The 576,716-nt window shown below is 40.7% G+C and overlaps 7 protein-coding genes, 1 long non-coding RNA gene and 1 other non-coding gene across 25 annotated transcripts; 5 read left to right on the forward strand and 4 right to left on the reverse strand.

Annotated features, from left to right (window-relative positions):
- The first annotated feature begins 4,404 nt into the window (after nt 1–4,404).
- MAP2 (microtubule associated protein 2) lies at nt 4,405–140,420 on the forward strand. The gene is made up of 14 exons (XM_070758313.1): nt 4,405–4,432; nt 22,385–22,672; nt 62,967–63,080; nt 68,026–68,103; nt 95,110–98,321; nt 98,487–98,964; nt 99,167–99,373; nt 100,224–100,358; nt 107,877–107,938; nt 113,077–113,227; nt 114,718–115,061; nt 136,275–136,356; nt 137,938–138,050; nt 139,466–140,420. Exons 2-14 carry the CDS (start codon nt 22,411–22,413, stop codon nt 139,679–139,681), a joined length of 5,454 nt encoding a protein of 1,817 aa, XP_070614414.1. The 5' UTR covers nt 4,405–4,432; nt 22,385–22,410; the 3' UTR covers nt 139,682–140,420.
- Nucleotides 140,421–160,465: 20,045 nt separating this feature from the next.
- UNC80 (unc-80 homolog, NALCN channel complex subunit) lies at nt 160,466–359,556 on the forward strand. The gene is made up of 63 exons (XM_070737780.1): nt 160,466–160,557; nt 163,709–163,757; nt 169,057–169,213; nt 170,077–170,381; nt 172,293–172,416; nt 174,144–174,217; nt 175,865–176,004; nt 199,521–199,782; nt 200,284–200,418; nt 208,690–208,906; nt 210,200–210,343; nt 211,743–212,011; nt 213,551–213,949; nt 220,718–220,849; nt 221,921–222,068; nt 222,377–222,525; nt 223,100–223,269; nt 224,639–224,740; nt 225,474–225,682; nt 226,058–226,164; nt 230,370–230,466; nt 237,389–237,561; nt 241,978–242,190; nt 248,667–248,802; nt 256,272–256,405; nt 267,004–267,169; nt 275,061–275,161; nt 279,275–279,472; nt 281,774–281,881; nt 285,678–285,816; nt 286,183–286,364; nt 287,514–287,645; nt 289,190–289,376; nt 289,974–290,105; nt 291,393–291,536; nt 293,427–293,527; nt 295,184–295,270; nt 296,958–297,141; nt 299,254–299,348; nt 300,334–300,423; nt 303,123–303,224; nt 304,599–304,779; nt 305,225–305,493; nt 305,710–305,844; nt 306,673–306,811; nt 307,987–308,083; nt 308,752–308,922; nt 310,286–310,378; nt 313,898–313,933; nt 314,263–314,481; nt 317,795–317,995; nt 320,631–320,754; nt 324,066–324,191; nt 325,450–325,573; nt 326,774–326,980; nt 327,129–327,313; nt 327,611–327,776; nt 328,239–328,418; nt 333,684–333,822; nt 341,655–341,736; nt 341,962–342,073; nt 344,978–345,189; nt 359,042–359,556. The coding sequence occupies exons 1-63, from the start codon at nt 160,466–160,468 to the stop codon at nt 359,312–359,314; spliced, it is 9,756 nt and encodes a 3,251-aa protein (XP_070593881.1). The 3' UTR covers nt 359,315–359,556.
- Nucleotides 219,640–219,789, reverse strand: LOC139158252 (U12 minor spliceosomal RNA). The gene has a single exon (XR_011557644.1). It is a non-coding gene; the product is annotated as a U12 minor spliceosomal RNA (small nuclear RNA).
- A 5,040-nt stretch (nt 359,557–364,596) lies between the features above and the next one.
- On the forward strand, nt 364,597–375,141 carry RPE (ribulose-5-phosphate-3-epimerase). Of its 2 annotated transcripts, none has more exons than XM_070732174.1 (6): nt 364,597–364,763; nt 367,775–367,854; nt 369,524–369,663; nt 371,592–371,726; nt 371,894–371,980; nt 373,100–375,141. In XM_070732174.1, exons 1-6 carry the CDS (start codon nt 364,642–364,644, stop codon nt 373,220–373,222), a joined length of 687 nt encoding a protein of 228 aa, XP_070588275.1. In that variant the 5' UTR covers nt 364,597–364,641; the 3' UTR covers nt 373,223–375,141. The 2 variants fall into 2 exon arrangements, with proteins under 2 accessions (XP_070588275.1, XP_070588276.1); XM_070732175.1 differs by having other exon boundaries at nt 364,641–364,752.
- On the reverse strand, nt 373,932–455,056 carry KANSL1L (KAT8 regulatory NSL complex subunit 1 like). 16 transcript variants are annotated; one of them, XM_070732157.1, is made up of 18 exons: nt 454,803–454,888; nt 448,241–448,301; nt 439,345–440,456; nt 427,940–428,081; nt 422,841–423,035; nt 420,152–420,273; nt 416,791–416,959; nt 415,446–415,596; nt 414,323–414,433; nt 413,666–413,803; nt 410,468–410,589; nt 408,604–408,728; nt 404,918–404,972; nt 391,647–391,756; nt 387,374–387,539; nt 377,545–377,601; nt 376,552–376,843; nt 375,461–376,467 (listed from the first exon to the last, which is right to left on the reverse strand). In XM_070732157.1, exons 2-17 carry the CDS (start codon nt 448,289–448,291, stop codon nt 376,607–376,609), a joined length of 3,063 nt encoding a protein of 1,020 aa, XP_070588258.1. In that variant the 5' UTR covers nt 448,292–448,301; nt 454,803–454,888; the 3' UTR covers nt 375,461–376,467; nt 376,552–376,606. The 16 variants fall into 16 exon arrangements, with proteins under 16 accessions (XP_070588268.1, XP_070588260.1, XP_070588266.1 ...); XM_070732155.1 differs by having other exon boundaries at nt 416,791–416,995; XM_070732158.1 differs by having other exon boundaries at nt 416,791–416,995; nt 448,219–448,301; nt 454,803–454,843.
- LOC139160178 (tigger transposable element-derived protein 1-like) lies at nt 394,035–396,756 on the forward strand. The gene is made up of 2 exons (XM_070737794.1): nt 394,035–394,830; nt 395,275–396,756. Exons 1-2 carry the CDS (start codon nt 394,122–394,124, stop codon nt 396,690–396,692), a joined length of 2,127 nt encoding a protein of 708 aa, XP_070593895.1. The 5' UTR covers nt 394,035–394,121; the 3' UTR covers nt 396,693–396,756.
- Nucleotides 455,057–468,123: 13,067 nt separating the features above from the next.
- On the reverse strand, nt 468,124–511,314 carry ACADL (acyl-CoA dehydrogenase long chain). Its single transcript, XM_070732153.1, has 12 exons — nt 510,894–511,314; nt 507,035–507,196; nt 503,542–503,679; nt 500,884–501,048; nt 499,751–499,817; nt 495,094–495,258; nt 494,337–494,438; nt 485,188–485,301; nt 473,101–473,228; nt 469,582–469,668; nt 468,809–468,887; nt 468,124–468,495 (listed from the first exon to the last, which is right to left on the reverse strand). Exons 1-12 carry the CDS (start codon nt 510,974–510,976, stop codon nt 468,463–468,465), a joined length of 1,323 nt encoding a protein of 440 aa, XP_070588254.1. The 5' UTR covers nt 510,977–511,314; the 3' UTR covers nt 468,124–468,462.
- LOC139156498 (uncharacterized) lies at nt 511,242–527,387 on the forward strand. The gene is made up of 3 exons (XR_011557325.1): nt 511,242–511,478; nt 524,471–524,686; nt 525,231–527,387. It is a non-coding gene; the product is annotated as an uncharacterized lncRNA (long non-coding RNA).
- On the reverse strand, nt 524,740–554,863 carry MYL1 (myosin light chain 1). Its single transcript, XM_070732154.1, has 7 exons — nt 554,599–554,863; nt 538,463–538,490; nt 533,901–534,044; nt 532,838–533,011; nt 530,239–530,316; nt 525,825–525,879; nt 524,740–525,104 (listed from the first exon to the last, which is right to left on the reverse strand). Exons 1-6 carry the CDS (start codon nt 554,713–554,715, stop codon nt 525,851–525,853), a joined length of 570 nt encoding a protein of 189 aa, XP_070588255.1. The 5' UTR covers nt 554,716–554,863; the 3' UTR covers nt 524,740–525,104; nt 525,825–525,850.
- Nucleotides 554,864–576,716: the final 21,853 nt, after the last annotated feature.

The raw sequence follows: 576,716 nt of genomic DNA on the forward strand, positions 1-576,716 counted from the left end.
ATCATGTGTTCATCCAAGTTCTGACTGGTAGCCCTAATTCATAGTTTCCTCTTCCACCTCTTCACCTACCCTTGATATTGTAAATGTTGCCATTCTTCATTATAACTGGAATTTGTCTCACATGGAAAAGTTTTATTAATGTAATTCTGAACCGGCTTCTGTTACCTCTAGAGACATGTCCAGTTCTTTCCCTTTTACCCCTTTAAGTACCTATTAGTAATTTAAATTCTCTTTTTCTCATACACATACATTTCTATGAAGTAAACTCTAAGTTTTATGTTTATCCCAATTAGTTCAGAAAAATGACTGTATGTGACTAATATGCACCAACTTTTTTACCATAAGACAAGTGATATATTTAATAAAGCAGACAGTTGGTTGAAGAGATAGCAAGGTCAGAAAAAGCATTCACCAAGAAGACACAAAACTGAAATCCAGAATCAAAATGACCTATGGAGATTGTTTTTTGTCAGCCTCCCCAACCTTCTGTCCTTCGGATATGTTAGATTTTATCTCCTGTAATCCACATGCTGTATGTTCAGAAAATTTTTGAACAATTCTCTGGAAGTTAGAAATCTGAATTGAATTATTGATGTTTTAAAATGAACATAGGAATCTTTACTCATGTTTTTAGAAAAAGGTACACACAGACTGACACCACAACACACACATAGATGATACTATACATGCTAAATAAACCTGCTTTCAAAAGAATACATTTTGCAGACAAATTGCAAAACAATGTGTATAAGAAGAGCATATATTTCTCCTAACATGACAAAGTAATGGAGAAAGAGAGCAAGTTGGAAAGAAACTGAAACCAACAGGTTTATCCATCCTTATATTAATTCAGAATTTCTCTTGAAATGTTGCTAGTTAGTTGCAAATATTCTGTTGAAGTGTGTTAGTTAACTAAACATGTGTGACACTCGGATCTAGATGAGTCAGGAAGAGAAATGAGGAAATTAGACTGAGGAACAAAGAGATCAGCTCTGGTTGCTCTGATAACCAAATTGGAGGGCCATTCAGATCATTTTACATTTATTATTTTTAGATATCTTCACCAAGTTATACAACTGTGCAAAACCTTTAATTATATATGTTGTTTCTATTGTAGTCTGTGTTCAGTTTTGTTTACATAACAATGAGAATTTAACTTCTCAGCACATTAAGGTGTTGTTGATAAATCAATGATGATTATAATAGTGCAAAGACAATCTCATGTATCTGATAGATATGGGATATAGATTGTTTATTTTTATTGTTATAAAATCGGGAGATTTTATACAATGAAACTAAGAGATAGAAGTTATTTTTGTGGCGTACTAATGATAGATTCTTGTGTATTTGGATACAAGAGGAAAAAAATATAACAGAATTTGGACAGTCCCATTTAATGTATCAGGCATAGACATTGTCTTATTCTCTGCTTTTTAAGCTAATTTTACATTCAAAGAGACTCAGAAGAGAGGATGAATGAAGCCTCCCACACTTTGTGCTTTATTTATTTATCACATCAATTTGTATGCTCACTACTCACTGTACTCTAGGTGGCTTGCAGCTAGTCTGGGGAGAAAAATGCTTGACTTGATAAGAGTTCAGTAAGTTCAGCTTCTGCTTTTGATGCTTTTTTTTTTTGGCTTGCTTTTTTGTTTGTTTTTTGTATGCTTATAAAATATTTCTCTGAACCCTTGCTGTAGCTCTTACTGATATAAAGAATAATATTAATATAAAGAGTATTGAATATAAAGAACATTGAATAAAGAAGCATGACTTCCTTTTCACATCTAGTTTATTTATCAAAGAATTTAGCAGCAGTTTTTGTTACAATTTAGAATTAAATGTTTATGTGCAAAGTGAATATGTATTACTATACATATAGGTCTTAAGCATAAAACTTATCAGGAAAGACTTAATGAACTCAATCTGTATAGTCTGGAGGACAGAAGGAAAAGGGGGGACATGATCAAAACATTTAAATATGTTAAAGGGTTAAATAGGGTTCAGGAGGGAAGTGTTTTTAATAGGAAAGTGAACACAAGAACAAGGGGACACAATCTGAAGTTAGTTGGGGGAAAGATCAGAAGCAACATGAGTATTATTTTACTGAAAGAGTAGTAGATTCTTGGAACAAACTTCCAGCAGACATGGTTGGTAAATCCACAGCAACTGAATTTAAACATGTCTGGGATAAACATATATCCATCCTAAGATAAAATACAGGAAATAGTATAAGGGCAGACTAGATGGACCATGAGGTCTTTTTCTGCCGTTAATCTTCTGTTTCTGTGTTTCTACTACAGATAACTGTCATATTTACATTTGTAGATAACTTGTACATGTTAAATGGAAGTCTGTGTTTTATTTGTTTGTTTGTTTGTTCTGCTTTATAGTTTTTGTAGCCAACCACATTGCTAGATTCTGAATGACAGAGTAAAGTGCAAAATATCATATAAAAATTAATAACCCCCTCCCCAAAATAGCTGTCATTAAGCAATCAACTTTCATTAAACCAATGGTGAAATAGTGTGATTTTAACAGCTTTGTGAAATGCCAGGAAGGAGGATGGGACATATTTTTCCAGACAAGCAGTTCCAGAGTGCAAGGGTCACAACAGAAAAGGGGCTTGCTGCTTGCACATCCCTCTGACTTCATATAGCATAGGATTCCTATCAGGCCTTCTCGTATTGTTCTAAGGCAGATTGGCAAGGTGATGTCTGGTGTAACCAGTGGTGTGTCATACAGGGTTTTGTAGGTGGTGACAAGCATCCCAGAATTTGGTAGTAATCAGTGCAACAATGAGCAGCCATATTATCTTCATGGTGAGGTTTATCTATCATCAATCAAGCCATTGCCTTCTGGATTAATTGTAGCTTCAGGGACCATATTAAGGCAATTCAAATGAGTGGTGATAAAAACATGATTTACCATTGTCAGAGCATCATGGGGTTAGAACTGGGTTACCAGATGGAGCTTGGCAAAGTCCTTGGTTGCCTTGGCTTCCACTTGCTATTTGAATAGCAGCTGTATGTCCAGGCAGATCATAGGACATGACTTGTCTCCCTCAGGGCAGTACAATCCAATCCAGTTTCCCATATCAGGTCCAATGTTTCTGGATGTCTATTGACAAAGAACAACTTGATCTCAGAGGGATTTATTTTATCCATTCAGATCCTGATTGCCTCTGGAAACCTCCATGGCATTTGCAATTCAGCCAGGGGTGGTCAAGTTCAGCTGATATTATCAACATGACTCTCTTTTTTCCATCTTCCTGCTTGAGATCTAAATAAATGATCAGGCAATTTGTGTGAAATTAGAAAGCTAGAAAAGTTATGCCTGACAACCCCTTTTTTGGGTGTGATCTGTGCCAGTTGCATTCTGGAAGGTTCTGATTATTCTTTGCTATACTAAAGACTCTTTGAGAATGAAAATATTTCTAAATTTCAGTTATATAAATTACTCTGAATTAATAAGTAGCTCTGTGGTGGTTGAGAAATATTATCAAGAGATAGTTTAATTACAAACTTATTATTATGTATTTTTCCATTTTTTGTCCATTATTTTTATATGCTACTTTTCTATTATTTTTCTCAGACAAGAACTATTTTACTCTTGTGAATAGGGACCGTTTTTCTATATGGCTCCCTCCCTAGTGTTGCCACTAGAAATGTTTGGGCATTACCAATTACACTTACTTTGTGGCTAGTCCTTAATTATTCAAAGATTACTCATGGTTCCCTCCTTTTTTCCTTTAGCAAATCATCAGACAAATGTATTATTACAATCCCATGTTACATTACTCATTAGCACAGAATGTATAAAATTAGGTAACGGAAGAAATTTCAAATTTATTAGGCTTCTGAGAGTATTTTGCAGACATTAACACCTGGAACTTTATTACCTCCCAGAGCTAAAAAACCCCCAAAGAACCCCCACCAAAACCATTTGTAATTTTCAGTCTAGATCTCTGTGCTAATAATATCTCTACCAATACAAAAGATTACTGTATATGTATGAATATTATTGTATGGCAGTACATACTGGCTAGGAAGTGTTCTGACTGCTAAATATTATCCAGCAGAAAGTGTTCAGCAAAATAAAAGCTGTCAAGACATTTCAGCTGCCTTGTGCTACAGAACGTTTATGGTGACTGGGAAAATACTGCAATGCAGCACATATGTAGTAGGACTAGCATTTCCCAAAAGGTTAGAAGATGTTTCCCCCTCCTCCCCTCCCTCCCCAGGCTGTAGGTGGTATTTTAATCAAGTTCTCATGGCAACATAGCAATTTAAAAGGATCATAGCCAACAGAAAATGGGTCTTTTATGCATGTGCTTGAGGTGGGGAGTATTAAATCAAAAGATTTGCAACGGTTATTCATGATTGCAGATCTTCCGAGGTTGGAGGAATGCCAAAAAGGGATGTTCCATTCTGTGAGTAAATTTAGAAAAGATTTATTACATTTTTTGAAGAAAGCCAAATGGTTTTATTTGCATTTTTAAATATCCTCCCTCCAGATTTAACAGTTCCAGGATAGGTTGCTTTAGAGGCAGAGCAGCCATGAAGTAGTCTTTCAGCTTGCGGCTCTGGAATTGCCAAACAATATTGCAGTAGCGAATAGCAGCAGCAGCATGCATGCCTGGATTGCTTTTATTCTCTTACTATGTCTTCATAATCTTAGAAATGTTGCATTAGGAATGTATACACATCTTCCACTAGGGGCAGTTTTCCAAAACTTGCTCTCTTTGAATTTAACATTTTCTGTTTGTTTTAATTAATATAGTCTAATGCAGTGTTTCCCAACCTGGGCTACTTGAAGATATCTGGACTTCAACTCCCAGAATTCCCCAGCCAGCATTTTCTGGCTGGGGAATTCTGGGAGTTGAAGTCCAAATATCTTCAAGTTGCCCAGGTTGGGAAACACTGGTCTAATGGATAATGGGTGCTGACTATCTAGTAGCATTTTCTATGTACCATATATCACACCCACTGAGTCTTTTGCCTTGCTCAAAGAAATACATTCACATGTGTAATACTTGTGTAATCCCTAACATATATTTGAAATGTGGGTATAAATGCACATTTCTGTATAGTTGTCATCCATCCACATCTCAGTTTACACTTTGATATTCATCCCATCCCATTCTTGTGTGGGATGTGTTGTGTTGTTTTTCAGAAAGTAGAATCAGATGACAAGGAAAAGGAGACGTGGCAAATAGTAAGACCAGTCAGATATATACTAGTTATCTACTCTTTGAGCCATCCTTAAAGGAGGAGTGGCTACTCCTGTAGCACTACTGAAAGGCCAGCTTGTGTCTCTCCAGACCTAATTCTAACAATTCAGACCCTGAATAAGGATCTTTTCCCCCACAGATAGGAATATAAAAGGTAGGAATATGAAGGAGAGCATGGTTATATGATAAACAGTGGTGGGCTGCTAGCCAGTACGCCTAATTGGGCTCATCTCCACGGCTCTGGAGGTACCATGAGTTTGAGCAGAATTATGCTTGAGCAGATAGCACACTCATGGACAGAAACGCAGGTGTGCCTGTGTTCCAATGAGTTTTTTTGCTTCTGTGCATGCCACCAAAGCATCTCTCTCTGTGTGAGTTTGCTACCTGCATGGGCGCAGAAGTATAATTCTGCTTGAACTCATGGTACTTACAGAGCTACGGAAATGAGCCCAATTAAGCATACCTGTGAGCAGCAAACCACTGATGGTAAAGGCAGAGTAACTTTGGGTAACTTTGAGTCAATCATTCTCTCTTAGCTCAATCTATTTCCCATGGTTCTTGTTGTGGAGAAAATAGGAGAAGGAAAGAGTATTAAGTATGTTTGCCACTGAGTTATTTATAAAAATAATAAAGGCAGGATAAAAATCAACCAACCAACCAACCAACCAACCAACCAACAAACCAATAGGATTAGGCTACCTTCCTGCTATTTTTCTCTCTTATATGTCAGCTGTCCTAGATTTGGGCAGCTGTTTCCCACATACCAATATTTGGTAGGAAGGTAAAGGAAAGTCTCCATTACCTTCGTCCATCTCTTGACAGTTTCACCACAATGTTATTTAAATAATAAAGTAATACATTAACGTATTGTCATTTGGAAATTCACTTGATTGCTCATTTGATAACACGGTCATGAGGAATTTGAGATAATAGTTAAATTCACAAGCAACATCAGTTGATCAAGTTAGCCTATAATGGCACACAAATATGTATTTTGGACAGGCCTTTATACTTTTCAACTCTATCTCCCTCAGCAAATTTGTTCCTAGTTTGTTCAGCAATTGTTCATACTATATGGAATGCAAAATTTTGTATTGGGGGGGGGACAAATGTGTTATGTTTGCATATGATTGATTGTCCGACATTGGATATTGGATATTTGTACCTTGTTGAGATTTGTTCCTGACTGGGAGAGTCAATCTTAACATGGTTAGTCAATGAATCTTGTCTGGTGACTCAGTCAGCCAATCAAAGTGAAGTGTTGACATAGCATGTATCATTAGCATTTATAGCATTTAGATTTATATAGCGCTTCACTCTCTAGATGGTTTACAAAGAGTAAGTATATTTCCCCCAACAATTTGGGTCCTCATTTTACCAACCTTGGAAGGATGGAAGGCTAAATCAATTTTGAGCCTACTGAGATTCAATCTGCCAAACTGCTGGCAACTGGTGATTAGCAGAAGTAGTTCGGAGTGCTGCACTTTAACCACTGCATCACCGAGGCTCTAGAAACTGAGGAAGAAACTGTCCAGAAATTTAGAAAGAAGAAGGGCGTGATTTAGCCAATTTCCATTGTACTTTTCTCTTGCCACGCGGTCTGTGAAAGAACATGTGGTATTGTAGAAATCTTTTGTTATGCTTTTAAAAGGTTATTTGTATCTGCACAATGCAGTCACTTGTGAAGCTTCTGATTTATTTTGCTACACACAATGCAACATACTTTAAGTGAGAAATCTTGATTAGGTTTTTTAAATGATTTGTTTGTTTTCTTGATTGTTCATACCGGTAGTATTCTCAGGCATCCTTACTTTTAGCCACTTTATAGTCTTAAAATAAATGTAATATTTACACATGACTCTTCACTTTAATTCTTAGGTTACCATGGTCCACTAAATTTTGGAATTTTATTATAAAACCTATACCCATACAAGATTTTGAGAATGTTTTTAGCTACAGCCATGGCTACTGCAAAATCATCCTTCCTTTTCAATATAACAAGGCATCTGTAATATTCATGAAATAAAATGGATCCTATTTATGTATTTTGCTAATAAAATATTTTTATCAAATAGTGATATTAATTAATTAATTTACTTATTTATCTAGCTATTTATTTATTTATTTATTTATTTATTTATTTAAAATTGTGCTCCTTCCCCCAAACTTATGTAATATAACCCTGGCTCATAATCAGCAGTAAAAACAAAGACAGTAAAATAGATAATAAAATAACCAGAAACTCCCAGCACACCTAACCACAGCATGTATCATTCATGCAGAAAGACTTTTTCTGGGCTCCAGCCTCAGATTACCCACATGTCTTGTTGGAAAAGTCAAGACTTTGCAGCTCTTTGGAAGATGAGCAGAGTAGGTGTCCATCCGATTCCTGGTAAGTATTCCAAAGAGCAGGGACCATTAACCAGAAGAATAATTACAATAAAAGCTCTGTTACCTAGGCAGCAATGTATAAATATTTGTTTCTAGTCTACCTTATAGCGCTAAATACTAGGATCACTGTCAGCACTGAAAGGAAGAGAAGTAGAATGCACTCACCCTAGTAGAATGGACAGATGTGGAATGGACAGATGTGATTCTACAAATAACCAGACTCTGTACCATTTAGGAATGTAAATGTGATAATCAGCATCTTTGAGTGGTTAAAGATGACCCCTCACCAGAATCAGAAAAAAGAAAAACTAAGAGATACTTTATCTTGCTAGGGTTTAACTTGCTAGGGAGTCATTGCTCACAGTCACTCATGCCCTCATCACCTCGAGGCTCGATTACTGCAATGCTCTCTACATGGGACTACCTTTGAAAAGTGTTCGGAAACTTCAGATCGTGCAGAACACAGCCGCGAGAGCCGTCGTGGGGATTCCAAGATTCGCCCACGTTTCTTCAACACTCCGTGGCTTGCATTGGCTGCCGATCAGTTTCTGGTCACAATTCAAAGTGTTGGTCATGACCTTTAAAGCCCTACATGGCATTGGACCAGATTACCTCCGAAACCGCCTGCTACCGCATGAATCCCAGCGACTGATAAGGTCCCACAGAGTTGGCTTTCTCCGGGTCCTGTCGACTGAACAGTGTCGTTTGGCAGGCCCCAGGGGAAGAGCCTTCTCTGTGGCAGCCGCAGCCCTCTGGAACCAACTCCCCCCAGAGATTAGAACTGCCCCCACCCTCCCTGTCTTTCGTAAACTACTCAAGACTCACTTATTCCGCCAGGCATTGGGGAGTTGAGATATTCCTTCCCCCTAGGCCATTACAAGTTAGGCATGGTATGTTTGTGTGTATGTTTGGTTTTATAATAAGGATTTTAGTTGTTTTATTAATTGGATTGTTACATGCTGTTTTTTTATCATTGTTGTTAGCTGCCCCGAGTCTACGGAGAGGGGCAGCATACAAATCCAATAAATAAAATAAAATAAAATAAATAAATAAATAAATAAATAAATAACAGAGTTGGAAGGGACCTTGTAGATCATCTAGTTCAGCGTTTCCCAACCGGTGTGCTGCGGTCAGGTGTGCCGCGAAGCTCCTAGGGAAGCTCCAGCTGGGTGGGGCGCTGCCGGTGCCAGTGCCTCTGACCTGGAGCTCCCACTCAAAGCTGTCCCCCGGCTCCTGCCCGATGCCGCTGTTTCCGGTGCTCTCCTGCTGGGCCCCAAAGAAGGAAGGCAGGAAAAAGGAGAGCTCCATTCTTCGCGCCTCCTTTTCCCCGCCTTCCTTCTTTGACATCGGGCAGGAGCCGGGGTACAGCTGTGAGTGGGAGCTCCAGGTCAGAGGCACCGGCAGCGCCCCGCCCAGCTGTAGCTTCCCGAGCGTCGGCAGCAAGTGTCCTTTGGGGCCCGGTGGGAGGGCACTGGCGGTGGGAATGGGAGGGTGCTGGCTGCAGCGGCCCCAGGCAGTCACGGGGAGATGGCGGCGGCGGGAGGGAGCTCCAAGATGGAGGCATCGACGGTGGCGGTTGGACGTGCTGCTGCAGACGTACATGCTGGCGCTGCGGGGCTGGCACTGGCTCGCTGGCTGGGCCGGAGGTGCCAGCCCCACGCCCATGCCCAACGCAGCGCCAGCATATACGGCGTCCAGCAGCACATCCAGCTGCCGCTGTCAGGGCTCCTGCTCACAGTCTGCCGAGAGAGCGAGAAAGAAAGAGAGACATAGCAAGAGAGGCAGAGAAAGAGAGAGAGAGAGAAAGAGAGACATAGCAAGAGCAGCAGAGAGAGAAAGAGAGACAGAGAAAGAGAGAGAGAGACACAGAGAGAGAGAGAGAGAGAGACATAGCAAGAGAGACAAAGAGAGAAAGAGAAAGAGAGACATAGCAAGAGGCAGAGAGAGAGAAAGACAGAGAAAGAGAGGCAGAGAGAGAGAGAGAGAGAGAAAGACAGAGAAAGAGACATAGCAAGAGAGGCAGAGAGAGAGAAAGAGAGACATAGCAAGAGAGAGAGAAAGAGAGAGAGAAAGAAAGAGAGATAGCAAGAGAGGCAGAGAGAGAGGCAGAGAGAGAGAAAGAAAGAGACATATAGCAAGAGACAGTGAAAGAGAGAGAGAGCAAGAAAGAGAGAAAAAAGCAAGAAAGAGATAGCAAGAGAGACAGAGAGAGAGAGAGAGAACAAGGGAGAGAGAAAGACATAGAGGAAGGGAAGGAGGGAGAGAGAAAGAGCAAAAAAGAGAGGAAGAAAGAAAGAGGGATGGAGAGAGAGAAAGAAGGGAAGGAAGGAAGAGAGAGAAAGAGGGAGAAATAGAGCAAAAGGGAGGAAGAGAGAGATTCAATGTTCCCCAGGATTTTTAAAATATGAATAATGTGCCGCTGCTCAAAAAAGGTTGGGAAACACTGATCTAGTTCAACCCCCGGTTCAAGCAGGGGACCCTATACCACTTCTGACAAACAGCAGTCCAAACTACCCCTGAAAGTATCAAGTGATTTACCTCCCACAACTTACAAAGGCAAGCTGTTCCATTGGTTGATTGTTCTCACTGTCAGAAAGTTCCTTGACTCTAAGCTCTCACTAGATATTGCTAGAGTTATTTATCACATAGATAATATCATTATTTGATGTGATAATTTTTTCACACTTTGGCTTGCCATGAAATATATTGTAGTTTTCCTCTTTTTATAAAAGCATTACTGTATTTTTCTAGCATGATTAGAGGAGGAATTCTGGGAGTTGAAGTCCACTAGTCTTAAAGCTGTCAAATGTGAAGACCCCTGGGTTAGGGATTAGGGGTGAAGGGATATTCAAACTTAGCAGGTTTAAGACTTTTGGACTTCAATTCCCATTCCTGAGCTAGCATGACAGGAGAAGGAATTCTCAGTGTTGAAGTCCACAAGTCTTAAAGCTGTCAAGTTTGAGGTTTGTAAAAAGTGTACATGGTTGTAAAAAGTAGAATAGGATAGAATTCTTTATTGGCCAAGTGTGATTGGAAGGAAACACAAGGAATTTGTCTTGGTGCATATGATCTCAGTGTACATAAAAGAAAATATAGATTTGTCAAAAAACATGTAGTACAACACTTAATGATTGTCAGAGGGATCAAATAAGCAATGAAGAAACAATATTAATAAAAATCTTAGGATACAAGCAATAAGTTAGTCATACAGTCATAAGTGGGAGGAAATGGGTGATAGGAATGATGGGAAAAAACTAGTAGTAATAGTGCAGACTTAGTAAATAATTTTACAGTGTTGAGGGAATTATTTGTTTAGTAGAGTGATGGTGTTCAGGGGAAAAACTGTTCTTGTGTCTGGTTGTCTTGGTGTGCAGTGCTCTGTAGCGACGTTTTGAGGGTAGAAGTTGAAACAGTTTGTGTCTGGGATGTGAGGGGTCAGTAAATATTTTCACTACCCTCTTTTTGACTTGTGCAGTATACAGGTCCTCAATGGAAGGCAGATTGGCAGCAATTGTTTTTTCTGCAGTTCTGATTATCCTCTGAAGTCTGTGTTGGTGCTGTTGGGTTGCAGAACCAAACCAGACAGTTATAGAGGTGCAGATGACAGACTCAATGATTCCTCTGTAGAACTATATCAGCAGTTTGAGCCTCCTGAGTTGGCGCAGAAAGAACATTCTCTGTTGTGCTTTTTTGATGATGTTTTTGATGTTAGGTGACCATTTTAGGTCTTGAGATATGATAGAACCTAGAAATTTGAAGGTCTCTACTGTTGATACTGTGTTGTCTAATATTGTGAGAGGTTGAAGGATGGAAGGGTTTCTCCTAAAGTCTGCCACCATTTCTATGGTTTTGAGTGTGTTCAGTTCTAGATTGTTCTGGTCACACCACAAGATTAGTTGTTCAACCTCCCGTCTGTATGTGGATTCATCATTGTCTCAAATGAGTCCAATCACTGTTGTATCATCTATAAACTTCAATAGTTTAACAGATGGATCGTTTGAGATGCAGTCATTGGTTTATGGAGAGAAGAGAAGTGGTGAGAGTACACAGCTTTGGGGGGCCCATATGCTAATTGTAAATGTATTTAATGTGATTTTTTCTAGCTTCACCTGCTGCTTCCTGTCTGTTAGGAAGCTTGTGATCCATTTACAAGTGTGTTCAGGTACTGCTAGCTGATTTAGTTTGGTTAAGAGAATGTCCGGTATGATGGTGTTGAATGCTGAACTGAAATCTGCAAAGAGGACCATAGCATAGGTTATTGGAGATTCAAGATGTTGTAGGATGTAGTGTAGAGCCATATTAACAGCATCATCTGTTGATCTATTTGCTCGGTATGCAAATTGCAGGAGGATCTAACAGTATACATGTTTGTAAAAAGTATTCTGCTACACTGGTATTTTATTAAATAATATATTACTACACTATTTGGTTCGGAATACTTTTTCCCCTATTTTTCACCTCTAATATCTAGGTGTGTCTTATACTCTGGTGCGTCTTATACAGTACTCTGAAAAATATGGTATATATGCTTCATTGAAAAAAAACCCCAATTATCAATAGTATGTATATTAACTTCCATCTGACTGTTTAAGCTGTGGGCTATTGCTTTTATTTATTAGATTTGTGTCCCATTTTTTAAGAGGTCCTGAAAACAGCCTGAGAAAACACCCCACGGTGTTTTCTGTGGATGAGGGTGAGGATGAATATTGAGTCTTCCCACTACTAGTCCCAACTCTTTAACAGTTACAATACACTGGCCTTTGTGCAAGATATAAACAACTTTAGATATTCCCAAGATCTGAATCGGCTGCTGCTATGGCCAGCTAGAGTGAGTGCCATCAAGCCCTTAAAAAATGAACTATTTAAGAACTGACTGACGAGGTAAAAGGTTCATGCAGTCTAAGGAGACAGGGAACCAAGTGCGTGATTCTGACCTAGTCATGTCAGACTGAAAATGTGACAGGATTTCAACTGACAAATGCTTTGACATTTGAATACAGTCTTTTCATTCAATTAAGTGTGCAGAGGCCAAGAATAATCTTTTATCCAGACACAGTCCCTTTGGGTATGAGTTGAGGTTATCAATGGGGCAAACATCTCATTTTCAATGAGTAAGAAAGTACACTAGATTTCATTCAAAGCCCTGCAGCATCTATTTTCAGACAGACGTCATTACTATTCAGCATCCCATTAGGGGGTTACTGTTGTAAGTTGGAGCTGTGTAAGAATGGAACAGGATTTACTATATTATTTATATATATTTATTCATTGCATTTCTGTCGTCAAAAAGAGAATTCCCCAGTGCTACTGCTTTCATCAGAATACTCGCCTATTTACTAGTTACTTGTATACTGGCATGCTGTTCATTAGCCCAACAAGGGCAATATTTCACACAGTATATTTTTATGTTTAGCTCTGAATGTTAGTACAGTGCTATAGTCTGTTAAATGCTGTCATTCTGCGTACTCTTCCCCTACTCCTGCAAGAAATGTGCTAATGCTTTGTGTATAGTATATGGGCTTCAACTTAAAAGCTGCTTTCAGAATGAATAGGAGTACAGTTTGTCTCTGATCTCTGATAGAGATTTTCTTAAAAGTTTAGAAATTGGACCAGAGAAAAAAAATAAAGATATTGTATAGGTCAGCAAATGCCTGCTTTATTCCATAAAGCTAAAAAAAGCTTGGAGAAATCTTATAATGAGGAGCAGATTCAGATTATGTTTGCTGGGCATTAGTGAAATAGTAAAAGATAGATGTTCTAGTCAAGCTTAGCTGTGCCTGAATCTCTTAAATGGCTTTGGTGAAAAGCTTATTAGCAAACAGATGCTCAAAATGTCATGCCCAGAATTTAGCATTTATTATTGTTAGTGTTGCAGAGAATTGTCAGAAGTGAACTGAGGCAGAATTCTTCAAACTAAACTTCACAGAGTTGGAGTGTCCCATTTGTTTGGACTGGATGAATGCTGCCCATCTTTGGATTAGAGACTGTTCCTGAGTGAAGAGGTATCTTCGGATCTTAAAAGCTGTGAGAACATGGAAAGTCTTCCTTTCTGGGCCTCAATCTCAAAAAGTAAAGATTTCCACATATACAGAGGAGAAATGTGATGCATAAACATAACCTGAACCTCTTTATAGAATTGTACCTTTTCTGTGAAGGCAGTGTGGGGCTTAAAATATAGGGCATCCTTCCTCTTTCTTTATTCATGTCAAAAGCACCTACAAATTATAGACCCATGACATTACTCATAGGAATGTATTGTCTTTAACAAATCTTAAGCAGCAGCTTTCAATTCTTCTATTTTATTGAATACTGTACAAGGAAGCAGTGCTCCTGGTTAGCTGCTTATTTGCTTAGATTGTCCAAGAACTTCCTCAAGATCCGAATTAAGATCCTGATCAGGGGTGGGCTGCTGCCCGGACCGGGGAGGGGACAGGACTAAGTGGGGTAGCAAAAATGGAGCTCCACCCCAGAGCACCCAATTTGCACTGAAAGATGTTGAAAGAAAATGCAGGGTATTTGCCCACAGTGTGGTAGTAAAAAATTTGGTAGCCCATCACTGATCCTGATGCAGGACAAACAATAATATGCTGTACATTCTTACTACCATAATTGTTTTCTGCCTGCTCTGCTCTAAGCCTGTGAATAAGTGAGAAGAGAGCCTACTCTCAGTCTTCTCTCTATATAATCTAACACTAAGGCCAAGGTATTGTAATTTCTTTCATCCTGGAATCAGATTTTTCAACCAGCCTTCAGTCTTTTCTGACAAAATATGAAAAGACACCTCCTTCCAAAAACATATCCCCTCTGAATCCTCTGTGTTTTTTTTAACACTTCATAGAAAGAACATTTGACATTTGACCATGCCAGCCAGGTTTGAAAGAGTTAATTTAGTAGAAAGCCATCTCACTGTTCAAGTATAATAGCTGACAACACTGTGTTTGTCTGAAATGGGCAAGAAATGTGACATTAATTTATGTTTTATTTCTCCAGGCTAAACAAAGGTGTTACAATATTTACCGCACTCTACTCCCAGAGATCTTTTTCTCCTTTTCCATTTTGTTTGTTTGTTTATTTTTCAAATATTTTTATGTGGGTTCAGTAAAAAGAAACTAACCTAAGTGGATTAGTGCAGAGGTACGTACATAATAAATTATAGAATGCAGCACATTAAAATAATTAACATCACTATGAAAACGTATTTTAACAAGATAATTAGCAATACTGTATAGCCCTTCCCATCCTATAACCATCCTTCTGTCTGTCTTTCATCTAATTTCTATAGTCTTCCATCTCAGTATCTGCGGGGCAGCACACAAGCATTTGGACCAATATAAAGAGCTTTGTTTTTCTATAGTACACCCATTTAAAAACAGCAAAAACAATATAAAACTATATAAAACTGTATAACAAAATACTGAGCCAAGGTAAATTCATACATCCTTAATATCAGTACAATCACTGCACCAGCTCTACTCTATTCCTGGCTCCTCACAACTGTGGGCAAAGCCATGTTTGAGGGCCTTGTGAAAGGCCAGCAAGGTCAGGGTCAGTCTGGGAGATGATGTTCCAACAATGGTCACACAGAAAAGACTCTTTTTATCCAACATGCCTGCAACTCCAGTTTTATCAACCTTCTAACTAAGATGCATATTGCTAATTCCACAGAAGGGAGGTCTGACAGAGATTGCTCTTTCTTGTGAAACAGCCAAGGGCTGAACAACGTCAAAATAGCAGGCAGATATAGATGATTGTAGACCCACATTTTCAATACATTTTGCATGAATTACATGTATGTATAAAGGGACAGGACTTTATCACCCCTACTGTTCTTGCTATTTTAACAAGTTGATCCCCATAAGACCTCTGTCTGATTTGTTACATTTCACAAAAATGCAGTTGTTAGCATAATTTCAGTATTCACACTTTTTCCAATGAGTAAATTCTCATTTAAGTCAACAGCCCCACAGATATCCAGGTTCCAAGCTTTAATGTAGGACTTTGTACATTATCATGAGCATCTTGAATTGTACCCATAAATAAATTGGTAGCCAACGCAGTTTTCAGAGTACCGGTATTAATATGTCCATGTACAGAAATCCTCATAGTACACAGACAGCTGCATTCTGCACCAGGTGAGGTTTCTAGGTGATTTTGAAGGGCAAAATACATGATGGAAATCCATTCTGATAGTGACAAGAATAGAAATGATAGTTGCTGGTGCCTCCCAGTCTAAGAACAGTAGCTGGGCAAAGAGTATTCAGATAACAGTTTCTCCACCTGCTGTTAAAACTTATGGACCTCCATCAACATTGCTGTGGAATTCATTTTCTGAATTACCAGTAATAGCCGCTCTGTCTTGTTTAAACTGATCCTCAATCTACCCTTTCCCATCCAAAGCAATGGATTGTTGATACGATGTTGATCAATACAGAATTTGGAATTAGTGTTTTTTTCAACAAAGGGGTAAAGAAGAAGAATTTTAAATAATCTGGTAAATTTGTGGTTCTGTTCTTTTATGTTTCTGGTGCAAATTTCCAGACACATTTTTTCTCATCTTAATATTAAGTAATTTTGTATTGGCAACTCCATTATATATGTATATCTGTGCATAATATTTCTTGTGTGTGTGTGTGTGTGTGTGTGTGTGTTACATACATGCATATATACATACAAACACACATGCATACTGCCTTACAGGCAGACTCCCCAGGTTCAAATCCCAGTAAGGGTGGGGCTAGCTGATGAGAGCAAAATAGCTTGAAATAGATCTATACTAGTCTCTCTTTCCTTTCAATATCAGCAAAAATATGTTACATACACACATACACACATACACACATACATACATATGAGATAAGCCTGGCAATTAGATAGGGAAGGACAGTGACAAAGCATAAACAAATGAAAATTCTCAGTACCACTCACATTTTGGAATTTTATTGGGATGAATTGGGATGTAAGAGATTAATGACCAATGTGTTTCCTATTGATACAATCATTTTGCTAACAGTTAGTTAGTTTAGGGCTGTTTTAACCTAGGCTGGAAGTCTTGGGGTGATCTGAAGTACAACTCAGAATAGCCTTTTGACCATTCTGGTCAGTTTTTGTGGGATATATGCATTAAGAGTCTTACATATTCTACTCATTTCAGGAAATAAAAATATAATTATTATTGTAGGTTTTATTATCTAAAAATCAATTATAGGGCATTGTATTTTATAATATTTTATAATATAATATATGAATGTTATATATATATTTATCATTTAAGTGCACCCAAATTTTGATACCTATTCTGACATTTTATAATCTGAAGTTATAATATCTTGTTTGCTCTTTGGAAGGAGGTTCTGTTTCTGTCAATTAGGAGTTTGCATCTGGTCTGTGTAGTAATTCAATAACAGTTTATTTTTCTCCCTGAACTGAAGCTTTTCTCACCAGTGGCCTGGTTAAGAAACTTCCAATTAATTATAAATCAAGTGATTCAGGAGGTAGTCCTTTTCATTTATTTATGGTTGTGGTTGTATTATTCAATTTCCAGGTTAAAATAACTTTTAAAATTTTAAAATCAATAGTTTTAATTTTAAAAAGCAGTTCCTGCTCTGCAGCTGCCCCCAGATCTCCCACATTGCCTGGGTGTGGATGACATTCAGCATTGTTTCCTTGGAAAGACACCCAGAATGGGTTGAAACTGGCTAGACAGACATTCTTGCAAGTGTGGTAATAATAATTAAATCATCATTACATGGACTTGTGGGAATAATAATTCAAACTTTCCCCACATATTTCTTTCAAGAAATAGAAATAAATGTCAATTGAACAAGGTAAGTTGTCTAAATTGCATTGGCATCCTTCGGTCTCAAAAGACCATGGTATCATGCTCTGGACTCCCCAGAGATGAAGCCTGGTAGGTTGGTATGGACTATAGACTGTTATCCAAGCAGCAGATACCCACTCTCAATGTCTCTAAAATATTCCAATGGCCAATACAATTGGTTCTAGCTATGTCACAGGAGTTATCCGAACATGGCTGTCACAGTCACAGACCACTTCCGGAACTCTGGCTCTGGATTTTGCCTCAAGGTTTACTCCTGAAGCCTTTTCCAATGATGGATATAGCCACAAGGCAGTGTAGGTCTGCAGTCAGAGTTTCCCTTCTCCTAGTGGTTGACCAGGGCGTCTTTCATTCTTGCCGTGCTCTTAGCATACCACATCACTTGCAGAGACCGCCTTCATGACCATTGACCTATTCTAGCAGGTTTCATCTGCTCATTCTGCTGGAATCTGTCTTTAAATGCTTGGGATAGACAAGTCCCTATCTTGCCAAAGGTCAATGACCCATTGGCTTCTCTCAGCCTGGTTTGGCTAGCCTGTCAAAGCTGTTGCCTGGGGTATGGCCGCTGCACATGCTACAGCTACTAGGAGCCACAGGTGAGAGCTGAGTGACATGTAGGGGCCAAAGGTAAATGAGCTGCCCCAAAAGCTGCAATAAATGAGCTGCCGTAAAAGGACACGACATGTCCCTACACCAGAAGTACTGCCCCTCCCTGAGCACCCCATACACCTCAAGAGCTCTAAATAAGTTTGAATAAATTAATACAGACTAAAAGAAGGAATTGCTAATCAAAGAGAGAGTGGTTGGAAAAACTTGCCCATACAGTATGTGTACAGGCATTTCTGACTTTTAATGAAGAATGTACTCAGGGCTGCACACAATTCCCATAATGCTAGACAACAGCACAAATTTGTGATACACATCTAGAATACTGCATCCAGTTTTGGTCACCACACTATAAAAAGATGTTGACACTCTAGAAAAAGTGCAGAAAAGAGTAACAAAGGTGATTAGAAGGCTGAAACATATGAAGAACTGGGCATGGCTAGTATAGTCCAGGGGAGGCATGATAGCAGTTCTCCAATATTTGAGGGGCTGCCACAGAAAGGTAGGGGCTGAGCTATTTTCCAAGGCAACTGAAGGCCAGACAAGGAATAATGGATGGAAACTGTTCAAAGAGAGATTCAACCTGGAAATACGGAGAAATTTTCTGACAATGAAAACCATCAACCCATGGAATAGCTTGCCATTGGAAATTGTGTGAGTTTCATCACTTGACACTTTCAAGAAGAGATTGGACTGCCATTTTTCAGAAATGGTATATAGTCTCCTGCTTGGGTAGGGGGTTGGACTAGATGACCTACAAGATCTCTTCCAACTCTGTTAATCTGAGTCAAAGACTGGTTATTCTAATTTACACTAACATGTTAAATGAGAACATAATTTGACCTATTACACTGCAAGTCTAATTTTTAACCTCAGCAAAGCTGCAAATTTGAATCAGAATAATAAAATTAACCTGAATATCAGTCTTCTACATATACAGTACATGAACTTTAAATTTAAGATTAATGTTCACTTGATAGTGACAAGCATTTTGAATTGTTGAAATTTACTTAAAAATTCTTAATTTTTTACATTTACACACACAATATGCAGGCCGTGCATAATTCTTGTGTTTGGGAGTACTTACTATGCTCCTTGTCCTCCACTTTATTTGGTCTTTGAAGCCATGGAGTTCCTGAGACATTCTGAGATTGGCTGCTACTTCAGGGACTCTGAGCCAAGGTCTGATACTTCTGCTTAAAATATTTTGGCATTTCAAGTACAATTAGTCCTTGTGACAATCCTATGATCTCACTAGTGAGTTGTTCCTTAAACAAATTGTTGCAGTTATTAAGTGAGAAATCCCCTGACTGTGACTTCAGTATCATTTCCACATTCTGCATTCATTCTTAACTATTTCTTAATTAGCAATTGTGGGGAGCTGGTTATGAAGCACATAAATGGCAATCATGTGACTTTAAGATGCTGCAATTATCCTTTCTTTTGGGTTAATGGGTTTAGGTCTCTTTCATAAGGACACTATAGAAGTAGCTCAGCTGAGAGGACAGTTCCTTCCTACTTCATCCCAAGTTCTCCTCTTAGTTTCTGCCACCTGTCAGGTAACTTGACAGATGGGTAAACCTACCATTGTAAGAATTCTTCTAACTCACCCTGCTCAATCGTGTTAGAGAGAATTATTTGCAATCTTTGTTTTGCCAGGAGGTGATTCTGGGTAGGAGAAGAACCAAGCCAGGGAAATCCCTCAGTTCCTTAACTTGACGTGCTATAATTAAGAAGTGACAGAACCATTCACTGGCCTCATTACTGTGGCATGAGTGGCAGTGGAAAATGAGGGCAAATCTTAAGCTGACACAAGAATTGGGCAGAAAGCTTTAAAATGGAGCTGTAAAGGGAAAGTCTGTTGCTTTCCAAATGTGAATTTATAATTTTCAGCATCCCTAGTGTTTGGCTATGCTAGTTGGAGTTGCTACATGTGGAAAATCACAAAGGCCTCACCTTGATCTATCTAAACATTAAATTCTTTATTCACTGACTCAGATTTCCATTCTAAAATGTATTGAAATTTATTTATTTATTCATTCATTCATTCATTCATTCATTCATTTATTTATTTATTTATTCATTCATTCATTTATTTATTGGATTTGTATGCCACCTCTCTCCATGGGGCACAGAAGATTAATAGGAAAACCATAATATATACAAACCACAAACCACCAATCTCTTTCAATTACTGCCTTCTAATAGAAAGAATATTAGTATATACCAGAGCCGAAAACATTTTTGAGAGATGTTAAGGCATTGGGGAGAAAGGTTGTTTCTAGGTTGAGAATACTGTTCAGATGCAAATATTCTATTGCTTCTGAGAGTAGGATGAGCGACATCCTATCGGAATAAACCCACCCTGGAACCTTCTCAATTAAAGGTTCAGCACCTGGTTAGACATAACAAGGATCAATGGCAGTCAAGGGGGGAGGGCTGTACAGTTGATTTGTGGCTATGTATTGATTCTAGGTTGATCTCTCTTTTTTCTCCCCCTCCGGCTCTGCTAGTCTTTCTCCTTATAAAAAGCAGCACACAGACAAATTGTAATGATGATAACAGATCACCATCTATAACACTATGAGCAGGGATTTTGTATTTTATTTCTTGAATGATAAGTATTGCAATAAGTTTCATCTGGCAAAGTTCACTCTTTTGCATTAGTTGTACAAAAGCTCCACTTGCTACTACTCCTGGTCATCTTAGTCCATAATTGTATTTTTTTAAAGGTAGAACTCTTAACACTGTATCACATTGTATCACAATCATAGAGAGACTACAACTGCATGGCAGTGCACATGCTTTGCATACTAGAGGACCTGCATTATTATCTTCAGCTTTAAAAAAAAGGTTCTTGGAACTGAATTAGAAAAGATTTAATTTCTGCAGTTTTGGATAGCTGCCAGAGAAAAGAAACAATACTGGTCAAATCAGACCCTTGGTGATTCAGCGTAAGGCATTCTAGTTTATATTCTAGTAATTGCATTTTGTAAGCACAAAAATCTAAACCATTTGAGATCCATTGGCCTAAATAAAGCAAAATATTCCTGAATTCCTACTACAGTAAGTTTCTATTGCCCAAAAGATGGTAATCATCCTATATAATAATAATAATAATAATAATAATAATAATAATAATAATAATAATAATAATAATTATTATTATTATTATTAATAATAATAATAATAATTATTATTATTATTTATTAGATTTGTATGCCGCCTCTCTCCAAAGACTGTAAATGCTAAACAGTTGACTCAGTACAACTACCTCCCCTTAGTCTTCCTAAGATTAACACCAAGTAGTAGTGGGCATTCAGGCATTTCAAAAAAACGCTTAGGTGTAAAATATAGTAAACTGTATTATTTCACATGTACTGTATGTCAAGATAACACATGGAGGAACTTTCAACTTATAATCTCTTCTAGCTGCTTCCTTGCAGCAAATGAAGGCAACTTCAAAAATTCAAAGAACTGGGCTACTGGAATGCTTGCTTCAAATTCAATTAGGGCATGTTGGGTTGGACCTAAAATTAGTATTAGTATTCCTTTTTTGTGATTTATTTGTAGGTTGTATACCAGTCCGATGACCATAGATTCCCTCTTTCCTTTCCCCATTCAGCACTTCAACATCTTCTGAGTTGCTTCCAATGAGTAATTCAGAGTTTAGAAATCAGAGTGTCTTACCTGGTGAGAGGTGTCAATCCATCATGCATGGGTTTTTTTTACCATGCTTTGTTTTAGGTTCACAGAAATTGATGTTCCAGAGACTGGAATTCCCTCCTACATTATCTATATAATGTTGAATCCATACTGCAATTTGGAAAGAAAAGAAAAGAAATAATAACGACGCCCAGGAGCTCAGTCTCATTCAATCATCTACAGGCATTTAGTAATGTGACAGTAATATGGCCTTAATGACATGCCATAGATTTGAGTGCTGATGGCTGAAGGTTTAGACTGGGAAGACTTGCATTCCTTTACACATTGGTCATATCAATGAGTGATGTTGGAACAGTTGTTCTTCTCCTGTGGCCCACTATATAATGAGATTAAAATGGACTTAGCCTTGCATAAATTCAGCTGATTTATTATTTATTAATTCTTACTATTGAAAAACTAATTGTTGTGCATGTTTACTATATTGAAGTCAAGTATAAAACTTTCAATATGTTTTTATTTTTCTTCATATCTCTAAGATGGTGCCTTCTTACTCATTTCCATATCCAACCATATTTCAGTTTTTTCATTGGGTGGGGAAAAATATTTGCAGCATGTTTCAGTTTACTAGTGGTTTTTCTTTCCCTTCTTATTAGAAGAAAACTTATAAAGGACAAGAAGTATGGCAGACGATAGGAAAGATGAAGCTAAGGCATCGCACTGGACCTCAGGTCAGATAGCAGAAGCTTCTTCACATCCACATGCCACAGAGATGAAGGAGCAAAGTGGTACAGGGGAAGGACTGGTCAGAAGTTCTAATGGGTTTCCATACAAAGAGGATGAAGCTGGAGAATATGGTGCACATGGACCACAGAGCTCATATTCCAGAACCAAAGAGAATGGAATCAACGGAGAACTAACTACAGGAGAGAAAGACACTGCAGGTAAATTATCAAAAGACTACTCTTCTTTTGTTCTTGAAATCCTTGCTTTTAGAGAGAGCATTGCAGAGAATATTTTTCTATGCAATAGCAACCTAATAACTCGAAGAAGTTTAGGCTTCCACAGGTAACATAGTTACATTATTAAAAACCCCTATGAAGGGAATTTGAATGGGGATTTAATTCCGATAGTGGGAAGGATGCACTGCACAGATAGAAAAATGTTTACATGTAGTTGCTCTCAGTTTTCAGGTTAGAAAGCCACTGAGAGCTAGCAATAAGGACTTGCTAGCAAGAACAGAAACATAGTTCTGAAGTCTATTTGCTGAACTGAGTTAAAGTCTAACTTAAACAAAGTCATGCATCTTCCTTAAAATCTAGTTTTCAGAGTGAAAGCAATGGCAGACTTAAAAAAATTAATTCTATGCTATTTGAAAAATTGTTTTACAGCAAAGAAGAAAGGGATGTTTGTGTGTCATTATAGCACTAAATGCAGCTAGTCATGTCTCAGATATTTTTGCTATGGAATTAACTGAAGTGTAATTGTGAATTGTGGGCATAGGGGAATGACATTGGAGGTTAAGTGGAAGAGCCTCTACCAAAAGAAATAGAACAGTTTGCCTGAGGAGGTGGTGAGCACTCCAACACTTGTGACTTTCAATGGGAGATTGGACTGACATTTGTCCGAACTGGTATAGGGACTTCTGCTTGAGAGGGGGGTTGGACTAGATAACCTGCAAGGTCCCTTCCAACTCAAAAAGTAAAATAATAAAATAAAATAAAATAAAATAAAATAAAATAAAATAAAATAAAATAAAATAAAATAAAATAAAATAAAATAAAATAAAATAAAATAAAATAAAATAAAATATAAAATAAAATAAAATAAAATAAAATATAAAATAAAATAAAATAAAATAAAATAGTTGGATAAGAGTAAGAGTAAATGATAACAGATCTTGGTCTATTCATGCAACGTACTATTAGTTTGGCATAGATGCCCTCCTTCTGCAGAGGCAGATACCATTCCAGTGCCTTCCAGCCTTCCATAACACAGCTGTATGAATAAAAAATAAACAGATCTGGAGAACATATTGTCATAACAGCTCCTTGCCTGCTGGATGCTGTTTTTAGTTTTAGCAAAAGCGAACATTTTTAATGGAGGGGTACTTCTCATATTCTTTGGGATGTGTAGATTAGGCTCAGGACATAATAATTGTTTGGTTTGGTTCAATCACTCTTGAAGTTTACCATTCTGAGGGCAAAAATGGTTTATTGTACTCAGATGTCCATGTTGCTGTTGTCGTTGTCATTTTTCTTCTTCTCACACCTCTCCCTATGAACACCCCTAAATGCACTCGTAAAGGCAATCAGACTCCACTGAATAGGTTTCTCTTTGAAGTACTGTATTATCATCATAGAAAGTCAATGAAATTATTCATTCCATGAATAATGTTGTTAGTAATTACAGCAGAAGGATTTCTTGCTTTTAGGTGTCTTGGCAGATTCAAGCAGTTTGATTGCTTTCCATTTGCTTCCTTATTGTTAATAATACACAAGGCAACTAATCAACTAAATTGCCATTACAAATCCAAATCCAAAAACCAAATCCTGACATAAGTATGGTCAATTTTTTTTAAAAAAAATTAAACTATATTTGATGCAGTATTTCATGTAGTAAGATATAAAATCTATCGTTCTTCAACAGAAGAAGCAGTGCTTGACACAGTACATCCCATCAGGATGGAACGCTTTAACCATCAAGAAGAAGAACATTTTCTGAAGGGGGAAATATATATTGGGGAATATATGTGTGCATATATACTGATCTTCAGAAATTATGAGGAAATACTGATGAATGAATTACCCAAGCCACCAAAATTTGGGATTACAGTGTTAAAAATTATAAATATTTTTGCCAACAGTTTTTATAATGAGAAATTAGGTCCTTTCCAACAATGATAGATATTTTTCTTGGTCATAAAACAGCATCATGGTGTATCAGAAGATTATATTACAGCAGCAGTAATACAAGAGAATTGGCATGTTAAAGCATGTGCATGAAAGAGCAACAGTACATGCAGATTTTATTTATTTGTTTTTGTTTGTACAGGTAAATCAGATAGTAGGACAGGGACAATAGGCACAATTGTGCACTTATGAAATGCCCCTGATCTTAAGGCTGATCTTAGACAGTATTTTTCCAGTAGGTGGGAAATAATGTTTCTATGAATAGAAGAACCTTTTTGCTAGTTGAAAGGTATCATTGGTATCATTAAAAGTATTAGTGACTTATGGAAGCCAATGTTGTTAGTTGGGAAGTCATGCCCAACCTATCATGACCCCATGGACAATGTTCCTCCAGGCCTTCCTATCCTCTACCATCCCCCAAAGTCCATTTAAGTTCATACCAACTGCTTCAGTGACACCATCCAGCCACCTCATTCTCTGTCATCACCTCCTTCTTTTGTTCTCAGTCATTCCCAGCATCAGGCTCTTCTCCAGTGAGTCCTTCCTTCTCAGTTAGATGGCCAAAGTATTTGAGTTTTATCTTCAGGATCTGGCTTTCTAAAGAGCAATCAAGATTGATTTCCTCTAGGACTGACAGGTTTGATCACCTTGCAGTCCAATTGGAAGCCAATACTGAACTGGAAAATTGCATAGTATATTCTTGCAGCCCCTCTCTAAGTAATTTACAGAGTCAGAATATTGCCCCCAATTATCTGGGTCCTCATTTTACCTACCTTAGAAGGATGGAAGGCTGACACAAGTTTGAGCCTGGTGAGATTCGATCTGCCAAACTCCTGGCAGCTGTGATCAGCAAAAGTGCTCAATTTTTTCAAAAAACAAATTCACACAGAACAGAACAGAATAGAATAGAATAATTTATTGGTCAAGTGTGATTGGACACACAAAGAATTTATTTTGTTGCATATGCTCTCAGTGTACATAAAAGAAAACATAGATTTGTCAAGAATCGTGTGATACAACACTTAATGATTGTCATAGGGGGTCAAATAAGCAATGAAGAAACAATATTAATAAAAATCTTAGGATACAAGCAATAAGTTACAGTAATACAGTCATAAGTGGGAGGAAATGGGTGATAGGAATGATGAGAAAAAACTAGTAGTAATAGTAGTGCAGACTTAGTAAATACTTTTACAGTGTTGAGGGAATTATTTGTTTAGTAGAGTGAAGGTGTTTGGGAAAAAACTGTTTTTGTGTCTAGTTGTCATGGTGTGCAGTGCTCTGTAGCGATGTTTTGAGGGTAGGAGTTGAAACCATTTATGTCCAGGATGCGAGGGGTCAGTAAATATTTTCACAGCCCTCTTTTTGACTCGTGCAGTATACAGGTCCTCAGTGGAAGGCAGATTGGCAGCAGTTGGTTTTTCTGCAGTTCTGATTATCCTCTGAAGTCTATGTCAGTCTTGTTGCATTGCAGAACTAAACCAGACAGTTATAGAGGTGCAGATGACAGACTCAATGATTCCTCTGTAGAACTGTATCAGCAGCTCCTTGGGCAGTTTGAGCTTCCTGAGTTGGCATAGAAAGAACATTCTTTGTTGTGCTTTTTTGATGATGTTTGTGATGTTAGGTGACCATTTTAGGTCTTTAGATATGATAGAACCTAGAAATATAAATGTCTCTACTGTTGAAAAAAGTTTATTTCAGAATAAAATATATAATTATAGAGCAGAATACATCTTTTAAACTGCATGTACTAGAATTATAAATTCTTCTTTCAAATATAGAAAGTATGAGTAAGTTTTAAAATGCCACACCCTTACATTAATATTTTGTAAATGTATTGTGACCAGTGTAGAAATATAATTGTTTAATACAATGTGAAATATATCTGTGAGAAACTCCTTATACAGAATTAGTTAAGTATATATTTGAAAAGTAACAAAATGCCCTCTGCTGGGAACAATTGTTGTACATTATTTCATTATATTTTCTTTGTAATTGGAAATAAAATTTAATCTTAATATGTGGCAAGCTCTCAATGAATCATAGTGTAACTTGTTGGGAAATTTCATCTGAAACCAGGATAGGAGAACAACTGCAGATGATAGTTTGATGGGTATTGTAATCTTAGTCTCCTTTACTCTGCCTCAAGTAGTTATATAGCAATAGCAATAGCACTTAGACTTATATACCGCTTCACGATGCTTTACAGCCCTCTCCAAGCAATTTACAGAGTCAGTATATCGCCCCCAACAAACTGGGCCCTCATTTTACCCACTTCGGAAGGATGGAAGGCTGAATCATCCTTGAGCCTGGTGAAATTAGAACTGGTGAACTACAGCCAGCAGTCAGCAGAAGCAGCTTGCAGTACTGCACTCTAACCACTACGCCACCAAATCTTATCACTATTAAAGTAGCTGCAATTTTGTATCAATAGGTATTTTCTGCCTGCACTATTCTTATAATGATGGGTGCATGTTTGACTTGATCTGTGTAGAAAGACATTGTGAAATTTATTTATTTATTTATTCATTCATTCATTCATTCATTCATTCATTCATTCATTCGATTTTTATGCCACCCTTCTCCTTAGACTCAGGGTGGCTTACAACATGTTAGCAATAGCACTTTTTAATAGAGCCAGCATATTGCCCCCACAATCCGGCCAATAAATTATTCTATTCTATTCTATTCTATTCTATTCTATGTGCAGCTCTATTTGCATGAACGCGCACATACACAACTTCATTTGTACAAATCTGGGCAAACCTCCATTTTCACGAGCAGTAGGCACAGGCATCCACTGCTTGCACAAATGGAGTGCACTTGCATGTGCTTACCCACTGCTTGCATGAATGGGGATTGGTATATGCTTGCTCGCCCTTTCAGTGGTGGGTTGCTGCCAGTTCGGACTGGTTCCAGTGGCATAAAGTTCCACCCACTTGCCGAACCGGCAGCAATGGCCACCTGTCCAAGCCCCCTCACTGGTTCTCTGATTGCCGTGGTCACCAAAGAACCCTCTGCACATGTGCCGAAGCACATGTGCAGAGGGTAATTTGTGTGACGTGATGGGCGCATGCACGCACACACAAAGCAAGCTCATGCATGCAAAATGCACGCTTCCATTGTGATGCAAACTAGTAGGGAAAGTAAGTGGAGCCCACCCCTGCACTACGTCTGTGGCATTGTTCCGAACGGCTCAAGGCCCAGTAATGGGCTGTGGCCCAGGGGTTGGGGACTCCTGGCTTACACAACAGACTGATCTGATCAATGAATTCTGAGACTGAAAGAGGAGAAAACACCTCAGAAGGGACTTCCTTTTTTACTGTATGCCCTTTTTGGAGAGTGAGCGTTAGGGGAAAGGTATTTTCAGGCACGCAAAATTCTTTTAATGCAACCCTTATAATCAATTTAAAGCTAGTATTGGTAGTCCTCTACTTAATGACAACAATTGAGCCCAACACTTCTGTTGCTAAGTCAAGCAGTTATTAAATGAGTTCTGCCCCATTTTACAACCTTTCTGCCACAGCTGTTAAATGGATTACTGTAGTTGTCAAGTGAACCATGTGGTCATTAAGAAAATCTCCCTTTCTCCATTGACTTGTCTCAGAAAACATCTGGGACGATTACAAGTGATCATGGGACAGTGCAGCTGTCAAAAATATGTACCAGTTGCCAAATACCCAAATTTTAATTTTAATTTAATTTGCATGCTGCGAAGGCTGTAATGTGAAAACTGGTCATATGTCACTTTTCTCCACTGTAATTTAAATGGCCACAGAACAAATGGTTGTAAATTAAACACTACCTGTAAATCATAGTCTGCTTCTTGTCTGCACTTCCTTCAAGGCTAACATCAATTTTGCAAGTCTCAAGGTACCCTTTTCTTCCTTCACTTTTATTCTCCAAACTAGGGAGGATCTGAGGCATGTTCCCCACATTCTCATCTTTCAATATTTTTTTACAAACTAACCAACAGTCTTGTGTTTAAATGCTTTATGACTGACATGACAGATTTATTTTTCCATGGCAGAGTGGTTAGGGGAGAGGTCATTTACTTATACTGCACTAGACACTTCTTTATGAATATGTTGGAATTCTTTCCAGTGAAATAGAATGACTTTAAATTACCCATTGGATGATATTTAATTTAATTTCCATTCAAGCATATTGGCACATTGCATATAAAAGTTTAGTAATTACGTTCTTTTACATATGGTGCCATCAACTTCTCCGTGCTAAAGGAGCGGGTCCAGCAGTCACGTGGGTTGCTCATGTCCAATCCGGTGGAACTGAGCCTTGTATTAAAAAAGCCTGCTGGATCCGCCCCTTCCCAGAATTCGCTCAGTTCTCTTATCCACGGTACGGTGAAACGCTCGTTCAACATAACACCTTCCCTTGACTCTTTCTGCTTAGAACAGTAAGCATATTTCTCTATTTTTTACTTAGTATATAGCCAGCCGTAACCGGCTTGGCTCCTTTAAGAGAGAAGCCTGCAGCCCGGCCCCCCGCGGCTTTCCCTTCGCCGCTAGCCGGCTGCTGCTGCCGGCTTGGATTGTTTCCCTCAATCCTTTCGGCCTGGAGGTTTTATTTTTCTTTATAAACAAGAGGCTTTTATTTAGAGGGCTTTACCTCCTGCGGTGTGAGACGTTATCAAGTTTCTCTTGTCAGTCTCCTGGACTTAGTCATCGCTTCTTTAAACTTCGGAGCGTTATTTTTTTTGGCGCGAAGGCCTTCGTGTCCCCTTAATTGCGCACTTTCGTTTTTGGCTTTCTGCCATCCGTTTAGTGCTTACAGTCCACCGCTGGGTTCCTGGAGTGGGCTTTCAGTCTCTGAGGCTAAATTCTCCACCGGCTAAGCCTTTAACCAGTGTGCCTTGGTTAATTAATTATCTTTAGGGAGGCTAGCCGCGCTGCATTTGAGGACACGAACTCTGGTCTCGCCCAGATTGCTCTCAAGTCGCAGCAGCTCCTAGGCCTAGGAGCAGGATCCCATTCCTCTTGGGAATAAACCCTTTTAAAGTGCTTCTCCCTCCTAGGTTCTTTGGCTCAAGCCTGGTTTCTGCTAATTTCAGACTATGGCTTCTTTTCCCAAGAGAGGCACAGCTAAAGGTCCCAGAGAGGCCAGGCCTACAGGTGATGAGATTACTATTTTACCCCAGGCCTCTGTTTCCTCTCCTGCTGGAGCTCACCATGTGGCTAAATCCACCAGAGCTGAAAAGAGAAGGGACCTAGCCCTCCAAAAAATTCATGACAAATCAGCTAAATGCTTAAAGGTGCAGGCCCAAGTGCACCCTAATCCTGACCCCTCAGAAGCATCTATCCTGCCTCCCCCTGGGTCATCTTTTTTATCTCTGGATGAGCCAAACCTAAACTTACCCCAACCTAACCTGTGGGGTCTAGGGCCAGAGGAACCAGATTTAGTGGAAGACTCCTCCCAGCCAGAAACTTCTCAGGCTCCCAAGGACTCTTCTAACATCCCTGCTGATATTTCTTCTCTACCACCAGAATTTCGATCTATTTTCTCTGTCTTATCCAAGGCCATTGATGCTAAGCTCTCAGCCATCAATGTGCCATCTGTGTCACACCCACCTGTGCGTCCTTCCCGCCCCCATGGTTCTCCCTCAACCTTTAGGGCTCCAATGGAGGAGGTCTCAGACTCCTCCCAGGACGAAGATGAGGATGAATACCCGGCAGAGGAGGAGGACCCTTTTCAGGGTCTCTCAGAGGACGAAGAATCTCAAGTCAAAACACCTACTCCAGCTACTATTTTTCCTTCTCAACTTTTCAAATCTCTCCTTCTCAAGGCAAGAGTATCCACAGGTTTAGCTGGACAGGAGAAGCAGACTGCTTCCTCCACTGACCCCCCAGAGGAAAATTTGCCATACTTCTCAGAAGAGCAGGAAGATAATGAGGCAATTCCTATGCCAAAATTATTTAAGGATGCCTTACTCAAACAGTGGGATCATCCAGCCTCTGGCCTCAACCCCACTACCAAAGACAAGAAATTGTACAAGCTCTCTCCTTCATACGAAGAGCTTCTATCATGCCCTAAACCTGATGAACCTGTCAAAACTCTCCATTCTGCTGCAGCCATGCCTGGTGAGGCAGAGGAGGTGCTTCGCCCAGAAGATAAGCGACTTGAGCAAATGCTCAAGAGGGGATTCACCGCTGACTCCTGGGCAATTAAGAGTGCTGCAGCTGCATCCTTCTTCTCCAGGGCTATGCTTCTTTGGCTTCGTCAACTTCAACAGCATATTCCTCCCGATGATCTGAGGGGTCAACAGGACTTCAACAAGGTTTTTGCTGCTGCCCAGTACGTGGCGGATGCCACTCTTCAATCCTCCAGATTTGCAGCCAGATCTATAGCGGCCTCCACAACGGCCAGAAGACTCCTATGGCTCCGTCCTTGGCAGGCAGGAGTACGCCAAAAGTGGCAACTTTCCATGGGGCCATTGAAACGTGACCTCCTCTTCGGAGATCTCCTGGACCCCCTGCTCACGGAGACCACAGACAAGAAGAAGATTTTGGGCCCCACCATCAAGAAGGCGTCCAAAACACAGCCTTTTCGTCGCCCAGGGCGCCAACAGGAGCAGGGGTCTACCTTTCAAAGACAGCCAGGTCAGTATTCCCCCCGCTTTCGTTCCCAAGCTAGAGGCGCCAGGGGCAGAGGCTTCCGGTTCCAAAGAGGAGCCTCTTCCAATAGGGCTTCAAAGAAACCCAGATGGTAATCTCCCCTCACATCCGATAGGCGGCCGCCTGGCCCTTTTCTCCTCCGCTTGGCGCCACTCCTCCAAGGACCCCTGGGTCATTGACACTGTAGAAAGGGGTCTCTGTTTAGAGTTTATTTCCTTGCCCCCTAAACGTTACATTTCATGTCCCCCCCCTAGATCCTCCTCATCCAGTTCCCGAATGGAGGAAGCTATTTCTCATTTACTTTCTATTAAAGCCATTCAACCAGTCCCCCCCCGACCAAAGGGGCCGGGGTTTTTATTCCATCCTCTTTATGGTCCCTAAGACGTCTGGAGGCTGGAGAGCCATTCTAGATCTCAAAAAGTTGAATCTATTCATCAAGTATAGAAAATTCAAGATGCACTCCTTGGCATCCATTTTAGCTTCCATTCATCCGGGGGATTTCATGGTCTCGCTGGACCTCACAGAGGCGTACCTCCATATTCCCATTGCCAAACACCACAGGAAATATTTACGTTTTGCCTTCCAGGGCAGACACTTTCAATATAGAGCTATGCCCTTTGGGCTCTCCTCAGCCCCAAGAGTCTTTACCAAGCTTTTGGGAGCTCTAGCGGCTCACATCCGGTCCACGCCCATTCACATATTATGTTATTTAGATGACATTTTAGTTCACGGGAACTCTAGAGATGGAGTGGCCGCAGATCTTTCTATCACCATGTCAGTTCTACAGAACCATGGTTTCTCCATAAACTTCGATAAAAGTCACCTTCGACCATCTACTGCCATTCTGCATCTGGGATCCATTATTAATACTGAGATATCTCAGGTATTTCTCTCTCCTGAGAGGAAGCAGAGCATAGATGACCTGATTTTCTGTGTGTTGTCCCATCAATCAGTCCCCTTAGTTTCCCTATCTTCCTTGCTGGGGAAAATGGTATCATGCATTGGGATTGTTCCCTGGGCTCGCCTTCACGCCAGGGAACTACAGTGGCTTCTGTTACCTTTCCAGAGATCGGGACGCAGCAACTCGACTCGGCGTATCGCCATTCCACCGGCAGTTCGCAGATCTCTCAAATGGTGGATTTCTCCAGCCATGGACAGGGGCTCCCCCTTCAGGTGCCCAGACCAGTTTGTGGTCACCACAGATGCCAGTCTCCTGGGCTGGGGAGCCCATGCTCAAGGATTGATGGCCCAGGGCACTTGGTCTCTGGAGGAGGCCTCCAGGCCCATCAACTGGCTGGAGTTAAGGGCCGTCTCTCTAGCATTAAAGCAATTCTATCCTCACATCTCCAACCAACATGTTCTGGTCCTGACCGACAACATAGCCACCAAAAGCCATATTTGCAGACAGGGAGGCACGAGATCCAAGGCTCTCATGAGGGAGGCCCTAAAGTTAGGCCTTTGGGCGGAGAAACATCTCCAGTCGCTCTTAGCCGATCACATCTCGGGAAGCCTCAATGTCCAGGCGGACTGGCTCTCACGAGCGACCATAGATCCAGGAGAGTGGAACCTCCATCAGACACTGTTCCACCAAATTTGCCTCAGGTTCGGGTTTCCAGTACTGGATCTATTTGCGACCGAAACCAATACCCAGCTCCCTCGCTTCATCTCCAGATTTCCAGCCCCGGGAGCGGAGGCAACCAATGCCCTCAGGAGCCCTTGGCCTCCAGGCCTCCTTTATGCTTTTCCTCCAATTCCGATCTTACCGGAGGTGATTCACAAAATCATCCTAGAAAGAGCTTGAGTGATCTTGATCGCCCCCCACTGGCCTCGCCGTCCCTGGTTCGCAGACCTCCAACAACTATCCGTCCAGGACCCTTGGCGACTCCCCGTTTTGGAGGATATGTTACGGCAGGGGGCCTCATTCCATCCAGACCCAGAGTGGTTCCACCTCACCGCCTGGCTGTTATCCGGAGAGACTTAGACCTGCGAGGGTACGATCCGGATACAGTGGAAATCATCCTGAAGGCCAGAAGGGGATCGACCAATAGGATATACGACCATACCTGGTCAAAATTTCATCAGTGGTGCTCGCAGGAGGGTTTATCCCCCCTGTGTCTTCCCATCCACAAGATACTTACCTTTCTCATGAAAGGTTTCCATCAAGGTCTCTCCACCAGCACTATCCGTCGGCACTTAGCAGCCATCTCTACGGTTTTGGCAGGACCTCGGAGACAGCCGCTCCGTTCCTTTCCGGAAATCCAAGAATTCCTCAAGGGTATGGCCAACCTCAGACCGTCTAAGGTCCACAGATACCCTTCCTGGGACTTGCCTCGGGTTCTTCACTCCCTTACTCAGGCACCATATGAACCCCTGAAATCAGCGTCTCTCAGGTACCTATCTTTCAAGGTAGCATTCCTGGTGGCGATTACATCCGCCCGACGCATTTCTGAATTGGCTGCTCTCTCAATCAGACAGGACCTCTGCCAGTTCCATCAGGACAAGGTGGTTCTACGCTTGGACCCCACCTTCCTACCCAAGGTCAGTTCCATGTTCCACAGATCCCAGGATATTGTTTTACCTTCCTTCTGCTCCCAACGGGATCATCTCCTAGCTATTAGATGGCACACTCTGGACTTGACTAGAGCGCTGAAGATTTACATCCAGCGCACAGGCCACATTCGGAGATCTGAAGCACTCTTCGTGGCCTATCACCCCAGATCCATGGGCTCCAGAGTGTCTTCAACAGTGATAGGCCGTTGGATCAGGGGAACCATATCTAAAGCCTATGAGTCAGCCTCTCTCCCCATTCCAAAGAATATTACGGCACACTCTACCAGAAGTGCTGCCACTTCGGCCGCTTGGGCGACTCAAGCCCCGTTGGAAGAAGTGTGTAAAGCAGCCACTTGGGCCTCACCTAATTCCTTCATCAGACACTATAAAATCGATACATATGCCTCAGCAGATGCGGCCTTCGGTAGAAGGGTTCTCCAATCCGTTATTTCTCACAATGACAACTTGAACCCTCCCTAGGGACCTATCTATTGGGTATGTCCCACGTGACTGCTGGACCCGCTCCTTTAGCACGGAGAATAGGCGTTGATCGCTTACCTGAACGCTTCTTCTCGTGCGGTGAGCGGGTACAGCAGTCACTTCCCTCCCTTATGTGTTTTCCTTTTCTTATCTTCTATAACCTAACCTTATTCTTTTTCACGAGAGTTGAACATACTTGAGCTTTCACAACTGAGCCTAAGTCTACGGATTCGCGAATTCTGGGAAGGGGCGGATCCAGCAGGCTTTTTTAATACAAGGCTCAGTTCCACCGGATTGGACATGAGCAACCCACGTGACTGCTGTACCCGCTCACCGCACGAGAAGAGGCGTTCAGGTAAGCGATCAACGCCTATTCAGCGTATATGATTATTTTAAATAAATCAGACATAAAACGTAGTTCAAGAAGCATTTTATGAGCCATAGATGAATGCTTCTTCTTACTGGTCTCAGTATGTTTTTGAACTTAACCTCTCAACACTGATTCATTATTTTTTTCCAGTTCATCTCTCTTGACAATGTCTGCAAAATATTGAAGATTGTGAAGTCCACTGTTTACAACTTTGACCTCTAACCACCAGACCCAACTAACCCTATTGCACATAATGCCCATGTAAGAGAGAACAGGATATCATGTTTTAAAATAAATTTGGATCTATCAAGTAATGTGTAGATGAGCTCAGGAGTGGGTTTGGCCAGTGAAAGGCTACCAAACTTTTTGCTACCACACTGTGGCAGGACACCCTGCATTTTTTTTCAACATTTTTCAGTGCAAATTGGGTGCTCTGGGGTGAAATTCCATTTTCGCTACCCCACTGTGTTCCCCCCCATCCAGGCAGTAGCCCACCCCTGGTTCTGGCTAACCTCCCTGCCAGTTCACTTCCTGGTGCAATGTGTGAGCGCGGGTGCATGTGCAGTGCTAAAAAACCAGCTTCTGTGCATGTACAAAGCAAGAATCAGCTTATGTGCATACACAGAAGTAAAAAACCAAAATGGCGGCACCTACAGCACTGCCAAGAAAGCCAGCTCAGGGACGTGGCAGGCTTGGGTAGCTGGCGATTCTAGTGACTCAGGCTGCCAAGTTACTACCGGTTCTATAGGACTGGTCTGAACCGGCAGGAACCCACCTCTGAACGAGCTAATCAAATATAATATTGCAAAGTACCAATACTTTCCTTAAAATGAGCATTAAGAATTTAGAATATATTTAGTTCCAAGACTGAATTGAGTAGCATAATGTTTTGGGGATCAATTAGAAATAAAAGGTTTTACATCTTGCACCCAATCAGTCCATACTCCATTTAGGTTCAGCATTTTTTTTCTTTCTAAAATTACAGCACCTACTCAAAGTTGCTCGGTTTGAGACATTAGTATTGTCATCTAACATCTAGTAAATTTGGCTTGATTTTTTAAAGACACTGTCCTTTAATATGTTTTAAGACAGTTATTCCTTAAATACCATCCTGATTTGAGGCAAAGTGGTTTATTTGTCATTTAGATATATAAATATTCTACGAATGAAATTTTTTCAAGTTTTTGCAATTCAGGATTGTGATTCCCTAAAAATCTTCAGTAAATAAAAGGCTTCTCAACAGGAACTGGGAGTTGCCAGACCTGGATTGTAACAATGCTGATGACAGGTGACGATGATCAGTGGCAGCAAAAGGTTAAGAGTTTTCTGCATCTCTTTGAAGTCATCTAATGGCTGCCTGTATTTTTTTAACTTACGTCTGATGGTATTAATCCTGGTGTCATTCTTCTACTTCATGGAAGAGTGGAGCACAAGCGCACAGTGAGGAATAGTTAGGTTGCACCATCTTCTGGACAGGGTCTTTAATGCTCTTGATATTTTTTGCCTTATCAGGTTTTTAGACATTAGTATTATTGTCTAACATCTAGTAAATTTGGCTTGATTTTTGTTCTGGTCTTGAGAATTAAACCAAATACATTTTTATGTCCTTCTCAGATTCCTCATGTTGTGTCTGTCTGTTTAGTAACAGCCGGCCGCTAGGAGTCTTGCGAGCCGGGGCTCTCCAGGGTGCTGATTGGCGCGCGTCCCCTGGATACATAGTAAGCGGGAAGTTTCTCCAAGGTTAATTGGTTGCTGCCTCAGGCAGTTTTGTGTATAAAAGCCTCTGTAATGTTTTTGCTCTTTAAGCCTGTACCTGCCAGCCTGGCATGTGTTCTGATTAAAGCATTCTGACTTAACCGAGGCCTCGCTTGTTATACTGGCGACGAGAGGTGAACATTCCATGCGAAGTCTTACTAAGTACTATAACAGTAAGTGAGGATGTTGGTACAGCTGACCTTTCCCCCTTTCGACCCTCAAGGGGAGACGTGGGACTCATACATGGCCCGCTTCGATTGTTTTTTAATTTCTAATGGCTATACCGAAATTTCAGGGGATAGGAAGCGATCTTATTTCCTCGGATTTTGTGGCCCAGAGATGTTTGAGACGGCGAGGGCTTTGTTCGCCCCAGTCTCAATACATGAGATTCCATGGCAGCAATTTCTGTCTACGCTGCAGGACCATTATGCCCCTGCCCCGTCCCGCTGTGCCCGCAGATACAAATTTTACCAGAGGAACCAGGCGGAAGGGGAATCAATCAATGATTTTGTCGCCGCTCTCCGCAGGGCGGCTTTATACTGTGAATTCACAGACCTAAACGACTATTTACTGGACAGATTGGTTTTTGGGGTGAGGGATGGACGCCTTAAGCGGCGTCTCTTGGCCACCCGAGACTTAACTTTTCAAACGGCTCTGGCGGAAGCCTGCGCGTTTGAGCTGTCAACCTTGTCTCTCGCGGCCATGGACAGCTCCGTAAATGTCACCAGTAAAGGGCCGCCGCTGCCAGACAAGCACCCGCCTCTGGCAGAGAAGGAGGATTCCAATGCCGGGGAGGAGGAAGAGGTTTGCCGGCTGGCAGCTAACCGCAGCCGGAATCCGCTTGCTGCCCGTCCCCGTCCTCCGTTGTCTCCGTGTTGGGGCTGAGGGGGAAGCCATTTTAGATCGAATTGCCCATTCAGGGATGCGGCTTGCAGGCGATGTGGTGCCCGGGGGCACATTGCGAGGGTCTGCCATTCCCGCAGATCCCCACCAACCCCGAGGAGGGAGCAGAGGGAGTCCCAGAACTACAACTCTCGTTGGCAAAAGCAATTTTCATCGAACCGCCGGGATGAATGTAACACCGTCTACAGTTTTCCGCGCCTAGCTACCTCGTATGTCCGGAAGACGTCAAGCGGCACTGACAAAATTTCTGTTGAAGTTCGCCTGGGGGACGCTTGGTGCTCGATGCAAGTTGACACTGGATCGGCGCACTCTTTGGCTTCATGGTCTACCTTGAAGCGTTGTTTTCCTAGGTTAAGCAAGAATCACCTTCGACCCTGCAGCTCAGTTCTCAAAGACTACCAAGGCTCCTTAATTCCAATTCTGGGGGAGGGTCATTTTGCAGTCAAATTCAAGTTGTTTGTGGGCAAGCTGCCTTTAATAGTGGTGGATGGACCCTTCTCAAATCTTTTAGGTTTAAATTGGTTTGAATCGTTGGGGTTATCTGTCTCGGGGGTTAATTTGGTTAATGGGGCTTCAGCCTTTGATAAACTGGCTAAGGAGTTTCCCTCAGTTTTCAACGAAGGGTTGGGTTGTTACACGGGAAGCCCTATTTCATTCAGTCTTGACCCCCAGGTACCGGCAGTGTGGCTGAAAGCCCGCAGGGTTCCAATTCCTCTCAGGCCGAAGGTGGACGCTGAACTGGACCGTCTAATCTCTCAAGGTGTACTGGAACCGGTGGACCAAGCGGCGTGGGAGACCCCGTTGGTCATTGCCTTCAAAGGGGATGGGGGTATTAGATTATGCAGGGACTATAAATGTTCGGTTAACCGGGCTTTAGCCCACCACTCTTATCCTTTGCCCGTGGTGCAGCAGCTGCTCCACACGCTGGGAAATGGCAAGGTCTTTGCGAGACTTGACCTTTCCCAAGCATATCAGCAGCTCCCCGTGGACCCCCAGACTGCAGAAGCCCAGGCTATCATTACCCACAGGGGGGGTTTTAGATGTAATCGTCTACAGTTTGGGGTCTCCATTGCTCCGGGAATTTTCCAAGGGTTAATGGAACGGTTATTGTATGGGCTAGAGGGGACTGTACCATATTTTGACGACGTCCTGGTGTCGGGGAGTTCCATGGATGAACTATTATTGAGAGTAAGGAAGGTATTAACTAAATTCCAAGGGGTGGGGTTAAAACTAAAACCTAAGAAGTGTGTATTTGGTGTTCCAGAGGTCGAGTTTTTAGGATTTAGAGTGGATGGAAAGGGAATACATCCAACCCCGGAGAAAACTCGGGCAATCCAGGATGCCCCCAGGCCCCGGTCAAAGGCCGAGCTCCAGGCATTCTTGGGGCTTTTAAACTTCTATGCGGTTTTTATTCCGCATAAGGCATCAGTGGCTGAACCCCTTCACCGGCTGCTGGACACCCATTCAAGTTGGCACTGGGGTCCGAGGGAGGAAGCCGCGTTTGGGGCGGTCAAGAGAATTCTTTTGTCAAATGATGTGCTGGCTCAATACTCCCCTGGGTTACCCTTGGTCTTGACTTGCGACGCCTCACAGTACGGCGTCGGGGCCGTCCTAAGTCATCGATTGCCAAATGGCTCGGAAGCGCCCATAGCATTCTTTTCTCGGACCCTTGCCCAGGCAGAGAGGAACTATGGGCACATTGACAAGGAGGCGTTGGCGCTCATCGCAGGAGTCCGACGATTCCATGAATACTTATATGGCCGGAGTTTTGAGTTAGTTACAGACCACCAGCCACTCTTAGGTTTATTAGCAGGTAACCGTCAGAGTCCCATCGTTTTATCACCACGCATGTCTCGATGGATCATTTTTCTGGCCAATTACAATTATACTTTAGTTTATAAACCAGGTCGCCACATAGCCCATGCGGATGCCCTCAGCCGATGCCCCCTGGCCGAATTACTGTCCGATCCCGCCCCGTCCTGCTCAGTATTAGCTTTATCCGAAGGGTCTTCAATTTTGTCTGCGAGGGAGGTGACCAGGGAAACTGGAAGGGACCATGTTTTATCCCAGGTGAGACAGTGGGTAATGCGGGGATGGCCGAATTCGACCCCCGCCGAACATCTTGTTCCCTTTTGGCGTTGCAGATCGGAATTCTCTGTTGAGAAGGGCACTATACTAAGAGGTGAGAGGGTCGTGGTGCCAGTTAGGTTACGGAATCAAGTGCTGACCATGTTGCACAAGGGTCACCCGGGCATTGTGAGAATGAAGGGACTGGCCCGGGACTATGTCTGGTGGCCAGGTATGGACAGGGAAATAGAGCAGAGGGTGGCCGATTGTATGAGTTGTCAGGAGAGCAGACCGTTTCCCCCTCGGGTGAAGCCATTGGCATGGGAGCCGCCGTCTGGACCCTGGACTAGAGTACACATAGACCTGGCCGGTCCGTTTATGGGCCAGACATTCTTAATTGCCATTGATGCTTATTCCAAATGGGTAGAAGTGGCCCAGTTAGGGTCCACTCAGGCTCAGACAGTGATTGATGCCTTAAGGGCCCTTTTCGCCACACATGGCCTTCCGGATCTTTTAGTCTCTGACAATGGGCCACAGTTTACTTCAGTTCTGTTTGAGTCCTTCCTTGCATCTGCAGGTATTAGGCATGCACTTTCCTCGCCGTGGCATCCGGCCAGTAATGGCCAAGCAGAACGGGCAGTTAGGGTTGTTAAGGAGGCTTTGAAGATAATGCCACAGGGCTCGTGGAAAGAGAAATTGGCGGATGTATTGTTGGCCCAGCATTCTACTCCATGTGTGTCCACAGGTAGGACCCCGGCCGAGCTTCTGATGGGTCGGAAATTGAGGATTATGCTGGATAGGTTGCACCCAGGTTACACCATTGGGGTGCAATGGCCGGAACCGTCAATCAGGGAAATACATATGGGAGACAGGGTGTATGCGCGTTCTTATTCCGGGAACAAGACGTGGGAAAAAGGAATTGTTAGCAGGGAATTGGGGCCCCGTTCTTTCGAGGTAACGCTGAAGGATGGCAGGGTCTGGAGGAGGCACCTGGATCAGGTGCGCCTAGATAGGAGTGCTGATGTGGATGAACGAATAACCGAGGACCAATGCGGAGAAGGGTTCCAGGAACCTCCAAGCGCCGCCTGCAGAGCCGGGGAAGCAACCGCTGAAGCCGGGTGGGAGGCGGAGCTATCCCAAAGCGCTGAGTTAAGCCAAGAAGCAGAGGGGTTAAATCTAAGTTCGGCTCGTGTCACGGAGCCACGTCGTTCAGAGAGAGTTTGCCGCAGACCATCTTATTTAAAGGATTATGTGTGTGCGAGCCAAGGGAAAAGGAGTGTTGTGTCTGTCTGTTTAGTAACAGCCGGCCGCTAGGAGTCTTGCGAGCCAGGGCTCTCCAGGGTGCTGATTGGCGCGCGTCCCCTGGATACATAGTAAGCGGGAAGTTTCTCCAAGGTTAATTGGTTGCTGCCTCAGGCAGTTTTGTGTATAAAAGCCTCTGTAATGTTTTTGCTCTTTAAGCCTGTACCTGCCAGCCTGGCATGTGTTCTGATTAAAGCATTCTGACTTAACCGAGGCCTCGCTTGTTATACCTCACCCTATTTTCTCTATACATTCTTAAATAGATAGTTCATACTTTACACAGACAATTTATTATTCATTTATTTAATTAGATTTCTATGCCACCCTTCTCAACCGACTCAGGGCGGCATACAGCATAATGAATACAATACGAAGTGTATAAGAAATCTAATATTAAAAACTAAAAAATTCTAAAACCCCATTTATCCTTAACATAATCATCCATATTCATCCAGCTGGGTCTAGCTACTCAGAACATCGGCCGGATGTAGCTTGCAACACTCACGGCCTTCCATGCCCACCAGCAGAGATGGATCTTCAAGGCTTTGCAAAAGGCCAGGAGGGAAGGGGCAGTACATATCTCTGGAGGGAGTTGCTTCCAGAGGGCTGGAGCTGCCACAGAGAAGTCTCTTCCCCTAGGCCCCGCCAGATGACATTGCCTGGCCGATGAGACCTGAAGAAGGCTGACTCTGTGGGACCCGAACAGCCAATGCAATACATGAGGCAGAAGATGGTTCCGTAGGAAATCTGGTCCTAAGCCATGTAGGGCTTTATAGCTCAACACTTTGAATTGTGTCCTGAGACCAATTGGCAACCAATGCAACTTGCAGAGTGATGTTGAAATGTGGGCAGATCAATGTTCAACGAAAGTAAGAAAATGTTCTTTGGTCAAATGAACTGACTATATGTAGCTAAAAATGGGTTCTACAGCATGGGCTGGATTCTGATATCTTTATATCAAATGCAGTGGCTCCTAAAAATGCAAGTTTTTATTTGACAGTTAAACAGTATGTGAAATTTTTCCACAGTGAAGTTGAAAGGTTTGGTCCATTTTAGGAACATTTGTCTCATAAACTTCTACTGTGATATTTGAGAATGTGAAGCTGTTTGCACCGAATGTTAATGATATTACAAAAAAAATACTGGATGCTGGGTGAATTCAGAAGTGTGGCTCTAATTTACTTATTTCTAGGAATCAATCTCTACACATGTATTTATTTATTCATATTTGGCACATGATATGATGTATGCTAAACAAACAACATCATCATCGTCATTGACATCCTTCAGTCTCAAAAGACTATGGTATCATGCTCTGGAAAGAGTTCCTAAAATGCTGTATGCAAAGCTGGAGTAACCTCTCAGAGCATGAAGCCTGGGTAGGTTAGTATGGAGGATAGACTGTTACTCAAGCAGCAGATCCTTCCTCCCCATGTCTCTGAAATAATCCAATGGAATGGCAAAGCCAATACGATTGGTTCCAGCTATGTTGCAGGAGGCATCAGAATATGGTTGTGCATAGTCACGAACTGCTTCTGGGACTCCAGGTCCAGATTTTGCTTCAAAGTTTACTCCTAAAGCCTATTCCAATTATGGATATAGCCACAAGGCAATGGAGGTTTGCAGTCAGAGTTTCCCTTCTCCTAGAAGTTGGTTTTGCTGCTTTATCTACCATTGGGACGTAGAGCCCTCTTCCACCATTCAAAACCATTGACCATGTTCCTCTGTAATCCTAGCCCTTACAAAGTACTATCAGCCAGGGCAGCTGGACCAAGATTCTTTTAATGAGATATTGCGATGGTATAACAGACACTGTTCTTCCAATTATTCCTGTAAATTTAGACAACTTCTCCTCCCACAATCAGGATCAGAAATGGTGTGGTGTGGGAAGGAAAGCAACCCACCTGCCTGTTGATGCCAAAAAGCAGGATCAGGAATGGGGGGGAAGGAAGGGAACCCAGATACCCAATGGTGGAAAAAGGCAGGATCAGGAATATGAACATCCTTGCAAACCGGTAGCAAACTCATTTAGAACCCACCACTGATCAGTATTTATATATATATTATATATATTTGAACACAGATCTTTTAAACATTTATATTTTATTAGTTTTAATAATGTAGGTGTTATGTTGATATATATTGCTAGTCCATATATGATATGCCATAGATAGGCAGGCAAACAGGTAGATAAATAAATGTGTTCCTAAGCCCGTGATGGTGAACCTATGGCACGCATGCCACAGGTTGCACACAGATCCATATCAGAGAGTATGTGAGAATTCACCGTGTTTCAGCTCCATTGTGCATGTGTGCAATGGCCAGTTAATTTTTGGCCTTGGTAAAGGCCGTTGCATCCTCTGGACTCCTTGGGGAAGCTTCCCTGTGCCCTGAAGGCAAAAAAATCCCCCAGTGGACAAACCACAAGTTCAGAAAAATGCACTTCCGGTTTGCCATTGTGCTATTTTTTGCACCCCGGAGGGTTCAGGGAAGCTTCCTGAAGCCCCGGAGTGCAAAAAGCCAGCACAATGGGCAAACCGGAAGTGCATTATCCAAACTTCCGGTTTGCCCACTTGGGCATTTTTTCCCACCTACCAGGCTTTAGAAAGGCCTGTACACATATGCGGGGGCCAATGCAGGTGGGGTGTGCATGCATGGGGGGAGGGAAGGGGTGTGGGAACATGCAGGCATGCTGGCACATCTGCACACACCCCTTTTGGCACATGAACCATCAATTCTAAAGTGTTATACAGCCTATATAGCCATCCTGGCCCATGCTCTGGCCCACACTCTTCTACCTGTCAGTTTTATATTCATAGACAAATGCAACATTAAATATGAATTAAATGTTTAGTTAAGTTCATGTAGAATCTCTCTTCAGACCTGCCATGTTAGAGATGGCATCCTCTGGGAAGTTTGAGATTGGCTGCTGCACATTCCCCTTCCTGCTTTCACACCATTACATTTGAGTATCTAGCTATTGATTTATCTGACACAGTTTTTATTTACTGTGTCATGAACCATGGCATTTGATTATCTAAACAGTCAAAGAGGTCTCAGGGTTTATTCTCAATTTGAGGGTCCCTATATAACTTGTAATCCATTTAGGATATTAACATCAATGGATTAAACAGTGTTTAAAATTATTTAAAATTTGAGTGACATATTAGTACTGTACTAGATAATTATAAATGTGGACTATGAGTACAGTCAGAGGAATGCTAGTTAGAAGTCTAAAAAAATCAACAATTCAAATTTTAATATTTTCTTTATTTGTGAAGACTTCCCTATGATAATGAATATTTTTTATGTTTTTGTTACTTTTAATAAGTGGTACATGTAGTCCTCGTTTATCAGCCATTTGTTCATTGACTATTCAAAATTACTACAACATTGCTGAATAAATGGTACTTATAATCAGTCCTTGTAATTGTAGCTGTTTTATTTTTTCCTTATTCATCTATATAAGTTGGAACTAGACTAAGGGAGAGGCCAATTAAATGATGCTTATAGCTTCATGTTAAAATTAAACTCCTATGTTTACTTAAGAAATCCAACTTAAAAGAAATCACATTGATTTCTGAATTTATATGTGTTTGCAGAATAATTCATAAACAGATATACAAATTTCAGCATTAAATTATTATAGGAAATAATTAGAAATAATTTTATAATTTTGTTCAGAGGAAATTCACTTTCCATTTATCATTTGATAAATAAAGGATTCTTTTTAGTTTATAACAAAACCAAGTTTAAATAGCTAGCTAGAAGAAATTGCTACAGTTTGTATTCATATTTTTGTTTATAGTTTATAGTTTATTAGATTTGTATGCTACCCCTCTCCGAAGACTCGGGGCGGCTCGTTTACAGACAATACATTCATTCCTTGAGTAGTTCTATTTTGAATGAAACTGACTCAAGAGATTTTATTAATGTTTTTTCCTGTTTCACTCAGTGTTCCTTATTCTTTATTGGCAGCCATAGACTTTTAAGAGATTCATATTTCCAGAAAAAGTTGGTAAGATATTAAAGTACTCTGCCATTTTGTAATTGCCTTTATAAACTCATTTCTTAATAAAGGCATCTACATTTGTCAAATTTTATTTCTTGAAAACTTTCAGGAATTAAAAAGATTGTTGGGTTACTGCCTACAGTTACTGCCTACAGTTACTGCCTAATTTCAGTATGGTTTTTAATTTGTGAGATTCAAATGGTTTTTAGATTGTTTTTTAGAGCTTTTAATATTATTTATATGTTTTAATCTTTGCTGTGAGCCGCCTAGAGTCCCTAGGGAGACGGGTGGCATACAAATAGGATGAAACAAATGAATTAAATAAATTTCTTTGATTAGTTATAAGCACCCATGGTGCAGGATTAATATGTATTAATATGTAGGATTCTAAAATCCTAGAAATATAATACGTTCTGAGTTAGAATCGAAACACTGAAAACAATGATCTACATAAGCAAGCTGCTGCCATTCCTCATCTGAATGCAGCCTTCCTTTTTGGTGTTGCCATGCCAACATTTTAGTGTGCTGTCTGAAATTTCAGTTTAAGCTCCTCTGAGATAAAGTAGGCAGAAAAGGAGCTTATTTAGAATTCAAGAGCAAACCCGTGGCCAACTGCCCTGTCTCTTTGACTAGTCATAGGTGGCTCAATCTGCTAGACAAAAGATGCAAGGCATCATTTTCAGTAGTAATGGCATAAGGTTGAAACACAGATGATAGATGGATGGATTAAGCTAAGAAGCAAAGTGGGTTGCTTGTCGGTATCCTGATTTCCATGTCTCAAATAAATGAGTTACTGTGCATACGATTCAATCCGAGTTGGTCACTGGGACCACAGATTTATTCTTCCAGGCTTCAGACTCATGCTGGAGCTTGTGCTATTGCTGTGCGTAACTAAAATAAAACATTCTGGATTGTTTACCTTCTCACTTCTTTTCTACCTTCAATTCTTTTAGCTTTTTTAATATTAAAAAAGGGAGCATTTACTGTGAATATATTGAATATTTCAAACTTATGAGAAATGGAAGACCTGGGGAAAAAAACAAACCCCAAGCCTATGATTTTTAAAAAGTGTTCTCAGATCTATCAAGAGACTTAATTATGTAGCAGGAACTTCTACATTCCCTGAATCAGCCCTTCACTTTGGAAGGAATCTTTTCATCAACTGCAAGAGTAGCTGCACTGAGATTGAAACTTCACAATTCAAAGATGAGGCAACTGGGGATTTAATGTCCCAATAGATCTGGAAGATGCTAGGCTGAGCAAAGCCTTACCATAGGAGAAAATGACAGCAAGTATGTGTTATGAGATCACACTATGGCTTGTGATTTGCATCAGATACAGTAGAAGAAAGTAAAGTGTGATTATACTTGGTGGCATAATCAAACACGTCAACATTTTGACAGCATCAATGGTGGTTAGTGATGCTGCTGGCACTCAGTGTTTTCTCAGAAGTATTAAATATCAGGAAACATTCCATTCAGTAACAAAGGTGATGTAAATGAAAGAGACATTGGGGAGTAACATTAAGAATTATGGGGGAAAATATAGGAGATGGCCAAGGCAGGTGATATTCCCAATTAGATTATTTTTCTCCATTCCCTTGATTCCTTGATGTCTTCCTGCAGGCCTTTTCAGAAATAATGGAAGCAGCAGCATGTATCTCTATCATCCCTGTGAATTAATAGTGTGTGTGTCTCTTCTGCCCATGTCAGTTATCATCTAAGCATCTCAGAAGCCATGGTGGCACAGTGGTTAAAATGCAGTATTGCAGGATGATTCTGCCCACTGCCAGGAATTCCTTCTAAACCTGCTCAAGTCTCAGTCTTCCATCCTTCCAAAGTTGATAAAATGGGAACCTAGATTGTTGGGGGCAATATGCTGACTCTGTACATTGTTTAGAGAAGGCTGTAAAGCACAATGGAGTAGTCTATAAGGCTATTGCTATGGTCATCATAGGAGAATGGCAGCACCAGTGGTGGGTTGCTCCCGGTTTGGACCTGTTCACCCAAACTGGTAACGGAGCGCTGGTGATGTCACAATGATGTCACAAAACTGGATCGGTCAGTGCTGGTCTGTGGGCACCTCCATCCCACCCCCACCCACCATTTTTTTGAAAAAAATCTTCTGCGCATGCACAGAAACCAAGTTTCTGAGTTTTGTTTTAGCATTTTTTCTTTTTTGGGTTTTTTTAAACTGTGCATGAGTGTGCACATGGCCCATGCATGTGGCATGGGAGGAGGTGAACTGGCAGCACCCATTAATTGGCTTCCTTTCAGCCCAGAACTGTCTTGATTAATGAAATAGGGTCTATACACAAATCTATATGTCTCATTCACACACATAGATCACTAAAAACTATGAGCAATTTGAGCTTGATTCATGCCGACTCTGCATTTATGAAAAAAATACTAGTCTGACTGTAAATCAGTAGAAAATATCATTTTTTAAATTTCTAATGCACTTTCTGTTTGATCAGAAAGTTGTTTTGTTTTCTGTAGTTGTGAAGAATTGAGAAAAAGACTTTTATGTATCTTAGAAATTATAGAAAAATAATAAAATTCTATTTCTATCCTGCTTTTCCCCTTAGAGCTCAAGCCCCTTAGAGCTCAAGATGTAAATCTTCTATCATGTTATTCACAATGCATCAGCCATGTGAGATTGATTGATTGATTGATTGAGAGACAGAGAGGTGGGGAGAATTTCCTCCTTTTTACATTTGTATAGTGTCTCTTATATTGTGTGCAGAATCAACATTGTTTCATTCTTATTACAGTGCTCAGGAAATATCATCATCAACAATGTTGCAGAATTTCAGTAAGATAAAAAAAATCATCATTAATAGTAAGCAAGTGAAAATTGATTAAAATTAATGGAATTGAAAGTCTAGTTGGAAATAAATTATGAGAGGTTAGTTAGAAATTTCCAGTGAATTAAATTCAAAGCCAGTGTATTCAAAAACTATTTTATGGACACAAGCTGAAATAAAAACACCAAATCAAAGTCTTGCAAAATAGTGATGATCAATTGTGCACTACACCCATATTGATATATTGTTTTCATAACAAGAAAGCAGTGCAGCAAACAATGGAAAAAGAAAAAAAGGACCAGAGCTAAGTATACTAATTTTACTAGTAAAATAAACTATATGGCCTAATAAAGGAAGGTGTATTGAAAACTAGTGCAACCAAGATGTACTCAGAATGAGCAAGTGGTGCTGTGAAGGCAAAAGAGGCCATTCTGTGACCCGCATTTTAACAAATATAGATCAAGTGAATCAGGGGTGGATTGACATTATTGCTGCTACTGGTGCACTGCACACTCAGTTTCAGTTCTCTTGCATGAGTGCGTGCATGTCCCAGCGTGTTTTTGCTTCTGAGCATGTGCAGGAAGCAAAATTGTGCTGAAATCCTGTGAGGGGATGCTTCTATGTGCAGGCACAGAAGCAAAAAACCACCAAAATCTCTCTCCCACTTATGTTCCCTCACGAGAATTTGCTTTACACATGCCCACAAAGCAAAAATATGCTGGGACGCATAAGAGATTTAAAGCTTTGCGCACAGTGCACCATTCATTACCGATGCACCATCCTCTACTGTACCAGTAGCAACCCACTACTGAAGTGAATGTAGAAAAAGATTGTTGTATCAATAATGTTGGTACATTTGTTGCAATACCCAAAAATCTGGAAAATCCCTGGTTCATGATAGAAAAGGATAAAATCTCAGCTCAGGTACAAAAAGTTACATTTCTTAGATCTCCCTCTCCCTCCCCTGTGTGTGTGTGTGTGTGTGTGTGTGTGTGTGTGTGTGTGTGTGTGAATGATTATCTGTAATGCAACAGCAATAGCAGTTGTCATGATTCTTATCATCATCATCTTCATCTCTGAGGCTACTCTCAACAATTGTACTGTTCAGATACTGCATATCAATCTTTTTAAAAGATTTACATAAACATGCATACATACTGTAAATACACACACACACACACACACACACACACACACACACACACACAAATGTGCTTAAATGAGCAAGATTAGTCCTATGTTGAGTTGGTTATTTTTTTTAAAAATCAAATGAGTATCAGCCAATGTTCTGGCAGGAAGATACAAGAAAACATTTGTGAAGTTTGGCTTTCTCCTGGAGGGCTCAGTCCTATGGCAATCATAACTCTGTTGGTCCTGCACTCTTATAAGGATATCTGAGTACACTGCATCAAGTAATGATTATGTTTCTGAAGCCTTCAGATTCATTCTGTCTCCAGTATCTACTCTCAAAGAAGGATGATTTTTTTCTCATTAAATGTCTCTTAATATTGTAATAATGTAGCTTGTAGAATCCACAGTGAAATTGTTGCTTTCTTTGACAATGCTCATAGTTTTAGGAATTTTACCAATTCTCTATTTGGCAATTCCTTCATCTCTCTCACTGTTCTCACTTTCCTCAATTCTGATTGTGTAGAAATGTCAGTTTTATCTCCCATCTTTTTTTTTTTTACTGTCATCCAATAGTTTGGATTTTGCAGCTTCTGAAAACACTTTGCTTCCATCTAGTGATTGTCCAGGTATTGCCATTCCATATCTGATATGCATCTAAGAGAATGACTTTCAGGTAGTCCACTCTAAAATTGGGAGCCTTGTGCAAAATTCTTCAGGCCATCAAAATAAAGACTTCAGTTTCCTGTTATTTTTCTCACCAGCTATCATGATGACAAAACTAAGCTAATGGTTTTGAGAACGAAATCATTTTGTGCAATTTCCATAAATATCTAGAGGGTCAATTTATATACACATTTGAGTGTCAAATCTGATTTTTTTTTTTTGTGCAGTGGGAGTCTTATTCCTTTCTCTTCTATATTTTGGTGAGTTATTACATAATGCAATTTTTAGCAGTAAGAAAGAAAAAGATTCAGTTATGCTAGTGGAGCCTAAATACAGGAGTTATGCAGCTGGTGTAATACCTAGTGTAGGGGTGGGTTATAACTTCTGTAATTATTTATTTATTTATTATTTATTGTATTTATATGCCGCTCCTCCTGAAATGAACTCAGAGCGGCTAACAAATGACATAAATACAGCAATAGTGAAATGCAATCAGAATACACAATAAAATCAGTAATATAATAAAACAATAATATTATAAAAGAACCATGCATACACTATAGTCAATCTAATTCCAGGATTAGGGTTAGATGTATTCATTCTCTCATTAAACTATATAAAGTTAAATCATATGCATCAAATTCTTCCAAGCACTTCCAAGTTCTAAAGTACGCACAGATCCAATGTAGCCTTTTGTAATTGAAAAATAGAAATTCTGTCAATGCCAGATTGTCTGAGTTCCCAGATTTTAGATTTTGTGGTAATGGGCTGATAATCACTGGAACCATCATGGCCGATTTATGCCATAACCTTTCCTCTTTTCAACCACACTTAAATCTTGTGTGTTATTATCAGTTTATATTTGGAAATCCCAGAAATCCCAGAATATTTTAACTTGCACATATTTACAAATACCTTTTATATTCTACGCTGAAAATTTTCATTACTGACAAATGATGATGTTTACAGATCTTCCAATGAATCATTTTGTGTTACGTTATTGTATATAATCAGTTTGTGATCTTCGTGCCCAAGATGAGTATATGTACCATTTGCTTTGGATTATTACTCTCAGTGGTGGGTTGCTGCTGGTTCAGACCAGTTCTAGAGATCGGTAGTGGGGATTTTCCCCCACTTGCTGAATTGGGACAATCGCCAATTGGCCACATCCCTGAAGCAGCTCTAGTGGCAACACTATAGGTGTTGCCATTTTGCTTCTGTGCATGCACGCAAGCCGATATGGAGCAGGAAGAAGCAAAATGGCAGTGAGGTAAGTTAGCAGCCCACCCTAATTATTCTGGTGGGGGATGCTTTAATTAGGACAGCAATGACAAGAAAAGGAATACTGATAGTTTAATTTACAATACCACAAGGTGTACATTTATTTATGAATCATTCCATGATGATGGAAACAGTATCAAACTTAGAGTTCTCCATTACCTGGCACATATTGATAACCTATATTTGAACTGGAATCCAAACTCTGCAGTTACAGCCATGCAGCCTTCCATTATCTACTCATCTCACCTTCACTTAACAATCAACCTTTAAAAACAGGATGTGCAAATTAACAGCCACTACAATGGTGAGTTCATGGGGAACAAGAAATCAAGGATTTGAGATTTTCCAATAAAAAGATGAGGAGCTTGAATCATTGACTCCTGGTTGGTGGCTATGGTGTGGGGTCAGCGCTATTTTGCAGATCTAGTTCAATAAATGTATGTATGTGTCCATCTGTCTGTCTGTAGGTAGTCCTTGATTTATGACTACAATTGAGCACAATTTTTCTACTGTTAGATAAAACAGTTAAATGAATTTTGCTCCCTTTCGTAAACCTTTTTGCCAAAATTGTTAAGTGAACCACTGCAGTTGCTAAGTTAGTAACACAGTTGTTAATTGAATTTGGCTTCCCCATTGAATTTGCTTGTTGGATGGTGGTCACATGATCCTGGGACCCTGTATTTCAGAGATACATGCCAGTTGCTAAGTGTCTGTTTCAATGAATGCCTCAGTAGATATCTGGCCCAATCTTAAAATGTATATTTGTAGTCTAGCCTACAGTTCTGGCAACCCCAGGAGTCTCTGTCCATGTATTGCTTAGTATAGGGCTGTCAAACTTGTGGCCCGCAGGCTGGATGTGACATGCATGGCCACGCTTATGCTGGGTTTATTGCAGTGTGGGGGGGGGGGAGTCCTGGTTTATCACAACACTGCTATGACAACATGAGCCTGATACCCCTGGCTTAGAAGATCAAGTGCATCCATCTATTGTAGCATTCACTGAAATAGATTTCACTAGACAGGCATTGATGTGTCCTAAGAAATACTTTATTGCTTTCTGGGTAATCACTTTCTACAAGATTAGTTTCAAGGGGGTATAGTAAAAAGAATAACTATGTGTAGTTTTTACCTCGGAATACCTAAGATTGCACAATTATATCTACATATACCGGACATACTGTTGTCTCTATATAAATATGGAATTCATGAATAGAACTACAGTAGTTGGAAGTCATGAAAGGCTGCTCTGTGGTTTTATGGTGAGAATTCTAAGAAGCTCAACAGCAAAAGCAACTCCATAAATACAACATATGCAATGTAAACTTTAGGGCAGGGGTTTCATACTCACATTGTCACAGAAGCGTCACACAACATATTGGGACTTCCCCCCCTTCACTAAACCAGGTGTGAATGTGGCCAGTGCATGACATTTCTGGCCTGTGGACCACAATTTAACAACCCTGCTTTAGAGGAAATTTAGTTGATTTTCAGACACTGACTTGGTTCACATACATATAGAGCAAGAAATCCAACAGACATGAATGAATTTAGATCTAGACAAGTTGCGATAAAGTGTTTTGAATCTCATAATTTCCTGGTTCTTTTCTGTTTACATTATTGTTATTTAATAGTAAACTACATCATTCTCTAAGTAAGATATGCAAACCCTAAATTTGATATAAAAATACAATGCAAATAAATTACATCTGAATTTTTAAAATTTTAATTCCAAACTGCCTAACATTTAGCATATTTAAAATGCTGGACATTTTGGTGGTATTACAACAGAATCCAATTCTGTTGGTTGTCTATGTCAAGATGCTTAGATATAATATATTATTAGGAAAAAATAAAAGTTTTATCATAGATTTGTCAAGTTGTTTACATGAAGCAAGTAATGAGTGTGTTCTTCATTTTCATAGTTTAGAAATATATTTAGCACATGCACTTAACTAACAACTGAATTACTCATTCTTTATATTGTCTAATTTCTACCTTAACAGCTATTAGAGTTGTTGCTAAGGAAACTGGTCCCTGCTGTGAAATTCTCCAAGAAGCATTTGAAATTTCCTCATATCACAGCTGCAGTATAGCTAATTGCTTCATTGTCCTCCACTCCTGTTCCTCGTCTAAAATATGGCTAAATTGGCAGAAGAGGAGAAAAAACCAGTATTTCCCTCTCTGGGCCAGATGAATCTTTCCAGTATTTGACCACTTTCAGAATATAAAATGTGATGGGACTGTCATTTTGAATCTACCTTTGCTGGTGTCAGCTCAAAATGAAATGGATGGATGGATAAATGGCTGAGTCATCCAAGCATCACTCATACTTTGGAGGAACCAAATGTTCACCATTCTGTGCTGTTAAGCAGTTCTTCTCCAAACTGGCTGTAGTAGGAGAGTTACGCTGGGCGGAGAAAAATAATGTTGTTTCTCCCCATGCTTCTTGCCAAGTATAAAGAGGCAATTCCCCTCCATCTTATACATAGTTGTTCCACACAGCTAGTTTGACCCACATTTTCTCTCCAGCTGTTTCTGGCTCTTTACTATTTCTTTAACATAATAAAGATTCATTGATACTTTTGTAAATTACAAATGATGGTACTTTTCAGGATGGCAGCACTTACTGTAATCCTGATTTAGTTTCCTTTGTGATTTCTCTTAAATTATAAATAAATAAGATAAAAATGCTTAGTATTTATAACCTAAAGCACATCACCAGAAAGCCCATGTCCCTTCATAGATCTTCAGAGAAATCACCAAATCTGATATCTGCTTGCAGAGAGCTAACAATTAAACAATATTTGCCTTTTCCTCCCAATTAGTCTTTCAATAAGTGCTATGATAGAGCAGAATATGGAATAAACTTGTAATAGCATCAAATAAGTCTCTTTCCCCTCTTACTCAGAGCTTATAGCTATCCAGACTTGAAATACTGGGATTAGACAATTTACAACTACATCTCCAAATCCGACCTAATCTAAATCTAGTTCATAAAATCATATACCAAAATGTCTTTCCTGTTAATGACTATTTCACCTTCAACCACAGCAATATACGAGCATGTAATAGATTCAGACTAAATGTAACCCCCTCCAAACTCAACTGCAGAAAATATTACTTCAGCAACAGAGTGATCAATGCCTGGAATGCACTACCCGAGTCTGTGGTTTCTTCTCCAAATCCCAAAAACCTTAACCTTAGACTGTCTCCATTTCTAAGAGGTCTGCAAGGGGGCGTGTATAAGTATACCACTATGCCTACCGGCCCTTTCCTACTGTCCTATTGTCCTCTTTTATCATTACTTTTTACTTATGTTTATACAAACTACTAATATCCTATACATGTTTGACAGACAGACAGACAGACAGACAGACAGACAGACAGACAGACAGACAGACAGACAGACAGACAGATAATAGATAGATACTGAGATCTGGATTGGGGCTGGGGAGTGTACTGGCCTTGTACCACTCTACTCAGGCTAAAGGGGCATGTATAAGTGCACCAGAGTGCCTTCCGTCCCCTGTCGTAATGTTTCTCTTTTACTAGTATCATGTATATAAATATTATCATATCTTTATATACCAGCAATACGTGCTTGACCAAAAAAACAAAAACAAATAAATAAATATTTATCATTTCTACTACCTCAGCTGTTGTTACAAATTGGCTTCTTTCCTTCTTAGTAACTAATTTATTTATTTATTTATTTATTGGATTTGTATGCCGCCCCTCTCCGGAGACTCGGGGCGGCTAACAGCAACAATAAAGCAGTATACAATAGTAGTCTGATGTTAGAAACAATTAAAAACCCATTAATATAAAAAACCAAACATACATACATACATACCATGCATAGAATTGTAAAGGCCTAGGGGGAAGAGGGTCTCAATTCCCCCATGCCTGACGGCAGAGGTGGGTTTTAAGCAGCTTACGAAAGGCAAGGAGGGTGGGGGCAATTCTAATCTTTGGGGGGAGTTGGTTCCAGAGGGACGGGGCTGCCACAGAGAAGGCTCTTCCCCTGGGTCCCGCCAAGCGACATTCTTTAGTTGACGGGACCTGGAGAAGATCCACTCTGTGGGACCTAACTGGTCGCTGGGATTCGTGCAGCAGAAGGCGGTCCCTGAGATAATCTGGTCCGGTGCCATGAAGGGCTTTATAGGTCATAACCAACACTTTGAATTGTGATCGGAAACTGATCGGCAACCAATGCAGACTGTGGAGTGTTGGTGTAACATGGGCATATTTGGGAAAGCCCATGATTGCTCTCGCAGCTGCATTCTGCACGATCTGAAGTTTCCGAACATTAATGCACTAAAAGACTTCAGACCATTGCAGCAATTACGTAAATATTAGACTGTTCCCCACCATAGCCCCTATTTCTTTGGAAAGATGCTTCTGCCAGTAAACAGACTTCTGAGGAGTTGCAGTTTGTTGAGACTAATACAGCATTATGTCTGCTGTGGGTTTGTCCAAGGCAGAATTTACTGCCAGTGGCAAGGACTGGCAAATTTCTTTGGTGTAGAATAAAGCTAAGGCTATTCTGCTACGGTAGATCATCCAAGGGGCAAAATGTTGATAGATAATAAATCCTCCCTGACATTTCTTTGTTCACTTCCAAAATTGCTCACATCTTTTCCAATATTAAGCTTAACTTAAGAGAGTTTGAAAGTCCCTAAGGCTGAAAGTTCAGCAACAAATACATACTGTACAGAAGATTGGATCTATCAATTGGCTCCAGATTTGACCTCACCTACAGTTGTCATATCCATGTTACAAACTTTATTAAAAGAAAAGATTCACCATTTATTTCCAGGCATGCCTAGAATCTCAGCAGAGTGTGAGATGATGGTTGTCAGTTTTTGATCGAGTATCTATCACTCAGATTGATTGCAATGAGTGCCTTCCTGTCTGGGTTTCAACTGCAGCAACATACAGTGCCAACTAATAAAAAAAGGAAGAGGTTAGATACTTTCAGGCATACATTTGGGCATTTTATTTTGTTATGTATGACCCATTACCAAGCTTGTTTGCAAAGTATCATCACTTTCACTAGGAGGACAAATGTCAAGTCATGTAGGTTTTCCAGGCACAGACAGCATGCTTTGTTAAACAAGAAAGATTGGTTGTCATACTGTTAAATCGGCCTTGAAGGTGATAGTTATTTCTACTGAGTTGAAGCTAAATCCAGCATTGAGGGCTTCTTTTTAAACAATAGTTGGGTTTTTTAAAAACACAATTGATATCCCTTGAAAGGATAAGGAATTATGTGATACATATTGTGAATCTGCTGAATAAGGGCAGTGATTCTGTTGCTAACAGTTGTTTTCCTAAACTAAATTGTTATTGTAAGATATAATACCTTAGAAATGGCTATATGTAAGAAGTGCTATGCATAAACCAAACTGGTAAAATCACATCAATGACTGGGAAAGATGGTGGCATATTACAGAACGTTGCAGTGACTTGGTATGGTAGGGGATGTAGATTTCAAGCTGGTGAGGTAAGAGTTCCTACCAGTTGGAAATTACCCATCCCACAGATCCAGAAAATCTTTTTTTTTTTTGCACCATTTGCCTCTCAAACAGACAAGGGAAGAGTTAAATGGCTCATCTTCCCAAGCCTGTGCAAATATAATAGCATTGTGGGGACACAAGGCGATGGCACTAATCATAGACTGGACCAGGATTTTGATGTGAAAAGGGTCTCAGGGAATTAGTAGACATAATTATCTCAGATAATTAAAAGCTGTTGCAAAATTCATGAATGAGTAAGGAATTGATGTTATTTGGAAGCTCATAAAAGAGTTTCTTCACCCATCCAAATTTTATTTGAAAAGTTGCATAAGCTATTTTTTGCACTCTGAAGCAGAAATTTATATATTTAAGAGCCATTAAATCAAGGAACAAAAACTTTAAAAAAAAATTTCATCACTTACATTTTAAGTCTATAAAAGCTGTGGAGAGATTTCAAATGTGTCAGTTTAAGATTCAGTATCATCAATGCTGTGTCTGCATAGTAACAGCCGGCTGTCAGAATCTAGCTCGCGTATCCCTCTCCAGGGTGCTGATTGGGCGCGTAAGCCCAGTTACTTGTAAGCGGGAACTTTCCTCTGTATGTGATTGGTAGCTGCCTCAGAAGGCGTCCTGTATATAAGTCTGTGTACTCATGTCTGTGCTCTTAAGCCTGTACCTGCCCGGTTGGCACGTTCTGATTAAACTTACTTGTTCTGGTAAAGGCCTCAGCTATTATACTGGTGACGAGATTTCAACCCTGCATTTCCATTTCGCATCTGTATCTGCAGTAAGTGACAATGTCTGTACAGCTTACTTTTCCCCCTTTCAACCCACAAGGGGAGACCTGGGATTCCTACGTTGCCCGCTTCGACTGTTTCCTAATCTCAAACGGGTATACCGAGATTTCTGGGGACCGCAAAAGGTCTTATTTTCTCGGTTTCTGCGGCCCCGAAATGTTCGAGATGGCCAGGGCTTTATTCGCTCCAATCTCCATCCACGATGTGCCTTGGGAGACTTTCCTGTCAACTCTCCAAGATCATTATGCCCCAGCCCCGTCCCGTTGTGCCCGGCGCTACGTTTTTTATCAGAGAAACCAGGCAGAGGGTGAATCCATTAATGAGTTTGTGGCCGCTCTCCGCCGGGCTGCCTTATATTGCGAGTTTACGGATTTGAATGATTATTTGCTGGACAGGCTAGTGTTCGGAGTCCGGGATGGCCGCCTTAAACGCCGCTTGCTGGCCACCCGGGATTTGACTTTTCAGACAGCATTAGCTGAAGCTCGTGCTTTTGAGCTTTCCACACAATCTCTGGCAGCCATGGATAGCTCGGTGAACGCAACGGCCAAAGTGCCAGCGGTGCCAGAGACCCCTAAAGCCGCAGCAGAAAAGGAGGTCGGCAGCGAAGCTGAGGAGGAGGAAGTCTGCCGGCTGGGGGCTTCTAGGGGTCGTGAGCCTCCTGCTAGTCGCCCCCGCCCCCCTCTGTCCCCGTGCAGGGGTTGCGGGGGAAACCATTATCGGTCAAATTGCTCGTTTAAAGAAGCGGCTTGCCGGCGTTGTGGGGCCAGAGGCCACATTGTGAGAGTCTGCCGTTCCCGGAGGTCCCCTCCAGCCGCCCCTAGAGAGCAGAGGGAGTTCCAAGGCTTCAATCCCCGATGGCAGAGGAGATTTTCTTCCACCAAGAGGGATGACTGCAATGCCATCTATAGCTGCCCGCGCCCAGCTTCTACATTTGTGAGGAAAACATCAGTTTCTGCAGACAAGATCTCCGTGACAGTTCGCCTGGGAGGCGTGAATTGCTCCATGCAAGTGGACACGGGCTCCGCGCATTCCTTGGTTTCCTGGGCCACCATAAAGAAATGCATGCCCGGCTTGAGCAAGAATCGGTTACAGCCATGTACTGTGACTCTACGGGACTACCAAGGGGCGCCCATTCCGGTGTTGGGGGAAGGGAGATTCCCTGTCATATTCAAATCGTTCATGGGCAGGTTGCCTCTGATGGTGGTGGACGGGCCATTCTCCAGCCTCCTGGGTTTAGACTGGTTTAAGTCCTTGGGGCTTTCTGTTGCGGGGGTGAACGTTGTGAGAGGGGAATCTGTATTTCAGGAGCTTACTAAGGAATTCCCCTCTGTCTTCGATGACAAGCTGGGTTGCTACACCGGAACCCCGATTTCTTTTAGCCTTGACCCCAAGGTACCAGCAGTGAGGCTGAAGCCCCGCAGGGTGCCCATTCCCCTCAGGCCAAAAGTTGATGCTGAATTGGACCGTCTGATTGCCCAAGGGGTGTTAGAGCCAGTTGACCAGGCTGTCTGGGAGACCCCACTGGTCATCGCTTTTAAAGGGGATGGGAGATTGAGACTGTGCGGGGACTATAAATGCACTGTAAATAAGGCCCTGGCTCACCACTCGTACCCGCTCCCAGTGGTGCAGCAGTTACTTCACACTCTGGGTAATGGCAAGATCTTTGCCAAGCTCGACCTATCCCAGGCTTACCAGCAGCTCCCCGTAGACCCCATGACTGCAGAAGCCCAGGCAATTATAACACATAGGGGGGTGTTCAGGTGCCACAGGCTACAATTTGGGGTCTCTATTGCACCGGGTATGTTTCAGGGATTGATGGAGCGGTTGCTGTATGGGCTGGAAGGCACGGTGCCCTACTTTGACGATGTCCTGGTCTTGGGGAGTTCCGAGGACGAACTTCTTCGCAGGGTTAAGAAGGTATTGCTTAAGTTTCAAGAAGCGGGACTGAAGCTCAAATAAAAAAAGTGTGTCTTTGGGGTTCCAGAGGTTGATTTCCTGGGTTTCAGGGTGGATGAAAAGGGAATCCATCCCACCCCTGAAAAGACTAGAGCCATTTGGGATGCCCCCAGACCCCAGTCGAAGGAGGAGCTGCAGGCTTTCCTGGGTCTCTTGAACTTCTATGCAGTGTTTATCCCGCATAAGGCTTCGGTGGCAGAACCGTTGCATAGGCTTTTGGACAAGCGGTCTGCTTGGCACTGGGGGGAGTGGGAAGAAGCTTCTTTTAGAGGGGTCAAAGGGATACTCACCTCAAACAGTGTCCTGGCTCAGTATTCCCCAAGTCTGCCATTAGTTCTCACCTGTGACGCTTCCAGGTACGGAGTGGGGGCAGTCCTCAGCCACAGATTGCCAAATGGCTCGGAAGCCCCTTTGGCGTTTTTTTCTCGGACTTTGGCCACGGCAGAAAGAAACTATGGGCAAATAGATAAGGAGGCATTGGCCCTAGTGGCGGGAGTTCGCCGTTTCCACGAGTATTTGTATGGCAGAAGGTTCGAGTTAGTAACGGACCACCAGCCCTTGTTAGGGTTACTCTCAGGTAACCGCCAGAGCCCAGCTGTGTTGTCTCCGCGTATGACACGCTGGATTGTTTTTTTGGCCAATTACACCTACACATTGGCCTATAAACCGGGTCGTCACATAGCGCATGCCGATGCACTCAGCAGGTGCCCAGTACATGAGGAATTAACAGACCCTGCACCCGCCAGCTCCGTTTTTGCTCTGACAGAAGGGCCATTAGTATTGGCTGCCCCCGAGGTGTCTAGAGAGACAGGGAAAGACCACATTTTAGCCCAGGTAAGGCAATGGGTTTTGAGGGGGTGGCCACTCGCTACCCCAGCTGACCAGTTCATTCCGTTTTTCCGCTGTCGCACGGAGTTTTCAGTAGAGAGAGGAGTTCTTTTAAGGGGTGGCAGAGTGGTTATACCAGGCAAGCTGAGGAACCAGGTGTTGTCCCTGCTGCACAAGGGGCACCCTGGAATAGTTAGAATGAAGGGTCTGGCCAGGGATTACGTGTGGTGGCCAGCATTAGATAAGGAAGTAGAGCAGTGTGTGGCTAACTGTGCTGTTTGCCAGGAGAGCAGGTCCTTGCCCCCACGGGCTGAACCTTTAACATGGGAACCACCATCTAGCCCCTGGACACGCTTGCACATAGATTTGGCCGGTCCCTTCATGGGGCAAACATTTTTAATCACCGTGGATGCATACTCCAAGTGGGTGGAGGTGGCCCAGTTGCAGTCCACTCAGTCACAGGCCATCATAGAATCTTTAATGACCCTATTTGCCACGCATGGATTCCCGGACCTGCTGGTCTCGGATAACGGCCCGCAGTTCACATCTGTCCTATTTGAATCATTTTTAGCGACTGCTGGTATTAGACATGCCTTAACCTCGCCTTGGCATCCGGCTAGTAATGGCCAGGCGGAACGGGCAGTTAGGACAATTAAAGAGTCCCTCAAAAGGTTGCCCCAGAACTCTTGGAAGGCCAGATTGGCTGATGTGCTCATGGCCCAACATACCACCCCATGTGTAACCACGGGAAGGACGCCAGCGGAACTTTTAATGGGTCGCAAATTGCGGATTATACTCGACAGGTTGCACCCAGGGTATGCGGGAACAGTGCAATGGCCAGAAGCAGCCAGGCGTGAGGTGTCCGTAGGAGACGCGGTATTTGCCCGTGCCTATTCGGGCCAAAAGAATTGGGAGAAAGGTATAGTATGCAGGGAACTGGGGCCTCGTTCGTTCGAGGTAGAGCTAAGGGACGGGCGAATTTGGAAAAGACACCTGGATCAGATTAGACTTAATAGAGAGGATAGGTATGGAGACCGGGAAGCCAATGAGTTCCAGGGGGAGTGTTTTCAGGAACCGCCCACGGCAGCAGAAACTTCAAGGAATCCTTCCTCGACGTATAGCAGGGAAGAGGAGGTGGTTCAGGCTCCCAAAACGATCCATCCGGCCGAGATCGTTGGTTCGGAACATTCCACAGAGCCCCGGCGCTCCGAGAGAATCTGTCGCAGACCGGCGTATTTAAAAGATTATGTCTGTGTCAGCCGAAGGGGCAGGAGTGCTGTGTCTGCATAGTAACAGCCGGCTGTCAGAATCTAGCTCGCGTATCCCTCTCCAGGGTGCTGATTGGGCGCGTAAGCCCAGTTACTTGTAAGCGGGAACTTTCCTCTGTATGTGATTGGTAGCTGCCTCAGAAGGCGTCCTGTATATAAGTCTGTGTACTCATGTCTGTGCTCTTAAGCCTGTACCTGCCCGGTTGGCACGTTCTGATTAAACTTACTTGTTCTGGTAAAGGCCTCAGCTATTATAATCAATATCTTGGACTGAACAGGAAATGTACCATAGTAGAAATCTTGACCGTCTGAAGGGGATATGGGATTGAATGGGAAAAAACAGAATGAATCAGTTGATCCACCTATTGCTATGAATGGGATTGTATGAATGATCTGCCTGGACTTCTGGCTTCCACTGGAACAGCAAGTGTCAGGGTGGCCATGGACACTGAGAAGAGTAACTCATCCAATTGGCATCTCTGGGTGTATTCAGAGTGCTGTAATTTGCTGTAAGTGGAACACTGTGGAACATGACTCAGAAGCCTCAACTTGCACAGAATGCTGCAGCTCAGCAGAATGGTCCAGTTTAATAGAATAACACCTTATCTTGAAAAAGTTTCATTGGCTGCCAATAGGCTTTGAGGCCCGAATGGAGTTTTTGAGGATTACTATAAACCTCTGTATAATTTGGGTCTGGATTCTGTTTATATGTTCTAACAGAGAAAATATGCTTTGGGTATTCATCCTTATAAAAGAACAGAGGGGACCCAGAACATAACACTCTCAGCTGTAGTTTCTTCTGTCTGGACTTCAAAGGTTAATTAATTCCATGTGCTTTTAGTTTTCTGGAAACAAGACAGTTCTTGCAATGATGCTATGGCTATTAAGTACTATAGGGATGCAATTCCTCCCCCCTTGTTTGTATAAAAACAGAACGAAGTTTTTCCATTCTCTCACTCTAATCTTAAAGGACAATAACAAATTTTAAACAATTTTGCCAAATTATCTACAAATGTGTCAGTTCCTTATGATACTGAAACAAGAGTCTAAGGGAAGGGAGATTTTCCTGATCATTAGTATTAAAGTGAAACTACCAAAAGCATTTTGTCACCTTAAGCAAAGCATGCTGGGATGTTCTTCCTAAATAAAACCAAACTTAGTAGAAGTACTTTGACAACTAAATCTGATATTAATCTCTCTTCAATAGAAAAAGAGCATAATTGAGCAAGATGGTGGGTGATAGTAATGATGTAACTAACCGATTTGCTGAGATGGTTGACATATTACTTCATTCTGTCTAATACTAAACACCCATGCTTTTATTTAACCTTGAACCTGCCCACATTCACTAACCAAATCTCAGAACCCCTAAAGACAGTATGCACAGACAGTCCTCTTTTTTAAAATTAGCAATTAAGTCTATACAGTACTAATCACTTGGTAGGATAATGCTTTCCTGCCACAGATTAAGTATTCTAAATAAAGAGTTTTCAAATAATTTCACTATAGTGCTTGGGAAGGGGATCTGCAGTTCTCCAAATGTTGCTAAACAGCAGTTCCCAACAACCAATGAATAGGAAGGGAGTAATATCTGAAGGATTTAGATTGTTCATTCCAGCTGAAGTACAAGTACTGCTCTTCAACATTTTTGATGTAAATGCAGTCATGGAGACTAGAATTAATAATAACTATATGTGGAAAGGTAGGCAGGTAGGTAGGTAGGTAAATGGATGGATGAATGGATGGATGGGTGATATCATACATAGGCAGGCAGACTTTCTTTCTTTCTTTCTTTCTTTCTTTCTTTCTTTCTTTCTTTCTTTCTTCCAGCAGTACTAAATTAGCAAAATAGAGTAAGTTGAGCATAAGGTATTATGGAAAAGTGCTTTCAGAATTGCAACCTAGATCCAAAATAATTGTATGTGCATGTGTCTTTCTTACTGTCTTCCTATATCATTAACATGCTTTTGTTTGCCTTGTTGCTAATCTTCCATCTGTCCCAGAAGAAGTATCTGCAAGAATAGTCCAAGTAGTAACTGCTGAAGCTGTGGCAGTTCTGAAAAGTGAACAGGAAAAAGAAGCCCAGTTCAAAGGTCAGCCAGCGCAATTTCCTTTAGGTAAAGCAAATTATCTTAGATGTATGTTTGTGGTGTGTTGAATTATAGCTTTCCCATTTTTAAAAATTGTGTAATTTATTTTATTTTTAATACCTGAGAGCTGACTCATTTAGAACTATTTTGCAGCTTTTTAGGAAAGATAGAAAGGTTACAGTCCATTTTTTGATGATTTTTATATAAATAATACAAACTTCAAAATAGGATGTTTATTCTTTAAATATTTTTTAACTTTCCCAGCAATCAAAATAAGGGGCAATGGATAAAAAACCCCAATGGAATATATTGGAGGTGAGAAATCTAGGTTTAGGGCCCTGTTTGGTCATATTGCTCATGCAGTTACTTTGGGTCAATATACTGTATCTCACAAGCATGTGAGGATAAGGTTTGGAGCAGTAGTGGGTTCTAAAACCCTTTACTACTGGTTCATGCTCGTGATGCCTCTGTGCATGCATAGAAGCATACTGGGCAGAGCCTGCCACCAGCGGTACTACTGGTTCTTAGAACCAGGCCAACCCAAGAGCAACCAAATGGGACATAAATATTTCTATATATAAATAAGCATGTTTAGTTACACATATCTATGCACATGCATAAATTGATAGACTGTCAAATTTTAATCAGTTGTCCAAACCTCTGCAGGTTTAAAAGAAAAATTGTTCCTGAGAGTTGGGGGCTTGCTGTAAATATTAATAGAAATAAAAAATAGAACATAAATCAATTAAAAGGGGTGTCTGCTTTTAGGAACAAATATATTTTCTGTGAGCAGAAAGCTGTAGTTACATTCAATTCATTTCATCCTGAAATTTAAGCACACATTTAATCCCTCCCTCCCTCCCTCTCTCATTCACTCACTCTCTCACAAGAATAATAATTTCTGAACATAGTATGGATACTAAACCTTTATATCAGTAATGGGTTTCATTTACCTTTGTTGCTGGTTCGGAGATGTGAGCTCATGCACACGCCACTTCTGATGTGCAGATCTTCTGTTATGACGTCTGGGTGGGTGTGCCACTATCAATTGCCCTACAGAAGGGTGAACCAGTAGCAATCCACCACTGCTTTATATATAATAGATTCATTTTCCTATTGATTCAGCTTTAATCTGCGTATCTTACAGAAACCATAAATAAGACTAAAAAGTGGTTTATTCTGTAATAATGTAAATTGGTCAAAGGAATGTTTAAGTTTGCCTGGTTGTTGCCTAGTATTTCAAGAGAAAGTCTAGGAAATATTACTTAGGTATATTTAACACTGATTTCTGCTCAAGCCATTCTTATGCTCCTGTGCCACTTACATTATGTCATCTACCACCAAAAAGACAATTAATAGGAAGCTAGCATCATAATTTTTATTCTGGTCTTAAAAACTTAGCTGGCACTTATTTAAACAATGAAGATGATGCCAGAAAAAAATTGTTTAAATTGTAATCAATGATATATGAAAATAATAAATTACAGTACTGGTCTCTCAAATTCACATGTGAATTTTAGATGTGATTTGTAAAACCCTTCCAAACTTTATAATCAAGCATTAGAAACATAGAAACATAGAAGGTTGACAGCAGAAAAAGACCTCATGGTCCATCTAGCCTGCCCTTATATTATTTCCTATATTTTATTTTAGGATGGATATACAGTATCTTTATCCCAGGCATGTTTAAATTCAGTTATTATGGATTTACCAACCATGTCTGCTGGAATTTTGTTCTAAGCATCTACTACTCTTTCAGTAAAATAATATTTTCTCACGTTGCTTCTGATCTTTCCCCAACTAACCTCAGATTGTGCCCCCTTGTTCTTGTGTTCACTTTTCTATTAAATACAGTTCCTCCCTGAACCTTATCTAACCCTTTAACATATTTAAATGTTTTGATCTTGCCCCCTCCTTTCCCTTCTGTCCTCTAGATTGAGTTCATTAAGTCTTTCCTGATAAGTTTTATACTTCAGATCTTCCACCATTTTTTAGCCCATCCTTGGACCCATTCAATTTTATCAATATCTTTTTGTAGGTGAGGTCCCCAGAACTGAACACAGTAATCCAAATGTGGTCTCACCAGCACTCTATACAGCGGGATCACACTCTCCCTGTTCCTGCTTTTTATACATCTAGCTATGCAGCCAAGCATTCTACTTGCTTTCCCTACCGCCTGACCGCACTGTTCACCCATTTTGAGACTGTCACAAATCACTACCCCTAAATCCTTCTCTTCTGAAGTTTTTGCTAACACAGAACTCCCAATACAATACTCAGATTGAGGATTCCTTTTTCACAAGTGCATTATTTTACACTTCTCTGTCAGCTATACTTCCAAACTCTTTAAACCTCCTATAAGCAGACTTTTTTTCATTGACTATAATCCTTATATCATTACTAAACCATAGTGGTTTCTTCCTCCTTTTACCTTTAGTTATTTGCCTTACATACAGTCCAGTGGCCTTTAAAATGGCCTTTTTTAAATACAGTCCACTGGGCACTCACTCCTGCCGTTTTATCCCTCCCCTTTAATACATTATTTAAATATGTCCCCATTTCATTGAAATTTGTTTTTCTGAAATCCAATACTTTGGTTGTAGTATAGGATTGTTCACAATCAGTTTTTATATCAAACCACAAACATAGGTAGTCACTGTAACCTAAATTTTATCCCACTTTAATCTCTGAAACCCAATTCCCATTTGTAAAAACTAAATCTAGAATATTCTCCCCTCTAGTCGGTGTCTTAACCAGCTGTGCCAGAGCTGCTCCTATAAGGGCCTCTACTATATTCTTACTTTTGCATAAGGGCACTAGGGATATTCCAGTCAATGTTAGGCATGTTGAAATCACCCATAACCACAATATCTCCTTTTACTGCCATTTGGGTAATTTCATCTATCATCATGTTGTCATAATCCTCAGATTGCCCTGGAGGCCCATAGATCACCCCAATTCTAATGACAGAACCCTCTTTAGTTTGCATGCAAACCCAGAGAGTCTCCAGCTCTTTGCATGTGTTTTGAATGTGTGTTGCTTTTAGACTTTCCTTAACATAAATTGCTATTCCACCTCCCCTTCTCTCTACTCTATCCTTCCTATACAATGTATATCCTGGTATGGATATTTCCCATTCTTTGGAGTTCTTAAATTATGTCTCAGTTATGGCAACCAGATCCAAATTATCTCTAGATATTATGGCCATTAACTTACAGAGTTTGTTGCTCAAGCTTTGAGCATTCATGCACATTACAGGAAGAACATTATTATCATTATTAGTTTGGCCCTTATCATCAACAATTACATCTATTTTATTTACAGCTCCCTTTTCATAAACTTCAACAAACTGATTTATCCTTATTGGTTGGGGACAGAAATTATCCACATCAGTTACATCTCTGTCCCCTTTACCTAGTTGAAATGCCTGTCCCAAAAAGTTCTGAATCCCTCACCAAGCACCTGGGTACCCCTGTATGATGGATGCAAACCATCTCTATTAAACAACTCCCTATTAGACCACCTACTGACATCATGACTAACATAGCCAAAACCTTCAGCTTTACACCACTACCTTAACCACATATTAAACTCTGCAATACAAGTTGTTTTATCCTCCTGACCACAAACTGGTAACACCTCTAAGAAAGTCACTGAATCAGTTATTCTGCCCAGCTCCATGCTAAGACATTGAAAATCTCTTTTTCTAGATTAACGTTTCTCTGGGACAAATCATTTGTGCCAAGATGCACCACCACATCAACGTTATTAACTTTACTCACAGCCTTGACAATATTGACGGGTCTGCGGAGAGGGGCGGCATACAAATCTAATAAATTATTATTATTATTATTATTATTAGTAGTAGTAGTAGTAGTAGTAATCCGCCTCCTGTCCCTGCTGGCAGTGGCCCTTGGGAGACACCTCATCATCTTCACCACATCCTTACTCTGTCCCAAATCAACATCTCTAACTGTGGAGTCACCCACAAGAAAATGCGTCCCCTTTTTATTTCTACTAACTGCACTTGATGGTTTGGTAACACTATGCAACAACTTCCCCTTGGAACATCCCCCCATACTCTGCCTGAGGGACCTCGCTAATATCCACAACAACCTTACCAATTAAATCCGCAAGAACATTATAGGAGTTAGATACAGAGAGACCAAAATTGCTACATCTGTGCTCCACTGCATGTAATCTTCCTGAACCAGCAGTTGTCCACACAGCCCTTCTCCTCAAGGGGCGCTGAGGAAGTGGAGGCTGCACACATGGCTGCATTACAGCACGTGGCTGGGATAATCTTTCCACTTCTGACTGCAGGGTACAAACTAAGGACTGCAACCTAGAGATCTCGCCATATAAACTAGATGTCCTTGTGCAAAGAGGGCAGCACCCCAAGTTCCACAAGGTACTATGGAACACAACTGCCAAACAAATGTTACACTGCACCAAGCCAGACATCTTAACAATTTATTGAAAAACAATACTTACCAAGAAAATCAACAATGCCTATCGGTATTGGTTTGTAGTTATATGGTTTGTGCGCTGTTAGGCATGTGGGACAATACCTTTCTCTCCTCCTTCTCTCACTAGGTCTCAGGTCCTAGCCAGCAGGTGTTGCTCTGGCCTCTGTAAACTGAAAATGCAATTGTTTGATTTTTCTTTCTTTCTAGGTTTTATTGTCATCTAAGATTTACAATGTTAATTATCCAAAGAGCTGCCATGTCAGCCAAGCACCCCCACATAGAAACATTTATGCATATTTGTATTTGTTTATAAATGCACAAGTTTTAATTTTAATTGAGTGGGTAGTTCAGTTGTACAATATTAAAAACTCTTGAGATTAACTTGAACTCATGAAATTCAATTTATTGGATACAGACTGAAACAATGGAGTTTGACTCCAATAGTATATTTTGGTTTTAGATTAATTAATAGGTGTGTTTTCTTTCTATTGTTTAATCATTAGCAGTTGAAGAAACAGCTAACCTGCCTCCTTCTCCACCCCCATCACCTGCGTCAGAGCAGACTGGAACCCTGGAAGAAGGTAAGAGTTTCCTCGGGTTGCATTCACAATGTTGGTGCATTTTTGAGAAGAGAAATCCAGAGACCCTGCTGAAAGAGAGAGAAAGGTAGGAAGAAGATTCTTTAAGTGTTAACTTATAGATTGACTGGGTGGGGTTTCAAAAAATAACCAAAAGCATATAACAATGCAGGCTTAACTTAAATTTGTATGTTGATGAAAGAATGTGTGTGCGTGTGCGCACATGCGTGTGTACACACACACATGCATCTCTATATTTAAGAAACATAAATGAATATGAATTTTCTTTTTATCCCATGAATATTGTAAAAGGCCATGCTAGATTTCACATTTCAAACAGAAAGAAAAGTTCATTAGATGTATCATATTGATCCTGTGGTGAATAATGTTCTTTAAAATGGGCTGTTCTATGCTATTACTAATGAAATCATTTTTTCAACATCTGAGCCAGGCAAGCTTCATTAAGACACAGGCCATCTAGCTGAAGAGGATGCTAAGGTTCTATTTTAGTATAAGAATCTTATATTTCTAGAACTTTTCACAGATAAATTTGAGACTTAATAAGTAAAGTGTTTTTCTAGCCCTTTATTAACATGTTATTGCTAAAAATATTCTACACTGAAATTCTTCCTTTCCCAGATTTATTTTTCTAATACAAAACTTGTCTGGTGTACTGAAACTGAAAAAATCATTAGATTTTGAAATATTCTATTTATTTTGAGTTTATATATATATAAAAGAAACAAACAGAATTCTATTTGCTTTACTGTATTTGCACTTATTCTGTGAAGATACATTTATTAGGAACCTATAGATGCAGGAGTGTGATGAGAAAGAAATTAGCAAATTAAATTATCTTCTATTTTTATATTTTATTTGAGATCAACAATTCTTCAAATAATATTGCAACTTCTTTTTCCTTTGGTACATCCATAAGCTAATTTATTTCTGTCCATGTGGACGCCATAAGGAACGGCTGTGAAGTATAAGAGGAAGAGCTATTAAGAAGGCAACAATTGGATAAGCAGGTCTTGAAGCCAGGTCAAGAAATTAGTTTGAATAAATGTCTCAGACAGACCCTTGGCTAATTTTCAGTAAGATAAAGTGAGAAGCACAGTCATACTTGCAATATTCAGTTACTATAACTGTTACAATAAAAATAATCCTGATCTATATGGCTTTTATTTCTTAGGCTGATCTATCTTGTAGGGCACTCCATTGAAGCTAAGCTTACTTCTCTAGGTTTAAAATGTGAGATTATGATGAAACTTTTATTTCCATTCCAGCCTCAAATTCTCAAATTGTGGGCTTGCAAACAACATAGGTGGGGATAAAAGGGCTTTAAAGAACTGTTTGTGTTTGTGCAAGCACAAGCACAAGGGGAGCACTGTTGCAACTTGTTCCACAGGTCCAGTTGTCTTATCAAAATCATTCTTAGTTACAGAAGCACTGTGATTTCTAGCTGGTTTACTGCTAATGACTTCTGATGTGGGACTAAACCTGAAGACTTTTGAATATCCATGGAAGTGTATACATTAGGAAGGGTCAATTTTTTATCCATTAATTAATATTTCTGGCTTTTAAATGGAAAATGAAGAAAACTGATGATGATTACCATATTTTTCGGAGCATAAGACGCACTGGAGCATAAGACGCACCTAGATTTTAGAGGAGGAAAACAAAGAAAAAAGTATTCTTAACCAAATGGTGTAGTAATATATTATTTAATAAAATGCCAGTGTAGCAGAATACTTTTTACAACTAGGTACACTTTTTACAAACTTCAAACTTGACATCTTTAAGACTAGTGGACTTCAACTCTCAGAATTCCTCCTCCAGTGATGCTAGCTCAGGAATGGGAGTTGAAGTCAAACAAGTCTTAAACTTGCCAAGTTTGATGACCTTTGCATCCCTAACCCCTAACTCAGGGTTCTTCAAACCTGACAGTGTTAAGAGTAGTGGAGTCCAACTTCCAGAGTTCCTTCTCCAGTCATGCTAGATAGGGTAATTAGAAGAGAAAAACAGTCCTGTTTTTGCCTGGTTTTTTTGCAAAGATTGGGTAGGCAAAGGATCTGGGAAGCCTGCAGACAGCTCCTAGATGCTAGGGAATGGCAAAAATGCTGCCGTTTTTGTAAAAAACAGGCCATTTTTGGCCATTTTTTCATAAAAATGGAGACATTTTTGCTTTCCCCCAGTTCCCAGGAGCACTCTGCAGGCTTCCCAGACCCTTTGTCCACCCCACTTTGTGAACAAAACAGGTAGAAAATGGCTGATTTTTGGCAAAAACAGGGCATTTTTGCCATCTGCTAGCACCCGGGAGCTCTCTGCAGATGGGAGCAGGGCTTCAGGACAGCAAAAATGGCTGTATTAGGTGTATAAGATGCACCAACGTTTCCACCCTTTTTTAGGGAAAGGAAAGATGCATTTTATACTCTGAAAAATACGATACTTTGCCTGTAATGCTGATGAAACTAGCCTCAGAAAATGCATTGAAGTTTATTTTAATAAATCTAGATAAGTGATACATGTTTACTTGTTAGTAAGATTGTAATAGCTTTTAGTAAGTAGTACACTTCTTAATTATCTAATCCTAAACCCAATGAAATCATTAGTTTTACTCATGAATCAGACACATAACTACAATTATCATTTTTACAATATCATAAAGTTTGATAACTTTTGCTTCAAGGTATTAAAGAGTTTGTAGTCTTAAAATTCTTCAATTTAAATATTCAGGAAACATACATAATATTGCATGCAGGAAAAGAAACTGCCCTAAAGATGTTTGAAAATATTATTTTTTAAACATAGAACATCCAGGCCAAACTTATAAACATTTCCTACATTTTCATTTCCATAAATGCTATTTTTCTCAGGGGATTGCAAGATAAATCTAGGATGAAACTACTGGTACTGTATAAATGTTTTTCATCCATTTGCAAGCAATTTTCTAACCAATTTTTGGGCACTTTGGGATTGAAATATGGATACTTGAAATTAAATAATTCAAAGGAAATTATACACTACAGTCACAAACATAAAGAGTTTTGTTAAGATCATTTTTCCTTAAGACAAAACATCCTTAAGATTATTTTGAACTATAACAATAGAAAAGAAGAAATGGATGCTTGGCAATTGCTTGTGTTAAAGCAGCTTCACATGAAGGGCCAGTTGCCTAATGACGTCTTCCATTTAACTGTTTCCATAATAATCTTTTTTACTCCATACAAGCAATACTCATTTTTAAAATTCAAGTTGAAATAATGATTACATTTGTTTTAGACTATGGGCAAATCTGCATTTCAGAAGGTGAGCTTGATAATAGGATACAATAGGATATAAAATCAGTTATATTAACATAATTATATTAACAACCTACTCTACAATTTGTAGATTTTTTATTCATGTTTTTAATCATGTTTATTATTATAATTTTATTTATGTTTATTTTTGTGATTCCATCAATTATACATTTTAAATCATTAACTTGAATGAATTATATTAAATTAATATGACTAATTTTGTTTCATTCATATTTCTTTTAACAGAAACTTGTAATTGGATACTTTCATACTATAGGGATCAATCTACGGTATATCTTCATTGTCTTTTTTTTAAAAAAAGAAACATTTAAAAAAAATCTTCTAAGCAATATCATTATTAGTTTTTTGTATAAGGTAGGATGCAAAATTTGAGTTTTGTCATGCAAACAATGTTTGATGAGGTAAAGAATTGTTGCATTAGGTAATACTTTAATAATATGCAAATATATCTTTAAATATATTGATTCATATTGATATTGCTAAAATAGAATTGTTAATTGATAGTCATTTCTAGTTCTATTATTATTTTATATTTAAAATGAGGGTGGATGCTGTTGAATGTTGTTTCAGTTATCACTCAGTTATATTTCTTGCAGCTCCCAGAAATGGTCCAAAAGATAGCCAAGTGTGTATTGAATATACTGTATTAAATATAACCAGGTTGGAAAAGCACATGTTACTTAATTAGCTAACATAGAAATGAATGACCTTTTCCCTACTATTATTCCCATGTGCATTTCAATTATTACATAATTTCCATTGGCTCAGTTTCTTACGATAAAATACTATCTAAATTACTCCCTTGGCTTATAGGAAAACACCTTCTTTTTCTTGACATTTTATACAGCATGCCGAGTTACTGGTCTGTATTCAGAGAAAGTTTCAACTGTGACCAGAAAATTGGCTTTGAAAAGTGCTGTTGCTTTTCCACTCATTTAAATTTGTATAACTCTAGAGCTGATTAATCTCCAGGAGTTTTAAGGCTTTCAAATGCCAAATGTATTTAACTGTAGTTTACTTAGTTTTTTTAAAAAATGAAATATTCCTGGGTCACTGTGACTCAGTAGATCAAGTTGTTCCTAAAGTTCCAACTGATAACTTGAATTCATTATTTCTGTTTTTAAAAATACCTATATCTGTAATAGTGAAAATTAAGCTTCTAGAAATTAAGTACAAAGTAAGAATATTTGTTAGGAACCATGCAGCCACCGGTACAATTCAAATATATTTATTCAGACTGCGTTTTAAGATCATACACATTCTCTATGACAAGTTGCAAAAAAAGCAGTTTATACATTTGTAATTTCTTTCAATTTTGAAAATTCAAAATAAAAATAAAAATTCAGCATGAGCACTTTTATTAGTTCTACTAATACAGGCAGAAGGAAGTCCTGCTGTATATAGCAGCAATTACTTGTGGGTAGACGTGCCCAAATTTCAGCCAAGTAGATTAAATTGTAGATTTTGAGTTATGTAAGTGATTGTTAATGTCCATATAGCCTAGTTCTCACAGTAGTAGTGCTGAAAGATACATCTATTTCCAACAAACAGAGGAAGGAAGGAAGATTTGGAAACCTCAGAACTCTTGTAAAAGTGCCAGAGACAATCTATCTCCCTTAAAAGAAGTCTGCTGAAGGGCTAGAAGCTCTACTGGCTTGAATATGGTACCTGTGCTGTGTGGAGTTGGGAGCCTTGCCCATCAATGGTGGCACAGTGGTTAGAATGCAGTATTGGAGGCTAATTCTACTGATTGCCAGCAGTTCGATTCTCACCGGCTCAAAGTTGATTCAGCCTTCCATCCTTCTGAGGTGGGTAAAATGAGGACTCAGATTATGGGGGGCAATATGCTGACTATGTAAAGCACTTAGAGAGTGCTGCAAAGCACTGTGAAGTAGTATATGAGTCTAAGTACTATTGCCTGTTTAAAACAACATAAAAGGTCATTGAGATTTTGTTGGAATTTTATATAGATTTTTATTAATTTATATTGTGACATACAAAGAGAATACAAAAGTAAATATAGGGAAATTAGGAAAAGAGAAAAGGAAGGGGATAGTGGGGGAAAGCAAGAGGAAAAGAAAAAAAAGTAATTGGCTTCCAACTCCTTTGGCACAATAAAATAAGGCATTAACATCTACCGTCAACTTTTTACTTTTTCATAATAATATAAAATAGCCATTTCTTCTTTTTTAGGGTCTAAATTTTTATTGTTTTTCCACACCTTACAGAGATTCAAATTCACATACCTCAAATTAGAATACAATACAATATAATATCAAATGTCAAATTCTTAATCCAAATTTCTTAATTATTTATCCAATTTATTTATCCAATTTATCATTCATCCTGTGCTACCTCCTTTTCAAATCCTATCATCCGTATTTCAGATATTCTCCTTTGCCCTGATTTGAATTCAAAGTGCCTTTAGCTATCTCAATTTCTCGTGGCTAAAATAGCCATTTCTATAATAACTAATCTATCTAATCAGTAAAACCCAAAATCAGAGGTTCATTTTTTTTCCACCTTAAGGTTAAAGTCCAGAAATGGTTTCCAAGTAGAAATGAAAGTATTTGTATTTTTTTTTTGATCAGCAGTCAGTTTAGCCATCTCTACTAACTCTATCAGTTTTTGTAGCCATTCATCTATTCTGGGGATCAAGGTGACCTTCAATTTCTGTGTGTAGAGTAGTCTTGCTGCTGTCAACATATATAACATCAGTTCTGAACTTTTTTCCCAAGTCTTTTTCCCAAGTCTTATTCCATTAAATTCAAACTAAAACTCTCTTATCTTCTTTCTATATTCACTTTAAGAATTATCTGTATCAAGATATGAATTATACTCCAATATTTCTTTGGTTTATCACACGTCCACCATAGATGATTAAAAGTCCCTTCTTTACATTGACGTTTCCAACATTCAGCTGAAGTTAAATACCAACAATATATCATATTTTCTTTTAAATTATAATTTAATGTAAACTTTAAACTTTTATTCTACATATTCTCCCACTGTCCAAGCATTACATTATATCCCAAATTCTTGCCCACTGAATCATATAATATTTTATTTGTTCATTTTCCAGATTTAAATTAAATAAGACTTTATAGACTTTAGCAATTCTTTGTTCATCACTACCATATAGTAGAATTTCCAGTTAATTTTTTAACAAAGTTAAACCCATGATTCTTTTTATCTGATTTAAATCTTTCTTTCCATTGTAAATATGTAAACCAATGACAAACATGATCTTTTGATTCTAGTTCCCCCTTAGGCTTGAAGGTAGGGTTCCCTAAGTTGAAAGATATTATTTTACCATAAGTCCATCAGTTCGGCCTTGTCTCCATTTCTTTTCTTTTAAAAAAAGCTTCCTGTTATGAAACCAACACCTTAGTGGAAAACCATGTTTTATATTTATTCCAAACTCTTAGGTCTGACAAAATGGTTGTTGAAGTCAACATTTACTTTAACTTTGTCATACCATAAATAACTGAGAGAAATATACTCAAAAATTCAACAGGAGACCAATGAATAATATATTGATCATTTATTGGAAGGAAAAAAACATTAAGAGTAATAGCTTTTGTAAAAGGTCTTAGCAGGAATCTGGGAGTCCCCTTAGCCAAGGAACATTCTGGTCTGAATTCATCATATAAATATTTTTTGTTGTTACAGACAAACAATGATCTTACTCCTATTTAATTGTCTAACCATGTTATATAACATTTTGGCATCTTTTCAGGTGATTTCCCAGCATAGAAAACCCAAAAAAAACATTTGCCCATTGCATCAGCTTATCCTTGTCCGACACATCCTTTCCTGCCCATGTCAGCTTTAAGTACCTTGTTATTTCCCTTTTCTGGGAATAGAGCTGACATGCAACTTTGTCTTGGTTATATATAATATAATATGTCATACAATATGGCGATGCTCTTGCTCTTTTATTGCAAGAATAATATTCCACTTCTCTCAGTAACTGTGACAACCAGATCTTAATTCATGACCTACTAAGTTCACTAGCCTCTTATTCTGAAGGTTTACTCATTCTTTTAACCAGACCAAATATCAGGCATCAAAATATAATTTCAAATCCAGACCCCCTCTTTCCTTAGCATCTTGCAGTAGTCTGTGTCTAGTTCTTGAGGTTTTTTTTTAACTTGCCATATAAATTTTGAGATAGCCTTCTGTCATTGTTTAAATGGAATATCATTTACAAGTATTGGTAGTGTCTGAAACAAAAAGAGCATCTTTGGTAAGCTATTCGTCTTAATTACAGAGACTGCAATTTATCCCATCTTTTTTTTTTTTTTAATTTTATTTATTGATTTTTAACAATTTAAAATCACACAACATAAAACAGTGCATAGTGAAATGTGAATTGTGCCCATCACCCCGACATACACACATTCCCCACCACCAAATTGGGGGTATTTCTTTTTTAATCCACTTAACCCAAGAGCAATATATCTGTCTACATATTATAGAGTGATTCTAGTTTATTTCTTGTAGCTTGGTCTCGGATTCTGCTCGTCATATATCGTCTTACCTTGTCCCACCGTCCAATCAGCTGTCCCAAATCAGTTTCATTATCCAAATTTATCCTTTTTTCCATAATTTCAAATTGAATATGATCCACCATGTACCTATACCAATTTTGCATTGTCCATTTTGTCGCATCCTTCCAACCCAAAACTATTACTGCCTGAGCACTTTCTATTGCTGCTTTTTTTATTTCTCTAAATTCTCCCATCGCATTGCTTTTTACTAATACTGCCATTTCCTTAGTGATTGTCCATTGTATATTTAACATTCCATTGATATCCTCTTTCACTTTTTGCCAAAATTCCTGCACTATCGGGCATTCCCAAAACATATGCATAAACACTCCTTTATCTTGACAACCATGCCAACAATTCCCCCTAACATTCTGCTGAAAATGTGCAAATTGAACGGGAGTAAAATACCACTTATGTAATATTTTCCTTCTCATTTCCCTAATTCTTGTATTTTTAATTTTCCTTATATCTTCTACTATATTTTCCATTTCTTGTACCTCTACTAATATCTCATTTTGCCACCATTTAGTCAATCCATCAATCGTGTCCCCATCTGACTGTACTAGCAGTTTGTATATATTAGTTGCCTGCGCCTTTATCCCCTCACTTTTTTCTCTTATTATTTTCTCTAACACTGTCTCCTCCCGCCATAATACTTCTTTATTCTCCCTTTCATTTAGATATTTACATATTGCATTTATTTGTAGCCACCTTCCCTTACCTAACCACCATTCTATGCGATTTCTACTTGGCCTGCCATCCTTCTCGTATAACTGTTCTATCTTAGTTATCCCTCTTCCCTTCAACTCTCCTATAACCCTGTTTAAGTTAATTTCGTTTTCTCTATTTATTACATAAAGCGATGACAGTTTAGATTTATATAATCCTATTTTCCCTTGCCATTTTTTCCAAATTTCCATAGTCCCTTTCATTGGGCCTATTAATTTTCCTATATCTCTCCTATTCCACTTCCTAAAAATTAATTCTCTATTATTCATCCCGTTTATCTGTTTTTCCAATTTCGCCCATTTATTTTCACTTAATTGCAACTCCATTAACCTTTCCATTTGAAAAGCTTCCCTATACAGCTCCAAACATGGAACACCCCATCCCCCCTCTTTTTCATTCGCAATTAACCACTTTTTTCTTATTCTTGGTCTCTTATCTTCTTCAATCCAATAATTTAATTTTTTGTCCCACTCTTTAACCTTACATACCGATAACCCCCCCGACAGCACCTGAAATAGGTACATCATCTTGGGAGCTATCATCATTTTTAAAGCTCTTATTTTAGAGAGTCTCCTTAGCTTTTTATCTTTCCAGCTCCTCATCTGTTTCAACATTTTCCTCCATGTTATTCTATAATTAATCTCTTCCATTTTCACTGGGTTTTTTAATAACCAAATTCCCAAATATTTTATTTTTTTAAGTCCTAATTTCAACCCTGATTCTTTCCTAATTTCTATCTGTTCTCTCGGATCTGTATTTAAACACATAATCTCTGATTTTTCCATATTAACCGACAGTCCCGATTCCTGCTTAAACTCTTGTAAAATATTTATTATACCTTTAATCATCTCCATCGGGGTCTGGGTCAATATAATTGCATCATCTGCAAATAAATTTATTTTCATTTCTAATTTCCCTATTCTATATCCTGCCCAAGTGTTATCTTGTCTTATCTTATTAGCTAAGATCTCTATTGCTATTACGAATAATTTTGGAGACAGAGGGCATCCCTGCTTGGTGCCGTTTAATATTTTAATACTCTGCGTTCTTTGTCCATTCACTCTTATATATGCTTCATTTCCTTTATAAATCTCTTTTATAGTTTCACAAAATTTTTCCCCCATATTTAATTTGTTACATAATTTATATAAATAACTATGGTTAACTTTATCGAACGCTTTATAAACATCTAATTTCAAAATTCCCAATTTCCTTTTAGTAGCGGTAGCATGGTGCATCACATTCATTACATTTCTAATTGGTTCACTTATTTTCCTTCCCTTCACGAATCCATATTGATCCTCTTCAATTATTTTTGGTAAAATATTTTCTAATCTATTTGCCAGTATTTTCATAAATATTTTATAATCCTGATTTGCCAAACTGATCGGACGGTAAGACCCAGGCTCTCTTAAATCTCGACCCATCTTCGGAATGGTAACAATTTCTGAAAGCTTCCATGTCTGCGGGATATCACGATTTGACAATATATTATTAAACAATTTCCCCAAATGCGGCAGCAAAACATTCACATAAGTTTTATAAAATTCCCCTGTAAACCCATCTGGGCCCGGTGCTTTGGCTTGTTTTAACCCTTTAATTACTCTAGCAATTTCATCTTGTGTAATTTCTGCATTCAAAATTTGTTTGTCTTCTTCACTTACTATTTTACCAACCTTGAGGACTTCTATCTTCACTTGCTCCTCTTTATACAAATCTTCATAATATTTCCTCATTATCTCCTCTAACTGGTCATTACCATATCTAACCACTCCACTGGTGTCCCTCAATGCTAAAATACATGATTTTTCTTTCCTCTTCTTCAGATATCTCGCCATTTGCTGCATTGATCTTGTCCCCCAACTCTGTATTTTTTGTCGCATCGCCATTCTCATCTTATTCCATTTAATCTCATCATACACCATCAACTGTTTCTTTTTCAATTTCAGTAAACTATTCCAATCTCTACTTTTCGTCATTCTTAACTGCTCTTGTATCAAATCTATTTCCCTTATCTTCCTTTCCCTCTCTCTACCCCACCTCTTCCTAATATCTGCTTCCATACATATGCATTGTCCCCTCATGAAGGCCTTACATGCATCCCATACAATTGATTGTTTAATACCACCCACATCATTAATTCTAAAATATTCTGATAACTCTGTTTGCAATTTCTCTTTATCTTGTTCCCTAGCAGTTACAACTGCATTATATCTCCAAATTTTTTGATTTCGTTCCTGACCTATTTCCAATTCTGCCAATAGTGGGGCATGATCTGATATCCATATACTTTTAATGTCCACTTTTTTAACTTGTATATTACCTCCCCTGTTCATTAATATGTAGTCTATGCAGCTAAATGTGTGATATCTTGCTGAATAATATGTAGCTCTGTTTAAAATATCTGCATGTAGATCCACCATATTAAGTCTATTTAAATGTAACATCCTGCTATTTGCATTCCCATTTGTTAATTGCATATTAAAATCTCCTGCCAAAAAAGTTGAGCCCTCCTTAAAATTGTCTAACTTCTTCTTAGTATTTATTATAAATTGTTTTGTTTTCCCATTTGGGGCATAAATTGCTGCTAATGTCAACTTCTTTTGATTTATTTTCCCTTTAACAAATATCCACCTTCCTTCTCTGTCTTTCTGAATTCCCACCTCTTCAAAATTAACCCTCTGATGAATCAGAATCGCTGTGCCTCGACTATTTTGCGTTCCTCTTGACTCAAACACCCATTTCCAATTTCTATCATTAATCAAGTTATCCCTTCCTCCCCTTCTTTTATGTGTTTCTGTCAAAATCATAATATCCACCTTATATTGCTTAGCCATCCTTAATATCCTAAAACGTTTCAAATCCGATCCCAAACCATTCACATTTAAAACCATTATCTTACACTCCGTCATAATATACCAAAAACACCCTTTTCCCCTCTTGTTTTGCCCTTGGTTTATATTTTTCCCTTTTCTTTACCCCTATTACCCCCCCCCAACGTGCCTCCCCCTGTGCTCCCCCCACTGAGAGGGGAGAAGACAAGAAAAAACCTTGCCCATACCTGAGGCACATTTTCTGGATTGCGTTCCCACTCAAACTAGCTCCTCTTTCAACCCTTTTTAATTTTATAAAAGAGAAGATTTCTCCCCCCCTCCTTTCTCCTTTAATTAATTCCTTCTTTAATTTCTTCTTTAATTTTAAATTCTTAAACCCCCTTTTTCTTCCCCTTAGACTTCCCCCACTGAATGACAGATATACAGGAATCCCAAGGCATCTCCAAGAAAAATAATAATAATAATAACAACAATAATAGTAATAGTAATAGTAATAATTCTTTTCCTTTTCCTTTCCCCCCCCCCCCACAACAAGACAAGGGACCAAACACCATCACTTTCTGGCTCTCTTCTCACGCTGAGCCCGTGTTCTTCTCTGCTCCTTTCTGATGGCCTCCACCTGCCCGCTTAACTCCTTCAGCTGCTCTTCCCTTCGTCTTTCCTCCTCATCAGGGGTACTCCGACCGTCAAAAGCCTCTTCTTCTTCATATGCTAGTGCTCCAGTTTCATCAAACTTAATCCCCAGTTGATCCAGCAAAGCCTTTCCCTCCTCCAATGAGCGTGCTCTGTACATTTTATTGTCCTGGAACACCAAGATGGCCACTGGATAGCCCCAGCTAAATCTGGTTCCACTTTGATATAGCCGGCTTGCAATTGGTTTCAACACAGCTCTCGCTCTCAGGGTTTCCCAGGAAAGATCCCTCAGAACCCTTATCTCATTTCCGTCTTGTTTAAGGCTCGTAGAAGTCTTCAAAGTTTTATAAATCATCTCTGCTTTTTTTTCACTAAGGAAAGCGATGATCACATCTCTCTGTCTGCCGTCTCTCCTGGGGGCTGCCCAATGAACCCGTAACAGCTCCTCCACGCTGACCTCCACGCCTGTCTGTTTATTTAACCAAGCACAGACAGCTTCTGTTAACTTAAATTCAGAGGGCAAATCCATTCTGAACCCTCGTAAACGCAAATTCCTCCTTCTCTGTCTGTCCTCCAAATTTGCGATTCTGTCATTTATTTGTCTTATTTTTCCATCGTAATCCATCACTTGTTTCTCAACTTTCAGTATCTTTCCAGCAGAAGAATCCCCTTCCTTTTTAATTTGTTTAACTTCTAAATCCATCTGTTCCATTTTATTCTCAACTTTGTTGAATCTCTCTTCAAACCCGCTACAAATCTCCAGAAGTTTATCTAACTTCTGCTCAATGTTAGCCAGACTAGAGGGGTCTTTCCCTCCCTCCGCCATTTTAAGATTTATTGTACTCACTTATCACTTCCTTGTTACAGCGAAAGCGCCTCCGTCTTTGCTTGAAATCATAAATCTTCAAACTCACTTTGATGCCGACAGATTCTTGTTTCTTCCTATATTTTTCTAAGGAAGATTTATAGTCTTTTTAAGAGGGAGAAAACTCTTTACATTTTATCTTTGTTCGGAGCCAGAGGTGAAATGCCTAGAAAGCAATTCGGCACATGCGCAATCCCCAAATTTATCCCATCTTAATATGTCTTTTTAAATCTCATCCTAGAGAGGTATACAATTGTTTCGGAACAGTTTTGTATTTGTGCTTGTTAGCATAATCCTCAAATATTTCACTTTTTTCTCAACCCTAAAATCAGAGAGATTTTGTTGGAATTTTGACTATAGATTTTTTTTCCCCATTCCAATTTAAGTCAATAGATACAATAGATTACTCATCATCACCAGAACTGCTGCTGTTTGATATGGGATGGATTCCCTTAGCTATTGTCAATTTCTGACAAAAATGTTCCTCCCCGTGTAAGTCAACTAAGATATTTGAACAGCTTACATTGGGGGGAAAGGATTTCTATTGCTGAAGTTGAAAGCAAAGTCTGTCCTATCTGGGCTATGAAAATCCCAGCAGAAATATCTGTACTGCTGTCTAGGGTTCTGCTTTAAGTTAACCTTGATAATCTTGCCTGATCAATACAGTAAATTACCCCACAAATCCCCAAATTTTATTGTTTAGTCATGTGACCACATCAGTGGGCAATAAAGCATATTAAAATAGGAATGGGAGATATAAAAACACAGTACAGAAAAATCTGCATTAATACATTCATAGAATTTCATTACACTTATCAATTCTAAATGTTCTATCTTTTGGATAATCTTTGATATGAAAGAGCAACAGGTTCATTCTTTGGAAAAAATATGATAGCAATTTTGATTGTTTCAATATTTCTTAAATATTAAAATAGGTGCTTACACCAGGCCTTGCTTCAGCGTTTAGGTAACAGTCAGGGGTGGGTCATTGCCCGGATGGGGTGGAACGCAGTGGGGTAGTGAAAACGGAGCTCCACCCCAGAGCATCTCATTTGCACTGAAAGATGTTGAAAGAAAATGCAGGGCGTCCTGCATAAGCCACGCCCACAGTGTGGTAGTAAAAATTTTGGTAGCCCTTCACTGGTAACAGTCAAATAAGTTATTGTATATCTTCAGTAGCTGAAGTGCCATCTACAGTATATGCAATCTTTTGATGAAACCTCCCATATCTTGCCATAGAATCAAGCTAATAATAATAATAATAATAATAATAATAATAATAATAATAATAATAATAATTTATTAGATTTGTATGCCACCCCTCTCCGAAGACTCAGGGTGGCTCACAACAATAGTAAAAACAATGTTACAGTGGAACAAATCTAATATTAAAAGGGAAAAACATATAAAACCCCATCATTTAAAACCAAACAACACATACATACCAAACATGAAATATAAAAGCCTGGAGGAGGTGTCTCAGTTCCCCCATGCCTGGCGATACAGGTGGGTCTTGAGTAATTTACGAAAGACAAGGAGGGTGGGGGCAGTTCTAATCTCCGGGGGGAGTTGATTCCAGAGGGCCGGGGCCGCCACAGAGAAGGCTATTCTCCTGGGGCCCGCTACATGACATTGTTTAGTCGACGGGACCCAGAGAAGGCCAACTGTGTGGGATTCGTGCGGTAGCAGGCGGTTCTGGAGGTACTCTGGTCCAATGCCATGTAGGGCTTTAAAGGTCATAACCAACACTTTGAATTGTGACCGGAAACTGATTGGCAGCCAGTGCAGGCCACGGAGTGTTGTAGAAATGTAGGCGAATCTGGGAACGATGGTTCTCGCAGCCGCATTCTTCACGATCTGAAGTTTCTGAACACTTTTCAAAGGTAGCCCCATGTAGAGAGCGTTGCAGTAATTGAACCTCGAGGTGATGAGGGCATGAGCGACTGTGAGCAATGACTCCCTGTCCAAATAGGGTCGCAACTGGTGCACCAGGTGAACCTGGGCAAACGCCCTCCTCGCCACAGCCGAAAGATGGTGTTCCAATATTAGCTGTGGATCAAGGAGGACACCCAAGTTGCGAACTCTCTCTGAGGGGGTCAATAATTCACCCCCCAGGGTAATGGATGGTCAGATGGAATTGTCCTTGGGAGGCAAAACCCACAGCCACTCCGTCTTATCAAGGTTGAGTTTGACCTTGTTGACAGCCATCCAGACCCCAGCAGCCTCCAGACACCGGCACATCACTTCCACTGCTTCGTTGACTGGACATGGGGTGGATAACTAGATATCATCGGCATACTGATGATACCTCAACCCATGCCCTTGGATGATCTCACCCAGTAGTTTCATGTAGATATTAAATAGCAGGGGGGAGAGGACCAACCCCTGAGGCACCCCACAAGGGAGAGACCTAGAGGTCGACCTCTGACCCCTCCCACTAACACCGACTGCGACCGACCGGAGAGGTAGGAGGAGAACCAATGGAGAACAGTGCCTCTCACTCCCAAGCCCTCAAACTGGCACAGAAGGATACCATGGTCGATGGTATCGAAAGTCGCTGAGAGGTCAAGAAGCACCAGGACAGAGGACAAGCCCCTGTCCCGGGCCCGCCAGCGATCATCCATCAACGTGACCAAAGCTGTAGCCCGGCCTGAATCCAGACTAATGAGGGCCTAGATAATCGGCTTCTTCCAAGGACCACTGGAGTTGGAGCGCCACCACCTTCTCAACAAACTTCCCCATAAAAGGAAGGTTGGAGACTGGATAGTTGTTAAGCACGGCTGGGTCCAGGGAAGGCTTCTTGGGGAGGGGGTGCACAAGTGCCTCCTTATAAGGAGCTCCCTCGCCAAGGAGGCGTTGACAATCTCTTGGACCCAGCTCCGTCTCACCTCTCGGCTGGCTGAAACCAACCAAGAGGGACACGGATCCAGTAAACAGGTGGTGCAACTCACAGCTCCAATGGCCTTGTTCACTTCATCAGGTGTCAAACTCCTCCCAGACAGATGGACAAAGACGTTTAGCCCCAGTTACCTCGACTGACTCGTTGTCAGCCGATACTGCTACACAATTGGAGTCGAGGTCTGCCTGGATCCGAGTGACTTTATCAGCGAAAAATGAGTTAAATTACTCGGCACTGCCCTGAAAGGGCTCCCCAACTCCCCCCTGATTTAGAAGGGAGCGGGTCACCCTAAACAGAGCGGCCGGGCGGGATTCTGCTGATGCAATCAAGGTGACATGGTACGCACATCTTGCCCCCTTGAGCGCCACTTTGTAGGTCTTAATAAAAGCTCTTACAAGTGTTTGATCGGATTTGGACTTACTCTTTCTCCATCGCTTCTCTAGACGTCTCTTCTGGCGTTTCAACTCCCGGAGCTTGTTGGAGCTCTACGGGGTCTAGTGCCACAGAGAGGTTGCAATGGCGCAATTCGGTTAAGAGCCTCGGCTGCAGCCTTGTTCCAGGCCTCAGGAAGAGACTCCGCTGAGCTGTGGACGAGTGAATCTGGTAAAACCCCAAGTGCCCTCTTAAAGCCCTCTGGGTCCATCAGTCGTCTGGGGCGGAACCTCCTAATCGGTTCCGCCTCCCTGCGGGGGAGGATTGGAGCCAGGAAATCAAGCCACAGAAGGAAATGGTCTGACCATGACAAAGGCAATGTTTCTAAGCCCCTTAATCTCAGACCATTACCCAATTGCTCCAAGATGAATACCATGTCGGGTGTGTGCCCCCTCTCATGAGTCGGACCCTGAACTACTTGAGTCAGGTCCATTGTTGTCATGGTGGCCATGAACTCCTGTGCTAGTCCAGAGGAACCACCAAGTGAGGGCAGATTGAAGTCCCCCAGGACAATAAGTCCGGTGAACTCCACCACCAACCCGGCCACCTCCTTGAGAAGCACAGGCAGGGCTGTTGACACGCAGCTGGGAGGCAGGTACATGAGTAACAAGCCCACCTGAACCCCTAAATCCAACTTCACAAGGAGGGACTCACAGCCCGCAATCTCAGGGGCAAGAAGCCTACGCAGGCAAAGGTTCTCACTGGCTACAATAGCCACTCCTCCCCCCTTCCCTGGGGTCAAGGCTGATGCCATACCTGAAACCTGGCTGGGCATATTTCTGAGAGAGGAACTCCTTCCTCTGGGCCCAGCCAGGTTTCAGTCACACATGCCAGATTTGCCTCCTCATCCATGTTAGAAATATGTTCTGGAAAAAAATTCTTCTATGATGTTGTGGCATATGAATTGTTCATTACTTTTATTATTATGAAATGGATTTTGCAGGTCATCAAGTGCAAACCCTTGCTTAAGCAGGAAATCCTACCGCACCTCAGCCAAATGACAGTCCAATCTCCTCTTGAAAATGTCCAGAGTTGGGGAGTTCACAACCTCTGCTGGCAGGACGTCCCACTGGTTGATCTCTCTGACTGTCAGGAAATTCTTCCTTATTTCTAGGTTGAATCTCTCCTTGGTCAGCTTCCAACCATTGTTCCTAGTCTGGCTCTCTGGTGCCCTGGAAAACAGTGTGACCCTCTCCTCTCTGTGGCAACCCCTCAAGTACCTGTAGACTGCTATCATGTGCCCCCTGGCCCTTCTTTTCTCTAGGCCACCCATGCCCAGTTCCAGCAATCTCTCTTCATAAGTCTTGGTTTCTAGTCCCCTAATCATTTTGGTTGCTCTTTTCTGCACCTTCTCTTTTGAAATGTGGTAACCAGAACTGAATGCAGAACTCCAGATGTAGTCTGACCAGGCCGTTATAGAGTGGTATTAATACCTCCCTGGTCTTGGAGTGTATCCCCCTGTTGATGCAGCTTAGGATTGTGTTTGTCTTTTTAGCTGCTGTTTTAATTTATTGCAATAGTCCACAGCAATATCATGTACCTACTTGGCATACCTTCCTCTTTTAAATCTCTGAACTGGAGAAAAAAGATTAAAAGGCATGTATGAGTAGTGAGCTTACTGGGAGGCTAGTTCAACTGCTGGCCTTGCAGTAAGTACTCAAGCAACCCAGATATTGATACAGGTTTACTTACATGGCCTGGGTTAGTCCAAAATATGCTACCAACTCTTGAGTTACTCCCAATTTATTTCAGTGGGATGCAAATAGTAATGCCTGCCTTTTCACTTGTTTGCACAGAGTAGAATTAAAAAGCCAGATATTCTGTTATTATGGCTTTGTGTGTATTAGCTGCAGGTATATGCAACTAAAATTATTTGGAGTCAAGAATTAACAGCTATAAGACACTCTTTTCTCCAGGCCAGAAATAAAATTGGAATCCTGAGCTTTCCCAAGTCTGTGGAACCAGGGCAAAAAAACCCATCAGTAAATGCTGCTGTGTTAGACTGCATCGAAATAGACCCAGTTTCAAGCACTGATCAGTTTCCAAACTTGCTGGATGACTTTGCTTCAGGCATTTTCTCTCAGTTCAACTTAGCTCAGAAAATGGTTTAAACATTAGATGAGCCTGTCATTGGTATTGCTTTGAGAGTAGTCTAGAAATACATGTAATTTATATACTCTATTGACACTAGGCAATATATATGCAAAAAATAAATATGTTCAATAATACTGTAATAAGGAAATGAAAGTACAGTATGGCCAAAATGAAGGAAAATTATATATAATTTAATGATATTTAAGTTTAAATATAATAAAAAATATATCCATTTAGCATTGATAATAAGATGACTGTCCATGTATTTAATCGTTTTCCAATTTGGTCTCATTAAAAGTTACACTGCAGTGATCATTGTTGGAAGGGCTCTGAGGGATACATCTAAGATCTGAAAATCATGTAGACTTGGACCCAGCTTCTTTTTTCTTCCTCTGCAATTCAAGTGTAATTCATTCTATGGCTACCCTACCAAAAGTTGATGGGCAAATTCAAAAGAAAGAGAGGGAATGAGTCAGATCTCTTTTAGGTCTGTTTCAGCAGGGTCTGCAGCTGTAGCTTCATTTTTCTACTTTCATAGCTTAGTTCACTTATATATAAAAATGAGTGGATATGTTTGTACTGCTGGGGAGGAGTAAAGTAACTAATACAATTTTAATAGAACTAAGTTGAATATAGACATTATTGTCTTTAGATTTCAATTGGCAAGGTTTCCTGAATGGTGTCTGATCCATTTAGTCAAACAGAGTTAGGCATAGAGTTCCATAGGCAATTTATCTTTCTGTCTTTAATGCACTCCATGAGGCTAACTGAGAAAGAAATGTTGAATAAAAAAGAGCTTTTATTTTAAGCATATATGTCTTTGAATAAAAATTTGAAATAAAAGGGTGAATTGCAAGTTAAGAGCTACATTTTCTAAAGTATTAACTGTAACTAGAAGACATTTTAATTGTTTTCTCTCCACCAGAAATTAGCTTTATTATTATTTTTTAATTCAATAGTCTCCAACAGCAGTTAAATTAAATATTCCTTTGTGTAAAATTATTTGCTGTTCAGCTACTATCGTAATAACGATGGTGCCAGAACAAACTTAATTCATGCCAAAGCACCATTTTGCCTCTGTGAAATTTTTTCATGGAACAGGTATGATGAAAGTTTCCATTCACTTTGTGATCATTTCAACAAAAGATAATGGACAACAGTGGATAAATGAGGTATAAAACTTGAATTCTCTTCTCTCCCTATATAGCTGGTATTAGGAGGTTACAGTATATGTTTGTATCGCAGACATATTACAGTGTCTGCGATACAATAATACAGAGGCCTAAAAATAAGCAGTAATACAGAGGCTTAAAAATAAGCATTCAATTATTACTTATAATAGTTTTCTTCAGGTAAGGATCTTGAAATTTTAGAAATTTCATTAGCAAATGATGACCTGTTTTAAAATTTCAATAAAAATCAGAGTCACAGTTTAATATCCCATACATTGATTTCAGGCTATTATTATTCTCAAACATTTTAAACAATACTTATTCCATTAGACTACAAATAATCCTGCTTGTGCCATGACAAACTTATCTAGGGACTGAAGGGTTGTGACATATATCTTTCCTCCTCCAACTTATCAGTCAAACATACGTTGCCTCTTGAGAAACAGATATTTTTCCCATGGAAAATCATATTACATATGACTGATCTCAAAAAAAAATGCTGCCTAATACATTTATTTGATTAATTGGCTATACAGATCAGCTGACCCAAAGCTGGAGGATTACTCATAGATGCCTGCTGAATCTGTCTTTTGTCAAAAAGGCAAAATGTGCATCATGATGTAATGTGAACTCTGTCTCTTACGTATAAATATGATATCACAAAGCAAGTACAATATGGACAGGCTTTGTGTCCTGATCTTGCAACAAACATTTCACTATTTGGTCCTCAAGAATATGAAAGAGAGAGAAAAAGAGGGACTCTTCAAAGGCCATGTCTTTATAGTTGCATTATATTAAATATTCTTCAAAAAAAGTCCTGCAGTTTTTTTGTAACAGTTGTTTGAAATTAATTTTCTAAGCCTCTTGAACTAAAGCTAACATTCCTTAAAGTTGAAATATTACCCCAAATAGTTCCCAAGGAACATTAGCCCGATTCTGCTCAGCTGTTCATTTAGTCTTCCTTCTATGTCAGGGCTGTCAAACTACGGCCTATGGACCAGATGCGTCATGTGCTGGCCACGCCCACGCCCAGTTTAGTGAAGGGGGGGAATCCTGATATGTCATGTGATGCTGCTGTGACAATGTAAATTTGACAGTTCCTCCTGTATCTCATGTGACAAGAATGGACTTTTACAGAAAACTACCAGGAAAATAAAGCAATTTCTCTATGCAATACTATTTTTAAAGAAAATTCCACAGAAAAATGTATGCTCCTCGTTGTTTTTTAAAATACATTTTGTAATTTTCTTAAAAGCTACAAATGAGTAGCTGCTTAAAGATGCACAGGCCATAATTACAGCACAGGTGGCCAGATTCTGCGCAGCAGCAGTGGGGATTCGTCGCAAATGTGTGCCTTCATCATAGCGAGATATGTACATCTTTTACAATGGGTCAATTTTGGTTGGTCAGCCAAAAGTCATGAATTTTATAAGTCATTTGTCTCCAGATGTCCAAGAACCTCAGCATGTCTTTGTTGACTTGGGTGACGACCAACTTTGAATGGTCAACGAACTGCTGTAAGTGAAGGACTACATTTATCACCCAAGAATCTGCTACTAGGATCAAAGAGATACTAAAATGTCTAGATTCTAAGAATCTGAAATGGTTCTTGGATTTTTTTAAAAATTATTATTATATTGATGGTCTTTGATTGTAATACAGGTCTATTTATTTAGGTAACACCAAACATAGAAAATATCAATACATTTCAAATGAGGCTATAGATAAAAAGCCTAACTAATCCAAAACAATATTTTATATATCAATATGAAAATAAAATAAAAATGGGGGAAAATAATGGACACTGTCTATAATACATATATGGTTATATTTTAATGTAAATAACTGCATGTAAATTGTAGAACCCACACTTAAAATAATAGGGTTGAAATATCCAATAATATTAAAATGGTCTTATTTATCTAAAATCTTGCCTGAAAAACCTACTTCTGTTATTTTATTGTCAATGACTGTAGACTTGCTAAGGCCTGTCCACTGTATTTTGTACAACATTTGAATCTCAGAGGGCAGAAACAGAGGTATTTGACTTCCCTACCTTCATTTCACATCATAATAAGTTTTTGAAGTATTCCTCATCATTTTCTCCATGGAAAATGTCAAGAACAGGTACAGCTGATGATGTCCTGTTTTGAATACTGACTTATTTCATTTTTTTTTTAAAGAAAACAGTGCGTACCAATTTTATAATACTTGTAAAAGGTAAACGTAAACGTAAAGCTTCTGTACATGAATGATTATAGACCATATAATATCTGTTAATCTTGAAGCTGTTGCCTCATTTTTCCATACTTTCCTTCTCCTTTCTGCTCCCCCAAAGAAGAAGAAGAGGAAGAAGAAACAGTCAAAGGTCCCATGGCTGATGACCCCAAACCTGAGGCTCCCTTTGATGAGAAGTATGAGAAAAGGAGTGAGCCTGCTGAGCCTTTGGAACAAACAGAGGGTTTCTCAGAGGCCCAGCAGGATTCCCTTCCTGAAGATCAAGTGGATCACAATGAGGAAAATATAATCCTCATTGGAAAGGAAACCTCAAAAGCAAAACTGCCTTCCTCCGGTGAGGAAGGTATGCCTGCATTAGGGACCTGCATGTCTTGACTGCATAGGAGCTGCTATTCAATTTTCTCCCCATTCTGTCATTGGCTTTTCTTCCCATTGTCCTCATGGTTAATGCTCTTGTTATTATGCTTGAAGAGTGTGCACATGGCAAGCCAAAGGCTGTATGATGACATGGTTTCCCACCACAGCAGTAGATTCCTGATTTTTTAAGGGAGTGTTTTCTATTCATGATACCATTTGCAGTGCAGCCAACCCGATATGCCATCCCTTGTCCCTCCTCGTTGCAGATGTGTTTGCCAGTCACATTGCTGCTATTTGTGCCTTTATATATATTTCATTTCATTTTGGTACAGAGGTTCATCTGTTTTTCATTTCAAGAAGCAAACTGATTAACCCTGACTATGGCTTAAAATGCTTACTTTGTAAAGTTCGTTTGTGCTCTGCAATCTACTTTTGCTTATGCTTCAAAACATTCTGCCTCAATTTCCCTAAGGCTATTGCTGCTTATATCATATCTTTACCATTCATTGCAGCCCACCATAATACTTGTTTGCCATTGCCAGGATTTTGAGTTTGCATCCGTTTTATCTTTCTTTCCAGCTGTTTATCTGAGTGGAAGTCCCAGTGTGAGAAGAAAAATCACATGAATCATATTGGATATTATAGTGAAGGACTAAATACAAAACTCATAAATTTCCACTGACTTATATTGCTTATTCTTAATAAACCAGATTAAATTTAATCTAGATATATACTCACAGTTCTCTGCACACAAACCCTTGAACAAATAATTGTGGACTGGTTAAAATTAATTTTTATTCCAGGAATATTTTTGGGAAGTTAAGGCTCTCCTAGCTGAACATACAGTATATCACAACAGCTGCAAATATTACAAACTAACTTTGCTTCTTACTTCACTAAGTATTCATCACCCCTTGACTATATCAACAAACATGTAACCCAAGCTATTTGTGATAGGGAACATATATGAACATAATCTCAAGTAATGAGAATTTTGTGATCAGGATAGTTTCGCTTGGGATTCCAGCACTGGAAATGATTTATGTTCTCTTCTTCCATGTTTACATTTCCCCTCCATAGGTATTTGACCTCTTAGTTTACTGTTAACATTTTTTTTAAATGAAAGATTCTACTCATTGATGAATCTTCACATCATTTGTGTCAAAAGTGACTTATCTAATGAAACATACAATAAAATAATTGAAAATAAGTTATTTTACTGAGTCACTGAACAAGACAGGTAGAAAGTGTAGGAATGACATTCATTTTCATGCGCATTAAATGAATTTAATTAATTCATTTATTCCCTCAAATCAAGCAATAATTTGGAATTAATTGTTGAAGATGATAGATTCCCATGCAGACTTTGTAAACCTGAAAACTGACTAGTTTATCCTTGTAAATCAATTCAACAGGATATTTTTGAGACAAAACTAATTTGCCACATTCTCTGATATGATCTAAATTGTTTGTAATTTTCCTAGGAAAGAATTAATGGTTGAAATGAGGTGTAATAAAATGTTCACTGAAAAATCAGTATTTAATGAATGGTATAATCATAAATAATAGGAAATAGGATAACAGAAAATTGAACTTACAACATTGTGTAAGACTATGGTGTGTGTTTACACAAAGTGAAAGAGAGAGGAGGGAGGGAGAGACAGAGAGAGAGAGAGAGAGAGAGAGAGGGAGAGATGAACTTAACAAAACACTTCAAGTAAATCAAACATAGGCCCAGCTTTTGGGGTCATTAGAAATTAAGCAGAACCTTGAAAATTAAGATAGGAGGCTGACACTTTGCTACATGTTATCTTATCTCTCACTCTCAGTCTAATGCATGTATTTTAATTTGGAAAAAGGAATTGACAAACAATAAGAATGCCCAGCTGGCATAGGTTTCACTTGGTTTTTAGTTCTGAATCTATCTGCAGGAGACGGGGATTGATCCTGGGATATTTTGGATGCTGAATTTTTCATTTTGGAAGCAATGAAGTCTATGGGAAATGTAAATAATAAAGATCTAATGCTTTTTTTCTCACCATGTGTTTCGGGGGTCACATAAAGGCCCTATGCAGAGCATTTGAAAGAGCATATTTGAAAAGACATTAATATAAGGAAAGCACGGCCCTTTGAAACAGCTGTGTCCCCTAGAAAGTTCTCACGGCTGTTTTGAAGGCTGTCCCTGGATGTTTCTATTTTCATACGCCGACACAGCTCTTTTTCCCTAGCAGCCATAACACATGTACATGTAGGTGCAGAAAACTAGAGGCACCTGTTGAAGCAATCATGACAGCTTCCCAAATGTTCAAAGTACTATATTTTAATGCTTTGCTTCAAGGAAGGGTACTTTACTTGTACCAGCATACTTGATGAATTAGTTCTTTATGAATGCTTTGCTCAGGCATTCCATTTATTATTATTTAATCATAGATTTCTAAATTGTTTTTTTTCTAAGGCAGAAATTATTTCCTATTATGGAAGATTCAAAATAAAGCAAGCAAAAATATTTGTCTGTTTCCAGGCAATATATGTATATCTTTTCTTAGTCTTTTGTAGAACTGTCTATCTACTGGCTAAAAAGTTGGCACAAGCTTCCTTTCCAACTAGAAGCAATATATTTTTGTTTTGAAGCTCAGCTTCCAGAGGGATAAGAAGCTGTGCATTTTTTAAAATAACTTGGGAATCTGGGCATTATGCTTTATCAGGGAGCTGATCTCTTTCCTCCACCACCTTATAAAATCCACAGAAATTAATGGGTTTTACTATACAAATGAAGCAAGTATAATTCTTCACATAGCACAACATTTCATTTTCACATCATTGATTCTAACTGCATTTAAAAAAATTAAATCTCTTTATTGAGGATAGATTGTTCAAGGACTATTAGTCTACAGTACTACAATTGACTACAATACAGTAGTCAAAACTGCCAGACTTAAAGATGGTTCATGGTTCATCATCACACTTCCTGAGGTATCAATCTAGTCAATCATTGTTGCAGCCTGAATTCTGGACTGGACATTGCTTTCCATCAAGCCATTTATCTCAGATGTTCATCAGCTAGAAGAAGCATTTTTTCCTAGTTCTGACCCAGGAGGCTACTCTGCATATGGAAACCAATTTCCTAGTGTGGAATTGATTCTAATAATTATATTGTGTGGCTTTAAACTGCTTTATTTCACTGTTATCAGAAAGCTGTTTATTATTGGAGTTCTTTATCCTGAATCTGGGGTGTGTGTGTGTGTGTTACAAAATCATTGAAGAATTCCAGTCTTGCAAAATGCAATTTCTCTGGGAAATAAATCAAGGGCAGAAGATTACATTAGAAATACAAGAAATCCTTCCAATTGTGGTAGTTTTTTTCCTCCATTTTTCTCCTTTTAGAAAAGTTATTTCCAATATCTAGCTGCTCAGATGTACGATAATTCCTATATGTTTCACAACCCATACTTCCTAACCAACTTTGCAAATGGAGAAGTTTGTTGAAAAGGATGCTACTAACAATTGTATGTTTTGCAGCCCAATTCAGATGCCTCACTGATTCCTGGGCTTGCCAGTAATTCTGGAGAAATGTGCATAATTTTAATTATTTCAAAATAAATATGCCTTTTTCTGCTTACTGAGCTGAAATAGTTCCTACTGAAATAATTAAGAATTCAATGCCAAGGTCAGATCTGGTCTTTAAATATGTATAAATGGGTAGCCATTGTTACACCCTGATGCGTGTGTCTTTGTCTCTCTTTCGGTGTGTCTGTGTGTATTGTACATATAGAGACAAATACATACACAACCTCAATAATTGATTTAGGAGAACTTCATAAAATGTTTTGAAAAAGTGCTGTTATATAAATTAGGGTTATGTTTGCTTAAAAATGATTTGGAATTACTGTTTTATACCTCACTCAAGTTCAAATACAATGCCTATTCATTAAAACACAGTTGCCTTTTTTCAGTATACCATTTGAGCCACAAAATAGATGTAGTTACTACTATAAATTATTTTAAAGATGCACTTCTTTAAGAACTTGATTTATTAAAATTAATTTATATTTTCTTCAGGTGTCATGAAAGTCCAAGAAAAGATATGCATGCTTGAATGAATAGCAGTGAGGTATTGTCCTTGGGGTTGAGAGAAGTATGGAACACTACTTCTGAGTCACTGTCAAAGCCTGCAACAACCTTACAATAAATGTGAATGTGTAATATACACAAAGATTAATAATTGAATTCCATTATTTTTAAATGTTAAATATTCAACCTCAGTTTTTCAACAATGTTTCAGAGTTGCAGTACAGTGATTTTATATGAAACAGTTGTAGGTATAAACATTCTATCATAAACTTGTGTTTGTTAAGAATAGTTTTATGATACTAGAATTTTTTTAAAAAATTATTTAAAAAGCAGTCCCCTCATTCCCCAATTTGTGCGAAAAGTTGATTGGTATATCCATTTCATTTTTACCATGATTTGGTCAGAATCAGATAAAAGGAATAATATCATTAAATGGATACAGGGCTTTAGATTTTAACTATAGCACATAAATGAATTCACACATACACATGTAATTATATTCATATTTGTTACATTCCAGAATCTTATCTCAACTTCATTGCATAGTAAAGTTTTCTAAGGTGAAGTTGGATTTGTTTTTAATCTAATAATTGTTACAAGTATAACAAAATACATCTAGGTTAATCAATATAAGATTATTAATAGTGCACCAAGAGAGTAAAACAATAATAAAGTAAACAGATCTCTAATAAGTTTTTCTAGTTGCATGTAGCCATATTTTTATGACTTTGCCATGCCACATTATGCTATAAACTACTTTTATAAATGATTTCTGTAAACTGTTCTAAAATCCAATGCAACAACTACAGATTTACTTTCAGCCTCGAAGATGGAAATCCATGGACTGGAAGGTACGAGCCTTTTCGCAGCTACACCCTTGAGCACCAAGGAAGAAGAGAAAGGAAGTAAACCCAGTGAGCACCCCATCCAAGATGCCTTAGTTCCACAGCCAGCAAAAACAGAGACTATAGAAATGAGAGAACCACAGCTCACAGAAGAAGAGATGACATCAACATCTCGGTTGGGAGAAACTTTGGAGGCCACTCTGCAAAAGAAAGAAGAGAAGGCTTCCACATCTCAAGAGCAAAGAGATTTGTCAACAGAGTTGCATAAGAAAAGTACACTAGATGAAAAGGCCACAGAGTACCAGAAATCTGCAACAGAAGCATCACCCTTGGAATCTAAAGATGATCAGATGACTATTACAAAAAATGACTTTACCTCTCCTGCAAGCATTGGTTCTTCTTTATGCTCAGAATCTATAGTGGACATAGGCACAGTAACAAGTGCCTTTTTTCCTGAAACCTTACCAGGTGTTCGACGTATGTCTGAACCAGAAGAGAGTAGCAAAACAACACAAAAGTCTGCTATTACAGAGATTACCAAAGACCTTTCAAAAGATCAAACAATGAACAAAGAGCACATAAAAATACAGGAAGAAGATTTTGCAGTGGTGGCTACAAGTGCCTCACAAGCCATTGTAGAACAAACTCCAAGTAAGGTTCCCCTTTGGGAAGAAGAGAAAGATATGACTGAGGATGAAAGTGACGAAGAGAGGTACTCCATATCCAGTAGACAGAGGCTCAGAGAACCGGATGATCAACCTTTTGCCGCATGTGACCAAAAACCAACCACTCTGAGTAAAGAAGTCATGGGAAAAGACATTGATCCTAAAGCAGCATATGATGCACACAAAGCAGAAGATTTGGGGATAGGGGAATCAACAACATGGAATAGTAAAAAAGAAGAGAAAACACATGGTGCTGAGGTCATGGCAGACCGATTCAGTAAAGATTTTTTTCCTGAAAAATATGAAGAGCATTTGGATACTGCTACATTACATGAAACCATAGAGAAAACCCCATCTGAAGCACATAAAGAGCCTCAGGAAGAAAAAGAAGGGAAAGGTAAAACGTTTCCTGTTACAGATTCAGATCCTCATCAAATGAGGATAGAAGAAGATAAATCAGGTATGTCTACATATTTTGAAACTTCCACTCTTAAAGATGAAGTTATCAAGAGTGATAAAGTACCGCAAGGCAACGATTACTATGAACTGAGTGATTCAAAAGACCAGACTTATGATATTTACCATAAAAATTCCCATGCATCTAAAAAGGAGACTGATGACTATCAGCCAGAAACACCTCAGCAACCCAGCCCACCTGCTCATCAAATTGGATACAGTACGCTTGCCCAGAGTTTCCCAGAAGATGATGCCAAGGAACCTAGCTCTCCTCCAGAAAGAATGTATACTATTGACCCAAATGTGTATGGAGATAAGAGAGAACTTCACAGTAAAAATAAAGATGATTTAACTCTCAGCAGGAGCTTAGGGCTTGGTGGAAGATCTGCTATAGAACAGAGGAGTATGTCAATTAATCTCCCAATGTCCTGCTTAGATTCTATAGCACTGGGATTTAACTTTGGACGTGGTCATGATCTTTCACCTTTAGGTTCAGATATTTTAGATACAGGTAGTGGAGATGAAGGTGATGATTACTTGCCCGCCACCACCCCAGGAATAGAAAAAGCTCCTTCCTTCCCAACAGAAAATAGGGAAGAAGAAGAAGGAGAAGAGGAAGAAGGAGAAGAAGAAGAACCAGCAGAAGGAGAAGAGAGGACAGAAGAGTCCAAATTTAAAGAATCAGGAGAGATTCAGGTGGAGCCCTTATATGAATCGCCTTTCCTAGCTAAAGATTATTACAAAAATGGAACTGTAATGGCTCCTGACTTACCTGAAATGTTAGATTTAGCTGGTACAAGGTCAAGAGTAGCATCTGTGAGTGCAGATACAGAGGTTGCACAACAGAAACCTGTTCTTTCAGAGGTGGTTGTTGAGGACAGTTCAGCAGTTCAGCAGCTTATGACTGATGAAAATCACATGACTCTAAAAGCTGACAATCAAATAGAAGATTTAGGCTACTGTGTTTTCAACAAATACACAGTACCATTACCATCTCCAGTTCAGGACAGTGAGAATTTGTCAGGAGAAAGCTGCTCTTATGAGGAGAAAATGAGGAGAGGTGTAGTTACAGATCTCTCATTGATAGAAGTGAAGTTGGCAGCAGCTGAGAGGTCCTGTGAAGAAAAAGAGGTCTCTGAAGACTCCCCGGTTTGGGGCCAGGACTTTGAACTGGAGAGAAAAGCTATTGATAAATTAGATACTGTGTTAGAAAAAAGTGAGGAACAAGCTGATGCTAAAGAAGTATCTTTTTCTGAAGATACTGAACATGAAATAAAGCTTGGTTCAGAGCTAGTAGATGTTAATGATAAAACTCTAGTTGAGCCAGAAACAATTCCATCATCAATTAAGAAAGAAAAAAATGCTATTCACGTTGCTGCAAATATAGATAAGGCAGAATTGTCCTGCAAACCAGACTATGATGCTATAAAACATGATATGGATTCTGCTGCTCGGCAAGTAGAACAGGAGTATCAAAGTAAATTAGAAAGTCATATCACTGAATTAGTTTCAGAGCAGAATAAGGAAGATCCCGAGAAGGTCCTTGTTACAATACATCAAGAACCTGATCTATGTGCAAAATTGGAATCTAATCATATGAAAGATACAACTAAACTGTCTGAAATTGAAATTAAGGAAAAAGGCCCCAAGCCTGATTTGGTGCACCAAGAAGCAGTAGATAAAGAAGAATCATATGAATCAAGTGGAGATAATGGTCAAGTGCAAGAAGGATTATCTGGAGAAATTTCAAAGCCACAAGAGGACAAAATACAACGAGAAAGCCCATCTTTACCAGAGGAAGAAAAAACAGCACATTTTCCATCAGGACAATCTGCTACAGAAAAAAGTATATCAAAAATTATTGAAGAAGAAACCACAGAAACTCAAATGGAGAGCATAATAGAGCATAAAGAAGATCAAGTAGATAAGGTGGCAATAACTGGCACTGAGAATGTTGAAAAGTTACCCTATGATTTAAAATATGAGAAAGAAAAAGAAAAAGAGGAAGTCGAACAAAAGGAAGAGCTTAAGCAAATAGAAGAACAAGAGGAAGAAGTAAAACAAACAAAAGAGGAAATCAAGCAAAGGGAAGAACACGAAAAAGAGATTAAAAATATAGAACAACATGAAGACATTAAGCATGTGAAAGAACATGAAGTAGAGATTAAGAAAGATGAATATGAAGAAAAGACTAAAGAAAAAGAGGAGGAAGAGATCAAGCAAGCAGAAGGACAAGAGGAGGAAAAATATCAAGAAGAGGAAACCAGTAAGCAAATGAGTAAAGAAGAGGACTTGGAGAGACCCAGTGAAGAAGAATGTAAAGCTGTCCCTGTGGAGATACCTGAACTCAAAGGAGTAATAGAATCTGTTGTTACAGTTGAGGATGATTTCATTACAATTATACAGACAACCATTGATGAAGGAGAAGCCAATTCCCACAGTGTTCGCTTTGCTGAAACTGCACAGGCTGAAACAGGCGGAGAAGGTTTCTCTACTGAAGAGCTGGATATGGAGGCAAAGGTTATTGCTCACGTTGAAGCAGACTCAAAAGAAAAGGCTTTGGAACCTCCTGACTCAGCTGAACAGGAAGAAATCCCAGCAACTGATTACAAGACAGAAGTATATGACGATTATAAAGATGAAACTACAATTGATGACTCCGTCCTGGATACCGACAGCATATGGGTGGATACACAAGGTGTGCCTTATGCTTTTTCATTCATTCATTCATTTTGCTTTCAATATACTATATTAATAATGAAAAATAATTAATGGTAGTGCAGTCATGAATGTTATTAAAATAATGCAAGCATGAATCAACCAAATTGTTGAAAAGATTATAACCCAGCAAAGTACAAATAACTAATCTTTTTTTGTTATAATTTACTCTGATCCTGCAGATGATGATAGGAGCATCATGACAGAACAGTTAGACACTGTTCCTAAAGAGGAGAAATCAGAGAGAGAATTGCGGAGACCATCTCTTGATAAACATAAAAAAGAAAAACCCTTAAAAACTGGGAGAGGCAGGATGTCTACTCCTGAAAGAAAAATAGCTAAAAAGGAACCTAGCACAGTCTCCAGAGATGAAGTGAGAAGGAAAAAAGGTTTATATAATACTTGCTCTTTTTCCTTTTATGCTGTACTGTGGGTTGCTCATCTGTATACTTTTTCATTAAGGACATACATTTGTGCTAACAGTATGACATATGATCCATACTCCTTCCATCACTTCACTTTTATGCTGGTGGTAACAGCAAATAAACATACAAAAAGAAATTCATCTCCTAAGATTCATTAATACTGTCAGCATCATATTTCTCTACTCTAATAATATTGGTGCCGAGTATCCACGTAGCACCATTTCCACCTCATGAATTATCACGGCTTCCATGTGAGTACTTTCAATTCTAATCTTTACTGAGAGAGAGAGAGAGGGAGAGAGGGAGAGAGAGAGAGAGAGATAAGTATCCAGAAGACTTCATTTAATTTGAATGAAGGTAAATGTCCAATTCTCTGAATCAAAGCACAGCTAGCTTGGGAGACTTCAAAACTAAATGTCTCACAAGGATCGCTTTGTACTTAATGTACATAGGTGCTCTTTTCTTTCCATAGCTTCATACGTTGCCCAGCATTGAGGTTGTCTGGGATGTTCAGACAAGGGAATGGATTAGAAAAGATACAGATTGGAATAGAAAGAGTTTGCTTTCCCATCATATTAAAATAATATATGCATTTTCAGTAAGTGTGTAATTTTGGAAGGAATGTGTATTGATAGGATGACAGAAATGGTGAAAGCCATAATATCTTAAATATAGATCATGGGGCATTGGTACACTCAAGTCAGAGTTAAATGGCTAAATTGGCACCAGTAGCCAATATGTTGATTTGTTGAAATATATTCTACTTACAATTTTTTTTATTTCTGATTGTATGCTCTTGTTTTCTTGTCTATAGCTGTGTATAAGAAAGCTGAACTTTCTAAAAAAGCTGAAGTTCAGGCTCACTCTCCCTCCAGGAAAATCATTTTAAAACCTGCTATCAAACATACTAGACCAACTCATCACTCCTGTGTTAAGCGGAAGCAGACAGGTGACTGTGCTGTCTTGAATTTATGCAATGTGGCTGGCAAACATAGACATTCCTATTCTCATTATTATTATTTGTAGTCTCATTGCTCTATTGGCTGCTCTAATTTTGATTTCAATTTTTTTCCTCTCTAAGAGTTTTTCAGCTCTCATGAATGATACTGCTTTTTTTTGTATCATGCTCTTTTCATTTATTATTATTCGGAGGCCATGATCATGAATGCTTACCATGCTTGGACTTCCCAAGTTCTGTAGTTGTTTATTGTTGATAATAGTGCTGTATAAATCTTTCTATTTTGCTTTTCGTTTTTCATTTTTGCTCTGTTCTGGTGGGAAAGTGCAAATGGCTTTGAACCATGTTTTACATTTTTCCTTTATTCTTTTACTGTTTTTCTTCTCATGCATAATAATAATTGCGACATTATTTCACTTTGTATTTATATTGTGTACCATAACTCTATCAAAGTGATGGCTGATTTGTTTGCTAAAATTGTTACGTATTAAAGCACGGAATCTGAAACAAATAGCTATTTTTGAACAGGAAATGTTCCTGAATATGAATATTTGCTTGCAGTGAAAAAACATGGAAAATACAGGGGGGGGGGGGAGAGGTACTACTTGCAGTTATTTAGGAGACGGGAGCTTTTGGAGTTGAAGAGATTAATGTAAATACTGTAATTCACAAGGAGCAACATTTGTGCAAATCCTTTTCAGGACAGATTTGCACACTTGTCAATAATTGTACTTGATTAAAAACCTACCCCTCTCCATGCCGGCCCATGAAACCAGAAAGGTTGGGGAATGCTGCTCTATGAGAAGCATCTTGGCTCCCTTGGGAGTCTTGGTTGTTGAGCAGCGAGGTCATTAGCAACAAGCCCATGTGACTGCTTCATTAAAAGACTCCCAGGTGCAGTTATTAAGCAATTTCCCAGGTCTGTGTGAAATAGAGGTCCTCTTGACAGGCAGCCCTTTTGCTCCCAAAAGTTTTTGCAGCTCACCAAAGGATTTTAGCTCCATGCCATGTACAGATAATCCCTTTGTGAGGCTGTAGGAACAAAGATATGTGCGGGATGATGTCATGATGTTCAGAATTTCAGCACCATTCCTGCAGCCCAGAAGAGAGTTTCAGCTTTTCTTTGTCCCCTCTACTTGCAACCTTCCCTGCCTGCTTCCCAAATTAATTTTTGGTAGAAACTGGCATGGAATTTTGCAAAATATAACACATGATTGCGCCGGATGCGGAGTAAGAACATGGACACATGTAGCTGGAATTAAATGGGTCACTTTATTGAAGTTGAACAAAACTGTAATAACTATAAACAATTAACTAGGACCTGCAAAGGCCACTAAAAACTTTTTTGGGCAGAAATAATTTGCAATAAGCTTCCTTGGCAACTATGGGCATAGCTCCTTGCTGAACCAGGTGACAGTACCATGCCTTCACCCAGTTCTTGGCCATGCCAACCATGTGAGGGGGGGGGCTCACCGTCCAATCCGGTTATTGGGTTAGGTGAGTCCCAAGGGCATCCCCTCTCCAATCATCCAGGCCATGCAGAACCATAAGCTCCTGGCAAGAGGCTGCCCATCATCTTTAAAGATGCCCAAAGCAGAATACACAGTTGCTACCACAGCCCATTTCCACCCCTAACCTGTCTACCGCAGTAACCAAAGGGGAAGCCAATCAACCAAATTGGAACTAAATGTGCAACACCCCCTAACCATTTCATCCTTGCTCCGCAGTGTGGAACAGGTGAAAAAACGGCTACGGCTAAAATGCTGCGACTGCAAAAAATTCCTATTCAGCTCCCTTAGGCAACCCCTACCAGGCACGTTGAAAGATAGGGAGGGTGGGTGGGTGTTCGCTGATCAGTAGCTGTGAGGCGCAGCCCTATTTATAGGGATCGCCTGGCCCTCCCCAGTTGCATGGGCAGCTGTGCATGATGCGCAAAGCTGGCGCCGGGATTTCGTGACTCTTCACAAGATCCTGGCTCCCCAGGCCGGCAAAAAATGCTGGGGGCTGCATTCTCCTGGCCCCGGTGCAACCAACAGCTGGCCATTAACTCGGCTGACCGGGCAATTGTGGGGAACCTTTATTTCCTATGGCTTTACGAGCTATAAAGTACCCTTTTCCTGACTGTTGTAACTTTGAATGGTCTTTAAATAAACTCTAAACCATTGTAAGTCTCTATAATTTTCTTTTTTCCCCTTGTTTTATTTTTCTCCTCTACATCACATACAAATTAATTTATTTATTATTATTTGGATTTGTATGCCACCCCTCTCCGAAGATAATAAAATAAATCTCTTTCCTCATTGTTTATATTTCTTGTCCCCTCTTTTATCATAGCTAAATCCTCTAAAATATATTTTGATTTATAATTTATCACAATATCTCATACGCATATTAATTATATATATACATTTCAACTCTTCTTATTAATCATCAAGATTCATATATTATTTCAGATCAATTAGTTGTTCAGACTTCCACATAATGAATTTCAAATTTTCCATCTAAACAGATCTCATATATAAGGGAAATTTTTACCTCAGTAGGTATTGAATCAAAAATTAATCAAGCATTATTGTCTATTCCTTCCTCTAATATACAGTATTGTATTATAAAAAGGAACAAAATTCTTAACAAAGTAATTATATTAATTATATATCTCAAATAATTGTCATCAAAATTTGTTATATTATTTCAAATCAATTAATTATTTAGACTTTCACATAATAAAATTTTCACATAATAAATTTTCAATTGTTTCTTTCAACAAATCTCTTGTATAAAGATAACTTTAAATCAAAAAAGAAAAAATACTCTAATATTATTATCTATTCATCCTTCTATTATACAATGTTGTGTTATATAAAAGAAACACAGAAGTCTTGACCCAGTAATTATATTAATTGTGTATATCAAATTCTAAATGATTCATATTATTACCATTAAATCTAATTTAATAATTATAATAAAAAGAAAAAGGAACAATTCTATAATATCCCAACACCCATCATCCATTTCCTTTTAATTTATCAACACTTTCCTTTTTATATATGTATTTTCTCCATCCCCATTTCCTTAGTTTCTTTTCTTTTTTCTTTTACTTTCATATCAATATCTACTCTTTCCCCCAACTCTTTTTCTCTTTCTTAAATAAGTTATTTGGTCATTATTAATCTCCATATAGTCATCAACTCATTCATTTTTTATATCTTTTTCTATTTTATTATTATAGTTATCAGTATAGTCATAATTATCACAGTAACAATCATAATTGTGGTAATTTTCAATATATTCATCAACCTAATCATTAATCTTTATTTCATTTCTGGGATTCTTTTCCTCTCCATCATTGTGTATTTATTTCAGTGTTTTCATTAATCATCTTTTCCTCTACTGTTTCTTTCTCTACTTTTTGTCCCTCTTGTAATTCATTCTTAACCTCTTCCTTTACTTTGATTCCCCCGCTTCTTCTCCAGTCATCAAGCAGATCTTTAAAAAAGCCAACCAGTTGCATATAATTAATTTCCTCCATGTCTACGAGATCACAATTCCCCCAGTAAAAAAAGTTCAACAAACTTCAGTTATAATAAAAAGTCTGTCTCCACCAAGTTCAAAACCCTTCTATGTATGCCTATCAGTCCTTAAAAGTCATCTACCTCCATTTCTCAAGCTCACAAATCATCTATTTTAAAAACTGTCCAGCTGCTAAACACAAGCATATTTTACAATCTTCCTGATTGTCCGCCCAACAGATGGCATTCTGCATTCAATCTTCCAATTCTGTCTTTTCTGTTTTTTGATTCAATTCTACTTTCCAAAATATTCTCTTCAAATCACTCACCAGCTTCTGTTTTCTTCATACTCTCCTGCATTTAACTTTAGAATCCTTTTCCCAGTTGACTCCAATCTTTCTAATTTAATTCTGCTGTTTGTGGCTGCTGCACCCAAGACAACACTTAATGTCATCTTCCATTTGCTGCAGGCAAAGAGGGCAAAGCTGGATCCCTGGGGGGTTTACCACCAACCCCCAGCTTACCAGCAGGTACTTCTCTTTCCCCCCACCCCTACAGGGTGGTTCTGACAAACCGGGTCTCTTGTGGACAAACTGGGTCTCCTGGGGATATTGGGGTTCCCCAGTGGAGTGAAGGGAACTCCATAGTGCTGTAACATTGGCCATGCCCCTTCACCACATTATCTATAATTTTCATGATACTAATTGTCTACTGAGAAGCACTATCAGCTGCAGAACATTCCTTTCTTTATTTTTTATGCCTGTCATAGAGAATTATTTGTGGTTCTCATTAGCTACTTACAGTATCTTTGAGGCAGTTTTTGACAAAAGCCAAACCATATCCTCTATGCTAATATTCCAAATTAAACTCAGGATGTACATTGAAACAAAATTGAGGCATCTAATTATCTTTCTGCATACATTTTCCCTCAGTGTAAAAATTAAGGGGTTTTTTGTTTCTTTGTTTTACTTCCTGGGAGATGCAGGCAATTTTTTTGGAATTACAGTTTCAAGAATATTGCCCAGATAGCAAATCCATTTAAAGTTACATCATTGTTGATCATCTTAATGTCTGTGCACTTTTTCAAAATGCTAGAGAGATAGAACAAATTTACTTTTAAATAAGAAAGTAGAGGAAAATCATAACTTTATTTTCTTGTATATCTTTCTTTAAAAAATTTTGTTTCTTGTAATAATATAACTGATCTCAGGAAAATGGTTCAGATCCTGGCATGTTCTGACTAAAGTTGAGTTAGCCCAGTGATGGCGAACCTTTTAGACACCAAGTGCCCAAACTGCGTGTGCACGCATGCCCAAACTGAAAGGTGCATGCACGCATGTGAATGCACATAAGCATAAGTGTGTGCAAATATGCCTGTGTATATGTGCAGCAGAGACTGAAAAACCAGTTGGCCGGTGGGAGGTGGGGCATCCCAACACTGGAAGTATGGCAAGAGGTAAGATCTTTCTTTCATGAGCTTCTGTTTCACCATTTGCAGCAAAACAGAAGGTCACGAAAATATGCCATGGAGATCTGGCCTGGGAGGATGGTGTGCATAACAGCAGAGAGGGCTCTGTGTGCCACTTCTGATACTCGTGCCATAGGTTCGCCATCACAGAGTTAGCCATAGTTCCAACACAATAGAAAGATCTCTTCTTCTAGTTTTTGCTCACAAAGGAAAGCATAAAGCACAAAGTGTAAAAACTGTAAGGAGACCCGGAGTGGAGATTCAGGGAAACTAGAAGAATCTGCTACTGATCAATAGCTTTTTTTTTCTTTCATGGAAGATTGACGTTTGTGAATTAGGTCAAACTCAAGTATACTATTAAAGCGAGGCTTGATATGGTATTTATTTTCAAACAGCCAAGTTTCAAATTATGTATCTTCAAATTTACTTTGAAGATTGAACTGATTTGCAAATCCGAAGCCTTTCAAAATATTTTCAGTTTTATATTAAATGTGTCCCATATTTGCCAGTTCTATTAATTACATATTCAAAAGCTCCCTAAGGAGGTTTTATTTATGTAGCTGCAATTTCAGGCATTATAAGTTGGAGATCTTTCCCATTGAATCAATGGATTGTCTTTCTAGCAGAGTAAATTCGATATATGAAACTATATATAGCGTCATATATGAAGCATAATGGTAAAATTCAGATTTTTGAATAAGGCTACTTCATGCAAATAGACATAGAGTATTTGTTTCTTTTTATCTTTTTTATATACACAAAAAGGGCATACTTTGAAGAAACCACATTGACATTAATAAACCATTGTAATTCAGTAATATAAATGCTATCATCTGAACCTAATCTAAATTTGTACTGCAGTTTTTGGTTGGTTGAAAAAGTAAGGCTGTGTTTCCTTTGTGACATCACAACATCCATATCATAGGACAAACAGAAGTAGCAGCTTAGGCTTTCAACTGGGACAAACATGTATTAGGTTTGTCTTCCTCATCTTAAATTTCATGGTGTTTGTCCCAGAATTAAACATGTTTCTTGCATGATTAAACTGTTAATCGAACTCCAAGGGACAGGGTGAAGTCATGATCCAGGTTTATTGTTCAGATGGAAGAATTATTATGCTTTCAGGTAAGTCATCAGCAAAGACATTTTCCCATTGTTTAATAGCTGTGGGTCACTGATACATAATTCAATCAGATGTATCTATTACGTGGAAGGGTACGTAGGTGGATAAATGAGTAAATGAGTAGTAGATGAGTAGTAAAATTGAGAAAATATTATGCAAACACCTTGTAATAAATATATCCTGCAAATCCTGACAACTACAATACTTTATTTTATTTTTATATATTTACCAATGTTTTTAAAATTTTACTTAAGGGTTTAATTTGATAATAATGTAGCCAAATTGATAATGGATACTTCCTTGCAAACCATGGAATGTTTGGCCATCCTGGACCTTGGAAATAATTCCATGTGTAAAGAGCTCCATCAGATCTGTAAGAAACGTATGTTGCAAACCATGCTATCTGCTGCAGTTTTGTTCTTTGAATTAGACTGCAAGCAATGGACTGGTGATCATTAATACAATAGGATATGTTAAGATAGGCATGGGTATTCAGACGGCACATAAGATTATTAAAGGGGCGAGGAGAGGATGCATGCACGCAGCTCCTCTGTATCTTCTTTAATCTCTTCCCAACCTTCCTTTGATGATGATGAAGATCTCAGGACTATTATGTTTGACTCACCTGCACACCATGAAAAACATACCTGGAGCCAGAAAACATACCTGGAGCCAGAAATTATAGAAGCGCTTTCCATGCTCCTCCAGCTCAGATTAGGAAGTTTGGAAACTGTTCAATGAGGGACTCACATCTTGCATGTTGACTCATGCCCACATTGTCCTTTTCAACTACGGAGAAGTAGACTGAACATATATGCAGGGGTTTTCCTATATGTACAAATTCCACATCCCAAAAGAATGGAATATTGGGCTGTGTATTTATTCACTGTTTCTTTAACTACGGTTTTCTTATGTTTGTAAATTGGTTTCTGTGTAAGCCATTTAAATAACAGATAATGTAGAAGAAATAAAAGCCATCATTTCAGTGTCCTATTCTTTTATTTTAATATTCAGTCTTGCCCTCCTTTATATTATTATTCCTGGAAGATGCAGTACATACATATAGGAAGTGGTTTTAAGTCACAACAATTACCATTACTGCAATGTTTTAAAAAGTGATGGCCAATGTTTTCAGATTATTCAAATAATTATTTGAAAATCATGCTGTTAATACCACATCATTCAAACATCAAAGTTTTCTTTGCAATGCTCTATTGGTAACATTTAGAGAATAATGAGAAGTGTTATTCTTTAATTTTCTAGTTATAATTTATTTTTTAATTAGCAAAAGTTGAGCTAGTAATTAGTTCATTATAAATACTGCATGGCAATTTAAACTGAAAATGTTAAAGGTTAATGTGAAGTTATGATTTAAAAATGTTAACCCATTCCCCCTTATTTTCTAATAGCTGCTGGTGGTGAAATAAACCAGACGCCTGGGGTGTTTAAGCAAGCAAAGGAAAAACTTTCGGTGGGTGAATTTGCCTTTATATGTTTTACATGTGCATATTTTGAATATTTGGTCGGGGTTTTTTTCATAAATAACTTTAAAAACCATTTGGAAGTTTTAAACAAATAGTTTCTTTTTTACTCAGATTGAAATTAAGCATAAGTTCTTAAAATATTCTAATTGCTGTACTGTGTAAAGTTACATACTGACAGTTAGAAAGATATTAAACTTTCTATTGTATGTTCTGGTCGATCAGATGCAGTTCTGAGAACATCATGGCACTACTTTCAATCTATCAGTCTGATTCATTCTTGTAAGAGGAAATATTAGCATCTACATCTGATCTGCTTTCTGTATCTTTAAAAGCTAATAGCTGCTGCTCTGCCTGATAAAAAGGAGAGGGGCAAATCCAAAATTCACCCAATCACTGAAGCTGAGACTGAATGCTAATCAGCTAGATAAGCAAATTGATACCAGCACACTCTGGGCAGAACTCCGGAGTTACAAGGCAACTGATATATGGCTGCACAGACTCTCAGGGCATTAAGCAAAATCTAGATGGAAATATAAGAACATAAGAGCCATGCTGAATCAGGCCAAAGCCCATCGAGTCCAGCATTCTGTGTCACACAGTGGCCCATCAATTGTCCATGGGGATCTTGAGCAGAAAGAGAAGGCAAGACCCTCCCTTTCCCCTGACCCCCAACAAATGGTACTCAAGGGAAAATATATAATAAAACTATTTCTGTCATAGGCTCAAGATGCAAAGAAAACCTGTTTTCATTAGCATAAAATGGGAAATCAGCACAATGAACCATCAGCAGCAGAACAGAACAGTATCTTATCACTTATTGTTAACCATAACAAATGAAGGAATCATTTATGGTATTTATTTATTTTGTCAAGTAGTATTGGTAGTATATCCAGATATAACAATGTTTATATACATGAGATGGGTACTAATAAGAGGGAAACATTAGGACAGGGACGGTGGGCACACAGTGCACTTATGCACGCCCCTTACTGACCTCTTAAGAATCGGGAGATTCTTAAGAATTTTTGTTCTTTTTTCTTCTTTTTTCTTTATAGTATGATAAAGTTAGAAGTGTTATCTTTTCTTGCATTTTTTATTTTTTATCTTTTTGAATATGTATATGATATTTTATAGATAAAGAAATTTAATTAACGTAATTAACATAAAGAATATTTAAATTTAATAAGAATGTAATGTGCACGTGTGACATTTCTGTATTGATCTGACAATAGTTAGGGTTTTATATTTTTGTATTAGACATCTACGACAAGCGGAGCAATGGTAGCTCCTTAAATGTTTAATGTTGTTTGTCTTTGTCTTTTTTGAAAAAATAATAATAAAATATTTTTTAAAAAAAGAATCGGGAGAGGTCAACACTGGATAGTGTAAGGGTAAAGTTTTGGAGGTTAGGTGATGATACTACAGAGTCAGGTAGTGAGTTGGACTGCACTTTATCAGATGTGGTAGGTATCATTCATAGTACAGAACTTTGCTTTCCAAGAGCACAAATTCAGTTGGACTGGTGACTTATAACCGGGAGGTTCTATGAAGTGCCATATTTTCTTTTTGCTTCCTTTTCTGCAAAGAGAAAGGTGAGAGGAGCAGAATGTCTGTCTTAAAAGCAACCATACTTGTTCTAACAGGAAATGCATGATGAAAAAGGATGTTGGCCAGAGTTGAAATGCTTTCCAATTCTTTATATTTATTTCTCCAGACATATATATTGTTTTAGTCTATAGGAAAGAAATATCCCCTCTGGTTTAAATGTACCTGGTTATAGTTTTGCAGCTGGAATCATACAACTAGATGAAGCATCTAAGTCCCATCTTAGTGCAGAAATTCAAAGAAAATCATAAGATATGGCAAAACATAACCCCAAGTAGGGGGAGCCTATGAAATCCAAATCACCAGATCTTCTGTCTGAAACTACTTAGGCTATTCTCCAAACAAAGCGCAGCCTTGTCCAAATTGTGTGTGGCCCTCAGAGCCTCATGAGAAGGCTGTACATGATTTGGACAAAACTGATACAAGGCTGGGCACACTTCCTCAGCAGTGGGAGAAAGAAGATGGCAAAAAGCATCTGGGAGTGATAGGGCCAGTGGACCTCAGGGCAGCCAAAGGAACACAATGATAAGACTCCTCAAGCAGCCTGTGTCTATCATAGATAGATGATGGGGAGGGGAGGTGAAGGGAATTGAAGTTCTCCTGCACTTAAGTAAGTTGGCTGCCCAAATTTTGATCCCATGGCTGCAAGGACATCTGGGGACTGGGCATAATTAGCATTTGTCTATTGCTGTTTCAGAATAAGACAGATTGAGAAAAAAACTATAAAGGCTCCAGATGTTATAAAAATTATGTACCTCTCACACTAATTTGCATGGGATGTGCAGATATATGAATAAACATATAGCTGTCCTGGTCCCTTTTATCTAACATGCACGTGTACATTTGCCTATTTTATTTAATACCTTTTGCTCACTCACTGAAAGTATTTTTTCCTTTTTATTCAGAGGCATCAGTTTTCCAGGATTCGATAGTGAAAGACTAGTAATTCGCATATGTAAATAAATAAAAAAAATCTTACACTTCTGTTCACTTCCTATCACTACTTAAAGTGATAATTTCAAGTAGCAAGCTTGCCCCTGACTACCTTGTCTGCTCTGAGCACATGTATCTTAAAGGTCAAAGGTTTCTGAGAGGGAATTGATAATATTTTTATTTTAAAAAAGACAAATAGTGCCTTCTGTATTTGGTTTTGCAATAGGAAAAGTACCAGCATAAATGTTAGTGATCTCATAAGGTTTCCATAATTGGCTTTATTAAAATTAGTTAGGTGTGAAGGCTTCGTAAGGCAAGGATTATATTCTCTCCAACTTTAACAAGACATAGCAGTTTGTCTGTGACTGCTGCAGTTAATAATATCTAATGCATAATATTTTAATAGCAGCTTCAAAGCAATAGTGTCCACTAAGATCCTAAATATGAATGTAAAATGCTTATTGATTTATTTTTATGAAATCTTTAAAAACCCTGTATCTTACAATAACATTATAAAAATTTTGAATATAGGCTGTATTTACCTGGAATTAAGTCAGTGCAAGTGACTTGGATATCAATACACTTTGGTGAATACTATAACTGAAATTCCAGTCTTAAAACCTGGAAAGATGATAACACTAAAAGTAGAAAAATAGAATGTCAGCATGGGCCAGTGGCAGTGGCTCCAGAAAAAAAAGACCATTATATCATTATTATTCTTATGATTTGAACAATGAAATCACTTTATTAATGTATACTTACTTTAATGTTAGAACAATAATAAAATACAATAATTATTTTCAAGGTTCTGATTCGAAATCTGTTTTCCATATTCCATACATTTTCTGTTTGTCTCATTGTTCATCTTCCCATTACATTCTTCTTTTTGTTTTCCTATAATTAGACTTCTTCTTTGTCAAAGATTCCTGCCTCAAAGGTTAGAGCAAAGTCATTGCTTCCTCCAAGACCCAACTCTGCTTGTTCACTAATCACCACTAAAAAAGTTGTTTTGCGCAGTAAAGACAATTATATTGCATGGCCCTCTTCAACGGGCCCAAGGGACTATTCAAAAACAGCTCAGGTAAGGTAGTTGAGGTAGAACAAGAATAAATTCCCACATCTTTAATTTTTCCCTTCACTACCCGAATATGGATATCTCACCCTGATATCCTTTTTCCCAAGTGAAAATGAAATTCAGTATATATAAGCTAGAACTATAATCATATTAATTCATGATATCAACAGCTCCAATGGGTCACTTCTCTTGGTTAGCCTATAAAGACTATAAAAGAATCTAATCAGTCCTCATCACAGATCACAAATGATGAGAAAATTCAGTGGTGATGATAGTATTCCCATAACTTTTTTTGAAAAGCAATACGAGAAAAAGGGTAAACAGGAAGAAATGCAAAGGCTGATTTACAGATTCTGGCAGGCAAAGCAAATTTCAGAATCCAGTGCCAGGGGGAGAGCCTTGTGAGGAAGGCACATAACTGAGATAGAGCTGAGTTGTGATTTCACAGGATGCCGGAATCCGGGATTTGTCTCCTTGATAATGGCGATTATTAAAACTTAATAAAAATAAATTTGTTCAAAAAGCTTAATCCTGTTTAATATCTACAAATTTCATAAGATGCAGATACAGGTAGTTGTCATTTAATGAACATTCATTCAGCAAACCATTCAAAATCATGATAGTGCTGAGTAAAGGGATATACAATCCTTGTCTGAACTTCTAACCATTGTAGTACCCTGTGGTCATGTGATCAAAATTCAGGTGCTTGGCAGCTTTCCCACCCTTGGGATCACTGCAACTGCCTTCTCCCCCAACATGACCTCATGGGAGACCTCAGCTGCCTAGGCCCATTGGGATGCTCACTGGAAGGAGTGGGAGGAAAGGCAGAGGCCTGCACACTCCTGAGCCTAGCTAGTTAAAGCTTCTGGAGGAGGTAGAGGGTCTGCATGATGCTTAGCCTTGCCAGCCCAATCCTTCTGACCTGCATTAGATTTCCAATGCTGGCAGGTCATTTAATGGCCTGGGCGGTTGCTTAATGGCCACAATGGAAGAGCAAGGCAGCCACATGGGTGTCACAATCATGACAAATTACGACCAACATTCTGGGCTCAATTGTGATCATAAGTCAAGGATCACTTGCAGTAGGCTTAGGCCATTTGCTGCAATAGAAGAGCCCTTGTCTAAGAACTCTGGCTTTTCCAAGTAATTTTTGTATGTCGAGAAGTCACTCTGCCAGTTTCCAAATACTGACTGAGTGGTGGTTCTATTTAGCTTCATAATGTCTGTCTATGGATCTATGAATATATGTTCACAGCAGAGACACAAACTTTCTTTTTTGACTTTAAATGCAAATAAAATAAGGCTATATTGATGCAGTCATCGCCAAATTAAGTCAACTTTCTGACCTCAGCCTTGAAGATTACCCTTTTTCCTCAACAGCTTCTGTACTATTGTACTTACTACTGTAGTGTCGCTTTCCCTTTAAGGGCTTGAATGCAAACGAAGTTAGGCTAGAATTGAATATACCAATACATGTTTAAAACCAAAATCCTTCCTATTTTTTTGCATTAGGATGGAATTACCAAGAGTCCTGAAAAGCGCTCCTCTTTACCAAGACCTTCTTCCATTTTACCCGCCCGAAGAGGTATTTCAGCAGACAGAGAACGAGATGAAAATTCTTTCTCCTTGAACAGCACCACCTCATCCGTACGACGAACTACAAGTATGTCTCTTGCCCTATAATTCAGAGTTAAAGTTGGAGGCGCAAGCTCAGGGTTCTCTAATCTATTTTGACTTAGTGGACATTTTTGAAATTTTGAAAGCATCTTATTCATAATCTTACAACAATTATGCTACAACGAGCCCAGACAGTCTCAAAAATCCCCATTTACTATATCTGAAGGCAAGCTAGTATAGTTCTTGAATACTATTCCCTGAAACCTAATAAGATGCAATATTTTCTTTTGGTTTAGACACCTAGAGTCTATGTAGGACCCAGAAATGTTTCTGGAAATTTTAAAAAATTGCATTAAAATGACACTATTTTTTGCAATATGCTAAACTCCCATTTAATTTTTTAAACCATGTTTCTCCAAAACTAAGACCTTCCTTATATTTTTTTGAACCCAGAAATAAGCCCTTGGCCTTACTGCCATATATCAAACGCCTGATTTGGCTTATTATTAAGGGATGTCTTATTTGGGGGGAAACAGGGAAGAATCCAATGAGATGAGATGAGTCAAGATGAAACACAGAGTCTGTCTGGTTTCAAAAGAAATTTTTCTGGGTGCGTTGGTGGCTACACTGCCATGTTGAAGAAATAGATTTTAGACCAGAGATAATATCTAAATTAGAGAGCAACCAATTTCTGTTCAGCTGTGTTTCTATTGCAAGAGGAATGTATATTACCAGATAAGATCAGATAAAAAAATCTAGGTATATTGCAAAATATGGGTTCTGTGTAATTGGATGCTTTTTAAACAGCTGGGAAAATTCTGTGGTTAGGAAAAGAGAAAAGTTTAGCAGAAAAAATATAATCCCTGGATACCTCCTAAATTTCTATTCGTATAATTTATATCAGTTCCTTGAAATATTTGATAGCAGAATTTTAAAATATATGGAAAAGAATGCTTTGAATTTTGTAATATATAGTGTTTTTTATTTAGGGGGAAAAATCCCTACTTATAAAGAGATTCTAAAGTTTAAACATAATCTTAATTTAGAGTTATGGGCAAGGCTTTTGAATCTGGGTTGCATAAATCCAGATATCTACTAATCATGAACGCATTTTTTTCCTATCAACAAATGACAGCTAGGTATTTGCAACTCAGAACTGGTAATCATAGGGAGAGATGAAGCTAGAAGTAGGGAGCACATGGATATATTATCAGAGATAGAAATTTGCATTAAGCTTAACTTTTCCTTTTCATTTATTTCTCGTTGGGGATAATTAAGATATAAAAGATATAGTTGCAAATATCCAATATTATTGATTTTTAACTTGCTTTAAATCCCAGCAGGTTTCTACTTTATGATAATATTGTCAATCAGTGAAATATTGTTCAATTTTAATTCTCACTCTTATCTTCAGAAAGTTTTAGCAAAGACTGAATATTTTTGTGATCAGGTTCTTTTATGAACAATTAGATGCCAGTTCTCTCTATAAAATGACATTAATATCATAGAACAAACATAATTTTGTTATCAATACAGGATCAGAGCCTATTCGAAGCCGAACAGGAAAAAGTGGTACATCAACTCCAACTACTCCAGGATCAACTGCCATCACTCCTGGAACTCCACCTAGTTATTCGTCTCGTACCCCAGGAACACCTGGGACCCCTAGTTATTCCAGAACCCCACATACACCGGGTACTCCCACATCTGCGATTCTGATACCCACTGAGAAAAAAGTTGCTATCATACGCACACCTCCGAAATCTCCAGCAACCCCTAAGCAACTTCGTCTGATCAATCAACCTCTACCAGATCTTAAGAATGTCAGGTCTAAAGTTGGGTCAACAGACAACATCAAGTATCAGCCTAAAGGGGGTCAGGTAAGGCTTTCATTTAAGTACATTTCAAAACAGGATTAGGGTAGAGAGAACTGAGGAGAATAGGCAGTATTAACTTATAGCAACCAAAGGCATTATTCATTAATTGCTGTACGCTTCTAATTCTATTCTGGTAATAATTGGCACCTAATTACTCACACTTCTTGTTCCATTCATTTAGCATTTTCCCTAATAGTATATTTGAATATATAGGGTATTAATATCCATTATTAGGGACAAAAAAGCCAATTACTTCTGATAAAGTAGAAAAAAAAATCTGCAGAATGGAAACTTCAGCCTCTAGAAGTTTATCAGTGAGGTTTAACACTGATAAACTTCTAGAGGCTGAAGTTAACCACTTAAATGTTTTTGTTTTGTAATCTGACTTTATGATGATAGCTTTGTGAAATACATTGGTATAATTTGCTTAAGATGCAAATTGCATTTTATTTCTTGTGGAATTTTAATTTGTTTTATTTTGTGGAATTGCTTTTAAATGAGGGCTACCAGATTGGAGCTGCAAATATCTGGACATTCCCTAAATGGTAAAAATGGCAGAATGTGTATGCACTACGATCTCACCATTATTTATATTGAATGATCAAGTTCATCAAAAATAATTCCATATTATAATGCCTGTTCTATTTAGCCACTCAGAAAAATGTCATGCAGCTTCGTATTGCTAGGTTAATATCTTCTACCTGCCTGTTTGGGATACTTTGATGCAAAAATCCCTTGATTTACAAATACAAACATCATTTGCTCTCGTCTCAAATCTGTTCTTGAACATTGAGATGAGAAATGAATGTTCTCCACTAATAGTGGGGAGTGGGTGACATTGATATATATTTTAACATGTAGTAAATTTCTCTATGAACAACACCACAAACTGTAACCAAGCTTCATGCAATTTGATTTTTCTATATGGCAAAACTAAGCTTGTCATTGTTACTCTTTTTTCTCTGTCCAGTTATGTATTGGACCCTTAACATGTCTCTCTTTTTTTTTACCCTTTCCCTTTTAGTGTTTACTGTATATTTCACAATACAATGTAATATATATTTAAATCAAGTTCGTTCAAGGTGTCATTTTTTTCAAACTGATTTTGATATTCAAAAATTAAAATCAGTATATTTGTATGTTTGCAAGTTTAATAGAACAGAAAGTCAACTAATCTCTCCCTTCATGCCTTCAAGCTGACATATAGCTAAGTATAATAGTTTCTTACCTAACTTTCTACTGATTGGCAAATATCTTTCCCTCCTATCCACAAAAGTAGAATAAAATAGCATGCTATAGCAGATGATCCACAATGTTTTGGTAAAAAATGCAGGCTGCAAATCCTTGCTTAGATGATAAAGCACAAATCTGGATAGAAAAGTCCTCATTGGGTACCATAAGGCAGTTACAGTGGCATCTGGTCTTAAACATTTCTCTGAATGACTGTGGCCATAGCAACATGTTACTAAGGTGAGTGGGAGAGGGAGAAAGAAAATCAATTTTGAGCAATATTTAGACAAACATGAGGATATTGGAGCCTCTTTGAAGCTGCTCTTTTTTCTTGCGCACTATGGAATAATAAAACTGAACACAGAAATAAAGGACAGGATTGTATGATAATTGTAGCTTATACAAATAAAGTACCCCCTTGAGTTGTTAAACTAGCATTGTGGCAAATGTTAACAGTTAAAAAAAATACTATAACCACATTAGAAGAGCTATAGAAGAAGGCATATACAGTATATCCCATTACAGACGAGAAAGCTACAGACTGCGTGTAAGGTAATATACTCCAGTTGACTCCAAGACCTAATACTCACAAAAAGAGAAGAAATGATGGAAGGAGTCAAAACTGATGGGGCACTGGGTGAGAGCGACCACACCATTATTAAATTCAACATAATGCTAACACAAACAACAGGACCCAACAACACTAAAGTCACAGAGTTTCTTCCAACACATAAACAGTTAAAAAACCCCAAAGAAACAGTTGGTCCACTAAAAGGAGAAGATGGCAAAGAAATAACAGACAATACGGACAAAGCAGAACTACTCAGCACATTTTTTGCATCTGTCTTCACTCAAAAATAAGTAGTAAACCAACAAACCAATAACACAGCTGCAGGATATAGAATTGGAACTCAACTCCACATCAGCAAAAAGACAGTAAGAGATCACATGTCAGAACTCAACATGTACCAATCTCCAGGACCAGGTGACTACATCCCGGAGTCCTAAAGGAACTAGCAGAGGTCATCACCAAATTACTTTATCACATCTTCCATGTACTTGGGGCGGCTCACAACAAACAAAAGGATATAACATAAAACATTTCTAAGCTAATTAATAGAATAATTACTTAAAAAATTATCTTAAAACTAGCCATATTAAAAAATGAGCAATCACATCCATACTATCACATTCAATACATTTATTAGGTAGAGACTGGGGTCTACTGACCCCAAGCCTGCTGACATAGGTGAGTTTTCAAGTTCTTACAAAAGACAAGGAGGGTGGGTGCAGTGCGAATCTTTGGGGTAGTTGATTCCAGAGGGCTGGGGCCCCCACAGAGAAGGCTCTAATCCTAGGACCTGTCAAACGACATTGTTTAGTTGGCGGGACCTGGAGAAGGCCAACTCTGTAGGACCTGACCGGGCGCTGGGATTCGTGCGGCAGAAGGCGATCTCACAGGCAATCTGATCCTATGCCATGTAGGGCTTTATAGGTCACAACCAACACTTTGAATTGGGTCCAGAAAATAATTGGCATCCAATGCAGTCCACGGAGTGCTGAAGAGACATGGACATATCTTGGTAGGCCCATGATAGCTTGTGCGGCTGCATTTTGCACAATTTGAAGTTTCCGAACACTTTTCAAAGGTAGTCCCATGTGGAGAGTATTGCAGTAGTCGAACCTCAAGGTGATAACGGTGTGAGCGACCGTGAGCAAATACTCCCTGTGCAAATAGGGCCGCAACTGGTGCACCAGGCGAACCTGGGCAAACGCCCCCCTTGCCACAGCCAAAATATGGTGTTCTAAAGTCAGCTGTGGATCAAGGAAGACACCCAAGTTGCGGAACCTCTCTGAGGGTCCTCCCCCCAAGGGGACGGACGGACAGATGGATGTGTCCTTGGAAGGGAGTGCCCACAGTCACTCTGTCTTTTCTTTATTGAGCCTGAGCTTGTTGGCACCCATCCAGACACTGACAGCCTCCAGACACCGGCACATCACTTCCACTACTCATTGAGAGGACACAGGGTGGAAATGTACAGCTGAGTATCATCAGCATACTGGTGGTAACTCACCCCATGCCCAAGGATGATCTCACCCAGCGGTTTCATGTAGATATTAAACAGCAGGGGGGGAGAGGACCGACCCCTGAGGAACTCCACAAGGGAGAGACCTAGGAGCTGACCTTTGACACCCCCCCCCCCCACTAACACCAACTGTGACTGACTGGAAAGGTAGGAGGAGAACCATCATAAAATGGTGCCTCCCACTCCCAATCCCTCTAGTCGGCGCAGAAGGATACCATGATCGATGGTATCGAAAGCAGTTGAGAGGTCAAGGAGCACCAGGACAGAGGATAAACCCATATCCCGGGCCCGCCAGAGTTCATCCATCAGCATGACCAAAGCAGTTTCCATGCTGTAGCCAGGTCTGAATCCTGACTGTCAAGGGCCTAGATAATCGGCTTCTTCCAAGGACTGTTGGAGCTGGAGTGACACCATCTTCTCAACAACCTTCTCCATTAACTTTATTTGCTCTTGGACTAGTGTGATGTAGGGTCTCCTGCACCAGCAAGGTTGGACTAGATGAACAGCAAGGTCCCTTCAAATAAATACATACGTACATACATACATACATACATACATACATACATACATACATACATACAAAGGCAAAAAGACCGACCCAGGTAACTACAGACCAATCAGTCTGACCTCTATACCTGGAAAAATACTGGAGAAAATAATCAAAAAACAACTTACCCACTTCCTAGAAACAAACAAGATCATATCCAATAGCCAGCACGGATTCATCAGAAACAAATCATGCCAAACCAATCTCATATCATTTTTCAACACCATAACCAAGTCAGTTGACCAACGCAACTCAGTGGACCTCATATACTTGGACTTCAGTAAGGCTTTCGATAAAGTCGACCACAATCTCCTAATCCACAAACTAGAAAAAAATGGAGTAGATTACTACACATGTAGATGGATAAACAGTTGGCTGACCAACCGCACCCAACGAGTTGTCCTCAACGGCACCAAATCCACATGGAAAAAAGTAGACAGTGGAGTACCACAGGGCTCTGTCCTGGGTCCTGTACTCTTTAACATCTTCATCAACGACCTGGACGAGGGAATAAAAGGGGAACTAATAAAATTTGCAGATGACACCAAGCTGGCGGGGGTAGCCAACACCCTTGAGGACAGGCTCAGAGTACAAGAAGACCTAGACAGACTATCACAGTGGGCCCATACCAACAAAATGAGGTACAACACCGACAAATGCAGAGTCCTCCACCTCGGCAAAAAGAACCCTAGACATACATACAGCCTGGGAGAAACCCCACTCAGCAGTAGTGACTGCGAAAGAGATCTTGGAGTCTTGGTGGACAATCAACTAAACATGAGTCAGCAATGTGCAGCAGCAGCCAAAAAAGCCAACTCAATCCTAAGCTGCATCAACAGAGGAATACGCTCCAAGACCAGGGAAGTACTAATACCACTCTACTATGCCCTGGTCAGACCCCACCTGGAGTACTGCATCCAATTCTGGTCACCTCACTACAAAAAAGACATCGAAACTCTGGAGAAGGTGCAAAAAAGAGCAACCAAAATGATTAGGGGACTCGAAACCAAGACTTACAAAGAGAGATTGAGAGAACTGGGCATGGACAGCCTAGAAAAAAGAAGGTCTAGAGGGGACATGATAGCAGTTTACAGATACTTGAGGGGTTGCCACGGTGAGGAGGGGGTCTCTTTATTCCCCAGGGCACCAGAGGGCCAGACGAGGAACAATGGTTGGAAGCTGACCAAGGAGAGATTCAACCTGGAAATAAGGAAGAACTTCCTGACGGTCAGAGCGATCAACCAATGGAACTGCCTGCCAGGGGAGGTGGTGAACTCCCCAACTCTGGACACCTTCAAGAGGAGATTGGACTTCCATTTGGCTGGGGTGCTGTAGGGTTTCCTGCTCAGGCAGAGGGTTGGACTCGATGACCTAACGGTCCCTTTCAACTCTATAAATAAATAGATAGATAGATAGATAGATAGATAGATAGATAGATAGATAGATAGATAGATAGATAGATAGATAGACAGACAGACAGACAGACAGACAGACAGACAGACAGACAGACAGACAGACAGACAGACAGACAGACATACATACATACATACATACATACATACATACATACGATCTTTGTGTGCAGAAGAGATTGGACACCCATGTATTAGTTTGGAGATAGATAATAACATACCAAGACAACCAACCTGCAACCTGTCGTGAACTTTGTGGGATAGTGATTATTTTGGCCATCTCCTTCACTCTGCACTTGTGTCCAGTCTGGCAGCCATGTAAGTGTATAAGAAGGGATTTTATTTCTTTTTTCAAATTCTCACCAGGTACCTGGGTTGAGCCATGAGATGGTGTCATGTATGAATGGATGGAAGGGAGTAGATAGACTGGCTGACAAGGTTTTGGTTGCAAAGTGCTTTGCAGAAGCATCCCAGATCAGTCAGGTAGTTTAAAGGAGCATGCAATTGAGTGTACGATGGCTGTTTTGACCTGGGGAAGAAGGGAGACAGATAGAGTGATGGATGATATGAAGGAAGTAAAGTCAAGCAGTGACATGATAGTGTGATGGGCGTGGGAAGATGTCCGGCAGGAGATAAGGGTGGGCCATTCTTGTGGAAGGAGTCTTCATGCTTGGTACTGATGCTTTATTCCAGTCATTTGAAGCCCTACCCAGAGTCCTGGTCTTTGGAGCTTGGGAAAAAGTACTTCCAGGCAATAAGGATTATGTTTCAAGAAATTAAGAACTATCTAAGATGCTGTGGTGATCAGTGTTAGATATCTTGCCTGTGACTTTCCTGGCTATTGAAATGAACTGTTTTCCTATGAACTGATTCCACGATCAATTTGTGGAAATCAAGAGCATGCAGCTGGAGTTTCATAATATGAGCAGAAATAACTATGACAAAAATAAGAAGCACAGAAGGGAGGGAAATCCAATATAAACTGAAATGACAACTGTCTAAAGAGAGTAGAGATGCTATTTTAGAGTGTCATTGGGAGATAAACTTGTTCCTTTTGCCAGGGGCATACACTAACCTAGGAATGCACTAATCCAGGCACCCTGTCTCTCCTTAGTTTGGAAATAGAGTAATATTGTCACAGCCCCAACAACTGGATGTGCTTACATAAAACAGTAAGACGTTGTTTGTTAATCAATCAAAATATAATATAGTTCTCATCAGTAGATAGTTAATAAGTCTGTTTAACCAATTTCTTGCTCTCAGCCTATGCACACATATTGGTCTGCTTCTGTTAGTATTTTTATACAACATAAGTATCTGACGACAAAAAATGGAATTTTTGAAAAAGCTTGAATGACTCACATGTCAACAGGAGACCTTATAATCGTGATCACCTACAATAAAAACAATGAAGTAAGATGAGGCTTCCCCAATTGTTAACTGAAACAAAAACACTTTTTTTTTCTGAAAGAAACCATTCTGACACACACACACACACAAATAAAAATGGTTAGAAGATGCAAAATGGCATAGGAGAGAGGATCGATAAGCCACCAGTTTCTCAAAAGAGAAAGATATATTTTGCTCACACCCAATTCTACTGTGAATCAGTTTATAAAGTCTCACTCTTACTGAATGGAATCACCAAAAGTTGCAGATAAAGAACTTCATTCTTAAACAGTTTAAGCACAAAAACTCCAGTCCTGTTCAGGGGAACAGTTCTAGCTTTTCTGCTTTGCTAATATTGCAATTTTTTATAATGTATGATTTAAGACAAAGAAAAACAAAATGAAGTATAATACAGTAATACCTCGTCTTACGAACCTAATTGGTTCCCGGGGGAGGTTCATAAGGCGAAAAGTTCGTAAGACGAAACATTGTTTCCCATAGGAAACAATGTAAAATGAATTAATGCGTCCAATGAAAAAAATAATGCAAAAAACCACCGCCGCCCGGCTGTTTCAATTGAAACAGCCGGGCGCTTCTCAGCATTCTCCCAATGCCGAACCCAGAAGTTCGGCAAAAGTTCGGGTTCGGGAGGCCGCCGAGAAGCCCCGCCGCCCGGCTGTCGCTTTTTGAAACAGCCGGGGGGCTTCCCAGCGTCCTCCTGAACCCGAACGCCAAACCCGAACTTCCGGGTTCGGCATTCAGGAGGCCGCCGAGAAGCCCCCCGGCTGTTTCAAAAGGTGACAGCTGAGCGACAGGGCTTCTCGGCGGCCACTCAAACCCGAACTTTTGCCAAACTTCCAGGTTCAGCATTCGGGAGGCTGCCTAGAAGCCCCGCTGCCCGGCTGTCACCTTTTGAAACAGCCGGGGGGCTTCTCGGCGGCCTCCTGAACGCCGAACCCAGAAGTTCGGGTTTGACGTTTGGGTTCAGGAGGACACTGGGAAGCCCCCCAGTTGTTTCAAAAAGCAACAGCCGGATGGTGGGGGCGGGTTCATAAGACGGAAAACGTTCGTAAGAAGAGGCAAAAAATTTCTGAACCCCGGGTTCGTATCTCGGGTTGTTCGTATGGTGAGGAGTTCGTATCATGAGGTACCACTATACTTAGTTAATGCTAATACCAACTTAGTTAACGCTATTCTAATAAATGTCCAACCATCTTATTTTCATAATGGCATATTTCTGTACAGAAGAATGGTACAGGAGAGGTCTGAGAGAAAACGTGCACTTCTGTTAATCTTCCTAGGCAAATGCATCCTAATATTACTTTAATATTACTCACCATTAAAAATTTTAATATTTCTCAGCATTACAAAAATTAAGTAGTTTTATATAGCAGAATTGGACCTGGTTGAATGGGAGATTACCAGAAGATATGTACTGCTGTGGTCTAGACTAGGAAGTTGAAAACACATCCCAGAAGGTATTGCAAAATAGGGACATGTCTGTATAAATCACTGAGGGCCAAACTCAACATTAAGGCAACTTTAAAAAACAACAACCAAACACGTGTTATTCTTCTTCAGGGTGTGTTGGGCAAAAAGCAGCCTCTCCTTGTCAAATGTACAGTGTGATCCTCTTTGCTGTGAATGATACGTTTCAGAAGAATCTAGTAGGCTGTCCACCAGGAATGGGAAACATGGATAGAAAGAGCCTTTGGGAACTTAACGATTGGCAAGGAAGCCCAAAGAAAGTCAGGAAAGAAGTTTGCTGTACATACACAATCCTTTTCTTCCTAGACCCCTCCCCCATTCCCTCATTGGTTGCTATTTTTTTCTTAATTTTGATTGAAGAAATTGTGTAAAATATGTTTCTGGTTTTAAATTACAAAGCTTTTAAATTATAAAACATATCCTACTACAGGAATATGTTTATGCTCTGTGGGCAGATAGGTAACTGCTAGAGAACCCTTTGAAAACCACACACTTCAGCTGAGGTATATTTCTCCTTATATATCTTCTTTAAAATATGGTTTGATTTTCAGCAAAATAACATACTTTCCATCAGGGTTTAGAAAATTGAGACGCATAGAATGACCATTGCTACCCATAACATATATCAAATTTTTAATGTGAAGGACATTGCATCACATCCATAGCAATTGAGATGATCAAATGTGGCACTGCACTTCATGTTTGTAGAAAGGACAAAATACAGTATCATGCACACAGTTCATTTCCAATGAGGCTTAAAACAAGTCCTTCATCATAGCAACACAACCGGAATCTTTAAAAATCAATATTTGGGGCCCGGGAATGGAGATTTTGTTTTGAGTTTTCTGTATTATTTATTTTAATAGAATACAAAAGACTAGTGGTTATGCAGAGAAATGAGAAAACTAGATATATATACGAATTAAAATAAATTAAATGTGCTATTTAATATCTACATGAAACCACTGGGTGAGATCATCCAAGGGCATGGGGTGAGGTATCATCAATATGTTGATGATACCCAGTTATACATCTCTACCCCATGTCCAGTCAACGAAGCAGTGGCAGTGATTGGCCGGTGCCTGGAGGCTGTTGGGGCCTGGATGGGTGTCAACAAACTCAACCTCAACCCAGACAAGATGGAGTGGCTGTGGGTTCTGCCTCCCAGGGACAATTCCATCTGTACGTCCATAACCCTGGGGGGGGAATACTGACCCCCTCAGAGAGGGTACGCAACTTGGGCGTCCTCCTCGATCCACAGCTGACATTGGAATATCATATTTTGGCTGTGGTGAGGAGGGCATTTGCCCAGGTTCGCCTTCTGCACCAGTTGTGGCCCTATTTGAACAGGGAGTCATTGCTCACAGTCACTCATGCCCTCATCACCTCAAGGTTCGATTACTGCAACGCTCCCTACATGGGGCTACCTTTGAAAAGTGTTCGGAAACTTCAGATCATGCAAAACGCGGCCGCGAGAGCCTTTGTAGGGCTTCCCAGATTCGCCCACGTTTCTACAACACTCCAACAAGAAGTGTTGGTTATGACCTTTAAAGCCCTACATGGCATTGGACCAGAGTACCTCCAGAACCGCCTGCTACCGCATGAATCCCAGCGACCGATAAGATCCCACAGAGTTGGCCTTCTCCCGATCCTGTCAACTAAACAATGTTGTCTGGCGGGCCCCAGGAGAAGAGCCTTCTCTGTGGTGGCCCCGGCCCTCTGGAATCAACTCCCTCTGGAGATTAGAACTGCCCCCACCCTCCTTGTCTTTTGTAAACTACTCAAGACCCACCTATACCACCAGGCATGGGGATTTGAGACACCTTTCCCCCAGGCTCTTTATATTTTATGTTTGGTATGTATGTGTTGTCTGCTTTTAATATGATAGGGTTTTATATATTTCTTTTTAATATTAGATTTGTTTCACTATAATATTGTTTTTATCATTGTTGTGAGCCGCCCCGAATCTTCGGAGAGGGGCATCATACAAATCTAATAAATTATTATTATTATTATTATTATTATTATTATTATTATTATTATTATTATTTCACATCTTGGTTTAGCTTTAAATCTAAACCCTATCCAGTAGAAATAGAGAGACTTTTCAAAAACATATGACTCTTAATTTCCTTAAAATGCATAGCGTAAAAGTATCTGCTTTGTTATGCTTCATTCTCAAAAGAACTAAAGTTCCTTAAATGACAGATTGTATGTTTTAGGAATGTCATCCAATGTTACAAAATAATTGCTACTCTAGGATCACACACACACCCAAAAAAATGTTTAGTCTTTTGTAATACAGTACTGTATTGAATATCAAATAATATTTTCTGATGAATTGATCTATTTTAAATGATAAAATGAAATTATTTTATATTTTTTAATGTCTAGATCCTCTCATTCTTCAAAATAGGCAATTCTACTTCGTAATTCCACATTTCAGTTAAATTGTTGATACTGACTTTCATTTTATATTATCATTTCCTTAGAATGTGGAATGGAAATGAACACAGTATCTGGAAGTCTTTAAAATGACTATTAAAATCAACTGATTTTACAATATTTGGATTGGACTGGATTATTCCATAATGCCAAATTCTCATTTGTCTATCTTTCAATGCTGGAAAAGGAGATACCTGTTTTAATGTGTCTGGACTGTAAAACTTGCCAAGATTCCAGAGGCAGTACATACCCATTCACCAATTAGGCTAAAAAAAGATAATATTCATAAAACACATCATTCTAAAATAATAAAACATATTGATATTAATATAAAACTCCAATGTGTCAAGGTTCCAGGTAGCACCCAAACTTAAATCAGAGACCAAGTAAAAGTATTCCTCAAAGCCTCCCCCAACCCCAAAATCTTCAACCTTACATTATCTACAATTGACCTCTCCCCTTTTCTAAGAGGTCTGTAAGGGGCATGCATAAGTGCACTTGTGTGCCTAATGTCCCTGTCCTATTGTCTTATTATCCTTTCTATTACTACGTTCTACTTATGTTATGTTATGTTATGTTAATATGTACTATAATACTATACTTGTTTGACAAATAAATAAATAAATAATAAAGGTCCAATTTATTGCCAGAGCCATACTGGCTCATATACTGGGAAACACGAATCTGAGTTTATCATCCAGTTGAACATTCACATCCCTTGTCCCCCACCCACAAGCTTGTCATGTTTCCCACTCAGGTTGTGCCTCCTTCCACTTCCACCCAGGTTGGATAATAGTTCATCTGGAATCTGTTATAAATTTTTGTCAATTTTTTTGTTTTAAACAATAATGCATTTTGTGTATCTTTCAGATTCTCAGTATTACCAATCAATATTTTAAGAGAGATTTGAAACTGTTTTCTTCCTTCAATTTAAGCTTTCCTGGTGCAAATACTTGATGTGATTTGTCTGTGAGATTTCTAACATATAACAAAAATTAACCTTTAATATCTTTTTTTATTTAGAGGAAATAGTAGTCTTAAATGTACCCCAAATAATTTATTTATTAGTAGAGCCCTGTTTTTTTAAGAAAAAACTCTTAATATCTTCTAGCAAGAGAGAATGTCTTAAAAGAAAAATATTCAAATATAATCTAGAATTGACCAATCTATATGTTAAATTTCAGTTACCTTTAAAAATAAAGATGAATACCACTGTGCTCTCAGCTTTGCTTTCTCCCCCATAATGGCTAGTTAAATATACCAGTGTCCTAACATTCTGCATTCCCTAGCTATCCTCCCTATCTTAATATTTTTGCAGTAGTTTGGGAAGGTTTCCTTCTTGCTACATTATTTTACCATACACTGAAATTGTAATTTATTTAGTTTGCACTTTGTCAATCTATACCTGAACAGAAATGAAGCTATGCTTCAAGAGCTTTATTTTTCCAAACTTTGCAGTTTATTATTATTATTATTATTATTATTATTATTATTATTATTATTAATTAGATTTGTATGCCGCCCCTCTCCGCATTCCTCTAATTTAAAAATGATCTCCAACTTAATATTTTGAGAAAGACTCAGAAAGACAACCATAGAGCCTTAGAATCATAGAGTTGGAAGGGCTATGTCATCAATAAAAGTCAGCTGCACATCTTTACTACCCCAATGCGTCTATGTAACACTTAGGGATTCTACTAGAACTTCTCTCTTGCATTGGTCTGCATTCTAAAATAGCAGATACGAAAAGCCAGCAAGTCAGTGGATATTGCACTGTATGTTGAGCTTCATTTTGTTGGCAATGTCGTGTTCTATAACTTTCAAAGAAAATATGAAATCAGCAAAGACAGCAGAAGGGACCCTGAAGGTAGTGAATTAACATTGAGAGTTGTGTGCCCTTGTTTCAAAGAATGAACCTTGAGGTATGTATGAATTTTTATAAACTTTATGTAAAACTACACACATATACACAACTCAGAATAATTTAGCAAGAAGGAAACAGGAGAAAAATATGAGCCTTCTTTATATTTTTAAACCTTTCTTTTTGTTTAAAACCAAGATCCAGTAATTGTGTAGGGTTAATTTAATTTTAATTATATTTTCTATATGATAATAATTACAATATGCACAAGGGCATTTATATTCTTATATCTGGCCATTTCAACTTTATCACACATCCTGATGGGTATGCTTTTTGCCACTTATAAAACTGATAAAATCATGCCATTCCTAGTAGAGTATTGATTTCCCACCTGCATTTTTATAAGAATTTTTAATAAATACCAATTTTATATTTCTTGTGTGAAGGCCCAATGCTTGTTTAGAAGATAACCACTAACAGTTTGCCAAATTGTACTTTCGATGTATAGTGGCATCTTTTATATCAAAATAAAATGCATGTAGTATAGTGTAGATTTGTTTGTTATTGTTGCTTTTTAATGGAGGAGGGGGAGGGGGAGGAGAATGTGGAGGAAGAAGAAGAAGAGGAGGAAGAAGAAGAAGGCGGAGGAGGCTTGCAATTTTTTAACTAACTGCAAGCTTACATTGCAAGCCCCGAGTCTTCGGAGAGGGGCGGCATACAAATCTAAGTAATAAATAAATAAATAAGCATTTGGGTAAATAAAGACTGATAAATACTCACAGACAGACCTTTTGATAAAGAAATGTAGTAAATGTGGTGCAAAGCCCATAGGAAATTTCATTTCATGGCACAGGGAAGGGCTGAAATTTTTTTACTACTACACTGTGGCCATGGTTTATTTTGTGGGTGTGGCTTGCTGGCCATGTGACCAGGTGGGAGTGGCTTGACAATCATGCAATCGGGCATTGGCTTAAAGGCCCTGTTAAAGGACTGGTTTAAAGGTGGCCAACTTGACGTCACTCACGTCAAGGGTATGGATTAGGGTTAGGGTGCCTGGCCTCTCCTCGCCTCAGAGATACAATTTCCCCTACTATTACTGAAAATCCCAAATACAGTGTATACTATTTAATTCTATGTATATATACCATACTACATATACATATTACACACAGGGACACAAAAATATACATCTACTATATAAAGCATATGTACGCACATGCACAGATAGCTCTTCTAAAATTATATACATTCAACCTCATTTACTACAAAAGGAAAAACATACTCGGAGTCTAGAAGGGAAAAAAAGATCAAAATTCAATTTTTTTTCTATCGGTTCTGCATACCTGACCAAATTTTTCTACCGGTTCTGCATATCTGACCATGCCCGTAGGAGCCCCTCACTTCATGGCATGGTACTCACTAGCCACTTTTCTGGAAATGTATTTAGTAATTCAGCATGCTTTTTCTCCTGGGATTATAAAGTAGAAATCTTATTCAGCAGCCGTAAAACTAAAAAAAATCACCTCAACTAATAGCATACTGGAGTGAAGACAAGCGAAAACCCTTAGAATTTTGTTGAAAATCTGCCCCAGATTGTGAAGAATGATGCAAATATTAGACAATTGTAAAATGTGTTTTACAACATGTATACTTAAATTTAAATATTTAAACATTTTGGAACTTTTCAATAAATCTTTCTTGGCATTTAATTATTTTCAAATAAGATTTTTATGTTGGCAGCTTCAGAATTCTGGTTGTGTCGGAGAAGAGGAATTCAGAAAAGCTTTAGAATCCCAGGAAAGATATAGCGGTGATTTCAAGGCATGGAAAATCAAATGGGATAATAAATCCAAAGTTCATAATTAGAAATAGTAACAGAATTGGAGAACAGAAGAGGGGTGTTTTCTGAATGTTAGGCAATTGTTGTATGTGGTTCCAAAAGCTCAGCTGTGCAACATTTTTTTCCAAAATAATGATTAAATAGGCAATCATTCTGCATTTTGCTTGCCAATCAAGATAAGGATATGGTCCTTCAAAAACATGGGAAGAAATACTCCATGTCTTCTCTTCTAAAATGAAACTATTGATTAGGTAAAATATATGACAGTTGAGATCCTTAATTTCATTCAAATGTATTTTAGGGTCCCCCCCCCAAAGTTAAAACCAGTTAATTTCATCTGTAGATTTTATTCAGCCCTCAGACTAGCCCAACTATTGTCCATCTTCATGATGGACGATAGCTTTCTTCTCTATGCATCTTTCCTATGTATCTTTCTCCTCCTTCTTGCTTCCCAAATGATGAAAAGCTCCTTTGAGATGTCCAGTGTTATTGGCAGTTACTCTATAGGTTAACTGTTCTGTAATTCATAAGGAAAGTCTATTTTCCATATGAGAGATTTCTTCTCTCCCCATCTTCCCTTAACAAATGCCACTTTCTCTTTTCCAAGACTGTGTGTCTCCTACTTCACAGGAGTTCCCATGACCTGTTTTGACATGCATTTTTGACATGCATTTTTGAACGCACTTGAATACAGATTTAGCACTATGTCACTACAGTCACAATTAATTAAAACCTTTTGAATACCAGTTTGTTATTATATCACAAAGGAGATGTCATATTTCTTCAGTATTTTCTTCCCATTATTCCTTAGAAGGGATTTTAAATACAGTGGAACCCCGACATAAGAGCTGCTCGACTTAAGAGCTACTCGAGATAAGAGCTGGGAGAGGAGAGACATTTTTTATTTTATTTTATTTATTACTTGGATTTGTATGCCGCCCCTCTCCGCGATACGAGCCGAGAAGAGCCGGGCTGGCTTACTTTCCTTCCTTCCCGCGCTGATGCAGAGCCACTCGAACAAAGCGTCGCGCCCCTCTGATGCTTTCGGTGGCTTCCGAAGCGACGCTGGGCTCTTTTGCCGCCAAAAGCGTCAGGGGGGCGTGACGCTTTGTTCGAGTGGCTCTGCATCAGCGCGGGAAGGAAGGAAAGTAAGCCAGCCCAGCTCTTCTCGGCTCGTATCCCGGCACTTGGTGAGTGGAGAGGCGGTCGCCTCCCCTGCCGCCCCACTCTGGGGGTCCTTGGCTTCTGCTGGGGGTGGGGGGATCCGAACGCTGTTTTGAATTTCACATTCCGAGTGGCCCAAACGCCAAAGGCGAACTTCCGCACCTCAGGAGTTAGCTCGCAAACGGCGCAGCTGTTTTAAAACATCGCTGCCGGCCTGGGGGGGGGAGAAGGAAAGGGGGGAGAGGGGGGAGAGAAAGAGAGAGGGAGAGAGAGAAAGAGAGAGGGAAAGGGGGGAGAGGGGGGAGAGAAAGAGAGAGGGATAGAAAGAGAGAGAGAGAGAGAGAGAGATGCTCAGTGAGCCTTTCTTTGAAGTTGCCTTTCTTTCTTTCTTTCTTTCTTTCTTTCTCTCTCTCTCTCTTTCTTTTTCTCTCTTGCTCTCTTGCTCTTTCATTCTTTTTTCTTTCTCTTTCTTTCTTTCTCTTTCTTTCTTTCTTTCTTTCTTTCTCTTGCTTTCTTTCTTTCTCTTGCTTTCTCTCCTTCCTTCCCTCCTTCCATTTCTTTCATTCTCCCTCTCTATTTTTATTTCTCTTTCATTTTCTTTCTTTCTCTCTTGCTTGCTTTCTTTCTTGCTCTTTTTCTTTCTCTCTTTTACCTTCCCTTCCTCTATTTCTTGCTTTCCTTTTCCTTCCTCCCTTCTTTCCTCCCTCTACAGGATTGGGTGGCAGTGAAGTTACTCTCCCATTTCATAAGTTTCCTTGCTTCCTTCCTCTGTTCCTGTCCCTTCACCCTTTCACCCTTTCTTTCTTTCTTCCTTTCTTTCTTCCTTCCTTTCTTTCTTTCCTTCCTTCCTTTCCTCCCTCCATTTCTTGCTTTCCTTTTCCTTCCCCCCTTCTTTCCTCCCTCTACAGGATTGGGTGGCAGTGAAGTTGAATAAATAACTACAGTTTAATGAATAAAAATAAAAGTTTGCCATGTTGATTGTTTTGGGTAAAAAGAGGAAGGGAAGGGAAGCTCTCAGCTTATCATCTTATTAATAAGTAAAGTTACATTTATTCTTGCAATGTCTTTTTGCATAATTTAGACTAACTTTGTGAGTTTTTTGAGGGCTGGAACCAATAAAAATTATTTACATTAATTCCTATGGGGAAAAGTCGTTCGAGATAAGAGCTGCTCGACTTAAGAGCGCAGGTCCGGAACGAATTAAACTCGTATCTCGAGGTACCACTGTATATGTATATACTGTATATATGGCCAGATAAATTGATGGATTTTCTTTTTTCTTTTTAGTTTTTTATTTCTATTCCGATACAGATACCTTTTACATATTTATCATCTCATTTCTCATTTCATTCTTTTACGAAATCTTTTTACATATACAGTGGTACCTCTAGTTAAGAACTGAATTCATTCCGTGACCAGGTTCTTAAATAGAAAAGTTTGTAAGTAGAAGCAATTTTTCCCATAGGAATCAATGTAAAAGCAAATAATGCATGAAAACCCATTAAGAAAGAAAGAAAAGCTCAGAATTTGGGTGGGAGGAGGAGGAGGACAGTCACTGCCGAAGGAAGAAGGTGAGGTGAGGGGAATCAAAAAAATCCAAAACTTTAAGGCTTTAAAAAAAAGAGGGACTCTGAGATGGTGAGGAGGAGCACGTGCCTTCCATACACCCAGCGCAAGGCTGCCTCCCATACACTGCGCCAGAGAGAGAAACCCAGGGGCAATGGCAGGAAACTGGGAATTTTTTCCGGGCTCGGGTTCTTAGGTAGAAAAGACTCTTCGTAAGAAGAGATAAAAAAATCTTGAATAGCGTTCTTAGATAGAGGTACCACTGTATTCTGTATTTATTTTCTTGTTTTGTTTGTTCAAGGTTGGTTTTTTTAACCATCCTCCCTTCCCATCCAATATAGCCCTTTCTTCTTACCTACCCTTCACCTTTCTCTTTCTAAACCTACTTCCCCTCCTTTTCTCCTTCTCCTGTTCCCTACTTCCCCTCCTGCTCTCTCTACTCACTCTCTTCTCCTCTGGATGGATGGATTTTCAAAGCACCAGACACATGTAGGGAAAAGTAAACACTAGCAATGTGTTATTGTTTTGTTTGCATAGTAGGGATTATGGATTTTTTGTATATTCACAGTTCAAACCTTTTGGATTAGTGATATCTATGGGTTTAAGAGTATTAAACACTTTTCTCAGTTTGGAGATTGGTTTACAGTCTCTACAGGATCTAGATACTCAAAAAATGTGGATAATGGGCATTATTATAGGTATCAACATGTCTAAAGTAGTAAGGACAAATCAGAATGTTCTTCTACTTGGAAAATGGATGGACAAAGGATCTGAAGAGTTCAAAATCACCCTGAGGAGAATAAGCTTGGAAAGCTATTTCCAAATAAATACTTTTTCTCAATCACTATTCTCAGATGTGCTGGTTTGTCACTTCAAGGTTAGGCACAGCCAGTTGTTTTATATACAGTGGTACCTCTACCTAAGAACGCCTCTACTTACAAACTTTTCTAGATAAGAACCGGGTGTTCAAGATTTTTTTTTGCCACTTACAAACTGGAGCCTCCGAAACTGTAACCAGAAAAGGCAGGGAGAAGCCTCTGGGGGGGGGGGAATCATGTAGGTTCCAAAAGGGTATAAGGGGTGTGCAAGAGACACTGTGTGGTTTGGGAAGGTTGTGCAGGATTATGCAAGAAGCTTCTCATAGATTGGGAAGGGTGTGCAGGAGGAAGCACTGTGTAGGTCAGGAGGAGGTGCAAGAGGTGCCATGCAGATGAAGGAGGGTGCATCAGAATGCGTGGGAGATGTGCACATCAGGGAGGATGTGCAGGGAGATGTGAGAGGCAGGAGTCATTGAGAATGCCTAAGCAACTCTGTGCAGATTGTTTTGTTTGTTTGTTTGTTTGTTTGTCTGTCTGTCTGTCTGTCTGTCTGTCTGTCTGTCTTTATTTATTTATTTATTTATTTATTTATTTATTTATTTATTTATTTATTTATTTATTTATTTATTTATTTGGATTTAGATTGGGGGGGAGGGCATGAGAGTTGCCACTTGGGTGAGAAAAGGATGCACAGGGGGTATAGGTAGATGTGAGGGAATATGGAAGTGATCAGCACAGTGCACGTACAGAGGGGCTGAGGTGGGTGCATGGCGGGGCGGGGGGTTTCCAACTTGCTGGTGATTTGCTCCCTCCTGCACTGTGTGGCATGCACGCACATGCACAGTAATAAAAAATCTGGGGGGGGGGACGGAGTCCAAAAAAATGATGATGAACATATGCACGGTGCCAGAACTCTGCTCTTGCGCATGCTCAGAAAGAAAAATAAAATTAAAATAATTAAAAAATTAATTTTTTTTTAAAAAAGGTACCCGTAGACCAGCACAGAACAATCTGGCTTGGTGACATCTAAATGACATCACCAGCAGTCACTACCGGTTTGGGTGAAGCAGTCTAAACCGGGAGGAACCCACCTCTGGTGCATAGGTGGAGCAGATTTACTCCAGTGATTTGCAATCTTCTCTGCTGGCTTTCCCTTTGACTTTCATCAGAAACCAGCATGGAAGGTTGAAAATGGCAATCATGTAACTGTGGGGCATTTTGCATTTGATGATCAGTGCATGCGAGTTGCTAAGCACCCAGATTGTGATCACGGTGCTGCTGGGATGGCTAATACTCTGAGGACTACTTGCAACTACTATTAATTCAGGGCTATTGTAACTCCAAACAACTGCTGAATGAATGGTCACAAATATGACCCCAGGCAGTTAACATATACAAACAATATAAAATGGTATTAACAAAGAGTAAAATATATAGAGATTATCAAATATAAATCCAAACAGAATTAATAAAAGCCTCAGTCATCTAAACTCCAACCTCTGTGCTGCGGAACACATCCAACTCTTCAATGTTTTCCAAAACATAGATAGATGCCCACATAAAACCAAGGATAACAATCCCCCAAATCTTTACATTTTCCCACAAGATTGGGCAGGCAATCTTTGGGAATTTTTGTGGAACATTCTAATGTTTTTTCACCAATAGTCCTTTTTCTAACAGATAATTTTCCAATGATCTTTTCCAACAGATCGTTCGCATGGGAACGATCTATTATTCAGGGAATCATCCTTTGTGGTATCTTATTCTGACTCTTTATTTTGATGCTCTTGCACACTTTTGTAACCCAAAATAGTCATGAACAAATCTTTCTGCCTTCTGGGCCTGTTTTGAGTATGCCTCGTGTTCCATCTTCTATACATATTTATTCATATAAAAACCTGGCACAAAGCTACCTATTATCATTGTACCATGACGCTTTATGTTGAATGGTAATAATATATTGATATGTTGTTCATTAATTAATGTGATTATTCTTTGTTAACATATTCCGGCAACTGATTTTGAGATGCATACAGAATACATAGATGGACCATGTTTGAGGAAGATAGTATATTTGTACAAGATGCTGGTTGGTTAGTCTGCAGTCTGGCACAGCCAGACCTTAAAGTGTAGTTTTGCACCCTGATTTTCAGGATCACAAATACCAAAGAATATGCTTAATAGTAAGTTAATTCCAATTCCTTTTAGGTTAGGATTTTAAGCAAGAAGATTGATTTTAGCGATGTACACTCCAGATGTGGTTCAAGAGATAACATCAATCATTCAGCAGGGGGAGGAAACGTAAGTAGAGGTAGTAGCTAACTACCTCCAGGTGACTGGGGAACCTATGCTATATGAACTAGGCTAGCCCTTTAATCCTCTACAAAGATTGCTTCTCTTCTTGCTAATGCTTCACACATTAACTTGGTCTAGTAAAGTATCATCTTTGTGTGCTGAGTGGTATATCCATTCTTCATCAAAAAACCAAAAGTTTCACTCAGAAGGACAAGAGCACTGATGTAATGACTAATTGCTTTGATTCTTCTGAGCTCCATCATTAATCAAAGCTTGAAAGAAAAATGAAAAAGAGTCTTACAAGTCCTGAGTTCTGAAGAAATAATGATGCTTGGTTAAAGTGTCAGGTACATTGTCACTGATTCAGAGGGAAAAGAAATGGATTGATCACTCATTGGTCCTAATCTTACCAGATGGCATTCATAGCCACTGAGCGATGCATGTTAACTAGTTGTAAGATGCTTTCACTTCACAGTGGGAGATATGTGAATCTAGGGCTATCTTAGGAGTCATTTGCCCAATTGTATGTTTTGATCCTTTGAGCAAACTTGTTCCAAGCCATCTAGTGAACACAGATATCTGAAACAGATATTTTGCCATATTTGACATGTCAAAATTATAAGATGACATTTCCACTAATATTTCTCAGTAGACAACGAAGCTTATGAAATAATCTAGGAAGAGAAACTTGTCCTGAGCAGAAAGTCGGGCAATGAAAATAAAACATCCTTGATTACCTAAGGAAAATGGAAGCGTTAAAAGACACACTTTAACACACAGCACTGAGGCAAATCTTATCTTCATCTTTAAAAATAATCACACTTTCATGATTAATAACCTTACCTATCAATGAAAGATATTAAATGATTCCACTAATTTACTCTTCCAATGGGACGTTTGCTGTATTAACCTGGATATTCTTTTCTTTGTACCATTATTTCTTTCTAATATTCTGCCTTTTTCAAACTAACCTTTTCTATTTTTGTTCCTTTTGCCTACAGATATAAAATGCATCTTTTTCTGTGTCTATAGCTCTCTATAAACATACAGATATATTTTGTATATTTTAAACAGGTGCAAATTGTAACCAAGAAGATAGACTTGAGTCATGTGACTTCTAAATGTGGTTCCCTGAAGAATATCCGTCATAGGCCAGGTAATGGTAAGATTTTCCAGAGGCAAAATAGAATTTCTATAAACTTCTACAGTTACATTTCTAGGCATATTCTTCATTTCAAAACCATGTCTAGATTATTGGGGAAAATTGCATCCTCTATTTCCCTAATATCTGATCTGTTGCCATTACTACATGGCAGGGTAGGAGGAAGGCAGGGAAGGAGGTCTCTAGCCAAGCGTATCCATCGACCCAACTCACGAAAGTGAGATGGGAAGAAGATGAGCAGTGCAGGAGCACTCATAACAAAAAGCCCCGAGGGAGTAGATTGGTCATAACTACTTCTCAGTGCATTCTTTGAGGAATTTATGATTGTGAAAATTTAACATTGGTTTTAGTTTCATGTACTTAATTAGAGGAAGGTTGACTACACCAGTCTGGTAATTAGTCAAATGTGTGCTGAGAAAATCATATAAACAATATACAGTGGTGGTGGGGATATTTAGTCAGACACCAATTGTGCAATTTCTCTCACTTAAAAAGATGGAAGAGGCCTGTAATTGACATCATACGTAGACCTCAATTATGAGAGACAACATGAGGAAATACATCCAGAAAATCACACTGTCTGATTTGGAACGGATTTATTTACAAATTATAGTGAAAAATAAGTACAGTATTTGAACAGTTCATCTCAATACTTTGTTATATACTGCATGTATATCACACTTCAAAGGGATGACAGAAATTTGCAAAATTGTGACAAAATGCCTATTGATTATTAGTTAAAATAGGGTAAGGTATGACTTGGCAGTTTAAGATATTAACTAAAAATATTTTAAATAAAAACCTCTATTATTACTGTTGCAAGTATCTCCATGTAACTTTTCAATGTCCTTTTAAAATCTGTACAGGCCTCATCATCATTCACACCAGGATGTTATCCCAAATAATTCTGAACAAAGATTTTTTCATTGGTGTCCTGGCCATCTGGGAACTAATTGGCCAAGTCACTGTTTTTGTTAACAGAGAACATCCTAGCCCAATCAGGATCACATCAACCTAGTGTGGTTGCAAGGAGATGTAGTCCAAAAATGCCCAGAAGATGTAGAAGCAGTACCACAGAAGCACCTCAGTTTTATGATGGCTGAATTTAAATAATATGCTGGAGTATGGCGAAGGTCATTTATTCTTAACCAAGCCATTGCTATAATATGTAGTTATGGTTTTCCTTATTAACCAGTGAAACCACTGACCTGGGTTTAGAGGGCACTAAACCAAACCACAAACTGTTCTAGTGTTTTATACAAATCTGTGAAAATCCACCAATTCCTGTATATCTCAGATTCCATTTGTATGGCAGATACATCTCATTTTAGCTAATAATAGTCATATTTTCTAGTCATGAGTCCGACTGCTATAAAAGTTTTGTCTACAATTATGTGGATTGTGTATCAATGTTTATTTCTCTTTTGTTGTGTTCTCATCATATGCTAAATATTTTTTTTTCAGTTTGAAGTGCATAATAATCAGTTACACAGGAGGTTTAAATGCTATTTAAATCCTAGATCCAGAGGAACAGTGCTCTTCTAATGCATTTTTCCCTTCCCCCATAACTTATAGGAGGGGGTCGAGTGAAAATCGAAAGTGTGAAACTGGATTTTAAAGAAAAGGCCCATGCCAAGGTTGGCTCACTTGACAATGCTCACCATGTGCCTGGAGGAGGTAATATCAAGGTAAGACGTCAAGGGTTATAAACCTGACAGCCTGTCAATATATTAATTTAATGGATTATCTATCCTTTTGTTTAGTATTTTGGAATTGGAATTCTGGAGTTTTTCACAGTCCTATAGGTAAAATGACAGTGATAGAGGTTCCTACTACCCATTAGACTTGAGTTAACTGTTTGGCTCTTCCTTCAGAGGAGACTTGCAAGAACAGGGAGATTCCCAAGGGTGAAAAGTCCCATCTTATACCATATCCAAGTTCCAGAGATTTCCTGCCTCCTCTATGAAGTCAAAGCTTTCAGACTCTATCTTCAATGCACAGTTGATTTTATTTCTGTCCACTGTCCCATTTGGCACATTCAAGAAAAGAAACTCCCAGCTTTTTAGGCTAGCTTTATTGAAAAATCCATCTAGGCACAGCAGAAGCAAAGTCATTTCTGCAATTTTCCCGTAAAAACCCACATAGCTAACTCCCATTTTCCCTTCCGGGCCGTCCACAGTTCATAGTTCACCAATTGAATTCAGTTCTTTTGCTTTGGGAAAGCTGTCTGCTTCGGTCAAAACATTCTTCATTATTTGGCCTTGTTAGATAATGTCTCTCCAGCAACAGACGGTTCACTTGCATTCCACAGCCTCTCTCTACCCTTAGGAATTCACCCCTACCCACCCCATCACTGTTTGGCAAAGCTGCGAGCAAAAGCAGGTGCAGGCAACTATGGAGTCAAGTCAGGTTTGACACTTTCCTTTTTGTTATGGAATTCATTACAATTCTTTTTTAATATTCCTATTTTTTTTCTTAAAAATCTCATGTTAAATACAGAAATTTAACAAAAGTTTATTTACTTCTCCCCCTTTTAAATCTCCTCAGGGGGAACCATTTTTACATATTTATTTTTTATGTTCATATGAACCTCATTTTGATTTTTCTCATTAACTACACTGTATAAATTGGAGCATTTGTTTTACGATCTAAACAAAAAAATAAAATATTATTTAAATCAATGTTTCAATCTTTTTAAAAGGAGTATGCAGAATGTCGAAAGAGTACAAATTATCTTTAAAAAAATATTTTAGCCCAGGGAATCTGTCATGAATTAAACTATAATTAAATTAATTTGAAAAGTCCCGATCAACAAAACTTAGCTTATACTCCAACATTTCTCACATGATTGTTGCACATATCTTCATTTTCATTTAAGTTCTGCAGTAAGAGATTTCTGGTGATGAAATCAGGACATCTTCACAAAGAGGTTGGGCAAAAGACATAACTGTAATCTGCTTTTGAAGTTTGACCAGGGAAGATTGCCACCCTAGAAAATATTGAGATAATTTTTCCAAGGAAATTAAAGAGAAATTGGTCTCAGAGGAGCTTCATACCTCTGTAGTTCCTGCATTTTATTTTTGCACCTTCCCTCCTTGCACAGATTGACAGCCAGAAACTCAATTTCCGAGAGCACGCAAAGGCCCGTGTGGACCATGGCGCTGAAATCATCACTCAATCTCCTGGCCGATCAAGTGTGGCTTCCCCTCGGAGGCTCAGCAACGTCTCCTCCTCCGGCAGCATCAACCTGCTTGAATCTCCTCAACTTGCCACCCTGGCTGAAGATGTCACTGCAGCCCTCGCTAAACAGGGCTTATGAATTTGCTTTGTTAGCAGTGTTTGAAGTTACAATATTTAGGCATGATTTCTTGCCAGGAATGGGCTCTGAGCAGGTGTTAACATTCATTATTTACTATGTCTAAAATTAAGTCACATCCCAAGACTGTAGTAATCATAAAATAAAAACTGGGGGAAAGATCCATATAGATGCAAAAACTGGCCTGATTTCCAATTACAGCAGGAAGATCTTGGCTTTTCTATGGGTACAATTGCAGTATATTACATTGGACAATTATTGTTGCTCTGCTCTGTCTTGCATGGAGTATGTACTATGATAACAATGCATTTTGACCTTCCATGTGCCTGAAGGCCATCCACTACTTTTTGAAGAGCCTTGTTCAATCCCTTGAGTTGCTCATTTGACCGTTTTGTTGATGGATGGAATGAAGAAGCATCTCCACTTGTAATTTATCAACAGGTTAATTTAAACAGGAGAGTCTGAGGATCATGCAGAAGGGCAAATATAGTGATGTCAACACTTCAGAAAGGGTGGGGTTATTTTATATATATGGGTAGAAGAAAGAGGCAATTAAGTTATTAACGTTGTGGAAGTTGGATGATTATGTCAGTGTATAGCTGATTACAATAAATTATTTAACTAATAATTAAGTAAGTAGTGGGGGAAAATCATATGAGCTGTACCGGGGAAGCAACTTTTTTTTTCTTTTTTAAAACAGTTACTGAAATTAAGCTATGGAGTTATGTCAGATTAGAATATTAGTTAAGCATCTAGGTTTGTGTCTTCACTACTGGTTTCATGTCCTCTCCCATTTGTTCGATACAGTATATTATATATATATATATATATATATATATATATATATATATATATATATATATATATATATATATATAAAAATGTGTGGCCATTTGTGATACCCCCCCCCCTCATACTTGAATATTCTAATTCTTTATTCACAGTATCTGTGTCTTTTGCACCCTTTGGTGTTGCAATTTTAGGTCTGTAAAAGTAGATGTTAGCAGGGATTTTATTTCCCTTTTCAACCTTTTACAAATACAAAAAAAAAGTTTAGCATGAAATTGCTTTCTGTAACATCTCAAAATGTGACCCTGTTTAGTGCCAGATGCAAGTCTCTTCTGTGATACTGAAAAAAGTCTTCTTTCTTTCTACCTATCTTTCTTTTCTTTGCCATTACTGACTTTATGTATTACTTATCTTTCCTCCTTTCTTCCTGCTTTCCTGCCTTCCTTCCTGCCCTCCCTCTCTCTCCAAAATTATAGTTTTGAATTCAATATTTTAAATATATAATTTAAAACAACGATTTTGTTCTACCTTAAAAAGACACTGAGGTACAAGTGATATTTTAAAATTATTTATTTTTTCTTTTGCTAAAGTTGAAATTCAAGAAACAAGGAGTCTTCTCAGAAGTTATTCCATTTCTACAAATTACATCTTTGCATTGATGTACTTTGGCACCTCAGTAGAACAAGGCTCTAGAGAGTTTCATTCATAACATATATTGATTCCTGATATGTAAGCTCCCTAGGTAGGATAACCAAGGTGATGGACTGATAATCTTCAGAAACAATATAAAAAGTATATGAAAGTGTTTCTAATAAAAGAAAGGGCACTTAACTTGGAGTGTATGGATTGGATTTATACCATTACTACATGGAAATTAAAAGAATACACAGGATGGTCTGGTAATGTGATGCATAAGTAGACCACTGTCTACTCATGTAATATATGCTAGTTTTGACTACATGATAATAATTGTTCCCTATTTTACTCTGCAGTTTTATGGCATTTTCCTTAAAATCACATATATTACATTTGCATGTTCTCAAACTGACCTGTATGTAAATGGTTCATTAGGATGGCTTTGTGTGTTGGAAACTGTTGGACAAGGGCTACCTCTTAAACATTTTAATTTACCTAGTGTGTCTCAAGAATGATGCTTCAATTATTTTCAAAGAAAAACATCAGCAATGCAAACAAGAGGCTCATATCACCATCAAAGCTAACAAATGTATCACTGCATAAGATGCATGGAGCTGGCTCTCATTAGATGAATTTATTAGATGCACAAATGTGATTCTTCGCACTTCTCTGGAATGGTTTTGTAATAGGAATAGGGTTAAATTGGATCTTATTTTTTTTAAAAGAGCCTTTAATGTCAAGCTCTTATTTGTAAATGAACAGGAACAAGTAAATCTATATACTTGTTCAGATAATATGAGGATAGACTAATGCATAAATAGTCTGATAGGTTACATCTTAGAAGCTGCCTCATGTTAAGATCCTACTGCTTATAATGCGGTTGTGTAGGCTTTTTCTTTTAAAGTTAGCCTGCAGTCAAGAGGACTGTTTTGCTCTGTGATTGTTTTATAACTCTATGAAGTTCAAACACAACATTGATTACAGATCTAAGAATACCCCTGCTGGGTCAGAACAAGAGAACAAATATTGCTGTGGGCTCATGCCGCTGCTTTAAAAAAAAATTAAGAAGTCAAAAAGAGCAGTATTTTTAATGAAATGTTGTCACTCTGACTCTGTGCTGTGGATTCCTGCAGAAGCCTCTCTTGAGTTTTTATGTCTTTCTCCAATCTTAGAGCAAAAGAGAATCCAAGGCTCTACTGAACCTGAAGTGGGCAATGCTAAGTGTCAGCCAGTCAGAACAGTGTTTAATCGGTGACTATTTTGTAATCTGCTTTTTTGAGATATAAACACATTCTAGATGATAAAGTTGCTTACCAAGCATACGTGTCCAAAGTCATTAATTTCATGTTGCAGTTTTATCTTATCTTGAAGCTAAGTCCTTGTAATCATAATTGTCTTTCCATAGAAAGAATAGCAGACATTGAGGAACTTATACAAGTCAAAGAGCCAGAAGGGAACCATGCTGTAATATAAGAAATGCATGTACTATGTTACAGGACTCTAGATTTTTACTAGGGCAAGGACAGGCATTGCCTGACTAGTAATCCCACTGAAATTTTAACTGCCAACTGTAGGCTTGATTTAAAAACTAACAGCACAATGTAAGCCCCGTAAGGGATGTGGTCACACAAAACATTGGATCATTTCTGCAGAAATTCTTCTTTGTTTGTTCCCTATTAAAGATAATTAAAGCTGTTAAGGCATGACACCATAACTTTGACTAGTAAGATCTGTGGTCAAGAATAATAATCTAATATGCATTTAGCAATTCACAGCAAAGGTGAGCAAAAAGTATGTAACAAAAGCTATGTACTAAAGCTGACCCATAACAAGACAGGATCCCCTCCTCTGCCTTCAATACTATAGTGTTGGGCGAACCTAGGCATGAAAGCAGTAGTATGCTGCAGCTGGCTTGTACCAGTTTGCAAGAACTGAATATTAAATTTTCTGGAATTTTGCAAGCCAGACAAGAGGAGAGTAGTGCTGCAATGCATAATACACTGATCAGCTGTTTGATAGCAGCTAGCAGAGTCAGTTGTCACACATTGCTGAGCATTTCACTGCATGAACAGCATGGAAGAGGCTACAGAGGTTGTTCCTATCAACTCTGGACCAAACCAGCCTTGCTTACTAGATGGTACATAACTGTGAATGTGTGCGTGCATATCTGTACCCATACACACACACCTACATGATGTGCATTTATAATTACAACTCTCCCTTCCTTCCGGCTGTTTGTAAATGAGTCTCTTTGCTAAGAGAATATCCAAAAGGGATCAATATGTATTATCACAACAGACATGCTAGGGGTTTTCCTATTTTACTAGGGTACTAAAATTCCTTCCAAATGTATTAAGAGTGAAATAGTAAACCAAATTATCAGATAAATCCAGGCTCGTGATTTATGATGGGCAACTGCAATGCAACACAACACATCCTGAGTACACTATTGCTGTTCCCTAGAATGAGGAAAATGAGAGTTGCTGAGCCTTAAGAAGATCACTATGCAAAGTTGGTTGGTCATCAACAGCTTTTTTTTAAAGATGTAAACAATTCCAGAAATGTTTATTGGGGAAAAAAATAGCAAATTGCTTCCATATTGTTGTCCCCCCCCAAACAAATACCCCAACTCCCAGGAAATCACCAACAGCACAATTTAGAGGAGACTGCATTGATCACTACTAATAAAATAATCAAGCAAAGTTCCTTATATTAAAACATTATTACTTTGCAAATTTGGTAAGGTCAAATCTAGTAATCACTTCAACTTTAGCAAAGAGAAATACAAAATCATTTTCAGAGTGCTGGGATTTTCTCTCTCTCTCTCTCTCTCTCTCTCTCTCTCTCTCTCTCTCTCTCTCTCTCTCTCTCTCTCTCTCTCAAGATATACTGTAGGCTGTGAGAAAGCCTGTGGAATTCTTTCCTTTCCTGGTAATTCTAGAGCCTGTTATCATAAAAGCGGCATTTCTTGAATGACTGGTGGTAGGTAGTTCATGTTTTTCAATCCAACTTGCAGTTGTATTTGTTGCTGTATAGTGATTGTTTTGCAAAATAAAATCGCTTGTCATCAACTTGCTTGCATCCCAAGTTTCTTTTTCTCCATTATATCCTTTGCTGTTCCACACTGCAATATTAGGATATTGGCCTAAAGAAAGGAGTCTCCCATGTCTCCTCTGGGAAAGAATGATGGGAAATTTCTTTCTCCTAGAAAGTCATGGCAATAGCAATAGAACTTATACTTATAAATTGGTTTACAGTGCTTTACAGCCTCCTCTAAGCAGTTTACAGAGTCAGCATATTGCTCTCATTAATCTGGGTCCTCATTTTACCTTCCTTTGAATGGATGTCCAAGTGCTGCCTCTATGTTGGTTGAGGCAGGCAGGATTCCCTTGAGTACCACTTGTTGGGGGTCAAGGGAAAGGGAGGGTCTTGTCTTCTCTTTCTGCTCAAGATCCCCATGGACAATTGGTGGACCACTGTGTGACACAGAATGCTGGACTCGATGGGCTTTGGCCTGATTCAGCATGGCTCTTCTTATGTTCTTATGAAGGATGGAAGTCAGCTGAGTCAACCTTGAGTCTGGTGAGATTCAAACTGTCAATTTGCAGGCAGCCAGCAGGCAGCAGAAGTAGCCTGCAGTACAGTGCCATCATGGCTCATAATATAACTTGATGTGTCTATTTGCTTCTTGAACCTCGCAGGTTCTAACCAATCAAGCTAAATGTTTGTGTTTAATACATGACAGATATTTTAGAGGCATGTATGCACTTCCTAGTGACATTCCAATAATGGTACATGATAGGAAGTGATGATATTCATCCATCGTGTTTGAGGAGGATCTTGACATCTATGGGCTGTACACGATGTGTCTGAAGGTGGCTGTCAAGACTTGCGCATGAATTGGATTAAAGTGAGGGAGAGGTGCATATAGTCAGCCTCACTCTCTCTTCCCAAACTCCATCTTGCTTCACTAGCAGGACAACAGTCGAGGCAGTTGGAGATGTGCTTGGTGCAGTGGTTGACTGGGGCATATTTCATGTCTTGCCATGCTCTTAACATGCCACATCGCTTGCAGAGACTGCTTTCATGACCATTGTTTTATTCTAGTAGGTTTCATCCACTCAGACTTCCAGAATCTGTCTTCACAAGCTTGGGATAGACAAGTCCCTATTTCACTGAAGGTCAATGACCGGATGGCTACTCTCATCCTAGTTTGGCTGGCCTTACAAAGCTGTTACCCAGGGTGTGGCCACTGCGCATGCTACAGCTACGAGGAGCTACAGGTGAGAGCTGAGTGACAGGTGAGGACCAAAGGTGAACAAACTGCCCTAAAAGCTGCTCTAAAATGAGCTGCCATAACCTACTAGGACATGACATGCTCTACACCAGAGGTGCTACCCCTCCCTGAACCATACACCCCAATGTAGGAAATAAATATATATAGTATTCATATGCACCAAATATTAGAATGCATCTTACAGTTCTCCTTCGAGATTGTCTTTTGTACATGTTCTGCCTATATGTCCATCATTCTCAGGTCTGAGTGGGAGAGAGAGGTAAATGGCTTTCATATAGGGTCCATGAGAATTTGGCAGGTTTAATACATTCAATGGGTGGGAAGGAGATTTGGGATGTCCATAAAATAGATATGAAAAAATGGTGCCCAGTTCTGTATGGCTAACACAATTATTTCATAGTTAAATCAAATTCTTTTTGAATTAAATAGGTCCAAACAGCCCTTTCAAGAATTGAAAAGAATTCCAAAACAGTTCTTTAGTATAGGATCTTTCACATCAGTACATTGTGTTTGTGTTAAGAGAAAAAGGAGATGAACAAAAGAGGATATTTTGTAGAAAAAAACTACAGGTGCTGCAAAAATGCAAATGCCCACTAGATCAGCGTTTCCCAACCGGTGTGCCGCGGCACACTAGTGTGCCGCGAGACACAGCCAGGTGTGCCTCGGAGCTCCTAGGGAAGCTCCAGCTGGGCGGGGCGCTGCCGGTGCCGGGGCGGGCTTTCCCAAAACGGACGGAGAATGCCCTCTCTCGCAGCCCCCTAGCTGGAGCGCTTTCGCTGCGAGAGAGGGCTTTCTCTGTCCATTTCGGGAATGCCCGCCCCCCTCTCTCGCGCGCGCCGCTCCCCTTTTCTCTCAGCCCTCCCTGGCTTCGCTTCTCAATCCCTCCCTCCTTCCGTCTTTCCTTCCCCTCAGCCGTTCTGTCTGGGGGTCTCCCGCTCTTCCCCTCCCCGCCCTCCCAGGCTTTGCCTTCACCACCCCCACCCCCTTTTTGGTTGGCAAGGAGTCCTTTGCCGCATCCTGCAGTTCGCACTCAGCTCGAGGCCGCTTTCCCTGGCTGCGCTCTTTCTTTCTCTCTCTCTCTCTCCCGTGAGCAGGGGGAAGGAAAAAACAAACAAACAAAAACTTCTTGCAACGGGCCCGCATGCCCGCTCGTGCCCGCACTTGTCCCTTCAGCAGCGAAGGAGGGAAGTCAGAGGGCGAGCGAGCGAGCGAGCGCTCTTGTCCTCGGTGCCCTCTGCAGCCTGCCTTCCTTCTTCTTTGCCGCTGCTGAGGGATGGAGAGAAGGATAGAAAGGAAAGAGGGAGGGAGAGATAGAAAGGAAAGAGGGAGGGAGGGAGAGATAGAAAGAAAAGAGGGAGGGAGGGAAGAGGGAGGGAGAGATACAATGGAAAGAGGGAGGGAGAGATAGAAAGAAAATAGATAGAAAGGAAAGAGGGAGGGAGGAAAGAGGGAGGGAGAGATAGAAAGGAAAGAGGGAGGGAGAGATAGAAAGGAAAGAGGGAGGGAGGAAAGAGGGAGGGAGAGATACAATGGAAAGAGGGAGAGAGAGATAGAAACATAGAAACATAGAAGTCTGACGGCAGAAAAAGACCTCATGGTCCATCTAGTCTGCCCTTATACTATTTTCTGTATTTTATCTTAGGATGAATATATGTTTATCCCAGGCATGTTTAAATTCAGTTACTGTGGATTTATCTACCACATCTGCTGGAAGTTTGTTCCAAGGATCTACTACTCTTTCAGTAAAATAATATTTTCTCATGTTGCTTTTGATCTTTCCCCCAACTAACTTCAGATTGTGTCCCCTTGTTCTTGTGTTCACTTTCCTATTAAAAACACTTCCCTCCTGGACCTTATTTAACCCTTTAATATATTTAAATGTTTCGATCATGTCCCCCCTTTTCCTTCTGTCCTCCAGACTATACAGCTTGAGTTCATTAAGTCTTTCCTGATACGTTTTATGCTTAAGACCTTAAGAAAGGAAAGAGGGAGGGAGAAATAGAAAGAAAAGAGATAGAAAGGAAAGAGGGAGGGAGGAAAGAGGGAGGGAGAGATAGAAAGGAAAGAGGGAGGGAGGAAAGAGGGAGGGAGAGATAATGGAAAGAGGGAGGGAGAGATAGAAAGAAAATAGATAGAAAGGAAAGAGGGAGGGAGGAAAGAGGGAGGGAGAGATAGAAAGGAAAGAGGGAGGGAGAGATAGAATGGAAAGAGGGAGGGAGGAAAGAGGGAGAGAAATAAAGTGAAATGGAGGAAGAGATATTTTTTGTCCAAACTTTTCTTTAGCCCCCACCCCCCGCCCGAGAGAGAGAGAAAGAGAGACATAGCAAGAGAGAGAGAGAGAGAAAGAGATAGAAAGAGAGAGAGAGAAAGAGATAGCAAGAGAGACAGAGAGAGAGACAGAGAAAGAGAGAAAGATAGAGAGCGAGAAAGAGAGATAGCAAGAGACACAAAAAGAGAGAGAAAGAGAGATAGCAAGAGAGAGAAAGAGAGACAGAGAGAGAGAGAAAGAGAGAGAAAGAGAGAGAGAGAAAGAGATAGCAAGAGAGACAGAGAGAGACAGAGAAAGAGAGAGAGAGAAAGAGAGAGAGAGAGAAAGAAAGAAAGAGACATAGCATGAGAGACAGAGAAAGAGAGAGAAAGAGAGAGAATGAAAGAGAGATAGCAAGAGAGGCAGAGAGAGAGCAAGGGAGAGAGAAAGACATAGAGGGAGGGAAGGAGGGAGAGAGAAAGAGAGCAAAAAAGAGAGGAAGAAAGAAAGAGGGATGGAGAGAGAGAAAGAAGGGAAGGAAGGAAGAGAGAGAAAGAGGGAGGGAGAAATAGAGTGAAATGGAGGAAGAGATATTTTTTTTGTCCAAACTTTTTTTAGCCCCCCCCCCGTGCCCCCCCCGTCCCCCCATTCAGTGTTCCCCAGGATTTTGAAAATATGAATAATGTGCCGCGGCTCAAAAAAGGTTGGGAAACACTGCACTAGATGATATCAAGAGAGCTTTCTGTATCCTTTTGATGCCCTCTTGTGGTTGGCTGAATGATACACCCAGGTTTTTTGAAACCTTTATGTTTTTTTAAGACATATAACCTATTCAACTTCTGAAAGTGCTGAAATTATCTATTCTTCTGTTACAACACATTTTAACAAGTTTTTGGAAAATTGGGTAGTGTACAATCCAAGCAAGGACAGCATCTCCATCCTCTCACTTCTTTGGCATTAAATGTAATAGGGGTGGGGCTGCAGTATTGAAGTAAAGATTTGCAGTGAAAAAGACAAATTGCTAAAGTTTACAAGAGTTTTATTAGCAATCCAAGGCTAATAAAATGAAGGAATCTTCAAGTCGCCTGCTAACAGCCACTGGGTGATTGTTTTTGTGTAAGTCCATGTTTCAGAGACAGTGAAAAGCACCCAAAGATACTCAGCTAATCAATATCAGTTCTTCAGTCTCATTATCATCTCTGTACAAACCTGTAGTCCAAATTCATGCAAACACCCAAATGTCTTCCCTCCAAAATGTAGAACCACAAGACCCTTAATCAGGGCCGCCGATAGACGGGTACTACTGGTAGTGCTGTACCGGGCCCGGGCAAACTGGGGCCCGCAGTCAGCGGCTCCTTGCACATGCCCAGTCTGTACCCTCCCTCTTTTGCCGGCTGCCTGCCTTTACCCCACTCACCGGCTTCCATCGCTCCTACTGAAATCCCTGCCGCCGCCAGTGGCAACTTCGCCTAGCAGAACCGCTCTCCGAAGTTGACACATTTGGGGCAGGGCCCCCTAATTGGCTGGCGCTTCCGTCGCTCCGACTTGCCAAGCTCCGCCTTCCTCCGCCTTGATAGACAACCCCACCCCCTCTTCTCGGCTTTCTCCCAACCCCTCCACCGCCGCCGCTTGGAGTACACGTGGGCGCTATTGCTGCTGGGCGCCTTTTTTGGGGCCATGTGCGCTACACCCGGACGTTCGACCCACGGCCGGCCAGGAAGGGAGAACTTCTGGCAACAGGTGGGTTGAGGTAATGCCGTCAATCAGAGCTTCCCTTCGGTAAAAGAAAAGGAGACTCCCTGGGAAGGAGCAGAAATTGCGCGGGAAAGCCGTCCGGGACTCAGCCGCCTTTCAAAACAAAACAAAACAAACGCCGACGAGGACTTCGCCGAAAAGGACCGCGGCGCTTCGTGAGGCTCCTGAATGCTCCCACTGACTCCCCTACCACGGCGGCTCTTTCGCTTGAGAGCTCCGCGCTGCGTTCCAGCCTTTTTTATATCCCTCGCTGGCCCACTCAGGAGCATGCTCAGATGACACGCAATTGCCATTTAAAGGCGGTGAGACGGCTTTCCTTCCGCCTGAGGTCTCCACGACTCTTTCTCGCTTTAAAAAAAAAGGCAATAACAACAACAAAGTAACGGGAACAACCCCCGCGACCGCCCAGCGGGGAGCGCGTGCGCGCACACACATACACCCACCCACAGAGAGACAGAGAGAAAGAGAGGGACAGAGAGAAAGAAAGAGAGGGACAGAGAGAAAGAAAGAGGGACAGAGAGAAAGAAAGAGAGGGACAGAGAGAAAGAAAGAGGGACACAGAGAAAGAGAGGGACACAGAGAAAGAAAGAGAGGGACAGAGAGAAAGAAAGAGAGGGACAGAGAGAAAGAAAGGGACAGAGAGAAAGAAAGAGAGGGACAGATAGAAAGAAAGAGGGACAGAGAGAAAGAAAGAGGGACAGAGAGAAAGAAAGAGGGACAGAGAAAGAAAGAGAGGGACAGAGAGAAAGAGGGACAGAGAGAAAGAAAGAGAAGAACAGAGAGAAAGAGAGGGACAGAGAAAGGGAGAGAGAGAAAGAGAAAGAAAGGTAGAGAGAAAGAGGGAGAGATAGAAAGAGAGTGAGTGAGAGAAAGAGAAGAGAGAGAAAGAAAGAGAGGGGGGAGAGAAAGGGAAAGAGAGAGAGGGAGAGAGAAAGAAAGGAAGAAGAGAGATAGAAAGGGAGAGAGAGAGAGAAAGGAGGAGACAGAGAGAGGGAGAGAGAAAGAGGGAGAGATACAAAGAGGGTGAGTGAGAGAAAGAGAGAAGAGAGAGAAAGAAAGAGAGAAAGAAAGAAAGAGGACAGAGAAAGAGAGAGAGAGAGAATTAGAAAGACAGAGGACAGAGAGAAAGGGAGAGAGAGAGAAAGAGGAAGAATAAATATTAAATATTGTATTTCTTCCCATTTTGTTTTTTACTTTAAATAAGGTATGTGCAGTGTGCATAGGGATTTGTTCACACGTTTTTTTAATAGTCCGGCCCTCCAACAGTCTGAGGGACAGTGAACTGGCCCCCTGTGTAAAAAGTTTGGGGACCCCTGATCTAAACTGTTCAAAAAAATAAAGGAAACACTTAAACAACACAATATAACTCCAAGTAAATCAAACTTCTGTGAAATTAAACTGTCCACTTAGGAAGCAACGCTGATTGACAACTTGGAGTTTATATTGTGTTGTTTAAGTGTTCCCTTCACTTTTTTTTGAGCAGTGTACTTTGAAATTAACTTGGATACCACGGGCTCGTTCAGACCTGCGTTCACCGATGGGCGTAAAAACTAGATCGAAAAGGATATTGAGATGTGAAGCAATATGAAATTGTATTTGGTTTTTTTTTAACAGCTCCTATTTTAATACCACTGATAACTACACAACCCCCTGGATAATTAGAATAGAATAACAGTGGGAAGGCACATTGGAGGTCTTCTAGTCCAACCCCCTGCTTAGACAGGAATCCTACACTACTTCAGACAGATGATTTTTTTTTTTTAAAAGTAGTTATTATGTAAACATTAAAAAAATAAGATAGTACATAATCTATCATTTTACAATATACTTATTTGTTTGTTTAAATTTTGTATTTGCATTTTATAAGACAAGCAACAAAACAACACAACATAACAAACACCACCCCCGTCCCTTTTGAACTGTTATCCTCACAGTTCCTTCTTTATATAGTTATACGGCCTGTAACATCAGCGGTTATTATATGATTATTCTATAGTTCCAGTAAAACTAAGGTCAAGTTGTTGCTATCATAATCTTATGAATAAAGTAGAGAGAAAGAGGGAGAGATAGAAAGAGAGTGAGTGAGTTTTATTTACAGCTATTTTCAGATGATTATCTAACATCTTCTTAAAAACTTAAAAAAAGTAGTTTTAAAATGGCGCGGGGGGGGTGGGGGCAGACACTTAGGCTGTATGGGGCCCCAAAATTCCTGATGCCCTGCCCTTAATGCACTTTCAGAGTTAAAATGCATCTTGTTCTTGTCATATTTACTGTAAAGTAGATGTAATGTGGAGTTTCAGCCACTAGATGATGCTGTATACTGAATGGAGATCTCAGCCATATAGCTGATCTTAAAGACTTCAAGCAATAAGGTGGTTCTGTTCGGCATCCGTTTTAACTTGGCTTAGTTTCTAAAACAGATTAACAGAGTTGGACAAGGAAAGAGGATATTTTGATTTTTAGAAAGCATGTTTTAGTGAAATAATATAAACTGATTTTTTCCTGCATGTTTCTTGCACATAGATAGAATCTATCAGTAAAGTTGAGACTGGCCTCTGGCTGAGCATTATTGGGCCAAAGTTATTCTTTTTTAAAATGATTTAGTCTTCTCATATTAACTGATACTTTTAACTTTAGCTGGGAGGAAAACTACTTGCCAAGAAATAGGACTCTGAAGGCTTTCCCACTGAGCTAATCTTGATTCTAGGCTACGACCAAACCCCATTTGTACTGTGGCAATGGTTCTGGACATGGCAGGCCCAAATAAGCAGGCCTTCTTGCTAAGAGCATAGCATGGCATTTTAGACTTATATACCACTTCATAGTGCTTTTACAGCCCTCTCTAAGTGGTTTACAGAATCATCATATTGCCCCCAGCAATCTGGGTCCTCATTTTACCCACCTCGGAAGGATGGAAGGCTGAGTCAACCTTGAGCCAGTGGTGAGATTTGAACTGCTGAACTACAGCTAGCAATTGGCTGAAGTAGCCTGCAGTGCTGCACTCTAACCACTGCCCCACCCCGGATCTTTTGACATATTTGAAAGTAGCCTGTTGTAAAATTAAAACCAGCTCAATATCTCAATCATACCACAATTCCTCATTTGGAGGGCCATTAACTTGAACCAATGGGAATTACTCTTCCTACCTGAGTCAGAGAAAGAAAAGTCAAGAAAAATGTAAGTAATTATTCAATGCCCTGCTAGTGCCATCAAATCAATAACTCTCACCCTCCTATATCGTTAGCCTAATTTCATCCCTATTTGCTTACCAAGGGTGTGCGGATTTGTTTTATTTATAATTCCTATGCTCATATAAGAATCCATTTCTATGTTTGTAGCAAAGCTTTGTTCTACAGTTTGCAAATTCTGGCAGGGTCTAGCAACCAATTTAGTTATTGTTTCACAGTATATGCAATGACTTCTCATATTTTACTATTACTTTGGTCATGCTAAATAGCATTTTGGTTTTCATTAGGGTCTAGGACTATAATAAAGTTCACCTGATAGAGATTTATGTCTCAACTCATGACACTTTTGAAATTGCTACTATTTTGGAGCTGGAATCTTGTTTGTTTATTAATTGTACAGTTCCTTTCCCACTTCAAGTTCTGCACAGTGGGATATTCAGTGAAGGGCTACCAAAACTTTTACTACCACACTATAGCAGTGGCTTATGCAGGCCGTCCTGCATTTTCTTTCAATTTCTTTCAGTGCAAATTGGGTGCTCTGTGTGGAGCTCCATTTTCTCTACCCCACTGCGTCTCTCCCCCCCCCTCTGGGCAGCAGTCGACCCCTGGGGTATTCCATTTATGTCCTTAAAACATTACTTATTTGACCACTATTAAAAATCATGTTATTAATCAATAAAACATGGCAGTTACTTTGCACTAAGGATGTTCTTGTCAGGCACTGGCAATGAGTGACAGATCCTCAGACATTTCACTCTGAATTAGCTCTTGTCCTGATTCAGCAGATGACTTCCAGCTGAGACTTACCTTTAACTTGAGCAAGAAGGAAGCCTGGAACTGAAAGGAGGCTTTATATGTGTATGCTCCGTGATTTTCTTCTTCTTCCGGCCTTCCAGTTTAAAGTGTGTTTGTCTGCTGACATATAAGTACATGGTGCTTTTTTCCAGCCTGGAAAGCACTGATTCCTGCCTCATCACTCTTAGGCCTTCCATTTTCCATGAATATCAACTCCTGAACTGTTTATTGCCTCATTAATACTTTGCACTCAGATTAGTGGACAGCTCCTTTGGAATCAGTGTTGTATGACTCCTTTATGTTGCCTCAGATAAGAGTCTAGCTACCTCACCTTTTGCACTAGCTACAACTTTTGCTTTACCCTGGGGGAAAAAAGTCCATATGGACTGATCTGAATATTGTATTCTTGACAATCCCTTTTTTTTTTTAGGAATAGCTGTAATTGGTAGCCAACCCTGTGTCAGCAAAGCAACCTCAGCTTGCTAACAGAATGCTACATTAAAGAGCCTCCCTTCTCAAAAAAATGTACTCAATTGCTGATTCCATTAAACCTCAAAGGAACCCCATTTTCTTGAGATTCAGGGTTACTTCACTGATTCTTATTTGGAGTGGGGGGGGGGCAGCGTTGAATCATGGAAGCAGCAGGCTAGTCCCAGCACTGCAGCATCTGATTCTGACAACAAAGAAATAGAATTGGCAAAAAATACCCCACTTCAGAGTCAGCCGTTTCATGTCTGTGTTAAACAGCACAAGGGACATAAAAACTCTGCAGCATTTTCTAATGGAAGGATCCAAAGGACAAAATAAGTTTCTTCAATGCTTTCTATATGATCACCTACACATAAAAGTGGAATACCCACTGAGCTGGTGCCCTTAGACATCATGTTCAGTACTGTCAAAAGGCAAGCATAGATCCATAAGGATCAAGAGAGTTGTTCTCCCCTTGTTTTTCCAACAAAGCTTTTTATTTTTCAGCTTAACCCTACACTAAACTATCAAACTAAAGTTGTGCTTCCAAATCTCTGTGTGAATCTGGATGATTTTCTCCAAGAGCATCTGGAGTTTTATGGTGACTCTATATATTTTACATGAAAAGGGAGCATTTGGAAATGAATATTATGTTTTGGGGTCCAGGAAAATCTCCTTGGAAAGGACTGCCATCATTTACTCTTGACATAATAAGACATTCTTCACTCCTGCTTCAGTCTGGCTTTCTGCACTCTGGAATGCACTTGATGGATAGATTCCTCTGCCCTGAAAATATTCCTTCCATAATCAGTAGTGGGCTGCAGCTGATACGGCCCAATACGGCATCCCAGTAAGGAAAATGGAGCTGTGCACACAGCTCAGCATCCCTGACGCATATGGGCCCACACCTGCATGACATTTGACTTCTTCGCATGTGCAGGAACCCAAATCTCATGCAAGGACACTCATGTATGCAAGATTTTGCTGATTTTTCATGTTGTTTTGCTTTTGTGAGCATCCTCACGCAAGATTCCTGCACATGCACCAAATCTCACATCAACACACACGCACTCACCGGGCACACATGTACACGTGCCAGTCACCAGGAGTGTACCAGTAGTGCTGGCGACAGTGAATCCTTGCCTGTTCCATATCCTTTAATTTAATGAGATTCTCAATAGTCTACTTTTGGTCTGATTTGACAGATGTAATGATCAATGATTCATGACCTCAAGCATGTTTTTTGGGATGGTTTATTTATTTAGCTTTGTTTAAATCCCATCTTTATTATTTTACCAAATAACTCAAGTTGGCGAACATACCACTACTCCTTCCTCCTCCTATTGTCCCTACAACAAGAACTTTATGAGATGAATTGTGCTGAAAAAGAGCAATTGGCCCAAAGTCACCCACCAGCTGGGTGGCCTAAGGCAGTACTAGAACTCAGTCTCCTGTTTTCTAGTCTAGCACTTTTGACACTACACCAAAGTGGTCTTTCTATATTAGTTCACACTTAAACACAAAAAATGTTCTCTATTTTTATTGTTGTCAGTAAAAAATATTAAATATCTTTGTTCTTATTGACTTATGAATAAGGTTGATTATTGTTAATGTTAGCATGTCTTGAAGCCTGTGTCCTTCAGCTGGTTCATTTTTAATTACTTTATATCTCAGCTGTTACCTACTAGTTGTTCTGCCGGCGTGTTTCAACCACCCGTAATTACAGGGTAATTAGTCCAGGAAGACACACACCTCACGATAAAAGGAAAACCCAAAAGTTTTTATAAACAGAAAAAGCTCCCTTTTTAAATGTCAAGGGGATTTTCTGGTACACCCAAGGCACAGGTTAAATGCAATCCAATTGCTCACCCAATAACTGGGAAATTGAGTCCAATTCTAAAGTCCAGAGAGTCCACACACACAATCCTGAACAGCAAAAAGCCACGATCTTGACGAAACAATGAATCAGATAAAGTGCCATGAGGCTAACACACCAGGCTGCACTTTTATCTGTAGCACTAATTACAGCAGCCCCACCCAACCACAGGTGGCCTCATTTTCTTTTGTAATAATCCTTCAGTTGTTGTCTCCTATGCATGCGTGGATGTGTCATTAATTCTTGTTCAGAATCCAGGGATGATACAGATGATTGATCTCCTCCTGGGCTGTCTGCCAAATTCCCCTCTTCCCTGTCACTCACGCTTCCTTGGTCAGAGGAGACAGATTCTACTGGAAGCAAGACAGGCCTGTGGCATGTGGATGTCTCCCCCATCTCCACCTCCACATTGCTTGGGGCAGGAGCTGGGCCAGAGCTAACCACAACACTAGTTATGCAAGGTTTACAAAAAAACCTCCTTTCTTACTATAGTACAGCGCTTTTTCAAACTTGGAAATTTTTAAAAGTGTGGACATCAGCTCCTTGAATTGCTTAGCCAGCATCTGTACAGTGACATCTTAATTAGACGTGAAATTGAGTAATTGTCAAAAGATATTTAGCAAATGAATTTGGATACCTAGGCCAGAAAGAGAATTTATGTTTGTGGGAATGCATTCTCACACATTAACTTGTTTGCTTTGTGTGAGAGAGAAGTACAGAGCAATATATATTTTAATATCCTCTGCATTAGAGATATCTATTTATTTTGTGTTGTGTCATTTGATTATTTGCTGCATAGAATCAGTCATAAAACACAGCATGAGTGTCATAGCAACTATTGAACCATCTCTAGTATGCAAAATTGCTTGCTAAAAATCACCTTTCTTTTGAAAATAGAGACATATTTTTTTCCTTGATGGTAAATTGTCAGATGTGCTTCCATTCAAAATCCAGGGAAGAAAGACCCCAACTCCATGTTAATAGAGAAATGTACTTTTACTAGATAAGAACTGATGGCAACAAGTTGAAAGCAAGATCTGAGGCGAAAAGCGCGTGAACTGCATATAGAAAGTAATCCCAAATCCTTCCATTCATAATCCCAGGACTGGCCATCCAATCTCAGTAACCCCCAGATGTCATGTGGGCACATTTTTAGGTGTGGAATATTCGCATCTGGTCTGCAGAAACCATTGACCTTGAGCTAGCTGTAAACATTTCCACCCACCCTGGCCATACATGATGATAACTTTCCTCCCTAACCCCCTAATCAGAGCCAAATACCTAACTTCCCCTCCTCATCTGTTTCTATGGCAGCTAAGGCAAGCAGGCCAGGTGGAGACTGACAGTTAACTAAATACCAAGGTGAATTTTTTCTCTTTTGATGATAATAAGCTTACAGTTACAAATGCAATCAGGCAGAAGTATTATAGCCAGCATCATATCTTCCTTATCATCTTAGGTAATAATATTTGTGGCTGTTGTTTTTCTGAGGAACCCTGCCTCTCTGCACTTCCTGAGTTCATATGAAGACATCTTCTAAATTTAAGAAGTTGCTGAAAGATTTGTATATCCATGGTACTCTTTGCACTTTCTCATAATGAAATAACTAGCACAAGGACTAAAAGATGCCAATGCTGTAATATCAAATATAAGAAACAGCTCAATGTAAGAAATAATCCAACTTGTGTACAAAATGATTGCAGTTATAAATGAATGCTTGGGATGCAAAATAAACAAGAAAAAAAAAGCCAAACCACAATGAAAAATCAGGCTGGGAAATAAGATCACAATGCTAAGATCAGATGAAAGTAAGCCAGAACACAATGAAAGCAAAGAAACTAAGAAGCAAGAAATCCAAACAATTCCTGATCCAGAAATATCACATAGAAGGAAGGCTGATTGTTCCATTGGAAATAATAAAGCACAAAACATAGGTACAGCCAAGATCAGCAGGTTCTATAGGCAGAATCTCTAATTTCATTTGACTCAGAAATATCTTTATCAATCCATTAACAATCCATTGATTATAATAAGGCATTTGACTCTCTGTCAAGTAAATGGATAATAAAGTGCTTAGAAATAACAAGAGTCAGTAGAAACATCAGAAGCTTTGTGCAAAGATCAAAGGCACAGTGGAAGACACAGTTGTTGATCAATGGTGATAGATTGGAAGATGTTCATATGAAGATAGGAATCTTTCAAGTAGATTCACTATCACTACTATTTTTCATTGCATTGGTTGCTCTGTCAACACTGCTGAACAAGTCAGGTTATAGCTATTAAACATCAAAAATCTGACAAACTATTAAGCTCATTTTCATGAATGATCTGAAGCTGTATGGAAAAACACAATCAGAAATTGGATTATTGCTCAACATTATCCTTTTAAATAGCCAAGATTGAAATGGAGTTTAGACTGGACAAATGTATCACTCTTATAATAGGGGGGAAATAATGAGAACTGAAAGAATCAAGATTTCCTAGCATCAAGAGTCTTGATGGAGAAGATCACTACAAATATGGGAGAAGAAGTGACAGAGTTAAAAGACAGATCAATCTAGAAACTCTATTAAGTCCATTTTAGGGATTCTAGGCTGAATTCTCTTTTAACTCCACCCCTTCTCCTTCAACAAATTAACTTCAAGCTGTTAACTTCATTGTTAGCAACAATGGTGCATTGGAAGATTTGCAAGAAATATCATTTGCCTACAAGCAAGAACTGGTGAGATCATAAAATAGAGAAAGTCATAGAAAATGAAGAAACTAAATTGTTCGGGGACTTTAGAATTCAAAAAGACAGGTGCCTGCCACATAACATCCCAGACTTAAGAATTGTCTATAAGAAAGACAAGGCAGTACCTGGAAATAGCAGAATAGATGAGAAAGAACTGGAGAAGATAACAAAATACAAAAACCTACTATGGCAAAAGCAAGCAAAAGTAGTACGAATAGTAAGAGATGCCTTGGGTATGATATGAAATAACTGCAACATGGCTTGAACACCATCAGCACTGACAAATTCACCATGAGTTAATTGCAAAGGATGGCTTAACTTGGAACAGCTTAAACCTGCAACTATACCTGCAACTATACCTTCAAAGAGTAGCTGCCTATCCCAGGTCCTTGGAAAGAACTTGATGGGTGGATAAAAATGCCAAACACAATCTAACTGTGTGGCTGACTATGCAGCCCACCAGAATAAGAATACATTTGTTTAAAAATAATATATTGATATGTTGTGGAAGAAAGTTGATAGATGCCAAGAGATTGTGCTGCGACTTATGCTGATATTTCCGGATTCCATATTTTAGGATCCTATAACCTAGACCTGGAGGTATTGAACTTTTTCAGCCAAAACTGGTTTTGCAGAACCTATTTGTGGAGTCTTTGGTGAACTCTGAGCTTAGTGCTCTTGTTGCAGACATTTCCTTACCAAACTAAGTAACATCCTCAGTGCACTGCTGATGTTACCTAGTTTAGTAATGAAATGTGTGCAACAAGAGCACTATGCTCAGAGATCACCCAAGAACCCCACAGTTGAACCCTGAGCCACAAATATTCTCTTCTATTGGCACCTGTTTGTTTGTGTGTTTGAAAAAAAAAAACCTTCTAAATCCCTAATCAAGAGATAACACTCAAATGATAGAAATTTAAATTATGTTTGAGTGAAAACACATTTGTTTATTTCTTTATTGGTTGGTTGTCTCTCATAGAATCCCAAAGTGGATATCTGGAGTCCACAGAAAATAATTTGAAAAAATGATGTCATATTATGGGGGCAGGACAAAGGGAGAGAGAGACTGGAAAAACATTCTTATCTGAGTCCTGGAGAGCTGCTGCCAGTCACTGCAAACAATACTAATGCTCTCTAAATGAGCAGCTATCCGATTTCACAAGATTGCTGTGGAATAAAATAGAAAAAGGGGTTTGTTTGTTTTAAAAAAAGTTTTTTATTTTTATTTTTGTTAACTCCATATTCACACATACATTATCGCATATACCATACAACCATTTGTATAACATATATTTTTGTATGTTTCTAGACAATCTCTATTCAATTCATGGTAGGAAGAGGAATGTTGCTTCCTAGATCTGTTCCTGTGATTGTGGTCCTGCTTTGCTTCAATTTCGACAGATCCTTTTGATTAAGGAGGAGTTTTTTCAGCATTTACTTTCTTTGTCTTTCCCCTTCCAGAAATATAGATTTATATGACTCTACCAGCAAGTTAGTTGTTACTGTAAATTAAGCCCCCCTCGAGTGGAAATATTACTGCATAAACCATTCTAAGGAATGAATGAACGAACGAACGAACGAGCGTTTATGGTTGTGAAGGATGGGAATTCGAGAAGCCCTTGCTGCTCCCCAAACTTTCCACTTCCGATCGGGGAGTTTGCTATCCGTTGGTGGCGCCGCTCCTCTCCGTTGTCGCTCCCCCCCACCCCCGCGTTGGTATCCCCTTGACACATCACGCGCAGGTCCCTTCGCGCTGGTTGCTGTCCACAGAAGGAGGTTCTGAAAGAAGGGAATCATGCGGGGCGGGAGGCGAGTATCCTGTCGTCCTTGGCTGCCGCCACCGCCGCCGCCTCCCCGCAAGCTGCGCTGATTTCTCCCCGCTTGGCTGCGGCCGCTGTTTTTGCAGCCATTTTGCACCAGCGGAGCCGGAGGCAGAGAGGGCTGCTGTGGCGGAGCGGCGACATGGGCTAAAACAGCTGTTGCGGCACAGGAACCAGCACCATGGTGAAGAGAAAAAGCTCCGAAGGCCAGGACCAGGAGAGCGGCCGAGGGGTTCCGCTGCCTATCCAGACCTTCCTGTGGAGGCAAACCAGGTAAGGGAGAATAGGGGGCGCTGCCGGCTAAACCTCGCTGGGATTCAAGGGCTGGGATTTCAAAGGAGAATTGCGTGCTCTTCACCCGCCTGTAGGTTCTGGATTCCAAGAGACCGAAGTCAGGGCAACGAGAAGCTACCTTTTCTTTAAATAATCCGCTCTGCTTAAGGGGGGCAGTCACTAGATAGCAGCAGAGATAAGGAAACCTCGGGTTCTCTGCCGCCCTCTACCGGTAGTCTCTATTAGGGGGCTGAGTTAAGATTAATTTAATTTAATTTAATTTAATTTAATTTAATTAGATTTATAAACTGCCCAACTCCTTCCGGACTCTGGATGGCGTACAACAAGTAAAAACAAAAGAAAACAATTAAAATCCCTAAAAATAAATCAGTCGTATCTTCTTGGTCAGAGCTGGATAGTGTTGCTCAACAGCCCTGGGCCTGTCAACAGAGTCAGGTTTTAACAGTTAAGATACACCCATGTTCTCTCCTTTTCTTCAGCCTGCAGCCTGATGTCTCTGCTGGCCAAGTGCCAGCACTGCATGCCATAAAAACCACTTCCTCAAAGGACAAAATAACTCTCAATACTATGAAATATATGGACTAAATGGTATGATTGGATTAGGAAAAAAAGGAAAGACTGTGAGATAATATGAGATGAAGATGAAGATAGAAGACTTTATAAATATAGGAAATATTGCAAATTAACAAAAATAATAGTGTATGAAAATGGGTGTGGATCTGTGTTACAATATCATGATGTTTAAAATGGAGAAACAATAAAAAAATTAAAAAATTGAAAACCACTTCCTTAGTGACCTCTAATAAGTCAGGGCTGCAGCAGGTGTCAGGGGATGTTGTGCTATCCATCCAAAGAAACATCAGAAAATCCATTTTGTAACTGGAGTCAACTGCCAGCATCGTGCAAGATGATGCAATTGGGGAAACTGTATCTGACCTTTGGAAAATCATCTCAAGTCCCAGGAATAACTTCCCCCCTCCCCCCTTACTCCTCAATTGAGTGTGCTTGGAATTGCAGCTTCACGAGGATTGAGAAAAGTCATACAGTAGCCATTACTAAAATGGTTCAGCAAAAGAATAAATCATCTTTTTGTACTAGTTTTAACTGTCTGTATATATGCATTGGCTATCTAAGAACACCCCTTCTTTTCAGGTACAATTGAATATTAACATCCTATAGAAACTCATCTCCAACTCATTAAAAAACTATATTTACCTATAATAAAACATTAAAAATGGCAAGAATGAATCACAACAGGTAATTCTAACATTTCTTAGAGATGCAATTTCCTAGTGTCTTCCAGCTGACATAAATACAGCTCAATAAAATGTTTATTTAATTCACCTAATTTATGATGATGATGATGATGATGATGATGATGTATGCACAATTTAAAGGATTTCATTGGTAAAACTCATTATATAACAAGCACTTGATACTTGATACTTCACAACAGAATGTTCAGCTCATTCTGGCTGACAATTACTTCAGTAAGATAAGATTAGTTATGGTATATATCATAGAAGATAATAAGGTTGAATTAAAAATAGCATGGCTCACTTCATTCATAATTACAGACTACACCTTTTCGAACTGGTCTGTGGACCCTTTTCCTGATTAGTAGGGATGGAGGATGGACAAATTCATACTTTTGGTACCATCTAGGTTTATCATTCCCTTCCCTCCATCAGACTTGATTTAGATGTTCATCATCATTTTCCAATGTTGGTGGGATGCTACATTATTTGATGAAAAGTAAGTATTACACAAATTAACTCAATTCAGGTAATTCTTTTTTTTAAAGGCATATGATAAACATCTTAGATAGACAGCTAGATGGTTATTCACTTCCTGCTGCTGACATTTTTGAGGCCTCTTGCAGTCCTTTCCTAATTATTAAAAATGTTAAGTGGCTGCAGAAAAAAAAAAAAATTAAAAATGCAAACTTAGAACTAGCACTGAGCATCTTGGGATCCTGACAATGAACAACCTTATCAATTTGCCGTGACATATATGTGGCTGGCCACATTTGTCATTACAACCATTTTGGGAATGGGCAAGCACCATCTTATGCCAATCAGCTTACTTGAACATGCAGAACACATGCTCAATATCTCCACTGTGTCTACAGACTCTACTGTCCAATCACATCACTTGTTGCAGATCTGTTAATGCTACTAGTTCCTGCTCATCTAGAACTTGGAGAATTCAGTGATTCCAATAATACCTGTTCCTGAATAGGATTTTTGTTTTCTTTAGCTGCAATCCCATCCCATATCTATACCATGTATAAAAAACAGGATAGGGCAGGGGTATGTAACTTCCTTTTGGTAGGTACAGAAGAAGAAAAAATGCTTTTCACTTTCAATGGCACAGGGAGATATAACTAATGATGTCATTATAATTTGGACTGATTATAATATAACTATTTAGCCTTTGGGGGAAGTGGTTAACAAGCCTAAATAGGTATAAATATTTTAAACTGTTCAATCCCTCTATCTAAAATATTGGCTTTGTTTTGGCTGGGTGCCGGAGGATTTTAAAATGATAAAATGAAACCCTCTGCTATAGTTAAGCCATCTATTTAGCATCTAACTTTCCCCTTTCCAAGATCCTAAACTTTATTCAAAATGGGTTCTGGAGCTCACATATCAGGTTCTGCACTTATAGTGTATATTTGCTTGTTATAAGAATTGTATCTTGGAAAATGTTGTCCATAGCAGCCACATAGAGATACTTACTAGCTTTATAGCATGGGATTTCAAGAGCCCTGGTTGGAGAGTGATTAGAAAGCAGTATTGCTGGCTAATTCTGCCCACAGCCTGGAGTTCAATCCTGACAGGCTCAAGGTTGACTCAGGCTTCTATCCTTCTGAGGTGAGTAAAATGAGGACCTAGATTATTGGGAGCATCATGCTGACTCTGTAAACTACTTAGAGAGTGCTGTAAAAAGTGGGTGGTATATAACCCTGAATGTTATTGTTATTGCTATTTTGAAAGGACATTATATATTTCTAACTGGTCATCTATTGATTAAAACACTCATATACATTTATATAAACTAACCATTGTGCCAATGAATCAAAATATTTAATTGTATACTATACATAAAATCCTGTCTTTTTTTCCAGTGCATTTTTGAGACCCAAACTGGGAAAGCAATATGAAGCTTCTTGTGTGGTATGTGATTTTTAATGTTTTTGATTTACTGATGTGCATGAATTGCTTGCTTCTAACATAAAACTCAGGAAGCTACGTTCAAACATACTACTCATTTCACTATTAATAGCTAAATGTTTTCTTCTTTAAATGTACTTTTTACTAAATGTAAATATTACGTTTTTCACAGTGATACTTGCAGGAAGAATCCATATATAATAAAGCTGGTCAGATTGGATTTGTCCCAAAGAAGTTTAGGAGAGACAACATTAGACATACAGTGGTACCTCTACTTAAGAACGCCTCTACTTAAGAACTTTTATAGATAAGAACCAGGTGTTCAAGATTTTTTTCCCTCTACTTAAGAACCATTTTCTACTTAAGAACCTGAGCCCAGAAAAAATTGAGAGCGGCACGTAGACCTGGCCAGTTTCCTGCCATTTCCCTTTTAATCCCAGCCATCTCGGGCTTTTCTGGGCTGCCAGAGGAGCCTTTCGGTGGCACTTAAGGAGGCTTTGGCAGTCTAGAGAGAACAAAGCATTTTCCTTTCTCTAGGCACTTGGAGAGGGAATAAACCAGAGAAAAGAAAGGCTCCCTTCGCTCTGGGCTGCCCAGAGTGAGCGTTTTCCTTTCTCTGGGTGCTGCCTCAGAGTCCCTCTTTTTCTTTTTAAACCTTGGATTTTTGATTTTTTTGTTTTTTGTTTTTATTCCCTCACCTCACCTTCTTCCTTCAGCAGCAACTGTCCTCCTCCTCTTCTTCCTCCGCCTCCCACCCAAATTCCGAGCTTTTATTTCTTTCCTAATAGGTTTGCACACATTATTTGCTTTTACATTGATTCCTATGGGGAAAATTGCTTCTACTTAAGAACGTTTCTACTTAAGAACCTAGTCACGGAACGAATTAAGTTCTTAAGTAGAGGTACCACTGTATATTGAATATTATTGACAACATAAATCCAAACAATCAAACAAAGGTATGGTGTTTTTTGTTTTTTTTTTGGAGAAAGAAAAAGGGTTTTACAATCTAGAAATGTCTTTTATGTTTGAAGTTTTGAAAAAGATGAGTTGTGGCTCTAACTTTTTCAATAACTACAAAGCATTTTAATTAAAAGGCTAAGACATTATAAATATTTTTATTAAATATTTGTTTTTAAAAAAATATGATTTTATTAGGACAAGCCAAAGGGGACAAACTAAAGATACCTCATCTCCTTCATTGTTTCTTTCTAATAATAGCATCATTGGCAATGAAAATATATTGAGAAAATAAAATTTCAGAAGTTAAACTAGCAATTCAAAAACATAGTAAAATTAAATTTGCTATCAAAATGAATATTTTATCAAGAGTTAACTTTCTTTTACAAAGGATTGGAAATAATATATAATGAACTACATATACTCTCCAACAAGGCAAGATTATGTTTAAGATTTTACAAGATTGAAAATAGAATTGAACAGGATTCAATAGGATTGAAATAGAATAATATGGGCTACAGAGTGGATTGTAATGGAGAAGAAATTAGCTGTATTCTTCATATTTTTATAATTAATTTATTTACTATTTATGTATTAAATTTGTATGCTGCCCATTCCTGAAGGACTCTAGGTATTTTACAATAATAAAAAACAGTATTAAAAACATTTTAAACCATTTGCTTAGTGTGAGTTCTACAATGAAATCTTGCTATTGAATGCACTCATTCTTGAAGCCAATTTAATGTATTAACTGGCTTATACTGTATGCAAATGCTTCCTTTAAAATATGATCCATCTCTTTCAAACATTCATTTGATTTTTTTCATTTAATCAGTAGCCTCTAAAAGAATAAATAGATTATTTTGATTATCTTGATTTTGAATTATTATCATTATTTTGCTCCTCATATTGTCTCTTTTTCCAAGTTCTCAAAACTATTTATCATACACTAGTAAAAGCTGTAGATAATTTCATAAAAATAAACATATATTTGGGCTAAATTGGGTTTGAATATATAGGAGTAGAAAAATATATATATATATGATATATTGTGAAAAATTTGCAAAGTTCAGAATAGAATAGAATAGAATAGAATTCTTTATTCGCCAGGTTTGATTGGACACACAAGGAATTTATCATTGGTATACATACTCTCAGAATAATATGTAAATTGTAAGTCAAGCCAGGCAAAATTGATACTGGGTTTTTGTTGATTATTTTAAAAAGCAAAAAATCATATAAACATCTTCCTCTTAAGATTTTGGTGGTTTCTTATATTATTGTTCTTTGAACAATCTAGTAACACACTTTCTTTGTGTTTATTTAGCTTTTGGATATTTCTGTATACTGTATATGCTATATCAAGGCCCCCCTGCGACTTACTAAATTACAATTCATCTAACATAATTTAGCCAAGAACAAAAGGTCTGGGAGTAATTTGAAGGCTTCTTGGGTCTCTTTATCCCAGTAAAATGGGAGAGAGTTTCAGGTAATAATTGAAAAGAGTTATGGAGGAGGAGATGTGAAGGCAATGCCTAGCCAATTGACAAGAGAATTAGGGCTGGGTACTAAGGGAAGGAGGACAGAGCAAATCTTCCAATTAAAAAGAAAAATTTCTGTGTAAGAAGCCAGGATTCCACATCTGGTAAAATTTTAACAAGCCAGTGTCCATAGAGTTTTAAGTAAAGATCTCACTAGAGGAAACTTCAGCAAGAATTCAACAAAACTCCTCTGCAATTATAGAAACCTAAGGAGTAGGAGGCAGAGAAAATTGGTTTTTATTCCTACTTGTTAAGATTGAGTGGTCTGAGGTATCTGATCAGATCTGTTTCAGAACAGATATTTAACAGGTCTTTGTAGCCTGAAAAACAAGTTAATTTATTAAAATAAGATGAATTTTAAACCAGCATATTCTTTAAAGGGAGGGGCTACTTTGATGAATAGCAGAGACATGCTATGTTTGGGTGAGACATAAAACATTTCTAGTTGTTCTCAAATTGTGTTCCCTTTGAGATAGGCCAAGTCAACTTCATGAGAAGTACTAAAACTCTACTTTATTGGTAAAGGCTATAATAATAAAATCTTGAAAAACCCAATTGTGTATTCCTTTTCCTCCTTCTTATACTAGAGAGAATTGCGACAAAACCAAATTATGTTTCTTTCTAATATTCTCACATTTTCTCAGCCTTAAGTCATGTTTTTCTAACCACTTTGTTCATTCATTCTCTGTGATTCTCTACAGAAAATTTGCCCAATGCTAGAATGTAGACTTGATTAGAGACTTACCCCTCAAAAAAGCATCACTATGTCAAAGACTTTGAATATACTTCTTGCTAAAAGTTCTATCTGAGGGAGTACAAAGAGATTTGTTTGATTGTTTCTTTGTTTAAAAACATTATATCTTTTAATGAAATGACTTGCTTTCAGATTTTGTGATTGCTCCATCACTGAGGCTTTTTTAAAAAGTCTAAAATGGTATTGGGCAGTGATGACGAACCTATGGCCCGGGTGCCACAGGTGGCATATGGAGCCATATCTGTTGGCATGCAAGCTGTTGCCCTAGCTCAGCACAAATGTGCATGTGTGTGCCAGTCAGCTGGTTTTTGGCTTGCACAGAGGCACTGGGAGGGCATTTTTGGCTTTCAGAGAGCCTCCAGAGGGATGGAGTAGGTCGTTTTTACCCTCCTCTGACTCCAGGGAAGCCTTTGGAGCCTAGGGAGGGTGAAACATGAGCCTACTGGGTCCACCAGAAGTTAGGAAGCAGATCATTTCTAGCCTCCAAAGCCCTCCGGGGGCGGGAAAAGCTGTTTTAGCCTTCCCCAAGGTTTGAATTATGGGTGTGGGCACTCGCCTGTGCGTGATAGCGTGTGTACATGCTCTTTTGGCACCCGAGGGGACAAAAGGTTCATCATCACTGGTATGAGGTCTCCAGCTTGAGCAAGGGGTTGGACTAGAAGATCTCCAAGCTCCCTTCCAATAACTCTTCTGTTATTCTGATTTATTGGGGGAAATGACCCAAGCTACATATTTGTGTATGGAACAACATGTGAATCTTTAGGATTATCAGTTCATTTGAAGGGGAAAGAGCACCAGATTAATTTGTGTCTATCAGGGTAGCAATGCCAGCATTAATTTTTTTTTCCTGTTTAGTATCCTTTAGAAATCCTTTTCTTATCCTTTAGAAATATCTTTGACTGAACAATAAATTCTTGAGTGCTAGCATAAGACAAAAATTGAACAATTGTAATTGCTGTGATTATAAGATAAGCACTCAACCATGGATAATAAACATATGTACCATTTAACATATAGACCCCTGCTCCAAAAGCCCTGAACCAACCAGTTCTCTGATACATCTACATGAAATTTAAAATGAGCCGGGATGGCGCAGCAGGTAGAGTACTGTATTGCAGGCCCCTGAAGCTGACTTTAGATCTGTAGGTCAGCGGTTCAGATCTTATCACCGGCTCAAGTTTGACTCAGCCTTCCATCCTTCCGAGGTGGGTAAAATGAGGACCCGGATTGTGGGGGCAATATACTGGCTCTCTTAAAAAATGCTATTGCTAACATGTTGTAAGCCGCCATGAGCATAGTTCCCTCTAAGCTGAGCAGTGAGCAATCGCTCACTTAAAAATCATCATCAACTCAGAGTTTTCCAAACCTGCCCAGAAGCCGAGAGGGAAAGAGTGAGAGGGAAGGAGAGAGAGAGGAAGAGAGGAAGAGAGAGAAACAGATAGAAAAAAGAGAGGAAGGAAAAGAGAAAGAAAAAGAATGGGAGTAAGGAAGAGCGAAAGAAAATCAAAATCTAGTTTGAAACTAGCTCAACTATTTAAGTGGCATTTTGATATTGATAGAGTTGCCCTATTATGAGCTCACTGTTATAGACACACAGTGCAGTATTTTATTTTGAAATTCTCTGAGGCAAAATAGGGTGGGTTTTTTATTTATTTGTTTGTTTGTTTGTTTGTTTGATCGATTATTTATTTATTTATTTATTTATTATTTCTGTGCCGCCCAGTCCCAAAGGGACTGCCGCTCAGACACTATACTTTTCCGCCCACCCCCCCAAAAAAATTAGAGGGAACACTGGCCATGAGTCTAAGGAGAAGGGCAGCATAAAAATAAAATTAAATAAATAAATAAATAAATAAATAAATAATAAAAGATAAATGCATTCAGTGTATTCTTTGCTGATATTTGCTACAAGAAACAGTAGGGCAAAAAGTCACATGCAACATCTGCCTTAGTAGATTCTTTTGGTAAGTTTATGTTTGACTGAAAGCAGCAAAGTGCATAAAAAAAGAGAATATAGTAAACAATTTTTGTCCTTTCATTTCATTGTTAGTCCTTTGAAAGAGTTTTGGTTGAAAACAAGCTGCATGGTCTTTCACCAGCTCTTTCTGAAGCCATCCAGAGCATTTCACGCTGGGAATTGGTTCAAGCTGCCTTACCACATGTCCTTCACTGCACAGCGACTCTGCTTTCCAACCGGAACAAGTTAGGTCAGTGCACATCTGAGATTTTAAAAACAACCGTGGTTAGACATTACTGTATCTTATCAATTATTATTAAAATGGAATAAATAATGTTTTAAAGTTCTATGACTTGCATTTCAGTTCCATTAGAAAAAGGGAGGGAGGGTGTGATTTCATGCACATTTGCTTTTGTGCAAATTATGTCACAGTAAACTGTGAGGGCAAGATTAACTGATTGTTGTATAGAAAAGGAACTGCAGTGATGAAAGAAGAAGAAGAATGGTGTCTTAAAGGGTTTGATAATGGAGAGCCTTGTCACGGGGAGCTGCTTGGGGATCATTGAATGATGCAGTCAATCACAAAAATGTGATAGAAAGACAGCTGGATTTTAAAACAGTAAACACTAGTGATAACAGTAAAAATATTATCAGCAGTAAAAGTCCTCAGGAAGCCTGCTTATATTTTCACAGCAAAGATTAAAATATAATTAAAAATGTGTTTTCAATAGGAAAACACATGTCTTATCCATCCAGCAATACAGTACTGTACAATGTAAATACAAGATAAAATCCAAGAAATGTTGTTTAGATGATACCTTCAGAAATATTAACTGGGTTTATTAGAGCATAGAAAAATTGAGGTGTCTATGTTTTAGAGATAGCTTTAGGAACGATTTAAAGTAGAATGGTTCATGTATTGCCCTGTTGGCATAAAATGTAGTAGCCAAGTACAGTGTCTTTTTATATGATCAACATGGTCAACAAATAAGGAGATTCATTTAGTTGACTGCTGGTTACAGTATATACAGTAGCATGTGCTTGGTAAACAAGTTGAGCAGAGCTTCTTTTCAAACTGCATGATTTAATCACTCACAATCTTTTTTCATCTAGGACATCAGGATAAACTTGGTGTTGCTGAGACAAAACTCCTTCACACTCTACATTGGATGTTGCTAGAAGCACCTCAAGACTGCAGCCATGACCACTTTGGAGGATCAGGAGACAGAGGGTCAAGCTGGAGAGGAAGCAGCAGTGCCTTTATCCACCAGATTGAAAACCAAGGATCTCCAGGGCAATCAAGATGTGACAGTACCAATGAAGAAGAAGAGAACAGCAGAAGGAAGTTCTTTCAGAATTCAATGGCCACTGTTGAGCTTTTTGTGTTCTTGTTTGCTCCTCTGGTTCATAGGATTAAAGTAAGTGCCTAAAGTGGCTGTAAGGACTGTAAAGGGGATGGAATATTTGGTTATCATAAGTAATTATTACTTAGTACATCTGGTGTTTGATGGATGTAGTAGGTGGAATGCAAGACACTCTTAGTTTGATTTTTTTCTACTATCATCTCTCCTTTTATGTTGCATTTATTAGGGAATTAATTAATTTATTTGATGTATACATGGGTAGTGTGAAGTAATTGCAAGATTCCCCCCCCTTTAGTTTTCCCCAGAGTTTCTGTCTGCTATAAATAGAATATCTTTAGAAAAAGGTGGTATATTTTAGAGAGTCATTGAAGCCATGTAGAAGTTTGCTTGTGCCACCTGAGTAGTGCAAATGGGTGTGGCAGCTTCTTGAAACTATGGAAAAGAACTGTGTTTTTTTTCAGGATGTTTTCTGTCCTGTGTCCCTTCACTGTGACTTCAGCTTGAGAAGGAGACAACACAAACGCATCCCCAACAGCCTGTGAACACATGTGTCACTGTGAACACAGGCACAGGTTGTTGGGGATGAGTCTGTGTTGTCTCCTTCTCAAGCTGAAATCATAGTGAACGGACACAGGGCAGGAAACATCCTGCAGAAAACACAGTTCCACAACACAGTCCTTTCAGCAGTTCCAAGAAGGTGCCACACCCATTTGTGACCCTGAGGACACTGACAAACCTCCAAGTGACCTCAACATCTCTCTAAAAGGATGCAAATGACCAGCTGTCTGCAGGGAATATAAATCCTTCCATTCCCCACCATCCAGTCAGAACTGGAGAAGCTTCTTGAATAAAAAGTAAAACATCTTCAAAAAGAAGAAGAAGAAAGTGTCTTGCAAAAGCACCTTTAGGACAAAAATATGGTAATATTACTGGACATATGAGCCGGTTTTTCACAAATAGCATCTTGATATTCTTGCATTATCTCTATAACTGAGCCATGACTTCTGTTGCTCCTTCCTTACTTTCCAAACTAGTCATCATCTTTGTACAAAACCCTGTTTACTTCTCCTTGGGCTCATTTGTGCTATTCATCTGGAGATTGGAAAGCTTAAACACTAGCCTTCAAAGCACACTGAGGATTATGAAAAAAGCCATGAATTATTGTCTGTATTTCTTAGTGAGACTTAGTCATAGCTGAGGTATCTAAAGTGACAAAATACCCTTAGCACTTTTGATCATATTTTCTGTTTCTGGTTTGAAGAGTGAAGGCTATGCAACATGACCATGTTCACATGACACAATTAGCAGTGCCAGGATTTCCATAAACTCCCACATGCAATTAATTTATCCAGCAATTACCGTACCCCTTATGTAATTTGTTTTAGTTCCAAACACACTGAGGCTAATATAAAGACTTCTAAACTTCTCTGTCTTTTTTGAGTCCTAAAGAAGTTCACCAAAGTGGGTCTTTTATCACTATTTATCTCTGCTATTGTTTTGGTTTCTTCCCCTTCATTGTAGCTGTATAGGAGATTAGAAAGAGCAAAAAAGACTAAGATGAATACCAATTAACTCCAGTGATAATTTTGGTTGTACACCTCCTTTTGTTTTTAATAAAAAAAGTACAGTATTGCCTTCCAGGGGATATATTGCCTGTACTGAAAAGACAATGTAACTAAAGTAGAGGAGGGAGAGATGGTGGAGTAATCTTGCTTCATCTTAATGTTTAATTTTTGCTTATATTTTAAATAATTACAGTAATTTTTAATTAGATTATCTAATTAAAAGACTAGCTAACCTGGATTTTGGTAAAGTCAGATTAGTGCCCTATCTGATTGGGTTAATTTGGAACCCTGAATAGCATTTTTGTTTTAAAAAAATAATCAGCTATAAAAATGGAACGTTCTACACATATATCATTTTTCCTTAGAATAATTCAACAATTCGCTGTATTCTTATTTTTAGGAATCTGATCTGACCTTCCGTCTTGCCAGTGGTCTTGTCATTTGGCAGCCAATGTGGGAACATAGACAGCCAGAAGTCACTGCCTTTACTGCACTTGTTAAACCCATCAGGAATATAATCACAGGTTTGTGTGTTTGTATGTGTTTGTGTGCATGTGCATGTGAATATGCGTGTACAGGTATACATGATCGCACGCTAAAACAAATCCTTTTCCATCTATATGCATACTAAAGTTATTAAGACTGTTGGATCAGTATAGGTTTACAATATTATCTGCATGCTTTTTTAAAAAAAGGATGACAGTGACGAGAGACTTTCTATTGCCTGCATTGTTTTTACAAACAGAATTCCTAGCACTAAGAGTCAAGCTTTTCTGCTTCTCCATTTTTAATATATGTTTTCCTGGTAAAAAGAAAGAAGGAACGTTTTTTGAGAAAACTGTCTGCTTGTGTTTTTTTTAATTAGTCTGATGATAGAGATAGATTGCAACTAGAGGATACATTTGTGGGATTTTAAAATCAAGGTGCCCTTTAAAATCTAACGAGTCACATTCTGAGGATTATATAAGACAAGTACTAAATTATTTGACACGTTCCCATTCATAGAATTTGACAGGGGGCATGTTTCACATTCTTTATGTACTCGTACTGATGGCATGAGTATAGCTTTGTTGAGAATCTTGGCAGACTGAAATACTGTATATGAATTCATTTGACTTAATGGTAGTGGAGTAACTGTATTTTATAATTCATTGATTATAGCAGTAACATGGAGCTTTCTGGCCTGGTTACTCCATGAACTTCCAGAAATATAGGAGACCATAAATACTGTCTTGGTTAGCTAATTAATGTTGAAAATGAATCAGATCAGGGGGCTGCATTTCACATAAGTAATGGGTTTTTCTTCAAATCCACTGCATGAATAAGTAGATAGCAGGTGAACTTAAAGGATACGGGGCAAGTTGAGGACCACAAGTTACATACTGTAGAATCTTCCATCCAAAGTAGCCATTTTATGTAGCCCAATGGTAGACAAATATATGAAGGACATGTGTAGGTTCTGGCTTACCTCACTGCCAGTTCATTTCCTGATGTGCTGTGTGGATGCACATGCATGTGTAGTGCTAAAAACAGCTGCTGCATATGCGCAGTGCTAAAAAACAGCTTCTGCATGTGTGCTGAAGCAAAAAAAATGGTGGCACCTATGGTGCTGCTGAGAGAGAGGATTCAGGGAAGTGGCCAGCCTGAGTTGCTGTCATTTCTAGCAACCCAGGCCGCCAAGTTACTACTGGTTCTATAAAACCGTTTTGAACCAGCAGGAATCTACCTATAATGAAGGATCAAAAAATGGGAAATATCAGGAAGCTATCAGCCACTGTCAAAGATTATGTCCCAGCATCTTAAGTACAGTATTAATAGTACAATGTAACTTATTATCAAAATAAAGTTGTTTCCAAGCTTCACACAAAAAACAAAAGCAAATGTCATATGCAGTGAGCCAATTTTTTTATGGTAGTACTAAAGAAGCCCAGTACGTATATTTAACAACTCTCTCCTAAAAATCCTAGGTACCATTAATCACTTCTTATAGATCTTTAAGGAGCTGAGTCTACAATTTTAACTCTGATCTCACCCGCAATAATGTCTGCCCAATCTTTACAATAAGATGCAATTAGATTCAGTATCCATAATTCTCAATTCCCCATTATATAGTTCTGTATTGATTAAAGAGGATAACTAGTTACTCATATATGATTAAGAAGAGTGGGTCAGTTAAAGTATAGTCGGCTATCAGAATTGCTAAAGCTTGATTCATGAAGCTTCTGTACTAACAAACTGTTGAATTTGCCAGCAAAGAGGAGTTCTCCAATCAAAAACCAGAGTCATACATGTGAATCACCCAATTTGGATGCTGAACATACAGAGGTAATCACTGAGGTTATATTGGGGGGGCTTTTGGGGGGGAGTATTAGGAATCAATGGTGAGAGCAGGGTAAGCAAACAGAACCAGAAGTTGCCACTTGAGCTCGTGATTAAGTACTGTATATATTTAAAATGGTAGTTCTATTGTAACCATTGACAGAAAATGCAATAAAACATCCCAGTATAAATATTTATTGAAATTGAAACAGCAACCTACCAAAAAAGGGGGTCACTTGTGTATACAGACCATCCTTGGCTTTCTCCATGAGTCATCTTTTGCTCCTGGCTGGTCCTTAAAGGACCTCCGGACACCAGGAAATGTGAAATAAATTAAGCAAGTCAATTCTCCCTGCTACCAAGAATTGAAGATTTGGGGAAAATTGCACACAATTCATGTCTTTTAAGTTGAGGTGTTGAAGAGCCCATAAACCATTTTAATCAGTGCCTGAAGGCTTTCAGGGCAATTATTTGTTTTATTTTTGTTTTACCATTTGTGTTTTGTTGCACCTAGGATGGCAATTTTTCATCTAGGTTATATTATTTTAGAGTGCAGATGAAGGGCTTATAGCACAGAATACCTTGCTGTCATACTGGTAGGAAACTTGGCACTCTTATGCACCAGTGTCCCTGCAGCAATTCCTTTGAGGCTTCCAGGCTCTGCATCTGACATTAAAATAAACAGAAAAATAAGTGGGAAGGTGGAACGCTGCAAAACACAGTAGCCATCAAAAGCATCAGTTCAAGCATTCTTAGAAAATAAGCATATTTAGCGATGAAAGAATGATTGACTGCACCCCATTGTGTGATCTGCAAGCATGCTCACCCAGCCAGAAAAAAGGAGCAAGCTAACCTGGACTATTAGGAAACATCTTATGAGGGTGGAGGGGATGACGGGGGGAGGGGGGCAAGCTTCATACCTGACCTTCCTCTAAGTATTTGTGGCGCAAAAAATGAATAAGTGTTTGCATGTTTTATTTAAAAATGACATTCTCTTGATGGTTTTGTTCTTTAAGTGACATATAATAATTATAACCATTCAAAATACAGCAAATGGTATGAACCTTTGCCTGCTGTTGGAAGTGATATAAGTGTGATGTAATCATCCCAGGGAGAACTGGGACTTGATGTATGGTACATACACATTATTTTCTTTCCATGTCTTATCATGTCCATTTGTTTGCATTCTACAAGTTCTAAAAATAATTTCAATTTATTTCTAAGACTAGGAAATGTAATTCTTCTTCCATCCTAACTTTCAAGACAATATCTGGTAATTTTCTTGCTTGATTTAGTAGACACAAGAGCAGAGATGGGTTCCTCCCGATTCCACCCAGTTCTATAGAATTGCTAGTAAACCAGGGTGATGTCACGGAAATTGTTCTGTTAATTCCAGTCCATGGTCGCTGGCATCTTTTTTTTGGCTGGGTTTTTCCCCCTATTTTTTGCTGGGGTTTGCTTCTGTGCATGCACAGAAGCTGAGTTTTCGCCACTGCGCATGTGCATGCCCCTGTACAATGCACAATCCATGCACAGCCATGTGGCACGGGAGGAAGCGAACCTGCGGCAAGGTAAGTTAGAACCCACCTCTGCTCAATACTATTGATTCCCTGGTGCATCTGCACAAACTGCATTTTGACCCTGTTTCTTCCTGGCCTGCAGATAGTGTGTGAATCAACAGAATCAGACTCCATTCCACTAAGACGAGCCTTTCTGGGCTGCCACCGTGGAAACTCCATTGATGGAAACAACTCACCCCAAGGCTCTCAAGAGAAAGGAACCTCCTATCCTCGGTAGGCATTCTTCTGCAAGGTTGAAATTTGTCAGTTTCAATTCGATTAGTTCAGCAGAGGGCAATTTATGAAATCTTCCATTAAAGAGAATCAGTTTGGTGCAATGGTTAAGGCACCAAGATAATTTTGTACTGCTTTCCTTTCCTTTATTCTATATCATCTTTCTCTCCAAAAGTCCCTCTGGAAACCCTAATATTGTAACATATTTAAAGTACACGTTTTTCACAGCAATTTTTTTTTATTTTGAGCAGCGATTGCTGTAGTCCAGTAATACAGCTGTATCCAACCAAGTGTCCTGACAGGGGTATTGGACTATAATAATACTTATGCTCCTCAATCCCCTAGCCATTGTGGAATTGTAGTATTGGACACCTAAAACACTTTGTCACACTTCAGAGGCTGAACTTAAAACATTTCATTTATATATATATTTTATTTTAAAAAAGGAAAGATACAGTGGTACCTCATGATACGAACCCCTCGCCATACGAACAACCTGAGATACGAACCCGGGGTTCAGAAATTTTTTGCCTCTTCTTACGAACATTTTCCATCTTACAAACCTGCCGCCGCCGCCAAGAAGCCCCACCGCCTGGCTGTCACATTTGAAACAGCCGGGGGGCTTCTCAGCGTCCTCCTGAACCCGAACGCCAAACCCGAACTTCCGGGTTCGGCATTCGGGAGGCCACCGTGAAGCCCCCCGGCTGTTTCAAAAGGTGACAGCCGGGCGGTGGGGCTTCTCGGCAGCCTCCCGAATGCCGAACCTGGAAGTTCGGCAAAAGTTTGGGTTCGGGTGGCCGCCGAGAAGCACCGCCGCCTGGCTGTCACTTTTTGAAACAGCCAGGGGACTTCTCGGTGGCCTCCCGAATGCCGAACCCAGAAGTTCGGGTTTGGCGTTCGGGTTGAGGAGGACGCTGAGAAGCCCCCCGGCTGTTTCAAAAGGTGACAGATGGGCGGCAGGGCTTCTCCCGAACTTTTGCCGAACTTCCGGGTTCGGCATTGGGAGAACGCTGAGAAGCACCCGGCTGTTTCAAAAGGTGACAGCCGAGCAACGGCGGTTTTTTGCTTTTTTTTCATTGCACGCATTAATTCATTTTACATTGTTTCCTATGGGAAACAATGTTTCGGCTTACGAACTTTTCGCCTTACGAACTTCCCCTGGGAACCAATTAGGTTCGTAAGACGAGGTATTACTGTAATTGTTTTGTATGAACTGGAGGATTTCTTTACATGTAGAGCCTGAAATGAAACACATCTAAGTACTTAATTTCCTGTCCTGATCTAACCAGTGAATGCCTTATTTGCTAGGACAAATGTGTGACCAACCCTGTTTATCAACCAGGATCCATAGTTCACACAATGTTATTGATCAAATTGTTGAAATGTGGCACCTGTAGCTTACTAGGGGGAAGTCAAAAGGCTGGTTGTGCCTTACAGAATGATTTAAAAAAAACACAGGAAATCAAATTGGTATTTCCTATGTACAGGGTCCTTCCCCCCCCCACACACACATACATATGCAGGTTCAAATAGAGCAAGGCATTCAGTCTCTGAAACTGAGCTAGGTGGTCACTATGGCAATGAAGCTGCAGGCAGGGTCTCTAACCTGCGTCATTAATGTCTCTTCATTTGCTGAACTCATTGATCACTCCAAACGGAACTGGAGAGGGTGTTGCCTAGCAACCAGCAGGAACAGAATAAATGTTGTTTGCTCTACTTACCGATTCAGCTTTTACACAATTATTTCTGTCCTTGAAGATAAAATTCAAACAATCATTACATCCTGGCCTTTAGGGAAAGTGTGCAATCACTGACTCAGTGAGCTTAGTGTGCAATTAAAATTAAGTAGAAAAAAATTCTACATTTTAAAAATTGCTTTAAGAGAGGAGGGGAGAGAGAAACAGAAGTGGAAAAGTGGGGAGGAGAAGAACCAAAAGTAATTTAGGAAAAAACCAACAGCACTGACTCCAACCAAATGATTTCCAGACCTACTTTGTTATATTTAATGCAGAAGACAGAATAGAGCTATTGCTAAAATGAAGTCAAGATCTTTTCCAAAATTCCTGAGGAATTACATATCTCACTACTTGTACTAACAGAGGTGTGTTACCTGATTTCTTGTGTCCCATAAAGAGAAGGAAGTCAAAATATATGCCAATGATTTAGCTGCAAGTCAGGAAGATGAAAACTGTCATCATCATGTAACTGCTTACCAGTAATACAGATAAATAAATTGTAGTAATTTTTCCTTGTCATATACAATTTCTTAATATCTTACCTATCTCTTTGAAATAACATAAGGATATTTACCTAGAAATGCTGCTAAGTAAATATAACACATCCGATAAGGTCCCAGAGGGTTGGCCTTCTCCATGTCCCATTGGCTAGATAGTGTTGGCTGGCGGGGGCCAGGGGAGGGCCTTCTCTGTGGCAGCTCTGGCTCTCTGGAACCACCTCCCCCTGAGGTCCATGTTGCTCCACCTTACTGATCTTCCAGAAGGCCCTGAAGACCTGGGGTGGCTGTTGATATACCATCTTGATCTGACCACTAAGGATATTAATTTTCTTTTAAAAAATGGTTTTTAGACTGTGTTATATTGTTTTTATATTGTTTTTTATATGTTGTACACCGCCCAGAACCCAGAAGGAGTGGCCTATAAGTAAAACTAATACATAATAATGTTGAAGTAATATAAATGTTTACAACATTTATTTCTTCTAGTAATCCAGTTGCATTTTTATCCATTTATGTATGCTAATTTTTCTTTGAGCTAATATATTTATAAGAACACATAAAAAATCTAATATGTTTACAAGAACACATGAAAAAAGTTTCACTGAAATAATAATTACCATATTTTTCAAAGTATAAGACACTTTGGACTATAAGACACACCAATCTTTTTTGGGGAGGAAAACAAGAAAAAAAATCTGCCTCTGCCTCCTAACAATTTGCCTCCTTGCAGCAAACAGAAAACAGCCCATTTCAGCTTCAGCACAGCCTGTTGGTTGGATTGGCATCCCAATGATCAGTTGTTCACAGGCTGCCAGGAATGCCATAGCCAATTGCTGCCTCTGCATGCCCCAATTTTGGTGGTGGGCTACATTTGGTGTATAAGATACACCCCAATTTTCACCCTCTTTTAGTGGGGAGAATTGTCTCTTATACTAAAAAAAAAAATAGGGTATTTGTAGAATTAAAAGAATTCAAGCAATAAGTAGAATGCCAATTTTTATAAATTTCAATAGAAATGTAATAGTTTGTAGGAAACATTGTATATTGATAGTCTATTCGTTGACTGTTCAAAGTTGCAACAGTATTGAATAAGGAGCATATTTCAGCATACTTTCAGTCATATGATTGTGATTCAGCCACTGGCTCACATTTACAAAAGTTATAGCATCCTCCAGGTTCATGAGTACCATTTGAAATTTTTCTGCTGGCTTCGTGCAAGCAAATTCCACAAGGACTAGATGGACCATGAGGTCTTTTTCTGCCGTCAGACTTCTATGTTTCTATGTTTCTAAGGAAGCCAGCACTAGGTTCCCGTCCTGCTGCTGTTTTCATATTCCATTGCACTGCCTGTACTGTAATGCACACCTGCCTGCAGACTCACCCCCATAGTGCCTGAATACACATACCACACTCCTTGTATGGACTCCTGCCTCTTTGGCTTAACAAATCCACACAGTTCTGGGATTACGATGGTAATGAGGACTGCTGTGATTGCCCATAACTAAGTAATGTAGTCATGTGACATTGTACCGTATGACCACATTGCTTAGCAACAGGAATTCTGGTCCCAATTGCCATTGTAACCTAAGGACTAAATGAATTTGTCATGCTATTCAATTAACTGAATACTCTGTTAAATTGCCAAATAGTACAATGATAACAATAGTTCTTATTTTCATAGATTTAATGTTACCTATGTTTTCTTTATGAAATGCTTACTTTCTTTATCTATAAAAAAGGAGGTACGTACGTAGGTATGTATGTATGTATGTTTGTTTGTTTGTTTGCTTGCTTGTATGTTGAAGTATAACTCTGTAACTGTCGGGATTAGAAGACCCCCTTACCTTAGACAAGGCGCTCAGCCCGTGAGGAGTGAGCCGGGAGCTTCCAGAGGTGATGGATAGTGAAGTACAGACAAGCATGTTCGAATGAACAAGTTACTTTTTATTAGAAAAGTATAAAAACAATAAATGTCTGAAGAGACATGAAAAGCACATCCTCTAGGTAGGATGTATGGAGAAAAAAGATGTCCTCTAAATAAGGACCGCCCTTCTTCTTGGAGAAGAGACAGGATGTGAGCAAAAGGTTACATCACACAGGAGGAGCTACCTTACTAGACAGAATTAACTCTCTAACTACTGGATGTTTCTCAATGTCATTGGGGGCTGGCAATTTCCAGCGTGACACCCCTTCTTTGTCAGTCATCAGAGACAAGAGGGACATCAGGACATCAAGACATCAATTCACTTAAGGCACAATTTGTTGGTGAGGTATTCATGTTGATCAGCTGGCAATGGCTTATTCAGCAAGTCAGCGATCTGCTCAGTAGTAGCCACATACTGAAATTTCACGAAACCATCTTTCACCTTCTCTCGGATATTTTGATACCGGATGTGAATGTGCCGTGAACGAGCTCCAACAAATTCAGCTTCAGCAATGAATGCAACTGAAATATTATCCTCCATAATAACAATTGGTGTCATAGGACCTTTCCAAATACTATCAATGAGAGGAAAAAGAGACATTAATGCATTACAGCAATCAGAAACACATGCATATTCAGATTCAGTTGAAGAGCAAGAAATAAACTTCTGCTGCCTAACTTTCCAAAAGAAAGGACAACCATTTAAAAACATGATATAACCAGAAGTACTTTTTCGTGTTTCTGTGTCACTTGCCCAGTCAGCATCAGCATAACAAATCACTTCAGGGTACTCAACATGATCTGGCTCAAGGTACAGCTTCTTGCCTTTCGTGAGCTTCATGTATTTGAGCAGCTTCTTTATGCAAGACCAATGAAACGTGGTAGCCTTTCCAACGTATCTGGACAGTAGATTCACACTCAGTGAAATGTCAGGTCTCGTCCAGCTGCTGATGTACAATAGCGATCCAATCACTGACCGGTACAATGTTTTGTTCTCAAAATCAGGATACTCTTCTCGGGTTAACCTGTAAAAGTCAGTTTGCATAGGAGAACGACAAGTATGCGCATCAGACATGTTACAATTTTGCAAAAGCTGGTCAACCTTACTTTCTTGTGAAAGAGAGAACCCCTTCTCAGTTTTCTCAAACTGAACACCTAGATAATCATTGATATGCCCTAGGCTTTTCAAGGTGAAATGTTTCTCAAGGCCCTTAGCAAAAGTTTGACTAGTGCTTTCATTGAGACCTACATAACCAATATCATCAACATAAACAAGAACAATTTCATAAGTCTTACCTTGCCCTTTTGTGAACACGCATCCATCAGATTCGGACTTAATAAAGCCCATTGAATTTAGCTTTTGGGATAATAATTTGTACCAGCAGAGGGCGCTCTGTTTGAGGCCGTATAAAGACTTGCTCAGAAACCAAACCTCTCCTTCTCGGTTCTGGAATCCAGGAGCACCCTTGACGTAGATCTCTTCATTCAGATCAGCGTTCAAATAGGCAGTCTCTACATCAAACTGGAAAACTTCTAAACCCAAAGCAATAGCAGTGATTAGGGCAATCTTGACACTTTCATTTCTGACTGTGGGTGAGTATGTGTCTGTGTAGTCTTCCGGATAAACTTGAGAAAATCCTTGAGCTACAAGCCTAGCTTTGTACAGCTTTTCCTCATTAGGCTTTTGTTTGACTTTATACACCCAGCGTGTGCCAATAACTTTCTTCTTGTTAGGAGGCTCCACCTTCTGGAACACATTAAGTTTCTTTAAACAGTCCAGTTCGTGTTCCATAGCCTCATGCCATTTTTCTTGTTCAGAGTCAGGCAAAAGTTTGATCTGGTGAAAATGATCAGGTGGAAGTGTAAGATTGTTACACATGAAAAGATAAGGAGAGTCAGATACTTGCTGTGCAAATCTCTTTGGAGGAGTTCCTTTGGTAGTTCTCTTGGAACGTCTGGGAACGCTGGTCCATCCTTCATCATCATCTCCGCCTTCAAGTTCATCACCAGGGGTTTCCTCGGCAACTGTCGAAGGCTGTTCATCATCTGGAACATTTGGAATATCTGGCACAGCTTCCTGGGCTTCAGGACTCTGCACACTTTCCTTAGGAAAATAAACTGAAGTATCATTACTATGTATACTGGACCAATTTGTGTCTTCCTCAAATTTGGCTGAATTAGAAATATAAACTCTATGATGAGAGTCAGCAAATTTGTGGTACTTGGAGACTTCATCAAAGCCGATGAATCTCATTCTTTCTGACACAGGACCTCCTTTTCTTCTCTGTTCAACTGGAATGTTAACAGTGGCATAACAACCAAAAATGTAAATGTTTTGAATGTCAGGTTTCTTGCCATGGAGCAAGTAATAAGGAGTGTCTTGAATGACGCTACTCCATGTTCTGTTAACAATGTAATTAGCATACCTTAATGCTTCGCCCCAGTATGAAAAGTCCACGTTTGCATCCTCAATGAGACAACGAAACATTGTCTGCAGAATCGCGCTTCTGTGTTCGCATACATCGTTGTGCTGCTGCGCTCCTGATGATGAGGTCTGCCTGAGGATCCCATTCCTGGCCATCCATCCTTGGAACTCTTGTGACATAAGTTCGCCTCCACGATCACTTTGAATCCGCTTGATCCAGACGTCGTGTTGGGTAAGTATATCTGCAGCAAAGTCTTTAAAAGCCTCAAACGCCTCTGATTCTTGTTTTAAAGAAAAAACAAAGCCAAATCGTGAGTAACTGTCAACTACAGTTAAGAAGTACTTACGTTTACCAACAGTAGGCCGAAATGGACCGACAACGTCGGTATGGACCAATTCAAAGATGCGTGTACACTGGCGGACAGGAAATCTGGGGATTTTGAGATCCTGAAGTATGGCAGTGTTACAAATTCTACAATCAAGGTAAACTTTGCAAGCCCATCAATTGTGAAACCATCAACATATTCAGACGTCTTTGCTAAAACGGGGTAAGAAGCATGCCCCAAGCGACGATGCCATCTGTGAATGCACCTGGAATGAAAAGATTTGTTTGTTAACATATGTTTAACATTTTTAACAGCATTAGGAACCTCAGGGGTTTCATTGGTTTTAGGAACCTTTGAACTAGCAGTGGCACCAGGGTTTCTCTCTGGACCTGTGCAATCGCCCTTTGGAACGCTTATACTTACACTACCTTTGCTGGCAGGTTTGGGTTGCAAATAAAAAACACCTTCGATGGGGATGGCAGTAGCAAGAAGTTTGCCATCCTTGAAAAGGTTAGTGTCATTGAGTCCAAAGTTCATTACAACCTTCAATTCTTCTTTCAGGCAATATCCACTAAGGATGTTGTTCTTGGCAGTTGGAACGTAGAAAACATTTGAGATAAGGGAGTCCAGTTCTTTGACGAAGACTTTTCCTTTTCCTTCCACCTTGGAACGTAGACCACCAACTCCATACACTTCTTTGACATCTGTCGGGTGTAGCTCACTGAAGGATTCCTTCCGGTACGCGATGTGTGCCGCTGCTCCACTGTCTAGGGTCCATAACTCACGAATGTCGTAGAGTGGACTCTTGTCAGGAACAATGCTGAGGTGGATGGTACCAACATAAGTAGGTTTCTCATCTTTGGAGTCTTTGGGAGTTGACTTTGCAGCTCCAGAACTCTTTCCTCTGGATCCTTTCTTGTGTGCGCCTTTAGGCTGGGTTGGATAAGGTGGATGATCAGTCTCGCCAGACTTCACACTTTGCACATCAGGAGAAATGCGGGTGTCATCCTTCTTAAAAGGTTTCTGGCGTGAGTACTTTGGAGTACTTGTTTTCTGCTGACCGCCCTTGGCCAAGTTAGATTTAAATGCTGCTGACATAGGTCTAAGGCCAGTGTTCAGCAACTCTGCTTCTTCAGTTAGCATGTTACAGAGTCTCTGAGTAGATTTAAAAGGCAGTGGATAGCTGCTGAATCTGTCAACAACTTTCTTCCATTCAGGAGTACTTGGGTTGAACAAAACATCAGAGTCTATAGACATGAGTATAAAGATCAGTCCTATACTGCAAAGCCATACTTTAAAATCCAGTTGATTTGGTAACAGCACAAACTCACCTTTCAGAGTAGGAGAGGTGATGGCATGCCTTGCTGGAGCAGTCATCTGAACCGCTTGGAGCGGTTGGGGTTGAGCCCCAACCCCTCCTGGCAAACCTTGTGGCTGTCCCATCTGGGGAAGTTTTACAGGCATCTGTGGAATAAAAACTGGAGGCCTCTGCGATGAAACAGAAGAATCTGGAACATGAGGAACCGATTGCCTTTGCATCTTAGCTGTGAGGGAAACTCTAATTGCATTAGGCTTCACTTCAGATGCTTTTGTTTCAGGAATTAACTGTGCCTGTGGCGCATTCCATCCACTAGTGGCCGCTGCTGCGTAACTTTGCTGCAATGGGGGAATTTGCCCCCCCGCACTGCTTCTAGTTTCAAACTGCAGTAAATTCGGCTTTTTTACGGTGGGGTGACTAGCCCCTCCTTTTCCCTCTTTTGAGGCCTCTTTGTTTGTTATTTGAGCAGGGAAGATTTGCTTAGCCACTGGAGAGTGAGTGATTTGCGCATGCGTATCTTCGGGGGGATAGGAGGAGTGCATTCCTACGCTATCTCCCTGTGGAGAATGAACATACGTGGCACCTTTCAGGGTCATAGCCTCCATCTTTTCTATAAGAATTCTAAGCTGGAGTTTCTTCAGAGATCGTAATTCAGTCCTGGCTTCATTAGCCATTTTTAAGTAACTGAAATAGATTTCTTGCTGCTCTATAGTTTTCATTGTAGGAAGGTTATCAAAACGGAGACAGACTGATTCTAAGGAAAGTATCTCCTTCTCATCCTTCTCAATGAGCTCTTCAATTTTCTGCAGGTTTAAGGAAGTTCCTTTTATTTTAGCAGAAGTGAGAGAGCTAAAATCATCTAGGTGCTTTGTCTTGGTTTGAGCCTTAACGTGGGTACCAGATGATTGCGAGGGGAACAGAGTTAACGTCTCCTCCTCCTCATCTTCGCTAGGATTAATGGAAAGACTGCCGGAGGGCTCACCCTGGGTAGATTTACAATCCTTTTCCCTGGTTTCTACATCAATCAAGTAAGATTCACTTACGGTTTGATGAATGCAGGCGTCAGCTTGAAGAACTTCCTTCTCACCTTGCAGAGACATTGTTGGATTCCTTTTACAATCGGTTACACGAATTGTCTCCTTGAGTTGGGCCAACTGGTCACTCGTGAGAGAATCAACGTATGACTGCGTGAGAGGATTACGTTTCTTTTTCGCTGGCATTAGGGAAAAATTCCTAGGAAGCTTACGGGGTGTAAGCGGGGTCTATTACTTCAATAACAACCGTGCTCGGCTGCCATGTCGGGATTAGAAGACCCCCTTACCTTAGACAAGGCGCTCAGCCCGTGAGGAGTGAGCCGGGAGCTTCCAGAGGTGATGGATAGTGAAGTACAGACAAGCATGTTCGAATGAACAAGTTACTTTTTATTAGAAAAGTATAAAAACAATAAATGTCTGAAGAGACATGAAAAGCACATCCTCTAGGTAGGATGTATGGAGAAAAAGATGTCCTCTAAATAAGGACCGCCCTTCTTCTTGGAGAAGAGACAGGATGTGAGCAAAAGGTTACATCACACAGGAGGAGCTACCTTACTAGACAGAATTAACTCTCTAACTACTGGATGTTTCTCAATGTCATTGGGGGCTGGCAATTTCCAGCGTGACAGTAACACCTCGAGCAATTTTGACCAAACTTGTACACATATGACTTACCCTCCAGACACAAACACTGTCAGGGTAAGACACCCCTGGTGTGTGTGTGTGTGTGTGTGTTCGTTCCACCATAACTCTGGAAAGCCTGGGCCTTTAAGGAGAGAGTGAGTGCGACATCCTAGAGTGACATTTGTTCGTGATGTCAGGGAGAAGTAAACCACATCGGCAGCATTCCCCTGGTCCATTAAATTTGTTACTTTAAAGAAGAAAAGCATAGTTCAGACTATTGCTATGATTTTTTTGCTCCTATATTCTGTTGTTTGGGTATAAATTTTGTTAATGTAAAAATTTTACTTACAGCCTATTAAAGGAGCTTGCTGTCTGCCTGCAATCATGTGTATCTTTTAGTAGTAAATCCCGCTGAAAGAGAGTAGTCTTACTGTCAAGTAAACTTTTTTAAGGTTAGTCCCTTTCTTCCCTTCTCTTAGCCTTTAACGTAGTTGAGATAGGGTATTGAATTGATTAGTATTTAATTGATTAGTATCAGGTTTATTATAGAGAGAAACACCAAGTTTTTTTTTCCTCTCTCTCTCTGTGCGTATGAGAGAGAGGGGGAGGGAGGGAGAGAAATAAATAAAGAAAGAAAGAAAGAAAGAAAGAGGAAGGGAGGGAGGGAGAGGAGAGAGAGGGGAGAGAGAGAGAGAGAGAAAGAAGAAGAAGAAGGAAGCACTGCAAACCTTACCACTGGATGTGGCTTCAGAAGACACTTTGGAACAGCACAGCAATTTAAAGCTAGAAGACATCTCAGAGGTCACCTAGTCCAACCCCCTGCTGCAGCAGGAAACCTTACATTGTCTGGATTATTTTTATGCCTCTATCAGAGATGAAAATTGCCAGAAAGGAGAAGGAGTTTACTAGGACAAGGCTGCCATGCAGAAGAAGGCAGAGATAGGCCTTGACTTATGACCATAGTTGAGCCTAAAATTTTGGTTGCAAAGCAATAGCATTGTTACGTGAGTTTCACCACATTTTACTCAATCCAAGACCTCTGGTTCTAACAGACATGTGCAAACTAGGGAAGTACATCTGAAGGCATATATAGTCTTCTAACCTACAGAGGTTATGGTTAAATGAGTGGCAGAAAGTGGAATCTGAATATGTTTTTCCAAATGCTGTAAATGAGGTTGAATGTGTATAGTTTTGGAAGAGGGATGTGTGCATGTGTGCGTGTGTTACATACACATACAGTATACAGAGCGTGTTTTGAGGTGAGCAGCATATAAATAAATAAATAAATATAGTAGATAATGTATACTGTATTTTTGTGTGCCTGTGTAATACGTATGTTTACATATCACATATGTACATAGGATTAAATAGTTTATTTTGGATGTTCAGTAGTAGTAAATAGAAAGGAAAATTGTATCTTGTTGAGGCCATGCACACTAATCCTAACCCTAATCCTAACCCTTGACGTGAGTGAAGTCAAGTTAACCACGTCTACCCAGTCACATACCACCCAGTCATATGATCACCAAGCCACCCCCACCCAATCACATGATCCCAAAACCACTCCCACGCAGTCACAGAACTGCCAAACTACTCCCACCCAGTCACCTGATCATCAAGCCACTCCTACATGGTCGCATGATTATTAAGCCACTCCCACAAAATTAAGACACATCCACAGAGTGGTAGTAAGAAAAATTTGGAAGCCACTCCTGCTAAGGGGTATAGGAAACAGATAACCTTTTAATAACATTAATGCTCTACTTGCGTGACATTATTTATAGAATCACTTGAAAAGAACAGAACTTGTTTGCTTGTATAGGTATGATCTGCTACTTTCCCTAAAGAAATATCAAATAACGTGAACTGTACTTTGAAGGTAGAAATCAAAATACACTTACTATTACAAGTTTGGTTTAATCTACTGTAAGTGCCTTGGATGAAAAAGTTAATTTCCTTTTCTCCTAGAAAGTTTAGGAAGTAGCTACCATAATCATGAAAGTTCAGGTTTGTTACAGCATCTTTACTGAGTTACATAATATTACATGCAATATGAAAATGAAAAATACATAGAGATACTTTATTAGGGCCTGTACCTTGTAAATCAAAGTTATATTACAGGTAGAAATTATAGGTGACCAAACCATTTGAGATTTTACTTTGGGATGCAGAATGAGTGGCAGATATAATTGGCTTCTGAATAATCTGCACCTGTTTCTTAAAGCATATTGCCATTTGTTTATTTGTACTGTGGGCCACAAATTTACAGTTGACTTTAGAAACATTTTTTTTCTGCACAAGGCATGTCAAAAATTAGAACATTGAATGTAATTGTTTCAATCAACAGTAATTTATCTGATCTTTCAACTTGCTCAAAAAGCCTTTGCTGAACACTCGCTTTCAGTCTTTATCCACTCTCCAGTTCTAATTCTAGTCCAGCAACTTGCTCATATATTTCTTGAGCTCTTTCAGGTGTTTCTACTTTCACTCTTCTTCCTTCAAGGTTTATCATCATTCCCTCTGGGACCATCCAAATAATCTCACTGTTACATTTTTCTTTCCTTTTTGTTTCTCTGTGAAAATAATATTACTGTGTATTTAGCTTACATTCTATTTGTAAAGAAAAATATTTCAAACTTTCATTTGAATATCAGTTTGCATCTTTTTTATAAACTGAATATCAGTTTGCATCTTTTTTATAAAAACAGATCCTTTAATAAATCATATAGTAGCTAAAAGAAAATGAGATGACTGTTTCGTACATAGTCACAATGAATACTTATATTTATTTATTCATCCATTCACTGTGTGAGATATAAATAAATACATTAGTTGAAAACAAGGGTAGATATTCAAGAGTATCTAGAGTAGATATTCAAGCATGCATATGGAGCCTAAGCACCTGTAGCTTGGGCTCTAGGTGCTTGTGACATATTGGCTGAAATGTACCACATTGACTAGTATTGTCCATACTGTTATCAGAGAATTTTACATAGAACAGGGATACAATGAAGTTTGGTAACCTGCTTTGTAGTTTTTCTATCGTGGTAAAAAGCATTGTATAAAAGCTCTGCTTGATCAAAACCACAAGGAGGCTAGAGATCAAATCTATGGACTTAAGTGGTGACAACTAAGCCTTACAGATCATTAAAACTTGGAATAAAAGAATACATTGTAAACAACAGTAATTAATTAAAAGAAAAGAAATGAAAATAGATGTTTCACATCCTTGAAACTAATAAAAAAGGAAAGATGTAATTCAGAAAGATGTAATTCTTAGAATTCAGAAATATATGCTAGGAAATGAAAGTGTTTTTGTAATTAAAATCTGTGTTAGGAAATATGAATTACTGTCATCTAAATTGTTATGGGAGCTTATGAAAACAGGAATCCATATGTCGGTGATATTTGCATGATATACTGCAAGGAAATGTGATAATAGAGGAACCAGACCTAGGCAACATTGTGAGCGATTGTGTTCCAGAGCAAAATATATTGTTAGTGATATGAATGGGTGGGCAGGATCAAGATGGTAGCATTCAGAAAATATGAATAGTCCATTTGAAGACCCTCCAATAAATGGTGACTATTTGAGTTTCTCTTCAGTTTCAAATACATAGTCTAAACATAACTCTTTTTAAGTACTTATAGGAAGAGGAGATATAAAACTAAAGACATTATTGATTAAATTACTGGTTACTGTTTTGTTATTGATATGTTGTGAGCCGCCCCAAGTACATGGAGAGGGGTGGCGTATAAGTCAAACAAACAAACAAAAATAAATAAATAAATAAATAAAAATAAAAATAAAATAAATAAATAAATAAATTGTTTGTGACGAATGACCAAGATAATTAATGAAGAATTCAAGAGTGCTCAGAGGTTGGAATGTATGGAAGACAATTTTTTTGCTGTGTCGAGAATGTATTTTGGAGGGAAATGAAAAATAAAGGAAAGAAAAAAAACTGGAAGAAACAAAAGTGAAAGGAAAATACTTACAGCGATGGAGCTCTGTATGTTATATCTATGGTTACAACAATATAATTTTATATATTTGTATAAAAGTATTAGAAGATAAGTTTGTCTCCTGTCAGAATGACTGGAAGGCAGGCAATAAAAAAAGAAGAAATCAAAGCCACCTGGAATGGATGGGAAAAAAATGAAGCAGGGTGCCCCAGAATTATGTGGAGCTAATGAGAAGGATGAACGTGTTCGTTGGCATGGTAAAATGAAAGAAACTGAACGAGATATATATATCTGCAAATAGAAGAATGAAAGAAAGAAATTGTATCTTGTGTAAAGAGAAAGGGTAAATGTAGTCAGAGAAAAGGATGGTTAAGACTAAAAGAGTCAGAAAAAAACCAAATTTGTTTTGTAAAGAATGAAGCATTGTTTTGTAAATGGATGAATGGCCTAAACAAAAAGCCACCAGCGGAGTGAACATAATTCAAAAGAAAGTAAAGTGATGAAATTATTGAAATGAAGGAATGCCTGAGGGAGTATTCTGTGGAAATACATTACAGTAAAACTACAAATGTCAGCAATACACCTGATGAAAAGTAATACATGCTGTGAACATTTTGAAAAAGGATTATGATAAAAGTACAGATACCATTATTGGAAAAATGTTAAAATATGGATGTGGCTTGTTTATAAGACTGTATCTGTCCTTGACATTTGGACTACAGTAATTTTCCTGTGGTATTATCAGGGTTCATATAGGTGTGCAATTTCAGTTAAAATTGACAAGACCGAACTAGATTATAGTAGCACTTAGAGGAACCTTGTTAGAATACAAATGCTCTGGAAAGTGTGTATTTATCTCAGCAAGGTTTTTGCAGAAAATTCATTAGATGTATTTTACAATATACATAAATTCACATTTAACATATTTTTCATTAGACATATAAACAGCGTTGAAAGCAGTAATCCATTAACTGGTAGGAGAAACATTGATGCACCAATGAAACATCAATTAAATTGATGAAACACTTTACAGAGATATGGGTGATTAATCAGTTTTCAAACACACATGCTTAAAAGAAGGAATGCCTGCCACCAGTTGCACTTACAAATGCACATATCTATTCTATTGCTACAGGCAAGATAATTGTAGCATAGAATCCTACAGTTAGAAGGTTGTAAACCTTAGCATCCTATTTACTGCAAGAAAAGCATCCCTGATACTTAGTTGTCCAAACTCTGTTCTTGAATATAATCTGGAAAGATAGTACAAAAAAGTAAAAAATTTCTGACTGCAACTAAACCAATTTTATTTTCACTGACTCCCAGAGTTGTTCTGTTCCTGAGATCAAGGAACAGGTTTTAATCTATAAAGCTCTTCTGAACTTGGGACCATGTTATCTAAAGGAATGCCTTTTCCCCAATTATATCCTCATTGGATCCCAGGAAAAGCTTCTGAGTAGCCAGTATACAAGAATGGCACTTTTCAGTGTTGTCTCCCACCTCTCAAATGATTCTCCTGCTGTAATTGTATTCTCTTTTTGGCACTAGCCAAAGACATTTTTGTTTGTCCATATTTTACTCAATTATTGATTTAATTTTAAATCTATGTGCTGTTTAGGATCATTTAAAATACTCTGGTGGCTGCTGCTTGTATTATTTTATTGTTTCAGTGTAACATGTTTTAATTCTTGTGTTTTGTGCATTGTACATTTTCAAAAATTATGAGTTTATGTTGTTATAAGTGTGGGCAGTATGATCGTGTTTATATTCAATCTTATTAATCCTTTGCAATGAAATTTTACCCCCAAACAGTGGCCCCTGGACATGGATTCCAACAATTCTTTGGCAATCTAAGAAGAGTATATTCATGTGTAAATTTAAGACCAGTCCTTTGGTTATGATTGGTTTTTAAGCAAAATTTATAAGCTTTTGCTTTTCAGAGTATCATGAAGACCTTCAGTTTGAAATTTAACTAATACAATTAGCACATATGTCCATTACCCTGGGGGGTAATCATTGACCCCCCTCATAGAGGGTTCGCAACTTGAGTGTCCTCCTCGATCCACAGCTAATGTTACAACACCATCTTTTGGCTATGGCGAGGGGGGCATTTGCCCAGGTTCGCCTGGTGCCCTATTTGGACAGGGAGTCTCTGCTCATAGTCACTCATGCCCTTATCACTTCGAGGTTTGACTACTGCAATGCTCTCTACATGGGGCTACCTCTGAAGAGTGTTTGGAAACTTCAAATTGCGCAGAATTATTATTATTATTATTATTATTATTATTATTATTATTATTATTATTATTATTAATTTAGATTTGTATGCCGCCCCTCTCCGTAGACTCTGTAGAATGCAGCCGCGTGAGCACTCATGGGTCTTCCCAGATACACCCATGTTTCTCCAACACTCCGTGGACTGCATTGGTTACAAATTGGTTTCCAGACACAATTCAAAGTGTTGGTGATGACCTATAAAATCCTACATGGCATTGGACCAGATTACTTACGTGACCGCCTTCTGCCGCATGAATCCCAGCAACCAGTTAGGTCCCACCGAGTTGGTCTTCTCCAGGTCCCGTCGGCCAGACAATGTTGTCTGGTGGGGCCCAGGGGAAGAGCTTTCTCTGTGGCGGCCCCGGCCTTCTGGAATCAGCTCCCTCTAGAGATTCGTACTGCCCCCACCCTCCTCGCCTTTCGCAAGAGTCTCAAGACTCATTTATGTTACCAGGCATGGGGCAATTGATCAAGCCCCCGTCCCCTGTCTATGAGATGTAATGGGTGGTTGTGAATGAGTTGATTGATTGATTTTAATATATATGGGATTTTAGTAGAAATTTTTAATTAATTAGATTTGTTGTGATGCTGTTTTTTGTATTCTCTGAGCCGGCCCGAGTTTTCAGAGAAGGGCAGCATACAAATCTAATGAATGAATGAATGAATGAATGAATGAATGAATGAATGAATGAATGAATGAATGAATGAATGAATGAATGAATAAGTCAAGGAGGATCTAAAACGTGTGCCCAGTGGAGATGGCAGAAGAATTGGGCAGGCTTTCATGGAATCCAGAGAGGGGCTGTTTCTTCCTTCTGAAACTTTCCCAACCATGCCGAGTTTTTCAATTCATGCTCAAGATCAACTGGGCTTCTTTCATTCTTCTTCACTCTCCTAAATCAGTTTGTGTTCCCTTTTGCAGGAGAGGCGGAGTAACGACACGGACACAAGAGCTGGATTTAAACTGGGTCATTTTTATTACAATAAATTTGCATAATTTTTAATTAAATTAGCATAATTAATAAACATTAACTATGACCCAAACAAGGATCCGCAGGGTCAAACAATTGCTTCCGGGTCGGAAAATGACGTAACAAACTTCCGGGGCAACTTATGGGCGTAGCTCCATGCTAGTCCAGGTGAGGGACCCCTCCCTCACCTGAGACCATGCCATGCACTTGCATGTGGGAGGTCCCTCCGGCTAACCCCTACAAGGGGAATTAAATGGGCGGGACCCAAAGACAGGTTCCCCCAATTGCTCAGGTCGCTTCCACCACAAGCCTTTGGAGAGAACCTGCCAATCATCCCCAAAGATGCCCAACGGAGAACACACAGTTGCTAAACCACCACCCAGTTTTCCGCCCCTAACCTGCCTACCCAAATGACCAAAGGTAAGCCAATTAACCTACACGGTGCAAGCACCCCCTAACCGCTGCATCCGTCTCCACAGTGTGGAATAGGCGAAAAAACGGTCAAGGCTAATGGCCAGACCGCAAAAAATCCCTATTCGGCCCCCTAGGGTGACCCAGAATAGCACACTGAAAGATAGGGAGGGCGGGTGGGTGTCTGCTCGGGATGAAGAGTCCAGGCGAAAAGGACCACCCTCGGGCCTGCACGCCCTTTTATAGGGCCGGCAGGCCCCGCCCAGACTCATCATCGATCAGGCCACCCTGGCCTGATCATCGGCTGAGATCTCTCGAACTCTCGCGAGATCTCGGTTGAAGGAGACAAGATGGCGGCTACACCATGTGGCCGGTCTCACCTGACCCTCCTGCAAAAGGCGCCAGTGGGTGAGTACCACCGGCGCTATTGCAGGAGAGGCGGAGTAACGACACGGACACAAGAGCTGGATTTAAACTGGGTCATTTTTATTAAAATAAATTTGCATAATTTTAAATTAAATTAGCATAATTAATAAACATTAACTATGACCCTAACAAGGACCCGCAGGGTCAAACAATTGCTTCCGGGGCAGAAAATGACGTAACATAAACTTCCGGGGCAACTTATGGGCATAGCTCCATGCTAGTCCAGTTGAGGGACCCCTCCCTCACCTGAGACCATGCCATGCACTTGCATGTGGGAGGTCCCGCCGGCTAACCCCTACAAGGGGAATTAAATGGGCAGGACCCAAAGACAGGTTCCCCCAATTGCTCAGGTCGCTTCCACCACAAGCCTTTGGAGAGAACCTGTCAATCATCCCCAAAGATGCCCAACGGAGAACACGCAGTTGCTAAACCACCACCCAGGTTTCTGCCCCTAACCTGCCACGGAGTGGGGGTCAGATCTCTATCTTGGCCCCCCGACTCTCCCCTCTAACTGCACCAGCTCGCGCAGTGACCACTGCAGGTCCTGTAAGAAAATGGTGTTCCCCTGTTCTGACAGGTGAACACCGTCAGCCCGGTAAAGCCATGGCTGATCTATGGTGATGAGGGGATGGGCCACTACAACCCCACCTAACTCTCTAACTATCCTTCCCAGGGCCTTATTAACTCTCCGTCTAACCCGGTGAATGGCCCTAAGGGAAATGGCGTCCCTCCAAGTGATCCTCGGGAGGATCTCCGACCACACCACTTGCATGCTGGGCCACACAGTGCGAAGCCTCCGCAGGTCCTCGCTAGCCTGGCAGATCAAGGGCAGACCTCCAAGCAGGCACAGGTCATTGCCACCGAGGTGCAAGACCAGCCATCTGGGCGCAGCAATGGGATGCCGCCCTGCCAGTAACAGCAGCAGAATACCTTCCCACCGCATGCCTCTTCTTCCCATCCAGACCATGTTGACCCATCGGCCCAAAGACAGCTGGGTCTCCACGGCGCTTCTGGTTGCTGAGCGGCCAGCCCAAAATATCATACTGTGGCCGCAAAGCAACGCCGTCGGTCTCGTACTGGCATGGCTACCTGAAAGAGGACACAGAGAGGTTACCTAGCCTAAGACCCTGACCTAGATCCTCAGCAGGCCCAACATAACCCAAATATGCTGCTGACCGCCAACGGCCAATCTCCCGAATCCTCTGGGCCGGGAAACCTGAAAGTGCCGTGCTAGTGGCAGCGCCGATACGGAACGAATGCGTTCCATAGCAGGCAGGATCAATGCCTACCTTAGCTATAGCCCTAGACACTAGAACCCAGAACTGATAACAGGTCAGAGGGGTGCCGTCCTGATGCCTAAAAAGGTACGCTTTCCCCGGTCCTCTCAGGCTACAAAATTGAGAAAGAGCGGCCACCGGGCACACAGACTGGTCGGTGGCCGCACTAAGTTCTATCCTAACCCCTCTATGCAACTGATCCGTCTTGGAATGTCTCACCAAAAAGGAGACACCCCCTACCTTAAATTCCAGATCACCTAACTGGAAGGCACGGAGCGACGTGTCAGCCTGCGAGGAGGCCATAGACTCACTGATCCGCAGGGCCCCAAAAAACATGACACAAGTCGCTGCCCTAAAAAGACGGGCCTCGTACAGAGAGGCACACAGACTGTCCAAAGCATGATTAATCAGCGACAGCTGTTGCACCGTCAGAGCCTGACGAGTATCAGAAGGGGTCCCCTGTCGCTCCCTCACCCAGCCTTCCAGCATCTTCCGAATGCAGAAGTCACCAGAGAAGTCCATAAACCCACCCGCCTTGGACAGAAAGGCGAGACCGGCTAACTTGGACCTAATTGTCCTAACTGAAAGGTCACGCTGCCTAAGCTGGACACAAAATTCCACCAGGTGTTCCACTGGGGCAGGCCAACTATGGGGGTAACCCCTATCCTGCCTGAAATCCCCAAACTACTTACCTGCATGCTGGTAAGCCCTCGGGGTGCCTGGTGCCACTGAGAGGGCCATAGCCCTACAGGCCTCTTCTCTCCACTGCTCAGGAGCCCGCCCAGGCTCCAAAGGTGGTCGGGAAAAGCCTCTGGTGATGCACGGGCCCACGGGGCCAGGGTCCGAAACCTGGACAACTGACCACGGGAAAAGGCGTCAGCAATCCCGTTGTCTAACTCGGGGACATGTCTAGCCAAAAACAAGGTATTTAGGGACAAAGACCTGTGCACAAAATGGCGGACAAGCCGCATGACCCTGTCGCTCTTGGAGGACAAGGCATTCACAACATGGACAACCGCCAGGTTGTCACACCAAAAGTGCCCCGTTTTGTCCTTAAATTGCTCCCCCCAAAGCTCTGGTGGAGGGGAAGAGCTCTAAAAAGGTCAAGTCCTTAACCAGGGGAGAGGCCCTCCATTCCGGAGGCCAAGCAGACCAGCACCACTGGTCACCTAATACAACCCCAAAGCCACAAGTCCCCGCAGCATCTGAACACAACTGCAACTCAGCTTCCAAAAGAAGCTCGTGCCTCCAAAATGACAACCCATTAAACCATTCTAAGAACTCCCGCCATACGCACAGGTCAGCCCTGACCCCAGCGCATAAGCGGGTATGATGATGGGGCAAACGGAGCCCCTTCATCGCACTGTACAACCTCCGTGAAAAGGCCCGGCCAGGAACAATGACCCGGCAGGCAAAATTCAAAATCCCCACTAATTATTGCAGCTGCCGAAGGGTGACCTTCCTTCAGCCCAACACTAGATCGAGTTTACCCCGAATCTTGACTAACTTGTCTAGGGGCAATCTAGAAGATTGCTCCTCTGAGTCCAATTCAATACCAAGAAAGGTAATCTTGGTAGCAGGGCCCTCGGTCTTCTCGGGGGCTAAAGGCACCCCCAACTGAGCACAAAGGGCTTCGAAGTCCCGCATTAGAGCAAAGCATTGCTCTGAACGCGCAGGCCCTGCCATCAAGAAATCGTCAAGGTAGTGAACGACCGAACCCAGACCACTGCGCCTCCTGAGCGGCCACTCCAAAAAGGTGCTAAAGCTCTCAAAAAGAGAGCACGAGACAGAGCAACCCATAGGCAATGCCCTGTCTACATAGAAACCACCTTCGAAGTGGAGCTCGAAGTCGTCTGGGTGTATGGGGAGGAGCCAGAATGCTGACTTAATGTCGCATTTACCCATAAGGGCTCCCACCCCACACTTCCTAACCATGGCCACGGCCACATCAAAGGATGCGTACCGGACTGAACAGAGTTCGTCAGGAATGAAATCATTCACTGACTCCCCCTTTGGAAAAGACAAATGGTGAATCAACCTAAATTCACCACTCGCCTTTTTGGGGACCACCCCTAAAGGAGACACCCTTAGAGTTGGGGAGGGCAGCTCTGGGAAAGGCCCCAGAACCCTGCCCTCAGCCACTTCCTTTCGTATCTTTGCCCTAACGATGTCTTCATGTCCCACAACCGATCTAAGATTGTCGGTCATGAAGGCTTTCCTAACCCCCATATAAGGGATCCTAAATCCCTCGGAGAATCCTAGCAGGAGAGCATCCGCTCTCGAGTGAGGGTGGTAGTTTTTTAACCAACCCTTAAGTACAGGAAGATTAATTGGGCTGGGCCCCTTTTCCCCCAGCAGGTGGGGGCTGCTTCGCTGGACCCCCTCCCTTCTTGTCCTTCCCCTTTTTAGGCCGGGGACACATGGAAACTGCATGGGTACCTCCGCAATTCCCGCACGCATGCCTGTATTTACAAAAGGGGCGAAAACAAGCCCCTTTTGCAGCAAACTGATGACATGGGGGGGAGGCACCCTTCCCCCCCCCATGGCAGCCTTAGCTGGGGTGGAAGCTGGGGACTCCTCCTCCATATAGTGCCCACTGTCAGTTCTATCACATCCTTCTTTCCCAGACATGTAGGTTGCTTGGAACCACAAGTCGGGAACTTCCATGTCCCAGGGGAGAGTGGGATCAAATGCCACCCGCATACTGAATGCTTTATCGTAGTGCCTCCAGATTGACCCTTTATATTCGAAATGGGCCCTGGCTATCAGGTCTATGTACTTAAGCATTGAGGCAGCCCTAGCCGGCTGCCTTTGGAGCACAATAGTGGCATAGGTCAGGTAAGCGTACAGCCAAGAGCTGAAACACTTACTGACCTTAGTTTTCTTGGGCTTCTCCCCCGGTACCTCCCCCTCCTTATCCTTTTTCGGGACCTCCCTATTTAGGATAGAAAAGAGGTCCACGTAATCCCCTTTCCAAATGGCCTCCTTCACCGATGGATGAAGGTGGAAACCCAGGGGTGTAGCTGGCAGCCCGCACGGGATGGACCCTGCCCTAATGCTAGCAAACGGATCCCAAACCGTGTTAGCCCCCATTCCCAGCACCCCCAGTCCCGACGGGTAAGCCATCATAGGGGCCGGAACTATCGCCGCTGGAGCTGGCGGGGTCCAACCCCCCCGTCCCTGACACCCCAGGCCCCAATGTAAAAGCCGTCCCCGGGGTCTGGGCCACCACAGCCGGAGCTGGCGGGGACCAAACCTGGCTACAGGTGCCCACCGGAGACCCTAAAAAATTGACCCCACTCCCAAAACCCAGCGGGACAAAGGCCTGACTGGGTAGAGGGAGGAGCAGAGGGGACGCCAAGTGTGGTGCAACCTTACCTGCCCCGAAAGGGGTAGAAGTCATCCAGGGCAGCCCCGGTCCCCCGGGGCACGGCAATGCCACCATATGCCCGGGCTGGGCCCTCTGCCCAGACTGGGCCACTACCTCCTCCGGATCCCTTCCAAGGGCCGCAGACGCAGCGATGTGGCAGTGAAGCTGCTACCCCCCAAAAAAGGGGGCCTGAAATGGCCCACTCTACCCTCCTCGGTCCCGAGGAGGTGTATAGCCGGGCACCCCCCACAAAAGACCCCACACCACGAGGGCTAATAGAGCCCCGCACCCACGCCCCCCTCACGGCCCACGGAGCGGTCCCCCTTGGTCCCGAGGGGAACGTGCTCCACCTAAAAGCCTCTGCTAGGCTATAACCCAGCCAGGGGGGAAGGGGAGGGGGGGTCTTTTCGCCGCGTCGAATGCTCAAACCACTGCAGGTCTCCGATGAGGCTCCTAAAATGGCGGCCGCCACATGAGGTAACCCAAAATGGCGGCCGCAAGCAAACAAGCCGAGCGTCTGCTCGGGATGAAGAGTCCGGGCGAAAAGGACCACCCTCGGGCCTGCACGCCCTTTTATAGGGCCGGCAGGCCCGCCCGAACTCGTAATCGATCAGGCCACCCTGGCCTGATCATCGGCCGAGATCTCGCGAACTCTCGCGAGATCTTGGCCGAAGGAGACAAGATGGCGGCTACGCCATGTGGCCGGTCTCCCCTGACCCTCCCGCAAAAGGCGCCGGTGGGTGAGTACCACCGGCGCTATTTTCTAAATAATGGGTTACCACATTTGGGGATTGTCTGTTAAGATCATGCTGATATTAACAACTCTATCCAGGATGAAGAAATTAATTTTTATCTGGAGGGCCGCACTTTGATTGCTGCTTGATTCCTCAATTGATTGGATTAATGTGCTTCTTTTTGCTCTTTGTAACAGAGTATCTTTGGTGATCCCACCATGCCAAAGGTCCCGCTATGCCACTTACTTCGATGTTGCTGTATTACGATGCCTGCTTCAACCACACTGGTCTGAAGAAGGCACACAATGGTCCTTGATGTATTATCTCCAGAGGCTGCGCCACATGTTAGAAGAAAAGCCAGATAAATCATTTGACCCAGAAGTCCCACCATTGCCAAGACCACGCAGTAGTTCCATGGTGGCTGCTACTCCTTCATTAGTCAATACTCACAAAACACAGGTAAAATCAGGCAATCAAATGGCTAGTATTTCCAGTTTTAAACATTAACACCTGGTCAAACGTTCAGTTGCAAGTTAGTGTTGAAGTTCATGTTTAATTATGTAGTACTGAACAAAGAATTCATTATTATTACTGAAGTTCTAAATATACATAATGAATTTGCTTATTGTATATTTTTATATCTCTTTACTTTGGGGGTGCTTATGCTAAAATAACCTGAATAAAGTGAGAAATAGAATACCATGGACACCATTATAATCCTAAAACAGCAAAGGAAGTATTGAATATGGACAGAAAGATGTCTGCAGTGATAGGAAACAGCTAGCACTGGGAATGTTTAAATATGACTAGACTAAATAAAAACTTTTATTCATATTCAAAACATTACAGTTCAAGCACTACTACAAGGTTCCAGTTCTCCATTATCCAAAAAGAACAAATGCTGACAAAAAAAATCATTTTATATGCTTGTGTTTTTCTTGTCTTTCTTGGGGAGTGTAGGATCTAACAATGAAATGTAATGAGGAAGAAAAATCATTAAGCACGGAAGCTTTTGCTAAAGTATCCCTAACTAACCTGAGGAGACCAGCAGTTCCAGATCTCTCCTCTGATTTGGGAATGAATATATTTAAAAAGGTAAAACCATGACATTTTAAATTCCATATGTGATCCCTAAATTCCATATATAATCCCTAAATGACATATTAACTGTACTTTACTAGATGGAGGTCTAATATAGAAGTTGGATTTAGCTTTATCTATGGCCTAATATAGTCTGTGTCCAAGAAAAGATGTCAAGCTTCTATCTAAGGCTCAGGAAAACATTTTCATTTTGAAAAAAAAAAACTATTGGGAAACCATGGAACAAACTTCCATCTAATGAAGCAAACCAACCAAAAGCATCTGCTAGAAAATTGTTATCTTTCTAATCAAAGTAACCTTTACAATGCCATCTCCTGCAGTTGATAGGAAGGATGAACAACTTGTGTGAGGGGTGGGGTGGGGGTTTAAATAACAAAACGATCTGGAGGAGGGAGCACCCTCATTTTGCTGGAGAGACGGAGTAACGACACGGACACAAGAGCTGGATTTAAACTGGGTCATTTTTATTAACATAAATTTGCATAATTTATTCATTAAATTTGCATAAATTAGCATAATCAACTATGACCCGGAAATGGACCTGCAGGGTCAAACAAATACTTCCGGGGCGGAAATGACGTTATGACAAAAAACTTCCTGGGCAACTCATGGGCGTATCTCGATGCAAGTCCAGGTGAGGGACCAGTCCATCACCTGCGACCCTGCCATGCTTTGCATGAGGGGGGTTCCACCGGCTACCCCGAATCCGGGAATTAAAGGTGCAGGACCCAAAGACAGGTTCCCCCCAGCTGCTCAGGCAGGCACTCCCTCCATGAGCTTGCGGAGAACCTGTCAATCATCCCCAAAGATGCCCAAGGGAGAACGCGCGGTTGCTAAACCACCCCAGTTTTCCGCCCCTAACCTGCCTACCCAAATGACCAAAGGTAAGCCAATTAACCTAATAAATGCAAGCACCCCCTAACCACACATCCATCTCCTCAGTGTGGAATGGGCGAAAAAACAGCCCGGCTAAGAGGCAGAACTGCAAAAAATTCCCATTTGGCCCCCTAATGGCGACCCCTAAGCACACTGCAAAATAGGGAGGGCGGGCGGGTGTCTGCTCGTGGCTTGCTGTCCGGGCGAAAAGGAAGAGCCCTGGGCCTGCTCGCCCTTATATAGGGCAAGCAGGCCCCGCCCGGACCAATCAGCAGCCGGGCCAGACAGGCCCGAACTCCCGAGCGAAGTCTCATCTCACGAGACTTCGCTCGGGATTCAAGATGGCGGCCGCCATGAGGGTCCTGTGTCTCCCGGTCCCTCCAGCAAAGCCTGCTGCCGGGTAAGTCCGGTGCTGCAATTGCTGGAGAGACGGAGTAACGACACGGACACAAGAGCTGGATTTAAACTGGGTCATTTTTATTAACATAAATTTGCATAATTTATTCATTAAATTTGCATAAATTAGCATAATCAACTATGACCCGGAAATGGACCTGCAGGGTCAAACAAATACTTCCGGGGCGGAAATGACGTTATGACAAAAAACTTCCTGGGCAACTCATGGGCGTATCTCGATGCAAGTCCAGGTGAGGGACCAGTCCATCACCTGCGACCCTGCCATGCTTTGCATGAGGGGGGTCCCACCGGCTACCCCGAATCCGGGAATTAAAGGTGCAGGACCCAAAGACAGGTTCCCCCCAGCTGCTCAGGCAGGCACTCCCTCCATGAGCTTGCGGAGAACCTGTCAATCATCCCCAAAGATGCCCAAGGGAGAACGCGCGGTTGCTAAACCACCCCAGTTTTCCGCCCCTAACCTGCCACGGAGCGGGGGTCAGATCTCTATCTTGGCCCCCCGACTCCCCCCTCTAGCTGCGCCAGCTCACGCAGAGACCGCTGCAGATCCTGTAAGAAAATGGCGTTCCCCTGTTCTGACAGGTGAACGCCGTCGGCCCGGTAAAGCCATGGCCGGTCTATTGTGATAAGGGGATGGGCCACTACAACCCCACCTAGTTCCCTAACTGTTTTACCCAGAGCCCTATTCACCCTACGTCTCGCCCGGTGAATGGCCCTAAGGGAAGAGGCGTCCCTCCACACGATCCTAGGTAGGATCTCTGACCACACCACTTGCGTGGTGGGCCACACCTCACGAAGCCTTTGCAGGTCTTCGCGTGCCTGGATGATCAGCGCCAGGCCTCCCAGCATGCACAGGTCATTGCCTCCTAAGTGCAATACCAGCCACCTGAGTGTGGCCACAGGACGCTGCCCACCCAAACCCACCTGGGCACGACCCCGAGGAGCCGCCCCAGCCATACTGCTGGGCACAGCCACAGAATGCTGACCGCCCAGCAACGCCGGTAGGAGACCCTCCCACCGCATACCTCTCCGGCCCATCCAGGCAACCTTGACCCACTGCCCCAGGGACAGCTGGGTCCCGATGGCGCTCCTGGCTGCTGAGCGGCTGGCCCAAAATATCATGCTGTAGCCACACAGCAGCGCCGTCGGTTTCATGTTAGCCTGGGGACCTGCAAGAGAACACACACAGAGAGGTTACCCAGCCTAAGCCCTGCCTAGGATCCTCAGTGGGCCTAACATAACCCAAATATGCTGCTGACCGCCAGCGGCCGATCTCCCGAATCCGATGGGCCGGGAAACCAGAAAGTGCCGCGCTAGTGGCGGCGCCGATGCGGAACGAATGCGTTCCATAACCGGCGGGATCCATGCCTACCCGGGCCATTGCCCTGGACACTAGCACCCAAAATTGGTAACGGGTCAGAGGGGTACCGTCCCAATGCCTAAACAGGTACCCTTGCCCTGACCCCTGCAGACCACAATAAAGCTGTAGGGCGGCCACCGGACACACCGACTGGTCGGCGGCCGCACTAAGCTGGATAACCCCTCTGTGTAGCTGATCCGTCTTAGACTGCCTTACTACAAGGGATACCCCCCCTTGTCTAAAGGCCAGATCAGCGTACTGGAAGGCCCGGAGCAGAATGTCAGCCTGAGACGACGCATGGCCTCGCTGACCCTGAGGGCCCCAAAAAACATGACACAAGTCGCTGCCCTAAAAAGACGGGCCTCGCACAATGAGGCACACAGACTGTCAAAAACCCCGTTAATTAAAGACAGCTGCTCCACCGTCAGAGCCCGACGAGTGTCACCAGGGGCCCCCGCTTGCTCCCTCAGCCAGCCTTCCAGCATCTTCCGGATGCAAAAGTCACCCGAAAAATCTGCAAACCCCCCCGCCTTGGACAGAAAGGCGAGGCCGGCTAACCCGGACCGGATCGTCCTAACTGACAGGCCACGCTGCCTAAGCTGGACGCAAAACTCGGCCAGGTGCTCTACAGGGACAGGCCAACTAAGTTGGTAACCCCTGCCCTGCCTGAAATCCCCAAACTCCTACCTGCATGCTGGTATGCCCTGAGGGTGCCGGGCGCTACAGACAAGGAGATTGCCCTGGATGCCTCGTCTCTCCACCACTCTGGATCCCCCCCAGACTCCAGAGGTGGCCGGGGAACGCTTCTGGCAACTCTCGGGCCCACGGGGCCAGGGTCCGAAACCTGGACAACTGACCACGGGACAAGGCATCAGCGACCCCGTTATCCAACCCGGGGACATGCCTAGCCAAAAACAATGCGTTTAGGGACAAGGACCTGTGCACAAAATGGCGGACAAGCCGCATGACCCTGTCGCTCTTAGAGGACAGGGCATTCACCACATGGACAACCGCTAGGTTGTCACACCAAAAGTGCACGGTCTTGTCCCTAAACTGCTCCCCCCAAAGCTCTAAGGCCACTATTAAGGGGAAGAGCTCCAAGAACGTCAGGTCCTTAACCAACGAAGAGGCACTCCATTCCGGAGGCCATGCCGACCAGCACCACTGGTCACCTAACACTACCCCGAAACCACAAGTCCCCGCGGCATCAGAGCAGAGCTGCAACTCAGCTTCCAAAAGAAGCTCGTGCCTCCAGAAAGACAAACCATTAAACCTGACCAAGAAATCCCGCCACACGCCGAGGTCAGCCCTGACCCCAGCGCAGAGGCGGGTACGATGATGGGGCAAACGGAGCCCCTTCATCGCGTCGTATAACCTCCTGGAAAAAGCCCTACCAGGAACAACTACCCGACAGGCAAAATTAAGAATGCCCGCCAATTCCTGAAGCTGCCGTAGGGTAACCTTCCGGCAGTCCAGCACCTCATTAAGCTTCCTTCGGATTTTGAGCAACTTCTCCAGGGGCAATCTGGAAGATTGCTCCTCTGAGTCCAATTCAATACCCAGAAAAGTAATCCTGGTGGCGGGGCCTTCGGTCTTCTCAGAGGCTAAAGGCACCCCTAAGTGAGCACAAAGGGCTTCGAAGTCCCGCATTAGAGCAAAGCATTGCTCCGAATGCGCAGGCCCCGCCAACAAGAAATCATCAAGGTAGTGAACGACAGTACCCAGACCACTTTGCCTCCTGAGCGCCCATTCCAAAAAGGTGCTAAAACTCTCGAACAGAGAGCACGAGACAGAGCAACCCATAGGTAAAGCCCTGTCCACGTAATAACCACCCTCGAAATGGAAGCCCAACAGCTCAAAGTCGTCGGGGTGTATGGGGAGGAGCCGAAATGCCGACTTAATGTCTCATTTACCCATAAGGGCCACACTTCCTAACCATAGTCACGGCCGCATCAAAGGATGCATACCGGACCGAACAAAGCTCGTCAGGAATGAAGTCATTCACTGACTCCCCTTTTGGAAAAGACAAATGGTGAATCAACCTAAATTCACCACTCGCCTTTTTGGGGACCACACCTAAGGGAGACACACGAAGATTCGGGAAGGGCGGTTCCGGGAAGGGCCCGAGGACCCTGCCCTCGGCCACCTCCTTCCGAATCTTCTCCCTAACAATGTCTTCATGACCAACAACCGACCTAAGGTTGTCAGACATGAAGGCCCTCCTAACACCCATGTAAGGGATCCTAAATCCCTCCGAAAATCCTAGCAAGAGAGCGGCCGCTCTCGAGCGAGGGTGGTAGTCGCCCAACCAACCCTCAAGCACTTGCAAATTGATTGGACTGGGCCCCTTTACCCCCAACAGTTGGGGGAGGCTTTGGGGGACCCCCACCCTTCTTTTCCTCCCCCTTCTTGGGGCGGGGACACACGGCTGCGGAATGGTTCCCCCCACAAGTCCCGCATGCGTGACGAAACCTGCAAAAGGGACGAAAACAAGCCCCTTTTGCGGCGAACTCGTGGCACACCAGAGAGGCCCCTTTTCCCACTCCACCCGCCACGGCCTTGGCCGGTGCGGGCGTCACGGGCTCCTCTTCCATAAAGTGACCGCTGTCGGTCCTATCACATCCTTCCTTCCCGGACATATGCGTGGCCTGGAACCAAAGATCCGGGACCACCATATCCCAGGGCAAGTAGGGGTCATGGGCGATACGCATCCTAAACCCCTTATCGTAGTGCCTCCAGATCGTACCTGCGTACTCAAAGTGGGCTCTCGCTATTAGGTCTATGTATTTCAGCAGTGCAGCGGCCCTACCCGGCTGCCTCTGAATTACTACCGAAGCGAAGGTCAAAAAAGCGTACAGCCAAGAGCTGAAACACTTTGTGACCTTCGTTTTTTTAACCTTCTCCCCAGGCACCACCTCCTTGTCCTGCTTGGGGACCTCCCTATTTAAAAGGGAGAAAAGGTCGACATATTCCCCCCGCCAGATTGCTTCCTTCACAGACGGGTGGAGATGATAGCCCAATGGTGTCGCGGGCAACCCACAAGGGATGGCCCCAGGCTTGATGCTGGCGAACGGGTCCCACACCGTGGTGGCCCCCGTCCCCAGCACACCAAGCCCCGGTGGATACACCAAAGGGGGCGGTGGCATAATGGCCGACGGAGGAGGGATCCAACCCCCCACCCCTGCCCCAGGTGGGAAAGATACCCCTGGCGCCCCTACCAGCGGAGCCGGCGGGGACCAAACCTGCCCACATGTGCCCGCAGTGGCCCCCAGGAAGCTATTGCCACTCCCCAATGCAGGCGGGATAAACCCGGGACCCTGCACGGGAAGGAGCGGTGTAGTGCCTACGTGTGGTGCAACCTCACCTGCCCCGTAAGGGGTGGAAGCCATCCACGGGGGGCCCATCCTCACTGGGCCCTGGAACGATGACCACTGCCCCGACTGGGCCATCTGCCCGGTCTGGGCCGTCTGCCCGGTCTGGGCCGTCTGCCCGGTATGGGCCAGCTGCGCGGTGTGGGCCATCTGTCCCTCCTGGGCTGGTTCCTCTTCGGGGTCGTTACCCCATGCTGCGGAGGCAGTCATGGGAAGCCCCTCCGGGCCTGCCCCAGACCGCCACCGCTCCAGCTCATCGAGCCTCTCCAGGACCCTGGCCCAAGAGAGAGGAGAAACCTCGGTTTGAGGGACCGTGGGCATGAATCCCACCCCCCCTGCCGCCGGGACCACCCCCAGGGGCCCTTCCGCACTGGCACGAGCCCGAGCAGAAGGCCTCGCCGCCCTCCTAGGCCGAACCACAGGTTGGGCCAGAAGGGCCTGGGCTTGCCTCTTTTTAGGGGCCATGGGCCTGCCTCAAACTATTTTTATGTTAAACAGAATAAAGAAGGGGGTGGGAGAGAACTACCCCCAAGGAGGCTGCACCCACGAGGCAAGGCCTGCTTATGCTGCAGGCCTCCCAATGCACCCCCTGGAGGTGAAAACCTCCCCCCTCCCCAGCGGTTGCAGCAAGGCCTCGCTGCACCGCTTTATAGGGGCCTTTATTCCCAAGGCCTCACCCCCCCCCCAGGGACCCTGTACACCCCAGGAGGCCCCGGAGGAGAGCACCCCCACACCCCGAACCCAGGAAACTGGGGGGCAAACCAGGGCGGAGCACAGCTGCTGCTGGCTCCACAATAAATCCTCTTTGCCTGAAGGCAAAAGGAGGCCTTCTCGCCCACCACAGGCTGCACAAAATGGCGGCCACCGCACGAGGCTCCTCCAAAATGGCTGCCACGAGCAGAACTGACAAGTGTCTGCTCGTGGCTTGCTGTCCGGGCGAAAAGGAAGAGCCCCGGGCCTGCTCGCCCTTATATAGGGCAAGCAGGCCCCGCCCGGACCAATCAGCAGCCGGGCCAGACAGGCCCGAACTCCCGAGCGAAGTCTCATCTCACGAGACTTCGCTCGGGATTCAAGATGGCGGCCGCCATGAGGGTCCGGTGTCTCCCGGTCCCTCCAGCAAAGCCTGCTGCCGGGTAAGTCCGGTGCTGCAATTCTTGAGGCTGCTTTTCACTAAGAAAAGGCCAGAAGATTGTTTAGTGTAACTGCCTTGCCACACAGTCTTTTGAATGTTCTTAACTAATTGTTAATTATTTGTGACAGTACAAAGATGCCAAAATGAAACTGGATATGTAAGAGAGCTCTAGAGGAGGATATAACTTTGAGACATTGTGGAATTATTTTTATGCTACCATGCATTAATATAGAGGAAATCACAATACTGTATATTCCACTGCAATGCTATGGTCACTTCTGTATTTTATGACACTATTTGCATCTCAAACCCACTCTCCATCAGTCTAAAACCCAACTATTTCTAATGAACTAAAATTCACTTGTAACACTTGTGCATCTTTTCAACTTTGGTTACTTTAAATCAGGATTGGGAAATTGTAGCTCAGAAGTACCTGCAGCCACAGGTACTTGCAGCCTTGATTACTTCTGTATCCAGTTCTTTTGAAGTAGAAAAAACATGAACATAAAATAGGCTTTTGTAATGACAAGTATCCACTCTCCAGAGAAACTCAGTATTGCTAATGGCTATGAGGTAACCCAATGGGATCTTCAGCCTTCTAGAAAAAAAACCCCAAGCCTGTTTCCTGGTCATCTAAATGTTACCTACTCTGGTTAGATGATTAGTATGATTGGAAAAGAAGAAATGAAGGGAGTACTAAGGGGAGAAACTGTGAGGACAGAAATTAAATGCCCAGGCAAATGTGCTCCCACAAAGAGTGCCTTGCTTAAGGTCCTTTTGAAAGGCATCCATTGGGATTCTGCTTCAACAGTATGTTGAAATCCTGCCCCTTTCCTATAGCTATTTGCAGGTGACACACTTTAAATAAAGGATAAAGTTCCAGACAGGTGGTTGTAGACACCAACCTGATTTTTTAAAAAATACTCCTCCAGAACATCCCATAGGCCCAAAGATAAAGTAAATTAATTCCCGGATATTTTCAAGAATCTGAACCTCAGAGATTTGTTGTTTATATATCACACTGTTGAAGGCACTCTGCATTTTTGTTTCTTGCTTTCTGCAATTCCTTTATGAGTTGTCCTGCATAGATTTCTTCTACATTTTTCCTGCAGTTCAAGAGCCGTAAGGAGGATCGTGAACGCAAGGGCTCGATTCCTTTCCATCACACAGGGAAGAAAAGGCAACGGCGAATGGGAGTGCCATTCATGCTCCATGAAGATCATTTGGATGTTTCACCTACTCGAAGCACATTCTCCTTTGGCAGCTTCTCTGGGATTGGTGAAGACAGGCGTGGCATTGAGAGAGGAGGGTGGCAAACCACTATTCTAGGTGAATAAAAGGCTCTTACTGGAGACAAGTAACCATTCTAATAAACCAGAGTTTTCTACTGGCTTCAGTTGCTTATAATCATGGAATGTACACAATAATGTCCAGTTATTGATAACAACAGGAACAACAATAATGAATTCTTCTTTCCTATTTGTACTGCTTGTGTTAATTGTAGTGTTCACACATCTCCAAATGCCTCTGGAAAATTAAGGGATCATCAGACCAGACTGGAGGAGAAATGTGGAATGAAGTAGTGAAGGAGGTAGAAGATTGAGAGAAAATTTCATTTGGCAGTTAAAAGTCTATTTACAACATTTAATGCCACCCATCATAACTTATTAATTTAATCTTATAGGAATCCTATTTGTTATGTTATTAGTTATGCAAATTTTTCTCTTAGTCTTATATATCTGTTGTTTCCTTATCTGGATAATTATTCAAGAATTAATTATTTTCTGCCCACTGGAAGCAAATTGTTTCCAGCTCATTGATCCATTCTAATCAAACTCCTAAAGCTCTTAAGTCTCTTAATGATCACGCTGCATTACAACTAAGATACTCATTTTCTTAGTCTCTTCGTCTTACATGAAAGGAAAGTGCATTTTAATTTTTTATAGCACTTTCTCACTGATTCATACTCTTTGTAACAAATGCAGTGGCTTGCTCCTCACTGCAGTTTTGGTGCCACTTCGAGGACTTCTCTTTTGAAACTGCTCGCCCCAGTACTTTTAAGTACCATGATCCATGAAAAGAAAATAAGGTATATAACTTTCTGCCAAAATAAAAACAAACACAAACACTATGTGTCATAAAACTGATGCCTTAGAATTTTTAAAAAATCAGCTGATGTTTGAGCAAGAATTCAAGGCCAAATAACCTTTCCTACCTTCACCCCTACCCACTGACTGGCAACAGGCTGAACAAGGGAAAAATGCCATATTATTTATAATTGGGTCCTGTTGAGCCCAATTCAGAATAAAAAGTATACCAACTTTGTTTAACCTATCACTTCAACCAATAGACTGCTGACCTGTGTCTCTTTCAAAGTTTCTTTAATCAGTGGACATTATAATGATCTGAAATTTGTATTGTGACAGTCCACAAGGGTACAGTCCCTTTGAATCCTAATCCTATTTTTTATTTTAATTTTAAATATTATGCAGTTTGCAAATGATCCGTAAGTGATAGAATAGCAAGAAATAACAAAATAAAATAATAATAAAATAAAATAAAATAAAATAAAATGATGCTACAGAACTAACAGTACAATGCATATCTTTTTTCCTACTCCAGGGAGATTTACAAGGCGGGGGAGCTCTGATACAGCTACCGAGATGGAAAGTCTGAGTGCTCGGCATTCTCATTCCCATCATACTTTGGTTACAGACCTGCCAGACCACTCCAACAGCCATGGTGAGATGATATTCAAAAGCATGAGCTACTAATTTTCCAGCACAGGGTTCAGATGACAACTACTTAGAATTAGAATATGGGTACATTAATTCATTTTTTTCCTATGAGAAATCACAAAACTTTGAGTTACCCACAATTTTTTTCAGGACTTGTGCTTATATCAGGTCCCTGCTATAAATGAGTCTTCTCAAAACCAGAAGAGGGCAGTATTGCCGGAATACTGTATAGATAAAAATGATATATTGTTTGAACTCTTTAAGTTGTATGAACAGCTAATATTTCCCCAAACTTTGCCGATCTGACAATGGTTCCAAAATAGACCAAGAGATTTTTCTTTCCTCTATTTAGTTCCTCTTATACACTTAATTAGTTGTGAATAATAGCTGTAATGTTTCAGAGCTGGATATTGCACTTAAATGAATCAGCTTACACCTTCATATCAAGTGAATATTAAATTAATATTAAGGGATGTGCATAAGTGCACCAGCGTGCCTACCATCCCAGTCCTCATGTTCCCATTTCATGTATTCATAATTATGTTTATACAGTGGTACCTCTACTTAAGAACTTAATTTGTTCTGTGACCAGGTTCTTAAGTAGAAGCAATTTTTCCCATAGGAATCAATGTAAAAGCAAATAATGCATGCAAACCCATTAGGAAAGAAATAAAAGCTTGGAATTTGAGTGGGAGGAGGAGGAAGAAGAGGAGGAGGAGAGTCACTGCCAAAGGAAGAAGGTGAGGTGAGGGGAATAAAAAAAAATCCAAAACTTTAAGGCTTTAAAAAAAAAAGGGACTCTAATACACCCAGCGTGAGGCTGCCTCCCATACACTGCCTCCCATATACTGGTTGCTGTTGCTGCAACCTGCTGCCTCTTCCTTCCCATATGAAGGGCTTCCCTCTCCTCTCGCTCACTCACTTTGTAGCCGGCCCCTCTCCTTCACTGTGGCGACTCCTTGGCTATCCTGAGCGAAGGGAGCGTTTCTTTTCTCTGGGCGCTGGCAGAGGTTTATTCCCTATCCAACCGCCCAGAGAAAGGAAAATGCTTCATTCACTCTGGACTGCCAAAGCCTCCTTAAGCGCCACTGAAAGGCTCCTCTGGCAGCCCAGAAAAGCTCGAGATGGTCGGGATTAAAGGGGGAATGGCAGGAAACTGGCTGGGTCTTTGTGCCGCTCTCAAATTTCCTGGGAAATTTTTCCAGGCTCGGGTTCTTAAGTAGAAAATGGTTCTTAAGAAGAGGCAAAAAAATCTTGAACACCCAGTTCTTATCTAGAAAAGTTCTTAAGTAGAGGCATTCTTAAGTAGAGGTACCATTGTACTTATATTTGTTATCTAATACATGCCCGCTGAATAAATAAATTAAAATTTAAAATTTAAAAAGTGCTCTGTCCAATGAACTAATATCTGTGATGCTCTCTTGCAGTACGTTCCCAAATTTCCACCATCACGGTGGCCACCTTCAATACCACGCTGGCCTCTTTCAATGTGGGCTATGCTGACTTCTTCAGTGAGCACATGCGCAAGCTCTGCAACCAGGTGCCCATACCAGAAATGCCCCATGAGCCCTTGGCATGTGCCAATCTCCCTCGAAGTCTGACAGATTCTTGCATCAACTATAGTTGCTTGGAGGATACAGATCACATAGATGGGACCAGCAACTTTGTCCACAAGAATGGCATGCTGGATCTTTCGGTAATGATCAAGAAAAAGCAATATTAATTTCTGAATATTATTTATTATAGTTATTGTATGATGGAAATCAAAATCCTTTATGTATGCAGTCTTGTTCTATTTCAGCCCCGCATAAAGGTCATTCCAACAATTAATAGTAAAGTAAAATATACAACCAATTCTCAGTGAAAAGAATTTAATACAGCATTATATTGAAACCAGGATCCTATAGAATGTTCTTGTTAAAAATGGAAATATTATCTGGAAAACATCTTCTTTAGTAAGAGTAACATCTTTTATTTTGTCCTGTGTTATGCCTTAAATTTTTTGTTGCTCACATTGCACTTGAAGTATAGAATAGATTAAAAATGAAATTCAAGAAGTTAATGTTTCCATTTCTAAGTGAGTTTAGAAGTACATAATTTACTGCCACTGAGTGACTAGCAGTCTTAAATCTTGTTGAATTGTTTTCAAACTCCAGAAAATGCTCAAATAAAATTGCCATCTTAGTGGAAGGGTCTAATTTCTAAACTTCCATGCATGCAGAACCTTTAATTATGGTAGATGAATGCATTTCAGTGAGAGAGACTTTACATTAATTTATTGGTATCCTTTAGGAATCAGCTACACAGTGCTAAGCATTGATCTTTTTCAGAATATTAATAGAGAAGGAGAGGCAAGATATTTAAGGATAGAGATGAATATCTTCTCCAACCTTGAGGATGTGAAGTATGCCAACATATTGTGTGTATAGAGATACACCTTTTGTCTTGAAAATATTTTACTTCAGAAAGCAGAAAAAAACAATCTTCATCTTCAATTAAGATTTGACTTAATTGTAGCCTATTAGGTACACTAAATGGAGTAGAAATACAATAGTAGGAATCATTTGGATGATTATGGAATGCTAGTGTTCTTGATTTTAAGAGCACTAATTTGTCAGTTTTCAAAACAACGATAATTAGGTTCCTGCAACAAGAGAAAATAATGGGAGAAAATAAGCCAAAGATGAGTAGAACTTCCCCAAAAAGTACAGTAGCAAACAGATCCAGATGAGGAAAAAATGGAAGGCAGGAGAAGAAACCAAACTAGTTGCACAATCAAGAGGAGAGATCTATAAGGTGACAATCATTGTGCAAAAGTACATAAAAGTAGCCCAGATTTGAAAAGATGATGCAACAAAACAAAAAATATCACAATAAATCAAGGGTAATGAATTATGCTGAGAAAAATCATTTCCATATAAGTTTACAATAAAAGAACATTATACCAGCTATTCATTGGGATGACAAAAAGGTAAAAACTAACAAAGATAAAGAACAATTGAACTCTATTTGGTTTAACACTGCCCCCAGAAAATTTATCTTGATCATGCTTAGGGTGGCTTACATAAATGTGTACACATATTTTCATTCACTTGTTATTATGCTGCAATTGAACATGTCCTGTTGTTATAGGATATCACATGTGGACCATTTCTTCAGAGACCTGCCACCAGTTTTTTGCAAACAATATGTGAATATAGTGTTGCCTGCAATATCTAACATTTCTTCTTTCAAGGTGGTTCTTAAAGCAGTTTACTTGGTCTTAAATCATGACATCAGCTCCCGAATCTGTGATGTAGCCCTCAATATTGTGGAATGTCTGCTTCAGCTTGGTGTGGTACCCTGTGTGGAGAAGGTCAGAAGGAAAAGTGAGAATAAGGAAAATGAGACCAATGAAAAAAGACAAAGTGAAACTTCTTTTCAACTCAAGGGGGCCTTGACTACTTCAGCATCTGGATTTGGGACTGCTCCAATAACTGGAACAGGAGATGGCAGTGGAGAAGGTGGCGGAGGAGGAGGAGTTGGAAGTGCTGCCGGAGGAGGAGGAAGTGGTGGAGGAGATGGAGGAGGAGGAGGAGGAGGGGGAGAAGGTATAGGAAGATCTTTTGAAAAGAATGATAAAAAGGAAGACAAGGTATGTTTAAGTTCTGGCAGGGTCATTGTTTACCAATCAATACTATTATGTTAAAGCTGAAAAGCATTTTTATACAAACTTCAATATTGATGTGATAGTCCATTGCCTGATTTAACTTCTGATATTGTGTTTTACAAACTGTTAAAATCCCAGGCTATGAATTAAGGTTTGTTTTTATTTCTCAGTTTGCCTTCAGAGGTGTTCTCATATGATATCCCTGTTCAGATATTCATATGAATGTGTCAAGATTGAAACTGAGTATAGGATAGATGAACACATAGAAGAATTATCCAAATCATTTCAATGTATGTGGCATGCAGTGTAAGATCTTGAACTTATAGTTTAATTTCCTGAATCAAAGGATGCTTTTACACTCCCATCTTAACTTGAAAAAATTCTTCTAGTTATATTTGTACTCCTTTTGTAATAACAGTATTTTTTTTTTGAATTGGCATGAATAAAGTTGTAGAACTTTACTGTGAGTTACAAATAATGCCCACCTAGAGTCCTTTGGGAGTTGGGTGGCATATCAATCCAAATAACAAGCAAACAAACCAACAATACAATAATACTTGCTTTTGAAAAATTGCACATCATTCTCAGTTCTACTAGATCAGCAATCTTGCAAAGTAAAAGTTTCAGGAAGCTGATACATGAATTGCAACTGGCTGATCAATTGCCCTCAATGTGAAGTCCCTGTGAATCTACATTTAATTGGAGTGAAGCATGCAGGTTTCACTTATTGGCACATCACTGGAAAAGATCTTATGATGTGATGAATAATTAGTACAAATGCCAGCTGAATCAGTAATTGCTACAAAGAAGACAAATGTTGGAATTCATTAGGAGGGGATCTGAAAACATAACTCTTTATATATATCCTTACATGACTACAAGATGATGTAGTCATATGTGGAATACTGTATGAGAAAGATTAGAACCACATGAAATATGTGTGTATGTAGCACACTATTACTCAATTTTCCAAGATGTCATGATGGCCAACAACATAAACAGCTTTAAGTGGGGGCAGATGGTAAGAAAACATGGATGAGACCACCAGTAACATTCAGTAGTAGTAGTACATTCAGTAGTACATTCAGAATCAAAGTCAGTATACCTTTTGCAGGAGACGCGGAGTAACGACATGGACACAAGAGCTGGATTTAAAACTGGGTCATTTTATTTAACATAAATTTGCATAATTTATTAATTAAATTAGCATAACTAGCATAATTAACTATGACCCTAACAAGGACCCGCAGGGTCAAACAATTGCTTCCAGGGCGGAAAATGACGTAGAATAAACTTCCGGGGCAACTTATGGGCGTAGCTCCATGCTAATCCAGGTGAGGGACCCCTCCCTCACCTGAGACGTTGCCATGCACTTGCATGTGGGAGGTCCCGCCGGCTAACCCCTAGAAGGGGACTTAAATGGACGGGACCCAAATACAGGTTCCCCGCAACTGCTCAGGTCGCCAATACCACAAGCTTGGAGAGAACCTGTCAATCATCCCCAAAGATGCCCAATGGAGAACACGCAGTTGCTAAACCACCACCCAGTTTTCCGCCCCTAACCTGCCATGGAGCGGGGGTCAGATCTCTATCTTGGCCCCCCAACTCCCCCCTCTAACTGCACCAGCTCGCGCAGTGACCGCTGCAGGTCCTGTAAGAAGATGGTGTTCCCCGTTCTGACAGGTGAACACCGTCAGCCCGGTAAAGCCACGGCTGATCTATGGTGGTGTGGGGATGGGCCACTACAACCCCACCTAATTCCCCGACTACCTTACCCAGGGCCTTATTAACTCTCCGTCTAACCCGGTGAATGGCCCTAAGGGAAATGGCGTCCCTCCAAGTGACCCTCGGAAGGATCTCGGACCACACCACTTGCGTGGCGGGCCACACAGTGCGAAGCCTCCGTAGGTCCTCGCGAGCCTGGCAGATCAAGGGCAGACCTCCAAGCAGGCATAGGTCATTGCCACCTAATTGCAAGACCAGCCATCTAGGTGCAGCAATGGGATGCCGCCCTCCCAGTACAACCTGGGCGCAGCAATGCAATGCCACCCTCCCAGTGCCAACTGGGCGCAGCAATGCGATGCCGCCCTCCCAGTACCAACTGGGCGCAGCAATGGCATGCCACCCTCCCAGTACAACCTGGGTGCAGCAATGAGATGCCGCCCTCCCAGTACCAACTGGGCGCAGCAATGGGATGCTGCCCTCCCAGTACCACCTGGGTGCAGCAATGGGATGCCGCCCTCCCAGTACCATCTTGGTGCAGCAATGGGATGCCACCCTCCCAGTACCAACTGGGCGCAGCAATGGGATGCCGCCCTCCCAGTACCACCCGGGCGCAGCAATGAAATGCCGCCCTCCCAGTACCAACTGGGCGCAGCAATAGGATGCCGTCTTCCCAGCAATTGCGGCAGAAAAAAACTTCCCCACCACATGCCTCTTCTCCCCAGCCAGACGACATTGACCCATTAGCCCAATGACAGTCGGGTCCCCCCGGCGGCCCATTGTTGCTGAGCTGTCGGCCCCAATATCACACTGTGACCTCAAAGCAATGCCGTCGATCTCGTACTGGTGGGGCTAACTAGAAGAGGGCCAAAACAGGTAACCTAGCCTAAACCTTACCCCGGACCCATCAGCCGGCCGTTCGTACCCAAAAAACAGGCTGCTGACCGCCAGCGGCCGACTTCCCGAATCCTCCATATCGAGAAACCCTTAATTGCCGCACTAGTGGCAGTGCCGATACGGAACAATGTGTTCCATAGCCGGCGGGGTGCATGCCTAGCCTTGCCAGAATCCTGGACACTTAACACCCAGCTAAACTAAATCAGCGAACTGGAAGGCATGGAGCGACCTGTCAGCCTGCGAGGAGGCCATAGCCTTGCTGACCCGCAGAGCCTCAAAAAACAATGCAGAAGCCGCTGCCCTAAAGAGACGGGCCTCACACAGAGAGGCACACAGACTGTCCAAAGCTTGATTAATAAGCGACAGCTGCTGCACCGTCAGAGCCTGGCGACTATCTAGAGGGGTCCCCTGTCGCTCCCTCACCCAGCCTTCCAGCATCTTCCAAATGCGGAAGTCACCAGAAAGGTCCATAAACCCCCCCCCCCGCCTTATACATAAAGGCGAGACCAGCTAACATGGACGTAATTGTCCTAACTAAAAGGCCACGCTGCCTAAGCTGGACACAGAATTCCATCAGGTGATCCACTGGGGAGGCCAACTATGGGGGCAACCCTTATCCTGCCTGAAATCCCCAAACTCCTTACCTGCATGTCGGTAAGCACTCAGGGTGCCTGGAGCCACTAAGAGGGCCATAGCCCTGCAGGCCTCTTCTTTCACTGCTCGGGAGCCCGCCCAGGCTCCAAAGGTGGTTGGGAAAAGCCTCTGGTGATGCTCGGGCCAACGGGGCCAGGGTCCGAAACCTGGACAACTGACCACGAGAAAAGGCGTCAGCAATCCCGTTATCTAACCTGGGGACATGTCTAGCCAGAAAAAACATGGCGTTTAGGGACAAAGACCTGTGCACAAACTGGTGGACAAGCCGCATGACCCTGTCGCTGTTGGAGGACAGGGCATTCACAACTTGGACAACCGCCAAGTTGTCGCACCAAAAGTGCACAGTCTTGTCCCCAAACTGCTCCCCTCAAAGCTCTAAAACCACTACCAAGGGAAAGAGCTCTAAAAAGGTCAAGTCCTTAACCAGGGGAGAGGCCCTCCATTCCGGAGGCCAAGCAGACCAGCACCACTGGTCACCTAACACAACCCCGCAGCCACAAGTCCCCGCAGCATCTGAACACAACTGCAACTCAGCTTCCAAAGAAGCTCGTGCCTCCAAAATGACAAACCACTAAAGCGTTCTAAGAACTCCCGCCATACGCACAGGTCAGCCCTGACCCCGGCGCATAAGCGAGTACAATGATGGGGCAAATGGAGCCCCTTCAATGCACCATACAACCTTCTAGAAAAACCCCGGCCAGGAACAATAACCCGGCAGGCAAAATTAAGAATCCCCGCTAATTCTTGCAGCTGCCGAAGGGTGACCTTCCTGCAGCCCAAAACTAGATCGAGCTTACCCCGAATCTTGACTAATTTGTCCAGGGGCAATCTAGAAGATTGCTCCTCTGAGTCCAATTCAATACCAAGAAAGGTAATCTTGGTAGCAGGGCCCTCGGTCTTCTCGGGGGCTAAAGGCACCCCCAACTGAGCACAAAGGGCTTCGAAGTCCCGCATTAGAGCAAAGCATTGCTCTGAACGCGCAGGCCCTGCCATCAAGAAATCATCAAGGTAGTGAATGACCGAACCCAGACCACTGCACCTCCTGAGCGGCCACTCGAAAAAGGTGCTAAAGCTCTCAAAAAGAGAGCACGAGACAGAGCAACCCATAGGCAATGCTCTGTCCACATAAAAAAAACCCCACCCTCGAAGTGGAAGCCCAAGATCTCGAAGCCGCCTGGGTGTATGGGGAGGAGCTGGAATGCTGACTTAATGTCGCACTTACCCATAAGGGCTCCAACCCCACACTTCCTAACTATGGCCACAGCCGCATCAAAAGACGCGTACCGGACTGAACAGAGTTTGTCAGGAATGAAATCATCCACTGACTCCCCTTTTGAAAAAGACAAATGGTGAATCAACCCAAATTCACCACTCGCCTTTTTGGGGACCACCCCAAATGGGGACACCCTAATATTTGGGGAGGGCGGTTCCAGGAAGGGCCCCAGACCCCTGCCCTCAGCCACCTCCTTCTTTATCATAGCTCTAACTATGTCCTCATGTCCCACAACCTATCCCAGGTTGTCGGACCCGAAGGCTTTCCTAACCCCCATATAAGGGGTCATAAATCCCTCAGAGAATCCCTGCAGGAGAGCATCCGCTCTCGAGCGAGGGTGGTAGTTTTTTAACCAACCCTCAAGGACAGAAAGATTAATTGGGCTGGGCCCCTTTATCCTCAGCAGGCGGGAGCTGCTTAACCCCCCCACCCCAGACACCCCAGGCCCCAATGGAAAAGCTGTCCCAGGGGCCTGAGCAACCGTAGCCAGAGTCGGCGGGGACCGCACCTGGTTACAGGTGCCCGCCGGAATTCCTAACCAATCGGGGCTCCCCCCCGAGCCCCATCCTGACTCGCTCGAGCCAGAGCCGAAGGCCTAAACGCCCTCCCTGGCCTTACCACCGGCCGGTGGAACCAGACTCTTCCTTCTCTTAGGGGCCATCCAAACTTAGCAGTACCTTTGACTGTATGAATTTATCTACCAGTAGTAGAACTTCAATGTATTAATGTTATTGGTGGTTAATTTATTGTTGTATGTACTATTACATGTGTTTCTTGTTTAAACAAGGAGCCAGAGCCACAATGGCCTCGGCCCAACAATAAACTGGGGAACCCTGCCTAGGAAAGCAGGGAAGTAGCAGAGGGGCTGCTACCTACCAAAGGGGGAGCCTAAACTGACCCACGCCGCCCTCCTCGAACCTGAGGAGGAGCAGAGCCAGACGCTTCATGCCCCCCCCCTTTCGAAGGCCCCACCGGACAGACCTCAAGCGCCACCCCTCTCCTCCGGGCCCAAGGAGCGTTCTCCCCCTCGGTCCCGAGAAGGACTGGCCCCCCTATGCTGGCAGAGATTGTCCCGGGGCGGCCTTTCCTATGTAGCCAAGTCTCTAAGGGGGGAAGCGCATGAGTTTTCCAGGCAGATCAGAGCACCCAGGCATCCCGCTAAGTAGGTGGGTCACCTCTGGGACGACCTGTACCCACGCAAAAATTCTTCTCACATTATTAGTGAAGACTCGGGCGTCACCCTGAATCGTTATTTTCCTTACTCATCCGATTACCCCACACATACACACAAAGAGCCCTCCGCAGCATCCAGTGATCCCCCCGGTCCCAAGGGGATGAGATGCTAAGGGGGGCCTCCCACCGGACACCAGCCTGGCCCCACTGGCAGCAAACCGCAGGCCTCGGATGGGCTGGAGAGGGTCTTTCCACCGGACCCCAGCTGTTCGCAACAAGCCGCAGCCACCGCAAGCCTCCAACGAGGCTTCCAAAATGGCGGCCGTCACCATGCGGCCACCCAAAAAAAAAGGCTTCCAAGAGCAGACACCCAGCCGAGTGTCTGCTCGCAATGATGGTCCGGGCGAAAAGGCTGAGCCCGGGCCTGCCCGCCCTTTTATAGGGCTGGCAGGCACCGCCCGGACACGTCATTGATCAGGCCACCCTGACCTGATCATCGGCCGAAATCTCACGATCTCGCGAGATTTCGGCCAAGAAAACATGGTGACTACGCCATGTGTCCTGTGTCTGCCCGAGCCCTCCAGCAAAAGGCGCCGGTGAGTGGGGTCCACTGGCGCTATTAGAGCTGGCTCTTATAGAAAACAGGTATACTTTGCAAGGTTACTATATTTATGTCCTCTAGTTGGTCTTTCCAGAGACATCCGATTGACATTTATGAGGAGATGCTGGATCTGGAATACATTTGTACCATGTGTTCTTACTTCTTCCAAGATTGTAAACAATAAAGGGAATTGCTTCTCTCTGTATTTCAAAGTCTTTTGATCAGACCAAGGCAATCTATTGTTTACCAGTATTAAAGCAGTCTCCTTTAATTAAGCCTTAATGGCCTCATATTATCATTTATAGAAAAAAAATTCTGTGTAAGTTTGATTCTGAACTGGCATATATCTGTTTGATATTATTTTTCTGATTCTTAACCTAAACTGAATAGCTTTTTCTCTGGTCTTTCTGGTTTCTTCAAATGTGCTGCTAAGGATGAAAATACTCCTGTAAGCACACATAGGCTGGCTCTGACAATGTTAATAAAAATTGTGAAGTCTCTGGGCTGTGCATATGGCTGTGGAGAAGGTCACCGAGGACTCTCTGGAGATCGTCTGAGACATCAGGTATAAAACTGGAAAGTTGTTTCCAAATCTCTTCCCTTTTAAATCCATAATATTTTAATTCCATGGATTTTAATAGCTCTCCAGTAGTTAACTGTGGGACCTGTGCTTAGGGTACAGTGTTTGGTCATATACTAGCATACTGATTGTAATGGTTTTGGTAATAGAAAGATAGGTATGGGAAAATATTATAGCATTTAAAGCTTCAAATTAACCATGAATGTTTAGTGCCCAAGTGGTAATAGTTTTAGGTTGAAAGGATGCAACAAAATGGATGGATATAAAGATGAATATGATTAATGAGAATAAAGTGCAAGACCTGATGGGACGATGGGACAGGGTTAGAAGTTATATGGTTAGTAGAATTTGAGACCAAGGTATGAATAATCTGGAATCAATCTACAATTTGTAAATATTGACATGTTCTTGGTTTAAAATGCTATAAATAAGGCACACCCTCATTTTGGTGGAGGGGTCTGAATGATGTGCACTTTGTGTAGTGTAGTATATCTGTTATTATTATAAAAATTAATAAAATTTATTATAAAAAATAATGTGAATAGTATGTGAATAGGGCAAAAAAGAGGCCCTTTAGATCTAGGAGAAAAGGCCAGGTTATCAAGGGGAACCGACACCTCAAAGATAAGTGAGAATCCAGTACATTCTTATCAGAACAGGTCCTACCATAACATCTAAGTGAAACAAAAAACTTGCTTGTGTAGCTTCTAGTCATTAAAAATCTAGCAGTTTCACCTAAATTGCTTATCTTAACCTTGTTGCTAAGTAGCTGCTTACTATGCATTTGTTTTCTAAATTATAGTGCACATATATTAAATTTTAAATACTTGTATCTTACATATTATCCTGAAACCTTTATTCCTCTGGAAGCTTTGGGTCCAGTAAGTAACTATATCAATAAACATAGGAAGATAATTGTTTAAATCCTCTCTATTTTGTGCAGTTCATTGGATACTGTTTTTAATTACTCAGGAACTAAGGTTGAATTCACTGTGGTCCTCTGTAATTATTACCACCAGAAACTAAGTTTGGCGTTCTTAAAACCTTTCTTAACAGGCTCAGAACTGCCTTACAAAGTTATATAAACTGGATAAGATGCAGTTTCGTCAGACAATGAGAGATTATGTGAATAAAGATTCATTGAACAACGTGGTGGATTTTTTACATGCTTTGCTAGGATTTTGCATGGAGCCAGTTACTGACAGTAAGTATAGACTGTCAACCTTAGCAATCAGCTTTTCTGCAAATGTGTGCCTGAATATATTAATTTATATATGTGTAATGTGTGTTTAACTTTTTGTTTATTTTAATTGAATGAGACACGGGCACTTTGTCTTCACTCCTTTTTATACTGTCAGGCTCATTTTGGAGTACTCCCCTTTCCCAAGTTTCCAAAGTAACAAATCCCCCCTCTGGATGGAGAATACTATTGCAGATCAGGAATTGCTGAGTTCAGGTGTTACAAATGTACTGGTATATCTTACCATGTAGTTTATCTGTTTTATTTTGCAGACAGGGCTGGTTTTGGAAATAATTTTACCACCATGGACAACAAATCTACAGCCCAAAGCATTGAGGGCATTATTGTCAGTGCTATGTTCAAATCTCTAATCACTCGTTGTGCCTCTACTACGCATGAGCTCCATAGTCCTGAGAATCTGGTAAGATCAATTTTTCTTTTCACTCAGTTATGACAGGTTTTTAAGTACTAGCTTTTCTATTCTCAATATAAATTGTTGAATTATATCACCTTCTTTCAAAAAGGGGAAAGACAAAATATAAACTATATACATTTATTTTTTTAAATTAATAAATGAGAATTTTTGGAAAATGTCATATAGTTTAGTAGAACACGAGAGAACGCAAATTCCCTTTGAATTTGTATTTAATCATTAATTTGACTTGAAAAAGTCTTCACTGTGTTGTTCAAGGTGGCAATTCTTTGACCTTTCAAATTTTTCAGGCAGTGTCTATTAAATTTGTTGCTAAATTTTTCAGGCAGTTTCTATTAAATTTGTTGCTAAATTTTTCAGGCAGTTTCTATTAAATTTGTTGCTAAATTTTTCAGGCAGTTTCTATTAAATTTGTTGCTAAATTTATTTAATGGCAACAGAAGGTCTGAAAATTAGACTAATTTTCTTTAAGAAAACAGAAAAAGAGTGTTTGTAATGTTGGAAGCCTAACAAACTGTCTTCCCCCACCCCTGTCCCCCAAATGACATCCTGCTGGCTTCAGGGTCTATACTGTGACATCCGACAACTGGTACAGTTTATCAAGGAGGCTCATGGAAATGTTTTCAGAAGAGTAGCTCTTAGTGCTCTTTTGGACAGTGCAGAAAAGTTGATTCCCGGAAGAAAAACGGAAGAAAATACTGAACAAGAACACAAACCACCAGGGAGTAAAAAGTATGTATCTGGACTGGAAAACCTATTAAGATGCTTGAATACTGAAGTAAGGTCAGCCTTACCCAGTCTTGTCAGCTTTGGTTTTGGGGAGAAGAGGAATCATGCTAATACTATTTGCTCTAAAAATCCTTCCTTCCCCAAAGATTGTCTTAAATGTGCTTTAATTTTAATCAAAAGTATAGGATTAAAGCACAGTTAAGAACTGCATTCAGGTTACTCAGATGAAAAGCTGTTCTACAAAAATATTATTTTTATACAACATAGTAGAATAGGATACTGGATTAAGTAGATATTGCAGTCATTTATCTATGAAGAAGGATAATCTATTTCATATCACTATGGCACATACATACTCAGGTTATGGATCCATGTTCTCGGTCATGGCTGCAATTCTGCTTGTAGCTTCGCGTCAGATCTTGCGAGTTTTATATTTTGATAATGGAGGTGGGTGGAGAGGTGAGTGCTTCGAATGTGAGGGAAGGATGGGTTGGGGTTTAGGCAGGCAATGAAGCTGTGCCAGCTCTGATACTGAGTCGCACCAATATATCAGCACAAGGTCAGCCAAAAGGAATGTGGAGATGGTGATGGGGTTGTTTCCAAAACAACCTGAGAACTTCTAATAGGACATTGACTGATAACAGGGATTGGCCATGGGAAAAAAGGCAACTTAATTGCATTGTTATCAGACCAAACCAATAGATTCTGCCTTGCAAAAATCTGTAACCACTTTGTTCTTAGTAAAGTATACCCTTGGGGGTGGGATGTGCCAGGAGTCTTTCTTTGCTAACTAATCCAAGTGAAATGGATGACATTCTCATTGGTTTTTCTAATCAAACATGGAAGAAGTATTTTTATTTTCTAACAACTGTTTCATACACAACTTTTTCTGATTTAACCATTATCATGTGGAATTAGCCCTAATATACACAAGCTAATTCTATTTATTATCTGTCTCTGTCTATAGAGTCAGTATATCCACAAATACACACACATATAAGCATATATTCAATATATATATTCTTATATATACTAAGCTAGAGTCGAGATGCATTTACCTCTTTTTACCATATACAGTATCTGTCTATGTGGAGAGAAATTCCAATTTGATAGAACATACATTTTTTTAAAAAAGAATCTGTCTGAAAATTGTGGTTCCATATTTAGCCCCATATAATTACAATATAATTTAATGAGAAACGTGACTGCTGTTACCATTCACGATTGCTATATGAAGTACTGATGGGAGGAGGAGACCAAAATTTACCTCATCTTTCTGTTTTAGAAATACTTTTAACGTATTGTAGGGAAGCTAAACAGGAATAAATATAATAAGTTATTGTTCCTTTGACTAGTAGCTTTGTCCTTGTAGATCTGAAGTTGGAAGTGTTGTTATTGATAAAGGACAGCTGTCTTCTGCTCCTGATGAATGTCGTGGCTATATCTCTGGCCGACCAATACAAACTCCTGAGCAGTAAGTAAATTGATCAATAAATTGCATTTTAATCAATTTTAATCAACAAACAGATTACATACAGATTATATATGTAAAAAGCAAAAACAACACTGTTCAGTCTTGAATCAGCTGGTTTCCTCATTTTCAATATAAGCAATATAAAAGTTAGCTATTATAGCTGAGAAAATAAGGTTCACATAATAATTATATGGAAGTTGTTTCTCAACAACTCCTGCTGTCTGCACTACTGCCAGTACAGATTATTTTGTTTTCTACCTAGCCTTGGGCAAATATTCACCATCTCAACACCTTCCTTATTTACTACATAAAGATTATTACTTTATTAGAAATATTATATGCTACCCTCCTAGTGCTTTACTATCCTACTTTACAAGGGTCACAAACTCCAATTATTGATATTTTTTAGTATATCACTTTTATGATGATAAGTTTATGGCTTATTCTCTCTTCTAAAATGAGCCAAAGAACTTCCAGTGTCCAGGGCACAAGGTAAGATTAGAAGAGAGAAAGATGTTGCCCTATTCTTTTATTTTTTATTTATTTATTTTATTTCATCATAGTTATAGAATTTATTGGCCAAGTATGATTGGACACACAAGAAATTTGTTTTGGTGCATATGCTCTCAGCGTACATAGAAGAAAAAGATACATTTGTCAAGAATCGTTTTATTCGCTTGTCAAGAATTTTATCATTCTGATAAGTTTTACCATCCATGTAATTCCTTCACAGTGATGAACAAATGCAAGGAGCAGCCTTGGGCCGCAAGGATTTCTGGCGAAAAATGTTTAAATCTCAGAGTGCAGCTAGCGATACCAGCAGCCAGTCAGAGCCAGACACTTCCGAATGCACAACTGCACACTCAGGAATGACCACAGAGAGGCGCTCTCGTTCCCGCTCCAGACGGATCTCCCTGAGAAAGAAACTCAAACTCCCACTAGGTCATTCAATTATTTGTTAGCTGTTATGCCTTTTCTCCAGGGACACAAAGGGATTTATTTTCTTTTTTAATCCCATAACTTCAGCAATGAAAGTGACAGAGTTTGCCGCAAAGTAATCCAACCAGATTCCATAGTTGAGAGCAGACTTGAACATGGGTCTCCATTAATTCTCTCCACACAGGGATCCTTTTACATAACGATACTTTGTCATGCTGTTCTGTGTCTTTCAATTTTCCCCCATCTTCCTTTATATGACTCCAAATATTTTGTTTAGATGTTAGGAATTGAATCCTTAATACCAGTAAGGAAAGATGTAGATTATTCTGTACTGGTACAGTCAGAAAAATATTCACACCTATGCTTTCTGTACTACAGGGAACTGGCTGAAACGTTCATCAATTTCTGGTCTGGCAGATGGCGTAGAAGATCTTCTGGATATTAGCTCTGTGGATCGTCTCTCTTTCATCAGGCAGAGCTCCAGGGTAAATATCTACCCTTTCTACTATCACACTTTTTTTTAAATAAAAAGCTATACAATAAAGGAATGTACATGTTTATTTGTTTGTGTATCCATATCTATAACTTCAATATCTACCGTATTTTTCAGAGTATAAATCACACTTTAGTTTTAAGGGAGGAAAACAAGGAAAAGTCCTTTGCCTCCCAGTAGTTTGTTAAACAGCAAATAGCATAGATAATATACACTGTTTGCTATGTAATTCTGTGCTTGTGTGCCTGACCCATAGAAATAGCAAATAATTGGAGAAATGTACATTAAGGCAGTAAATTAATCCCAGAAAGTTTTCCTAAATATAATCACACTCCTCCCAATTATTTAAATAGATCTACTCAAACATGACTAAGTGAGGGTTTAACTCAGCTACCTTATCTTAATACTAAACAGGACACTGTTACATTTCAGATTATACTTTTATAGATCTTTAAAATTGATGTGGCTTTTTGGAAGTATTCTCTGCTATTTAAAAGAAGATAGACTACCGCTGGGCCTCTTCAGATCGAACATTTATTTTAAAAAGCTTCTTCATTTTGTTAAGTGAATAATAAATCAGTCTTTAAAAATAAGTCTAATAATTTGAACATTCTATAGGCATTTATAGTTATTGACTTACCTCCTTGCAGCAAAAAATCCAGCAATTTGCCTCCATGCAGCTTAAGTTTCACTTTCTTTTTTTTATTTTAAATTTTTATAAATTGTATTATTTTTAAAAAGATACGCAATGTATTTACAAAAATAAATTACAATATATATAATCACGATAACGATAGTAAAAACAAGCAAGCAAGTCAACAAAAGGAGACCAAAAACAAGACAAAACAAAAACAAAAAACATCATTTAAAAAGAGAAATACCGGTATCTTATTATTTCTCTCTTGACTAGCTTGATCTTGATTATTTCTTATCAAATTGTATGCAGTTATTTATATTGTTTAGCACACTTACATTTCATATTTGGTCTCATATAATTCTTTTATATTTCCTCTTCAATTTATTATTATTAAATACTTTAGACTATAATTAATTCATTACACCCTTGTTTGTTGGAATGTTCTTCTATACTAAATTACTCTTCTCTCACTCATTGTTATCTATACAGACTCTACCATCTCTACGAGTTCTTAAAGTTTATCATCTCTATACTATTTATTAAGTTTTCTTCCTTTTTATCTATACCATTTGTCCCAAATTTGATAATAGTCCATATCTTCTTTTTCTTTTATTCTCATTGTTAGCCTACTCATTTCTGCCACTTCAAATATTTTGTTTATCACTTGTAGGTTGGTGGGAACAGTTTCTTTCTTCCATGATTGTGCATAGCAAATCCTCGCCACAGTTGAGATATCGATTATCAAGTATTGCATGCCTGTGTATTTTTAGATCTATTATGCTCAATAGAAATATTTCAGCATTTAGTTCTACATTAAATTATATAATTTCTCTTAACCAACATTGATTTTTTTCCTGATATGTCCTGACCCTGTGACAAGTCCACCAACAAGTTTCACTTTCATTTTAGTACATGGGCTTGGGCAACTTCAATAAATCAGCTGAGAGTCGGGTGGCAGATAACCAGTGACTTGTACTAAGCAGCTCTGCTGCTGTTTGCTGCAAGGAGGTAAATTGCTAGCAGGTAGAGACCAAAGAATGAAGGTGCATGGGTTGGGCTACATTCAGTGTATAAGACACATCCATGTTTGCACCCTCTTTTGGGAGTAGAAAGGTGTGTCCTATCAGGGGTAGGCAGCAGGCAGGACGGGGTGGAACACAGTTCCACCAGTGGAAATTTATTTATTTATTGGATTTGTATGCTGCCCCTCTCCAAGGACTCAGGGCGGTTCACAACATAAATTAAGCTGTGTGCCCAACTCCAGCTGACCATCCCAACCTCCTTGGAAATTGGCAGGGAGACCAGCATCGGCAGGAGTTGCAGGGGGGGCATTTGTTCCCCCCTCTTTTCTCAACAGCTGATTGGCACCCATTCACCTAGCTACCCAGCCTGAGGCAGGAAGTGACCCAATAAGAAGAGCACGGGAAATGCGAAGCAAATTGTCACCTCAGAGAGCGACACCAATGAGGTTGTAAGTCGAGGACATAACAGTTCACTTGAACGATGATGATTGTTCAAGCCACTCCCATCTGGGCACATGGCTGGCAAGCCACTCCTACCCAGTCACATGACCACCAAGCCTCACCCACAAAATAAGCCACACCCACAGTGTGGCAGTAAACATTTTGGCTGCCCATTACTGGGTCCTATATGGTATATTTCTTTCTTCCTGGATTGAAATTGTCACTGCATATTGTTTCTAAATCTATGCATTCTTCCAAGTACAGTATTATCAATCTTAAAGAAATGACCTACAAGTGATAAACAAAATGACAAGCTTTTACTTTCATTTCTTGCTGCAGAGTCTCCTTTTGCATATACCTGTACATACGCACTCAACAATACAAGGAGAGCATAAGAATCGTTTCCAACTTTTATCATACTCTCGGTAGATCTGTACAATACATTTCAACAAAGGGAAGGGGGGTGGGAATAACTGAACCAACCAGCCAACTACAGACTTTCGTTTTTAACATACATACTGTATGTACAAACCTATTATTAAGTGGCTAACTGCAACAAAACAAAACAAATCATTGAGCCCCTGCCACCCCAATGCTATTTTAATTATCCTATAAAAGAGACTTGAAAAGGCCACAGACTAGGAAAGTCTAGAAAATAGAAAAGAATAATAGGTTGCTATATATCTGTGATGTTTGCATGCAAAAAAAAATTGGAGCTAAAAAAGATTGGAAAGGGAAAAATATATAGCCCAAATGATTATATCCTCCAGAATAATAGGGGCACAAATAACATATCTTCCCAATTTGTCAAGTCTAATTGGAGAATACTGTGGGCACAAATCAATTTTCTGCTTTTAAATACCAATTTAAAATATGCAAAAGCTTCAGGTTATTGAGCATCAGAGAGCATATCACCAGGGGAAAAACAAAGTTAACTGAAGTTAACTGGACTTCAGAGTTTTTGTGAAGGTTCTAGAGTTCTTAGAGTCTTAGAGTCTTCAGAGTCTTAGTGTAGGTTCTAGAGTTAAAAGAATTTGATACAAGAACAAATAATTTTAAAACAAAATTTCTCATCAAAACCAAACTAAGCTAAAGAAAATAACAAATGCGGAGAAAGAGGAGGGCTGAAAAAAGGAGAGTGGAACTACCATATCTAAAGTTTGTGCAGAAGGCTTTAACCATGGTAAAATGATTGAAATTGAGTTACATCTTCAGTTGCATTTCTCAAGCATTTTAATTTCCCACCATTATTCTCCACATTGCCAGCTTATTGTAAACTGCAAGGAACCTAAATATGAAAATATGGATTTGCAGGTTTTATTATTTATTAGTGCTAAGCTTTGCTTTACTAGAAGCTAAAACATTCTTCCTGAATGAGGATTTCTCTGAACAAGCAAAGTATTAAAGTAATTCAAAAAATAATGGAGCTCATAAAGTATTTCTACAAGCAGAGGAAATGAAGCCACTGACTTGCTTTCTTAGCCCACTGCTTATCTCTCTCTTCAGTGACTAGTTTTCTTTACAGGTCATGAGGCAGAAGAACAGATATATTAAGCACTAAGGAGAGAGGAGGGGGGGAGGATAAGGAAGGAAAGTTGTTTTGCTCCTGTTTCCTACTTATTTAATTGTGATTCCCTCTCTTTATAGAGATATGGGCTTTAAAATATTACAAATAGAATAGAATAGAATAGAATAGAATTTTATTGGCCAAGTTTGATTGGACACACAAGGAATTAGTCTTGGTGCATAAGCTTTCAGTGTACATAAAAGAAAAGATAAGTTCATCCAGAATCATAAGGTACAAGACTTAATGATAGTCCAGGTACAAATAAGCAATCAACTCATATTAGGAATCAGTCAATATAAATTGTAAGGATATAAGCACCAAAGTTACAGTCATGCAGTCGTTTGTGGGAGGAGATGAGAAGATTAATAGTAGTGCAGACTTAGTAAATAGTTTGACAGTATTGAGGGAATTATTTGTTTAGCAGAGTGATGGTGTTCAGGATTAAAGGAGAATATTAAGAAGAATATTTTAAAATGTTGTGTTTACCTCAGCAATGAAAACAATGAAATAATGCTTCTTTTAACATTTAGGTAAAATTTACTAGTGCGGTGAAGCTATCAGAAGGTGGGCCTGGAAGTGGCATGGAAAATGGGCGTGAAGAAGAGGAGAATTTCTTCAAGCGTCTTGGTAAATGGCGCACCTGCCGAAGACATCCACCCAGGCTTCATCACACAGAAGAAAAAGATGGTTAGAAATCAGGGTTCTGTTTCTTCAGTCCTTTTTAAAAACTTTTAACTTTTTCTTTTTTCCTTCTTTATTAAAAATTATTTTCTTTCTTTAATTCACCCTTTACCTTTAAAAACATATTTTCTGGACCCAATTTTGTTTTCTATGGCTTTATATATTTTGTAGCCACTACCTCTTTCATTTTTTCTTATGTCATTTTTTAATTTTCATTCCGTTCTAGCCAAGAAGGAAAAGCATATATGGGCTAATGCATTTAGATAAGGCAAAATTGACCAAATCCACCATTTTGGAAAATATGAAATTTGAACCAAACATAGTATGCTAATATTTCACTTAGCTCCTTGATGTGAAATGTTGGATGTGCCCACCAGCTTTTATTTCCATTATTGATCATCTACATTTTCAGTAAAATTCAGCACTGATGAAATGGAAAACCCTGTAAAAATGTGTTTTAATTATCTCTTTTCTTCTGTGTTTGCTTGTCTTGTGTCTTCATGCCATTTCTTGTAGAGATGCAGTCCTTCATTCTTAGCAAAATTATGAATGACATTGAGAACAATTATATGACAAATATGATTGATTACTTCGTTATTTTTAAGGAAACAAGTATTTGCCTCAAAACAAGGTTAGGTCTTAACTGCTTTCAAATATTTCAGATGTGCGTATGCAAGCTTCTTGTTACCAAAGAAACAACCTTGCACCTTGTTATTTTCCTGTTTGTGTATTGAAAATGGGACAAAGCATCCCAATGGATTTAGTTGTCTCTTTCACAGAACTTTACATGACCCAACATTACATATTGCTTATGCTTCATTAAACATGGAAGTGATGTCACTATCTCATTTAGTCATTGCTCCATCATAAAATGCCTTTCTATATAAAGAAAATGATGTTTCAGGTGAAGACATATGACTTATGATTATTGGTATATCTTAATATGTTAATTGAAATATTTGGGCTGTTTCTGATTGCAGCTTTTTCTAGGTATCATAAGTACCCAGTATAATAATTTACTTTCCCTACATAATTTAATAGCAAAGCCTAATGCTATTATAAGCAATGAGATTTGAATATCTTTGCAGTTTCAATGAAAAAAAATTAGGTGGTTTATAGGCAGGGAATGAATGCATATTATAATTCTTATCATAATTACTTTGTTAAAGTCAAATATGACTGCAGGATATGGTGTAACAGACCTCATATTTCAATTTGAGATATTATTTCAAATAGAAATATTTTTATTTTAACATTGAATATTTTACATTGTGCAAAATCTGTCAGCTTTTAACATGGACCAGCTTATCCAATAGTGATGAAAATACCACATTGTTGGGTTTTGATTATGTGACAGTATGTGACAATAGGAGCAAATGGATAGTTTTAGTTCACAACTCAATAGCATGCAATATAAAGATCTTACTGATGTGCCAAGGAATAACTTGTTTTAAAATAAAATGCATATATTATATAAATGTCCTTAGGTTAGGTTCAGCTCAGCATGGCAGAATATGAATATCCCCAGGACTTCAACATTGATTATAAAAATGCAATAATTGTATTTTTAGACTATAAGACATACTCCCACCCAAAAAAGTAGATGGAAATGTCTATGTATCTTATAGAGCAAATATTGTGGCTGGGGTTGGTGCAGTACCGATCAGGTGTTCTAAGCAGCGGGGATCTCTGCTACCTAACACCACCACCTGTTCACCGCTGCCCATTTACTGCTGATTGCAGCAAATGATCATCTGTGAACGGGCAGCAGCGAATGGGCCGCAGTGGCAACTGGGCTATGGTGAGTAGGTGGCAGCCAATGGGCCATAGCAAGCAGGCCATGGTGAACAGGCTGTGGCCATAGCGAATAGGTTGTGGCAAATAGACCATTGTAAACGTGTCGTGGAGTTGGCGAATGGGTCAAGGCAGTGAGGTCACTAGCCAGATAAGTACCGGATGGATGCTGAGAAACAGAGGCAAATTTTTTCTCTTGTTTTCCTCCTCTAAAGCTTATAGTTAGGAGCATCTTATATTCCAAAAATATGGTACTCTTACTCAATCTTACTCAAATGTTAGCTCATAAGTGCAATATTTATAATACAAAAAACTGGAAAAAACCAAGCAACCCCAGAAATGAATTGCCACATCATTCATTGAGTGAGTAACGGGTAGCACTGATAGAAATGGAACTGAAATCAAATTGGAAAAAAAAAAGAATGAAACTATCTGCTCTGATTCATTTTTTTGCTGAACTATGAGGGATGAAAAAGTCATTCCTAAATTACTGCCATTGTGGGTAATTGGTTGTCTTCTTCCTTTTAAGTAAAAAGACTGTAGGGGGAATATAAAGCTGACTGATTTCAGAGAGTCAGTCGAGAAAGTTAAGCTAGGAAACAGAGCTATAGCCAAAATTCAAGCTGTTTACCACAAAAGCTCAATTGATGTTCTGCTTTTTAAAATATGTGTTGCATGTAACTGTTGGTGCTTCCATTGCAATGCTATGGCTGCCATCTTGACTTTTGGGAACCTACCTTGGAGATAACCCTTGTTAAAGAAGTTTATTTGGAGAAAATTGAGGTGGAGTACCTAACAAATTTTCTGACAAATTTGAACTTGGATAACACAAGAGGGAGGGGAGGGGGGAAGCAGAGGTTAGGCTCCTCCCAGTTCGGACCAGTTCACCCAAACCAGTAGCGACTGGCTGGTGAAGTTACAATGACAGATCTGGTTCAGTTGGCGCCAGTCGGTGGGCGCCATCATGTTATATATATATATAGATATATATTACATGTTTTTTTTGCTGAATTTGAAAATTAAGGGAGACTAGGATAGATCTATTTCGGCCTTATTTTGGCCTCATCAGCTAGCCATACCCACTGGGACTTGAACCTGCAACCTTTGCCTTGTAAGGCAGATAATTATCCTCTAGGCTACAGTATCCAATCCCTTCAGCTCTGCACCAGGGAAGGGTTACATATTTTTGTGTTGAATCACCCTGGTGTATTGAAGGAACATCACAGCTCCTTATTTGCCTCTCGGCCCAACCCAGGGCCATTTCCAAGGCAGTTAATTTTATTGATAGCCGGCAATTCTATCTGTATGTGTCACATGTTTTTTTGCTGAATTTGAAAATTAAGGGAGACTAGGATAGATCTATTTCGGCCTTATTTTGGCCTCATCAGCTAGCCATACCTACTGGGACTTGAACCTGCAACCTTTGCCTTGTAAGGCAGAGAATTATCTTCTAGGCTACAGTATCCAATCCCTTCAGCTCTGCACCAGGGAAGGGTTACATATTTTTGTGTCGAATATGTATATGTATCACATGTTTTTGCTGAATTTTTAAAATTAAAATTAAGGGAGACTAGGATAGTGCTATTTCGGCCTTGTTCTGGCCTCATCAGCTAGCCATATCCTTACTGGGATTTGATCCTGGGGCTTCTGCCTTGTAAGGCAGAGAATTAATCTCTAGGCCACCAGATCTAATCCCTTCAGCTTGTTACCAGGGAGGGGCTATATGTTTTTTCTGTTGGATCACCCTGGTATATTGATGGAACGCCATAGCTCCTTTTTGCCTCTAGGCCCAATCCAAGGCCACTTGAAGCAGTTAATTTATTCATAGCCAACAAACTATGTTCTGTATGTATCACATCTTTTTGCTGAATTTTTAAAATTAAGGGAGACTAGGATAGCGCTATTTCGGCCTTGTTCTGGCCTCATCAGCTAGCCATACCCTTACTGGGATGGAATTAAGCCTACAGGTTACTTACTGGGATGGACTAGAGATTAATTCTCTGCCTTACAAGGCAGAAGCCCCAGGCATGATGGTATTGAATGCTGAACTAAAGTCTACAAAGAGGACTCTTGCATAGGTCTTTGGAGATTCAATATGTTGTAGGGTGTAGTGCAGAGCCATATTAACATCATAATCTCTTGATCCATTTGCTCTGTATGCAAATTGCAGGGGGTCTAACAGTGGATCCATGATGGTTTTCAAGTGAGACATCACTAGCCTTTCAAAGGTTTTCGTAATTACAAATGTTAGAGCAACTGGTCTGTAGTCATTCAGCTCCTTGGTGGTGGGCTTCTTTGGCACTGGGATGATAGTGGAGCCTTTGAAGCAAGAAGGAAAATAGCACATCTCTAGAGATTTGTTGAAGTTTTAGGTAAGGATGGGGGCCAATTGGTTAGCACAGACTTTTAAGCAAGGAGTTATTTTGTCTGGACCTGGTACTTTTCCCAGCTTCTGTTTGTGAAATAGATCTTGCACTTCCTTTGCACATTTGATAAAGTACTGAGGATGTAACCACCTGAAGATGTATCACAAGCATGACCTGAATAAAATGATAATGACATCGATACATAGTTCTCTTGAAAACTGCACTCAGGTTGTTGGATTAAAAAATGATGAGCTGCTGCAAAGATCAGTCCTCTACTGTTTATACTTATAAAGAAGCTTTTATTAGATGTGCAAATAATATAAAGTTGGAAGTAATTTACAATAAATCAGAGAATCTAGATAAGTAAGAGAAGGGGTAACAAATATGACCAGAAACTAGAAACTAAGCCACATGAAGAAAGATTGAAGATGTTGAGTATGTTTAACCTTGAAAAAAGATAATTGAGGAAGATATGATAGTATTCAGTGTTTTTAAATAGGGAACAGCTATCTGATTGGAATGCTTACATTTTGAATTGAATAGGAAGATTGCTTCTTCCACTTTTATGGCTGTATGAATCAGTTATAACATAGAAAACAAGACTTACCCAAGTTGAGTTCTTTTTATAGATTATAAATTTTGACTCATCACTGCACATGGGTATTAGCTTTTGTTAATATTTTTCTTTTTTGTTTTAGAAACATAGAAACATAGAAACATAGAAGACTGACGGCAGAAAAAGACCTCATGGTCCATCTAGTCTGCCCTTATACTATTTTCTGTATTTTATCTTAGGATGGATATATGTTTATCCCAGGCATGTTTAAATTCAGTTACTGTGGATTTATCTACCACATCTGCTGGAAGTTTGTTCCAAGGATCTACTACTCTTTCAGTAAAATAATATTTTCTCATGTTGCTTTTGATCTTTCCCCCAACTAACTTCAGATTGTGTCCCCTTGTTCTTGTGTTCACTTTCCTATTAAAAACACTTCCCTCCTGGACCTTATTTAACCCTTTAATATATTTAAATGTTTCGATCATGTCCCCCCTTTTCCTTCTGTCCTCCAGACTATACAGATTGAGTTCATGAAGTCTTTCCTGATACGTTTTATGCTTAAGACCTTCCACCATTCTTGTAACCCGTCTTTGGACCCGTTCAATTTTGTCAATATCTTTTTGTAGGTGAGGTCTCCAGAACTGAACACAGTATTCCAAATGTGGTCTCACCAGCATTCTATATAGTGGTATCATAATCTCCCTCTTCCTGCTTGTTATACCTCTAGCTATGCAGCCAAGCATCTTACTTGCTTTCCCTACCGCCTGACTGCACTGTTCACCCATTTTGAGACTGTCAGAAATCACTACCCCTAAATCCTTTTCTTTTGAAGTATTTGCCAACACTGAACTGCCAATACAATACTCAGATTGAGGATTCCTTTTCCCCAAGTGCATTATTTTACATTTGGAAACATTAAACTGCAGTTTCCATTGCTTAGACCATTTATCTAGTAAAGCTAAATCATTTACCATATTACAGACGCCTCCAGGAATATCAACCCTATTGCACACTTTAGAGTCATCGGCAAATAGGCAAACCTTCCCTACCAAACCTTCCCCTATGTCACTCACAAATATATTAAAAAGAATAGGACCCAGAACAGACCCTTGTGGCACACCGCTTGTGCCACAAGGGTCTGTTCTGGGTCCTATTCTTTTATATTCTATATTCTTTTATATGTGTGATTATTTGTTGTGACTTTGTCTTATTCTCTCATGCTTCCTGAGATGGATCTTTCTGTTTTAAAATGTTCTGACTAGTCAAAACACTGAATAAGTGTAAAGTTTTAGACAAAGTGAAGCTATTTTCTTAAGCATAAAATCATTTCTCTGTTATAATCAGAGGTGGGTTCTTACCGGGTCTAACTGGTTCTTTAGATCTGTTAATAATTTGGTGATGATGTCATGGAGCCAGTTCTGTCGGTGTCTCTGTGGGTGCTGCCATCTTGGATTTTGCTTCTACACATGCTCTGAAAGTAATTTTAAGGACCCAGAACCCACTCCTGATTATAATGATCAGTTACAATTGTGCCATACAGATATATTTATTAAATATGCAGGTCTTCTGTTTTTCCATAAAGGATCTTAAGTTTGGTACATGTCATTCCTCACTTTAACACCAGCCATGCAATCTACATTATCTTCAAATAATCATGACCATTCATACATCCATAGAATATGGGTTCAGGTTTCAAACTGACTCCTGACCTTAACATGCAACATCTTTGAGCATCCTCATAATACTTCTTGATAACCTGTGAACTTCCTGCACATTTAACAACACTTATCTCATTCAGTGCCCCAATGGTAGACTAATGTCCCAAGAGTAGATTAAGCATAATTCATTTGTGTAAAGTTTTAAAATCAGTATTTTCACTCACTGTGATGAACTTTGGTCCAATGCACCATTTCCTCTGCTACTAGGTGAGAGGAAAATCTGTCCTAAAGACTTAATGTTGTTTTTTGTAGTCATAGATACTCTGAATATATGCCTCTCTCATTCTGTCACACTTCATGCTTAATGACAATGCAGATCAATAGGAGACATTTGCTTCAGAATTGTCAGTAGACCTAATGAATGTTTAAACATCCATGGGGGCTTTTTCTTTTCCCTCTCTCCCACCCTCCCTTTTGGATTTTCATTTAAGGTTGCCAGACTTATGAAGATCAACTGGCTTCCAACCAAGAGGGAAACAAATGCAAGAACGTGGTGAATTTGGGAGCCATTCGGCAAGGCATGAAGCGGTTTCAATTTCTCTTAAACTGCTGTGACCCAGGAACAATCCCTGATGCTTCTATTCTTGCAGCTGCTCTTGATCTTGTAAGTGTCTATACACTTGTTTATGGGTTCTGCTTGTACTACTGAAGACTGGTTTGTGCTGGAGTATGGTAACTGCTGGGAGAAAGAAAACAACTAGAAAAGGATGGGAATACTAATGCTAAGCACAATGACTAATAAATTATTTTTATCCATCTGTAATTATGTCTTTCATTTTATTTGGATTTATGCTATGCTTAATGAAAACAATTATTTTTCTTATTCAAGCTCTCCTTGTCACAACTCCACTTACCAAACCTCTTCTTCAGTTATGTCATTTATAACTCTGACTACAGTAATTCCACAGAGTTCAGTTGAGGTTATCAATAATTAACACAAACCATAGCTATAAGTCTCAAGTTATTCTCTAGAAGGTAAAGGGATAGCAATTTGAGGAAGTCTTCACTATATTCTGCTTTATGAGATATTTAAAGTCTGGGATTTGTGGATCCAAGGGCTAAATAATCCCTATCCTGTATATATTGGAATCCAAAGAATCATTGTGCAAGCTACTTTTTGCTATTCTCTCATCTCATCCACCATTAATACTCCTCACCAATTGCTCATTTTATAGTGTTTGCCATTTAACTCAGTATTTTGATGTTTAAAACCTTTGATGTTGCATGATATATTTTTGTAAGTACATGTAATTCTACCTATGCAGACATGTTCCCAATCACTAGTCTCCTCAAATCAGTAGTTCATCAGGAATACTTTTTGACTTGTTTCTCAAATTCTGTTAGGATGTAGTTAGATTTAGTCTATTTGGAAAGACATTGGGAAAAATGAAGTATGAATTTTCTCTTTTGTACCCTCATTCCTCCTGACTCCTTTTATTGCCTTCTGTATAAAAACTCATATCTCAAGACATTACAGTAAATAGTATGGAGGAGGCTGTACTAGTAATATAGAGTAGAAATATAGACATGCTGGCATGTCACAGCCCTTCCCCATAAACAAAAAGGAAATCATTCTCTATCTCTCCTCAGCTACCCCAGCTCCATCTAGGCCATCTTGAATAGCAGCACTGGAAGCTGACCCTGAAGTTGAGGCCTAACATTAGTACTACCACTCAGAAAGCTCTCCTCAGAGTATTCTGGCAGACATTTTAATTAAGGCACCAGTCTAGAAAATAGGAGAAGGCAAATTCTAGCCCCACTTTAGGCATGAAAGCTAGCTGGCTGATCTTGGGCCAGTCACTATGTCTCAGCCCAACCCACCTCACAGGATGGGGTATTTGGGGAAAATAGGAGAAGTAAGGAATATTAGGTATGATATTCCATGCCTTATTTAGAAAGATAGGATAATGGATGGATGGATGGATGGATGGATGGATGGATGGATGGATGGATGGATGGATGAATATCTCCCTGAGGCACATAAACCTTGGGGAATGGCACAATGTTCCTGTGGCTCATCGCTCCCCAGGATCTGCTGCAGACCACTTATCTCCAGGCAGTCTGCTCTACCTATTGACAGGCCTCTGTTGCCTGGATCAAATGAGGCATTTGTTCTTGAAGGGAAATTGTGCAATTTCTGAAAATTACACAAAAGAATGCCCTGTTCTCATGCAATTTTCAGAGGCTCCAGAGATTATGCAAGAGCACATCCCACTCTCCTGCAGCCTTCACAACCTTAAAAATTCATGTGAGAATGAGGCATGCTTTCTAGAGTAATTGCCGGGTGGCGTGTCATCTTTGACACTTGTCATAGATACACCATATTTTCTGGATATTTGTGAATTCTCTAGACATTCAGTCCCCTGTTTTGAGGAAAGCACCTAGACCTTCCTACTTCTCTCTTTCTATGCCTTAAATTTCTTGTTGCCATTACATGTGGACAGCTATAAAAAAAGGCATGCCAGTATCCATAGAACAGTTTCCAGAAGATTCACAAGGAAACCATCTCCAAGTCTCCTGGTATGGAAACCTCCTACACACACACACACACACACGCACACACACACACACACACTTTTTATTACTTTATATTTTTCTTAGAGAATACTTTTTCCTTAATTAGAACCTTGTTTTTTAGTGGAAAAATGTTCATCACCCACTCTATGAAGAAGCAACAGCAATTATTTGTGAGGAGCATGGGGAGATCAGGTACCCTCATGCCTAATCCCTCTCCTTGCATATACAGGTGACATCTTACAAGTGCCTGAAGAGGGCTGTTGCTTAAGTGAAATCCTTATGAATAGCACCACTTCTGGGATATTGATATCCCTGATCACATTATATAGGTCCTTTCTTTTTGCAATGCAGAATAAGAGGTTCCATATTCTTCTGGCTTTTTATGCATATACCTAGGAAATGTCAACAGGAGGAATTCAGATCTTCTGCTTTCAAGGGAACATGTTACATAGGGAGGCAAAGATCTGTTTTCCAGAGTCCAAGTCCTTGTGTTTTCTCTGTAAGCACTTTCTGTGGGATCCTTGCATCCACCCAGAAGGCTGCTTGTTTCATTCCAAGCTGATTCTCATTAACTCCAATGAATGTTGCAGTTCTCTCAGGAATTATATAAATCCACATATTCCGAAGCATAAACTGCAAATTAACTTTAATGATAATCAATTCTCTCCCCCCCCCCCATTCTGATTTTTCTCTATCTTTGGATCTACATATTCAAATCATTATTCAGAAACTTTTTGTCTTATATGAAGCTGTCAAAGAAAACTGTGGTTTTATGTTGCTATTGTTATTTTCACCATCTTTAAACTACAGTACATACATTGTACAAATACTGTTATAGCGGTATATAGCAGCAAGAGACAGCTATATAAGCAAATTATGAGGAAAATGTGCATCTTATTTTGAATTTTGCCGCTGTGCAAATTTGCTTTGTTTCTGTAGACAATGAAAGTGGTAACTTATGGTTCTTTTCAGCTATGCAGCTTGTGGCTAATTCATTTCTCTTCATTTGTGATGTGTTTCTCTGTGGTGTGAATCCATCCTTATCCATTCTGTCAAACATCTTCATCTTTCTCTTGCTGCTTCTTCAGATTGCTCTGAGCATAAGGTAAGCTACTGCAATGCCTTTGCATAATATTCTGAGATTCAGCATGTTGACTCTAAGTGTAATGTGGATAACATTATTTCATATAAATTTGAGCCAACAGAAAGCTATATCATGGATCCTCAGTTGAAATAAGGCTCTTCCAATAAATGTATGAGGGCTGATGTTGCCTTTAGAGCTAAAGAGAGCAGCCAAGCATTCCATTCAAAAGTATGTTTAATTGAACAGAGGTGGCTACCTCTCATTTTTTAGAAAAAGCAGACAATCAGGGAATCTTGGGGGGAGAATTTAATGATTATGTATGAAACTGGATTATGTGATTGTTTGGTGTGATGTGTGGATAAACCCTAAATTCTTTTCTTGCCATGTGTGCTGTGTAATTATGGATTGCCTTGTCTGTGTCATAGTTTGCATTGAGCTCCACTCATTTGCCAATATAGATTTACTTGCAAATTCAATTTGTGTAAATTTTGAAATAAATAATCTCTATGGATCATACAAATTGGAGAAAAATCTTTCAGTTTACAATTTACAATTTACAGTTTACAATGCTCAGGCAGGGGGTTGAACTCGATGACCTAACGGTCCCTTTCAACTCAATTAATAAATAAATAAAAATCTGAAGTTACCTAATTTGTATTTCCCAGAACTATAAACAAAATAGAATATGTAATATTTTAATAACAACATTTTTTCCAGGTTGTTCTTTTTTTGTTTTTGCCTTATGAAAAGGAACAAAATGTATATAGCGGCGTATGTTGTTCTGAAACAGATTATAACTGAAGTATTATTTGAAAATAAATATGGTTTGGAAAGTTAGTACAAATATGTGTGTGTATGTAATATATATATATATACACACACACACACAGAGAGAGAGAGAGTAAAGGGCAGCCATTCATGCCCCTACTGGAACGCTTCGGTGGCGGGGGAGCGCACACGCACCCCCTTAACCTTCTTGCGCATGCGCAGGACGAATCAGCTGCTGCTCAGAGGATGAGGGGAGCAGACAGAGTGCCCCTCTGCCAAGCAAGATCCTCCCTCCTCCTTGCCCACTTCTGCACAGGTAAGACGTCGCGGTCCGGAACGGAATGAGGGAGGGACTGTAAAAGACAATAACACATTGTCTTTTACGGTTTAGATTAAGCCATTATTGTGTACCTCATCTCAATAAATTGTGAAGCATTCCTCAAGTGCCAAAACAGCCTGCCCTTATTAACTGATAAAATGCCTGATAGGTCCAAGTCATCTATGATATTTGCTTCATTTACATTTGCTTGAAACAGCATTATACATTTTTTATTAAAATAAAAATAAAACGTAACCCTTTGAGATTTTACATTGTTTTTTTTCCCAACCTGCTAGCTTTCATCTTAAGAATATTCTGGTAATGCATTTTAGGAGGCACCAGTGGTGGCGAGGGCAGCCCTATTCTTGGAATGTGCTCGCTTTGTGCATCGCTGCAACAGGGGCAACTGGCCAGAATGGATGAAGGGGCATCATGTGAATATTACTAAGAAAGGCCTTTCTCGTGGGCGCTCTCCAATCGTGGGGAACAAACGAAACCAGAAGTTACAGTGGAATGCAGCCAAGCTCTTCTACCAGTGGGGGGAAGTAAGTTTAAGTTCTTTCTGTTATCTTCCCTCCTTTTCTTGCCAGTCAGCAATATCAAAATTTTGTTCTAAATTTATTTATTTATTTATTTATTTATTTATTTATTTATTCATTCATTTATTAATAGAGTTGAAAGGGACCGTTAGGTCATCGAGTCCAACCCCCTGCCTGAGCAGGAAACCCTACAGCACCCGAGCCAAATGGAAGTCCAATCTCCTCTTGAAGGTGTCCAGAGTTGGGGAGTTCACCACCTCCCCTGGCAGGCAGTTCCATTGGTTGATCGCTCTGACCGTCAGGAAGTTCTTCCTTATTTCCAGGTTGAATCTCTCCTTGGTCAGCTTCCAACCATTGTTCCTCGTCCGGCCCTCTGGTGCCCTGGGGAATAAAGAGACCCCCTCCTCACCGTGGCAACCCCTCAAGTATCTGTAAACTGCTATCATGTCCCCTCTAGACCTTCTTTTTTCTAGGCTGTCCATGCCCAGTTCTCTCAATCTCTCTTCGTAAGTCTTGGTTTCGAGTCCCCTAATCATTTTGGTTGCTCTTTTTTGCACCTTCTCCAGAGTTTCGATGTCTTTTTTGTAGTGAGGTGACCAAAATTGGATGCAGTACTCCAGGTGGGGTCTGACCAGGGCATAGTAGAGTGGTATTAGTACTTCCCTGGTCTTGGAGCGTATTCCTCTGTTGATGCAGCTTAGGATTGAGTTGGCTTTTTTGGCTGCTGCTGCACATTGCTGACTCATGTTTAGTTGATTGTCCACCAAGACTCCAAGATCTCTTTCGCAGTCACTACTGCTGAGTGGGGTATCTCCCAGGCTGTATGTATGTCTAGGGTTCTTTTTGCCGAGGTGGAGGACTCTGCATTTGTCGGTGTTGAACCTCATTTTGTTGGTATGGGCCCACTGTGATAGTCTGTCTAGGTCTTCTTGTACTCTGAGCCTGTCCTCAAGGGTGTTGGCTACCCCTGCCAGCTTGGTGTCATCTGCAAATTTTATTAGTTCCCCTTTTATTCCCTCGTCCAGGTCTTTGATGAAGATGTTAAAGAGTACAGGACCCAGGACAGAGCCCTGTGGTACTCCACTGTCTACTTTTTTCCATGTGGATTTGGTGCCATTGAGGACAACTCGTTGGGTGCAGTTGGTCAGCCAACTGTTTATCCATCTACATGTGTAGTAATCTACTCCATTTTTTTCTAGTTTGTGGATTAGGAGATTGTGGTCGACTTTATCGAAAGCCTTACTGAAGTCCAAGTATATGAGGTCCACTGAGTTGCGTTGGTCAACTGACTTGGTTATGGTGTTGAAAAATGATATGAGATTGGTTTGGCATGATTTGTTTCTGATGAATCCGTGCTGGCTATTGGATATGATCTTGTTTGTTTCTAGGAAGTGGGTAAGTTGTTTTTTGATTATTTTCTCCAGTATTTTTCCAGGTATAGAGGTCAGACTGATTGGTCTGTAGTTACCTGGGTCGGTCTTTTTGCCTTTTTTGTGGATGGGGACTACGTCAGCTCGCTTCCAGTCTTCCGGTAGGTCTCCAGTGATCCAGGATATTTGGTAGATGAGGAGGAGTGGTTCCGCTATGGTGTCTGCCAATTCTTTTAGGACTTTGGGGTGAAGTCCGTCTGGCCCTGGTGATTTGTATTCGTTGAGTTCCCTCAGGTAGTCCCTCACTGTGCTTTTGTCTATGTTGAGTTCGGTTCTGGGGCAGTTTGTTGCAGTTAAATTGCAGATTGGTTGGAGGGAGGTTCCCTTTTTTGTGAAGACTGATGCAAAGTAGGCGTTGAGTAGCTGTGCTTGGTCATTGCTGTCTGTGATTTCTCTACCCTCTTCGTTTTTTAGTGTGACGATTGTTTCTTTGATTTTCTTCTTATTGTTGATGTGTTGGAAGAATCTTTTTTTGTTGTCTTTGACTTCCGCTGCAAAGTGTTGTTCATATTGTGCCTTTGCTGTTTTTATTTTTTGTTTGCAGGAACTGGCTGTTTGCTGATATTCCGCTTTGGTTATGAGTCCTTCTTTCCATTGTTTTTTTTCCTTTTATGTCATCTGCGAGGGCTTTGTTTAGCCATGCAGGTTTAGTTTTGGTTTTCCTGTTTTTCCTTTTCATGGGGATTGCGTTGTTTTGGGCGTCTATGATGCTGTTTTTTAGGATCGCCCAGGCTTCCTGAGTGGTTTTTCCTTCTAAGAGTTCGTTCCAGGGGCATTGTTCAAGGTTCGCTCTGAGCTTGTTAAAGTCCGCTTTTCTGAAGTCTGGGACTGTAGTGGTGTTGGGTATAGTAGCTAGTGATTGCACTATGTTGAATTTGAGGATGACATGGTCGCTCTTTCCCAGTTTCCCTTCTTCTTCTGTTCCCTCTATTGTTTCTTCCCTGTTTGTTAGTATTAGGTCTAATATAGCATTCCCTCTGGTTCCTGTTTCAACTTTTTGGGTTAGAAAGTTGTCAGCTAGACTGGAAAGAAATTTGGCAGACTTTTCGCTTGGTGCTGAGTTAGTTTTCCATGGGCTTTCTGATTTATACTAATCTATCTTCTTACAGTTTTGTTAGATACACATTTTAGGTAGCCTAACAAGGTTACTTAAATGATTCCACTTTTCTGCATGAAAAGTGATCAGCTAAAATCAGTGGCTCAGGTTTTTCTACTATCAGAAAGAAACAATATTTGTCCACAGCAGGCTTTGTCGTTCTAAATGTTTTGTTTTTATGCCCTCTCCATAGCAATGAAACAAACTCAATTTTCTGTTTTATTTAGAAAGTTATTCATAGAATTACAAATTACTGTACTGTCCAAAAAAACCCACCGATCAGAGTTAATTAAAAATGCAATACAAAAGTTTGGTCATTGCTTTTGCCTTAGGCAAGCCATTTTTCATTGAGGAAAATAACATTTATCCAATATACAGGACTGTGGAAAGGGTTACAGAAAAATGCGTACTTTCAGGGAATTAATGGCAGCCTTAAAATAGTTTTGTTGAGTAGAAGCAAATGACTGAGGTGGAACAAGAAGCCAGCAAATGGATCAGCTCTTCAGAAACTTTATTATTTTTATTTATTTATTTATTTATTTCGTCCAATACAAATTGAAAGTTAAAGAGAATAAAAACGTGTAGTAGTAAATATCAGGGAAGGGATAGAAGAAGAGATATGAGAATGCATCAATGAAGAGTAGAGGAAGGATATATGGATGGGAGAAAAGATTTATAAAATATAGGAGAGACAATTGGACAGGGGACGGAAGGCACACTAGTGCACTTATGCTCGCCCCTTACTGACCTCTAAGGAATCTGGAGAAGTCAACTGTGGAAAGTCTAAGGGAAAAATGTTGAGAGTTGGGGGTTGACACCACGGAGTCTAGTAATGAGTTCCATGCTTCAACAACTTCCTCTAGATCAGTGGTTCTTAACCTTGTTTGAGGTACTGAACCCACCAGTTTCATATGCACATTCACCAAACCCTTCTTTAGTGATAAATCAAATATGATTTTTTTCCAAATTCAAGACATAGGTATATGTTTTTTTACTGGTACACAAAATGAACCATGCATGAACATCACCTTGATCAAAGAACAAAATCAGCACAGTGCATGAACTCACAACAAATTACATACCTGCAAATCAGTGTGACTTCTGCTGTTGTTTTTGAGACACCAGTTCAGATATGCGTGTCATCATGAATTTACATAATAATTAATAATAATAATAATAATTTATTAGATTTGTATGCTGCCCCTCTACTCAGACTCAGGGCGGCTCACAACAATAATAACAGCATACAATAGACAAATCTAATATTTAAAAGAAGAAAAATATCTAAAAACCCGTTATATAAAACCATACAACACAAGCATACCATACATAAACTATATAAGCCTGGGGGGAAATGTCTCAGTTCCCCCATGCCTGGCGGTATAGGTGGGTCTTAAGCAATTTACAAAAGACAAGGAGAATGGGGGCAGTTCTGATCTCTGGGGGGGATTTGATTCCAGAGGGCCGGGGCTGCCCTGGGGCCCACCAGATGACATTGTTTAGTTGACGGGACCCGGAGCAGGCCAACTCTTTAGGACCTTATCGGCCGCTGGGATTCGTGCAGCAGAAGACGGTCTCGGAGGTATTCTGGTCTGATGCCATGAAGGGCTTTATAGGTCATTACCAACACTTTGAATTGTGACTAGAAACTAATCGGCAGCCAGTGCAGGCCACGGAGTGTTGGAGAAACGTGGGCAAACCTAGGTAAGCCCACAATAGCTCTTGCGGCCGCATTCTGAATGTTACCTTTCCTGATAATCTTGTGCTTTAGATACTGAGTTTAATAGAAAGCATTGAATTTTAAAGGTAAAGATGACTCCTTCCAAGTTATCTCAACTAAACTGAATGTTATTCTGCTTTAGAAGATCTGTCAGGAAGGAGTATTCCTTATATTTCCTTAATATTGTAGTTGGAATTTCTCTAAGTATTTGCACCTGTTTCCCTAGAATCTCTATTGGTAATGTTTCTGCATCACTTGTTCTTAAGTAGATTTTCTTACAAATTGAATCATGACAGTTCTTGATAACTGTCTTCAAACTGCACATACGTACTTAATTTTATAAATGGACTAAGGGGCCAGGTCAATTTGAAGTAAGATTTGGACATTAAATACAAGAAACCTTCCTATTGGAAAATGCTGCTGACTAGAAAAGAACATCATGACTTTGAATATTGGACACTAGGGGAAACTAAAAAAGAACTAATTATTATAATTAAAAGAGAAGAAATCCAACAATAAAGAATGGAGCAAGATATTTTAACATTGGAAGAATTTAAGGATATTGGGGAACAATGTATTTAGAAATTATTCTTAAGATTATCTTCTATTCTAAACATGGATTTAAAAGATTATATAGAAGAGGAACAACTTTCATCGGATAAAACAGTGAGCCTAACTCTAATTTGGATTTTAAAATGGCAGGTACAAAACCTGGAGGGAGATGTTGCACTGGATTTATAAATGAAACAGCTTATGTCTTAATAATTAAAAGGAACGTACAAAGAAAGACCAGACTTGGATTCTTATTGTAGATTTACAAAAAAGATGTGTTACACTTACACAGAAGTTCCTGAAAAGAGACCAAAACAATGAAAAGAAAGAAACTTTGGGGACACTATTTAAAGAAATAAAACATCAAGATTCTTAAAAGGAAAGGAATACAAAGTTTGATTATTTGATCAGGGGAAAATGTATATATTGTTTCTGGTAGTTTTAATGGATTTTTCTTTAATGAGGGGGCTTTAAACATTTGTTTATAGTTAAGATATGGAAAAAAGAGAACTTACTGTGGTATTTTCAGAAAAAGTGAAAAGTTACTATGTTAAAAATAAAGGAATATAAAGTTGGTTTATCTCAATGGACTTTTGCTTACAACTGAATAACAAAGCTTTAAAAATGTTTATAAGTAAGAGATGAGATATGGGAAGCGGTTTCATATTGCTGTATCAGATTTGATAAGTTTCTGAAATTGTTTAAATTTGTCTTGATTGAAGCAGGAAGCCATTTCTTCATATACAGTGGTACCTCTACTTAAGAACTTTTCTAGATAAGAACTGGGTGTTCAAGATTTTTTTGACTCTTCTTAAGAACCATTTTCTACTTAAGAACCCAAGCCTGGAAAAATTTCCCAGGAAATTTGAGAGTGGCACAAAGGCCTGGCCAGTTCCCCTTTTTAATCCCGGCATCCTTTACTCCCGGCCGTCTCAGGCTTTTCTGGGCTACCAGAGGATCCTTTCAGTGGCACTTAAGGAGGCTTTGGCAGTCCAGGGCGAACGAAGAATTTCCCTTTCTCTCACGTCGGGTGTATTGAAGACGTGTGTTCCCCTCGCCGCCTCAGAGTCCCTCTTTTTTTTTTTAAGCCTTAAAGTTTTGGATTTTTAAAAATTCCCTTCACCTCACCTTCTTCCTTCAGCAGCGACTCTCCTCCTCCTCTTCTTCCTCCTCCTCCTCCCACCCAAATTCCGAGCTTTTATTTCTTTCCTAATGGGTTTGCATGCATTATTTGCTTTTACATTGATTCCTATGGGAAAAATTGTTTCTACTTAAGAACATTTCTACTTAAGAACTTGGTCATGGAACGAATTACGTTCTTAAGTGGAGGTACAACTATATTTCTTTTTTTCCCTTTTTTCCCCACTTGCACTTTTTACTTTTTATATTCTTGTTAGTTTGTATTAGTTTTTTATCTTTGGATCTGTAAATTTTAATAAAAAGTTATTATACCCAGTCTATACAAAAAGAAGAATTACAGCAGGATGCTAGATGTTGAAGTGCTTTGAATATTGTAAAGCATTATATGGTATATTATATGGTATTTTTCCCAGATGACATTATAATCAACATGATATAATCAACAAGACCTCCAACAAAAGAGATCTTTATTTGCAAACTTCAACATGAGATTTTCTCCTTTAAGAAACCTTTATGACCCTTTCTTAATTCTGTACTTTAACAGGCAATTGGAGTCCGTCTCAATGAACTGTGCCATTCTGAAAGTGAGAGTCCAGCCAATCTGCTGGGCCTCATTTATGATGAGGAGACCAAGAGGAGGATGAGGAAGGAGGATGAGGAAGAAGACTTTTTAGATGACAGTAAGGAGACTCCCTTTACTACAAGAACCCCCACTTGTAAGAACCTCTCCTTTAGGAACACTTATTCTTTTTTTTTCTTTCAAAAAAATCTTTTTTTTTGTTCCCTTTCCACCTACAGTGTTTCACCACATTTCCTCTTTTCTTCTTCTTCGACTCTCTGAATCTAATACATGATATAGTAGTTTGGTGCATTAAAAAAATGAGAGGGGGGAAAATAATCAAATATGTTGCCTTTTATATACCATATTGTATAAGATGCACATTAGTTTTCAGCAAGAAAAACAAGAAAAAACAAATTCTGCCTCCGCCTACCAGCATCCATCAGTATTCACCTGGCTGGCATCCTTGCAGTAAACATTAAACAGCCTATTATTGCAGCCTGATTCACCATGAACAGCTGATTGACAGTTGGATTAACCTCCCAGAATACTGCCAATCAGCTGTTCCACACTATAGGGATCACCACAGCCCATTGCTGCTCCACGTGTTGCTTTTTTGGCCTCCACACATTACATTTTTGGCCTCTGCAAGCCCCATTTTAGACCTGTTTCAGGTTGCAGGGATCACCACAACACATTGCTGCCAATTGCTTCCTCCACATATTGCAGTTTTGGCTCTGCATATCGTGTTTAAGACCTCCACATGCCCCATTTTTGGCCTCCATGTGTCACATTTTTGGCTGAAAATGCAATGCACAGAGGTTAAAAAATGGGGCATGTGGAGACCAAAAATGCAACATGCAGTGGCCAAAAACATGATGCACAGAGTTAAGTTTTAGGTTTAAGTTTAATTGGATTTGTATTCCGCCACTCTCTGAGGACTCAGGGCGGCTCACAGCATATACAGGCTGCAATTGGCAGCAATGTGCTATGGCGATCTCCGCAGCCTGGAACAGGTCTAAAATGGAGCACGTGGAGGCTGAAAATGTGACACTCGGAGGCCAAAATGGCTGGCAGGTGGGTGGAACTTTGGCATCATTCACTGTATAAGATGCACAAACATTTCCATCCATTTTTAGGTCATAAATAAAAATGTAGCCACCTGCAGAATCTAGTGGACCTAATTGGGTGCATCTTCATATCTCCATGCAATAATTATTTCCAGTAGCTCAGTAGAACTCAGCAGAACTCAGATAGAGTAAACATCTACATAAATCTGCACTGATTGTTTACTGAGGACTGTGAATGCAGACCTGAAATTTCAATTTCCAATATGATCCATTTTTGTTTTTTAAATTTATTTTTAAAAATTCTGTGCTCAGAGCAGTATACACAGTAAAACCTAAAGATGTATAACAATAGTAATAAAATATAAATTAAAATAGCATTGATCAATATGGATATATACTAAATTCTAACATCTTCCAATTGGTTTCTCCTGGTACCAAATTTTTACTTCTTTACAAAAACTAATTAGGGAAGAGGTATTTTGTATATTTGAGAGCAACACATTCCAGAAGAGAAGCGCCACTATGAAGAAGGCACTGCTATGGGTTTCCCTGGGGGGTGTAGACTTACATTAGGGCCACTCTTATAAAGCTAACAGATTTACTTCTGTGTACATGGTCTTAGAAATAACCAGATCTTGAGTGAAATTTTTAAAGGTGATTGGCTCCCAGAGCAATTTTTGGAATAGAAGTGTGATGTGCAGATCTTAAAGTGCCCATTACTCCATAAGCCATAGCATACTAAACCAGTTTAAATTTCTGAATGATCCTTAAAGGCAGCTCAGTGTAGAACTAAACGGGTTCAATTATACTGCATTAATCCAAATTGTGTAGAGATAAGATTTTACAAAGCCTTAAACTACCCATTTTCTTCCTTAAATGTTTGCCCATCATGAGAAAATATGCCCCATGTTTGTGAGGATTTCAAGGTTTTTAAAAAATGCTATGCCTGACTTATGCTTCTGTTAACCACCCTTTTGCCCTCTAAATCCACCAGAACGTATTAAAAAAAAGTGGGGGGTGTCTTTTAATGGTATCTACCTATTAAAAGGAAAATTATAAAGCAGGCTAAATTAAAAGATTTAAATTAGAAGTCAGATATTCATCTGTGGAAGGGTTGTTTTTTTTTTATGGTAAACAGATTCTAGAAAAAACTTCCCCAGGCATCTACACTTCAAAATGGGAGACTACCACATTCAGAACTCCCAATAAGAAGTTACTAATACTGTACTTCCATCTCAGAAGTACCAAAAGTGTCTTTGTGATGAAAGGATTTCCTGGTGACATCCCCATTACCGGGCCACACCCAGTAGGGACTTCTTTTGCATCCCATGAAGTTGCCACTAAAGTGATACCTAATTATCTAGTTGGAGTATGAGTATGTGTTTACCCACCTCGTGAGCCACCACAATCCTTATTAAGGAATTAATTGGCTATCTTGATTGGTAACCATGCTAGTTGTAGACAAACACATCTGCAGGTCATGTGGTTAAGGAACTCTATGATTTAATATTATGCAATATAGCAATTAGTATCACACAATTATTTAAAATGGCAAGAGGACTGTACGTTAACGCTTTAATAAATCAGCACAGACAAGTAGAACATGTCACTACAATTGTGTCAACAAACTGTATGTCAGTCTAACAGAACAGAAATGTTTCAAAATATCATCTATTCTACATGTTTGTCTACTGTAACACATTAATTTATATGTGTGCGTATTTGTAATGTTTTTATCTAAGCATGCTATCCGTTAGCGTTTCATGTAATTTTGTTGGATTTACTCTGTTTAGAATTATTCTGCTGGTTGTGTGGCTAAACAAACAAGCAAGCAAGCAAGCAAATAATGCATCTATGACTGTGTTTTGATTCTGTCATTCAGAAATTTTGTAACATTTCATAATTTTATTTTGATAGTTAAAGGGTATAGAGAATTTACTTGCTATAGCCTCATCATGTCATGTTGCACTTCTTATAAAGCAATGTGGCACACACCATTAGACTAATCAATTATACTTATTAACAGTTTTTAGTAAATATTTTATCTAGAATGAATTTTAGCTTGTCCTAGTTTGCAATTCTAGGATGACTCTGAGAGAATGTTGAAGAAATTTAACTCTGTATTATGTAGAACAGTGATGGCAAACCTTTTTTTCCTTGGGTGCCGAAAGAGTGTGCATGCATGCTATCGGGCATGCACAAGTTCCCACACTCATAATTCAATGCCTGGAGAGGTTGAAAACAGCTTTCCCCCTACCCCAGAGGCCCTCTGGAGGCTGGAAATGGCCTGTTTTCCAACTTCTGATGGGCCCACTAGGCTCGTGTTTCACCCTCCCCAGGCTCCAAAGATTTCTCTGGAGCCAGGGAAGGGTAAAAACGCTCCTCCCCCACATTCTTCTGGAGACTCCCAGGAAGCCAAAAACGCCTTCCCGGAGCCTCTGTGTAAGCCAAAAATCAGCTAGCCAACACATACATGCACGTTGGAGCTGAGCTAGGGCAACAGCTCGCATGCCAGCAGATATGGCTTTGCGTGCCACCTTTGGCACCCGTGCCATAGTTCGCCATCACTGATCTAGAATCTATGAAGAATTTGCAATTCGCTCCCTCTCAATTCATGGCTTCAAACTTGAAAGTAGCAAATTTGGTGAAACCTACCATGGTTTTTTCCATTTCGTATTTCTCTAAGTAGAAAATACCGTATTTTTGGGAGTATAAGATGCACTGGAGTATAAGACGCACCTTAGTTTTGGGAGAGAAAAACAAGGGGGGAAATTCTGCCTCTATCTCCTGAAAACTTTACCCTTCGACTATCCACTATTGACCTCACCCAATTACTAAGAGGTCAATAACAGGTGTGTATAAGTGCACCATTTGTCCCCTGTCCTAATGTCTCTCTCTCACACTAGTATCATGTATATAAACATTGTTATATCTATGTATGCAACCAATATGAACTTGAAATAAATGAATGAATGAATGAATAAATAAATAAATAAATAGATTTGCCTCCCAGTAAACAATGAACAGTACATATTATATACACTGTTTGCTGTGTACTTCTGTTCATGTGTGTCTGACCCATAGAAATAGCCAAGAATTGGAGAAATGTACATTATGGCAGTATATTAATGCCAGAAAATTTTCTTAATTGTAGTCACACTAACTCTTCTCAATTATTTAAATAGATCTACTCCAAATATGAGTAGTCAGGGTTTAACCCAGCGGCCTTATCTTAGTACTAAAACAGGACACTGTTACATTTCAGATTATACTTTTACAGTTCTTTAAAACTAAGGTGATTTTCTGGAAGTATACATTATTCTCTGTTATTTAAAAGAAGGTGCAATAGCACTGGGCCTCTTCAGATCAAATATTTATTTTAAAATCTTCTTCATTTTGTTAAGTTGTCTAGAACAATAATAAAGCAGTCTTTTTAAAATGTCCAATAATTTGAATATTGTATAGACATTCTATAGTTATTGACTTACCTCTTTGCATCCAGATTTAGCAGTCTGATTAGCACAAGAAAATAAAATTCTGCCTCTGCCTCTATCTGTACCTCCAGCAATTTGTCTCCTTGCAGCTAGTTTCACTTTCAGTTTTAGCACTGAATCAGCTGAGGGTCAGAAGGCTGATAATCGCTTGTGCTAATCAGGCTCTGTGCTGTTTGCTGCAAGAAGACCAGACATCCCGCTTTTGGCAGGACAGTTCTGCTTTTTAGCAATTTGCCCCACATCTCGCGGCATTTTTTAAAAATACCAATTTTTTGCAAGAAGCCACCACATCAGTGGATTTTGGGCAATGCAGAAGCTGAGCTTCCTTTTTCGCAGCTTCCAAGTTTTCCCCCGGCAGATTTTACTCGCTGGTGCCAGGAAAAAACGTAGAAGCTGGGAAAAAAGTTGGAAGCCGCGAACATGGGCAAACCAAGCTGCAGCACACAGAGCACTGCAGTGGCCGAAGCATAGCCGAAGCATTGGACTTGTACAACGTCACTGCCAGACTGGCCCGCTTGGGTCCTGAGAAGTTGCCGAGCTGACCGAGAGTTTCATCCTTCTCGTATGAGAGAAGAAGCTGCGGCTGCCTCCCTGGCAGGATCTGCTGGGGGATCCCGCTTGCTATCACCCTCTGGAGCCACTCGGCTTCCTTTTGTGCATGTGTCTCCTCCATGAGTGCATTGCCCGTAGTAGTGGCAGTGGCCAGTCCCTGCTGGCCAGCACTTCCTGAAGCATCTCCTGAGCACTACAGGGCAGAGCTAGGAGTTTGTTAACCTTGCCCTCTGTGAGCATCAACCCCTCTTTGCTACCAGCTGCCCTGTTTTTCACACAGTATCATCCAGGAGGGAGGAGGGAGAAGCTGGTAGCAGAGACAAGAGAGTGCAAGGTTGATGCTTCTGTGAGGAGGGGATCCAGAAAGGGTCTGGGTTTCAACCAGCCTCTATTTTGCAGCCACATGTGCCATTGCTGCTGTTCCAGAGGGCTTTCCTTGAGAGTGAGGGGGAATAAAGAGGCCAGGCCGAAGGTTCACTTGCTTGTTTTGCTCTTCTATCTCCACTCTGCTGCCTTTTCTCTTTCTCTTTTCGGCGGCTAGAGAAGGAAGACAGTGCACTGGAGACAGTGGCATCAGAACCCTCCCCGGCTCTTCCCTGATGTGCCTTGCAACAGCCTAATCCCCTGGCCTGAATGTCATTGCTCTCCATCTTGCTTTGGACAGGACAGCAATGGTGGTGGTGGGAAAGTAGTGAGGTTTCCCAGAACACCACCTGATCTCTCTGGTGGTGGGTGGCAGGCAGATTGACAATCATGGGGATTGAGGAGAACGCGCTGAGGACGGCAATATCAGAAGCTTCCCTGGGCCTTCCCTCTGCTGTGGATGGACTTGCACTGTGATAGTAAGGGCAGGAACCATGCATTAAAGGTGGTTTTCCTTCTCCCTGCTCATGAAAAAGGTTTTGCCGCAGCATTCTGAATAAAGCAGCATTGTAAATTTGAAGTTTTCTTAATTGGAAAATGCGAGCACATTCCCCGTGCTCCCCCTATCCCTCTTCCTAGGTTTCAGATTGAGGCTATTGGCTCCCCAATCAAAAGCGGGGCTGAGGGGAAGCCAGCCTTAATTTCAATAGCCAAATTGAGGGCTGGGATGGGGAGGGGGAGAGAGAGGCAGCGCTTTCTGGGAGGGCAGGCCAGTCTAGTAATTCCTCATTTTCCCTTCTCCCATCAATTAAAGGGGCAGGCAAGCTACTATACTTGATAGTCTAGCTCAGTTCAGGCAGAGAGAGGAGGCCATTTTGACAGAAGGGGCTTGCTTGGGTCTCATAGCTGCTGCTTCAGCCATAATCCTGGCAAGGGGGTTATTTGGGAGAGGGCACGGGAACCAAACCCAGAAGAGAAGCACCCCTTTTCCTTCTTGTCTACTCTGGCACTGAGTATCACTGGAGGGAGAGCAAAAGCAATGCTGGTTGGAGAACATAGCCGGGGAACAGTCCCAATTATGCAGGGGATTGCTGCTGAGGAGTGCCTTTTTCCAGGTTCTGGAGTAGACATAAACCTGCTCCTTTGCCTCTCTAAGGGCTGAGTCCCTTACCTCCCACTCACCCAAAATAAGGAGAGGCAGTGCCTTCCCTGATTTGTTCAATTTGTTGATTGTTAGTTATGTAGGACTGAGAAAAATTGCTCCAAAACTGAGTTTCTTGAAGTGGACCACTAAACTCCTAAACAACTTTTAAATGATCTAGTAAAAAGAAAAGTCAATCAAAAGAGCAAGCACATAAAACACTTCCAGGAGCAAAACAAATTTAAGTTTAATTTGTGTGTATTGTTTAATGGACTGCTAAATTGGTAAAATGGACTGCTAAATTGGCCATGCTCAGCCAGCACATGTTCACCTAGCCACACCCACCCAGTCACATGACTGACAAGCCACTCCCACCCAATCATATGACCATCAAGCCACACCCACAAAATTAAGCCACACCCACAGAGAGGTAGTAAAAAAGTTTAGAACCTACCCCTGCTTTTCTCCCTATATTTTTTCAAACAAACAACAGTTGCTGTTTTTCTTTCATGTAGAAGAATTAACAATATAGAGAGCTGTAGGGGAAAGTTAGGATTAATCTGCCACCAAATAAAGCACACTATTATCCCTCTCAAACTGAATCTTTAAAGTGTGCATTAGTTAAAGAGGGAAATAATGGAAAAATAGTATAAGAGTGTGTCATTTTTGAAACAGATCTGAATTATGAGGTGAATAATTTTTAGGGAGATTTCATTTACAAGAATCATGTCTTTGAGATCATTGCAGTGGTGCTGTTGTAGAGGTATCATAAATCACAGTGAATATAAAATAATGCTGTAGCTAAATGTGACTGTCACATTTCCCTCCCCCACCCAAAAAATAGAATAATCATACAACATATTGTTCCATACATTATGTACTATGTCTGGTGGTGTCTGTTTTTTTTAATGGTCTTTTTTCTTTGCTGCTCTTTTTTTGCAACAGAACATATGTATATTTTCTGTTTTAGGTACAGTAAATCCTACCAAATGTTCTTGTCCTTTTGCTTTGAAGATGGCAGCATGTCAGCTTCTTCTAGAGATCACCACTTTTCTTCGAGAAACCTTTCCCTATATGCCCAGGCCACGTACTGAACCTCTTGTGGTAAGTGAGAAGAAGGGATGGATTTGGGATATAAAAGAATAAAGTTACAGAAGTGGGAAAGGTCTGGAAAGAACAGGAAACTAAAAACCAATTGTGTAGCTAAAGAATGTATTGATTAAACATTAAAAATATGCTATCCAAAATAGCCATGATTTGGTCATGCTGCTTGTCCCATTTCTCAAGATGGCTGGATGGCAATTTAATCCAACCATTCTTGACATTCTTTAGTTTAGATACACAGAGGTCTCTTTAGGGGCAGCAAATGGTGATCAGCAAAATATAAAAGCAGTTTCTTACTGTTGCTCTGAAAACTCTGCCTTTCTCCACTGCTTCTGGAAGGAGAGTCCAGTATGGGTTAATCCCAATCCTATTGGTAGAGACTGAGTTAAAAATTAACATGTTAATTAGGCACCGCCCCTTGCCTGCCCCCATGGGCTCAGTTTTTAAAACTCAGTCCTAGAAGAGAGACTCACGAGTTTAGTTTAAGAAAATAAATGAAATAATATTTGTACTAACATGTTTTTTTCTGTTGTTTTTTCTTGTCTTTCAGATGCTGAACACCTGGAAGGGGTCTCTGCCCTCCGTGGGCACCACCCCCATCGCTTCTCCCCGGGGAACCTCTTCCCTCAGAGGGTACCGTTTCATGAAGGGGAGTCAGCCTCAGGTCACTGGCCTCAGCGGCCACACCAGGCTGCAGCCGAAGGTGGGGGGGTCCGCCCCCACCACTGGGAGGCTGGAGAGGCGAGAGGACAGCCTCCAACAGAGCGCGATCCAGGCGCTGTTCAAGAAAGGCTAATTAGCCTCCTGCTGCCGCAGCAACAACAAAGGAAAATATGTTTGGCGGCTGGAAGAAAGCCGCCGCCAAGGAAAGCCGCGGAGGCATTTGCATTGAGAGAGAGAGCGTCTCTCATATGTTCGGCGGTCCCTGGCAGGGGAGAAGAAACCGCTGTGGCTGCCGCTATCAGAGCCATCGGCATCTGGCGCGCATCTGGCTAGCCATATGATCGGCACCCCCCCCCCCCAGTGACAAGGGAGAAGAACCGCCACGATTACTGCCGCCGGCATCAGGCTCAGGGGTTTCAAACTTCCTGACAGCCAGTTATGTATTAAAGGGGCGATGCTTATTACCGCCCCTGTCATCTTGCGGCCGCTATTTTGAGGCCGTTGCCGCCTGCCATTTTTGGGAATGGAGACAGTTTCAGTTGGCGGGAAAACACCCCCCCTCGCCTTGGCACACGTCATATCGCCTGAGGGGGCGGGGTGCCGTTGTTGACGTCTCAAGACGTGGACTGGGAGCCATTTTGGGCTTATTACAGCAACGACTTGGGTGTCACGGTGCTAACTCTCTGTCAGAGATACAGTTTTGAGAGTTCATTCACTTCGTGAGTAACATGGATCAGTTGAATGTTAGTGCGGAGCAAACTGCCCCTTCAGGACCAGCTCCCAAACCCAAGGACAAGGGAAAGTCCAAACCCAAGTCCTCTCAGGGCCCATCCTCCTCAGCTTTTAGAGAGGCGGAAAGACGGATACAGGCCCTGGAGCAGAGACTGGAGACAGCTCTCCATGTTCCTTCATTGGCTTCGGGACCCCCTCCAAGCCTCCCACCACTACCGGGATCAATTACCCCTCGTTCAATGGGCCCCGGGGGTTTATTATCAGAAAGGGACTGGTCCCCAGAGCGACAGACTGGTGCACAGGCTCAGCCTTGCCTGAGCAGGCCAAGTTCTGCAAGCAATGCAAGGCCTTTGTGGGTTTTTTCTCCCCAACCCAATGTAGGCCCATCTGCTACATTCACCCCTACTGCTGCTGGACTCAGGGCTCAGCCTAATACCTGGCAAGGTCTTTCCCCAGCTGTACAAGATATGATCACCAATGTCTACTCTCAAGGCATAGCAACGGGGGTGCAACAATGCAACCAACAGTCACATCAACCACAAAGCCGGAATCTCTGGTCTGCACCGCCCCTTTCAGGTATGGGGTTCTCGGACGAACCATCTTGGCAGGAGGGTAGTGAGAAGGACTACGACTTGTCAGATGACGAGACTTTACCAGAGCAGCCATCTGTTCCGGGACTATTTAAACCTGCCTTGTTTAGGACACTGTTACACAAGGCCAAACAAGCGGTGGACCTGCCGGGTCTCACAAAGCCTGCAGAGACACCCAGGTCAACTACATTGCTAAAAGAACCTCAGCCTGAAACAGACCATATTCCGGCATCGGATATTTTTGTGCAGAATGTTAAGAGGCCATGGCAGCACCCAGCGGCGGCACAAGGCCCATCAATGCTGGAGCGCAAACTGTATACCTTCGACGAGGAGGTCGAGAGTCTTCTTCAATTCCCCCCAATTGATCAACCGGTGGTAACCCTGGTGTCGAATGCCATGGTCCCCGCCGAATCAGGGGACAATTTAAAGCCAGAGTACAGGAAGGCGGAGATCCTTCTACGTAAGTCACATTCAATGTCCGGTTGGGGGTTTCCGGCAGCGGCCGCTGCTTCCTTCTTCAATAGGGCCTCTGTAGTATGGATCGAGGAGATGATGTCTTGCCTAGGGCCAGAGGATGGTAGACTGTGGCAGGACTTAAGTAAACTATTAGCCGCAGCGGAGTTCTCGGCGGATGCCACCCTCCACGCTGCCAAGTTCTCAGCAAGGGGGATGTCCACCACCCTCTCATCAAGGCATTTGTTGTGGCTAAGAAGTTGGCAAGCCGACACCAAATCAAAGTGGCGTTTGGCCTCCTCTCCTTTCCGCGGTGCCGACCTCTTTGGGGAAGTTCTAGATAAGGTCCTTATCGAAGATAAGGATAAGCGGAAGGTTCTCCCCAAGTCGAACAGGCTGCAGGAGAGAAGGACTACACCCTACAACAGAAGGCAGTCCTTTCGCTGGGACGCTTCTTCTGGAACAGGCCAGGCCCAGAGCCCGTATGCACAGGGCCGCTTCAACCAGAATTCATCTTCCCAGAATGACCGGACCAATTTCCAGGACAGAACGAGAGGCTATCAGCAGACTAGACGCCCTTTTAGAGGCACAGGCCAGAAGGGTTTCAAATGCCCCAAATGATTCCGACAGCGGACAACCGATAGGGGGAAAGCTCCACCTCTACATTTCCTCGTGGTGTGCCACATCTTCGGACAAATGGGTAATAGCCACGGTGTCTCAAGGCCTAAGGTTGGAGTTCCTTCAGCCCCCACCCAACCGTTTCCTCCAGTGCCTGACACCACGGAACCCGGCCAAGAAACAAGAACTATTTCAGGAAATAACTCACCTGTTGCATATCCAGGCCATAGAACCAGTTCCACAGCATGCCAGGGGGACCGGTTTCTACTCCATGATTTTCACTGTTCCAAAGTCATCGGGAGGTTGCTGTTTGATCCTGAATTTGAAGCAACTAAACCTGTATATCCTGTACAGGAAGTTCAAGATGCATTCATTGCAAACCATCCTAACGGCAATTCGCCCCCAGGACCTTTTAACATCACTGGACCTGAAGGAGGCATACCTGCATGTGCCAATTTATCCACCTCATCGAAGGTTCCTGCGATTTTGTGTAGAGGGCATCCACTATCAATACAAGGCCATGCCATTCGGCCTTTCTTCGGCCCAACGAACATTCACCAAGCTTCTGGACGTCCTCACAGCGAGCCTGCGCACACAATCGGTGTGCCTAATGGCCTATTTCGACGATATTGTAATCTTGTCCTAATCACAGGCACGGGCTCAACAGGACCTTGCCTTGACAATGAGGACCTTGACGGAGCATGGATTCACCATCAATGTGCCCAAAAGCCAGCTGATTCCATCTACAACACTTCTACACCTGGGCTCTATCATCGACACAACTTCATGCATGGTGTACCTTTCCCCGGACAGACGGAAGAATATAGTATCCCTCATTTCGTCCCTTCAAAGAGACAAGAGGATGTCCCTAGCCTTTTTGTCCAAGGTATTAGGGACCTTAGTCTCTTGCATAGGGATTATCCCGTGGGCCAGACACCACATCCGAAGCCTTCAATGGTTTCTGCTTCCAGCCCAGAAGGTCCGGACGAGCCATTCCAACACACGTGTTCATTTGCTGCGGGAGATAAAGGACTCTCTTGCATGGTGGGTCTCCCCAGCCTTACAACGAGGGCTGTCATTTTGGACTCACGATCTAGTCACACTGACTACAGATGCCAGTCTGTCGGGGTGGGGAGTGCATATTGGTCAGCAGTGCGCACAGGGACTATGGTCCGAGGAGGACCTCAACCCGGTGAACATAAATTTCCTGGAGCTCAAGGCAGTGTTTCTGGCTCTCCAGCACTTCACCTTACTTATTCAAGGCAAACATGTCCTAGTCCTGACGGACAATGTCGCGACCAAAGCCTACCTAAACCATCAGGGGGACACGAGGTCGCGACGCCTCATGCAAGAAGCTTCGGCCCTCTTCAATTGGGCCGAGAGGAACCTAGCATCGTTATCAGCAGAACATATCGCAGGGGTCGACAACACTCAGACCGATTGGCTGATCAGGACCATTCTCGACCCAACGGAATGGAGGCTAGACCCGCAGCTATTCCAGGTAATCACGAAGCGTTTCGGCACGCCTCTGGTGGATATGTTCGCGACGCACACCAATGCGCAACTCCCCAGATTTTACACTCGTTACCCTTCACACAGGGCGGAGGGAGTCGATGCCCTAACCTCGAGTTGGCCGCAGGGTCTCCTATACGCCTATCTGCCGACAAAGATCTTACAAAGGGTAATAGACAAGATCTTACAGGAAAAGGCAGAAGTAATTTTAGTAGCTCCATACTGGCCAAGCAGACAGTGGTTTTCGGACCTAGTGTCTCTTTCAATCTCCCCTCCATGGAGGATTCCGGACAGAGAGATATCCCTCAGCCAGGGATCAGTCCACCATCCGGATCCCCAGTGCTTTCAACTAGCCGTTTGGCGATTGAGCGGAGCAGATTGAAGGGACACAATCTTTCTGATAGCATTATATCAACAATACAGGCGGCTGGGAGGCCATCCACCTCGAGAATCTATCAGGCCACCTGGTCAGCCTTCTGTAGGTTCTGCAAGAAAAACAACACGGATATGGAGACAGCTTCGGTGTTGCAGGTGTTGGAGTTTCTTCAAGCGGGTCTGGAGCGGGGGTTAGCTCCAAATTTATTTATTTATTTATTTATTTATTTATTATTTAGATTTGTATGCCGCCCCTCTCCGAAGACTCGGGGCGGCTCACAACAAGATAGAACAAATCATAATTAATCCAGATAACTTTAAAATTTATACAAGATTTAAAAGAACCCCATATACTAACAGATGCACACACAAACATACCATACATAAATTGAACATGCCCGGGGGAGGTGTTTCAATTCCCCCATGCCTGACGGCAGAGGTGGGTTTTAAGGAGTTTACGGAAGGCAGGGAGAGTAGGGGCAGTTCTAATCTGTGGGGGGAGTTGGTTCCAGAGAGTCAGTGCCGCCACAGAGAAGGCTCTTCCCCTGGGGCCCGCCAACCGACATTGTTTAGTTGACGGGACCCGGAGAAGGCCCACTCTGTGGGACCTAATCGGTCGCTGGGATTCGTGCGGCAGGAGGCGGTCTCGGAGATATTCTGGTCCAGTGCCATGAAGGGCTTTAAAGGTCATAACGAACACTTTGAATTGTGACAGGAAATTGATCAGCAGCCAATGCAGACTGCGGAGTGTTGGTGAAACATGGGCATACCTAGGTAAGCCTATGACTGCTCTCGCAGCTGCATTCTGCACGATCTGAAGTTTCCGAACACTTTTCAAAGGTAGCCCCATGTAGAGAGCATTACAGTAGTCGAACCTCGAGGTGATGAGGGCATGAGTGACTGTGAGCAATGAGTCCCGGTCCAGATAGGGCCGCAACTGGTGCACCAGGCGAACCTAGGCAAACGCCCCCCTCGCCACAGCTGAAAGATGGTTCTCTAATGTGAGCTGTGGATCAAGGAGGATGCCCAAGTTGCGGACCCTCTCCGAGGGGGTCAATAATTCCCCCCCAGGGTAATGGATGGACAGATGGAATTGTCCTTGGGAGGCAAAACCCACAGCCACTCCGTCTTATCCGGGTTGAGTTTGAGTCTGTTGACACCCATCCAGGCCCCAACAGCCTCCAGGCACCAGCACATCACTTCCACTGCTTCGTTGACTGGGCATGGGGTGGAGATGTAAAGCTGGGTATCATCAGCGTACTGATGATACCTCACCCCATGTCCTTGGATGATCTCACCCAGCGGTTTCATTTAGATATTAAATAGCAGGGGGGAGAGGACCGACCCCTGAGGCACCCCACAAGGGAGAGACCTCGGAGCCGACCTCTGACCCCCCACTAACACCGACTGCGACCGGCCAGAGAGGTAGGAGGAGAACCACTGAAGAACAGTGCCTCCCACCCCCAACCCCTCCAGCCAGTGCAAAAGGATACCATGGTCGATGGTATCGAAAGCCGCTGAGAGATCAAGGAGCACCAGGACAGAGGATAAACCCCTGTCCTGGGCCCGCCAGAGATCATCCATCAACGCGACCAAAGCAGTTTCCGTGCTGTAACCGGGCCTGAAACCCGACTGCTGGGGACCTAGATAATCAGCTTCTTCCAAGGACCGTTGGAGCTGGAGTGCCACCACCTACTGGACGATAGTTATTAAGTACGGCTGGGTCCAGGGAAGGCTTCTTGAGGAGGGGGCGCACGAGCGCTTCTTTATAGAGTGTTGGAAAAACTCCCCTCCCCAAGGAAGCATTGGTAATCTCCTGGGCCCAGCTCCGTGTCACCTCCCTGCTGGCCGAAACCAACCAGGAGGGACACGGATCCAGTAAACAGGTGGCGGAACTCACAGCTCCAATGGCCTTGTCCACTTCATCAGGTGTCACCAGATCAAACCCTTCCCAGACAGGTGGACAAGTACGTGCCCCAGTCACCTCGACTGACTCGTTGTCAGTCGACTCTGTTTTCCAATTGGAGTCGAGATCAGCCCGGATCTGAGCGACTTTATCAGCAAAAAACGTGTTGAAATCCTCGGCACTGCTCTGTAAGGGCTCCCCAACTCCCCCCTGGTTAAGAAGGGAGCGGGTCACCCTAAACAGAGTGGCCGGGCCGGATTCCGCTGATGCAATCAAGGCGGCATGGTACGCGCATCTTGCCGCCTTGAGCGCCACTTTGTAAGTCTTAATAAAAGCTCTTACAAGTGTTCGATCAGATGCAGACCTACTCTGCCTCCATCGCTTCTCTAGACGTCTCTTTTGGAGTTTCAACTCCCAGAGCTCCTCGTTGAACCATGGAGCTCTACGGGGTCTAGCGCCATGGAGAGGTCGCAAAGGCGCAATCCGGTCAAGAGACTCCGCTGCAGCCTTGTTCCAGGCCTCCGCAAGAGACTCCGCCGAACTGTGGACGAGTGCCTCTGGAATAACCCCAAGTGCCGTCTGAAAGCCCTCTGGGTCCATCAGGCGTCTGGGGTAGAACATCTTAATTGGTTCCGCCTCCCTGCGGGGAAGGATTGGAGCCAGGAAGTCAAGCCATAGTAGGAAATGGTCTGACCATGACAAAGGCAATGCTTCTAAGCCCCTTAGTCTCAGACCATTACTCAATTGCTCGGAAAGGAATACCATGTCAGGTGCGTGCCCTCCCTCGTGAGTCGGACCCTGTACTACTTGAGTCAGGTCCATGGCTGTCATGGTGGCTATGAACTCCTGTGCCAACCCAGAGGTTTCGCTGAGTGACGGCAGGTTGAAGTCCCCCAGGACAATAAGTCCGGGGAACCCCACCGCCAACCCAGCTACCTCCTCGAGTAGCACAGGCAGGGCTTTTGACACACAGCTGGGAGGCAGGTACATGAGAAATAAGCCCACCTGAACCCCTAAGTCCAACTTCATCAAGAGAGACTCGCAACCCGCAATTTCCGGAGCAATGAGTCTACGTAGGCAAAGGCTCTCCCTGACTATAATAGCCACTCCTCCCCCCCTTCCCTGGGGTCGAGGTTGATGCCGTATTTGAAACCCGGCTGGGCAAATTTCAGAGAGAGGAACACCTCCCCCTGGGCCCAGCCAGGTTTCAGTAATGCATGCCAGGTCAGCCTCCTCATCCAGGATCAAATCCCGGATGAGGAGAGCTTTATTTACCACCGACCTGGCATTAAGCAGCAGCAACCTGAGCCCAGGGCCAGAGTTACACTCATCACCAGTACCCAAGATTGGGCTCACAGAGCCAGAACAAGGGATCGTTATTAAGCAACGATCCCTCATTCCCCTGGAACAGCTAACTCTGTGGCCCCCGCCATATCTGCCTCTCCCCAGCAACACTGGAATATTCCGACCCTCTGCCACCCCAGAGAGCAGTGCCCCTTCCTCTCCTGCCTCCCGAGCGTCAGGTGGGCCAGATCTGTCATTCATGCTATTTTCATTCATCTCATGCATACCATAACCCCACCCACTCCAACCATCACACTCACACCAATCATTCATCCTATGCACAATATTACATACACCCCAGTCATCCATTCATTAAGAAACCCCCCAATAATATTAAGATTAAATTAGTAATAATTAAAATAGATTAACTTGATTGTTAAAATACAATAAGAAAAAATATCTAAATTTATCAAATTTAAAAAAAACTATAAATATATTATATATATATATAAAATATAAAAAATATAAAAAATATCGGAAATTAGTCAGCAATAAGATAGTGTTAAATTCTTAATTAGTTCTTATTTGGAAGTTCTGGATTGTAACAATGTTCAGGGTCCCAGGAGAGTATCTCAACCTGGTTAAAAGGAAGGATCTCTTCTTGATATTAGTCACCCCTTTTTCTGGCGCTATGATGTCTCCCAGGTCTCTTCTCAGTCCCTCAGTTCCATCACCAATCTCTTGGCTCTCATAGGACCCTCGCCCCTCGCTGGTCACTCCTCGGTGGCCTCCGATGACGTCGCTGATTTCCGAGCGACATTTCCAGTTCTCTGTCTCAAGAGGCAAGTTGCAGCACTGGCCACAGTTATTAGAACACGGGAATATAGATCCTTATCCTTCCACCCTTGGATAAAGGACTTCCTCAAGGGTGCTGCAAACACTCATCCTCTAACAGTTCACAGATTTCCATCCTGGGATCTGTCGTTGGTCCACCGTTTGAACCCTTGAGGTCGATACCACTTAGATTCCTTTCGATCAAAACGGTCTTCCTGGTCGCGATTACATCGGCTCGACGAGTTTCGGACACATCGGCCCTATCCATACGTCCAGATCTTTGCATATTTTATCCTGACAGACTTGTGTTACGCTTGGATCCAGCCTTCCTGCCTAAGATCAACTCCCTGTTTCACAGGAAACAGGAGCTAGTGTTACCTGACTTTTGTTCTCACGGGAACCATCCACTGGAACTCAGGTGGCACAAGGTGGATGTCAGGAGTGCTGTCAAGATTTATATTAGACGGACAGAGCCCTTCAGAAAATCCGTTTATCTCCTTTTCGCAGACAAAATTAGGGCTTGGAATTTCCTCCAAATCTATCAGCCGTTGGATCCAGGAGTGTATTGCGGAGGCGTATAAGACTACTACTCAGACTCTCCCTCAGGGGATTACTGCTCACTCCACTCGCAGTGCAGCCACATCAGCAGCCTGGATGACACAGGCTTTGGCTGAGGACATTTGCCGGGCAGAGACTTGGACTGCACCATCTACATTTATCCGGCATTATAAACTGGACTCTTATGCTTCGGCTGAAGCTTCCTTTGGGAGAAGAGTTTTGCAGAAAGTTTGTTCCTCTACGGTTAATCCCTGACTCTGCACTCTCCCACCCTTGGACTAGAACTTGGGCATATCCCATACTGGACTCTCCTTCCAGAAGCAGTGGAGAAGAACAGTTGTACCTACCTGAACGGTCTTCTCGATGCTCTGGAAGGAGAGTCCAGACCCGCCCAGTAATCGTTTGATTCAGGGATTTTGGGTTGGAATTTCTAGTTGGTTATGTTTAATGACATATTTAATAAAATTGTGTTGGATTATAATGACTTCGTTTTTAAAACTGAGCCCATGGGGGCAGGCAAGGGGCGGTGCCTAATTAACATGTTAATTTTTAACTCAGTCTCTACCAATAGGATTGGGATTAACCCATACTGGACTGTCCTTCCAGAGCATCGAGAAGACCATTCAGGTAGGTACAACGGTTCATTTCTTTGTGAATATCTCATGCTCATAAAAAAGAGACAAAGCTTGTGTCACAATGATGTAATATTGTTTTTATAATATTGGGGAAAAAATTGGACTCTACTTGGTAATATTTATTGCAGCATGAAAATTACTCAGAAGAAATTGGATTTTTGTTGGCTATTTCTGTTTAATCTTTAGAGCAGCTTCCCCTGAAAATATTTTATAATGGAATTATAAGAGCAGCATATTAAAAAACAGTTATAAAATCAATTATTTTCAGTCTAGCTACTTCCTTCTTGGGTTCATTGCAAAACAGGATAAAATATAATGCAACATTTACATTTCCTTTTCAATTTGAACTCTTTGTTGCTTCAGAAAAAAACTTGAAGGCCTGTTTTATTTATTATATTTATGTTCGTCATACGCTTTTGTGTTTATATACTATTATAGGATCTGGAAAGTTGCAGGTTGCGTTTGGACCCTGAGATGGATCGACACAGGTATGAGAGGAAGATCAGCTTTGCTGGGGTTTTGGATGAAAATGAAGATTCAAAAGATTCCTTACACAGCAGCAGTCATACCTTGAAGTCTGATACAGGTTGTGAAGAGAAGAAAGGTTTGTTACCTATTGAAGCTTTTGTTTTATTGCAAACTCTAATGTCACTCTACACAGCATGTCTTTATTTCCTCCAAAATAATATTAGAATACACTAAGCTAAATCAAATATGTTTATATTTAGAAACTAAGAAACTTTAGTTTCAATATTATCAGATCGATTTTTGAATAGTGGTAAGACTCTTACATTTGGGTGGAATTGGGCTAGATATAGTTGTTGTAGTTGTCTCCTTCCCCCCTCCTTCTCCTCCTCTTTCAGACTTGTTATTTTTAATCCTTCAATGCAAATTTCTGAAAAAAGGGTTATTAACATGAGATAGATCATTTACATAAATTAAATACCTCTGTCAGTTTTTGGAGTACAGTACTTAAAATCATGTTTGTCTGTGCTGGATTATAGAGAAAATAAGTAGTAAGTAGACATTGCTTCAATATGTTAATGTTTAAACTTCTTAAATTAAGTACTTTAAGGTTTTGTTTTATATATGAAAGAGCCAGAGGCTCATGTATATGCATTTAGAAATAATTCAATATCTTGCTCCCTTTAACTTAAACCAAAATTACAATATGCTTAAAACTCATATGCCATGTGGCTCTTATTTGCTAATTTCAAAATGTGATGTGTAATTTCAAAGCTTATGTTTCTGTGTTTGCATTCTACTGATAGTAGAAGATTTATCATTGTAATGCCACCTCATGCATAAAAACAACCACTACAAAACTATTTTAATATTTAAAAGTTTTAATACAAAGTAGAGTAGTAGTTAATTTATTATTGCATATTGTAAATAACAGCCCAACCTGTCAATATGACAGACTATAACTCATAAAGCACACTGTTTTCTTTTTGTACTTACAAAATTAAATATATATATATATATAACAGTAATTTTAAAGGATAAGGTACTGTGATTTATAAAATCATGATAAACTATAAGTTAAACTATGAAGAAACAAATTACCGTATATTATTTTGATGAGTCTTGAGTCCTGGCTGATTCCATTATATGAGAAATTGACACAGATTTGGTATTGTGTTTGTTCTCTTTCTGAATATTGAAATCTAGTTGCTTGATGTATAGGATTGTTCTGACTGTTGTATTTCCTATGAGGAGATTGGATTCCATGTTGGAATATACAAATAATCCTAAATCCACTTCCTTAGCAGGGATATATTCAGTTATATTTGAACATTTAAATTGCATAAGCCTGCTATAGCACCACAATTCTCAATACAGTTATGTGAAAATGGGAATCAGTGGTATATTTATTTTTTATTTTTTTATTGATTTTATTTATTTGTCAAACAATAACATAAATAAAAAGTCGTGATATGAAAGTGGTTAGGGAAGACTAGAGATATTTTTAGGAAGGTACTAATTTCATCAACAGAACTGGTAAGAATAATCTAAAACTCTACATATTGAATATTTATTTATTTTATTTATTTATTAAATTTATACTTCATGCATCTTCCCATCAAGAGTGACTCTAGACAGTGTACAGTGCATATCCTCCCTGGATGTTGCTGTACAGGGAGTCCTAAACTTTCAACATCAATTGGGACTGGAATTTCCACTGCTAAGCGATGCTGTTAAATTAAGGGCGTGCAAGAAACGCCAGTCAGGAAGGGGATTCTAATTATAAACACTATTCAGTGCTATTATAACTTCAAACAGTTGCTTAATGAATGACTGCCTGTAATATGTGACTTGATACTTCTGTACCAGGGAAGTATCTCTGGTGAGGTGTATGTACATGGCAGCCCTTTTTTATTGGGTGTACCTGTGCATTAGCAATACCTGACAAATATGATAAAGCTGCACCAAATATTAATTCTTCCCTTTAACTGTGTTCATATGAGTGTATCTCTTGTTGTCCATTCTCAAGCATGAATTTAAATAAGAAATGGTCTGCCAAGAAAACTTATTCAAAGTGACAAAATACAGGGTGCGTTCCAAAAGTAATGCCATTATTATTTTTTAAATAATTTATTGAACATATTTGCACAAACACTTAAAATTCTTCAAAGTACTGTCCTTGGGCCTCTACACATTTTTCCAGCGATTCTGCCATGACCGGTACGCACCCTGGAAGGCATCTTCAGGGACCTCTCTCAAAGTCTTCGTCACGGCTGATTGGATCTCTTCTATGGACGAAAAACGGATTCCTTTCAGGGCTGGGAACAAAAAGAAGTCTGCTGGGGCAATGTCAGGACTATAGGGGGGAGGGGTGGGGCAGTGTTGGCACCTGGTATTTGGTCAGGAACTCACGGACTCGTAGCACATTGTAGCAAGGCAAGTTTTTTGTCCATAGAAGAGATCCAATCAGCCGTGATGAAGACCTTGTGAGATGTCCCCGAAAACGCCTTCCAAGGTGCATACTGGTCATGGCAGAATCACTGGAAAAAAATGTGTAGAGGCCCAAGAACAGTACTTTGAAGAATTTTGTTTGTGCAAATCTGTTCAATAAATTACTTTTTTAAAAAAATAATTGCATTACTTTTGGAATGCACTCTGTAACCTTTTTTTAAAGTAGTATATAAATTAATCTCATTTTTAATTTATTGTTTTACTGTGTGTTTTTCTGTTCATTTGTTAGTGGTTTAAAAGTCTGTTGTGTAAAATTGGCTCATAATTTAGAGAGAAAAAATGTTTCCTGATCTCTGTGAAGTGTTAACAGAATTGTATATATGTTTTATCTGTGTTCCATTTTCATAGATATTGCTGATATCCTTAGTTGAAGCACTGCTAGAAATCAAAGCAAACCTGGGTTTATATATAAAACTCACTACATTTAATTATAGATTATGGCTTATTACACTAATTAACTACAAGTATCCTAGAAGATGTGCAACATTAAAAACAGAAATAACAATTAAACTTTAAATAAAGCAATAGAATAAAAGAAATCAGCCAGTGAAAACATAATATATATCTATTAAAATCACAGTAAAAGCCGTAATGATTTTGAAAAAAGGGTTAATGCATTTTCCCTTATAAAATTTTACTCAAAAGTTAATTCTATATTATATATGGCATAGGCAATTTTTTGATTCCAGAATAGATTGTAAATTTTTGGTTGTTACTATGTCTGAAAGATAATGGATTGTGACCAAGTAGAGTTTTTAAATGAAATATATTTCTATTTGACCCAGGTCATTTTGAGAGCAAAGGTTTTATTTGTAGTTTCCACAAAAACTGGTGTCCATTTTCTAACAAGTTAAAAAATCAATCTACAAACAATAAATATTTTCCCTTTTTATCATTATATTTAATAATGGTTTTTGAAAATTAACTTAACATTAAGCTGAAACAATTGATCAGAATTAAAGTCTGTTTTTGATTGCATACATTGACTGTTGCAGCTAAATACAGCTTGAATTTCTCTGCTGAGTTTTAATAGATCATAGAATTAAAATCCTGTATTCAGAAGACAGATTTAAATAATTTAAACAATGAATTTCTGTTTATTGGAAACTATAATTGATATGGCACCCGCATCTGAAATAGAATAATAAATGTTCCTTAACAATGCCCAAATACCTATTAATGACAAGAAAAAATCTTCTTTGTGGTCAAAGACCAATACATAATTAAACTCAACAGTATAAAGTAGGTTACAAATATATATAAAAAGAACCACTACATAAAGAACAAAATTCAATAATGATATGTCACTGAAAATTTGCCAATGGAATTACTGTTGTGTTTGGCATTGTTTAAAATAAGGTTTTCATTCTCTCTCTTTTCAGGAGGGGGGTGAGGAACTACAACAACAATATATTTTAAAGAATTTTTAGAATGGATGAAAAAGAAATCTAAAACTCTTTTGTTCCTATTCAAAATATTTGTGCACTTCAGTGAAACCTCTATGGAATACAGCCTAAATCAGGGGTCGGCAACTTTAAATACTCAAAAAGCCACAAAGGTCCTAACCAGAAGTCCCCGGTTCAATTCAGGAGCCGACCGGAAATCCAGTTCCCCACGATAGAGTCTCCTCCTAGTGTGGCATCCTTTTTTCTCTACCTGTCCTAACTGAAAGCCCTATCAATTGTGGAGCTGACCGGCAACAGGGAGCCACAGCAAAGGGATGAAAGAGCCACATGCAGCTCCAGAGCCGCGGGTTGCCGACCCCTGGCCTAAATGATACTGTTGCTGCTTTATATAATAAATTATTCTCCTTTCTTCTTTTCATTCTTCCTCTATTCCTTTTCCCCCTTCCTCTTCTTCTGGCTTCTTTAACTGATTCTAATACTGTAATATGTATTTTAGAAGTAGTTTTCTATTACAGAAATCCTTTGCCAAAATTTTGGTTATCATTTAATCACAGAAATAACAACAACAACATGCTTGTAAGACATTAAAAATACAATATGCATTGAGGAGTAAGTTTTAAATACCAAGCAGATTTTTTAAAAAGTTATTCTTAATTCATGCATCCAATATTCTAGTCTCCAGAAGCTTATTCCACAATTTATTTCTTATCCTTTAAGACACTGTGCAAAATCATTCACTGATCTTGCCAGAGGAATAATATTATATTTCTCTGATAGTTTGTTACATAATGTACCACTTACAGGCTAGTCAATAAAACTACAAACCCAAGCAAATACAAATAAAATTTATGGTCATTCATATGCTAAAATAATCACTTGCAAAGAAAATTGTGCATTCATCGTGGCAGAGTGCAAATGTGTAAGAATTAAGATTTCCTCCCTTCTCAGATGTTTAAAAAGCTAGATCTTAGCAAATTTGGATATTTCCTATTTCATCATTGCCCTTTCTTCTGGCCCCAAGAGACAACTATCATTTATTTGTATTGTGACTTGTGCTGTGTGTTCACTTTTAAATAGATGTACAGCTGATTGTTGCAACATTTGGACATGCATATTACCCATATACTGCCTTAGAGCTGAGTGGAGAACAACATGCCAGTGACTGGTGCTTCAAACCATTTCATATATTCGTGCTCATTACACACACACGCACATGCACACACACACATACATGCACACACAAACACACATGCACACACTCAACACATACACAGATGTCTTTAATGCCTGAAAACTTCTGAACTATCTGAAGAGTGGGACCACATGTTGTTGCTTTCTCTGTAAAATTCTGGTGAAGTTTAATGTGCAAAGACGACGATTTACACAAAGGTAACATTCAGAGTGGATAAGCAAATGACGTGCTTAAGCAAGCAGGTCACCTACTGTGCTTGCTACATGATTGAAAGTTATGATTCTATGACAAAACATGGTCAGCCTTGGGCTAGCTGGAGAACAGCTCTTTTGCAAGGCCTGACGGAACTTGCAGTTCAGTCATCGATAGCCAGTGACAAGCGTTAATGGAACGGCAAAATTCTTTCTAGCAAACAAGGAAAGATAACTCTTCTATGTAAACGAGAGCAAATTGTTTGGCACTAAATAGAGATTTGTCGTTTAGCTGTGGTGTTTCCAATAATACTGATTGTAAAGTATTTGAATTACACTAATGGCTGGATTGAGGTTTAATACAAACTGAGTAATAGATCTGTCTTACCTTCCACTAAAGCATCCCGTATGGGATGATTTCTAGAGCCACCTTGGTGTTGCTTTGGAGGGAGCCTCTTGCTGGTCTTCCTTGGAAAAAAAAAGAAAAAAGACATTGAAATGCAGACGGAGGAGGGTGAAAAATATAACCTTATTCAAAATATACTTCATTATACTTTAAAAATGGGGGGAAATAAGGGGGAAAAAGTCCTCTTTTATTCTTTTAATACAGTTCCCAGCAGGAAGATCAGGATAGGAGGCTCCCGCTTGCTCCAGATTAAAGGAACCCGCAGTTTCCGGGTGAAGAGAGGGGGTTCCCTGTCCAGCATTCGCCGGGCCGGCAGCCTAAAGAGCACCAAGTTATCCCGTCAGGACTCAGAGTCTGAGAATGAGGAGCTGCAGCTGTCCCACAGCAGGGACACTGTCACTGACATAGGTAACACAGATGAGCTTGGTTTTTCAAAAAAGGGGGAGAGGGATCTTTAGGTAACAGCATCCTTAGCTTAGGACAGTGATGGCGAACCTTTTTTTCCTCGGGTGCCGAAAGAGAGTATGTGCATGCTATTGCGCATGCGCGAGTGCCCATACCCATAATCCAATGCCCGGGGAGGGCAAAAACAACTCCCCCCATTCCCCAGAGGTCCTCTAGAGGTTGGATAATGGCCTGTTTCCCAACTTCTGGTGGGCCCAGTAGGCTTGTGTTTCACCCTCCCCAGGCTCCAAAGGCTCCCTTGGAACTGGGGGAGGGTAAAAATGCCCTCCCCCATCCCCCCGGAGGTTCTCTGGAAGCCAAAAATGCCCTTCCAGAGCTTCTGTTTGAGCCAAAAATCAGCTGGCTGGCACACACATGCACGTTGGAGCTGAGCTAGGGCAACGGCTCACGTGCCAGCAGATATGGCACCGCGTGCCACCTGTGGCACCCGTGCCATAGGTTCGCCATCACTGGCTTAGGAGATCTAGGAAAGGGGCTTGGAGGCTAGGCAGACCTCCCATGGCCCAGGCTTGAATCAGGAGTTCCCTTTCTTGCATGGACTTCACATTTGGCAAGGACAGAGCTTGAACCCTGCCGACATCTCTTGAAATAGTCAATGCTGCTCCACTCAAAGAATGCCAAATTTTTAAAATAGAAATGTTTGATGTGTGGACTCTGTACAGGCATTTTCCTGACTGCCAAACAAATGCATGCTGTGAATAGGAAGGTATATATAAAAACAACATATATTATATATCAGTGGCATATATAATATATATGGTATTGTATATATATATATACTCACTCTTTCTTTCTCTCACACACATACACATCTCATTGCAATAGTATATACTATGCATATACTTATATATACAATATGCATATATTTTGCTTTCTATGAGATAAATATATGTGTCCTCTTCAATCTCCAAAAAATTTTTTCCAGAGATTTATTTTAGAGAAGAACTCAGGAACAGATGCATCCTAGACCTGAATCTCTTTTCTCCTTGTGGGTCTCAGTGGTATTGCCTGTGCTCTTTCTCTTCTGGGTAGACACCCAAGTCAATGTATATTTGCTTTAAGGGTAGGGGAAGGATATAATTGGAAATACTGCCTTTTTAATAGTACAATCCTATGCATATATTCTGAGAGGTCTCTCCATTGAATTCAGTGGTGCTAACTTCCAAGCAAGTGGATATAGGTTTGCAGCCATAATACTGTATTACAACACAGTAAACAAATTGTGTACTAAAGTTCTGTCTGATTGGATGATGTCCAATGGCAATAAGTACATGAAGAAAATTCATTCTTCTGCCTTTGTTCTCAAATGTCCATTAGGATTTTTCTCTTTCTTCTCCTGTAACCCCTTGATGGGATCTAACAAGGCAGTAATTGTAACAAATTGCTGGCAATGCAGGAATATGTGTATTATCTTTCTTTAACATTGAGCCCAGTCAATGCAGATCACTGAAACCAACAATTGGCAGCAGCATGATTATGCAGGAATTTTGTTTCTACTTATTCTCCTTCCCTTCTTCCAGAAAGGTAAACAGTGTTTATCCCTGCTTAATGGTCATTTTCATGGTGACTATAAATTATGCTTGTAATGATCAATCTAACTAATAATTGGGACACGAAGAAAGGTTGGAGTTGATATTTTTAACTCCCATTCCTTCCTGAAGGGCTTGGCCTATTAGGAATTGTATGCTTCTGGCATATTATTCTGTTCTCCCTAAAAAATATAAGGGAATAAAACAATTTGTTTCAAAACCCTGGTCTGGTTTACAAGCATATATATACATATATATTAGATTTAATTAAGAGGAATTAGCATCAGAAGACAACTACTTTTGGATGTGTGTGTGTGTTTTATTTTTAAGAAGGAAGCCCTTGGAGTGCAAGTGAACCTAGTATAGAACCTGAAGTGCTCAGCAGCACTGGAACCGAAGATAACTATCACCGGAATATGACGTGGCTACATGTAAGTAGAGATTATTTTTGTTTCCCTAGAATTATATAACATTCACCGTTTGCCATCTTTTTTATGAATAACAAAGTTTAAACTACTCAAGAATTTAATTTAATCAAGAAAATGTCAGCTGTCCAATTAGTGAACCAAAACAAGGAAACACTCTCAGGAGAATTGAATTCCCAAAAGTAAAATTTTATTAGATATACCATATTGGTACTGAAGAAACAAAACCACCTCTGGTTTTTCCACACAATTACTTGCTTAGTTAAACAATAGCTTCCACTTCTCCCCACATCTGGGTGACCATATTGCTCAATTGTGAGGCATCTTCTTGTTATGGGAACAATCCATCTCTTTCTCAAGAACCTGCAGTGGCGACCTTGATGGTTTCCAGTGTGGACAATCACAATTCCTGCATACATTCTCTGCATGAATGTATGTTGGATGTGTGATGTGTGAATTTGTTTGCTTAACTGTGGGTTTCTTAGTATACTATTTTTATGTAATTTTCTAACATGTTGTAAGCTACCCCAAGTCTCAGGAGAAGGGTGGCATAGAAATCAAATCAAATCAAATCAAATCAAAATAAATAAATAAATAAATATCTTCCATTTCCTCCTTCCCTTTCCTCACTTCATTGGCAAGTTGAAAAGCATTAGCATTTGAAAGAAGCAAAGCAATTCAACCTTGACAAAAACATACAGTAGCACTATTAAATAAAAATAAGAATAGAAGCTGAAGTAGTCAATATTCTATTTATTTATTTATTTATTTATTTATTTATTTATTTATTTATTTATTTATTTATTTATTTATTTATTCCAATACAAATTGAAAGTTAAAGAGAATAAAAACATGTAGTAGAAATATCAGGGAAAGGATAGAAGAAAAGATATGAGAATAGAATTCATCAATGAAGAGTAGAGGAAAGGATATATGAATGGGATAAAAGATATATAAAATATAGGAGAGACAATTGGACAGGGAACGGAAGGCACACTAGTGCACTTATGCTCGCCCCTTACTGACCTCTAAGGAATCTGGAGAGGTCAACCGTGGAAAGTCTAAGGGAAAAATGTTGGGGGTTGGGGGTTGACACCACGGAGTCCCGTAATGAGTTACACATTTCAACAACTCGATTGCTAAAGTCATATTTTTTATAGTCAAGTTTGGAGCGGTTGATATTAAGTTTGAACCTGTTGCGTGCTCTTGTGTTATTGCGGTTGAAGCTGAGTAATCGTTGACAGGCAGGATGTTGCAGCATATTATCTTGTGGGCAATACTTAGATCATGTTTAAGGCGTCATATTTCTAGGCTTTCTAGACCCAGGATTGTAAGTCTAGTTTCGTAGGGTATTCTGTTTCAAGTGGTGAAGTGCTCCTAGGAAAACTAAAACCTCACTTTTACTCTCTTAAATATTCAGGTTTGAGGTTTATTAACATTCTGGATTGACCAAGCGCACTGCAGTTGTTCAATAATAAAATCAGCTCTCCAAAATACAAACCCTCCAAGGTAGCATTGTGGGGATGGCACTTCAAAGTAAAGTGACAGAGCGGGCTGACCAATGGAGTCCAAAAGTGATCCTACGGACAGAGCTTCCATGACCCTCTGAATCAATTGGGTAAAGAGTCTCTCAGCACTAGAGGCAGAGTTTGTGTTAGGTAGAGAAGAGCCAGAGGAGACTCCTCTCCACAAAGCCTTGAGCTCCTGCAGCTTCTCAGTCGGCTATTGACTCTGCGGCAGTTGAAAATGCTTCACAACAGTTCATTGTGGTGTGCACGGCCGTGCAGCTAAGAGGGAACAGTGATTCAAATGTCCAAAGTTAAAAGTAGTTTTCCTCTGATGTAATCTAAAATCTTTCAAGCTCTTGTACTTCTTTCCTAGATTAGTAATAACAACATACCTCACAGTTTTTCAAAGATAAATTCAAAAGTCAAGAGAGTAATATAGACAATTTATTAAACTCCTGAGGCAAAGCACAAGCAGTCCTATCTAGCTATATTTACAAATCTCCATAGAGCTCTGGTTCTGATCTGTATTGGCTGTTTTTATTAAAGCTATTTCTTGGATCATCTGATGGCAGAGAGAGGGAAGGAGGATTCAGAATTGGCAAGCATTCCTTCAATTCAAGGTGTGCTTTGTGATCAAGCAAATAGAACTAATCAAATATCAAGTTAACATCTTGCCCTTTAAATAGTGAGTCGAAATATTAATAAAGGATACAATAAAATTTAGTACAAAATAAAATGTGGAAAACTAGTTATTTATAGTTTTTCTACAATTGTCATTTGATGCCCACTGCAATTTAGAAACTAGGGTAAAACAGAATATCATTTTTCAAAATATGACACAAATGATTAAACAATAGATTACTATAGGACAATCCAAAGATTTCCCTTGGAAGGCAATGGCTTATCAATATATTTATCTTATTATATTAGTACTTTAGTTACTCAGCTCTGATATCACTGTGAACTAGATGATATAAATAGGCAAAATTGAGTAAGAAAATGGAGAGAAGAGGAAAAGGAAATGGAGATGTTTTCCTTCTCCACCAGTGTCACGCCATGCTTCCTGAATCTTCAAGGGGTCTTCCATGTCTAGGATTCATAAAATCAACCAAGAGGAAGCAATCACAGCACCTCGGCCAAGAAAAATTGGGTGTAAGAGAAGGATCCTGAAGTGATTATTATTTCCAGAAATGAAATTTGGTATAACAAGCCGACAGGGAGAAATTCCTGTGCTTAAACTAGGCAACTCTGAGCAAAGTGGCAGCAATAATAAATACTCAAACTCTGTCATGGCCTTTTGAATAAAGGAAAAATCTCACTTTACCTTGGAATGTTTCATTGGTCAACTGAACAAATATGTTTCATTAATGAGTATGAGATATTTGCTACCGTGTTTCCCCTAAAGTAAGATCCTGTCTTATATTTTTTGGAACCCTGAAATAAGCACTTGGCCTCGTGGTGTGACCAGAACAATCTAGAACTGAACACTCTCAAAACCGTAGAAATGGTGATAGACTTTAGGAGAAACCATACCATCCTACCACCTCTCACAATAGTAGACAATATAGTATCAATAATAGGGACATTCAAATTTCTAGGTTCTATCATATCTCAAGACCTCAAATGGTCACCTAACATCAAAAACATCATCAAAAAAGCACAACAAAGAATGTTCTTTCTGCGCCAGCTCAGGAAGCTCAAACTGCCCAAGGAGCTGCTGATACAGTTCCCACAAAGGAATCATTGAGTCTGTAATCTGCACCTCTATAACTGTCTGTTTTGGTTCTGCAAAGCACAAGACCAACACAGACTTCAGAGGATAATCAGAACTGCAGTAAAAACAATTGATGCCAACCTGCCTTCCATTGAGAACCTGTATACTGCATGAGTCAAAAAGAGGGCTGTGAAAACATTTACTGATCCCTCGCATCCAGGTCATAAACTATTTCAACTCCTACCTTCAAAACGTCACTACAGAGCACTGCACACCAAGACAACTAGACACAAGAACAGTTTTTTCCATAATGCCATCACTCTGCTAAACAAATAATTCCCTCAACACTGTCAAACTATTTACTAAGTCTGCAGTACTATTACTGCTAGTTTTTTTTCCTCATCATTCCTATCACCCATTTCCTCCCACTCATGACTGTACTCGTTGTTTGTATCCTTAGGATTTTTATTAATATTGATTGTTTCCTCATTACTTATTTGGCCCCTATGTGTTGTACCCTATGATTCTTGACAAATGTATGTTTTTCTTTTATGTACACTGAGAGCATATGCACCAAAGACAAATTCCTTGTGTGTCCAGTCACACTTGACCAATAAAGAATTCTATTCTATTCTATTATTGCCATGCACTCGAAAGCCCAATTGGGTTTATTATCAGGGGATGCCTAATTTTGGGGGAAATAGGGTAGAGTTTTCATTCATGAATTAGTGAAATATTAAATTGAAGAGGATGGAAATGGAGACAAATAGTTTGAAAACATTTAAAAGATTTTTCTGTCTATGGTTTCTGATATCTAAAAAAGGATGTTCACATAATCATTTGTTGACACAAAGACAGGACTGCAATTCTATAAACATTTATATTTTGTGTTTCCAGGTGATGATATTGTTGTGCAACCAGCAGAGTTTCATTTGTACCCATATTGATTACTGCCACCCTCACTGCTACCTCCACCACAGTCGTTCATGTGCTCGTCTTGTCCGGGCGATCAAACTTTTATATGGAGACACTGTGGATTCACTTAAAGAAAATAACATATTAAATGGTGTGTCCAGGGGCAAAAAACAAAAAGAGGTAAGAGGTAATGAATAAATAAATAAATTATTCATTTTTCAACTGCCTAGACCAGTTATGGTGAACCTTTTCCCCCTCGGGTGCCGAAAGTGCAAACATGTTCGCTATCAACGCCCTGCACACGCATTTCCTGATTTCTAGTAGGCCCATATTTTGCCCTCTCCAGGGTCTAGAGACTTTCTTGGAGCCTGGGGAGAGTAAAAACATCCTCCCCCACTTCCCCTGAGGCTCTCAGGAGGCCAAAAATTCCCTCCCAGAGCCTCCGCACAAGCTGAAAACCAACTGGCCGATGTGCATATGTGCGCTGAAGCTGAGCTAGGGCAACAGCTCAAGTGCTGGCAGATATGGCTCCATGTGCCACCTGTGGCACACATGCCATAATTTCACCATCATGGGCCTAGTGGTGGTGAACCTATGGTGTTGAACCTGTGGTACGTGTGCCACAAGGGGCACGCAGAGCCATCTCTCTGGGCATGCACAGCCATCACCTGTTACTCTTCCTGTTTTTCTGTACATGCTGTAAGCCGCCCCAAGTCCTCGGAGAGGGGCGGCATACAAATCCAATTAAATCTTAAATCTCTTCCAGGTTCTGATGTGCTGCTCAGCTGGTCCTCATGCATGTGGGAGTGCCAGAAACTGAAAGAGCCGCCACACAGTGTGTGTGTTGCCCTGTTACATGCACAAGGTGCATGTGCATGCACAAAGACTAGGTGCGCACCAGGGGGTTGCTCTTTCAGTTTCTGGTACTCCTGTGCATGTGGCTGGCATGCTGGAACCAGAAGAGCAAGGGGAGCAGAGCTGCCAGCCAGCCAGGATTCTCTTCCTTCTTGCCGGAGCAGGCTTCTTGCATGGCCGCAGCCTCCCAACCCACGTCACTGACGCACATCCGCTGCCTGGAGCATCAGGCCAGCTTGGTCGTATGGGGCAGCGAGGCAGTGTTTGCCGTCCTCCCTACCTTCTGCTCTTGCTGCTACGAGGGGGGACAATGGTTCTTGTGTTGCCAGCTGGGATGCTGGAACAGCCAGAAGGAAAAGAAGAAGGAGCCGCCATCAGGGGCCAGAGGAAAGCACAGTATGGAGACACCACTGAGGGATAAGAGGCGCATTGACTGGGAAGGAAAGTGACCGGGAAGGGAAATGGCCAGGAAGGGAGGGATGCCGCCCCGAGTCTTCGGAGAGGGGCAGCATACAAATCTAATAAATAATAATAATAATAATAATAATAATTATTATTATTATTATTATTATTATTATTATTATTATTATTATTATTATTATTATAAAAGGGAGGGCTGCACTGGCTTGTTCTCAGTGGTAAGCTGGGGGGGGGCTTCATCCTGGTCAGAATTGGGGCGAAACACTCCTGCCTGCTGGTTCCCTTAACCATAGTCCTGGGAACACTGATGCCCCTTAGATCTGAGGCTGGGAAGGGGCTCCAGCTTTCCAGTGGAAAGAGGCAGCATTCTGCTCCCTGTCCAGGGCTTTGGAACTGGGTTGGCAGTGGAGATGTCCCACCATCCTGACAGGGACCAATGAGTGAACAGGGAGGTATGAAGACCCCAGAAAGTCCAGGCGGAGCCAGCACATACAAACTGGACAGCTGGTCTTTGCATGTGCATGCACGCCAGAACCCAGACGAGCAAGTGGCCACTCATCTGCTTTTCCGATTTTCTGGCACAGCTTAATCCTATTTCAGCATTCAGTACCGAAAAGGTTCATGTGTGCTCCCGTTTCAACACTTGGTGCCGAAAAACGTAGCCACCATTGGCGTAGACATTTATTTTAGACTGTCAAACTTGGTTCTACACACAGGTGAATAGATGTGTAAGGATCATTCCTTAGTGAAACAATGTATTTTTATTTGTTTGTTTGTTTGTTTGTTTGTTTGTTTGTTTATTATTCATTCATTCATTCATTTATTTAATTTGTTTGCTGGCCATGTTGCCACAATTGTTTTGATACAGAGGCAAATAAATGATGAAGCAGGTTTCATGACACAGGCTTCATTTTTGGGGGGCATGTGTCACAATGTTATATGAATGTTGTGAGGGGTGAAACTGTTTTCATCATAAATGTTTCAACATTCTGATGAAACTGTTGACATCTTGCAAATCCTGCATCATTTTGGAAGCAGGCAAGTAAGGAAATGTCAGCTGCTCTTATTATCAGTGGTTTCTGGTAAACAAGGGAAAGCTGCATTAGTTAAATGTATTATTGTCAGAAACATGATGGCACCCCAGCTTCTACTTAATAGATAGCTTTTGAAAGCCATTCAGATTTGTTTCGGTCAATTGTCTTTCAGTGTTCAGATAAGTCATGCCTCAGAACACCCTCCCTGAAGAAAAGAGTGATGGATACTAATCTTGAAGGAAAAAAAGATTCTGGAATGTTGAAATACATAAGGCATCAGGTAATGTGAATTTCCATTACTTGCAGGAATAATGCAGTAGCGCAGCCGTGTCAAACTCGATTTCATTGAGGACCGTATCAGGGCTGTGTTTGACCTTGGGCGTGGGGGTGGGGTGGACAGGGTGGGGGTGGCTGGAGGTGGGCGTGGTCAGCTTAATGTCACTCATGTTGGAGATGCCTATGGTGCTCTGGGCGAGGCTGGGGAATAAATTGTCTCCAGTGGAGGAAGGCAAGACCAGGGAGAGTGCTAAATCCTTGTCCTCAAAAGGAGCCTCACGATCCCTCTCAGGCCCTGTGGACAGTGGTGCAGGCTGTCCATAGTCCTAAGCAATGGAGGGCAAGTACCCAGTCTGGTCCTTGAGCTTCCAGGGCACCAGGACTCCACAGCCCAGCTCAGCCCCACTTCTGTAAGGGAGTCCCTGGCTGCACTTACCCCCTCCTCGAGGCTGCTGCTGCTATTTTCTCTCTCCTTGGCCAGATTGCTCATGGTGTGTGCGGGAGGGCATTTTTGCTAGAAATGGAAGTAAGCACCAGAAATCAGCAAAAATCACCAAAAAAACCTCAGTCATGTGACCGTGGGATACTGCAAATGGCTATAAATGCAAGCCAGTTGTCAGGCACCCAAAATGTGATCAAATGCCCTAAGGACAGAAGTGGTATTCAGCAGGTTCTGACCAGTTCTTGAGAACCAATAGTGGAAATTTTGAATAGTCCAGAGAACTGGTAAATACCAGCTCTGACTGGCCCTGCCCCCATCTATTCTCTGCCTCCTGAGTCCCAGCTGATTGGGAGAAATGGGGATTTTTTAGTATCTTTTCCCTGGAGTGGGGAGGGAATGGAGATTTACAGTATCCCTCCCCCGCTACACCCACTAAGCCACACCATGCCCACCAAACCATGCTCACAGAACCAGCATTACAAAATTTTGAATCCCACCTATAATAGACCAAGACTTCAAATGGAATAGGCTTTTATTGAGGAACACTTGCCAGAACAGGCAGGCACAGGCTTAAAAAATATACAGAACAACATAGCTCTTTATACCCAGGGCTGGCTGAGGAACTAGCCAATACACATTAAGTATCTTTTCCCGCTTACACTGTTACTGTGTATACGCGTCCAATCAGCACCTTGGATAGGGTGCCAATAGCTGCAGCGTCTAACCGGCCGGTTGTCAAGCAGACATAACACACCTTCCCCCTTCGTTGGAGCACACATAGTCTTTTAAATAAGCGGGTTTTTTAATAATCCGGCTAGAGCGTCTGGGCTCCACGGCCGCCTCTTGCAAGGACTCCGTCTGCCTGGGGTTAGTGCTGGCCAATGCTTCTTGAGGGCCTTCTTCTCGGGTAAAACTTCCAGTGACACCAGCATTCCCCGGTGCCCTTACCCACTCCTTTTCCAACACCCCCCTTCTAACTCAGTCGTTTCTCGAGCCCCTGCCCTGTCCAAACGGATTTGATCCAAATGCCTTTTCCAAATCCTGCCGTCTCTTATAACCACTTCAAAAGAACGAGGTCCTAATGCCCGGCTCACGGTAGCCCGTTCCCAACGCCGCTCCCCTGAGTACGCACGGACATACACGTTGTCACCTACCTCTATCCTCCTTCCCGGCGGTTCTGGCCACGGTGCCGCTTGTGCATACAATGGGTGTAGCCTGTCTAGGGTAATCCTAAGCTTTCTCCCCATTAATAACTCTGCCGGGGTCTTCCCGGTCACCACATACGGTGTTGAGTGCTGAGCCATTAACATCTCTGTCACCTTCTGATGCCAGGACCCTTGTGGCATCCTCTTGAGGGCATCTTTGGCCGAGCGAACCATGCGTTCCACCTGGCCATTACTAGCCAGATGCCAAGGAAATGCCAAGGCATGCCTGATGCCCCCAGCCGCTAAAAATGATTCAAACGCCACCGAAGTAAACTGCGGCCCATTGTCCGAGACAATTAAATCAGGGAATCCGTGAGAGGTGAATAACGATTCCAGAACCTCAATGATGGCCGGAGACTGGGTAGATCTCATGCGGACCACCTCTAACCATTTAGAGTGGGCATCAACCACAATTAGGAAGCTTTCCCCCATAAAGGGGCCCGCTAAATCCAAATGCACTCACCCCCACGGCCCTGCAGGCGGCTCCCAGCTTAAAGGCTCTGAGCGGGGGGGCAAAGACCGACTTTCCTGGCACACCCGACAAGCTGCCACTTCCTGCTCGATTTCCCTATCCATGCCCGGCCACCAGACATAATCACGGGCAAGACCCTTCATGTGGACTATGCCCGGGTGTCCTTTATGTAACAGTGACAAAACTCTGACGCGCTGCCTGGGAGGAATAACCACTCTGCTACCCCTGAGTAAACATCCCTTTTCTATTGAAAACTCGCTCCGACAACGAAAATACGAGGTAAACGCCTCTCCAGGGGAGGAGGCAGGCCACCCCCGAAGAACCCATTGTTTAACTTTAGCTAAGCTATGGCCCTTCTCCGTTTCCCTAGCCACCTCAGGAGCCGCCAATAATAAAGGTTCCTCCCCAATGGCCATGACCGTGCAGGCTGGAGCCGGGTCAGCGAGAAGATCCGCGAGTGGACATCTGCTCAAGGCATCTGCATGGGTGATGTGGCGCCCTGGTCTATAGACCAAAGAATAATGGTAATTGGCCAAAAAATTATCCACCTGGACATTCGCGGCGACAAAACAATAGGACTTTGCTTATTACCTGCAAGGGCTGGTGGTCAGTAACCAACTCAAAATGCCGCCCATAGAGGTAATCATGGAACCTGCGAACTCCCGCTATCAAGGCTAACGCCTCCTTGTCAATGTGGCCATAATTCCTCTCCGCCTTGGCCAAGGTGCGGGAAAAAAATGCCAAAGGAGCCTCTTTCCCGTCTGGTAATTTGTGGCTTAATACTGCCCCCACGCCGTACTGGGAGGCATCGCATGTCAAAATCAAAGGCAACGTTGGCGAATACTGTGCTAACACACAATTTGAGGTAAGTATTTCTTTAACTGCTCTGAAAGCTGACTCCTCACGCCTGCCCCAATGCCACACGGCCTCCTTATCTAATAATCTGTGCAGCGGTTCCGCAACCGATGCCTTATGAGGCAGAAAAACCGCATAGAAGTTTAACAACCCCAAAAATGCCTGAAGCTCTGGCTTGGACTGTGGTCTCGGTGCCTCTTTAATAGCCCTCGTTTTCTCCGCTGTGGGGTGAATTCCCTCAGCATCAATAGTAAAACCTAGGAACTCCACCCTCGGAACTCCATAAACACATTTCTTCGCCTTTAACTTTAAACCAGCATCCCTAAACTTTGACAACACCTGCCTGGTCCTTAACTCTAACTCTTCCACCGTCCCCCCAGAGACCAACACGTCATCGAAATAAGGCACCGTTCCCCCAATTCCATAAAGCAACCTTTCCATGAGCCCTTGGAAAATTTCAGGGGCAATAGATACCCCAAATTGCAGCCGGTTGCATTTAAACACCCCCCTGTGAGTGATAATTGATTGGGCTTCAGCTGTCTTTTCCCGCTTACACTGTTACTGTGTATACGCGTCCAATCAGCACCTTGGATAGGGTGCCAATAGCTGCAGCGTCTAACCGGCCAGTTGTCAAGCAGACATAACACCACCATTGCCTCCGTGTGTGTGTTCTCTTTAAACAATAGCTTGTCTGGCATCACAAGGTCTCTGTGAAGAAGCGGCAATCTTCAGCATTCTTATTGTATGTGCTACATTCCCCTCAACTGCGGAATATGTTGGTGAGGGCTCTATTTTACATTATTGAGTGCATGGTTTTCTTTTGCAGGTAATGAGCCTGTCTCCAGCACCACTTTCATTGTTAATCAAGGCAGCTCCCATCCTCACAGAAGAGATGTATGGGGATATCCAGCCTGCAGCATGGGAGTTGTTGCTCAGTATGGATGAACATATGGCTGGTGCAGCAGGTAAGAGGCTCCTTTCATATTCTAAGAATGCCCTCAAGAGTGCAAAAAATCCAGTCTTAAGGAATTGGGGCTACCATAGTTCACCCAACATTGGCTTCTGGGGAGTTTCGATCCCTCATCTACAGAATGCTACATAAATCTTGCTCTGATTTTGAGAACCTTGCCTATGCAGTCTACATTTATAGTATGCATTGCCACCTTGTCTTCTCTTCATGATATTTCCCTGCTTGAAATTCTCCTTTTGTTGTCAAGTCATAAGCTTAATGTGTGCTTCCACCTCTCAGCTCTCAAGTACATCTGTAAAATAATAATGCTTCCAGGTTGGAGGGAAGAAAAGATGTTTTATGGAATATTTGCTTCCTACAGCTGCCATGTTCCTTCTATGTGCTGTAAAAGTACCAGAGGCAGTTTCAGACATGCTGATGTCTGAATTTCATCACTCGGAGGCAGTGCAGAGACTGAATGCCATTCTCAAGTTCCACACTCTCTGGAGATTTAGATATCAAGTATGGCCTCGCATGGAGGAAGGAGCTCAACAAATCTTTAAGGTGAACTATGTACCACCTGATATATTTTCATATAGTAAGTATTATCACAGTAAGATTTCCAATTCATTTTTAACAAAGTCAAAACCATAACTCTTTTTATGTAATTAAAATCTTTCTTTCAATGGTAAGTATGTAAACCAATAGAAGACACTAGCTTCTGATTCTAACCTTTCCTTAGATTTGAGGGTGGGATCACCAAAATTAAAAGATATTATTTTACCATAAGTCCATCAGTCAGTCTTCGCCACCATTTGTTTTCTGAAAAAGACTTCCTGCGGGGATAACCAAAGAGGCATCTTTGTAGAAAACATTGTTTTATATTTATTCCAAACTCTTAAATTGGCACGTCTAACAAAATGGTTGTTAAAATCAATACTTACTTTTTAACTTTGTCATTCCATAAATAACTGTGGCATCCAAACTTTAATTCATTTGGAGGTTCATTCACTTTTTTAGCCACATCAAACAACAGGCATCGAAATATTGCATTCTAACCATTGTGTCACCAATTTTGCCATCAAAAGTCCAGGTCTACATTCCTTCACATTTGCAGATCTATTGTTCTCCCATATGAATGGCTATTTTAACCCTATAATTTATAGCTGAAAGGAAATAATGTATCAGCACTATGTTTGTTAAGGCATAGAGTAAAGTGATATAAAATGACTACATTCTTTGGCCTTCAACACTCCGTTTCCTAATACTGGTACTTTTTCTGGGTGCTCTATAATGAGAGAGAAAAAAGAACACCAGTACACAATTTTCTGCCTATATACCTGTAAACATTGTCTTCCCTCCTTGATCAAAGCTAATTTTTCTATTATTTCCAGCAGTTTTGACAGTGCTTGGACAATGCTTTTATTGCCTAGATAAGAAATAGTTTCCTTTGCATTTTATTTATATATTACAATTAAGGTTTTAAAAGTAAAGGAATGTTAACTCAACTACTAAAACATCTAAAAAAGGAATTACTTGCATTTCCATTGTATAATGTGAAGAAAATGTATTTTCTAATTTTTCTTTATCTCAGGATAGAATTAAATAAATTGACATATTTTGACTTTTCCTTGTTCCTGAAAAAATGCATTTTCATGAGAGATGTACAGAGTGATTACTATCATATTGAATCTTCTGGATTTATTTTTACAGATTCCTCCACCAAGTATTAATTTCACCCTGCCCTCTCCGGTGCTTGGAATGCCGTCTGTCCCCATGTTTGACCCTCCATGGGTTCCCCAGTGCAGTGGGAGTGTGCAGGACCCCATCAATGAAGATCAGTCTGTAAGTAGGACATTCCTTTTAGAAATTAAAATCTAACTGTGGTAGAGGGTGAAGTTACAGAGAAAAAAATATAAAACAGCCTAATAGATCCTTGAGGCATCTTTTTTCAAGGGATCTTTACAGAAATAATATCGGCTGGTACATGCTTAGTCTTTTGTTTCTTAATATTCAGTTTAATAAGTTCTAATAAATGCTTCTGGAACTGTTCTACAGCTCTTCTTGATTAAACAGATCCTTTGTCTAATCGACAAAGGGCTCTGCTAACTATCTAGAGCAGGGTGTCCAACTCAATTTCATTGAGAGCCGCATCAGGATTGTGTTTGACCATGAGGAGGCCAGGAGGCATGGCCAGCTCAACTTCAGTCATGTTGGGGGCACCTATGGTGGCCTGAGTGCACTGCCAGAGAAAACCCCCCGGTCCTCATTGCAATGGCTTGCTGCAACCCTCTGCCAATGAAACCAGAGTTCGGGATGGCCACCCACAGCTCTCATGAGCTCCACGTTTGCTAGCAGAGGCACCGCGGGCAGGTCCTTTCTGTTTCCAGTGCAGCCCCATGGGCCAGATCTAAGCACCCCACAGGCTAGATCCAGCCTCCAGGCCTTGAGTTTGACACCCCTGGTCTAGAACATCATTTCAAGAATTTATTCTTTTCTTCATGCAGAGAAAATGTTGCAAAATAAAGCAAAACTGGCTAATCGAAATTTTACATGTATGTATGATAAGTGGGACCGGAAAACAAAAGTACCCTAAATATTATTATCTGCTCAGGAAGACTGAAAGTCTAATAGTTTGTGAAGGTGAATTTCATAGGATGTTATAAAGAAGATAGCAATTGATTGCATATTGTTTAGATATTTCAGTGCATTGCACTTCTAAATACTTCATCTGAGAAAATATTTGCCATCTGCGCTTGTGACTTTGTCTAAATTATTACTCAATATATTCAAGTAATTATTCCTTTCCCCACTGATTTCTTTCCATCCTGGAACTGAACTAACAGAGACACATTTTAGTTACAGAAGAATCATTTTTTCCTTTTCTGTGGGTCGCTATCAGTCCAATTCTTCAGACAATTAAAAATATATTGTCTAAGTGAACCAGGAAGATGCTTATCTTAATAATATAAGGAGTCTAGCTAAATTTGCTATCTGCTTCACTCACATAACACATATTCCATTTAATTTCCCAAATAACTGTTCTTATCCCATTCCTCTCATCCCCAGTACAACATTTGGTGCCATTCAATTCTTATGATTTTTGGCAGTTCTTCACTTATTTTTCCCCAAATGAGATCAGATAACCTGAAAATCTCAAGGTTACACAACATCACACACACACACACACACACACACACTCACACACACACACACACACTGTATGTTTTCTTTCCTTTGGTGTATTGGATGATAAATTCTGATAGTTGATAAATTATTTACAGAAATAAACCTGAGTTATGTTTGATAAAGTAGCATTTAAGTATGCAAGTGTCCTTATAAAAACAAAGGAACTTTTTTTCAATGTCTTTTTAATGGTTTGATTGCAGAAGTCATTTTCAGCCCGGGCAGTATCACGTTCTCATCAACGAGCAGAACACATTCTGAAGAACCTGCAACAGGAAGAGGAGAAGAAACGCCTGGGCCGAGAAGCTAGTCTCATCACTGCCATACCTATCACCCAGGAAGCTTGCTATGAACCCAGCTGCTCCCCAAACTCAGAGCAGGAGGAAGAAGGTGCCCTTACTTTGTACTCTGGAATGTGTTCTTGGGCCTGGAGACTCCTCATATAGCAAAAGATAAAGTCATCACATGAACACGTACACCACATAGGAAATGCTGAAAAAAGAATAAATAACACCACTGGAATTTAACAGTGCTTTTGGGGGGCAATGAAGTTAGGGCACCAAAATAAGGTACCTGCAGACTGCAGTTCAGGAAATGCCCCTTCCTATCTTAAATAATTGGTGGTATGATTTCTTTGGACTTCCTTAATTAGTTTCTGCTACTGAAGTGCCATAGGATATATGAAATTGTTTTGTTAGAAGAGTTTCAAGGGCCTCTGCAAATTTGTTTGTCCTTGCATATTTTTGTTTTTTAGGGAAGGACAAGTGCTCATTGCATTTTGTCAATGACCATGATTCTGATGTTGGCACACCTCCTGAAAATAGATCTAGAAAGAACTGATGCAAAATCTGTTCATATACTTTTATAGATACAATACAATAAAATATATTATTCATTGTCATATAATAAAAAGGTGTTCATTATTGCAGAAAATCAGCAGACTACATAAATAAAAATGTAAACATAAACTTCTATTGATTTTATCAGTAGAAGAAGTCACCAACCTGGCATCACGCCGTCTGTCTGTGAGTCCATCCTGTACTTCTAGTACATCACATAGAAACTATTCTTTTCGACGTGGATCAGTTTGGTCAGTCCGTTCAGCAGTCAGTGCTGAAGGTAAGGGAACTTTAGATTGGGAATTAATTGTCTTGTGATTGTTATTGATTCTGCCTTAATTTTATTCCTGTGTTAAAATATGTTGGAAAAGATGCTACTAGGCCCCTTTTTTTGCCACTGTAGATGAATACAGCTGTCTTCATATAGTTTTTAAAATATATTTATGTAATCTTCAATGCGAGGTGTCGTAATTCTCATCATGGTGAGAACTTTATTATCCAGAAAATCATATCAAGTTAAATCAACAATTTTTAATGTGGATATTATCTTAAGCTCCAGTGTGGATCCATCCTTCTGAGCTTTCAAACTCACACTGGAGCCCATCCTCAGGGAGCCTCTCTCTAATGGAATGTGTTAGACATTCTGTTCTGTCTAGCATTCTGTTAGAGAGAAGATCCAGCACGAGTTTGAAAGCTCCGAAGACTAAACTTCTGGTCCCAGTGACTAACCCAGATTGGATCTTAAAATAACATCCACATTAAAAATTACTGACCCAAATTGGATTTTTCATCATTATCATAGACATGTATATTTGCCTTCATTTGTGATATTATTTTAGAACCTATTATTTTGTGTGCCATTTAATGTGGCAGATTATTTTTACATTAAAACAAGGCCTATGATGCTTGTGCCAGATCTGTTCCCATGATTAATGTTGCTCATTTTAGTTGGTTCCTTTCACAGAGATAAACTAGATAAAATTCATATATGTATCTTATTTTTTTTAAAAGTTTTTATTGATTATTGATTATGAAAAAGAAAACAAACAAACATAACACATAAGACATAACAAAACATTAAATGAGCATTTCCAAAATGTGAACTGTAGGTGGCACACATCACAAAAGTAAAAACTTAATGCTGTGATTATAAAAAGTGATTTTCATGAATATATCAAGTTAATATATAGTAATTTATCACTAAGTAGGAATAACATATATAAATTGTAAAAATTGTTATTTATAACATATATAAATTGTATCTTATATAAGCAGCTAATCACATAGAATAGTTTCTGGTTCCAGTAACATACACATCTTTAGGATGATATGTGAATCAAGCATTACAAAGAGTGACTTATGTTTTGAAACTTCTATCCCTTTATGAGTGCTTAAATAGATTTGTTAGTGGATGCAAAATTGGTATTCATTTGATGAGTGGACTTGATGTAATCTGCCTCTTATTTAGAATGGGGTTTCTTACAACCAAGCAGTAGTTATAAATAGGAATAAGTATAGATTAAATATAAGGATTAATTTGGACTTTACTTCCACATCTTTTTTTTAGATGAAGAGCATACAACAGAGCACACACCAAATCATCATGTGCCACAGCCCCCACAGGCAGTGTTCCCTGCATGCATTTGTGCGGCTGTACTTCCAATTGTTCACTTGATGGAAGATGGAGAAGTTCGAGAAGATGGAGTAGCAGGTACTCTTTTATTTTAAAGTTTTGGAAAGTAATTAAAAATCTCTGTACTTCTTTTAAAAGCAAGCAGTGTCATCTGATAGATAAATCTTTGTCTTATGCACATAGACACATACCCTACTTACTGTAACTTTTGGAGTATAAGATGCACCGGAATATAGGACACACCTTAATTTGGGGGGAGGAAAATAGGGAAAAGGATCTGCTAGCATCCTTAGTCTGATCAGCTTCACCACATTTTTTATCCCCTGGTTAAGGAGAGAGTAACAATGAAAGAGTTTGTAAGACAGTAAGAGCTGGGAACATCATTAGTTCCTGGTTAGGGCTGGAAAGAAACATTTAGAGCAAGTTAGACCAATGGGGGGAAAACACCTGCAAAGACTTGGGGCTTGGAAAATATTCTTCACAGAGAGTAACAATGAAAGAGCTTGGGTACATTAATAGCACCCGGGTAGGGTTAGGCCAGAAAGAAACATTTGGAGCAAGTAAAGCAATGAAAAAAAACCCCTACAAAGACAGGGTTTGGAATACATTCTTGGCAGAGAGCAAGAATGAAAGAGCTTGCAAGCTGGTAAGAGCTGGGGAAATTGTTAGCACCTGGTTAGGGCTGGAAAGAAACTTACTCAGAGCAAGTTAGAGCAATGAAAAAAACTCTGGAAAGACTTAGGGCTTGGAAAACATTCTTCACAGAGAGAAACAATGAAAGAGCCTGCGAGGTAAGAGCTGGGAAGATCGTTAGCAGCTAGTTACAACTGGGGGAGAGGGGAGAAAGAGCTACATTCAGAGTATAAAATGCACCCAAATTATCAGCCTCTTTTAGGGAGGAAAAAGGTGCATCTTAAATACCAAAAAATATGGTATGTTTCAGATTCCATTAAGAAATGGTGCTTCAGAGCAGTTTCCAGCAATTCCTTGAAGAAATTGTGTCTTTTCTTGGGATCACACAGCAGCTGCAGAGGGGAGAGTCACATGGCTGCACTGAATGAAATATACTTTTTCACCGTACTGCTTGTCAGAGTATTAACATGCCTTCTTAGAGAGCCAGGAATGGGTCTGGCTTCTTTGTGTGGAGCTACTCTGATCCACCATATGGATTCTGATTGAGTTTGACACTGAAGTATGGAATTCCCTGATTGGAGTAAGTGTTATAGATGATGGTAACTTGAATTCTATCAAAAATTGCAGGTACTGGTTTATTCTGGGTAATTTCCTTTTCTTCTGAAGACGTTTTTCCATGAATGTGGAATTTCATGCTGATTTTGATCAAGGATTCCAGCTGACTTTTCATAGTCACTTGGAAAAAAATGCAGGGTTAGAGGTGGCTGCAATGGAAGAGCTGGCAGTAGCAAAAGATCTGAAATCAGTATCTCATTAGCATCTTTTGGTGAAGGGGAATCCACACATTATCTTAATGGACAGAAGGACTCTGCTGTCTTGTTTCATGTTCCAGTGATATATTTCTTGAAAATATTTGTGCCCTTTTCCTCTTTTAGACAAAAATGCAGAAAAAATATCTTCCACAATTAGCAAATGTGAATTTATAGACAGTTATGCTTCCTATCATAACTGAGTTCCCATTTCTATTGAGAGCAATATACTAAGATCATACTCTTTCCTATGCCATAATTTAGTGAGGTACCCACTGTCATCTGCAAACAGTTTCTTTCCATATCAAATGGAAATAGCTTTAATAGGAGTATAGGACCAAATTGGATACAGCTCACATTACCAAAGATGTTGTGTCAAATTTAGACCAACAATATATGTGGTATAGGGTTTGGCAAGAACAAATTTCTGTGTTGTGAAGATTGAAAGTTTCACTAATGATTACATTTGAAGGCACTGATTTACCAAGTCAGGTCTAGACATGTTATCTCCTTTTGTCTCATATAGTGAGTGCAGTGGCTCAACAAGTCTTGTGGAACTGTCTCATTGAAGATCCATCCACAGTTCTTCGACATTTCCTGGAGAAACTCACTATCAGTAATCGGCAGGTAAAGATTCTGCTTTCCATAAACACATGTAACTTGCAATCCCAGAATTTTGTTTGTTTGTTTGTTTGTTTGTTTGACATATATTTTAATCACAATCTAATGACTATCAGTTGTTTCTATAGTATATAATTCTAACAATCAAAACATTCTTGATATTTCTCAAAGATAATATAAAACAAAAAATAAATGCAACAGCAAGAAATAAAAATAAAAACAAGTAAAAGATGCATTGAAAAATGTTTACTTTTTTTCAACCTCTCCTTAAAGGTCAACAACAATGGCTCAAATAAATATCTACAGGGAGGCTATTTCAAAGCAGTTTCTTCTAGTTCACCCACCCTCAGCTTTCAGAAGTGTGGGACCAAAAATAGTTTCTTCCTAAATCAACTAATGGGTTAGATTTTTTATAGCAGGAGCAGGTGCTCTTGATGATACCCAAATGCCATGGCATGAAGGGTTAAATAGCCAAAACCAGCTATTTAAATTGTACCCAGAGACCAAATGGCAACCAATGCAGAATGAATATACTACAGAATAAGTATACTGTATTCTTGCAGAACAAAGAGCCAGTGAGTACATTTGCCACTGCATTTTGGTCAATTGGCAATTTCTGAGTAATTCAGAAATTGAGGGTAATTCATAGTATTGCATATTGCAGTAGTCCATCTGGCTGGTAATGAAGATTACTCATTCTGTACCAAAGCTGGGCAAAATTTCCACTTTTGTTCAAACAGAAGTCCAGAAGGATTCCTAAATTATTAATCAGATCCTTCACCTGCTTCTGAGTGAATGCCCATAATTCTGGTGTTGACAGAACACTCTGATGTGCTTACAGCAATGTCATCTCATTTGGATGGAAGGAAACAGCTTCAGTCTGTTCTTTTCCATCCAGACTCTCGTAGCCTCTAGACTCCAAGACATGACATTGATAACATCTCTCTTGCAACTCAGTGGCAATACAAAGTTGTCATAGCAATTAGTATAGTTGTTAAAGTGGTAGTGGGGAGCGGATAGAACTGTGTGACACCCGCAATGCAAAAACCATCAGTGTTTGTATGTGTTTCTTTACATTATCACCAAGTTCAATCTAACAATGGGGAAATTATTAAAAAGGCAGCCTAGAACTGTTTTGGCGTTTTTGGAAGCTGCTACACACTGCTGGCTTATATTTAAATGGTTGTCCACTGGGACTCCAAGATCCCTCTCATACTGTCGAGCAAGGTATCACATATACTGTATCTGTGCATTTTGTTTTTCTTACTTAAATGTAGAACCTTACTTTTAGAATTCAGTGCATTCAATTTAAAATGAAGGCAACATCTCCAGGCTCCTGCCAATGCCAGAGAAGAATACTCGAGGTTCATTCAAGTTATATGATAAACTAGTTAACATCTAATACAATAAAAGAACATGAGTTCAAACATTTGAAGATAAGACTAGACTTTTATCAGACTGGGGTTGTGTTCTGATTACATTTTACATGTCTCCTGTAATAAAAAGCTCTCCTGTGTTATTTATGGGAAAACATCCATAATACTGCAACTTTGAAGGATTTTAATTGTATATTACCTTAGAGTATAATAATTGATCCCTGTGCAAGTAGTGAAATTGTCTGCTATGCTATAACAAAATTGAAAAATTCTGCTCTAACTGCAGGATGAATTGATGTATATGCTGAGGAAACTTTTATTGAACATTGGAGACTTTCCTGCTCAGACATCTCATATCCTCTTCAATTACTTGGTATGTTCTTCTGAATCCTGAGCAGAACCGAAACTGTAAACATTAATGATACCCTTATCCAAAGCACAGACGATTTTGAATTTTGAATAAAAAATAATTAGTGTCACATTCAAGAAAGAAGTACACTGCCTACACAGTTTTTCTTTTTGGCTTTGCTTTTCTGAAGATCAAAAATGTAACTGAATTTCTCTAGTGTATACATTGAACTTCAGGCAGTTACATTTTGAACCATTAATGCTCAGCTCCATCCAGTCGCCCTGACTCTACCTCGAATAGGGATTACAGAGCTGTAAAAAAGAAGGTTTTTTTAAAAAAAAACCACTCTTTTTTTGCTGAAGAAGTTAATCCTTGTGGTAATCACATCTATGATGCATTAGTAAGACCTTCTATGTACCTTTTCAAAAGATTTAATTTTTGTTTGCTGACACTCTTATTTTTCTTAAAGTTAAGATCAAATTTGAAATGCTCAGAAGTGTATAATTTTTTTTATCCTAACATCTTCAAAAATTTGGAGCCCAAATTAGATGTACAGAAAGCTTTGAAATCTATATAAAGCATACTGTCTTTTTCTGCTTTACTGTCTCTATTTATCTCATAGATTCATAGTACTGGGAAGTTGGAAAGTAACAGGGATCCAGCTTTCTGCAATGCACAGGAAAACCAATGAATCTAACTTTCAGCATCATCTGTCCATCTCTTCTTTGAAACAATGAGATGGGCAACATATAAATTTAATACATAAATTGAATAAATAAAAAATAGCTATAATTTTTGATATGGCACAGTTATATACTGCTTTTTTAGGAAAATGCAATAGTTTCACAATTGTCATATGATCAGATTGGCTATCTTGCTTTCTTCACTCTTTGGAAAATTAGCAATAGACACTATGAAACTGGGGAAGGTTTCTATACTTCATGGAATTCTATTTGATTGATAAAAATATTAATTTTGTCATTCTGCTGGGAAACAAAATAAAATGACTTTTCACAAATATACGGTACATGTAGAGACTATTGAGGCTTTGAAGCAGCTTCATTAAGCTAGAAAAAGATGTGGTTGTGTCAGTGATTTGAAGACAGGTGCTTTGTTGCCATGTATAGCAGAACATCTCTTTCAAAGGATTTGCACAAGCCTTAATGTTAATCTTGCCATAATATTTTCTAGCATTTATTCATTCATTCATTCATTCATTCATTCATTCATTCATTCATTCATTCATTCATTCATTCATTCATTGGATTTGTATGCCGCCCCTCTCCGAGGACTCGGGGCGGCTCACAACATATCAAAAGAACATAGCAAATACATCTAGAACAATCCAATTAATATGATTAAAAAGACTTTTAAAAACTCCAATATAGTTTAAAAGCATTTATCACCATTCATTCAACAAAGCATACTAAATACTGTGGGTTTTCTTCATTTGAACTTTAGGGGGAAGATAAAAGTGAGATTGGCATTATAAATGTCTTCTAATTTTTTTTATTCCATCATGGTATTTTAATTGTAAATTATTACATATTTACCTTTGGTAGAAATAGTCACCCAGATTTTCAATGCACAAACTATAATTACTGACAGAGAAAGACTGGATCAATCTTACACATGTTCACATTTATCACTAGCCATCTACTTAGCCTTTGCTATAGATTGGAATAAAGATTGTGTACTTTATGATTCATAGGTGGGACTGATCATGTATTTTGTGCGCACACCATGTGAATGGGGCATGGATGCCATTTCAGCCACTCTGACCTTTCTTTGGGAAGTGGTGGGCTATGTAGAAGGACTGTTCTTCAAGGATCTCAAACAAACTATGAAGAAGGAACAATGTGAGGTGAAGCTTCTGGTTACTGCCTCAATGCCAGGTATGGAAGGCATTATTTTTATTTCCCTAGGGGCTTTTTGCTGGCATATGAACTTTGTTTCGTAACTATAATTACAATAATATGTTTCTGCCCGATCATTTTCTAAATTCATCAACATAGCCTGAGTAAAAGGTGAGAGGGAATGTAAATCTTAGACTCAGTAGAGTGGTACCTTTACTTAAGAACTTAATTTGTTCTGTGACAAGTTTCTTAAATAGAAAAGTTTGTAAGTAGAAGCAATTTTTCCTATAGGAATCAATGTAAAAGCAAATAATGTGTGCAAACCCATTAGGAAAGAAATAAAAGCTCATAATTTGGGTAGGAGGAGGAGGAGGAAGAAGATGAGGAGGACAGTCGCTGCTGAAGGAAGAAGGTAAGGTGAGGGGAATCAAACAAATCCAAAACTTTAAGGTTTAAAAAAAAGAGGGGGACTCTGAGGTGGCGAGGAGGAGCATGCGCCTGCCATACACCCGGCGTGAGGCTGCCTCCTGCTCCTTTGACCGAAAGGGGGCTGCCGCTGCTGCTACTACCTGCTTCCTCTTCCTTCCCATGCTGAAGGGCTCTCCTCTTGCTCACTTGCTTTGTAGCCAGTGTCTTTCCTTCACTGTGGTGTCTCCTCGGTTTGGCTGAAGCTGAGTTGATCCGGCCAGAGTGAAGCACTCCCTTTTGCCTTTCCATGCTCAGACACTCCAGGAGGCAACCTCGCATCAGGTGTATGGGAGGCAGCATGAGGAAGTCACCACAGCAAAGTGGTTTATTCCTTCTCCAAGAAGCCAGACAAAGGAAAATGCTCCGTTCGCTCTGGGCTGCCCAGGGCAAAGGGAGCATTTCTTTTTTCTGGGTGCTGGCAGAGGTTTATTCCCTCTCCAAGCGCCCAGAGAAAGGAAAATGCTTTGTTCACTCTGGAATGCCAAAGCCTTCTTAAGCGCCACCGAAAGGCTCCTCAGGCAGCCCAGAAAAGCCTGAGATGGCCGAGATTAAAGGGGGAATGGCAGGAAACTGGACGGGCCTTCGTGCCGCTCTCAAATTTCCTGGGAAATTTTTCTGGGCTCGGGTTCTTAAATAGAAAATGGTTTTTAAGAAGAGGCAAAAAAAAATCTTGAAAACCTGGTTCTTATCTAGAAAAGTTCTTAAGTAGAGGTGTTCTTAGGTAGAGGTACCACTGTATATGGATTTCTGCCTGTCATTGATGTTCCTGTATGAAAAGGAAAGTCTGAAAGAGATTGTTAAATGTGTGTAAAATTTTTGTTTTATTTTTGCCTTTTTTTCTTCACATTAGCGTTACCTTTAAGAAATCTACCTAGTAACCAAAATATTCATTAAATATTTGGTGAAAATGTGATGATCAACTTCATTGGCTGTCCTTTACTCCTTTCCCAGGTCTATTGGGCAAATGGACTGTATCAGGTGTAATACTCTGTGATCTATGCTTATATTGACATTTTAGTTCACCATCCTGTGTAAAAGTCTTTGAGCCTTAAAGAGACACAAATAGTCTAGGAAAATGGTTTGTGTTAATGGATATAATTTTGCAATTGGCCAGACTATAAATGCTGGATTATCAACAAGAAAAGTTGCACATAAAAAGCTCCAAAGCTGCAATATATATCTTGCATAGGTTCCTTAGCCTGAACAAAAGAAAATTGATAGAAAGTCTTCTGTTTGATCTGAAGGAGCAAGCCAAACAAACAACACATATTCTTGAAAATTATATTCTGCATTACACCTGCATGGTTATTAATAACAATAAATGTTATACATTTAGTAATTACAGTCTGGATTACCTTCTCTTCCTAGCTATATCCACATGCTTGAAGAAAGAGGTCTGCACATGTATGAAAGCAAGCATTGCATAATATTATAATACTGGACATGGTAAGACAGAGGGAAAAATTATCAGTGAAGCATGAGACTTCTCTGAATATCCCTGTACAATACAGTGAGCTATACTGTACAGAAGCAAAAATGATAATAGAATAAGAACCAACTATCTAAAATGTTCTGATCAACTCAGAAGAAGACTAAGACACATAATAATTTATTTTTGTTTATCCAGGATTCCAAAAGTATATTTTTGTAAACAAACATTTTATTATATCAATGCTTTTAAAGGTACCAAGACCCTAGTAGTTCATGGGCAGAATGAATGTGATATCCCAACCCAGCTACCAGTTCATGAAGATACACAGTTTGAAGCTCTTTTAAAGGTTGGCAAATTATTTAAATGATTTTGACAAAAAAAGTTTTGTTCACTGTATTTTCCAGTCTTTCAGTATTAAAGCGCCTTCATTTTGAATAATATGCAAGCCTGAGCTCCAGTATCATGTTTCCCTGAAAATAAGACCCAGTTTTATATTTTTTGAACCCCCAAATAAATGATTGGCCTTATTTTCAGGGAGGTCTTATTATTTGCGGACATGTGGAGCAAGATGGGGCTTCTCTTGCCATTTGTCCTGATTTCTAGCTCTGTCTCCCTAACCTTAATCAGATAAAATAGAATTGTGGGCGGGGGAGGCTTATTTATTTATTTATTTATTTATTTATTTATATTTGTATGCCTGTTTATTTATTTATTTAGATTTGTAGGCTTGTTTTGGGGGGAGGGCTTATTTTGAGGAAAATACGGTAGGGATTAGGTCTTTACAAAATTATATATTGAAAGACTGATTTAGCAATTTCTTTACATCTTAATATGTGAAAAGGTCGTCATCTATGTATTTCTCCTATAATATAATATTCCTCTTACAAATTACCTCAGATACACAGTAAAGAAGGCAGTTATATGGGTAACCTGTTATCAGTGACTGCTGGACATTTAACAGTAAGTTAGTTAGCTCATTAGTTAGTTATTGCACTTTCAATTACCCAAAAGGCTCATTTCCATAGGTCTTCTATATGAATTAGCATAGTATATTATATCCCTTTCAGTTGTGGTTTTGGAAATAAATTCAAGATGACAGCGGGTTTAAAAAACCCTGTTACTAACATAAGTGGCATCATTATGAACTATGAACTGCCTTATTAGCAGTACAAGGCTTGACAGCTTATTTTTATTAGGATTCCATCTTTATGGGCAGGGAACAGAGATATAGCCACAAGTACCTGGGGAAAATACTTTAAAATAAATATATTTCTAAATAGAAAAAGATGTGATCAACAATATTACCTTATGTTTATGTCTTTATATGCTAGGAGTGTCTGGAATTTTTTAATATACCTGAATCCCAGTCTTCCAACTATTTTTTAATGGATAAGCGGTGGAATCTTATTCATTACAATAAGGTGAGATTGCTACATTTTTTCTTAGTAGGAAAGTTGTTTCAGACACCTAATTATTTTGATTGCATTTTATATATTTATAATATCTTTAAGATATTTGCAGTTCTATTTTCAAATGTTTTCCTAAAGGTTCCAAGCATGAAATTGTCTTTTTAAAAGACCCCTTTCTTTATCTTTTTTAAAGACCCTTGGGGAGGGTGAAAAACGGGACTACCAGGCCCACCAGAAGTGCTGTTTCTGGCCTCCAAAGGGCCTCTGGGGGGGAGGGGAGGCAATTTTCGTCCTCCCCAGGCATTGAATTATGGGTGTGGGCACTCACGCAGGGGCAAAAGTGTATGTCCACGTGCTTTTGGACCCAAAGGTAAAAAGGTTTGCCATCACTGCTCTATACCATTTCAGATAAATGGCTGTCCAGGCTCTTCTTAAAAATCTCCAGTAATGGAGCACCCACAACTTCTGAAGGCAAGCTGTTCCACTGGTTGATTGTTCTCACTGTTTCTCCTTAATTCTAAGTAGTTTCTCTTCTTGTTTCACTTCCACCCATTATTTCATCACTTGCCTTTTAGTGCTTTGAAAAATAGGCTGACTCCCCCTTCTTTGTGGCAGCCCCTCAAATATTGAAACACTTCTATCACATCTCCCTTAGTCCTTCTTTGCACTAGACTAGATATCAATGTTCCCTCTAATTTTTTTTCAGTGTGGATGGAAAAGTATAGTGTCTGAGCGGCATAGAAGTATAAATAAGGAAGGAAGGAAGGAAGGAAATAAATAAATAAATAAAAATAAATAAATAAATAGTGGCCGTGCGCTCTGACATCCATAATTCTATATTTTCAATAGTATATTTTCAAATAGTAATCATTCAACATCCCAAACTTCCTAAGATTAGCCTCTTACAACAGCCATTGCAAATTATAAATCTTTCCCTCTAGAAATACCAAGATGTATTTGAGAACTTTAAGTTTAGTCTGTCAGTCTCAGATCAAAAACATTAATTATCAACATCCAATTATTCATAAATGTATTTAATTATAAGTCAAAAAAGTCTGGCCTTAGAGTTTCTCACTTCTGTCTCTCACATTGATGATGACCATTCCATCATTGTCTTTGTCCACTCCATTGTTCTTTGTTCTCTCTTCTCTCTCTTTCTCTCCCTCCCTCTTTCTCCCTCTTTCCTTTCTTTCTCTCCTGGGGCTGCCTGAACCCCCCCTTGGACCGCGTTCGCCCCCCTGGATGCTTATCGGGCCAGCAGCAGGCCGTGCCGCCAGGCCCAGGATCATCATTTTCCCCCCCAGATGCTTAGTGGGCCGGCAGCAGGCCGCACCACCAGGCCCAGGATCCCCATTTGGCGCTCCCCCTGGATGCTTATAGGGCCAGCGGCAGGCCGCGCCGCCAGCCCCAGGATCCTCGTTTCCCCCCCCCCCCCCAGATGCTTAGTGGGCTGGCAGCAGACTGCACCACCAGGCCTAGGATCCCTGTTTGGTGACCCTCCATGGACACTTATTGGGCTGGTGGCAGGGCGTGTCACCAGGCCCAGGATCCTCGTTGCCCCCCCTCCTCCACAGACACTTATCGGGCCGGCGGCAGGCCACACCATCAGGCCCAGGATCCTTGTTCGCCCCCCCGCCCCGAATGCATAGCAGGCCTGCGGCAGGCCACGCCACTAGGCCCAGGGCCCCTGGTCACCGCTACCCCCCCCATTGACGGTTATTTTACTTTACCCGGCCACGTTCGGCTGCCGGGGGAAGAAGAAAACCCAGGGTTTAAGGGGCCTGCAATTGGCTCCTTTCTTTCCTGCCTTTATTTGAAAGCAACAGTTCTTCCAATTTTCAATTCCAGTGCAGAGGTCGGACCTCTGCGCTGGAATTAGAAATTCCGACGCTGAGCTTTGAAATCTCGTGCACTACAGCACACAACTCAGCTTAGGGGGAACAGTGCTAGACATACCCAATTTTTGAAACTGTTCTTCATATGTTTTAGACTTCAGATCCCTAGTCATTTTCTCTGCACACTTTCCAGAATCTCAAAATATCTTTTATATTTTGGTGATCAAAACTGGAAGCAGTATTCCAAGTGCGGTTTTACTAAAATTGTATAAAACAGTATTCATACTTCACATGATCTCGATTCTATCCTTCTATTAATGCAGCCTAGGGTTTTATTGACTTTTTTGGTGGCTGCCACACATGCTGCCTCATATGTAAATGAATGTCCACTAGGACTCCAAGGTCCCTCTTGCAATTACTGCCAATGAGCCAAATTTCACCTAATATGTATTTATACAGTTGGTTAATCCCCCCTCTTTTTTATCTTGCTTAAATATAAAACCTTGCTTTTCTCCACATTTAATTTACTTTTGTTAGATAGAGCCCAGTGTTCAAGTCTGTCAAGATCCATCTGGATTTTGAGCCTTTCTTCTAGGGTGTTGGCTATTGCTGCCAGCTTAATCCCATCTATCCCAATATTCATCCTAGGAGTTCACACTTTGCATATATCACCAGTATGGAAATTGACCATTTTTTTTTCTCTGTTTCTTAACCAGATATCAACCTATGTAAAAAAGAAACCCAAAACAGAGAAAATTTTCTCCTTCACTATACTATTATGTATGAAAAGAATGATTGTTTCTGAAAATACAATTGCTAATGTGCTAGATGTTTAATTCATTTATAAAATACAGGCTTTTAAAAATTATCTTACAGACCTATGTCCGTGACATTTACCCATTTCGTAGATCAGTATCTCCACAATTGAATTTGGTACACATGCATCCAGAAAGGGGGCAAGAACTCATTCAAAAGCAGGTATGTTTATAATAAACATCACAACAATGCATTCTCACCAGATTATGATATTGGTATATGATTTGGAATGATCTAAAACATATTTTGTGGTACAGAAGCCACAAGCTTATTCATTTCTATATTTTCAGTGCAAAGTACTATTTACTGTGTCTTAATAGCTATGAAAATGTTTGAGTTGAATAAGGTATAGTCTTATCTAGGAAATTAGGATTCCTAGACGTAGATTTCTGGAACAGTCTCTTGGCTATGTGGGAGCATAATTTATGGTAAGGCAAAGCACTGATCCATTTACCTAATTATTTCTGCTTATTCCATTCAAAAATATGATTAGAGTTAGGATGGATAAGCTTGTGCCTAATAAGTCACTCTATCACTATATGGAAATATTGCTTGGGTTTATGTTTTTGTGCTTAGTCCGAAGCTGTTTGTGAGATGTAGTTTAGAACTTGTTGCTGCAATATACGTTTGATACATATATTCATATAGCGTTTTCAAAATATGAATAAATTAAAATAATTAAAATAGGTGACACTGTAAATTAGATTAATTAAATTACATAAACATATTCCATCTAATTATTTATCCATTTATTTCTACTCCAGGTTATTTGCTTCAGATCCATGTTCTAGATGTAGAGTTGTTATTACTAATTATTTATTCATTCTGATAGTTCTTAGTTACGGCTCGTAGAGCATGGAACTAAAATTAATTACTTATTTCCAGTTCTCAATTCCTTTATTACAGATACTGTGGCTCAGTGGTTTAATGATGCTAGGGATGGTTCTGTTCCAGCGGTTCACATCCTAGCCCTGCACGACAATTTGAGGTCCAATCATTTATCCCAGCTTCTGTCAACCTAACAGTTTGAAAGCATGTTGTATGCAAATAGATAGATAGATACCACTTCAGTAGGGAGACAAGTTGATGCTCTGTGCTGTCAATCAGATACTTAATGGTGCTGAACCTTCCCATTGTGATGCCCATTTAAGAAGCAGTTCTTGGAAGGGCGGGGGCCCTGGGTGATGCTGTAGGAAGGGCCACTCATCTTTCTCTCTGATGTGAATCCAGCTCACTTTCCTATGGTGTACCTTGGCGAAGTGTGTAAGTGTGTCCTACAACAGGGCTTGTATTTTGACAGGCCAAACTACTACTATGCAATTGCCTTGTGGTCTCCTGGCTATGTTAATAATGCTGTACGCTGATAAGAATAATTTCTTATACCTCCAGTTTGTACCTCTCAGATAACTTTGTACTATGAACACTCTCCTCTTCATAAACAACTGTGGAGCACAATGCACAATCACTTGATAACAATTATATTTTTGGTTTTGGATCAACAATTATTTTAATCATTTTCTGGCTGGTTGTTTTTAGGTATTTACCCGTAAATTAGAAGAAGTGGGTCGAGTATTGTTTCTCATTTCTCTGACTCAGAAGATTCCTGTGGCTCACAAGCAGTCTCATGTGTCTTTGTTGCAAGAAGACCTTCTTCGCTTGCCTTCATTTCCTCGTAGTGCCATTGATGCAGAATTCTCACTCTTCAATGATCCACAAGGTACCACTAAGTCTCCCTCAAGCTGAGCTTGACTCCAGGTGGCTAAAAATACATTTTTTGACAGTAGTAAATAATTGGTTTGCCATTATTCTCTTCTAAGATGTTTTTATCTTACTTTCCAATATAGGCTACTAGGATTTCCTGTCTTCATCCCATACAAGTATTAACCAGGTCTAACTATATGGAAAACATTTTACTGATGCTCTACTGAACCACCAAATTGAGACTGTAATTTGGTTGCTTAGAAAAAAAATTGGATATCCATAGATAGCATCACCATAATTGTTTAATAGTACTGAATGGGTTTAATATGAGATCAGCAAAATAGAACAAGCCCTATTGTGTATGGATATCTCTGGAGATTCTTTTTAAAGGAAGTTGTAACATTTCTCTTTAAAATAAACTGCTGCATTTTGCCATGACATTGTCCTCCCTGTTCTCTTAGCTGGCAAGGAACTCTTTGGTCTGGATACTCTTCAGAAAAGCTTATGGATTAAACTGCTAGAAGAGATGTTTCTTGGAATGCCCAGTGAATTCCCCTGGGGGGATGAAATTATGCTGTTCCTGAATGTATTTAATGGAGCCCTGATCCTACACCCGGAGGATAGTGCATTGTTGAGGCAGTATGCTGCTACTGTGATCAACACAGCTGTACATTTCAACCACCTCTTCTCTCTCAGTGGTTACCAATGGATCCTTCCCACTATGCTGCAGGTAAGCTTCTTAAAATAAGAAAAACAAAAGGCCTAAAGAAGTCATTAGGCTATCCTGCTAGGTCAAACTTTCCAAGGATCCTTTGATGATCTCATTGTTCATTGCATCCTTTTAATTCTTTATCATGACTGCTTTGAATCATAGTGCAGCTTTTGAAGATGACCCTTCAGTCTCTTGAATCAAATCAAAACTCCTAAGGATTATCTTGTTTCTCAGGTATATGCTGACTATGAGAGTAATCCACAGCTACGTCAAGCAATAGAATTTGCCTGTCATCAGTTTTACATTCTGCATCGTAAGCCTTTTGTGCTGCAATTGTTTGCTAGTGTTGCTCCACTTCTGGAATTTCCTGTGAGTATCAGCAACTGCTGTATGAAAATTGTTTTCATTGTTTTCTGACCATGCTGAAATTGCAATTGAGGTATGAGAATAGGATAGGATAGGATAGGATAGAATTCTTTATTGGCCAAGTGTGATTGGACCCACAAGGAATTTGTGATGATTGTCATAGGGTACAAATAAGCAATTAGGAAAAAATCAATCTCAATATAAATTTATAAGGATAAGGATACAAGCAACAAAGTTACAGTCATGCAGTCATAAGTAAGAGGAGACGGATGATAGGAACAATGAGATGATGAATAGTAAAACTAATTCAGTCTTAACGAATAATTTGACAGTATTTAGGGAATTATTTGTTTATTAGAGTGATGGCGTTCAATAATATATTGTGTGTGTGTGTGTGTAACATTTTTGCTGATAATAAAAATGAAGGGAGACTAGTATAGATCTATTTCAAGTTATTTAGCTGTCACTAACACACACACACACACACACACACACACATATATTACATCTATAGATTATTTATATGCCGCCCCGAATTTTCGGAGAGGGGCGGCATATAAATCCAATAAATAAATAAATAAATAAAATAAATTATAGTTGCTGGTTATTAAAAAAATTATCTGCCTTGGAATATGGCCCCTGGTGGGGCTGAGAGGCAAAAAAACGGGGCTGTGATGTTCCTTCAATATGCCAGGGTGATTTGGCATAAAAACACACATAGCCCTTCCCTGATACAATCTGATACAGGAGTCTTTTTTGGAGTAGGGCAGTCTTGGAATCCAGTAGATAAACAAACAAGTAAACAGAACAACATTGCTTTCTTCACTGCAGGATACTGCATACAGTGGATCCAGCAAGGGAGTGTCTGCTCAGTGCCTGTTTGATCTCCTACAGTCCTTAGAAGGAGATACTTCTGACAACCTAGATATTCTAGAATTGGTAAAAGCAGAGAAGCCCCTGAAATCATTAGGTATTTTCAATTTGGTTTTGTTTTAATTGCCATTTTTCTTGTGAAATAAATATATTTCTGCTTTCTTTTTTCTGATAAACACTAAAGTGTTAAAAAAAATTTTTTAAATGATCAGGGTCATATTACGTTACTTACACTCTGCAGGATCTTCTGGTCTGCCCCTATTCACTAAATGAGAAGACAATTGTTGCTTTAAACTTTATGATTTTCCTCCACAAAGAAACACCTTTTACAGGTAGTCCTCAATTTACAACAGTTCATTTAGTGACCATTCAAAGTTACAGCAGCATTGAAAAAAGTGACTTATGACCATTGCAACATCCCCATGTTCACGTGTTCAAAATTCAGATGATTGACAACTGACTCATATTTATGACCATTTGCAGTTTTCCAAGGTCATGTGATTACTTTTGGCAACCTTCTGATAAGCAAAGTCAATGGGAAAGCCATATTCACAATATCACTAACTTAACAATTGCAGTAATTTACTTAACAATTGTGGCAAGAAAGATTGTAAAATGGGGCAAAATGCCTCACTTAGTAACAGAAATTCTGGGCTCAATTGTGGTTGTATGTTTTAATTTTTAAAGAAACAAAATTCTTGCAAACTGTGAAAACTGGGTTATCATTGTTTCTACCTATATTATTAGATTGTTTCTACCTATATTATTGGGCTTTATATTCTTTATTTTATATTCTTGTATTGTATCTTGTTATTTATATTTTCTAATATTAATTTTTTTCTTGGAAGTAATTCTTGCTATGTTGTAATGGATTTTCCTAGTTAATTTTACTGTGCAGTCACATAATAACATGTTTTCTTAGACTACAGTCTTCACTGGAGTTTCCAGGTAAATGGTAATAGGGCTAGCCTGATCAGGTAATCCCATCCATACTAATTTAGAAGTGCTGCTATTTTTAAAATAAATGTCAATGCAAAATGCAGCCTTAAATTCTAAAGTGAAAAGAATTTTAATAGAATTCATGATATGTCATTAATGATCAATTATACTTTAATACAATGTACAGGCATTGTATAAATGTACAGATAGAGATGGAACAGGAATTAGTTTCCTAAAGCAAAAAAACATAGATGTTTATTTATTTTATCTCTCATGACACAATATTTCCATATTATTGATACTCTGTTTTATTCTATTTGGTATCTATTTCAGACTTCTGTTATGGCAATGAGGACCTGACATTTTCAATCAGTGAAGCCATAAAGTTATGTGTAACAGTTGTGGCATATGCACCTGAGTCTTTCAGAAGGTAACAACTATTTCTTGGTTAATTCCCAATTGCATTTTCAAACAAGTATCATAACAATCTATCATTCAAATATATATATAACCTTGCATTTATTAAAATGTTTAAAACATTCATCTTGATTCAACGATTATTAAAGGATTTTTTTCTTTTTCTTTTATTTATTCTTTCCTTGAAATTTGTCTCTGTGTCTAATGATTGGAAGGCCATTACTATTTCCAGATATTTCCAGATTATTCTAGGTGGCCTTTAAACTTCTATCTATGTTCATTGTCTCCTCAGTGCTTATCCTTTCTCAGGCTTAGCCATAGAACCTAGTTAGATGATGCTCAGCTTTCTCTAAGTAACAGAGAAAAACCACTTATTTCTGGTTGCTTCAACCACACCACGCTGGAAGCAAACATATCCCTCTTTTTGCCTTCTCAAACTGTCTTGCTCTTTAACATTTTTTTTCAGTTACTTCCTGTTTTATTTTATTACATTTTTTTTGAAGTTGTTATTGTTAAAAAAATATACCAAATACCTAATATTCACAAGAACTAGTTATAAAGTATGTGCATAGTACCCTTTCCTGCAGATAAAAACGGGTTTCTCCTGAATGGAAGGGTATTGCACTTCTGGATGTAACCTCACATTGATAGCATTGTTATCATTGATCTACATTGTTTCAGTCTTCAGATGCTGATGGTCCTTGAAGCTCTAGTGCCCTGTTACTTGCAGAAACTTAAGAGGCAAACTTCCCAAGTGGAAACCGTGACAGCTGCTCGAGAAGAGATTGCTGCTACAGCTGCTCTTGCAACATCCTTGCAAGCGCTTTTGTACAGTGTGGAAGTTCTTACTCGGTGAGCTATACCACCTACTTGCCATGACCTTGTAAGGGTCCAAGGAGAAAAAAGATGGGAATTTTATGTTCCTGCCCATGGTGAAAACAATTGTGTGCCATTATTTGATCGTATAATGTATGTATGGTACAAGAACAGGAATTTAATTGAGCAATATTCACATCTGTATTATAAAATACATTTATTTATTTCAAAATTAAGTCCTCATCAAATCTATTTCACTGAAAATTAGGCCAGAGGTGAGGAGGAGTGTCAAAGTAGGATCTATCTGATGGATTTTCATCACAGATTAATTAATGCAGATTCAGCATTTGCCATCCAGAATTTATTTTCCTCCTTTTCTGGAAAGTAATGCAATGAGCTTTAATAAAGATAAATGCACATAAAGATAAAGTGTTTCCTAGGTTGAGCTTGACTCTTGAGACGTATATGAGTATTGTCATTTTCTAATTGCCTATTTATAGCATGATTTATTTATTCATTTGTTTACTTATTTAGTTCAAACAATATCCTGTATCTCCAGTTTCTTGGAGTTCTTCTTTCCAAGTCTGCCCCTCTTAGATGTTTCAAGATCAGCAAAAAAGACTAGTATGACACAAAAAGATTAATGAGGGCGCATCAATAAGAACAAAGTTTCCACATCAAAAAAAATAATAGTTCTACCAGTATTATTCTACTATAGTTTCATTATTTTATTTATATAGTCAGACAGTATTGTGAGTTTTATGTTGATTGTGGAGTCCTTACATAGAAGGAATGAGATAATTAATAATTAAGGCCTATGAAGAGAGATTGAAACTTTGTTTGAGAAAATTGAGAGTAAGAACTTGATGGCCCTCTTCAAATACCTGAAAAAAGATTACATTTAAAAAGTCAAAGATCTATCTTCTATTGCTTCTAAAGGCTGGACATTGAATAACAGATTTAAGATATTGGCTATTTCCAGTTGAATCTTAGAGTAGTAGTAGTAGTAGTAGTAGTAGTAGTAGTAGTAGTAGTAGTAATAATAATAATAATAATAATAATAATAATAACAACAACAACAACAACAACAACAACAATAATAATAATAATAATAATTTATTAGATTTGTATGCCGCCCCTCTCCAAAGACTCAGAGCGGCTCACAACAATAATAAACAATGTAACATTTCTCAGCTCTAAGAATAATCTGACAGTGAGATCAGTTGATGCGTAAGGTGGTGAACTCCTCTTTGCTGGATGTGTTAAGTCAAGGCTTAACAAGTTGAAGCTTTCATTTAATTTAAGCAGAGAAGACTAAAATAGATTTTCCAATTCTAAAATTCTTCTATTACTGTTACTCTACTAATTACTGTACTGCTGCTACTACTGCCATTAACAGGCCAATGACTGCACCTCAGATGAGTCGCTGTGATCAAGGCCATAAAGGAACAACTACTGCTAACCATACTATGTCAGCTGGAACAAATACCAGGTATTTAAAAGAGGCTGCCCTGCAAAGTATTGTTGAAATTTATTAATACTAATGCTTTTGCATAATCTATATATTGTACAATATTATTATTATTATTATTATTATTATTATTATTATTATTATTTTATTATTTATTGGATTTGTATGCCGCCCCTCTCCGTAGACTCGGGGCAGCTAACAACAGTGGCAAAAACAGCATGTGACAATCCAATACTAAAACAGCTAAAACCCTTATTATAAAACCAATCATACATACAAACGTACCATACATAAATTGTAGAAACCTAGGGGAAAAGAATATCTCAGTTCCCCCATGCCTGATGGCAGAGGTGGGTTTTAAGAAGCTTACAAAAGGCAAGGAGGATGGGGGCTATTCTAATCTCTGGGGGGAGTTGGTTCCAGAGGGCTGGGGGCACCACAGAGAAGGCTCTTCCCCTGGGTCCTGCCAAATGACATTGCATAAGAAAATGAATGTTGTGACAGATAGGGACAGGATATAAGACTTACCTTATTAGATCAAACCAGGAAATGATAATGGATTTTGTTTCGTTTTTAGCAGAAGCCAGCTCAAAACTCACAAGAATTTGAGACATAATACATTAGGAAATTTAGTCATATGTCAAAATTTATTTCTATCATTTAGAAACCTGAGGTGCACTTTCTATAAATATATCACCCATGAAAATATGCTTATACCCAGTGTTTAGTAATCTCACTGCCTTGGGGTGAGAAGAATCAGACTAATATGCAATACGACAAATGAAGTTAGTCTGAAACTGGAACTGGGGTTGGAACTAGCAGCTGCCTGAGGAATGGTCTGAGTCCTTCTCAATGTACTTCATGACATATTAAGCTGGGGCAGAAGACAGAAGTAGGGGAACTTTTGAATGTTGTTATTTTTAGATGTGATGGCAGAATATGCATACATTCTCTATATCTTTCTGTCCACTTCCAGTGTCGAGGATGTAGATGGAACCATTCTATCTTGCTTTCACCCCTCTAATTCTGAGTAGCTAGTTTAGGATGAAACAGATGGTGGAATTACACAGGAGGAAACATAAGAAAATTCCCCCCTTTTCTATCTGCCTATTTGAAATTATATGTAAATTTATACCAGTTTAAACAATATATCATAATTGGATAACATTCATGAACTAAAATACTGTTGTTAATTACAGTGGTTGAAAAGCCACTGCTAGACTTTATTCTTTATGATTTTGTCTAGACTTTTAAATATCTTATGCCTATCCTGATAGCTAATGAATATTTATGCATATAAGGCAATCAGTTTAATGATTTCTACATAGTAACCTTAAAGGCAGTACCTGAAGGAAAGCCCTCACACCTTTTCTTCTACTTAAATTTTATTTGAACTTTCTTCCAAGTATATGTGGTTCATTGACATGCTACTGTTTGTATAGAAATGTTTCCCCACTTGAAAGCAAAGCTCTTTTCTTCTGGTGAACAGACCAAGATATAGTGGTACCTCTACTTAAGAACTTAATTCATTAGGTGACCAGATTCATAAGTAGAAAAGTTTGTAAGTAGAAGCAAGTAAGTATAACAAGCAGGAAGAGGGAGATTATGATCCCGCTATATAGAATGCTGGTGAGACCACATTTGGAATACTGTGTTCAGTTCTGGAGACCTCACCTACAAAAAGATATTAACAAAATTGAACGGGTCCAAAGACGGGCTACAAGAATGGTGGAAGGTCTTAAGCATAAAACGTATCAGGAAAGACTTAATGAACTCAATCTGTATAGTCTGGAGGACAGAAGGAAAAGGGGGGGACATGATCGAAACATTTAAATATATTAAAGGGTTAAATAAGGTCCAGGAGGGAAGTGTTTTTAATAGGAAAGTGAACACAAGAACAAGGGGACACAATCTGAAGTTAGTTGGGGGAAAGATCAAAAGCAACATGAGAAAATATTATTTTACTGAAAGAGTAGTAGATCCTTGGAACAAACTTCCAGCAGACGTGGTAGATAAATCCACAGTAACTGAATTTAAACATGCCTGGGATAAACATATATCCATCCTAAGATAAAATACAGAAAATAGTCTAAGGGCAGACTAGATGGACCATGAGGTCTTTTTCTGCCGTCAGACTTCTATGTTTTTATGTTTCTAAGCAATTTTTCCCATAGGAATCAATGTAAAAGAAAATAATGTGTGCAAACCCATTAGGAAAGAAATAAAAGCTTGGAATTTGGGTGGGAGGAGGAGGAGGAAGAAGAGGAGGAGGACAGTTGCTGCCCAGAGCGCAGAGAGTGTTTCTTTTCTCTGGGCGCTGGCAGAGATTTATTCCCTGTCCTAGCGCCCAGAGAAAGGAAAATGCTTTGTTCACTCTGGGCTGCCAAAGCCTCCATAAGCACCATCGAAAGGCTTCTCTGGCAGCCCAGAAAAGCCAGAGATGATCGGGATTAAAGGGGGAATGGCAGGACACTGGCCAGGCCTTCGTGCCATTCTCAAATTTCCTGGGTAATTTTTCCGGGCTTGGGTTCTTAAGTAGAAAATGGTTCTTAAGAAGAGGCAAAAAATCTTGAACACCCAGTTCTTATCTAGAAAAGTTCTTAAGTAGAGGTGTTCTCAAGTAGAGTTACCACTGTACTCTGTGTTCGCTAGATATGACTATACTATAGCCATTGGCAAACATAATATTAAATAGAGCTATGTGTGTATTACATCCAAAATATGTAGGTCTAAACAGAGCTATTGCTATCTCAAAGAAATGTGCAGAATAGCAATCTAGCATGGTATTGGTGCATTGGATTTGATGCATATACAGCACCATATTCAAATATGACTCTTGTGCAAGAAGAAGTTGTTCCATATACAGAACAGGTGTTATCAGGAGGCTGGATATTAATTAATTAATTAATTAATTAATTAATTAATTAATTAATTAATTAATTAATTAATTAATTAATTAATTAATTAATTAATTAATTAATTAATTAATTAATTAATTAATTAATTAATTAATTAATTAATTAATTAATTAATTAATTAATTAATTAATTAATTGGATTTGTATGCCGCCCCTCTCTGAGGACTCGGGGCGGCTCACAACATGTTGAAAAACAATATACGGTATACATAACTAAAAAATCCAATTAATATAACTAAAACTTAAAAAAACACTAATGGAATTAAAATCATCCATTACCATTCACAACATCAAAACATACTACATTCGTCGGCCAGGGGCCTAGGGTATAATGGTCCCAAGCCTGGCAGCATAAATAGGTCTTTAAACTTTTACGGAAGGCGAGGAGGGTGGGGGCAGTGCGAATCTCCGGGGGAAGCTGATTCCAGAGGGCCAGGGCCCCTACAGAGAAGGCTCTTCCCCTAGGTCCCACCAGACGACATTGTCTAGTTGACAGGACCTGGAGAAGGCTGACTCTGTGGGACCTAACCATATGTATTGTGAGTATTTGTTCTAGACCAAAATGTACCTTGCCTTATGATTTTTGAATTCCTCTGTCCTTGTTTTTGTCTTCTAAATTCCAGGTACCCAGAGCAAGGAGCCAAACTGCATTTTATCAGGTACTGGAATATTGCGACCAGCCTCTTTCTTTAGAATTTGCAATATGTTCCTTTAATACAATCTTCCCACACTGGGATTTATTTTGAATGGCTTTATGCCAGAGATTCCATACCAGGAGAAAACAGCCAAAAGCCCATTAAGTAACAGTTTCTGCCTTCTTTGGCTGCTTCTCTTATGAGAAATATCAAGCAATGATTTCCTTGCAAAGGTACATTTCCTGTACAGGTGTGTTCCATCAGCAGGCAGGATTCATGACAATGATATCACATATCAGCCCATTCTTGACTCTCGATTTCCATATTCTGCATTTCCCGTTTGTTATATTCAGAGAAAACCTTCATTTGCTAGAGGAAGGCCAAGGCATCCAGCGAGAGGAGCTGGATGAACGTATTGCTAGAGAAGAGTTTCGGCGACCTCGTGAGTCCCTATTGAATATATGCACTGAATTTTACAAACACTGTGGCCCCCGACTGAAGATTTTACAGAACCTAGCTGGAGAGCCCAGGGTGACTTCTTTAGAGCTGCTGGATGTTAAGTCTCATATGAGGTATTATTTTTGAATGTCCGTAAATATTTGACTATCCAATAGCAATAAGTGTGTATGATAAGTGTGCACTATAATATACAAAAAAGATTTTTATGCTTCTTTCAGTTGTAAGTAGAATAAGATTTTTTTTCTCTTCCAAATGATTTCAGGTGCTATTATAAAAAGGGAAAGGGAAATCTGATCTAAACATTTCAAACATTGTAGATATCAGAAATAAGGTAAAATCACAACAATGGAAAATCTGTTCTGCAGTGTCTTCCATTAGCTGAAATTTATAACTATTAATTTTGTCATTTTTGTGTGCAAAATTCAGCTAAGTTTGTTTTCAGGAAATCATTCAGTGTGTATTTTTTGTCATTGCATTGTCAACATGGTTGGCATTTATATTTATGACTTTTCTTATCCCTGGAATCAGATTGTTGAAAGGTTGTCAGGAACATATCATATAACATGCCCCTCTAAGATATAGATACATTTTTTGCAGAAATATATTTAGATACAGAAATTTTTGTTGAAGAAAATAAAGTTTTCATTTTAGCAGCTATGATCCTTTCCCTTTTCTTCATAGTTGTAGAAAATAAGGTTCATCAGTCTTGATTCTGATTTCTGGGGCAACCGAGGTTTCCTGTCAGTTTCAGAAATCTTGTGCTGATTAAAAAAGGGGTTATTACTTGATTTCATCTATCTTCAGATTATGCATTTTCAATCAGTTCTATCTCTGAGTGGAGCTTTCAGTGTCAGTGAACTCTGTGTCAGGTGAATCTTATTTACAGCATCCTTGGCCACCAAGAGCTTGGGTAACTACTCTCTTGTTTATAGGAAACCTTCAGGCATACAATCCTATCCTCTACCAGGTAGACCTTAACTTTAGATAGCTGAGAAATCAAAGAACAAGAATTTATCTGATGGTAGTGCATCCAGTGATCATCTAGCTTTTCCCATCCACCATTCTGCACCATGGGTCTGCCATTCCTTCTGTAAAAGAATATGAACTGACTTTGAGGAAGGAAGAAATGAGCTTTTATTTGATATAAAATGGGAGAGGGGAGAATATCTAATGGGGTTTCAAGATTTTCTTATTATAGCCTACAGGAGGGGTGTCAAACTCCTCAAGGGCTGATCCAGCCTACAGGGTTGTCAAACTCACGGGCCAGATCCAGCATGCAGGGTTCTTAGATATGGCCCGAAACAGTGAGGGACTGGCCTACATGCGGCCCTCCCAAGCTCCATTGTCATTGGCAAAGGGTTTCAGGAGGCCGTCACAGCCAGAAATGGAGCTTGGGAGCCCGTTTTCACTGGCAGAGCATTAGACTACCGAAGGCACCATTAGGCCAGTCCCTCACTGTTTCGGGCCATATCTAAGAACCCTGCATGCTGGATCTGGCCCGTGAGTTTGACAACCCTGTAGGCTGGCCACACCCATCCTGGCCACACACACACACATGGTCAACACAACTCTGATGCAGCCCTCAATGAAGTTGAGTTTGACACCCCTGGCCTACAATGATCAAGTAACATCCTAAAATCTCTGTGGTGTTTGTTTCCTGACCTGGCTTAAGTTTTCCATTTACTCCTATCATCTTGTAGAAATGAGAACCTCTTTTCTCTCTCTTCTAGACCAGAGGAGGCAGCCCCAATTTTTTTTCAACCTTCTAAGAAAATTAATGACCAACAATACAGACAATAAAGGGACCAAACAGATTTCAAAAATAAAAAAGTAACTATTGCTAAAAGAAGTAACTAGGCCTAAAATTTAGGTTCTTCCCCATTGCTATACTTACGCCTTCTCTTTATCCTCCTCTTCCTTCTATTCTTGATTCCAGCCAGAGAGATAAGTTTTGCAAATTGTGCCATGACTAGAAGAACAAAAAATATATGAGGATAAAGAGAAAGCCAAAACATATTCCTTATGGTGATAATGTCCATAGGGAATCTATCTCTACATTTGCCACTGTCTCTTTGTATTACAAGAGAAATATTGCCTGTCTTCCCAGAAAGGGGAAATGAAGATCCTGGGAACAAGCTGTCATTGAAACTTGCGAAGATTGTACTATAGGGCAGTTTTAATGTATATGCATTTCTATTATTAAACTAAGCTTTCTTGAATTGGATAAAGTAGAATGTATGCTCTGATTAAAATTAACTTCATGATTCCTTCAGTTTTCCTAAGGGGAAAACATTCTTTTGTTTCATTAACAGATTAACAAATAACATTGATTTTGTCTTCTAATACTCAAAATACCAGAAATGTCTGAAAACTATATAAATAGATTTAATTATGCTTAAGATAATACTAAAGTATATGTATATCATTAAACAATACAATATGATAAAACTGGATACGTAGGGATCAGTACTATTGCAACATATTAACATTCTATTTTAAAACGTGGTTCTATTACACTGCTCTAGTATTTTTCCCCAGCCTTTAGATAATAATTTTATATAGTATTGCATATAATACATAAAACTAAGAAATGAATACAGGTAATCTTCAATTTCCAACTATTCACTTAGTAACCATTTTAACATTACAACAATACTGGAAAAAAGTGATTTATGACCATTTTTTCATGCTACTGCAGCATCCCCATAATTACGTGATCAAAATTGGATGCTTGGCAACCACATCTATTTATGACAGTTGCACTGTCCCAGAGTCATCACTTTCTGACAAGCAAAATAAACGGAGAAGCCAATTCACTTAATAACTATGTTGCTAACTTAACAACTGCAGTAATTCACTTAATAACTGTGGCAAAAAGGTCATAATAATAATTAATAATTATCTTGTTTAGCATTTCTGGGCTCATTTGTGGTTGTAAGTGGAGGACTACCTATATAATATGGTTTCTCTATCTAGTAAACCTACTATGTAACAGAATTATTAAGAATGCAGTATGGATATAAGAAATACCATTATTTATTTCAGCCATTATATTATTTAGGTACATATATATATGGTTCATTTAAATAAATATTTTTGCATTTCAGAAAAAAAATATAGAAAAATATTTAATAATTTTGAAGATTTAAGGTCAGATTTCTTTATCCCATTGTGTCCTCCTGATATCAAATTCCTACATTATTTTACTATCATAGTCTTTAGGTTGCCACATTTCTAGAGCGCATCAGAATGAAATGGTTGCATCAGACAATGAGAATCACCAGTATGATGATCAGTTATCTTTTTGGACTATATAGCATTTAGTTATTGAGAGTGAGTTTTTCCATTAAACAATATTTCATTGTTTTCTCAAAAGAGCTCCAGTAACAAAATCCAGATTTTCCACTTAATGAGCAATGGTTTTAGATTGGCAGAGATTGCACATTCCCTTTTGAAGCTGGCACCTTATGATACCCAAACAATGGAGAGCCGGGGGCTCCGGCGATACATCATGGAAATGTTGCCCATCACTGACTGGACAGCTGAGGCAGTGAGGCCTGCCCTTATCCTCATCTTGAAAAGACTGGATCGTATGTTCAATAAAATTCACAAGATGCCTACTTTGAGGTAAGTGTGTTTGTCAGAAAACTATGGGATCTGTTTCTGAATTTGCAAGTCATGAAGGACAGGTCGTATTATCATTGTTGTTATTGTTGTTGTTGTTATTGGTGGTGGTGGTGTTGTGTGATGCACTGAATTCTTATAGTAAATATTTAAAAATATATTTATTTTATTGGCATATGGCCCTGTGATTGTATTGGGAAACCATGGTAGCAGAAATGCACCTTTCGTGGAGAGTCACAAGAATCTGATATAGGTATTTTTTTTCTGGTTTGGTAAATTCTAAAGTTATATCAAATGACACAATGTGATTTTAATTATATCTGTCTGTCTGTCTGTCTGTCTGTCTGTCTGTCTGTCTGTCTGTCTGTCTGTCTGTCTATCTCTATATCTCTATATCTATATCTATCTATCTATCTCTATCTATCTCTATCTCTATCTCTATCTCTATCTATCTATCTATCTATCTATCTATCTATCTATCTGTGTGTGTGTGTGTGTGTGTGTGTGTGTGTGTTTTATGTCGGATCCCTTAATTTTAAACTTTCAGCTAAAAACATTTGATATATTGATATATATAAAATGTTTTTAGCTGCAAGTTTAAAATTAAGGGATCCAACATAAAAAGCATATAGATAGATAGATAGATAGATAGATAGATAGATAGATAGATAGATAGATAGATAGATAGATATAGATATAGATATAGATATAGATATAGATATAGATATATAGATATACACAGTAAGTTCTATCTCTCACATCATGGAACATGTTTTTATGCTGTGCTGCTTAATTGAGGTCAGTATCCATAAGTAGCACAATCAATAGCCTTCATTTTTGTAAATTATGTGATCCAAATTCTTAGCATGTTTGAGCTATATTAGTTTATTTTCACCTCAGATTAATCACATGATTCTGCAATAGCAAGTTATTTAGATAGTTCCTACAAAAGTATATATCTAGTATATATACATATATATATCTGTTATTAGAATGACCAACAACTTGGAACAGCTATATAAAATTTAAGGTAACCTTTGAAATTTGTTTCATGAGATTGAACTAGACCCATGGAAATGTACATCACTACATATTTTTTTAGATTTTAAAGGTTTAGAATCTGTTTGATGCTGTCTAGGTTTTTTAATTAAGAGAATGCATCCTTGGAGAATGTTAGATTTGTCTATATTTCCAAATCTATTAGCAAACATTTGACTTTTCCCTATGATCAGCTTGATCTCAGAATGGTAGCTACCTTAATGAATTCTGGAACAAAGAAACAGATTTTTGATACTTCAAATTTCCTGACTTCTTTTTAAGCATTGATATGAGAAATAATTCAAATAATTCAACATAAGTGTAATTATGTTTTCTCTTTATACCACTGGATAGGAAACACTAATATTGTCTTAACATTCTTGAAATGATGGGGTATTAATTTATTTGTAGAATATCACAAATGCCACATTGATCTTTAAAATTTAAGAACATTCCCAGAAATGTCCTATCATCCCTGAAGAAAAATATTTTGCATCACAATTATACAGTATTCTCAGTCTACTTTCTGATTTTAAAACCACCCTGTAAGATGAATGCATTTTATGATTCTTCATCCAGTGATAATTCCATTCTCTAGTCTAAACTAGCATGTTGAATATATGTACCCAGCATGGGTACAAATTTGTTGAATTTTAAGATAAATATTTCAAAATTCCATAGGATATGTTATCTTTCTCTTGGTAGGCAAAATTCATCATTAGTTTTTTTCCAAAGAGGAAAGAATTTGGACCTATGTTTCAGAAACACTCTATTTGTTTTCTGAAACATAGGTCTAAATTCTTTCCTCTTTGGAAAAAAACTAATGATGAATTAATAACCCATAATTATTCTAAATTCATTTTCATATACTGCTTCTATGCAAATTCTTTGCTAATATTTTAAAAAGTTGAATTCAATGAAGCAGAAGTAAATCATGGATCATTCAGCCAAGGTGTCCATCAATATTCAATGAAGAACCATAGGGCATTCTTTTGGGTGACCTAAAGAGATGGAAATGATAGATCAGCTACACAACCATTTACAACCACTAAACCCATGGGTCTATGATAGCATGCAAGTAATTCAACAAAAAATAAAAAATATCCTGCTATGGACAAATGAGAAAGTATGTTTTGAATCTCAAAGAGCTTTATTCATCAAACACCGGAGTTCAGTTATGTATTATAAACAGTGATGTTATTGAGAGAATAAAATTTTTACACCCTGAATTGAATTTCTCAGAATATTCAGAGCTTTTCTCAGTACAGATAGGCTGATTGTAAACACATATCTCCTAAACATTAGAAATTTGCTTCATTTGCAAGGTTTTATCTTTATAAAAGTAACAAGTGTGATTTGCCCATGTTCATTGTTTCCTCCCTCATTTATGTTTTGCTGGTTATTTAAGCATTTTGCAGGGCCACTTTTTTCTACAATGTTTTTTTATTCCACTATCCCTGTGAATAACAGGTAAAATGATCACCCTGAGATACAGGTTATTGCCATCTGAGATCTTTATCTTGCACTTTCCTTGGTGTTCCTATTTCTCAGTTGCCTTTTTCTAGGCTAACATTTAATGCCACCTACCATTGTGTTCTAGGAGACAGGTTGAATGGGAGCCAGCCAGCAATTTGATTGAAGGGGTTTGTTTGACACTTCAGAGGCAGCCAATCATATCCTTCCTGCCTCACCTTAGGTCATTGATCAATGTCTGTGTCAATCTGGTGAGTAAATAAAATGGCAATCTCCTACACATTTACGAAGCTACCTTCTACAATACAAATTCCCTGTTCAGCACTCCGAGAAAGAACTTCCTTGATTAACCCCAGGCCTAATGAAGTAAATTTTCAAAGTGGTGCAGGGGGAGAGAATGAAAAAGAAACCCATAATCCAATGACTGGTTTTGGCTACTTTCCACGTACCACTCTGAAAATCCACTTCTGCGTGTTGCGCTGAGAGTTGAGGGCTGCAAGTTGGAGAGTGGGGTGGTGGATACTGCACACACCTGCATACACCTGACAGAGGAGTTGGAAAGAAGTGTGGGACCCTGGAGACATTATTCAGCCTCCCCTTGTAAAAATAATGCAAAAGGACATTAACTCTTAACTCAGCAAATTATTAGAAAGAAATTGTACTGCGATTTATAATATTCATAGTTTAAAGAAAGTTTGTGGTGTCTTTGTATGATGTTCAGATCTTCTGACTCTTTAACATAGATGTTTCTTGATTGCATTAAAGAACATCAGTTTGACCTGGTATTTATTTATTTATTTGTTTGTTTGTTTGTTTGTTTTTTGATTTGATTTGATTTGATTTGATTTGTATGCCACCCCTCTCCGTAGACTTGGGGCGGCTAACAACAGTAATAAAAAACAGCATGTAAATCCAATACTAAAACAACTAAAAAACCCTTATTGTAAAACCAACATACCCTTGGCATGCATAAAATTGATTAATTAATTACAGCTGACTTGAAAGACAATTCAACAATAGATAAATCTTTCACAGGTGTGATACCTCTCCAGTTAAAAAAATGAAAGAAGCTAGAATACCTAATGTAACAATAACACTCATTTAAGTAGAAAATCAATGGATAAAAATATTGAGGTTTTATAAGGTTAAAATGAAAGCTAATAAATTGGAATAAGTTCCCTATATACAATGCTGGTTTAAATGAGTTGTCATTTTCATTGATCTTTTGAAATGATTTTGATTATAGTAGGAGATATAGGAGAGCAATAGGACAGGGGACGGAAGGCACTCTAGTTCACTTGTACTCGCCCCTTACTGACTTCTTAGGAATCTGGATAGGTCAACCGTAGATAATCTAAGGGTAAAGTGTTGGGGGTTTGGAGATGACACCATGGAGTTCCATGCTTCGACAACTCGGTTACTGAAGTCATATTTTTTGCAGTCAAGTTTGGAGCGGTTAATATTAAGTTTGAATCTGTTGTGTGCTCTTGTGTTGCTGTGGTTGAAGCTGAAGTAGTCGCCGACAGGCAGGACATTGCAGCATATGATCTTGTGGGCAATACTTAGATCTTGTTTAAGGCATCTTAGTGCTAAACTTTCTAGGCCCAGGATTGAAAGTCTAGTCTCGTAGGATATTCTGTTTCGAGTGGAGGGGTGAAGGGCTCTTCTGGTGAAGTATCTTTGGACATTTTCAAGGGTGTTAATGTCTGAGATGTGATATGGGTTCCAAACAGATGAGCTGTATTCGAGGATGGGTCTGGCAAATGTTTTGTAAGCTCTGGTAAGTAATGTGAGATTGCCAGAGCAGAAGCTATGTAGCATTAGGTTTACAACTCTTGAAGCCTTCTTGGCTATATTGTTGCAGTGGGCTTTAGCACTTAAATCTTTTATTATTAGTATACCAAGGTCTTTAACCGAGTGGAGTTTATCTGTGATAATTTGATTATTCAGTTCGTATTTGGAGTTCAGATTCTTCTTCCCAATGTGTAGGACAGAGCATTTGCTAGTTGAGATTTGGAGTTGCCATGTGTTAGTCTGGAGGATCGTAGAATGCAGGAAATTCAGGAAATTCAGCTGAAATCAGACACAGTAGTAACAAGATGTTGAGCTATACTGACTTTTGGTCTAATACAGTATACCGGGAACTTTATTAGATTATCAAGATTATACAACTTTCACTAGGTGGAGGATCATACTGAGATTGGTGGCACAGATCAATAATTAAATTCGAGAACCTAATGTCCCAAGATCCAAGTTCAGGAATCTTTGGTATGAAATGATGTGTTAAAGGGTACAAGTGTCTTATATTCCTACTTATTATTATTTTCCCAGAATTGTTAGGGGGTTGAATGGTATACAAACCTAATAAATAATAATTAGAAAAGAAAATTAGTGGATATCCAATCCTTCAAAATTGAAGTTTTGTTTTCTTCCTTTGAAAGATCTAATTATTGAAAAACAAACAGAACTGATGGAAAGCAGACTGGAAGAAATGAGTGCTTCAATACAAATGAGAACCTCCAATCAATATTAATAATTAATCCAGCATTTAAAATTGGCCAGAACAAGATGCTTGTGTTAGCTGAGGTCTTGGGTGGGAGAGATGTCAAAAAATGGCCAGGATCTTGTAGTTGTGCCAAAATGATGCTCATGATTATGTAACTGAAGTCCTGCCCATTTTTATCATATATCATATGCATGTGATTCATGTAAAAAAGAATCAAAACCCTTTATGCTGCCTTTTTAAATTTCCTTTCTGTGCACACACATATTCAAGCCAAAAATTTAAGAAATCTATGACAAATTATATAATTTGTCACAGACTATATAATTTGTCACTATCAAATTCCTGAAAAAAACCCTACACTTACACCAAGCAATTAGATCAAAATATAAGTTTCAATTGTTTTGAGTAGCCATTAAACCATCTGATAGTAGAGTGTGTATTTTTGTTTTTGTTTTGAGAGGCCCTTTATCATGGCCTGAAATTATTCTTGACATAAATTCTATGTTAAAATCTTATGTACAGTACATACATTGAAATTCTCCCTCTATCCCCATGCAAGTTTAATCCTTATACAAGAGAAGAATCTGAACATTATATGAACAATCATACAAGGGAGTCTGAATATTGTGTTAATCTCAATCTGGATCAGACTCAGGACTTTATCCTGACATAAGGAGATAATAACTCAGGCCAACTGGTACAATATTGATGATTTCAAATACATGTTTCCATTGAGTACAGTAACTACATGGCATACCCTCCAGCCTCGCCTATTCTACCAGTACAGTGCTGGTTATTCAGGGCTAGTACTGGGTACATTCTTGATTTTCCTTGTGCCTTCCATCCTGCTAACCCTGTAGTAGTGCCTTTTCCTTCCCATCCATCTCCTGCTAGAACCACTCCATTCCCTTCTTGACCCCAGCTACCGCAAGGCATTTGGAGGGCCCTGAGCATTCCAGTCTTGCGCTATCTGAAGTACCTCATTAACATTAGAGGGTATGGCATGGATGGAATTGAAATAGTTGGTCAAGGTGATGTGCTGTGTTTGTATTGCAGGTGATGGGAGTAGTAGGACCTTCCAGTGTGGCCGATGGATTACCCCTTCTTCATCTCAGCCCTTATCTCTCGCCACCTCTACCCTTCAGCACAGCTGTTGTCCGGCTTGTAGCATTGCAGATTCAGGTGTGACTGCCTTGCCTGTTAGACAGGCTTTGCTTCTTATGAGGTTGAGATACCAGTTCACTGGTGATCTTTTGTTTTCTGCAGAAAGCTGGGCAAAAACTGTGAGGCAAAGATCTTACTTCCCTTTACTTAATGCTGAAGTTTCATAACATAGCATTTAGCAACTCTCTAAGTCTTTGGTGGGTGTCAATTTAGCGTAATTCCATTGAGTCACATTGGAATTGTGCAGATTGAAGCCAACCAAAGACCTGACATGAGCAACAACTATATTTCCTGACAATGTAGATTAGCATTATTTATTTTTACTTCTTAGATGAATAATAAGAGCTACAAAAATCCAGAAGTAATAAGTTTTTTGTAGGTTGTGGACTTGAAAGGCTAAAGCTAATTTCATGGAAGTGCTTTATATGAATCTGAAGATCAGATATTTTTACATTCTGTCCTCTGAATTATTCCACATAATTTCCAGATTGCAAACCCATATTGCTTATCATTACTATCCCAGATTTCCAGAACTTAATTGCTAGCTTCTCTCCCTCCCACTCTCTCCTTCCCTCCTCTTTTACCCTTTCAATTACTTAAATATTTAATATTTCTGACAGACAGATGAAGATAATCTGGGATTTATATCAAATTAATGGTTTTTAAAATAGTTCATTATACATTCTTAATAGCCTAAACTCTGTTGAATAACTTGGGATGCTACACTGCATTGCTCCTACTTGGAAAATGCAAATTTTGTGCTGTTTTATGGAGAGGGGTTAATTCTTCATTGATGCTAAAATAAGGTGAGAAGGAAGAATATAAGACATCTTTTCCCCAGATGTAGGCTTTCTGTTTCAGTTCCCTCTCTGTTCAATCTTTGGCATTTGGCAGAATCAGGATCAAAACCAAACAATAGGTATGGTCTTCCAAATGTACATTTTCAGAGAGATGTAGAGAATTCTTTAAAATGACTGAAATACTTTTCCTTCCATTTTTTTCTAGCCTTTTTTAAATTTCAGAGCTTTTGGTTTGAGTCGGTATAGGTAATTATCAGTATAGAGTCTGCATCATTTAAACCAAACAAATAGGTCAATGAGCCCCAAAAATTGCATGTTTAATCAATTGATTATGTTGAAGCTAAAAATCTAAGGTGATGAATCTATCCTGTAATATATTGGGTGAACCAAGTATCTTTGGATCCAATTTTTTAAAATTGCTACTTTAATCTATCAGTTTGAATTGATCTTTAATCTTTTTTATTATCACTGCATAGGCTTTAAAAGAAGATTTTCCCTTAAGCCATGTGATCTCCCCATTCACCAATCAGGAGAGAAGGGAAGGAATGCTTTTAAATCTACTGATTCCATTTGTGCTCACAGTAGGATCAGGAAGCAAAGGTCTGATTAACAGAAAGAATATTTTGTTTCCCCCTCCTGCCTGCCTCTCTGAAACAGTAATTTTGTGCATTGTTATACCTTCATGTTTCTTTTGGCACAAGCATTCTTTCTGGTTATTGTCTGTATGGTTCGTTGAGGACTTGGATGAGAACATTGGTGTGTTGTAGTGTCCTTCTCTCATTTCAGCTGTGTTTTCAGAATTAAATCTTTGACAGAGGAACTCCTCTTTTAGAAATCACCACAATGACAGAGCAGGCCGGACAAGCAAAAATGCACCTATATCTAAGAAAAAATGGGGGCAAACAAGAAAAACACACAGCTTCTGTATGAGCTACTCTTCCTTGTGGTTTAAACTCTCTTGTTTAACATGATCGTGTCTGCAGTGCATCTGATTTTGTTTCAAAGGGTTCATTCACACTTTCGGCTGTGATGGGCTCTGATCTGCCACCTGAGAGTTTGCATGGGAGGATACAGCTTAGTTCATAGGGCTAAGGCCCATATACGTCTATCTGGTTAGTAAGCCCTGGTGAAGTCCAGTATGAGCCTCAATTGTTAAAGAATCAAAACCAAATATAATATAATGTAGGAATGCCAAGAAAGAGCATGATTCCTTTGTCTTGTCTTGCTGTGGTTTTTCTTGAATAAATTTGTCTTTTGCTTACAGAAGGAAAAGGTAGGAAAACTGATTGTGGTTTACATAATATTTATGTGTCATCATGTGTGTTTATTAAAGCAGTGATGGTGAACCTTTTCGGCACCAAGTGTCCCAACTGGAACGAATGTGTATGCATGTGCATGAGAGCACGCCAGAGAACCGGCAGCAGTTTTGGGGCTGAAAAACAGACTGTTTTTTCACCATGTTTTCTGGCTTGTTTTTGGGCCATTTTCTGGCCATTTTCAGCTCTGAAAATGGTCCTGAAAATAACCCAAAAATGGACTGGGAAATGCCCCCAAAATTGGCCTGTTTTTTTGGCTGCTTTGGGGCTGCTTTCAGGCCGTTTTCTGGTGCTCTGGTGCCCGTAAAGACTAGCCGGCCGGCACACACGTGAGCGCTGGAAACTAGCAGTGGCAATGGTGCACGTGCCCATAGAGAGGGTTCTGCATGCCACCTCTGGCACGTGTGCCATACGTTTACCGTCACAGTTTTATAGGAATCAACATCTGATTTGCTCTTTGTCTTTTCCTTTTGATATCATGCAGACAGCCCTTGGCTGGAGCAGCCAGAAGTTCTCCTGCTGCTCCAGACAGTCATTAACATTTTACTGCCACCTCGCATTATTAGCACTTCACGTAGTAAGAACTTCATGCTGGAGAGCTCCCCTGCCCACTGCTCCACTCCAGGAGATGCAGGAAAGGACCTGCGTAAAGAAGGGCTAGCTGAATCCACTAGTCAAGCTGCCTACCTGGGTGAGTGGGAATTTCTGTCTGGCAATGAAAATTGAGATCAAGCTGATAGGATGACAATGTTTTCCTCCCAAAAATAGTCTATGGGTCTATGGGTTATTATCACTATACTGTTGTTTAATTTTTTGGATTTATTTGTCTCATTTTTTAGCTTTGAAGGTGATCCTTGTTTGTTTTGAGCGGCAGCTTGGTAGCCAATGGTATTGGCTGAGTCTGCAAGTTAAAGAAATGGCTTTGCGAAAAGTTGGAGGGCTGGCCCTATGGGATTTCCTGGATTTCATTGTACGCACTCGAATTCCTATTTTTGTACTTCTTCGACCCTTTATTCAATGCAAGGTAATTCACTATGATATAAGTCAGGATTTTTTAAAAAATTATATTGCAAACAGGATTTATTATTGTTCTGATAAGGATAAGACATTTCTTTGCGATTAGGTACTTTTGCAAGCAAAACCCCTCAAATCCACAAACTCTGTTTCAAAAGGATTGGTTTACAAATTAATGTGCCTGATTCACTTTGGATTTGTAAAAGACAGGCCTCATGATAATGGCTGAGACTAGTTGCTTTATATGTGCATTAATAGCAAATAAAATGTCCCAAACTTCAATGTCCCCTGCCATTGTCATCCTCAGTTGCTAGCCCAGCCAGCTGAAAATCACGAGGAACTAACTGCCCGACAACATATTGCTGACCAGCTGGAGCGGCGCTTCATCCCCCGCCCTCTCTGTAAGAGTTCTCTCATTGCAGAATTCAATAATGAACTGAAGATCCTCAAGGAGGCTGTGCATAGTGGATCAGGTGAGGACAAAGGGAGGCTGAAGATGAGGAAACAGGAAAGAACATGAATACCAGCATCAGACCGAAACTAAATGTTTTTCCTTCTCATCAAACACATATTATAGAATTATTGATATATAATGTAGGAATCCTCATTCAAAATTATAATTAGTTGTGAACTTGAATTGAAAGATTATTTACCAAAAAGTAGAGTTTGATTTATGACACTGGGAGAAAAACATGTGAGGGTTACTAGTAGTTATAATTTCCGATGGGGCATTATTAAGGATGGTGAGATGTTTCTTGCTATTTCATAGGAACATGAAATTAAACTACGGTAAGTACATTTCAAAAGAAAGCTGCTCCTTTCTTCATCCACACTGTTAATCCTCCAGACCCTTCCACTGATGGCTCAGAATCATATGCCTTTCCTTTTGCTTTGATAACATTATTCCACTAGTATAATTGTCATTTGTGTTTTAGCTTACCAAGGGAAGACCTCCATCAGCACTGTGGGAACCTCCACCTCTGCTTATCGGCTGAGCCTTGCCACTATGTCCCGCTCCAATACTGGCACTGGAACCGTTTGGGAACAGGATAGTGAGCCTTCTCAGCAAGCCTCCCAGGATACTTTAAGCAGGACAGATGAAGAAGATGAAGAGAGTAAGTATTCACTAACTTAGATATGATTTTATTTATAGTTGCCCATCTCAGTCCATTTGACTCTGATACAGGTAGTCCTCAACTTACAATCATTTGTTTAACAGTAATTAAGTTATAATAGTAATTTATGTAGGTTATAAAAGTAACTTATGATCTGTACTCACTGTTACAATCATCCCACCACTCCCACATCATGTGACTGCAATTTGGGTGCTTGGCAACTGGCTCACATTTATGACTGGCAGTCACATAATTGCAACTTGTGCCCCCCTTTTTGGGCCAATTTCCACCAAAAAACACCCATTAGGGAAACTGAATCCCCTTAATGGCCATGTAATTGGTTTAAGAACCATGGTTGAACAACCATTATGAAAATTGCTGTAGAAACTGAAGAAATAAATAAATGAGTGAATTCCTGTTTCAATTCTGGTCTTATTGAAGATTACCTGAAGTGAACATTTTGGCCTTGCAATTCAGCCTCCTGCTCAGTCAGGTGCTCATCTGGAGTGTTCCTCTCATCCTATATTTCCCTAAGCAGACTTCCTGCTTATTTTTCTTTGGATAGAACTTTTCCCACCATTGAGCCCCTGGTGAATCTAACTAAAAGAAAAGAGCTGGGGACAGGGATGCTAGGGCATTAAGATACAAGATGGTGGGAATTAAAGGAGAACTCAGTCCTCTCACATATATCAACTCTTTTCCTTAATTTCTGTTCGGGTCGTATGTGACCCGAAGCCAAGTTTGAGTCCCTGTAAAAAATTTTCCCTGCATATCTGAAACTTGAAATTTCATGACTTTTCATCATTTCAGGGGTTCTCTCTATGATAATTTTTTTGGGGGAGTGGGGGGTTTCTTTCTTGCTGAAAAAAAAAGTCACACTTCTTCTGTTCCCGGGTCACCCTGACCCGGACCGAAAATTCTTCATTTGAAGTGCTTATGTTTGGTCAATTTGAATACTTTTTTCACTTGGAAAGTAGTCTGAACATTTCTGCATACAATGATATGAAAATTGAAATGAAAAAAGTAATTCTTATTGGTTTATTTTGCTGATAGAATGCATGCCCCCCCCATTTTTGTGAAATATTTTTCAATTTATGGATAGTTTTGCTTGCAAAATGTGTTCAATTTTACTAAAGTTGGTGTGGGATTGGTAGTTTGAACATTTCTGAATATAAGAAAAATATAAATGAACTGAAAGAAATGATTATTGTTTTTTTTAAATCAGAAATAAGCCCTCCCCCACCCTTGGCTGCTTGCAACCATTTCACTTTTTATTTTTTTATGCTCCAAATCTGAAATATTCTTTAAAATCTTAGGCATTCATTTACTCAATTTAACAATGCTGATCATCATAAAAATATTTGTGGGGGTGGGGGCTAATTTTTTTCTGGGGAAAACAAAAAAAGACACGTTTACTCTGTTCGGGTCATATAGACCCGGACAGAATGATTTTTTTTAGGTACTTGAATTTGGTCTTTTTGAAAACTTTTTCCACTTGGAAACTAGTTTGAACATTTATGAACATAATGATATGAAAATTGAACTGGAAAAATTGAGACTTATATTTCTATTTTGATCAAAAAGCCCCTCCCCCCATTCTTTCTGAATTTCGTGTCAATTTATATTTTTTAAGGCTACAAATCTCTAAGGAATTTTCCCCCAAAAGGTTTGATATACTAAATTGAACAATCCTGAACATAATAAAAATATAAATGAACTGAAAAAATATGATTCTTATTTGTTTATTTTTGCCTCAATAGGGCCACCCCCCCCCCCTCGGCCTTGCTTTGTGCCATTATGTTCACTTTTTATATATATTTGGCTAGAAATATTTGGAATATCCTTTTGAAAATCAAGCACATTGTAGCCAGAGAACTAATCTTATGAAAGAAATCCATTTTACTAAAAACAAGTATGTAACTTTGAAATTAACAGCATAATTTTTATATCAATTGAAATAGGCTGGGAGAGACTTTTATTTGCAAAATAAATGAATATGCATCAATTTTTCCAGTTCACGTTTCATATCATTATGTTCAGAAATGTTCAGGCTACCTGTCCCACACCAATTTAGTAAAATATAATGCATTTTTCAGGCAAAAGTATCAATAAACCTAAAAAAAATTCACAAAAACAGGGGGAGGCACATTTATGTGCAAAATAAACCAATAAGGATTAATTTTTTTCAGTTCAATTTTCATTCCATTGTGTGCAGAAATGTTCAAACTTGTTTCCAGGTGAAAAAAGCTTTCAAAAAGACCAAATATAAGTACCTAAAATGATCAATTTGCAGTCCGGGTCAAATAGACCCTGGAACATAAGATTAGGGAGTTTTTTCAAACAGAATAGCAGGGTTAAATCAGATCCTGACTCTTCATTCTTTAGATCAGCGTTTCCCAACTGGCGTGCCGCGACACACTAGTGTGCCGCGAGACACAGGCAGGTGTGCCATGAAGCTCCCCGCCCAATCTGCCCCCTCTCCTCCGCCGCCACCCCCTGCCTTGGGGCGCGACTTCTCTCGCGGCGGCGGCTGCTGCAGCTTCAGCTCCTCGGAACGAAAGTGCTCCCAGCCCTCTCTCGCAGGCCCCTGGCTGGGAGCACTTTCGCTGCGAGAGAGGGCTTTCTCCATCTGTTTCGGGAATGCCCGCCCCGCCCCTCTTGCGCGCACGCCGCTCCCCTTTTCTCTCAGCCCTCCCTGGCTTCGCTTCTCAATCTCTCCCTCCTTCCGTCTTTCCTTCCCCTCAGCCGTTCTGTCTGGGGGTCTCCCGCTCTTCCCTTCCCCGCCTCCCAGGCTTTGCCTTTGCCACCCCCACCCTTTTTTGGTTGACAAGGAGTCCTTTGCCGCATCCCGCAGTTCGCACTCGGCTCGAGGCCGCTTTCTCTGGCTGCGCTCGGAACCGACAGGGCGCTGCTCTTTCTCTCTCTCACTCTCTCCCGTGAGGCGGGGGAAGGAAAAAAAAGCAAAAAAACCCTTCTTGCAGCGTGCCCGCGCTCGTCCCTTCAGCAGCGAGGGAGGGAACTCAGAGGGCGAGCGAGCGAGCGAGCGCTCTTGTCCTCGGTGCCCTCTGCAGCCTGCCTTCCTTCTTCTTTGCCCCCGCTGAGGGACAGAGAGAAAGATAGAAAGGAAAGAGGGAGGGAGAGATAGAAAGGAAAGAGGGAGGGAGAGATAGAAAGAAAAGAGATAGAAAGGAAAGAGGGAGGGAGAGATAGAAAGGAAAGAGGGAGGGAGAGATAGAAAGGAAAGAGGGAGGGAGACAGAGAGAGAGAGAAAGAGATAGCAAGAGAGAGAGAAAGAGATAGCAAGAGAGAAAGAGAGACAAAGAGATAGCAAGAGAGACAGAGAGAGAGAGAGAAAGAGACATAGCAAGAGAGACAGAAAGAGAGCGAAAGAGAGAGAATGAAAGAGAGATAGCAAGAGAGGCAGAGAGAGAGCAAGGGAGAGAGAAAGACATAGAGGGAAGGAAGGAGGGAGAGAGAAAGAGAGCAAAAAAGAGAGGAAGAAAGAAAGGGATGGAGAGAGAGAAAGAAGGGAAGGAAGGAAGAGAGAGAAAGAGGGAGGGAGAAATAGAGTGAAATTGAGGAAGAGATTTTTTTTTGTCCAAACTTTTCTTTAGCCCCCCCCCCCCCCGGCCCCCCTCCGTCCCCCCGTTCAGTGTTCCCCAGGATTTTGAAAATATGAATAATGTGCCGCGGCTCAAAAAAGGTTGGGAAACACTGCTTTAGATGACTGGCCCAAGTAAGTGTTTAGCCATATACAAGTACTCCTTGACTTATTATCACAATCGAGCCCAATGTTTCTGTAACTAAGAGAGACATTTAAGTGAATTTTGCCCCATTTTATGACCTTTCTTGCCACAGTTGTTAAGTGAATCACTGCAGGTATTAAATTAGTAACAGGGTTGTTAAGTGAATCTGGCTTCCCCGTTGATTTTGCTTGTCAGAAGGTCACAAAAGGGCATCACACGACCCCAGGACAACTGAAACAGTCATAAATATGAGTCAATTGCCAAACATCTGAATTATGATCACATGACCCTGGGAATGCAGCAACAGTCATAAGTGTGAGAAACAGTCATAAGTCACTTTTTTCAGTGCCATTGGAACTTGAAATGGTTATTAAATGGACTGTTATAAGTCAAGGACTACCTGTACCATCTGATCTTGTTTAATATATATCCATGATGGCAAACCTATGGCACATGTGCCAGAGGTGTCACACAGAGCACACACACCATCGCCAGCTGTTCTTCTGGTTTCTAGTGCACATGCGCACCAGCCATCTAGTCTTTGCAGATGCTGGAACAGCAGAAAAAGGCCTGAAAACAGCCCCAAAACATCTGGAAAAAAAGGCCAGTGTTTTGACTGATTTCTGGGCCACTTCTGGGGCTTTTTCAGGCCACCTGACACAGACCTGGAAACAGCCTGGAAAATAGCCACAAAAGGTTGGAAAAATGGTTTTTAAAAGTCTGTTTTCCGGGCCATCTTCAGACTGTTTTTTGGGCCAAAAATGGCTTCCGGTACTCTGGAATGCTTATATGCATGTGCATACATGCACATTCTGGTTTGGGCCTTTGGTGCTGCCATCACTGGTATATATTCTTAAATTTCCTTAAATTGCCCAGGTTGAAAAAGCATTAAACAATCAGGTTTTTCAGATGTATTTTTAGCATTTCTTTTCTTTCTGAAGTCTTTCTGTATTACTAATTAGGAAGGCTTTTGGAGCTATTGTAGAATAAGGATTAAGGAGCTGACATCAGCCAAGGAGACTGAAGTTTATGTCTCCATTCAACAAACATGAAAACCTGGGGCTAGTCTTAACCATGGCTAACCCATAATTTTGTTGTCTGGGGATCATTAGGGGAGACTCTATGTACATTGCCTTAAGCTCAATGAGAAAAGGGGAAAAAGTTTTTATCACTCACACACATACATGCTAATTAGGAAACACACACACACACACACACATGTGCCAAAGCTGAAAGGACAAGTCATTAGAAACAGGGTGCAGATATTACACTCATTTAAATTGATGGTGTTTCCTAGCTGGGTAATAAAATGTCTGCAAACAACAAACCAAGCTCAGACCACATGCTAAATAAATGGCAAGATACAAGAAAGATGGAGAGTCCCTCTTGAGTCTTGGCAGCCATGATAGACCTGGCATTGTTAGCCAAAGAATACCTGTAGAAGACAATTTCATCCCAGCAGGCTGACCCTTGAAGCCCCAAATGAAGACTTTCATTCTTCCTTCTGTATTCCTTTCAGATGATTCAGTGAGCATGCCCAGTGTGGTAAGTGAACAGGAAGCATACCTTATGGGTACCATTGGGAGGCGGCGATTCTCCAGCCATCTCTCCAGCATATCTGCACCTCAGCCTGAAGTGGGGATGTTACCCAGTCAAAGGTAACAACATGGCCTACTTTTCATTTTCTGATATTTTTCCCAAGAACAGAAATTAAGAGGGTATAATATAGCTTGTAAGTCAGAGATGTTGGGATGAAGACCAGACAAAATAAAGAAGATCCAGTCCTGGCTTTTAACAAGTGTTTGCAAAAGATATATATTTAGTTATCATTCTCATTTTTAAAAATTCAGGCTTTCTTAGGTACTTCTCACCAACTGCAAAAAGAGCTGTATTAGTTAATGTTGCTTTTCCATGACTTACTAGGTTCAGAAGCCTAGTGCTGAAATATATCTCTGTGCATGAAATGTTTGCAAATGCATTATTAAAAATCAAAGGCAAACATATTGGTTTGGAGGAGAGATCCACAAATGGTTGAACTATTTCTATAATTCCACATTGAACAAACTGTCTTCCAAGCAAATTTATTCTTGGAATAAATCTTTGAAAATGTCCTTATGAAAGGCAGAGACGAACAGAAATGACAAACCGAATACAGGAATAGTTATACACAAACTAGTAAAGCAAAAACTTTGGATTGCAGTGCTTTATATTCACAATCATTTTGCAAGTATTAGAAATCCCTATAACCACCCCCACCCCCCAATTTAATTAAGGTAATTAACTGACATGGATTTAATACCTAACAGTGCTTGGGTAGATTTTTCTTAGATAGTTCTAAACAGTGAAAATACAACAAAGGAGATGGAACTTTATAAACCTAGGCTACCAACTGGAAAACAAATTGGTCTAAATTCACTCTGTAGGCTCTTGTGATTGCTTTTCTCATTGCTTAAAACCTTTATTGAGGTTTTTAAAATATCACAGAAGAGTCAAGATCTTCTGTTCCTCATCTATGGCTGCTTTAATTAGTAACCGAAAGCTTCCCCTTACATTCTGGAGGCCTTCTTTCACGTCAAATCTACTAACACTGCTAGCAGTTGTCAGTTTTTTTCAAATAAATAATGGCTTTAATACAAAAGAAATCATATTTATCTTTCCTTTAATATTTAAAAAACTCAGTAAAATTCTGCTATATATTCTACTTATAAAATGAAAAAAAAACCCATTTTCCTGGTCATATTTGGAGGGAGGGGTCAATAGAATTACAAGCATTTATCAGTTTAATTAAAGAGTTTTTGATTCCCAACAACTGAAAAGTGAAATAGATAAGATTTGAACATTTTTAAACTATTTTAGCTGCAATGTGCTATTGTATTACAAACCGGGGGGGGGGGGGGGGGGGATAGTATTGCACTTTGGGGCATAACATTCCCAAATGTTATATGAATAGTGTTATGAAAGCTGGATGGCTTGAAGATCCCATCATCCCAAGAGAGCTTGTCTGCTACTGAGGATATTTTAATTATCTTTCCAAATATATACAGTTGGGAGATCAGAGGACTGGAAGATCTTCTAAGCCTTAGGCTTGGATAAGTATCATACTCCATATATCGTCTCCAAATAATTTTTTTTTGGCATCTCCCACCTCAGTATGGCTGGAAAGTAGAGGAAATTGGGAAGCTCAAATGTCTGTTTATGCCTATGAAAAGAAAGATGGTTTACAACTGTAAATTTGTATTTTTCACTTAGACTAGGTGGAAGCTAGCCTCCAAATGTATTATATAAATGTGGAGATTCATTGCATCACATCTTTTCTATGCAGGCAGTCTTTAGACTGGAGGAAAATTTGTCTTTCAGGCTTTTTTTATTTGCTTCTCTTCAGTGAATTAGTGTTGAGGCCAATTAGCTCTCCTTTATTTTCTCTACTATCCTTCTGATACTTAATTTCTTTGAACACAGAGACAATTGCATGCTTTAAAAACATATTTTCTTCCTTAAATGCTTCACCTCCTTGCCCATCCTGCAGTGAACCCAATGTCCTCGATGACTCCCAGGGCCTGGCCGCTGAGGGCAGCCTCTCTAGGTACCGTGTTTACCCTACTCACTGTATGTCAGTGTCTGTGCTGGGAACAATCTGCTCCCTATCTTCACTGTCTTTCTTCCATCCTGATTCTCTTTTCCTCCATTTCAGTTTCTTGTTCTTCACTGATGGTTAGGCCTGCAAGCAAAGGTGTAGCAAGCTGAGCAGGCTGTGAGCTCTGACTCCATCAACCTTTATTGGCAAAACAGAATTCAAAAAGCAGTATGGAGCAAAGCTGCCAAACCATCTAAATTATCTGTTGGAGCAGTTCTCTTCTCTCATTCCCATTGTATTTTTGACCATAGGAATATATGAAACATTTATCACCCATTACTAACAAATATATTTCAAGTACATGCTGGAGGCTTTTAAAAATAAAGATGTTCCTTCAATTTGTTCTTACTATTAATTACTATGTTAATCTTATATATTTATTAGGTTAGTGCCCATATAGATTAATTATAATAATATAGTTGTGCGGAGCCATCATTTTGTGTTTGTCAGAATTACATCAGCTCTTTTTGTAAATGGCTTTATTTTGCAGTTAGTCCTCATTCCACTATCAGTTCTGCCAGTTGTATCTTGAGATTACTTACAACCCAGATTCAAAGTTCTAATAGTTGGCCACCCATAGACAGGGATTTGGCAACATGGCCCATTTAAATCCATTTTCAGGGTCCCGTGGTCCCATGACCATAATAGGATAATTAAGCTGAAAACTGCCATTTACTTCCAGTTTTCAACAAAATCACACCGTAGCAAACATTGTTTCATTAACAAGCACAGTGTTTGCTTAACTTTGGTGTTCATCTAATGACTGTCATGACTTACAACCATGATGGGCAGGCTCCATCATGGTTGTAAATTGAGGACAACCTCTGTCTACCTTACTTAATAAGGACTACCTTACTTTTATTACCTTCTAAAGAAGGCAATTATTTATTCTCAAGAAAGGGAAGGAGGGGAATCCAAGAGGAATCTTATTTTCAGCTCTTGTTTCTTTTTCTTTTTTTACCTGTAACTACAATGTAATGCTTCTGGCTACTAGAGAAAGATTGCAGAAATAAGCAGATGTAATTGGTTAGTGTAATATCCTAATTGTTATTCAAGCAATTAATCAAACCTTAACACTTTTCCCCAAGGAAAAAAGAACGTTTTCTTGAAATTTCTTGCAAGAAATAAGACAGACACAATTCCTTTAAAATTTGTTACTTTTAACATATAATGGGATGACAGCACCTTTAATATTCAGTTCAGTCATTTGAATCATAATTACGTTCTACTGTGCTGATGCCTCTCAATTGATCCATTATAGCTAAGAAGATTCCTATTTTTCCCCATAGAAAACTATTATAGAAAATGTTATCAGTTGTGCAAAGACTGCTACCTTCTTTAATACTCAGGCAATATTAAGTGGGATTATTGGGAATTACATCTTTGCTTTAATTTGACATTGGTTTTAGATACAGTATTAAAAACAAAAGATTACATATCACTGGGTTTGCCACATTCATTATTTTCACAATTCACAAAGATCTAGGTATTTATATTAATTTGCCCTAGCCACATGAATCAATTTTATGGTCATGGTGTGAAAACATGTGTGTGAGAAAAATACACTTTTGTATACAGTATATAGAAAGTAGAAATTTAAAACATGAACCAAACACCTGATGTGTTTGAACAAGTATTAAATGAAAAAAATGCAATAAAATAAATTTATCTAAGACCCCCATTGACTTTGGTAGCATAACTTTCTGAATAGATATTCAGTAGCATAACTTTCTGGATAGATATGTATTCCAAAAATAATAAGGTTGTAAAAATTTGAGAATAAATCTGGAAATAAAACATTTTTTAATTAGTACCTTTGTGCAGGGGATTATGATAATGAATTTATTTGCTTAGTAACTGCTATATTATTTTTGTAAAATCAAATAGATAGGATTGCATTTAAATATTTTTTTTTCTAAAGGCAAATTAACTCAAAATAAATATGAACCACATTTTCTACATAGTGGACAACATGAATAGGATTAATTAGAATGGAATTTTTTTTACCCTCAGGGAAAGGTAGACAATGTATAGAGGATCAAATAATAAAAAGTACTTAGTAATTATAAAATAGTAATATTTTATTGTATTATTAAGTCAGTATGCTTAGGAAGATTGATTATGTTTACATTCCATCTTTCAATTTTTTAAATGAAATAAACAACCTGATGAGAATTTTAAAACTTTAAAATTGAAATATTAAATTAAAAATTTTCATCTGAATTTGGGTAGAATTAACTGTGGGAATTTTTTTTCTAGACAAAAATCTGTTCCCTCCAAACTTGTTTGAAAGTTGATAATGCTGGGAAAATTAAATATATATATATAGGGCTATCTCTGTTTCCATTGGAATAGCTTATGTATAGAGCAGCACCTACGGATCAGGGGTGGATTCTAACTTACCTTGCTGCAAGTTCACTTTCTCCTGCATCGCATGGGTGAACGCACATTGTGTGCTGCACAGCTGTGCGTGTGCTTGGCATGCATGCACAGTTCTGAAAACTCGGCTTCTGGCATTTGCAGACGCAAAAAACAGTTTCTGTACATGCGCAGAAGCTAAAAACAAGATGGTGGCACCTATGGCGGCATCGTGAAAGCCGGTACGGGGACGTGGCCAGACAGCCATCGTTCTTGGTTTGGCGAGTGGGGGGAAATTCTCGCTACCGGTTCTGAAGAATCAGTCCAAACTGGGAGGAATCCTCCCCTGCTACGGATATATTCAACTGGGCATCCTTATATTACTGTTATTCTTACCATCATTTACCCTGTTTCCCCGATAGTAAGACACCCCCGATTGTAAGACGTATCGGGGGTTTCAGGGGGGTTGGCTAATATAAGCCGTACCCCGAAAGTAAGACATATGTCTTACTTTCGGGGAAACACGGGGGTATTGCCGGGGGGGGAGCCCGATGACGTCGCTTCCCCGGCTTGGCAAAGCGAAGGATGGCGCTGGTCCAAAGCGAGCCGAGCGGGCGGCGGCTTGCAGCGAAGGCGCTCGTCCCAGCAACCGAGTCCTGCCGAGGCTCGGCTGCAAGCGGCCAGCGAGGCCGACCGGCTCTGAGGCGAGCAGCCGGAGCTGCACCCTCCTTCGCCCACCTCCTTTCCGGCAGGCAGGTGGGGCTGCCCAACTGCGCAGAGCGGCTCCTCCCCTCCAGACACACGCTTCCCTGACACGCGTCTGCGGCTCCACGCGTGCATGCCGCTTGGAGCCCTGAGGTTGAACTTGGAAAAGGGCTCACGAGGCTCCTGTCCCGCGGCTGCCCTTCTGGACTCTGGGGAGATGCCTTCGGGAACGCGACCCTTTCAATTTTTTTCCAATGTAAGACATACCCCAAAAATAAGACATAGTGGGGCTTTTGGGGGTAAAAAGAAAGTAAGACACTGTCTTACTTTCGGGGAAAGACGGTATTATACCATTATCTGCTTAAATTCAATTTACAAACAAAACAAAGCAATGGCTTACAAAGACCACTCAGTGACTGAATCAGAATAGGTATCTGAAGGTATGATTCCATTATATAACAATAGCTTGATAATCTCCTATAAGTATAGTTGTGGGAGATTTTTCACACTTGGGTGCCTGGCTATAAAAATGCTCTCTTATAAAGAACTTGTTTTCCTCAGAAACCTATGTTGGGGGAAATACCAAATGACAGTAATCTGCACTATGTAATCATAAATATCATAAGGAGGAGCTGTTAGTCTGGTTAAGATGTTAATAGAGTGGGAACATGAGTAGTTTTCTGCTATTCATAGCTGGTTTTGGGGTTCAGCTCTGGTGTAGAAAAAGGAACATACCACTTAGCCAATTTATGTATTAAATTCTTTGCATTTCAAGTTCATTAAAATTCAAATAATGACAATTAATCATCAGATAGAACAGTATCAATATGTGCCCCATCTTTTTCCCATTTCCACCATCTGTGGATTTGCAGAATGTATTTGTATTAGTCAGGAGAGAGTGTGTATATAGATGGATGGATGGGTGGGTGGATGGGTTTAGGTAGGTAGGTAGGTAGGTAGATAGATAGATAGATAGATAGATAGATAGATAGATAGATAGATAGATAGATAGATAGATAGTCAGCCAGCCAGCCAGCCAGCCAGCCAGCCAGCCAGCCAGCCAGCCAGCCAGCCAGCCAGCCAGCCAGCCAGCCAGCCAGCCAGCCAGCCAGCCAGCCAGATAGGCGTTTGTATCAGTTTTTATGTTCTGATACACATTTGTCTTTCATAATAGTGTGTTTTAAAGTTTTCATATTCCTCTTTTACAAATTGAAGAAATATGGCCTGGCTGACTAATTTTGTTCTAAGACTACTTGCCACATTCATCTTAGATCTCTCTTAGGCTTGATTAACACTTATTATTAATTAGTGTCTACCTGGAGGAGTGACCTATCTTAAAACAAGGAAAAATAGATTTAGAATTCCTCCTGTGCCTTATTCATTGACTAACCACACATCTTTATGGAAAAGATACTGCCAAAGTATTGCAAAATGATGGCATTTTATATTTTTCTCATTTTCTTAAAAGCAATAAATATAATAAAACTTCTGACAGTAAACAGCCAGATTGCTCTAGCTATTAAGCCATCAGGCTAGAAACCAGGAGACTGTGAATGCTAATCCCGTTTTAGGCATGAAAGATAACTGGATGACTTTATGCCAGTCATTCTCTCTCAGTCCAGCTCACATGGCATTGGCTGAGAGATAAGGTACCATTCTCTGCATTGATACTTCTATTGCTTATCAGATTTTTACGTAATTTACAAATAGGGACAGATGGTTTATGTCTAACTAAAGAAGCCTAAAGCATAAAAATAATGCATGCCATCGTAGGAATTTGTTGTGAAGAATGCTAAATTGTATATAGGCTTATTAATGGCATATGTAAAGATTGAAGGATATGCATTTAGCCACTAAAAAGCAATATTCCGGTTTACAATTAGGATAGGAATTGTTTGTCTTCCTAATATCAGTGTCTTCCACTAAAATGCTAGCAAGAAAGCAAATAGATCAAAGGATCTAGTTTTTAGATTAAAAATAATAGTAGTAAGATATTCCTGCCTAGTTCATTATGAAAATATACAGACACCTTTTATAATTCGTTAAATTCATTTTTTAAAGAATCCAAATATGCCGATTGCTTTTTGTTCCTAATTTGTATTGCTATTGTTCTTGAAAGCTCTGTATAGTTTAATACCTTACAATTTAGGGGATGTTTTTGGAAACTCTGTTAGCTCTTTAATTCATTCACAAAGTTTAAACATGGGATATAAATAAGATGACAAATAAATAAATAAATCCCAATTACTTTTTCTGAGGTGTGCTTATTTAATGAGACTTGAAATTGCAAGCATATGTTCTGTGTGGTAACTTTTTCCTAAGTCCTGTGCCAATGTTAAACCTTTGTCAACTGTGTTCATCATTCATTTTGTTGTGCATTGAACTCCAATTATTCAAAACTGTGGCATACCTATCAAAACTATGGCAATACTTTTCTAATTACAAAGAAAATATGTTTCAATTTAATATTTAATATTTGCAATATAATGTTTAAAGCTAAGCCTTTAAAATGGCATCCTCATTATTGTCCTCTCTTTGTCTGATTTGTCAAAGAAGGGAGAAAATTGTGGAATGGAAGGTATCATTCCTTGGCTAAAAATAGACTTCAGACAATGATAGGATCTTCAGTGCCATTATTGTTCCTATATAACTTAAGAAGTCTCTCATAACCTTCAAAGATGGTACTATATCTTTGAAGTGACTGTGTCATTATTGTTTAACAACTTTGCAAAGAAAATGCAAAGTAGTCTGTGCGATTCTGTGGTCATGCTCATATTCTTCATCCTTACACAGGGTAGCAAGTGTGCAGAGTGAACCTGGACACCACAATCTTCTTCTTCAGCAACCATTAGGGAGAAAAAGAGGTCTAAGACAGGTGAGTTCAGAACAAGGTTCTACTCAATTAGATGAAAAAAAGTAAATTTAACTTGTTAAGGGATTTTGTTAAGAAATTTTATATTAAGAAATTTCATGGACTTTCTGAAACAAGAATGATTTCTGAATCAGGGCATTATATGACTAGATGGGAGGAACATACTGATGTAAGTATTTGCAAACTTTAGAATTCCTTATTTAATTCAATTGCATCCATGTTTTCTAGCTAAGGAGGCCTCTTTTATCACGCCAGAAAACCCAAACTGAACCTCACAGCCGTCACGGAGCACGACTTTCAACAACACGTAGAAGCATACAGCCCAAAACAAAACCAAGTGGTGAGGAAACATTCATAGTGTATTCTACATTTTTAAAAGTTACTGGTTTCCACATATATGAATGCCAGGTCCCCTGATAGGATGCTGCCATTCTGATGGAGGAGAAGGGAGGATGTCATAAGGATTGCATTTTCTACATGCTTTCACTTTTGCTCTGACAGTGTGGGGTTTAGGGAGTGGAGCGGCTATCTTAAAGACAGATTGGCTTCTTCCCAGCCAGTTCTAGCCTGATACCAAGGTTGCTGCATCCTCGGAATGAATTGCTATCAAGCTAATATTGAAACACCTGGTATTGTATTGGCTACACATGTACTGGTGAATGGGGTGTGTAATAACTCTCAAAGCAAGGTTGAATCAAGCAAGGTTTATTTCGCTAACAGGACAAGTAAGTCAATTCAGTCAAGAAGCAATGGAGTATTGAGAGCTCTATACAATGACAGTTCTCCTATTTATACAATCTAGGCCAGCAACAGGGCAGTTTTACAAAGATACATTTTAAGCACCAAAAGAAGGCAACCAATCAACATGCAATAAACAAATCTGAACTTTTGACTTTTACCCTGTCTGGGTAGGTCACCCAGGCAAATATCAAACAGGGTGGGGTTGAATTGGGAAGAATAGCTTAATGCTTTGTGTGGGAACTTCAAATTCTGCCTGATTTAATAATAACAATAATAATAACAACAGAGTTGGAAGGGAACTTCGAGATCTTCGAGTCCAACCCCTTGCTTAGACAGGATACTAAACCCTACTTCAGACAGATGGTTATCCAACATCTGCTTAAAAACTTCCACTGTTGGGGCATTCACAACTTCTGGAGGCAAACTGTTCCACTGATTAACTGTTCTGACTGTCAGGAAATTTCTCCTTAGTTCTAAGTTACTTCTCTCCTTGTTTAGTTTCCACCCATTGCTTCTTGTGCTACCCTCAGGTGCTTTAGAGAATAGGTTGACTCCTTTTTGTGGCAACCCCTGAGATATTGGAAAACTGCTATCCTGTCTCCCCTGGTCCTTCTTTTAATTAAACTAGCCATGGCCAGTTCCTGCAAGTGTTCTTCATATGTTTTAGCCTCCAATCCCCTAATAATCTTTGTTGCTCTTCTCTGAACTTTTTCTAGAGTCTCAATATCTTTTTTGCATCATGGCGACCAAAACTGAATGCAGTATTCCAAGTGTGGCCTTATCAAGGCCTTATAAAATGGTATTAACATTTCACGTGATCTTGATTCTATCCCTCTGTTAATGCAGCCTAGAACTGTGTTGGCTTTTTTGGCAGCTGCTGCACACTGCTGGCTCATATTTAAATGGTTGTCCACTAGGACTCCTAGATCCCTCTCACATTTACTACTGTCAAGCAATATACCACATATATCGTACCTGTATGTTTTGTTTATCTTGCCTGAATGTAGAACCTTACTTTTTTCACCACTAAATTGCATTTTGTTAGATAGCGCCCATTGTTCAAGTTTGTCAAGATCCTTCAGTATTTTGTGCCTATGTTCTGGAGTGTTGGCTATTTATTTATTTATTTATTTGTTTGTTTATTTATTTATTTATACAATTTTTATGCAGCCCTTCTTTAAACAAACAAACAAACAAACAAACAAACAGGCCGGTCATTCACATTCAGATCAGTCAATAATTCTCAATACAATAATATTATTACAAGCCTGACTTTGTCTTACATATCAGACATACATTACAGTTTACTAATACATCAAACGATCAACAAATACACAGAGCTGTTTGTTTGTTTGTTTGTTTGTTGTTTGTTTGTTTGTTTGATTGATTGATTGATTTCTAGGCCACCCTTCTCCAGAGACTCAGGGCGGCTTACTACATCAGTCACAGTGAATCAGCAGAAAGAATAGAGAGAGCAGAGAGAGAGAATCATACTTTCTGGCTCCCTCTTATGGCAACCTACAACACTACCTCTTAAAGCTATAGTACTTCAATACAAATAAACATTCATTGTTAGCTTGTTTATATATTGCCAACCCAACTGCCTTGTACAGAGTACTAACATTCTTAATCTTTATTTTGAACATTTGCCTTTTCCTAATGGCCTAATGGTACTATTTTCCCTCACTCTTCCCTTAAATCCGATTTGGCTGTACCCCATCTAATTCTTTGGGGCCTGTGAGCTCTCTCAATTTAAAAAAAAAGCCATATGGTGAAATGAAAATGTCTATGTCATAAAATGAGAGAGATACGATGACAATCAAAAAATGTAATGAAGTAACAAAACATCAGTTTCATTTTTTTCAAGCATTTCTTTGCTCCCTCCTCAATTTCTGATAATTTTCTCCTTGTTATTCTTCATTGCTGTTACTAGCTTTCCATATTTACATCTTATCGGAAGCATGTTTATTTTATTTGTTTTCAATTTTATTTCACTGGAAATTCACAGAATTATCTTCTCTGTTGGCTACAGCAGAATTATAAGATACAATATTTAGTGGTAGTCATAGGTTACTAATAAGCAATCAAATTGTACTAGGAAACAATTGAAACAATATAAATTATAAAGATACAAGCAACATGGTTATAGTCATAAATGGGAGAAGATAGGTAATAGGAAGGATGAGAAGAAGAATAGTAATATAGTCTTAGTAAATAGTTTGACAGTGTTGTGGGAATTATTTGTTTAGCAGAGTGATGGCATTTGGGGAAAAATGTTCTTATGTCTACAGTTCTTATGCATACAGTGCTCTATAGCATCATTTTGAGGGTAGACATTAAACAATTTATGTCCAGGAAGTGAGGGGGTCTATAGATATTTTCACAGCCCTCTTTTTGACTCGTGCAGTACATAGGTCTTAGCAACTACTTTTGTTAATATAATGATGACACATTTTCAGATTCTTTTTTGATCCTTGTATCTATTGCTGCTTATTGCTTGCAGTGGATCAAAAACGATCTGTAACCTTCACTGAAGCTCAGTCAGAGGCATCATCTTCAAAATCTGATCCTACACCTATTACAGCCCAGCAGCTACAGTGCAGCAAAAGGAACAGCCCTGCAGAAGGTAGCAAGCAAGGAAGCAATAAATCTGTTGTGAAGTCATCACCTACTGTTATTGTGGCAGATCTCCATAGTCAAATCTCTTCTCACCAGGTAATTTAATAAAACAGAATTTTTTCAATAGAATATGCCCGCTAGTGGTTGCAACTACAATATGTACTATATTATTGCCTTGGACGGGAAATGAACACTCGGACACCAAGCTGGGTAAAATGGGTCACTTTATTAAATATTAACAGAAAGACCTGCAGGGGGCACTAAATGGGGCGGAGTTTCCTGAACACAACATACTTGGGCAACTTAAATGGGCGTTACTCCATGCCTGGTCAGGGTGAGGCGTGTCCCGCCTACTCCCGACCCGAAAGCCACGCCCAGCATGTGGGAGGGCTCGCCTTGCATGACCCGGAACCGGAAATGACGTAGGTGAGCCCCGAGGGCACCCCCTTCACACCTCTCTGTCCGTGGAGGAAGCTTGAGTTGTGCAATGGGGTTGCCAATCATCTTACAAAAGATGCCCAAAGGAGAACACACAGTTGCTACTGATACCCTTTCCGCCCCGTTTCTGCCATATAGTGACCAAGATATAAACATCCAATTGCTGAATCAGAACCTATTTACATACAGGTGCACCCCGTAACCACAAATCCTTACCCTCGTCCAGGATGGAGTAGGCGAAAAACAATCTGTAGCAAATGCCCTAAGACTGCAAAAATTCCTACTCGGCCCCAAACCAGGCGACCTATAAAAACATCCTGGATTGAGCGGAGGGTGGGAGGGTGTCCATTTTGCGGGGAGTTCGTGGCAAGGGAAGCCGGGGGGGGGCAAGCAAGCCCTGATAAAGGGCACAAGCCCCACCCTTCGGCTTTCCCAGAATTCCCGAGCGGCCGCTGATTGCTCAGGGGCGTTCCCGCGCTATCACGGGGAACGCCCCCCAGCTGATGGGGGAGCCGAGTTGGTTCCCGCCATCGGCAATTTTCGGCCAGGCGATATTTCGCCTAGCCTCTCATTTGCCTTGGACGGGAAATGAACACTCGGACACCAAGCTGGGTAAAATGGGTCACTTTATTAAATATTAACAGAAAGACCTGCAGGGGTCACTAAATGGGGCGGAGTTTCCTGAACACAACATACTTGGGCAACTTAAATGGGCGTTACTCCATGCCTGGTCAGGGTGAGGCATGTCCCGCCTACTCCCGACCCGAAAGCCATGCCCAGCATGTGGGAGGGCTCGCCTTGCATGACCCGGAACCGGAAATGACGTAGGTGAGCCCCAAGGGCACCCCCTTCACACCTCTCTGTCCGTGGAGGAAGCTTGAGTTGTGCAATGGGGGTGCCAATCATCTTATAAAAGATGCCCAAAGGAGAACACACAGTTGCTACTGATACCCTTTCCGCCCCGTTTCTGCCACAGCAGGGGGTCAGATCTCTATCTTGGCCCCCTGCTCCCTGCCTAAGCCTGTCCCAGCTCACGCAGGCACCACTGCAGGTCTGTGTAAAAATTGCCACTCCTGACATCTTCCTAAATTGACCCAGTGAAAGCTAGGGGGGGGGTTTAAAAACACATGCCTATGTGTCTGATCACTTTGCCTCCCCCTGCCATGTTAACCCATATCCTGGTCCCGTCAACAGCTGTTGGTGTGACGGCGACTCCGCATCCCCTCCATGTGGGGGTATCAGAACCACACACCACGGCCGTAGGCCCCGTACGACCGGTGGTTCACCATGACATGACATCACTGTGCCAAGTCCTTCACCGACACCAGGTCGTTGCCACCAGTGTGCAACACCAACAATCTGTTCCATATGCTCTGCAAGCCCCGGGGGACTGCCATGACTTGACACCACTGAGTCAAGTCCTTCACCATCACCAGGTTGTTGCCACCCGTGTGCAACACCAACAATCTGTTCCATATGCTCTACAAGCCCCGGGGGACTGCCATGACTTGACACCACTGAGCCAAGTCCTTCACCACCACCAGGTCGTTGCCACCCGTGTGCAACACCAACAATCTGTTCCATATGCTCTGCAAGCCCCGGGGGACTGCCATGACTTGACCCCACTGAGCCAAGTCCTTCACCACCACCAGGTCTTTGCCACCCGTGGGCAACACCAACAATCTGGGTCCGGCCCGTCACTGCTCCCGACTTTTCACAACAGAAGAGACCCGTCTCCAACGAAGACCTCCGAGCTCGAGCCTTTCCACTGAAGCCCCAGCGACTCAGCAACCTCCACATTCCTGAAAATAATGTTGCAGCTCAACGTTCAGCCACCAAGCCACGCTGTGGCCGCAGTTCGCTACTGTGGGTAACAGAAGGGCAGCTCCTTCGCACTTCGCACGTAATAAAGTGGAGCAGGGCCAGGACCTAGAGAAACAATAAGGATACAAAGACAGTGTTAGCCACCCAATCCCAAAAGTGCTTGTACTCAGGTGCTTTGAATCTACTTCATGAAAGCCACTGACTTCCATCTGCCACCGGATTCGTTACTTTGCAGTATTGTTGAGGAAATACCACCTGATATCATGCCGATCCTCCTGTAACGGCCCTTAACTGTTATTTATTCAGTGGAGGCCTGTCTTATGGTAAAAAAGGCACCATTCCCTGGCTTCAGCGCTTTACTTGCACTGAGTCCATCATACCCCGGCATATATCCTTGTTTGATATACCTGGCCAGTGCTCAATCCACCATCTGCGTTACTGGTCAGCCACCATGCGTAACCAACGCGGCTGCCGCAGCTTCCATTTAACATCGGTTTGCTGGCCCAGGGAACCTTGCATGGTCCCCTACTATGCGATCATGACAGCACCTTGCAGACCTACCATGTCCCAAAGGCCATTTTTTTTGGCTGTCGTGTGAAACAGCCTCGCCTCGTTGGGTGAGGATCTGGGTCTCATCCAATGCCTGCTGCCCCTGAAACTGGGTAATGTATAGTGGCTTACTAATTTCTCCCCGATCTGAGTCCTTTCCTTGGACCATCTCTTGATCATTCCCCCTATCCTCAAATAGTTTGACACCGAGGTCTTTTGTTAGGAGAGCTAAGCCCACCTGTTGCCCCTACATGATGGCATGTAACCATGTGGTCCAACCTGCACTCCTTTGCTTGAGCAATGGCGCTGTCCACCAATTCTGGGTACCCTGCGCCCCAGCCTATGCCATGTGGCTGCCAACCACCTGCCCATGCACACATACTCCGTTAACGGACTGGACCTCCTGTTGCTGGCTCGTTTCACTCCACCGATGGGCCAGCTGTACACCATAGTCGCAGTCCCATGTTCCTGTATTCCTCTCAGGAAATCATAATACTCTTCCTCCAGCATTAAAATGCCAGGGAGATTAGCCAATATACTCCGTGGCCTTGCCTGCTCACCCAGGGAGTAAAATAATTGCAAGAAATTTATGAAGATAAGCAAAGGCCAATGCCAATGCTTTCTTTACTGGTAGCGCATGGATTAGTTTTACCAACATGACTTAATCAATATCACCATAATGTTAATGGTACCGTCCTGACACCAGGACTTCAATATTGCTTATGATAATAACATTTTCTGAATTATTCATTAAAACAATTAATATAATGCTTAATAACTCATATTAAGCTTAAAATCAACTCAAGCGTGAATTTGATTCAGATGACCCCAATGCTTAGCGTTCTTGCAAGCCCCCCATTCCGGTGACTATACCATTTCTTATGAACAAACTAAAGGGGCTGAGATAAGCTGACTAATTTATTTATTTATTTATTTATTCGATTTTTATTCCGCCCTTCTCCTTAGACTCATGGCGGCTTACAACATGTTAGCAATAGCACTTCTCAAACAGAACTAGGCTATTGCCCCCACAATCCGGTTCCTCATTGTCTTACGCATGAGAGGATTAGCCAGAACTTAGGAGATTTTCAACCTTCGGCATGGTAATGACATGGGGATCTGCAGGCTGTAGTTATGGTATTAATAGTATCTTTCAGTTTTGCTTGTACAGAAAAGGGGGGTTGCTACCAACAGCACCCGTACTATTATAACCTTCAGTACAATAACTTTACATTTGGAAATGTGGCAAAATTCAGAATATTAGTAGCACCATTCAGGGAGACATAATGACCTCCAAGCGCAACTGCTCCAGGATCCGGCACATCATGAAAATAATTCCCCCATTCCGGTGACTATACCATTTCTTATGAACAAACTAAAGGGGCTGAGATCAGCTGACTAATTTATTTATTTATTTATTTATTTATTCGATTTTTATGCCGCCCTTCTCCTTAGACTCATGGCGGCTTACAACATGTTAGCAGTAGCACTTCTCAAACAGAACTAGGCTATTGCCCCCACAATCCGGTTCCTCATTGTCTTACGCATGAGAGGATTAGCCAGAACTTAGGAGATTTTCAACCTTCGGCATGGTAATGACATGGGGATCTGCAGGCTGTAGTTATGGTATTAATAGTATCTTTCAGTTTTGCTTGTACAGAAAAGGGGGGTTGCTACCAACAGCACCCGTACTATTATAACCTTCAGTACAATAACTTTACATTTGGAAATGTGGCAAAATTCAGAATATTAGTAGCACCATTCAGGGAGACATAATGACCTCCAAGCGCAACTGCTCCAGGATCCGGCACATCATGAAAATAATAATAATAATAATAATAATAATAATAATAATAATAATAATAATAATAATAATTTTAAAAAAAATACCCAGGAGCAAGCACATAAAAACCTTGTTACCAAGTAATCCTTTTGTGCAGTACATCACTAGTTAAGTATGGCCATAAAATTAACAAAGATAATTCCTCAGGGCATCTTTGACCAGGAGGATTGCCATTAAGCCAACTTGAAAGTGAAGAGGAAAACATACAAAAGTAAACCTCCAGCCTGATAACAAAAGCTTTAATAAGCAATTTTTTCTGTGTAGGGTATAGAACATAGCTCGTTATGTTCCACGTGCCATAATACTTTATATTAACACTGTCAACCCTTATTAAAGCGTGAGAGCAATTATTTATTTATTTATTTAAAATTGAGGGTAAGGGAGCCGTATGAGGCTATATTTACCTACCGCCCAATAACCTAATTGCTATTTTCAATGTGGTAAAGAAACATACGCCAGACCTGTCTGCCAAACAGCTTCTTAGGTCCCCATTCCACAGTGCTTCAAATAAAGGCCAAGATATATTTCTGCACAGCGTTCTCGGTAAGAGATCCTTACGTAGGAAGAAACAAATCCTTTATATTCAGCAGCACTGTTCCAAATGAATTGCAGAGATTTATAATGTTTGATAAAAGTGTAATAAAGATTAAGAGCCTCCCCAGTAGCAGAAAGCCCTCATCATTTGTTGTAATGATTCTTCTAAACCCGCTTATGAGCAGAAGCCAAGGTTTTAACTGCAAAGTTGCTGTCAGAAGCCAGCTAAGTCGCCTGAAGCTATGATGAACCAAAGGGGCCAAGGTCTATATTAAGGCTACAGTCTTTTGATCACTAAAAGCCATTCTCACTGACGAAGTAGTCTTTCCATAGATCCCGTTGCTCAAACACCACCTAGCCTGGCTTCATGGCTACTATCCCTGATTGTTATTGTCCCTCTTGTGCAAAAATGCCATAGGAGGGCGCCATTATCTACTGGGTATGAAAGAACTGATATCAAATGGTAGTGAGGGCGGGATTCTGAAAAGCATTTCCAATATGACATTTTTGATCCCCATACCATTTCTATGTCCACCACATTATGGCTCAATTATATATCTCGTTCAAACCAGTGCTCATAACCTAGCGGCTTGTTTGGCCTACCCCGATATTTAACTTGCGTACAGGAGCCTTATTTCTCCAAATTTGTGTATGCTAAAAATTGTCTTAAAGGGATGCTTGCAGTGCCTTGTAATTCAATGTAATAAATAATCCCTTAAGTTATGTCCAACAAGGCATATCACATTGATCCAGCAGGGAATTCTATAGCCAATCCCTGCCCCGTAAAATTAAGTTACGAACAAAAACGGGTAGTTAAAGTTTCGATTTAACTATATACATGTATGCATGTGTTACCCATACACGTGCACCAATGCATGCACAAATATGCCTATACAAAATGAAACATCCCTCCGAAGTATAATAATAATTATACTTATAATGAATTGTACAGCTGTATATATATTAAATTGCACAACATTGAATCATATATTCCTATGTATATACAGTATACACATCTATAAACACCAATATATAAATACAGACCTACATACAAAACCATAAATATCTACATATATACCCCCCTATAGGATGAATTAATAGTAGGTTAAATAAAAACTGAACCCAGTGGTTCCATTATTCCAACCACTTAATCGGTTGAAGCTTCCTAGAACTGAGGTAAATAGTTCATCCAGCACCCATTGTATTTATTCTGTTAGGTAATAAGGGCTAAATCATAGAAATCCCTACCTCGAGTGGATTCAACTTGATTAAGAATATTATCATTTTTAAATTCATTGTCCAATAAATCAGTCAAAATTAAAATGTGTAATATATAAATGGAGTCTTCATATTGTCAATATGCCTGAATAGATCAGGGAATAGTTCCAATATTGGTAATCAATCAATTATTAATTTGCCACAAAACTAGGAGAAGCCACATTCCAATTATAATTTAAAAAGACAAATTAATTAATCCCACGCACTCAATCCAGGCTGCCATGATTCTACCAAATTAATCATGTGGGCTTCAGTAGACCAAATAGATAAGATCTGCCAGCAGCTGGAACTATTCTCCTACAGATCACTATCATTATGAACTGATTTATGTACTAAATCTATTAACCAGAAGCAACATACCTGTAAACCTCCGCTCCATCAGGGGAACGGGGCCCAAGTCGGCAAGGGTGGGGGGGAGATGTGTGTCTGCCTGGTCCCCACAAGGGGGGGGCTGCCAAAGGCAAGCAAACTTACCTCCCCCTTAAGGGGGAGAATTGCCGGCATGCTCAAGGCATTATTCTACCTACCTACCTAGCTCGCGCTGTGCCGGAAACAAAAAGGGGGGGAGTGAAAGGCTCAGCACGTGGATCAAGCCAGGCGCTGCCCCACGCGCGGCCCCACTCGAGGCCCCAGGACTCCGCGGCTAAACACCAACCACGTGGGGGAACTATATTCCTGGACGCAGGGTGCCTCCGCCGATGTTCCCCCACCGCCCCGTCGCAACCCGAGCTGCCCTGGGCGATCGCCGTCAATCCCAGGGGCACCAAAACGGTGGCTGCTCACAGGAAGGACCTCGCACGCAGCCAGCCGCCCCCGGCCGCGAGTCGAGACTTCTGAAGACAGCGGCAGAACAAACCATGTGGGGACCCCAGCGCTAGCCCTGGCTGCCAGCCGGGCCGCCAGAGCCCTTGATTACCTGCCCGGGCGGGCCCACAGGCCCCGAAGCCCGGGACTGCTGCTCCCGAGGCTGCCTTACCAGCAGCCAGCCGAAGAAAGGAAGAGCCGTCCGCAAGGGCGACGTCCTCCTCCCGATGGACGCCCGGCGAACAGCAAGTTCTCAGGCGCTGGATGCCATTGCCCCCTGCCCACCCGCAAACCTGAGCTGCCCCTGGCGATCGTTATCGATCCCAGGGGCTTCGAAAAGGCACCATCCTCAGTTTCTTCCTTCCTTCAGAAAAGGCTCGCTGGTCCCTTTTCGCTGGTCCATTTTGCGGTGAGCTCGTGGCAAGGGAAGCCGGGGGGGGGGGGCAAAGCAAGCCCTGATAAAGGGCACAAGCCCCGCCCCTCAGCTTTCCCATAATGCCCGAGCGGCCGCTGATTGCTCAGGGGCGTTCCCGCGCTATCGCGGGGAACGCCCCCCAGCTGATGGGGGAGCTGAGTTGGTTCCCGCCATCGGCAATTTTCGGCCAGGCGATATTTCGCCTAGCCTCTCATTTCTTTGCATGTCAGCCTTTGGTTTCTCATAAAGTATTAAGCACAGTGTATCTTAGTCCAGCTGCAGATAACCTGATGCTATCTTACAGTTCCAACAATTACTTTACTTTATGGAGACATGGGAAATGAATTGTCATCTGGGAAGGTCTGTTGGCAGTTTAGAGTTTCTATTGCATAAATAACTGTATGTGTAGCAGCCTTATTTGTTAGTTGGATGCTAGAGACAAATTGGGAGTGCTGCTGCTGTACTGATCTCCCTGCTGTTCGGTGGTAGCAGTTACTCAACCTCATTTCTGCATCGGCAGTGGATTTTAAACATGTTTCTAATGGGGATGGAATCAGAGGTGGCCTGGAAGTTCATAACTCCCACAACAATCATGGATCAATATCTGAGCTTCCAGGGCCAACTTATGCAAAAGGGAAAATAATAATAATAATAATAATAATAATAATAATAATAATAATAATAATAATAATAATATTTTTTTAGATTTGTATGCCGCTCCTCTCCGCAGACTCGGGGCAGCATACAAATACTAGATCTAGTTTCTGGTTCAGGATAAATGTGATATGAGCTGAGGGTTGGAGCGGTTGCAATCTGTCTCCTTCATGACCAGATCACTCTGTGCTGTGCTGTGTCCACAGTTACAAAACTCTGTAGGGAGGATGGGTCCAGTCAATCAGTCCATCGAATGGGATAGCTATTCTTGACTTCCAGAGGCCCTTGTGATGTTGCTTGGGCTGTAATGGGAGTTCAACAGAGACACAATTTGCCTGCTAGATTAGGAGGAAACAACAGTTTTGGACTGAGCTGACCAATCTTTCTTAGTTCACATTGCAAGGGAGCTCTGGGAGATGCTTCCCAAACCTGGCTAATTTATCCCAAAGTACCTGTAGGTTAAGATTTTTTTTTCCCTTTCAGTAATAGTGTAAATGATGCTGGAAAGTATAGAAAGTAAATATAATTTTACTAATTTGTGAGCACTTTACCTAATCTGAATGTTGTTTTGGTGCAAATATAATAAACTTATTGTACTTATTGAATGTAATTTGATGTTTATGCATACCAAAGCAGATGTATGAAAACAATTTTTTTTCTCCTACTCATATTTATATGACACATTACCATACTGCAGGTTTCATTTCTTTTCAAATATAAGGAGTCATTTTCTTATATGGAATAAAGAAGGGAAAACTCAAATAGAATTATTTTGTATTAAATGTTGAATGTGCCTTGATTGACTGAACGATTGATTATATTTATAGCCCACCTTTTCTCCAGGAGCTCAAGGAAGTATACATGGCTCCATCCTATCAGCACAACAGTCCTGTGAGGTAGGTTATTGACTAGGGAGTTGAATCTCTGTCTCCCAGGATAGTTAGTTTTTTAAAAAATGCATAAGCATGAGAAACATGTACTAAGTGTATAAAGCCAATTTTCTTCTATGAGCCAAAATGAAAAAATAGAGATATCATTTTTAAAAAATTCAGAACAGGTTGGAATTTAGAGTGTTTTAGAACATTATACATGAAATGATAAAATACTTTCTGAATTACATGTCTTTAAAATCTGTTTTGTAAAGTCATTATAACTTTTGCCATAAAAGGTTTTTTGGGAGGCTAAATGACTATTAAGTGATAAGTATGTCAAATTAAATCAAAATTGGAGAGGGTTCACCTTTATTTCTTATGCACCTTTAAATTCAAGATATTATTAAAATATATTACTTTTGTAAGAAAATATTTTGTAAAATATAACTTTCTGCTTTTGACATATTTGTGGCAAAAGTTGTTCATAAGAGATCTGTAAGGGGCATGCATAAGGCCACCATTGTGCCTACTGTCCCTGTCCTAAGTCCCCATGCATTCATAACCATGTCATATATACATAACCATGGTCACGTTTTATGTATTCACAATTGTTTACACTTTTTCTGTAATTTTCTATATACAGTACTTGACAAAATAAATAAATAAAATAATAAAATACATAAATATAATAAAAAGTGAGAAATACCTGTAACAAATTTGGGGCAGATAGGGCTTCATGCAAGATTGTGGTAACAAGTAATGGAGTGGTGAAAGGCAAGAGAAAATGTATTTTTAAATCAGAGAAACAATAGAAGATAATTTTAATAATAGGGAATAGGAAGTAGTAATGTGAGCTAATGTTTAAAGAAAGGAATCTTCCTTGTATTCTTTTAAAAATAATATCTTTATTAAATATTTTTAAAAGAAAAAATATTAACTACCATATTTTTGGAGTATATGACTTACCTTTTAACCCTTAAAAAGAGGGTGAAAACCTGGATGTGTCTTATACACCGAATGTAGCCCCACCCATCCAGCCATCCCCACCTTTTGGACTCTGTCTCCCAGCTATTTACCCCCTTGCAGCAAACAGGGAAGAGCCTGTTAAGCCAAGCAACTCATTATCAGCGACTTTCAGCTGATGTGAGGCTACAGACAGGCTGGCCATGTGCTAAACTGAAACTGAAACTAGCTGCAAGTAGGCAAATTGAGAGGAAGTGGCAGAGGCAGAATTTTATTTTCCTGGGCTAATCATTTGCTGAATCTGGATGCAAGGAGGTAAGTCAATAACTATAAATGTCTGTAGAACATTCAAATTATTAGATTTATTTTTTAAAGACTGCTTTATTATTGTTTTAGACAACTTGACAAAATGAAGAAGCTTTTTAAAATAAATACTTGATCTGAAGAGGCCCAGTACTATTGTATGTTCTTTTTAATAATAGAGAATAATGTATACTTCCAAAAAGTCACATCAAGACTGTACAAGTACAGTCTGAAATGTAACAGTGTCCTGTTTAGTATTAAGATAAAGCAGCTGAGCTGCTTCCCTGACTAGTTATGTTTGGAGTGGATCTATTTAAATAATTGGGAGGAGTTACCGTGACTACATTTAAGAAAACTTTCTGGCATTAATATACAGTGGTCCCCCGATTATTGCGAGGGTTCCGTTCCAGGACCCCTCGCAATGATCGGTTTTTCGCGAAGTAGCGCTGCGGAAGTAAAAACACCATCTGCGCATGCGCAGATGGTGTTTTTACTTCCGCCGCAGCAGCGAGGAGCCGAAGATTGGGGTTTCCCCGCCGCCCACGCAAACTCCTCGCTGCTGCCGTGCCCGCCGCTTGTCTTGTCCGCCCGCCGCCTGCCTGCCCGCGCGCCTGCCGCTCGCCCCGCCCTTCGCCCGCCCACGCCGTTCGCTCGCGCCGCTTCCCAGCTGAGTCCTGAAGCCAATTCGCTTCAGGACTCAGCTGGGAAGCGGCACGAGTGAACGGCGTGGGCGGGCGAAGGGCGGGCGAGCGGCGCGCGCGCGGGCAGGCAGGTGGCGGACAAGCCGTTCGCTCGCACCGCTCGCGCCGCTTCCCAGCTGAGTCCTGAAGCCAATTCACTTCAGGACTCAGCTGGGAAGCGGCGCGAGCGAACGGCGTGGGCGGGCGAAGGGCGGGCGAGCGGCAGCGAGGAGTTTGCGTGGGCGGTGGGAAACTCCTCGCTGATGCCCGCCGCTCGCCCTCCTGCCAGCAAGAGGGGGAAGACCCAGGGAAGCCGCCCAGCAGCTGATCTGCCCGGCGCCATCTACGCATTCGTGGCCATAGAAAAAAAGGGCGCGCATGCGCAGATGGTGTTTTGACTTCCGGGTTGAAAAATCGCCATATAGCCGTTCGCAATGATCAGGATCGCGATACCCGGGGGATCACTGTACTGCCATAATGTACATTTCTCCAATCTTTTACTATTTCTATGGGTCAGGCAGAACAGTGTATATCATCTGTGCTGTTTGCTGGAAGGCAGAGGCAGATTTTTCCCCTTGTTTTCCTCCCCCAAAACAAAGGTGCATCTTATACTCCGAAAAAAATACAGTATATTTCATCAACATTACTCAACTCTTTTTAACAGAGATGACATCTTGTGTTACATGATGCAAGGTGTAATAAATGCTTAGGATTCATTTATACTACTATTTGTTTTCGCAACAGCTAATGTTTAGTTCTCTCACATTTTCCTTATTTAATTTATTGGTCATCCAAATCCAATGGACTCTGAATTTCATAGCCTTTCCACTAGAGTAATAGTCTATGGTATGATTGCTTATCAATCCCATCTTAAATGAAACCTGGATCCATTTTTGTACTGGATCATTGAAATCAGAAAAGTTAATTGATATGACTGAATGTCAGAAGAAAACCTGGGCACAGGTCAGAGTAGTGATGGGCAGGACGCAGAACAGTCAGAAACGCTGTTCCAGCAGCAGAAACGGAATGTATAGGCCCACTCCATTGCTGCCAGGTGTGCACAGACCGTGCACATGCAACCGGTGTGATTCCAGTAAAAATTACTGGGTTTTTGCTTCTGTGCATGCGCGGGAGCAAAGAAACTGGCAATTTTTGTTCAAATCTCGCTGCCGTAATGACATCCGCGCTAGAATCTCGCTGAGGCGCCTAGAGCGGCGGCTGGGGCCAACAACCAACAGCAGCCTGCCCGAGCTCCAGACGGGTGGCCTGCTCTCTGCTCTCCCACGCTGCAGGCATCTCTTGGTGTACGTGGGAGAGCACAGAGCTCGGGACCACCCTGCCTGCTCCCTGCACCATGGCCCATCAACGAGATCGCGGAAGAGAAGGTAAGAGCCACAACGTGCTGGAGGGGCAAGCGTACGGAGCTACTGCTCACCGCAGAACAGGCAGGCCACTCATAGTGGTTCCGGGGAGGGAGGCTGACAGTGTGGTGGGCAGATAGGAGCCAGCAGCCCCTGCTGCTCATGGCGGTGCCGGGAAGCGATGCGTCGAGGGCTGGTGGCCTGGTGGGCATATAGGATCCGGCAGTCCCCACCGCTCATGGCACTACCAGGGAGCGGCAGGGCGGGGGCAGACAGCGTAGTAGGGGCTGGCGGTGTGGTGGACAGATAGGAGCCAGCAGCCCGTCAGCAGCTCTTATCTTGTTAATGTACCGTACTACTTTAATCCTAATGCTATTGATATTTGTTTCTCTCACACACTCTCTCTCTCCCTCCTCCTCCTCATCTTGTGTTAATTTTCATTCCGATTTGTCTGGTTTAATTTTTTTCCCATTGCTGGCAGTTATTAATACATTTATAATAAATATAATTGTACTGTATTCTCAATAAAGAAAAGGACAATAGGAGGAGAAAGAGAAAATGAAATGTGCTTAGATTTGCAGTTGTATTTTGAGAGTGTACCTAAGTGAATAAAAATTAGTGGCTCTGATCAGCTAATATTTTCTAAAGAGGAAAGGTAGTCATGATGCAGCTGCGTTTCATGATGGACTCATCTCTGGTAGTTAGACCTTTCCGACTTGAGTAAGGATTTTATTTATTTTATTTATTTATTCAATTTTTATGCTGCCCTTCTCCTTAGACTCAGGGCGGCTTACAACATGTTAGCAATAGCACTTTTTAACAGAGCCAGCATATTGCTCCCACAATCCGGGTCCTCATTTTACCCACCTCGGAAGGATGGAACGCTGAGAGGACAAATATCAGCTAAGTAGGGTTCCAATAGTATTTGATCATCCAACCCAACAGATTTAAGTATTGGTGTTGCACAACTTACTAGTCTCCTCCCATTTCAAATAGGTGCCTGTGATGGCCAGTGCTATTATTGTTTCCTTTCATCATTCTTCCTGCCAAGTTCAATAATGCTTATCTTTTACTTCAGGAAAGATGAACTATATAATTCCCTAACACTAATAAAGTTATTATGGTAAAATTCTATAACAATTTCCAGAAAAGAGTTTGTTATGTGTGGAAAAAGATAGCCTCTAATTACAACCGTGTCTCCATCTATCTGCCACTCTTTTATGACTTACTACTGCCGCTACTTCAAGGGAACTCTTGGACAATTCCAGATATAATTGTAAGCTACCCATAGTTGTTTTATAGAGGTGTGTTTGTTTGTCGTATGTGTGTGCATTCATAGATTTATTGGATGCCCAGAATTCCCCAGTGGTAAGATGATAGGCCCATAAATTAAATAAATAAATAAATATATCCACTTTTATTCATTGCAGATTGAGACACTTGCTACTGGAAAGGATACAAAAAAGGAGGAGGATTCAGAGCAAAACCCAGCACTTGCTCATAGTACTTCTCCAACTGCACAACTTTCTGATGCTGAGGACTTCACAGGCTTAGAAACAACCAGTTTATTGCAGCACGAAGATACTGTGCTTCATATAAGTGAAGACAATGGGATGGAGAATCCCCTTCTTTCCAGCCAGTTCAACTTCACACAAGTTGAGATGGGGCAAACTGATGTTGGTCTGGATGAATCACATGTTTGACTGGAAAGAAACATAAGTACAGTAGAGGAAGCAAAGACTTTCCTCTAATCTTCATAGCTCTCTATAAGTAATGCAAGTAAAGAACGAGCACTTTATAAACAATGAGAGATATCTCATATCCTGTTGGTCGATTAATATGTATTTCATAATTCTTAAGTTATGCCTTTGGAAGATCTAGTTAGACTCAGGACATACTGTAAGATTGAAGCATAACTTGGAATGTTCTTAGACACAGAACTTAATCATGACATAAAAATCTTCTGCTTTTTAGACTCTCCAATAAAATATTACATTAAACACGACAAGACATAAGTATGCATAAAATGAGTATGATATTTTAGAAGGCAGGCCACCTTAATATCTTAAAGTTTATTTTTGTAATCTAAGATGGGAAACAGATACAGAGTATATTTATCGCAAACATTAATAGCAATCATGCTACAGGAAAATTTCATGACTATATATTTCAATCAATATAGGACACAAATTATTTTAACACCTATATAGGTTTGCAGGTGTTTGTGAATCTGTGAAAAAACATAACTTATATGCATTATGTCTGTTTGAACTGTATATCCAATAGATTATTTGCAATCTAAATGAATATGAATGTAATCATTAATGTTCAAGTAAATAACCTTTATATTCTGATGTCATGTTGCTAAAAATTAATTTTATTTAGTTAATATTTAAAGGGTTCTAAATTGGATGTAGTATCAGCCATGCATAAAGCCTATCATAAGAAGCAAAACTTTAATTATATATATATTTCATATTAGCTGAGGGTGGTCTTTTGAAGCTATGCAGCAAAAAGATTTGGCAAAATGGAAGTTTTTACTGTTCTCATTAACTCCCATTGCTTTAAACCAATCTAACCTCTACATGCTGGGGTGTGCTCCTTTCACTGTTGTTATTGTTAAAGTTAATATAACTGTACACAACTTTTAAGATGTTGCTAAATTTATGATTTCATTTTCTTCTATGTTGGGATTCTCATTGGCTTTGGAAGACTGAAGAATTATCTATTCAGAAAACATACTTTTGTAAATTTATATCCCTTATATTTACTGAATGATTGTGTATAGAATGAATAAGAGTATGATGATAGACAAAAAGTATTTTATGTTTAATTGCATTACATAAATGGATACACCCACAAACACTTAAACAGTTGAATGCAGCCTTCCCTAACGTGGGGCCATGTAAAGATTTTGGGATAATTGCCATAATTCCCAGTCCATGAAACACCACTTGGTTGGGGAAGGCTGGTTTAAATATGTCTACATGATGATAGAATTAAATAGGTTTTACTACTTTTTTTAAATCTTAAACTCGCAGTAGTTCTTTCTGTTTATAATAGAAGTGCTATTAAGTCTATATGTGTACTAACAGTATACATTATATATTATACATTTGTCACATGGATGTGGCATTTGGCTATCCTTTTGTTGCTTTTTAAAAAAGAAGTTATTTTTCTTTTTCTTTATTTTGTGTGTATATCGGCTTCTGGTTTTCTGCCCGTAGTGAAAGTTTCAGATTAGCTGGTGGACACTGAATATCTATAATAAGGATTTGACATTGCAGCTACCAAGTCTATATGTGCACTAACATTATACATTATATATTATACATTTGTCACCAGGATGTGACATTGCAAACAAGTCTATACGTGTACTAACGTTATACATTTCAGTAACAACTATCTATTTGAATGAAATAAGCATTCATTACTATATGTGCATTTATACATATGTTGATATGGCTGAATACAGTTCATGTTGAAAACTTCGAGAGTTGAGGGAGAAGGGTTTTTTTTAGATAGGACATTTTCTAGCATGCGTGCTCCAATTTTGGTTGTCTTCTCTAAAATGACCTTGAAAACAGATAATAAAACTAGATTGGGAAGGGACCTTGGAGTTCCTCTAGTCCAGATAAAGTGACATGAGCAACTTCTTCCATCAAAGGTCCATCAATCCAGCTATGTGTATTTTTTTCATGGGAATAAAAAAAACACACCACCCCATGCTGGGTGTGAACGTCCTTCCAATTGTGGGAGAGAGAAAGATTGGTGTTGTGGCTACTATATCTTTTTTGTCAATTTTTAATAAAATTTACTAAATTTTAACATACTTAAGATGTATACTGCCTCAGATTTAATTTTGAACACAGAAGCATGGATGCATTGCTCTTTAATAGAGCACTGTCTGTGCTTCATTAAAGCAGCTGCAATTTTTTGCAAAAATACCAGTAGTTACATGGCTGCTTTAATAGACAGGGCCCATATTTACATTCTCACATATTCTAAAATGCCTCTTTTACACTGAATTTGAAACTCCACACAGCCTTTGTGTTTCTTAAATAGTTCTCTGGATAGCATACGTCCTGCTATATGAAAGAATGAAACATGTCATGATCCAATAGAATGGGCTTTTTCCCTGCCTTTTCAAATAATTTATTTTCACTAGGAAGATTTGGAATATACTGTATTAAATAAAAACTAAGAAGATGAATGTTGATTCTACTATTAAAACAGTCAAAAGGAAATGGGCAGAGAATATACAATAATAAATACAGTAAAGATATTTCACCTAAACATCCTTCAAAGCTCTAGAAATCTCTCTTTTGGCTACTGTAGAAGGTATATCTCATATGTGTATGAATGCACAGAACACAAATAAGAAACATCAAAATTCACATTTTAGGAATAATGACTGTGAATCTCTGTATCAAAGTCAGTTATTACATTTCATTTTAGTGTGACTCAGAGTATAGTACTGAATCCATTTTAGCAAGCCATAATAAAACCTCAAAAATATGCCTACTGTAATTTTAAGTTGCAATTTAAAATTGTTATTTAAAAATTTTTTTTTTCTAGAGTAGCCTAAAATAGTTATGACTGCTCAAGCAATTTACTGTGATGCAAGCATGTGTTTCATTGTACTAACTAAAGGCACATAGAATTGTACTCTAGTAAGAATTTATTGCTTTCTTCCATTGCTCTACTGATAAGTGATAAGTATGTACCTGCTGTGAAGCTTAGTTTTGCTTAATGTTTAGAGGCCTTATGTGTGAAGTGTTTTTTTTTTAAAAAGTCTGTGTTGTTTTAGATTTTTATATTGACATTATTGGCATTATTAAAAAGATGTCCCTTTCTAAAAAATCTGCGATACCAAGTTATAAAATTACAGCCATAGTTCCAAATTTCCTGTAAATTCCTCCTTCAACGTGTGCCTCCCAATATTTTTTCAAGCAGTGCCCAATCCTTGTTCAGTTTTATAGAAAGGGAACATTATTGTCTTGCTAATTTATACAATCTCAGCATTTATATGTGTTTTTCTTCATGTGACCATAGTTGTGCTGAATGTTGCAGTATTCATGTTTATATGTACATGCATAAAAATGCCATCAGATATGTTTGAAGAATGCTGCTGTAGGATTCCCTAGAAACATTAAAACTTGGTTAGATTATAACTTCTGTAGAATTTTACAGTTTTAAAAGGAAGAATTGGCATCAAAAATATACATTAGTACAGTCTGCAGAAAAAGTAATTTTAAATTTCCAAAACAGATTTCTCTGCAGAGATTTCAATTTAGTGAATATTTCAATTGCCAAAGAAATTCTGTATTTCAAAATATTTATCAAGAGATAAGGTATAAAATGTTTCAATTGTTTATAGCAGCAATCAATATGGTTAAGAAATGATCTCAGGATAATCAGAAGAATGTTATCTTTGCATTGATATATGCTATACAGTATTTAAGAAGTGAAAGAAGGGCTATTTTGCCAGATTAACTATTGAAAAAATATATTGAAATTGAGAAAATATTTATTTATATGAACCTTAAAACCAATCTGTACACATTAAAGCTAATTTTTAATTAAAAATGGAAATGAAACCCCATCTGAAAGTTAAAATAAAATTATGTTTAAAACTGTGAGATCAAAAGATATAGAATTAAAATGTTAATAGATCTGTGAAGTGCACTAGATGACCAAAGATGAAGGGTAAAAGAAACTATAGAAATGTCTGAATTAAGTTTATGAAAGAGATTATAATTTTGTTTGGAAATGCATAAATAAATTGTCTACAAATACATCATTATGCCTGAAAGTATTTTTGTATTTAAGACAATGGTGATAAATAATTTTAAGACTTTCATGTGACTTCCATGTATGGGGCTTTAAACGATCCTGATTCTGCTTAAGGAAAGATAATTTATGTGCACAATTCAGGCAGTTCCTATTTTATTGGATTAATCCATAAATAATTAAATGTTAATATATTATAAGTTTAGGAGAACAAAACAGAAGGAACAAAAGGCAGAAGGAAAAATAGAACATAATTTATTTTTTTTAATAACTTAGTAAAATATTTTTCACTTTCCTTCTTTTTCTCCAGCCTCTAAGCATAAATTAGACGTTGATGCTATGATTTTAGTATGTAATATAAAACACTGGAGACCTTTGTTCTGTTTTAAGTCATTTAATTTGTTTTTAATTAGTTTGATTCTTCCTAGAAACCGATTCTAAATATTTAAATGTGCCTTGTAATATATTCTTCATAAGGGAGCAGTTTCTGAAACAGTTTTGCCACTGCTGAATATTAAACTACTGTATTTTGTTCTCCCAATCTTGTTTTGTCAGCAGTTTCACTTTTCCAGCATTGGCCTCCATCACCATCTACTTTAATCAGTTGCTTAGCCAAAAGATTGTAATACTTTTCATTTATCATTTTTGGAATTATTCCCTATTTAAAAATTGTTTCTGAATATTATCATTTATTTCTCTATAATCACGTGGGCTGATCTGGACTACCGATGATAACTGAGATAGTGAATTTTGATGTTGATATAGTGCTTCATGTTTTTCCTATTTAGATGCTGGAAAAAGTTTGCAATCAAAGAAATGACCATCTTGGAAGTCTTTTGGTTGCTAATGTTTGAATCTATGCAAAACACCAAAACCTCAATTACTAGTGATTTTGTAACTGCACATAAACCAGCAAGATACCCATTATATTCCACCGCAGACCAATATTTCTTGAGACTTGCCATCTTTCTGTTTTCAGACTAATCCCGACGTACCATTTCTATATATGAGACAGACATATATATATATATATATATATAAATTTTCGGGATTCCCCAGCCGGAGCTAATTCACGGTTAACGTTCTGCAAGTCAGTTCTCCGGGTTCCTAAGCGGCCATTTTCACAAAGCCACGCCTTCAACGAAGAGGAAAATTACATTTCCCACAAAACTGCCTTCCGCGGACCTGGCTTCCGGTTCGGAGTGAGTTCCGCTTTCTGGGCCTCCGAGAAACCGTGATGGCGTCGGGGTGCCGAATAGGTCCTTCCATTCTGAACAGCGACCTGGCGGCTCTGGGAGCCGAATGCAGACGCATGATTGACTGCGGCGCAGACTACCTGCACCTGGATGTAATGGACGGGTAACTCGGCCGAGCGCCTGGGACAGGGTCCCTCCCTCCCTTCCTCGCGGGGTTGTCCGATCATTAGGCTGGTAGTAGATGACGGTCGTGGTGGGCGGGGGGTGAGGGCAGTACGAATCGCCCTTCTGATTGGCTCGGAGCGCCTTTCTTATGTCTGAATGAACCTTTCCTGGAACAGAACGGGAGGAGGAAAGTGCTGTGTTCTTGTGTTATATTGAATAGCATCAACACTTACGCTTGTATACCGCAGCTCCATAGTGCTTCACAGCACTCTCCTCAGTAGAACGTCATTTTTGCTGCGTAAAGCAGTGTTTCCCAACCTTGGCAACTGAAGCATATGCTGGCTGGGGAATTCAGGGAGTTGAAGTCCAAATATCTTCAAGTTGCCAAGGTTGTGAAACACTGGCGTAAAGGATGGGGATCTTGCCGATTGCCCGTTAGCCATGGCAATCGATACTATCGTCACTCTGTTTGGCTACTTTTGTTTCAAGGAAAATAGTATTTTGTTAGTAGTGCTTTGTTATCATGCCTGGAACTTAAGGGGAGGTAATGCTGACTGCTTCCGGAAGCATTTTTGCCTTAGCGATACTGTACGGTAAAGTACCCCTCGGTTTACAAGCCCTCCTTCAGCAATTCTTCAAACCCTGAGCAAGGAGGACTCAAGGCGACAAAGTTGCAACCATTGCAGCATCCTCCGGTCATGAGGTCATCGTTTGCAACCTTCCTTGCTGGCTTGCCAGAAACAATCAATAGAGAAGCTGTCATGATGTCGCAAGTTGCTTCCACTGTTTTTTTCATCCACCCACCTGTGACACCCGGACATGTTCCCTAGTGCCTGCCCATGGCACTCATCCATAGCTCTCATTTGCTGGATTACTTTTCTGGGACTTCCCCCTTCTTCCCATGTCATGATCGTGCAAAGTCCTTGATTAACAATCTGCATGTTCTGGGTTATGATGGGGAGGACTGCTGGATTGTTGTGGCTAAAGTGAAACAGCCATGTGATATTTAACTTAATGGCCACTGCAGCTGGCATACAGAAATTTTACCATTTCTAAGTTAACCAATTGTAAGAAAGAATGTAAATGGGCTACAGCAGAGGTCCCCAACCGCCGGTCCGCGACCGGGCCGTTGGGGTTTTCCAGGCGGTCCGCGGCACCGCTGCCCTCCCGGCAGAGGACATTATGCAGGACAGGGTGGGGCGTCGGGCAGGGCGGGGAGAATCAGGAGGCTCCTTTGGCGGCTGGGGGCTGCCTGGCTTTGTGATTTTGGCTGGGGGGAAGTTAGGAAGGTCCTACTTCTCCCCCCCCAGCCAAAAACTCAAAGCCTATCTGCTGGATACGGGCGATGAGCGGGACGAGCGGCGCCGAAGCCGGTGGCTGTGGCAGCTGCTGCAAGAGGCTTCCGCGCCGCTCTGTCCCACTCATCGCCCGTATCCAGCAGATAGGCTTTGAGTTTTTGGCTGGGGGGGGGGGGGGAGAAGTAGGACCTTCCTAACTCCCCCCCCCCAGCCAAAAACTCAAAGCCTATCTGCTGGATACGGGCGATGAGCAGGACGAGCGGTGCCGAAGCCGGTGGCTGTGGCAGCTGCTGCAAGAGGCTTCCGCGCCGCTCTGTCCCACTCATCGCCCGTATCCAGCAGATAGGCTTTGAATTTTTGGCTGGGGGGGGGAGAAGTAGGACCTTCCTAACTCCCCCCCCCCAGCCAAAATCACAAAGCCAGGCAGCCCCCAGCCGCCAAAGGAGCCTCCTGATTCTCCCCGCCCTGTGGAGAAGTGTGGAGGGCTGCGTCACTAAGCTCCACCCCTCCATAACCCCACCATTTGACCAAAGCCCCCCCCCCCCCCACCGGGCCGTGGAAAACTGGTCTAGCTTAAAGCCGGTCCCTGGTGCAAAAAAGGTTGGGGACCTCTGGGCTACAGTATATCTTTTCAATCAAAAGAACTAGAATAAAATAGAACTTTTATTTTTGAAATACATAGAAAACAAGTCAATTTCTTTCATATTTGGTCCCATATTTTTTTATTGTATCATAAAGTCTATAGCACAGAGGAAACATATACAGTGTTCCCTCGATTTTCGCGGGGGTTACGTTCCAAGACCTCCCACGAAAGTCGATTTTCCGCGAAGTAGCGATGCGGAAGTAAAACACAATCTGCGCATGCTCTTGGTGATGACGTATGACGTCATCGGGTGGGAAAAACCGTGGTATAGAAAAAAAAACCGCGGAGTATTTTTTAATTAATATTTTTTGAAAAACCATGGTATAGCGTTTCACAAATTTTGAACCCGCGAAAATCGAGGGATCACTGTATTTATTGTTTCAGTTTTGTTGTTCATTTGTATTTGTTAGTTTCAAAACAAATAAATGAACAAATATTTTATTAGTGAAATATTTTGCTATGTCCCATGCTTAGTAATTGCGTACAGAAATATCTGAAAACAGAGTTTTCAAAGGTTTTATGGACTGATGAGAATGGACCAGTTGGATGGACCTGCGGCTAGATCAGTAACAGGCACAGAGCTCCACTTCGACTCATATGCCACCAAGCTGTGGGCTGGTATTATTAAAAATGAGCTGGTTGGACTTTTGGGTTGAAGATGGATTCAAAATCAACTTCCAAACCTAGTGCTAGTTTTTAGAAGAGACTTTCAAGCAGTGGTACAGGAAAAAGTTGGCATCTTTCAAGACCACCATTTTTATGCAGGACAATGCTTCATCATATGCATAGATGTACTCTTAAGACTCTTAAGCTTGCCCCTCCCAACTCCTCCCTCCAGTCTAACTGGGATTCCACAAACTGTGAACTGCTGCCATTGGATGAAGGTCCTTTCAGTGCTAAGGATCTTTGCACTTCTGTCATTAAAGGAATTTACTAATTTAATCAGTAAATTAATTGCTAGATGTTCTAGTAATTAACACTAGTTAATTATTTAAAATTGTGCATATGCTGAAATAGTCCAGCAAAACATATTTCACAATGGATTTGTTATTTCTCCCATTTGGATAGGCATTTTGTTCCAAACATAACTTTTGGCCATCCTGTTGTAGAGAGCCTTCGGAAGCAGCTGGGTCAGCAGTCCTTTTTTGGTAAGCTGTTATTCTTTATTAATTTTAGACTTGGAATAAGATACATTTGAATTATCTTATTTCAGCAATGTTTTGAGCTGTGACAACTTACACACACAAAGGCACATAAGTACTTTTTTTATTTAAAAAAAGGATTTTAGAAAAGCAGCTTGCTGTAGCTTCCGCATCCCAGTGTTCTTACCTTTCTCTTTCCTAATTGTTTCTGGGGTCCATTTTAGAACAGAGTTAAAGAAGGGGCAAGGAAGTAGAATTTTACTGCTTTGAGGGAGGGGCTGAATCTGGGCTACTTTCAGCTCTATTTTTATTTTCCATGGATGTGCAGAAATTAAATGAGGATACTAATATGGTGGTTAAAGCTCAGCCTTTACTTATTTAGTGAATATAAATTATGATTGATCATACAAATATTTGTTTAAAGTACAGACGTTAAAGCTCTTCTTGCAGAACCAGCCTTGCTGCTCTAGTGGGTTCTGGGGTTCTTCATTGGTCAGTATTCCTTCAACAAGAGGAAGAGATAAGAGGTTGTAAGGGATTCCCCTCTCTAGAGAGCATGCCTGTGACACAAGGAGGGGTTGTGAGCAGCTCCAATAGCAACAAAACAGGGTATCTAGGTGAATAGCTGCTTTGAGGGTCAATGAGATATAGCCAAGGCCATCTGAAGGATAAGTGAAAATATTAACAAGGTTTTTCTTGAATTTAAGATACAGTGATACTTTGTCTTACAAACTTAATTGGTTCTGGGACAAGGTTCTTAAGGTGAAAAGTTTGTAAGACGAAACAATGTTTCCCATAGGAATCAATGGAAACATGATTAATGCGTGCAAGCCCAAAATTCACCCCTTTTGCCAGCTGAAGCGCCCATTTTTGTGCTGCTGGGATTCTCCTGAGGCTCCCCTCCATGGGAAACCCTACCTCCGGACTTCCGTATTTTTGTGATGCTGCAGGGGAATCTCAGCAGCGCAAAAACGGGTGCTTTGCTGACAACGTAAGTCCGGAGGTGGGGTTTCCAGCGAGAGGAGCCTCAGCGAAATTGCAGCATCGCAAAACACGGAAGTCCTTGAAACCCCACCTCCGGACCTCTGTGTTTTTGCGATGCTGCGATTTCACTGAGACTCCCCTCGCTGGGAAACCCCACCTCTGGGCTTCCTTTGCCAGGGAAGCACCCGTTTTTGCGCTGCTGGGATTCCCCTGCAGCATCACAAAAACACGGAAGTCTGGAGGTGGTTTCCCATGGAGGGGAGCCTCAGGGGAATCCCAGCAGCGCAAAAACGGGTGCTTCGCTGGCAACGGAAGTCCGGAGATGGGGCATCCCACTGGCGGCAGTGGGTTTGTAAGGTGAAAATAGTTTGTAAGAAGAGGCAAAAAAATCTTAAACTCCAGGTTTGTATCTCAAAAAGTTTGTATGACAAGGCGTTTGTAAGATGAGCTATCACTGTATTAGTAATCTCCCAAACAGATTAATATATTAATATTTGAGGGAGTCTACTAGATATGTATGTACTTGGGCACTGAGTGCTAAAAATTTACCTGTAGTTCCTATCATTATATCTTTTATATCCTAAAACCAAGACAGACAATGTTTTATAAATTGGTACTGTCCTCTGGTTGAATGATTCGAAAATGTGCACTCCAGTATTTTGTGCTTCTGATCTTATTTTATTCTTTCTAGATATGCATATGATGGTTGCTAAACCAGAACAGTGGGTAAAGCCTATGGCTGTAGCCGGTGCAAATCAGTATACTTTTCACATAGAAGCTACCGATAATCCAGGGGCCCTCATCAAAGATATAAGAGAAAATGGAATGAAGGTGAGAGGTTTGGAATAGTTAGTATTTAGTAAACTCCTCTTTTCAATTAATAGCACCACTTTGGAGTAAATTAAAGGTCAGTGAAGTTCAAGGGAAGGGGGGCTGGACTTAGTTCTGTTGTGGTTATGTAAGAATTCTAGGCTGATCCTTTTTAATTCCAGTCCTGGGTTCTGCCACCCCTCCTACATTATAACTGTATTAATACTATTATTACTTTAAAATGCCAAATAAATATATATTGTATTATAAAAATCTGTTTTTTCCCCTTCTGTTCAGTTGTATCCAATTCTTGGCCAAGTCCCTGCAGTTTTCTTGGCAAGATTTTTCAGAAGAGTTTTTCTATTGCTTTCTTCCTGGAGGTGACAAAAGAAATGGCTCAGTGTCACCGAAAGTGACTAGTTTTGTGCCTAAGACAGAACTAGGACTCATGGTGTCCTGATCTCTCATCTATGCCTTAATCACTGTAACAAATTGGCTGCTAAAGAGTGACACTTTCAGTAAAATAATCCTTAATCTGATATAACTCTGATGTCCCATAATAGAATTAGATCTTCTATATTCTAGGACAGTATTTTTCTAGCTTCATTATGTTTATGTGGGAATTACTGTTCTAAACATTTTCTTATTGATAGGAATCAATGTTCAGACCAGGAACCATGCAGAAAAAATACTACACTCTGCCCCAAGAAAGTAATTCAGCATTTTTGTATTTGATGTGACTGAATTTAGATGTATCTGTTGGCAAACAAAGAATAGAATAACTTTAATCTTAGAGGCTGTGCTTAAAGAGATGAGACAGAACTATGGTGTTGGCTGCTTAGTACTCACAGGTGCTTTCAAGTATTTTTCTGGTAACAGGAATTCTTGTGTTACATTAAAAAGAATATATCCATAAATATATTTAGGATATGGGCAACCATAGTCATGTATGCATGTGGGTGTCTGAACCCATATATACCCTGGACATGTTCCTCTACTTCCAACTCAACTAAATTTGATAATGTTTTGAGTGTTTTCTGTTTGAATGGAATAAACATTTGAAACTTTTCAATGTCTCATCATTCACAATAACTCAAAACAAGCCTTTTACTTTGCTCCCCAGTTGGTTTTCTTAGACCACAAATGTTAAGTGAACAGCAGTCCCTGCGTGCTGCCATTTACCATCCAATCTATAAAGATTGGAAGGCAGTGATTTTGCATGCCTCATTAAAAGCCACAGAATTAAATCCAACAGAGTAGACAGCACTAGAGCCACTTTAACACAGCTCATGAGTAACTTGGCAACTGGAAAAGTACACCTCTACCTGTGAAAAGTATATATCAGTGTAATTCTGTATTTGTACCATCACAGCAGTAGTACCTGTAACACATATATGTTATGTATTTTATACTTTGGAATCTGAATTTCTGAAAATGGAACCTCAACAAGAGTATTTTAGAATGTTACATCTGCTTACACAAAACATTTCACCCTGATTACTTACTGTTCTCCTCTTAGCTAGCTCCAGCCCATAGCAGCAAATATGAAGCCAATTTCCTTCATGTCTATAAAGTCTGAACAGTTTAGAAGGACTCCCTTTCACAAATGTCAAGGTACTCAAAGCAAATTTGTCTTAAATTTAGAACAGTGGTGTATTTTTTTTTCTTTGAGCCCAAGCACTAAAATACCAATTCCTATAGTGAATGCTTAATGGATGCTATTTAATTACAAGTTTAAGACCAATGCATCCAGTCTGAACTCCAGAGGCACACTGAGCAAACATTACCTTAATAGTTGTACATTGGAAGTCATCTTTTTTTTTCTTCAGAAAGTTTATTGGCATGGATCTTACTACTATCTGGTGGGAATAACTTTGAATCTTTTTGTTTCTTTCCTAAAAGGTTCAGGATACAAGTTGTTTTAATAGTTTGGTCCTTTTCTTCTTTAGGTTGGTTTGGCTATCAAACCAGGAACCACAGTAGAATTTTTAGCACCATGGGCCAATCAGGTAGACATGGCTTTAGTTATGACAGTGGAACCTGGTTTTGGTGGACAAAAGTTCATGGAAGATATGATGCCAAAGGTAAGTTTGCTAAATTATTTCAAAAATCCCAGTTTTAAAAAAGTAATGGGAACAACCTTAAAATTTTAAATTGAGAATGTTCATACTATGTCTAGTTTTTGTATATTATGAGAGAAATAATTAGTGCTCCTTTTAATTGATGCTGTTCTTTCTGCATTGCTAACTAGGTTCACTGGCTGAGAACCCAGTTTCCTTCTTTGGATATTGAAGTAGATGGTGGTGTAGGGCCAGATACCATACATAAATGTGCAGAGGTAAGACTAAGAGACAATCCATATCAAATGAAAAATAATAATTATTGGAATTTGTTATGTCTGGTAATCCAGTTTTTTAAAACTTAGTTTAATATTAAACTTGTTTAAAATGTTTTCGCAAAACATTTGAGTATTCATTTGATACTTTTGAAAAACCTTGATGCTTCTTGCTGATTAGGAATAACAAGGAAGGTACAGTGGTACCTCATCTTACAAACTTAATTTGTTCCGTGACCAGGTTCGTAAGTAGAAATGTTCATAAGATGAAACAATGTTTCCCATAGGAATCAATGTAAAAGCGAACAATGCGGGAAAACCAATTAGGAAAATCCAAAACTTTAAACCAAGGCTTTTAAACCAAAGCTTTAAAAAAAAAAAGCGGCGACCGGAGGAAGCGGCGGGTGAGAGGTTAATTTGGAAGCGAGATCGGGCGAAGAACATAGCAGCAAGCCAGGGGCATATTGAAGAGAATTGGGGCACAGAACGTAGCAGGAAGCCAGGGGCCTGTTGAAGAGAGTTCGGGCACAGAACGTAGCAGGAAGCCAGGGGCATATTGAAGATGTAGCTTGCTGCTACGTTCTATGCCCAAACTCTCTTCAATATGCCCCTGACTTTTTGCTACGTTCTGTGCCCGAACTCTTCCAAAATGCCCTGCACCCGCTGCTACCTTCGCTGCCCATTCTCTCTCTTCTCCAATGCCTTGACACTTTGCCATGACGGTAGCAGAAGGCATGGGGGGGGGGGGGGCGAGACCCTACACAGCAAAGCCTGGGTCCAGTTCCCTTGCGATCATTGGAGCCTACAAACTTAAAAGTGCTTGTTTTGGCCACTGCTTGCAGCAGCAGCAGCAGCCAAGAGAAGTGAGGGTTGGTAAGACGAAAATGGTTCGTGAGAAGAGGCAAAAAAATCCTGAATGCCCGGTTTGTATCTCAAAAAGTTCGTATGAAGAGGCGTTCGTAAGATGAGGTACCACTGTATAATTAAAGGTGCTGATGTGGTTAACTCCTGTTTGTTTTCTGTTAGAATGTATACATTATATTTCACATTTTTCTATAATTAATTCATTATTGCACATTTATTTTAAAAATTCTTATGCAGTGTCATGGGATTTGCTTTTAGGCAGGTGCAAATATGATTGTGTCTGGGAGTGCTATAATGAAGAGTGACGACCCTAGAGCTGTGATTAACCTTCTGAGGAATGTCTGTTGTGAAGCTGCTCAAAAGCGTTCTCTTGATCGGTAAAATCAGGTTGCAGCCAAATGGGTTGTGTTTTATTGTTCTCATTAAGGGTGGGTTGGGATACCATTGTGGAATAAACAAGACATCAACTTTGGAGACTCATTTTATGACCCAAAAGCCCTAAGCACAATACATAAGACATGAGTGTCTTATGATCTTGGAGAAAACACTCCATGCTTGTTCCTTGATTTTTTGCAGCAGTTTGTCATGGAAAAGGGTTTTTTTTAACAAAAAAATTAAAATGTGGTGATTCCTTAATATGCGAAATAACAAACACTTGAATTGGAAAAGTTTGAAGGGTGACTTGGCACTGATGAACCATTGGAGGTCTAATCCACTTTAAAAATAAAAATGGAAGGGTAAATGTGAGAAATGGAAGGATGGAAATAAATGAGAGAAGGAAATCTGCTTCAATGTTCTGAATATGAAAATAACAGCAAAAATTGCAAACCATTCAAAAGTTACCAACATGGGTATATAATCTGCAAAACTTTAAAAAATTGCCATCAGTTGTAACTGTTAACATGACAGAAGGAAAACCTATTACGGTAAATACTTTGAAAGTAAATTACATTAAATGTTTTAATCTAAATGTAGTTATTTTCCTAGATTCCACGCAATTGTTGGTTGTACCCTCAGCCTGAAAAAGAATGCATACCTGAGCTTTGAGGCAATGTTAATGATCATTCAGCTTGTATAAATTATTTGCAAATTGAAAATAATTTGTTTTTTTAATGCACATATGCACACACTTTTGGTTCCCAATTGATACAGATGATTCAGAAATTTCATTGTTGGTATACAATTATACACTGCTCAAAAAAATAAAAGGAACACTTAAACAACACAATATAACTTCAAGTAAATCAAACTTCTGTGAAATCAAACTGTCCACTTAGGAAGCAACACTGATTGGCAATCAATTTCACATGCTGTTGTGCAAATGGAATAGTTGTGCAAATGAAATATTCAATGAGAATATTTCATTCATTTGAGTGTTCCCTTTATTTTTTTTGAACAGTATAATATAAAAGGTAGCTAAGGAAATATTATGATTTGGTGCCTATCAAATGCTTTTTGAACAAAAAACAGTCTTCTCTTCCACTCAGAATTGGCATATCAAATTACAACATTTCTATCATTTTCTTAAGAAAAATATGATAATGAAGATAAACTTTGCAATTCTCTTTTCAGTGGAATGTTTGACATTAATCTCTTTAATTGGCTTTATTAACAATATATTTTGAAATAAAAAAACATAACTATCCATTTCCTACCCTTTTTATGCTGAAAAAACAGTGGGAGACATTGTTAAAGAACAGGGCTGAACAGATTTTTTAAAAAATTGTTAAATCCTTGTATCTCAATTTGCATAAAGAGTAAGATGAAGAACATAAAAGCAAGAAAATATATAGAGCCTTTTTCTGTTGTCCAATTGTATTAAAATAAATATTTTTACTCCAGGTCTGGGCAGATGAAGTAGTTAAATGCGTACTTTTTGTCATTTCTGGAACTGATAGCAAACATTTAGGGGTTCTGGCTTTGGTCAGGGCCTCTATTTAATCTGCTAAGAGTAAGTCCTATTGAATTCAACAAAATATTTGTGTATGTTAAAAATAATACAACGTAATTATTTACATAGGTCTTTAAATTCATTTAAAATAAGTAAGTAGAAGTTACTTAGACCAAGAAATGTACAATATATTAATTGCATCTCCTTCGTCTATCAGCAACTAAGAACAGAAGATGTTCAGGAGAAATTTATTACTATGAGGGGAAAAAACTTACCATAAAAAAACAATTCATTTTTCAAATGATCAAAACCCACCATTTAGCTAATTTTAATAAAGATGTAAATTGGAATTAGCTCTGTTTTAAGAGTGAGAATCAAATCAACAAAATAAAAATCCTTTTTTAAAGAACGCATGTTTTCATTGTTCACATTCTGGCTGCAAACTCATATATTAGAAGTCATAGTAATTTATATATTAAGAAGAAATGGGAGGAAGATGATAAACCAGAAATAAAGTTGACCAACAAAAATACAGACTTTGGCTTCAGAAAGCAAATGGGGGGGGGGGGGGGGAATGTTATTTCATATTCATCACAATTATGTAAAACATTTGATGTCAAGCCAACAGAATCTCCCAATCATGATTTGTCATAGTTAAATACAAAATAGTAAAGGGATAATATATTTACGTTCATTACACATTTCAATCCATTAACATCACACTGTAGTATAGAGAAATAACTTTTAATTTTAAAACCTTGCATAAAAAATGGGTGTATCAGAGGCAAGATTCAAAGTTAATTTCCTCGACAAAATATTTAAAAAGCTAAAACCAAAATATATAGGAAACTACAATCTAACATAGGCTGTAGTGTGAAAAGGCAACTTAACATTTTTATATTAGCCAGTGTACTTCTAATCCGCTGGGGACAATGGAACACTAAAATTTGGCCATCTACCCATTAAAGCTTCCTTTGGGAAATGGCAGTTTTTAAAAGCATACTTAATAATAGTATGTTAATAAAAGCTATCAATAGTTCCTCACAGAAGAACTATCCTCTTGAATTAGTAGCAGTAAATACACATAACAGTCCTGTGCAATATCTATTCACCTATCATTCTCTAGTGAATACAGATAACATTGCAATGCAGCATTTTGGAATCTGAATAACTTTTTAATTTCTCTTATCATTATCTAGGAGCTATTGTCTTGCCCATAATGCTTATGTCCTTTTTCCATGTATATTTAAAGTTTCTAAGATACAAAAATGGATGCTCATAATCCGCTGATTATAACACATACATAGTGTTTAAAGGATACAAAAGAGTTAAGTAAGTAAAAATACTGCTAAATGCAAGAAATAGTAGACTCCATTACTTCAGAAATCTGAATTTATCAGATACTTCTAGTACTTACCTTTAAAATAATGGGGAGGGGGGGAGAGAAATCCATTGAAGTACAGAAAGTTAAATCATTTAAAGTATCTCATCTGCAGTTTTAACTTGCCTAGTCCAATGAATTCCATTTATAGATTTTTAACACTTGTTAAATCCAGAGATATATTTTGCTGCCTTGTAATAACGAGACATTTCGCATATTTGATCAGGATGGGGCAATGATTGGAGATTACAGTTTAAGAGCATCCACTTTTCACAACAAATATAGTAGTCCACCGGACAATCATTCTTTTTGGAATTCAGATGAATATAAATAGCTCTTGCCTTCTCATCCTGCCTGTAAAAAAAGTCAAAAAATTATATTGTAAATATTAATATTATAAAGAAAACTATTGCTTGCATGACCATGAAAATATATTACCTTACATCTTCCTTCAGCTTGATTTACTTTCCTAAATCAGCAACTTTACTCTCTGTCACGTTTGTTTTTTCCCCATGTAAATTTGGTGGTGGTCTTCCACTTCAGAGATAGAACTCTCCTTTTGTGGCTGGTTATCATTCAGAAAACTAAAAGCTGTGTATGGATTATAGTCAGAGTCTCTAAGAACCGGCATATTTGAACATTCTTGATGAACTTCTAGGTGACACTGTGGTATTAAAGTTTCTAATTCTTCATTTTTTAGTGGAAAAGCCCGACGTTCCCAGAGAAGAGTCTGGCAGAGATGAAAGATAAAATAAAAGGCACTGAAAATAAACTTTTAGCAAAACATGTATCTTACCATTATTTTTAAGATTAGTCACTTCCCCAACACCACTTGCAAATAGGAATGGGAAATTGTCTTAATTTTTCAATAGATATTGGAAAGAAAAGAATAAGAAATACAAATGGCTGCAGATATTACTGCTGCACTAATTGGATGTCTGGAAAAGAAGCAATTACTATGGTAAGGCTACTTGTAAGCCTTTCACAATGCCTAAATAAATTATAAAATAATAATTTGACTCTTCTTCCCTATCCTGGTCTTGCTAGGAGATGGACGGTATATAAATTTTATAAAGTTGTGATTATTAACAAGTTAGGTCTTCCTCTTTCCTATTTGCATCCAATTTGTTTCTCCCTCTCTTCCATACCCTTCACCTCACCCTTCACCTCACCTCACCCATTTCCCACCTCACCTTCTTTTTCTATGTCTGCCAGAATAGAAAGGAAGATGTGCTTGTGTATGTAAAAGAAAGAGGAAAACTAAGACTGCATACACTGGAGTACAATTCATTTTGTAACTAGTAATTTTTCTACAGGCATTGAATTTAATTAGAAACAAATTGTCATTCTCTTATTAGTGCCAGGGGGCTGTAGCATCAAGCCCATGTTCATATTCAAGTTTTTCATATATAGAAGAACCGTTGTACATACCTGAACGGTCTTCTCAGTGCTCTGGAAGGAGAGTCCATCATGGGTTGTTAACCAATCCTATTGGTAGAGACTGAGTTAATTTAAATAATTAATTAACTGGCACCGCCCCCTTAGCAGCCCCCATGAGCCAGTTTTAAAAACGAAGACAATGTAAAAATCAGAAAGTTTTATTAACTTCATAACAATGTATAAACTTTAACAGTCCCAACACTCCGGCGACCTGGCCAAACACCATGCCGGGTGGGTATGGACTCTCCTTCCAGAGCACTGAGAAGACCATTCAGGTATGTACAACGGTTCTTCTCCATTGACTCTGGAAGGAGAGTCCATCATGGGATATACCAAAGATCAAATCCCCTGGGAGGGAAAAGGCTGGGCCGAGGTCGTTGGAGTGGCACATACTCACTGCAAGACACGCCTGCCAAATGAAGCCTCTGCCGAAGCCAATGAGTCCAGTTTATAGTGGCGTATAAAAGTAGAAGATGATGCCCAAGTAGCGGCACAACAAATATCTTCTAAAGAAGCTTGCGTTGACCAAGCCGCCGAAGTAGCCGCACTTCTGGTGGAATGTGCCATAACCCCGGCGGGAGGAGATTGAGATCTCGATGAATAAGCTTCCGCAATGCAATCCCTAATCCAGCGACTAAGGGATTGGGAAGAGACTCCAAGACCCATCGTAGCTTGAGCAAAAGAGACAAAGAGTCTTTCAGTCTTACGAAATGGCGTTGTCCTCCTGATATAGAGCTTCAAGGCCCTTCGGACATCAATCTTGTGCCAACGAAGTTCAGAAGGATGTTGACCATGTGTGCAGAAGTCTGGTAGAACCAGCTCTTGCCTTCTGTGAAAATCTGAGTTTACTTTTGGGATAAACGAAGGGTCCAACCGTAGCACCACTCTGCCCGGATGGAACACACACAAGTCCGGCCTGACGGACAGCGCTGACAACTCAGAAACCCTTCGGGCAGATGTAATCGCCACCAAAAACAATGTCTTAATCGATAAGAGTCTATATGAAATCGACCTCATGGGCTCAAAGGGAGGTCCCGTGAGTGCACGTAACACTGGGGTGAGATCCCATGTCGGGAATCTCCGTACCGGAGGAGCGTACTTGTTAATAGCTCCCTTGATGAAATCCCTCACCCATGGATGGTGAGCCAAGGATCGAAAGTCTGACACACGGATTATAGTTGAAAGGGCCGCCACTTGCCTTTTTAAGGTGTTGGGGGCTAAGCCCCGCTCAATTCCCGATTGGAGAAATTCAAGGATTGCAATCAACGAGGCTTGCTTCAGATCACAGTGGCGGGCAGAACAAAACCTGCAGAAGGCTGCCCATGTTGCCTGGTATATCCGCACTGTCGATGGCCGACGAGCCGCCTGCATAGTAGCAATGACCGTGTCCGGTAGATGTTGCTGCGTTAGTCTCTCCCGCTCACGCCAGGCGGCTAATTGGAACCATTGGGGATCCGGGTGACAAATGGACCGCTGAGTGAGGGAGACGATCCGATCCGGGATCCTCCAAGGAGGGGACACTGAGTGGGCTACTAGGTCTGCGAACCATGGCCGGCGGGGCCAGTATGGAGCCACTATGATGACCTCGGCTCTTTCCCGGATTACTCTGTCCAGTACCCGTTGTAGTAGACACGTCGGGGGAAATGCATACAGCAGACCCCTGGGCCATGGAGACAAGAGGGCGTTGACCTTTTCTGCCCTCGGTGTTGGGAACCGGGAATAAAATCTCACCAGTTGCGTGTTGGCTTGTGATGCAAAAAGGTCCACCAGAGGCGTCCCGAAGCGTTGAATTATCTGATGAAATACTCCGGGATCGAGTCTCCACTCTCCGGGGTCCAGGGTAGACCTGCTCAGCCAGTCTGCCTGAACGTTGCTGGTCCCAGCAATATGTTCCGCCGACAGAGAGGCTAAGCGGGTCTCTGCCCAGTTGAAAAGGGCCGCTGACTCGACCATCAGGCGGAGAGACTTTGTTCCCCCTTGATGATTCAAGTGGGCCCTGGTTTGCCACATTGTCGGTTAAGACCAACACATGCTTGCCCTGAATCCAAGGAAGGAAAGCTTGAAGAGCAAGAAAGACTGCCCTGAGCTCCAAATAGTTGATGTTGATTGGGCTCAGATCTTCCGGAGACCAAAGTCCCTGGGCCATATGTAGTCCCATGTGGGCCCCCCAACCGGACAGACTGGCATCCGTTGTGAGGATTAGGCGGTCCCGGTTGCAGAAGAGGGACCCATTGCCCAAGGCACCTTGACTGCGGAAGGAAGCCGCACTGACCTTTGTGAGTGACTCATTTTGGCCTTCTGCCACGGAAGAAGGAACCATTGAAGGACCCTGAGATGATGACAGGCCCAAGGCACAATGCCGATAGTTGAAACAAGGGTCCCAAGAACCTTTGAAAGGAACGCGAGAGACACCCGTTGCTGGTGTCGAAGATGTAGGAGTAGTTGTCGAATGTTTGACATTCTTTCTGGAGATAAGGTCACAGTCCCTGTGGAAGTATCTATCATGGACCCCAGGTGCAACAGTTTGACTGTTGGAAGAAGATTACTCTTTTCTTCGTTGATTGTAAACCCATGGGATTCCAGTGTCTGCCTCGTGACTGCCAGATCTGCCAGCGCCCTCTGAGGGGACCTGGACAGAATAATAAGGTCATCTATGTAAGCTAGAATTCGAATCCCATGAGACCTGATCTGGGCAGTTAGTACGTCGAGTAATTTCGTAAATGTGCGAGGGGCCGAAGAAAGGCCGAATGGCATTGCCCGGTATTGGTAGTGTGAGCCGTCCAGGTAGAACCGGAGAAATCTCCGATGAGCCGGCAGGATTGGCACATGCAAGTAGGCTTCCTTTAAATCTATGGATGTTAATAGATCGTGCCTCCGGATTGCAGCCAAGATGGTTTGAAGTGAATGCATCCGGAATCGTCGATACCTGATGTAGGTATTGAGGTGTTTTAAACTGAGGATCATTCGGACCCCTCCCGATGTTTTCAGTACAAGGAAGACCCTTGAATAAAACCCGGTACCTATTTCGTGTCCAGGCACTTCCTCTATCGCCCGTATCTCCAAGAGATGGGTTATCTCCTTTTGAAGTTGGGACCTCTTCTGGGTGTCCCGCTGAACTGGGCACTGAACATAAAGGTTGGGTGGGGGCTGGAGGAACTCCAAACGCAAGCCCTGGGAGACAGTTGCTATCGCCCACCTGTCGGAAGACGTAGTCCTCCAGGAGGCCTCGAAAAACTGAAGTTTGCCTCCCAGTGGCCGATGAACAGAGTCACTTAGGGCGCTTGAAGCCCCTCTGGTTTCCACGAAAGGGCCGCCTCGATTGTTGATACCCTCTCTGGCGATCCTGGAAGGGGACTCTATCACTCCGAAAAGAGGTAGTATTGTACTGGGTCTGGGAATACGGTCTGGTATTTTGACCCGCTGGAGCCGAGGAATCCCACCGAAAGGACTGCCTGCGTTGGTAGGGATTATAGCGGCGCTCCTGTCGCCTATAGGCTCTGGGGAGGGACTTTCTCTTGTCCTTGTCCTCCACGAGGACTGGATCCAGAGCTTCCCCAAAAAGCTTTTCCCCCTGAAAGGGTGCTGAGGCCAGGTTCCATTTAGACTTCAGGTCTGCTGGCCAGCTTCTCAGCCAAAGGAGATGCCTTGATGACAAAGTTGCCGCCATACTTCTGGCCGAAAACTTGGCAGCATGCAGAGTGGCGTCTGCTGAAAACTCTGCTGCCGCCAACAGCTTTCCAAGGTCCTGCCGCAAGCGACCCTCATCCGGTCCAAGTCTGGCCTGCATCTCCTGCAGCCACACGATAGATGCTCTTGTGAAAAAGGAAGCAGCCGCCGCTGCTCTAAATCCCCAGCTCGCCATCTGATGTGTTTTGCGTATTAACACCTCTGCCTTTCTGTCCTCAGGCTTTAGGCTGTCACCAGTCTCTGAGGGCACTAATGACTTGGAAATCAGCTGCATGACTGGCTGATCTATAGGAGGGAATTCCAGTAATTTCTCTACCTCCTCATCAAATGTGTAGAATCTTCGTTCTACTGCAGAGGGCCCCTGAGCTGCAGCTGGATGTTGCCAGGGTCTTTTAACACTCTGCTGGATGATATCAGAGGATGGAATGTGCTCTGACTCAGGCTGGGGTTCCTTAAAGAGGACTGTAGACGGTTTGGTCCCATCTGTGGTGTCTGTTGATTTTCCCGGACCTGGCAAATCTACAGTTTGCTTGGCCTTATGAAGCAAGACCCTAAAAGTTGAGGCTTTAAATAATCCAGCCGCCACAGGCTGCTCTGGCGGTGTTTCGTCATCAGAAAGATCATAGTCTTTTTCAATGTCCTCTAAAGGGTTTGCTTCGTCAGCCCAAGACTCCAAACCCGAGGGGGGCGGTGCACACCATAGGTTTTTTGACTGCACTGGGCGAGGCTGCTGTGTAACTTGCTGCACCCCCGCCGCCATCCCGAGTATAGGCATTGTTAATCAAATCCTGAACTGAAGGGGACATCTGATGCCAAGTATCTGGCTGTGGTCTCAGCCCTGCTATTGTCCATGCCTCAGGTTGACCTCGAAGCCCCGCTGCTGTGGGCGTAAAAGTGGCTGAGGGTCCCTGACCGCTCCTTAAGGACTGGCTTGCTGAGCCTGGCCTAGTTTGGATAGGACCAGGAGAAGGAAGCACTTGAGGCATAGCTGGCATTTGCCTGTCTGGAGACCAATCCCGGTCTGACAGTACCTCTGCAGGCCTTATGGTAGGAAGAGGAACAGATGTGTCCCTGGCCAGAGGTAAATATTGCGCAGACATAGGAGAAATGGTCAAGGGGGTGTGAAGGGCCGCCTCCAACCTCTTTTCCAAGGCCTGAATCCTCTTTTCTGCTTCCTTAAGTGATGAAGAGGAATGCTGGGTCTTGGCTTTATCTTTAGCCTTAGCCTTGGCCTTGGGGGCTGTGCTAGGAGAGGGCACTTTTCCTGGAAGCATTTGGTCTTCCATTGTACTCACTGATTAACACCGGAGATTGAATCTGACAGCTATCTCGATACCACACAAGGCAGAAAATGGCGACCAGGCACCCCAGGGGCTCACGCATGCGCGAATCGACCCCATTCCGTTGATCGCGCCCATCATCTGGGCGGAGAGCAACTTTCCCGCCTTGGCACAAAATGGCGGGCGCGGGAAAAGCCTCTGAGGCAAAGTAGCCCTCCACGGCTCCGCGCTGTTCCCTTATGGGGGGGGCAACCCCCTCCAGGGCAATCATCCTCCACAGAGCCTGCCGGCACGCTCAGCAATTTTCGGCTTTTTTTCGCCGTTCCGGCGATCCCAGCAAGGCGGCGGCGGCGGCAGCTTCGGCTTTTTTACAAGCCGCCGAACAGCTGAGAGGCGCTGGCTCCGAGCCAGCTCTTTTTCAATCAAATCTTCCGGGGAAGTGGAGATTCCCCCAAGCCTCCCAGTGGGGGGGGGCGGACCCCCCCACCTTTGGCTTGCAGCCGGGTCTGGCCTCAGAGGCCAGGGACCCCAGGCTGTGTTGCTCCTCGCTTGGGGTGGTACCCGCTGAGGGAAGGGGCCCCCGAGGAGAAAAACGGTGGGGGAGTGCCCACGGAGGGCAGAGACCCCTTACAACACAAGAAAAAACATTAAAACGGTAAAGAATTTAATTAATTTAATATTTAATTAATTTAATCAATTTTAATCAATTTTAATTAAACCATATATGTCTAAATAACATGAAGTAACTCATAAGAAACAACTCAAACGTCTCTACACTTAGACTGAGTTTTTAAAACTGGCTCATGGGGGCTGCTAAGGGGGCGGTGCCAGTTAATTAATTATTTAAATTAACTCAGTCTCTACCAATAGGATTGGTTAACAACCCATGATGGACTCTCCTTCCAGAGTCAATGGAGAAAGAATCATTTTTTTTATTGGAACAGTGTGACTGGACACATAGGTTTTGTCCAAAATTTGTCTTGGTGCACATGCTCCCATATCCATGATATACTTGTCAAGAATCATTAGGTTCAACACTTAATGATAGTCCGGGTACAAATAAGCAATTAAGATATATTAGGAACCATTCAATATAAATTCTACAAGCAACAAAGTTACAGTCATACAATCATTAGTGAGAGGAGATGGATGATGGGAACAATGAGAAGATTAATAATAGTGCAGACAGTAAATACTTTGACAATGTTGAGGGAATTATTTGTTTAGCAGAGTTATGGCATTCAGGAAAAAACTGTTCTTGTGTCTAGTTATTCTAGTGTGCAGTGCTCTATACGTCATTTTGAAGGTAGGAGTTTTTGTCCAAGATGTGAGGTGTCTGTAAATATTTTCACAGCCCTCTTTGACTCCTGCAGTATACAGGTCCTCAATGGAAGGCAAATTGGTAGCAACTGTTTTTTCTGCAGTTCTGATTATCTTCTGAAGTTTGTATCTGTCTTGGGTTGCAGAACCAAACCAGACAGTTATAGAGGTGCAGATGACAGACTCGTAATTCCTCTGTAGAACTGTATCAGCAGCTCCCTGGGCAGTCTGAGCTTCCTGTGTTGGCGCAGAAAGAACATTCTTTGTTGTGCTTTTTTGATGATTTTTTTTATGTTAGGTGTCCATTTAACATCTTGCGATAAAGTAGAACCTAGAAATTTGAAGGTCTCTACTGTTGATACTGTGTTGTCTAGTATTGTAAAAGGTGGAAATATGGGCAGGTTCCTCTTAAAGTCAACTACCATTTCTACAGTTTTGAGTGTATTCAGTTATTTATTTATTCTATTTTTTAATGCCGCCCTTCTCCTTAGACTCAGGGCTGTTTACAACATGTTAGCAATAGCACTTTTTAACAGAGCCAGCATATTGCCCCCACAATCCAGGTCCTCATTTTACCCACTTTGGAAGGATGGAAGGCCGAGTCAACCTTGAGCCAGTGATGAGATTTGAGCTGCTGACCTGGAGATCTAGCAGTCAGCTTTAGTGGCCTGCAGTACCGCACTCTTCCAGATTGTTCTGGTCACACCATAAGGTTAGTTTTCAACTTCCTGTCTGTATGCAGATTCATCATTGTCTCGAATGAGGCCAGTCACTGTTGTGTCATCTGCAAACTTTAATAGTTTAACACATAGAGAGAAGTGGAGATAGCACATATTATACAGGTACCTGATGTGATTCTGCTTAGCTTCACCTGTTGCTTTCTGTTTATTAAGAAGCTTATGATCCACTTATAAGTCTGTTCAAATACTGCTAGCTGGTTGAGCTTAGTTAGAAGAGTGTATGGAATGGTAGTATTGAATGCTGAACTAAAGTCTACAAAGAGACCCTTGCGTAGGTCTTTGGAGATTCAAGATGTTGTAGGATTAGTGTAGAGCCATATTAACAGTTGATCTGTTTGCTTGATACGCAAATTGAAGGGGGTTCTAACAGTGGATCCGTGATGGTTTTTAAGTTTAACTGAACCAAGGTTTGTTTCTGCTGTATAATTTCACAAGTTCCTGGTTGGTACACTTAGTCTTCTCAAAAGCTGACATATGATTTTTACCTCTTCATCTTTATTTCTACCATTTAGGTTTTTTGGTAATCCATAGCTCTGGGGAAATTGCTTCTTGCTATGTTAGAATCTCCTCTGCGTTTGTAAAGATAGTGGGTGGTGGGATCATAAAAAGCTGCTCCTTAAAGAAATTTTCCTTAATTTTTAGCAGATTGTCTCATGAGTATGAAGTCCATAGTGAGTCGCAGAGAATAATAAAAAATAAAGAAACCATTAGAAAGCATTTCACCAAGGCAGCCTTCGGCGGCAATATCTTGGATCAAAAAAATCTTCTTGGATTTTTTATTAACATTATTTACATTTACATTTATTTACATTAAGGAAGAAAGGAATCTCCAAAAATGATTTCAACCGGAATTTGTAACTAGTTGACCAAGACAAAAAGCTGGGTACTGAGGAGGGGTTTTTTTTAACATAGTTTTTTTAAATGGAAGAAGTTCAAGATTATATTTGAAGTAGATTTGCTATATATCTTGTATAAAATATTTGAAATGCTTAATTCTGATACTGGAATCACATCACATTTAAAACCACTTCATTTATATCAACTGATAAAATTTGCACAATGACAAAATTGGCCTGTTTTATTTAGAAGGTTTAATTACAGCTTGGGGAAGCCCCCGTAGAATATTGTCTAACACACTACCCCCAAATAAATAAATCATTGCAATAAAATAAATAAGTATTGAGTTCCACTTTGCCAATGCAATACTATCTATTAAAATTAATCCCACTGTTTGTCACTTGTCTGTGTGGTTTCTCAAATGTCTATTATAGCTTAAAAATATGATTAGGAAACTTACATAAAAACTAAATAAATTGTTCTTTTATATTAAAAACACTTTAATGAACAACAACACAAACATTTTATAACATACCGTATATGCTCGAGTATAAGCCGAGTTTTTCAGCCCAAAAAACGGGCTGAAAAACACAGCCTCGGCTTATACTCGAGTCATTGACAAAGTCACCACACGAGGGCGCCATTGCTTGAGCCAGAGCGAGGAGGCACCAGCTTTTGTCCCCTCTCGCACGCCGTAGTTCCTCTCCCTAGCTCAAGCAGAGGCAGCCATTTGCTCCAACCGAGAGGGGAAAAAAGCAATGGTGAGTAACTATTCCTTGCTCTCTCTGCATTGGTATTTTGTGGTAGTTGCTGTCCTTGCTTGGATAGGATCTAATAATGTGTTATGAGGCAGAGCTAGACAGGAATTCTTTTTCTATCTGTCTATCTTTCTATCTATCTATTTTTCTATCTAACTATTTTTCTATCTATCTATCTATCTATCTGTATCTATTTCTATCTATCTATCTATCTATCTATCTATCTATCTATCTATCTATCTATTTTTCTATCTGTCTGTCTATCTATCTTTCTATCTATATCTATCTGTATCTATCTATCATCTATCTATCTGTATCTATTTCTATCTATCTATTTTTCTATCTTTCTATCTATCTATTTTTCTATCTATCTATTTTTCTATCTATCTATCTATCTATCTGTATCTATTTCTATCTATCTATCTATCTATCTATCTATCTATCTATCTATCTATTTTTCTGTCTGTCTGTCTATCTATCTTTCTATATCTATCTATCTATCTATCTATCTATCTATCTATCTATCTATCTATCTATCTATCTATTTGGTTTTCTATGCTGATAACCTCACAGCAGCTAATGCTGAAGCTCTTCTTTGGATACACTTATTTATTTGTTTGTTTGTTTGTTTATTTATTTAATTGGATTTGTATGCAATCCCTCTCCAAGGACTCAGGGTGGCTCACAGCATATATAAAAACAGAACAATAATGTAAATCCAATTAATGATGAGAAGGAATCCAGTTTTGAAGGATTTTAACTCTTAGGTTTTAGCTTTGTTCCTGATCGAGCTACTTTTTACTTTTTAATTTATTGTTAATATTGTTAATTTGTTTACCCTCTTTTAAATTTACAGAGCTAGTTTACTGGTTTTCTTTAAAATAAATATTCTAAAACATGTCTCAATTAATGTAATTTTATTGTTTTCCATTTTTATAAGTTACCAGTAGCCACTGCATTTTCTAACCTCGGCTTATACTCGGGTCAATACTTTTTCCCAGTTTTTGTGGCAAAAATTGGTGCCTCGGCTTATACTCGGGTTGGCTTATACTCGAGTATATACGGTAAATGATCTAAACAGGATGTTTTTGAAGGAAATTGCTAAGTAGCTCACTGGTCCTTTTAACTGCTCTTCAGTAAACTCAACAATAATTAAATGCTTGTATTTAAATGGCATATTCATTAATGTGTGCTTTACCATTGACAGTTTTTCTCCTGAGGACTCTGATGTTCCCAAATACTGAGAATTGTAGGCTTCTGAAGTTATGCCTGCAGTGTTTTCTGAAATGTAGGTTGTTAAATTAGAATTTCCTTGTTTTTCTTTCAGTGATGCATCTTGTTCCTCAAAATTTCTGCTATATGATCTATAACGAAATAAAATAAACTCTAATTTCTTTCAGTAACAATGATCTGATGAACAATAAGATAATAGAAGAAGAATCCCTAAAATCTTTACATCAAATTTAATTCTAAAAGAAACTTTTAGGAAATAAAGATATACTCTTTTCACTGTATACAAAGTTTTTAATATTTTTAATGTTTTTTAATGTTTTATTTGTGGAACAATGCATAGTCTTTCTGTCCTACATCTTTTAAAAATAATTTTACTTTAATAATAAAGGATAAATATGAAAGGAGATTGCTGAAAATGATAACAGAGAAGAAAACTAAGATTGCATTCTTTTTGAATTATTGGAATCACAATATGAGAAAGGTGCCAAATAATCCAGTATTATAAAGTTAATACCCATGTGATCAAATCAGTAGAAGATAAAGCTTTGACTTAGAAGGGAGTAAAATAAAATTGGACATTTGGACATTAGGAAATGGAAATTAAGTTTGAATCAAGAGAGTTTTAATTGTAAAACCCTAAAGATAATAAGATAAAACAGAATTGTGGATATATGAAGAATTGATGGAGATCCCCAAAAATGCACATGAAAATAACAGAAGGACAAAGCAAAAAATACATAAATTATTTCATTAGGATTTAAAGTGGCACAGAAAGAGCAGATAGGGGATAATACCCGTTGTAAAAAATTCAATTAAGAAGTAAAGGGTGTAATAGTGGGATTATTCTAGGGAAATTTTGGAGGAAATTTAATCAAATACTGTAATATACTTAAAAGAAAGAAAAAGAAAGTGTAGATATAGAAATAAAAAAGGAAAAAAAGAAGCTAAGAAAAGGGAGGGGAGAAGGAGAACGTTAATGAAAGATGGATTTTTTGAAAGGCCAAAAGAAAATGGTTGAAGAGGTACTTTAGTAGACTGAATTGTATTAATGTGATTGTGTTTTAATGATTATTTTAAATGGTTCTCATATAAGATTGACATACAGAGTCAGTGTTTATAATATGAAATAAAGATATTTAAGCTAAGAAGAAAAATATATAAAAATGAAAGATGAAAACTAGTATTATGGCTTCTAATGATGATTTAAGATATGAAGAACATATGTGTCAGAAGAATTAAATGTATTGATATTATTGTGTTTAACTAATTATCTTATATGGTTCTTTTATAAACTGTATTGTTTACACTAAAATAGAAATGCACATGTATAAGATAAAGAAGAAAAGATATAAATATGAAGTGTGAAAATCAACAATAGGACTCTGGAAGATATTTCTATCAGTGGTTAATCTAATAAGAGATGAGAATTTAAGGGCCTGTAGTGACATTGTTTGTATAAAAATAAATGAGTAAAGTTTAAAAAAATAGGGAAAGTAAATAAGAGATTTGTGCAGCAATATAGTTATGATGAAGGGGGGGGGGAATATATTTTTTTGGGGGGGAGGGAATAATATAAAATTAAATAAAACTAAAAGAAATTAGTTAATATTGTCAATATGATTTATAATATTAAATATTTCTTAGTAGCATATTGAGAAATAAATTATAGGTGGTAAATAATTGAACCCAACAATGGGGAAGAAAAGTTGGAAGGTGGAGGAGTGGAGGGGATTAGAGAGAAGTAGGAAAGGAGAGGAGAAAGGCCGAAAAAAGAAGAGAGGGTGGAGGAAGGAGGTAGATAGGGGAAAGAAGAGAGGGAAAGAAAGGGAAGGGATGGAAGCGGTAAAGGAGAGAAAGGAGAAGGAGAGGAGAATAGTAGGGAGAGGAAGGGAGGAAAGGAAAGAAGGGAAATATGGTTTTATTGCAAAACGGGGGAAATATGATGAATATGAAAAGGTAAACAAGAAGAATATTTTTGATTATTTGATGGTTGTATAATTAATATTATAATGGAAGATGTTAAGTCTTGAATACACACACACACACACACATACCATTTTAAAGAAGAACATCAGGAATAGCTTTTAAGTGCTGAACCACATTAATAGAGAATTATAGAATGAAATTAAAGAAATTGTTAAGAATGAATGTGAAAGGAATGCTGAAAATGAAGGAAGAAGAGAAAGCAAACGGATGTTAGAATAAACTTGAAATTGGCAAGAACAAGCAAAAAAAAGAGAAAAATCTGAAAAGAATTTAACAAAAGAACTTTTAGAAAAATGGATAAAACACTTTCGTTATGGAAAAAGTAAGTCAGTTTGAAATACAATTATTTACTAATGAATATGTAATTACTAAAATGTACATTTACTAAACAGGAAAAAATGGGAATATAATATAAGGAGACCAAGTTAATGGTAACAGGTAGAACAACTAGCATTAGGATGTACAATAATGAAGTGGTGAATAACTTCGGCTTTTTAGCCAAACCATCAACAGTAAAGGATCCAGCAGTCAAGAAATAAGCTGGAGACTAGTATTCTACAAAATAGTTATAAAAGTGTTAGAAAAGATATTTACATGTTATGATGTATCTATAACTACAAAGATCAGAATTGTGCAAGCCATGGTGTTTCCTTGGACACTATAGAAGCAAAAGTTGGACTTAAAAAAATCTGTGACTTCTTTAAAGAGGCACTGAAAAAAAGGTGACTTGACCATTTTTTACACAAACATGGCATCCCCATGGTCAAATTATTGAAATTCAGATGCTTGGCAACTGGTTCATACTTATGACTGTTGCAGTGTCCTGGAGTCACATGGTTACATTTTGCAACCTTCTGACAAGCAGTCAATGGGGAAGCCAGATTCATTTAACAGCCATGTTACTAACTTAACAACTGCAGTGATTCACTTATTATCTGTGGCAAGAAAGGTTGTAAAATGGGGCAAAACTGATTTAACAACTGTCTATGGAGATTTTCAGCCATCCAGGTTATGGCTGTGATCACATCTTTCTTTGAGACTTCCCAGTCCCCCTGTCTGACACTGGCAAAACTACAATTTAATTACAATCTTCCACTTTCACCAAACATTACTGACTAGATGTCAAGAGAGGGACAGATAAAATTATCATTATTAAGGTGTACTTGCCTCTACCACTTAAGTAAGATTGCATTCATTCATAAAAGTATTACATAGAGCACTCGTAGAAGACTGCATTCATGTAACCCAGTCAAAAATTTTGGCAAACTTGGGCTTTTAACCTTGCAGAGATGTCTGATATTGCTTTCATCCCTTGAACGTTCCAAAACTGCTTTCCATTTACAAAAGTCAAAATGTAGGAAAATCATACCCAAAACACACATGCTAGAGGGAGTGATTTGCTTTAAAAAAAATAAAAATCATTCACAGATTCTGACATAGAGCTCTGCCCAAGAACATCAACCTTTTGAGGAAGCACAGATGACCAATCCAATAATGACTTGAACAAATAACCAGCCTATTAATCATATTGTTAAAGCTTTATTCACATATATTGGTGAGCCCTTAATGTTCCAGAACTTACATTCAAATAGGAGATTTGCCCTTTCCCTTCATTTCTTTGTTGAATGCCATATTAGCGCAGTTTTTTTCTGAGTTTTTCTTATTATATTTGATTCATTGTGCCTTGTGTTTATATATTAAAATTTTTAATTACCACGTAATGTTATCTCATTGTATATTTTTAGTTTCAGAAAGCAAAGAACTACGTAGTTTTATAATAACAGGTTTGCATTAGTCATGTGAATATTGCACATTTTGCTATACAAAATGGAAGCATGCTGTAGAAAAAAGTCAATTGAGAATGAAAAGTAAGTTTGTGGATTTTAAACACCCACTTTTTTTACTACTTATTTTCAGATGCCACTAAAGCAATAAATTAAACCACCCATACTTTCAATATTATAAATATTCATTTTAATGAAAAAATTGAATACATTTGCATAGGTGAAAGTTTTGTAACTATGCAGGAAAATCAACACATTTTTTTAGTTCACGTGCAACTACACCTAGTATCTTACCTATGTAAGAATTAGATACAAATGCTGACACAAGTATTATATTTGCTATAGTAAATTTTCATTTGAATAACAGTAAAGCAAGATTCTAATTTTGTAAGAGAAACTGGCTGGAGAATTTGAGACAATGAGCAATAAACAAAAATGTAATTCCAATATTTTTTAATTTGAACCTGCCTATTCCTTCTAGGGCATCGACACTTTTCCCACAGTGACCACCGTGCTTTTTCTTTGTCTTCATATTTTGAATGACGTGCAGCATAGACATCATCAGACAGATCTTCTGCCTAAGTATTAGAATACTCAGATTATAAATCTTATTTAATGAATGAAAACTGTCTTCTCATAAAACAGTTATGGACTCTAAAAATATACTGTACAAATGTACACTGTAATTCATTTTTACTAAACATGGAAAAACAGTATAATCCCATATAAATGTAGAAATGATTCTTAAGAACGTTATATTTAATAGAGAAGAAACCATTTTAGGATTGAACATTGGTGGGAACTTGGGCCAAATACAAGAGCGAGCAATACTTACTTTGTCTTATCTTTCTCCCCATCTACCACCACAGCCTCTCTTTTCAGATAGTCCATCAGTTTACATGAATGAATACATACCTAGCCTGCTCAATTCTTGTTTTTAAAGACCTACATGGACTAGAACTTTTTCTCTCACTGTGATAAAATGACAAAATAAAAATAATAAAACGTTGCTGTTTCTTTTCCACAGAGATGAGGACTTTGCTCCTCTATTAGCTCCTCTATTAATTTGATGGCAACCAATGCCATGACCATAATATCCTTCTGGATTGTTGGCAAGAGTGTGGAAAGTTGGAAGTATTATTGAGATTCCACATGATGATTGGGGAAGAGAGAAGAACTCCAATATGGTATCTCACAAGTTCAGGGATTACCCCATGTTATTCAGTATTTATATAAAATATAATACAACTAAAATTGCCCTAAACTCAGAAAAAGAAGGGTTTGTAATTTAAGGATCTTTCTGGGGTTTAAGCTCCTGCTGATATGATACTTTACTCAGGTATTGAGGGTGACCCAAGATGCTGGGGTGATGGAACTCTCATCCTGCTCACGATGTGTGTGGACTATTTGATCACAGTATGTGAGATCCCGGGTGCAACTCACAACAACTTGCATAGCAATGGAAATGTTGGTCCCAACTGTTGTTTTAAATCGACAATTACTTCTATGCATGTGGGCCTTTTCTGATTATGGGCAGTTATCATAGGAAAGCTAGGTATGCTGATATTTTTGTCTTTTTATTGTGTAATTGATTTATATACACAATTGTTCATTGTCTGACACAATTTGGACAGGCTACAAATATAATTAACAAGCAAACAACAAACAGGGACAACAAACAAATCAAGACACAGTTGACCCTGGTCAGTAAATTTGTGGACACTTGCCACATCAAAGCTGTAGTATTGACCCAATTTTAATAAAAAGTCACAAAATATTCTCTTTCCTAATCTGTCTCTCACCCATCTCAGAACAAGAATAATTATACTTTTTCTTCTGCCTTTTGTGTGTGTGTGCATGTGTTTGTGTGCATTCGAAGGCAGTATTTTGGAAGTGGTTTGCCATTGCCTTTTTTCCCTAGAGCTGAGGAAGAGGGTCTCGCCCAAGATTATCTAGTTAGCTCTGGGTTAAAGCATGACTAGAACTTATGATCTCCCAGTTTCTAGCCTGATGCCTTAATAACTATAGCAACTGACTCTCCACTATAGTTTTAGATAAAAAATAGTCAAAGTATTTATAATTTTATTATTTTATAATAATTATTTTAATTATAGCATTCATTTCATTCTTCATATACAGTGAGTTGCACAATGGGAACGAAACATTATTTCTTGAAATGTGAAAGTAGTTATACAGTGATCCCTCGAGTTTCGCGATCTCGATCTTCGCGAAACGCTATACAGTGATCCCTCTATTATCGCGAGGGTTCCGTTCCAAGACCCCTCGCGATAATCGATTTTTTTGCGATGTAGGGTTGCGGAAGTAAAAACACCATCTGCGCATGCGCGCCCTTTTTTTCTATGGCTGCGCATGCGTAGATGGTGGAGTTTGCGTTCCCCGCCGCCCACGCAAAGGGGAAATCCCGATTCGGCTCCTCGCTGCTGCTGCGCTACCGAGCAGATCAGCTGCTGGGCGGCCGAAGGAACCTTCCCTGGGTCTTCCCCCTCTTGCTGGCAGGCGGGCGAGCGGCGGGCATCAGCGAGGAGCCGGGGTTTCCCCTTTGCGTGGGTGGCTGGGAAGACCCAGGGAAGGTTCCTTCGGCCGCCCAGCAGCTGATCTGCTCGCCAGCAAGAGGGGGAGAGATAGAGAAAGAGAGAGAAGGAAAGAAAGAGATGAGAGAGGGAGGAAGAGAGTGTGAGAGAGGAAGAAGCAAGATAAAGAAAGAGAGAGAGAAAGAAAGATGAGAAAGGAAAGAAGAGAGTGACGTCATCGGGTGGAAAAATCGCGATATAGCGTTTCGCGAAGATCGAGATCGCGAAACTCGAGGGATCACTGTATCGCGATTTTTCAACAAATGATACCATCTCGATCTTCGCGAAACGCTATATCGCGATTTTTCAAAAAATAATAAATTAAAAATACGTGCGCGGTTTTTCCTGCCCGATGACGTCACGCGTCATCACCAAACTGACGTCTACCATTGCTGGTTGGCCGAAATCTCGGCCAATCAGCTTTGCCATTGCAATAAGTTTGCCCGGCAATGGTGATACAGCAAAATTTCAGCCAATCAGCGTTGTCATTGCAAACATTTCGCCCGACAATGCTGATGGACAGAAATCTCGGCCAATCAGTGTTGTTTGCTCAGCGTGCTTTGCTTTGAAACTTTTGGAACTTTTGGAGCTGTTTGTCGGATCTGTTTGTCGGATCTGTTTCTTGGATCTGTTTGTGAAGACTTCTTGGAAGATGGCACCTAAACGTTGTATGCGGAGTGGAGGCGGCGACGCTAAAAAGAGCAGGAAGATGCTGACAATCAAGGAGAAAATTGAACTTTTGGACATGCTGAAAGCGGGACGTTCTAATGTAGATGTTGGTCGGCATTATGGGATCAACGAATCGACTGTGCGATACATTCGGAAAGACGAAAAGAAGATAAGGCAAACTTCTCAGATAACATTCAACAAGGCTGCAAAAAGAATGGTGACGCCTAGAAACAAACGCCTTATGAAGATGGAAGCTGCTTTGTCTGTGTGGGTACAAGACTGCCGCAAAAAGAACATTGCTTTGGATACGAACACTATACGAACCAAGGCGCAACAATTGTACAACCGTCTTGAAGACACAGAAGGAGGCGATGCAGATGAGGGAAACCCAGGTGAGGGCTGGGGTTTTTTATTCTGTCATTACTGTATTTAAGTGTTTTTTAAGGAAGGAGGGAGGGAGGGAAGGAGGGAGGGAGGGAGGGAGGGATGGAAGGAGGGAGGGATGGAAGGAAGGAGGGAGGGATGGAAGGAGGGAGGGATGGAAGGAAGGAAGGAGGAAGGGAGGGAAGGAGGGAGGGATGGAAGGAGGGAGGGATGGAAGGAAGGAGGGATGGAAGGAAGGAAGGAAGGAGGGATGGAAGGAGGGATGGAAGGGAAGGAAGGAGGGAGGGATGGAAGGAGGGAGGGAGAGAAGGGAAGGAAGGAAGGAGGGAGGGAGAGAAGGGAAGGAAGGAAGGAGGGATGGAAGGAGGGAGGGATGGAAGGAGGGAGGGATGGAAGGACTGTATGCTTTCATTCAAGTCACTTCTCTCTCCCTTTCCTGTCATTCTCTGTAGATGAAGGTGCTGGTGACTCTGAAGACCCCCAGCCATCAACATCTTCTGCTTCTTCAGCTCCAGCCACATTCACAGCAAGCAAAGGGTGGTTTGAGAAATTTCAACGGCGCTATGGCCTGAAGAGTGTGTCATTGCATGGAGAAGCTGCCTCAGCAGATACAGGTGCAGCCGAAAACTTTGTCCAGCGCACGTTTAAAGATCTAATTGCAGAAGGGGGCTACCTTCCAGAACAGGTGTTCAACATGGACGAAACAGGCCTGTTCTGGAAGAGGATGCCTTCACGGACTTTCTTGATGCAAGATGAAGCCAAAGCCCCTGGCTTTAAGGCCATGAAAGATAGAGTGACTTTGATCATGTGTGGGAATGCAGCAGGCTTTTTGATGAAGCCAGGGCTAATTTATAAGTCACGAAATCCAAGAGCCCTCAAGAAGAGAAATAAGAATGCATTGCCAGTGTACTGGATGCATAATCCTAAAGCATGGATTACAAAACCCCTCACGCGGGACTGGTTTCATCAGTGCTTCATCCCACAGGTGAAGGATTATTTGGCTGCCAAAGGACTCAATTTCAAAGTGCTTCTCCTAATGGACAATGCTGGAGGCCATGATGACCTGGCATATGAACATGATGGGGTGCAAGTCGAATTCTTGCCACCAAACACCACATCGCTTATCCAGCCGATGGATCAAGGTGTTATCTGCACATTTAAGGCACTGTACACGCGCAATTCTCTTGGAAGCATCGTGGAAGCAATGGATGCTGATGAAAACATCACATTGAAGGCCTACTGGCGTCAGTACACAATTGCATCTTGTCTGAAGAACATTCAGAATGCCTTAATGGATATGAAGTCACAGACAATGAATGCCTGCTGGAGGAAATTGTGGCCAGAAGTGGTGCATGATTACAGGGGATTTGTTCCCGAAGAAATTCAAGATGCTGCAGTCCAGAACTCTGTGAAGCTGGCACAGGCACTGGGTGGAGAAGGCTTCGTTGACATGACACCAGAGGAAGTCAATGGTTTGCTTGATGAGCATGGCCTACCGCTGACAGACAAAGATCTGGAGGAGCTGACCAGGTCAGCGAGTGAAGAAGATGAGGAAGAGGAAGCTGAACAAGCTGAGGAAGAAGAAGATGTTGGCCTAACGCTTGAGCGGCTTGCAGAACTGAACAGAGCTGCTGCAAATGTACAACGCATGGTGGAACTTTGGGATCCCAACATGACTCACTCTATACAATTTAAGGCCTCCCTTGACAACACCTTTGCACCATACAGAGCCATGTTAGCCAAGAAAAAGAAAATGTGCCAACAACTGCCCATAACTATGTTTGTCACAAAAACCACGAGGTCTGTCACACCATCACCTGCAGCGTCCATTGTAGACATGGTGATAGAAGAAGATCCCGATTTATCCTAGTTATGCTAACCCCCCCCCCCCCAAAATGTAAAAATGTAAATAAATATTGTTATTATTTCTATCAGGATGACTAAGTGTGTTATTCAATGTGTACAGTACAGGTACAGGTAGAGGTACAGTACAGTACATTAAGGGGATGGGAAATGGTAATTTGTGGGTTGAAAGTGTTGGGACTGAGTGGCATACAGAAGAATGAATGAATGACTGAGTGAATGAAATTCAAACACAGATGAGGGCTGGGGGTTTTTATTCTGTCATTGTTTAAGTGCTTTTTACGAAAGGAAGGAGGGAGGGAAGGAAGGAGGGATGGAAGGAGGGAGGGAGAGAAGGGAGGGAAGGAGGGAGGGATGGAAGGAGGGAGGGATGGAAGGAGGACATGAGGGCAAACCATCCAGCGTCTAATTGGACTTGAAAATCAGAAGTGGGGGAGGTGTTCTCACTCAGAACTAGCAACTTGAGAGGGCAAAAGGACCGTTGAACTTACCTGAACGGTCTTCTCGCTGCACTGTGAGGAGAGTCCAATGTGGGTTGTTCTTCAGCCTCATTGGCAGGGACTGAGTTAAAAATTAACATAATTATGTCCCGCCCCCCTCTACCTCCTCAGGTTCAGTCAAGAAAAACGAAGGAATAGTGTAAACAAACCAATTTTATTAACTAAGAAGTTAAACTGGTAACGAACTGAACCCCTGGGCCAAGAAGCCGGGAGGGTTTGGACTCTCCTCACAGTGCAGCGAGAAGACCGTTCAGGTAAGTTCAACGGTCCTTCTCCCCTGCACTGTTCGGAGAGTCCAATGTGGGATATACCCAAGCAAACCAACTAGGGCGGGATAGGCTGGACCAGGGGTGTCTGAACACAAACCCGTTGCAGCACTCTGCGACCGAATGCCGCTTCCGATGAAGCGAATGAGTCTATACGGTAGTGTCTGATGAAAGTCGTGGGGGCCGCCCAGGTTGCGGCCCGACAGATGTCATCGATTGACGCCTGTGTGTTCCAGGCGGCAGTGGTGGCTGCACTTCTGGTAGAGTGAGCCGTGATTGTCCTTGGCAAAGGTGTCCCACGTGTCCTGTATGCCTCCATAATGCAGGACCGGATCCATCGGCTGATAGTTTTAGAGGACACCTTGTTGCCCATGGATCCTGGGAAGAAGGAAACGAATAATGCTTCTGATTTCCTGAAAGAGCTGGTCCGTCGAATGTAAATCTTTAGAGCTCTACGGACGTCCACTTTGTGCCAGCGTAAGACTGACGGGTGTGAGCCGTGGGTACAGAAGTCCGGTAATATTATGTCCTGGGATCTATGAAATCTTGTGTTGACCTTCGGCAGAAAGCTGGGATCTAACCGAAGAGTAACCCGATCTGGGTGGAACACGCAAAGGTCCGGCCGGACTGACAATGCCGCGAGTTCCGACACCCTGCGAGCAGATGTGATGGCCACTAAGAACGCTACTTTGATTGATAGAAGGCGAAGCGTGATTTCTCTCAGTGGTTCAAAAGGAGGTCCTGTAAGGGCCTGTAAGACCAAAGTCAAATTCCAGAATGGGAAGTGATGGATAACTGGAGGAGAAAGATTCGAGGCTCCTCGGAGAAAGTCTTTAACCCATGGATGATGGGAAATCGGTCGAAGGGGGTCTGGTCTTAAGACCGTGGCGATAGCTGCCACCTGCCTGCGAAGGGTGTTTGGGGTCAGCCCTTCGTCCAGCCCCTTCTGTAGGAAGTCTAATAGATGTAAGATGGAGGCTGAGCGAGGGGGGATCTCTTCAGCTCTGCAGAATCTACAAAACGCTGCCCATGTCGCTTGGTAAATGCGAGTCGTTGACGGGCGTCGAGCCGATTGGATGGTATGGATGACCTTTTCCGACAGGGATTCCACCCTGAAGCGGTCCCCCTCAATCTCCACACGGCAAGCCTCCACCACTGAGGCTCTGGGTGCACCAACGACCCCTGGGTGAGGGAGAGTCTGTGGTATGGGATCCTCCATGGTGGGGAGGTTGAGAGGTCCATCAAGTCCGCGAACCATGGTCGTCTGGGCCAAAAGGGGGCGACGAGAATCACCTCCGCCTGCTCCGAGAGTATCTTGGAGACTACCCTGGGTAGAAGGCAAGTCGGAGGGAAGGCGTAGAGTAGACCCCTTGGCCATGGGGAGAGGAGCGCATTGATACGGTCGGCTCCCGGGCACGGGAACTGGGAGTAGAATCGGACCACTTGGTTGTTGAGGTGGGTCGCGAACAGGTCCACTACCGGTTCCCCATAACGGTGTATAATGTCCTGGAAAACCTCCGGGTTCAATGACCATTCCCCCGGGTCGATGGTTGTGCGGCTCAACCAATCCGCCTGGGTGTTGTCTGATCCTGAGATGTGTTCTGCTTGGATCGAGACCAGGTGTGTTTCCGCCCAAGACATCAGGGAGTGAGCCTCCTCCATCAAACGGCCCGACCTCGTACCTCCCTGATGATTTATATGGGCCCTTGTTGCTACGTTGTCCGTCATGACGAGGACATGCTGTCCCTCTACCCGGTCTTTGAAGGAGTGGAGTGCCTTGAAGACTGCCCTTAGTTCTAGTAAGTTGATATTGGGGTCCCTCAGGTCGTCTGCTGTCCAGAGACCCTGGGCCACTCTGGAGCCGCAATGTGCTCCCCAGCCGGAGAGGCTCGCATCTGTAGTGATCGTCACCTCCCGATGGTGTAGGAAGGGAGAGCCTCTGGTCAGCGCTTGGGACGTCCACCAGGGCAGAGAGTGACGGACGGGTAACGTGAGACGTACCTGGTGTTTGGAGTGGCTCATGCGTGCTCTTTGGAAGGGGAGGAGCCATTGAAGCGGGCGGGCATGCAGCCGCGCCCATGGGACGATGCTGATGCAGGAGATGAAGACTCCTAGCAGCTGAGATAGAAGGGCCAAGGGGACCCTGGTGCGGTGCTGAATAGAAGCTATCAGCGTCCTCACCCTCTGCTGCCTCTCTGATGACAGGTAAACGATTCCGGCTGCAGAGTCTATCAGAGTTCCCAAATGTAAGAGCTGTTTGGTTGGATTCAGGTGGCTTTTCACATAGTTGATCGTGAAACCACAGGTCTCTAGAGAACGTATTGTCCGTTGTAGATCTAGTCTGGCCTGTTGAGGGCTGCTGGACAAGATGATTACGTCGTCCAGATAGGCCATGAGACGAATGGATCTGGTTCTCAGGTCGGCTGTCAGTACATCCAGAAGCTTGGTGAAAGCTCTGGGGGACGATGAAAGTCCGAAGGGCATTGCCCTGTACTGGAAATGATGGTCCTGTATACAAAAGCGGAGGAAACGTCGATGATGTGGATGAACTGGTACGTGCAGGTACGCCTCTTTGAGGTCGATGGAGGTCATCCAGTCGTGGTGTCGGATGGATGCCAGGATTGACTGTAAGGAATGCATCTTGAAACGTTGGTAGCGAACATAGATGTTCAGCTGCTTGAGGTTGAGAATCAGGCGGTAGCCGCCGGACGTCTTGGGGACCAAGAACACGATAGAGTAGAACCCCTGTCCTTGTTGATGTACTGGCACCGGTTCTATTGCCCCAATGTCCAACAGGTGTTGTACTTCCCTGGCAATCAGGGAACATCTTGGTTGAGATAGCGACGGGCATTGTAGGAATCTGTCCGGAGGAGTCTGTAGGAAGTTGATGCGCAGACCATTCTTCACGGTATCTAGCGCCCAAATGTCGGTGGAAATAGCCGCCCAAGAGCCTGAGAAGGACTGCAGGCGTCCACCGATTGGGTACCTGGATGGGTAAGTCATTTTTGTTTTCGGTACCCTCCTCTGTTCCCGCCCCGAAAGGATCTGCGGGGCTGTTGGAACTGTCGGTTCCTGTCTCCATAACCTGTTCTGTCGGACCTGAAGGATGGCTGCGTGTAGGAGCTCTGTCCATATGGCCTGGTGTTTGAGGCTGCAGGCGCGGCCGTGTCCGCTCGAAAGGGCTGCCTTCTGTAGTATGGGGCCGCCCGCCTGTCTTGCCTCCTCGCCGACCTTGGCAGCACCTTTTTCTTGTCTTTATCCTCGATCAAGACTTTATCTAGTGATTCTCCAAAAAGTGTGGTCCCTTGGTAGGGCGCGGTTGCAAGACGCCATTTCGATTTGGCGTCCGCTTGCCAAGAGCGGAGCCATATTAGGCGTCGAGTGGAAAGGTTGGTAGCCATCGCCCTGGATGAAAACCTAGAAGCAGCCAAGGTGGCATCGGCGGAGAACTCCGTGGAGGCGATCAATTTATTAATGTCTTGGCGAAGGCGAGCGTCCTCCGGGCCCAACCTGGGGAGGATGTCTCGAAGCCAAAGGATTGAGGCCCGGTTGAAGAAGGAGGCTGCCATAGCAGCTCTCAAGGACCAGGCACATAGCTGGTGCATTCTCCGGATCAGGTTCTCGGCCTTCCTATCATCGGGCCGCAAACCATCCGCCATCTCCGATGGAACCAGGGCATTGGAAATTAGTGAGGTAACCGGGGTATCCACAGCCGGGTATTGGAGCAAATCCTCTATTTCTGGATCGAAGGAGTAAAGCTTCTTGTCCAGAGCTGAGGGACCCAGAGCTGCTGCTGGTTGCTGCCAGGGCCTCTTTATGTTTTCTGCAAATATGGGCACTGCAGGGATAGTTTCTGAGTCCCTTTGAGGCTCATTAATGAGTCTGGAAGCGGGTAATGTGCCCACATCCTGGTCAGCCGTCTTTTGGGCACTGGTCAAAGTTAGTGTGGTTCTGGCCTTGTTTAGGAGAACCCTGAAAAGGGGTGCCTTGAATAAGCCTGCTAATACAGGCTGTTCTGGTAAGGTGGCTTCATCCCCCGACAGCTCATTCTCTGGGTCTGAAAAGGCCTCTCTGAACTCTTGCTCCTCCTGAAAAGAGTCATGCAGGGAAGGTGCAGGTGCAGGAGCTGACCAGATATCCTGCCTGCTGGGGCGAGGTGGCAGTAGGGATTGATGTTGTTGTTGGGCCCCAATTGCTATGCCCTGTGCATAAGCTGAAGCAATCATGTCTTGTACCGAGGGAGACATGGCTTGCCAGTTATCTGTAGAGCCCCTGAGCCCTGCTGCTGTGGGCGTGAATGTGGCTGTAGCTGCTGGAGGTTGAGAGGCAGGCCTGCTCCATTCTGATCTCTGAAATCCCTCAGATGGTGGGAGGGCACTTAATGGGCGGTCTGGTGAAAGACCCCCAGCGCTTTGAAAGGGAGGCCCCTCGAAGGTGGCCGATGACAGGGGAGGAGGACCCAGCGGGCTTTGATAAACGGGTGGAATAACCATGGCTGAGGGGCTAGGCCCTTGTCTCGGTTTTGCTTTGTCCAGCTGGGCCTCGAGGGCCTTTATTTTCTTCTAAGCCTCCGTTAGTGCATTGGAGGACTGAGAGCTTTTCCCCTTAGATTTTGAGCTGGGCCCCTTGTCCTTACTTTTATTCTTGGAGGAGGAGGGCACAGGAGCGCTGGGACTGGATTGAGACATGTTTGTAACAACACCGAGCCAAAAACACGAGGTTACTGCTTAAAAGCAAGTAAAATGGTGGACTAGGGAAGCTGGTGTCCCCTAAATAACATGTCATCTGTTTTTCCTGCTCGTGATTGGCTGGATACTAGGTAGAAGCCCATAATAGCTTCGTTGTCCTGGCAACGCCCTGAAGCAAGATGGCGGCCCTGGGATAGGCTGAAAAGAGCCTAGTCACTCTGACCCCTTAGCAAACAAGATGGCGGCCGTGACGTCAGGCGGGAAAAGCTCTGCTTTTGAAACGGCCGGAGGGGGACTCAGAGGCTTTGGCCCTGCGCCAAAATGGCGGGCGCAACTTCGGGCAGCTCGGCAATCACCTTCTGCACCCCCCCCCTTCAATTCCTTCGATCGCTGCTCCTCTGAGCGATCGGGAACAAGGTGGCTGCAAAGGGCCTCCGAACAGCTGATCTTTTTTTCTTTTTCCATTGCCGATCGGCAGGAACGCTGTCTGGGAGCTGCTGGGATCGCCTTACAGCTGATTTCCCCCCATGGGGAAATTCTGTGTACTGATTGCTCCTCTGATCGGTAAGAACCGATACTCGGAGACTCGTTGCGCTGGAAGAGTGGTTGGGGGGGGGGTCTGATCGCGGGCGTCAGGGACCCCAATCCAGCGATCCCTTTCAGCAAGGCAATACTCCGGAGAGCAGTGGCCTCTCAGGGATTGAAGAGACGGAGAACAATACCCCGGAGGGCAGTGGTTCTCGAGATCCAGGTCTTCCTCCTATAGAGAAAGGGAAAAAAAGGAGAAAAAATTATTGTTAGTAAACATCCCATAAATCTCACATACTGTGAGAAGAAAACTCATAGTCCCTACACTATGACTGAGTTTTTAAGACTGAACCTGAGGAGGTAGAGGGGGGCGGGACATAATTATGTTAATTTTTAACTCAGTCCCTGCCAATGAGGCTGAAGAACAACCCACATTGGACTCTCCGAACAGTGCAGGGGAGAACATCCAGGTTCTAAATGGAATTGAAAATCAGAAGTGGGGGAGGTGTTCTCACTCAGAACTAGCAACTTGAGAGGGCAAAACATCCAGCGTCTAATTGGACTTGAATATCAGAAGTGGGGGAGGTGTTCTCACTCAGAACTAGAAACATGAGGGCAAAACATCCAGTGTCTAATTGGACTTGAAAATCAGAAGTGGGGGAGGTGTTCTCACTCAGAACTAGAAACATGAGGGCAAAACATCCAGCGTCTAATTGGACTTGAATATCAGAAGTGGTGGAGGTGTTCTCACTCAGAACTAGCAACTTGAGAGGGCGAAAAATCCACGTTCTAAGGAGGGAGGGATGGGAGGGGCGAATCGGGCGGGCGGGGGGTAGCGGCGAGGAGCCCGGAGGCCCTGGGGGGGGGGTGGCTGGCATGAAAAACAACCATTGCCAGCCTCCGAACTGCCGTCGCCCCACCATCTGCGCATGCGCGGCCATGGAAAACAGGACGCGCATGCGCAGATGGTGTTTTTACTTCCGCACCGCTACATCGCGAAAAATTGATTATCGCGAGGGGTCTTGGAACGGAACCCTCGCGATAATCGAGGGATCACTGTATTTATTTATTTGGATTTCTATGCTACCCTTCTCCGTAGACTCAGGGCAACTTACAAAAATAGGAATAAAGATATAAGATACAACAAGAGAAACCCAAACACAAAGCTAGTGTTAAAACCCCAAAGTTATTTAAAACCAGACATTCATATTCATTCAATTACAATCCTACATTCATATCATCAGCCAGAGCAAGATGTTAATGCGCAACAGCACCAAACCTGCTGGCAAAGGTGTTTTTAGCACCTTGAGAAAGGCCAGGAGGGTGGGGGCGGTGCAAATCTCTGGACAGAGCTGATTCCAGAGGGCTGGGGTTCCTACAGAGAATGCTCTTCCCCTAGGTCCTGCCACTCGGAATTGCTTAGCCGACAGGATCTGGCGAAGGCCAAGTCTATGGGATCTGATCAGCTGCTGGGATATATCCTTTGAAAGACTTTTGACTTTCAATGTGTCTGAATGTGTTTTTATTTTATTTATTTATTTGGTTGGATTTCTATGCTGCCCTTCTCCACAGTCTCAGGGTGGCTTATATAAATGAGAATAAAATACAGTACAAAATATAGCAAGAGAAACCCAAACCTAAAACTAATATTAAAACCCCAAAGATATAAAAACCAGGCATTCACATTCATTCTAACTATAATCATGCAATCATATCCTAGACCAGAGCAAGATGTTAAACTCAATGGCCCTCAGGCCTGCCCACAAAGGTAAGTTTTTAAAACCCTGCGAAAGGTCAGGAGGCTGGGGTCGGTGTGGATCTCTGGAGGGAGTTGGTTCCAGAGGCCAGGGCAGCCACTTTCCCTAGGTCCTGCTAGCTGACATTGCTTAGCTGACGGGACGTTGAGAAGGCCAACTCTGTGGGACCTAACCGGCTGCTGGGATAAGTGAGGCAGAAAACAGTCCCATAAGTTACCTGGTCCTAAACCACGTAGGGCTTTATAGGTCATGACCAACACTGTAGTTGTTCATATATAGCTGCTTCATTTCACTTGTGGCTCCAATATTGTATGTTAATAACTGTAGCAGCCACCCAAACCTCCCAAATATATATATATATTCAGATTTCAAGAATGTTTTGCTCATACTAACATGCTTTCATTTCAATGCTTTCACAATGCTGATGTGTAATAATTTATCTGCAAGTAAAAATATAAAATTCCTCAGTATAAAACAACAGCTGATATCTTACTTTATCTTCATCCTCATGCAGTTTTTCTAAAGGCTTTAGGCTAACCATTCTCCAGCTGTTGATAAAAAAGATTCTTCTTTGAAAATTGTTCAGATAAAACTCAAATCTAATTCATTACGAAAATGACTCTAAACACTGCAAATACATATGCCCATTCAATTACATAACTGAACTCTTTCTCATATTTAAAATTTATCTGTTTCAAAGTCATTGGCTTTGACATAATTTAAATTTTAGGTAAGTTTCTCTTTTTATTTTATCAAATCATTTGTGCAAATGCATCAATGTACTGTGTTTATCTGAACCTAAGACTACATGTTCCCATGTAATTTTAAAATTGAGGGTCAACCAAGATTCAGTAAAGGGAGGTCAATAATTTTTTTCTGTAATCTTTTGTTTATGGAAAATACTATCATAAATTAAAAGAAATATATTCCCTTGTTTTAAACAAATATTTCTCATTTGTTTTTTCTACTTTCTTGACATTCTTCCATCAGAAATCTTATATTAACCAAAGAATTACCTTTGTAATTGGTTCATTTTCTTTCCTCTTTCTAAGGTAGCTAAGGTAGCAATATCCTGATAGATTAGTTAGTTTCACTGACTTGCAATGAACATCAGTAATGAGAAATAAATGTTGTGAATGTCTGAAAGCAGAGACACACTGGTTGCTTCTGACAGCTGCTTAAATGTAGTCATCAAAATTCACTGATAAATGACTGAAAAGTGGGGAAATATCTACAGTTGCATGAAAAGGTTAAGCATTTCTGGTCAAGTTACAAGTTTTAATAAACCCCTAAATGAACTGGTGTTTTTTTTCTTGTTTTTTTTTACAAATCCTTCACCCATTCTCTTCCAGATATATTGTGCAGTTGTAACCAATCAGTTTAATTTTGGTTTCATTAGTCCAAAGTATTTTATTCCAAAACATCTTGAGCCTATAGCTATTGAAACTAAGTAATAGTTTCAAAGATAAAAGTTTTCCTTCTGATAACTGTGGACCACTGTTGGAAAAGTAATGTTATATAATGGACCTGTAATCAGTCATACCTCGTCTTACGAACTTAATTGGTTCCAGGGGGAGATTCGTAAGACGAAAGGTTCGTAAGACGAAACATTGTTTCCTATAGGAAACAATGTAAAGTCAATTAATCTGTGCAACCAAAAAAAAATCCCGTAAAAAAACGGCGTTCGGCGACTGCTGGAAAGCCGCGCGGCTATTTTAAAAGGTGACAGCCGGCCTGGGGGGCTTCCCAGCAACTTCCCGAACCCCGAACCCGGAAGTTCGGCAAAAGTTCAGGGTTCGGGAGGTTGCTGGGAAGCCCCCCAGGCCGGCTGTCACCTTTTAAAACAGCCGCGCGGCTTCCCAGCAGCTTCCCGAAGCCGAACGCCAAACCCGAACTTCCGCATTCGGCGACTGCTGGGAAGCCGCGCGGCTGTTTTAAAAGGTGACAGCCGGCCTGGGGGGCTTCCCAGCAACCTCCCGAACCCCGAACCCGGAGGTTCGGCAAAGGTTTGGGGTTTGGGGGGTTTCTGGGAAGCCCCCCAGGCCGGCTGTCACCTTTTAAAACAGCCGCGCGGCCTCCCAGCAGCTTCCTGAAGCCGAACGCCAAACCCGAACTTCCGCGTTTGGCGTTCGGCAACTGCTGGGAAGCCGCGCGGCTGTTTTAAAAGGTGACAGCCGGCCTGGGGGGCTTCCCAGCAACCTCCCGAACCCCGAACCCGGAAGTTCGGCAAAAGTTCGGGGTTCGGGGGGTGCTGGGAAGCCCCCCAGCCCGGCTGTGACCTTTTAAAACAGCCGCGCGGCTTCCCAGCTGTCTCCCGAAGCCGAACGCCAAACCCAAACTTCCGCGTTCAGCGTTCGGAGACAGCTGGGAAGCCGTGCGGCTGTTTTAAAAGGTCACAGCCGGGCTGGGGGGCTTCCCAACACCCCCCCGAACTCCGAACTCGGAAGTTCGGCAAAAGTTTTGGGTTCGGGGGGGTGCTGGGAAGCCCCCCAGGCCGGCTGTCACCTTTTAAAACAGCTGCGCGGCTTCCCAGCAGCTTCCCGAAGCTGAACGCCAAACCCGAACTTCCGCGTTCGGCGTTCGGAGACAGCTGGGAAGCCGCGCGGCTGTTTTAAAAGGTCACAGCCGGGCTGGGGGGCTTCCCAGCACCCCCCGAACCCGGAAGTTCGGCAAAAGTTCGGGGTTCGGGGGGGTGCTGGGAAGCCCCCCAGCCCGGCTGTGACCTTTTAAAACAGCCGCGCGGCTTCCCAGCTGTCTCCCGAAGCCGAACGCCAAACCCGAACTTCCACGTTCGGCGTTCGGCGACAGCTGGGAAGCCGCGCGGCTGTTTTAAAAGGTGACAGCTGGGCTGGGGGGCTTCCCAGCAACCTCCCGAACGGAACCCGGGGTTCAGAAAAATTTTGCCTCTTCTTACGAACTTTTTTCGAATTACGAACCAGCATTCGGGAGGCTTCTGGGAAGCCCCGCCGCTCGGCTGTCACCTTTTAAAACAGCCGCGCGGCTTCCCAGCAGTCTCCGAATGCCGGTTCGTAACTCGAAAAAAGTTCGTAAGAAGAGGCAAAATTTTTCTGAACCCCGGGTTCTTATCACGAGTTGTTCGTAAGACGAGGGGTTCGTATCTTGAGGTACCACTCTATCTCTGTTTCAGTTCACATTTTTGAGGAGGAGGTTTATCAGATACTGTTTAGTTCTGAATTTAGCACATCTTTTTCTCCGTTTTTTATCTTTCCATTCCATTTAATTTCCATTTTTAAATGTTTCTTTCAGTTGAAATAAGTAGAAGAGTTTAGATATTTAGATATTTTATAGCCTTCTACTACGTTTCAAAAGCAGATTATTTCCATTTTTAAATGCTCAAAAATCTTCTTAAAAGAGCCCATGATTGTTGATTATTTCCCCTAGGCAATCATAGATCTGATTCATTCGCCACTAGTAACCTAATACTTCTAACAACTTGGAGAGCGATAGCTGAATGAAGGATGTCCAAACTTTTGCATTCACCATAATTATATAGAAGTGTATCAGTTTCTGTTCCCTTGGGGATTTGTTAAAACTGTGTGATGAAGAATGCCTAAATTTTTACCTGCAACTGGATTTTTAAGCTTTTATAAGTTTAATGTAAGATATGGATATATGTAGTATGATGTTGCCAAATTCTGAATTTATACAGTATAATGAAACATAAACATTTTACTTTAAACATTTAAATATTTAAAAATTTTCATCTAAATTAAATATCTTAATCTTTTGTGCCTTCTGCAATATTATAGACACAGAAAAAACATTAATTTCACTGAAGTCTGTTCATTCATTCAAATGTTGTATGAAACAGTTTATTATCTTTAGCAATAAAAATCCTACAACTTTTCTGAATTAGCTTTGCTATTAATCCATGAGATAGGTCTCAAATATCTTTGTTTACAGAAAAGTAATTTAGATTTATAGAAACTTGTGATTTATTAACCAACATAAGATAACTGTAGCAAGAGTCAAACCCAATAATTATTGAAAGCATTAAGAACACATCCCAAGAGCTGTGTTATATAGGCACTATATCCATTTCCCTAATAAATAGTAGCATGACTAGACCTTTCCACAATATTGTCAATTGTATACAATATGCTTTATATCAGAACTAAGTTTTATATTATGTATAAAATTCAATAACATTTCAAATACCTTGGGGTAAGAATTTCTTTATACTGAAGTTTCTCCAGTTTTGATGGTGCAATTAATGACATAGGAATAACAATATTGTCTATGTCGTAGGAACACTCACTTCTCAGTCTCCGTCTTGAATTGAGCTGTTTAAAAATTGTTTAATTAAATGACATTTAAAAGATATATGAAAAACAAATGTCAGTGCGCATATTAGTAATAATACTAAGGTTTCAAACTCAAATAAATACATTCATTTTAACATAATATTTTCTTTTGAAGTTGGCAATGTTTTTTGTTGGTTTTATAAAGTTATACTTATTTCAAATGTATAAAATTGTGAGAAATAATGTTCAATTTTTGAAATTATAATTGCTGATACTGAACATGTATCTAAACTAGCCTAAACCATTAAAAATGAAGTTACACAAAATTATCATTTTGATAAAAACCAAAAGCATTTTTAAAATGTGACTATGATTGCTTAGATAAGAGAGAAAAGATAAATGCTTAAATAATCACTTCTAGTCACTGTAGTGCCCATAGCCCGGCACTACAGCGACTATCATACTGAATTGCCCAAAGAAGTGCAATTCCTTCAAGGGAAAGCACAGGCTTCTGGTCACAGCATCTTTATTTTTCCCCAGAGATGATAAGAAATGTAACTCTATAATGTACTATCTAACAGGTGACTAAGATTTTTCTCTGGTAAATAACAAGGCCACAGCGCTACAAAAAGAGAAGAATTAAAAAAGAATGTTCATTTCTAGGTAAAGATTGTTGAAAGACTTGATGGGAGAGCTATGAATAGACTGTATTAGGAAAACAAAGTTTCAGATGATCACACAGGGAAGACTTGGAAAGGGATAAAAAGATGTAGACAGGAAATGAGAAAAAGAAAAATGGAGAAAAGCAGACAGGCAGAGAATGTTGGGTTGATTTTAAAGAAAAAAAGAGGCAGAAAGTACAGTTAAGTTTTGTGCATTACTACAAGGACCCGTACTAATGTTTTCAACGTTTTGTGACATTGGGAAGATGCCTCAGAAAAAATAAATGATGTTCAGGGCAGTTTTTAAAGATTATAGACTGATTTTGAAATCAGACTCGATTTCTGTATATTTTGTTAAAAGGCCTTAGGAACAAAAATAAATTGTAATTTGTCTGGCTATTAAATAATAATAATAATTATAAATTTTTTAGATTTGTATGCCACCCCTCTCCGAAGACTTGGGGCGGCTCACAACAATAATAAAAGACAATATAACAGTGAACAAATCTAATATTAAAAGAAAAAGATATATAAAACCCCAGCAATTAAAACCATACAACACATACATACCAAACATAAAATATAAAAGCCTGGGGGAAGTGTCTCAGTTCCCCCATGCCTGGCGATATAGGTGGGTCTTGAGTAATTTGCGAAAGACAAGGAGGGTGGGGGCCGTTCTAATTTCCAAGGAGAGTTGATTCCAGAGGGCCGGGGCCGCCACAGAGAAGGCTCTTCCCCTGGGGCCTGCCAAACAACATTGTTTGGTTGACGGGACGCGGAGAAGGCCAACTCTGTGGGACCTTATCGGCCACTGGGATTCGTGATGTGATAATGATAATGTGATGTAATTTTAGCAGTCACGTGAGCAGATACATTCAGAAATCTATCCGATATTTAATAATATTTTATTTTTAAGAAATATGCTGAAGCATGAGATATGATTTTAAATTCATTAAAGACAAATAGAAAATGTCAGTTCCTAAAAACTAAAAACTGTTTTCAAGATTCATCATTACAGAAAAATGCCACTGCCTCAATAGAAGCTATAAAGTTACTCAAGTATTTATTATTATTATTATTTTTGAAAAATTAAGCAATATGACAACATTATCATACCTGTGATGAGATACTGTGACTAGATCTAGATAACATGTCAACACTGGATGCTGCTGTAAAATTACTGTAAGACTCCTGTCCTTCATGCTGAAAAGACAATGCTTCACAACTATCACTTGCTCCTGCCATCAAAAGATTAAAAACAATATTCTAAGTAATAAACATACAACATAAATATTTGCAAAAGCATGTCTAGAGTAGAAAGCAGGCTAGCAATGCAGTTATTATGACTTTTTCACTCCAGATGACAGAACAGAATAACAGAGTTGGAAGAGACCTTGGAGGTTTTCTAGTCCAACCTCCTATACCAGTGATGGCAAACCTTTTTTCCCTCAGGTGCCAAAAGTGCGTGCACACGCACTATTGCACATGCATGAGTGCCCACACCCATAATTCAATGCCTGAGGAGGGCAAAAACAGCTTCCCCCGCTCCCCGGAGGCCCTCTGAAGGCTGGAAACGGCCTGTTTCCCAACTTCTGGTAGGTCCAGTCTTTCACCCGACCTAGGCTCCAAAGGCTTCCCTGGAGCCGGAGGAGAGTGAAAACGCCCTCCCCCATCCCCCTGGAGGCTCTCTGGAAGCCGGAAAAGCCCTCCCAGAACCAGTTGGCCGGCACACAAAAATGCATGTTGCAGATGAGCTAGGGCAATAGCTCATGTGCCAACAGATATGGCTCCGTGTGCCACCTGTGGCACCCATGCCATAGGTTCGCCATCACTGCCCTATACCATTTCAGACAAGTGGCTGTCCAGTCTCTTCTTAAAAGTCTCCAGTAACATTCTCACTGTTAGGAATTTTCTCCAATCCTAGGTTGCTTCTCTCCTTGATTAATTTCATGCATTGTTTCTTATTTATTTATTAGATTTGTATGCCGCCCCTCTCCGTAGACTCTTGTCTTGCCTATTGATGCTTTGGAAAATAGGTTAACCCCCTCTTCTTTGTAGAAGCTCCTCAAATATTGGACAATTGTTATCAGGCCACACACGGTCCTTCTTGTCACTAGACTAGACAAACAATTTCTGCAACTATTCTTCATATTTTTTAGTCCTCAGCCCTCTAATAATTTTTATTACTCTTTTCTGCATTCTTTCCAAAGTCTCTACATCTTTTTTATTATATGGTGGATGAATTATTCTAAGTATGGTCTTAGTTTGGTTTTATAAAATGTTATTTTAAGTACTGAGCCATGCTGTGTCATTTTCTAAATCAGAAATGAAGACAACAATGATCTAAAATAGCATTTAAATGTAATAAAAAAATTAAACAATTCAGCTATACTGTCTATTGGTAGACATAATCTTGATTCTATCCCTCTGTTAAAAGCAACCTAGGATTGCATTGGCTTTTTTGGGCTGCTGCTGCTCATATTTAAGTGATTGTCTACTAGGACTCCAAGATCTCTTTCACAGTTCTGCTATTGAACTAGGTTTCAGGTAATTTGTAGCAATTTGATTTTTGTTGCCTAAGCGTAAAACCTTAAGTTTCTCTACACTGATTTTCATTTTGATAGATGCATAAATATGGAAATATACCACTTGTTACTCAGAAATGGTTGTGCATACTACCAGCAGTTTTAGAGCTTTAGTCATATACTGTACTAAAAGGAAACATCTTTTTAATTAATTTACTCAGACCTTTTAAGTAAACTTTACTTTTTACCTTTTTAAGTAACCTAGAACTAAGGAGAACTTTTCTGACTGTGAGAACAATACACAAGTGAAACAGCTTATCTTCAGAAGTTGTGGGTACTTTGTCACTGGAGGCTTTGAAAAAGTGACTGAACAGCCACTTGTCTGAATGGTATAGGGTCTCCTCCCTGAGCAGAGGATTGGACTATAAGACCTCCAAGGTCCCTTCCAACTCTTATTATTCTATTCCATTGATAATGATTTTATTATAGAACCTATAAAAAATGGACAGTTCCAATAGATAGTCTAGCTAAATTGTTCAACTGTTTTCTTTAATTAAATGCTATTTTAGTTCATTGTGCTCTTCATTTCTGATTTAGGAAATGAGGCAGCATGCTTCAGAACTTAAAATAACAATTATGTTTTTATGTGCATTCACATGAAATTCTGTCCACTACCTTTCATCTTTGGAAGGTTTCCAGAAAATTAGGAGTATTAACCCTGCCACCCTACTACTAGCTTTTACATGTAGAACAGTGAATCAATATAATGAGATTTTTGCTCATTCCATTTTAATGGGTGCAATAGGTTTAGCTTGAAAATGGAATGATTCAAATATTACTGTTTTTGACCCATGGATGCCTGAGCGATATACTGTATTTACAATTCATTTCGATATTTTTCAAACCATTGCTTCTTGGACAAATATATTATATATCCTAATCATGTCATATAGCGTAATGGTTTATTTAATGTAAATGAGTATTATGGCACACATAAATGAAGTTCTTTATTCACTTGCAATTGGACATACGTTTTAGCTTTGCACAAAGGTTGGAATAAACAGACAAGAGTTTCTCAATAGAGAATTATTATTTCACCCTATTGATTTTCAGTCATGGTTTGTTGTTAAAGTTTTTATTATTATTTTTTACTAGTAAAGACACATTTCCCCTACCAGAATAAACCCAGTCTAAATTCCTCTGGGCAGGGTTTTAGGTTCCAATGCGCCTTATGGTTTGAATCAGATATGAAAGTAGAGATCAGACTCTGGCTCTTAATGTTTGTACATTAGTTTAAAAATGTGCCCTTATCATAAGGTCTTGTCCTTTTGAGCAGTGTTTCCCAACCTTGGTAACTTGAAGATATTTGGACTTCAACTCCCAGAATTCCCCAGCCAGCATTTGCTGGCTGGGGAATTCTGGGAGTTGAAGTCCAAATATCTTCAAGTTGCCAAGATTGGGAAACACTGTTCTTGAGGATGTTAGGTACCTGTCACTCAAGGAGTTCCCTTGTAAGCAAATTATAGATTGTTCAAGAGATGTTGTTCATTAACAATGAGATGTTTCTCATTATGAATGTAGAATGCCAAATTGATCTAGTTCTTAAAGTATCTGTGGACCACTGCATTTTAAAATGTGCCTCATAACTCACAGAATTCTATTATTCAGGATATAAAATAACTTATAACCTGGAAAGGTATGGTACTTTTTTTTCAGTGGTGTGGCAGGTATATTTTAAAACAACACCATACTATTCAGTATAATTGTATCATGAGTACTATATACTTACCAGACAATGTCTCACTTAAATGTCTTTTCTTCCTTCCCTCTGAAAACAGTTCTGATACTTTTGCCATACTTTGATATTTATAGCTGGATTCATATCCATGACTCAACTGTTGAAGAGGAGCTTTAATTTGACTAAAAACTGGGATAAAAACAAACATTACTGTGGTTCTTTCTCTATTTGAAAATAGACAAAAATGTTTGTTTGTTTGTTTGTTTGTTTGTTTGTTTGTTTATTTATTTATTTGATTTGATTTGTATGCCGCCCCTCTCCGTAGACTCGGACTCCGTAGACTGCCAGTTTAATTTCTGGCAGTATGCTTTTAAGATATTGAATTACTTAAAATTAAAAATATATCAAAACAAATGAGAAATGGATAAATTTCATTTTCTAAAGGGGCATATGATATAAAAGATTTGGTCACTACAAAAATGGAATGATGATCCCAGTGTTCAAAGCAAGCAGATATATCTATATCTACCGTCTCTCTCTCTCTCTCTCTCTCTCTCTCTCTCTCTCTCTCTCATCTATCTATCTATCTATCTATCTATCTATCTATCTATCTATCTATCTATCTACCTATTGTATTAAATACTAGTTCCATTGAACAATAGAAAACCAATAAACTATTGAATAAAATAGTTTTTTAATACCACATACCATTTAATGGAGACATTTTGTATGCTAAACCAAGAGCAGCACCTTCAAAAGCATCACCTTTGATCTCATATTTCTTGAGTAACGTTTTAAACTGAAGATGTAGAGGAACATCTGCAAAACATATTTCAACAGATAACTTCATTTATTTATTTAAAACATTTACTGTAAATGCCTCCCCATCTTATATTTAACTCTTGGATGGTTCCAATTAGTAATTAAATAGTATCAAATAAAACAACACGGTGCATAAATATATGAAAACTGTAATATTAAAAACCTGGCATCAAATTTTCCATTACAAGTGAAAATTATCAATTGTCTCTCTGGTTATGTAAAACAAGTATCATATTATTCACCTTTAGGTGTCTAAAGAGTCTAACAAAGTTCAACACAAAGCAGAAACAAGAGGGAGATTATTGTCATATTGTGTATATTTTAGCAGTTTTTAGCATTTATAGATATTAAAATTTGCATCTATAATTATGATATCATAGGAAAATCTACATCATTACATAAAGACCATGACCCTCAAAGCACTTCCTCAAGAGACTGTTTCTCCAAGGACAGAATTCAGCTAATACTGAACCAATTTCTTTATAATTATTTTTACCAATGCTTCATCTAAGTTGATTAGACAACAATCAACTAGCATTGTCGAAATTGATCACATATTGTTCAGCAAGATTGGTTTTTGCTTGATACATCGGAATTATATTTTTATCTCACACAATGGAATCCATAAACTACAATTGCTAGTCCTCAATTATTTATAAACTAGGTACAGATCAACTATCAACAGGTTCAAATAATAGCAATAAGAATGACTAAAACCAATGCAAAGAAATTGTGAAAACTGTACAGTTTTGAAATGACTGAAGATATAAAAACTGAAATTTGCTTTAAACATTAGGAAACAGAACAAAAGTAAAAACAATTGTTTAAATGGAACCAATTAATTACAAATTGCTGATTGTACCATGACTTTCCAGTACACAGCAAAACCAATTAGAGATTTGATTATCATAACAATCAGCTTTAAGAAAATGTTCTTTCATAATGATTTTTATACTATATTGAGATTTTAGAATAACCTACCCATGGCAATAGCAGGTAACTAGCTTACCTGAAGGAAATGATAAAACAGGATGGAATGATGTGTCTAATTCCAACATGAGTTGTTTGCGTATACTAGAATTGGTGCTAAACTCATATATACTTCTTTTGCTGCTTGCAATCTCTTCTGTATTATACAAGGTACTGCTATGATGTAAAGCCTATAAAATGGCATACAGATTTAAACCAATTTACTAATAATTTGACCAATCCTAAAATAAACTGAGCTAAAACTGAAATCAAATCCAAACAAAATAAATCACTTCTTCAATGACACAGTTCTACTAGATTTTGATGGACTATATTTCCCTTAAAAAATAAACAATTCATTGGGTTAATTTGTGCTCAACTTTTTTTCTTAAATAATGACACTGCAATAAAACTAAACCATTCTAATTGTATCTGTTTCCCCCTCCCTCTGCATTGCCCTTTTAACACTGAAACTTTTATTGCTTGTTCTCTGTGTCACTGCACCAGCTCATTTGTTTAAAAACATTTTTAACAGGGAAATATAGAAACTTCAAAGCATAAACTGTGGCTCATTACCCTGTTTTGAATTAAAGAGGCCATACAGAAAGGCAAAAGGCCTGAAAAATGCTGCTTTGCAGAGGTTAATTTGCAAATGGCTGCTCCACATGGCCCAGCAGAAGTGGCACACAATATGGAGTTCAAGCAAGGATTGTGAGGGGGGGAATGGGGGGGAGTAGGCCCAGTGCCTTTGGTGACCTGATAGGGCAAGGATTGGGGGTGGGGGAAGCGACAGGTTGGCATGCTTCAATGTCTCTGCAACGTTATGTAGTCACCAAGTCATTCGTAAGTGTGAATGACTGCATTACTTTTGTAAAAAAATTTAAAAGTTACAGAATTTGAGAAGCGATAAAATGCTTCTAAGCTGATAAATAAGATTGCTTGAAGCACCTATGAAGTAAACTATTTTTTTTTCTGACTTGATTTTAAAAAATGAAACCAAAAGTTAGGAATGTTGACTGCAAAACAGCAGATAGTTCTCTGAGACCACCTTTATTTATAACAAATATTCTCTGGACAAAATTGAATGTACTCTTCTGCAATATATGCTTAGTTTTGGTTGATTTGATTCTTACTTTAAAGAAGTATAAAATAATATGAATAACATTTGTCCTTTCACTGAATATGATATTTGCAAGACACATGAAAGTATTGTGTACAGCCAGCCTTAAATTTATCATACATATTCAAGGCTCTGAAAAAACAGAATATATAAAAATAATATATACAGTATGCATACAAACATACTGAGATTGACCTACTGATGTACAGTATATATTGGCTGGAATCTTAACACTATATTAAAGAAAATGGAAGCACATCTGCACCTGGTTATTTAAAGTGAAAGCTGTGTTCATTCTATATGACTTTCTCCTCTGGAAACTCAGAAGTGGTCTAGTGCGAGCAGATGTGCTCATCAGAGCAACAGTAGGTGTTTTCAGTTTCATCTTTTCTTTCCTTCTTCTCTTCAGATGTTGTTGATCAGCCAGGGAACTGCTAGAAGATGAAATTTCTTCTTTGTTCTCTGATTCTCTGAAATATACCTAACTATTATCCCAGGTTGCCAATAATATTTTTAAAAACTCACACTACATAATATTAACTTACAGTTAATATTAATTTAAATATATTAATTTAAAAATCTATTGTTATATCAGAATTAAGTAATGTATTTTATGAAGTATAGTACTTTTGTTTCCAGACATGTTAAAGTAATATAAAGAAGGGAGTGGGTTTGTTTTCTTTTGTCCTGAACACAGGACAAGAAAAAATGCATTGAAACAGCAGATAAGTAGATTCAGGTTGGAAATTAGAACAGAAAGAACAGAAACTGTTGAATAGCCATAGATTCAAAATATTTTAGCAGATGCATTGAGCAGTTGTTGGACTACATGAGATAAATTCCAACTTTAAGAATCCATGACAGTTCTCTGGTTCATACATTCTTTGCTTTAGTTTAATTAATATGTGCATAAATAATATTTGTTATTCAGATATATTGTGTTAAGTTCCAGAATAAATCGTAAATAATAAGATTTTGAATCTTTGGGTACTGAACAATTAGATTCCAGTGTGTCTAGTTTTCTTCTCCCATAAACAATTCATCCATCTTCTACACATTGTGGGTATTTCCACAATGTACTTGCATTTGGTGCTAATTTCCCTTGCTGAACTCAAAGTGGCTTGCAATACCCCAAAATGGTCCCTCTTCTTAAGTTATGAAAAAGCCACTGGAGCAAAAAAAAAGCAGCTGGCTCAAAAGAAGGGATCAAGTAGTGAAATGATCAGGAAGAAAAAGTATTTAGATTTTTTTTTCTCTGTATATGGATCATTCTTGAAACTTGGCAGCCACTGAAAATCTTTGGTATTTACTTCAGTAAATATTACTTACTTGAAGTTTTGGAATTTCTTCTAAGTTTTCCTGAATAGTTACTTCTGCTTAGGGAATAAAGCCTGACATATGTAAAGAAATGACAAACAAGACCCTAACCAGATTGTTTAAAAATATTGAGGCCTGTTCTCTAATTATCAATCACAGTTAACAGGACCACATATAACAAGGGCCACCTGTAACCTATAATAAAGATAGGCAATGTGGGCACCAATATGACTAGACAACTCAGATGATTCCTGTACCATCTGCCTTTTTTATTTATTAAAAATAAATGTATAAGTTATCATGATGTAAATTTAAAGTGTCAGATTCTAGCATCATCATCATTTACAGTAATCTCCAGACTTTGGTTTTTTATACTGTTCATTCTTGAAATGTGCCCCTTACACAGAGAAAAATGTTACTCAAAAATTACTCAATGACTGCATATCTCTATGCCCTGAATTATTGGATAACTAATGGAGTACTTTAAAAAAAAAGTCCCACCTTTATTAATATCCCATTTTATAAATATCCCATGGCAGCAAACATACCTAGTATTCCTTCCTTCTCTTATTTCCCCCATAACAACACTCCCGTGAAGTGGCTTGGGTGGCGATGGAATAACTGGCTTATAATCACCCATTCAGCTTTCATTTGTTAACATTTGTCTATTATTTGAGTTAGTTGGACACAGCAAATTGTAAGAGTTAACAGTGACTCTTTCAGTATTGTTTTTGGGGGGAGGGGAGTTCTCTGATGTTTAGTCAAGGTAATGCTGTCATTTTATATACCGTATATACTCGAGTATAAGCCGACCCGAGTATAAGCCGAGGCACCAATTTTTGCCACAAAAACTGGGAAAACGTATTGACCCGAGTATAAGCCGAGGTTAGAAAATGCAGTGGCTACTGGTAACTTATAAAAATGGAAAACAATAAAATTACATTAATTGAGACATGTTTTAGAATATTTATTTTAAAGAAAACCAGTAAACTAGCTCTGTAAATTTAAAAGAGGGTAAACAAATTAACAATATTAACAATAAATTAAAAAGTAAAAAAAGTAGCTCGATCAGGAACAAAGCTAAAACCTAAGAGTTAAAATCCTTCAAAACTGGATTCCTTCTCATCATTAATTGGATTTACATTATTGTTCTGTTTTTATATATGCTGTGAGCCACTCTGAGTCCTTGGAGAGGGATTGCATACAAATCCAATTAAATAAACAAACAAACAAACAAATAAATAAGTGTATCCAAAGAAGAGCTTCAGCATTAGCTGCTGTGAGGTTATCAGCATAGAAAACCAAATAGATAGATAGATAGATAGATAGATAGATAGATAGATAGATAGATAGATATAGATAGAAAGATAGATAGACAGACAGACAGACAGAAAAATAGATAGATAGATAGATAGATAGAAATAGATACAGATAGATAGATAGATATAGATAGATAGAAAGATAGATAGACAGACAGACAGACAGATAGAAAAATAGATAGATAGATAGATAGAAATAGATACAGATAGATAGATAGATATAGATAGATAGATAGATAGATAGATAGAAAGAAAAATAGTTAGATAGAAAAATAGATAGATAGAAATAGATACAGATAGATAGATAGATAGATAGATAGATAGATATAGATAGAAAGATAGATAGACAGACAGACAGATAGAAAAATAGATAGATAGATAGATAGATAGATAGAAATAGATACAGATAGATAGATAGATAGATAGATAGAAAAATAGTTAGATAGAAAAATAGATAGATAGAAATAGATACAGATAGATAGATAGATAGATAGATAGAAAAATAGATAGATAGAAAAATAGATAGATAGAAAGATAGACAGATAGAAAAAGAATTCCTGTCTAGCTCTGCCTCATAACACATTATTAGATCCTATCCAAGCAAGGACAGCAACTACCACAAAATACCATTTTTTAAACAGTTTAAATCCTTTCAAAGGAGGGGGAGGAGAATCTGACTAAGGGCAATGCAGAGAGAGCATGGAATAGTTACTCACCATTGCTTTTTTCCCCTCTCGGTTGGAGCAAATGGCTGCCTTCTTTGCTTGAGCTAGGGAGAGGGACAAAAGCTGGTGCCTCCTCGCTTTGGCTCAAGCAATGGCGCCCTCGTGTGGTGACTTTGTCAATGACCCGAGTATAAGCCGAGGCTGTGTTTTTCAGCCCATTTTTGGGGCTAAAAAACTCAGCTTATACTCGAGTATATACGGTATATGCCCATATATGCTAAACTTACCCTGACGTTATCCTGTTAGTTTTTTAAGTGATACCTACCTTAAAGAGATACCATTAACCAATTCATTCTGTTTACAGGTTTTTGAAGAAAGTGAAGATGATGTTGGAGACAGATTAAGGGGAGCAATCAGACTGCTTATTATTTCACTCAGCTGAGCACTCTGAATGATACAGGGGGGAAAAGTACATTCTATTTAATATATTATTAATACTTAACCAAAGAAACCAATCAGTTATGTCCATATTACAGTGATCCCTCGAGTTTCGCGATCTCGATCTTCGCGAAACGCTATATCGCGATTTTTGAAAAAATATTAATTAAAAAAAAAAGCCACTTCCGGGTTTGGCTTCGGGAGTCAGCTGGGAAGCGGCGCGGCTGTTTTAAAAGGTCACAGCCGGCCTGGGGGGCTTCCCAGCACCCCCCCGAACTCCCAACCCGGGTTCGGGGGGCTGCTGGGAAGCCCCCCAGGCCGGCTGCGACCTTTTAAAACAGCCGCGGCGCTTCCCAGCTGAGTCCTGAAGCCAAACGCCAAAGGCACCCCCCCGAACCCCCAACCTGGGTCTTCCCGGCCGCCCACGCAAAGGGGAAACCCCGGCTCCTCGCTGATGCCCGCCGCTCGCCCGCCCACCAGCAAGAGGGGGAAGACCCAGGGATGGTTCCTTCGGCCGCCCAGCAGCTGATCTGCTCGGTAGCGCAGCAACAGCGAGGAGCCAAATCGGGGTTTCCCCTTTGCGTGGGCGGCGGGGAACGCAAACTCCACCATCTACGCATGCGCGGCCATAGAAAAAAGGGCGCGCATGCGCAGATGGTGTTTTTACTTCCGCAACCCTACATCGCGAAAAATCGATTATCGCAAGGGGTCTTGGAACGGAACCCTCGCGATAATAGAGGGATCACTGTATACCTAAACTCCATGCTTCATAACTGAACCTAACAAAGAACCTCTCCTCGGATAGGGGCGGCATACAAATCCAATTAATAAATATCAAGTAAAGAGTTAATTTGAATTTTTAAAATGCCTTGCAAAATAATAAAGACCATATCAAATTCAAATCCTAAAGAGATTTATGAAAAATGTATGTATGTATGTATGTATGTATGTATGTATGTATGTACGTATGTATTTATTTATTAGATTTGTATGCATTGATATATGCAAAAACCAAAACAAATTACAACAGTGTTGTCCATATTCCCTACTGAGAAATAATCCCAGAGATCTTGAGGTGGCTCCATTATGGCTGCTAACATATGATTGACTTATTAAGGCTATTTTCTGATACAAGTGTATTTGAACAGTTGCTAATCTTAAATTGAATACTACCTGTAAAGCACAGGGAAAAGTCAGGGATTATAGTTCCCTTTCTCCATAAATGTGAAATATTTCTCTTTTTATGCTAATGAATTTTAACAGTAAATAATCTTCAATATGATATAAGCAGAAATTATATTTCATCCTTACAGAAAATTAATGAAGACATAAAGAGACAAATACAATTCAAATATAGAATCTTCCTTAAACTTCCCTCCTACTGAATAAACCTAATAAACTGCCTACTAACTGTACAGATAGTCTTTGACTTATGACATCAATGGAGTCTGCCTATTCATGCCGGAAGTCAAGGACTATTAAATGAAGCACCTAGCGATTTCCCTGTCCCTGCTTTCCCCAATGAATATTAAACAAATGCACAGCATTTGTTAGGTACAGCATGGAGTGACTCAGAGATGGGGGAAACTGAGGGAGACCTAGTGCAGGCACAGGCACGCCCAGGAGGCCTCCTTCTTTCTGAGATATCCCATGCTCTTCCCCCTGCCTCCTAGATTTCCCAAAGCCCTTCACTTACTTAGGTTTTGATGAGCTCAGGAAGTCAGGATATAGAAGAAACTGGTCCATGTGACATAATCAAGAAATCCAATCTCTTTTGCTTCATTGAATTCATTTTCCTCTCCAGCCATTGCAATTTTGCATTCATTGCAATGTTCCTTTCCAGACAGCATAAACTACTACGATTTCTTTTTAGCTCTACGAGTGCTAGTTTTACACCAAATTTTAATGGTTTCTGGCTGGAGAGGAAAGGATTGCCATGGAGACAACACAGATCAGATTTCTTCTTTGCTCTACCAGCACAAGACAAACAGTCAAAGCACTAGCTTTACTCAATTCATGAGCTGGTAGAGCAAAGAAGAAATCTGATCTCTTTTGTTTCCATGGCAATCTTTTCCTCCCCAGCCAGGTTAAACCATGATTTCTTCTTAGCACCATCATCATCATCATCATCATTATTATTATCATCATCATCATCATCATCAGTCTGTCTGCCTGCTTGCCTGCCGGCCTATCTGTCTATCTATTACATTTGTATGCCACCCCTCTCCGAAGACTTGGGGCGGCTCATGTAAAACTAGCGGTGGAGCTAAGAAGAAATCATAATAGTTTATGCTGACTTAGAAAGGACTGCACCACAGAGGTGGGGGTGGGTGGGTTTCAAAATGTGAAACTTTCAAACAGATTCATATTTCATATTTGAAGTGTGTAGTGTAACTTCAAATGTTCATTGAATGGATTGTCGTACCTCAAGGATTACCTGTATTGTCAACATTTTTTCATCGGGGAGAAATATTTAGAAAAGTAGAAGAGATTTTATGAATTATGAGTTAAAACATAAATGAATTTTAGAATATATTAACTAATGTACTATGTACTAATCAGTTTCATTTGAATACCTGCTTTTCAATATTACGAAGAAGCAAAGTTGGACTGCTGGGTGATATTTCAAAATCATGTTCTGGCCAAACATCCTGCCTCTGTAGAAAAGCTTGTGAGTTCCCTATAGAATTCAAAGCCTCTTGATCTGGTAATTGTGTACGTTTCTTCAGGATGTCTTTTGAGACTGAACATTCTTCTAAAATCACCATTCCCTAGACAATAGTAAATGAGCACAATAAGACTGATAATCAGAGTCAACTGGTAGGGTAGATCAGTGTTTCCCAACCTTTTTTGAGCCGCGGCACATTATTCATATTTTCAAAATCCTGGGGAACATTGAAAGGGGGGGGGGGGGCTAAAGAAAAGTTTGGACAAAAAAACCCTCTCTCTTCCTCCCTTTCTCTCTATTTCTCCCTTTCTCTCTTTTCCTTCCTTCCCTTCTTTCTCTCTCTCCATCCGTCTTTCTTTCTTCCTCTCTTTTTTGCTCTCTTTCTCTCTCCCTCCTTCCCTTCCTCTCTCCCTTGCTCTCTCTCTCTGTCTCTCTTGCTATCTCTTTCTTGCTTTTTTCTCTCTCTCTTTCACTGTCTTGCTATATGTCTCTTTCTTTCTCTTTGCCTCTCTTGCTATCTCTCTTTCCTTCTCTTTCTCTCTCTCTCTGCCTCTCTTGCTAAGTCTCTCTTTTTCTCTTGCTATGTCTCTCTTTCTTTTTCTCTCTTTCTGCCTCTCTTGCTATGTCTCTTTCTCTCTCTCTTTCTCTGCCTCTCTTGCTGTCTCTTTCTTGCTCTGCCTCTCCTGCTATGTCTCTCTTTCTCTCTCTCTCTGCCTCTCTTATATGTCTCTCTTTCTTTCTCTTTCTCTCTCTCTCTGCCTCTCTTGCTAAGTCTCTCTTTTTCTCTTGCTATGTCTCTCTTTCTTTTTCTCTCTCTCTGCCTCTCTTGCTATGTCTCTTTCTCTCTCTTTCTCTGCCTCTCTTGCTGTCTCTCTTTCTTGCTCTGTCTCTCTTTCTCTGCCTCTCTGCCTCTCTTATATGTCTCTCTTTCTTTCTCTTTCTCTCTCTCTCTGCCTCTCTTGCTAAGTCTCTCTTTTTCTCTTGCTATGTCTCTCTTTCTTTTTCTCTCTCTCTGCCTCTCTTGCTATGTCTCTCTTTCTCTGCCTCTCTTGCTGTCTCTCTTTCTCTGCCTCTCTTGCTATGTCCCTCTTTCTCTCTCTCTCTCTTGCTATGTCTCTCTTTCTCTGCCTCTCTGCCTCTCTTATATGTCTCTCTTTCTTTCTCTTTCTCTCTCTTTCTCTCTCTGCCTCTCTTGCTAAGTCTCTCTTTTTCTCTTGCTATGTCTCTCTTTCTTTTTCTCTCTCTTTACCTCTCTTGCTATGTCTCTCTTTTTCTCTCTCTCTGCCTCTCTTGCTATGTCTCTCTTTCTCTCTCTCTTTCTCTGCCTCTCTTGCTGTCTCTCTTTCTTGCTATGTCTCTCTTTTTCTCTCTCTCTGCCTCTCTTATATGTCTCTCTTTCTTTCTTTCTCTCTCTCTCTCTCTCAATTGACCGCCACGTCAGGGCGGCTGAGAGAGAGAGAGAGCGCTCCCTCTCGCCGCCGCCTGGAGCTCCCTCTCGCCGCAGCCATCTCCCTGCAACTGCCTGCGGCCGCTGCAGCCCCCCCCTCCCACCGGACCACAAAGGACATTTGCCGCCGACACCAGTGAAGCTTCAGCTGGGCGGGGCGCTGCCGGTACTTCCCTCCTGGGGCTCCCGCTCGCAGCTGTCCCCCGGCTTCTGCTCGATGCCGCGGTTTTCGGCGCTGTCCTGCTGTGCCCCAAAGAAGGCAGGCGGGAAAAAGGCGAGAAGAATGGAGCTCTCCTCCTTCCTGCCTTCCGTCTTTGGGGCCCAGCAGGACAGCGCCGAAAACCGTGGCATCGAGCAGGAGCCAGGGGACAGCTGCGAGCGGGAGCTCAGTGCAAGGAGCCGCTGACTGCGGGCCCCAATTTGCCCGGGGCCCGGTAGCGCGCTCCCTGTAGTACCCGTCTATCGGCGGCCCTGGCTTTGCGCCATGAAGAGAAAACGGCAGCAGGGAAAAGTCGGCCGTTTTCTCTTCCATGACGCAAAGCCACACAGTCCCGGACTCTCGGATTCCTCGCCCCAAGGCAGGAGGCGGTGGCGGAGAAGAGTGGGCGGATCGGGCAGGCAATGGGGCAGGACGGAGAAGCCAGGGGCGCGTTTGGCCGGAGGCACCGTGGGGAGCAGGGGCAGGGTGGTGCGGCAGTAGGAGTAAAGGGAGCCGCGGCTGCCCCTGCCTCCCCACGGTGCCTCCGGCCAAACGCGCCCCTGGCTTCTCCGCCCTGCCCCATTGCCCGCCCGATCCGCCCACTCTCCTCCGCCGCCTCTCGCCGCGGCACACCTGACAGTGTCTCGCGGCACACCACTGTGCTGCGGCACACCGGTTGGGAAACGCTGGGGTAGATAGGCGGTATAAAATGAATAAAAATAAATAAAAATAATTAAAAATAAATAAAAATCTTAAATGTAACACTTAAATATTATTAAAAGCACCACATAAAAACTGGGACATTGCTGGGGGTAGAACAGAGATACCAAAGAGCTTATTTAATATCATTAGCTAAAATAGCAGGAAATAATTATATAATGTATTCCATATAATCAATTGCATTAAATATATACCTTAGTTCTGTTCGAACTTCAAAAACAATCAGTTTTCAACATGGCCTTTAAGGGATTTAACCAAATAATCAGTTCCTTACATCAAAGTCTTATTATATTCTAATTTATTTTGCACAGAACTGTCTATATTTAGACTGTAAGAGAATTCTCCATTGCTTTTTCACTGATTCACATGCATTAGGGTTTATTTTGGGGGAAACACGATATCAGGGTGATCAGCCTGGCTGGGTGCCCCACTCCCCCAGCATTCGCACAAGAGGCAGTGAATGCGTGGGAGGACAACAGTGTCTGGCAGTTGTTGCCGCCCTCCAGCCCCTTGGTCGATGCTCTCTGGTGCTGTGCAACTAGCACAACACAGTGACTTGATTACCTGTTGAAGCAGCAGACAGAAGCAGAGGTGCAGGGGGACACACGCAATCCGGATACGCTGCGCAGGCCATGGGCAACTCAAGGTAGTGAGTTGGAGCGGCCAGACGGCCATGGGAGGCTCATCTTCACGTGGAGGCACTGGCAGCAGATGGAGGCAGAAGTACATAAAGGTAAGCGATCCGACGTGCTGTGCAGACCGCAGACAAGCTGAGGGGGCGAACATGAGCCTCCCGCAGCTGCCTGTCCACTCTGTCTTACCGTCTCTTGGCTTCCCTACAGCCCATGCAGCATGTCCAGATTGCCTTCTTTCCTCCTGTGCCTCTGTCTCCATCCACTGCTGGTGCTGTTGTGCAAAGATGAGCTTCCCACGGCCACCCACTCCGGCCCACCAACTGTCGTCTTTCCCACGGCCAGTTTACTACACAGGCTGCAGTTGCTTCCTAACACCATTAGCCCCTGCTCCCTCAGTGACTCTGCTGCTTGGCATGCCCACCCACACCCCCTGGCTAATTACCTTAACGGGGGCTTATTTTGGGAGCAGGGTGTATATTAGTAGCATGCTAAAAATCAGTCTAAGGCTTATTTTACTGTTAGGTCTTATTTTGGGGGAAATGCAGTTTATAACGGTTGATATACACTGGAGTGTCTTCATCAAAGAACTAATCAGGCCTGAACCTCCCTTGCTCCTGAGCCAAATAAATTCAGCTAGAAAGGAACATACTACCCTGTTTCCCCGATAGTAAGACACCCCCGATTGTAAGACGTATCGGGGGTTTCAGGGGGGTCGGCTAATATAAGCCGTACCCCGAAAGTAAGACATATGTCTTACTTTCGGGGAAACACGGGGGTATTGTGGGGGGGGGGAGCCCGATGACGTTGCTTCCAAGCTCTTCCCCGGCTTGGCAAAGCGAAGGACGGCGCTGGTCCGAAGCGAGCGGAGCGGGCGGCAGCTTGCAGCGAAGGCGCTCGTCCCAGCAACCGAGTCCTGCCGAGGCTCGGCTGCAAGCGGCCAGCGAGGCCGACCAGCTCCGAGGCGAGCGGCCGGAGCTGCGTCCTCCTTCACCCGCCTCCTTTCCGGCAGGCAGGTGGGGCTGCCCAACTGCGCAGAGCGGCTCCTCCCCTCCAGACACACGCTTCCCCGACACGCGTCTGTGGCTCCACGCGTGCACGCCGCTTGGAGCCCTGAGGTTGAACTTGGAAAAGGGCTCACGAGGCTCCTGTCCCGCGGCTGCCCTTCTGGACTCTGGGGAGATGCCTTCGGGAACGCGACCCTTTCCATTTTTTTCCAATGTAAGACATACCCCGAAAGTAAGACGTAGTGGGGCTTTTGGGGGTAAAAAGAAAGTAAGACACTGTCTTACTTTCGGGGAAACACGGTATTTATAGCTGGGATTTATTTTATATTTTGTTTGCTAATATACAATAATATTCACACTTCTACCACCCTCAGGAAAAAGATACAAATCCTGGGAACAAAACTTTCTCTTTAGTCCTACTCTGGACATATTGATTATATATAAATATAAATATATTTATTATAAGTATCAGGAATTAAATGACTTGTTTTTTAAAAAATTATTTCATATGTTAAGTTACAATAAATTAAAAACTGAAAATCTAGATTTGTAAGTAATAGTTAGGAACCAAAACATAATGGAAGATATTGTAATCAAGCTGCTAAGTATATAAAACTGTGTTTCTGTTCTTCCATGTTTATACATCATCCATTATTTCCTATCAAGTACTTCAGAAAAAATATTATAACCAGTGCAATTATAGCAACTAAACATAAAATTAAAAAGTTATACCTTTTCAAGGATCACATTACTATACAAGTTGATCCTTATTCAGGTTATAAGAACGTACCTAAGAACTTCCATTAAGCTTTGAATTGAAGGAGAGTCTGTGAATCATGTTTACCACCATAAAATCCAGTATCTAGATTTCAGATAACTCTTTCATTTGTCAATTTAGATTTCTCAAAAAATTTCTGTATAGAGTTCATGGATTGCATAGAAAATACCTATCAACACTAAATTGTTTTTTTGAATAAATAACTTTTAATTAATTAATAATACCTTGGTGGCACGAATCTGTTTGTGAAGGTCAGTAAGTTGTTGAATTTTGTATTCCAGTTCAGAAATCTGATCCTGAAGCCATGTCCACTGACAGCCAACTTTAGCTCTTTCTACCAACCATTTCCAGTCAGCTCTACAGTTACTGAAGATAGAACATTGATTAGTCAATGGAAAAATAACTTATGTATTATGAATCTTTATTTAAAAACCACAAGTCTTTTAATAAATTAACTGTGTCAAATTGTTTTTTTTTTTAAAAGACTCATGAGTTTTTACATTTAAGAGTAACACATCTATTTTTTAAATATAAACATAATACATCATTTTTACTATTGTAGTCTAAATTTGAGACTACATACATATGCTGCATTATTATTTTGATGTATATTTTTCAAACACTAGTGCATTCAAGAGGGCTTATCTCTGGGTAAAATTTTAGATGGTAGGCAGTAAATTAGTACGCAATGAACAAAGAAATGAACAAAAAAAATGACCAATAACAAACTGATGGTGAGAACGATGAACCAGTGGAATAGTTTGTCTGCAGAGGTTGTGAGCACTCCAACACTTTGGATTTTCAAAGGGAGATTGTCAGAATGGTATAGGGATTCCTGCCTGAACAGGGGCTTGGACTAGATGGCCTACAAGGTCCCTTCCAACTCTAATAAAATAAATAAATAAAATAAAATATATAAAAATGAAAAGGGGTCTGGAGGCTAAACTGTACACAGAATAATTGAAAAAAACTAGGTATGATTACTCTAACTAAGAGTACTGGGGTGCGTGGGTGACATGATAGCAGTCTTCTAATACTTAAGGGGTTCTCACAGAGAAGTGGGGATTGAGTTCTTTTCCAAAGCATATAACGGCAGGACAATGGATGGAAGATCATTAAAGAGAAATGCAACATAGATATAAGGAGAAATTGCCTGACAATGAGCACAATTAATTAATGGAGAGGCTTGCCTCCAGAAATTGTGGATGCTCTATCACTGGAGATTTTCACAAAAAGATTAGACAACCACTTGTTCAGACTAGTGTAAGGTCTCCTGCTTATTATTCTATGTTGGTATTCTATGGTCCCATTAAAGGTATATTAGCATTTTTTATATAATTCTAGATCAGTTAAACATTAGCAGTTGATAACCTTAATTCTGATTTCTATTACACAATTCTTCAGGGTATTATTCATTGTATTTGGTTTTCTGCATTAGATAACTTCTATGATCTTTTCATTTGTTCAAGGAGCAAATTTCTGTTTTTCCTAATCAGAGTACATTCAAGAACACCAACTAGTAGTCAAAACACACAATAACTGAGTCGCAACACAGACACAACATAGTTTTAGTTTGGAACCTGTGAGCAAGCTAAATTAAAAAAACAACAACCCAGGAATCCCTGAATGCTTGACATTCAGACAAATCAGCTGTCAACTTTGGTGATCACATAAACCAATTTATAAACCATTCAAAAGAGCTAATAAAAAAGAAGTAAAAAGAGCACAATACATCCTTTCAGTGGTAGGATTCAAATAATTTAACAATTGGTTCTCTGCCCTAATGACTGGTTGGATGGGTGTTGCCAAGGGGCATGGCAGCATTCTGCCAGTCAAAACGGGGCATGGGCGTTTATTACAAATTGTGGACTTTGTTTTGTGATCCAGATCCAGTGAGCAAAGGGTGTGAACTGCACAGAAAATACACTTTTGTTTGGTTATGAAGAAATATCCCCAAAGTCAGATGTACACTAAATGTATATTGACTTTTAGCTACACATCTTCTGAGCAAAGAGCAAATTTTGAAACTCCAAGTAAAGAGGATTCATTTTAGGATGAGTAACCACAGTTTGCATATTGAAGGTTCCTAATGCTGGGAAACTCTTTATTTTAAAGAATATTTGAGAGAGGGGAATAGCCCTATTCTGCCCGAGACTGTAGAGACCTGGCACCAATCAGAACACTGTTTGTGAAGCAACTGATCAACACTAACAGGGTAAGCCATTAATATATGAAAATAAAAGCAAAATCCATTATCTTTATAGTATCGATGATATTACCTATTTTGGTAATGAAACATCTGCAAGAAAACCAAGTTCAGAGAGTAAGTACCAAGGACCCCAAGTTCAGAGAGTACCAAGTACCAAGTTCAGAGAGTACCAAGTTCAGAGAGTACCATAGTTCAACCCTGAGCTACATATATTCTCTTCTATCAATAAACACTTTTTGCTAAGAGGGACTCAGAGCCTGCTTTATATGAGATGGCTCCCAGTGGAGTTCATTTTGAAATGATTTCTGTAAATAAAGAATGTAGAATTATAATAGCTGAGTCTTTGATCTTTCATACATCCAAAAAACCCACCCCAAAGCTAAGGGATAAACAAATAAAAAGCAGATTTGAAAATAGAAAAGGCTCTGAAAAGAAAAAGTGAAAGTGTAGGAAAGAAAGAGGGGGGAAAAGTGAAAATCGAAAAAGAATGATTTCCAACTTTCTTTGGTACAGATAGAAGGAAAAATATTCTAAGATTACATTTTCCTATATTATTTTCCTAATCCCATATCTAATCATCAAAACATAGATCAACTTTTAATTTCATTTTCTCATCTTCACCCTAAAGCCTAGGGAGTACTACTAACTTTGGTGAAATCTACTTCAGAAATGTTGTGAAAAAGGAAGACAGAATACAATATAGCCTGTGGGATATAATTCTAACAAATAAATTTAAGAAACAAGCTTGTTACTGGGCTATTAATGAGCAATGTATTAAAATTTAACAGGGTGGATAAAATCAATTAAAAAAATTAAATTGGATTTTAACATTTTGATTGGATTTTTTAAAATTTAAATTTAAATCATTTTTTTTCTCAAATTTATTTTAATAAAATGCTTTTGGAGTAAAAATTTATTTAAAGATAGTTTTCTATATAAGATACATTAATAACTGAGTTTATTCAGCATGAGCTGAAGCTTAGTTATAAACATGAAGCTGTATTTTCTGCAATAGTTGCATTTTTGGTAAACTCATTCAATGAATCCAAGCTCTGTTAGCTGAGATATCGTGCACTGAATTGATGCATTCATACAATTTCACAGTAACCATGAAATAAATCATAAAACAAAGTTAAGGAATATTCCTTTATTCCAAATCTATGAACAAATCTATGTAAACTACAAACTGTATGATTGAAGAGAAATGCATCTGTACCACCAGGCTCTAAGTGTGAGGAGGAAGGGCAAGCAATAAAAATGGAAGTGAATCTGTCGTTTCAGATCCATCATAATAGCGGGCATCCACTCACCTGCTGCCTGCCACATCCTTCACTTTGTTGTGTCACTGCCGGATCACCAGCTGCCCCATTAAGTTAATGGGACTGTTGGTGAGTCAACAGCGGGTCAGAGGAGGAGCCCCTACAGGACAGAGATGACAGTTGCTCTTTAAAAATTATGATTTAAATCAACTTGATTTAAATCAAATCCATCCTGGAATTTAAATGTTAGAACTAATGTTTAACATGCTACTGAAAGCTAAATTAAAACAAATAAGCCTTGAAAAGATGACTTTATCTTTGTTGGCTAAGATGACAAGTCAAAAACATATAGAGAATGTGGATTCAAAAAGACAAATATATCCTAGGCTGCGAAATGTAGTGCCTCTTATACAGTTCTAAATTCTATTGTGTGTAGTAATAGTTCAAATCTTAAAATAATTCTAGCCCAAGACAATAAAAATTAAACAAAGCAAAACATCAAATTCAGAAAAAAACAGTAGAATACCTGATTTAGTTTATATGCAGATTCCCAAACATCTGGCTTTAAAAAGAAATTACCAAATTGTAATTTTTTGGCAATAAGGAATATTGTTAAATATATGGTTAGGAGAATAGTAACTGTATATAATTTAAAATGTGATTATTGAAATCAATGTTTTATTTCTATTGGGAATGAAACCTAGCCTGCTACAACTATTAATGAAAGTCTAAAACAGTGGATTATTCATTGTATAGGCAATAATATTTAGGAGCTGAAGAATGTACTAAATTGCAGAACAGAATGTGACAACTTAACATAGCCTTCAAGCCATTAAGTTAATGATTTTCATGCAGTTCTTTGGCTTTGGTATGCATGGCAAGGTGCCTAAACTGGCATCTGTAAGAAAATCATTTTTTCCGTGCACTAATGGGAAAAGTACAGTATTGCTCTGGCAGGGCATGTGATAGAGTTTCCAATCCTGGCTAAACCCACCTAAGCTATTGGTAGTAATAAACACAAGGGAGTGTTGACTTTATGTCTAACAATGAGTGAAATCATCTTACATGATAATTGCAAACAAGAATGGCTTCTGTTGTTTACTTTAGTTCCTCTATTTTAAGACCTGGAGAAAGAGTCATTTTTAATCCAGTGGACTTTCAAATTGTATGAGGGTTTCTACAACAGAGGTTTTAGGGCGATATTACTCTAGGAAGTTAGGCAAAATAATAAAACTCTTATTTTCTTGAGAGTAGACCTTGATAATTACGATGTGTCCTAACGACTGAAGTCCCATAAAGAGATTCATAATAGCAATCTTTATAGTATAGAAGCATGTTGGCATACAGATAGCACCTATGAGGAATACCTTAAACTTCCAAGGATTATGGAGTAGCTGAAAAGGCAGATATGTGAGCCTAGGAAGAAATTAACTACTGTATATTAAATTAATTCAATTGCTTTAATGCATTCTGACAGATGCTATATTTTGTGCCTTGAATATTGATACTGTATTTGCAAAATATTTGCTAGTACTTGTTACCTCATGAAGTGGAAGACACTACAGCATTCTTGTGTATAGCAGTGGGTAAGCTGAAATATTGTGATCCTTCTATTATAATGTGTGTATTCTCTTTATATAGCTCCTATAAGATAGCATATATAGGCCATGTGTTGTAGGAATAATGCTTTTAACATTTGCAATAAGCTCCATCTAATTGTTATGTTCTGCTAAAATACCAAAATATCTAAATCTTAGAACAAGAATATGATTAGTCACCATCTGTATAATATTTGGAAGGTGTGTGTATTAATATGCCTCCAATGTACTGATATCTTCTATGTAATTAATAGTTTCTAATTACTATATATTTCAGTTCTGTCTATTACAACATCCAATTTTCACTTTTTATGTCAGTACTTAGGTTTTCAAAAATTGAGGAACAGTCATTATTATCTGTTTTAGAAACTCTTATTGTAGCCTGAAATGTTTGGCACAGAACAAGTTAAAGTGATAGTTCAATACTCATTGTTAATTGGTTCTGGGAGCTGCAATGAGTACCAAAAATAATGAGTACCAAACCATTTTTTCCCATAAGGAATAATGTAGTGAATTACAAGGCAGTCAACATTTACAATGTGGTAACCCAGGACATGGCACAAAGGCAACACAGCTAGAGAATAAGTATGAATCCCTTTATTAGCTCCAACTTTGCCCACAACATGCCTTTTACTCTCCTGCCTGGAGAAAAACTTTCCCATAAAACTGTAATAGCCTTTTGCTGAAAATATACCAGCCCAGTCATTATAAGCAGAAAACCTCCAACTATAAATCAAGCAAGGCAAGATAAGGGCAAGCATGATAAGGGGTTCCAGAAGTGAAGTAGCATGGCAGTAAATCAAAGCAGTTGGGAGGATACCAGGAACCTCAGATAAAGCAGTTAACATGAGATGAACTCAGCATTTGTTCCTGACAACTGCCCCTCTCACTTGCCCTTTCCTTCCTTGTAAACCACACCACCCATGTTGCTCTTCTCTGTTCTTCCCTGCGTGCCCTAGGATGAGGAGGGGATGGCCCTTGGTCCTCATCTGAACGCCCTCTCCCTTGTTCTACCTCTCCTCTGCTCTGTCAGCTGTTCGTCTTTCCCCTTGGATTCAGACTCTGACATGACAGACAAATTCTAGCTTGTGCATCGAGTATCAAACAATGTTGAACAAAATATTTGCATAAAAATGCAGAGTACTAAATTTGATGAATTTCAAAGCAAGTACAGTGATCCCTCGATTAGCACGGTCTCGATTAGTGCGAAACGCTGCAACGCGGTTTTTCAAAAAATATTAATTAAAAAATACTCCACGGTTTTTTTGCTATAGCACGGTTTTTCCCACCCGATGACGTCATACGTCATCACTAAGAGTCACTTCTCTGTCTCTTTCTCTTTCTTTCCTGTCACTATGCTTCAATCATTTTCTCATTTCTCTTTTTTCTCCCCTTTTTTCTATCATTTCTCTCTCTCTTTCTTCCTCTCTCACACTCTCTTCCTCCCTTCTCTCTCCCCCCCTCCACTTGCCCACGAGAAGAAAAAAAGCAACCTCTGCCGGGCAGCTCCCCTTGTGCCCCCGCTTTGTGCCTGCCTCTTTTGGGGATTTCTTTTTCTTTTCTTTTTTGCGCTGGCAGCGGGAGCTGTTGGGGAGGGCTCTGCCGGGAAGGCCTCTCAGCTGCAGAGCCGAATGGGGGCGGAGGCAACAGCGGAGCCCGGCGCTGGGGCCATGCGAGGCTGTTCATCCAGGGGGGCGTGGACTGGCAAGTCGCCCTCCTTTCTCTCTCTCAAGATCGCTTGCCGCTTGCCTATTGCAGCGAAGGAGGCGAAGCAAGGCTCCAAGCTGCAAAGCGGCAAGCGGCAAGCGATCTTGGAGTTTCCCCTTTGCCTGGGCGGCAGGAAGACCAAGGGAAGGTTCCTTCAGCCGCCCAACACCTGATCCGCTCCGCAGCGCGGCAGCAGCAAGGAGCCAAAGATGGGGTTTCCCCTTTGCCTTTACCCCATCTTCGGCTCCTCGCTGCTTCCGCGCTGCGGAGCAGATCAGCTGTTGGGCGGCTGAAGGAAACTTCCCTTGGTCTTCCCTGCCGCCCACACGCAAACTCCACCATCTGCGCATGTGCGGCCATGAAAAAAATGGCGCACATGCGCAGATGGTGGTTTTTACTTCCGCATCCGGTATAACGCGGAAATCGGTTAGCGCGGGAGGTCTTGGAACGTAACCCCCGCGCTAACCGAGGGATCACTGTACTACTGTAATTCAATCTATTATACAGTTGGATAATTTGAGGAGGCAATAATGTCATGTCCTGAATTTTTCTTTCTCAAGTTGGAAATTCTTTTTCAGATGATACTGAATATTTCCATAATTTCTAGGTGTTCCCTCGATTTTCGTGGGGGATGCGTTCCGAGACCGCCCGCAAAAGTCAAATTTCCGCGAAGTAGAGATGCGGACGTAAATACACTATTTTTGGCTATGAACAGTATCACAAGCCTTCCCTTAACACTTTAAACCCCTAAATTACAATTTCCCATTCCCTTAGCAACCATTTAGATTATTACTCACCATGTTTATTTATTAAAGTTTATTTTAAAAAATGTTTTTTAAAGACAGACGAAAGTTTGGCAATGACATATGACGTCATCGAGTGGGAAAAACCGTGGTATGGGGGGGAAACCGAGAGGTTTGGCCCACCTGACGCTCGGGAGGCGGGAGAGGAAGGGGCACCGATCTCTGGGGGGGCAGGGGGTCGGAATATCCCTGTGTTGCTGGGGAGAGGCAGATATGGCGGGGGCCACAGAGTTAGCCATTCCAGGGGAACGAGGGATCGTTGCTTAATAACGATCCCTTGTTCTGGCTCTGTGAGCCCAATCTTGGGTACTGGTGGTGAGTGTAACTCTGGCCCTGGGCTCAGGTTGTTGCTGCTGAATGCCAGGTCGGTGGTAAATAAAGCTCTCCTCATCCGGGATTTGATCCTGGATGAGGAGGCCGACCTGGCATGCATTACTGAAACCTGGCTGGGCCCAGAGGGAGGTGTTCCTCTCTCGGAAATTTGCCCAGCCGGGTTTCAGATATGGCATCAACCGCGACCCCAGGGAAGGGGGGGAGGAGTGGCCATTGTAGCCAGGGAGAGCCTTTGCCTGCGTAGACTCATTGCTCCAGAAATTGCGGGTTGCGAATCTCTCTTGATGAAGTTGGACTTAGGGGTTCAGGTGGGCTTATTTCTCACGTACCTGCCTCCCAGCTGCGTGTCAAAAGCCCTGCCTGTGCTACTCGAGGAGGTAGCCGGGTTGGCGGTGGAGTTCCCCGGACTCATTGTCTTGGGGGACTTCAACCTGCCGTCACTCGGCGAAACCTCTGGGTTGGCACAGGAGTTCATGGCCACCATGACAGCCGTGGACCTGACTCAAGTAGTACAGGGTCCGACTCACGAGGGAGGGCACGCACCTGACATGGTATTCCTTTCCGAGCAACTAAGTAATGGTCTGAGACTAAGGGGCTTAGAAGCACTGCCTTTGTCATGGTCAGACCATTTTCTACTACGGCTTGACTTCCTGGCTCCAATCCTCCCCCGCAGGGAGGCGGAACCAATGAAGATGTTCCGCCCCAGACGCCTGATGGACCCAGAGGGCTTTCAGACGGCGCTTGGGGTTATCCCAGAGGCACTCGTCCACAGTTCGTCGGAGTCTCTTGCGGAGGCCTGGAACACGGCTGCTGCGGAGGCTCTCGACCGGATTGCGCCTTTGCGACCTCTCCGAGGCGTTAGACCCCGTAGAGCCCCATGGTTCAACGAGGAGCTCCAGGAGTTGAAGAGCCAAAAGAGATGTCTAGAGAAGCGATGGAGGAAGAGTAGGTCTGAATCCGACCGAACACTTGTAAGAGCTTTTATTAAGACTTACAAAGTGACGCTCAAGGCGGCAAGATGCGCGTACCATGCCGCCTTGATTGCATCAGCGGAATCCCGCCCGGCCGCTCTGTTTAGGGTGACCCGCTCCCTTCTTAATCAGGGGGGAGTTGGGGAGCCCTTGCAGAGTAGTGCCGAGGATTTTAACACGTTTTTCGCTGATAAAGTCGCTCGGATTCGGGCCGACCTCGACTCCAATTGTAAAACAGAGTCGACTGACAACGAGTCAGTCGAGATGACTGGGGCACGTACTTGTCCACCTGTCTGGGAAGAGTTTGATCTGGTGACACCTGATGAAGTGGACAAGGCCATTGGAGCTGTGAGTTCCGCCACCTGTTTACTGGATCCGTGTCCCTCCTGGTTGGTTTCGGCCAGCAGGGAGGTGACACGGAGCTGGGCCCAGGAGATTACCAACGCTTCCTTGGGGAGGGGAGTTTTTCCATCACTCTATAAAGAAGCGCTTGTGCGCCCCCTCCTCAAGAAGCCCTCCCTGGACCCAGCTGTGCTTAATAACTATCGTCCAGTCTCCAACCTTCCCTTTATGGGGAAGGTTGTTGAGAAGGTGGTGGCACTCCAGCTCCAGCGGTCCTTGGAAGAAGCCGATTATCTAGGTCCCCAGCAGTCGGGTTTCAGGCCCGGTTACAGCACGGAAACCGCTTTGGTCGCATTGATGGATGATCTCTGGCGGGCCCAGGACAGGGGTTTATCCTCTGTCCTGGTGCTCCTTGACCTCTCAGCGGCTTTCGATACCATCGACCATGGTATCCTTCTGCACCGGCTGGAGGGGCTGGGGGTGGGAGGCACTGTTCTTCAGTGGTTCTCCTCCTACCTCTCTGGCCGGTCGCAGTCGGTGTTAGTGGGGGGACAGAGGTCGACTCCTAGGTCTCTCCCTTGTGGGGTGCCTCAGGGGTCGGTCCTCTCCCCCCTGCTATTTAACATCTACATGAAACCGCTGGGCGAGATCATCCAAGGACATGGGGTGAGGTATCATCAATATGCGGATGATACCCAGCTTTACATCTCCACCCCATGCCCAGTCAATGAAGCGGTGGAAGTGATGTGCCGGTGCCTGGAGGCTGTTGGGGCCTGGATGGGTGTCAACAGACTCAAGCTCAACCCGGATAAGACGAAGTGGCTGTGGGTTTTGCCTCCCAAGGACAATTCCATCTGTCCGTCCATTACCCTGGGGGGGGAATTATTGACCCCCTCAGAGAGGGTCCGCAACTTGGGCGTCCTCCTCGATCCACAGCTCACATTAGTATAGACGTTTCAGGAAGTTCGAACCTGCGAAAATCGAGGGAACACTGTATACTACCAATATAAAAGAAAAGGAATCCATAGCTGAAGGGTTACAAATTCGGCATCATATACTTCAGTCTTTCTGAGACTCATTGGTATTTTAAAAATGGCTCACAAAATTAGTCCCTGCATTTTTCTTGACAAGATATGCAGTTTGCCATTACCTTCTTCCTAGAGCTGAGACAGAATGATTGGCTCAAACTCATCCAGCTAGTTTCATGCCTAAAGCAGGACTAGAACCCATAGTCTGCTGGCTTTTGACTTGGTGCCTTAACCACTACACCAAACTATCTCTCAAAAAGATAAAATGCCTTTTCGAGTACATACTAATTTAAACAGCTAGTATAAAATTAGATGATTGGATTAACTATATACATGTCAGCATAAAATCAGAATCAGATTGAATACAAAACACCTATATATCGGACAAAACCAAACATTTACCTAATAGAAAATGTTGACATTCTCAACACAACACCTATTGTGCATAATTTTTTAAAGCATTTTAATAGCTATGTAAACACAGCTTAGAGAATTGGCAACTGTACTTTGCTTCACATGATATGCTTAATGCTAAACTAAAATTGAGAAAACATAATTATTTCACTTTATAATGCACTCACATTAAACTTTTTAGCAGTTTTCTAGATCCCATCCATCATCCATCTCTTATCTATCTTATCTATCATTTACCTATCTACCTACCTATCATCCATCATTTCAGAATCAGTCTGAGGACCATGTACAAGTCTAACTCTATAAAAATGAAAGCATCCCCTTCTTAAGGTGTTTTCCTGTAATTTAAATACATTATTTCATATCCTATGCTCTGAAACAATGGAAAATAGATCTCAATAATCTTGTGTGTATCATCTTTCTCGTATCTGAAGATTATACTATTATATTTCCCTTAGGTCTCAATTTCTCAAAGCTAAACAATTCTTAAATTATCCTTATTAGGCTTGACCATTCTTGGGGGGGTTTTCTGAATCTATTTCAGTTGCCTGACTCCTCCTTAACGAGTCATGCCCTGGTTTAATTCTTATGATTTTCTATAATATAACAACATTGTCAGCATGTTAGCTCAACTCATTTCTTTGGAGGAGAAATTGATATCTGAGAAGAATAAGTTATATGAAGGGTAAACAGTGAAATTCAGAACTATAAATTCCCTCATTCAGTATAAAATATTTACTCATCTTCCTCACTGAGTACAAGTTGTCTTCCAGGTTTTCCGTCGAGTATAACTTTACCATTTAGTAAAACTAACTCAAAAGACCTGCATCTTGGCTCTGAGCTTATCATTAACATATCTTATGTTTGATACAGATTTTAAATATGAACCATGGGCATTGAATTTGAGTATATAAAACTGTTAGCAGATCTGTAGTACCAATATTTCAAAATGCTTTAATACTTACATTGGCAGTGTTGTTTTGGAAATCTGCTCATCATCATCTTCACTTGAGCTGCTACAAGTTGCTTCAGAATCCAAACTTTCTTCCACTTGAGACAGAAGTTCTGCTGTAGCACAAGCAAACAGCTTGATTTCATCAGGTGCAGGATCCAAATTAGACCATGTGTCTTTATTCCTATTAGCTTCTAGAGTGTTTTCAACTTTAACCATAGTACATTTTTCATAGTTTCCATCCAAAAGATTGTTTGTATCATGGAAATCCTTCATTCTCGATAGCTGATGTTTCACAAAGCATTTCATCTGCTGGTCACAATGTTTGACAATATGCTTTGCCAATAAAAGTTGCAAGTGTTTCTGACTTCTTTTGGCCCGGTTCAACAAAGTCTGTTGCTTGTTTACACACTGAAGTAACCGAAAATTTAATTCCTGTTCTTTGCTGCCAGGATTGCAATTTATTGTTACTTCTGAGGCATCTTGGAATATTTTATGGAACAAATCTCCTTTTTTTGTATCAGGATTAACAAATAAAGCCTTGCCACAAAAACCATTTCTTCGATACCACTTGTAGTTTGGAAACTGCTTTTCTTCTGTGTTCTTCAATTCAGCTAAATGTAAATCCAGTAATCTCTCTGTTTCCAGAAAGTTTTTCCTTGTTCCTGATAAAACATCTCCTCTAACCTGTTCTCCAGATTCTGAATTAATACTCTGATTGAAATGTGCATTAGTACTGTTACATACAGGATTTCTCAACTTGGAGCAATTATGTTCTTCTAAGTTCTTTGGAATACAATTGTTATTGCTTACACTGAATGTTAAATTAGGACTCATTAATAAAGAACAATGTTTAGAAGACTGGGGATCAAAATATTTTAAGTTAAAGCAATCAATATTGTGGTTGACTTGAGAAGCAGGAAACCCCAAAATAGAACAAGAAAAACTTGTGGCAGAACCGTCATTTATCTTCTCTTTTACTGGTCTAGTATTTTCCATTGCTAATGTTTCACTGGACTCCATTTCTCTTGAAGGTAAAGATGATGATAAACAGACACCATGACTTTTCATTGCTTTCTCTTGGACAGCAGGTGTCATAGCTGTTGTAAATTGCTTACAGCAAAACTGCAATAAAAAGGAAACAATGAGTAAGACTGTCAAATAAAGTTGGTAAAATTATAATCGTAACAACAACAAAAAAGCAAATAGTATCAAAAATAAGTTCAACAAATCCAGCTTTTGCCAACTTGGGTACCTTATATATTTTGGGGCTTTTATAATTATCAACAATAGCCATGTTTACTGAGTAATTCTGGGAAATGAAGGCCTAATTTCTGGAGAATATCTTTGTAGGATCAAGCTAACAAATGTCTCTTCCATGAAATATTCTGATATTCACCTTTTTACTGATTTCCTTCTAATGTAATCATGACTAGAGTTACACATACAGTGATCCCCCGCTCGTTGCGAGGGTTCCGTTCCAGGACCCCCCGCAACGAGCGGGTTTTCGCGAAGTAGCGCTGCGGAAGTAAAAACACCATCTGCGCATGTGCAGATGGTGTTTTAAACTTCCGCAGCGCTAGCGAGGAGCCGAAGATTGGGGGGTGGCGCGGCTCTTTTAAAACATCGCCGCCGACATGGGGGGCTCGCTAGCACCCCCCCGAACCCCCAACCCGGGTTTGGGGGGGTGCTAGCAAGCCCCCCATGTCAGCGGTGATGTTTTAAAAGAGCCGCGCCGCCCCCAATCTTCGGCTCCTCAGCGGCGAGCGAGCGAGGCCAAGCCGGCAGCAATGTCGCCGCCGCTGCAGCCAACGCGCGCTACGATCTTCCGGGCCAGCCAGGCTCAGCGGATCAAGCCCGGCTCCTCTCGGCCCAGCATCCCGGGCCAAGCGGCTGCCTTCCGTGACTGAGCCTGGCTGGCCCGGAAGATCGTAGCGCGCGTTGGCTGCAGCGGCGGCGACATTGCTGCCGGCTTGGCTTCGCTCGCCGCGCCACCCCCCAATCTTCGGCTCCTCAGCGGCGAGCGAGCGAAGCCAAGCCGGCAGCAATGTCGCCGCCGCTGCAGCCAACGCGCGCTACGATCTTCTGGGCCAGCCAGGCTCAGTCACGGAAGGCAGCCGCTTGGCCCGGGATGCTGGGCCGAGAGGAGCCGGGCTTGATCCGCTGAGCCTGGCTGGCCCGGAAGATCGTAGCGCGCGTTGGCTGCAGCGGCGGCGACATTGCTTCCGGCTTGGCTTCGCTCGCCGCGCCGCCCCCCAATCTTCGGCTCCTCAGCGGCGAGCGAGCGAAGCCAAGCCGGCAGCAATGTTACCGCCGCTGCAGCCAACGCGCGCTACGATCTTCCGGGCCAGCCAGGCTCAGTCACGGAAGGCAGCCGCTTGGCCCGGGATGCTGGGCCGAGAGGAGCCGGGCTTGATCCGCTGAGCCTGGCTGGCCCGGAAGATCGTAGCGCGCGTTGGCTGCAGCGGCGGCGACATTGCTGCCGGCTTGGCTTCGCTCGCCGCGCCGCCCCCCAATCTTCGGCTCCTCAGCGGCGAGCGAGCGAAGCCAAGCCGGCAGCAATGTCGCCGCCGCTGCAGCCAACGCGCGCTACGATCTTCCGGGCCAGCCAGGCTCAGTCACGGAAGGCAGCCGCTTGGCCCGGGATGCTGGGCCGAGAGGAGCCGGGCTTGAAGATAGCAGCGCGCGTTGGCTGCGGTGGCGAGGGCTTGCGATGGAGGGTGGAGGAAGCGGCCATGGGAGGGCGAGCTGCCTCAGGGAGGAGGATCGGGCGGGACCAGGTGGGGGCTGGAATTTCTCCGCCAGGGCGAAGGGCGGGCGAGCGGGTGCTGGGGAGGGCTTCTCGCCCTCCCGCCAGCAAGAGGGGGAGCGAACGGCGTGGGCAGGCGAAGGGCGGGCGAGCGGCAGCGAGGAGTTTGCGTGGGCGGTGGGGAAACTCCTCGCTGATGCCAGCAAGAGGGGGAAGACCCAGGGAAGCCGCCCAGCAGCTGATCTCCCGGTTGCCATCTACGCATGCGTGCCCATAGAAAAAAAGGGCACGCATGCGTAGATGGTATTTTGACTTCCGGGTTGAAAAATCGCGAATTACCCTGTTCGCAATGGTCGGGGACGCAATAACCGGGGGATCACTGTATTTGTAAACTGAATTACCTTATTTTTTTTAGTATAAGACCTACCTTTTTACCCCAAAGAGGGTGAAAACTTGGCTGCGTCTTATACACTGAATGTAGCCTTACCCAGCCACCCCCACCTTTTGGTATCTGCCCCCAATAATTTACCTCCTTGCAGCAAACAGCTCAGAACCTGAATAGCAAAAGCAAGTGATTATCAGCCTCTGGACCTAAAGCTGATTCAAGACAGACAGGCCAGTGCTAGAACTGAAAGGGAAACTAACTGCAAAGAGGCACATTGCTGGGAGATGGACTGCTTAAAGTGCAAGGAGGTAAATCAATAACTATAAATGTCTATAGAATGTTGAAATTATTACTTATTTCTTAAAGACTGCCTTATTATTGTTCTAGATAACTTAACAAAATGAATAAGCTTTTTAAAATAAATGTTTGATCTGAAGAAGCCCAGAGCTATTGTATCTTCTTTGAAATAGCAGAGATTAACTACCGGTATACTTTCCAAAAAGCCGCATCAAATTTAAAGATCTGAAAAAGTATAATGTGAAATGTAACAGTGTCCTGTTTTGGTATTAAGATAAGCCAGCTGAGTTAAACCCTAACTTAGTCATGTTTGGAATAGATCTATTTAAATAATTGGGAGGAGTTAGTGTGACTACATTTAAGAAAACTTTCTGGCATTAATATAATCTACATTTCTTCAATTCTTTGCTATTTCTATGGGTCAGACACACATAAGCAGAAATACACAGCAAACAGTGCATATCATTTGTACTGTTTTCTGTTTGCTGGGAGGCAGAGGCCTTTTCCCCTTGTTTTCCTCCCTCAAACCTATGGTATGTCTTATACTCTAGTACGCCAGATACAGTACTCCCAAAAATATGGTACACATTATTGAAATTGAATGCTGTTGATTATGGAAGTCAAAATTATTTAATGAGAATATTAATACCTCTCATCCTAAACACACTTAATGATATTCATGTATAATACATATTTCTAAGTAAACTTGAATATAATTGCATTGCAACTACAGTGATCCCTCGATTATCGCGAGGGTTCTGTTCCAAGACCCCTCGCGATAATCGATTTTTCGCGATGTAGGGTTGCGGAAGTAAAAACACCATCTGCGCATGCGCGCCCTTTTTTCATGGCCGCGCATGCGCAGATGGTGGAGTTTGCGTGGGCGGCGGGGAAGACCCAGGGAAGGTTCCTTCGGCCGCCCAGCAGCTGATCTGCTCGGCAGCGCAGCAGCAGCGAGCAGACGAAGATCGGGGTTTCCCCGCCGCCCACGCAAAGGGGAAACCCCGATTCGGCTCCTCGCTGCTGCCGAGCAGATCAGCTGCTGGGCGGCCGAAGGAACCTTCCCTGGGTCTTCCTCGCTGATGCCCCCGCTCGCCCTGCCGCCCGCCAGCAAGAGGGGGAGAGATAGAGAAAGAGAGAGAAGGAAAGAAAGAGATGAGAGAGGGAGGAAGAGAGTGTGAGAGAGGAAGAAGCAAGATAGAGAAAGAGAGAGAGAAAGAAAGATGAGAAAGGAAGGAAGAGAGTGACGTCATCGGGTGGAAAAAATCGCGATATAGCGTTTCGCGAAGCACGAGATCGCGAAAATCGAGGGATCACTGTACTTAAAACTTATTTATTTGGAAGAAAGTCCAACTGAAATAAATTCTTTTTTCTTAACAAATTTGGACAAGGTTAAAAAATAATCTATAATATTCTGTGATATACTAGGATAACAATGTGTTCTGTGTTTTAGGATAACAATGATGCTGCTAACAAAAAGTATATGTGTAAGTTGTAAGCATATATTTTAAGAGGGTAGATCAAAAAGATTGCAACAATATTTCATGTACAATCACTTTATGACTGTATTAAGAACTCTAGGTTTGTGTGTATTTATTAAATATCAACTTGTGGCAAAGAATATAAAAAAGGGGGAGAAAGGAAACCATTGGCATTCCTCATCCCCATGACAATTTAGTATAAGACTATAGTCATTTTTCCAATAGAACTCTTCAAAAGGTATTGGTTTCAGTGAGACAATCTCAAAAATTTAAAAACTGTGAGATATCTTATTTAGCAGACTACTTAAAGCTCCATTTTCATAATAAGAATGTTACTGGGAATCTGAGAAAGAGAAAATTCTCAAGGAGGAAACTTGCAATGTTATTTGCTAGACCCATCAATCAGGTCACATCTGGTTACTATGATAGAACTGATCTTGTTGTTATACATTGGCAAGGTGATAACATCTAGCTGATTTAGTAAGAAATCCTAGTAAGGCCACACCTGAAATATTGCAACCAATTTTGGTCACTCTATTACAAAAAAATGTTTAAGACTTTGGGAAAAGTTCAGAAAAGAGCAACTAAGAGAATTAAAAGCCTGGAGATCAACATATGAAGAACAGCTGCAGGTTTTGGCTAGTCCAAAGAAAAGAAGAATTAGGGGTGACATGATAGCAGTATTTGAAGGGCTGCTACAAAGATAAGGGGGTGAAAACTAATCAAAGTGGGAAGCAACCTCAAATTAAGGAGAAACTTCCTAACAATTAGGACAATTAATCAGTGGGAGAGCTTTCATTTAGAAATCAAGGGTGCTCCATCACTGGAGGTTGCAAGGAGAGACTATACAGTCACTTATCTGAAACTGTATAGGTCAGTGATGGCGAACAGGTGGCACGCAGAGTCATATCTGCTGGCGTGTGAGCCGTTGCCCTAGCTCAGCTTCAACATGCATGTGTGTGTGCCAACCAGCTGATTTTTGGCTTGCAGAGGCTCTGGGAAGGCGTTTTTGGCTTCCAGGGAGCCTCCAGGGGGGTGGGGGAGGGCATTTTTACCCTGCCCCGGCTCCAGGGAAGCCTTTGGAGCTGAGGGAGGGTGAAACACGAACCTACTGGGCCCACCAGAAGTGGGAAACAGGCCGTTTCCAGCCTACAGAGGGTCCGGGGTGGGGCAGCTGTTGTTGCCCTTCCCAAGCATTGAATTATGGGTGTGGGCACTCGCACAGGTGTGACAACGCGCGTGCACACTTTTTAGGCACCCGAGGAAAAAAAGGTTCGCCATCGCTGGTATAGGTTCTCCTGCTTGAGCAGGGGGGCGGACTAGAAGACCTCTAAGGTTCTATTCCTATTCCTTATCCTTATTCTATTCTACCATGAAAGCTAACCATTATAAATTCTGGTCATTATTTGGAGAATATACTGATCAGGAAATTAAAAGAAACATTTGAGAAAAATAAAATGTATTTAAGAGCAATTTAATACTTTTTATTCTTTGTATAAGTCTTTGTTATTATGACATCGAGAGGAAAGGATGAAATATGTAAGATAAAATTCTGTCAATGGATGAGAGAAAAACTGCCAAGAGCTTGGAAATCTGATGTAAGTGGTACCTCTACTTAAGAATGCCTCTACCTAAAAACTTTTCTAGATAAGAACCGGGTGTTCAAGATTTTTTTGCCTCTTCTTAAGAACAATTTTCTACCTAAGAACCGGAGCCCAGAAAACATTTTCCTGGCCACTTTCCTGCCATTCCCCCATTAATCCCGGCCATCTCAGGCGCTTAAGGAGGCTTTGGCAGTCCAGAGTGAACGAAGCATTTTCCTTTCTCTAGACGCTTGGAGAGGGAATAAACCACTTTGATTCCCTTGCGCTGCCACCCAAACATCTGGTGAGAGGTTGCCTCCCAAAGTGTCTGGGCGTGGAAAGGCAAAAGGGAGTGCTTCGCCCCGGCTGGATCTATTCAGATTCAGCCAAACCGAGAAGTCACCACAGTGAAGGAAAGGCGCCGGCTACAAAGCGAGTGAGCGAGAGAGGAAAGCCCTTTAGCATGGGAAGGAAGAGGAAGCAGGTAGCAGCAGCAGCAGCCATCTTTCGGTCAAAGGAGTGGGAGGTTCCCCCCTCCCACCCACTTGGGTTTCTCTCTCTGTGGCAGTGTAAGGGAGGCAGCCTCACGCCGGGTGTATAAAAGGCACATGCTCCTCCTTGCCACCTCAGAGTTCCTCTTTTTTTTTAAGCCTTATTATTCCCCTCACCTCACCTTCCTCCTTCGGCAGCGACTCTCCTCCTCCTCCTCTTCCTCCTCCTCCTCCCACCCAAATTCTGAGCTTTTATTTCTTTCCTAATGGGTTTGCACGGATTATTTGCTTTTACATTGATTCCTATGGGAAAAATTGCTTCTACTTAAGAACCTGGTCACGGAACAAATTAAGTTCTTAGGTAGAAGTACCACTGTATCTCTCATGATGCTTAGCAGTCTGTCAGTTTCCAAATATGTCTACAGACATACAGTGGTACCTCTTCTTATGAACCTAATTCGTTCCGTGACCAGGTTCGTAAGTAGAAAAGTTCATAAGAAGAAACAAGACTAAAAAGCCTTCTGGGCTTCGAGATAAAGTTCCCTGTCAAAGGGGAACAGTGGCCGGGTGGAGAAAAAAAACTCTTTGGCATTGCAGACTCAAGAGGTTTTTTTAAAAAAAAGATAGACAGTCAAAAGAATAGGATAAATACAGTAGACCTTTATTACAATCAAAGACCATCAATATAATAATAATAATAATAATTTTAAAAAAAACTACAACAGAAAAACAGAACATCCAGTCTTTTTGAAAGAAACACCTGGGATCTTCCGGGACAGAAGAATTGAAATAAAGCTGCCAGGCGTTCCGTCAAATCTCCCCTCGCCTCCTTTGAATGAGGGTGGGTGTGGACGGGAGGAAAGTTGGGAGAGCCCAGCAGAGAGGAGGAGGTGGAGGAGGGGTGACATCTCTGCTTTACATAGTCATAGACTTGGGATATCTGCAGAAATGTACCTATAGTTGAAATCTAGCACTTTTATCTGAAGACGACTAGTCTACTAGAGCTTATAATTTCATTATAGTAAAATTATATAATAAATTATTCATTTATTATTTTTGATATCGCAAATTTTGAGTACTACCATGGGAAAGCATTTATTTAAGGTAAAAATATTGCTTATGCATTTTTAAAATAAGAAGGAACAGTTAGCTAAAGTTGTGGTTGCCGAACTGTGTGCTCGTATGACACCATGGGATATTTTAAATTGTTGAGGGAAATTCATCAATACTATACTAGATATCTACTCCACACATGGAAGGGAGCTGACATCCTTTGGAAGGCTGCTCCTTCAGCCATTAGAGATGAGAGGAAGCTAAATTTTTATTTTTTTTAAAGGAATTTCAGCTTCTGAGAGTAGAGACAATGAAAGATGCCTCAGATGGGTGGGGAAGTCCAACCCAAGTCATGTATGTCTTTTCACTCAGGGACTGAAAAACCTGCTTGGATTTTGACAGGAAGGACTTTCTTCTCCTGAATGGAGAGACAGCACAGTAAGGAAAGAAGTACGTCAAGGAATGGGAGGGGGTGTCCAGCGCAAGCAGCACATGACTGTATTTTCCTTAAGGAGTGAAAATCCTGCTTGGATTTTGCCAGAAAGGATTTTCAGCTCCTAAGTGAAGCTTCCCAAGTATTCCCCCTTCTGAGGGGCAATCATATTCCTTACCTGGGACCCTGTCTGCTTAAAACCTGTATGATTGCTTAATGACTGCAACTGGAAGGGCCAGGATTGCCATCATTGGTTCTTTCTCCACTATTCAAACTATCATCTATTCAATCTGGGGTCAATTTTTCTCTTGCAACCACATCCAGGGAGGTTACCTATGATCCATGGACCTTAAAATTCTTGATAATACTAGCAAGCTTCGTCACAGGTACTTTAGGAACATTGTATAGCCTTTACCTTTACCATGCTCAGCTATTACCTTCTTCCTTTCCTCCTCAGGCAACTCTCTGCTTTTCTTTATCTTGTCCATGTTCACTATGCTGCACATAATGATACAAAATGCTCCGGTGAGCACATCACAAAACGTATTTATTTATTTATTTATTTTCATTTCATTAAATATGTATGCCACCCCTCTCCATAGACTCCGTAGACTTTACTTTGAAAGACTAATAAAAACAATCTTAATAAAGTGGATGGTACATATTTTTTAATTTTCAGGAATCAGAAGTTTCACTCAAATATGTAGGAATCTATTAATTCAAGGTTTTCAAATTATATTTTGTGAAACCCTAGTGTTCTCTAGAGAATATTTGGAATATTTCAGAGACATGGAGAGGGGGGATCTGCCGCTTGAGTAAGAGTCTTTCCTCTATACTAACCTACCCAGGTTTCATGTTCTGGGGAATCCAGAGCATGATACCATGGTCTTTCGAGACCGAAGGATGCCAGTGTAAAGTGTTCTCTCCCGTGCATCTTTGCTCAGGATTGAAAATCTGCTTGGATTTTGTCTCCCTTTCGTCTCTAGTAGTTGGTTGAAAAATTAGCCTCCCGAAGGATATCAGCTTCCTTCATTGGACCCAAACTAGATTCCAGAGCCTGAAAAAGTTTGACAATCCCTGTACTATTTGACACACAATTTTTGAATATGTTGAACCACAAATTATAATACCTCAATCAAGATCAAAGACTGATGAGATTATGAATCATTCTTGGAAAAATATTGGTATCACAAACAACAAACAATATGGTGGTCATCATAAACTTATCTGATTATTTCAACATTCATGAAAATAATATCATTACAATTTATTACTGTTCTATCTTATTTGGATATAACTATTTATTTTGTCCCTTGTAAATTCCTGCATAAGCTATTGACACAATCCAGAATAGGGAGGTAAGCATTCCCTTATTTCTGACACCTTTACCTTCAAAATAATTTTCACTTTTAAGAAGACAAAACTGAGATACTAAGTAGAAGGATACACAGGTAGCCCATAGCTTACAAGTATTCATTTAGTGACCATTCAGTTACAATGGTACTGGAAAAAGTGATTTATGACCAGTTTTGACACTTAAGTCTATTGCAGTATCTCAATGGTAAAGTGATCAAAATTTGGATACATGGCAGTTGGCATGTATGTATGAGTTACACTGTCCAGAGTCATGTGATCATGACTCTGGTGACAACACAAAGCTGATTGATGGTATTCCAGGAGATTGATCCAAGCGCCAATCAGAAAGAAAGCCCAAAGGGGGAGATAGAGAAGTTAGCGATCAAAATGGCAGCTTCACTGGGGAAAACGCAAGGCTTAATTTCCAGTACCTGAGGTTAGTGTGCTCCGATCAGCCTTTGAGGACAGCAACATGGCGGAGCCGTGGGGGAAACACCCCCAAGGTGGAGAAGGAAAGCAGGCAGCCTCAAAGGGCAAACACTCAGCTGCAATGAAAGGCTTTGGGAGAATGCTCAGCCCCTCCCCCCACGCCCCCGATCAGCAGAGATGCTTTCTGGGAAAGACGGGAGAAGCTGCCACTCTCCCTGCAGGACCTGAGTGCCAGACTCTGCCGTGTGTATGTGTGTGTGTGTGTGTGGGAGAGAGAGAGAGAGAGAGAGAGAGGGGGGACAGAAGGGAGAAGGGTTTGTATCATCATGCAAATTTTCTCAATGCTTTTGAGCAGCCTCCTTCTACAGTAGCTAATGCAAATTTCCTTCATTTCTATCACTGACTAGACTAGCCCCGCCCACGTCTCTGGCTGCCCAAAGCAGAATGAAAAGAGAGTCACAACGCCTGTGTACAGAAACTTCACCTCCCTTTCCAGTTATCACATTGAAAAAACCTGAATTCAACACTGTTTCTTTCACCAACCTCTCTAGAATTAATGTGATCTGGACTTCAGTGTCTCTTTCCCAGGGTGAGATTGGACTAAAGCAACCCCCAGCTTTGCCCTGACTACAGAAGAAGATACTTTTCACTTCCTATTAGATCATTTTCGATCTTTTCTGCAAGTGGGGGGAGGGGCGACAGAGATATAAGCAGCTCCTCTTTCCCTCCTTCTCAAAAACTGCAGCTTTGTTCCTCGCACTTCCTTTCCAGAATCTCCAGTGATAATCTTTATGGCTCTTTGTAAATAGAGCTAAAAGGTTTAAAGAGTAAAGTAGGCACAGTTAGAGGAGGACTAGCTCAGGAAGTTTGAATACCCTTGCAGTGCACCCTAATCCCTAACCCAGGGGTCTTCAAACTTGACAGCTTTAAGACTAATGAACTTCAACTCCCATTCTTGAACTAACATGACTGGAGGTTTCTGGGAATTGAAGTCCACAAGTCTTAAAATTGCCACATTTGAAGACCCCTGGGTTAGGGATTAAGGGTGCAAAGGTCTCCAAACCTGGCAACTTTAAAACTTGTGGACTTCCAACTCCCATTCCTGAGCTAGCATGACTGGAGGAGGAATTCTGGGAGTTGATCCACAAGTCTTAAAGCTGTCAAGTTTGAAGTTTGTAAAAATTGTCCATGGTTATAAAAAGTATACATGTTTGTAAAAAGTATTCTGCTACACTGGTATTTTATTAAATAATATATTACTGCATTATTTGGTTCAGAATACTTTTTTCTTGTTTTGCACCTCTAAAATCTAGGTGCGTCTTATACTCCGAAAAATACAGTAATTATTGGGTTGAAGAAGATAAGAGACTGAGAGTAAGGAAAAAGTGGTTGATAGCTAATGAAAAAGAAGGTGGATGAGGAATTCCCTGTTTGGAGTTGTATAGAGAAGTATTTCAAATTGAAATATTAATGGAGTTGCAATTACTTGAAAATAAATGGGTGAAATTGGAAAAAAAAGATAAATGGGATGAAGAATAGAGAATTAATTTTTATAAGGTGGAATAGGAGCGATCTAGATAAATTAATAGGTCCCGTGAAAGGGACTATGGAAATCTGGAAAAAATGACAGGGGAAAATAGGATTATATAAATCGAAACTATCATCGTTATATGTAATAAATACAGATAACGAAACAAATCTAAATAGTATTATAGGAGAGTTGAAGGGGAAAGGAATAACTAAGATAGAACAGTTATATGAGAAGGATGGGAGGCCAAGTAGAAATTGTATAGAATGATGGTTGGGTAAGGGAAGATGGCTACAAATAAATGCAATATGTAAATATCTGAATGAAAGGGAGAATAAAGAAGTACTCTTTAGGGAAAAGATAGAGTTAGAGAAAATAATAAGGGAAAAAAGTGAGGGTACTAAGGCACAAGAAAGCAATATATACAAGATGTTAGTGCAGTCAGACGGGGATGTGATCCAAGGATTGACTAAATGGTGGCAGAGTGAAATACAAGTACATGTGCAAGAAATGAAAAATATAGTGGACAGTATAAGGAAAACTAAGAATACAAGGGTTAGGGAAATGAGAAGGAAAATATTACATAAGTGGTATTACACACCCGTTCAACTTGCATATTATCAGCAGAATATTAAAAGTATCTATTGGCATGGATGTCAAGATAAAGGAGTGTTCATGCATATGCTTTGGGAATGCCCGGTAGCGCAGAACTTTTGGCAAAAAGTGCAACAGAATATTAATAGGATGTTAAATATATGATGGATAATTACTAAGGAAATGGCAGTATTAGTTAAAAGCAATGCGATGGGAGAATTTAGAGAAATAAAACAAGCAGCGATAGAAAGTGCTCAGGTGGCAATAGTCTTGGGTTGGAAGGATGCGACAAAATGGACAATGCAAAATTCGTACCGGTACATGGTGGATAATATTCAATTTGAAATTATGGATAAAAGGATGAATTTGGTTAATGAAACTGATTTGCTGATGGGACGATTGGACAAGGTAAAATGATATATGGCGAGTTGAATCCGAGACCAAGCTACAAGGAATAAATTGGAATCACTTTATAATATGTAAACAGATATTTTGCTCTTGAGTTGAAATGGTATAGACAAGAAACACCCCAGATCTGGTGGTGGGGTGTAAATGTTCGTCTGGTGTTGGGCACTACTCACAGAGCACCTGTTTTATGTTGTGTGTATGTTTATATTTTAAAAAATCAATTAAAACATTTAATTAAAAGATATTTTAATCCTTGGAGGTATGCTAATGCATAGAGAAAAACATCAAGACAATATTATCACATTGGATAATTATCAAATTTCATATTTTAAGGTGTCACATACCCACCTATTTAAATACATAGGCAGATCAATTCTTATCATTTTCACAGTATTTGCTAAAATGTATCAATTAGTTTGCAGAATAACAGAATTTTCCACTTGGGAAGAATACAAAAGCTGAAATTCAAACTTGAGAGATATTATCTTAATAGCAATATGATTCTAACAAATGAAAAGATTCCATTGAGCAATGATTTACTTCTGGGAAATTAATAGGTTTTTCCCTCTTACACCACATTTTTAGATTTAGTTGCCCAAATAAACAACAAACAGGGAGAGAGGAAGGGAAAAAAGGAAGCGGGGATAGAAGGAAGGATAGAAGAGAAGGAAGAAAGTAAAGGAGACATTTCTGCCTCTCCCTGTCAGTTTCCCCAAACAAAGTCAACGATGAAGCAGGCAGGAAGTCTAAAATTGCCGGTCCCCACAGCTACCAATGCTGTTTCTTTTTGTTTACTTATTGTCTTCTGTTTATATAAGGAAATATCCCTAAAATAATAACCCAACATGTCATGGGTTATCTAGCTTAAACTGTGTGAATTGTCCTTTTTAGAATATTCACAGGCTACATGTCTGCTACCTCCATGTCCCAAACATGCAACAGAAACTTCTTTTTTTCTGTTGTATCTTCATGACACCGTCTCTATCCGATTCCCAGGCAATGCCTGCATCACCTTAGTTGCAAGTGTTAAAAGTAGCCTTTCCCCATACCTTGACATCATTTTGACTTATTCTGGTATACTGGTTTGATACGGGGTGTTGGGTTTTCAAACCACTAGGACTGCTTGGTTCTTTCAAACTAGGTTCTCTCTCTATATCCACAAAGACATTGAGCCAATCTACAGTTTGGAGAACTAGACTGGTCCAAATAAAAAGCTGGTCAACAATGATGACAGAGAAATCAAACAGTGAATAAGGAGAGTAGTCTTCCTGCTGTTTCATTGGGCTCTGTTTGCACACTAAACCATCAACCAAAAGGAACCTAACTAAATTGGTTGATTAAAAAACTGTTAAAACTCCTCTAGATTTGTTCAAGTAGTTTAGATTGAAAAGTTTTCAACTTAATTTAATTGAACAAATCCAGAGAAGTTTTAATAGTTAGTTAATCAACCTATTTAGCCATCTTTCAAACCTTACCTTCCCTGCCAACCCAGCTCTCTCTCACTTCAAGGAGATGGGGATGCAGGGTATATCCCCACTAGCTGGTGATATTTGGTGGAAGGGAACAAATCTGGGAGGAATCCACTAATTTCTGTCTATAAGTGCATAAGGTAGGCTAGGGATTACAAGCAGGGACAAACTAAACGTAAACCTCTCCAAACTAAACTACAAAAAATGCTCCAGCAATAGTGATCAATGCCTGGGATCTGACTCTGTGGTTTCTTCCCCAAACACCAAAATCTTTAACCTACAGTCGACCTCACCCCATTCCTAAAAGGTCTGTAAGGCCGCGTGCATAAACATCACAGTGCCTACCATCCCTGTCCTATTGTCTTCTTTTATCGTTACTTTTTACTTACGTTTATACAAACTACTACTATCCTGCACATGTTTGACAAATAAATAAAAAATAAATTACAATGCATGCAAGCATTTTGTTAGCTGAAAAGCTGGTGGGTAGCTCTTTAATTAGGCTGGGTTTAAGAGTCCGCTGAATCTATTTTCAAACCGCAGCAAAACATCCAATTTTATACATCCAGCATTGCTACTCAGGAAGAGAGATCACTTCAGTTCAATAGAAATAAACCTCGGCCGACCATCAGCTGTACTTTTAAAGTTTCTCTCTTCCCCCGTAGCCAAGATAGAGGTGAATCAGGTTTGAGGCCCCCATCCACCCCATCCCGCCCCGCCCCCTCTTCTAAAGTACGAAACCTTACGCTGCTTCCCAAACCTGAGGGGCGCTCTCGGCAGGCGGTCCCCAACTCTCCTTCTGCCTCCTCGTAAAACAAAAGAAAGGGAAAAAACCCAACAACGGATCCCTCCCTCGCGCCCCCTGATCACGGCTCTTCCTCCGTCCCGCCTCAGGGCGCGAGGCTGCAGCCCTCCTCCTCCTCCGGACCCCTCCCCTCCCACATTCCTTGGGCGCCGCCACGCCCTCCCCCCCCTTCCCCGGCGTCCTCCCCCAATACTGCCTCCCGTCGCCCGCCTCCCTACCGCCTCCGTCTTCTCCTCGCTTCAGTGCCGTTACGGCGCTGTTCAGAACTCTGCCGGCTGCCCCGAAGGGGTCGTTTGCGCTTGTCCTCGCGCGGTCCCCGCGAAGGCGGGAGGAAAGGAGAACGCTGCCGGGAATCAACCGTCTCTCTCAAATTCCCGAGGCAACCGTGGAAAGCAACAGCGCCGACTTGCCTGCCAACTCCGTGCGTCCGTTTGTGGGCTGCTTCTCTTCCTCCGATTGCCTCAGTTTCTCACAAGAGTCCAGTTCACTTCCCCAAAAACAAAAGCAGCGGCGGCGCCTCCATCGTCCCTCCCATCCCACTTGGCGACTTAGCTTAATTCTTGCTCTCCCCAACAGCCGCCTCACTCCAAGTAAAGTTGCCTCAGCAGCAAACAAGCAGTAAGCGGGCGGGAGTTTGGGCGGGGCAACCGAGGCCTCTCTGCTCGGGCTCGGCCGCCCGAGCCAACCAATGGAAAGGCAAGGTGGGCGGCCCTATGCAAAGCACACCGCGGAGGGTCTTCAGGATTCTGGGAACTCAGCCGATCTCTTTGGAGTCGATTTTGAACTTAAGCCTTGTCCCGTCCGGCGCTTCGCCCGACTGCTTCCTTCTCGGTTTCATTGTGCGCTGGAGTTGCGCATTCGTGGATTAGAGCAGTGTTCCCCAACCTTTTTTGAGCCGCGGCACATTATTCACATTTACAAAATCCTGGGGAACATTGAGGGGGGGGGGGGTTTGTAAAAAAAAGTTTGGACAAAAAATATCTCTCTTCCTCCCTTTCGCTCTATTTTTCTCTCTCCCTCTTTCTCTCTCTCCCTTCCCTCCTCTTTCTTTCCCCTCTCTCTCCATCTCTCTTTGTTTCTCCCTTCCTTCCTCTCTTTTTTGCCCTCCTTCTCTCTCCCCCCTTCCCTCTCTCTGTCTTTCCCTCACCCTCCTTCCCCCCTCTTTCTCTCTCTTGCTTTCTCTCTCTTGCTGTCTTTCTCTTTTTCTCTTCCCCCTCTCTCTCCCTCTCTCTCTCTCTTGCTATCTCTCTTTCTCTCTCTTTTGCTTTCTCTCTTTCTCTCCCCCCTCTCTCTCCCTCTCTCTTGCTATCTTTCTCTCTCTCTCTCTTTTGCTTTCTCTCTTTCTCTACCCCCTCTCTCTCCTTTCTCTCCCCCCTCTCTCCCTCTCTCTTTCTCTCCCTCTCTTGCTATCTCTTTCTCTCTCCCCCCTCTCTCCCTCTCTCTCTCCCTCTCTTGCTATCTCTTTCTCTCTCTTTCTATCCCCCCCTCTCTTTCTCTCTACCTCTCTTACTATCTCTTTCTCTCTCTTTCTATCCCCCCTCTCTTCCTCTCTCTTTCTCTCTCTCCCTCTCTTGCTATCTCTTTCTCTCTCTTTCTCTCCCCCCCCTCTCTTCCCCTCTCTTCCTCTCTCTCCCTCTCTTGCTTTCTCTTTCTCTCCCCCCTCTCTCCCTCTCTCTTTCTCCCAGTAGCCGTGGGGCAACGGCAGGGTGATCAGCTGTGAGGCGGAGCTCCAGAACGGAGGCACAGACGGCGGTGGCTAGACGCCGTACATTTCTGGTGTTGCGCTGGGCATGGACGTGGGGCTTGAGCCTCCGTCCTGGTCCAGCCAGCAGGCAAGTGCCAGCCACGCAATTCCAGCCGCCGTCGGTGCCTCTGTTCCTCTGTTCCGTAGCTCCGCCTCACAGCTGATCACCCTGACGTCGCCCCACGGCTACTGGGAGAAAGAGAGAGGGGGAGAGGGGGAGAGAAAGAGAAAGCAAGAGAGGGGGAGAGAGAAAGGGACCACCCTGCCACTGCCCCACGGCATGGCTCCTGCTCGCTGCCGCCGCCATCACCCTCCCGCTGCGCGCCGCCCTCCCGCTGCCGCTGCCCTCCCACCAAGCCCCAAAGCTCACCTGCTGACAGGGAAGCTCCAGCCGGGCGGGGCGCCGCAGCTGCTGGAAAACTTGGAAGGCGCAAAGAAGCAAGCTCAGCTTCCGGTCTCACAACTTTTTTCTCTTCGCAAAAAGTTGCGAGACCAGAAGCTGAGCTTATTTCTTCGCGGCACACCTGACCATGTCTCGCGGCACACCAGTGTGCCACGGCACACCGGTTGGGAAACACTGGATTAGAGTACTGAGCTTGTTAAACCCTTAAACATCGTAGCCGAATGAATGGCAGGCACTAGGTAGAGATAGCAGCATTGGTCCGTTGCCTTTCCTCCGTGTCAAAGTTAAGGAGATCCTTTCCGACTGAACGCTTTTCTGACTTTTTAAAAAAGGCTGGAGGGGTAATAATGATGAAAACTCAGTGACCGACATTATTAAAATCAACAGCTTTGATAAATTGACATAAAAATCCAATTAACAACAACAATGTGCTGTTCAGGAGGGCCCAGATTGTACCACCACCATTTCTTAGATACAATATTCTTGTCTTGTAGAATACTTTATCCTTAACCTATAAAGAATAGAGATAGCATCCCAGCTATTTGATCAAATAGAAAGAGGAGACATGATAGTTCCTTGTTGATACAGAAGAACTGCAGAATTGTAGGGATAGTACAGTATTTGGAAAAAGATTAACAAATAATTTCACTGAAAGCAATAGTCCTGGGACATTTTAAAATCTGAAAAATCCATCATGATATACTTAAAATCTTATGCCACATTAAATGTGGCCTTTTAAGTGCCAATGTGAGGGCAGGGCCACCATTAGGAATTTTGGGCCCCCATACAGCCTAAGTGTCTGCCCCCCCCCCCCGCCGCCGCCATTTTAAAACTATTTTAAGTCGCCAAGCCACTCCATCCCCCGGGGATCATTTCCCGCTTCACGCCAAGTGAGGCAGTCCCATAGGCCAGTGTTTCCCAACCTTGGCAACTTGAAGATATCTGGACTTCAACTCCCAGAATTCCCCAGCCAGCAAACGCTGGCTGGGGAATTCTGGGAGTTGAAGTCCAGATATCTTCAAGTTGTCAAGGTTGGGAAGCACTGCCATAGGCTATTTCAGGAACTAGGCATGGCTAGTTTAATGAAAAGAAGGGCCAAGGGAGACATGATAGCAGTGTTCCAATATCTCAGGGATTGCATTTGCTGGCCAGAGAATTCTGGGAGTTGAAGTCCTCCAGGCTTAAAGTTGCCATGGTTGTAGACACCTGATCCAGGTCACCATTGTCCCAAAAGTGTGGGGGGTTTTCCCCAAGAGGCAACTGGACTTTCTGGTGATGGTGGTGATGGTTGTTTTTGAAGACCTTTCACTTCTCATCTATGTCAGCCTTGATAGCTTCAAGGCAGGATTAGACAGATTCATGGATGCCAAGTGTATCGGTGGTTATTGAAATGGATGTCCATGTGCCGCCTCTATGTTTGTTGAGGCAGGCAGGATTCCCTTGAGTACCATTTGTTGGGGGTCAAGGGAAAGGGAGGGTTTTGCCTTCTCTTTCTACTCAAGATCCCCATGGACAATTGGTGTGACACAAAATGTTGGACTCGATGGGCTTTGGCATGATTCAGCATGGCTCTTCTTAGGTTCTTTTTTTCATCTCCCCAGCAGGTTGATGGGACAAGGGGTTCCTGAGCACGTGCAGATGTTGGCTTGGCAAAGCAAGGACATTGGATGGCCAGGATTGTACTTCTTGGAGTGATGAGAAGCCAAACGTCTCCAAAAAGACAAAGCGGAAAGTCCAGTGGCCTCCAGAAAAAAGCACCTTTGGGTCAACCAAGGACCCAAACGACCTAGAAAACTCTACTAAACTTCCCCCGGACTAGGCGCGCGTGGGCGAGAAGAGCAGCAAAGCGCTTTAAAGGGGGAAAAAATCATTTCGTTAAATAAATAAATAAAAGTTTGCGTCTTTACGCGCCCGGGACCGTCCAGAGCGTGCGTCTCCAAGCTCCCGCAATCTCCAGCGCGCTTGCAAGCACAAACAAACACACACACACACAATCATCACCACCTCTTGTTTAAGCCACTTTGGGCAAAGTCTTACCACGAGCAGATGCTTGCTTCCCTCGTTGGCGAGCCACCTCCTGCAAGACGGAGCCATGGTGCCCGCACCGGCTCCGCGCTTCGCGTTTTAAGGGGGCAGCTCCAAAACCGGCTTCTTCCTTTTCAGCTGCCCGGCTGCCAAGCCTCCCCACTTTCTCCCCTCCTTCCGGCCTCCCCCCTCTCTCTTGCCTCGCCCCCACTTTCCCTCCCCTGCCCCGGGGGGAGAGATCTGACCACCACCCACCCTTTCCACCTTCCCTGCACCTTGCAGGATGGCGCCGAACGGCTCCTTTGTCTGCGGCCGGGCGGGGAGAGATGGAGAGAGGTGGCTCGTTCGGGCCATACAAAAACCGGCGCCTGCCAGCCTTCTCTCTTCGCTTCCCCCTTCTTCGTTCCCCTCCTGGCCGTGAGAGGGAAGGGGATCCCCTGGGAGCTTCGGAAGGGAGTACCCCCCCCTCACCGGTCGTGCAAGCCCTGGCTCTTTTGTTGTCTTGCACGCCCGAGTGTCCTTGGGGATTCCCAGCCGGGGTGGGTGTGGTGGAGGTCAGTCCGGAGCTTCTTTGTCTGAATTAAGTTGGTGTGGATTGGATGTGAATTGATCCAACGCACACATACCGGTATATATTATAAATATCTCCGTTGAGGTGAGGGAACGCGCATGTAAGAATGAGTTTCCATCATCCTGTCTGCCGGCCTCCCTGCCTTCTTTCCTCGCGGGGGTGGGAAGAAGGTGCGGGCCGCGGTCGGAGAAGCTCCGCAGAGGCAGAGTTTGTCTCAATTGGGGTTGGGGAGTTTTTGGCGGGCGCTGCCCCCCCCCCATTTTCCAATTTGGCCCGGGCCCGTGACACCACTCCCAGTAATACCGGTCTATCGGCGGCCCTGTGTGAAGGTATGATGCATTTCAGAGGCATGAATTCTGCTACATGGTTTTAGCTACCCTGGTATATTTTCAGAAAACTACTCTATTAGGCATGGTTTTTATGACAAGATCCCAACTTGGCAATTTTCTTCAGAGCATGGAAGAAAACAAGAGAGAATGACCTATATTTATTTATTTATTAGATTTGTATGCCGCCCGTCTCCGAAGACTCGGGGAGGCTCACAGCAACAGAACAATACAAATTCAATAGTTAAAAACAATGTAAAACCCTTAATATAAAAAAACAATCATACGTCTCATACAAAACATACGTAAAGCGGGAATGGCCCAGGAGAATCAATTTTCCCATGCCTGACGGCAGAGATGGATTTTAAGGAGCTTGCAAAAGGCAAGGAGGGTGGGGGCAATCCTAATCTCTGGGGGGAGTTGGTTCCAGAGGGTCGGGGCCGCGACAGAGAAGGCTCTTCCCCTGGGTCCCGCCAGACAACATTGTTTCGTCAACAGGACCCGGAGGAGGCCAACTCTGTGGGACCTAACCAGTCGCTGGGATTCGTGTGGCAGAAGGCAGTCTTGGAGATATTCTGGTCCAATGCCATGAAGGGCTTTATAGGTAATAACCAACACTTTGAATTGTGACCGGAAACTGATCGGCAACCAATGCAGACTGCGGAGTGTTGGTGTGACATGGGCATACCTGGGGAAGCCCATGATTGCTCTCGCAGCTGCATTTTACATGATCTGAAGTTTCCAAACACTCTTCAAAGGTAGCCCCATGTAGAGAGCGTTATAGTAGTAGAATCTGGGCAAACGCTCCCCTCACCACAGCTGAAAGATGGTTCTCAGCGGTTTCATGTAGATATTAAATAGCAGGGGGGAGAGGACCGACCCCTGAGGCACCCCACAAGGGAGGAACCTAGAGGTCGACCTGTGACCCCCCACTAACACCGACTGCGACCGACCGGAAAGGTAGGAGAACTACTGAAGAACAGTGCCTCCCACTCCCAACCCCTGCAGCTGGCGCAGAAGAATACTATGGCCAATGGTATCGAAAGCCGCTGAGGTCGAGAAGCACCAGGACAGAAGATAAACCCCTGTCCCGGGTCTGCCAGAGATCATCAACATGACCAAAGCAGTTTCCGTGCTGTAGCTGGGCCTGAATCCTGACTGCTGAGGGCCTAGATAATCGGCTTCTTCCAAGGACTGCTGGAGCTGGAGAGCCACCACATTCTCAACAACCTTCCCCATAAAGGGAAGGTTGGAGACTGGACAATAGTTGTTGAAAATAGCTGGATCCAGGGAAGGCTTCTTGAGGAGGGGGTGCACGAGTGCCTCCTTGTAGGGAGCCGGGAAGGACCTCCTCTCCAAAGAAGTGTTGATAATCTCCTAGACTCAGCTCCGTGTCACCTCCCTGCTGGCCGAAACCAGCCAGGAGTGACACGGATCCAGTAAGCAGGTGGCGGAACTCACAGCTCCAATGGCCTCGTCCACTTCATCAGGTGTCACCAGATCAAACTCTTCCCAGACAGATGGATAAGTAACATAGAAACATAGAAGACTGACAGCAGAAAAAGACCTCATGGTCCATCTAGTCTGCCCTTATACTATTTCCTGTATTTTATCTTACAATGGATATGTTTATCCCAGGCATGTTTAAATTCAGTTACTGTGGATTTACCAACCACATCTGCTGAAAGTTTGTTCCAAGGATCTACTACTCTTTCAGTAAAATAATATTTTCTCACGTTGCTTTTGATCTTTCCTCCAACTAACTTCAGATTGTGTCCCCTTGTTCTTGTGTTCTCTTTCCTATTAAAAACACTTCCCTCCTGAACCTTATTTAATCCTTTAACATATTTAAATGTTTCCATCATGTCCCCCCTCTCCCTTCTGTCCTGTCCTCCAGACTATACAGATTGAGTTCATCACTACCCCTAAATCCTTCTCTTCTGAAGTTTTTGCTATCACAGAACTGCCAATACAATACTCAGATTGAGGATTCCTTTTCCCCAAGTGCATTATTTTACATTTGGAAACATTAAACTGCAGTTTCCATTGCTTTGACCATTTATCTAGTAAAGCTAAATCATTTACCATATTACAGACCCCTCCAGGAATATCAAACCTATTGCACACTTTAGAGTCATCGGCAAATAGGCAAACCTTCCCTATCAAACCTTCCCCTATGTCACTCACAAACATATTAAAAAGAATAGGACCCAGTACGGGCCCCTGTCACCTCAACTGACTCGTTGTCAGTCGACTCTGCTATCCAATCAAAGTCGAGGTCCGCCCAGATCCAAGCGACTTTATCAGCGAAAAATGTGTTAAAGTCCTCGGCACTACTCTGCAAGGGCTCCCCAACTCCCTCCTGGTTAAGAAGGGAGCGGGCCACCCTAAATAGAATGGCCGGGCGAGATTCTGATGATTCAATCAAGGCAGCTTGATACGCACATCTTGCCGCCTTGAGCACCACTTTGTTAGTCTTAATATGAGCTCTTACAAGTGTTCGATCTGATTCGGACTTACTCTTCCTCCATTGCTTCTCTAGACGTCTCTTCTCGTGTTTCAAATCCCGGAGCTCCTCGGTAAACCGAGGAGCTCTCCGGAGTCTACTACCACGGAGAGGTCGTAACGGTGCAATCCGATCATGAGCCTCCTTTGCAGCCTTGTTCCAGGCTACAGCAAGAGACTCTGCTGAACTGTGGATGGGTGCATCTGGAATAACCCCAAGCGCCCTCTAAAAGCCCTCTGGGTCCATCAGGCGTCTGGGGCGGAACCACCTAGTCGGTTCCGCCTCCCTGCGGAGAAGGATTGGAGCCAGGAAGTCAAGCCATAGTAGAAAATGGTCTGACCATGACAAAGGCAACACTTCTAAGCCCCTTAGTCTCAGATCATTACCCAATTGCTCAGAGAGGAATACCATGCCGGGTGCATGTCCCCCCTCGTGAGTCGGACCCTGTACTACTTGAGTCAGGTCCATGGCTGTCATGGTGGCCATGAACTCCTGCGCTAGCCCAGAGGTTTCACAGACAACGGTAGGTTAAAGTCCCCCAAGACAATAAGTCCGGGGAACTCCACCGCCAACCCGGCTACCTCCTCAAGTAGCACAGGCAGGGCTTGTGACACGCAGCTGGGAGGCAGGTACGTGAGCAACAAGCCCACCTGCACCCCTAAGTCCAATTTCACCAGGAGGGACTCACAACCCGCAATCTCTGGAGCAACGAGTCTACGCAGGCAAAGGCTCTCCCTGGCAATGATAGCCACTCCCCCCCCCATATTTGGTTTGATATCAACCAACAGAGAAGACTTAGTTGAGGAAGCAGAAGTAATGGGTATTTTGGAAGACAGTAATCCTGGAGGTCTTGATTTCGAGGGAATCTAAAACTGAGCATCACATACTTCACTTTTTAAAAATGAAACTTGGTTAAACTCAATCAATAATGACAGAGACATACAGGACAGTTAGCAAAATCAAATGGTCAAAAATGAGTGATTAAAGCACCCTTTGTTATGATAAATATGCGGTTCACGTTTGATTGCCCAATTGCACTTGCCATTTTTGTCTTTGTTGACCATCTCTGCAGACATCCATAAAAAAACCACAAGTAGATTCCATGACATAGGAAGATAATGCGAGGAAAGATACACATAAATGAGATTAGATAATAGTTCCTAATGAAGGAGGTTTAAAAGTTCAGCATTGTGAGAAAGGGACAACGGAAGATGCCAATTGGGAATCCAAAACAGCTTAATGAAAATCTGAATATTAAAAAATGGCTCGTACACAAAATAAAAATTTCAGGTTGCAAACGAAGAGAACAGACAGATTGCCAAAACTATAGGGCTGATATCAGGAAAGTAAAAACTACTGTTTCCCCCAAAATACAACCTACCTCTAAAGTAAGTCCTAGCTTGATTTATACCCATGCGGCCAATATATATTTTACTCTCAAAAGAAGCCCTAATGAAGACCCTGCCCATTATAGGATGCACAGGTAAAAATTAAGTAGAATGGGGATGGTGGTGGAGCTGTTCTATTACTAACCTTCAGACAATTGCAGCCAGGCCTCACACCCATCCACCCCAACACCTACCTTGAGAGCACATTTCTTCTGCAGCCAGCCTCAGGAGTTTCTGAAGGCAAAAAGGAGGCCTTTAGTGATGCACACAAGTAAGGTGAGTCAGTAGACAATATCCCCCTCTGTGAAAGTAAGACCTGGTGCCTTTTGGGTGGCAAAATATATAAATATACAAGACGGTCTTATTTTCATGGAAACACAGTATGACATAGCCAAGGTTAGAAATAAATGCTAAACCTAATCAAAATGGCTGCTTTAGATACTGTATAGTCAGAATAAAAGAAATCTCTATACCAGCTACTCAGTGAAGACAATAAACTAACATGTAATAAAATACAAGGTTACTCAACTCCTATTTTTTTAAGTCTTCTCTTCCCGTCTTTCAAAATGTTTATGTTCCAACAGGAAATTACGAATGGGATAAGATTGACATCCAAGACTGACCGGAGCAGGAAATATTACTATATTTTTTATCAGATTGAAATGAATTGCACTCCAGTGTGTTTAAGTTGTGGCTGAGCCTTTACGTATTATCTTTGAGAAGTCCTAAACAACTGAAATGCCAATAAAGAACAAGCTTTCCAATATGTTGGGAGGCATGTCACCTGCAAATGGGAAGTGACACTGTTTTCAAGATTAGTTGCCTTGCCATACCTATCTTCCATGAGCTTATCCAATCGCCTCTAAAGCCAAGTACATTAGTGGTATTGCTAATTATACACATGTTAATTATAGTTTTTGAGGGTTTTTTCCTATCCGCTTCACTGGATGACCTCTTAGTTTTCAGATGATAAAAACTTCTGCCCACTTTCGTCATGCTAACTGATTTTATTATATACTTTATCCAGACAGGGGTTCCTACTTATCACCGCTACCAATGCGATGCACGGGCAGCTCAGGGTGATTGGCATGTGTGCACGTGCGTCTGAGTGTGATGTGCATGTGAGGAAGCTAAATCTCATAAGAGTATGCACGGCTGCGTCAGATTTTGGTGGTTTTTTTGCCAAAAATCACCAAAATATCTAGTGCGCACATGTTCTCTCACAAGATTACCCTTCTTTCTCATGCAGAAGCCAAATCTCACTCGGACATGCACGTGCATGCACGCCAGTCACCCAGAGCTGCACGCACAGCTCCATTTTCATTACCACAACACAGTATAGTGCGTACCGGCTAGCAACCCATTACTGACTTTATGTGCATAAAATACTGAAGTTGTCAGATCCCTATTGTGATACTGCCATTCCTATGGGGAGGGTGACCTGGAACAATTATTCACTTACTAGCTAAATACCTGTGATTCACTATGAAACTATGTGATAGGGCTTGATAATTTGACACTTAAAGCTGGAAAATTAATGACTAGTTTAAAAAGGGGCTGTATTATTTCATTTGGGATGGTAAACTAAGTTTCTTTTACAGATGAAGACATTATTTGCATAGCTTAGACTTTCATTTCATCCTTCAGATGAATTGCTCAGGACCTCCCTGTAAACAACATTCCTGGTTTTGCTCTCTGGCTGAAGGATGACTAGGCTGTCAGGTGAATTGACTCTGAAGCATGTCACAGAGAACTGGCTATGGGGGAAACAGGCAGCTTCCCTTACTTGTCTTTTCCTAATCACATCTGTAAATCTTTTCCTGCATTTTTTGCCTCTTTTCTCTTTAACTGGTGATACAGTAGATTGAGTAGAAGAAACATTCGTTTGAACTGAGGAAAATAAGAGGGGTGGGGATCTGTCTCTGCCTACAAGGATCCACTAGTATTCGTCTGGCTAGCATCCTATTAGTGTGTGAGAGAGGTGAAAGGTGTTTGGAAACTCAAGAGGTATTTGCTGTGTGAGCAAGAAGACAGGAAAGAGTCTGTGCATGGCTTAGCTCAACTATTCTGTAGTAAAGCTGCTTGCTGCTGTGAAAGCAAGTGAAACTGAAACTCCTCTGCTTCTGTTTTGCATTTGTATCAGATTTCTTTTCAGGTGGGAAAGAGAAGTAGAATTCCTTAACATCAGAGCTTGTTAATAATAATATAACAAAATACTCATGCTCTGATGGTCATTTTGGAAAATCCTTTCTTACTGAGCACCTAGAAGGCAAGAGGAACATATGTGGCAAAAATTCAAATTTGTAGGCTTTATGGTTCTGCAGATTCCGTGATTAATGTATGTGTATGTGTGTCTACGTACATGTGTGTATTATTTATATATACACACACACTCATACATATACATACATACACACACACACATACACACACACATAACATATTTTTGCTGATAATGAAAAGGGAGACTACTATAGATCTGTTTCCGGCTCATACACACACACATTTCTGTCAAGTCACCCAGCAGATCCAAATATGGGAGGGAACTCACTGCTTTCTTTCGCCTCTCAGCCCTACTCCAAGGGCCTCCAGACACCAAATTGTATTTTCAAATTTTTAAAGAACTGATAAATAGATCAAAATACATCTATCCTGGTCTCCCTCTATTTCTTTATCAGTTCTTTGCAAATTTGAATATATATATGTGTGTGTGTGTAACATATTTTTGCTGATAATGAAAAGGAAGAGAGACTACTATATATCTATTTCGGGCTTATTTGCATTCATCAGGTAGCCACGCCCTTTTTACTGGGATTTGAGATTATATATATATATATAGGGATTGGATACTGTAGCCTAGAGGTTAATTCTCTGCCTTAAGGCCGAAATAGCGCTATCCTAGCCTCCCTTATTTTGGCCTCATCAGCTAGCCATACTCTCACTGGGACTTGAATATATATATATATATGCACACATACATACACACACACACACACACACAGAGAATATACAGTGTTGCCTCGATTTTCGTGGTTCGAACTTTGAGAATAGCCTATACCAGTGTTTCCCAACCTTTTTTGAGCCACGGCACATTATTCATATTTTCAAAATCCTGGGGAACATTGAACCGGGGGAGGGGGGGTAAAAAGTTTGGACAAAAAAAATCTCTCTCTTCCTCCCTTTCGCTCTATTTCTCCCTATTTCTCTCTCTTCCTTCCCTTCTTTCTCTCTCTCCATCCCTCTTTCTTTCTTCCTCTTTTTTGCTCTTTATCTCTCCATCCTTCACCTCCTATATGTCTTTCTCTCTCCCTTGCTCTCTCTCTGTCTCTCTTGCTATCTCTTTCTTGCTTTTCTCTCTCTTTCTTGCTCTCTCTCTCTTTCACTGTCTCTTGCTATATGTCTCTTTCTTTCTCCACCCTGGAGCTCCCTCTCGCCGCCCCCATTTCCCCGCGACCGCCTGGGGCCGCTGCAGCTGGCACCCTCCCACTCCCGCTCCCACCGCCAGTGCCCTCCCGCCGGGCCCCAAAGGACACTTGCCGCCGACACCAGGGAACTCCAACTGGAGCTCCCTCTCGCCGACCCCATCTCCCCGCGGCACACCGGTTGGGAAACGCTGGCCTATACCAGTTTTTCAAAAAATATTAATTAAAAAAATACTTCCCATTTTTTTTCTATACCATGGTTTTTCCCGCCCGATGACATCATACGTCTGGAACCAGCTCCCCCCGGAGATTAGAACTGTCCCCCACTCTCCTTGCCTTTCGTAAACTCCTTAAAACCCAACTCTGCCGTCAGGCATGGGAGAATTGAGACATCTCCCCCAGGCCTATACAGTTTATGCATGGTATGTTTGTGTGTGTGTATGTTTGCTTTTAATAATGGGATTTTAGTGGGTTTTTTTTAATTATTAGATTTGTTGTACATTGTTTTATTGTTGCTGTGAGCTGCCCCGAGTCTGCGGAGAGGGGCAGCATGCAAATCAAATCAAATAATAAATAAAATAAAGTAAATAAATAAATAAAATAAATAAAGGTAAGCAGGCCGCCTGCTGGCCGTTCACCTGTCAGGTCGGGGAACATGCCATTCTCCAGCTCCAGCCTTGCCTCGGAGCCTCTGCCCATTCGCTGTTCACCTTGGTCAGGCCAGGGGATGCGCCATTCCCTTGCTGCAGCCTTGCCCCACCCGAAGCCTCTGCCCATTCATCTTGGCCGGGAAACACCATTCCTCAGTTCTGGCTTCCCTGAGGTCTCCACCCGCATGCTGCCAGCTCGCCCTCTGCCTTACGCACCTTCGTCTTCATCCACCACTGATATTTATTTATTTATTTATTTATTTATTTATTTATTTATTTATTTATTTATTTATTTATTTATTTGACTTGTATTCTGCCCCTCTCCGCAGACTCCATTCCATATTCACCCACATCATACATTTGTACAAAGATTAGAATTTTGGCAGTTTTATTTTCAGTCCTTTTGCTAATGTATTCCTAACAGGTTAGCTGTGGAAATGCAATACATTTTTCTTGATAGAGACCTCTTAGATCTTGTCAGTGCAAATATAATTTTTTGCCTGATATATCATCTTACACTTAATTATGTAATGATTATAAATTGCTGTAAGAAAAAAATTGGATGTGATTACTACTAAGAATATTAAGATAAAATATAAAATGATCCTAATAGAATAAAAATAATGGAATGAATTCAAAGTGCTTCACTTACAAATAAAATTTAACTATGTGGATATAGTACACAAGGATACCTGGTTTGGTAATAGTACTTTATTTTTGAAAAAGAGTATAAGAATAGCAGTTGATTGCCAGATGATTATGAATCGGCAGAATATCCTGGCTACTGAAAAAGCAAATACAATTTTTTTTGCTTCATCAATAGAATTATATTTTGTTTCAGTTCAGAAATAAATATAAGATTATGACATATGTAGTATTTTAAAAACAAAAAAGAAAAAATATTTTGAAAAATCCATTATGTAAGTTTCTACAGTTGGCATTTCCTTTGGCATCCAAAATTTCTCTAATGTGTCAATTTTGAATGTAGAGTCACAGTATATTGCATCCAGAGTAACTTCAGAAGTTTGAGAAGAGTTAAAAATTCAACAGTGTCTTGCTCTGTTCAATCTAAATTTATATCACCAAAGACACAGTGATTTAATACTGAACAGTAAAGGTTAACCTGAGAAACATATTTTGTTGTTATTTATTTAATTATATTTCTATGGTGCCCAATTACCTAGGGGCTCAGGGCGGCTCACAACAAAAACGAACATGAATTAGTATAAAAACATTTCAATTTAAAATAATTGCAGCCACTATTATTTTACAAATTTTAAAAGATTATTCCATTTCTTCAGTTAATCATATGCAGGGATTTGTTTTTATGAAATTTAATTTTCTATCAGGTACAATGGAACTGCATCTAATTATTGCTTACAATATCTCTTGCAATGAGTTCTTTCATTATTTCATTGGTCCCACCATAAATTGGCTGAACACGAGAATCCACAAAAGATCTGGGGGGAAAAGATATTGAAGCATATAAAATAAGCATACCAATACTAATAGACTAATAGACGAGTGGGGACAAATTCCCGCCACCAGTACTGGCGAACCAGTCCAAACCAGCAGCAACCCACCAATAGTTACTTATCATACCATATACAGCATTAAATAGTTGCATTTTCTTTTCAAATTATAATAAAACATAATCTTTTCTGTCAAATGTCAAGGCTGGGAAGGAAAAGCAGGGAAAAGGCTGTGTGTTTGTGGGTTTTCTCTGTTTGCGAAATAATCCAACCAGTTAGCCCTTTTATAAAATGGATGTTTTATAACTGACCACAGCAAATGGGCACATTTCCCACATGAAGTATTTTGTGATAGTAACCACAAGACTCAAAATTCTAGTAATCCTAAGAAATCTACAATATTTAATTATAGGACACCAATATAACATAGATGTTAAAGAACTCCTTAAAATAGCTGATATAAAATTAAAATATAAAATAAAACTTGAAACCAACAAAGGGGCCATAAAGTTGTATATAAAGGGAACGTACTATCAGAAAACCTAACAATAATAAAAACATGAGCCTGCTGCTCACACTGTATGAGGTAAGCTGAGTGGAAAAGTAAAAGATTCCTGAAGTATTTATGTTCAGTTTGTTCAATTAAACTGCATTACTAACAAAACAAAAAAGAGCAACTTACTTTGCAATTGGGTACTCCCACATATATCCCCATCCTCCATGAAGCTGCACACACTGAGTAGCTACATTGTTTTGGAGATCAGAAGCCCTTCAAGAATAGATAAGTCTGTTTCAAAACTATTTGAATTGTTATACCCAAAAAATTACTTTCAATTATCACTTCTAGCTGCATTTTTACAAAAACACATGAGAAGTTTTAACAGCTAGCAAATACTGTATATCTAAGCAAACATGCAATAATTTATATACATATAATTTATACATTATATGTACAAAATCTCATTTTGGCAATGGCAATTGAACAAAAATTTATACCTACATTTAAAACACTTAACAAGATATTCATTATACATAAATGTTCAATACAAACGATTTAATGGTTTTTTCTACTGAAAATGTTTTCTATTTCCATTTAAAGTATGGAAAAATTATCTGTACCAAGAGAATATTTTATTCAGTAATGAAATCTCCATATCACTATATGAATATAGATAAAATCAAATTCAATTACACAAAAGAGAAATAACTTTAAGAAAGATACTTTAAAGATTACATTGGAGAGTAAGATAAGCATGTAATGAATGGCAATACCCAAAATATATATCTAGGTACAACCATAAATAAGCATTCTGCACACTGTGGGAAATGCTAAATAGTTATGTACAACTGCAAATAGATGAATCATTTCCAATTGCCATTTCAGTCCAATAATATTCTATATTACTGGATATTTTTCATGTAGACTTTAAACTTTGGGCTTATTTTACTAATTTTCGTAAGAGACAAACATTTCAAGAAAACGTGTTCTGCTCTTTCTGCTAATTTTATACAGGTAGTCCTTGACTTACCATCATGATGGAGCTCAACATTTCTGTTGTTAACTGAGACATTTGTTAAGTGAATTTTGTCCCATTTTATGAACTTTCTTGCCACAGTTTTTAAATTAATCATTGTACAGTGGAACCTCGACATACGAGCAGCTCTACTTACGAGCTACTCGAGATAAGAGCTGGGAGGGGAGCGACATTTATGTTCGCCTCCCGAGCTCACATTCGGGACACGAGCGCCAAGGAGCTGTCTCCTGAAGCCGAACGCTAACTTCCGCGTTCGGCTTCAGGAGACAGCTGCGAAGCGGCGCGGGTGTTTTAAAACGTCGCAGCCGGCCTGGGGGGTTCGGGGGGGTGCTGGCAAGCCCCCCAGGCCGGCTGCAACCTTTTAAAACACGCGCGCCGCTTCGCAGCTGTCTCCTGAAGCCGAACGCTAACTTCCGCGTTCGGCTTCAGGAGACAGCTCCTTGGCGCTCGTATCCCGCGGGTTTTAAAAGGTTGCAGCCGGCCTGGGGGGCTCGGGGGGGTGCTGGCAACCCCCCCAGGCCGGCTGCAACCTTTTAAAACACGCACGCCGCTTCGCAGCTGTCTCCTGAAGCCGAACGCTAACTTCTGCGTTCGGCTTCAGGAGACAGCTCCTTGGCGCTCGTATCCCGCGGGTTTTAAAAGGTTGCAGCCGGCCTGGGGGACTCGGGGGGGTGCTGGCAAGCCCCTCAGGCCGGCTGCAACCTTTTAAAACACGCGCGCCGCTTCGCAGCTGTCTCCTGAAGCCGAACGCTAACTTCCGCGTTCGGCTTCAGGAGACAGCTGCGAAGCGGCGCGGGTGTTTTAAAACATCGCAGCCGGCCTGGGGGGTTCGGGGGGGTGCTGGCAAGCCCCCCAGGCCGGCTGCAACCTTTTAAAACACGCGCGCCGCTTCGCAGCTGTCTCCTGAAGCCGAACGCTAACTTCCGCGTTCGGCTTCAGGAGACAGCTGCGAAGCGGCGCGGGTGTTTTAAAACGTCGCAGCCGGCCTGGGGGGTTCGGGGGGGTGCTGGCAAGCCCCCCAGGCCGGCTGCAACCTTTTAAAACACGCGCGCCGCTTCGCAGCTGTCTCCTGAAGCCGAACGCTAACTTCCGCGTTCGGCTTCAGGAGACAGCTCCTTGGCGCTCGTATCCCGCGGGTTTTAAAAGTTTGCAGCCGGCCTGGGGGGCTCGGGGGGGTGCTGGCAAGCCCCCCAGGCCGGCTGCAACCTTTTAAAACACGCGCGCCGCTTCGCAGCTGTCTCCTGAAGCCGAACGCTAACTTCCGCGTTCGGCTTCAGGAGACAGCTGCGAAGCGGCGCGCGTTTTAAAACGTGGCAGCCGGCCTGGGGGGCTCGGGGGGAAGCCCCCGAACCCCCCAGGCCGGCTGCGACGTTTTAAAACACCCGCGCCGCTTCGCAGCTGTCTCCTGAAGCCGAACGCTAACTTCCGCGTTCGGCGGCAGCGGGTTTTTTTGTTGTTGCACGGATTAATTGACTTTACATTGTTTCCTATGGGAAACAATGTTTCGTCATACGAGCGTTCCGACTTACGAGCCTCCTTCCGGAACCAATTAGTCTCGTAAGTCGGGGTTCTACTGTAATTGTTAAGTTGGTAACACAGTTGTTAAGTGAAAGTGATTTCCCCATTGACTTTGCTGGTCAAAAGCTGCAAGTGATCACATGACCCCACTAAAACTGTTGTAAATATGAACCAGTTACCAGGTGTCCGAGTTTTAATCACATGACCATGGGGATGCTGCAACAGTAAGTATGAAAACTAGTCATAAATCCCCCTTTTTCAGTGCCATTGTAACTTTGAATGGTTACTAAATAAACTGTTGTAATTCAAGAACTACCTGTATTTTACTTCTTTTACCCATCCAGTTAATTTAATCTGATGTCAGTAGTATTTGCTTGGGAGCTTTCACTTTAGTGAAATATAAGTTAATATGTAACAGCAAAAAATTTCAAGAGCTATTTCTGGCTAATGAAAAACGGAATTGTAATGAATCTAGGTAAAGCTGCTTATGTAACAAGGAACTGGTTATTTTCACGGGTATAGATATTTTCATGTGCATAGGTCTTGGCGTATTCAGATCTTTTCCTGTGTAAGATTGATAGAATCTTGGTGGTGTTTCAACAAGGTCCTACTCATTATCTTCAGGCTGGTGCTTTCGGCTTTGTGCTAGGGCGAACAAAGCATGGTCTAAGCTGTCACTCTATAAATACTGGTGGGGGATGTGTGGAGTGCTGGCTCAGGTTGTACCCCACTAACTAATCAGGATGTTACAGTACCCAACCAACCTGCTTGCAGCAACTGATTGTAATACTAATAGTAATCACATAGTGATTACTCATTCTTCTAGAGAGGCTGAATGGTCATTTATTAGATATGCTCTGATGGATTTTGTATTGCACATGGAATGGACAGGATTATTTCTATAATCCTTCCAGCAATGATTCTAATGAAATCCCATTTAAAGCAAAACCAAGACTGCTCAGTTAAGGCCCCCTATATATACTGTACATATTGACAGTGAGTGTAAGCAAGAAAATAGAACTAAAAATAGGGTAACTCATTTGAATTTTCTGCAGAAGGTACTTGTTTACAATTCTTGAGTACAATATGAGTTTATTGTCACTATTCAGATTTACATATGACATGAAGTCCTTATTTAATAGACATACCAATATTTAGCCATTGAAGCAGTAGTAGAATCCAGGCATTTCCGTGAATGAAGTTCAATACAATTATCCACAAATGTTCGAGTTACACAAATCTGTGTTTTCAATTCTGCTAACTTGTGTTGCACTGTCTTCCAATTGGAAAAAAAAATACAATGTCTTATGTTTCAATACTTGCAACACATTATGAATATCTCAATTATATCTCCATAATAGTTGCCAATATTTAGCAAAAAATACTTTTTAAATTTTCATTTTATTTTTTTTATGTTCAAAGACAGTGTCCATAGAAATTCTTAAAAAAACTATGTAAAAATACATTTTAAGTCTTAATATTAGAGATAGTCCTAGATAATTGAGCCAAAATTTTCTTTTCTTTTTTTATACTTTATTAGTTTATTTAAAAAAAAAGGGAAAGGGGGGATGGGAGTACAAAAAGAGAAGTAGGAGGGGGATGGGGTAAACAATATTTTTATACAGTAGCTTATATATATTGTTGTATATACATTCCAAATATTTGTCTATAGGTAATTATTTTGTATTCAATATTCTTATTTAGATAATCTTATAACTGTAGTATTTAGTAGTCCAGGGGTGACGTGGAAAGGAAAGGTAGTTGGAAGTGGGATAGAAAAGAAAAGAAAGACGAAACAAAGAGAAAGAAAGAAAATAAAGAAAAAGAGAGGGGGGGAGTACCTGCAAACTAGCAGGAATATGCATTGTGACGACTTAGTTTAATTATGTTTGTTATTTTTGTGAGTGAGAAGTATTTGTGAGTTATGATATTAGTAAGTTATTAGTAATTATCGAGTGGATTGAACTCAGACAGGGATGAACCGTTGTACTCACCTGAACGGTCTTCTCCAGGTCTTGGAAGGAGAGTCCATCATGGGTTTAGCTCGAGTCTTATTGGTAGGGACTGAGTTATAAATTAATATAATTATCATATTAATTAGGTACCGCCCCCTTGCTGCCCCTGTACCTCAGTTTTAAAAAACGAATTCAAGTAATAATATAATTTTATTGAACAACCAACCACAATCAGTAACTGAATGCCACAATAACCATGGTTCAATGGGAGGGTATGGACTCTCCTTCCAGGACCTGGAGAAGACCGTTCAGGTGAGTACAACGGTTCTTCTCCCATGTCTCTGGAAGGAGAGTCCATCATGGGATATACCCAAGTTCCAGAGTTCCAGGGAGGGAAATCATTGAATCATGTCCTAGTAGGATCACACACTTGCTGTAAAACTCTCCTCCCAAAGGACGCCTCGGCCGAAGCAAATGTGTCCAGTTTATAGTGCCGTATAAAGGTGGTAGGGGAGGCCCACGTGGCCGCCCTACAGATGTCCTCTATCGATGCCTGTGTAGCCCATGCCGCTGAAGTAGCGGCACTACGAGTCGAATGAGCCGTGATTCCACTAGTCAATGTCCGGGAATCTGCTTTGTATGCCTCTGTGATACAAAGCTTCAACCACTGGCTAATGGTCTGCGAAGACACCTTGAGGCCCAATCGATGTTGACTAAACGAGACAAACAGAGCCTCCGACTTGCGGAAAGGAGCAGTGCGCCTAATATAAAGTTTCACAGCTCTGCGCACATCTACTTTATGCCACTTAAGCTCCAGAGGATGTGACCCATGCACGCAGAAATCTGGCAGGACAAGTTCCTGTGTCCGATGAAAATGGGTGTTGACCTTTGGTATGAACGTTGGGTCCAAACGGAGAACAACCTTATTAGGATGGAACGTACAAAGGTCCGGCCTTACTGACAAGGCAGACATTTCCGACACTCGTCGTGCCGATGTAATGGCCACCAAGAACGCTGTCTTAAGGGATAACATCCTTAAGGAAACCGTCCTCAGCGGCTCGAATGGGGGCGCTGTGAGCGCTTGTAGTACTATGGTAAGATCCCAAGTAGGAAAACGTCGTATTGGTGGGGGATGCCGATTGGCAGCCCCTTTCAGAAAGTCCCTGATCAAGGCATGGTGAGCCAACGAACCACCATTTCCTGGTCGAACAATCGTTGCCAAAGCCGCCACCTGCCTTTTCAAGGTGTTGGGAGCCAGCCCTTTCTCTAGGCCGGATTGTAAGAATTCCAACACCACTATTACACTAGCATCTTGCGGTCGCTGATGCCTATCCCTACAAAAGGTGGCGAATGCGGTCCAAGTGGCCTGGTAGATCCTAGTCGTTGAAGGCCTCCTGGCCGACTGGATCGTAGTGATGACATTCTCAGGAATATGCCAGGCTCTCAATCTGTCCCCTTCAAGCGCCAAGCGGTCAGATGGAACCACTGTGGCTCCGGATGAAAGATTGCTCCCTGAGTGAGGATGATTTGGTCGTCCGGGATCCGCCAGGGTGGAACTATTGAGAGTCCCATTAGGTCGGCGAACCAAGCCCTCCGCGGCCAATGGGGTGCCATCAGGATGATCTCCGCCTGTTCCACTATGATCTTCTCTATCACCTTGGGAATAAGTGGCGTTGGCGGGAAGGCGTATAGCAGTTCTTTGGGCCACGGGGAATGTAAAGCATTGGTCCCCTCGGCTCCCGGCGTGGGAAACCTCGAATAAAACCGGGGAAGCTGAGTATTGTACGTAGTCGCAAACAGATCCACCGTCAGGGTGCCAAACCTTTTGGTCACCTGCTGGAACAACAGCGGGGTTAGACTCCACTCCCCTGGGTCTACTGTTTGTCGACTCAGCCAATCCGCCTGAGTATTGGTTTCCCCCGCAATGTGCTCCGCATGGAGAGATGCCAGGTGGACCTCTGCCCAGTCGAAGAGGAGCTGAGTCTCCTCCATCAGTCTGAGAGATCTGGTCCCCCCTTGGTGGTTGAGATGCGCTCTGGTCGCGACATTGTCCATACGAACCAGCACATGCTTTCCCCGAAGGAACGGAGTGAAATTAAGCAGGGCGAGGCGGACAGCTTTCAGCTCCAGGAAGTTGATATTCGTTGGGGTCAAGTCCTGGGGAAGCCACAACCCCTGAGTCACGTGACAGTCCACATGTGCCCCCCAACCAAGGAGGCTTGCATCCGTGGTCACAATGACTTGTTGTAAGTGGCCAAAGGGAGACCCTCGATGTATTGCCCGGGACTGCCACCATTTCAAGGAGGCCCGCAGGCGACTTCCTACCGTGACCAGTCTGTGTGTATGACTGACCCGTCGTTTCTGGTACGGGAGTAATGTCCATTGCAGCGTGCGAAAATGATACCGTGCCCAGGGAACAATGTCCACGCATGACACTAGTGTTCCGAGCACCTTGGATAAAAGGGCCAGCGTTATCATCCGCTGGTGCTGCAACTTGTTGACTAAGGCCTGAATGTTGCGTCGTCGTTCCAGTGACAGGTAAACTTCCATGGTGGTAGTGTCTATCACCGCGCCGAGATGAGTAATAGTGGAGGTGGGGAAAAGGTGACTCTTTCCCTCGTTTATCGTAAAGCCATGTTCCTGCAACAGTGTTAACGTGGCTCGTAGGTCTCGCTGCGCAGTCGCCAGATCCCTGGCCAGTAAGAGGATATCGTCCAAGTAAGCGATTAGTCTTATCGATCGGGACCATAAGGAAGCGATCAGCGAGTCCAGTAACTTCGTGAAGGTACGCGGGGCGGAGGATAGGCCAAATGGCATTGCCCGGTACTGGTAGTGCGTCCCCTGGACATAAAACCGGAGGTATCTCCGGTGTCCCGGATGGATGGGGATATGCAAATACGCCTCCTTCAGGTCGATGGATGACATGAGATCTCGGTTCCTGATTGACGGGAGAATGGTGCGAAGGGAGGCCATTTTGAACCTGCGGTATAGCACGTACCTGTTTAGGCGCTTCAGGTTCAAAATTAGCCTGCAACCTCCCGATGACTTGGGTACTATGAAGACCCTGGAGTAGAACCCCATGCCCTCCATGTGGGTTGGCACCTTCTCGATGGCGTGGATCTCTAGATGTGCGATCTCTTGCTCTAGCAATGCCCGCTTGGCAGCATCGGCGGGCACTGGACAGGGCACAAAGTGGGTAGGTGGGAGACATAAGAATTCGAGGCGGAGCCCTCAGGTCACTGTGTCCAAAATCCAAGCGTCGGAGGTTGTGGCCGTCCAGGCGGTACAAAACCTTTGGAGTTTTCCCCCCAAAGGGACCTGCCCTGTGGAGTCACTTGGCTCCACGGAAACCTCGTTGGTTGGAGCCACGAAAGGGCCGTTTTGACGGTTGATATCCTCTGCCCCGGCCCTGGAAGTAGGTCCTATCGCTGCGGTACGAATAGGACTGACCATATTGGCCCTGCGAATAAGGCCTGGAGGCCTGGGTAACTCCGGAAGCTGGGTCCCATCGAAATGGCTGCCGGCGTCGGTACGGGGTGCTATTGCGATCCTGGCGCCTAGAGGATCTGGTGAGGACCTTCCTCTTGTCCTTGTCCTCCACCAGAACAGCCTCCAACACCTCCCCGAACAACTTCGTGCCTTCGAAAGGGGCAGATGACAAGCGCCACTTCGACTTGGCATCCGCCTGCCAGTGTCGAAGCCAAAGTAGGCGTCGAGAAGAAATAGTAGAGGCCATGCCCCTTGCGGCAAATTTCGCTGCCTGCAAGGTAGCGTCCGCCGAGAATTCGGCCGCAGCCAGGAGCTTGTTGAGATCCTGTTTGAGACGAGGATCTTCAGGTCTCATCCGAGCCTGAACCTCCTGGAGCCACATGATGGATGCCCTATTAAAGATGGATGCCGTTGATGCAGCTCGTAGGGCCCAGGCTGCCATCTGATGGGCCTTTCTCAGGAGGGTTTCGGCCCGTCTCTCATCCGGCTTAAGACTATCCACCGTTTCGGAAGGAAAGGCGGCATTGGACACCAGTGTGGCTACCGGCTTGTCCACAGGCGGAAACTGCAATAGATTCTCCATCTCACTATCAAATGTGTAGAAACGACGCTCTACATTAGAAGGGCCTTGGGCCGCTGCTGGGTGTTGCCAGGTGCGCTTGATGTTCTCTAAGAATATCTCCATTGCAGGAACAGTATCGGACTCCCTGGGCTGCTCCTTACACAGGGAAGCAGAAGTTCTGAGCCCATCACCTGCATCCGGAGGTGCCGCCGCACCTGGCACATCCAAGGTTTGTTTCACCTTGTGCAAGAGTAGCCTAAATAATGTTGGCTTAAATAGCCCCGCGGGAGTGGGTTGTTCTGGAAAGGCATACTCATCATCAGACAGTTCATTGTTCCCATGCTCACTGTCTTCTTCCAGCAGCCCAGTGTCTCCTGCCAGTGAATCCAGCCCAGGTGGGGGCGGTGGTGCTGACCAAAGGTCCCTGGGATGGTATGACTGCGGTAATGGAGGTGTCACACTCTGGGCCCCAACCACCATTCCCTGCGCATAAACGTTAGCAATCATGTCCTGCAGGAATGGCGGGAAGGCCTGCCAGGCATCAGCTTGGGATCTAAGCCCTGCAGCTGTAGGTGTGAAAGATGCAGAAGGGGCCCCAGTTGGCTGGGTTGCAGTAGAAGGCCCATAGTAAACCTGGCTGACTGAAGCAGGCCTCTCTGATCTGGCATGAGGTGAGGGTAATGGTGGAGTTGGGCACGGTAAGGCCTGGCGATCTGGAGACCAGTCCTTCTCTGTAGCAGAACCCAGAGCTCCCAATGCCAGTGTCCCTGCTGTTGGAAACGGCTGGAATGGGGGTACATGCAGAACCCCTGAGGCTGGAGAGGCCAATGCTGCATCTAAGCGTTGCTCTAAAGCCCTTATTTTTCTCTCAGCCTCCTTCAAAGAGGAAGAGGTTTGGGAGGACTTGGCCTTGGACTTAGAAGAAGTCCTTTCTTTGCCCTTGGGGGGTGCCGGAGCAGATTGGATTTGCTCCCCTCCCTGATCCATCTGCTGATCAGCCATTCTTGTTCGAGTAATGGGGCAGCGTTTACTCACAAAACTGTAGAAAATCGTTATACTAGAAGCACTACACACAGAATGAAGGACTTAGTTCCTGACAGTTGCTCACCACGTGAGTAGCTGAGCCAATGAAGCGTGTTGCCGGGCAGAATAAAGGCCTGGCTCCTGGCGCCCTGCCAAATCGCGCCTAAATCCGAGCGGGAAATCCCTCCCGCGCGTCAATCTTTAGGCTAAAATGGCGGGCGCTACCAACTGCCGCCCTTGGGGGGGGGGTTTGAGGTCCCCCTGGTTACGATATGCACGGCCCTTCAGGCGCCGTGACTTTTTGCGGCTTGCCAAAAGGCTTGGGGATTCCCCGCTCTCCGCTGGGTCCCCAGCGGCCGCTCGCTTTCTTCCTCGGCTTCGGCTGCGAGCGCTTTGAGCCTTGTAATAGCGATCAGCTGTGAGGCGCTCCGAAACTGATCCCAGCTTCAGCCAGGCAGCGCGCCTGCCGCTCGTTCAAGGCGCAGCCTTTTCTCATTAATTCGAAACGTTTTCTGCTGCCCCCTTAAGTGGGTAGGGGGCGGACCCCTCCCACTTGGGGTGAATAAGCTAGATATGGCCACGGAGGTCAGGGATCTCCAGCTCAACCTTCCTCTTCAGGGCAGTACTCGCGGGGAGAAGAGGCCCCATGAGGAGAACGTTGGGGGCGCTGCCCGCGGAGGGCAGAAACCCCTAAACGATGAAATGACCTGTGAAGACAGAAAAAACAAGATTAAAGGCAATACATTCATATACATTTATTACAATAATACTTCATTAAATCAACATTTTCTAAGACTACTCCCTCAGGAGTAAAAAACTCAGAGTCCCTTCCTTGACTGAGTTTTTTAAAACTGAGGTACAGGGGCAGCAAGGGGGCGGTACCTAATTAATATGATAATTATATTAATTTATAACTCAGTCCCTACCAATAAGACTCGAGCTAAACCCATGATGGACTCTCCTTCCAGAGACATGGGAGAATGTACTGATTTTGGTCTGAATTTCTATTGTATATATCTTTATTTTGATTTATACTAAGAGATTTTGATTGGTTTTTGTTTTATTGTTTTTAAAGTTAGATAACCATCTGAACCATTTCTCCCAGGTCTTGTAGAACTCTGAATTGTTTTTGTTTTGTATTTCCATTGTTATTTTTGATAGTTCGGCACATTCCATAATTTTACTAATAATGGTTAAGTTTGTTGGAGTGTCTTCTTTTTTCCAATGCTGAGCGTATGTTAGTCTGGCGGCCGTTAGTATTTGAATAATAAGGTATCTGTCTTCTTTGCTTAGTTTCTGTCTAAAAATGCCTAGAAGGAACAGTTCTGGTTTAGTTGTAATCTTTATATGATTTGGTCCATTATTCCGCCCCGAGTCTGCGGAGAGGGGCGGCATACAAATCCAATTAATAATAATAATAATAATAATAATAATAATAATAATAATAATAATAATAATAATAATAATTTGTGTCCAAAGTTTTTGGGCGAATGTACAGGTCCACCACAGATGATAGTATGTTCCCTGGTTCTTTTTACATTTCCAACATAGAGATGATACGTTTGGGTACATTTTAGAAAGCCTAGCTGGTGGAAGGTGCCATCTGTATATCATTTTGTATAGATTTCCCTTGAAGGATACAGCAAGTGTAATTTTGTAGTTAATTGTAAATATTTTTTCCCATTCTGAGCCAAAATTTTCATTGCTAAGCAAGACAGTTAAGTGAGTTTGGCCTATTTTACAATCTTTCTTGTCAGTTATTAAGTGAATCACCATAGTTGTTAAAATAGTAACACAGTGTTAAATGAATTTAGCTTCCTCATTGATTTTGCTTGTCAGAAGGTCATAGAAGTTGATCACAGGACCCTGGACACTGCAACCATCATAAATACATGCCAGTGGCCAAGCGATTTTGAACAAGTGATTATGGAAATGCTGCAAAGGTCATGTGGAAAACAATCATAAGTCACTTTTTTCAGTGGCATTGTGACTTTGATGATTAAATGAATGGTTGTAAGTCAAGGACCACCTATATTTAGTGGGGAGTGGAACCCCACAATTCTTTCTGATTTTAGTAAGTACAGTAATAGTTATACAGTGGTACCTCTACTTACGAAAACCTCTACCGGTGCACTTTTTGAGATACGAACTGGGTGTTCAAGATTTTTTTGCCACTTCTCACAAACCATTTTCCACTTACAAACCCTCGCATTTCTCTCTGCTGTAGCTGCAGCGAGCAGCGGCCAAAGCAAGCACTTTTAAGTTTGCAGGCTCTGATGATCGCAAGGAAATCGGAGACAGGCTTTGCCGTGCTGGGTCTCCACCCCCCCCCCATTCCTTCTGCTACTGTCATGGCAAAAAGTGAAGGCGTTGGAGGAGAGAGAGAACGGCGTGTCCGAGGAGCTCTCCACAGCTGCCAGATCTCGCTGATAGTTTCCCCTCTCGCCCAACGTTTTCTCCGCTTGGAGGTGAGCCAAGGAAACGGTGGGCGAGAGGGGATTTCCCCCATCTCACTGTCAAAAGTATCCATGGGAGCCCCGACCATCCATCGCCCACCGCCCCCTCCAGCCAGAAGCCTGATGACCCCGAAGCCAGGTGTGGGGAAGGGCAGAACCTTTGGCTCCTGGACGGGCAGGAGAGCCTGGAGCTGCCGCCTTCCCTCCCAACTGCCTTGCCCGTCTCCCTCCCCCGGCCAATGGCACCCATCCCGCCCACTCCAAGAGCCCCCGCTGCCAGGACGGGTTGATGGGATGGGGGGGGGGGTCCGGCCTCCAGCCAGCCTCCCCTGTGCAGCCCGGGTCCACTGATGAGAGCTTCGCCTCAGTAATTTCGGAGATGACGCCCCTCCCACCGCATCCGCTCTGCTGGGCTCTCCCTGCTTCCCTCCCATCCACACCCCCTGCCCCCATCCTCCTTCAAAGGAGGCGAGGGGAGATTTGATGGAGCATGGCGGGGGCTTCTAGTCGGCCTCGACGTGGCTCTTGGAGCAGGCGGGATAAGAGCCATTGGCCGAGGGTGGGGAGACAGGCAATGCGGCTGGGTGGGAAGGCGGCGGCTCTGGGCTCTCCTGCCCATCCAGGAGCTGAAAGTTCTGCCCTTCCCCACACCCAGCTTCACCCCCCCCCCCCCGGTGGGCTTCTGGTTGGAGTGCGCGACGGGCGATGAATGGCTAGGATTCCCATGGACACATTTTGACAGCGAGATGGGGGAAATTCCTTTTTTTAAAAAAAATAGGCTTAAAGTTTTGAATTTTCCTAATCGGTTTGCACACATTATTCGCTTTTACATTGATTCCTATGGGAAAAATTGCTTCTACTTACAAATGTTTCTACTTAAGAACCTGGTCCAGAACGAATTAAGTTCATAAATAGAGGTACCACTGTATATTAGACTGTGAAAGTATGTTATACTGTTGTATTATTCACTATTGTCCCTGTCCAATTGTTCCCTCTTAGGAGTACCCATCTTATGTATATAAATAATGTTATATCTATTTATTTATTTATTTATTTATTTATTTATTTATTTATTTATTTTGTCAAGTACGTATGTATATTACAAATACATTCTTGACAAAATAAATAAATAAATAAACAAACAAACATCTGGGAGATCTTATTGTATTTTTGTTTGCAGCAAGATTGAGCAGATTAACGGCATCTGAAGCACTCAATTTGTGGGTTACATTTTTCATAAAGATTTTTACCTAACTTTTTGATCATTTTTACTAGCAAGTTATTCATGAGAGTATTAGCTGTATAGAGTTGCAGAAAGTAATGTCATTGTTTTTTATTCAACTGTTATAAGACTCTTTGTTTCTTCTATACGCAGTCATTTATCCCTTCCTGGCCCATCTTTTCTGAAGGCAATAGTTATGCTGATGTTGCTGTTATGTTTTATCTAACATTGTTTAAAAGAATAAAAAAGATAAAGCTCCCTGGAAAAATTGTAGATTGGTTTGTACGAAATGGGATTTTTGCATGTGAAAATGGTTTGTTTGTTTGTTTATTGGATTTATATGCCGCCCCTTACCTCTCTTATACAAGCAGTTTGATTGTAGAAAAAAAGCTTGGTGTGAATGTATTTTGCTTCCCTGAACAATACGTTGTAAGGAAATGTATGTGCTGTGGGTCTTGCCTCCCAAGGACAATTCCATCTGTACGTCCATCACCCTGGGGGGGGGAATTATTGACCCCCTCAGAGAGGGTACACAACTTGGGCGTCCTCCTCGATCCACAGCTGACATTGGAACATCATCTTTCGGCTGTGACGAGGAGGGCGTTTGCCCAGGTTCACCTGGTACACCAGTTGCGGCCCTATTTGGACAGGGAGTCATTGCTCACAGTCACTCATGCCCTCATCACCTCGAGGTTCGATTACTGCAACGCTCTCTACATGGGGCTACCTTTGAAGAGTGTTCGGAAACTTCAGATCGTGCAGAACGCAGCCGTGAGAGACATCGTGGGGCTTCCAAGATTCACCCACGTTTCTGCAACACTCCGCGGCCTGCACTGGCTGCCGATCAGTTTCCGGTCACAGTTCAAAGTGTTGGTCATGACCTTTAAAGCCCTACATGGCATTGGACCAGAGTACCTCCGGAACCGCCTGCTACCGCACGAATCCCAGCGACCGATAAAGTCCCACAGAGTTGGCCTTCTCCGGGTCCCGTCGACTAAACAATGTCGTTTGGCGGGCCCCAGGGGAAGAGCCTTCTCTGTGGCGGCCCCGGCCCTCTGGAACCAGCTCCCCCCGGAGATTAGAACTGCCCCCACCCTCCCTGTCTTTTGTAAACTACTCAAGACTCACTTATACCTCCAGGCATGGGGGAGTTGAGACACCTTTCCCCCAGGCTCTTTTATATTTTGTTTTATGTTTGGTATGAATGTGCTGTTTGGTTTTTTAAATAATGATAGGGTTTTAATTATTTTTAATATTAGATTAGTGCCATTGTAATATTGTTTTTATCATTGTTATGAGCTGCCCCGAGTCTTCGGAGAGGGGCGGCATACAAATCTAATAAATTGAATTGAATTGATTTATTAAAGCTAAAGAGACAGAGAGAAAGAGAGAAATGGAAAGAAATATTTTGTTGAGAGAATGATGGGTGGAGAAAAAAGTGTTACATTTCTGTGTAGTTTTAAAAACAAAAAACAAATTTGTCAACTTTCGCTTATGCTGCTGCATCGCTTGGTTGTCAATAGTTACGGGGAGGGTTTAGAGATAAGGGGAAGTGGGGGGGAAGCACACGGGAGGCCCTATGGAGTGAGATAAGTTTCATTTTCCCTGGTGCCAGGAGGAGACCATTAGAAGAACATTCCACAAGTGTGATGTGCGATGAAGATGGATCCACCTGACGGTCATGAACAATAGGGATTGGGCATTTACCCAAGGGGGTGGGAAAAGGGGCTTTGATATATACTGTATCGCGCCATTTTCTTCAGACTTTGCTTTTACTTCGATGCTTCTAGTTCTGATTTTGATAAATTCACTCTTGAACTTTCATAAAAAGGACTCTGAGTTTTATTTATCTTATATTCTGACTGGGCAGCCGGACAGAAATTTTCCTTGTCCTCGATGGTTTTAAACTCTTAAGACTTTTTTGCCTTTAAAGAGCAAGAGAAACAGGATATATAAACATCCCATCCAGCTGTTCATTTTAAATACTTTTTTTTCTTACCCCACTTCTCTGGTAAGCCTATTTGAGAAAGGAGGGGAAAATGGACAACCTATTCATATAGCCTTGTCTTTCATTGTTTTGATTTTATTTATTTATTTATGGTGAAAGTCCAAGCTGGATATAATATATGGAACATACACGGAACAAGAACAACAAAAAAACCTCAGGAGTCCTAGAAACCCTAAAACCAAATAGCAGCCCTCAGCTAGAAATTAAAAAAAAAAAGATTTTTGGATGTAGACTGTTCATCAGATAACTAGGCAATCAGGTTTGCACCTCAAATGAAAAACAACAACAAAAGACTTTCAAATTAAAATGTATTACTGAGGAAACAAATATTCTCAAGTTCTCACCAATGAAGGGCTACCAAAATCTTTACTACCACACTATGGGTGTGGCCTATGCAGGATGCCCTGCATTTTCTTTCAACATCTTTCAGTGCAAATTGTGTGCTCTGGGGTGGAGCTCCATTTTTGCTACCCCACTGCGTTCCACTCCGTCCCGGCAGCAGCCCACCCCTGGTTCTCACCTGTAAATGTGAAATTGTTTTCCCAAAAGCTTTTCGTTGTTTAACATAGTTTCTGGTTTCTTCAAACATGAATTCACAGCTAGAAATCGCCATATCAGCAATCAAGAGCCTTTCCTTGAGAGATAAGGGATAAGAGACATTCTCAAACATGCTCATTATTAAATGGAAAAATTATCATTATTTCTCTATACATTCTTCTGTTAGATATCTCATCATGGTATCTCTGGCTTTAAAAACTTTTCTGAGTTATAAAGATGTATATGGGTCTAAATCAGTGGTTCTCAACCTTTTTTTGGCCATGTCCCACCTAAGCACCTCTAAAATCCTGAAGCCTCCTCCACGCTCCATGACATATAATTCTTATTATTCAAAAAGTGAACTACTCCCACGGAGGAAGCCTAAAAGGCCATTAACTAGGTTTAAACAAGGTTCCAATTGCCCCCATTAAAAATGAAATTGCCCCCCTGTGGGGTGTGGGCCCCATGTTGGGATCCAGGGATCTAAATCATTCTTGTTGTTTTTGTTGTTGCTATTATTATTATTATTATTATTATTATTATTATTATTATTATTATTATTATTTAGATTTATATGCTGCCTCTCTCTGAAAATTTGGTGCGGGTTACAACATATAAAAAGATAGTATACATCAAGATATAGTTAATTTAAATTAAAAGTTACATTTTAAAAAGTTACTTTTAAAAACTAGAAACAAAACCTATTGAAATACACACTACAAATTCATACAAACTCATTATACATTCATTGGCCAGGGGGCAGTCTAATAACCCCAAGCTTGGAGGCATAGGTGAGTCTTTAGACTCTTTCGGAAGGCGAGGAGGGTGGGGGCAGTACGAATTTCCGGGGAAGATGATTCCAGATTAGATCTACAGTGGAACCCCGACATAAGAGCTGCTCTACTTAAGAGCAACTCGAGATAAGAGCTGGGAGGGGAGAGATATTTTTGTTCTACTTACAAGCCCAAATTCGAGATACAAGCGCCAAGGAGCTGTCTCCTGAAGCCAAACGCTAACTTCCGCGTTCGGCTTCAGGAGACAGCTGCGAAGCGGTGCGCGTGTTTTAAAAGGTTGCAGCCGGCCTGGGGGGCTCGGGGGGGTGCTTGCAGCTTTCTTTCTTGCTCTTTTTCTTTCTCTCTTTTACCTTCCCTTCCTCTATTTCTTCTTTTCTTTCTCCTTCCCACCTTCTTCCCTCCCTCCCTCCCTTCACTCATTCCTCTCTTACTCTCCCCTTTCATAAGTTTCCTTGCTTCCTTCCTCTGTTCCTGTCCCTTCCCCCTTTCTTTCTTTCTTTCTTTCTTTCTTGCTCTTTTTCTTTCTCTCTTTTACCTTCCCTTCCTCTATTTCTTCTTTTCTTTCTCCTTCCCACCTTCTTCCCTCCCTCCCTCCCTTCACTCATTCCTCTCTTACTCTCCCCTTTCATAAGTTTCCTTGCTTCCTTCCTCTGTTCCTGTCCCTTCCCTCTTTCCTTCCTTCCTTCCCACCCTCCGTCCATTCATTCACCCATTCCTCTCTTGATCGCTTAAAGCCGGTCCCTGGTGCAAAAAGGGTTGGGGACCTCTGTCCTACAGGATTGGGTGGCAGAGAAGTTGAACATATGTAAATTTAAAAGTTTAAGAAAGTTTACAAGTTAAGTGAAAGAAACTTCATTATTCATTTATATGTACATGTACATTTCTTCATTAAAAACATGTCTTTCTGCATAATTTAGACTAACTTTGTGAGTTTTTTGAGGGCTGGAACCAATTAAAATTATTTACATTAATTCCTATGGGGAAAAGTCGTTCGAGATAATAGCTGCTCGACTTAAGAGCCCAGGTCCGGAACGAATTAAACTCGTATCTCGAGGTACCACTGTATTGGAGACTCTCTACCTAGAGCTACTATGTAAATGTATATAAACCTCTTGAACCGTTGAAGATGGTTCTTATTCTACATGAAAACATGAATCATATTCAGAAAATAATATTGCAAACGAAAGATTCAGATAGAAATACTCAAAAAGTACTTCCAGTACAGGTAGTCCTTGAGTTACAAATGTAATGGAGCCTGCCCATTTCATTCGCAACCCAAGGATTCATGGAAGTGAATCTTGTACCTTGAACAGGATCACTCCTGCCTATTGCTACACATTCACTAATCAAATTTGACCCCCGTTAAGTGCATGTGAGGTATCGCGGGGTGGGAAAGTCCATGGAAGGGAAACCTACTGATGGAACAGGCCACCTGCCTAAGGCCACCTAAGGCTTACCCTGATCCATTGAAATACCTCTTGCACCCCACAATTGCTTCTTCTCATCATCCTCCCATGCCTGGTCACTTACCTTGTGAACATCTAGCAAGCAGTCTCTTCTCTCAGCCGCATGTGCCCCTCTGCACTTCTGTTCAGAGCTCCGCAGGCCTTACCCAGCACGGGAGGGGCGAATATGCCCCCTGGAAGCTCCATTTCAGCCTGCAATGGGCCAAGGGAGGCCCATGGAGGACCAAACAGAGCATCGGAAGCTCCATTTTGGCTGGAAACATTTGAGTATGAATATTGCAGAGCATCTATTTATTTATTTATTTTATTTATTTGTTTTGTCAAGTAAATAATGCAGGGATGTGAAGAAATAATCATATTAATATACATGAATAAAAGATTAGAAGAACATTAGAAATAGTAATATTCATATACATGGTGATGGTAAGACATAAAGAGACATTAGGGCAGGGAAGGACCGTTGAACTTACCTGAACGGTCTTCTCGATGCACTGCAAGGAGAGTCCAACGTGGGTAATACTCTAGTCTGATTGGTAGGGATTGAGTTTAATTTTAATATTAGGTAGGCACCACCCCCTAGCCCTCCAGTCAATAATAAAACGAAGGAGCAGTAAACCATTGAAATTTTTATTAAATAACTAGACAGCAAATATCAACTTAGCAACCCATAACTTAACTGAATACCATAATCCTGGTCCCTAAGCCGGGAGGGTTTGGACTCTCCTTGCAGTGCATCGAGAAGACCGTTCAGGTAAGTTCAACAATCCTTCTCCAGTGCACTTGCAAAGAGAGTCCAACGTGGGATATGCCCAAGCCTTATTTAGAGGGAGAGATAGGCTGGACCAGGGGCGCTGTAGTAGAGCATACCCCTTGTAACACACGCCTCTCAAAGGCTGCCTCCAATGAGGCAAAAGAATCTATGCGATAGTGTTTAATAAACGTAGAGGGAGCTGCCCATGTAGCTGCCCTGCAGATGTCTTCGAGGGACGCTTTCATGGTCCAAGTTCCCAAGGCGGCTGCGCTACGAGTGGAGTGTCCGGTTACTCCCTGTGGAATCTGATGACTCCTTGCTTTATATGCCTCAGAAATAGAGTCACACAACCAGCGGCTAACCGTTTGAGATGAAACCCTGTTTCCCCTAGAACACTGGGAAAATGACACAAACAACGCTTCTGAAGTCCTAAATGACTGTGTCCTACGGATGTAGATTTTTAGAGCTTGGCGCACGTCTAACTTGTGCCACCTCAACTCAGAAGGATGAGTCCCATGTGTGCAAAAGTCTGGTAGCATTACCTCCTGGCCCCTGTGGAACCAGGAGTTTACTTTTGGTACAAAGGCTGGGTCCAGTCGTAAAACGACCCGGTCTGGATGGAATTGGCAAAGGTCCGATCTTATCGACTGAGCCGACATTTCCAAGACACGTCTGGCCGAAGTGATCGCTACCAGGAAAGCGGTCTTAATTGACAGAAATCTTAATGAGATTGTCCGGATTGGTTCAAAGGGAGGTCCTGTCAAAGCTTGTAGGACTAACGGCAGATCCCATGTCGGGTATCTATGAACTGTCGGTGGTTGAATGTTAGAGGCCCCTCTCAGGAAATCCTTGATCCACGGATGATGAGTCCGGGGGCGGTAGTATCCCTGAACAAGTATGGTGGATAAGGCTGCTACATGTCTACGCAGTGTTTGGAGCGAGACCTTTATCCAAGCCTGCCTGAAGGAAAATCAATACAGTGAGCGGAGAAGCTGTTTGTGGATCAACTCCCTGATGTTGACAGAAATTACAAAAGGCCGACCAGGTGATTTGGTAAATGCGCCTAGTTGATGGCCTATGAGTGCCGTGTCAGGTAGATGTTGACGTCTCAGGCGATCCCCCTCAAGTGCCACACAGTCAGTTGCCACCACTGTGGCTCTGGGTGTACGATGCACCGCTGGCTGAGGGAGATCAAGTGGTCTGGGATTCTCCAGTACGGAGAGATGGACAGGTACTTCAGATCTGCAAACCATGCCCGACGTGGCCAGTAAGGGGCCAGCAGTAAAATCTCTGCCCGCTCTGAAAGGATCTTTCTGATCACCTTCAGTATTATGCATGTTGGTGGGAATGCATAAAGCAGTCCACGGGGCCACAGGTGGTGTAGTGCATTTACCCCTTCCGCACCCGGCAAGGGGAAGCGGGAGAAGCGCAGGAGCTGCGTGTTGTGGCGCGTATCGAAGAGGTTGATCACCGGGTGGCTGAACTGACGGGTTATTTCTTGGAAAATTCTGGGTTCTAGTCGCCATTCCGCTGGATCTATGATCGTGCAGCTTAGCCAATCTGCTTGAGTATTCTCCTGACCGGAGATGTGTTCTGCTGTGAGGGATGCTAGGTGAGCCTCAGCCCACGGGAAAAGTGCCTCCGATTCCCGCATCAACTTTCAGGATCTCGTGCCCCTTTGGTGGTTGATGTGTGAGCGTGTTGAAACATTGTCTGTAAGAACAAAGACATGCTGTCCTTGGACTAGGTGGGTAAAGCTGTGTAGAGCTAAGGATACTGCCTTGAGATCTAAGTAATTGATGTTCACTTTTTGCAGGTCTTGTGGTGTCCAAAGACCCTGGGCCATCTGACCAGAGGAGTGGGCTCCCCAGCCTGCGTCTGTTTTTATTGTTATTGGGTTGTGTCCACGGAAAGATGAGCCCTGTTGAATCGCTGTTGAAGCCCACCATTGAAGAGATCTTCTGAGCTGGGGGTTGAGGGTCGCCCTCTTGTGTGTGTGGCTGGACTTCCTCTTTTGAAAGGGTAGTAGAAACCACTGGAGTGGACGTAAATGGTGTCGAGCCCATGGTACTATATCTATACAAAACACCAGTGTGCCTAGTAGCTTTGATAGAAAGGAAAGTGGGATCCTTTCGTGAGTCCTCAATGAGTCCAACAGAGTTCGTATATTCGTCTTTCCGGTGATAGGTAAACTATGCATAGTTCTGTGTCTATAATTGTGCCTAGGTGTGTTAGGTGTGTTGTTGGAGTTAAGTGATTATTGTCAATGTTTATCGTGAAGCCATGTGATTGAAGCGTCTGGATGGTTAATGTCAGGTCCCGATGAGCCTGGTTTGGTGACTTTGAGAGGACTATTATATCGTCGAGATACGCCATAAGGCATAGTGACTGTTGTCTGAGGTTGGCTGTGAGGACGTCCAGCAATTTTGTTAATGTCCTTGGCGCTGATGATAGGCCAAACGGCATTGCCTTGTATTGGTAATGTATCCCCTCTAGACAAAATCGGAGAAATTGCCTGTGTGATGGATGGACGGGCACATGAAGATATGCTTCCCTGAGATCGATGGAGGTAAGGAAGTCCCTGTGACGTATGGAGGAAATAATTGAACGGAGCAAGTGCATTTTGAACCTCTTGTATCACACATAGGGTTTCGAGCCTTGGGAGGAGGCCAAGGGGGGCTCAGATCGAAAGAGCTGTCGACGGTAAAAGGGGTGAAACGTCTGTCAGATCGTCTGTTCGCCTTGGTAGCACTTTTTTCTTATCTTTATCCTCAATGAGGACCTTATCTAATGACTGGCTGAATAATTTCTTGTTTTGAAAGGGTGCGGCCGCCAGGCGCCATTTCGATTTGGTGTCTGCTTGCCAACTTCAGAGCCATATCATCCTCCGTGATGACACTGATGCCGCCATGGCTCTGGAGGAGAACTTTGCTGCATCCACTGTGGCATCAGCTGAAAACTCCGTAGCTGCTAAGAGTTTGTTCAGATCCTGTCGAAGGCGCCCGTCCTCCAGGCTGACTCTAGTCTGCATCTCCTGAATCCATAAAATAGTGCCCCAATTAAAAAACGAGGCTGTGGAAGCCGAGCGAAGGGCCCATGCCACCATTTGGTGCATTTTATGCACTAAATTATCCATCTTCCTATCCTCGGGCTTCAGGCCATCCGCCATTTCTGAGGGGACCAAGGCGTTGGATACAAGACTGGCCACTGGTTGATCAACTGTCAGAGAGCCCAGTAAAGCTTCAACCTCCTGGTCGAATGTGTAAAACTTTCGCTCCACCATTGAGGGACCATAGGCTGCTGCTGGGTGCTCCCATGGTTGTTTTATGTTCTCTATGAACAGTTCAGACGAGGGGATGTTCTGTCTCCCTCTGGTGCACTTTAAACAGGCCACCTGTTTGGCAGTCGTTGCTGATGTCCTGGCCTGCTTTCCCTCACCTGCTTCGTCAATCGTCTGTTTTGCTTTGTTTAGTAATACCCAAAACAGGGATCGTTTAAAAAGTCACGTAAAGGCTGGGGGCTTTGGGATATCTTCATCACCAGATAGGTCTTCTTCCACATCGCTATTCCTGCGCCTTGGTATTACATCCTCTGCCATAGATTCCGGTAAGGATGGAGGGGCTTGAACTATCCAAGGATCTCTAGCCCTTGGGTGGGGGGCGGCTGCTGCATATTGCTGTGCCCCTGTTGCCAGGCCATGCAAATAAGCGTTGGCAATGATATCCTGCAGGGCTGTGGGCATGTTCTGCCATGTGTCCTGCGAGGTGCGTAGTCCCACCGCTGTTGGAGTAAATGTGGAGGTTGGTATTTGACCACACTGCGATACATGAGATGCTTGTGGAGGCGGTGGAATGTTAGGCCAAATGGAGGTCTGTCTAAGAGGGGTGTATGCCTCTGGTACTGGGAGAGGGGCTGTAGGATAGGATGATCCTGTGACCAGTCCTTATCAGTTGCCGAGCCTGCTACCCCTGTTGTAATCATGGGGGAGACCGGTGGTGGGATAGGTCCCAAAGATAGGCTAGCTTGTGATGGTGAAGTTACCGGTATCAGCTGTCTCTGGGTTGCTTCTAGTTGTTTCTCAAGTGCCTTGATTCTCTTTTCTGCCTCTCTAAGAGAGGAGCTTTGAGAAGATTTGGCCTTTGGCTTGTCTGATTTAGACTTCTCCCTCGGGGTGTTAGGTCTAAAAGTGGCGGTAGATTCCTCCCCTGCTTGATCTGCCATAATGTTGCCCTTTAAAACACTCACGATGGCAGTTATATGCGTTAGCAATCCGTTGCAACTCCTCTCTTTTCGTGCACGTTGTGGAGAATAGTAAATGGCCCGTTACCACGCCTGCGAGTTTCTAGGGCAGATTTTAGTGTCATCTAAATGAGGTATATATGAGGAGGTACCCTGCTCCGCCTCCCTCAAAATGGCCTCCGCTCCTTGGCGTTTTTAACATGGCTGGTTTTCCTGTTGCCATGGCAACCACCAGCGCTTCGAAATGGTCCGTGAGCCGACGCGCCCATTCCGGAACCTCCAAAATGGCCGATGCCCTGTCGCCAAGATAACCATTTTTCCTGAGGATTTCCCACCTCGTTATGGCGCCAAACTTCCCCCTCGCTCAGATAGGACTTTTCCTCATATCCTGAACAGAATCGGCCAATTAATGCCGATTATGGGTTCCTTGGAATCCTTCTGTTCCGGCCTGGTATGTTCGCTGGGGGTGGTGCCCCCACCCCCAACGTCAACCGCCTCCTCTTCCCCGGGTGTGACCGCGGAGGTTGGTGACCCGGTAGCTTCCTCTGTCTGATAGATATCACGACCCTTTTTGTGGAATGTGGGGGGGGAGCGGCAGCTCCAAGGGTGGTACCCTCTGAGGGTAGTGACCCTGTGCTGCGAAGGAGGGGGCCTGTATCTGTCAATTTTCTTCCTGTAATAAAAACAAATGAAATGTTAGAATAAACTTATTTACAAAACCACTTCTAAACTATTGAAAGTTTAAGAGAAGAAACTCAAGAGTCCCTTTACTGTGACTGAGTTTTTTTAGACTGGAGGGCTAGGGGGCGGTGCCTACCTAATATTAAAATTATACTCAGTCTCTACCAATCAGACTAGAGTATTACCCACGTTGGACTCTCCTTGCAAGTGCATTGGAGAATGGGAGGTACGTTGGTGCACTTATGCATGCCCCTTGCGTGTGGTTGTTCGTAAGAGTGAACAATTGCCATGATTCTGCAAGATTCATAGTTTTGGGAATTGTTCACAAATAGGTAACTGTGAATGTTTGAATGCTCATAACCCTCCCATGGGAAAAAATATGAGGCAGGGAAACAAAAACGGAATGTAGAGATAAATGCCTACCTAAATAGAACTGAGTGAAGTGAAATATTTTGAAGACTTAATTTATTTTTGTGAATGCGGAGAGAAAAGAACCCCCTTTTAACTGTTTTCAATAACTTTATATTTTAAATTGGTGACAGAGTGACCTGTTGGGGTGAGGGAAAGCAGAGACATTCTACCGGAGGGGGAAAAAATGCTAAAACAAATCAGTACTTCCTTTGGAGCTTTACTAGAAGCAAAATATGTCTTGTTTTGGACTCAAGTCAGGCTCAGCTACAGTCTCCTAAACCTTCAATTTCCTCCATTTTGAAAACTAAGGACAGGGAGATAGCTTTTCTTGACATCAAGTTTCCATTACTGAGGTCCACAAAGAGAGCACTAAGACTCTCTATTTTTATTCACATAGAAACAGAGGAAAAGACAGACAGGGGGAAGGCCCTAGTAAAAAATGGTTTTGCTTCTATAACTATCTGTACAATAGTTATAGAACAGGAATGAGATCTGATACTACATAGTTTAATATTAAAATATTAACATCACTAAGTATATTCCCCAAATCTTTTCCTCACATATTACATGTTATATAAAAGCTCAAGCCTTGAAAGTGAAAATAACAATGCAATTCGGGGTACAGGATTTCCACCCTGAAATCAGTAAGAGGTAACTGTCAACTTGCAGAGAAGCTCAAATGTCATCCAGCATAATCCATTGCTGGCAGATAGCTGCAATGATAAATAATGCCTTTGTGTTATTCTTTGGTGTGGTTTTATATCTCAGTGTGGTTCCATGTCTGTCTTACCTGAGGAAGCTCTGACATTAGATAATAGAAGCCTTTGTTCTCCTGGCCAAGTAGTGCACTGGCAGGCAAGCGGACGTCTTCAAAAAACAGCTCAGCCGTGTCCTAATTTTAAATAATAAAGTCACATATTTGCCAGTGTTCCTTAAACCCTGTATGATAATGCTTTTTTTAAAAGAAGTGCTGTGGACCTGCAAATGCATTAAAATGGATGGAGGATACTATTTACCAAAGTAATCATTTTCCATAGCCAAATTCCAAGGTCTCAGTAACATATAATACTGGAAATCAATCTTTGTTCCACCTTTTAGTCATTCTGTTGACTTGTAATGAAGGATGCAAAAAATCACAGGTAGGACATGGAAGATGGAGGCAATTATTTCTGCAGCTTTGCTTTATTTTCCCAGAAGCCCAAGTTCTTGCCTTCAATTTGAGTGATATAATACCCTGCATTTCTTTTTGAGTGTACCCACTCTCCTCTCATCTCCCTTCCCCACTCCCTTTCCTGTATTTGATTGTGGCAAAGCCATGAGTAGCCAAATATTCCTGTCACTGGATCCAGCTGAGAAGTCCTGTTGGATTCCATACCTTATCAAGTTCACAGGCAGGCAGGTGTTCAGTAGGTGAAAAACACTATTATAGGAACTGTAATATTAGGATAGACTTCTGCAGCCATTTGGCAAATATGTATCTAATTGAATGATAATTGAAATATTTCCATTCAGTTTACTACTCATTAGAGAATTTATCTAGGACTCACCTGTGCTTTAAGTCCTATTTTTTCAAGCTTACGTCCTTTAACAAAGCCTTTCATACCATCTTCTACTAGGAAAAGGCTAATTCCATGAGCAGGGGAACGGGCTTCACGGTTTGTAATAGCCACAACAATAACCAAATCACACATCCAGCCATTTGTAATAAATACCTGCAACAAACCAGTGATATACTTGAATTGTTTTATTGTAATTTGGTTTCTTGCCTATTAAGGACTTAGTCCCCTAAAGTCAGTCATTTCTTATTAGTTCTTGGATTCCTTTCTTATCTTGAGATGAGTTTTCCAGTTTAAACAATCACCCTTTGAAGTAACAGAAAGGCAGAATGAAAAAGAAACTCCAAGATATTCTAAAAGATACCCTCCCTCTACTTGCCACAGATAACTATGCTGTAGAAACCAAAGTAATTGTACAGTACATAGAAAAGTGTGTGGTGTTTCAAATGCTGTTTAATAAAAACATACAAGAAAGAAGTGTGGCAAAAGTAGTACAATTGAGGTAAACTAGGATCACAGTCAGCAATCTATATCGACTTTTGCAAAGCCTTTGACTCAATTGTCCACGACAAACCTCTTCTGAAACTCAAATCCTATGGGATCTCTGGACTACTACACAATTGGTTAACAGCATTCCTATCCAACAGACAACAAGTGGTCAAAATAGGAAGTGCCACTTCTCTTCCTGTTCCTGTTAACAGTGGTGTCCCTCAAGGTAGTGTTTTAGGACCCACACTATTCATACTATACATAAACGATCTTTGCAATTGCATCACTAGCAACTGCGTTCTCTTTGCAGATGATGTCAAACTATTTAATACCACTGACAATGCTGCTACCCTTCAAAAAGACTTTGACCACGTAGCAAAATGGTCTAAAACCTGGCAACTTCAAATCTTCACTACTAAATGCTCTGTCTTGGAGTACTCATATCCAATGACCTAAGTCCTAGAGCCCACTGCAACAACATTGCCAAAAAAGGCTTTAAGAGTTGTTAACCTAATCCTTTGCAGCTTCTTCTCTGGTAATTTCGAACTGCTAACAAGAGCTTACAAAACATTTGTCAGATCAATCCTAGAATACAGCTCGCCTGTATGGAATCCACATTGCATATCTGACATAACACAATTGAGAGAGTCCAGAAATATTTCACAAGAAGAGTCCTTCACTCCTCTACTCACAACAAAATACCTTACTCTGCCAGACTTGAAGTTCTTGGTTTAGACAACTTACAACTCCGTCGTCTCCGTTCCGACTTAATTATAGTTCATAAAATCATATACCAAAATGTCCTACCTGTTAACGACTACTTCACCTTCAACCGCAACAACACACGAGCACGAAATCGATTTAAACTAAATGTCAACTGCTCCAAACTTGACTGCAAAAAATACGACTTCAGCAACAGAGTAATCAACACCTGGAATGCACTACCTGATTCTGTGCTTTCTATTCCTAACCCCAAAACCTTTAATCTTAGACTATCTACAATTGACCTCTCCCCCTTTCTAAGTGGTCTGTAAGGGGCGTGCATAAGCGCACCACTATGCCTATCCTCCCTGTCTTCTTTTGTTACTATTTATCATTACTTATCTAATGTTTTATTTGTACAAATTGTCACCCTATAATTGTTTGATTAAATAAATAAATAAATAAATAAAATAATAAGATTGCTTCTCAGAAAATTTATAAGTTAGGCAGGCAATGCAAAACAGCCACACTTCATCAATCATAAGTATAGATTGCCATAATGGATTTCAGCCAACCAGATAATAAATAACAATGTGAAACAATAATGAAGCAAACAAAAAAGACCCTTTCATATGAAACATCCACTCTAGTTTTTCCTGACGAAATTTTACTTATATTCAAAAATATCATACTGTGATTCTGCTTTAGCTAAGCAATTAACTACATCAATTAATAATAAGACACATTTAGATTATTTAAACTCCATTGTCAAACTCCACTGGGCATACATCATCCTAAGATTTTAGCAACACCAAAAAATTTTTAAACAATTCATCCAATCAAATCATTAACTTTCTGTTGATCCAATCATTATCCAAATCATTAACTTTCTATTCATCCAATCAAATCATTAACTTTCTGCTAATACACAATCCTATTACATGTTCCAACAAAACAAAGGATTTGTTTATATACATTATATCACATAATCCTATTAGGAGCTCAAGGCAGCATTCATGGTACTCCTCCTCCCATTTCCTCCCACAACACTGCCACTTTAAGGAAGACTAGGTAAAGAGAGCAAAAGAGTCAAAGTCATCCAGGGAGCATCTGGGCTGAGGGTAGACCAGAGCCAGGTCCTCTGGCACTCATGCTCCAACACTTTAACCACTACAGGTTACAAACTTAGATATATTCATTTATTTCTTTTTGATGTCTTTTGATATTAGTTTTGATTTCTGATGCCGGTCTGGACTAGTCCCTGCAGGTTTCTTGGCAAATTTTCAGAAGTGATTTCCCCTTACATGCTTTCTGAGAAAGAATGATCCGCACAAGGTCATCCAGTGGCTTTGTGACTAGGGCAGAACTAGAATTCATGGCCTCCTGATTTGTATAGTGCTGCCTTATCCATTCCACCAAACTGCTCAACAAGCTTAGCACCTATTCATCCAATCAAATCATTAACATTTTTGTACCACTGATTAACTGCTTTCCAGGGCATTCCAAATGACATCAAAGACAACTAATTTTTTATTAGTGAGGTGGACTTTGATTTCTGTGTCATTATTTCACACATATTTATCAACAGAATAATATCAAACAGAATATCTACCATGGGATTACTATCCTGGTTGCTTATTAGTTTTTGACTCCAGATGTAATGCTGGTGACTACTTTGAGTTAAAGCCCCTAACGGCACTGCCACCAGATTGAGTTATACAAACCACGCCAGAATAGAACCTGCTCAGCCAGTATAAACACCTAGAGGGGGCCAATTGGAGGGGTCACCCATACTCTGCAAGATTTTTGGTGAGAGGGTCCCAATATAGATCTTCTCAGTGTTGGCCCCTACTCTTCAGAACACCCTATCCCAGAAAGGAGGGTATCTCCCTCCCTCTTTGCATTGAGGAGGCATATTAAAACTCTGTTATCCTAGTGGGTATTTAGCCTTTAATTCATCCTGGTGCTTCTTGAATATTTAATTTTAATTTGCTTGGACATTATATTATGTCTTTAACTGTATATACTAGTTATGTTCTTCACTGCCCAGAATTGATTTGGGTAGAATATAAATACAGTAAATAAATAAATCATACAATATAGATGTCAAGCATTTTAATAAAAATCACATTCCCTTATTTTGGGAATATTTGCAGTGCCTTTTTATCAATTCTGATTTCATTTTCAAGAGGTTTTCTTAGCTAAGAAGCAGATAGGAATACAGCATGTGTTAAAATTTAATGTTTTAAATATTTCTTCCTTATACTGAATCCATTAAAACCTTCTCTGCCCCTTCTCCACCTGCAGATGTGCATTATTAGCCCATACAGTACTTTTACTTTGAATTGAGGGAAGAAATCATTATGTAAAATATGAGTGAAACAATTACAGAATTTATTAAATTTTAAAACTGGATATGATAGGAAAAAGAGATTGGAGATGAGTCCTTATTTCACTTTTTCTTACTTTAGGATTTGGTTATAACTTTGGATTATATCATGTGTTAAGTGATTCATGAAATGTTGGCCTGCTTTCATTCCTCTTTCTAGTCATACTAAATTATATGCAAGTGAAAGAATGACATGAAATATGAATCAAATTAAACATTTTTATCCCATTTTGTGCGAGTTGAATGGAAATGCAAAAATCTTTATGTTGTAAAAAAGGTAAACATTTTACAAAAGGCACAGACAGCTATATGGTACAAATTGGTACACATTATCATATGAATATATTGTGCCCTATCAGCTTTCTGCCTGAATCACAAATACATAAGGCAATTTATTTTATTTTTACAACACTTGTAAAATTGGTATTTTTATAACAACTATACTATTAATTGGTAGACAATTTTCCTTCTTGGTCTCCTGAACAATCTTATCAAAGAAAAATAAAAGCAATTTTAACAAAACTATTCAGTAATTGTAAACAAGAACAATTGCATTTGGCAGTATCCACTTTGACATTTTATCTGAATCCTAAACAATACACTAACCAGGAGGAGAATATATTTTTCCCTTTTATGTACGCCACTACAGTCAAGTTTTTATTTGCCTCTTTGGTCTCTCCAGGCAATTTCATACCAGAGAGGCCATTCTTCTGCCAACTCTTTTAAGCTGTGAAATAGCTGAGCATTGGTTACCCTTTGCAGACCTGAAGAATTTGGCCTTTTAATGCTGTAACATGGCTGATGTTACAGCATTAAAAGGCCAAATTCTTCAGATATTTTTATAATGTTCCCCAACAAAAGAAGGACAGAAAAGCACCTGCTAAGTTGATTGAGTTTTCGAGTCACCATGTTACTCTGGCAGCAGGAATCCTCGTACAAAATGGAAAAGGTGATGACCTGGCATTGCTTGATTGAAAGGTTGTAGAACACCAACCCCATAACTCTCAGCACTGAACTCAAATGGCTGCATAATACATTTATCAACATTTTTAAAAAAGTATCACATACCTTACTGCCATTTAGAATCCAATCACTGCCATCCTTTTTTGCAAATGTTTTCACACCCTGCAAATCACTAAGAGGAAAATGGTTCTTACTAATGCAACATAGCAAATGCACAATGTTTAAAGTCTCCTAGCCAAAAGTGGAACAGCAAATGATCTCCCACAGTGATTCTAAATTTCTTCTTTTATGCAGGCCTTATTGAAAAATTCTGAAGACAATTAGAGATGTCAGGGATTGACCACATGGTGCCTGTAAGTACTGTATGGGATCTGCAAGTCTCTAAAATTAAACAAAAAGTATCGTATACATTTGAAAAAATGTGAGACCATCAAATCTTTAAAATGTTGGCATCCTCATTGAAATGCTGCAAGATTTCAAGAGCACCAACCCCCTGGAGAAATTATTTGGGGGTAAATAATTATGGATTGAATGCATACGTAAGAACATGTTTTACAATTTGTGAGAAACTACCAAGCTTGGGATTAAATGTTATTTGATTCCATGTGGCTACATTTATCAGGAACAAATTTGGGTTCCAACCAATGTTTCTTCTGTAAAAATAGGAAATACGAAAATGTACTGATCAAAATGCCCACCAACGTTAGACTCTCTGTAGGGAAGGGAAGGCAATATTTTCAGACCCTTGACTTCCAGTCTCACTACAAGACAGTAGGAAGTCTGCTGCTAACATCTCTAGAAACAGTGGAACCCAAGCAAGTTGGGCTAATTGTTTTAAATGTTTGACTGTTCAGAAGTTTTTAGGGCTGGAAATGATATATATTTGGTCTTGCATTGGTTTAACACATTCATCTCCAGCAGAAATTTGCATTTTTGTGCCAGGAATTTGCCAGTTTGTTGCAAAATTTGAATCCATTCTTGACTGATTCACAGGCTATGGAGGTTTAAAGGAAATAAATGGAATGCATATTTTTTGCATTTAAAATCCACCACTTTATATTGTTGGATTGTTCTGGGGATTGCAATGTGGTAATAGGGAGGAGCACAAGCAACCTATCACATGTGCACCCTGCTAGGCAAATTTATTAGGGATCTTATTAATGCTCACACCTCTTCCTCAGTGAGAATTAATAACAAAAACGTATGCAAAAGACTGCATTCTTAAAGAGCGTGCTTACCTTCCAGCTCCAGGTTCTGTCATAGCTATTGCACCAATACATCTGCCTGCTGCCAGTTCTGGAATGAACCTTTTAATCTGATCTTTTGAGCCATAGTTTGCTATATAAGGCATGACAATATCAGAATGAAGACTAAATCCTGGACCTGTACAATTAGCATACATCCTGGAAAGGGAAAAAATTTAAAAACCAAAGATTTGTGCCTGACATTTCAACTAACAATGAAGAAAATTCTTATTGAATTAATCTTACAATGTCGTATTTTAGATCAGCTTTTTCAAGCTTTCACCTAGGAGGAATTCTTGAAATAATGTTTAGATCTTAGGAAACCTTTGCATTAAAATTACAAAAAGTATGCAACAATACAATCACTTCTAAACTATACAATGCATATAGATAGTAGCAAACTGCCAGGCCGGCATGGCAGCTGAATCATAGTGCATATAAATTCCCACTACTACAAGTCTAGCATTGCGTACAGTGCGTGGCCTCACATAGAATCCCGAGAAAGGCTGTTTTTGTTAGTTACATGGGGGGTGGGGCATTTCATAAAACAAGAGATTCATGTTCTTCATTCAAAAATATTCTTAGTACAGCATTTTAATTCAAGAGTTCTGGCCACTGGCTAATAGGTAAAATGTTGCTCTTCTCAGCATATTGAACGCAGGATATAACTGCTTCAGTTATTATGGATCAGAAGCAGTATGTATGCATAGGGGGCTCCAAGCCCTATCATTACTAAGCAGGAAACACAAAGCTACAGATGAAAGAAACAATCAGAGGCTCATTTCTACATACAATAAATTAAGACGTAAGAGGAAAGAATGCTTTATCCCCACTCTCCCAAACCCGATAGCCTGGTATCTACTTCACCGTGGTGGTAAAAAGGGGAGGAGGTTCTTGGTAGGGATGAAGAAGGAACGCCAGAAATATATGTCAAGAGTATACAGTTCAAGGATGAAAGTTACAGTAAAGAGTATTGTAAAAACTATATCTTTTAAAAAAGAAAGGAAAACAAAACAGAATTTTAAAAAAACATTTAGGGAAATACATTTCAGTAACCTCTCCCTGTCCCCATTTCCCCAGCCACTATTTGATGTTTAAATATTTTTATATCACATCTGCAATTATTGCCCATTTTTATTTGGACCCTTTTACTTATTTTTGAAACAGTAGTTTTTTCTTCAGAAACCATATCCCAAGAAGCTCAACTTTTATTCACACAGCTTGCCTTGTTGTGTGATAGGTTGCATATAATGAAAACATCCCAACTTTTATTTGGTTAGAGATTACCACTACAAATATATGGTCCATTTTTCCATTGCTGCATATTTTCCAATTTTAATTTCCCAATCATTGAACTTAGTGGTTTCATAATTGCCCTATCACCAACATATCATTTCACTTTGTGCTCCTCTCCATGAATTTTGATCCTGCTTATCTGTTGAATAAGACTTTCAGTTCAATTGCAAATAATAAAAGAGAGAATGAGCATTTATTTTATTTATTTATTTAATTAATTTTGTCCAATACACAATAATACACAATGAAGGTAGTAGAAGACACCTTCAAGGAAATAAAATTAGAGAAGGAGTAGAAGTGAGAGTATAGGATAAAATAAATCAATGAGAGAATAGAAGAAAGATAAAGGGATAGAAGAGAAGATATATGGGATATAGGAGAGACATCCTGGTCTTGAGCCTTTGCAAATGGAATGTTTTGTGGGATGTTTTTCCATTCACTGTGATCTTTGCCGTTTGGTGTTGCTGTATCGTCTCCGCTCATGTTTTGTGTTCTATTCCAAGATTCTTTTTGTACTAGGCCTCTGATAAAATAGTCTATTCCATGACATAAAAGCCACCATGGCTTGATTCACACACAAAACCAGACCAAATGTGTTATGCACAAATACTTTTCAGTTTAAGAACAAGGTTTTGGATAGATTTAGCGAGGGAAATATCTTCAGCTAAGGGGTTTTTTTTTAAGATTGAAAGGAAAAAACTGAAAATCTAGTTTGCTTTGGCTTTGAAAAGAAAGGAAGACGGACAAAGGATGATGTAAAAACACAGTATTGGTTATGACTATCCAGTATTTCTTATCCAATAACACTTGTTTTTGTTGATTAAAGCAATCTCCTTATCTTTCTTTGAAACTCATACTTCTTGGCTATATCTGTCCCTATAATGCAAAATGATATCCTCTTCTAGTTTTTGTTGCCAGCAGACCAATGTGGATTGCAAAAGGGAGAATGTTGTAGAGTGATGAATGAAAGAATTCAACTGGAGATGGCAGAATGAAGGGACTGATGGCAAGAGAAAAGGAGAAGGATGTTTGCTTTGGGATCTTGCATTTGCATGTAACATAGGAGGAAAATCCTTATCCAAGAGGAGAGATGAAAGGGAGAAGCAGGGTTCTGTGGCAACAGTGACTATAGTGGAGAAGAATGTGGAAGAATGCTCTCAAAATAATAGTGAATTTATCACCATAAAAATTCCTATCCATTTTATTTGTTTTTGCCTATACCCAGAATATGCCTTTGTTGTCAATGAATTCTGTCACCATGAAGACCAAATTTTAAAATATAGCTTTCAGAGGAAAAAAGGAGGAAAAAGTAATGATTACAGAAAAATCTTGTAAGGAAAGAAAATAAAAACTTACTGCTCTTCCCAAACGATTGCTGAAGAGAACACATCTCCTCCAATGCCTTCATTTTCTTCTGATATATTGACACCAAGAAAACTCTGCTGTCCGGCTTTTTCCCAGAGCTCTCTGCTTACTTGACCAGCTTTTTCCCATCTACAAAACAAAAAGTAAAATCATGGAATTCTCACAGAAATATAAATGGGTGCATAATAATCTACTTAGTAAAAGTGCAAGCTTGATTATTTGGGGGGAAAGATACCTAGGAATACAGGATACATAATTTAAAAACACTATATATATATTGGACAGATTTACCCACTGGGCTAAGCCAAGTTTAACCATTACTTGTTAAATTCACTGTAACTTGCTTGAAGCATAACATTTAGCCAGAATAGGTAACTTCATTTTGTATTTATCAAAACTGAAGAATTTTAGCTTATTAATTAAGTTTGACAATTTTAATCAGCTGAACAACTTTTAGAGACAAACCATACTATCAGTTATATTAGACTTACATGTACATATACATTGTGCTTAATGACCATTCAGTCATTCAAACATATGATAGCACCTGAAGCAAGGGTGGAAATAATCAAGGAGAAAACTAACCTGCAGCTGAAGAGAAATTTCCTGACAGAATAATGAATCAGTGGAATGACTTGCCTCCAGAAGCTGTGGGTGCTCTAACTCTGGAGGTTTTTAAGGAGAGACCAGGCAACCATTTGTCTGAAATGGTACAGGATCTCCTGCTTGAGGGGGTTGGAATAGAGGACCTCTAAGGTCCTTTCCAACTCTGTTATTCTGTTTATTCTGTTCTTGTGACCATAATTTGCAACCTTCCCACAAACAAAGCCAATGGGGAGCTGGCAAGGTCAGAAATCTTCACTTAATAACCTGCACAGTCCTTGCTTGGCACTAGCACTTAAGACTTATGTACCCTTGATAGTGCTTTATAGTACTTTCAGGATACTGTATAATATTCCTATATTTCCCCCAACAATCTGGCTTCTTATTTTAACGACCTTGGAAAATGGAAGGGTGAGTCAACCTTGAGTCCTCTTAAGATCAAACTCCAGGCTGTGGGCAGAGTTTGCTTGTAATACCGCATTTTAACCATTGTGTAGCTGGGATTTCCATAGCTAAGCAGTGCAGTCATATGTTATTGAGCTTCTTGACATCTTTTAGCAATAGCACTTCCAGCCCTAATTACTGTTAAACAAAGGCTACCTCTAACACCGTTCTCCGAAAGCTGCGCCCGCGCGCGCCCGCACACCCCAAAATACACCCCCGCGCAGCCTTTTTCACGGCCGCGCGCTCCCCATCCCCATGCCAGCCACAGGGGGGGGGAGGCGCCGGCAGAAGGGAAGGGAGCCGCGGCCGCCCCTGCCTCCCCACAGTTCCTCCGGCCCCTCGGTCTTTCGGTGCTGCCCCCCGCCCGCCCCCTCTGCTCCTCCGCCGCCTCCTGCCTTTCGGCACGGCTCCTCCCGCACTCGGAACACACACCCTGCCCGTCTCACCTTTGCCGAGAGCACTTTCGTCCCGGGCTCTCGGCAAGGGGATTGCAGGAGAGGCGGAGCAGGCATTCTCTCAGCGGAGGCCGGCGAAGATGATATTCAATGTCGGGGGCGCGCGAGCGGTTGCGCGCGCTCCCTATCTCCCTGCTAGCCCGCTCGGAATATTCAAAATAAGAAAAGCCTTCGCCGGCGAAGGCTTTTCTTATTTTGAATGTTCCGGGGGGCTAGCAGGGGGATTTGGAGAGCGCGCAAACGCCCGCACACCCCCCCGACATTGAATATCACCTTCGCCGGCCTCCGCTGAGAAGAACGGAGAGAGAACGAGAGACAGTGAGAGCAACAGACAGCAAGATAGAAAGAGAGAAAGAGAGAGAGAGAGAGAGAGAAAGGGGGGAGAGAAAGAGATAGCAAGAGAGAGAGAACAAGAGAGAGAAAAAAACAAGAGAGAAAGAGTGAGTGAGAGAGAAAGAAAACGAGAGGGAAAGTGAGAAAAAGAGAGAGAAAGAGGGGGGGGAGAGAGGGAAAGAGAGAGAGAGAAAGCAAGAGAGAGATGAGAGGAAGGAAGAGAGAGAGAAAAGAGTGGAAGGAAGAGATAGAGCGAAATGATAGAAAAAAGGGGAGAAAAGAGAAATGAGAAAATGATTGAGGCAGAGAATGACAGGAAAGAGAGAAAAACAGAGAGAGAAGTGACTCTTGATTTAAAGCATATGGTAAAAGCACTTAAATAATAACAGAAAAAACCCCCAGCCCTCACCTGTTTTTATTAATAGTTATGTTTTTGGTTTTGCTGGTTGTTTTAGTTTTAATAGTAATGGATTTTGGTTTTTTTTAATTATTAATTTCTTTTAATAAAAAAGAAGGGATTTTTTTCTTATTTATTTATTTATTTATTTATTTGTTTGTTTGTTTATTTATTCTTCTATGCCGCCCAGTCCCAAAGGGACTGTCGCTCAGACACTATACTTTTCCGCCCACACCGGGAAAAAATTAGAGGGTACATTGACCTCTAATATAAAGAGGTGATGTAAAAGATAGATTTTTAAAACCATCCACTATGATGACCTCTATGTTTGCCTTAGCAGAAACAGCAGTTTAGAACTAAGGCATTTTCCAGTTGCACAGCCACTTCACTTCATTGATCTTAAATCACTGGAATACAAATAAAACCTCCACCAATCACACCTCTCCTCCAGCTGAGCAAGAAATCAATGAAAACAAGATGAGGAAAGTCTTCAGGAATTATTTCAACCACTTTTATCAGCATTGCCCACTGGAACCATTATAGAAAAGGTTCCAAATTCCTGCTAAGCAATCACTGGAGAAGCAGAATGTGTTTTTGTGCACCATTATCTTTCAATCCATATTGAAAAACAGTTTGTAAGAAGCACAATCTTGATCAAGTATACAAAGCAGTCATAAAAAGTAATAGGAAAGCAAATGTCTAATCAGTAATTTGGACTTTCACCCAAAAGCATGTTCCACGGAGTGAACTGGACTCTATTCCCGTATAAGAATATTGCAATTTTTATAGGGTCAACTTTGTTAGTAAATAAAATAAGGTGTCATTTATTAAAGCCAACAATATTGTAATTTTTAAAAAATCAATGTTGTAATTAAGGTATCTGCTGAGATACATAAATTATTTATTCAGTGAGGCTCATGTAATTGAGAAGATTAGTTAACTTGCCTTATATCATCTAATTAAATCTGATGCAGCGTTAAATGTGAATGTATTTTCCATTCCATCCCCCATTTTTAAGACAACAGACATAATGCGATGTAACTGGATCCACAATGCCTGGATATATGCACAGAGAAAAATCTTTTCGTACCATGAAAACTACTAGTAGCTGTAAAGCTGTTATTAACCCTATAGAAATGTTTACATTAGTGTTAGTTATAGTTCTCCACCAGGGAAAGCTGCATAAAATCAAGGATTATTTCAAATACGAGAAAGAAAAAATGAGAAATAGGTTTTTGCACATTTAACTTACTCTCCATGATATGGTATCACAGCTTCCTGGAAGAATTTTCTCACACTTTGCCGGAAGATATCATGGTCTGGAGAAAAGATCCTTCTAATGCCTATATCCATTAATGTTTTTGCTGAGGAGGGTTCAAGGCGTGTGGAATCATTATTTTCAGTCTGAAAGTTTCTTTAAAAAATAAAATTAAACATATTACCGTACTTAAAAAGTCATAGTTTTGTTTAAATTCTATTAAATTTATATGTACTGTACTTCCAAATGATAAAGATTTTAACATTTACTTTTGTGGGGATTTTTTAATGTTTTGAAATGTTTAATCAGTTCTTTTTATTTTTGTTTTGGTGAGGAACTACCAAAAATGTTGCAAGCTTTCTTCCACCACCTACAACACACAAAAGTCTAATCTTGCATAGCAATTTTAAATAAAAAATGACTGACAAAGTTTTAAGTTAGTAGTGGAGCTGAAGATTGATAGATATAAGCCACATTTTAACATCAAATTACTGCATTATTTAGGGTGTTTGAAGAGGAGAACTCAAATTAACTTAAATTATACAGAAGACTTTGCTATGTTTTATTTTTTTTTAAAAACCCAAACATTTGAGTTATTCACCTATCCAGTGACAAAGTGGTCTGTACAAAAGATTATATCCTAATAAAAGTTACAGTTAGTCCTCAATTAAAACAGTTATTTAGCTACAGATATTCAGCTAGTTTGAAGTAACAGTGGCACGACCAGTCTTTAAAATTCTAGTACGCCCCTAGTCACACAAGCGCAATCTGGAAACTTGGCAACCAGTGCCCATGATTGCACTGTTTCACAGTCATATCCATGATTGCCATTTGTGTCCTTCCCTGCCAGCTTCCTACAAGCAAAGTCAACATAGAACTACAAGGGAACTTGCATGTGACATCATGGTTTACAACTGCATTGCTTAGTGAAAAAAATTCAGGTCCCAAGACTGTCATTAAGAAAGGACTATCTATATGCATAAATTACCAGAAGATTCTTTATTGTTTTTCCTTAAGAATTTAACCTTTCATAAATCAACACAGCTTGCCCTCTTCACCAGAAGGTAATGATGAAAACTCTAGCAACACATATAGCTATCATCATCATCACTGATATGGGATAAACCTAATACAATTTTGATATATAAACTTCCACTAGAGCTTCTCCACAACAATTAACGTTCATTTTGAGTCCAAATTTATTTTTTTAATATGAAAGTTTAAAAAATGGGAGAAAAAAATCAGATAGCTTTCAATAGTAGATCAAAAACAGAGTCGCAGTAGCTGATCACATAGCTTAAAAGACATAATCTCCCTGAACTGCAGGCATTCCTTTGGTAGAGCTGAGAAAACTTGAACAAGCAAAGGTTATTTGACATTATATATTTTGGTGAAGTATGCAACTATACCCTAATTTAAGTCCTTTGGGAGTGGGCGGCATAGAAGTTGAATAAATAAATAAATAAATAATCCTTCTGTTTCATTGCCTCATGTATCACACATAAGCATCAGTGAATCAACACAACATACCAAATTTTAAAATTACACAAGCTACATTTGCGTAATACAGGCTAAATTGTAAGACTACTTTATAATTTGGTATGTCATATATTAAACCTTAAAATAATAAATAAACCGCATATATTTAAAATTCAATTAAAACTCAATTAACCAACATAGGAGGGGGTAGACTGCACATGGGGAGGAGGTGGCGTCTGACTAATACTTTAACCACTTCCAAGATGACAGCACAGATTGTATCTGGAGGGGCAGGATGTTCCAGAGGGCAGGTGCCAAAACAAAAAAAAGCTTCTGGATCCCTCTAGCTGAATTTCCATGGCTGAAGGGGATCACAACATACCTGTTGTTGCTGGCACGGGTAGGGTGGGCTAATCCCATTGGGATAAGTTGGTTCCTCAGAGACCCTCCCCCTCTTTATCTACCCTTAACTTTGCATTGTAGCATGCTGTTTATATTGCTAAAAACTCTCACTTTTGTTAATCGTTTTTTTTTCTAAAAAGGCCTTTTACTTCAATAGCAGTGTCTTTTTAGAACATTCAGGAATTTTGCAACTTTTCAGAACAATGACACCTAAAACGATAAACAAAATTGTATGATGGCTCCCCATGAATGAAATTACTTTATTTGAGCTATGATTGGACTTTAAATATTACACTTATTTTAATGAGCCAAATTTGACCCATGTATCACACAAATGGTCTGTTAGGTTGTGTGATTGTTTTTCTTTTTATAATAAGGGTTTTAAATTGTTTTTTTAACATTAGATTTGTACATGGTGAATTGTTGTGAGCCGCTCCCAGTCCTCGGAGAGGAGCGGCATACAAATCTAATAAATTATTATTATTATTATTATTATTATTATTATTATTATTTCCTCAGATTAATTTCCCACTGAGGCTTGCACAAGCAAAACAAGAAGGAAAGCTTGGAGCAAGTTTTACAGCAAACCTGGTTTGCAAATCGGGAGTGCTGGCAAAACATACTCCTGCTTTGCCTAGATGAGCTCACAATTAAATTGCACAACCAGAGTAAAACTCAGACTAGACACTCCCACATAACATACAGTGTGGCAAATATAAATACTGTACTTACAGTTTGCCTTTTAACGATTATACCTAGTATAATCGAGTATTTATAATTAATTATAACTGTAAACTATGTATTTAAAACTATTGTAAATTAGCAGAAATTAGGCCAAAAGGGAAGGGAAGGAAGTTTGTAATGCTGCTTGTGCAAGCTTGATTTTTGAAAACAACTGACTCCCAGTTGCTTGTGGCTCCACAGAGGGATCTGCTCCAGTTTAGTTATTCCATACCTAACCTTTTTTCATTTTCGTATACAATTTTTCCTTCCCAATTTTCCTCAGCTATTTCCTAGTCAATTCCTCTTTTGCCACTACTGTTTTCTTCTTCCCTGATCTTGCATTAAAGAAGGACTTCTGAGTCATCACAATAGTTTGCTTGAGTTTTCTACTACTAAAAGAAATAATTCATTAACTAGTCTGCAAAGCAACAAAAAGCCCTCTCGGAAACATAAGGAAAACATTACATCTGCATTTTACAGTATTTATTATTATCTATCATTGTTATTAGTTAGTATTGCTCACAAACCAAAGATGTACTATGAACTCCAAATTTTAATTGGATCATAAAGAGCCAATTCCAATGGAGCAGCCCTATCACATTCCAATTACAGTACAATTATAACACAATACTCACAGATGGTAGGTTTCCCAGATTTACATAAAATAGTGTATTTCATTATTAATATTAAAGAAGACAGACTTTATATTGCCATAGTGATCATCAGCTACTGTATATAATAAGAAATAGCGATTTTAAAAAAAAACCCGAAGCCCTAACAATACCGAAATCTAAGATCCCAAAGAAAAGCTGTGCATATTCAAATGCTGAGAATTTCCTGCAAGGTCAAGTCAATTTTGGGCAAATGTTGAGATTATTTGCTCCAGGCTGCAATAATACTGCCGACTATTAATTAACAGTAGAGAGTTAATCTTCGGGTATCTTTTTGCTGAACAGTAATAGTCGTCTGAAATCTTGCAGCTCCTCTCGTCTTGTATTTGATCGGCAGCCACAGATTTTAATAAACTTCCTCTCTTAATGACTCTGCCGTTATATTTTAGGAAGAGAGGGGGACAGAGGGGGAAATGTCAGGCCTGTCATTATAATCGTGACAGTCTTAAATGTTAGACAATGTTAGTTAAATGTACTGAGAGGTTAGATGACTCTTTCGCTTGGGAGGAACTTCGGCCTTTTCCACGTTTATTGCCAGGCTTTGTGAAGCTGTTCACAGGCGACAAGAGAGTCCTTACCTCACCAGAATCCTCCTCCCTCCGGGAGAGCAGAGAGATCTCAACGCCTGGGTGGCCAGCACCTTGCGGGCGGACGCGGCCATGTTGCTTTTAATTGCTTCCTTGAAGCAAGTACGGTAGTGTGCTCGAAGTCCTGGAGTCCCGTAAACCAGCCAAAAGAGCCCCCAAACGGACAAGCGACTCTTTGCAGCTTTTACGGATGGGCGGAGAGATGGAGTTGAAAAAAGGGACAATTTCTCGGGAAACAATGCGCGGAATGCCGCGCCAACTCTTCACTTCTGTAGCTCAACCAGTTCTCGGGGCGGGGTGGGTGGGGGGATTCCGTCTAGCATAAATAAGAGATGAGTAATACTGCTACGGAGAGTAAAGCGCTTTGGTAGCGCGTTGCTCATTGTTGCTCTTCCCACTCTAAAACCCAGTTTGCTCAATATACAGTGCAGCGTTGCAACTGGGGTGTGGGAAAGAAATACTGTACTTCAGCAATTCACCGTGAAAGCTGTCTTCATCGGAAGGCGGGAATAATTGCATTGGCACTGGATCTCATAGCGCTCCTCAGACTCTTGATCCAGGTTCTGCAATTGCAAGGTAAGATGCCCTCAAAGGTCCAGAAGCCATAGCCTTGAGAAGAACTATCTATCATTCTGATAGAGGCTGCACTTTTATTGCAGTCCATAGAAATACGTGTGAATTCCCCGGCACAAGCCTACATGTCAAACTTTTGACATCTCTTAAATGGAAAAATCCAGAATAAAAAAAGAAATGCTTGTGCACAGCACTAATCAAAATTCTTGCCATGAGTAAGGAGGTGGTATAGAGTTCCCTGAGGTTTAATTTGCACAGAAAATTTATTGTAAAAAAAAGTTATGGAAATAATGCAAATCAAAGCCTTCTTGTGATAAGTGGTCATTTAGTTATAGCCAGAGTAAAAATGATATTGTCATAAATTGGCCCAGTATATCCATTTATTGTTAGTCAGGTGCTGAGTCTAGGGAAGTTGCACCAAGCGCAAGTCAATTGAGCTGGGACTGGAGAACCAAAACAAGACAACTTGAGCAGCAATTTAATACATTTTTCGGCAGATGGGCCTCCTTTGACATTGAACTTGTTTTGTTGTATTTCCAGTCTCAGGCTGGGAATACCATCAAAATAAGAAGCAAGTAGACTCGATGCTTGCCCTACGAATGACCAGTCGTTAGAAGGTTTAACTTTCAGAGTCATGATTAAGAGGTGCAATTATTAGCCACTGACTGTGTGCACATATTGGAATAAACTAACCCAGCATTGTGGTCCACAGCCCATACTTCGTGATTTAGCTGTCTGTGTAACCCATTTCTCCATTAGCTTGATTTCTTCAGCCACCATCACTTACACTTGATTTGGAACAGTTTACAAGGATTAAAACAGAAGACTAACAATTTAAAACAACATAAAAATGACCTGGTTGAGAGGAAAGGGGGGAAGAAACATGATAATTAATAACACTGGTGAACAATTTGTAACACAATTTCTGTTGAGTTTGATTTTTGAGCACTTTGCAGTTAATTAGGCCTGCTGGTTTCAAAACTGTAGTTAGCTTTCTTCTACCACATCAAGTTTTTTCTCTTCACCTTATATATATAACATAGTTAATTAGGCAACATCAAATTGCATTCTTTACATAGCCATCTTGCTAATTTCCTGGAAAATCTTGGTGCAGTCAGTGATGAGCAGAGTGAGCGATTTCACCAAGATTTGAACGTCATGGACGCCCGGTATCAAGGTAGAGGGGATGTACATATGATAGTTGATTATTGTTGGAGCATCAAGTGAAAATGTCTACAGATTAAACATTCCAGAAAAAGTTATAAGTGACATTTTTTACCTTAGTATGTAATTACCATTTGATAAAAAAAACCAATTATTTGTATGAACACAATTTAACTTGCAGTAACTATTATAGCCTCTGTATGAATAAAATTATTCTTTGTAAACTGTATATTTGGTAAGTTTTTACTTTCCTTTTCTTTATATGCACAATTTGGATGACTTTTGAGTAAGGTGACCAGACGTCTTGACTTCAGTGGGACAGACCTGCTTTTGAATGATTTTTCCTGCATCCCGCGGCGATTTTGGAGTTGGTTCCCCGCCCCCCCAGTCCCGAAGCCTGGCAAAGTTTGCAAAACGTTTGGAGCCAAACACGCGCACAGCCCTTCCAGCAAGGTGCTGAGCTTCCGCCCTTCGGCTTCGGAGGCGGTCTCTCCCACAGCTGCAGAGCCCTGCCTGGCTGGAGCTTCCCTGACGGTGGCGGCCCGGCAGTGGGCATCCCTGCTGCCTAACCTCCGTCCCAGCCCAGCCAGCAGGCCAGTGCCAGCCCCGCACCCTTGCCCAGTGCAGCGCCAGCATGTACAGCATCCGGCAACATGTCCAGTCGCCACCGTTGGTGTCTCCCACTCGCAGCCACTTGTAGCCTCCCGCTCGTAGCCAACCACCCCGCCACTGCTCCATAGCTACTGCCCAGTGCACACTCCTACTTTGACTCCTGCTTGGCGCTGCCGCCTTCGCTGCCCGGACCGCTGTCCTGCGCCCGCCAGAGCTGCCCGGCCCCACTGCCCCTGCAGGCCCACCTCAGGCCCGAACCCTTCCTGCCACCCGAGAGCTGAGAGGGAGGGAAGGAGGGAGAAAAAAAGAGATGAGGAAGGAAGAGAGAGGAAGGGATGAAGAGAGTAAGAAAGAGGGTGGGAGAGAGAGAAATATTTTTTTTTGCAAAAAAATGTTGCAAAAATTTTTTTAGCGCCCCCCCCCCCCCCCCCCCCAGGGTGTTCCTCTTTCCTAATCTTTAAATCTGGTCACTTTACTTTTGAGGGTATCCTATAGTTAGTGGACGTGAGAGACAAAAACTCTGGTTATTTTTGGATCCTGAGACCAAAAGTTAGTTGAAAATAAGTTATAGATTTAAGACAATGAAATTGCTGCTCCCCAGTGTAATCATCACATAAATTCCAGATCGGATCCATTAACAAGAATCAAGTTTTTGATTGAGTGTTATTAAATCAATCACTTCGGTTCATATAATACACTGAGCCATAAACTAATCCTGACTAGTAGGGTGTGAGCAAAGGGGGACAAGTTACAACATGATGCATGAAACATCATTTTGATGTTATGGCTTCTAGCTGGGTTTGCAGTATTAGGCAACCATATTTTAGTCTGGTATATTATTTACACCAGAATTCCCCAACTTTCTGGCCTTACGGACCGGGGGGGAGGGGAGAGAAAAGGAGATGGCATGTGCTGCTCCATTTGCATGAGCGCCTTCCACACACACCTGCTACTCATGCAAATGAAGCATGGATGCACACACCCACTACTCGTGCAAATGGGGAATGCTCACCCGCCATTTCTACAGCCCAGTTGCAAACACCTCATGACTCACTAGTTGGGCACAGCCCAGAGATTGAAAACCCCTATGCCAATAAAAGGAGAATATTTGTAGCTCTAGGTTGAAATGAGGATTCCTTTATGCTCTTTGCAGATGTTGCAGAGCATTGATGATGTTACTTACCTTGGGTATTGAAATGTCTGCAAGAAACAACTAGGCTCAGAGAGTATCAAGGACCCCCTCAGGTTGACTACACTCTTTCAGAAGCTGTTTTGTCTAATGGTTAAGACACCAGGCTTCAAACCAGGAAACAGTGAGTTGTAGTTCCACCTTAGGAATGGAAACTGATTGGGTGACTTTGGACCAGTCACTCAGCCCATGTTGTCAGGATCAGTTGGTGAATTTCTGTCACAACCAATCAAAAAAACCTCCTACACAAAATGGACCCTGCACTTGTAGCAAAACACTAAGAAAAAATAAATAAAAATAAATGTTGCCTAAACATCCAGTGGCTTGCTCAACAAAGGATTAAAGCAAATTATGATCTGTATCTTTTTCTCAGAATGCTTAGTAAGCTTAAACGTATTTAATTTGTTGTACCAGCCCAGGCGGGGTGATTAGTTCATTAGTAATTACTAATTCTAATTACTTCAATACATTCAGGATCATGTAGACATAAGTGTGTTGAATACGTGCTGCCTCTGATTTTTTTAGTGTAAACAAATGGACCACCAGATGGCAGTGAAGGAATACATATCTCTGTATAAATTATTGAATATTGAAGCCTAAGACATTTGCTCCAAAGGCAAAAATGTGGCGCGGGGGAGGGAGGACAGAGACAGAGAGAGACAGACATAGCACTTTAGAACATCTTTTGCACCTCTTAGTTTCTGTCTAAAATTATGTTTAACCTAAAATGACATAACATACTGAATCATAAACTGTACTTTAGCTAAGCATGTTGTAGGAACCCATGCCTAATGCTTAACGTATGTCAGTGTGCCATAAATCCAGTCAAGTAGATCAATACCTTTTTCATTTTTGTTACTCTTTACATTTTTCTTAATTTGTATTCATTTCTTATTTTTGTATTTTTACATTTCAATACGTTTTGTGTGTGTGTGTGTGTGTGTGGAAGAGAAAGAGAGGTAAGAATCTTGCTTTGATCATCTTTCATCTAAAGGGCTGAGGGCTGTTCAGGAAGATCTGCACTGATGTGGATAAACAAACCTAAGAAATTGTTATATTATTAAAATGCTCACTACTCAATACGATATTTTTGGAAAAAAATGGGGTACCAGTTTGATGGAAATAGGCAATTATTTTTAAGCACACATTTTAATATCTTTATTAATGAACTATTGTTTAACAACAAAAGAGGATAACCCATATTCAAAGCTTATCTGCAATACAGTAATACCTCATGATACGAACTTAATTGGTGCAAGGAGGATGTTCGTAAGTCGAAAGGTTCGTAAGACGAAACATTGTTTCCCATAGGAAACAATGTAAAGTCAATTAATCCGTACAACCAAAAAACCCCCCGCAAAAAAACGGCGTTCGGTGACTGCTGGGAAGCCGCGCGGCTGTTTTAAAAGGTCACAGCCGGCCTGGGGGGCTTCCCAGCACCCCCCCGAACCTGGAAGTTCGGCAAAAGTTCGGGGTTCGGGGGGGTGCTGGGAAGCCCCCCAGGCCGGCTGTGACCTTTTAAAACAGCCGTGCGGCTTCCCAGCTGTCTCCCGAAGCCGAACGCCAAAGCCGAACTTCCGCGTTCGGCTTCGGGAGACAGCTGGGAAGCTGCACGGCTGTTTTAAAAGGTCACAGCCGGCCTGGGGGGCTTCCCAGCAACCTCCCGAACTGAACCCGGGGTTCAGAAAATTTTTGCCTCTTCTTACGAACGTTTTTCGAGTTACAAACCGGCCTTCGGGAGGCTTCTGGGAAGCCCCGCCGCCCGTCTGTCACCTTTTAAAACAGCCGCGCGGCTTCCCAGCAGTCTCCGAACGCCGGTTCGTAACTCGAAAAAAGTTCGTAAGAAGAGGCAAAAATTTTCTGAACCCCGGGTTCGTATCACGAGTTGTTCGTAAGACGAGGGGTTCGTATCTTGAGGTACCACTGTATCTTGTATTTTGCTGCAATTCTGCAAAATGAACCCCATCATTCCCTCCTTCCCTCTCTCTCTTTCTCTGAGGTTTTCTTGGAACCTTCATCTTTTCCATTTTGCTAATGCAACTATTTATTGGTTGATTTAGTGTTATTTATTCAAATCCCATCTTTCACAAATAACTTAAGGCAGGTAATACAGTATATCTTCCTCCTATTTTTTCCACAACAACCTTGAGTAGTGGGTGGACTGAAAGTAAATGATTGCCCCATGGTCACTCAGCTGGCTTTCATGATTAAAGTGGAACTAGAACTTACCATCTCCCAGTTTAGCATCTAAAACCCCATTGGCAGCAGTACATCAGAAGTGGGTTCCTTTTGGTTTCAACCGGTTTGCCCAAATCAGTAGCGACCTGCTGGTGATATCACGATGACATCACAGAACTGATTTGGTCAGTGCTGGTCCATGTCAGGCACCCGGAGGCCCCACAGAAGCCAAGAGGCAGGCCCAAAAGGCAGTTGAGGTTTCCCTGTCCACAGGCCAACCCCCCAGAGGCTGCCCTTCAGCCTATTTTGATGGGTCCAGGGTAGATTTCCCTCCCCAGCTGTTAGCCTTACATTCCAGGTCCAAACCGTGGGGCTTGCAGTGATCTGCTCACCACAGTTGCCCATAAAAGTAAGGCCTACACTTGGCCAAAGGTGGCAGGATGGCAGGGGAAGCCAGTTAGCAGAGGAGTGATGCGTGTGGCTCATCCCTGTGTGAAGTAATGGGCAGCCAAAAGTTTTACTGCCACTCTGTGGGTGTGGCTTACTTTGTGGGTGTGGCTTGATGGTCATGTGGCTGGGTAGGACTGGCTTGCCGGTCATGTGACCAGGCGGGAGTGACTTGAACAATCATCATCGATCAAGGGAGCTGTTAAGTCCTCGACTTACAACCTGTCTCTTTCTGGGGTGACAATTTGCTTCACGTTTCCCGCGCTCTCCTTCCTGGGTCGCCCCCTGCCTCAGGCTGGGTAGCTAGGTGAATGGATGCTGATCAGCTGTTTAGAAAAGAGGGGAGAGGAAATGGGCCCCCTGCCACTCCTGCTGGTGCTGGTTTCCCTGCCGCTTTCCCAGGAGGAGGAAGAGGGATAGTCAGCAGGAGCTGGGCACACAGCTTCATTTCCGCTGGTGGAACTGTGTTCTACCCCGTTCTGCCTGCTGCCCACCCCTGCCTATGTGCCCTGGCTGCTGGCAGCCACAGCATGTGAGGCCCAGCAGCTGCAGAGTGTCTGGGTGGGAGGCAAGATGCTCCCGCCTGGGGGGGGGGCAGCAGCAGTGGCTCGCCTCCCTCTCTGCCATCAGCCATTGGAGAAAGGGAAGAGTAGGCGGGGATCAGGGGTTATGGCCAGCTGGGAAAACTGAACTGCTGCCTAGCCCAGAGCATTGAAAAGCGGCTGAGCTTGCTCTGTCTACCTCCCCCGAGATGGCTCTTCAGCCTAGTGCAGGGGTAGGCAAAGTTGGCTCTTCTATGACTTGTGGGCTTGAACTCCCAGAATTCCCAAGACAATCATGCTATCTCAGGAATTCTGGGAGTTGAAGTCCACATGTCTTAGAAGAGCCAACTTTGCCTACCCCTAGGCTAGTGCTCTCGTAAGGGTTTGTTATCTGCACTTCATGTCTCCTGCTCTGTGCTGCGTGCTATTGTTCAGTGCACCCCTCCCCCTACTCTTCAGAGAGGGGCAGCATACAAATCCAATCAATCAATCAATCAATCAATCAATACTACCTGCGGCAAAAAAAGCACATTCCCTGGGGTCATGTGCCCCCTCTGGCATTGCCCTGCACCCCCCAGGAGGGCCCACCCCACTATTTGAGAAGGGAGACAACATATGTTCATAGATTGACTGTTCAGTCTGCAGGACTATTCCCCAAAGAATCAAATCTCCTATCACCAATATTAATCCCTTTTTTTCCTAGGGAAGTCTGGGAATTCAGTGAAGGGCTACCAAAATTTTTACTACCGCACTGTGGGTGTGGCTTATGCAGGACGCCCTACATTTTCTTTCAACATCTTTCAGTGCAAATTGGATACTCTGGGGTGGAGCTCCATTCTCGCTACCCCACTGCGCTCCTCCCCGTCCGGGCAGTAGCCCACCCCAGTCTGGGATACTATTTTTCCTGTCACAGGGATGTTGGTTTGTCTCCTTTTTATAAATGATTGATGATTGCTCTTTTATAGCTGTCTGCATATTTTCTTCCAGGGGGAGGCTATGAAAGCAATTGTTCAGTTCTAGAGGAGCTTCAATGGCTAGGGCAGATGGTAGGGGCTTTGCTCTTGGTTGTTGTTTTCTTCTAAAAGTGGCATATTTCCAACAGTCTTGCTTAGTAGTGGGTTCTGAATTAGTTTGCTACCAGTTCGCAGCCATACTCACATGCCTGTGCGACACTTCTATGCATGCACAGAAGCATTCTGGGCAGGTGGGTGGAGCCTCCCGCTGCCACTACTGGTTCTAAGAAGTGGTCTGAACTGGAGCAACCCACCACTGGTCTTGCTCTTTAGATTTATATACGGAGTTATTTTTGCTGTTTAATTTGCTCCCTATTGTGTTTAATTTTGGTGTACAGTGATCCCCCGTTTATTGCGTCCCCAACCATTGCGAACAGGGTACTTCGCTATTTTTCAACCCGGAAGTCAAAAATGCCATCTACGCATGCGTGCCGGGCACGCATGCGTAGATGGCAGCGGCTTCCCTGGGTCTTCCCCCTCTTGCTGGCGTCAGCGAGGAGTTTCCCCACCGCCCACGCAAACTCCTCGCTGCCGCCCGCCCTTCGCCCGCCCACGCCGTTCATTCTCGCCGGTTTTGAGCTGAATCCGGAAGCGAATTCGCTTCCGGATTCAGCTCAAAACCGCCGATAGCAAGCGGCAAGGAACGGCTTGTCTCGGCGCTTTCGAGCTGACAGCTCGAAAGCGCCGAGAGAAGCCGTTCCTTGCCGCTTGCTATCGGCGGTTTTGAGCTGAATCCGGAAGCGAATTCGCTTCCGGATTCAGCTCAAAACCGGCGATACCAAGCGGCAAGGAACGGCTTCTCTCGGCGCTTTCGAGCTCACAGCTCGAAAGCGCCGAGACAAGCCGTTCCTTGCCGCTTGCTATCGGCGGTTTTGAGCTGAATCCGGAAGCGAATTCGCTTCCGGATTCAGCTCAAAAGCGCCGAGAGCCAGCGCCCCCGGACCCCCAACCCGGGTTTGGGGGGCTGCTAGGAAGCCCTCCATGCCGGCGGCAAACAGCCGCCCCGCCCCCGATCTTCGGCTCCTCGCTAGCGCTGTGGGAGTAAAAACACCGTCTGCACATGCGCAGACGGTGTTTTTACTTCCGCATCGCTACTTCGCGAAAACCCGCTCGTTGCGGGGGCTCCTGGAACGGAACCCTCGCAACGAGCGGGGGATCACTGTATTCTTCTTGTTTAGCTTGGGATTTCTCACTTTGTTCAATGAGTTTCAGAATGGCTAGAGTTGCTTCTAGACCTTTTACCTTTTCTTCTAGTAATTTATATTATTTACATTTAATACATATATAATTTGGGTCATCTGTGGCATAACCTCATACAATAGGACATATTTTGCAAGTCACTATAATGTCAGTTTGTATGTCCATGAGTTGTTTGTTAAAAAATTAAACAATTCTAAAAAAATAATTTTTCCTGTTGTAAAGTGTTAGTTTACAATAGTTTTTAAAGTTCTTGACCCTTTGTTCTCGGTCTTCAAAAATTTATCACTATTTTCCTTGTTTTAAGTGTGTTTCCTTTTTCATTTTTAAAAATATTTTTTCTCTTAGATCAAGAATTTTAAAAAAATTCCAAAGAATGAAAATAAGTAAATTGTTTTTTCAAATGTTTAGTTTGAAAAAAAATTAAATAACTGAAAAATTGAAAAGAATTTTATAAAATATTAAACACTGAAAAAGAATTTAAAATTGAAAATGGAATTTGAAATTTAAAAAATAAAAGTTGAAAAAAGATTTAAAAATTTAAATTTAAAAGAATCAGAAAAAAAGATTTTTTAAAAAATTTCAGAAATTAAAAAAAGTTTTGGCCATTTATGAAGCGTTAGACACTTCTTTATGTTGGAAATCTCAGGCTTTTTTCTGGGTGATGCTTAGCTCTTAACCCTCTACACTACGGATGTCAAGCTCGCTGCATCACATTGCCATCATGTGGTGTTTTGTGATGTTTTCCCTCATTTTCAGAGCTGGTGAACGTGGTCTATGTGTGATGCATCCGACCTATGGGCTGCCAATTTGACACCCGCACTCTATACCCTGCTCTGAAGGTTTATCCCTTTCGTCTCTGTCCTCCCTGCCTTCTTGTCCTGCAGTTGCCTACAATGTTCCCTCTAATTTTTTCTCGGTGTGGGCAGAAAAGTATAGTGTCTCAGCGGCAGTCCCCTTGGGACTGGGCGGCATAGATAAATAAATAAATAAATAAGAAAAAAAAACTTCTTTTTTATTAAAAGAAATTAATAATTTTTAAAAAACCAAAATCCATTACTATTAAAACTAAAACAACCAGCAAAACCAAAAACATAACTATTAATAAAAACAGGTGAGGGCTGGGGGTTTTTTTCTCTGTTATTATTTAAGTGCTTTTACCATATGCTTTAAATCAAGAATCACTTCTCTCTCTGTTTCTCTCTCTTTCCTGTCATTCTCTGCCTCAATCATTTTCTCATTTCTCTTTTTTCTCCCCTTCCTTCCACTCTTCTCTCTCTTGCTTTCTCTGTCTCTCTCTCTCTCTTACTTTCTTCCTCTCTCTCTCTCATTCTCTTCCTTCCTCTCTCATCTCTCTCTCTTTCTTGCTCTCTCTCACACTCTCTCTCTTCCTTCCTCTCTTCTCTCTCTTTCTTTCTCTCTCTTTCTCTCTCCCCCTCTTGCTCTCTCTCTCTTTTTCTCACTTTCTCTCTCTTGTTTTCTCTCTCTCTTGCTTTCTCTCTCACACACACTCTTTCTCTCTTGTTCTCTCTCTCTCTTGCTATCTCTCTTTCTCTCCCCCCCTCTCTTTCTCACTTTCTCTCTATCTTGCTCTGTCTGTTGCTCTCACTCTCTCTCGTTCTCTCTCTGTTCTTCTCAGAGTGGAGACCAGTGAAGGTGATTTCCACTGTGAGAACACCTCTCCTGCAGCCCCCTCGCTGACAGCCCGGGACGAAAGCGCTCTCGGCGAAGGGACTGCGAGAGGGGCAGGGTGGGCATTCCCAAAGAGCTTGGAGCGTCTAGCGGCCAGGTGAGGACGAGAAGCCGCAGCCGCCACCGCCGCTGAGAGAGGAGCCACGCCCCAAGGCGGGAAGTGGAGGAGGAGAAAGAGAGGCAGATTGGGTGGGCGGGCGGGGGGCAGCGGCGAGAAGCCAGGGGCGCAAGGGGGCCAGAGGCGCTGGGGGGGCGGCTGCGGCTCCTTGCACGCCCTTGGAAAAGGGTGCATGGGGGGTGTTTTGGGGTGTGCGCGCGTGCACTCGCGCAGCTTAAAGGGTACAGTGGTTGCGTAGCCACTACTGGGGTTTCCAGACATGATGTGCTGATCTTAGTTGCTGCTCAGCTGCTCCCCCATGCTGCTCTCTTCCACTGCTGGGAGCACTCCAGCCTGCTGTCATACATAGCTTTGCACTGCTGCTGCTCAGTTGGTCTGCCATGCTGTTCTTAACTGTTGCTGGTCCACCACACTGCTCTCAGTTGCTGCTCTGGACACTCTGCTCCTCTGCCAATTAGCTCTGCACAGCTGCTGCTCAGGGTCCACCATGCTACTCAGAGCTGCTATCACTTAGCTCTGTTTCACCTCTGCTCATTGGCCTCCATTTGCATCTCACCACCTCTGCTCAGCTGCCAATTTATTGCTAACTCATTGCCAATTTCAGTGTTTTTCCTCTTATCTTGAATCAGACGGCAGTAGCAGTATCTTCCCTTCCCTTTTTTTGTATCAGCACACTATGCAATGTTAAATAGGGATACAAGGAGGGTCGAACGGCTGTTTCACAGGGGTCGCCTAAGACCATGGGAAGAGACAAATTTCCCATGGTGTTAGGAACTAAAGCTTCCATTCTGTCGCCTTGGAACATATTTTTACAATCCGACCAATCAGGTGTTTACATTGTGGGTGTCCCTCTGACCTTCCTGCCAATCAGCTTCAAGATCTATTGGGAGAATTGGCGCTAGACTTATGGTTGGGGGTCACCACAACAGGATGAACTGTATTAAGGGGTCGCGGCATTAGAAAGGTTGAGAACCACTGGACTAAGCCTTCCCATATTTTATCAAATTTCATGGTTGGGTTCAGGCAATCAGCCTTGTTTGTAGAAGGAGCAAGCCCAAAGTGTTCTGAAGCTAAGAAAAAAAAAGTTTCTTTTTTATTTCAAGCAAGCTTGAGAAGGTTTGCCTTTTCTTCCATTCACAGAGTATCTAAATTGTTGTCAGGCTGTCTGAGAAAAAGACAGATGCAAAGATGAATCCGTATCTATTTGCCCACCTGCCAGAGTTATAAATAGGAGCAGGGGTGGACTCCTTATGGCAGAGAGAGACATGGAAACCAAACTCCTGTCCAGTCTCTAGTGACTCACATATAAGGATTATCATCCTTTCTCAAACTCCCTTTGCACCTGCCAGCACTTGAGTTATTGCCATTTCATACAGAGATATTAAATAAGACTGGTGGAGAACAAATTGATTATTGACTAGGGAATTAAGGCAGTTTTATTATGTATCCACTGAAGGAAAGAAGCATTATTTCTGAGATCATGTGAACACCAATAATTATGTAGTCCTATTTAATTATTCTATGAATTAGACTTGCACAGATCTGCATAAGCTTTTTTGAAACCCTACCCTCCATGTCCATTACCTTATGTTCTCCAGTCCCTCACTATCCGTGCCTTTTCTGTTCTAATTTCATCATTTGTCTTTTGATAATTGTTTATTTCTATTCAATGAGGCTTTTCACAACCCTTATTGCCAAGAGCATTCTGGAAGAATATGGTGTTATCTGAAAGAGCAGGCGGCCGCCATCAGCAAGAAGGCCTTAGCATAGTTTCATCTTATATGACCGTTGTATCCATTCCTAGATCAGAGGGGCTGCTTATGGTTACTTATGTTCTAGTGATCTCCCATTTGGAGTATTGCAATGCACTGTACATAGACGTGTCCTTGAAAACCACCTAGATATTGCAACCGATTCGGAATGTAGTGGCAAGACTATTATTGACACATCTTGGTAACATTACTGCTTTGCAAGCTAGACTGGCCACTGCCTCCCTACAGACTTCCAAAACCAAATCAAGGGTACTATATATCTTGAAAATGTATACACCTACAATAAAGCATTTTGTGGCATAAGACCATGGGAATTGTTTCCAGGGTCAGTTACCTCCAGTTTCTACACAACACATGAAGTTGATTGTAGATTTGTGTGATGTGTAATCTCAGCCTTTATTTCTCTTTGTTTTACTGTACATGGAACAAAGAAATATGATGAAAAGACCATTTTGTTGGAGGGAGAAGGAAAAATGATTATTTACTGGCATCTACTTAAGTGTATAATTTAAAATATCCACACAAATGCAATTCATAAATTCATATTGCTGCATATTTGAACAAGTGCATATATAGTTACTAGATTTTACAGCAATCTCAAATAGCAGCATAATCTCTCCCTTCTTTCACAATGATGTGTTACGACATCTGCTCATGCCATAAGCACTAATGGTAACACCTAAGAGTCTTTAGTTTTGCCTACTTACTGAATCTAGCAGAGCACTTTGTGAATGACACATCGTTATGTTAAAATACAACAGACATATATATGCACAGGAGCAGCTTTTTGAAAATAAGTAGTGGCTCAATTGTAAATTCTGTTTCATCAACCAATTATGAATTTTAAAGTGGACTTCATGATCACCTATTTTATGATGTGCAGTTTAGCTTAGAAACCCCCAGTGGCTTGGTAAAACTGTTAAAATTTGTCATTCAAAATACTTTTGTATATACTGCCAGTTTTTCTGTTTTTTTCAATCTTACTGTTTCTGATTTTTTGTAATTCTCATTGGTAAGAATAATTTTCTGTGTTTATTGTACTTTCCCCTCCCATTTTTGTGAATCTCACAGACACATGCTTATTCTAAAAAGAAAACTTAATTGCGGTTCTTCAGTTGACGGCCACCTGCCCCTTCCATGATGACTGAAGATTACAGGCAGATCATACTTCAGAAGCATTCTTGGATGAGAATTCAATGTTTCTAAATGGGAAATTGAAACCATCGTACTATAATATTTTTTTTTGCAGAAATCCCATTTTGATTCACATTCATCAAACTATTCAAGGTAATTTTTCTCATAAAACTTTATTGTATGGAATAAAATGTAGAGAAAATAAATTAAGACTTCAATTATGTTTTAATTGGGATTTACAGAACTGAAAATTTCCAGCCATACACTGACCACAGGGATTTATTATTAGATTTCCCCTCCCAAAAGAATGCATGCTGCCTTCATGGCAGACAATATGGAAAAAAGATTATTGGGCTTGACAGTTGGCGGTGAAGTCTTTCGCAGTTGCCTTGGCAAGTGTTTAATTGGTCGAGTGTAACAACTTTGGGATTCAGCAGGTTTTCTTGCTGATGATTTCAAAAGGGAAGGTCGAGAGGCATAAATTATAGTCCATTTAAGTTCCAGGGTGACATTACTGAATGGAACAATGGTTTCCTAGATACACAGATTTCAAGTGCCTGATGATCTTGCTCTGTTAAAAAGCAAAAATGAGTTATAATCTTAATTATAGGCAGGGCAAAGACAGAATTTGTATTTTTAACAGTAACAAAATAACTGTGTTTTCACTGCTCTAATACTTTGTATAACTCTTTTAAAGGTAGGAACTGAGGCTGATAACAACTTATTCAAGGCCATTTATAATAAGGTTGGAATCACCAAGGTGTCCATGAAGGAAAGAAATGTGTAATGGATTAAAGCTGTAGTGTTTGTATCATAAGAAGTTATTTACAATACATTATATATTGCCTGGCAGCCATTCTTTCAGGAATAGAGGAGATGGTTTTCTGCTGCAAGAACAACTTCTATTGTTTTCTTTCCTTGAACCCCCCAGTTTTCATAAAAATATGGTAACCGCTGCCTGTGCTTAACTTCCCTCCCCACCTTATCCTTTGTTTTGTGTTATCTCTCTCAGACTATAAGCCTGAGGAAAAGATTGTCTTGATCCTTGTTGACTTGTCAGCCACTGTGAAAGCATTCTTGGCTAAAGAATAGAGTGAAAAGAGTACTAGAGACTGAATATAAGCTACTTTACCTCATCTTGATTTTAGTGAGAGATTTAAGAACTGCTATCAATGGAATGTCACCTTGGCCACCTTGTGACCTGTTCATTTACCTGTTGCATTTCTGTTACACTTTTCCTTCCAAAATCATCACCTTATCCAAGAACAGAATGCTTTAAAAAGGGTCTTACCAAATTATGTGTCTTGAAAAATCCATTTAGATAGACATGATGTGCCTCACAAATGCTGTAGAATAATACAGAATTAGTATACCATTAGAGAAGTCTCTGTGATAAAAATGGGCATGAATTGACTATTCTGCTCTTCTGGGTTTGCATTTTTCTCAATGTTCCCCCCACTCATTAGGAATTCTGTGCTGAGATTCTGTGGGATGTGTTTGGGTTGTTATATCACTTTCTTTAATATATAATAGCAAACTTTGGAGAGCCTCCTTGTCTCCCTCCTGTGCATGAATAAAATTGCTGTCGTTGCTTTATTATCTATGAGAAAACTAACAGAATTAGATGAATCAGAATAATCTGAACTAACAACACTCACTCCATTAATAATGATTTTAGAATAATAAAACTATCCAGATAAAAAAGATGTGATCATCCCCATTATCAAATTGTATGACGGTATATGAAACTTAGTGTTTGGTACATTTTTAATCTAGGAAAAAAAGCTAGGACAATCATAGCCATGTGTCCAGGAATCTGAATGCTCTTATAGTTGTATAGAGATGCCAGCAAAAGAATTACCAGTGTACTGAGTACTTTATTCACGTAGGTTCTAGTCAACTCCATTCATTGTCCAATATCATCTCAGTCACTGAAAACGTTTGATGCATTTGTCCAAATCAGTTGTCCTTTCTTTACATTTTTTCTCCTTCCAATAATCTGAGCTGTCTCCATAGACATGTTTTACTTTCAGAAGCTACCTGCATGGTGTTTTCCCTTGATCATTGTCTTCTAGCTGAAAGGAAGATGTTTCTCAAGATTTTTCCCTATGATCCCAGCAAACACATGACTGGTATGATACTGACAGGATGTTTGGCAATGTACCATGTGAGGAAATCATGCAAATGTAGGGAGGTGTTGCACAAGGTAGAGTCCTCAACACAAAGTAAGATAGTATGCTAATCTTTTCAAGTAAATCTAGAAGTTTTGTACTGAGTCTGACTCACTGCCATTTTTCTCCCACTTTAACATCTTCTCACTTCCTTGTTATCTCTGTTGTGGTCTCTAATTTTTACCTCAGTAAAAAACCTGTTTGTCCAAGTTTGCCTGAAGAGTGAATGTAATCATAACACCCTGTCTTTAGTGCATATTCAGAGGACTATATAACAAAATAAATAATTCAAATTTTGAGGAATTTGATTTGCAATCATTAAAATCAACTGTAAAATAATGGTCAGAACTGAATGTAATGTAATGTGTATGTTACACACTGATACAATTGAATTACTACAGTTGCCAATATATAAAAGCAGTTAAAGGCAGCATACTATTTATCATAAATTGAGAACAATGAAGCAGAGGTAGGAACAAATAATGCAAAGCTAATCATAACCAAGCTTATTATTTCTTTTAAAAATAAGTACTACTGTACTTGCCAAACTCCACCTATTTTAACCAGTAAAAATAAAAGTCTACTGCGAATCTCTCTGAAGTTATGTTCTCTCTGCTTTATGTTCAACTTTTATATAAATATATATATATAATCCATCAGAGAATAAAGAAGTTTTATGTACAATTAAATGAAATGCTGTTTTGTTTTTCTGTTTTTTGTTTGTCTTTCAGTGACGTTGGCTGAATAATGTTTTATCATTGCATTTTCTTGTCTGGGTAAAAACAAATCCACTAGCAAATATGCCAGCCAAACAGGAAATGACACTGCAGTTTGTTAGAACTGCAACAGTCAAGTGTTATGAAAAACACATTTAAACTTGTTCTTCAATCTCCGACCTTCACTACTTTATGTTTACAGTTGTTTATATCTCCCTGATACAGTACACTACAGCAGAAAACAAATAAAGGGCAATTTATTAAAACAAAAAATTCTCCAAGTAAACATTATGTTGTACTTTTAACTCAGAAAATAGTACTATCTTCATGACGGAATTTAATAGGCTTTTGCTTTCCCCATACTATATACATGTTGGTAGTTTTAGGGACCCGGATAGAAAGATACTCTATTTGTCTTAGATTTTGAGAGGGATAATCTATTTTTAAAATGAACTATGAAGATATTCATAAGAAACAATAAAAAGGTCTCCATCTTCAGCTTCTCCTCAGTGTCTACCATGCAAATTATTTCCCCCTTCTCTCATTCTGTGCTAATCACAGAGTGTACATTATTTGTAGAATATTTGATCGTAATTAGTGATGAGCGAACCGAACTCACACAATTCAGGTCCGTACCAAATTTTGTGGTGTTCGGTATGCCGAACACGAACACGAAATTTTTTGAAACTTCGGGCAAAGTTCGGGGTCATGTTCAGCGTTCAGAGCTTTGACGTCACCAGCAGGTTGCTAAGAACACCAACGTGATCACTTCCTGGATTCTATGGAATCCAGGAAGTGATCACATTGGCATCCTTAGCAACCTGCTGGTGACATCAAAGCTCCGCCCCCGGAATCTCTTCATGGGAGAGATTCCCCAGCTCCTTCAAAGGGAGGTCTTCACGTAAAAATAAACATTGTTATTTTTACAAAAAAGGATGCCGCAGTGGCATTGCAAGCAAATTGAAGAAAAAGAGGAGAATAGTGTGCAGGAATGACAGAGAGTGGGGTGGAGGGGAACGGAGGGCAGATGCTCATCTTTTTTCTTCAATGAGCCTCTGCCCTCAGTTCTCCCCACCCCACTCTCCATTATTCCTACATACTTTTCTCCTCTTTTTTTCTTCAATGAGCCTCTGCCCTCAGTTCTCCCCACCCCACTCTCCATTATTCCTACATACTTTTCTCCTCTTTTTTCTTCAATGAGCATCTGCCCTCCTTTTTCGTAAAAATAAAATTTTTTATTTTTATGTGAAAAGACGGCCTTTTGCTTGCAGCGCTGCTGCGGTGTCCTTTTTTCGTAAAAAAAAAAATTACATCAAAAGACCTCCCTTTGAAGGAGCTGGGGAATCCCTCCCACCAAGAGATTCCGGGGGCAGAGCTTTGATGTCACATATACCGGTTGCTAAGGACACCAAGGTGATCACTTCCTGGATTCCATGGCGTCCTTAGCAACCTGCGGTATACGTGATGTCAAAGCTCCACCCCCGGAATCTCTTGGTGGGATTCCCCATTCGGGTTCGGCCGAATTTTGCGTGAAGTTCGTCCGAATTTGCCGAACCCGAACACTGTTGGGTTCACCCATCACTAATTGTAATACCTATACTGGAGAAAATGTTTCAGCTCTCTCTTTTGCCCAGCTCCAGAAGTAAAACAATTTTCCTCCCCATCTCTCAAACTCAATCTCTGTCTCCCCCCCCCCTCTCTCTCGTGCACACACAATACCCACAGATAAGCCATTGAGTCAGAGGTGGCCTGCTGCCGAAATGGCTAATTGCATGCAGTTCTGCAGCTCTGGAACAAGAGTGCAGAATCGAGCTCAATTACGCTTCCTGCACCTATGCAGGTAGCAAAATTGTGCACAAGAATGCGTGTGCGGGCGTGTTTTGGCAAGGTTTTTTGTTTCCCCACAGGCTGACGGGCCCTCTCAGGGGAGGTAGACAGAGCAAGCTCAGCCGCTTTTCACTGCTCTGGCCTAGGCAGCAGGTCAGCTTTCCAAGCTGGCCACAACCCCTGATTCCTGCCTACGCTTCCCTTTTTCCCATGGCTGATGGCAGAGAGGGAGGCGAGCCATGCCGCTGCCCCCCCCAGGCGGGAGTGTCTTGCCTCCCACCCAGACACTCTGCAGCTGCTGGGCCTCACATGCTGTGGCTGCCAGCAGCCAAGGCACACAGGTATGGGCCACGCACATTGCTCCTCTGCTAGCCAGCTTCCCCTGCCGTCCTGCAACTTTTGGCCAAGTGCAGGACTTATTTTCACAGGCAATTGTGGTAAGCAGAGCACTGCAAGCCCCACGGATTGGAACTGGAAGGTAAGGCCAATAGCTGGGGAGGGAAATCCACCTTGGACACATCACAACAGGCTGAAAGGCAGCCTCAAAGGGGGGGGGGGCTGTGGACAGTGAGCCTCAGCTGCCTTTTGGGCCTGCCTCTTGGCTTCCATGGGGCCTCCGGGCACCTGCCACATGCTCGCTCTCCCTTCTTTCCCTGCATGCGGGGAAGCAAAAAAACTCACCAAAACACGCCCGCACACATGACCCTGTACGCAATTTTGCTACCTGCACAGGTGCAGAAAGCATAATTGCGCTCTATCCTGCACTCGCGTTCCAGAGCTGTGGAGCTGCACACAATTAGGTGTTCCGGCAGCAACCCACCTCTGCGCTGAGTGTATTATACTATCTATTTTCCCTGGCCTTAATAGAACATATCATGACAACTTGGGGAAGGCCTTTTCTTGAAATCAGACAACAATTGAATATTACTTCAGGAAGCCTCACTGTCCTCTTCCAAGCACATCCATCTATCTTCTGCCTAGTTACCCTTACCTTCATAGTTGATGCAGCCATTGGAGTCTTCCTGCCCTTTCATCAGTTCTTCTACTTCCTCTTCCTTCATCTTTTCACCTAAACATACAGAGAAAAGAATATTAATAACATAGCTTCTCTTCCAGCTTGCAATCTCATAATATTTTCCTTGACTCACAAAAAGAATATAATTAAGTAGATGACCTTTCCTCTGTTCCTTGTAAAATAAAATGAGCCAGTCTTGATTTAAAACTTTGGAATAAAATAGTAGGACTTTTAAGACTGGCATCTTAAAAGGCCAACATTACTGAATATTTCTCCGCTGCTTTCAATCCTTCAATTCAGTAGGGTCTAGATTGACCATGGCCTCATTCACTATAGTGATGTAAAGGCCAGCTTGAAGAGATATGTAGGAACAAACAACTAGATAGTTTAAGTATGGAGAGATGTGACCATGTGAGGAGGTAAAGCTGGAAGATTAACCAATGGAGAAGCGCTTGCATTAAAACTTAAGCAAGTATTAACTGACAGCGAACAAGAGTTTTCACCCTTGCTTCAAATTCAAGGAACTACATGGCTTTAGTACTCACTGGGTGGAAGGCTGCCTACAAACATCTGTCCCTGAACTATGTACAACCTCCCTTTTGACTGCCGTTGACCCTTATTTAAATCTAACCTGGTGCTGACCGTTAGTTGAGAAGATTCTTGGGCATAGGCTTTGAGCAATAAATCAGTTAATATGAACCTTCACATGTGGACCTGGTTTTTCATGCCTGACATTTGAACATTAATCATTAATTTTTGCACCAGTCTGCTGTTCTCCCAGGTGAATGATTTTCCCAGCAGCAAATAACAGGCAAAAATAGCAACTATCCCATTTTTTTCAAGAATGCCTGAACAGATTGGTATCCCAGCTTTCTTTGTAATGGTTGGATTTTGTATTTGTTTAACATTACCAAAATATGGTATATTGTTTATTTACTTCCAAGCAGCCTACTTAGGGTTATAGCCTCTAGGTTTGGATTGTGAGAAGGAAATAGAAAAGATAAATTCATTGAAAAATGCATGCCTAGTGCTACGTCATGTTCCTATAGCATTTCATGTCTGTGCCCCTCCACATCCACATGCTGAGAGGGAAATGTTAGCCCTCCTTTCTGAATTCAGAGAGTCAGTCTAACCCTGACTAGGGAAGAGGAATGGGTTTTATTTATTTATTTATTGGATTTGTATGCCGCCCCTCTCCATACTAAAACAACTAAAAAACCCTTATTGTAAAACCAAACATACATACAAACAAACAAACAAACATACCATGCATAAATTGTAAAGGCCTAGGGGGAAAGAATATCTCAGTTCCCCCATGCCTGACGGCAGAGGTGGGTTTTAAGGAGCTTATGAAAGGCGAGGAGGGTGGGGGCAATTCTAATCTCCGGGGGGAGTTGGTTCCAGAGGGCCGGGGCTGCCACAGAGAAGGCTCTTCCCCTGGGCTCCACCAAATGACATTGTTTAGTTGACGGGACCTGGAGAAGGCCCACTCTGTGGGACCTAACTGGTCACTGAGATTCATGCAGCAGAAGGCGGTCCCTGAGATAATCTGGTCCGGTGCCATGAAGGGCTTTATAGGTTATAACCAACACTTTGAATTGTGACCGGAGACTGATCGGCAACCAATGCAGACTGCGGAGTGTTGGTGTTACATGGGCATTTTTGGAAAAGCCCATGATTGCTCTCGCAGCTGCATTCTACACGATCTGAAGTTTCCAAACACTTTTCAAAGGTAGCCCCATGTAGAGAGCATTACAGTAGTCGAGCCTCGAGGTGATGAGGGCATGAGTGACTGTGAGCAGTGACTCCCGGTCCAAATAGGGCCGCAACTGGTGCACCAGGTGAACCTGGGCAAACGCCCCCCTTGCCACAGCCGAAAGTTGTTTCTCTAATGTGAGCTGTGGATCGAGGAGGACGCCCAAGTTGTGGACCCTCTCTGAGGGGGTCAATGACTCCCCCCCCAAGGTGATGGATAGACAGATAGAATTGTCCTTGGGAGGCAAAACCCACAGCCACTCTGTTTTGCTATGATCCCATCTTGGAAATGTTTCTGGCAGTCTTTCTAGGTACAGTATACCAGACCAGAGACATGACTAGACACACTTCTAAGAAAGCCACATTAACAGAATCTTGTAAGTCTAAAATTACAAATCTCCCAGTGTCTCCTTTGTATCCTGAGAAGTTGTGCGTGTGTGATCCCTTTCTGAGCTTCTTTCTCCACCCTTATACCACTGTGGACTATGCCCTCTTTTATCTGATTGTTTCCTTAGCAGCATCTCTTCACTCTGTTTCCCAAGCTCTTTCTCACAACGTTACACCCTGATTTTTTTCCAACTGGTTAAACATCTTCTATAAATAAACCCTTAGATTAAAATTGTAGGGTCAGTTTAATTTTTTTTGTTTCTATTTGTTTTACACTTAATTAGCTAACTCTTTATTTTTATTCTGCTTTTGACTCAGTTAGGATCTTGACTCAGTTAGGATCTTCTTTTAATTTAATGAAAGCTATGATGTTTCATTTCTAATGAAATTCATGTACAGTTCTCTTACATATAATTCCTCTCCCAACACTTACCAAGAGTGGCGAGGACATGGCGGAGTTCAGCCCCCATGACTGTTCCATTGCCCTCTTTGTCAAAGACACGAAGACCTTCAACAAAGTCTTCAAAGCCACCTTGATCTTTATTATTGGCAGCTGCCTGCAACATGGGCAGGAACTCTTCAAACCCAATTTTCTTTGCATTCATCTCTGTAAGGGAACAACATCATTACAGTACTGTGTTAATAGTTCAGTGTAATGTAATTTTTTAATGTTTATTTCTGTATTTTAGAAAATTTATATTGCTGCCTACTCACACATGGTGACTCAAGGCGGCTTATACAAATGTAAGAATGTTACCTTTGTAACTTTATTGGGACTCAAAACAAAATGAAGAAGATTGTTGCTTAATCTCCTACCCAACTTTTGCTTAAACCCTGACAACTATATCTTGTGTCTTCAGCCTCCACCTTTGTTAGATGCTTCACTCTTCATCATTAAAGGTATGCAAATTAAAAGGATGCAAACCTAGCTGGATAATGCCCACTTAGTGATGGTAGGGGGTAGACTTGTTGAGTTAAAGGAATTGCAGCAATTTGTATGTCCTTCGGCATAAATATAATTAATAAGAAAATCATTTATGTATTGTTTAAATGATAATTTAAGAATAGGTAAAAACCCAATACTGCAGTACTTTTAAATGTCAATTAACTGCATTTCAAGCCTGTACCGCTTACTTTTGCAGGCTTTCTCCTAAGAGGAATGCGGAGGAATTCAACTCTACTTTTTAGATTGCCAAATACAGAAAATTTCTCCAAGCAATCTCCAAATTCTCTAGTTCCCTAGTTTAGGTCAGATGGAGGAGTAGATAGCTGAACGCAAAGATATGAATGTGTATGTGTTGTATTTACTTGTGTGATCAAGTTAGTGTCAGTGCCCCAAATAGCATCTGTCAGGCCAAGGTCATCATTTGGAGTTAGAGACTTTGGCCTGCCAGTTAGTCTTTCAGAAATCAGTATACCAAATTTGAGACGTTCATTTGATGGGAAAAATGTTGAGAGATATATTTTGATTAGGGTGGATCACAAAGCAGATTTACCCTCATTGCTGGGGTTGCCCAGGATCTTCTTGATTTCATTATTAGTTGGGTTCTGTCCAAGAGCGCGGATGACATCACCAACCTGGCTTAGGGTGATTTTGCTTTCTCCGGTCCTGTCAAACAGGAGGAATGCCTCCTTGAAGTCTATAGAGAATAGAATGTTGGAGTTACTAGAAGCAAACATTGAATTAATAAAGTAGCTATAAGCTGTGCTATTTTTTTTTTTAAAAAATCCAGATTCTCTGCCACCACATCCAACTGCATCGTTTTTCGAGAATTTTACCTGCAATCTTAATGTTTTGTTTTGTTTTGTGTTGTATTTTTTCTATTCTTTACCACCCCACCCCACCCCCATCCCACCTTTGTCCCCCTTCCCCTTTTAGGAGCTAAAAGAGTCTCTTAGATAAGGCAAGAAAATGACAAGAAGGTTGTAAATTTCAAAAAAGATGGGTTGGATGACTGAACTAATATTGTCAGTAAAACATTAAACGATAGCATGGTAATCTATATTAATCCTTCTGTAAATGTTTTCCTTACTGCTGTCTATAAGCAATTCTATGATTTGAAGTCATAGAATTGAAGTCATAAAGTAATATTTAAGTAATTCCACATAAAACCTCAATATTGATTGTCTCCTCATTGCTTATTTGACCCCTATGACAATCATTAAGTGTTGTGCCTATGATTCTTGTCAAATGTATCTTTTTCTTTTATGTACACTGAGAGCATATGCACTAAGACAAATTCCTTGTGTGTGCAATCACACTTGGCCAATAAAGAATTCTATTCTGTTGCTTAAATTAATTAAGCTCTACTTATATTCCTTTATCAATAGGTATCTGGTATTTTTAGACCAATGCAACTATAAAGCTTTGGGCTCAGTGGCAAACTATGCCTCGGTATGGAAATGCTATATGTCATTACTCATGTAATTAATATTGAGAGCTACATTTTAGAATAAAATGTCAGAAAGAGCATATTTCTGAGAAGTATTCGCTCTACAAAGAGTTTTTCTGGGTTGAAGTCTTTGGACATTGATTTTTTTTTTAAAAAAAGACCTAAAATGCTGTCTTTTACATTTCTTATATAATGAAACAAAATCCCTAGATGATCCAAGATTAAGACACAATTATGAGTTATCCATGTGTCATTTACCCTTCAACTAAGTTCCTGTCACTATCATCATCAACTCTATCAGGTTTATGATACTTTGACTATTCTTGTCACAATTGTTAAGTGAATCATTGCAGTTGTTAAATTAGTAACAGTTGTTAAGTGAACCTGGCTTCCTCATTGACTTTGCTTGTCAGAAATTCACAAAAAGTGATCACATGACGTTGGGACACTGCAGCAGTCATAAATACATGCCTGTTGCCAAATTTTGATCATGTGACCATAGGGATGCTGAAACAGTTATAAGTATAACAAATAGTCAGGTCACCTTTTTACTACGGTTGTAACTTCAAACAATCACTAAATGAATAATTTTAAGTTGAGGATTAATTGTACAGTATTTGAGTTTTGGAATAATGATGATGATAATGATGATATACTGTATTGTATTAACTACATCATTGTTGCATATGCAGTATTTTTCAAATTAGCTAACATTTTTGTAAATTTACTGTAAAACTGAATATAGTTCCCATTCCTGCTATGGTTTTCAAACATTAGAATTCTTCCATGTTAAAATATAAAATCTTTTGTTTTTGTTCCCATTCTGCATGACATGATAAATGGCAAACCTCAGAAGTATGTGATGAGAATTGCTGATCACAGAGTTGCATTAAAAAAAATTATTATTATTATTATTATTATTAATAATAATAATAATAATAATAATAATAATAATAATAACAACAATAATATTCATAGGCGACCATACTCCTCGTGGACTCAGGGCAGCTTACAGAGATAAAATATAAGTTTAAAGTCTTGCAAACCAAGTTTGCTATTAGTATGTTATGTGGACTCAGCCAATGATTTTCAACTGAAATGGTGCATTTATTTATTAGAAATATATTAAAACAATTTCTAAATCACATGTGTCAGAAGGAAAGAAGGAAGGAAGGAAGGAAGGAAGGAAGGAAGGAAGGAAGGAAGGAAGGAAGGAAGGAAGAGAATTATTGATATAATAGAGACAAAAGAAATGAGATACGAGTATAACCTTATCATTCACAAATCTAAAGACTGGTTGTTTTCCAATGTGGATGTTATCTGTTAGAGATGTGAGAACTTTGTGGAGCAGCTGCATTGCCAAAGCCACATTTGAGCTGGCACATCCATTCTGACACCTGAATCCTAGGAGACTACTCATTTCCCCCCCTCCTTTTTCTAAAGGAGAGAACTTCTGAACTCAGTTCCAGAAAAATAGGTGTGGCCATGGCCAGGCATTTAGCCTTCCCACATGTGTCTGAAGCAGCTTCTCCCATGAATTTCATATTCCCAGTTATCTGGTGCGAGGTAACTCATTCAATTATTTGAACAGTTAATGGCTTGTCTGCCATTGGAAATGGCAACTGGAAATGCCAGACACTGAATATTGATAGTAAAAATAGAAAGAATCAGTGAAACAAAGATTAATATTGATTCAGTTGGATTAGTATATGATCAAGTATGCAGCCCTCATTATTTTTTCTTAGATGCTTTATGCTGCTGTCCTATTTTAGGGTTTACTCTGGCCCTTCTTATTGCACTGTGCAAAGGAGTTCTTTGCCCTCTTCTAAATTGCTGAGATAGGACATATGGCTCCTAGAGTGTAACTCAATATATTTGATATTAATCCCATCACTATCTCATGTGTGGGACCTATGAAGTCTCCTGTTGCCAGATCCTCTCTTCTTACAGCTTATAAAATGTTCGCCTTTTAGAGATGTAGAAGGAAAGCTGCTACATACTTCAAGGTTTATACAGTAGTTATTTGCTGGATAAAAGAACAGAATAACCCCCACTGGAAAATCTAATCACCAGTATCTCTCTGTGTAACAAATGTAAAACACCACTATAATATTAATAACAATAGCTAGTAAACATATATAGTGAGAAAGAAATTTGAACATGTCTGCAAGCTGGCCTACCTATTGTATATGTAGGCGGAGTAAATGATATTTAAGCATTATAAAACTTTAAAAATGTTTTTGCTATTGATGTAATTTGCTATCAGAATAATCATAACATCAAACCAAGTGACCATTCATAAAATATTTGTCCAGTGTTTTTTTTCTGCTTTACACAAAGACATTGCAGTAGAAGTGACTCTCCTTTTACTCTCCACGAAGCTTAGTCTCCATAAAGTTAAAATATTGCTTTTATAGGAGGCAGAATAAATGTTGTTTAGAAACAGAACTAAATTCTAAACTTTCAGCAATAAAACCAAAACTGATCTAGAAGTAAATAGCATTTCTCCACTTTTTTAATTTTTAATTTTTAAAGTAAGAAATTGATTACAAAAATGGCAATTGATCATTTATATTAATGTAATCTGAATAGGAATACTAATTTATTATAAATGCTCACTTACTAAATTATGTTCCTAAAAATCCTTCTAATTAATCATACTTCACTTGATATTGACTTAAAAGTTAGTACAAATTAGTCTAGTAAATTCATACTAATAAAGAAAAAAGAAAGATTTTAAACCAAGTATACTTTATACCGGTAGCAGTGTAGATTTTCCATCTTTACACATGAAGCAAATGCATACATGTATATTAATTGTAATAAAGGCATGTTAAGGTAAAATAAAAGTAAATCATTAATTTCACTACAACATGATTTCATACATAATATACAGAAATTAGTAATGAATCATATGTTGCCGTTGCTGTTAAATTGAAATTTATTTGCCAAAGTATTTCTACAAAGGCTTATTGATGGAAGAGTAATGTTGCAATATTACATTGAAAGAGTACCTGTTTGGGCAAAAACTCTTAGGATGCCAGCATTAATGGTAAAAAAAGATGTTTGGTTTTGACTGAATATTATATGCCTTAACTGAAATAAATATACTCTACAGCAAGTGATTAAAATTAAGCTTAAAAACAAATGTTTCATAAAACAGAACAAAATTGTTATTTTGAGAAAAAAGATTACCAGAATTAGGAAACAGTTCTGCTAGATGAATGAAAAAACACTCCAAGCCAACCTTTATTTATGGAAAGTAATGTTATATCTTAAAAATTAGATGGAGGGAGGTTATATTTTTCCAGTAATACACATTGTTCTCTTCTATTCACAAGAAAGAAATTTTGTACAGTACATTTTTCATATATTTGCTAGATAATATGCTAGAAAATATATTTGCCTTTCTTGGCTTTGATGGCTTTAAACTATTTTCTCCGCTGTCTCATCTTGGGGAGAACTATGAGGAGAATCGAATGCCAGAGGTTTGGTGAGCTTTGCTTTCAAGGATGCAAAACTTTATGTTAAGAAAGTACAATTACATGTAGGTAATTGAATCCAAATCAATAAAATATCCCTATTTATACTGATGCACACTTTCTAATAGTACTTTAAGTGAAATAGCCTCTGCCTGTGTTTATTAATTTTCCCTGAGAACTCACCATCCTGTTGATCCTTGGAGAATTCGATCTGTTAGAAAAAAATCAATCATATAACAAAATACTTTTTGGAATTCATACCATCCTACTTGTTCCACGAAAAAATATTTCCAAGATGCAAAGAAAAGGACAATATCTTCTTACAATATCTGAGATGCTACTAAACTGCTAATGAAATAATCCATCCATAAACCAATGAGCATGCAACATTTGTTATCCCAATATTAAATTGCAATAATATTTAATAATGTTCCACTTACCAGCAATTTGATCAGCACTGAAAGACTGCATTTGGCAACAGGGAGAGGAGGAAAAAAAGGGAAATACTAGTATTGTTGGAAAAAATTGCACTGACAGACAAAAGCTATACATATCCTATAGCTAATGGCTACATTCAAGAAATAGTGGGCTAAGGATGCACTTTACTAATGACAAAGAGATCAGTGTTATATCTTTCTACATGTTTTGAGAATCATGGAAAAGTAATATCAATATGGTATGATACATCTTACAAATCAAATCAAGTGCTGCTTTCCATTAGTAAACATAAGGTAAGAAGCAGCAGCATTACATTTAAAAAAATGAAGAAAGTAGTTTTAGGGAAGTACAAACGTACATGTAGCAATATGTCCCATTTCATTAAATGAGATTTACTTTTGTGCAGACATGCACAGGAACTTTTAGATAAAGATTTATCTGCTATTTCAACTTTATATAAAATAACTCACTTTTATGAGTGTTCACTGGGATTCCTATGCACAATAATTTTAATAAAGCTGAGTTATTAATAGCAACTTGCTATAAGGTTGTGGGAAATGTGCAAACTAATGAATGAATCAATTCCTAAATAACTCCAATACATAAATGGTACTGTAATTGACCACAATTTGTATGTTACACATCCATCCATTTCAGCCTGATTTTGTTGGGCATTGCCCCATTACAAAACTTACTAAATTGGTTTCTGGACTGCCTTATTACAACTAGCACAATGTTGGAAATTATAATGTTACATTAAGTCTTTAGCTAATCAGAACTTAATTTCCTTGCAAACCCACCATGACTGAGAAAGCTGGAAGGGAAGAGCAGGAGCAGGAGCAGCAAGGCCGACAGACTTAGCCGCGAGGTGTCTGAATCCCTGGGAGTGGTCCTTATTCCCTGTCTGTAGATCTTTTTATTGAACTGAAGACAGTGACATCAGTGGCAGGATTGGGTGCCAAACTGGAGCAGCCACTCCCCCTTGGAGAGTTCTTTAGCTTTCTTAGGGCAAAGGGAAGGAAGGATCCATTTCTTGATGGGCCTCTGGCATAGACTATTTTTAGGATGCTGCAGAGAAGATAGGGCGCTGTTCACGGCTTCATAGGGCTGGAATCTTGTCAGCATTTTATCACTCCACAACATAAATGTGGAACACATCTTAAGTAGTCTCTCTGTTTAGTTAAGGGACTATTGAGTAAACCGGAGAGATAATAGATTGGCAATTTGGTTTGGCTTTTAATATTTTACTCAAGTTTCAACTGGATATGTTTATTCTGGAGAACTGAAATACTGTATTGACAAGGGCTATAACAGCACTCTTCAATGCCCAAAGGGCTGTGATTTAATAGTTTTCCGCTGCTTTAGAAGACTTGGCTAGTGCACTTAAAGAAATGAATATGGGGAACCATGTTTAGAAAGAACATGGAGAAGGAACAATTTGATAGTGGATATCCATTTCCTTGATTGCTTGCACTCTTCCCCATACCAAAGGTCTAAAATGGACTTGAGCTATGTGTATAGGGCCTTATAAATATTTCCTTGTTGCCTTCCCTCTCACCCTCATTCCCAAATGGGAAACAGAATGCCAGGGGACAATAAAATCATAACTGTGGAAACAAGGAAACTTCTTGGTGGACTAATCTAAAGACTAGTCACAGTGGCTGGAGATCTAGGACAAAACCCAGTAGGTTCTCAGGCCTTTTCTCCAGAAACATAATATTGAATTTTGGGGCTAAATTTGAACACAATGAGAGTACTGCATGTTTGTACTATCAATCAAGTGGGATGGAGTGACAAAGAGCTGGTATTTACTCCCAAAGCAAACCTCCCAAAGCAAAGTAGTCCTAGCAACTACCAAACGTTTGTCCCAGTATGGTAAAAAAATAATAATGTCAAACAAGGCTTTATTCAAAATATATTTCAGATGGATGCACTTTATTGATGCATAGTTTAATTTTAATTATAAGTGAGAAATTTACAGGTGATAGATCTAATTTTTGCAATGGCTTGCTGGATTAGAAAAGCAACATAAGTAAAACAATTGGTTCCTAATGTATTAGGCCACATTACAAGCACCATGTGTAAAGTAACAGACATCTAATCCTCACTCTAAGCCCTTTTGTTTCAAAAACAAATTTCCCATATATTTATAGAGACTAGGCAAAACAGGAACAAACACTCCTACATCCCATTCTTGTATCTGAATAGATGTGTGGGATGTTATTGAAATTTAATGCCATGCTCCTGTATCAATGATAAATATAGAGCTAACTTTGGTTATATGTTCCATTTAGCTCCCTATATTTTAATTCTTTCTTACTCAGGTGTGTCTAAATGCATACACAATGTCTGGCATTAATTAGGAAACTATAGCATGGCTTACCATGCAATATGAATATGCCTATATAGTTTATATGTATGGGATTCTTTATACGTATCTCCAAGCAATGCAAGAATTGTCTTAATGGACTTAAATTAAAGCTCCCTATTTTTCCTAGGATCAGGTTTTAAACACACTCATTAATGGTGTTTATGTTATCTATAAAATCAAAGATGCAAATTGAGTAATCATTTCCAGTTTCAAAATATTTATTTATTTGATTTATTTATTTATTGGATTTATATGCCGCCCCTCTAGGTAAGCAAATCTAAGGGGTGTGCTTTGAATTTGGCACACTTTGGAGTTCTGCAAAATTAAACAGGTTCTTGACAAAAAAAACCAAATCAAACCAAGAGCATCATGATACTCCAAGAGAAATTTGGCGACAGGTAAGGAACTGTATCTGCAGCATCCCTCAACCTTGGAATTCTCCAAAATAGGTCTGGGAGGAATGTGTTAGTTGATTGACAGATCTATCTTCCTAATCCCAAAGACGGTGAAAAATTAAACTTTTAAACAGGCACAGACTCTTTAAAAACTAATTATTAGTTTTTCTAACCAAGCCTTCTACTTATTTTTCTAACACCGATGAGGGCTCCAACGTCAATCCCCTCCATGAAAACTAAGCACAATTTTGATGGTTTTCCAAACTCATCATTAAAAGTCTGAAATTCTTCATTTCCCAAATCTGACAGCGCAATAGTATTATTGTTTTAAGTGTGCGCGGAAGCAAAAAATTGTGCCGAAACATGGGCATACCTGTGTCTCCACGCGCTATTCTGCTACCTGCACAGCTGCAGTAGCAGAATTGCGCTGGACTCTGCTAGCACTCAGAGCCACGGGGGAATGCACCCGTCACCGTTCCACCTTAGCAGCCCACCTCTGGAACTGTGCATTAACTATACTGCCCAGATTTCCATAATACATGAAGTACCCAAACTAATAAACTCATTTCTACGAGGATCATCCAGAAAGCAATGCACCACATTTTTCCCCTCAGCCTACAGTAATGGTATGAATGCGAAATTTTAAATATACATTATTTGAATTGTCAGGAATGCATGTGTAAATTTTGCATTTCTTCAGACAGGTAACGTAGCTGCAGCAGTGTTTTGAAATGTAAGTGATGTACGTTACAAGCAGCGTGTCATCATTTAATTTCTCTGTGTGGAGAAAGAAACTCTTGGGAACATTCACAAATGTTTGTGTACAGTTTATGGAGAATATGCAGTTGACAGAAGTATGGTTAGTCATAGAAGACATTTTGAGGATGACGAAGAGGTGATTCGCACAGTGCAGAAATGGCTTCGTGACCAGAACAAGGAGTGGTACCAACAGGGCATACACGCTCTTGTGTCTTGCTGGAGGAACGCCGTAGAACGGGATGGAGATTACATGGAAAAATAGGGAGTGTGCTTTTGTTCAATATTGAGTTATAAAGACAAATATTCCATCTAGGAACATGTCTAAAGTCCAGATACTTAGAAATAAGTTGCTCTTATTTCTAAGGTTAGCAACAGCCAGCATCATTTAATTTAAGATTGGTTTTTATTTTGCAAAGATGCCAATTATTGCTGGCCTGTACTGGGCTGCTAAGAGCTGGGCAAGTTTTGCAAAAGGAAAGAGAAAGATACATATTTTTTCTAACCAAAACTTTGTCACTTGAACATTCACACAGTTGACACTGAAAATGAAGACTTGATCGTAGTAGATTTGCTAATATCACAAAAATATAGCATGATTTTTATGTCTCACAATATAAAAAGCCCTGTACACAAGAAATCAATTTTGGGGAATGACTACTATCACTGTGAACACCAACATTTTCTACAACTAGCCATCCATACTAGTGGAATGAATTCCTTCTAATGGTTTGTACATTTTTAGTATCTCAGCTACTAAAGCAAGTAGCACAGTAAAAATAAATTTAGAATGTTCTAATTACTGGCAATGGTTGTATACCAGTAAAATAGATCTTAAACTAACAGCCATCTAATGCTATGTATAAAACAATCTCACATGTCTTTATGACCCTGGAATCCTAGAGACCTCAATGCATACATAGTGTCATTATCATCTTGAGAGAGAAACTGGTTACATTCTGTAGTCCTCACAGCTTATTTAAAATGTGTGCTCAGACTTGAGTTCTAATGAAGTGTTACTAAATCCTCAGATCAATTTCCCCAGTCTTGGATTAAATGGCAGCCTCAAATACTACTCAACAGTGGTGAAATCCATTTTTTTTTTACTACCCGTTCTATTGGCATGACTTGCTGGGTGTGGTGTGGTTTGGTGTGCGTGTTGCTGGGTGTGGCAGGGGAAAGATACTGCAAAATCCCCATTCCCTCCTCACTCCTGGGGGAAGGATATTGCAAAATCTCTGGCCAGAGGTGGTTTTTCCTGGTTCTCCAACTACTGTGTTTCCCTGAAAATAAGACCCTGTCTTGTATTTTTTTGAACCCTGAAATAAACGCTTGGCCTTATTGCCATACTTTCAAAAGCCTGATTGGGCTTATTATCAGGGGATGTCTTGTTTTGGGGGAAACAGGGTACTCAAATTTTCTACTACTGGTTCTTCAGAACCTCTCAGAACCTGCTGCATTTCACCCCTGCTATTCAGGTTACGAAGCTTCAGTTTCTTCCCATTCTTTTCTTGTCAGATAAATACAAAAGTACAATGTCTGATTGTTGATCCCACCAAAATGATATTATATTCAATAATGATGTTGCAATTTTATGGCGTTAGTGCCGTATGAATTAATAATTCAAATATTAATCAAATCAATACAGAGAATCAACATTTAATAAAATCAATACAGAGAATCAATACTTGTATATTACTATATATTCTGGAATACACTATTCTACCACGTTTCCCTGAAAATAAGACCTTGTCTTATATTTTTTTGAACCCTGAAATAAGTGCTTTGCCTTATTGCCATGCAGTTAAAAGCCTGATTGGCCTTATTATTAGAGGATGTCTTATTTTGGGGAAAACAAGGTAGTTACTTGAGTATCTTCTCATATAACTGATTAGGTTTTCAGGACTGGAAACATTATTTTGTTGTTAGACTAACCTTTTTCCTCTTCTTCACTTTTATGAATTGTCCGTCAGTGCAATTTATTTCCTTACCTTTTCTCTTTATGCCATTTGCTATTCATTCAGCAATGATCTAACTGAGTCATAAATACAAGTGTTAAGAAAATGATCAAAATAAGCAAAGATCCATTGGTACAATCGCAAGCATAAATATTATTTTGCTTCAAACCATAGAGATTATCAAATATCATGCAAAAGTTAATGCAGTGATTGCTTTAGAAGAGTTTTTGCTAACCAAGTTGCCCCAGTTTCTATGATGGACATGAGATTAGAGAGGATTACTTAAAATTTTACAGGTATTTATGTTATGTACTAAAATTAATCAACAACAGCATTCTGCTGTTCAGTGCTTTCTGATATTAGATTATAATGTCCATATTCCACAGCCAAACCACCAATAGCTGAAATCAATGAATTGTAGGTTAATATATGTGGAGGCTGCTAGATTGAAACAGCTGACAGAGATTTAATTGTGGGTTCTCACATAGATGTTATTTTATCTAAAGTGTTGGGGGAGAAAAATGTCCTCAAATATAACTTCTTTGTTTTATGGTGTTCATCTATGCATGGCATGCTTATTTTAAAAATAGATTTCACAGTAATTTTATACATATCTTGCAAGGGACAAATGTGATCCAACACAATAACCCAAGTCATCTAACCTATCAGGGATTAGAAAATGTTATATGTTATTATACCTGCTTTCTGGATCAGAATCCTACAGTAGTACATATGGCTTCTCCCAGGCCTTGGGAAAGGTTGGGGTGAGATCTTTTTGGATTTTTTAAATATGTTGGGGGGAGAGGGGACCTATATGTTCTTTTCTTTTTTTTACTGTTGATTCTTGCTTGAAAAGTTGCAAAGTAACAGATGCTTATAGACAGAGTCTAAATGTATGTGGTGGCATAATGTTTAGAATGCAATATTGCAGGCTAACTCTGCCCACAGCCAGGAGTTTAATCCTAACAGACTCAAGATTGACTCATCCTTCCATCCTTCCGAGGTTGGTAAAATGAGGACCCAGATTGTGGAGGGCAATATGCTGACTCTGTAAACTGCTTACAGAGGGATGTAAAGCACCATGAAGTGGTATATAAGCCTATGTGCTTATATATAAACACACATATGGATATGCATTAATCACATTATTTCCTATAAAGCAATCAATTTTCAGAGCTAATTTGAACCACCAATTTTTCAAAAGCTATTTCATGGGTTTATTGCATTGAAAACTATCCCAAAAGGACCCTCACATTCAAAATAGAAAATATAGAACACTGTTCTAGGTGTTGCCAGTGATAAAGAATTCTGAGCTTCCAAGACTTTTGATGTGTGGGCATTTGCATCCTGTTTTATCCCACCAAGAAAATCGAGTGACATAAGTAGCTTGTTCATACAGATCTAATAAGTTCACAGCTGAACTGAATGCTGAAATCTGAACTTTATCTATCCCACTGGCCCTATTAGCAAAGCATATCTCAATTCCTGAATGAAGTATCTATAACGTAGTGTTGATTCACTTTGAAAACTACCAAGCTACTTTGTGGGTTCAACAGGAAGTATGACTTGTAAGCCATTACAGTGGAACCCCGACATAAGAGCTGCTCTACTTAAGAGCAACTCGAGATAAGAGCTGGGAGGGGAGAGATATTTTTGTTCTACTTACAAGCCCAAATTCGAGATACAAGCGCCAAGGAGCTGTCTCCTGAAGCCAAACGCTAACTTCCGCGTTCGGCTTCAGGAGACAGCTGCGAAGCGGCGCGCGTGTTTTAAAAGGTTGCAGCCGGCCTGGGGGGCTCGGAGGGGTGCTTGCAGCTTTCTTTCTTGCTCTTTTTCTTTCTCTCTTTTACCTTCCCTTCCTCTATTTCTTCTTTTCTTTCTCCTTCCCACCTTCTTCCCTCCCTCCCTCCCTTCACTCATTCCTCTCTTACTCTCCCCTTTCATAAGTTTCCTTGCTTCCTTCCTCTGTTCCTGTCCCTTCCCTCTTTCCTTCCTTCCCACCCTCCGTCCATTCATTCACCCATTCCTCTCTTGATCGCTTAAAGCCGGTCCCTGGTGCAAAAAGGGTTGGGGACCTCTGTCCTACAGGATTGGGTGGCAGAGAAGTTGAACATATGTAAATTTAAAAGTTTAAGAAAGTTTACAAGTTAAGTGAAAGAAACTTCATTATTCATTTATATGTACATGTACATTTCTTCATTAAAAACATGTCTTTCTGCATAATTTAGACTAACTTTGTGAGTTTTTTGAGGGCTGGAACCAATTAAAATTATTTACATTAATTCCTATGGGGAAAAGTCGTTCGAGATAAGAGCTGTTCGACTTAAGAGCCCAGGTCCGGAACGAATTAAACTCGTATCTCGAGGTACCACTGTATTAGCCTCCGATCAGTTATCCTTGTAGCAATCTGGGTATATTAAAAATACTTTCTGAATTGTGTTGACTTGCCTTTGGCCTCACTTTATTAGGGATGGAGAAGAGAAGGTAAAGTTCAGAAAAAGATGGCACCTAAAATCAACTATTTAATTATTTATTTTCATTCAGTACTCAAATATGAGTTTCCCTGTATGAGTCATGGTCTTGCTGTTATACCATTGCTATGAAGATGCTTTTTGGCTCTGTGAGTGTGTGCAGTGAAGGGCTACCCATTTTTTTTTACTACCACACTGTGGGCGTGGCTTATGCATTTTCTTTCAACATCTTTCAGTGCAAATTGGGCACTCTGGGGTGGAGCTCCATTTTTGCTACTCCACTGCATCCCACCCCCCGTCTGGGCAGCAACCCACCCTGTGTGTGTGTGTGTGTGTGTGTGTGTGTGTGTGTGGGTATACGTGTGTGTGTGTGTGTGGTTATCATGCATTTGATGAGGAGCAGGTTACACTAGCTACCATTAGAAGGCATGGCTCTTGTGTTCCTACAGTCTGATTAAATATTTAATTATATCAGTACTACCAAAGCTTGTTATGTTTGTTATTAAAACTCTCTCCATATTTTGAGTTGTTTTTCCAGTGAAATATCTGTATATGTTGATAACTTCAAACCAAAGGCTGTTTATTGACAATGAACAGATGTGATTTCCTCCCCCCCCCTCTTCACATTCAAGAGACCTTAGAAGTCCAAATCCTAATCTGAATGCTGGAGATGCATGCATCAGTGAGGCCCAAGAGTAAGCCTTGCATATAACAACTTTTTTTTTCATGAGCGGAATGGGACAAGTCAATGTGGCTAACTCATCATGGCAACTTGCAGCGGCCAACTCTCTGTTGGACAACTCGCCATGTCAAACTCTCTGTGGGACAGTTCGCAGGACAAGTCAACAATTCAATTTAATTATTTAAAATAATTTTAAAAATATTTCATTTCTGTCATTCACATTTCATTTTGTCCCTCCTTTTGGATCCTTTCTCTTAATTACTCTATTCCACTATTTCCTCACTATTGGTGTACTGTATAACCCTTGTCCCACAATGAGTCGTCCGGTGGCAAGTTAGATATGGCGAGTTAGCTGTGGTGAATTGGCTTTGACTCCATTCCCTGCATATATTAAACCAGCCAAACAGGTGATACCCAATGGGGGAGGCCCTTCTCTGTGGCTGCCCTGGTTCTATGGAACCAACTCCCCCCCGATGTCCGTACTGCTCCCATCCTACTGGCCTTCTGAAAGGCAGTGAAGACCTGGCTTTGCCGGCAGGCCTGAGGGGCCGTGAATACTACCATCTGTCACAGCTGAATTGCATTAATAGGCTAGGTATGTATGTTGATTGATTGGATTGTTGGGGTTTTTAATAGGATTTTATTGTTTTATTATTTTAATATGTTTAGCTTTAATATTAATATTGGCTTCTTCTATTATTGTATTATATTTTGTTTTATATTGTTGTAAGCAACCCTGAGGATGGTGGCACCACAGGATTGGGTGGCGTAGAAAACAAACAAAGAAACAAACAAAGGGTTAAATTCTATTAAATGTTTCTTACTACATTTTGTATCCTAAAACACTTTTTTTCCTGGGGATGCTTGGATTTTGTTTTTTACAGTTTAACATTTCCTGTAGTGCCATATGCTAACAAGTATTTTTGTAGCAATAGTTTCAAGATACAGTATGATTCCATGCATATAACGTGTACACATAATTTAAAATCAAATAGATAAAAGACTGTCAACTATGTGGTAGCAAAATGACCATAGAAAATTGTAAAGCTATGCACAAACTGTACCTGCGACCCTTTTTATGCCTTTTTAAAAAACACTGTCAGATATATAGATCTTTTGTGGAGGTAAAAGTTCCCCCCTCACCCAACGAATTGCTTAAAATGCCCTGATAAGAAAACATTTATAATGAGCTGAATTGTTCCTGAGTGACAACAAGGAGAAGAACCAGTCAGGAACCTGGGGCCTTTACCAAACTGTTTATATCCATTAACTATATATTAGAAACTGTATGGCTAGCATTTTGTCCTAGTAGGAACGAAATAATAATAATAATAATAATAATAATAATAATAATAATAATAATAATAATAATGTCAAATGGGTGTATCTAAAATATCTGAATGTCATGCTGTTATTAATGTGCCTTTTTCCACTGCCACACATGTTTGCACTGTAGTAGGCCAAAGTATTTTGTTCAGGGCTGTTCAGCAAAGTGTCTGTACTTTGCCAGTAGACCAGTATATATTGTTTCCATCCTAATACCAGGGGTGGGCTGTTGCCTGGACGGGGGTGGTGGTGGTGGTATGCAATGGGGTAGCCAAAATGGAGCTCCATCCCAGAGCACCCAATCTGCACTGAAAGATGTTGAAAGAAAATGCAGGATGTCCTGCATAAACCACGCCCACAGTGTGGTAGTAAACATTTTGGTATCCCTTCACTGCCTTAATACCAAAAGGTTATATCTTCAAAGTGATTTGGTGAACCAGATTTTGACCACAACACATAAAGTGGTATAAAGGAGACACTACCACCAGATAAGCCATAATTCTCAGGTTCCCAAGTCTTATTTAAAAAAAAAAATAACATTTTTTTGGCCTTTTCACAGAGAGAGATATAAAGCAAAATATGTAACCCCTTTTGTATAAAAACTTGTTCTTTTCAATTATTTAGCCCAGTGTTTCTCAACTACTTGCAGTTCCTGTACAGCATATTTTTATCCTCTGACTTCCTGGGTAGACTCTCTTACATAAAGCAATTTGTAACAAAACAAATGACTTTATTATAAAAAGACCAATCAAAAGACAGATGAAGGAACACCATCTGTTCCTTCATCCGTCTTTTCACTGGCCAGAAATATCCCTTTTAATCTTTTTGGAGTATGTGTGCGTATGCGCATGTGCACATGGTGTCACACTGGTTAGAGTGCAGCACTGCAGGCTACTTCAGCTAACTGCTAGCTGTAGTTCAGCAGTTCAAATCTCATCACTTGCTCAAGGTTGACTCAGCCTTCCATCCTTCCGAGGGGTAAAAGGAGGACCCAGGTTGTGTTGGGGGCAATATGCTGATTCTGTAAACCGCTTAGAGAGAGTTGTAAAGGCACTATGAAGTGGATTATTGTTATTGTTATTTATTTATTTATTATTCATTCATTCATTCATTCATTTATTTATTTATTGGATTTGTATGCCGCCCTTCTCCAAAGACTTGGAGAAGGGCAGCATACAATATAAATGCAGCAGTGGGCGACAAGCTGGGACACTAAATTGCACTCACCGTGGCGGCTCTTAAGTTCTTGTGGGATCAGCAGGATTTTGCTACTGCACCTATGGAGGAAGCAAAATCACGCACGGAACCGCAGTGCACCTGTGTTTCGGTCAGGTTTTTTTTGCTTCCATGCATGCTGAAACACGGGCACACCTGCAGTTCCATGCATGGTTTTGCTTCCTCCACAGGTGCAGCAGCAAAATTGCGCAGGTCCTGTATAAACTTACGAGCCGCCGCAGCGACCACAATTTAGCATTCCGGCTCATAGCCCACCACTGTATATATGTCTAAAGGCTATTGCTATTGCCTTCAAGTCAGTCTTGATTTTTGACTGCTTGGACTGCAGTTTTCTTGGCAAGGTTTTTCAGAAGTGTGTTGCCCTTGCCTGCTTCCTACGACTGATAGAAAGTGACTGCGCAAGGTCACTCAGCTGGCCTTGTTCCTAAGGCAGGACTACAACCCATTTTTCTCCTTTTCTAGGCACTACACCAAACTGGCTTTCATTGAATCTGTATTAAGCAGGAATTTGTTTATTGTCATTTAGTCCAGGAGTTTTCCAAAATTGAAGTTCTGTGATGCTTCTCTCCCTATCTAAAATGATTACTCCTCTCCTTACAATCAGTCACTTAGCTCCGTTCCAAGTTACAATGGATTGCCTCGGGGCTTTGTATGACCTGAATTCAAAGATCCAATGGCTGGGAACACGATTGCAGACCCAAGACTGCATTTGGGACACTCAGCAACTGAATCACATTTAAGCTGTTTGCAACATCCTGTGGTCATGTGCAGTGGTGGGTTGCTACCAGTTTGCCTCAGTTTGGGTGAACCGACAACAGTTCATTTTAAACGCTATTTTTATTTGTTGTAAGTTACCCAGAGTCTTTGCAGAGTGGGCTCTATATAAATCACTCAATCAAACAAACAAATTGCTCCAAGATTTCTAAGATGAAATGAAAGGCTATTTTCAGGACAGAACCTGTGTCTTACATGTCAAAGATTCTTGATTTAGTTGCTCCACACCCAAGCATGGCTCATGTCTAAACAATAATCCGGAAAGATTCCTGTTCAGAGAACTCGTGGGTTAGTGTATTCTTCTGATGATACATGAATTTTGGGAGCCCAGATCTGGTGGTTCTAATTCTTATATGGATTTTTTTAAAGAGAATTGATCTATGTTATACTTGAAAAATAACAGGGAAAGTTTTTATTTATTTATTATTATTTATTATTTAGATTTGTATGCTGCCCCTCTCCGCGGACTCGTTACTGCATTGAGCTGCATCTCAGGTCTGTTTGATTTTTGGATGTATTCATTACCACCACTATGGGGTAAGCATCTCCGTAGACATATAATTAAACATTCATGGTGTTTAAGATCAGCAAAATGTGTAATATGAAATAGCCTTCAATTGTATCCAGCAAGTGGTACTAGGGGGGGAAAACATTCAGAAAAAAAATATCTTGCAAGCAGCAATATGCTTGTTTTGATGAAAATTAAACCAAAACATAAGGAGGTATTAAGTGTTCTGTATAAAAATTTAAATAATTTAAACAATGTGAAATATTTTCTTCTGCTCAGATAAAGTTTTATTGTGTCTGTTTATTACTTTTACCCTTTTTAAAATATGAGCTGAAATTAATAATTTTGCTCATGTATTTTCTAAGAAAAAATATTTTTTGAAATTAATAATTAAAATTTCTAGTGACCATTAACTATTTATTTGAAGTTCAGAAAATCAGCAAGCCGTAGAGTTGGCAGGTACCACAAGAAGCATCTAACCCAACCCTCTGCAATGTATGGGAAAACCACCAAAGATGTAGAACTCATAACTTCTATAAGTAGAATACAGCACAGAATACAAAATAATAGAAATAAAAGAAACAAGCCTGGAGAGCAAACCACTGCCAAAACCAGAATAACAGTTGGAAGGGACCTTGCAGATCTTCTAGTCCTGGGCTCAGTTTAGAGACTGCATACCGTTCTGTTAGTAAGTTCACTATTCTGTTGTGCAGATATTACCAATAGGATGTTTTTCTTTACATTTAAATGAAATACAATGTCTAAGAAACACGAGGATCACTTACCTAAAGGAAAGCTGCAGAAGCAGATAATGTAAAGGTTCAGCTAGATCCATCGTATCAAGTGTGAACCTCTGGCAAAAGCTGTATTCTCAACTTTCAAAACTAGAATCTATGAGAATCAGATGGTGACTTTAGTCTGACCACCTTCAGTCTGAATGGAAAGGTCCCTAAAATTCTCCTCATATGATTTAACCTCAGCCAAACCTTTTACTTGTACTAATGCTGTGAGTAATGTAAGCAATGAAAGTGACAAGCATTTTATTCATTTGAGATGGTTCTTGGATTTGAAAGCAGTCCTCGGATTTAATCCTTGGAATTGCAATCATCTCAGGAGGTGACCTTGGCCCAGTGATTGAAGTTTCAGTTTCAAGGATAAGAGTACTCAACTAACTCATAGAGGTATTGTGAGGATAGGATATGTACTCCTTAAGTATGGAGAAATACTTTGGGCTGTGATACATGAGCAGGATATGTTGGAAGCCACCCTGAATTGTTTCAAAAGAACTATAGTATAATTCATTTTATCTGCAAATGAAAAATCTATATTTTTCACATCTAGTTTTCTTAGAACCTATTTAGATCTATTTAATATTTAAGTCTGACTCTTTAAGAAGAAGAACGTTCATGGTTTATATAGGCTTTTTGTTTTATAAATGGGGTTGGGATTGTGGATTATATGGACTTTTGCTTGGAAAAGAGATGACTTTAGGAAAATAATTTTTTTCCTATCTCAGCACCACTCCTCCTTGTATATATAAAAGAGAAAGGTAATAGCAATTACTAATTTACAGAGTTGTCATATTCCTGAGAGGATGTGCACAAAGTACCTTCAGCACTTAAAACAATATACAAATACCACATTGTATAAATGTTTGCTTAGTATGTTTTGATCCAGGTATCCCCTCTCAATATAAATAAGAATGTGATTTTTTGTAAGTGTGTGTGCATGCTCATGCAATGGAATTTGGTAGAAGGTAAGTCTTTTTTTGTTCCTGTCATTGTTAATTCACCTATACGCCTAGAAAAATACAAAATTAGAAACACACTGTCCAATCTAACAGAAAAGATCTGTTGGGGTGCAGCATGACTGAAATTATAGCATTCAATTTTTCAGATGATAAATATACTATTAATGATAGCCAGAGTCTCTAGAAATGAAAATTCTATTTCATTCTAATGCATTAACACATACAGCTATTAAACTAATGTAAATTACTTTTGCAAGAGATCAGGTCTGCATTCTTCTTCATAATCCAGTATGCAAGAGCTAATCCAATTGTAAATAAAGAAAAATTGCCTTAGTCGGGCCGCTTATATTTTTTGAGTTCAATTTTAGTGTTTTTTGAAATACCCAGTGGCTTTAGTATAGACTTTCTTCACTGAACTATAAATCATTATGTCTGAGAAGCTTTTGCAAAAATTAATTTGCATTTAAGATCGCAATTTGAATCATGACATTTATTAATGCTTATTTTCAAGTAAACATATAGGAATGGAATTATAAAACATAACTATCCATTTAAATGTGCTAGAGTTTATTAGACAGACAGGTTCATCTGAGAACCTAAGAAAATTCTTGTTCCCCTTGCCATCATTTCCCAATCTATAGGTTTCCATATTAGGTAAGATTTCTTAGGTAGAGTGTCCTAAATTGGAGTCTGATAAAATCGAAATGCCAGTCAGTGGAGAATGACTCTGGACTTAGGGTCACTCAAGGAATCTATCCAGCTAGGCTCCCTCTGGCTCCATTCCAAAGTAAGACCTTCTTGCTCTCTAAATGTTGCAAGACATGCTAGACTGTGATACATCAGCTAATAACTGCTGTATAAAGATTTATTTCACCATGGAAAACCCCAAAAGTAGTTCATGCTAACCTTGAAAACGAAGAAAGCACACAGAAATATTAGTTAACCACTTCAAAGCAAGATGCAAATTGTGAACAAAACTAAAAATTGTAGTCACTGAAACATTTCACTCTATAGTGATGAGCATCCACATTTCTCCCAAGTTAACAAATGAAAAATATTGGACTGGGTTACTATTTTTCTGATGGAAAAACATTAAATCTGTCCAGAAATAATAACTTATAAGTAGCTCATTATTGTATATATATTAGTTCTGGATGAATTTTATGAACAATAAATATTCATTAGATTTAATTTTATTTGTTTAAAAAAGCCTGTGAATTTTCTTGGTAACATGGGTTTTATTCCACCATGTAGGCTTATGAATATTTAACTAAGAAGAGTATAAATCAGAGGCCAAATTGAAATAGTTTAAATATCAATATTTGGTTTTTAAAAAAATATTGTAATTGGCTGTTAAGATAATTTTTCTGTATACTTAGATAAAGCTACTGAAACATGGTATTTTGTTGTAGCTTGCAAAACAAAACCAATTGGAATATTTTAGTGGTGTGTGTGTGTGTGTGTGTGTGTGTGTGTGTGTGTGTGTATTCCTGCAAAAGACTGGGAGGAAGGGTCTTTTCTCTGCTAAATCAGTTCCCTTAATGATTGCAAGCAATAGATAAGTATCTCCCAGATCTGAATTTGGATTGCTCTTATCTCTTTGCTCTTTAGATTGAGGATGCTTTTCAGTGACCACCCAAGCTGATCTGTTTACCTTGATGCTGGAGAGATCAATTGCTGGTTCTTTAGGTGGTGCTGGCGCTGGCGCTGGGGCAGGGGCTGGTGCAGGAGCGGGGGCAGCTGCTTTCTTAACTTCTTTCTTTGGTGCCATTTTCTTTCCTTTTCTTTTCTAAATTAGAAAAAAATGTCCCACCCCAAAAGCCTGGAGGAGATTCCTGGGTGAGGAGCAGTGAGTGGTCAGGATGACTCTAGCCCAATGACTTGGAGGTAGACCCAGCGTGTTAAGCACCATAAGGGATATATATATTTCACTTAGTGCCTAATACAATCTTGACACTTGCAGCTGGATTGGACAGCTTGCTAGTCAAGGGGGATGTCATTCCGAGGCAGGCTATAAATGGAAGATAAGAGGGTCAGAGCTTCGTGAGATTCAAGGGAACTTCAGTGCCCTTTAAAAAGGAAAAAAAAACACCTCCTGTGCATTTTTGCAATAGGTGGAAAGGAGGGAGAATATGATAAAAAAAAGTTCCAGTCTCCCTGGAACTTTGACCAATATCTTTTTTATGCCGGAATGACAGTTTTGCTGCTGTTAATCTTATTTTTCATGTCTCTGTGTCATTGTGAATAGGATTGAGTTTCCAGATGGAATGTTGGCTTTAAGGGTTGGGAAATGATAATAGGTTTCTCTCCTTCTTTCCCCTCTCCCACCCCTCATTTTCTTCACATCATGCCCCACCTCTTCCCTTTACTCCTCCTCTATTTCTTTCCTTTGCAAGAAGAAAGTGTTGATCCAGCAAAGAGTTAGAGGGAGTGTTTAAAAATAAAAGTAGACGTATAAGGAAAGTCTGTTTTGGTTTAGCCACAGTGTCTTTCCTTCACCAGTCCATGATTCTTCCATCTGTTCTTATTCTTCACATATTCTTGACAGTAAAGATTGATCTTAAAGCCAAAAGCTCTTCCTTTTTATTCAATGTCAGGTGTTATTGGCTGACATAACCAACTACAATCTATAAAAGCAGCAAATAGGCTATCTGTTATTCCAGGAAAGACTGGAGATATTTATTTTACCAGTATCCGTAAAGCAAACTAGCTCTCAATCAAGAGTAGTCTTCCTTTTATCTATGATCTAGCAGCCAGTCTCCCACTTCCTATTTATCTTTTCTCATTTCCAGTTTCACAGAGACATTTCTTCTTCTTTTCCTGAGTAGACAAGCTTTGATTAATCTCCTCCATTTTATTCAGAAAAGGAATCAGAATCCTATTTTCAGTGAAATAACTGCTAGATTCAACATTTTTCTGAATCCATAGCCACACATAGGTTCATTTTATACTTTATGCTGAAAATCATTTATATAGATTTTACAAACCCAGCATTACATTTACATAATAATAAAGGTATTAAAATGTAAATATATATATAATTATTTATATCTATGTATATTATAGGCTGGAATATAGTCAACCAAGAATTCCTGCCAGGCTCAGATTATCCTATATATTATGTGAAGTTCTTGCTTTCTGAAGAAGGCTCTAATGCTGGAAAGGTGGGAGGGAAGGGGGGAAAAGCAAGATTGGTGGGCTCAGTTCCAGTTGCAATAAATGAATACTTGGAAATCCCGAAAGATCAGGTTAGGGACAGAACATCATGGAGAAAGTCTGTCAGAGTGGTGGCTAAGAGTCAGCACCAAATTGATGAAACATTTGACTCAATCGATCTGTCACAACTCAACCAAACTCTAAATAATATTGAAGCTTCTTCTCTTGAAACCACTAAATTCTCCTCATTAAACACCATCCTTCCCATATAGGTGATACATGTTTGACTTTCCCAAGGACTTGTGTAAAACTTTTTAAGGAACAAGAAAAGTTAAATATCATGCAAATGGCAAAATGGGAGTTGGCACAATAAAATCTTACTGCAATCTTTTCAGTCATCAGCTGACTCCTGACAGCTCATTCCAAAGGTCATATGAATAGAAGTCTCTCATATGAATGAATAATCAAAATAAGGGGTTGTCTGAGAGATGAATGAAGGGCAAAATCTGAAGTTCTAACCTGAATGAGATAGCATGTATGAATTTAATTTAATGGTGGATTATTCCACAAACTATGATTAAATAAATTATGGAAAAGGAAGGAGAGTGAATCTAGCTAAAACTATCTCTGTCTTTCCAGTCCCAATGACTAAGGTTCAGCTATCTGTACTTTTAACTGTCATCTAGTGATTAGTCAGAGCAATATTTTTCAAACTTGCCAACTTAAGATATGTAGCCTTCAAGCCCCAGAATTCCCAAGCAAGCATCTTGTTGCCAACTTTGAAAAACAATATCCTGATAATCTGTGACTGACAACATTGTGGATGTAGACAAAACCTGCATTTGATGCTAAGATACAGACCTATTAATCTGTCTATAGTAATTCAAAATTCCTATTTATTTCTCTGGCAAACTGCAAATAACTACACTGGAAATTATGCAATGGAAACTTTCCCCATTTCTCTTAAAGCAAACACTGCATTGAGAAGGGATAATATTGCATTTAGTGACAGACTTGCTTCATGACCCAATGTATTTCAATTTGCCAGAATTGGAGAGGGACATGGCCAACCACTGTGGCAACACGAAGGTCCCCGTGCTCCATGGGGGAATCCCGAATCCCTGTCGCCTGGGGACCTGATTCAACTGGAACCAGGTTGGAACTGCCCTGGATGGGCAGTGAAGAAGAGGGAACACTGTCGGGGATCTGGTAGGGGTCGGCATACCCCACAGAGAACTGATTTAGGGCCCTTGACCAACAGCAAAAACCATCCAAGCCGCGGCGGCTGCGAAACATAAAGAACAATTGTTTTTGAAGTTTGAAGTCACCTGGAAAGAGAAACTAAGAAAAAGTGCAGGAGAGACAAAGAAGGAGATTAAAAGTTGTACTGGTAGGTTTACCATATTGAAGATTGGGACTTTTGTTTTTTCTAAAGGATAGACAAAAAACAAAGATGAAGCAGCTAACTAATATTGAATTTTACAATGGAAAAACTTTTTAAGAAGGCTGCAACGGCCCAATCTTTGATAACCTTTAATTTGGATTATAGGTTTAACTTTGAAGTAAATATCTGCTTTAATAAAATAAAACTGACTTAAATATAAAAATTAAGAGAAAGTAGATGTGTGGAACTGATGGCAGGTGCCACCTGCCAGTTGGAGGAATAATTACTGTGGAGGATCTATGTGGAGATTTGAACAGCTATTGGCCTTGGAGCTTGAAAAAGCGAAACAAAATTGTCATCTTATCGGTTGGAGTTGTGGACTTGAAATGAACCATTTAATTGAAACTTGAAAGGAAAAAAAACTGAAAGAAAAGGATTATTTCAGACTATAAACTGGTGAATGGTAGCTTTGGCAATGTGGTATTACAAGCTGAGGATCTTACAGCGCAGCAAATATTGAGTGCAGCAAATATTTTGAAAATATAATTGTAATCAACAAAAAGAAAATAAAGAGGACTTGAAACAAGAAGAGGAGCAGGTGGAGGAGGAGTTGGAAAATGATAAAGATACAAGGGAAGAAGACTTTGAAGATGGACTCACTAATGATTACTCTGATTATGATTATACTGAATTTTATTATTATTGCATTGGGATTTACAATGGGGAAAAAGAATAAGGTGAGGATACATGTATTGGATAGGCAAATAATAATGTTGGGAATATATAATTATATTGTAGATTGGTACAAACTGGACTTGTGGAAATAAAGTTAAAATGTTATATCTGAAGCATTAGAGGGGAAGACACAAAATAATGATCTGTTTAAGCTTTGAAATTGGAAAAAATATTTGCCTTCTCCTGTATTGTAAAATATATTAGTTATATATAAGATATAAAATATTTAATATGAATTGACATTTAATTTCTGAAAATAAGTAATTGTGGAATTACTGGAGCATTTAGTTATGAGAAAATGGGTTTAGAAAAATGACGGAGGGGTAAGGAATTAAGGAAATAAATGAAGCACAATGGCTTTGATTTATTAAGCAAGAGAGAATAACTAGCAGAGGAAGTAAATAATAGCATTAAAAATTAATTGGAGAATGAAACAATTTGTGTAAACCGGGTGGCGAAATTAGACAAAGGACGCAGCATGAGATTAATGACATATATCAGGAGTAATAGATATGAAACTGATATTTAGTATATGATATATGTTTACTAAGTTGACCTATATGATGTATGGTTTTTTTATGAAAAGAAATTAATTATAAAACAAAACCAAAATCTATTACTATTAAAACTAAAACAACCAGCAAAACCAAAAACACAACTATTAATAAATCTATGCTTTAAATCTTCATTTCTTAAATATTTATCATAGTATTATAGTAATCTAGTAATACTATGAAAATCTATCTGAACACCAATGCATCAATTAATATATTTCCATAAATTATATTTTTCTATACTGTAATTTCATTCTACATTTCCAAGTATATTTTAAATTCATAATGCAAACTCATAAAACCATACAGTACATATCATAAACCCCTTATTTATCATATGCATCTTCCATTAATTTTATCTATGTAATTCTATATACTGTAGTTCTAAAATTCTAATCCAATTTTTTACATTAATACATCCTAATATTAAACACCTAAATACACTGGTACCTCAAGATACGAACCCCTCGTCTTACGAACAACTCGTGATACGAACCCGGGGTGCAGCAAAATTTTGCCTCTTCTTACGAACTTTTTTCGAGTTACGAACCTGCGTTCTGAGACAGCTGGGAAGCCGCGCGGCTGTTTCAAAAGGTAACAGCCGGGCGGCGGGGCTTCCCAGAAGCCTCCCGAACGCCGGTTCGTAACTCGAACAAAGTTCGTAAGAAGAGGCAAAATTTGGCTGAACCCCGGGTTCGGTTCGGGAGGTTCCTGGGAAGCCCCCCAGGCTGGCTGCGACCTTTTAAAACACCCGTGCCGCTTTGCAGCTGTCTCGCGAAGCCGAACGCGGAAGTTCGGCTTTAGCGTTCGGCTTCGGGAGACAGCTACGAAGCGGCGCGGGTGTTTTAAAAGGTCGCAGCCAGCCTGGGGGGCTTGCCAGCACCCCCCCCCGAACCCCGAACCCGGAAGTTCGGCAAAGGTTTGGGGTTCGGGGGGGTGCTGGCAAGCCCCCCAGGCCGGCTGCGACCTTTTAAAACACCCGCGCCGCTTCGTAGCTGTCTCCCGAAGCCGAACGCGGAAGTTCGGCTTTAGCGTTCGGCTTCGGGAGACAGCTACGAAGCGGCGCGGGTGTTTTAAAAGGTCGCAGCCGGCCTGGGGGGCTTGCCAGAACCCCCCAAACCCCGAACCCGGGTTTGGGGGGGTGCTGGCAAGCCCCCCAGGCCGGCTGCGACCTTTTAAAACAGCCGGAAAGCCGTTTTTTTGCGGGGGGGGTTTTTGGTTGCACGGATTGACTTTACATTGTTTCCTATGGGAAACAATGTTTCGTCTTACGAACTTTTCGTCTTACGAACCTCCTCCTTGCACCAATTAAGTTCGTATCATGAGGTATTACTGTATATCTTTTACCAATATTCCATAGTCAATCCATATTTAATAATCAATCATACCTCCTCAAATTTCTACCACTCTTCTCATTTCTGGGTCCCTCTCCTGTCTCTCCCCTTTTTTTGTCTCATTTGTATCTCATTTCTCCCTCCCCTTTTTTCTCATTCCTCCCCCCTCTCACTTCTTTTTTTCCATCCCTGTCTTCTCCTCCCTTGTGTGTGTGTGTGTATGTGTGTGTGAACTCTTGAACCATTTCCAATAACAGGTGAAGGCTGGGGGGTTTTTTCTCTGTTATTATTTGGATGCTTTTTGCCATATGCTTTAAATCAAGAGTAATTTCTCTCTTTTTCTCTCTCTTTCTCTCTCCCCCTCTTGCTCTCTTTTTCTCACTTTCTATCTCCCTCTCTTTCTATCTCGCTCTGTCTGTTGCTCTCTCTATCTCTTGTTCTCTCTCTCTCTTGTTTTCTCTCTTTCTCGCTATCTCTCTCTCTAACTTTCTCTCTTCTTTCTCTCTCTCTCTTTCTATTGCTTTCTTTCTCACTCTTTCTTTCTATCTCTCTTTCTTTCTTTCTCTTGTTCTCTCTCGCTATCTCTCTCTCCCCCTCTTTCTCTCTCTCTCTTTTTCTCACTTACTTTATCTCTCCCCCTCTCTTTCTATTTCTCTCTGTCTGTTGCTCTCTCTCTCTCTCTCTGTCAGCAAGGGGGCTGCGAGAGCGCTTTCTCTGAGTGCTTTGGGAATGCCTGCCCTTCCTTTACTACAGCCCCCTTGCTGAAAGCCCGGGACAAAAGCGCTCCCAGCGAAGGGGCTGTGAGAGGGGCGGGGCAGGCATTCCTGAAGCGTGTGGAGAAAACCCTCTTGCAGCCCCCTGGCTGGGAGCGCGGATGAGGAGAAGCCGCAGCTGCTGCAGTCACCGCCGCTGGAGAAGTTGTGCCCCAAGGTGGGAGGTGGAGGAGAAAGCCGGAGAGGGGGCAGATTGGGCGGGGGCAGTGGCGAGAGGGCAGGAGTGCGAGGGGGCCGGAGGCATTGTGGGGAGGCAGGGGCGGCCGCGGCTCCCTTTCCTTCCACCCATGTCTACTGCCAACGCCTCCCCACCCCCTGCGGGCTGGCAGGTATCTCCCTGCCAGCCCGCAGGGGGCGTGGGTGGGGAGTGCGTGCGGCACCTCAGTGTTTTCGTCGCTCCCTGCCCCCAACTCCAATGCCCAGCTCCTTGCGCGGCCTTGGAAAAGGGTGCGCGGGGGTTATTTTGGGGTGTGCAGGCGCGCAGCTTAGAGTGAACAGTGGTAGGTACTAGAGGTGGAATAGTCACCTGAGATAGAAATTTGGGAGTGGAGAGAGGGAAGATTGAGATGGATTGAATAATAAAATTGAAATTGGAACATAACTTAGGTTATTGTTGTTCACATCTGGTTCAGCTGGTCATGGATTTTGAGGATCATGAGATAGATGCATATTGGTATCCTAGGCCAGTGTTCTTGACACCTGAATCTGAGAGTGGGAGTGATGAGGAGTTAGAGACTGAGGACCCATCAGAGGCTGTAGCATCTCCAGTTATGGTATTGAGTGACTCAGATGAAGATGAATTAGAGGATGATGAGGAAATAGAGGAGGGCCCCCTGTTAAACACAAGGTTGAGGAGAACGATGGGCAGGCATGAGTATCTGAGAAAGAAAGGATCCTGGCATTATTAGCTCTAGGGAACATTTGGCCACGCCTTGTCATTATTTAAGGATAGAATAATAAAATTAAAATTGGAAGATAACTTAGGTTGTTGTACTATTGTTTTTCAGCAACAAGAGTTTAAAGAAATATGCAAAGTTCCATGCAGTAATTTCTTATGTGTGTTTCATTCACACATTTTGAAGAAAAGCATAAAAGGACTATTAAGAAAATATGAATCAATAATTATGAATGGCTAAAACAATTAGCTGCAGGTAAAGAATTGACTCAATGAAGAGTAAAAGAACTAAAATGGAAGTTGCAACAACAACCACAATAGATTTTTTAAAATAGTTTTTATTGAACATTTTCAACATTAAAAAACACAAAACAGAAAGACATATAAAACAATTTTCCTCATTACAGTGAATTCGTATCAGTATCACTAATATCCATAACTTGTCTAAATTCTAATTTTATAATACATTCTGCTGTTATAAACCCAATGTAATTACATTACACTTATAAATTATATTACTTTTTATACAAATGTACAAAGACATTCATATATTATTATCTAATTTTTATTTTGTAATCATCTTTCTATTCTCTAACCAGGTATATCATATACTCCAGACCTGATAATACTCAGATTCATCTCTCTCATTCAATTCCATTGTCAACTTATCCATCTCAGTGCATTCAAGTATTTTTCTAATGATTATTGCATCTGGCAGATAATTGGCCAAAATTTCCAATTGTACTAGTGTGATTCTGGTTGCTGTCAATATATGCAAACTATTATGTATTGAATTTTTTTGTCAATTTTTGCCTCTAAGATACAAGGAATAGTTCTGGTTTCATTTCTATTTTTTGTCTCATAATTTTTTCCAAATAATCACAATAGATTTAAACATGCGTATGTTTAGAACGAGCTGGCTTGGCTAAGGTCAGAGGGAAAAATACTAGCCACAACAAATTATTTCCAGAAGATTAAAGGTTCATCCCTCATTCCCACACTCACAAGTTAATCACACGAATCACTCAACATCCACGATCCTCCCATGTACTTCTGGCTGGTGCTGAACAAAGGATGACCTTGAATCTTCTGGAAAGAATTTGTTGTGGTAGCATCTTTCCCTCCCACTGGAAACTGGGTGACCATGACTTCTAGTCCCACCTATGGAATGAAGCCAGCTGGGTGTCCTTGGGCCAGTCACTTTCTGTCAAACCACTGCTGCAATCCTGCTGAGAAAACTGCAGGGGCTAGTCTTGGCAGTCTCCAGGAGTTAACACTGACTTGCTCACTCACAAACACAGAGTTTAGGCAAGAATTTAACAAGAAAGAGAAAGTAAAAAAAAACCCAACAACACAAAAACATTTGTGTATTCAGTATGGAACAGTTCCCAAGCTCTGTTGAAACACGTAGTATAGAGTGTGTGGGAGAAGGAGCTCTGTGCCCATTTTGCCAAGAGGAAGAACACCAACTGCTGTACTGCATATAGCCAAGGGCTGACTTTGCAGTTGTGTTTCATTGCCCTCTCCCTCAAGGTTTTCTAATTCTGTCTCTAAGGAGTAACAGTATCTCTAGGTGATCATCCGAGAGGAATGCAAATTATTCCTTCCAGACTTCTGAAGTAGCCTCCAAGCCTTTCTCAAGGGAGAAAGTTTTAGAGTTCTGGCAGTTGTTTTATATTGTAGAATGTAGAGTTCAGTCGAAAGCCAAGATTCAGGAACAAAGGACTAAAATTCTACTGAAGTAAATTAACAACTTTAAGTGTGATTTCACTGATGGGCAGTATCTGACCTATTTCCAGTGAAGTAGAATTCAAGTCTTTTTTCAGACACCAGCTTAAATACTAGCCTATTATTAAAAGAATACACCTATGTAAATTTCTAAAGATACATAGGACTTCTAGGTTTGCTTTCTTTTCAATAATTAGTCTCCTTCCCCCCCCAAAAAAAATTCATTTTAGCATATTTTTAATTAAGGTTTCTATTAAATAGACAAATCAAATTTAAAAAAAACCCTAATGCAAAAATACAATTAAAAAAGGAAAAATATTTAGAAAGTGCAGTACCCCCCAACAGAAAAAATAAAATAAAATGAGAAATTTCCCCCTTCATCCTCAACAAGTATATTCAACATTGACTATCACTATCGCTTAACACAACCAAAAACAGTGATCCCTCTATTATCGCGAGGGTTCCGTTCCAAGACCGCTCGCGACAATCGATTTTTCGCGATGTAGGGTTGCGGAAGTAAAAACACCATCTGCGCATGCGCGCCCTTTTTTTCTATGGCCGCGCATGTGTAGATGGTGGAGTTTGCGTTCCCCGCCACCCACGCAAAGGGGAAACCCCGATTCGGCTCCTCGCTGCTGCTGCGCTACCGAGCAGATCAGCTGCTGGGCGGCCGAAGGAACCTTCCCTGGGTCTTCCCCCTCTTGCTGGCGGGCGGGCGAGCGGCGGGCATCAGCGAGGAGCCGGGGTTTCCCCTTTGCGTGGGCGGCCGGGAAGACCCAGGTTGGGGGTTCGGGGGGTGCTGGGAAAGCCGCTTCCCAGCTGAGTCTTGAAGCCAAATGCGGAAGTTCGCCTTTGGCGTTTGGCTTCAGGAGTCAGCTGGGAAGCGGCGCGGCTGTTTTAAAAGGTCGCAGCCGGCCTGGGTGGCTTCCCAGCACCCCCCGAACCCAGGTTGGGGGTTCGGGGGGGTGCTGGGAAGCCCCCCAGGCCGGCTGCGACCTTTTAAAACAGCCGTGCCGCTTCCCAGCTGACTCCCGAAGCCAAACGCGGAAGTGGTTTTTTTTTAATTAATATTTTTTTAAAAATCGCGATATAGCGTTTCGCGAAGATCGAGATCGCGAAACTCGAGGGATCACTGTACCTCTTCATTTCATATTAGTCACCTCATCTCTAAATTTTCTTATTAATCAGCAGAAACCCAGAAAAATTATTAAAATTACCTGGCAATATAAGGTATCCTTTAATTTAGTCTAAATTCCTTTCATACTTCTTTTAACAATTAAGCATTGCAACAAAAGAATCTAAAAAGTATCAAACATTACCAGAAATAATAACTCCTTATTTAGAAATCAAAAATCAATCAACCATACTACAGTGATCCCTCGATTAGTGCAGTCTCGATTAGTGCGAAACGCTATACCACGGTTTTTCAAAAAATAATACATTTAAAAATAGTCCGCGTTTTTTTTCTACACCACGGTTTTTCCCGCCCGATGACGTCATACGTCATCACCAAACTGACTGAGTGAATGAAATTCAAACACAGGTGAGGGCTGGGGTTTTTTATTCTGTCATTGTTTAAGTGCTTTTTAAGAAAGGAAGGAGGGAGGGAAGGAAGGAGGGAGGGAAGGAAGGAGGGAAGGAAGGAGGGAAGGAAGGAGGGAGGGAGGGAAGGAGGGAGGGAGGGAAGGAGGGAGGGAGGGAAGGAGGGAGGGAAGGAAGGGGGGAAGGAAGGAGGGAAGGAAGGAGGGAAGGAGGCGGGCATTCTAAGCGCCGAGAAGCTGTTGCCGCCAGTGCTGCTGCAAGAGGACTCGTGCCCCAAGAAAGCCGGTGAGAGGGGTGGACGGGGGGTAGCGGCGAGGAGGCCGGAGGCGCTGGGTGGGTGGCCGACATTAAAAACAACCATTGCCAGCCTCCGCACTTTCGTCGCTCCCCGGCTCCACCATCTGCGCATGCGTGGCCATGGAAAAAGGGCACGCATGCGCAGATGGTGTTTTTACTTCCGCACCACTATACCGCGGAAAATCGATTAGTGCGGGAGGTCTTGGAACGTAACCCCCGCACTAATCGAGGGATCACTGTATTAAACATTTGCCAAAATATCCAATTCAGATAATCACCAACTATTACCAGAAATAAGAACTAATAAATAAAGAAAAATAAATAAGAAAGAAAGAATGAATGAATAATTTAATCTGCCCAGAATCACCTTGTAGGGGAGATGGGCACGATAAAAATGTAATAAATAAACAAATAAATAATAATTTAAAAACCCATAATTAGTTTGTATTTTTCCTTCAACCTTTCAACCATACTGGTCTGGTCTGGTACTAAAGGGTATGGCTAGCTGATGAGAGCAAAATAGCTTAAAATAGATCTATACTAGTCTCCCTTCCTTTTCATTATCAGCAAAAATATGTTACACATATAGAATATAGTTTGTCAGCTATAAAATTTTAACTGCCCTGGATATGGCCCCTGAAGTAAATAAACAAAAACAAAATAACTTTGAACACATATGTAGATACAGAAACATAAATATCAAAACAAGTTTAAAAAAGAAGGAATGTAAATGTAACTACTGTTGTTGTTGTTGTTGTTGTTGTTGTTATTATTATTATTTATTATTATTAATTAGATTTGTATGCCACCCCTCTCTGGAGACTTGGCGCGACAGGACTCGGAACTAAGGGGCAAGAATGAAGGAATGTAAATGTAACTAAGGGGCAGGAGTCTTAGGTATGTTTGCCATCTTTGGTTGATGAAATACAGTGCACATATGCATGTATATATGCAGAAGTGGGCTACTGCCGGGATGAGGGGGAACGCAATGGGGTAGCAAAAATGGAGCTCCACCCCAGAGCACCCAATTTGCACCGAAAGATGTTGAACGAAAATGCAGAGTATTCTGAATAAGCCATGCCCACAGTGTGGTAGTAAAAATTTTGGTAGCCCTTCACTATATACGTACGTACATACGTATGTATGTATGTATGTATATGTGTGCATATGGTAGAGATAAAATGTAATAGTAATAGTAATTGTGGATAGGTTATATACCAATATTAAGGAAAAGTAGAATAGAATAGAACCCTGACAGCTCTTTAGAAGGCCAGATCCTAAGATGAAACTCAAATACTTTGGGCACCTAATGAGAAGAAAGGACTCACTGGAGAAAAGCCTCATGCTGGGAATGATTCAGGGAAAAAGAAGAAGGTGATGACAGAGAAGGAAGTGTCAAAATGTAAAGTAGCAAGCAAAGCAGATGACAACAAGGCTTGGCAATGGCCAAAAGCAGGGAAATTCAAAAAAGAGAAGGGCTAATTCTCACTGCACAAGTTCAAGCCTTAAGAACAAATGCATACAAAGCCAGAATTAAGAAAACAGCAACAGACAGCCAATGCTGTTTCTCCACAGAAACGGAAGAAACAGCGAACCACTTAGTTGACTGCTTCAGGAAGATTTCACAGATTGACTACAAATAATGGCAGGACAAAGTAGCATTGGCATAGCTGCAAGAATTTTTTGCTGGCAAACAAGAACTAGGACCATAAAATAGATAAAGTCATAGGAAATGAAGAAGCTAAACTATTCTGCGACAAGTATTCAATGAGAATATTTCATTTATTCAGATCTAGGATGTGTTATTTGACTGTTCCTTTTATTTTTTTGAGCAGTATGGGTAAAAAAGACAAAGCTTGGAGAGTGAACTTGGCAGTACCTGGAGAGAGCAGAGTAGAAAATAACAAACTGTACAAAATCCCAAAATACAAAGACCTGCAAATAAAAGTAGAATGACTGGCGAAAGAAAGCAATGATAGTACCAATGGTAATAGATGCATTGAGTGCAATCCCAAAACAAATGCTGCCATACTTGAACATCATCATCAGTGAGAAAGTCACTATCAGTCAATTGCAAAAGGCAGCTTTACTTGAACATCTACCTATCCCAGGTCCTTAGTGTCATGGAAAAATCCAATCAAAGAAACAGAAGACAGCAACACAAACCAATAATTCTTACTTTGAGATTCAGAGTTTTATTTCAGTAATAATTTGGAACATAAATAACCATCATAACACATCATCATGACATCAGCAGCAGCTCGCTACCTGTTCAGGCAAACCAGTCTGAACCAGGAGGAATCCATCTCTGTATCACACGTTGTTTCCAATCTTTCACTGCAAAATCACAAACAGAGTCCAGCAGAAAAAGTTCAGTTGGTATAAGGTTTTAAATCACATCTGCTTGATCTGCCTAGTCTTGTTTGTTCTCTGCCGCCATCAGCTAATTAAGGAACGCAGTCGCCGCTTTTCTCAAAGGTTTTGGCACTCTTCCTTAACAATACAAAGGACACAACAGGGGGTCTTTCATCTGCTATTATCCACAAACAACGATCAAAAGGAATCTCTTCACTTATTTCACTCCAAAGCTTTCACCGCCGCCTTCTCACAGCTTCCTTAATGGAGTCGGAGCGTCACAGCTTCAGGCCGATCTGAAGATCAGTTCTTCGTGTGCTGGCAAAAAGGGTTTCCCTGCTTCCCGGTGGGTCCGCCGACCTCCCTCAGGTACACAAGGAGTTCCTCTATTAAATCACCATCTCTCCAGGTCAGTGATCGCCGTTAAGCACCAAAAAAACACACGAAAGGCCAGGACAACCCCCGGAGAAAAGGAAGGCTGCCTGGTAACAGCTTGACGCCAAAAACCGGAAGTCCCAAAAACCGGAAGTCTTACTGACAGTTTCTTACTGACAGTTTCCATTTATACCTGTGTACGTCTGAAACTTTAATCTATCTGCTACTTTCAGTTCTTTATATCTCATGGTTTCATCCTTCTTATTCCAAATATACTTATGAAACTGTCTACTTTGCACAAATTGCAACTGTTCAGGAGTTTACAAATATTTCTGATACATTATTAAATAATTCTTATTAAAACTTTGGTTCATGTTGCTTTCCAGGAGTCTGCTGTTTTCCACTTAGGCCCCATCAACTCCAATAGATCAACAGGGTATTGTCCTTCTCCCTCATTATTAAGGATTGAAACTGTAGATAAAAGTACCAAATCCAGTCTAAACATCTGGCTGACTATGTGACAAACAATTATTATTTCTCTCATGCCTATTCACACTTTTGTGGACAGATCCACAAGCAACAATACATATGTTTGTGTGTGTGTTTCTAATTCTCATTTTGTTGAACTCTTCAAAGAGAAAAAGGTTAACTTGATGGGCCCCATAGTTCTCACGGGCTGATTTAAAATCTGAAGATTACCATGCATAACACTAATTCTGGAAATTCTAATTTGTCCTTTCTATATGTTTAAAAATAACAACCCCTTTTGTAATTCTTTCAGCAGTTCAGATTCTTGGAATTGCAATGCTCCACAGTCCATGTATTTGCTATAGAGTTTCCCTATACTTCTCCACTGAATACAATTGAGACAAATTAAACCAGCTCTCTGACATGAACAGTTTGCAGTTAATAAATTTCATAGAGATTTTATGTAACTATAACTGAAATGTTAACATCCACTATATTAGAAGGCAGATCCTTGAGAGTGGAACACAAATATTCATCATTAATTTCTGAATGAAATGAAATGTTACTTACATGTTTTTAATATCACTGTTGTTTAATATCACTGTTGTAAACTCTGTTGTATATTTCTAAGACTTTAGTAGTACAGTGTTCCCTCGATATTCGCGGGTTCGAACTTCGCGGAAAGTCTATACCACGGTTTTTCAAAAATATTAATTAAAAAATACTTTGCGGGTTTTCCCCCTATACCACGGTTTTTCCCACCCGATGATGTCATATGTCATCGCCAAACTTTCATCTGCCTTTAATAAATATTTTTTTAATAAACTTTAATAAATAAACATGGTGAGTAATAATCTGAATGGTTGCTAAGGGAATGGAAAATTGCAATTTAGGGGTTTAAAGTGTTAAGGGAAGGCTTGTGATACTGTTCATAGCCAAAAATAGTGTATTTACTTCCGCATCTCTACTTCGCGGAAATTCAATTTTCGCGGGCGGTCTCGGAACGCATCCCCCGCGATTATCGAGGGAACACTGTAGTATTATTGCTATTAGTCTTTTATGTCTTACTAAGGGGAAATGGGGTAAATATTTTAAATGATGAAAAGCCTTAGAAACTGAAATCTAAATTAAATGGCACTAGGTAAGCACCAAGATTATGTACCTCCTCCTCCAAATGGCAGTGAGCATGTGTGAGTCGGGAATGAGTAGCTGCATCATTGTAAGAGATCTCCTTGCTTGAAGAGATCACTGCCATAACAGTTGAAAGGTAAGGAAAACCTGATCCCCGATTAGAACTTTACATTCTGTGCTCTGGAGAAAGGAGCACTTAGTCCCATGTTCCTAAGGAAAATGCAGGATGGGAAGGAATCACTCCTTTCCCCAACAGTTTTGATAGATGAAAGATGTCTTAACTATTTCATGTCTTTAGTCCTATTGCATGGCTTCTTGAAATGCCTTCTTGAAATGCCCATCCCAAACACCTTATTTAGCAGTGGAGTCCAAAGGCATGTGTCTTTAAGAATGTCATTCTGCTTCTCATGTATCTTATGAATTCTGAGGTCATCAGTAGAAGATGTCCATTGGCTAAGACTGAGACTATAAATCTTAGATAATTAAGTAGCACTCAAAATAGGATGAAGATGGCTTCTGCAGACTGGGTCAAAGAGTTTTAAAGCACAAACAGATACACATAATGAAGTTAAAAAACACAGAAGACAACGTGTTAAATAATTTAAAGTTGAGAAAGTCACACACACACTCTCACACACATTTTACATATTCTTGGCATCTGTATGAAATACTCATGGGAATTTTCAATTAAAGATTTCTGAGGCTATTACAGTTTTCATCTACTGATTCTCAAGATATCTTTTTCTTAATGATCTGGATTTTGTAATCTATTAATATTTTGCAGCCTTAAGGCTATTATTATAATAAAGTCAACATTAAATTCCCATGACAACAAATTACCATGCTAAATCAGATAAATATATAACTTTGTATTCAATTCTGTCCAAATGTAAGAGCCAGCGTTGCAAATTAAAGAAAAAACTCTCAAGATTGGTGAGATAACCACAGCAAAGGCCATTGAGTGTTGACATCTTGCTCTGGCCAATAATATGATTGAATTTATGGATGAATGAGGTTGAATGGTTATTATTGGGGTTTTAGGACTAATTTAATATTTATTATAGGTTTTATGATTTAGTTTTATAGATTTTAATGTTTGGATTTCCCACATGCTGTAATTTTGTATTTTTATGTTGTAAGCCACCCTGAGTTTGCGGAGAAGAGCGGCTTAGAAGTCAAAATAACAAACAAACAATGAAACAAACAAAAAACAACCAACCAACCATCCATCCAACCAACCAAATAAATAAAAAAATAAAAAAATAAATAAAACCACATATAAAATCACTTATGACAAGCTTTTTACTTCTTAGAAAATCCTGCCCAATTCAGAAACCATATAATAGTATACCTATGAAACTGGGACTCATTGAAGAGATTACCTAACCTGCTAACTATAGATATTAATTTCATACTAGGAACAACTGAGGTCATACTGGCTTTTCCAGGCTCATAAAACCTCTGAGCAGGTTTAATTTATAGAAAGAGATAGAGTTCTAGGAGGTCTGGAACAAATACTGCTTAATGGCCAAACTTATCCCCTACAATCTTAGAAATATGGACATTGGCTTATTGCTAGGGTCACTATCACTATGGGTACTTTTTTATTGGTTCTACTAGCATATTGTTGAACTAACACAGACTCATAGTGGTTTATAAAAAACGTCAACAAAACCAATCATGACATTAAAAATATCACCAATAAATACATTAAAACTAACAATAACTCAACAGAGTTACAATAATGTTTTCCTTCCTAGCATTTTCCTTGTAAGTGTAGGGTTCTTTTTTTTGGGGGGGGGGTATATCAATAGATTCATTGATGGATACAGGGATTGACAGACCAATCTGTCACCTAAGCCTAATATTATAGGCTGAGAGAAAATGACTGGCTTAATTTCACCCAGTTGGCTTTCATGCAGAAAGTGGAACTAGACTAGACCATGAAATCAATTTCCCAAGAAGATTACTTCTATTGAGATTATAGGAAGAGACTCTTGTAAATATCCTGCTTGTAAACCTACCCCCTCCCCTTGCAAAACTCTCCTTTGCCACTTCTTATTAACTAAACTCAATGAAACTAAAACTGGAAAGGGAGGGAGACCAATCTTTAGTACATAATCCCAAGCAAAAACACCAAGGCAACAAATCAAACAAGGGGGTAGGGAGGGATGGGAAAGAAGGAAAACTCAAATACAAAACAGGAGATGTAGGAAAACAAACCTAGGATCATAAAGGGCTCAGATGCCTGCTCAAAGAGAGAATATGAAGTAGTATTATACAATAATACTGATAAGTATGATATGGTTATCATTATTGAAACTTGGTGAGATGAAACTCATGACTGGAATAGTATACTGTTGGAATGATGTCAACTGTCCAAAAGAAACACACCTAAGAAATTTCATTAAATAGGGCCCAGTATTCAAGTCTGGATTTTGAACTTATCTTATGGAGCGTTGGCTATTCCTGCCAGCTTGATGTCATATGCATATTTGATGACTTCCCATTCTATTCCCTTATCTAAATTGTTTATGAAGATATTGAAGAGTACTGATTCTAAAATGAAATGTTTGGGTACCCCATTGTTTATTTCTCCCCATGTAGATATAGTTCCATTAAGGATTACATATTGAGTATGATTTGTCAGCCAGTTACAAATCTATGTGATGGTGATGCTGTTTATTGCACATTTTTCTTGCTTACCTAGAACTAGGTTGTGTTTGTCAAACGCCTTACTGAAATCCAAGTATACTATATCTGCAGCATTTCGCTGATCTATTAATTTAACCACTTTGTCAAAGAGTACAATAAGATTTGTTTGGTACAATCTGTTTTTGACAAACCTGTTTGCTTCTGGTTATAACTTCTAAGTGTTCACAGATATGTTGTTTGCTTATCTTTTCCAGGATCTTCCCAGGTATGTCAAGCCGAGTCAATGTTAACTTCAGGGATAAGGAAAGTTATGTCCTGCATTTAGACAAGAAAAACTAAATGCACAGGTATAGAATACCTGGTACTTGGCTTAACAGTAGTAACTGTAAAGCATCAAAGTGTCTTATTGTGAGATAAAACAACAGGAGTCCAGAAGAATACAGTAATAAGAATAATAAAAGAAAAAGCTTTTATTCAGTACAATATTGCACAAGACAGACATAAGGGATAGGCTCAAGATATTGTTCTGTATCACAGAGGTAATTTCCAAATACAAAATGCCATATATTTATACATCTATCTCTGTACCCCTCATCTTGCTCCTTCAAGACACTCCTCCTTTACACAATACTCTTATATAATGAGTTCTGGCAGGCTTTTAGAGCACTTGGCTCTTGTCTTTGGTATTTTCGGTACTTTCCAACATATTAAAAATACCTATTATCTTCAAACTCCTATAGAACCATTTTTGTCCCAAGTTTATGTTTTTATTGGGTCAGCTTGCTCCGATATCCCACATACTGACCATAAATTACTCCTCTCTACAGGCAGACATATTCTGTTTATTAAGGCTAATAACAGATTAACATGCCAAAGTACATTTTTATTATATAGTCATAGCGTGATTCTGCAACAGCTTTTCCCTTATCAGAACAAAAGGTTATATAAGGGAATAGAGGGTCTTTTCTCACACTTACGGACCATCAATAACTTATGAACCCCTCAAATGCTATGATTGTAAAAAAAGGTGTTAGAATGTGCAGAAATGAATAAACTAACCATGGAACTGAGAGAGAGGAAACATGGTACTATAAAGAGCCTTGGTGATGCAATGGTTAGAATGCAGTACTACAAGCTTCTTCTGCTAATCACTAGCTGCCAGCAATTTGGCAGATCGAATCTCACCAGGCTCAAGGTTGACTCAGCCTTCCATCTTTCTGAGGTGGGTAAAATGAGGAGCCAGATTGTTGGGAGCAATATGCTTACTCTCTGTAAACTGCTTAGAGAGGGCTTTAAAGCACTGTGAAGCAGTATATAAGTCTAAGTGCTATTGCTATAAAATTTGGGATAGATGATATGATTGAATGAAATGTCATAAAAATGTGATAAGAAAGGGAAAATGTAACAGATGTAACCTTAAATCTTAATGGTTGTAAGTTAATGTATATATAGTGTATATAAGAGTATATAATTATTGGATAATAGATAATAGTGTATATAATGAATAGGTAAAGATAAGACAATAGCTATAACTAGGAAAATGTAGAATTGGGAAGGAGAATTCCAATGATGTAAAGCTGTATTAGTGGAATCATATTTTATTTATATGTGATTTATATGTTTGTCTTGTATGTTGCTTTGTTTTTAACTTGGAAAATTGAAATAAAAATTATTTTTAAAAAATAGAAAAAAAATTATGAGCCAGCAGTGTGCTACAGCCGCAGTCCTAGGTTGAATCAAAAGTGGAATAGTATCAAGATCATGAGAAATGGTAGCTCTACATTATACTTCACTCATGAAACCGCATTTGAAATACTGCATCCAATTCTGGTTGCCACAATACAAAAAAGATACTGAGATCCTAGAAAGTGTTGTGATTCCGTCTGAGGTTCCTCAGGGAACGGCTGATTCTCTGCCGGCTCCATGCTCAGAGGGGGAGGAGGAGGAACAGGAGGAGGAGGAGGAGGCCCAGGCAGACGGGGAGGAGGAATATCAGGCCGAGGGAGAGGGAGAACAGCCTGAGTCCCCCGGGGTGGAGCTCTCCCCAGCAAGCAGCCTGGAGTCCTTAGATGAAAATGCACAAGCCATCATCGATCTCAGGCAGAGAAGAGCAGCACAACGAAGGGGACAATTAGCCAGATATTTTCAGCCCTAAATAGGAAACAGCTGGGTTTGGGTGTATTTCTCCCCAGAAAGGCTGAAAAGGCAGACCCACCCTTCCTGTATTGTGGAGTATTATCTTTGGGAGTCCTGGGACCTGGCTGTGATCTTTGGCGTCTCTGATTCTGGCTTGTGGCATTGAAGGCTGAAACCTTGGGGGGAAAGGCGTGGGTCTTATTCTCTACAGTGGTGTGTGTGCCAGCAAGAAGTCTGCTGTATTGTCTGGCCGTCAGGACTCTGCTGTGAAGCCTCATAGCCTGCCTGTTGGAAAGAACAGGTTTTTCTCTGTGTTTATTTTTCAAACTATAAAGTGCCTTTGCTTTTACCAGCGTGTCTGGCTGTTTTTTCCAGTTGGTGTTGAAGTCTGGGGGCACCCAGACAGAACAGAAAGAGTGCAGAGAAGAATAACAAATATGATAAGAGGTCTGGAGATGACACTATGAGTTAAGGTTTTAGAGTAGGTATCTCTAGTGTAACAAGAGTTAGGGTAACTGAGGGTAGACAAGAAGCAATACATGGAAGCTTGTTAAAGAGAGATCCAACCTGGAATTAGGGAGAACTTCCCTGATAGTGAAAACAAGTAATCAGTTGAATAGCTTGCCTCAGGGAGTTGTGGGTGCTCCATCACTGGGTTTTTGAGAAAAGATTAGACCGATATTTATTTAACTCATATGCCACCCAACTCTCGAAGGACCTGAGCTGCGTACAATAAGGAAGCAATATCTAAAAATGAACAGTTTAAAAAACAATTTAAAACCCATTTGTCTAGAATGGTATATAGTCTTCTGCCTTAGGCAGGGGGTTGGACTAACTCTCTGAAATCCCTTTCAATTCTACAATTCTACATTCTGATATAATCAGACAGTGCTCGTGATCCTCTTTTCTTTCTTCTCTCCCCACCTCACGGCTTTAAAATGTTTCAGTCCCTTGGCCCCAGTAATGATTATTGCATATTTCCATTGAGATAATTTTTCTTATTCTCTACAGGTTGCAATTAGTCCCCAACAGAATCTGACAATCTCCTCCCTTGCTCATGGCTTCCATTTGCCCATTCAGCAATTGCTGTGTAGTAGTAGTAGTAGGCTAAGAGGATTCCTGGGTTATGGATCTACCACTCCACATACAAATCAATATCGATATTAATTATGAAACCTGCTAGACAAACAGCAACTCTATCTTGCTTGAGCTCAGTCTCAACCTGCATTATTTCAACCTACAACTTTGAAACATAAGGAAAAACTTTCTATTGGATCTTTGCTATAGCCTAGGAGGGCAACGTATAACTGGGTATCATCAATATATTTAAAACACTGATGCATACACTGACAAATAAATTATCCCAATGAGTTTGTGAAATGTTAAGCAGTGAAGGGAATGAGTGTTATATGTATGGAGGTCAATGAGGTTGATGTTTTCTCACCAATCACTACCAACTGGATCACTTGCAAAGCAGAGATGGCATGCTGCCGGTCTGGACCCGTTCAGGTGAACTGATAGCACCGACTGTAGGTGGCCCACCCACCTGCCTGGAAGTAATGCCTTCCTATTTAGGCACATTTTTATTTATTTATTAATTTATTATTTAGATTTGTAGGCCGCCCCTCTCCGCAGACTCGGGGCGGCTTATGTCTGGATGCATCTGCGAATGGAGTGTGTGAGTAAAGGGCATGCACTGGAAGCTATGCGCATGTGTGGAGGTGGCGCATGTCAGCGTAACACTTACATTTACAAACTGATAGAGAAAGTAACTGAAAACCATCCCTATTGCTAAGGTAGTAGTAGAACCACTTCAACCACCTTCAGATGCATTCCAGGAGTCCACGATTAATCCTTAATAATCTTATTTGAAAGTGGTCCAGATGATTTCTTTAGAATATTTTGTCATTGTTTGCCTACCACCCTTTCAATACCTTTACCCCAAAAGGAAGGCTTGGAAACGGGATAATGGCTGTCAAATCCAAGCTGGATTTGTGTGTATCTCTTTCTTATAGGGAATACACCACAGCCTCTTTCAAGGTTGAAAATATTGCCCTCTTAGAAAGATGTGCTAGCAAACTTCCAGTCAACTTTGTTTCCATTTGTACTCAAAGGGCCAGAAGAGGCATAGGTACAGAGGTGGTAGAAGTTATAAAAGAGAAAACCGTGCCCATTTCATCAGTTCACAGGCCAAATGGAATTCCAGATGTTTATTATGGCTTAACACCTGTTTTGTTTTCAGTATGCAAGGGAC

The sequence above is a fragment of the Erythrolamprus reginae genome, chromosome 1 (genome assembly GCF_031021105.1).
Source record: "Erythrolamprus reginae isolate rEryReg1 chromosome 1, rEryReg1.hap1, whole genome shotgun sequence".
In the NCBI taxonomy this organism is placed as follows: domain Eukaryota; kingdom Metazoa; phylum Chordata; class Lepidosauria; order Squamata; family Dipsadidae; genus Erythrolamprus; species Erythrolamprus reginae.

Bases quoted from the DNA above. Each gene is read 5' to 3' on its own strand.
- KANSL1L (XM_070732155.1), bottom strand. From the start codon at position 448,291: ATGGACAAGATAAAGAAAAGCAGAGAGTTGCCTGAGGAGGAAAGGAAG. The intron at 391,757-404,917 runs GTAAGATATCAG...TCTAATACTTAG, and splicing joins TGCATGAGGATGAAGATAAA to GCAGAAGATCTGTCTGATGA. The intron at 377,602-387,373 runs GTAAAGCACACA...CTCTACCAATAG, and splicing joins CAGGAGAAAAACTGTCAATG to GATTGGTTAACAACCCATGA.
- UNC80 (XM_070737780.1), top strand. From the start codon at position 160,466: ATGGTGAAGAGAAAAAGCTCCGAAGGCCAGGACCAGGAGAGCGGCCGA. The intron at 174,218-175,864 runs GTAATCACTGAG...CTGTTTCTTCCT, and splicing joins TGGATGCTGAACATACAGAG to GGCCTGCAGATAGTGTGTGA. The intron at 324,192-325,449 runs GTGTGACTGCCT...ATCACTGCATAG, and splicing joins TTGTAGCATTGCAGATTCAG to GCTTTAAAAGAAGATTTTCC.
- RPE (XM_070732174.1), top strand. From the start codon at position 364,642: ATGGCGTCGGGGTGCCGAATAGGTCCTTCCATTCTGAACAGCGACCTG. The intron at 364,764-367,774 runs GTAACTCGGCCG...CCATTTGGATAG, and splicing joins CACCTGGATGTAATGGACGG to GCATTTTGTTCCAAACATAA. The intron at 371,727-371,893 runs GTAAGTTTGCTA...ATTGCTAACTAG, and splicing joins TGGAAGATATGATGCCAAAG to GTTCACTGGCTGAGAACCCA.
- MYL1 (XM_070732154.1), bottom strand. From the start codon at position 554,715: ATGGCACCAAAGAAAGAAGTTAAGAAAGCAGCTGCCCCCGCTCCTGCA. The intron at 538,491-554,598 runs GTAAACAGATCA...TTTTTCTAACAG, and splicing joins TTGATCTCTCCAGCATCAAG to ATCGAATTCTCCAAGGATCA. The intron at 530,317-532,837 runs GTAAGTGTTGGG...CTGTATGTTTAG, and splicing joins CCATGTCCTCGCCACTCTTG to GTGAAAAGATGAAGGAAGAG.
- LOC139160178 (XM_070737794.1), top strand. From the start codon at position 394,122: ATGACGTCACGCGTCATCACCAAACTGACGTCTACCATTGCTGGTTGG. The intron at 394,831-395,274 runs GTGAGGGCTGGG...CATTCTCTGTAG, and splicing joins TGCAGATGAGGGAAACCCAG to ATGAAGGTGCTGGTGACTCT.
- MAP2 (XM_070758313.1), top strand. From the start codon at position 22,411: ATGGCAGACGATAGGAAAGATGAAGCTAAGGCATCGCACTGGACCTCA. The intron at 22,673-62,966 runs GTAAATTATCAA...CATCTGTCCCAG, and splicing joins AGGAGAGAAAGACACTGCAG to AAGAAGTATCTGCAAGAATA. The intron at 107,939-113,076 runs GTGGGTGAATTT...TTTTTGCATTAG, and splicing joins AAGCAAAGGAAAAACTTTCG to GATGGAATTACCAAGAGTCC.
- ACADL (XM_070732153.1), bottom strand. From the start codon at position 510,976: ATGGCCGCGTCCGCCCGCAAGGTGCTGGCCACCCAGGCGTTGAGATCT. The intron at 494,439-495,093 runs GTGAGTCCTAGA...ATTTAAAATTAG, and splicing joins AAATAGGACTTAAAGCACAG to GACACGGCTGAGCTGTTTTT. The intron at 468,888-469,581 runs GTAAGTTGCTCT...TTTTCCCCCCAG, and splicing joins TGGGAGTACCCAATTGCAAA to ATCTTTTGTGGATTCTCGTG.